At 40.2% G+C, this 448,110-nt stretch overlaps 13 protein-coding genes across 23 annotated transcripts; 3 read left to right on the top strand and 10 right to left on the bottom strand.

The window, feature by feature from the left end:
• Positions 1-854: 854 nt before the first annotated feature.
• Positions 855-48,770, bottom strand: MYRFL (myelin regulatory factor like). The gene is made up of 25 exons (XM_080393450.1): positions 48,702-48,770; positions 41,764-41,854; positions 36,512-36,579; positions 36,162-36,420; positions 34,596-34,687; positions 32,409-32,556; positions 29,005-29,200; positions 27,817-27,893; positions 26,473-26,583; positions 25,822-25,912; positions 22,806-23,006; positions 22,289-22,397; positions 21,670-21,779; positions 18,045-18,208; positions 17,392-17,455; positions 16,332-16,417; positions 15,500-15,565; positions 15,323-15,374; positions 15,028-15,199; positions 10,422-10,649; positions 8,065-8,152; positions 7,766-7,840; positions 5,570-5,678; positions 3,493-3,567; positions 855-3,399 (listed from the first exon to the last, which is right to left on the bottom strand). Exons 1-25 carry the CDS (start codon positions 48,745-48,747, stop codon positions 3,313-3,315), a joined length of 2,865 nt encoding a protein of 954 aa, XP_080249576.1. The 5' UTR covers positions 48,748-48,770; the 3' UTR covers positions 855-3,312.
• Positions 43,446-85,528, bottom strand: RAB3IP (RAB3A interacting protein). Of its 3 annotated transcripts, XM_080391131.1 has the most exons (12): positions 85,341-85,528; positions 76,875-77,150; positions 76,406-76,667; positions 69,229-69,324; positions 66,601-66,678; positions 66,032-66,235; positions 60,716-60,844; positions 58,314-58,426; positions 54,697-54,796; positions 54,524-54,593; positions 47,669-51,776; positions 43,446-47,564 (listed from the first exon to the last, which is right to left on the bottom strand). In XM_080391131.1, the coding sequence occupies exons 1-11, from the start codon at positions 85,427-85,429 to the stop codon at positions 51,694-51,696; spliced, it is 1,500 nt and encodes a 499-aa protein (XP_080247257.1). In that variant the 5' UTR covers positions 85,430-85,528; the 3' UTR covers positions 43,446-47,564; positions 47,669-51,693. The 3 variants fall into 3 exon arrangements, with proteins under 3 accessions (XP_080247257.1, XP_080247259.1, XP_080247258.1); XM_080391133.1 differs by lacking the exons at positions 43,446-47,564; positions 85,341-85,528 and adding an exon at positions 84,496-85,315 and having other exon boundaries at positions 51,419-51,776; XM_080391132.1 differs by lacking the exons at positions 43,446-47,564; positions 69,229-69,324 and having other exon boundaries at positions 51,419-51,776.
• Positions 85,529-99,665: 14,137 nt separating this feature from the next.
• On the top strand, positions 99,666-121,864 carry BEST3 (bestrophin 3; the record flags this gene model as incomplete). Of its 3 annotated transcripts, XM_080391122.1 has the most annotated exons (11): positions 99,672-99,795; positions 103,141-103,255; positions 103,488-103,657; positions 105,375-105,469; positions 106,054-106,287; positions 111,551-111,705; positions 112,417-112,494; positions 112,856-113,008; positions 116,402-116,482; positions 117,845-117,996; positions 120,329-121,864. In XM_080391122.1, the coding sequence occupies 10 exons, from the start codon at positions 103,184-103,186 to the stop codon at positions 121,230-121,232; spliced, it is 2,094 nt and encodes a 697-aa protein (XP_080247248.1). In that variant the 3' UTR covers positions 121,233-121,864. The 3 variants fall into 3 exon arrangements, with proteins under 3 accessions (XP_080247249.1, XP_080247248.1, XP_080247247.1); XM_080391123.1 differs by lacking the exon at positions 103,141-103,255 and having other exon boundaries at positions 99,666-99,795; XM_080391121.1 differs by lacking the exon at positions 99,672-99,795 and having other exon boundaries at positions 103,112-103,255.
• A 131-nt stretch (positions 121,865-121,995) lies between these two features.
• Positions 121,996-135,454, bottom strand: LOC308065317 (cathepsin E-like). The gene is made up of 9 exons (XM_080391137.1): positions 135,397-135,454; positions 135,047-135,224; positions 132,878-132,995; positions 132,269-132,387; positions 131,620-131,819; positions 130,871-130,993; positions 130,021-130,165; positions 127,304-127,402; positions 121,996-127,211 (listed from the first exon to the last, which is right to left on the bottom strand). Exons 1-9 carry the CDS (start codon positions 135,450-135,452, stop codon positions 127,032-127,034), a joined length of 1,218 nt encoding a protein of 405 aa, XP_080247263.1. The 5' UTR covers positions 135,453-135,454; the 3' UTR covers positions 121,996-127,031.
• A 5,179-nt stretch (positions 135,455-140,633) lies between these two features.
• Positions 140,634-143,938, top strand: LRRC10 (leucine rich repeat containing 10). Its single transcript, XM_080391135.1, has one exon. The coding sequence runs from the start codon at positions 140,642-140,644 to the stop codon at positions 141,476-141,478; it is 837 nt and encodes a 278-aa protein (XP_080247261.1). The 5' UTR covers positions 140,634-140,641; the 3' UTR covers positions 141,479-143,938.
• A 121-nt stretch (positions 143,939-144,059) lies between these two features.
• Positions 144,060-156,956, bottom strand: CCT2 (chaperonin containing TCP1 subunit 2). The gene is made up of 16 exons (XM_080391128.1): positions 156,801-156,956; positions 155,566-155,640; positions 155,179-155,244; positions 154,969-155,080; positions 153,966-154,042; positions 152,837-152,949; positions 152,096-152,298; positions 151,818-151,918; positions 151,604-151,731; positions 149,760-149,863; positions 147,851-147,970; positions 147,140-147,268; positions 146,942-147,045; positions 145,852-145,951; positions 145,007-145,148; positions 144,060-144,360 (listed from the first exon to the last, which is right to left on the bottom strand). Exons 1-16 carry the CDS (start codon positions 156,801-156,803, stop codon positions 144,330-144,332), a joined length of 1,608 nt encoding a protein of 535 aa, XP_080247254.1. The 5' UTR covers positions 156,804-156,956; the 3' UTR covers positions 144,060-144,329.
• A 3,169-nt stretch (positions 156,957-160,125) lies between these two features.
• Positions 160,126-238,897, bottom strand: FRS2 (fibroblast growth factor receptor substrate 2). 2 transcript variants are annotated; one of them, XM_080391129.1, is made up of 8 exons: positions 218,301-238,897; positions 205,969-206,039; positions 179,074-179,179; positions 176,395-176,486; positions 174,379-174,565; positions 171,103-171,261; positions 170,015-170,178; positions 160,126-167,657 (listed from the first exon to the last, which is right to left on the bottom strand). In XM_080391129.1, the coding sequence occupies exons 4-8, from the start codon at positions 176,458-176,460 to the stop codon at positions 166,707-166,709; spliced, it is 1,527 nt and encodes a 508-aa protein (XP_080247255.1). In that variant the 5' UTR covers positions 176,461-176,486; positions 179,074-179,179; positions 205,969-206,039; positions 218,301-238,897; the 3' UTR covers positions 160,126-166,706. The 2 variants fall into 2 exon arrangements, with proteins under 2 accessions (XP_080247255.1, XP_080247256.1); XM_080391130.1 differs by lacking the exon at positions 205,969-206,039.
• A 246-nt stretch (positions 238,898-239,143) lies between these two features.
• YEATS4 (YEATS domain containing 4) lies at positions 239,144-244,485 on the bottom strand. The gene is made up of 7 exons (XM_080391136.1): positions 244,322-244,485; positions 244,044-244,163; positions 243,673-243,739; positions 243,477-243,571; positions 241,930-242,022; positions 241,765-241,852; positions 239,144-239,716 (listed from the first exon to the last, which is right to left on the bottom strand). The coding sequence occupies exons 1-7, from the start codon at positions 244,370-244,372 to the stop codon at positions 239,547-239,549; spliced, it is 684 nt and encodes a 227-aa protein (XP_080247262.1). The 5' UTR covers positions 244,373-244,485; the 3' UTR covers positions 239,144-239,546.
• Positions 244,486-263,988: 19,503 nt separating this feature from the next.
• CPSF6 (cleavage and polyadenylation specific factor 6) lies at positions 263,989-290,155 on the bottom strand. 4 transcript variants are annotated; one of them, XM_080391124.1, is made up of 11 exons: positions 289,974-290,155; positions 281,502-281,711; positions 279,529-279,632; positions 278,622-278,767; positions 277,728-277,901; positions 276,109-276,613; positions 274,803-274,895; positions 273,697-273,812; positions 273,205-273,358; positions 271,968-272,162; positions 263,989-264,405 (listed from the first exon to the last, which is right to left on the bottom strand). In XM_080391124.1, exons 1-10 carry the CDS (start codon positions 290,031-290,033, stop codon positions 271,973-271,975), a joined length of 1,752 nt encoding a protein of 583 aa, XP_080247250.1. In that variant the 5' UTR covers positions 290,034-290,155; the 3' UTR covers positions 263,989-264,405; positions 271,968-271,972. The 4 variants fall into 4 exon arrangements, with proteins under 4 accessions (XP_080247250.1, XP_080247251.1, XP_080247252.1 ...); XM_080391125.1 differs by having other exon boundaries at positions 271,968-272,159; positions 289,974-290,154; XM_080391126.1 differs by lacking the exon at positions 274,803-274,895 and having other exon boundaries at positions 289,974-290,154.
• Positions 290,156-331,995: 41,840 nt separating this feature from the next.
• On the top strand, positions 331,996-364,696 carry CPM (carboxypeptidase M). The gene is made up of 9 exons (XM_080392214.1): positions 331,996-332,161; positions 332,322-332,472; positions 350,868-350,965; positions 358,856-359,028; positions 360,523-360,707; positions 360,954-361,124; positions 361,947-362,099; positions 363,113-363,261; positions 364,022-364,696. Exons 1-9 carry the CDS (start codon positions 332,045-332,047, stop codon positions 364,253-364,255), a joined length of 1,431 nt encoding a protein of 476 aa, XP_080248340.1. The 5' UTR covers positions 331,996-332,044; the 3' UTR covers positions 364,256-364,696.
• A 680-nt stretch (positions 364,697-365,376) lies between these two features.
• MDM2 (MDM2 proto-oncogene) lies at positions 365,377-384,132 on the bottom strand. Of its 3 annotated transcripts, none has more exons than XM_080392212.1 (11): positions 383,975-384,132; positions 383,343-383,415; positions 381,097-381,171; positions 380,605-380,738; positions 380,395-380,444; positions 379,155-379,219; positions 378,907-379,000; positions 376,236-376,393; positions 375,110-375,265; positions 373,380-373,457; positions 365,377-371,880 (listed from the first exon to the last, which is right to left on the bottom strand). In XM_080392212.1, exons 2-11 carry the CDS (start codon positions 383,409-383,411, stop codon positions 371,311-371,313), a joined length of 1,449 nt encoding a protein of 482 aa, XP_080248338.1. In that variant the 5' UTR covers positions 383,412-383,415; positions 383,975-384,132; the 3' UTR covers positions 365,377-371,310. The 3 variants fall into 3 exon arrangements, with proteins under 3 accessions (XP_080248338.1, XP_080248339.1, XP_080248337.1); XM_080392213.1 differs by having other exon boundaries at positions 376,236-376,396; positions 383,975-384,129; XM_080392211.1 differs by lacking the exon at positions 383,975-384,132 and adding an exon at positions 383,533-383,794 and having other exon boundaries at positions 376,236-376,396.
• A 17,838-nt stretch (positions 384,133-401,970) lies between these two features.
• On the bottom strand, positions 401,971-408,587 carry SLC35E3 (solute carrier family 35 member E3). The gene is made up of 5 exons (XM_080392215.1): positions 407,962-408,587; positions 407,731-407,841; positions 405,955-406,113; positions 404,934-405,016; positions 401,971-404,462 (listed from the first exon to the last, which is right to left on the bottom strand). The coding sequence occupies exons 1-5, from the start codon at positions 408,349-408,351 to the stop codon at positions 404,276-404,278; spliced, it is 930 nt and encodes a 309-aa protein (XP_080248341.1). The 5' UTR covers positions 408,352-408,587; the 3' UTR covers positions 401,971-404,275.
• A 559-nt stretch (positions 408,588-409,146) lies between these two features.
• NUP107 (nucleoporin 107) lies at positions 409,147-442,447 on the bottom strand. The gene is made up of 28 exons (XM_080392209.1): positions 442,317-442,447; positions 441,453-441,538; positions 439,623-439,712; positions 433,551-433,666; positions 431,294-431,429; positions 430,666-430,769; positions 428,734-428,861; positions 428,362-428,410; positions 427,000-427,071; positions 426,429-426,517; positions 425,471-425,549; positions 424,344-424,457; positions 421,989-422,079; positions 420,749-420,825; positions 420,152-420,211; positions 418,583-418,728; positions 418,429-418,477; positions 417,193-417,262; positions 416,626-416,744; positions 415,053-415,091; positions 414,555-414,705; positions 413,440-413,546; positions 412,329-412,431; positions 411,993-412,153; positions 411,682-411,807; positions 410,862-410,975; positions 410,416-410,583; positions 409,147-409,477 (listed from the first exon to the last, which is right to left on the bottom strand). The coding sequence occupies exons 1-28, from the start codon at positions 442,322-442,324 to the stop codon at positions 409,370-409,372; spliced, it is 2,760 nt and encodes a 919-aa protein (XP_080248335.1). The 5' UTR covers positions 442,325-442,447; the 3' UTR covers positions 409,147-409,369.
• Positions 442,448-448,110: the final 5,663 nt, after the last annotated feature.

Here is a 448,110-nt window from a genome sequence, read left to right as displayed (position 1 = left end):
CTTCCACCAGACCAGCTGCTCAAAGCCCCATCCAGCCTGGCCTTGAGCACTGCCAGGGATGGGGCAGTCACAGCTTCTCTGGGCAACCTGCTCCAGTGCCTCACCACTCTCAGAGTGGGCAATTTCTTCCTTGTATCTAATCTAAATCGACCCTCTTCCAGTTTGAAGCCATTACCCCGCGTCCTATCACTACATGCCCTTGTAAGAAGCCCCTCTCCAGCTTTCCTTTAAGCCCGCTTTAGGTACTGCAAGGCTGCTAGCAGTAAGGTCTCCCCAGAGCCTTCTCTTCTGCAGGCTGAACAACCCCAGCTCTCTCAGCCTGTCTTCAGAGGAGAGGTGCTCCAGCCCTATCATTGTCTTCGTGGCCCTCCTCTGGACTCGCTCCAACAGATCCATGTCCTTCTTATGCTGGGGTCTCAGAGCTGAACACAGTACTCCAGGTGGGGTCTCACGAGAGTGGAGGAGAGGGGGAGCATCACCTCCCTCAGCCTGCTGGTCATGCTTCTTCTGATGCAGCCCAGGATACGTCTGGCTGTGTAAGCACCTTTCAGCTGTTCACCCCCGATGCTGTGTAAGCACCCTTCAGCAGTAACTAACACATCCCTGTGTTTTCAACCCTGTTTTCAGCACAAGTCCAAAACACAGCCCCATACAAGCTACTCAGAAGAAAATTAACTCTGTCCCAGCCAAAACCAGTACAGGCTGAGACCCTTAGGCTTGCTGAACCTGCCATACATGCACAGTACAGCCAGTCAGCACATGCCTGATGGTTCAACATATTCTGAAAACATTATCCAGGGGGAAGGAGAATTAAAATATTTTATGGGATTTCCAGGTGACCAAGTACCTGGTCGACTCTCCCCAGACACAAAACCCATAATGCAGGTACAGGCCAAATCATTCCGTTGGGTATCATCTCTTGCACTTTTGGACCTGGTATATGTGAAATCTCTGGCAAATAGCAAAGTTTTGCTTTTCTAACTAGACTAACTTCCAGACAGAAAATCAGGGCATGTTCAGGGATGCTCAGGGTTCTGCTACACTGGCCCCCTGATCCACTAATTTATTCAGTGGTAACCCCAATGTAATTCATGTCGTGAAGGGACAGAAGTCACCTAATCCCTATTTAAAATTATTAAAACACCACTGTTAATACGTCATCCCATTCTACAACAAGTCTTTCAGCACATTGTCATCCACAGATTTTCTCAGGAGCCTGAAGACTCTTTACATAGTTTTTTCAATGCCACGTATTAAATTTCCGCCGCTTCCTCCCTAGCTTTCACCAAGGTGGATTTTCATTACCTTGGACATGTTAGAACACCGTCTTTGTACAGCAACTTGTCATCTTAAATCTGAATAACACCTTCGAGAGTACCTTACTAAGAAAGGATGACAGGACTAAAGAACTAGTTGAAAATTCTTGAATGGGCAAAGTAATGTGTGATAAAAATCACCACAATCTTTTCCACAAGGAAAACAGTTGCTATCCCACATGCACCTCACTTCAAACTCTAATCACAGGCAGTTTTTTGATGACAGGGAACACTGGGACCTTATATTCTCCTACCGCAGTGCTCTGTGCCACTGCAGTAACACACGGAAGAGTACTTCAACTCAGAACAGTGGGATGAAGCCAGCTGGGTCTAGAAAGGTACAATTTCTGTTCATAATGCACATGCATTATAATCTGTGACCAGATAACACTTCTTAGGAATCACTCTCAAGTACGGACCATAAAAAAACTAAAGGCACAAACTTCTGATGCTTTTGGATCCAGAGTTCCAAGTCCAATTCATTTTTGCAATATTACCAAACATATGGTCTACACCATAAATAATTCCCAGGGGAAAAAAAAAACAAAACAAAACAAAACAAAACAAAACAAAACAAAGCCCTTACATGATTAAGGTTAAAGCAGTGAGTCATTTAAGGCAAAAAAGCCCCTATGGACATTGCAGTTAACCCCAAATGAAGCACATACATCTAAAAGCAATCAGTGAGAAGGTCATCCTTAAAGAAAACCCTGAAATAGTGACAAAAGAAATGCCAAATGCCAAATGAAGGCACAGAAACAGATTAAACTCTACCATCACATTGTCAGGCAATAAATATATAATTAAGACACATTGGTGTTTACAAAGACTGTGGTCAGCTCTTTTTGAGAAATTAGTTTTTCTCCCTAATGTTTCCCTTTCACTGCTAATAACAAATTTAATTCAGAGTAACATTGCTCCAATGTAACTTTTATATTATAAATCTTTAAAAGCCTGCAGTCTCTCCATTATATTTCCTTTCTCTTCTCTACACAAAATAAATGATTCTTCTAACCACACCCCACAACATTGTTTATACTGTACTTGGTTGCTACATCTGTTTTCCTTCTGTCTGAGCAACCAATGTGAAATTTCATTCAAATAGCTTTAACTAAAAAATTATTTCCTAAATACAAACAAAAAGATTTGTCCCAGGCAAGTGTGTATCCATATGCATCTTAGAAAGCCATGCCAGCAAGACATTATTGTTCTCAAATATTTCCATTCTTCCACCACACTAGCACAAATCACAACCACCAAGAAAAAAATAACCTGAATTTAGGAGTAAACAGTTCACTCTTGCTGTACAGTTTAAAAAAAAAAAAAGCTAGCTGAAACATCTCTCATTCAAACAGCAGCAGCATCGTTAGATCACACAATTGTAATGGTAATGATGATACTGCTTTCTGAAATGGAAATACTTACACAGACCCCTAAATTGACCTGTTGTTCCCCAACTTAGAGCACTTAGAGGGCATATACACAGTGCTAAGTTTCTCAAAGTTGTGTTTGGTTTTGGTTTTGTTAGTGAAAAAAAAATAGATTTATATATAAATAAAGGGCAGCAGATACTAGAAGAAGGTATATGCCTGTAGGACAGAAGCAGGTCTCTCGACTGCAAATAACATTGTATTATCTTACCATCTTCTGAGGACTGGAACGTATCTCAGCTCAGCAGAGCTCCTGCCCTTTTGTTCTTGTCTGCTATATGTACAATATCATATAACTTCACTATGATCAATGGGATTATTTTATTTACACACCATATACTCCATTGTCTCATGTCCTTTTAGAAACAGTTCCTGGAAATGAAGGGCTAGAGTTGTTGTCAAACACTTTATTTGTCCCTTTTTTTTAATTTAAAAGTGAAACAAACAAGAAATCGCCATACAACTCAGCAAGAGGTTTAAAAAAATATCCAGGGCCATTCACAAGTCTCTTTTATATCAAGAGCTTCCTTGTCTTCTCCCCAAAGAACAGAATGATCAGCAACATTTTAGATACACTGCCGATAAAAATAGAAGTAGTAATCAGTAAAAAACATTCCAGCAAAATAAGGATCTGTCGAGCAGCCTGCAAAACCCTGCAGAAGAAAAATAAAGGAGATTCATACAGGATCTTCTCTCAGTTCAAATGCTATTTGTCTTTTGCTGTGTTGCCATTTGAAAAGGCTTACCGGTGCAGCTACACGGAAGTAGTACGCACTGTCATACAATTTAGCTACAGGGAGACTCCAAATATGCTGACGTCCCTAGATGATAAATGAGAGAGAGAGATTAGATAACCTCATTTCACATTAAATCGGAAAGAAGGTTAGGCTCTGGGAACATTTCATTGACAAATGCAGTGCAAATTAATTATGGTAACAAGACTTGATCGCTATAGTCAGAGTATTAAAAGACAAAAGTGCTGACTTTAAACCCTGCAAATGTGGGTTTGCTCTGATCAGCCCTGCACAGGAACCGACAGACATCTGGCTCCCATGACACTCAGCTGGGCTCTGAATAACTGAACTCCCTCTCCAGTTTTTCCAAGCAAATCCCACAATAAACAGGGGTTGTTCCTGATGTGCCAGGTGGCCCGAGAGGTTTAAGGTGGAATAGTAGCAAATGGCAATTTTGCTGATTTTGAAACAGCAGCTTTAGTAGTCCTCAGAAGGCACTGAAAGTTCCTCTGCATACTCTAAAGATATGGGTAATGTCTTCACTCAGTATTTCAAAAATAGATGCAGACAAGACTTAATGCTATTTTTGATTGCAGTGACCTGCCATGTACAAATGAAATAATATATTTTTTATCTGAAAAGTTTATGCTACATTGAATAAAATAAAATTCAGTCCTCACCTCTTTTTAATCTAATGATCCATGGTAACTCTTATTTCATCAGTTTCTAGTGTCTCAGCTCCTTCATCTTTCCCTCCTCCCTTCACTTTCTGACACATTCTCTCTGTTGGAGATGATATGTTCATGTGATACAACTTATGTGAGACTGCTAAGTCCAAATGATTGTTGTCCTGCTCTTTGGAAGGGAATAAGTCTTCCAGTGCCTAGCAAAATCCTCTTGAAAAAAAACCTTAAACTCGGCAGCATTTCTATTCTGAGTCACATCAAACCTGAACGCTCACTGCTGCTGGAGGCTAGTTACCTTTAGTTTTTTCATGTCTTTCAGGTTGACCCAGGAAATCTCTTTGACCAGTTTTAGCAGTCAAGGGACATTTCTGCATCGCAAAACTCTCTGGGTCTGACTTAATTTTAGTTCTGTTGGAATTATGGCAGACAGGTCAAAACTCGGACAGTTCTGGCTTTTTGATGGCTTTGCAGCAGTTGCAGAGAAGCCTGCAACTTTTTGCAAAGACATTTGAAAAGTTGATCAGAAAGTCAGCTTAAAGGCAGGGGTATCCCAACTGCTCTAACTGACAAAGCACCAAAAAAAGTCACTTAAAATCAATTAAGAACATACAATGTATAGCACCATAGATCAGAAATCTGAAGAAGAGTCTGAAATTACTTCCAACTTCCAAGGAGGGTCTTTCCTGCAATGTGTTCAGAAATGCTACTATTCTTGCTTCTACCTTTCCTACCGTTTTAGCCAGAATAAACATTTCCAAGCAATATGGACAAATCGAGGCCTTGAAATAGTCTTATATTTCCAGAGAATGTGAAGGGAGTTTAAGGCCTTCATCAATTTACTGGAGATGATCAAAAGTTTGCAAGATCCAGTCTCTTAATATTTTTTTACTGGAAAAAGCTTACATGTTTTTACAGCTTTTTTTCCCATTAAGGAAATCCATTTATTGGTAAACTCCTGTTTACACAGGAATAAAGGGGAATATGACCATTGTTTCCAGTGAATTCAAGACTTAAAAAGTGAAATTCATTACCCATAAGACAATAATGGAAGCATAGAGTAAGTAAAAGTTTGAAGGACTCTGTCTCCTAAGGCCCTGGGTGATAAGTACTTCCATTTCTCAAGTATCTCTGGAGTTATGATGAGTTATAGTGCTGAGTTAGGCTGAAGCAGATTCAAAACTGTCCTTGTGGAGAGTCACTAGATAGATCTTTATAACACTCAGCGGAAAACTGACCCCCACAAAAACACTGCACTTCATTATGGTCATGCCAAAGCCAGCTATGACTGGCAGACTCAAAGTACCATTTAGATTTCTACTATCTTAATCAAAATCAGAATTTTGTAGCCATTAATTTTATAAAAATTACGCCAACAAGCCAAAGTAATGCTGCAAAAATCTTACCTGTGTGGTGTCTAGGAAATCCTTCCTACTGTTTTGGATTGAAGAAAAATGGGAGCAATAATTTCCAAATGTGACTTTGCAGAGAAATATAATTAATGGTTCTGTGGTGCTTCAAGAAACAGAGAAAAACAAGGATCTATCCAATTCCTCTTAAACAGAAGAACAATATACATTAATACTATATATATATATATATATATATATATATATATATATATATATATATAGGGAGGGAAATCCGAAGAACTGAATTGCAGGGAAATAAAGCAGAGGAGCTCACTTCACTGGCTGATATGGAGAGAAACCTAAGTCACCAACCTCTAACCTGGTCCCATTTCCTTCCATGAATGGAGGATGTTTTACATTTGGAAATCCGCATCATCTTTACAGTTGTTAAGATAAATGTAGAAATGTACACTAAACTTCCTCAAGCCTTAAGCACATTCAAACCAGAAGCTATATACAACTTTTTATAAAAATTAATGGTCATGACATTCTTGAGTTGCATGGCTTCCACCATGCATAGGCGTAATATACCTATGTCAGAGGGCACCTGGGCATCTAAACACATTTATCAATTTTATGGAAGACAAACTCATAACAAGCCTTAAAACTGGGACCCTATCTAAGTAACTCCCATTTGCCGCTGTACACATGCAAATAGATCATTAAAAAGAAGTAAAAATATCCTAGACTTTGTCTGGGAAAGCAATGGTAAAAACAGAATTTCATTCAGAATTCTTCAACAGCAAGGACCTTGTGGTCATACCTTCTCCAAATTATCCCTAGAGAGAGTTTCCAGCACTTCCTAGCTTACCAGATGGCTTTTCTGAGAAGAGTATAAACAAACAAAAATGGCTTGGAGATCCAAAGTAAGTCACATATGGCAATGCAATGGCTAGCAGAAAAAATGAAAGCAGAAGGTGGAGAAAAGGTGACGTGAATATTTACAGTTTATGCTGTGGGGAACAATGAAGTACCCCCCACCAACAAGGTATTATAAGAAACATAATTTTAAACATGTAATTCATAAATGGCACGTTCTCTGTCCTAGATGTGCTGTTAGTAGTGTGTGTTGGTTTTAACTTGATTTTATTCAGCAGGCATAGAGGTTTTCCAAATTTTTGAAGTATTTACAGTATCTTACAGTATTTGGACACACCGGTAACCCAGGTATGTTTGGACTTCCGAAGTGTTTTGAGTTTTTTTTAATTTTGTGTCTTTGTTTAGTGAAAGTATATAGAAAAGGTACATAGTGAAAATCCCCCTCCCCGCAAAACACAAACCAATATCCAAAACAAATTCAGTAACTGCTTCAGTGAAACTGAGTGTCATGTTTAATCCCTACATGGGAGGGCTGTCAGATTATAATGGTATACACTAAAAAACAAATTTTTAGTGGCTGTAGAAAATGAGCAGGCTTCAGGAGTACTGTTACACCTCCTCTTATCTGAAAAAGACAGATGTTTACAAGGATAACATTCAAGATCAAAAGACTGGACCTAAAGACTACCCATAACTTCACAGAGCCCTTTCTTGGAGAGACTGGAGTCATTAAGTGTCACCAGGCAGTGTTTGGCAGCTGTTCTGGGTATCACTGGCCTTTCTCAGAGAAGAGCCCTAAAAGAAAGGGCTTGTTACTTCTGGGAGAACACAATGGAGCTAGGCTTTTACTTGAGGAGAAAACATCTGCTGAGAGGAGTAAGTCTGCTGCTTATTCCTGCTGTAAGTCACAATTTTATGCATTACCAGAGGTTCCCGCACAAGTATTCCCTTTGACAGGGTTTGGCACAACTGGCCAAAAAAGGTGTTCTCTGGAGTTAGTTATGTATGTTCCTTAATAACATTTCTCTACATCAAAAAAAAAAAAAATTCAACTCTCTAGGCCAAAGGCCACAATCCTGCTAATATATGAGCACATGTCTACTGAAATGATTATTAAACTGAACCTTAAGGTTACTGGATTTTAATATCTGCATCAATGGGTGAAATTGTCATTGGGCTGAAAGTGGTAGTGGGTCTATGCTGCAGGAAAGGATCCACTCAGAAGTCTACATCAAGAACTGTTGTGCATAGATTTGTCCTACTCCTCTGAATAGGGACAAATTCATGTCACAATAGAAATCAGGCAAGAATTATTATCCAAAAAGTGACCCACTGTCTTCTTATGTATGTATTACCATTAGTTGTACTTACTTTATTTCCAGTGAGATTTCTACATCCATGGGTGTGTATTTGTTAACAGGAATAACATAGCTGTAATTTCCAGACCTGAAAAACATGGCATTAATACACATGGGATTTCGAGATGGACAGTATCTTTGCAAAAACATGGAAACTGCATTTAAATTTAAGAAGAAAAAAATAATAAAAGCTAGAAAAAAACTCCTGCGTGCTAGAGGAAACTACGTTGAGAAGGAGCCAGCCAGGTAGCTATGACATGTTAATGGTATTTTATTCCACCACAATAAAGCTTAATAAAACAATTTACCTACCTGCACTGTAGATTTTTACCACAATAACGACTGTCAATGCTTTGCTGAGTTTCCAAAATCTGTATGGAACTGATTGTTGTATCAATCCCTAAAAATATTAAGAATAATGTTTTATTCTTGATTATTTCAGAAATCTTAGATAGGAGCATAATAAAATTGCAGTTAATAGAGCTGCATCCACTCCCTTGCTTCCAGTACAGGAGTTGCTGCAGGTCTAGATTAGCACTCAGTAAAAAGCCTCTGGATGATTACTTTCACTCTGCCATTACAGGGGAGATAAGATTCTTGTTTGATTCACAGGGACAAATATCCTAGCCACCTAATATTGTGATATTTTCTTTGGGGCAGATGCTGAAGGCTATTTTGATGGCAGTCCAAGTAGAATACGAAGTGTTTATCTTACTGTACTAGAAGCCATGCTCATGCAAGTAACTATTAATCTGAAAAACATTATCTTTGCTGAGAGAAATAATTTTGAATGCAACAAAACTTGTTGCTAATCCTATGTGCAGGAAAACTACCGAACTCTAATGAATGTTATAATGTCTTCAAAAAATGTTGTCTCAAACTTGAAAAATTTAAGTTTTGTAATATTCTACATACATGATGAAGAGTATAGCCACGATGGCATGGCTCTTCCCCAAGGCAGATTAGTCCTGTGGGGAGTTAGGCAGCAAGAACCAGTGTGCTAACACAGCAGCACAGCTTCTGCTTTCACAGCTGGCCTAGGAATCACTGCACTGAGCTGCATCCTGAAGAGCGTATTTCTTCTGGATGCACCTACAGCACCTAGTCAGTGCAGGTCCATCATTAGGACCTGCAGCATCTCAGATCCCTAAACCAGTCCACTCCAGTCTGAACTGTGGAGGGCCCTCAAACAGGGGCTGAACAGGTTTAATCCCCCTTGAGTGGACCTAGGCACACCCTGCCAACGGCCTGGGGAAGGCCGAGGTGTGGAGGGAGTGTGTAAGCCATCAGCAGATAGCCAGACTCCAGCTGTTGCCTACAGCATCAAGCTGCTGACAAATTTTGAGTCTTGCAGTGTGGTGCAGAAAGCCCGTGGAGGACCTGGTTCAACAGGCCCAAGCCTGCTCTTCACACTGCATGGAGGACACGGGTTTTGTGTTTCTGTTCCTCTGTTCTACAGCAACAGCTCCTTACTTTGCAGAGAAACTTGATGATTATAGGCTGACCTGTGCTGTGATTGTAAAACATCTGTGTGGTATATATACTTAACTGTCAGCATGCAAACATCCACAGGTATGCTTAAGGCACAGAGGGAAATTGAGCATGTTCATCTCAAAGAACTAGTACAGAAGAACATTTCCCTATTACACAACATCTCATTACAACATGTATCATAGTAATGCCACAGAGGACCTTTCCTGAGGTGTGTAGCCATGTAAAAAAAAAAAAAAAAAAAGAAAAAAAAAATCAGAAGTGGAATGATTTTTCTCTGATCATCCCTGGGGCATACCCAAGCAGAACCTGTGTTCTATTCCTCACATGGCCTCAGGTAGCAACATGCTTTAAGTGTATGCCAGTGTATAGATGTTTTATCATCCAAATATTGCCTAATGTTTAATGAAATATTTATAAAAAACCCCAAACCTTAAACCAGAGCATCCACATAAACAGAAAAGGTAAGGCATAATCCTGCTCATACTGAACGAATGCCAGAGCATGCCATCACCACATATGTAATCAGCAGATACTCATCTTTATGAAGAAGAATCAGTATTTTCAGCCCAGACTGGCTCTGACAGCAGTGTGCAATCACTAAAAGGGGGGCCCTGAAATCAAGCCAAAAGTCTTGTGTCGAAGAACTTGATTTCATTTCCACTGATGCAGGCAGTGTCAGCATCCCAAGGCAGAGATGCCCCCTTCCAGCAGCTGACGTTTTAATGCATTAGGCCAACTGAACCAAAACCCAAACGCTTCCTTTACACTGTATCATGCATTTCCTGCACACAAATACTACACTCATATCCTTAAGCATTTTGCTGTATTGTTAGCAGTGTTGAGCACCCTACAAGATTTTAGCCCCTGTCAAGGAAAATGTCACTTGTCATTTTATTGCATCTGAAACCAAGTTTAAGAACCCTCTAAAGAGGGCAGCCAGAATGTCTATAAAAAAAAAATAAAAATTAATGAAGATGTAAGAATAAATTGGAATGACAAGAAAATTACAGTGAATCATAGGTATTTAACAGATTCCTGAGTGCTAATTCTCTATAATGATCAGTTATAAATGAAACTTGTCTAAATTCCAGCAGCAGAATTCCAAACCTAAATGTAGCTCTTCAAAGTTATACAAGTAAAATTTCAACAGCTTTGTAAAAAAATATGGGACTTACAGTCATTTCCAAGATCAGGTCTTCCATTAGATTTTTTGACTGGCTCTCGTTCAGGTAACATGTCACTTTTGTTTCCTATGAAAGGATGTAAGTACAAATGTCCCCAAGTTAGGCTTGCATAGTTGTAACAGCAAAATATGAATACAACACCAGAAGATCTTTTGTTAATTATCTCTTGGATAAAGGCATGCATAACCAAAAAGGAAACCTTTAAAATACAAATCACGTCTATTCAGAAGAAGATATATACAGTCAAAAGAAGTCTGTAGATAACAAGAAACAAGTTTTTGAAATTCTACAGGATTTCTAAAACATTTAAAAAAATAGCCTCATACAAAGAATTTCATCCCACACACAGAATATCACCAATTGTTATAACAGAGGGCCAAAGTGAAAATCAACACCCAGTCAGGCTCTTCAGCACAAATCAGATCATAAAGCCACATCTTTCTTACTAGTGAGAAAATGGCATTAGTAAGAATAGACATCTGCCATGCAAACATAGGCCAGGGGAATAACTTAGCTTTTTGCACGAGATGTGAGACAGTGAGGACTGACCCACATGAGACACAGTACTTCAGAGAGAGAAGGACAAGTAACCAAATTAAAGATATTAATATACAGCTCTAACAACACAATCACCATGTTCACTGATGTCACCTCTGTAATTTCAAACAAAGAACTAGACTGGGAAATATAAGGTGATTATTTTTTTATTATTATTCTACTAATCTTCTCAGCACTCTTCTAGAAAAGATCTTTTGAATAATCATCATATATTACAACCTGGGGAAGGCAAATGGCCCTTCAAGCCCATGGAAAACTGTTTAAAGATATTCCTTTGCTTTTACACTAATTGTCAGCCAATAATCTGTCCAGAGACATGTTACCAATAAACTGGCACTGAGAAATGTCGATCGTGCCTAAACTAACATGCTTCATCAAATACCGTTTCATCTGTGAAAAAATGGAACCATGTATTTCTAGAATACCAAAATGTTCCATTCCCATGTTTTCCAAAGGAAACATTCTGATGTCAAAATGACTGTTCAGAATAGAAGTCACCATTTCATTTTATAAAAAAATATTTACTAAAGGAAGGATCAAAAAGCATTATTTCATTGAGATTGAAACAAGATGGCTGGATTGACCTTACTGTTCTCTTATTCATTCCTGATTTTGGTTTTCGTTGTAATATCGGAAAATAAGAAAATCCAGACTTTTCTCATGCTAGTAGACTAGGAGCACGGAACAACATTAACAACTGAAATTCAAGGGCCCAGAAGCAATGTAATACAAAATCATCTTTGGGATTTCCATCATTTTTGTGTTTTGTTATGAATTTGTAATACTGCTGCCAGTTACTCCTTGAATCCATTTTCTATTTATTTCTTCATCTTACAGATGTACCAGTTCTGTCAACTGAAGTGGTAACTGTTGCATTTAGTAGTCATCTGCTGTCCAATTTCTTTACACTGTTCCACACACCTAGAAAAATGGCTGCTGAACACATGTCATCAGTTATACATGTACAGTAGGTCTTGAGGCAGATCTAAAAATAGCCTATTTGTTCTCTCATTCTCCCTTTTAATTTACAAAGTAGTTGTCACATCTTCCTTTCACTTTTTTCTGTTTTCTCTGAATAGTCTAGGTATGTTAGCAATGCATTAAATGTTCCCTGCCATTTCACATTTTCATTAAAAGAGAACTATTCTGTAGGAAAACTTGTATTGCCTGTTACAGGTAAAAGATTGCTCACTGAAAGAAGGATGTTCTCCCTGTAGATAAAACACTTCACCCATGCAAGTGTTGGCAGGAATATTTATTAAATATTTTGAATTACAAAACATTTAATACTGTGATTTTTTCGCAATGATGGAAGAAAGCATTAAGTGAATATCAGAATTTTGCATAAAAAATAGGATAGAGACAGATTTACTTCACTAAGATTTCAACTATTTAAACTGAGTTAGTATCCAGTCTAGAAATGTACTTTTACTTGGTTTTTTACTCATCATAAAATTACCATTTCATTGTCCTTCAAGCTGATGTAATCCAAATGATATGTAGAAAACTGGACCCTGATGTTATTTTTAGTTGGAGCTCAAGTTGCCAGTTAAGAACACCAGGAAACACCAAAAAACACCATAGCAGCCTTCAACAAATTATGATAAACTTCCACTCTGTCACACACAGTAACTGAGGGCTTTCTCAAAGGCCCATGTGGGGTGTGAAGATCCAATTCAGTAACAAACATAAAAGTATGAGCATTTTACCAGAATGTAATGGGGACAACCATTATCTGCAGATAAGCTTCAGATAAACTTATTCAATAAATGCAGTATCCTTTTTGCTTCCCTCAAGCACTTTCTGGGTTGTTATTCACAAGTTGTAATATTCTATAAGTAGCATGGAAAAAAACTGCTGAAGAATTCTTGTGGTGGTGGTACCTTGCTATGAATCCGTTAACTACCATCTGAAGACAAAAAACGCAAATGCATGAAGTTGACCAAAATCCAGCAGAAGCCCTCGCCAAGTTTATATTGTGAGGGGAGAGACACCAGGGAGAAACAACACTCTAAGAGAAAATAAGGACAGCCCCTGGTTATCAGCGACACTATATGAAGGGGTGAGCAATGAGCACTAATGGCATGGAAGCACAGAGCTGAAAAGGTCCAGATGCTGAAGGGTATTCATTCTCCTCAGCTCCACTGAAATCAATAGAAGTTCAAAAGTCTAAATCCCTCAGGGAAACCAGATCTTAAGACAAATAAAGTATGAGGAAAAAAGGCCACCTTAAGCTAGACTATATAAAGATGTGCTGAAATTTTGTTTAATAAGTTTTGTCTTGCTTATGAATGCTTTTGTTTCTACTTGAACGCTCTTAACAGTGTCCCCAACAAATCCAAACTGTAAGGGATTAGGAGCTACAACAGATGCATTCAGTAGTAGCCTGCACTCACAGAATTCAGGTATCGCATGGTGGAACAGTAAAAGATCTATTAAATATCCTAAATTAGCATTTAATTCAACTGTAATTTCAAATAGATTTATCTTTCCATGGATCAGACTAATCGGCTGATTCTAAAATATCCACTGTTTATCTTGATTATTCCCCACATTTAACTTTTATCTTTTCGTTCTGATAACATTTTCCTTTTCATTTATCTTGGCTACAGCTAGATCAAGCAGCTTGTTGGTTTTCCTTCTGTTTGGATTTCATATTGACATTGTTACCTTCCATCTGGGGATAAATTCAGCTTCATTAAACTTGTGCAGATCTGAAATCTTTCAGTAGCTTGTGTACTGTGCTGATTTTTCACTCTTGGATCCACACTTAATGCTATTTGGAGCATAAGACCTTGAGAAGGTAATGCTTTGTGTTTATTCTTATCTTCCCTTTCCACCTAAATATCAAAAGCAGCCAGCTGGGAATAGAAGCTTTTCATGTTTCATTTTCATCCATCTATGGTTCCCTCATTTGTAAATGAGATTGTCTTTTTAATTAATCAACACTCTTTCAGGCTTCAGAGCAATACAATTCACTTAGGTATGACCTCTTGAAAGCACTGTATTGAGCTGTATCTGCCACAGGGCTTACTGCAGCACTAATCACAAGAACCACAAGCACCACTTACATGCAGTTTGTCTGCAGACAACAGCACTTTGCAGTATAAAGAAAGGCCAGCGGGTGAATCCCACTGAAACAGTTTATGTGTAAGAGTGTCACAGCAATTGGCAATCCCTGCCCTGGCAGACATTTGTACTTCAGAGGCTCAACTGCATCCGTCCCCAGTTTTGCCTCAACTTGTCAACTGTGGTTGGTGCAAGAATTGTTCCCAAGGCCAAGAAAGGAAGAGTGCGAACGCTGGGTTTAGTAACATTAATGATTGCTTCCAGACACTGACAATGTTAAGGTCTGAGCAAGAGGGATACAGATTCCAACGACGTGTGCATACCTTTACGTAGAAACTCTTTCTTATAAATATTATGAAAGTTGTAAATAATACACCTGCTCATATATTACACACACAACATCTGGCAGACAATATCTGAAAAATAATTCAGTCCAGTAGAAGCAATTTATTTCATAGAGTTCTGCCTTCAAATAACATTTCTCTACTCAGAAACCCTCCCCGAATGAGCAGAGATTTAATTGTAAGTTTTATGTTTTCTGGCAGTTGAATTTCTGTCTCTGCCCACAGAAAAGATGCAATGTCACCACACTGTGATACCACACCATTAAGTGTTTTTGGATTTTTTACATGTTAATTCACCTTCCACTACCCCCAGTCAACTCCTGTCTAACTGTAGCAAAAGGTTAATTAAAGGGATTAGTGACCTTCTGGTTCACATGAAACCATTTACCATGAATGGCTAGGAAGAACAGTGACACCTGACAAAATATCTTAGGACCCAAAATTCTTAAATATAACCAGGCCAGATTTGTCAAAAACATATTGACTGCAGTAATGATTAGTTATACCAGGATTTTTTTAAATTGTCTGGACTAGGTTCTTTTGTAGGAAGCTACCTACCTTTAAAAGATTCTTGCCACTTCCCCCACACTCTTCATATAGTCTTTAAATGGTAAATAAGATAAATTAATGCTTCAACTTACGTTTCTCCTTTGCATTGGTTTTCGTATAACTTAGAGATTTGACTTTTGGTTGATGAATTGGACAACAATAGACCTTGTCACAAGGCAGAATGTCACAGAAATTCACTTCAGGGATCCTGCTGATGGGTTGTGTGCTCTGAGAAATTGTACTTTCCTCCTGCAATGCTAAAGGAAAAAAAAAAAAAAGACACAATTCTCACTAGTGTTGTGTGTCTACTTGCATTTTATAATAGCACAGAAATTGAAAGCCTGTTATTTGTATGCAGATGAGCAGAGACACAGTACCTGCTGTAGTGGTAGAGGGAGAGTGTAGAACAGAACTTGAGGTACTGCTGGTGAAGAAAAAGAAAAACAATTAATTAAGAAATGCACATCACAGTTGTGGACCAAAACAGACTGGTCCACTATCTATTACTAATTCTAATTCACCAACACTATTTTAACTACTTGCCTGTACATCGGATGTTTTTCAAAACGTCTGTCATGAATGCTAAGTAAATATAGGGTCGATATTGTCAAAGCACTGTAGAAAGAGAATTATTCTGTAGATTTACATCCATCTCTTATGTAACATAATAAGAATAATACACTGACAGGTGCCTTGTCCAAATGTAATAATGTAAGATTAACTATCTAACCACTTCCCCATTGGTGGGAAAATTTTCAACTTAATTTAATGGGGGTTAGATCAGATACTTTTATACAGTACTGCATTCATATACTTGCATATATGTATATATACATATACTCATATTCAACACAATTTGTGGTCAGTTTTCCATTGTAAATAGCATCACTAAACCAGTTCAAAGCACTCAGTTCACAGAGAGATTGTAAGACACAGGTTTTTTGACTGGTAACCGAAAATGGCAATCTCAGAAGTGCAGAGCATATTTTCCTTCCCACAAGTCCAATGTCACAAGTTAAACTTTCAGAGTCATAGGATTGCCTATCACATTGGAACAAGTCCAGTTTTATGTCATACAACAGAATCACTCTGTACCTCAGAAACTGTGCTTCAGCACAGAATGATTGCATAAAACATGTAGAGGCTCGCAAGTCCAGCTTAGCATCTGTAGCACAAGCCAAGATACATTCAAGGCGCACCATACATTGTGACATGGACAGAGATTAGTTGTGGGTGCACCACATGAATATCTCACTTTTCTAAAAAAATTTCAACTTTACAATATTGCCAGGCATATTTGCTGTTAATTTTAATATATTGTGTTATTTGAGTGAAAAGGGGAAGGGAGAAACAAGTTAACTTGTTGATAATTAATTGTTACCATAGTGCCATAATAGCAATCAAAGCTATTATAGTCACCCGGAAAATCTTCATGGAGCAAGACTCTTTCATCTTGGACAAACAAACCTAGGAAAAATAGAGAAGTTTGGTTAATGTAAGTAAAGTAGCATAAGAAATACTACACTAGTCTGACTTTAAGTTAACCTTGTTTCTTTCAGAGCAACCATACAAGTCATCTTTATATAATCAACATATACAGAGAAAAATTTAAGTAATGAAAGGCTCCCTAAAACTGAGTGCGCTGTTGATAATCTAGGAACACAAACATTACACAGGAAGAAAGGACAGGTGAAAATAAAAGCTGCTTCTTTTTTTTCCTGCCACTTTTCATACTGTTGAAGTATTTCAAAATCAAATTAAGAACTCAGTAAGCAGTGGCCAGAACTAGAAGATGAGCAGCTTTCAGGATATGCTCAGACCATGTTAAACCACGGCTGCTGTAAATACAGAAGAAAGGCACTTTCCAAACAAGTAGGATGATGACAACATATATTCCCCAGCTCATTCCATCCCTGTGAAAAGGGGTTTCCTCTTTCTATACCAGGATATGGGCAAGCAGAAGTCATTCACCAATAGCAACGACAACCTAGCCAGGTCTTAACCACCTGAAAGAGCATTATCCAGTACAAGACAGGAGATGCTAACTGCAATCACAGTTGCAGACTCATCCGAGGAAGAAAGTTGAGGAAGAATTATCACTGGGCAGACTTACCAAAACAAAGCCAAAAAAAAAGCCAAACCAAGCATTTCTGTGTAAGGCTGCACTGCACCATGTGAGCAGACTTGCAGGCTCAACAATTCTGTCCTCCTTCACACCATTACACAGTATGTATTTACTCTCACTCACATAATGTATAGGCAAGAAGTAGAAGTGTATCATACGTATTTTCCATCTTGGTATGATTAGTTTTTAAGTTTCTAGCATGACATTAAATAATTCTGGCTAAAGAATTTGATATTTAACATAAAAGCTTTCACCAATATTTCAGCACTTAGAAAAACTCTCACAGGCATATTTCATATAAATTAATTTCACTCACCTTGCTGGATTTTAGTGGGACTGATTTTTTTGATGGCAAAAGACTAGTAGCTCGACTATACCTGCTGTAAGAAACAAGATCTCTTTAACATTCAAATGCTTCAACAACTAATAAATGAAAAAGAAACATTTTCGATAGGGTGTTAATGTCACTTGCTTTTGCAGTCTTAACATTTAAAAAGAGAAAGGTAGAAGTGTCATCAGATTCATTTTCAAGAACAAAGACCTCCAGTTAACTCATTCAGGTGAATGCTATTAAACACTGCATTTGATTTCAAAGAAAACTTGGTGAAATGGTTTAGAAATAGGAAATGCTCATCACTGAAGCACTAATGAAGATTCTCTCTTGCGGAAGAAGCTCTGCAGATTCCTCTCAGCAGCAGTTTCCAGGCTCCAGGACTGTAACTGGACATAGTCTACCCTCGCTTTATGCAACTGAAGCAATTACAAAAATGACTGCAATTTAACAGCCATTGCAAACACGAGTTTTTTCAGAGAGCTAAAAAATATGAGACATTTGTATTTTTTGCACAACTTAAATGCTGGAAATTAACTGAACACTACTGTCAAGCAAAATCAGTTTTCACTTCTACCACAAAGACCACTTTACCAACTTCTGTGACAACAGTCAGAGAACATCACAGACAGAGGTACCTGACTTTGCTCTCTTCACTGGCTGTTGACTTTAAACTGCTCATCCGTTTCAGCCTGGCCAGTTTTCTATTCCACTGTTCCAATTCTTCTATTCTGACTTCAAGATTGTTGGTTAGTTTACAGAGCTGCTTTACAGCACCAACATTCTCCATAAAGATCTGATCCTGAGAAGCAAAACAATGGCAAAAATAGATACAGTGTATTCAGCAATCAGATATAACAAGCAGTAATAAGTACAGAATTCACCTATGTAAGGATACTTTGAATATTTAAAATGAAAATATGTGTTACCTCACTGTAAATGCAACGCACTTATGGCTATAGAATCCTTTTACTAGACTGTAAAAATTGCTTAATATTCAATTTGCAGTAAATTGAAAATGAGGACTTGCAGAAAAATAAAAAGAAGCTAAATGGCTTTGTAGACCAAGAATTTAAACTATTTTTTACCTTCATACTGTGTTGAATTTTAAACCTTAACACTGCCACAACATGCATCTACTATTTGATTTATAGAACTGCAGCTAAATATAGATTTCAGAACCCCTTTGAAAAATGTACATCCAACCATCTACTGACAGGATTGACTAATCTGGCTCAAACAAGCCAGAGATTCTATTCATGTTGTACGCTTAACGTGAATCACACAGGAATCAGGAAGACAGGGAAAGATCCAAACCAGAGGTCAAGCTGTGACAGCGTAATATTTTGTTCTTCTCTTCAACCTCTCCAGCCTATTACAGGAGTTTAATAGGTTCTAATACCATGATCAGCTCCGCAGCTAACACAGTTCAGACACCCTCCATTTACTCCTTCTGAATATTTTAGCCAAGAAAAGCCTTCTATTCTTCTACCTCCTGTTTATTGTCTAGATATCAACCTGCTTCTGGAGAAGCCCTCAGTACAATCATCCAGGTAGTAAGTATTTTTCCATTTCTGAGCCAAAAATGGTTACTGATCCACTGTAGGAGCACAGTGACTGCATATTTTCTCTGCTGTGTTTGAAAGAACAGCTTTCTCGTATTAACGTACAACCAGACTGATGCCATTAAACCTTGCATGAAGCTATTACTGCAGTTAATGTTGCTAAGTGCTCCAGTCTAGTTGTCATAGAGAGGGTAAGGCAAAAGCAGAGTTTTGCCTTTTGTGTTGTAACTATCACACACACCTTTCTTTGAAAGGTGACCGCATTCCACAAAAATAGACTGTATTTCGTATAAACAGAACCAGAGCACAAGTATTAGTGGTAAGTTACAAACCTCTCTACTACCAGAAGACCAACAGTGTTTAACTAAAAAGTGACTTCAAAATAACCTCCTGTGCCTAGAACTGTGAAATCATTTCTACATTCACTTATCCTCATATCAATGGTATGTAGCAGCTGCCCTTTCTATTCTCTTCATATCATGCATGAATCTCTTCTAGGTGACTTCAACTAGTCTGAGATGGCTCATCTCGCAAAATGAAGGAACACTTTATTGGGGAAAAAAGGACTGACTAGAGTCTTACTGCCTCACTGATGACAAAGTACTGAGCACAGTGCAGTCAAGAAAAGAAGAAAGATTCTTGTCCCAGAACAGCAAATTTCCACGCAGTTGAGATATTTCTCTAGAAAGTAGCAGAGTCTGATTCAAGTGTGTAATGCAATCAATTAATTTGAAAGAGTTTGACAGGCATGAGACACAACCAAACCAGCCAATATCCTGCTTATCTGGAACTAAACTTGGAATGTGAGATAACAAAGCTCAAGGCCACATCACCTGCCTAACTGAAAGCAAAGATATAAAGTACTATCCATTTACTACTCAACATGATGAGCTATTCTGGAGTTGGGAGCTCCAGACATTTAAAGATGTTCCACCTGGACATCATATGTTCCAAATTTCTGAATTCTTAAACTGTTAGACACAGATCTCTTCTGCCTGTCACCCCAAAGGTCATAGAACTGACATTCACATGCTCTGCCACAGGTGTAAAGAGGAGAAAGCACAGATTTACCTAACTGCATTAAAACAATGTCAAAGTGTTTGTGAAGTGGTACCAGACTTAGCCAAGTAGTCAAGAAATTGCTAAGCAGCAAATAAGCCCTTGCTGTAACAACTCATTCCTGCTTGGGCCACATTCACAGCAGAATCACCAAGTGTAGGAGGCTTTCTCCATTTGCTGTGTCACATCCCTGGAAGACATCCTGGCCTGCATTGTCCAGATTGTCAAGCTACAGAGGAGCAAGGGAACACAACGGGCCCAAACAGCAGTGCTGTGAGGCACTGTTATAGATGGTATTTTATGTGATATTTCAGCAAAAAGAAATATAAATCAGAAGCTCTATTGTCCAACCTAAAACTTTTGTCTGAAAAAAACTGACTACTCCAAAGCAGTTTTGTGGGGGCTCAAAAATGCAAATGATGCTGCAGCTGTCACACAATACAACAGGAAGGGCTAGAGGGCAAAATAAACCTAGTGTCACTATCTACCACTGCTCTTCTATGAGCATCTAGAAATCAGCTACAGGCTGGAACCCTGACCAAATACAGCAAATTTGCTAAAACTCTCCTTTTCAATAGTGTCTCTAGAAAGTGCTCTTTCCACAGCTTTATTCAAGGTGTCTAATTCATGCTTCCTTTATATGGAATACAGTCTAGCAGATTTAACCGATGAATTTAATGTACTTGTAGCCTTTCAAAAGAAGACAAGTGAACTGCAATATTTCTTATAGATATTTTCACCAAGTTTGCTAGTGTAAACATGTTTTCTATAGAATAATGAAAGAGCGTGATTATAATGAATACAGGATCGTGTTCATGACATCACCCAGACAAGTTAAAGTTACTAATCTGTAAAACCTCCCCCTTCCCATTATCAGCTGTAAGCTGGGAAGTGGTTCTTGGCCTGCAGTGAACCAGCGCACAACAGAGGGGCGGCTCTGAGCAACGTCCTGGACAAGTGCCTCCTGCAGTCACGTGTGACTGGACTTCGTGACTGACAGTCACTTGCAGTCCTATTTCTGCAGGAAATGGAGAGGAGAAGAGAGCACAGGACAATAGACTAAGGTATTGTTTCCAACCTGTGAGCATGGTGATACTTTGTGTGACATAAACATTTTATAGTATATGATTTTGAAGCTATAATAAGGATTTCGGATGGCCAAAAAAACCTCCACAAAGAGCATACAGAGTTAGCATTTGTATTCGGTGTGAAGTGATTACACCAGGATTTGAGTAAGGAATTTTTTATTTAACAAATAGAATGCCATCATTCTTAATTCGCTTCTGGAACGCTAATTAACTTAAACACAAAAGAATGTTTTGGAGTCCCACTTGTTGGACCAATGCTGTGAATATGGTCCAATCCATCCTTATTCAGCAAAGTTAGAACTTTTCCTTTTCTCTTTTATTGTATGTTTATTTATTACTGTAATTAGATTTTAATGTAAATACTTTCTGTCCTTAAAAGATTCAGCTACTTACTAACACCTGGTGGTTCAGTTTTTCTCAATGATTTGCCAAACATTGGTTTTGTACATACATGTGGAGGCCTACAGCTTTCTATAAAGCATAGTGTGTGTTTATTGCTCCATATACAAGAGTCTAAATACACACCTCCACTTTCTATCTCACAACCATACCTTGTCAACCATGAGGAAGTTTTCTATTTTTTCTCCATCGTTACAAGCAACATCTCCAACTTCTCTAACAGCTTCTGGTAAAAGCTCCTTCACTTCCTGGGCTATTATTCCTGTTCACAAGATAACATAAACTAAAGTCAGGAAACACAGTGGCATACCATTGACCATGGGTTTGTGCTCTGAGTTGACCATCCTAAAAGCTACACGTAGGGTCAAACATGACCTAGAAATTTTATGTGGTAGGAAAACCCAGGATTTCACTTCTGTTTTTTTCCATTTCACAGAAAACAATCAGAAACCCTTAGAATTCCCATTTCTCATTTCTCTGTAATAAGAATGAAATTGTTTGTGATCACATAGTTAAATTATTTGTGGTCACATACTTCACTCTCATTAACCCTCTGGAAAAATAACCTATCTTCAAAAACTGAAACAGAAGTTGCAAAATTACCAGAAATACTTAATTTTGGCATTTTTATGTCACAAGAGATACACAGAAAAGTGTAGGATTGTAGTGTCATAAGAAATGAGGATGAAATAGCAGGGTGTTAAAAGGCACTACAGCACAATGGACAACAGTGGAAGTTAATGAAAAATGGCAACAGAGCTGACCGAATACCTGTTTCGTGGGTATTTTTTATTCCCATAACAGATGCAAATTCAGGCTTGTAGTCATACTCCACCAACCTCATTTGTGTTATTCTTTTCAACTGCTCATTCGTATCAACCTAGTTGGATAAATACCAAGATTAACATGTTGAAACACGAAGAATGTCATGGCATCTAGGACGCCACTGGGACAGCAACAAGCTTAACACAGCCACTTGGCCAATCTTCACATTGAAAAATAGGGACAATCTTCCCATTCCCCATTAGCAGAGTGCTATTTGTATTTGCATTGCCAGTTACCCTTCAGTCTGACAACTCCCATTTACACAGATATCCCCAGCTTATATGGGCAGCTTCTCCCAAAGTCCACAGGCGACAGCTCCACAGAGCACGCTGGTACATCTGGTTTCTTTAGGCCAGCATCTCAGCACACCCAGGATAAAAAAGCTGCTTCACATGTCACAACAATGATCCACACGTGTGCTGTCGTGCAAACATAAATGCCCTAAATACTCCACATCCCTCACCTCCCGGATATTCTGTTTTGCTCGGCTGTCAGATGGATGCATGACTCTGCCCATAACTTTTGCATTTCCGCAGACAACCAGTGCCTCATCTGGTGCATCTGTGTTAATTCCTACTCGACCATGATAGACTATCGTCTCTGGAACATGTCCTCGCTGCCACAGTACATCACTGTCACTCTCAAATTGCCCTGGGTTAGATGCCTGGAAGAAAAAATTATGTTTATAGTACAGCATAGATGTACTATTGCTTATTCCATTAGAAATTCAGGCAAAATGAAATGCCAGATCTTTAACGTTTAAATTGTATTCAAGAGCTCTTCTAATACACCAGCAAAAAAAAACCCAGAGTGGAGTCACTTAAGTGTTTCTCCTCACACAGCACTGGCATCATTGTTTTTCTCCTGAATTCTACTTTACTATCACCTTAAGCTAAACTGTCAACGTCCAAAGCTTTCCAAATTTTAACTTTGACATTATAGCACATAACCATTCTTTATTTACCAGCAAATTTTAGCTGAGGCTGGAAATAAGAAAAGAGCAAACAAGGCACAGATTAAACACATGTGGTTCATAAAATCCCCTGTGATGTTTTAAATTAACTCATGTTAGAAATGTCATGTCAAGGAAAGAGGGTCTTTCAAAAAACACCAATAAAATAACAGTGTGTATAATTAGAAAAGGTATTTGACTTCAATAATTATTTTTTTAACTCTGAATTCAGGCTTTAAAATTTTAGTCTGAATAAAAGTATGATCATGATATAAAGTTCACAATCATTTAAAGAAGCCAGGCTTTCACACAAGTTTGCCATCTACAAGGCTTGGTGCTGTGCACTTACCACTGTGTGTCACAATTAGAGCATGATCTGATAAGTCTGATAACCATTCCCCAGCTGGTAATTTTGTCATAATATATTTGAGTGTAAAAAGGGCCATCACATGAGTTGCTTTCTCTCACACTGCATTTGCACAGCTTTGCCACTTTAAGGTAGCCAGTGGCTGGCTCATTGTACCCTGCCACTGAAGCCCTCTCCAGATCCCAGGCATCTGGAAAATGACTTTTTCTTTCTTTCCAGCTTTCCTGTTGATATTTTCACCACTTCAAATCATGGCCCCTTGATCCTTCTTTTTACTTTGCCTGGAATAGTGGCCAGGTTTGCAAAATCTCACTCCCTGGATTCCTATTAAAAAACTCCCCCATACACATGAAGGAGCTCTCTTCACTGAAATTTCAAAAGAATCTGTCATTAAAAATGGTAGAAACAAGTAAATTTCTAAATCTTACATAAAAATGTATATCTTACAAGGTAACACTAATTCCAAGGATGAGTCAAATGTGAAAATTCAACAGCTTTCCCAAATTAGTAAAGAGATGGTATTTCTAAGACTGCTAGATGCAGAAAGAGAAATTCAGACAAAATCAGTATTGTGGAGATTAATGGACAAAAAACAAAAATCATTAAATACACAAGAACGATACAAACACAATGCTTCAGTGTCCTGAAGTAAAAGAACCCACAGCAACAGCCAGGATGAAAAAACTTCTCAGCAGGGCAGAAGACTACTGAACTCCAAACATCGCTTTCAAAGCCCTTTCACAGCTCCACCCAGAAAGGAGCTCTAGGCCATACTACCCCCAAAAAAAACTAACTAACTGCAGGAAGAGGGTTTATGGCACTAGAGAATACAAAGTTATGGCCTCAGACAAAAAAGGAGCCAGGACTGAAGCCCTCTGAAAGCCCTCATCTTCCTTTGGAAACCTCTGGGCAACACCACACATACTGGGGATTTACACTTCTGCTCTCTCTGAACCCGAATGCTAAACTGGGCTGTAATCATAAGCCCAAGCAGGCAACATGCCACAAAAAAGGACTCAAGCAATGGTCTACAAAAAATGATGCCAGGACTAAAAGCTTTTGACAACCCTGACCTTTCTTTAGGAGCCTCTTCCCAGCCCCACTTAATACACTAGAGTTCTTGGTCTTATTTGAGTCTAAAACGAAATGCTAAGCCTATTCCTCACCAGAAGGCAAGGACTAGAAAAACCCTATGCAAACAAGAAGCAGCTCCTCGATTGGCCCACATGAAAAAGTTCATTGGCCTGCAATCTTCTGGAGGCCCTCACCATCCTTTGCAGCCCCACCACACGGCACCTACGCATTGCCTGTCTTTCTAAGCTCTAAACATAATCTTTGCCTTAGAAATAACCGTAACTCCACTATGCCCAGTTCAAATGTTAGCCACCAGCTCTTGGTCACATGAAAAGGGGCCAGGACTGAAAGCTTTTGGCAGCCCTCATCTTCCCTTGCAGACCCCTTGCAACCCCACTCACGCTGGGGCTCTATACTTTCTCTCTCTCATAACCCTAGCCCTCCATAGCTCCTGTTACAATGAGCTCTGGGGTTTTCCTCTCTTCCAAGTCTAACTCTAACTGTAGGCTAAAGCTGAGCACTAAAAGGAAAATTTTATGTGGATCAGGGGACTGAAAAGTAATGGTCACGAGGAAGAGAGACCAATTCTTCCTTTTTCTATTTTAAAACCTTTATTACAACCACCAAATTATGAGCTGGGACACTCTGGAAACACACTGGAAAGGGGCAGCTATGGGTCTTAATCCTCCTAGAGCTGCTCAACCTTCTTCCCTTCATTTTTTTACCTTCTCATCCTCCTTTGAAAATGAAGCATCAAGCCAATGAAAGCATTTACCAAATTCCTGGCAAGTGCAGGAAATCGTTTCACCTCAAAGAAAAAACAATCTGGGAAAAATCAACATATTTTGTGTTGGAGTTCAGAGCAAGCTTTCTTTTTAAATTCTTCCATAGCTCTACTTTTAACATTTTAAAACCCCGATAATTAAAAGATAACAACATAGTCATATAATACGTAACTATATTTTTTTCTCAATCTTTTTGAGTCAATGGAAATTTTTATGTGCAAGAATCCCGCCTGCATTGTCTCCTGTGAATATCAAAACAGTAAATACTTTTCACATGACAGCAATATAAATTTCTACCTACCCTCACAATGATCTTTTCAGAGACGTTCGCAGACAGTAGGTAGAATTGGTCCTGAGAGGCAGCATACAGTCCAACTACCAGCATGAAGTATCTAATTTGAAATTGATTTAATCAAGACAATAATTGAAGTAATGTCTTCTCACAGAAAAAATAGTTTTAAATACAACTGCTGTTATTTATACATAAAAAGACAGCCAGAACTTTTTTCAATGTATTTCTTACAATATGAAAAAGTATTTCCATCAGTCTCAAGTAATATGCCCTTTCAATCTTTACAATCACTGAAAATGAACAAAGATCACAGTAATTTTGACAAATTTAAGTAATGAAGACTCAAAGATGAAAAGCCTTCCCTCTTCAGTAGAAAATTATCATTATTTGGGTTTTTGGCCTCCTGATTTCACCAGTCATCATTCTGGCTATGATTTCCTGAAACGATCTCTAACCAGGAGGATAAGGTATTTTCTTTAATTCTCATATCATTCTGTGACTCTAGAAGGGAGGCCTTTAAGGAGATACCAAGTATCACAGAATTTTAAATAAAATCACAGATCTGGCAACACTGACATTTTTTAAAAACATCAGCTCCATTCTAAAGTAGACCTTCTCTTTTCCACTTTACACACATAGGCCAACTAGCTATAGCAATACCTCTGGTCAGGATTAGGTTTCCCCTTTTTTCTCATATTATTTGCTGTTGTTTCACTGAAATGCAACCTTCCCAGTGTTACTTTAGTTATTTGGTCCCCTGGCAGATCAACTCTAAAATGGAAAAGGAAACAAGATCAGGGAAACAAGCATTTGGAGATCTACCTGGCTTAAGCCAGATTTCCTCAAACTCATTAAAACAGTTCTGAGAAAAACTGACAAATGAAACCAACAGAGGAACCCAAGTAAAACCAGCAGTAACCCTGGTTTATAAAAATGTATTAAAAACACAGTGACTGTGTCAAGCAGATAAACAGGATAAAGCACCAGCAGTGGGAAATTGTTCTTAGTAATAGAAGTCTTGTGTTTCTTGGTCTATTTGTACACAGTCTTGAACATAATAAAACCGTATATGTTCCATACGATGGGTGTTTGTTGCTTGCTAAGGTTAACGTCGCTTATTATTGAATCTGAATTTCCACATTAAAATAAATAAATTCTACTGCTTGTCCTTTTTTTCACCTGCATCTAATTTGCATGTCTGGAAGTATAAAATATACACCTATGTCTCAAATACATTGCAGCACTGCTCCTGTAAGTGACAAATAATATGAATAAAGAGTTTCCATGGAGAAAATCACAGTCCACCAAACAGTCAACATGAAATAGTTTACACGCACTCAGAATCTATTCTTCAGCACACAAAAGGAAGAAAAATGCCATGATAGAGGTAATGTAGTGAAAATTGAGCTCTTCTCCCAAGCTCAAAGTTCATTTTTGCAAATTACATTTTGCAGATATTGAAGCCTTCATCCCAGCACTGTCCTGTCAAACTTGACACTTTCTGGTTTAAGGCTTATTTAATTATTTATAGAGAACAGAACAGCTACAACAGAAGAGACTTATGCCAGAAGGACAAACATTGATTCTGACAGTAAGTTAAAATGCAGAAGAATGGCAGAGAGTTCCAAGCTGCAAGTTTGTTTCTAGCAGAGGCACTCCCCTTAAAAACACTGCAAATACATCTCACGCCTGTGTAGAACAGGAACATTACTGACAATTTTTAAAATAGGCAATGCATCTGCCATACAACTCTAAACACTGTACACAGTGTTGCTATCTGAATATAAATATTTTGGATAAGCATACTTAACACATTCATAAAGCTGCCGAAAAAGACCAAGTACATGTTACTACTGCTATTCTATGTGTGCACCCAAAGTGGAATTTGGGTAAAGATCAGAAAACTGGCTTAGAGCTACTATAAGTTTCCAAGAAACAACTACTTCACATTTCACGCTAATCACGTATTGAAATAAAATGGAATACTTTTCTCAAAATTCTTACTTAACAGGATGGAAAGTTTTTTTGCTTCGATCTGACTGAGACTGTTCAATAGCAACTGTTTGATCTGGAGCTTCCACCTATGAAGAAAAAAGAATTTTCAAAAAATGACAAGAATATCAAATTTTCAAACATATAACATTTGCAATAGAAATTAATAGGCAAACTGTGTCTGAAACCATGAAAGCTCTCTCATTTCTCATGGCACTACATAGAAATTAATGCAGGAACTGGCTCCTGATCAATTGATATCTGACAGCTAGTCTGAAGACCCAAATCTTTCTTTTGAAAGAAATAAAAAAATAAGAAGTAAAAAAAAAAAAAGGAAAAGTCATGCATTAATTTGCAAAAGAAAAAATGCTTTCTGAATTTATACTGTTATTGGCTCATTCTACCCCAAAGCATAAATGTACATATTTAACATGAGAACTGAACCTATGCAGGGTAGTTCCGTAAGTTATTTTAATGTAAATTTCTGTATCTTTCTGGAATGGTACCACACAGCACTTTGCTTCAGATGGGAATGGTGGGGGGGGTTCTGCATTTTTCATTAAGCAAAGCTGGTAGTAACTGCCTTTTAAAAGCTACATGGATTTTTTAAAACCCTGAATTTTGGTAGTAAGTAAAAAAACTAGTAAAATCTTTCAGAAAGATTAAAATTTTCTACTACTTCTGTATATGCAAGCTTGAGAACCCATATTGGCTGGGAAGAATTTGGTTCTTAAAATGAAAATGGAAAGCCGGGCAAGAAGAAATGGGGAAATTTTGTTGGTTTTCTGCACATGAACTGTTCAGGAGAAACAGATTTGATTCTTTTTCTTTGCTCTGTGAATTGCTTTTTTCAACACATCTTTTTGACCATTGGGTAGACTGGCCACCTACACACCAGCTGACACCCCTGCACTACCCACAGAGGGAACAAAATTTCAGCCAAAGAGAGGGAAGCCACTGAAACCATGGCAAACAGGCAAACATGACATCTTTCAGCATATATCAGCAAAAGCATCCATCAGACATCACTCTTTTTGCAAAACAGTTCCAAACAGAAGTCACTAGTAACTTAAAAGCGTTCTCTTCTGTCAGTTCTTGGTCAAAAATTACTAAGAAAAGAGTTCTTTTCAATTATTTACTTTATTCTATGGATAATCATATACTAACTTATTAAAATTAATAAAGAGAATAAATACTTGCCTTTATTCCAAAAGCTTTCAAGTAAAACTTTTCTATTGGTTTCCCCCCCAGCTGAGTTTTGACATATTTTGGATGTCCAGTGATTCTGATATGGACTGTGATTTGGAAATGATTCTTCTTCTGGCACACAAAGGCATCATCTGTTGTCGAAAAATTAAATCCTTTATCTGTGACGATGCGATATCCTACAGTGGGTCTACAAAAACAAGAAGAAAAAATAGCAACTTTAAGTACAGGCATATTTGAGTGACATCTTGAGTTCTTTTTTTTTATGTGGTCTGAAAATCCATCTGATTTTTGGGAGCCAAAATACATGTTTATAATCACCAGTTCTGCTAGTATTTTCTTCTTAGCATCTTAGAGGTGTAAAACTGAAAATGCATATAAGGTATACTCTAATTCTAGTCTGACACACAAAATATTTGTAAACCAGAGACAGGGAAGCTTACATAATCCTCACTTACAAATCTGGTATAAAAGAACTCTGTGCACCTAAAAGTGCAAAGAAACTTTTTAGTGTATTCAAGCATTCATTACAACATTGCTATAACCAACAGAGCTGAACTAGTGCTGCAGACAACAACATGCTGATGAGTGAGCAAGACTCCCTGTTTTGTTCCTGAATTCCCATACCAAGTGCTTCTGCAGAAGCTGCCGGGATTCAATAAGGCTTTACTCAAGCTAAAAAAAAAAAGCTATCGATACTGACCTCTGGTCAGATGACTACTAAACTCTCATTAATAGTGTTGTCCCTCCTACCAAATCTTAAGGAAACCCACTTCTTTTCACTCGAAGGGCTAATTTGTCACTCACAGAGAAAGAGCATTCTGTCCTTATGATTCATAGCAAACAAGGAAAGGCATCAAAAGATCTTTTTAAAAGAGCCAGTGAACTCACCATCCCAACAATGTTTCCAGTCCTCTGATTTAAGTGACAAATAATTCTGAAATAATAGGACTACATGGCAAGGTTCTCTTACATGAGCATTGGCTTTTCTCACTAATGAAAGTTTGATAATGATGATCTTGTCTGATGCTACTGAGAACCTCTCATTAACACAATTACTGATGATGGCTTTTTAGAGCTCACCCATTCATTTGCACATTATTAGTTGGAAAAATCAGAATGTACAGACTTCCCAAGAAATGTACAGATTTTATTATCTTTTCATAAATTATGAACAAAAAATCCCCTTTCAAACAATCACTCATTATCTGGAACATGGAATAAAAAGAAAGCTACTTAATTTGTAACTATTTCAAAACTGCTAAGTCGTATGTTAATTCATATTTAAAATTATAGTGAAGTGCCTACCATCTCCTCAAACCACCAAAGAAGCAAAATTTCTTCAGTTTCTTCCTACAACTGGCAATTATTTTTATTTACATAGGAAATGTGTGCATTTCATAGTAGGGAAAGGCATTGTTTTTCAGATTTAGATGTGAAGAAAGTTCATTACCTGGTACTTTTAAAGCAATTTTAGAGTATTTGCTTACACTCAGGCAAGCAGACTGAGAAGCAAAAGTACAAATTTCCGTTTCTCCAAGGTGAATTGTTTGGAACAATGACTCCCAAAGAGGAATTTCACATTTACCAGTTTCTGAGTATGTCACAGTAATTAAGAGCAAATACATACTTTGATCTGATCACACAAAGAATGATCAGTCTTACCAAGCAGTACAGTAAAACTTGGAAGAATTTTCAGGTAGCAAGGGATATCCCTGTCACACAAACTTCTCTATGAGAAATACACTTCAAATTCCTCTTTCTAATCAGAATTTGAGTCTTTAGACATCTTCAGAACAGATTCCTACCAACCACAATAGTAATGGGGCAAGCAGCTAAGAAAGTGCCAAGCAAACATAATGCAGGGCATAAATAATGGTACAGTAACCTTTTCTAATGAATCAACCTCAGCTAACAGCAGTTTGTTGTGAAAAGGAAACAATCAGAAGGTTAAAATACTGGATTAATAAAATGGAAAATAATTAACCTGAGAACTGCCCTTAAAATGGGCACAGCAATTTTAAGGTAGAGGACCAATGCCTCCACACTGAGGAGTGATAACCACATGGCTCTATGAGGCTAACAAAATACAGGATCACTACTCACAAAATCTGTGCCATAATTACAGTGCATCTTGGAACAAAGGCACTGCCATTGACCTCACTTAAAAGTAACACTAATTTTCTCTGCAAATAATATCTCAATCCCCTTCCACATTAATGGCAACAATACATGTACTTGGATGCTTTAATGCTCAGCATCACATTGCCTTTGTTGACACAAGCCACTGAGAAATGTGACTCTGGAGCCTCAATTTTAAGTATATGGGAACCAACAAGTAATTGGCTCAGCTCACAGCTGTCAGGCAGTTGTTGACTGAAAGCGTAACAGGAGTCGGAAGCCACATCCATTTAGTTTTTTATTGTATTGTATTTATAAACATTAATATTGTAATGACAATTATAACACAGAGCTGGAGGTTTCTTGGCCCATCCAGCTCCAAAGGAGTAGAAAGGTGTGGACAGTGAGCTGTCTGCTCTCTTGTCATGTCAATACCTTAGAAGGAGGGCTGTGTGTGACACGCTAAGATGTGTACTGCCCCTCTATGACCGTGGCACAAACAGGGAACGTCATTGTCCAGCAACAACACTGATACACTCCAAATTCCCACGAGAGCTTTTAGCAGGTTGGGCTAGAGGAACATTAAAATTTACTATGCTATTTAAGTTCTGTGGAGGCAGTGACAAATCGTTTACATCAATCCTGGAGAACTGACCAGGCTGCTGTAGAAGGGGTTTTGCTAAAAGGGATCATTAAGTACTAGAATGGAGTAAACCAGAGATGTAAAGTGAACTTGGAATGACCTTTCCCAGATCATGTGGCCAAAAAAAACATTTACAGTTCTGATTTATATGCGAAAACTCTAAATCTTTGACTAAACAGTTGCACATTCTACATATATGTCTATAGTTATTAAAGTCTAGGTTATATGGGCCCAGAAGTAATACAGGTATCTTCCATTTCCATTTTTCTTTAATGTTTTAGGCCATTAGAGGGAAAGGTGCCATATGCTCAGTAATTACTTGCCTGAATGTGCTTGACAAAATAAACAAAAAATTACAGATATTTTAAATAACTTATTTTTCTTTTGCCCTTAAATCCCAAAAGGAAAATCAGAAAACCTGGCATGAATTTCAACCAGTATTTAAAGTTCTGCTTATCTGATATATCTGCAAGTTCATATTCCATCATGCCCACTTATCTCCTTCTCCAGTCTTATTTTCAATAAGAACAAGGGATGACATACATGTCATTTATTCCTACAAAACTACAATACCAGCAAGAAAAAAAAACCCAACAAGAAGCCACGTTTTCCAAGTGCAAACATCAGTGCTTACAGTTTTTCATAATTAGAGTTAAATAAGCTGTTCCACTGAGAAGTTTGATACGGTTGCCACGTTAGAGCTTGACAGCATTTCTCCGAAGCTGCGTTCTGTCCATCACTGTCATATTCTTGCATTTCAGCAGCACAGTCCTTAACAGTTGCTGTAGAGAGATAGTGACAATTCAGATACCACTTTTGTGACTAGCCAAAAATCCTGCATAAGTATTTCAATAAATATATTTATATATACATATAAAGCACAAATACATTGCATGTATATTTAAACCTGATTGTCCTTTGCAGTTATTCCAAAAGTTTGTGTTCTATTCTCTTACCCTAGAAAATAAGTTTTTCAGCGTTCCTGATTTGCAAAATATTACACAAGTAGCACTTCCTATTTTTATTCTTTCCAAAAGGATGGATAGTTTCATTTGGGAAGAAAAAAAAAAAAGGAAATCTAAGCATTTTACTGTAAATCTGCAACAATGTGTGAAGCAAGAAGCAATTAAGCAAAATAATTACATAAGTCTGCCATTCTCTCTATGACAGGTTTAAACTGAATATACCCCAACTCACTGCGACAGGTACTTCATCCCACAGCAGAAGGCAGTTTTCCAATACCAAGCACATTCACCACTATATCTGGTTGACTCATTAATGTTTTCTGACCCAACGTTATAGCATTCTGAGATAGACAGGGTCAACCATAATTCTCTGAAATATTATACATTTTATGAAGTCACAGGAGAATGTGATAGAGAGACAGATAAATGGAGTACAGTGAGGACAGGAGAAACTATGGCATGGAGCATATAAGCTGAGAACTATCAACAGCCAGTGGCAGCACAGTAAGACAGAACCTACAGAATCATTTCAGGCCCAAGCTCATCCACTAGATTAATTCCCTGTTAAGCTGACCCAAGATGGTTTCCTTGCCTGACGCTGTATAAATACTTTTTAAAAACACACGCTGCATTACTCATTTATAATAAGTTTAAATAGATATTACAGAATGGTACTTCATACAGAATGATACAGAAACATACTTCATTCTAACTGTAGTGTTATTCAAATTCTGATTCGCCCGAAGAATGAAATTACTGTTGGCTTTTTAAAAAGCAGAGGGAAAATATCAAAAAAGCTTCCCCCACCCACCCCCACCCCATAAGGAAATTCACACATTTCTAAATTATCCCCATGCTGTTTGTAACAATGGCTGTGTTCTTTTTCCAACAGCATGTGTGTCAATGAAATTTTATTAACAGTGACTCCCAAGGAAAGTGCATTTCAAAGCTGTGCCTTTAAGTATTAAAAAAAAAAATCCATTTTAGATAGAGAAGCATCTGCTTGTCTTCTATTTCTAGCCATGGTAGACTTGGAGGACTAGTCACAATCAAGCAACACTGATCAAATAAAAGATACCAAAGGAAAAGTAACCTACTAAATCCAGTTGCTACTCATTAAAAAGTGTTCTAAAAGATTGATTTAATGCTGAAAAATAACTTACTCTGAAGAAATAACAAATAACTCTCAGATTTTCCACTAACAGACAAGGGTGAAATTCCTCAGATAAACTGTTCATTACAAACTGTTCACTTGCAGAGAGCCTCACAGTTCACAGAAGCTGATCCATTTCTGTACACACCTGATAAGCGTTTTTAATATCAATTGGTATAAGCTTAGCATTTTTAGCTTGATGAAACAGTATACCAAATTAATTTCAGGAGGGGGTGGGGAAGAACACACAGCTTTTACCAAGCTCGTGCATGGATACAGTCTGCAGAAAAAATACGGAGTTGAGATGATAAAGGGAAACTGCAGTCTGTTTGCTCGTCCACTACATTAATTCCCTGTTAAGCTGACCCAAGATGGTTTCCTTGCCTGGTCAATTTAGCACCAAGCAAAGTCAGCAGAGCATGGTATCATCTGTGTACTGCAGGCTCACACATGGAGAAGGGCAGAATAATTCATTCAGAGAGTCCTCAGGAAACATGAACCTGTATCACTGCTTCTCCCTTCACCAAATATAAATAGATCCTGGTTTTCAAAAACACTGAAAAGGTAAATCACTCCAAACCTGGTAGTGGAGTACATATTGTTAATACTGCTACCTTTTCAGAGCCAACAGGAGCTCTGTTCTTAAAATATTTACTTGTCTATGGCATGAAAAGTTAAATTTCATCTTCACGCAGTTGCTTACCTTGCCTGAAGTCCTGTGACCGGAATGGAGAATCAGTGGTATCTCCCAGTAATTGCGAGAGCTTCCTTTTTTTGCCTGACGCTGCAGAAATACTTTTTTAAAAACACACACTGCATTACTCATTTATAATAAGTTTAAATAGATATTACAGAATGATAACATACTTCATTCTAACTGTAGTGTTATTCAAATTCTGATTCGCCCAAAGAATGAAATTACTGTTGGCTTTTTAAAACTGAATTATGCAATTTTTCCTTCCAAAACATAAATGAGATTATTTCTTTCATATGAATAGAGAAGTTGATCTCTTCTTAAAAATTTACACAGTACAGAAGTGGTAGGGTTTTACTATTTCCTGACATTTGCATTAAAATCACAGCTTTATCTTGAATGGTGCATTTGGTGTACTGCACAAAGCTTGAACTCTCCCTTTTTTACACAGAAAACACTAGTAGCAGTTAAACAAATGTGTTAACAAAGAGATCTCAAGGGGCAACTGCTAGGTAACAGTTTCCCCCTTTCCCAGGAAATGAGATTTCAAAAAATTCTCCTTTGTGCAAAGGGAAAAAAATCTTATTCCAAAGTCTTGATACTATAAAATGTAAACTAGAATATCCCAACAGATGGTCACTCCTTCTGCATGGGGAAAAAACCAAGCCAAACTCCAGGTCTCAGTGAGGCCCAGTAGGAAGTCAAACTAAGTGGTTTCTCCGCAAGTAGAAGAAAAGCCTGCCCACCACGTTAACTGCTACTCTTTTACTGGATTTGTTCCAAAGTTCCATGTTTAGTCAAAAAGTATTTTGTATCTTAAATTCCAATAACCAAAGTATCCCCTCAAAAAGTAATATGATTTTGACTAACTGGCACCTTCTACTGGAAAACAAAGAACACAAATAGCTCCATTGAGAAACCCAGGCCCAGCTTCCTTCCCCCACATCACATGTAACATGTAGTTGAGCTCTGTACAGGAGAGAGAGCACCTGCAAGCCCAGGACTAACACTGATGAATTCACATTTCTCTTCCCATAACCAGGGAGGTCCCCCTCTGTTGTGCACCAGTCAATCCATTCTTACTAGGTATCATGGTTGGATGCTCGCACTAGCCAATGTATTTTAAAAAAATTAAGCGTCCACAATATGCTGGTAGGTGAATATGGCAGATAGCATATGAATACCATTTCACTTCCTGCATAGATATGACAATTTATTTTTTTTTCTCTCATGCCACTTGTCAGAATACTTACAAGGTCCTCATGGACAAATGCCTAAAACAGGTACTGCAAAACACCTGAACACTTTAATAATCCAGTTATGAAGCACCTGTTGATCCCTCCTTAGGCCTCTAACATTTTAAAAACTGAAATCCATTCCTATTTCAAATCTTAACTTCAATCAAGGTGTTTAAAGAAACCTCAACCACAAGTGTCTCAAAAACGTCTAAACACTGCCATCCTGTGGAAAACCCTACATCCACAGGGATTTTACACCAGTCTTAAACCACGTCTTCCACAAGCTCTACTTTTTTGGTACCTGTCTCATCCTTTGCACAAAAGCTTTATCATTTACCCAGAAATTTGAGATGCATTTGGCTGAAAGTATGAATAATTAAAACCCAAACAGCTGGAGGATGCAGAATGATTCCAAGGAGTCACAGCATTTTCTGTCTTCAGGCAGCAGCCTTGGGGGATGGTGCAAGGATGCCCACTGGCATTGGGGTCAGTGTAAGTCTCTGTGAACCTGCAGGGAAGTTTGCTGGGTGCCACAGCAGATGGGCATGGGAGTGGAGGCTGCAGCCCACTGGGCCACATAGCTTCATACCACGGGGCTGCAAGTAAACAGACAAGAAAGTAAGGACAAAGAAAGGGAGCTGGAGACCTTCCTATGAGCTTGGGAGAGGCCAAATTCATGTGACCTACTCTGGAGCTGTGGCGGAGAACATGGTTCCGATCCAGAGTCCGGTGGGGAGTCTGGCAACTGGCTTTGCCTAGGGACAAAAAAGAGATTTTAATTTCAACTGGGAGGAGATATGGAGGATGACCACGAGGCAACGCTGAAAGCAGCTGGAGGGGGACCACCAGGCTACTGACAAGGGTCTTTAGTAAGCATTGCTCACCATGGCTGCTGCCCCTTCTCACAGGAGCAACATCACGTACGCATCAGACCACCTTCCATGGCCTGCCACCTCTCCCCCATGCAGGAAGGCCCGCCCCTGCCAGTATCTTGCCTAAACCCCCCTCCAAAACCCACCGACTTCAGTCCTCCCTTCCTAAGAGCAGTTCCTCAGTTACCTCAGGCCAACAGGCGACTCAGAACACACAGAGCTCACAAGGGCTTTAAATTCACTCTCTCTAGACTACAGGTTAGATTCACCCACCAGCCGGGCCGGCAGGGCCCTGGTTTGGCTCTCTGTCCCTGCCAGGTGCCCACAGCTCTCCCCTGGTGCCTGACCCAGCAGGACAGGCCGCCCAGGGGGGCAGGGGCTGCCACGCCTGTTGGAGGCAGATGCCCGGTTTGAAACAAAGGCTTTTACAAACTCACAAACACACTCCCCCCCCCCCCCAAAAAAAAAAAAAAATCCAGAAGCTTCACTTGGGGTTTCCACAGGTGACAAGCTACCTTCCCTCCATTCAGCACTACACGTAACAGTTTCACTTGGAAGAACATAGTGAGGAACCAGTTAATCAGTATCTTCCGCACCTACATCACAAAAGAATTGAAAATCAAGAGTACTAACAGGCTCCTGGAGGAAAAGTTTCAAAAACAAAATAAACCAAAAAAAACCCACACCCCTCGTTCCTCACAGAAGACGTGCCATTCAGCCAACACCACGGCTGAGGGATTACTTATAGGGCCCGAGTTTGTCACTTGGCAGAATCCCGCCGCATTGCTGAAACCGGCATGAAGCCCCAGCCGTGCGCGCTCGCCCGGCGGGGGGGAGGGGGCGGGCTGCCAGCCAGCGGCCCTGGGCTCCCGCCACCGCCCCCAGCCGGCCCCGCCCCGCCACCGCCTCAGCCCGCCAATCAGCGGCGGCCGGCTCCCGCCTCAGCCCGCCAATCAGCGGCGGTGTCCCAGCGCCGCGGGGCCGGTTGCGGCGGCGGCTGCGGCCCGGGGCTGCGCTGAGGCGGAGGCGCCCCGAGGGGCCTGCGGGCCGTGAGCGACCGGCGCCGGGGCCCAGGAGAACGAGTGAGAAGCGGGCAGGAGGAGCCGTTGCGCACCGCCGCAGCCCCACTCACCGTCGGCAGCGGGAGGGGCCGGGTGCGAGCAGCGGCGGCCGCAGGGGGAGTAGGAAGGAGGGAGAAGTACGCGGTTCGGACGGGGCCTCGAAAAAGCCGGGGGAAGAAGGATGTTCCACTGAGCGTTTCATTGGTTACATTCACTTTTTCTCAATACATGAGTCAGTGGTCAAAAGTTTGCGTTAATTGGTAACAAATTAAAGTAAAAATTTCTTGAGTCTAAGCTGTCTTGCCCGGGACAAAGGGTGCTCACAAAGTGCAGCTCCGTCGACCGCCAGCTCCCGTGTCACCTGCCACCCAACCCCCGCCGAGTAACCTGCACCATGCGAAATGCAGGCAGAAGCTGGGCTGCTTCCCGCTCTGTAGAGCTATACGCACAAGAGACTGGTCTCCCAGTTGACATTCTATGGACTGGAAAGCCTGGCCACCTCTGTAGCAGCTCGGTGCTGCTGGCAATCAGCACTGTACAGGAGGAAAACCCAGGCACCCTGTGTGGCACAGCATCGTCAAACCCCCAGCAGGACCATTACAGAGAACGGGTGCAGTGGGGTAGGAAAAGCAGTGACGCTGTCGCGGTCATTACAAGAGCTGGGGACTGGAGGCATGACAAAAGAATCCTGGCTAGGAACCAAGAAATTTCCTGTGATCCACAGCCACCTCCTTGCCAAACCCCATAGCCAGGCAGGAGAAATTTATGTTTTAAAACACCCTTGGCTTGGAGGAGGCATGGTGGAATGCCAGACAGCTTGAGTGTGTTCTGTGATTTTTTAATGTTCACTGCTTTTTGTTACTCTGGTGAAAGGTAAATAACAGGTAAATCTCTGAAAACACAACCTCTCCTGATTCTTTTCTAAAGAACTTCACAGTGCTCCGTACAAGAATGTGCCAGCCCATATTTTACTGTGCCGCTTTCTCCCAGTTTTCAGATGGGAAGTGAGTGCTCCTTTGTGTGCAGCTGACACCAAGGGCTTTATTTTCAACAGCTCAGCCCATTCACATGCTTGAGGTTTGAAAGGAGGTTCTTGGTTATTTACTCTGCGGTACATGTGCTTTAGTTATATCCCCCTGTGCTACTCTCTTTGGCTTTCACACTTACAGCACTGCTTCTGTTAGACATTGTGTAAAGGATTACTCTTAAAGTCAGACCTAGAACTACACCGTAGTTTAAGCTACACCAAGTCTTTCACAAGTAGCTCACAGCAACAAGCTGATGTTCCCACGCTATGTAGCAAAACCACTTCATTCCTTCTGGATTAAAAATAGGAGCATCCTAAATCAACAAGACTGCTACAGAGAACTGATGCTTCTGCCTCCAGTCAGCTGAGGGTACAGATCTGTCACATCTTTTATTTCAAGTTTTTCAGTTCATGATGGTGCTTTCAAAACAGATTAAAGGAGAAAAAATCCTTTGCCATCTTGCTGCCATTTAAAGGAACTACAGAGGATTCCTCTATTACACTAGGAATAGATGGAGGTTCAAGAAACGGACTCTTAACCCTTTCAGGTATTCCTATGAATTATAGGCTCAAACACTGCCCTGAAACACTACCTGAAAGACAAGTGCTTAAGATGAATGTTAGGCTAAAAATGTTAGAGCAGAGAAAGAATGACAGGAACATAGTGAGGCACTTTACTAAGGCCCAGTGTTCTGGCAGAAGTTGAATAAAAATAAAATTGCTTAAAGGGGCTCTCCTATTCAGAAAAGACATGTTCCCAAATATACAGCAAATATTTTCGAGCGTCAATGGAAAACTTCCATCACCTGATTTTCATTCTAATGTTTCCAGTTCAGGTTTTGCATTTCCAATTTTAAGTGGTCTGAAGGAGAACAGTTTCAGTTTTGGTCGGTCTATTACTTTTGACATGCTCTTGTGTTTTTCATAATGCTATTACTGTTGGTTTTCTGACATGCTACAGCCACAACCCTGCAGTTTGTGTTAGCTTCAACTACATGATTAGTCTTAAAAAATAAATTGGTTTAGAATGATATTATTCTAATAATAATAAGATAATTCTAATCTTTTATTTTCTTCAAAACAGATTTTCTGATGCTTTTAAATATAGTGTCTACTGCTTTAAACATTGTTTTCAACTTTGAATAAAGAGAGTTAGTAAACATTTGAAAGTATTTTTTCTTCCTGTGGGATACTTGATCCATAGCTACTGAATTCAAGATGTGCCTTGTATAATTTAAAAAGATACATCCATAAAACTCTAAAACTTCCCCTCCGCACATTCAGTTCATGTTCCTGGTTTCAAATGCTGCCTTGGGTACTCAATTTCTGCTTTAAGTTAGAGTACTTCAGTAAAACACAGACACTTTCTAGGAGGAGGAAGGCATTCATAAAGTACAGAGGTATTAGGGATATGTCTCCCAAGTTAGAACTTTACTGAAACTGTTATTGTGCTTTTTGAGAAAAAAATATTCTGTATTATATTTTGTATTATAGACATAGCATATCAATTAAATGCCTGCTTAGGAAAGGACTTGGCAACCCTTTTTCTTTCACTGCTCAAGAGCAAGCTATTGCTGTAGGAAAAGATGGGGGATCACATGGCACTTCACATGTGGTATAAGAGAATAAATGTAATGCCAGTGGTCTGTCTGATGCAAGACAAACTGTAATGGACACTTCCAGATGCACCCAAGATGTTGGTGGTCATGCCACCCTTTTCACTGCATTATGCATTCCATATTGCATGTGCCATGATGTTGATCTGCATTTTTAATATATGTATATGGAGTCTTGCAATATTTTTCTCCTTGGGCATGCTTTGGCAAGTTCCTTTGTAAGATTTAATTCTGCTTATGCATAAATAGTCTGTAACAGAGACAAATACTTCATAATTTTAGAGATTTAATGATTCAGTAAAAGTTCCCATAATTAATGAAATATGACTGATGTATCGGTGTAAAATCCTGTTGAGCCTTCAAACCCATAGTAGCTTTTCTTGTATGTAAATACTGCATAGCTTTGCAACTATAATATCTAACATACCTAAGCTACATTATAGCATATATATACACATTTATATTTCTGCTGTGTTTTGTGTATAAAAGCAAAAGAATAACATTTTAAAATTCTCATATAATCTGTTTAACCTGAAACATGTTTAGCCACTCTGAAAACAAAGGTTATGTATGTTTATATACAACCACTTCATTCTTTACTTTTACAGCATGGGCAGAGAGAATCAATTCATCAGTCATGATTTAGAGCAGGTAGAAGCCTATTCAGCCACTGTAAACAAACATGTACTGCTGAGTGTGTCCGGAATGAAAAAATCCCATTTCATTATTTTAAAAACATCCCCTCTTGCTCTGCTTCTTGGCAAGTGCAAGTGTCAGCCCGTTAATAATATATTGCATTGAACGACAGTCATCTAGATGAAAGACTTGCGTTTGAAGTCTCTGATAGACGCATGCTGCACAACTTTCCACGCTTGACCACCCTTTGTAGCTCAAACTTAGTCTCAGAAGAGATTAATGGCCAGTTCCTCTGTTCTGCATGAAGCATTAGGATAAAAACAGTAGCCTAGCTTCCCTCAGATTGGGAGGTTTACATTACTCTCTCAATTTATTATACATTAGTCTCACATATCACTTATTCTGTACATAAACACTAAACTAGCACTTACAGGAATGTTAAAATAACAGCTTTGCATTTAATGTCACCATTAGCATAACAGTTGTGAATTATCCCAGACTTCATCATCTTTCATTCTGTTGAACAAGACAAACTTATTTCCATTATGGTCTGTCATTTGTTTTTCCAAGCCATCTTACGCAGCTTCAAGTAACAATATCAAGAGAGCCACAATCCTCTTGAAATTCAGATTTCAGGTCTGACTGGTGCATTCAGGTTTTATCGTGGCACTAATGAAAAGTCTCAGAGATGTTGCTAAGGAGAAGTACATGTCACTGTAATACTTACAAAGTTCCAAACTCTACATCACTACTGATGAATTCTTCCAACATAGTTGTATCCACCATGGGATTCTCCAAGGCTCCATGGACATCTTGCCCTAAAATTAAAGATAGCAAAAAGACAAGTTATGAGAGTAGAACTTGGAGGGAATCATCAGTACTTCAGACTAAGTAATGCTGAGTAATGCTCTTCTACGCAAAGGAAAACCAGATCTGTCCTGTCTCATGTGTAACAGCTGGGTTATGCTTCTGGTTTAGTCACTGGGAGAAAGGATGATGGGAAATGCAGAACAAACAAGGAAGCGCAGGGGAAGATGAAGAAGATTGAGCAGCATCAGGTGAACACCAGCTCATGCATAGCATTAAGGCTTTGGTGAATTACCACAGCAAGAGGATGAAGGGCCCCAGCCTGCAGCTGGGAAACGTCACACTATGTTACACTGGGATCAAAACAGGTGATTTGGTCAAAGCTCAGACACTGGCTCACACAGATCCACTTTCTGCATTAGTACCGCAAGTGACTTTCTGAAACAGTTTAGAAAACCACCATCCAGAGTGCAAAGAAAGCACAAAAGCAGCTTTTGAAATGTTTGATCGGTGGTTTTTTATTCTCCCCCAAAACCCAGGCCACTAGCATGTCAAATGTATTAATGAATAGAAAGGTTCGGTACTTTGTCCTGAGTTGCTGAGTAACTGAGGCTGTAAACAGATTTTTATGATGATAAAGCGTCTGGAATTCATAACAACTTTTGTAGAAAGTCAGGCGGAACTCCTAAACCCAAACCAAACAGCAGTACTCCGTAGGCTCCCCACCTCTCCAGCACACCTTACGTAAATATAGGTGTGACCAGTCAGAAGGCAAACAAGATCAGGACACTGAAGGACATTGCTCACTCCAGCGAGGCACAGGAGCCACGCGGCGTGAAGTGGGCTAACCTGCACATCTCGGCGGCGGGCACCAACCAATGCCCCCAGCCCTGCAGCAGAGTCTGAGGGCACAAACGGTTAATCACTGCTGTTGAGCACAAGAGCAGCAAGTGCCTTTGGTGCTTTTACTGTCTTCTCACTGTACTAGCATCAGACATGTGCATGGTAAGAAGTCATACCATAAAATTTCTTCTTTTCCTGATGTCTCTGACAGTTCCTTCTTGATCCAGTGTTTAGACATTACTTAACCACAAGCACCATCTAAAAATCCACTTCCACCACCTCGCACAGGAATTCCCTCATGTGTCTGCCTTAACACATAAATTCGCATTGCTAATAAACATCTGAATTGCTTTGCGATCTCAGATTAATCTAGGCATCATTTGCTGATCACTGCTGCAGGCTTGATTTTGGCTGCCTCTCACTGTGAGAGAGCAGCTTGCAGGTGTGCTATTGGTAGAGCCTTGCAGCCCAACACATCGGCAACGTATACGAACCTGTCCTCTGCACGTCAGAGATGAACAGTCAGTAGGTGCAGCATACTTACCTGCCTCAGCAAAACTGTAACATGGAAAGTCTTGAAGTAGCAACAAAGCACTTCGCAAAACCAGCTTGAGAATACAAAAGAGCCTGGCTTTCCTTAGAGCCTTCCACAAACTTTAAGAATGAAAAGATGAGAATCCGACCTGTCTGAATTTAGGATATCCCCCTTCAATCTCAAACACTTCTCCTGAAGCCAAAGGTCAGATACAAAGATGATGATTATTTTTTTTTCCTGTACCACAAAACCAGGAATTCTTTATTTTGACCGAGGTCAGAGACAAGCTCTTTTGAAGTACAGCTATGAATCAGACAAGGTCAGGGCATTTAACATGGGCATCCCACAGTCCAGAGATTAACTGCTGCTAAGTGATGACAACTGCGATACGTATCATTCTCTCTTAACCTCTCCACTTTGCAGAAACAGCTAAACGGATAGGAAGGGAAGGAAGGAGTAAGTAATTTTGTGCTGGAAGAGGGAGGTGGCACACCAGGAAGAAGACAGGCCACCATTAACAAAAGTTTGCAGTACAGGTGCACAGAAGAGCTGGGACCTTTGGCTGCCCTGTAGAACTTTATCCTTTCTTTCTGAACGTACTTTCCAGGTCAGTGGCATCACCTGCTTGCATTGGCATCTGTTTTAGCAGAGGAACCACCGTTAGGTCATATGCAAAGTTATTTAAAATGGTGGTATGCGTTTTACATGGTCACAGCGAGTACTGTGACAGACATGGGTGGGTAGCATGCAAGCCAGTCTGATCACCTGGGTGTTAGGTGGCTGCAGGAGCAAAGCACTGTGTGTACATTGTGGGACAAGCCCTGCTGAGAGGCACCGGGAACACACCGCTTCCCGTGCAGGACCGCGGGCCCAGCCAAGAGCTGCTGGGGGATGTGTGGAGTCAGGAGCCTTGATTATCAGCTTGTGCTCTGGGATCTCTGCTCCTGGGCCACACTCCACACCAAAATGTGCACAGACATCCCTGGGAAGACTCTGCACTGAGTGACACGTTCAGCTTTAGTGTCACTGTGCAGAGGATTGCCAGGTATCCAAGAGACTGATGAAGACAAAAGGCCAAGACACAGGACTGCAGTTGGGGCTTCATACACAGCTGTTTGCAGAACAGAGACTGCGGTCATGGGCAGCATATGACTTTTTCCCCATTTCTTCATAAACCTGATATTCTGTTGTTCTGTCCCCTTCAGCCTGAAGCTTAAAACCTGCCAGTTCTACCACTGGCTTTCTGTTTCCCTGTCCCTTCCCCCCTAGCCTGTCCTTGTTCCTAGCCCCCAAGGAGCAGTCTGAACTCAAGCCTCCTAATCTGGCAGTGGCTTGCTTCATGTATCTCTCTTTGGCAGACATCCTCTCCTTTCCTGCAGCCACCAGGCTCTCGTCACCTGGCTCCCAAGCTTCACTCTATAGTCCCGTAGCCAACAGTCTCAATCCCTGAATAACCTGCCTTGATTAATTCTCCCAACACTTCCATGCAGGCCTTACATGTGTCTGCACTGAAATCAGTTGCCTGCTTTTCAGTAGTACCTAAATGCAAAGTGAAGGGTGCGGGACAGAAAACCAGAAATTCCTTGCAATAAGTTTTATGTCTAACAGAGCAGCTGTTTCAAAGGAAGACACACACAGTCATGAATTTGGCTTGAACCACAACCATCGCTCTTCAAAGGAGTACCCGGAGAACCAGGCTACTGGAGTGCTCTTTCCGCAAACATAAATTCAGTCCACAACCAATAAAATATTCTGTCAAACTTCTAGTGTTGACTAAAAAATCAATACTAAACTGATCATTTCCTGACATTAAAAGAGGATGCCAGGAAGCACCTAGCTAAGTCCAGCTATTTGTAGGAACATCTGTGTTAAAACACCAGCTACTCTATACGGAGAGCATTCCTTAAATACAACTTGAGATGTAAAAATGGCACTGCTCAGTAATTCCTGCTTGCTGAAAGGACAAATTCATGATGTTTGCTACAAACCCTTGCAACTGCTTGAGAATTAGTAACTGATTTTCATCTGAAGATACTTTACCACTAAAACAGGCCCCAGCACTTTACGAGCTCCACCGTACAGGCTCAGTGGAAAGTCCAGCTAAACTTCATTGACTCACACTAAGGTAAGTACTACTTACAGGGCTTATAGAGTTCCTTAACTTCTTTTGTGCTAAAGGACCCCAAGTACTGGTCACTATTTAAATTGTTCAAGATAGTCCAGTTCATTTTGACTGGAACAGACCTGGAGTCACTGACGAAAGCTGCTCGGCCAGCAGAGCTACAGACATGGACCTTGGGCACATGGCAGCAATAAACAGGAAAGGATTAAGGACGAAACAGCTGTAGCTGCAGCCAGCCGGGATGTATCACAGTCTAGGTTATTCAACACCAGGAACACCTATAACTCCAAGTGGTAAGGAACGAGCTTGTGTCAAGATAGTTGGGATTTTCCCCAAAAGTAGTATTTGCCAGAGAAACAAATCTTACCTTAAATATTTTAAATTTATCATTTAATCTTTTACTCCTGTTTCAGTCTCTCATCCTTAAGATAGTACAGAACACCTTTGGGTTTTAAGTGTTTTGTACTTAACAGCATGTTTGTTCTGCGGCTTTATTTATTTACCGAGAGCTCTAAACTGTATTCCATGTTATCCATACAGGAGCATCAGTATACAGAGAGGTGGCGATTCCACAAAGACTTCTTTAGATCACAGAGAGAACTGAGACCAAACACACAGATTCAGACACCTCAATGTACCTTCCAACAATGTCAAAAAAAGAGAAAACTGAGTTTAACAGCGTAAGTAGGTTGGCCTTCATTTGAGTTTCTCAATCCATAATTTGATTACATCAGCAAAAATGGACTGCTCTGCTACACAGACAGGCAGAAGAGCTCATCAGGAGCTGATGAGGTGACCGATTCTGAAATACAAATGGCTAATTAAATATACTAATTTCAATAGAAATCATAGAAAAAAATTTGCATTGAAGATTAAATCTTTCGTGTGGGAGTGAAATGAGACAACAACAACAACAACAAAAAAAGACAAGAACTTGCCAGAACATCTACACAATAAGAGAAAAGCCATTTACTTGAATGAGAAAAAGCCAAGGTCAAATCCCAGGCAGAGCCATATCTAATCTAAGAGGTCTATTACCTATTGAAAGAAGTGATCAGCAGTTAAACATTACTCATTTTCTTCGAAAAAACTTTCAGACTGCCCCCTCTCAATATTGCAAATGTGACTATCTTACTAATCAGTGTCAAAACAAATTGTGCTGGAAGGAACTAAAGCAACAGGGAAAGTGGGATCCTTTTTGTTTATGAGTTTCAAATAATCTTACAAAACAGATCTATAAATGTGCTTAGCTGCCAGCTGATACATTTGGAAGCCAAATCTGAGTGACTGACAGAGCAGAGACTTCCTCAGTGGCAGCATCCTCCACTTGATATTACAGGACTGAGCTGTTTTATAGCCTTGAAAGACAAATGTTCTAACACTGCCATAACTAATCTCAGAGGCCACCAAGTTAGCACTAGCAATTTATTGCTCTTACCTCATGAGGTGGCATTATAAAGCCAACCCTCAAGCTGCAGTGCTAAGCTGTAGAGATGCCACCAGTTAAAGCTGGCCTTCACATTCAGCGAAGCCAGCTCCTGCTTGGAAAGGGTGCAAACCCTGCTTTATATCAGCACGCACCCCGTTCAGATTCACCTACCATTTAACAGCAAAAGGAGCCCAGCTACTCCATGCTGAATGAATGATTAGCTCTTGTAGCCTTGACACGTATCTAATCTCAGTGTGCAGATAATGAAATGGAGCCATCTGACAGCATCCCTGCCAACAGACCTTTGTCATTTTCTAGGGCTATACAGCAGAGGCCACATGATAGTACTGAAGGAACATAACCCCTAAGATGTTTCATTTTTCCTGCAATTAAATGGAATCAATAGGGCTTCTCCCCCTCATGCTGGCCCAGACAGATGTTCTGCCAAACTACCTTCTAAAAAGAGTTCAATTAATAATTCTGCAATTACAATTAGTAATTCTAGTTAAAGAGCTCAGATAGGCAAAATCTCTGGGATACCTTCTACCATCAGTGTCATTGTTGAAAAAGCAACCGAACCTAACCCATACACCCTACAAAGTCCTGCTTTCCAAGTTACTTCCTAAAAAAATTTGAAAATTTTTTTTTTTATGTTATTTCCAACACTATTTTGGCTTTTCTTTCAGCAACGTAATGTTTGTTTTTATCAAGATATTCGTTCAAGTACTGCATTGCTTGGCTGTTAAATAGTCAATAGTTTGTTAGCTTTTGATCTCCATGACTTAAGGTGAACTTAAGAAACATGGTATGCATTTCCTAACGTCTAGAAACAACATATTTGCTGCCTAGTAGTCCTAGGTTGTGACACCCTGATTTAAATTTCTTAGCTTAAATACATTTTCTTGATCAATGCTGGAGAATCTTTAATTTCCTAGTTTGAAATTAAAATACAAAAGTGAGAGTTGCCACCTCTCAGAGAGGCCAACAGTGCCAGGGGGGGCGGGAAATATCAGGGTTTTTAGCACAATAAAAATTAAATGCAGGGAAACAAAAGTTGTCCACATTATCCAAAACAAAAATAGTAGTTTTCCGTTACTTGAGATCAGTATCCCATTAATACTGGCACAGGTAATAAAAGGGGGAAAAACACAGAAATAGAAGCTTAGTATAGAAAGATTATATTTAAAAAATAATGAAACGTGTAAACTGGAAGGGAAAGAAAAGATTTAGTAAAAAAGTTAATACATAAGCCTTCGAACAACCATTTTGAATCATGTTATGGCAGGGCCTGAGAAATGCAGTTTTATCACAGAATCTATTAGAACGTAAATTGTGTGCAAAAGAAAGACAAGAGACTAATAGGACCTTCTTGAATGTAAAATGTCTTGGGGAAAAAAGGCAGGACAGATCCCAGGCAAAAGACAAAAAAATCCAAGTTTAACTTCTCAGAAGGATCCCCATGGTACTGCCGCAACTGCCATTTTACCAGCTGTAATCAGGCCATTTCAGAATTATACTAGTGAAAAGAAAACCCTCTTTAACCTGACGTGGGATGATGAAGGAGGGAAGGAGCACTCTAACCTGATGAAACTTGCTAAGGTGTCAGAAGTGATAAATTGCAAGCAGACCTCAGCCACTTCCCTATTTTTCTTCCTGGCAATTACGTCAGCAATACTGCAGGCTCTGCTGGGTCCACCTTCCCTTTGGTCTTCTGGCCACAGTACAAACAAAAGGGCACTGCAGCGCATCTGTACCATTTGTACCATTTCACTCTGGCACTGCCTTACACAGGAGCTTTGTGTAAATAGACCTTGCAGTTTCAGGGCTCTTTTTCTGCCTCCTTTCTACTTCAGTTAGCCCCAAACAAGTCCTATATTTTTGTTGCCATCAAAAATTGCTAAGACACCCTCTTAAAATTAAGACTCTTACCTTCAAAGAACTGCTGCAAGGCTTCATTTTCTCCCACCACATCCATGAAAAGCCAGCAGAAGTGTTGTGTTTTGCTTTCCTACTGCTTGAAGAGTTCCACTGAGAAAAAACGCACCGTTCTCTCTTCCAGATGATTATGAATATGCCAAGGAACACATGGTTTTGTCACAGGTTCCAATGACTGTCCAAGCTGATTTCATTCCTCCATAACTACAGCCAGGGCTATACTTCAGCTCCACTACATGTAAAGCAAAATCTGACAAGGCTTTTGAGGCAAGACCAAGGGTGATGTGATCTCTTCCGTTCAGGATGTCTGGTGTTCTTGTTTTAAGGACCTTTGGTCCCAATACTAGCCACAATTACACATGCGCAAAAAATGCAGCAATAAAAATTATTTGTCTCTGTACTTTCATACAGGTGATGTAATTAATACTACTGATGAAAGCAATAAGTAATCAAATGAAAGCGCAAAAAGCCATCACCACTTTCACCATATATACTACCCAATTTAAGCAGCTGAGCATCAGACTATCCAACTGCTCTTAAAAAAAAATCACCTCAGCAGTTTGATTATAGATAAACAGAACTTCTACATCATTATTATTAACAAAATTAAATTACAAACTGTCTACAGTAACACTAAAAAACATACAGGAAAGCTGAACAACGAACAAAGGTCCTCTAAGGCTAGCAGCAAACCTTATTTCACTTTTCTTAAATTGATCTTTGTACACTGAAAATTGCCTGTTCTGTCAGCCCTAAGCAAACAGGAGGAAAACATTCAGACATTTTGAATGGGCATCTGTAAGAGGCATTTGGTTATGAACAACAGCTTCAATGACGAAATCTGGAATAAGGCCATTTCCTGAAGTAGTTATATTCACCAAACAAGTAGCTGTTGCACAGGTTTTACAAGCCCCAAGCACTCAGAGGAACACAGTTTTCCCATGATAGGCAGCTTGTATTGAAAATATAGAAAAGAGTTTTGGGGAAGGGACTTGAAGACAGAAGCAAGCCAATCAGTATTTAACAGATGTTGATGTAATTGAGCCAGTCATCACTACTGAGATTACACTGGATGCACGTATAGTCCCTAGTAGAAGAAAATCACTTCAGCATTATAAACTTTAGATACAATTTGTGTCTCAACATTATCATGTATAGAAAGGACCCTTCTCTCTGCTTGAATGAGCAACACTTGTAAATGATTAAGTCAGAATAGCAGCAACTACCAGCTATGATTTACCTACTGTTAGCTAATCCTGAAAACTGCTCCATCTCATTATGTAAACACAATTAACAATCATTTAGGAAGCGTTTACGAGCCTAACGTAAAACATAACACCAACAAATACAGTTTGTTTTCCAAGAGTGAATAAAATCAGACTTCCGTAGCATTATTGAAAGAATAAACAACCCTTTAACAGTTTAAGGTAGGATTCTTCCAGCTTTTTACAATAGGAGGTAGTACACAGTATTAGGAGATTGATAAAAGTATTTTGTCTGTATGAAATAGCACAGGCTAGATAGATTCCATTACTAGAGTAAAATATTTTGGTTCAGTTGTTTGTTTTAATCTTAACACTGAAATGCCTGGTCAAAGCCAAGGCTTACAAAGTGGTTTCAGGCATACAAGCAACCCAAGTATGGTATTAAATTTCACTGCTTAGTCTATTTACTGTTATAAAAATGGAGAACACTCCAATAAGACAGTGATGAATCACATTGGGTTGTTCAGCAGCAAAGGAAAGAAACCTGTACCCACTAAGATGCTTCTTGTTAAAAGAACTATATAAACTTGGGTTTACTTCCGATGTTTTTCAATTTATCTGCCAATGCTTTAATCTTACCTGTAATTGATAAATGGCTGTCACAACCAAGACCTAGTGTTTTCTTCCAAAAAAGGCTTGTACATGGCATATCTGGTACGTACGCACAACTGTGGTCCTTGTAACCTCATCAACTGTCTGCCTTCAGCTTGGACTGTGCCAAGGGAAGAAGGACCACTTGTACGTGAAATGCCAAAGCAGCAATCCAACAGAAAAAGCATCTTCCTTAGGAAGCCATGATCCTATTTTTGGGTCCCTTTGTATCAAATTGCACGTGTGAAGAAACTGATAACATTATATGGAAATTATCAGCAGCATGTTCAAGTTGTCACATAATGGATATTTTCCAGTTTCAAGGACAGCTGTGAGAAATTGATGTACAAAATATCAGAAACTGGAAATCCTACAAAAAGCAGGAAGGAAAAAATCATTTAAAGGAATGAAAAGATTCTATTTTTTTATTTCTTTCTATTTATTTAAAAAGACAATTAAGAAGGGAAAAGAAAGGTTTTAGCAGTCAGATAGGGGTCAGGACAGATTTCTAATGAGAGTGACCAAGGTAATTTAATGTTCCTTGATGTTTGAAAAGCAACCTCCTTTAGACAAGATACCCAGATTTACTATGCATGTTTCTCTTCTTACATAGTTTTAAAAATGAAAAATACAGGAAAGCAGCACTTCAAAGTCATCCAAGTTCTCCCAGTTGTCTGTTAACTGTATTGGCATACATGCATAGAGATACACATATACCTATCCAAGCTCTACAGTGAAGAAAACATCAGGCGTTTATTCCCTCTTCATAAAATCACTTCAGTTTTACATTTTGGAATGACTTATCAGGGAGGTTCACATCATTCTGCATCACAAAGAACAAAAGACAAACAATGCTTTGGACTAACACTTTAATCAGAAGTTTTGTTTTTAAATGTAAATTACAATCACTAATACATCTGCAAGTGCTTACCACATTTGTTCAACTAAGTATTATATGTATGCATATACAGCATAGCTCAGTTCAAAACAATCACAGTACTTCTTAGTGCCATCTGCAAAAGGAGAAAGATCTTGGACCCACTTTGTGGAAATAAATACCAAGTGACAGATTCAGCAATTTTAGTTATGTATATTCAATGAAGTTCATGCACACGCAGAAGTAAAAAGATTTAGAGCTCTTCCTTGTAATAGCCAAGTTTTGCTAGTGACATCTCTCTTCTCAGCTGCATAACTTCCCAGAACATCTGATCCACTAAAAACAAGACAGAAATATCATGAAACATACTGAATTCATATTTTGGTTCAACTGATGTATACAGGCCACTTCACTGTACATCAGTTTAGGGCAACTTCAAAAGCAACAAACAGCTAGTAAAACCAGAATTAATGAGTAAGAGCTATTTGTGCTTGGTTGTGACAAAATTTGTGGAAGTATTATTCGAAAAATGCTAAATGATGGCCCCATAAGAAAATCTCCAAATTTTAGATTTATTTTTTTAAAATTGGGGAACAAAAATACATTACTATTTCTTTTTAACTTCAATTAACTGCAGTTTCTCATTTTAACTGCCCTGCCCCTTGACTCGTTTTCTGTAAAATTAAAAGACTATGGAAGACAAAAGCAGAACTTGTTGGATGAATTGTTTTATCACAGAATCTGTAATCGTTATAATTTTTCCATCTGTAATCTTTCTTCCTACCTCTTTTTTCTACCAGCAATCTGCCAGCAATAAACTGGGGAGGAAAAATACCTTTTTTAAAATTTCCTGTGTATTTAGCTAAATTTGATAAGTCTAGTGCATACCTTAAGCTTCTAGATGCCACAGCAATACAAATCAAAACTGAGTATATAATTATTCAAGATAAAAATAAATTCCATGCAGTCAAGATCATGATGTAGAATGACTATAAAGATTATTAACCTCAGCAACAGGCACAAGGTCTTCCCTACCATATATGGAAAAACAGTTTCATAAAAGTGACTTTGTCTCAAAAAAATCATATGATGCATAAGTAGAAATACATGTAACACATTATGCAGACAATGATCATGACTGCCTACATTCTTGTAAAGGTATTGTTGAAATACATAAAGCTACAAATGCAAATTCTATGTTTTTAATGGTAAAGCTGGACAATTGAGCTGAAACACCAAGCTTCAGCATTTTTCAAAACTTCCTGTGAATAACTATTTCTGATAATGCTGAAAATATTTCATTATTTGATAGAAAAATATTAGCTTAATTTCTTTACCTCAACAGCAAACTAGAATTTTAGTTGAAACTATATATAGGTCCTTTTGGTCAAAGTAAAAGTCTTTTAAGTTTTTATTTGGTTTACAGTTAAATAACACATTTTCAAGATCATCTGTAATGCCAGTAAATCAGTAACAATTACCACCACCTGAAGGTTTTATTAAACAATTTAGTGTATGAAATAGTTGAATTTCTGGTGAATTCCATGAAAATAATACCCTTTGACAAGGAAAGTTAACAGCATTATTTTTTTATAAGGAACAGTCTACCACCTCGGGAGTACTTCAGGTTAGAAACAGAAACAAAAGATTTGCGTGTGGCTGAAATACAGAGCTCTTGAAACTGGGAAACATCACAAGAGATTACTATAGGTGACACAGATCAAAGTGGGGCTAGTTCTAGCCAAATTCTAGGTGAAGCAAATCCACACAGACACAAAGACTGGATGAATGAAAAGCACAGACTCTTCTTATCCATAAACATTATAATGCTGATTTTACTCTACTATAACAAAAATGCAAATGAACTAAAAAAAATAAATTAAAAGTGAAAGCAATTTTTTTAATTAACTATTAACACAGGGCTAATGACACTTTTTCTGCTAACTGTGCTTAGCAAATCCAAGAGCCTAAGCAATACGGTCCATTTCAAAAAAAAAAAAAAAAAAAAAAAACACAAAACCTTGGACTGAAGGCTGTTAGGCAATATTCTTTGACCTGGACAGGAAATACAATTAAATCGTGTACAGTTCAAACAATCAAATCACCATAACTTTCTTTTATAGTGGTAAACAGGTAAAATAGTCTTCCAAGTGAAGACCAGTAACTACAACTCCAACCCACTATATTTTTAAATTCCAGTATTGAGTAACTAGTTGTACAGTGCATACATTTTCATAACCATCTTCTTTTATATGGTCATATTGAAACTGAATAGCACAGTTAAGCAAATTTCTGAATTACTGCACAAACAGTTTAAATAGGCAGTTGTTGGATATGCTATTTGACAGGAACAAATCAACCAGGTAACAAGGCGGGGCGGGGGGAGGGGGAAAAACCCCACAGCCTGAAGCAATGACAGTAAGAAACCACATTTCCCTTTTGGGGTAGGGTGAAGGTAATCAAGCTTTACATTTATAACCAGAGCCCTAATCAAGAGACTTTGCCATGCCACAGCAATGACTGAGACCTCATTTCTCAGCTGCACTCAGATGAATGATTATAGTATGGTTTCCTGTTTATTGTTTACAATTTAAGCAAAAATATTGTCATCCTTGCCAGTTCTCCCTGAAAGAGAGTCTGACAAGAACAGCTGTCTGAATTCTGAATACATGAAATAAGAAGACACATCAAAACACCGAGAAGAAAAAACAGCCCAGATCAAACCAAACTGAAGGGTTTTTTAACACATCTCCACATTCTATGAGAAAGACTTGATTTTTGAATACTATATGGAAAAACTGAGACTAACTCACTTCTCTTGTTACAGAATTTTTTATAACATTTCTTACTGAATAACATACAGGGCTTTTAGATGGACTAAAGATCACTGCTTTTTAATTTGTCGTTGTTGTTAAAAAAATAACTTCATTAGAGGGTGGAATATCACCAAATTCACATAATTACAACAATGCCTAACAACATACAGACCTTTGTTAGGTCACTGTTATTGTGCACAGACAGCAAGTTTTAGGCATATGCACTATGTAAATTTTTATGTATGGCAAATACAGTTCCCTACTCACCATCTTGCTGCTTCAACAGTCCTTGCTGGATGTATCGAATATATGTAAAGAAGTTACACACAGAAGTGATCTGAACCCATATAAAAACAATGATGGTTAATATCAGTTTGTATAATGGTATGGGAAAAAATAACTAAATAACTGCAACTTGAAATCACAGTAAGTGTACTTACCCTGTAACGACAGAAAGGAGAAATGTAGTAGTAACTGCTTGTATCTCCTAATTTTATTCTATGTTTGCATGACTTACTTTGTCCACTGAGAGCGCATTTCCTAGAAAACATAAATTTTGCATGACATAATAAAGGAGTCTGACATTAACATCTAAACACCTGTATGGGTTTAATGTGTTAATGTAAAATTGCTTCATATAGGCACAGATACCCAAATGTCTGCCTTCATTTTACAAGTTGCAACTATTACATTATGTTGCCAATTATTTTAGTACCTTTTGTTTGAATACTGGAGCACCATGATGCATTTCTGATTTTTAAAACTTTCTTCAGCTCTGGTCATGCCCTCTCATATTCACTAATTCAAGTCGGCTTGACAACTCTGGAACAGTGGGAGTTCTTTACCTCTTCATATGTGAAATAAACATTGTTTAAATTATCAGTTGATGCCAACACTTAAGAAGATTTTTTTTTAAAACTTCTGCTTGACCATGCATTTCATCATCATAAAAAAAACCAAACATCAGCCCTACAGAATAGCAGTTAATTCTCTGAAGCCTCCCTCAGATGCACATTAAGATGAGCTTTGCATTTATGCCTAAATGGAAATAGTATTTTATATTCTGAGTATAATAATTTGGGACAAAGGAAAACAGGCTGTCTGGCAATAATGATTTCCATTGCCACTACAAAAAATGATGGTAAAATAATCAAATTTACTTCTTCTAGTGTACTGCAGGTATGTCATTCAGGAACAAGGAGAGGTCAGTCACCACGAATTCTTCCCAAAAACACTATTCAGGAAAAGGCAAAGAATTTTTTAACATTTCTTCCAATGTTCTTTAGAAAAAGATGGTTTGAATCTCTGGACTTAACTATCAATAAAATCAATAAATGTAAATAAAATGGGAATTTTATTTACTTGGAATTTCTATATTGGAGCATCTCAGATGAACTGGGTTCTCATGGCATCCACAGTTTCATTGATTTTAAAAGCTGCTGGCTCTTCTCTCTTCCATTTCTACCTAACAAAATTAGGGAGACTAAGAACAAGCAGCCTTTCAAAAGCGAAACAAAAATTACTAAGCTTCTGTGGTTCTAAACAGTGGCTCAGAGATCCTTTTAAATAGCCTGCAGCTGGTCCACAGAACCATGCAAGACAGGAGAAAATTGAAGAGTATATATAATTTTCCATAGCAATTTATGAGGACTGACAGCAGACCATTGATCCAAGAAATCCTAGAGTAGCTAAAGCGAGCTAATGGCAATTTCAGTCAGGCTTCTGTGAGAAAACAGACAGACTTTCAATGCTAGGAAAATAAAGCCTTTTTTTTCCTTCTGGCTATAGAATTACGTTCTGTATGTTATCTTTCATCACACCAGGTTAAATGCTGGCATGGCTGTTACTACTACTGACTCATTTCTGCACTGTATGGCACACACGCAGCTTAGCTCTTTGTTCCCCATGGGGACAATTATTCGAATCCCGTGGGGAAACCCAGCTGTCTTTCATTAAGGCAGCACTTACTACACACCATCACAGGCACCATTCAGTAACTTCTGTATATCAAGACCTTCCTTCACTATTATCACAGCTCTCTGCCCTCCACTCCTTTTTTTTCTGTTGGGCTATTACCCACCATTTTGTGCCATCTGTTCCCCCATCCCCCAGGCAACTGTACAATAAAATAATTCCTTTAAAAACATTACTCAAGTTTTTGTTATTATTTACTTACAGTTCGTCTGTATTACTACCTATTTAAGAACATGGTTTCAATAAAAGTAGTGCTTTGCACCATATAAGAATAAAAAATGTGAAAATGTTACTCTGATTCGGTGAAAACTGGAACACCTGTTTCCCATTCACTGCAAGTAATCATACATAAGGCAAAGCACATTTGCTGCCAAGTTAACTGAAATACTGCATATTCCTTACTTATTACTTATCTACAAGCAACACCACAAGTTTTTGTCTTTACAAGTCAGTAGAAAAAGGGAAAAAGGAGTACACTTGGCCTTTTGATACACCTACAATAACTAATTACAATTTGTGCACTGTAATCTCAAAACATTAATCTGTATCTAGCCAACTATTTAAGGATTACATAAATTCTAATATAAAAATTATCTTACGCTACAGAAAATATGTTAAAAATTTCATGAAACTTCTGAATGATGCAACTGAGTATCCTGGTTTTGAGTAAATATTTCATCATGTCAAGACATAGGGAAGTTGCTTGAACCACAATGATTTTAAATCAATTTGCCAATTGCTCTTTAATGACATATTACTTGTTTCAGTAGCTTCTGGCTCTCCAGATTCTTTACTGGACTCACAGAACGCAGCTCACAGTGGTTTATCTTGAACTCGAAATCACCAGCCCCTTAAGCAGCTCCTTTATTAGTGGTGGGCCCTTCAGATGAGGGCATGTTTTCTAGTGACAGGAGTAAGCTGAAGAGTATATGAATGCCTGAATTTTGTAGGCTAGAAAGGATCAAAGACTAAGTCATAAAACAATTTTCAGTTTGCACAGCTTTCAAGAGAAAATAAAGAATTTGAAATATGATAAATGTATTTTCTCTTCCACTCAAAAACTGGAGGAAAAGCAAGAACTACAACCAATAGCAATGAAAAATGATAATTAAAAAAAAAATCTTAAGAGCCAGATGAAAGCTTTTTGATGCAAGTCTTCTATGAGAAAACTCAGCTCCGTCAGAACAAATATTAGACAACTGTCAACTTGTCCAAATGATTTCCAACCGAAAAATCAAGGCCTTCTGAAAATTTGGAAGGCTTCAGATGAACACTGACCTTGCTTGCTTAACCCTGATATACGCTAAAGCACACTAAATCCCTTCTCCACACCCAACAAAACCCCAGCGCCTCAAGGCAAGTCCCTCCCACCTGACTTTAATGTCTGTATCAGCACCTGACAACACAAGCCTTGCTTCAGATTCTTCTAGGACCACCAGTACCTAAACAAGCCTTGGCTTCAGATTCCTCTAGGACCATTCCAAAATTTCTAAAATAACCTCCCTGTCCTTCAAGCATACTTCCTGCTTTAGATTCAAACTCACATTCATTCCCGCTTCATTATGTTACTCCCACTCAAATTCAAAGGATTTATTCTGGGTATTTCCTCTCAAATCCTTCATCTACCTTTGTCAGTGTGCTATGCATGTCCTAAGTTTCCTAGGCCACAGATTCTCCAGATGTCAAATATTCAGCCTGTACTGCTTCAACACCTATTTCTTTCATGATGCTTTCCAGGTGATAGTGCCTAGTTTAAAAGCATCTGTTTCAAGTATCAGGACAGTCTTCTCCAAAGAAGTCAATGTTACTTTTGTGGTCAATGCATCATAAGTGAAGCAAAGAGCTCTCCCAAAAAGGGACTTTGTCTTAAAGGTTTGTTCTAGATCAATTTTTTTTAAAGTTTAATTTACTAGTTGCTTACTTTCCCCATAAAATTTTTTAACAGCAATCTTGAAAACTTAGATTTTAGGAAATGAAGGTTAAAATACACGAATCTGACTGAGGTGATCAGTTGATAGCAGTTTTCTCAATCTGTTATCTCAAATGAATCAAGATTCCCACTCTGTCTGTTAGCTTAACATACTTTGGTCCCCCACATTCAACTGCAGAAGCTTTCACAAATCGAACAGGTTGCAAGCCAACAGGTTCAATGCTCAAAGTGTTGTTTTCAACAGCTTCCAGAACAGCTGAGGCCAACTGCAAGAGAAATTTAGAAAGCAGTTAAAAACAGCTCTGTTATCCGTTGCTTCAAAGCAGTGACATTTCTTTCTCTGTTAAGTTAGGAACACTGAAAAAAAAAAAAAAAAATCAACTCACCAAACAAATTAAATTACAAATGAGATTTTGCTTTCATAGTGAGCAAGAGGTCCCATTTCCAGGCTCCTGTTTAAATTCTACCCTCCAAATAACCCTGCCCTCCCCGAGGCAAGATAACTGCCTTTACAGCTGGGAATGTAGTCAAGCATGTTTCAAATGCTAACTGTATTTTCAGTCATTCCTCATAAGCCCAAATAGCACATATGATTTGTATGTGCTGTGTTCTTGTCAGAAACAGGATATGGCACAAACTTTTTTTATTTAAAAAAACTTGCTCTAATTTTATTGTGTGCTATGGAAACACAAAATTATGTAGCATGCTTCCTTATCTTGCAAAAACCAAGTAGATATTATGTCACTTTTTCAGCCAAAGGTATCTTTAGAAAGGTGTTCAAACAAGTAAGACTGAGTAACATATATAGAATAAGCCAACATAATATATAGAAAAACCCATTGCAACTTTGAAACACTAGTCCAAACATCATCTTCATGAAACAAAGTGCAACTCTGCTCAAGCTTTTTATGTTAATTCTTTATAAACCCACAATCATAAGACACTAGAAATATGCTCATTTTGCTTCACTGGCCTAAACTGCCCAAGACTACTGTTTAAGTATGGACAAGTAATAGCCATTACCTGATCTAAAAGAAGGTGCAATTTATGTCATTAGTGAAATAGTTCTGTGCTAAGGTTCCTTCCTACTGAGTAACAAAGATATTTTTCTATTGTACTTTGAATATTTTAAAAGCAGAATGTTAATATTAAAGCAGTTCATATAAAACACACTTTCTCTCCCACCTCCCAAAAGCAAAACATTACGCACATACACAATAGGCTACTGAGAGTTAATACAATACCTCAACGATTCAGATAAACTACAAGTTAATGTTTTTGAATAATTGGAAATGCAGTTATTGTTTGGCTAAACTGCATATTAGTTTATTGATATTCAAGTGAAAACAGAAGTTGGTCACTATGTACAGCATCTAGAAACCATAACTGTGTAACTGACAAGTGCTAGAAGCCTCATTCTTTCCTTAGGAGGAAATACAAATCTACAGTAGTTATATCAGCACCAAAGCAGAAAAAAACAATATGAAGTTGCTGGGAAAGACAACAGGATGGCCTACTGCAGAACCAATTTAACTCCCATAGTAACCAAGTAAACTTTTTAGTGGGAGAGGTTCATATGATGCTGTACACCAACCACAATGAACTGGTATGCAATTAACTGAAAGATCATGCATGCTTACAGCCAGCAAGTAACAGCAGATGTAAAGCATGGCAAAAGAACATAACAAACCATATGAAAATACCAGATAAACATTATGAAGAAACTACAGCATTTTTCATGTGAGGGAGGTGTTCAATTTTATTGAGGAAAAAAAACAAGTCTGAGGGCCTTAAAATGTGTTATTCTTATATCAATAAAGATCTAAGAATATGGTCCCTTCCCCTTAGAGACTGATACCACAACTACAAGCCTGAAAATGCTGTTTAAGAACAACTAAGTAAAGTAGTCTGAGCTGGAATCTGTTCCACATTATTCCCAGGAATGGGTAAAACTCCAGTCCTTCCTCTGTATGGGAATGTGTGACAATAACACAAGGAAAGAAAAAAAAAAAAGTCTTGTAATTTGTTTCATCTAAAACTCTATTCCCAAACTGCCCCTGTTGAATCATATAAAATCCTGAAGTCTGATTTTTGTAACTCAGTCCTCTCCAAGAAAACACCCAGACTGTGCTTGCAGCCTGCGCTGACTGATGAAAGAAAACTGGTCCACAAAATTAAATATATTGGTCTCTACTGCCCCCTATACAAACAAGAAACAAGCGTCAGGACACTATTTCTACAACAGAATCCAGAGGATCTTTGAAATATCAGAAAAAAAAACCCCAACATCCATTCCTACAAGCATCAGATTCTGCCAGACAGGAGTAATATCTGAAGGAGAAGACCTAAAAAGGCCAATATCTGGTATAGCATAAATAGTGAAGAAAAAATTTCAATACACTAGACTAAACTTCAGCACTTACTGTAAACTGTCACACTCTAATGAAACAAAAATGGTTAAACTTCATATGAAAACGTTTTTAATAGTCTACTGGTTTCATGTAACATATTTAAGGGAAAAGCATCAGTGACCACATTTAGACTATTTCCATTACCTCACTTTTTGAGAAGGTTAAACACGGAAAAATATCTTCCCGATAAATTTTGTCCAAGAAAGGACATGTTCTGTCCATAGTTGGCTCATCCTTCCAAGATCTGAATTCATTGTACAAAGACAGGTCAGCCTAGAACACAAAGATTCACATATTTTAGTACTGCAATTATCACTCTACTGTCATTTGCAAATATTCACGGGTAAATAATACGCATTAAAACGACATGCTTTCCATCACACTGTGAAAGAATGCTATCATGCCCCAGCTATGAACATCTTCTTAAATCCACTTTCCTAAGACTGTAAATATAATCAAATCAAAACATACCATTGTCAAGGCACCAGGGTTAATGCTCTCACTGGTCACCGCTACACCAGGGAGAAGCTAATTACCTCTCCCCCATTTCCTAGGCTTCCAGGATCAATGTGAAAAACTTAACTGATTGTTTAATAGTAAAAAAAAAAAATAAAAAAATCTCCTTGACACACCTTCATTACAGTATTTTAGTCCATCTCCTTTTCTGAGTTACAGAAAAGCAGAGAAATCTAAAGAAAACTGCAGTCTTAATATAACATGCTGCTATCCAAACACTAAAAGAAACCAGACATTTAACACACTAAATATACTAACACAGGAAAACAGGAAGTCAATAATACAAATCAATTAAAACGATACTCTTATTCTTCAGTTTTCATCTTTATGCCCAAACTCTTTCCTACACCATGCTACAACAGGAAGGCAAGGATATTCACAGAGCATGATTTATGAGCCCGCTCCCCCACCACTCCTCTTGTCAATGGAGAAATACTAAAATAACCCATTAAATCATGCTAAGAGTAAGCATGATCTGTGTTAGAGATAGTTTTATCTGCTTTGAAAACACCTTGTTCTGTTATCTCCATGTTGAGAGCAGCTTAGCTGTGGGAAGGCACCTATCCAGTCTGGTGTTCAGGAGACTGGTACTAGGTTGCTATTAAAATACACACCTATCCCACGGGCCGGCTACCCACGGACAGATGGAGCACACTAAGGTATTCCCAGAGCCCATCCTCTCATTTAGGATTACTTGAGAAGGATCTTGTTCACAGGCACCAACACTGCTCCAAGACGTGAACCAAGCCGAGTGGGGATGACTGCTTCCAATGCATACTCCTAACCCAATGTAAAAGACTAATGCCAGTCCCCAATGGGATATACAACACCACCCCTCAGACTGGTTTTGACATTCTGCTGACAAAGACTTGAGCAACTTTCCCCTTCAACTGGTTGTCGAATCCCGTTCTTGTACTACTGCAGACCTAATACTGTGTGATCCTAAACCTGAATACTGTGTTCAGTTTTGGGCCACTTACTTCAAGAAGGACATACCGGTGCTGGAGCACATCCAGAGAAAGGCAACAAGGCTGGTGAAGGGTCTGGAGCACAAGTCTTATGAACTGGGGTTGTTTAGTCTGGAGAAGACTCAGGGGAGATCTTACTGCTTTCTACAACTACCTGAAAGGAGGTTGTAGGCAGGTGGGGGTCGGTCCCTTCTTCCAGATAACTAGCAACAGGAGACAGGACAAGAGGAAACAGCCTCAAGTTGTGCCAGGGGAGTTTTGACTGGATCTTAGGAAAAATGTTTTCACTGACAGGGTGGTCAAGCATTGGAACAGGCTGCCCAGGGAGGTGGTGGAATCACCATCCCTGGAGACGTTTAAAAATGTGTAGATGAGATGCCTAGAGACATGGTTTAGTGATGGACTTGGCAGTCCTGGGTTAATGGTTGGACTTAATGGTCTCAAAGGTCTTTTCCAACCGAAATGATTCTATACTCCTAAAACCCAAACCTAAAGCTATAGGAAGGGACAGGTGTTGCAGGCCAAAGATAAGCCAGGATGTGATTCTAAGTTTTTGTCATATTAAAAGCAAATAATACAGATGAGATAATGAAAGAGGGAAAATAACATACGCTAAAAACTCTTTTTAATCCTATTAATAGATCGGTACACCACTCTGAACCAACCTCTTTCAGTCTTTTGTTCTTTCCCCTTCTCCGAGCTCCCAGCACTTAGCCATTCTTTTACATATATATTTTGGGGAGTTCTTTTGTCATTTTGTTGGGGTTTTTTTCCTTGAAAAAGAACCTACAAAAATTAGACTGGCAAATTTTTTTCCATTAGAGCTACTTGCCTTACACTCAGGTACAATCAGGAAGAACCATCTTAATTAAGCTAGTCCATAAATGTTCTGGTTGCTAAGCCACCAACCTCATTGTACAAATGAAATTCAATAGGTGTAATTCACTCCCTAAAGGAACATTACCTACACCTTAAACCCCATTTCAGGTCTGGCTTTAAAATGAACACAATCAAGAGATATCAGCAGAAAAAAAAAAAAGTCATTTTTGATTTGTGCTATAGGATTTCTAAAAATTAAGATGCATTTCTTATTCACTCAATTTCACCCAAACCTGCAATTTATAAAGAAGCTGCTTTGACAAATCTGCTCACCCTTTCCAATCCACACAGTGCTACATGTATATCTCCTCCCTGCCTTTACTTGTGTTTTCACTAGATCAAAATTTTGATTACCTGCAATTAAATATACAGCCAATTGTAATAGTAATTCTAGTTAAACTTTTAATACTTCCATTTTATAGTAAAATACAACATCAGAGAAACATTTAAGCTCTTTGAACACCACGGACGCGTTTATCAGTATTTATGCTGAGTGGATGCTACCTGCCTGCCTAAGATACCGGCAGTTATTCAGCTTACCTAAATCCTGTTAATACCTAACTTAATTACAAACGTCTACTTATCCTAGAGATTACTCCCACATGTTAGGAGATATTTCTCTGGGATGCTGTCACCTTTCTGGCTCCACTGCAATTTAGTGTGGACAGCCAGCCACTCTGTCTATATTCCACAAAGAAACCTGAGAGTTGACATGTGTTTACACCCAGCTCCATCCAGCATCTTGAAATGCAAAGCTCTGGATGGTACTCTCCATAAGGATCCAAAGCTACATTCTCCACACCACAAGGACACTATATAACCCTGAGCAAGGGTACTCTCAGCCCTCCTTTTGAAGCCAAATCAGTTAAAATCAGGAGAATGCCACGCAAAGGGTAACCTAACTCAGTGGCAAGAACATCTAGCAAGAAGGGGGCAGAACTAGGGTTTCAGACCCAGCTCCGAGAAATGCAAAAATATTTACCTTAGACCGACGATAAACACAACCACAAAGAACTGGACAATGAAAGCAGTAGGGAAGGCATGGTTGTCCTGCTTAAAACAATGTCCTAGCCACTACACCAGAGGCAGTCTGTCTTTCTTCTCTCCATGTTGCACTCTGTTAAACACTCCAGCTCAGAAGACAGACAGAAAGACTCAGATCCCAGTGGGTGGAAAATCCGTGTTTCTTACTGATTCTCTGGGCTGTCAGTGGAAGAAAGTCACCTGTTTTGAGCAGCCTCCATCAGCCTCAAAGTGTGCCCTTATGCAGCCAACAAAAAGGGGACTGAACTAGAAGTGGCAGACAGACTGGACCTTCTGCATCATGTCCTTCACATTCACCACCTCTCTACAAGAAATTGAGACAAAACACATTTCTCCCCTCTCTCACTCTTGCCCAACACTTCAAAATTTCATTGAGTCATGACATCAGTGTGGTGCTTATGAAGTAATTGGATTGCATCCCAGCTCTCCCCTTTTCTGAAGGGCAACAAGGATTCAATTTTAATAAGGAAAACATTCTGGATGCCACTGAAAGTGGGCATGCAGGATGTAAAGCTTTTTTTTTTTTTTTCTCTGAAAGCCTGAGTATAAAACAAACTGGGAAATGGCTTTATTTTCTAGATTCATAGTAAAAAAGTGTATAGTACAAATGCACTCAATAATGACTGGCAAAACGAAGTATTAAAATGGCCACTGTGAATCACATTAAAGATCTAGTTAGCCTGTTACCCCTCTGACAACGGCTAGCAGTCACAGAGCCGGCTGCAGAGCAGTACGAGAAAAAAAAAACAGTGAGGTATCTTCATTTTACTGCCTCCTAACTTCTAGCAATCTGTGAAGAAGCTTCCTAAGCCAAATGTCAAGGTATATAGAAGACAGATAGAACAGGCTTTTCTTTTGTCACTTTGTATAACTACATTTTGAACACATTTGTGGTTTTTAATCTTGCTACCTCATGACAATGAGTGGTAAAGTCTGATTATGTACCAACTGAAAATGATTTTCCCTTTAGCTTCTAGAGTCTCCTTATTACAAGAAATCATTAGTATTTGTTCACCATTCGTCTTCCACATGTCACCTGTGACTGTATAGATTTTTATTCTACCTCAAGTGCATCTTTCTACACAGAAATACTTCCCATAGGTTTGCATCTATGTCATACTCCTCGTACTTTCATTACGTCCTTTCTGAGATGAAGATACAGCTGCATGCATAGACACACACATTTACTAGATGTTTATACAGCAGTATAAAGCTGCTCCTTTTGCTATTTACTTCTTTCCTAACAACTCCTAAGGCTCTGTGTCTTTGACCATCACTGAGCACTGAGGTGGTGTCCACAAGTACTTTTTCTTCCCAGCACAATGTCCTTGTTTTTAAGTCCACAACTGCATGCTTGCTAGAGTTACATTTTTTCCTTAGATGCCTCATTTCTCGTTTATTGATTTTGCATTTCACCTGCTGTTCTACTAACCACTCAGTATCATAAGACCCTTCTCAACTCTTCAGTCACTTTTTTCTACTACCATTCAAAGCACTCCAGCACCAACTTACCACCTCATTATTTCCCCATTTTCAGTTATAGGAGTAGATTTAAAATAAAATAAAAAATTATCACAGGCCCCTCTGGCACTCCAGTGGTAACTCTCCTTCTGTTCTCTAATATATCATTGATTCCACCTCTTCCCTGGCCTCTTTCACCCATTACGGATCTATAAAATTACTCTTCCTCTTTTCTATGACAGCTTATGAAACATTTAATAAAGTTTATAAACTTTCAGTGATGAACTTTGTAAAAAGCCATCAGGACTTATCATTCAGTTGTATTGTATTTTTGTTGGTGGGTTGTTATTTTTAATTTCAATCTTTAAATTATTAATTCCAATATTTCAAATCTTATCTCATATTGCCTTAATGATTTAAAGGTAAACAATCATCACCTATTGGTATGTAAGAAAAATTTTCTTCCACTAATGGAAAACATCTCCAAAATAGTCAGTATGACACAAAGATTTAACATACAACAGATTTACTGGGAGTAAAACAAAACAACAAAGCCAGCTTATCAACAAGAGGGCAATCCTTGTCCTGTTACCTCTTTACAGTCTTTTACAATTGGCTGCATCATGGTAAGGTCCTGATGACTGCCACCCATAGCACTACTTGTACTCTTGTTTCTTGCATGGCCTTTCTTAAAAGGAGTTTTTCCACTAGACTGAAACTCCTTAGTTGGAGATGTTGGTGAAGTAGACAGTACTAGTGTTTTCAATGCTGCTACTTCAGCCTGGAGGACATCAATCTTGAGGGAGGAAGAAAAAAAAAGTAACAAAAATATCATATTAGGCTACAAATATGTTAAATCATTTAACAAAGTTTCCAGTTATCTTGGTTCAAATCAAGACTTCATCTTCCAACAGTACTAACATACACATGCCTATGCAATTGCATACTGCAGTAACACTGGCTTCCTATGCACCTATGTATGATGCTGAAACACCAGCTGTGTCCATAGGTGTTAGCTAAGAACGTGAAAGTGACACAGAACAGCTTAGTATGTATTTTCATAATGTATCCAGGTAGTGCTCTATTTACACCTTTATAAGTCACACTTTAGATTTATAGCCACGTGAAAAGACAAAGCAAGCAAATGGGAAAAAAACTCACCTTTCCTTGTGCTTCTTTTAACTGTTTTTCTGCTGCAGCTTGTTTGACATTAGCTTCTTTAACCATTTTGTGTGCTTCCTATAAAAAAATGTTTAGCTAGCATAAATGCTTCACACAAATTTACAAAAGCCAGTAAAAAAAACAACCAACAACAAAAAGCTAAGGACATACTTTTGCTTCACAGAGACTATTTGTTACTAGTAAGTTGTGCAACAGTCTGAAATTAAGTAGTTACATACCAAAAATTACCTACAAATCTATCACTTGGGTTTCATCATTGGCCCACCAAGTTTCTTCTCCTTGTTCCTCAGCCCAGACTCAGAAATTCAGCGACTCCACCCACCTCCCTCCAGTAGGAACAATACCTGTCATGAACGCCAGGCTCCTGTCAGGCTTCGGTGGCTGACAAGTCAAGTTCCTCGACCCCCAAGAGAAAGGCTTAACCAATAGCAACAAAGCAACATGGGCACAGTAGCACATTCATAAGAACTTCTCCCTTCTAGCCAGAATAACCAGTTTTAGTCAACTAAATTTCTGCATGAAGGAACCAGTCAAACAACTATGAAGTCTGAATCCTTACCATCAATAAAACAGACAAAGCAACAGCTTAAAAATAGTTTGTGGATTAGTAAGTGTTTCTTAAGCAGAACAGAAAAAGCACTAAAAACAATCCAAGTAAAGAAACAAGGCTGAGCCAATAAAGAAGAAAGTATAAAAGGACTGGGGATTTTTTAAACATCCTTTTACCTCATACCTCTAAGCCTTTTGTCTGCATAATGTATTTGTTTAGGTTCTGATCCAGCAATTTGCGCCTGTGATCATATTACTGTTCTTACTTGATACTTACTGAAGGCAACAAAGATTGAAAGATCAGGGCCACCGACTATATTACTTGGGATAGGTTCCTTATCATATCTGTAAAGCGCCTAGCACATATCTGGACGCTATATAAATAAAACAAAAAAGTTCATACATCATCATACCAAAAGATTTGGCTCCCACTGGCATACAACACAGCTGTATAATATGAGTTCGTAAAATTCTCTTAAGTAACAACAGACACATGCAGGAATGGGAACATACACATTTATACAATGTGTACAAATACATTTAACATTGACCATGCAGTTTCTGCTTAAGTGATGCACCTTTGAAAGCAAAGCATGTTACAGTGCTGTTACAGTATAATAATGTAACACCCAGCTGTGCAAAAGAAGCCTTGATCCTCCACTGGGATGCATTAATATAAGCTCTAGCATATCCACTTACAAGGTCACTGAAATTAGTGGGATTCAGAATAGAAGGTGAATTCAAGTGCTGCAGATCCCAGCACAAAAATCAAGAAACCTCAACACTATGTTTTGTTAGGCTTCTTAGTGAAATCAAATCACAAAAGAAAATTCAAGTGACATGCCCACAACAGCTCTGAATAATTAAAACTCAAACATTATTACTAATACACTATATTGCAAACATAGAACAATGTATCATATGGTAAAGCTAAGTTATGAAGAAGTGGAATTAATATAAAATCTCACTGATAATTTTATTTTTATTCCTCTACAATTAAAATACCTGCCCAACATTTTCTTCCTCCACCCAACATACACAAGTATTTATGCTGAAAAGTACCTCTCCAGCCTCCCATTTATTCTCTACGCACATGAACTGCTTTGTATTTGAAGTAACTTTGCCCTACCGGGATGATGAAATAAAATGTGTTGCCAACCCACAGAGTAGTTTGTAATTTGATTTTTGAATGTCAGCACTTTCAAGGTTTTAATAGCACTTCTATACCAATACATCATAGGTTTAAATACTGCCTCTAAAACATACGTAATGTTGTATCTTTATGCATATGCTGAAAACCAATACTTATGATTCTGTAAACACATAAATAATCTCTGGATTATGAAATTTATTCTGATGGTTATAGGTATCACAGTTTAGCCCCTAGGCATTCCTATATATACTGATACTGCTTCAAGTATGGATTTAAGATATTTTTTTTTTCCTGTGTAACACAAGTTCACAATCTTTTCTGGCACTACTGACTTTTTCTCAAATGAAAAGATCCCACTTAAAGTTCAGGCTCCTCACTTGGCAACCAGGTGCCACCCTGGTGAATCACTCAGTATTAACGTTTCTTTTCAAGTTTGCAGGAGTAGCATGCTGCCAGACGCAAAATTCAAAAGCTGAAGGCATGGTTAAGTTATACACTTGCTACCTCCATTGATCTGGAGCTACGTTATTTTTTTATTTAGTCACCATGGCAACCCCAAATTTAGCTCTTATCTAGATAGCCTTGTTGTCAGACAGAGAAGCTGTCTCAGAATAGTTATGCCAAAAAAAAAGCCCAAATAGTTTTAAGATTTCTGATATATTTCCCTTATTTTCTTCGATTTATGTCTAGGCAGATTGACAGGCTCAACAACGTCTCTTTAATCTCAGTAAAAATCTACTGCTTGCTCTTAAGCCTCTACTTCAACACACCCAGGTCTTCAGGACACAAATCCCTTTATAAGCTTATTGAAAAAAAAAAAAAAAATCAGCATACAATACACTGATTCTACATAAACATCTGGCTCAGCTTCCTTTAAGTATATCACATCGAAGACTCCAACAAACCTCAAACAGACTAGCTGTAAGTTCTTCCAATTCCTGTCCAAGTTGATCTCGCACTTTAGAAAGCCTTTCACATTCTTCATCTTTTAACTTCAGCTCCTATGGAAAATTGAAAGTTATTCATTCTGACTTAAGAGTAGTAATTTGGCCTTTTAAAGCTAATACCACAGAGAGGGAGGAGAAAAAGAAAAAAAGAAACCAAAGGAACATAAAACCTTTGCTAAACAAAGCCTTTCAAAATATTAATCTTAACACTAAAAGCAATTAAATTATTTCTGTACATACATAGCTATTTTTTCCTGCTATGCAGAAATATGCCAGGCCAATCTGAAGTATCTCTAAACTAGACATCAGCATTTCCAAAATACTCCAAAGTAAAAAAAAGCTTTTTTTCCTGAAAGTATAGAAGACTAAAGTCACTTCAAATATAGATCAAATTAATTATTGGGACAGACAGAATACCAGTTCTGCTTACCCATTCCTTAAGACACTTAAAGAAAGCAATCCTTTAAAAAAAAAAAAGTATCAAAAAGCTTTGTCTCTAGACAATCCCCAATTCTAAAAGAATCTTGAAACATTTTACTATAAATATTGTCTCCTGCATATTTCCTTGTAACTAATACAATTCCAAAATCATATTCTAACTATATCCTTGCTCTTGTTTATGCAGATACATAAATCAAAGCAACTTAATGAAATTCAAAATGCTATTCACCTACACCGCTAGAATTTAAGCAAAGTCGTCTTGACCATACCACTTTTACAGTAAGATTTTAACACAGATTTGGCCATATAAGGGTTACACATGCCCAATTTCATCTGTCCCAAGTCTGAGGGAAAAGTGGGGTAATTTGCAGAGAGGTACCAAAAGTTCAACCAAGAATTTGAAAGAGGAGTTCTTCTCCCCTTCCCCAACCGTTACACCCTAGAATCTCTTGCAAGACAGAAGGATAAAGCGAAAAAGTAAGGGAAAGAAAAGCAGCAGACAACCCATTCTGACGTTTCAAGCATTTTTTTGGACATAACTCCACTCCATCCCCATCTAGTTCTTCCTCCTCTTTTCCCCCTTGCCAAGCTAGCTCTTGAAATACAGGACCTAGGCCTGTCACTGACACATTAAAGGCTCCAAATAGAATCTAGCAACACTTTGCTTTGAAAAGCTCCAGAAAACAGTAAAGAAAACAGCTGCGTTCAGAAAACTCTGGGAGGCCAGTCACTAGAGTCATCAAAAGACCCAAATGGCCACTTCCCATGTGTTTCTGGGAGGTGGTTAGTATTTCTCCCAAAATCTTCATGATTAAGTAAAGTTGTTCATAACGATGTGGAAAACTACATCTTGCCTTGTAGCATGCCAACACTAAGTCTTGCTCTCAATTTCTGCAGTGAAACCATCAATAGATTTTCCTCTAAGATGAAGGGTCCTATTTGTCTCCAACTCCTGAATTTAGCAAGCATTTAAGGACTGTTCTAGACTCATTTAGTATCAAAGGCATTATTTCTCCCTTCTTTTAACTATAGATATTTTGATTGATTTTTAGTCTGTCTGCTTGCTATTTTGATTTTTTGCTTTCCATATGCAACCTTTTAACTATTTTGAAAGGTACCACTTTAATGAGGGGTTTTTTCCAAACATGGTATTTCTCAGTTCTTACATACTAGCTACTATTCTGCAGTGACCTCTCACTTTCAATTAAAAAAAAAAAAAAAAAGGCAAGAAAATAGCTATAGATGGAGTAAAGAAAAGGAAAAAGGAATACAAAAAGCCAAAGGGGGAAAAATACTAGGAAAAAAAATTAAAAAAAAAGGGAAACAAAACTTAATTAATTTTGTGTTTGTTTAAAGTATCTCCCATATAAATTATGGTTCTTAATATGGAAATTAAAGATTCTGATGCAAAATGCTTAAAGCTCAAGCTTCCTATGTTCCTATAAATGCAGAAAATACATCAATAGATTTCTTGGGTTTACTTCACTGATTTATAAGGAAAGTGCTACATACACATTAATCCATCTTAAAAGGAGGCTATATTAACATTCAGGTCAAGAGTTATCAAACCCACAATGAAGGTAGAACTACCCCAGGTTGCGTTTGTGCCACTACTATCAATACACTATTAAGCAGAATGGTTACAGTTTTGCCTGCAAGTGGAAAGACTGGGGGGGGGGGCAATTAAAATTTAGGCAGACAGTAAAGCTACTTAACGTAAACAAAGAGGAGACAACACCAGGCAGTCTACTATGCATGGCTGCTTAAGTAGATTTGTCAAACACTGGCCAAGTTTCCATGACATGATTCAGGAAGAGCACAATATAACACATTATTTTGCCAAGCAAGTTTAATAGCTCAGTTTTTTTAAGCAAGCCAGAGGTAAAGTGACCAAAGCAAAAGGCTTAGCAGTCATTAGAAATGTTACTACTGCCTGTGTCTTAAAGGCGTTACTGGAGACCTCCCAGCCACACGCAACACAGAGGCAGAAAAACAACTGTGTGTGCTAGACTAACCACCCATGCTGCAGTCCTTCCCATATTAACATTCTGAAAAAGTAACTACATGGAGAAGATGAGCTATTATAAAGCACTACACACAGTTACTGAAGTAGGTGATAAAAAAACATAACTTGCATGGAAAAACCCTGAAAGTTTTTAAAAATATAATCTTACATCAAAGACTTGTATTATTGCTTTTTTCACTTAGATCTTAACAAACAGACTACATAAGTGGGCCTTTAGAAAGAATCAGTGAGATAAAGAATGCAAATTACTGCTTCAGAATCATTCATACTTTAAATCATAGAAAAAAAGTCATCCTGCATCTAGTTCAACAATTTAACCAAGTCAGAACAAGATGTGGAAGACCAAAGAAAGAACGAAGATTTTTCTATGGATAGCACCTAAATTCAGAACCATGGGATACTGCTGACTTCTGGAGTTGTCAAAAAAGCTTGAACTTCTATCAGAATACATTTCTATTTGACTGGTCTTTACTGAGCATCAAAGTTAAACAAGCTACATAAAAATTAGTCCATTGCAACCACATTTACAAGGGTGTTTAACATGCAAGAAGGTTCAGAATATCTTTTCAGGGAAAAGAGCATTTCACAAGCTATTGAATTACCATCTTGTGGTGTGGGTGAAGATGCTTCTGTTTTGCTTGCATGTAGTCTTCTACTTGCCTAAGAAAATTTTTATGCCTATGATATACTACAACAGCATCAGTCAGAGGTGTGGAAACTGAAAACTTCCATCACTCAAAGACAGCAAGGAACTGCTAAAACACCTTCAGAGAATCAACCCATCTTTAACAATAACAAGCCAACGGCCTTAAAATTCAATGTAATTTTATTTTTCAAAAACTTGAAAGCATACTCTTCAGCAGAGAGTTCTGGGATGGCATGTTATTCTGGAGCATCCCCATTTTTATTGTTTGTTACCTTATAAGCAAAAAACAACAGAAATTTTAAAATTATGAATGTACTGTATGGTACTACCAGAATTCCTAGGTAGCTACTATGAATCTATTTACTCATTAATCCATGCAGAGTTTTAAAATGTCATGGTTTACTGTGGAAACAGAGACTTAACTGCCAGCATTAGTCTGCTGCGCAGAAACACAATAACAATGGCAGTAGGCTCTGTTACGTTGGATTCTTTGATGACACAGGCAGAACAATGGAACAAAGAAAAAAAAAATCTACTTAAAAACCTTTATCAACACACAAGATCTGAAGAGATCAAACTGTAACACTCTGCTTCCCAGATTAAGAATGCATACAGAAACTGAAGGCTTTAGAAGAAAAATATAGATCTGAGAATCAGGTTCTTAAAACTGCATTGAAATTTACAATACCACATTCTGTACTGTCACCTCTTCCACAAGAATCACTGGATTGTTGTGGAAAAACCTCTCAATTTCACTCTACTAGGGAAGTATCAATAATTCAGATCTCTACCACAAAAAGTCAAACATGGTTTTACTTGTTACCAACAAGCCTACAGTTCTTACCCTCAAGACTGAAGGAAGCACAGAATTTGTTCTCAAATGAAACTGCTATTTGCAACCAGCACCTGTGGTAGGCTGTTCTTTCTTTATCAGAGAAAGGGGCTAACCATCAGTGACAGCTGAAAATTTCAACACTCCAAGAAAAAACATATCAATACAGAAACACATTTCCCTCTACAGTCATGGATGACATTATATTGACTGTCTGACTGATGAGGAAATAACTTCAGAGCCAAATGACACAAAAATTCAAGGAAAACACAACTACGAACTGCCACAGCTCAGAAACTACGAGCAAGCTATGCAAAATGTATGCATCATGCTGGTTAATTAACATGAAAAGCAAACAAAAGGTATTCCTTTGCAAGTACTCCACTAAGCTTGCACATCAAGAAATACCATATAACAAAATAACATCACTATTCTCTCAGATGTTATCTACATGTGGTTGATCTACCTTCAGTAACCATGGTGACACAGCTCAATCCAAACATGGCAGAAAAAATGCAAATGTATAGACATGAGGAGATACAGTCCCAGGCATTGAATCATGAAGCTTTTTAACAGCTCCTCAATGTTCCTGATGCTACTTTAAAAGGGTAGCAGAACAAGGAGTAAAGTTGAGATCATCTAAGGCAAGGGCTCTTCAGCTCTGCTTTACAGAATTCAGCCAGAAATTCCGTAAAAAAATAAGCAAAAATTACCTGAATGTTCTCAATAAAGAATTAAAAATCTATGCCATTTTAATTAAGGATGCATTTTAGGGCAAAAGTATGTCCAATCTTATATGCGCCATTAGTACAGAATGCTGCCCTGCTGTTACCCAACCTTTCTCCCCATCTCATGACATGATTTGATGCTGCAACCGATTTAGACTGAAGTAGAGTGAATTTCCTCTATCAAGAAACAAATTTTTGAAAGATTTTTTTAAACAATTTTGCCAGCAGTGCTGTTCATTAAGAAGTGAAGTCTGTAGACTTAAGAAATACAAGACAATTACACACTATACATGTATTGTCTAATATAAAAACTTGAGAGCATTTTAAGAAAAAACTTGCACTCCAAGCAGAGACATGGAAAAAACTAGACAGTGGATCCCTAAAGCTTCGAAATTCCCACCTCCTTTCTAGGTCCCTTTCCAATCACAACAGCAACAAATTCAAACCAATCTTTAATGCATATTACAACAGAAAGCATACAGTTTGGGTAAGAAATTTGAAACAAATGAAAAAAAGCAAGATCCAAATGTGTGTTTACTTGGTTCACTCCAGGACAGTCTGTAAGGCTTCTAGGCTCAATGTACTCACAAAATTCAAGTGCAAATTGTAATTCTCATTTTTCTCACTGTTCCTAATAAAAAGCAAATACTTAGAGAGTTTTAAAACATTATGCAAAAACCAACCAGCTATACACAGGCACTACCTATTAATTATATCCCTACAGATTTTTAAACAGAATATTCACCAAAAAAAAAGGGAATACTTGGAAATAAAAGTTTAAAGACTGCATGACATACTGAACATCACAGAGTGGGCACAACCCTATGTGAACAGGCATGACTTTTGGAAAATAGCAATCAGAGATGAATTAGGGATAGAAAAAAAACAGTCCTCATACAGGAAGTGGCAGAAAGTAGATATTACAGAAGGAATAGGGTTTTTTGTTGTACAGTCTGTAAAGATTCCTGCCAGGACTCCTGTGTTACTGAGCAATTACAGTGCAAGTTCAGGAAGACAAGCAGACAGAGTTAGTTACCTATCCAGTATAACACTGGTAAGAATCAACCTGATGGACTGAGAATTAGCAAGAACTTTGATATCAACAGTCTCGAGTTAGTGCTGAATTGCTTTTGTTAAGGCTACCCAAAGGGTTTGAAAATACAAACCATGCAGTTAGTACGTCCTAGCAGTCTTAATGTAATTTCCTTAAAAATGACCTTAAATTTCAGAGTGAAACAGGAAAGACTTCAATCTTTAGGAGACAAAGCGGTATACACCGGAATAAGATTTTTCAGATCATTCCAAGGTAGCAGTAGCAGATCTGAGCTGTGGTCTTCAAGTATGTTAGCTGTACTTTAATATACTGTCAGGAGCTGGAAGAGCTTTTCTAAAGTTTAAACTTCAATTTGTTCTTACTTTCTGAGGTACCAAGTTTAACTGCTAGGATTATATATTCACATGCAAGGTCCTCAAACTTAGCTCAGGTTAATGTTTCCTTTCAGTGATCAAATGCTAATTAAACACACATTAGCAAAGGAAGCAACTACTCAGCAATAAAACAATCAACAGAAGTGATGTCACAATCCGTACTTAAGATTCACATTAGCAGAGGCAAATGCAACTGCGACAGAAAAGATGACTACATTCAACAAGATGAGGTAACAAAAGGTAACAAACAGGAAAACAAGTTCAAACACAAGATAAATGAGCTTAAATCTAAACAAGAATGAAATCATGTAGAGGAGAGGAAAGAGCACAGTTACAAATCACACAAAATCTACTTGGAAGTTTAAGCACAGAGGGATGTTAGAATGGTAAATAACGGCTTTGCATTTATATAGCACCATCCATCCAAACAAGACAAAGCGCTTTACAAATATTAATGAATTGAGCCACAGTGTCTTCAAAGGTATCCATATTCAATTTCAAGTGTGGTGTAACAGTACACTAAAGAACACCAGTAACATCTTTACTGCTTCTTTCCTATGAAGACATTTCCCTATGAAATAGCACAAGTACCCCCATTCTAAAGCATTTCTATGTTCCATGGTGCACACTACTATTTTATACTCTAGGAGAAAGAAGACTCAAAAGGTATATAATAGTGTCTATAAATAGTTATACGGTAACAATGGAATGACAGAAAATTACTCCTGTTCTCAAATGTCAGAATGAAGGAATGGTATACATTTAAGAGATAAAGCATGTTTAACCAGATATTGCAGCAAAAGCTTCCCATGTTTAAGTAGCAGCAGCACTAGAAAAAAACATTATCAAGGAATAATTCTAAGACATTTGCACTGCACACATTCAGAAGACTTTACATAAAATAATTACATTTTAATAATTCTATAAGAAATTAGTAGACTCAGACTGCACCTTCTGGCTCATCTATCATTCTGAAACATTAAAGCCACTCTGAAGAGAGAAAAAGCAGGAGAAGACAAGACAACAAGCCTTACCCTCTGAGCTTTTGCAAGTTCTTCTTTCAATCGTTCATAGCCCTTTTCTCTTACTTCCAGTACAGATGGGCTCCGTAAGTGAGATAAACTGTCTGTACTCAACCCAAAAATATCTTCATTTCCTTCAGCAACATCTGCTACTGTAGCACCCTGCAAAAACTCTCTCTCTACGTTATTGCTCTCCTTTCTGGAATTATTGTGATTGAATGACCCACCCTGGGGTCCAGAGGTAGAACAAAGTACTGCGTCGGTAACATTGATGCTGTAAAGAGAGTGATATATTTTTTATTTATATAATACATTAAGAAGAAATATTTTAGAAATGGCAGTAGTGGTGTTGAATGTACCATTATAGACACAATTTAGTATTACAACATTGTAAGTAATATTAAAATTATATCTTTAGTAAAGCAACAGTTTATATGCAACAAACATCAACTGCTTAAGTAAAAAGACACTGAGATATTACCTGACACCTGATACTTCTCCACAATTCAGCTGTCTGGGAGATGAATAAACAGGTTGCGTGGGAAGGTCAGAAACATTTAATGCATTGGGTTGGATTGGTGTAGAGGACACAACAGAAGGATGTGGTCGGTAGATAACACTGGGTGAGGTAGTTTGCTCCTGAGTCCCTGGCTCGTTTACTCCGAGAAGATCTGGTGTAGTAGGCGAAGCAAGGTTCACTTCATGAAAGCCTTCCAAGGGGTCACTGGCCATAATAAAAGCCTCATCATATGAAAACCTGAATTAAATAATCACATTATCAGAATGCAAACAGGAAATATTTAATTATAACAGACAACTATTTCAGTTACTTCAAATACATTCAGAATACTTTATGATATAATGGAAACTGTGGACTAATCTTGCAAAAGCATATACTTCAAGCACCAAAACAGTTTTTTCCACAGATCAGACTGTTGAATCCAGAAGATCTAATAGCTGACTCCCCATCTAAACAAGATGATGAAATCAAGAGCATGCTCGGTATCAAAAAACAAAGTAATCTTTAATATAGCCTAGAGCTGTTCTGTATCAAAACACAAATATATTACATTCATGGAAGAGAGGGGGACCTGGGAACCAGTAAGGAAAAAAAAATTAAAAGCCTAAAGCTTCCACTTCCAATCTCAATGAAGCACATAATGCGGACACAGAAACCAGTGAATCTTTAAATAAATTACATTCCATAGTGGTTTTGGTTAAATCATACATCTGATTTTGTAACAGTGCACTGAAATGACGGAATTAGCCAATAAGACATCTCAAAGTATGATGTGTTAATACACCACATGATTAAGTGATGATGACAATTGTGAATAAGTATCATACCAAAAATATATTACAGGTAAAAAGTGTACTATGAATTGGCAATTTAACTGACAGTATTTTTTTTTAAATTCCATTTTCGTATCAACAGAAAACAAGTACAACCCATGAATGTTACAAGCCCCAATAGAAAGCTGTTTTTCAGCAGTTTATCAGAGATCACAAAAATCTTTGCATGATTCAAAACTATAAATTAGGAGTAGTATAGAGAAATTTGTGAGGGAATTAGCAGTGATTATTCACTGAAAAAAAAAATCCAACATTTTCCGTGTTATATAAAGGACAGCAAAAATTAAGGCTTCACAGAGGTACTTAACAGGCAAAAAAGAAGTGTAGCATCTAAATAAAATAATTGCATGTTGCAGAGAAATCTGCTTGGATCTTACAAGTGAAATAACAGACAGAAGATCTAGAAAGACAATGGTCATAACCACGAAGAGATGATGCCATCAACTTACATGCACATTCAGTTCACTGGCTACTTCAGAAAACACCAAGAATGGAATCCCCAAATTAGCATATGCAGTTAATGTTTCAGTTACATCATACTTTTTGATTATCTTAAACTCAAAGAACATTGTTCAAAACTGTTTTGAGTCTTGAGTATTGTACTATGTATACATCTATATTAAACAAGTTGCTTTACTGCATTATGAGGTACACATGGAAGAAATTAATTGGTTCGGACAGCAAGAATGTTACTAATTTCCCCCTGTTAACTGCTCCCACACAAAAAAAAAAAAAAGTCAACCACCTTTAAGAAACTGCCCAGACTTCAGGAACAATGAAGACCTTAGATGAATGAAAAGGGATGGGTTTGGGTTGTTTTTTTTTCCCAGAAAATTTTATGCAGAAGTTTGTTTTATTTTGAACTATCAACAGCAGTCACACAGACATGATTTACACAGGAAAAACACTGTCACAGTTTTGTGCTTCGGAGCTTTTCTACCACACCGCACAGATTAACAGCTTATTTTGGGGTTTAAGCAAGTCTGAAAAATATTCTTGTTTTCCCTATAGTTCTCCTTAACTATTATAAGCATTATAATTACATGCTCTACATGATGATAAAGCCTGTTGAGTCAACAAATTAAAATGGAGGGACTACCAGAGATACAGACATTTCTTCAACATTAAATTTCAAAAGTGTTTTCAGCTCTACAGCTCAACTTCCACATGCCATTGTTTTACATTTAACAAGCTAAAATACTGCCATCTTGAAAAAATAAAATTGCAGGAACAATTCTTTAAAGCTCATCAACCCAGCCAAAAAATACCCATCTCACCAGTCTCAAAGTCAGGCTCCCATCTACACAAAGAAATTTGCTTTCGTTGTTCCCACCACCAAGTAAACCATTCCAAATACTGCTACTACATTGGCAACACTGCCAAGGTGTTTCCTCACATTCCCAGTTCTTTGGATCCCAGTCTTCACAATTGACAGAAGATGCAGGCTTCTGAATAGGGATGTAGAAAGGCTGCCTAGATGCCTTGCTTTTTCTATGCCTACAGCACCTAGGAAAGTGCATCAAAACCCACCCAACAGAAGCAAAGGTTGAGAACACAGCTGACAGTAAAACAGGAACAACTCTGCTGCCACATCTTCCCCTCTGTTGACTAGTTTCCATTTCAAGTTTGAAAGACATGATCCTAGTTCCACTGAAAACCCACAATCTCACTTATGTTCCATGGTGGTACCATAGTACCAAAACCACCAGTAGCAGTCATCGTTTTCAGCTGCGTACCCTACTGGGCTGAAATTTTCTATGAAAGGTTGATGTGGGGGGGTTTTTTCCAAAAACTGATTTTTAAAAAATACTGTTTAGCCATTTCCAAGAAAAAAAGGTTCGGTAAAATTTATTTGTCAGTTTTTAAATGTATTTTACTATTTCTATACAAACAGAAGGGCTATTGGAGCAAATACTTTAAGTATGTAAGTAAGCAGCAGGCTCAGAGATGCATCATTCCATACCTTTATGATAATTTATACAAATTCAACTACGTTGTGCAGAAAGTCATGCAGGCTCACACAGGAAAAAAAAAATTAAAAGCCTGATTACTATCTTCCAAATGTTCAAATGCATTTCTAGCACCACCTACGGACCATCACATCAATCTATAATAAGCAAAGTAGTATGTTAATAAAAAAATTTAAAATCTATCCTACCTACATGCTCCTACTCCTATGAGAAATTATTACACTTAATTCTTTTCCAACAGCTTTTCCACCTAACCTGCCTATATCCTGCAGTTTTTAATTGTCCACAAAAGAAAACACCCCAAAAAGATTACAGAATTTCATTTGCAAGACTATCACTCTACTTATACATTAAATACCAATCTCAGCCTAAACAGACACGGGACACTTATAAATAAAAAATCCATGCATAACTTCTCAATTATCAAAAAACAAGCTCTTTCTATACAGTAAGTAAAAAAGTTATACAAGTTATTCCTGGAAGAGCTGAAAATAAAGTCCCTCAGCTAAACTTTCCCCACAGCCTGTCAAATGGGCACTCGTAAGCATACCATCTGTGTAAAACACCTTCCATTCACAACTTTTTTTCTTTCCTAGCATCACTTCTCACTTAGCAAGCAGGCAGAAGCTGGGTACACCACCCATACAAGACAAAGAAGCCGGTATTAAATATCTCTGTTCCAAGACTCGCCAACACCATTAGGTTCTTACCAAGACATCAGCTGAACACATTATGCATTAATGAAACCATAGGTACATGCAAAAAGCTGGGCAGTCCTAAACATAAAAGCTCTCTTTTGGGAAAGAACTCTTCAAAGTAATGGTAAACAAAGGAGGAGGAAAAAGCACATGGAATTTCAGTGCCACTAAAGATTACAGACTTGCTTAAGGCTTTGGTGGGGGTTCATATATTGACTAAGGCAGCAATGAACAGCCTTGCTGTGAAGGAACATGAAGCACATGGTAAGCAGAGAGCTTTACTAGGAGCTAAGCTGACAGCATGTAAAAAAACCACAGTGTCGACACAGCACTCTTTAGTAGTAATTCTGTTACTGTGAACAAAAGCTGATATTCTGACACTTCAGGGCAGTACACTTATTACACAAAATCATGAATTTTCTTAATTCTTTTTCCTACCACATTAACGCACGGTGAAAGGTTGGAATAGCATTAGTGCCTACCAAATAAGTGATTATTTTTGTCTTAGCTGATAGTATGCAATTTGGATGATGTACAAAATTCAAGTACTGTATTAAATCAGGATGAAACAACAAAATAAATTAATTTCCTTGTACTTTCATCTGGAAATAATGCAAATTTGGTGGAAGTTGTCAAAATTTTGCAGCTTCTGATTACCTCTCCACTGCCACACTTGCACTGCTGACTACCCACATAACTACATGAGGAAACTATGCTCAAATCTGTTATTTTATCTAATATTAAACAAAAAAATACAAAGAAATCAGTTTAACAACATTTTAACACATTTCTATAGCTTCTAATACGAATCAAGAACTGTAAATATTTTCAACATCAATCAAGTTAAAATGCTTAATCTTGTTTTCCTGTTATTACTCAAAGAGGAGTTCAGCTACTTGTCTGAATCAAAGCAGTCAGTGACTAAATACTAAAAAGCTCACTGAAAAGCAGTAATTTATAGTGGTTTGTTTACTTTGGGGGAAAAAAAAAAGTATTGTTGAAAACCGCCTACTACAAAGTCTGGAGTTTGTCTTTCACAGATTGCTTTTGAATACAAGACAGGTTGAAGATGACAGCTTTGAATAATCTCTTAATTGTTATAGCCCATTTAAAAGCAACACCAGTACCAAACACTTCATATATCAAAAACCTCATTTTTAGGTTTACTATTAAAGAGCACCATCACAACAGAATGGTTACCTCTCCAGTGGAAAAAAAAAAAAAAAAATCACATAAGGAAAGTTAGTGTTTCTAAACATTCTGATGAAAATAAATTCTAGTTAGCGTCTACCAAAAAAAAGTGCCCATTAGCTTTAGTGTTTTAATCTTCACGCAGCAGGCCTTTCAAAATGCAATAAAGTCTCAAGGGCTTCATTCATTAGACTCCAATGTCTGCTACAGTTAATTTGGGAGGGGGTAGGAAAGTGGAATTTCTTGTAGCAGTTCCTCAAAAGGACTGACATTAGCCCACCACCAGGCCTGCATTCTTCTAAGTAGGTTTAAAAAACTTTTTGTAAAATATTTGGCATTATATAGTCTGAAATATAATACATTTTTAGCTCTAATGAACTCAGCAGGGAATTAGAGTAGTGGACTAATAAATACTTGTTAAAGAAGCAGTTCAGTTAAGTAGTTATTCCATACCTATCAAATATGCAAGCAGGCAGTTTGCAAAGTAAAACTGTTGTAAGGAGTATCCAGACCTTAACTTAAAAGTTCAAAACCAAGTAAATTTCTATACAAGTTATTCATCAGATATTGGCACAAGACAAAGAAGTTTGGTGGATTTTTTTTCCCCCTAAACTGTTTTATATTTAAATTTAGCCACAGAATTCAAGCAAGTTTAAACACTTATCGATGCCAGTTCATTGCACTAATACAATTCAAGATTTGGCATAGGAATTCCCATAGGGTTTGCAAAAAACAACTCCCACCTTCACAATTTTGCAATTGTGACAGAAATTTTTACTGCAGGATTCCACATACACAACAATATATTTTTAAAAACCAGTAAGATACAAGGAAAAAGAAAACACTGAACTACTCTGGTCCTTATATATTCTACTTTTACTTGTGAGTGACCTTACGCTACATATTTACCAACAGGTGGTAACTTCGACAAGACGGTAAATAGAAGGTAAATTGTAAGTTAGGCGAGCCTACAAAATGTAAGAGCTAGCAAAACCACACTTGGTTCAACATAAGGATGTTTTTCTATTGCATTCCCACTAGTGTTGTCATATAACACTATGATGTAGGTCTTTTTCTGTTCTTTACTCTCATGTTAGTCATTCAACACACTATTTCACACTGTTTTAAAAGAAACATGTAGTCTATTTGACAGCAAGATTTTATAAAGTTAAAAGATTTGTTTGCTGAACTGATGATTAAAAAAAACTCTTTTGAAAACTTTACCACAGGGATATCTTCAACTATAAAAATACATGTACAGACAGTAAGCATCTCTTACAGAAACAAGCAGCACAAAAGATGCAATGACCTATATTTATGAAGTGCTTGTGAAACCTGGAAATAAAAATAAAGTCTGGTAGATAGTACACCTCTTACTAGAGAGAAAATGGTGCTTTGCAACATAGAATACTGCAAACTTCTATTGTAAACAAACACTCAAAGAATGCTGTTCGGTTCACAAAGACTCTCTAAACCAAGTTAATTTAATTGCAAATATGATTCTTTTTGCAGTGTCCTTTCTAAGACAGAGCACTGTTCTGCCTTATCTTGGAAACAACTTCATAATCCCATCTCAGGTTTAAACCTGATTACAGGTGACTGTGCCCGCAGTGTCATTCTTGCCAAGACCTGGACCTAAAGACCCCTCTATTGTTTTCAGTTAACACTAAAAATAATTCAATTAGTAAATTTAAGAATAATCACAATTTTCATGATATGTAGTTTTCTAAATGTATCTGCAAATCCATTTAAAGAAACATTTTCTGAATTTCTGAAAAAAAATTGTTAGCATATTATTAAGCGTAATTAAAGTGTCTAATACAAGTTTTAGTCAAGTTACAGTACAACAAGATTTTAAAGGCCATATTAAAAAGGACCTTAAAAAAATCAAAAGCCAAAGTACACATTTCTTTTCTGGGAAAATCCATAAACATAAATGGAACATTGAGAGACCAGCTCATTTGGCATTTCACATGAATTTTAAATCAAGTCAATAAAAGCTATGAAGATAGCTGCAGTCTATAATCAGAAAGCTTATTGTGACCCTCTTCCTACAGAAAAAAAATCCCCCTTTTAAATACAGTGTTACAAAACAGATATTTCAGTCACAGCTGCGAGGTGCACTCCCATTTGTTATTTATTAAAAGCATAATGAGAATGGTAAATTATTTATCCTTCTTTGCTCACTAGGTAATGTTAACCAAGCACAGCAGATGAATGACTGCCAAGATACGGAAGGCCTGGCTTTAACCCTTCCCAGAACACATTAAACAGATCAATAATAAAAACAACAATAAAAATACTAAAGCAACAAGACCTCAGGTTTTGCCCTGTATTTTACTGAGGTATACAAATATTTGAACAGATGGTAGCTGCCAATACATGCTTCTAGACTGAATAACCTTCCATCTGCCTCAAAAGAGAAGCTGATAATTTCACAGTCATAGCAAGCCTGTGGAAAATTAATTATTTTAGCAATCTAGGATCACTGTTTTTGAAACTTCCTAAGAACATGCTTACACATGAACGCGGCAAAAAAATCAAGCAATACTAAAGCTTAGTACTATCTGCAAACAAATCAGACAACATTCTCAAACTGATGAAAACACTGTTGCTTTCTGTCAGCGAGACTTGCGTTGAGGGTATCGTTAAGGTTTTGGCCGCTCGGTGTTTGGCTTCCAAAACCCTGCGACTCTCAGGGAACTAGTGGAGCATCAGCACTTCGGCAGCACAAATTTCTGCACAGCTCATCACTTGCAGTCAACTTGTAACTAAAATTTCCCTTCCGAGCCTTACTCTCTAACGCAACCGCATTACGAAATTAAGGTTAACTGAAATCCCTGCTACTTAACTACTGGAGCTTACTACTTATCAGCGACTAGGTACTAACCTCAATACTGCTCGAAGACCTTAAAGCAACCAGAAACGCTACAGGCGAGCGCTGGCTCCGCAGTCCGACCACGACGCAAAACGCCCCTCCGCCGTCCAGCTCCGGGCACCCCGGCATCGCTCGGCACCGCCGCCCCGGGCCCAGGCGGAGGGGGACGAAGCCTGTGACACACCAAGGGGCCCTGCCCTCCCCCGCACCTCCCGCCCCACCGGCCGAGAGGGTCATGAGAGGGCAGAGAACTTCAGCCCCGGCTCGGCTCCCTCGCAGCCCTCTCCTCCCGCTTCTGTCACTCCCGCCCGGACGCCCTTGCCGCCCCGCGCCGGCAGCCCTGAGGGGAGAACGGCTGCTCCCAGCCTGCGACGGCTCTTTGTCCTCCGCCGGCTCTCCCGGGGCAGGTGCGCCCGACACTTTCCGGGGTGATCCCCGAGAAATACTTTTGCCCAGTTCTGCCTTCGACCGCGGCCGGATCTGGGGCCAAACGCATCCCGGCCGCCCCCTCCACACCCACGCAAACTCCGACGGAGCCGGGGGCGCCGGGGCCAGCGGCGCCTTCCCACCGCAGACGGCCACAGCGGCACGGCCCGGGCCGCCACCTGCCCCCGCGCTCTTCCGGGGCGGCCACAGCGGGCGGCGGATCCGCGGCGGGGAAGCCCGCCCGCGCTTGGCCACCGCACCCCGGCGAGGGGCAGCCCTCCCAGGCGGCGCCGGCTCCGCCCGCCCGGGCGCAAGCTCCCGGGAGCGCGGCGCCGGGCAGGTGCGGCGACGCCTGTCGGGCAGCCGCGCCCCGGCCGGCCGCCCCCGTCCCGCCAGCGCGGCGGGGGCCGCGCAGCCCCGCCGCCACGTACCTGCCGAGCCCCGTGAGAGCGGCCGCCGCCGCCGCACCGCGTCCCCTCAGCCAACCTGGGGGGGCGGGGCGCCGGGGCGCCGCGCGCATGCGTCCCGCGGACGCACCGCCCGCAGGGGGCTGGGGGCAGGTGCGCGCGACCCCCGCCGCCCCCTAGCGGGGATGGCGGCGACCGGCCGCGGGCGGCGGGCCCGGTGCCGGTGAGGGGCGCCGAGCGGAGGCGGGCGAGGCCCCCCAGCGCAGGGCAGCCTCTCCGGGGCCGGGGGCCGCGTCCCACCCCAGGAGCCGAGGCACAAGGCCGGCCAGAGCGGCCTCCCGTCGGCGGCAGAGCCTGCGCCCCGCTGCCTGCCCTCGCCCGGCCGGGACCCTGAGTGCTTCCGAGGGACAGGCTCGGGGCCGCTTTTCCTTCGCGCCCCCCGCAGCCAGCCACGCCGCCAACGGGCGGTCGGGGTTTCAGGGGCCAGCGGGTCCGGCAAGAGGCGGCCTGAGGCCGAGGGGAAGCGGCCACGTTGCGCTGCCGGGACGGGCGGGTCAGGGGCAGCCGCCATCCCTCCGCTACGAGCGGCACAAGGGCAGCCCGCGGCAAACAGGTCTGACCACAAAATGCTGTCAGTTCGTTTCCTTAAGGCCTGGCTGGAAAGGTGCTGGAGACTCGGCTGGCAGCGCGGGGCGCGGGTGCCGTCGTGCTCTCGGGCACCGGGTTCACGAGGAGCGAGGCTGCGGCGCTCGTGCCTTCAGGGGCTGACGGCTCCGCGCCTCCGCTCATCACCCAGAAGAGAGGGTTAAAGCACTGCTTCTGTTCAAGGGCAGGTGAGGACATGGCTATTACAGTCTGAATGTTTTCTTGCCGTGAAAAACACAAGGAAGTTAATAATTCTGTACTTAATGGTGTACTGTAACAAAGGCACGAGATCACACAATTCAAAACAAGGAAATGTAACATATGTTGGATCGTTACCTGATTTTCATTCACAGGGCATCACTGCTCCAAATCAGGTTCTGAGCCTGCCTAATCTGTGTAATAATTAAAGACTGAACTGTAATTTATACGCACAAGACTTGTGAAATAAGGCCACACATACAGCTAAAATAAGGCTCACCTGCCTTATTTTACAGTGTGTTTTTCCAGCTCTGCTGGTTTGTCCGACAAAGAGATATTACTGCTACCTCTCATCTTCGCTTGATAGCCTATGTCCTTAAGCCATCATTACTGCCACCCTGAAAAACACAGTAGTCAGGGCAATTTTCCAGCCTTTCAGGGGTTAATATGCGGCCTTCATTTTTTTCCTTTTGAAGTCCTGGTCTGTACTGTTTTGTGTTTCCTATATCTTTAAAAGCGGTAGGCAAAATGTTGGAAAGCAGCTATAAACAAGACTCCGTTTTACCACTGGTCCAACTACAGTGCCAAAAAATAGGCTTCAGATGACAGCGGTATTGGCTGTCCTTTCCTTGCTGTTAGTGCAGCTGAACTGAACCACGTGCTGTAATGGTGAGGAACTTTACCAAAAACTAATGTAAACAAGATCTTGTCCCATTCATCAGTTAAGGAATGTAGGCCACATTCCAGTCAATAATTGAAACGTTAATTATCTTGACAGCTTTCCACTGAATGTGAAAGAATCCTGTTTGGCCAGTCCTGCAGGACATAGACACAGAAAAATAATGTTCTCTGTGGCACATTCACCTAGCAAGAAGGTCATTGAGGGCAAAATAATATGACAAAGAGGATGTCAAGAGACAAATGTATCAATGCCATTCATCATAATATAAATAACCTATAAATAGTACTATCTTCTAAACTCCTTTTCAGTATGTAAATCTACACCGACTACAAGGAGGCTCAGGCAGCGCAAATGGCTACAGAAAATCATCCTCTAAGGCCTTCCTGGAAACAATCTGAGAACCAAGAAACAAAGTAGCACAAAAAGTGGAATATTCTTTGTTGTGAAAAGCCTCCCAGAGCAGAGATGTTCAGTTTGAAGAGCCTTGACCTTTAACATGTCTTAATTTGCAATAGGACCCAGGCAGTGCTACCAGAATGCAGGTTTGCCAAATTACAAGATGCATCAGAAAGTTCATTAAAAACACGATTGCAAAAGAGACATGACAAGTGGAATCAGAAGTTGAAAACAACATATTAAGACATAGTAAACTGACAAGAGTCTATAATTAGGATCTGTAATCCTATAGTTCTTAATCCTGTACAATGACTGTACTTGGCATGACAATCTGCTGTTTTAACCAGATTAGACATCTTGCATTTCAAGAAATAAAAGCAATGCAGTTCCAAAGACATTTGACTGTGCTAAAATTAATCACCAACAGATTTATTTTGTCAAAGTACTCCTGTATTTTGCTGTAGGTAATACTTTAAAAAGTCAGGCAGCAGCAAACCGCAGAAAATGTAACTTACACAATTAAAAGTTGAAACAATTTGGATTAAGTCCAGAGACATAAATAGGAGAAGTAAGCTTTTTTTTTTTTTTTTCTTCTTGGGGGAAAAAAAATCATCTATTTTAAAAGGGAGCCCTTGTTTCCTTCCTGAGCTGCACATCAGTGTCAGAGCAGGGCTACTCCTCCAGGCATCATGAACTGGGATCTAGGGGTACCCCCCCCCAATGAGGGCACAGTCAAGAACAGGGCTAGGATGGTGATAGCAACAGGCTTTGTCATACACTTAGCAACCATCACACAAGTGAAATGCCAAATCAAGTCCAGGATCCATCCAAGAAATCTTGTCAGGGAGAGCAAGAAACAGAACTAGAGACCTACACCTATAACATAGGCCTGAGGTTCATCCAAGGAGGACACAAGCAAGACAGGCTCACCCAAAACAAAGCACAGGCAAATCCTGATGACCTGGGCCTGAGCTTAAATGGAACCCTGGAAACCCTGCCTACTATGGGAAGAAGGTGGCTGAGTAGGGGCCCCAGATGAGGCTGATCAGGGCAATTAAGGTATTTTAGTGCCCTTAGGTCCCTGGCAATCAGGAAAAGCAGAAGTCCTTTTAGAAACAAAACCATGCATTGCTATTGTTCTAAATAAGCAAAAATCACTGTTGCTAGTGGAAAGTGATAAACCATTTGCAGCTTCAGTGGAATAGCATATGCCATGGGTGTCATCTCTGATTAAATATTTGTAATCTGACAGGACCATTCAACAAAACTGCACAATGTACAAAATGTGGAGGATGGACTTTGCTGAAACTGTGTTGTTTCTAATGAACACTAGTATTTGCTGCTTCCATCAAATCTGTTCACTCAGCTTGTTAAAGCTCGTCTGTTCCTTTTAAACTCCTCAGCATGGTTAAATGCCTCAAATCAGAAATTCCTGTTCTCCAACCAGATAGAAAGCTGGATAAGTGTCTTGGTGCAGACTTGGCCACAGCAGTCAATGTACTAACAACTGACAGTCCCACTTGCATAGCTTCTTTCCAGTCATACTGGTGCAGAATGTGGTAAACACCATTGTAAACAGTTCCTGCACCGCACCCCTGAACTGCACCTCTGTCTGTCCAGGCCTTCTGTTGCATTTAACCATCTGTCTGAGAGACTGTGTCTTCAAATGCGGGTGTTTCCTTTGCTAATAGTTACAATCCACTGGACCTAAGAAATCTGTTTCAGAGAAGAAGAAACACAAGAGACTAAGATGTTTTGCAGAAGGTAGCCCTAGACCATGGCAGACTTCTCTGTTGAAGGCAAGAATGGCTGTAGGACTTTAAAGAAACCAAGTGCATCATTTTTCTTTGATCTGAAGAATTTAATTAAAGTTTCCCATCTATACGCACAAACACAAATGCCAGCTAATCAAATTTTTCCTCCTACGGGGTGGGAAGAACAAAAGAATGAGATGGTTGTTCTCTTTATAGGAGATGTTCAAGTGTGTGGTGGAGGAGGATGTCTCAACAATTTCACCGATAAATAAAGCAGATAAGTTTTTAAATCTTATTTTCTACTTGCCTGTGGTACTTAGTACTTGTTTCTTTTACTGTTTTTCTTTTTTTTTTAAGTATTGAATAAACTGTAATTATTACCTTACTTTGGATGAAGATGTTATAAAACTAAACTCAAGTGAACCAAAGGATGAACGTATTAATAGAAGTCACACATGCATTGCAACCCCATAGCACAGTGAAAAGAAACAAAGATTGATCCATTACGTACAAAAAGGGTACTATATAAATCTTACCTGGTTTAGAGATTTTTGCCCCCTTTTATACTAGATCAGCTGAACCAGCACTCGTAGTTTTGGGAACCGTAACGTAAGGCAAGAGCTACCCAGTCAAGAATATTTCTTCAACATTTAGACAAGCATTTGGAAAGCAAATCTAATTTGTACCTGGGCATAAATAAGCATCCAGTTTATGGGAGTCCTAAAACTACAGCTCTTATCTTTCTGCTGCATTCTTTGATTCAACTGATACAATATTAAAAACAGTGAGGTCTGTGTTTTTCTTCAAATCCACCCACTATAAAAAATCCCAAAACAATAACAAATAGGCAGGATTCATGTTAACTGCTCCTGAAGCTCAAAACTTCCAGTGGTGGAAGGCAGCACAGCCTCCCTAAGCAGTGCATTCCAGTGCTGAATTAACCTTGGAGTTAGAAATATTTTTCCAAAGTCTAACCTAATCTCCTTTGAAATAATGAGCTTATCTCAGTGGATGCAGGAAGCAACAATCTTCAGGGTATTTGATGGCATCATGTATCCACTCCATTTTGTCAAAGAATAAGCGCAGTTATTTTAATCTTGCCTCATAGGTGATGATTTTTAGACTTAGAATTGTTTTTATTATTCTCTCTGGGCTTCTTCCTGTGGGTCTTCATCTTTGTAGAAGAACAGTGCTTAACTCTGGGCGCAGCACTCCAGCTGAGGTCTGAACAGCACTTGCTTTAACATATTGCACACCTGTTTACACATCCCAGCAAAGATCCCTTGATTTTTTTTTCTTATGGCAGCAGAATGCTGCTTAACCAGTCTTCCTCCAACTTGTGAGTGACTTCACTTGTGAACTTTCTTCTATGTCCATTGATTCTCTCTGAATTCTAATCTTGTCCTGAAAAAAATGTTTATGGCCCTTCATATCTTGCAAATTTGTAAGCGCACTCCCTATTCCATCAGCCAAGTCATTAATCAAAGCATTGCATGTTTTCAGAACCAGAATGATCATCTGAGATTAGATGCTTTACATTAACAACTAGTCATCCAAAACCATGGCTTGAGCATGGTTTTCATATCAGTCTTCTATTGTCTTTGCAGCAGTTTATGCTGGACAGTGTGTCCCTCCATTTTTTGTAAGATGTCATTGAAGGGAATTTCAAAAGCTTTACAAAACTCTATATCATATATATTGATTCTTTCCTATGTGTCTTGGAATGATGCAAATGATGTGCTTAAATCACACAACAAATTTCTTGCAGCATCAGAAATCTCAAACCACTTCATAGTCCTCTCCTTTGTTAGACTTGTCAACACGCTAGATCAGTCAGAAATAAGACCCTAAAATGATGTCTAAAAAGTGAATGCTCATCAAAGCCTTTATTCCTTAATTAAAAGTCAAAGCTCAAGTACCAAAACATATAAATTCGGGGAATAAATTCCTTTCATACATAGTATATATCTATACACAGCCTGCAGAACTCATTCATGCAATATAACAAGAATGGCAAATTCTTTACCCTTAAAAAAAAAAACAAAACACCACCTTGATATGACTACGGAGAATGCCGCCTACTCAGGGAAGATATAAATGAATAAAGAATATAAATTTTCTATTAACTATTAAATGACAAGGATTAAAAAGAAAATTCCCCTTCAAGCACGTTAGTTTACAAGTGTCCACTTTGACTATAAGACTGATTCTGCAAACAACCTGCCCAACTAGGCAGATTCTGCTGCTGCATATAAAACAAATAATACTTCAGAGATTTTTGAAGGTGCTTATAAATGTTAACTTAAAGCTAAGTGGAAGAAACAAAAAAACTGAAATGGCCTTACCAACTTATGTAAGGACTGACATGTGGTTTCGTTTATCTTTAGAAGCAAGCTAGGGACAGATCTAAGTGTGATTAAAAATAGTACATGTTCATCCCTAGTTGGAATACAGCAGAGATGCCAAACCTGAACTCAGAAATCAGAAAATAAAAACACAAAACACATTTTCACCTGAAAATTAACCCCCAGAAAGCCAAACAAGCTTTGTAGCCCTGACAAATCTGTAGTTAAAACTCAAGAATTCTTTTACCTAATCATACTCCAAAAATAGCTCCACCAAATACTCCAAATAATAATAGTGAAAAGCATACGGTGAGCATTCAGGAATTTATGTTTTATTCACAGTTCTGCTTTGGACCTAGGTACCCTCCCTGTGCCTTAATTTATTCATCTTTAAATTGAAATTCATGAGACTTCTTCCTCCTTCCCCACAATATGGTCATGCAATAAAGTTTAAATAATGATTTTTTCAAAGGTCTTCATTCTTTCAGGCCAAAGTTGCTGTAAAAATGGGAGATGTGGCTTTAATGGGCTGATTTTACTTTATTTTTTCTCAATAACATGGAGATTCAAAACCAGCCTTCAATCAAGTCTGGCAGTTATTGCTATGTTCTGCTCTGTGAGGTGAAGCTGGTCTTACAGAGAAGTTTTTGCAGGTACCAACCATTTCCCTGTGTGATAGAAACACCGTTTTATTCATGTTCTGTTCAGCATTACCTAGCTGGTGTGAGCATCGCTCCACGGGGCATAGGAATGCTTCCCAGTTTAGAATGGCCTTTTCTTCTCCTTGTCTTCTGTCTTCTCCAGCTTGGCACACTCATGGTGGCAATGCTCTGTAAGTTCAGCCCAGCAGAGAGGCATTTCTGAAAAGTAATCTGAATCCTTTACTCAGTTGCATAGATGGTAAAAAATGCTGAAGCGGTATTGAAACCAGAGCAGTTCCAGTTCCACAGAAGAGAGGGATTACTCCGTTACACCTCCCACAGTGACCTTTAAAGTGCCAGGGCCCCCAGGAGTCTTGTCTCCAGTAGCATTTACATCTGCATTACCTTGACTGGAACTGTGCCCACTCTCACCATGGCAGGAAAAGTTTTCCGTCACCTCACTGAAACAGTCAAAGTGTGGATTTACCCAGAGGAGTGTGAAGGATAAATTCCCAGTTAGCACCATTCAATGCCCGTGTGTGCTCTGGGCCATGTACTGGCTCAGCAGCAATGCGACGAGTGTAGTTTGCTTCATCTGCTCTTGGCTCACAGGCTAAACCTCGTGTCTGGAGGAGTGGTGAGACTTTTGGTTTTGAACCAATGTAAACAAACACAGTGTAGTGCGTATTTTGCAAAAGCTACCCAGTCTGTTTAGGCTTTTTTCCTATGAAAAGTTACAGGAAGCAGAGAATGAGCATGTTTGTAGCAGTTCAAGAGGAAATGATTGGGCTTGTTGTCCATAGAAAAAGGAAAGGCTAGTTGTTCAGCTCTGTTGGTTCACTAAACTTGCATTTTTTTTTCCTGAATGCTGCTTTCTCTTTTTATACTCTTCTTTCCGCCACCCACCCCCCACCCCCACCCCAAATCTAAATCTGCAAAGTAAACAAATGAAGTTCTGAGGGAAATATTTAGCACTGAAGTAGCCAGAGCTAGCTTTAATACAGGACTGGCAGGACCACCTGGGTCACAGAGTAAAGTCCTCAGTTTTATCCTTTTCACATGTGTATGAAGTACCATTTTTAATAACAGTGTTATTAAGGGTTTTTTTAATTAAAACTAGCTAAATAAGCAAAAAAACTCTTATGAGTCGTTCGCTTCACAAAGAGAAATTGGTGGTGGTCAGCCATCCTGACGTAATCCTTTTTTATGCACAAATATCAATAATCCTATTTTCACAATCACAGCAACAACTGTTCCAAGTCCTTTCCAGACAATACCTAACTCAAAAGAACTTACCTTTTCTAAACACTTTTCCCTGCAAATGTTTTTCTGTGTGTTCTTAGCCTCTGTCTTGTCGTTTGAATCTCTGGCATCTCATCTTTCCCTTTCTCTCTTGTGCAAGCAGATACTCCCACAAATCTCTGCCCAAGACACAGCTCAAGGATATCCTACATCCCAGTTGCATTTGGTGTTAACATGGCTCTACATTTTGGTCTGAGGTCCCCTTTAATTTGAACACAGATAATTAAGGGTATAGTTTCTCCCATCCGTAGCGGCATGGTTTAATCAAGCCTCTAACAGTGTTGTATATGGTAAATTGCACCATAGATTTGCATCAGTCACTACTGCACAGTGTTATTCTCTTAAAATCATGCAGTAATCTGGATTACTATTCTTACAGGTGGTTTTTCATGTACAAAAATCAAAATACATTTGTACAGAGCATTTCTTCAAAGAATAAGCAAAGCTATCCTCGTGAATTTTTAAGTGGGAGAAACAGAATGGTTCAGTTGTGCTGTTATGTATATTGTCTGTTGTTACATACTATTGTTATTATTGTTGTTGTTATTGTTATTATTATTACTACTATTATTATATTTCCATGCAGAGAACAAGAGTTATCATTTGCTACCCTCAGAGAACACCACTCACTGTAAACCTAGCCCCTTGAGCCATAAAGAACATGAGTTTATGATGCTTCTGTTGATACCTCAAAAATCTTCGCTGAGAGCACAAACATGCCTGTTGTACAAACAAAGTTGCATTATTAATTTTAATACAAATAAACACTTTCAGTATTCTTAGAAAAGAAACATTCTAATGTGAGAGAAGTCCCCCTTTCTCAGATCTAACTCCTTAAGAAGTGCAGGAGACATTAATATACATTATAAAGTACAGACTGTTTATCAACAATCATTATTCTTCAATGTCCACAGCAATACAAAATTCTGTTAACGTAACTTCTTCATTAAAAAAGAAAAGAAATTGCAGTTCTGCAGCATTTTGCACGTACAAACGGTTGATTATGCAAATGGCTGTGCAATCAGCTGCAGTTTTAGGCAAGCAAGGAAATTATCTAATATCAAATGCTTGACATTGTGCAAGAAGTTTTGAAACCCTGGTCATTTTGCAAAGCAGAGTGTAGCTAACTTCAGAAGAGCTGGTCCATGGAGCAAAATCAAGCACCTCTCCTTCTGTGATTGCCCTTTTGACCATGAAGCTTTCACATAAGCTGAAGCTACATTAGCATATATTAAGTAACCCACCCAGTCCATTTCAGATGAACAAGATAAGTAGCACTGTGGAGAGGTAGGTCTTAAGTCAAGAGAAACCTCTCCCAGTCAGTCCAGACATTGGCTTTTGAGCCCAGTTTCTGGACAGCTTATTTCTGGTTGCTTTTTTGTTCCCTGACAAGTCCTGGGCCATGACATCAGTTTGCTTTTGTGTGTCTGTGCCTTCCAGCAATAAAAGGATTGTTGAAACTGATAACAGTCATAGTAATAATAATATTTCTAATATCAAACTCGGCACTACACATAACAAATGATGTTTATTTCATTACAAGGAACTTGGAAAGCAAAGTGTTTCTGAATATGGTTTTACAGTACTCAGAGAATTAATCTGTCAGGGCAGCAGGCTTTATCCTGCAGACAAATTCATTTGTAATCCTCTGAAGTATTTTACCATGTGACTTCCAGAGATAAAAGAGCCTCCTTTAAAATATATTTCCATAACCCACACTGAATGATGCTAAGTATGGTGGTATCTCTCCCACTAGATTAACTTTTAATTATTGCAGTTTCTCTCATGAAAGAGACTGTAAGATATCACAGCAGCTCTCTACACATTCATTCTACACGCAGAGGACATTTTATGTTAATTTACTGATTTGCTTAAGACAGGAATTCCAGCAGCAAGTGACAGTAAGTAGAAAAATAAAGCAAAACTCAATATAGTCTCATCTGAGAAAATCTGACAGTACTGACAGTAGATTTAAACTTTCATACTGTCTTCTTCCCAACACTTTAATTACTCACTTCTTTTCAATAAGAAAATTCTTTCATGTTGTTCAGACCACATTTTAGCCTAATTATTATGGCATTTCTTTGGATATTGATGTTATGCATTGTTGTAACAGATAATGAAGTGCTTGCTTGAAGCCTCACTAGCACACAGTATGAATTAATGTCTCTTCCAGAAATCTTCCAGTATAAATGGGCACAAAAATCAAGAGGAAAGAGGAGCAGGGAGCATGAATAAATGAAATTACTTGTATTTGATGGATTTCTACCATCTGTTGCACTGTGCTGTCTTGTTAAACACACAGGAATGGTAGTAGCAGAAACCTGCGTAGTTACACAGTGCTAAAAGGTTTTTGTCTCTGTGTGATTTGTATGTGTCCAAAGCACATCAAGAAAACATGAATGCAAAATACACCATTAGCAGTGATCATTAGTAGAGCTGTATATACAGAGGAACTTCTGATAACTACTGTTGTAGATGAAACCTCTCAAATTCTTGCCTACTATATATGCTGGTGAAACAAAAGAACCTCTTTTGCTTCTGTTTCGTGCTGCTGCAAGACCATTTGCTAAGGATGTCCATCAGGAAAGGTCAGAAAAGGGCAGGAAGTGATAAAAATAAACTATTAATTTCAAATGTAAAATACTATTTTGCACACTTTGCAAATCCATCCTTTTTCAGTAACCTTTTAGGAACATAATGTATACAAACAGAATTTTTGCATGCTATCTGCAATATGACACCTGTTAAAGATAATTGCATGTGATAGCAAGGGTGTAAATATCTTAAGAAAGTACTACTTATCATGGCTTGAACAGATCTTCTTTTGAATTAATAGTCCATAATAAGACTCTGTATAGATTTTAAATAGTCTCAAAGATCTGCAAAATCATTTCTTAAATACCATGGTGAAAAAACTGATGTAAAGAGCACCAGTTTGCAGGTCTTTGCACATTACTATGAGTTTTTATGAATTTGCCATAAACTTCATCTGCTGCAGTGGACTCAGTTATGTTTAAAAATCTAGTAAATGGTCATAATTACCCATACATCTATCTCATGGTAGAAACAGTCACACAGCAGAGGGGAAGGTAAGACAAAGACAAATCCTTACAGAAATTTTTCTTTTCTTTTTCCCCTTCAAAAATACATATTTATTTATTTATTTCCTCTGTTATGTTGTACACATCAACTGCCTATTAGCCAGCAAATCGGTTGGCACCTTTATTGAATGTGCTTCTTCACTAAATAATGTATTGAAGTGCTAGGCGATAGCTCTGATTGCCCAAGTGGCTCTTTGTAGCACAGATTTGCTCGTTCAGGGAAAAAAAAAAAAAAAAACAAAGAGAAGGTTATGAGAAAGTACAAGAGGGGAGCTCCAGTTCTTAATAACAGGTCACAGACTGCAGGTCTCCATTCTTCAGAGTCTGTTCCCAAACTCAGTGGTTAACGGAGTAGTCTTTACCTTACTGACTTGGAAGAAATCATCAAAATTATTTTTAACAATTCTTTCTCTCTAATCTCTGGGAACTAGTCCAGGCTCATTCCTTGATAACTCCAGGCAGACAGTGCTCCAGAAAACAACATCCCTTTTCCTGATAAATCGCCCAAGGCTGCCTTGCCCAGCTAATGCCTACCGGCTCAACAGTGTATCTATCCCAGATTTGTTGAAACCTCATCGGTGATGCAGTGTGGGGAATTTATTGCTGGGCAGGTTGGAGAGAGGCTGCATGGAAGAGCCCTACTCAGGAGGGGGATTTGCCATAATGGAGCAACCCCACCCAACCTCAACTGGTCACAGCTGCTAGAAGGGAGGAGGCCAGGAGATCAGCAGTGTCTATGAACCTGCTGTCTTTGTCCCTCTGTCCGCCAGCTCCATTTCTTCTGCCCAAAGTGGCTGTTGGGCACCCTGCTTCCACTGCCACCGCAGCTGTGCCGTCTCTGGCACTGGCATGTGGTGGACAATTATGGGGTGGAGGAGGAGGACAGATGCCACAGGCCCCCTGTGACCCAGTGCTTCCCTGCAGCTCTGCTCAGCTGCGTGCCTGCTGCAGCAGTGTCCTGCCCACAGCTCCCTTGCCAGCAGCCCCCTCGCAGCTTCAGCAAGCATTTCTGAAACAGCAGGACTGTCATGGCCTTGTCAACATCACCCTGAAGCAAAGGAGTGTGACCATCATTAACCAGTATTTTATCAGTCCTTAGCCTTAGCAAACAAGTTTGTCAGACTGGGGAAAGCATTCACTGCTGTTTCCTTCCTTCCAAGTCCCTGTCTTTATCCTCTGCCTCTAAAGCAGAAGAAAGCTCCTAATGTCTTGGAAAAAAAAGCTCTATAGCTTTATTTTTGCAGAGCTCTATAGCTAGTCCTTGACGAACCAAAGAAATTACTGTGATGGCTTTCACAGCCCTTCTGTGAGCTTTTGGAGCCCACCACCAATGTGTCATTAACATTGTGGATTCATAATATCAATATAAAGTCGAACTGAAGAGTTGAATCAAAATGTTAAGGCTGCCTTAAAAGTTACAGTAAAGGTCTCCGCTCACTAATGCTAACACAGATATTAGCACCAGCTAGAAAAGGTAGTAAGTTCGTTAACAGAGAACTTAGCGGTAGCAGTCACAAGCTGTCACTGCCTCCCCGCTCCCTCCTGCATTCAAGTGGAGCCAGGCAGCCTATGGGGACTGGAGTCCCGAATGTCCCCTAAAATGGGAGCACCAACAGCTGGGAAAGGATGTGCCCAGCCAAGTCCGAGGGTGCAGTAAAGCCACACAGCAGCCTCTGTTAGCAAAGGCGCTACACCAATTTAGTATGCTTCTCTTGGAGAGGGGGCAAACGGAGAAGGAGAGATAAAAACATCATGTGTCTTTGGGAAATACCCAGCAAGGACTCAGGGGCACCTTAGTGATTAAGAGTATTTCCTACAGAACTGGTCACAGTGGAGCTACACAGCTGGAAACTTGTATTTATTTCTGCCTCTGAACACACAGGAGCTCTAAATCTCATTTCTTCTGCAAAACAGCTTAGAGCCAGTGGAGCAATCTCAGCTACTCAAACCTGCAGGGGAACCGAAGAGCAGCCAGGAAAACCACCTGATACCCACTGACAGAGAGAGGTGCTATTATCTACTGCTCAGCAAGACCCGCAAACGATTACACTCAGCAAAGAAAAATGTTTTAGGTCTAAGTAATTATTTCACCAGTGACCTTAAAATATCCCTGTTGTTAGGAGTTTTCCTTGCAGAGGGCAGTAACTGTAATAGGATCAGGCAGTACGTGTCTTCATGCCAAGTCACTGAATGCTAAAATGATTTGTCATCTTTCACCAGAGGCCACTGCCTGACACACGCCGCAGTCTAATGTCTCACCTGCTTTGACATCAAAGTGTCTTCCTTCTGCCATTGCCAAAGAGAAGAAAAGCAAACAATGGCAGCAACTTATTTTCTTTCCAAGAGAGTTTTAATTAAATAAGTGGTCTCAAATAGTTTAATGGGACTAAGGCGGGGGGGGGAACCCTTTCATCATAAAATGTATTAAATCTATAAATCTTGCTTATTCTCTCCCCCTGCAATTTTTTATTTCCTTCACAGTCACATTATTTCATTCTCCGTAGAGATTTATGGCAACATTATATGACATCTCCTGGGCTTTCACAGTCTATCACCTTTTACAGCTCCCTCTTAATGCCATGGGTCATAAAAGACACTAGTTCATCTCATTTTACAAAGAGGAAGGGGGGAAGAAGTCCTGTGCAGATTCTGCAGTTGCAGAAAGGCTTTCACATGCTGAAATGTACCATCGTGAACAGGTTCACTGAGCCTTTTAGTAACAGCAGCTCTGCCTGTTTTGAGGGATGGCTGATTTCTGCAGCATACCCCAGAGACCTGATTTCCCAGTTCGAATCAGCAATGCAACAATGCGGCAAAGGTGTGCTCCAGGGTGGGATCGAGGTGCAGCTGGGGCACATTCCCAAGTCTGATGGGGTTGTCTCCAGTCTTCCCATTTAAAAGTAGTCCGTGCTATACACTGATGTGTCTTTGTAGGGCTGGCTCAGAGAGATCACACTTTTCAAGAGAAGTCTCAGAGAAAAAATGTTCTTTTTTTTTCTATCCCATTTTGGGGATGGGAAACAAAATGTAGAGAACTGGAGGTGCCAGCCAAACCATCACAAGAGTCTTCATTCAAATGAAAGGGGTCCTTCCGATGGCAAGTGGCGTTATAATTATAGACTAGAAAAGAGCAAGATCAGCAGCTGCTGCTGCTGCTGCTGCTTGCGTTTGTTCCCTCTGTAACTGACAGGACAGAGTACTTGGCAAAAACAGACTTCCAGAAGTGGAAAGACATTTTAACCCCTGTTCTTGTCAGTCCACTCCTCCTGGGGCTCAGCAGCAGCAACCCCTCGCTTCAGGTTAAGGGAAGAGCAGGGTGACTATTGCAGACCTGAAGGGGACTTTGGGACGTCTGAGAAAGGAAGGGTCTGGGATTTGCCTCCGGGCTTGGACTGCCGAATCGCAATAGCAGGTCAGTGGATATAGCATGAGCTTAATACGCTTTTATAGCTGGCTTAATTTGAATCTTTCTCACTCACTTTCTCTACTATGCCATAAACCAAGAAATAAGGTGATACAATGACAAGGGGTAGGTCTGCACAGAGGCACTATTTATTTATACATTCTGTAATGTGCCTTTCATGGTCTGTTAGGAAAAACTGATGGCTGTTATTTTTTACTGTGGTTTCTCTCTGAATCCTAATGCATTCTGAAATTCTCAGCCAGGCAAAAATCCCATTTACAGTTGGGCTCAATATTGGTAGGAGGGCAAAAAAGTTTTTTTATTTTTAGGTGTTTATACCTAAAGGCTTCTGATGATCTTAGCATAAGTAGAGTAATATATAACTCACATTTCAGCATGTGCTTGGGAAAGTTTCAGAGTGGGAACAAACCCTAAGCAAAAGGAAAAGCAGCACCATAGGTATGAGCCAAAGTCTCTGCAGGCATAAAATGAACATAACTTTTGTGTTATGTCCTCAAAACTTGCAAATCCATACCAACTGAAAGCCTAGCCCTATATCTGCTAATGAAGTTAAGGGCAACACAACTAATAGGAAAGTCTTTCCTGACACCAGTGCCTGTTGTATCTAATCTGACCGTCCCAGTCCTTCTGCTGCCCTGGCCAAAACAGCACTCAGGCAGGAATGTGCTGGGGGGCATCATTATGCTTTGCTCTTCCTGTCTGTCTCAGTTTTAGCTTTTTAATTTCCTGTGACCGTGAGTAGTGTTGGAAGGCCTCACAACTAATATGTTGCCTGTGAACCAAGGGCTTGGGACCACTATGCAAGAATCAGTCCCAGGGCAAAGCTTTATCCCAAAACTTCCCATTGTGGGGGAGACTGTACCCAAGTGGTTTTATTCAACTGGTTGTAGCTGTTCCCAGAGAAAAAAACATGAGCACAGATTTAAATCTGTGTTTGCTCTGTTGTGAAATCTAATCAAACAAATATGGGGCTGTCTTTCATAGCTTCATGTAGTCTAAAGGGTTCTTAAATCACCTAATCTGACCTAATGTATATTTTAGGACATTAAATAGTACTACTCTGAAGTCCCTATATGAACCCAATAATTAATGTTCAATAAAACATTTGCTTAGCAGGAAGCTAAAACACGGGCAAGGCAGGGCAAGGAGACAAAGGCACCAAAACCTGAAGCTGCTGTCACAGTCCCCCTTTCCTTTGCCCCATTTCAGAGGCAGAAAGGAAAAGCTGCAGGTGTCCAGTGCCTCCCAAGCTAATGTAAAGACTTTCTATTCAGAGCCAAGGGCATTGAGTAAAGTGCTAAGAGAGATAGCTGAAACCTGTTTAAGTGAAATAGTTGCTGGAATTAAGCGCGCAAATTGCACTTCATGGAGAAACTCTCCTCTCCCAGTCTAATGTGGGGAGGAACATTCTTAATCCTGAATCCTATTATCATTCCAGCTCTGCAATTGTGGACAAACCCCATTGACTGGGCCTTGCAAGACAGGATTTGCTGCAGCTCTGTAGAGGAGGTAGACCCATTTTGTCCAGCTCAGCTACTGGCCAATTTCTGGCACCATCCAGTCACTGATGCCCGGGAGAACAACTCCTTCCTGAGCCCCATATGCAGAAACTGAGAGCCATGGATTTGACACTAATCACTGCCTCCCTGCAGAGCTGCAGGTGCTGTGAGGGTGCTGCAAGCAGTCTTGTTCCCTCCATGGCCCATGACAGGAGGGGCTGGACAGAAAGTTTCACAGAAGCCCAGATACCAGGGGAGACCAGCAGAGCCACTCAGCCCCAACTCTGTATGTCCCAGCTATATGGATTCTTCCTGAAGATCATCTTTTGTCCAACTATCTGCTCTCATCTCAAAGATCCGAAACCACAGGGTGTCTATCCAGTCCCCTGTCCTGACGGTGGGTTGCCCCCACAGTTAGACTGCATTTATCTAACTACTTCTCTTTGTTGCACTGTGTTATGCGGGGAGTCTGGGCTCCCACTAGGCTATATGCCCTCACATTATCACATATCTTTTCTAGATCTAAGTCCCTACACGAAGGCAGTCCTACTGGAGGTTTCCATTACAAATGGAATATTAGCAGGGAGACAGAGACACGCTTCTTGACGATATGGCTTGAACACACATACTCCCCAGCATCAATGGGTGAGGACTAAAGGCTCCTACAGGAATCCCAGGAAACACTGAGTTTTTCACCCCCATTCCTCCCCTATAGCACAGCCAAAGACTTCTCCCATTGCTTGTAAAACCCTATTTCTGCTGGAGAATGTAAATCTCTGGTTCCATTTTCTTACATGTTGCATCTTGACCACAGGCTTTTTAGCAGACAGGGCTGCATTTATGCATGCCAGTCAGCCAGTCTGGCTCCTGAACTGAACTTTTGGGAGTTCAACAATGACAACAAAAAATTTAAAGGCCTGTGCCAGGTCTCAGAAAAAGGAAAACTATCATTTAGATGCTAAAGAATAAAACCCGTGCATCTTAAAAGAAAAAATAACACACAAAAAAATCTCCAAGCCCACAGTGGCAAACCTTGCACAGCCATTCTGCAGAGAAGAGGAGAGTCTGTCAGCAATAGACGGCTTATGGTGTCTTTTCCCTGCTGATTCCCTTGGTGACTAAAAGAGAAAGTGGTACTTTTACAGCTGAATTTTAATGGCTTACTTTATGCTCTGCATCAGAGACACAGCCAAGTTGCATAAAATACAAGCCATCTATTAGCGTTCAGATTTTTTTCTGAGAGTAAATGATCTACAGTGGTATCAAGAAAATATAGACAAGAAACATATTTATGACACAGAATAACTACCTTCAGGTTTTGTGCCCATCTTAGTTACTCCCATTCTTCCATGCTGTACAAAACTGCTTCAATCCACACTTGGAGTCAGGGTTTTTTTAGTAAGCACATAAAAGTTCCTGGAGCATCTCCCTACCCTGGGTAAGCAAATAACAAACTCAGTGTAAAATACTTACCTGTATACTTTTGGTACTGCTTTAATGGCATCGTGTTGCACACTGCCTACCTGAACAACCCTATGGCTTTTTTGCATGGCCATGCAATGCATGGGTATTGACGAGTGTGTCTAGCTGCCAAGACAAGAAATAACAGGGTTCCCCAGCTGATCTCAGCTGCTGTTGTAACTGTTAATAAAAGAGGCAGTCTCCAAATTTCATTTGGTTTTAAATAAGTATAATTACTAAAGCCAGCTAAAAATACTGTCAGGGGAGGAAGGTGCATTTGTGGACTTTAGCTTTGCTTCTCTTGCTGAAAAGCTGAAAAATTTTGAAAAAAAATATTCAAGGAAATGTACTTCCTTTTCTTTGCTCACACTAGACTGGAGCAAACTGAGAGTAAGCAGAGGCTTCAGAGATGTAACATGTCCCTGCTGCTGCCACCAAGGCAGGTGGCCACATTTGCTGCAAGCTGTTGCTTTTGTGTGGTCTTTGAGGTAAAGCTCCAATACAGCTTCTCATCATCAACGGGGCTTGTAATGGCAAGATTTTTGTTCTTCTCTCTCTTTCCATATATATAAATACAAACAGGATGTATTTATCTATACATATACTATTATATGTGTATATGTGCATGTATAGTTATGTATCTGTCTATGCAAGGGTGCATTCAGGTTAGGATACACTGTCTAAAATGTTGGTTTCCTGCTTCTCTTTTACTGTTTCTAGGCACAGCCTGCCAAGACGATGACAGTCACTTATTCCAGCAAAGTAGCAAATGCCACTTTCTTTGGATTTCACAGATTACTCCTAAAGTGGAAAGGCAGTATCTACAAATTGCTGTACAGAGAATTTATTGTTTTTGCTACTCTTTACACAGCGATAAGTGTATTATACAGGTACACTCTTTCCAATTCACCTCTCATTAAATCTTATACTGAAGTTTCCCACTTCATAGTGTTAGGCTGATGAACAACGGGGGGAGGTTACTACATAGTTATTGTCTTTTCCTTGGACCTTTTCTAATGTGCTTTCCTTTCCATGTTTACTTCAATGTTCCAGAGAAAGCATGTAAGATATAAATAAAATACTGTCTATCATATTCAAGTGATTCTACTTTCAGCCCAGCATTGAGCAACCATCCTACTGAAGTTGGGCTGAGTAAACACCCATAGCTAGCCTATGTTGCACAGCTTTTATCGTTCTGATGTTGAGTTGGCAGCAGCGAGCATGCCTCTGCTTTAAATAATAAGTATAGACCTTTCATCCTACTTGCAGAACTGTGTCTTCAGTTGCTCAGTGGTAATTTCTTTAATAACCCTGAAGAGTAATAATGTGAGAGCCAGGTTACATAGTCAGGAAAAGCAAAGTTTTGCTTAGAGCTAGAACAGCATGCAAACTTTATTTTTAAGCCTACAAGGGCCAAGCAAAACTGCACGGAAACCAGACGTGGTTATTAGCTGTGTCTCACCCAGCACCTGGGAGGGTCACGTTAGGAGAGTTGCTTCTTCCACCAAGGTGTGAACTAAACACCTGTATGACAGATGCAATATATCAATTAGTACAGTGACACTTCTAATTGATGAAGTACACTACACAGAAGTATCAAAATAATGATTCAGCTCTTGATCTGTAATTAGAACTCAGTGCTTGCTTTTTATGTAAAGCAAGGAGAAAATGAGCTTCAGTTTGTCTGTGATTAATTACTAATTTTCAAAAATGTTCAGTAACCTATACCTGTAAACTTGGAAAACAAATTACAGCATTAATATGTAAAGTAACACCAGAGTCTTACATTTTTTTAAATTAATCTAGCTTTACTGAAATGTTAGGCAATTAAAGACCAAGGTAAATACACTACGGAAAGCTTTCTATATGCACTCCAGGTTTTATTGCACAGTTGTAAGCAAAACCCACCAAATATATGTCATGTGTTCCTATTATATTAAATCAAAGAATAACTGTAATAATCATCTATACAAATAAAAAAATGTTTATATTTGATATTGTTGTATTTCATTAGATATCTTTTTCCATGGACAGAAGCTGCCATGCTCCACTCATTTTCTATCATCTGATGAATATTTTCCTCACTGCGAAATAAATACAGTTGTTCTGCTTTTGGAAAAGAAAAATTTTGTAGGAGTAAGAGCAAAAAAACTGCTGCAACAATGTAACATTTTCAGATAAGTGCAATTTGAGATTGGTAACCTTTTGCAATTCCAGCAGACCTGAGCATTTCTATTAACTAGCCCCCTGAAAAAGGAGAGCAAGCTCTACTTGCAGACTTACAGCTTACTATTATCATTGGTCTGTATGAGATAGCAAACTAATTCTCCAGGTGTATTGATCCTAATTAGTAGTGGTAGTCAAATCATAAGAAAATTGCAAATTATCATGAGAAAACTGCAAAGACCAGGCGATAATATTGTCTTCTCCTCCAGCTTCTTTAATTACATGCCAAATGTGTTCAGCATTTCACCTTTAAGAATTCACTTGAAGACATTAGCCAAGGTTGCTCCCAATTGCACATACCTGATTATTTATACATATTTGCACTTTGTATCTAGTGCCAGAATATTGTGAAAGGACAGATACATTTTATTTTTGCTGCAGATTTTTTCTTACAGGTAGCCAAAAACGATTCTTTGAAAAATTATCAATTTACTGTGACAAATATGCTGAACAAATCCCGGTAACTTTTGTGCTTGGTAAGTACCGGTTACATGTGAAATTACTCTCCAACGCTGTCTCTGTTCAGACATTTTGTGAATGTCCGTGCATGAAAGCATTTCAGAGCTGAGGGGCATATGGGAAGCTAGAGGATGATGATAAAATCATTGGCTTCCAGCAGGTCTCCTTAAATTCAAGTTGATTTTGTCACATCAACATTTATGCTCATGTTCTTAATATACCAAGAAAATAGTAAAATGTGTGTGTATGTGTATATATATATATATATATGTATATATATATATAATGCCCACTAACACTGATAAATTGTGCCTCATCCTTCAAAGCAGTAATTCAAAGCAGTAAATCCACTCAAGGTTTACTACAGAAGAGGAAATCTGGAAGTTCATGAGTACAAGATACTCAGCTGGAATGGGCCATTAGGTTGCAGTGTCTATTAAATCATTAGCATTGATTGGATCCTGGGTTTTGACGTGACTTACTGCATTTATTCTGGGAAATGTAGCAGCTTAGTGATATGAATAACACTCCACAAAGTAAATTACAGTAACCTAAACAAAAATCCTGATAGGCACTGGACTTTTTTCCTTCTGATCCCTAGGTTTCTACGTTACTTTGGTGGTGAATCGCTGGTGGAACCAGTTTGTGAACTTGCCGTGGCCAGATCGTCTGATGTTCCTCATCTCCAGCTGTGTGCAGGGCAGAGATGAATATGGGCGCTTGTTAAGGAGGACTCTCATGCGTTACGTGAATTTAACATCCCTGCTGATCTTTCGCTCTGTGAGCACAGCCGTGTACAAAAGATTCCCCACCATGGACCATGTGGTAGGAGCAGGTACAGGAATCATCCTTCTCTTTCCTTTCCTTCAGAGGTGGGGCACAGGGACAGAAGGACCCAGACTCATTTTTTCTTACCTTTTTGGCCTCATGTGCCTCATACTAACCCGTGTAAAAGCTGTCACGTTTTTGTCAGTGGCTTATATGATGTGCCCTTAAATGTGCATCTTTAATACTCTTAAAGTCTTCATCTAGCAACACTATAGAAACCAAATGAGTTTGAGACTCTTAAGTCAATCTACTTTCAGACATCATGGAGGATGCAGGCCTGCCCCAAACACACGGGCATATGGAGCAGGTACAATGTTCTCCAAAGTGTGAAAAATAATGTAGTTGCAATGCAGTAGGAACGGTGGCTTCTTATATGGCATTTCCTTGATGTCTAGGATATGACATTGCATGTATCACAGACTGATCTCTGCAGGCACTTCACAAGTTCAGCTTTATGTCATTTTATTTTAAGAAGATTGCACATTTTAAGTGTTGTGATGTACTTAAAAAAACCCAGCCCCAAAGGGGTTTTTTTGAAATTTACAACCTCACAGTTTTTCAGGGATAAATATACTATGTATTAAGCATGTCTTCATTTCCTGTTTGTTTTGATAACAGTGAGGTGTGGTGATGGGGAAGAGAGTTCAATCATGTAAGACTTTGCTTGTCTATGAAGGACTGGCTGCTGGCTGAGGATTTAAAGGCAAGGTCTGATGCGGTGCCTTCTGACTGGCGTGGTCAGCGTCAGGGGTAGCACACTAGTGCAGAGACACGGGGATCTGTTCCAAATAGGAGAAATCATACATTTTTTACTGAATGTCTTGCATTTCGTAAAATTATTCCTTTGGCAGAGATTAGTAAGCAAAGTTGTAGCAAGTTAAAATATACACATACACATTTCAAATACGTGTGAGAAGCTTTGGATATTTAAAAAAAAATCCCGGCAGAATGCTCTCATCTCACTGAAAAAAATCATTTATGTTGGATTCAGTTAGATTTTGAAGTTCTCTTCCTTGTGCTGTTCAACAAAACTGTTTACCTGAGTCTGTGAGAGGTCAAGGAAGCTTCTGTCATTCTCCCCAGCAATCTGCTTCTAGTACACACTGGAAAATTACAACATTTCCAGCAGGCTAATCCAGCTCTGCCTCCCTATTGCTAAAGACAATCTGTTCTAAAAGAAACAAAATGTCACCGCATTCTACAAAAATTGTAGACTGGAAAACAACTTTTGGTTGTTTTGGTTTTTTAAACAGTGGAAAATATTCTACTATAAACTAAGCATTGACAGTGTAGGCAGCTCTGTGGTTTCAGTACATATTCTGTAGGTTTTAATGCATATTGAGCCACAGAATTTTTGTTGATGCAGTACTGAGCACTTGAGGATATATTTTGCTCCTATTAACATCCAGTGATTTAGACAGTACTCTGCAATTAAACCCTCCCTGTCTCCCTATGGCATTACATATCAGACTGCATGGGGGAGCAGCATTTAATATGAACATGAGCAGCAGAATCTGATACTTACAGCATAGTCATCATAGAAACAACTTGTGCTGATTTTGCATTTCACTGTCAAACGGAGAACTGCCACACCATAACTATTGCTACACACTTTACTTTTCAGCAAATGAACTGCTTAAATTTACAGATCTAAAATCTGAGAACAGTATCATAACAATCTAGTCTGACTCATCCATAACACAAGGCATAAAAGCTAACTAACAACATCCTTTATCCTGTTGCAATTTCTGACTGAGCTATAATACCTTCTAGGAATATAACCAGCCCTGATTTAAAATTCAGCTGGGTCTACTGGAGACCACACTTCATCCTAGATGAACTGTCATTCACTGTGAGGACCTCACTGCTGAAAAGTGAAAATTTATTCTCAGTCTGAACTTGCATAGAGTCATCTTCTAGCCACTGGATTTTGTAATAGATTTGGGTTGTTCTTTTTCTAATTAGATGAGAACACCTTTTTTTCTCTCAATAGTTGCCTGTTAGCAGAGTGCATAAAGGCTTGAACAAACTTAGGAACTTCACCATCTGTAGTGTCTCCTTCCAAGACACAGTCTTCAGTGCTGGATCTTCCTCTTAACTCTTTCATTTTTTTAGCATTTTTTATGAAGCTCTAGGCAGTAGATGCATGTAGATTCATGACGTTATGATGTTGAGTGCTGCAGCACGTATGCCCTAAGTGTCAAATGCCTAGCGGCAGTCCTGAGCATACCAATCCGGTTGGCTGCAAGGTGCAATAGGGAAGTTGGATGCTCAAGAACATGAGTCTTAAACATGAGTAATGAGTCAGCAGCTGGGCAGAGAACCGCCCAAAACAGCTGATAGGAAATGCTGAAGAGAAACATGAGGTGTGAGCTCAGCACAACGTGAATACCTACATGGCTGAAGTCTGCAGTCCCAAACCCTCTGCTGGAAGGAAGTACCTAAATTAACTCTTTCCCACATAACACAGAAGCAGAAAGTGAAACTTTTATCTACTTGATCATTGTTAGTGTACCTGGAGATGTGGAAGATGACGGCTGTTCAGTTCCTTCCTCTCTAACTACTGGTCTCCAGAGTACTTACTGAGGGTACCCTGAGCCAGTCTTGTGTCAAAACATTCAGTTTTGACAGGAGAACTGAAAACTCTTCAAATCACGGGAGGGACAAAACCAGTGATTTCTTCTAGCCAGGCCTGTGTTCTCATCAATAATTTTCCCATAAGGTCACTCTGGCTGGCACTCTTCACTTTGAATCCTTTGGTTCTTTATTGATTGCACCCCATGTCAAGCTTCTCATGCTTCTGCAAGGATTCAGTGCCCTGTCCTTCCTTAGATCATCCTTTTCAAGATCTTGGCAGAGTGTTTGCCAAATATTTCCCATTTTCTGGAGCTGCTCCCGTCTTCCAGTGCTTGTCAAAACCAGCTATTTTGTTCATAGAGTTCTCCAGTCAATTCTTTGAATACTCTTGAATAAAGATAGTATGGCTATATTTAGAAACAATTTAATTTTAATAACTAAGGTTTGATATCTTCCCCTGTATTTGATGGAATATAATGTGTTTCTTTACTGCAGCAGTAACAGCAGGCTGTTCTGGACTGCATGTTGTTTGCCTTGCCATAACCTTCCCAGCAGTAAGAGCAATCCAGAATTAATATTTAATGTGATAAGGATACTACGCATTATTAATAATCATCAAAGAGAATATTTAGTTAATATAAACACAAATAACTTTAAAAATAATGTCAAATCAAATGTTATTGTTAAACGAACAAGGCTTTGTTGAGCTTTTCTGCACAAAAAGGTAACCAGTTTCAGTGGAGAGCTGAACTGATCCTTGGAGCTTTGCTGTTCTTTGTGACCCCCTCAGGGCTGTGCCCTTCCAGGTAATGACTTCCCAGAGCCTCCCAAGTGACTTGCACCCAGCGTTTACTCCAGACTGTCAATTTTCTGATATTCTGTCCGTCAGCCTGACAGAAACATTTTTTCCTGTCCTGTAATGAGCAGGCTGGCCAGCCAAAAATAAAAGGCAGCCTGAAAGACTAACTTTTAGAAGTCATGCGTCATGACTAGCAGGTCAGTTTGTCTGGTTGCCTGAGTATTTCTGTGCAGTTGATTATGAGAGCTGGCTCTAAACTGCCCAGGGACATTTTAAAAGCTCTGATTGTCTGTTCTCAAATTCCAGAATGCTGCAGGAGTACTGTGTCTTCCTGCTGAACTTCTTCTCTTCCACATAATTTTCTGTCCTCTCCTTGTGTTCCTTCTCAGTAGTTGCAGCATTTCATGCATTCATTCATTCAACCTCCCACGTTGATTTGTTGCAACTGTACGGCAGTGGCATTTTCCTCAACAACAGAATATTTGAGAGGGTTACCACGTGTAACAAATCTCCTTTTACCTTATTCACATTTTTTATACAAAACACAACTGAGTTTACATGTTTGGTGGGTTTTTTTTGCTGGCCTACTTACCTTTAGCAATGTTAGCAACAATGGGCCAATTCTTAGTTACTAGCTGGAGACTAGAAAAAAATCCTGTCTAGTCTCAATTCCCTTATTGAATTTTCAGTTCTCAAACTTGTAATTATTTTGGGGCTGCCGTGGAGCTAATGTCAACACAACAAAAGAATGCTTGTACCCACCCTGGCAGGTGACACACTCCTGAGCAAAACCTAAGATCCTCCAAACCTGAGGATTGCTTTAATCCCAGAAAATCCAGAATTTGAACAAAGGAAAATATGAAGTTCCTCTAATGAATTTTCGAGGTTGTTTTTCTCAAAGGCTGGGTGGAAGGAGGACAGCAGAGCAGGGCTTTCTTACCCAAGAGGGTAAGGGTGTTGCTGCAAAAACCAGCTGCTCCCGTGCCAGGCACAGGCAGCAGACTGCTCTGCTGCAGGTTTTGTCACACACAGCCCTGGCTCCCCTGCTATCTGACCTTGGACTGGCGTGCGGCAGCGGGAAGCAGGGCTTTGCAAGGCCAGGGGAACTCTGCGGGAAATGTAATACCTTCCCAGCACCCCGGCAAGGCAAACTGCCAGGCAGAGAGCAGCTTCAGCCTGCAGCCCCACAGTGTGTCACCTGGCCCCGTGGCTCGCTAGCAGCAGGACTTCTGTGCATGATTCCCTTTCCATCTCTTTGCACGCCTTCATAACCCCAAAGAAAACATGAAACGCAATCTGGCAGGGAAGTGTTTTGCTGGCAGAAGGCACGCTCTCTGTTGAGCTCAGTTTCATGCATGCACTTCTATCCTCTGTTGCTTGCTCACTGCTTTGCAGATTTACCAAAAAATTATCAGAATCTGGAGGTCAAATAACTGCCTTTACAACATATGTCGACATGTTGCCAAAAGTCATCATTGCTGAAAAGTCATAGTTTCTTGACTGATATATCCAGTTCATTATTTTCTGAAAGTAGAATATGGAACTAGAGAGTAATCTGTACAATTCTTAACATTATGTGTACCTACAATATGTCAGTGGTCAGATATGAGAACACAGTAATAGCAATTTATTGCATATATTGACCAAGAAAGATTTTGCGTAGCTGGTTAGTGCAAAAATAAATTGTTTCAAGCAAGATCTATCCTAGCAAAAAAGCATAAAAAGGAGGAAGCTACTAGTTAAAATTGTAATTAGTGTTTAGCATAGTTCTGTGCAAATATTACATAAACAGATTCAAACATATTCAAAATTTGTAATATCAAAACAGTGGAAGCACAGAATAAATGAAGTCTTTTTTTTTTTTTTTTTGGGGGGGGGGGTGCATGGTAAACAGGTTTTATGACAAGATATGAAAGAAAAATTTTTGATGACCTTAAGTCTCCACACCTGAAATACTGGGTCCCATTTGTCTGGTTTGGGAATTTGGCATCAAAGGCACGAAAAGAGGGAAGAATCCGAGACAGCGTAGATCTGCAGACACTGATGAACGTAAGTAGAAAAAGTAAAAAGCTAACCTGAAATTGCTATGTGGTAGCTTTTCACTTACATAATTTGATTTAGCGTGCACAGCTCTCCAGTGTCATCTAAATGATCATACTCAGGATTTATCCCCCTTTCCTTTGTGTAGTGATGTATGCTCAAGCACACAGCAGCAGTTTGCTGGGATTGTATTTATATGACTAAAAAGGTATTAACTGAAGCAACAAATTGATGAGAAAAAATCATTGTAACACCACTTTAAATTCATACTTGTTCTGTTGCTGCAGGTAAAAATAATATGAAATAATCTGACATTTTGAAGATTTAAAATCAGTTTCAATGCAGATAGTCTCCCTGAATATTTCATTAAGTGGTCAGACATCCTTTTTATGATATAGCACATTCTCTTTCATGTACCACTAGGCTGCGGATAAGATAGAAACAAAGGATAATTTGTGAAGAAGTATGTAATATACTAAATACACTAAGCATTCCAACTCCATAAACGAAGTGAATATTCAAATGTGACAGTGGGGTGCTGGATATCGTTCTGGTATCAATCTATATAGTACACTTTCATACCTTCCTGTCTTTTTATATGTGCAAAAATGAACTGTAACAAAGTATTTATAATTTAGAATTGAACCCCATGCAATTCTAGTATGTTGTGGTTTGGTTTTCCTTCTTTTTTTTTCTTTTTCTTTTTTTTTTCCCTTTTAGGAGATGAATAAGTACCGGTCTTGGTGCAGTCTTTTGTTTGGTTATGACTGGGTTGGAATTCCACTGGTCTATACCCAGGTACTGAGCTATTATCCTTCACAAAGTTCAAAACACAGTTTCCATAAAAAGGGAGTTTGATGCAAAGCATCCATAGACTTGACCGGAGTGTCCGAGCTGTTGAGCACTTGTTGACTCCCACAGGATCCTAGAGGCTTGGTTAACCATTTAAGTCATACTTAATGTGTAGATTTTTAGAAGGCTCATAACCTGGGAGAGGGGAGAGTAGCACTGAAATGTTTTTATGTTTCCTGGGTGTTGTTCCTGGCCATAATTACTCCTGTGGCCTCTCTACAGATTTGTAAATTATATGGCAAATACATATTTATTACGCATAAGATTGTATTATTGCACAAATTAAATGAAGTTTTGTCCTTTGCAGGTTGTTACTCTTGCAGTCTATACTTTTTTCTTTGCCTGCCTGATAGGGCGCCAATTTTTGGATACTGATCAAGGGTATCAGGGACATGACTTGGATCTTTATGTTCCAATCTTCACACTGTTACAGTTCTTCTTCTACGCAGGATGGCTCAAGGTAAACTAGCTTTCTGCACAGGTCATGGGGGAACCCTCCCTGGGCAGGATGGTAAAGATGTCAGAGCTGAAACCAAGGTGTCAGTTTTGTGGCATAATGTAAAATCACTGAAGATTAATGGAATTACACCAAAGTTGAACTCAGCCCAAAGTGTCCTGTGATCATAAAGAAACATCATACAATACATTTTTAATTCCACCTGACAGATTTTACAGTAAGAAATGGTCAGGAAGCTGAAAAAGTCCATTTTGGTAGAACCAGAACAACTCCCCAAGGGAGAATTACTCCAGCAAAATTTGGTCCCAGGACTTGAACTATAAAATGACAAATAAAAGATTAAAAAAATAACCTTTCTCCCACTCTGCTGTATGATGGGAAAATATTGCTGCAGACCTGGCGTGGGCTGAAAGGGATTGATCATACTTTCTTCTTATGATCAAAGACAGCCTTTAGTATCTGCTGTTAACTTAATCAGATGCAGCCAATTAAGGGTGTCCAGTTCCAGAGGGCTATCAAACAGTGACAGCTAATATTGGCCACAACCCCACCGCATAAAAATGTTCATTAAAAAGAAGAGTTATAGAAGGAATTGGATGCTACCCACCAGCCCATTGATGCCTGTTCAGTTAACACATCACCATCGATCTAGTAGTTGAGTAATTAAACCACATACCTCATGGCAGTTCTCTCCTCTGCAGTAAGTATTAAGGTAGACTAACTGGAAAAAAGTTTCAAATAAAAAGCAGATTGGTAAATTAGGGTCTATGTGCATTAAGATTTCCTTTTGGGATTATTAATCATGACTGGACACTTAGAGCTGACTTTTCTGTTGGAATATAAATTGCACAAAATTGGACAGTTTTAGAGCCCCTTTCCCACAGCCAGCTTCAAAGGGCAGATTAGAGAAGGCAGCACACCAAGCTGGCGGATTGCTGAGGCAAAGTAAAGTGCCTGATCAGGGCAAGCTCCTCTAGTCCTGCGTCCTAGGAAATCGCAGGGGACGGGGAGATTTGCAACATGGGGACCAGCCTGGACAGAAGCGGGAGAGAAAGGAAAAGAGGCTGATGTGGCAAGGGGAACACGTTGTTCCTGCAGAAATGTGAGACTTCATCTCTAGGCAATATCTTCCAGGGTTTTACTAGTGGGTTACAAAACTGTAAACTGTTCCTCTTGACTGCCCTGCTGGTGCTCCTTGAGGAGGGAATGGCTTCCCCTTCATCGGCACCCAAGGCTGTCAGTAGCATCTTTTCCAGTTAGGCTCAGGGCTTCCAGCCACTCCTGGCTACAGCAGGTACGAGATGCCATTGTAACTGAAAAATCTTCTGCATAAAGAAATGAAAGGGAGTAGAAGCAGGTTTAAAAAACAAATTTAATGTTGGCAGTGCTCCCTCAGACCGGAGGTTTGCCCAAACCTGCAGTGTCCCCAAGTCAGGATATTTCTGTCTTGAAGGTTGCAGCCAGCTTCCTGCTGAGTATGTTGGGCTTTGGCTGCCAGGCTGTAGAAAGGGCCCTGAGCTATTGACTTCCAGTAACTTGGCGATTTCTCAGAAATGATGGCTAAATTGAGCTCATTCCTTGGCCTCAGGCCTGGCTTGTTATACCTGCAATACAGGGGCAAAGTTTCCCATCACGTGAGACACTTCTAAATGTCCATTTTCATTACAGGGGTAGATAGACCGTCCAAAGACAGGGCTTAGTTGTACAGCACTACATTCCTTTCCAGAGACTAAAGTCACATCTCACATGCCAGGACCCAGTCAGCCAAGCAAAAGGCCACCACTGCTGTTCCCTCTGTCCCAGCCCTCCTCACTTTTTTTAGTTCATGTGGCAGGTTTTGCAGTGGATTTTTGGGTGGTGATCCCCTGGTTTACACTAAGCTGATCCAGGGTCTTCCCTGGAAAGCCACAGTCTGCATTCTGGCTCATTCCTATTGCAGCACTTCCATAGCTATACCCAAAATTTAATGCCACGAGCCAGGCCAATGAGTGTGAGTAGAGGTGTCCCCTTGTTTCCTTTCCATTTCTCCTGCCTTACAGGTGGTTTTGTTGTGTTAGTCTGCTCAGCAGTTCATTTGCTCTCTTCCGCCACTGGCCTGGGAAGTGGTGGCCTAGGAAAGTCAGCCTACCCACTGGTACAGCCTAGAGGTGCAGAAGAATAAATAGCTGTGGAGTGACAGCCTTACTATTATAAGCTATTTAGATCATAGCTGTCCATAGCAAAGTTCATGACCAGGGCTGTTTAATCATACTGTTGCTTTACCCATATCCACGTTAAACCAAGGACCTGGCCACTGCTCCTGCTCATGGCCCTGGTGACCACCAGGAAGGCTTGGAAGGGCCAGTAAGAATGTTATCAGCTTCAAAACTGGGGCTTAAAAGACAAAAAGAAGGAGAGAAGCATGAAGGGGAGAGGATATTTAACCTCAACATACCAAGGAACTGAGAAATAGAGAAGCAGTCTGAATTTCCTAAAAATCTAGGGGGGTTAAGTTTTCCTATTTCATCTTTTTTTTTTTTTTTTCTCCCTCAGCAGCTATGAGTTTTCTCCCCACAATGTACTTCGGTGATCATGGGGATAGGGGGACAGTCTCTGGTTGGTTTTCCATTTATTTACTCCTCTGGGGGGCTGCAGGACTGGATAAGACCATGGGCAGCTAGAGAGCTTTCCTTTCCCAGACTAAGACGCCTCACCACAAAACAGCCTGAGCTCACTGGTTGTCTCGTCCACAGGATGGGCTTTTCCCCTGCAGCTTTAATCACTTCATGTACAGAAACCCAAATGGCAGGCTGAATTAGACAAACTCAGGTCCTGTCTCCTGGCTTTGGCTAGCATGATGCACAGCATCCACTCAAGTCAAGTCTTTTGGTGGGCTGCTTTTCCTGAAAAGTTTCAGAGGAATGCCATCAGCATCACCCCTGATAAAGCAGCAAAGGCTGAGGGCTGAGCTGGAGTGATGAGCTGTACTCTCTCTGGCAGACTCCAGCTGCAGGGCTTGGGAATACTGACCCCATTGGGCTGGTGGAGTATCGTAGACTGTAATGCAATAACAGAGCCTCTAGCTGCTAAATCATTCATTTAAATCAGCCAAAGAGAACAGTAAGGAAAGGTAATGACTATCTTACGTGATAACTACTGTGGCCCAGACATGTCTCAATTCCCAGCAGGCCAGCAACAACAATCATGATTGACAGCACCAACGAGGCATGCAGGAATGACTCTGTGGGGAAAGCAAGCTGTTCCTTCGCTAGGCTGGCAAAACCATCATACGGGAGCTCAAGTGATGATTGCAAGTGACAGGCAGGGAGACAGAGAAAAATCCGATCCTATTTTCTCTGTGGCAGCAGTCCTGACATGGCCTGCCAACCTCTGTTCACTGTCTCATTTTCCTTTCAGGTCGCTGAACAACTTATTAATCCATTCGGAGAAGATGATGATGATTTTGAAACTAACTGGTGTATTGATAGAAATTTACAGGTTGCTGTTGTTATTCCTACTTCCAGCTTTACTGTACCATAGGTTATCATTACATTTAATCCTATTTCTTATATTGAGGTGCAAATTAAGGGCAACAAGTGTCAGCAAAACAAATTTTTTCCCCAAAGGAGCACCTATGTCTGTGATCCCCAAATTTTCCTTTTACAATCTAATGCATCTTGATTTTGGTATTTGGCATTTACAATGCCTGACTAACCATGCAAACAGCTGACCTCAAACTATAAGCTCACGTTATGCCTGGAAAAACATGTAATGTAGGTCAATCCTGCAAAATCCACAAAGCCATCTATTCCCACGTAAATAAGAACATGTTTTGCTAATCTGATTGTCTAGACATTACCATATTGTATAAGAATCTGACATTTTAAAAAAATGAAGACAGTGAAGATACCAAAAAGATCAGGCAGGGCCCTAAACTATAAGCAGGGCTGTATGATTCATGTTGTGATGCTGCTGCCCATGGCAGCATCTGTGGTTGGCACAGAAGCCAATGTCCTCAGCAGCAGGAGCTGTGAGATGGGCAGGGTACAGATTTATTGCAGTTACCCCCATTCCCAAACAACCCCTGTCTGTCGTGCCCTGAAGGGGCCCAAAGACATGAAGAGGTTCGATGGCACCCACTGCTCCCCTTGCAGGTAGAGCCAAGCACTGGGTTGAGCTGCTGTCAGACCCCACATCTGCCGGGGACAATTGAGACTGCAAAGCAGAGCCCAGGTATTACAGGGAGCAAAGGCAGAGCAAGCAAACCAGCATATTAAGCAGAGCAAGCAATGCAGGTATGCTGAGGAGTGCCGAGGGCCTTCATGCTGCCGAAGATGCTCTCTGGCTTAACACCACTTCAGGCTACTCATGCTATGGTGCCTCAGAGCCCTTCGTATAAAATGTATTGGAAGGCCTAGAGCAGGATGATCACATACTTGGTTCTGAATGTCTTAAAATGTGGATGAAGCCTATCATAAAGCTTCTGGACCTCTGGACATGTTAAGGAGCACAACTAATACTCTACACGGGTTTCCCATAGCGTGTGGAGGATCACATGTCTATTTAACTACATCATGCATGAGGAAAGGACTTCAATCTGACACAATATCTTTGCAGCACAGAAGGCTCAAGTTACAATAAAATTTATGCTTTCATGAGTGTAGGAGGGTATAGAGGGTATATTTTAGAATACTGAGTGATGCCCAGGCCAGCATACACAGCTTACTTTAAAGGGTTTCTGAAAGAAATGTTGACCCAGGGAGTACAAAGCAGATTAGTAGGAGTAGGAGTAGGAGTAGGAGTAATAGTTCATAAACTGTACTATGCTGAAAGTGACACGATGTATACCAAAATTTTAAGGTCTCACTTCTAGCAGTGGACGAGATGCACATGAATCTACCAAGGATGGAGAAAGATATTTACTGGAATGATTCCTCTGCCCGGCCACCGTACACAAAAGCAGCTGCTGATTACTGCATCCCTTCATTTCTTGGGTCGACTATTGAAATGGGGTGAGTGGCACTAAAAGGGTCTTTCAAGCTATCAGAAAGATCATCACCCCTACAGCCCATGTTGACGGACAGTCAGCACAGGGCTGAGGGCTGTGATGGTACTGTGAGCGGGGAATATGGAATTGGGAAATGATCTTAGGAGGGAGTGGACAGGCTGATGTTGGAGTGATGTCTCTGGTGATCCATGTGCTCACACACATTGTGCCCCCGTGGCTTAAACTGTGTAATTAATAAATAGAGTATGTTTGCAGGGAGGGTTTGTTGATAGTGTCTGAGCACAGGATAGTGCCTGTAGACAGTGACTTGACTTTCTTAATAATTCTTTGTTTACTGCAGCTTCTTCATACATCCTCCAGTCAGCAAAACAGCTATTCATTTGCTTGTTCATGTTGATAGCTAAAATCAGTCCAGATTTTTGTCAAGTTAAACAAGAAATTATCTTAAACATTGTATGACTTTTCATTCACTAATTCATTCACTAGCCATGGAAGCTGGAACGGTCAGATTTAGTGAAGGGATGAAGAGGAGTTATTTGCAGAGATCAACACCAGAACCATTGTTACAAAGAAACACATAGAGTCTGTAGGATTGACCCATGTTGTCAGGTTCTATACAAGAAATCAGTGATAGGCCAGTTAGCTTAGAAGCTGTTGAATTTAAACACTCGTGACATGCTGTAATACAGAACAGGTTAGTAAGTGTAAATACCACCATGCCTGAGCAAATACCAAGGCACGTAGACATTTTTATCTGAAAATCATTTAAAAAACTTTATAGCACCCATTTTTTTAACTTTAAAACTTACCTCAAGAAGTTCTCAATTTTTCCAAAATTTTCCAGCCTTTATCAAAATAAAATGTGCTTAATTTTTTACTTAATTTGGCCTGGAAATTGGTGTTTTCTCATTTTTATTCCTCTTATTTTTCCATTTTTGCATGTATTCTACTACAAAGAACAATGGTTTATATGAGTTCCTTTTATCACACACAGCCTTTTCAGAAATTATTTCCTTCTGGAAAAACTATAAAATGGCCAAAAGAAAAGTAAAGAAAAAAAGTAAAAAATTAAAGAAGAAAACCTCACAGAATATAATCTATCTCACTGCAATTGCTAGGGGGAAAAGGTGGTGAAGAAGAAACATTATGAAGTCTGCAAACCATTTTTAGTAAGAAGGACTTCACACAAAAAATGAAGGGGGAGTGAATGAAAAATAGTTCCATGTTAGCCCCTGTGAAATGCAAACAACTTTGATGTTTTGACTTTTTTATTAACTATTTTCTCCTCTGAACTGTTTCTCTGTTCACCTCACTAAAAAAACTGGGTAGTTCTTAGGCAGACTTCAAAAGTAGGTATAAAAATTCATCCAAGTCCAAAGCAAATACATAAAACTTGAGCCCAAATCCAAAGTCTTCTCCAGCCCCCGCAAGCTGACATCTGGAACATGTGGCTCAGAGAGGCAGTAGTTGCCCCATCCCTGGAAATGTTCAGGGTCAGGTTGGATGGGGCTCTGAGCAACCTTATGTAGTTGAAGATGTCCCTGCTCATTGCAGGAGAGGGTGAGACTAGGTGACCTTTAAAGGTCCCTTCCAACCAAACTATTCTATGATTCTCACAAATGCTGAAGTTCCTCTGTCCCTCCAGCTTAGGGTTGCCTCCCCGTGCTCCTTGCCTTTGCCATACCTGCCCTTAGAACAGGTAACTGGGCCAGTTTAGCTTGTCTTCTGGGGTGCAGCAAGTCAGCAATGTATGCTGCATTGCCTGGCAGATGCAGCAATAGTTGTTCTCATGAACCACCAGGGCAAGCAGAAGAGTACCAGGTGCAGCTGGGACTTTCAGACACACTGTCATGCCCAAAAGTAAGTGAGATGTGGTCATCTGAGTAATTCCAACATTTTTTGAAACCAGCGCACTCTGCTTCCAGCAGTAGCTTTATCAGTGTTATTTTTGCCCAAAGCATTCTCCTGAAAAAGCACCTGGAGCACCAACCAGGGTTTCTCTCTTCTCTCTCCCTCACCCTAAGCACAAACCTAACCATGTGGCGATGCCACAGAGGCTGCAGCCCAGGTACAAAATGGTGCCAGACGGCTGGCTGGATGCCCTCCCAGCCTAGTCCTCAGGAGAAGAGACACCTGGATGTGGAGAGCTGTCTGTGTCATCTGGCTGGTCCAAAGGCAGCATTTCCTGGCACCCTCACCCCTTTCATGCCCTTCCTTGGGGACACACTAGGGCCTTGGTTCCTATGTCTTCCTGCTGAGACAGCAGGATATATGTGCAGGCAGGCCACACAGTTCCTATATGTAAGTGACACCTACTACCTGGCTTTATTTGGCAGGCTGGCTGATACTGAATTTCTCTATGGGGAAGAGTGGCCCTGGGAAGAGGAGAAACACCGAAGGCAACATTCAGTGCTGAGAAGAGTCAAGAGATTTCTCAGTGTCCATGAGGGTCCTTCTTCCCCGGCTCACCAGCGCTACAGTCGGCAGACAAGTGAGAACTCGGTGTTCTTCCCAGCAGATGAGAAAGGGCACATCAGACGGCTGCAGGAAATGCACACGAGAGGGAGGCACTCTACCTCAAGCTTCAAGAAGAAACATGATGGAATTGACAGAAGCAGCAGAGTTCATAGTAGCCGAGATCTAGGACCCATAACTGAAACCTCAAGGAGCGAGGCACCGTTCGGCGACAGTGACACCTCCTCCGAGGCAAACAAGCCAGTTCCTGAGGTCGTCATCTCTGAAGCTGAGGAGAAAGCAACTGATGTACTGGGCAAACCAGATCTGCCAACAGAGCGCACCGCAAGCTTGCCAGAAGAGACGCTCCAAAGGAGCCTAGCTGAGGCAAATAAGACTCTTCTGGACTATCTGTTTTTCCCCCCAGAAATTACAACGTACCTCCCAGGCTCTGAGGTGCATCAGTCACTTCCTACTGTGATAGGGGAGCCCAAGCATGAACCCCATAGCAGCAACATAGCTGGTTTCATGACAGATGATGAGAGAAACCTTCAGCGATGGAGTTTACCGAGCTTCCATAGTCACAGTACAGTGTCAAATGCTGACACTACACCACCTTTAACAGATTCTGAGACAGCTTTACAACAAAGGACCTTCAGTGATGGAAAAAATGTTACTGCTGCTGCTCCAGAGACATTTGAGATGCAGCACTTGTGGGAAAACCTGGAGAGTAAAGAAACAGCCATTGTAGAATTTTCTAATGAAAAAAATGAAAGAAAACTTTGACCATGCTTCCCCTGGGTTTGACTGAACTTCTTGTCTTCTCCTGAAAGTGGTCTCACACAGATTTGCTGAAAGTGCAGAAGGGCAGACACAATGCTCAGACAAGTCCTGAGCAAGATCCAACAGAGGATGTGGGCACCTAAACAGGAGGCATTGCAGTGACATGCTTTAAGCCACTTGGTCACTGGCTTGAGATCTGTGACCCTGTGGGGAAAACATTTATGAGGAGAACTGGGATCCTCAGGAGTGGATGCAAACCAGTTACTGCACATGGCAGTGAGCTGTGCAGGCTCACCTAGAGGAAACACCAATGTTATCAGAAGAGCAGAGGTGGGTCTGTCCACTTCAGATCTGCCCTGAACGCTGCTACCTTTGGCTGCTCCTTCAGATTATGGTCCATGACATCCTTGTGAGACTCACCAGCAGTTTTGGTTTCTACTCAAGTGGCTAGAAGGGGGGCTGTGGGCTCAGTTCCCTCCTCAGCCTGAGGAGATTCAGCCCACCAACTCCCACTGCCTGGAAGAACGCTTGAAAACTCAGGCTCCTCACTTGTGTGGGGCAAAAGCCTGCCCTGCTCCTGATGAAGTTATGCCACTGCAGAGCGGAAAAATAAAAGGACTGTATTTTTAACTTCATCAAGAAAAATGAAAGAGGCAAAACTGCTGATGAGCTGGGCGTGGGAGGCCTGGGCCTTGGTCTCTGTTCCTTGGAACATGTATGTGGTGTACCTAGTGGCTGTTTGTTGTAAACCGCCATTCCCAGGTGACTTCCCTAGTGATGACAGGGTTGTTGCACTCTCTCAAGAGCTAATGGAACTGCAGGGGCACCTGAGCTTAGGGCTCCACTCTTGTGGAGATCTTCAGCTGGAAGCACACAGGCTGCAGCCATCCCAGGGAGACAACTAAGTGGCCCAGGACTGCTAGCAGAAATTGCTCTGCACTTCCTTCCTCCCTCTTCCCATTCCCATGCTGCCCAGATGTACCACACACATTCTCCATTAACCCAATCCCAAGCCAACATTAGGTGGCTCCTGCTCCTCCAGGGGTGACCAAGTCACCTCCCTAAACCTCCCGTGAGCAATCTGACCTTTCAGCTTCTGCAAGAAGTCTCAAAGGAGGCCCTGAAAGCAGCAGCAGCTCTTTGGTTTTAGCTCTCTCCCACATCTACACAAATGCAATCCAGAGCATGACGCCAGCATTCCCCCACAAGTGAGTATCTGAGGAGATTGTGTCCCTAGACAAGAGAGAGACTGGGTAGCTGGGAATAACAGAGATAGGGGGACACACAGAAAATCATGAGGCTGCAATAGCTAGCAAGTGGTATGGACTGTAGGGACACCAAGTTCACCCAGTTCACTTGCTCAGAAGGTTGCACTTCACACAACCAAACAGCATCTTTACCAGGGTAACTGGCAGCACCAGTGGCTCCTAGGAGTCTTCAGGATGCCCTGAAGCTGAGAAGGGAATGAATAGACCTGCCTGCTCCTGCTCCTCTGGCCAACAGCTTAGGTGAGAAGCCCTTCCAGCAGGGTATCACATACAGCAGGACTCTGCTATCTCACCTGGGTAGGCTTTCAAAAAAAATCAACCACCCTCCCCACTTCTACTTCTTCCAACTTTGTTTCAGTCTTGGAATCAGCTCCTGTTGGTGTGCACCAGATATGGTCTGAGCAGTGCCACGCTTTCAAATCCTTCAAAAACACTAGACAAAAGCGTGGGTATCCCCATCAGTTTGGGAAGCAGAGGACACTTAGCCCAAGAAAGAGCTACTTGAACTCGTATTATGGGAATTCTAGTTATGCAGAAAAGCCAAGCACAGATTTCCTAGGCACCTACAGAGACGCTTCTTCACACCATGAGATAAGGCAATGCTGGTGTCTGACAGCAGCTGAGTGGTGAGGTTTGATCGCAGCTTTGGAGTAAGGCGTTCTGGTGCAACGTCACCCTGGCCACTCTGCAGCAAGTCCTCAGGCAAATCAAGCTGCTATGTTCAGGTTTGACCAACAAAACAAGAGCCTCAACAAAGTCAAATTATATTGAAATAAAGAGCACCTTAGCCTAGCAGTCTGATTTTCTGGATGGCCCTTCCTAGGCCAATACCCAGCTTCTGGCTACAATCTCTAGCTCCTCAGTCCTCCAAGCCCCAGACTGCTGACTCGCCCTGGGGAAGAGGGCTCTATCGACCTGTGACAATGGTGGAAATACCTAGTTTTCTCTTTCTTACATCAGCAGAGAAGAAAAGATTTTCCTACAGCATTCCTGCTCCCTTCCTTAGTCCCTGTTTCTTCTTTTAGCTGAAGCCACATTTTTCAATTCAATATTTTTGCAATTTAATTGCATCTACAACTGTCAAGGAACTCCATTTACCAATGAGCTTAACTTTAACAAACGGTAAGTTTTTAGTATAAGCAATACATTATAAGGATACCCAGACAGCTCCAGTCACACAGCTAGACACATGTTAAAGTACCTGCTGCTCTCCTTGGGAGCCTGAAACACTCCTCTGCAGCACTTCGTTAAAGTCAGGAGAGCGATACAGGTTTCAGCAGAATACGGCCATACCCTTCCCAGATGCACATGTATAGGAAGGGGGTTCAACAGCTGTGGAGAAATATCTAGCTCTCTCCTCACAGTACATGAGCCTGAGGAACTGTGCTCCGGTCTGTAAGGGAATGTAAGCCAGGAATCAGAGACGACTGTAAAGTGCCCACTACAAATCTGCGCTGAGGGTCCAGTCCCACCACACCTCCTCACTCTCCTCCTTCACACAGCTTCCACCAGGGTTCAAGGTGTTGGAGCAAAGTGCTCATCCTCCCCAACCCAGATAAGCCTGAAGGAGCCTTCCCAGCTTCTCATCATCCAGCTCGGCCTACCTTCCATCACCACCTTCTCAGCCTGGCTGCTACCTAGGGCGCACACTGCTGCTTTCCACCAGGACATTATGTGTCTCATGAGCAATGATTTTGTTACCTCCTCCCGCTCACTCTGCCAGCACTCCCTGGCCCAGCAACTGTGTTCATTCTCCGATGGAGGCCAAGGGTGGCCACTAGGTAGATAAACACTTCAGTTAAGTCCCACAGAGGTGTCTATTAGATATGTAGATGCATGTTAAATTAGGAATGACAGCTCTGAAGTCCCACAGTGTAATCTGCAATGCACAAATAGCATTTCACACATAGCAGGCCAGCTCCAGATCAGCTATAATGTTCTGTTTGTTGCTTGTAAAGAAGCTAGTGCTGAGATGAGTTACCAGGAGAATTTCCTCTCCTCATTTATTCTGTTATCTCACTTCAGCAAACATCTGCAGGCTCTGACTTGTATTTGTATTAAATTATCTTTTGGGATTATGTGCTTTTAGATGCTTGTCTCACTAAACTATTTGCCTTAGCATGGTAAATTTTAGCAAACCCAGCCATTTACATTTCATGTTCACTGGTATAAACAATATAGAATTATTGCACGAATAAAGGCACTTGGAGAAACACAGTCATCTTGACTGTATTGAACTGTCAAGAAGCACTTCTGGCAAAGGTGTGACCCACCACAAAGTGAACTTGATGTCTACCAGAAACAGCGAGGCAGACCTGTAGAAGTTGCCAAAGCTGGACAAGACTGAGGAGACAACAGGGCTAGGAGAGACAAATCGGTCAGAGCAGTGGCTTGCTCCTATGAAATGGTGTTAATCTTGAGCAGGATGAGATATATCAGAACAAAGAGACAGCCGGTCCCTGCACACGCTGCCTGACTTTCCACCCCTTTCTAGGACATGTTCACACTGTGCTGGATTCACAGAGCTGAAATATCAGTGCAGGGACCAACTGGCTGCAGGGACATGTCCCGCCGCCCTTAGAAATCCCCCATCATAAATAACAGGTCTCTAACTCTGACTGCAGGCTCATGTTTGAGGAATATATATGTATTTTAGAAATAATGGAAATGTACCAGAGTGTTAAGTCTGCTGCACAGTAAAGAAAACAATACCCCACTGATGTTAAATGAGTGATAAGGCTTTATAGATGTTTGTCTTCGTTTACGACCAAACAAATGACATTTTATAGACAAATAAGTTAGCTCATGGCCATTCTGCTCTTTAGGAGTGGTATGGACAAAGGGGAAACAAGGCAAGATTGGCCTGAAATACATGGTAACTTCGTACAGCTCAATTTTGTCCGCAAAAAGAGACAACTGGCAGCAGAGTCCCCATTGCTAGAGGTTGATAGTCTGGATGCCAAATGTCTGACACAATGTGGCTGTAAATACAGTCATGACAATGTGCACCAGAGAGAGGGCATATTTCATACTGGAAGGCAAGATCAGTATTTCAGAGATACCTGCAGGCAAACTGTGTCACTTTAGCAATACTTACTGAGTCTTGCAACTGAAGCCTTAAAACCTAAGGGGCTGTGATCGTAACGCTGCCAAGGCCAGTAAGGGATGTCATGTTTGGTCTGTGCTAAGCACACCCAGACAGGCTGCAGCAGCACGTCCCCCAGGGCTGCCAGCCCCTGCCCCAGAGATATTGGTCTCCAGCTCCCCACAGCCCTGCCCTGCCTGGGAGGTGCCTGGCTGAAGACACTTTTTGGCTTTAGGAAGACACAAGCAGCCCCAGCACCCCAACAAATCCCATCTCTCTCCTCCCAGAGCAGCCCGGATTTTCAATTGCTGTTGCATCCTCTCCTCCCTATCCTCTCTGGCACTGGAACCACTGTAAGAAAACATAAACCAAAACTGAAACAGCACTAAGACCAAAGCAGGTTTTACTTGGTTAAGTTTTATTTATGTGTACGGGGACAGTATCAGCTTTAACTATCCAAACAAATACGCCAGTGGTTATAATTTAGGTGAATCTTCCTTAGCCAGATCAGCACAGCTACCTGTGGCTGTTTCACTCCTCTGCCAGCACTGAAGCTGCAGCTGCTGCTGACAAGAAGCGGCTGAGCAGGGGGCAGTAGATGTCTAATGCTGGTGCATTGGTCCCATAACTTATCTGAGGTGGAGGAATGCTGCGGTATCCCTTTACATCTCCCTTTGCAAGGGCTGCAGTTCATATTTTGTAATTCAAGTAGATGCTGCTTCCAGCTGCCTGCACCGCTGAGGTAAAGCAGCATCTGACCTAAGTCATAGACGTTAAACACTGAGACCCAAAAGAGGAATAGAAAAGTGTCAAGAGAGAATGAACCCAAGGGAAAAAGCAGGATTGAGATATGATGTAAGCAGCAGAAAATGGTGTGCAAGGAACAGTAGTGGAAATTAGTGGTCACACAGGCATCAGTCAATTTTCTCTTTATACAAACTGATTGGAACAAGCCAATATAAAGAGAATTTCCATGGCACTAAGGAAACAAAGCTGGACAAAACCCCAACCATGGAAAATAATGAGCAAAAGGGAAACAGTAGGACATGAGCTAGAAACTAGCACACAAGAAGAAAAAAGGATATCCAGACCAGATTAGACTCGGATTACTTTCCCCAACTCGTAACTGCTATCTTGTCAGCCTGGCACTGTTCAGCAGTCTCTCCTGCTCTTTCACAAATCTGAGTACTGAGCTGTTTTCACTTCATCCTGGCAGCTGTGGTGCCCATCAGTTATTCAGGAAAAACTGTTTCTGAATTGTAAACATATAGAGATTGAACCACAAACTATGTAACTTGGGACAAGGACCACTCCAAAGCCCTTAAAACCTGGAGGGGAGCAACACGACTGCATTTAGGTCTAGAGTTTCAGTTAAAGCTCTTCTTCACTTATGTGTTGAAGATCATTACATTAACATTCAGGTTAAGGCAGAAAAAACGCTATTATGACTCAGTAGTAATCCTTCCTATGAACAGCTTTTGCAAATCCCACTCTGTCATTCCCACGGTCAAAAATGCAGTAAAATGCAGACATAAAGACATCTCCTAAAATCCAGAGTGGGCCAGTGCGAGTGGTGATGTCAAGAGACTGAAAGCCACTCATGCAGAAGGTTTGGTCTTCAATAGACTCCTGGAAGGGAAAGCACGTGTCCTTGTGGCAGCCTGCTCCAGCCCCAGCTCAGGGAGCAGGGAACAGGGAGCGGGGAGGCTGCGGATACATACCTTTATGATGTATTGCTCTGCTGTCAGCTTGTACTCGTGATGTCCAATCGTGAAGCTTATGTGGGGCGAGCTTGACAGTCTTCTGCAGTCTACAAGAAACTGTATGCGATGCACTGATTGAGAAGGGATCGATTTGCCTTTTTTAAGTATTGTCCTTTGAATTCAAGACTTCGGGGGCAGTTAATAGTGAATTTACTGCAGAGAAACAGCATCAGGCTGACTTATGGCCCGGCTTTCCAGCTCCTGCACTGGGTCAAACCAGCTTAGTAGCCCAAACCACTGCACCAAAGTCCCTAGTGACCCAGGGCTGATTAAAACCCTTGCGAGCCCCAAAAGGAACAATGTAAAGGGGGACTCTCACATCCCACTGTACAATTCATAAGCAAAACTGAGCACGTGAGCCCCAGCAAACCCGTATTACCAATGTCTGTTGAGCAAAAGTCCTCCGATGCTCTGGCTTTGGCTGGGTGGAGGGAGCTGCCTCAGCCCACACAGGGAGCACCCTATGGCTGCAGCTCACCCCACTCCCTCCCAAAACAACATCGTTTTAGGGGGAAAAAAAGCCAGTGAGCAATACAGCACTTTATACTTATACTCTACCCTGGAGCGGGATTTAAAAAGCAGAAGAAGGACTAAACTCTGCCATGGTCATTAATTTCCATAAATAATACAGTCACTTACAGTAACACAGAAGATAATTTCCTGCCCTTTCTAGTTATTTCGTGAAACAACTGGCATGTTAAATGGCACTGCAGAATCCTCCCAGCCCTGGAGGGATCTTAGCTGTAAACTGTAGTGTTTAAAGCCATTGTTTTAGAGGCTTCCTAGGAGGAAGAATCTACTTTTCCTTGGTTTAAAATCTGCTTTATGAAAATATAACCCTAAATCTTGTGTATTTTTATCAGGTGTCATACCATTAGAATAAAATAAGCCATGGGATAAAGAGGACAAGGGTAAAAATGCCAGAAGAATGGTTTGTAGGATATGAGAAGAAGGACATAACTCATTTACATAACTAGTATGGCCAGAATGATTTTAATCCTTGCTGGAAAGAGATAAAAGTTCTGGTAAAATCACTGAGGGATGCACCCATTTATACTGGGATAGATTTGAGCCAATATACTCAGACTGTCTGTGGTTGCTACAAACAGTCATAGAGAGTGTTATTTTCAGGATGCTTTTTTGCAGAATCTGAGATGTTGGCTGAGGGTTCTTACATCAGCACCAGAGTATATTAACTTATATTGCAATGACCTGTTCCTTGTTCGTATTACACTAATGGAAGTACATTGGAAATACATATTTTATCTATATCCATTAGCATGTACCTTGGTATCAAAGCTTACTGTTTGACATGTATCTGAAAATGTGAATAAAAACAAAATTTAAAGTTTAATTGAGAAAGAATCAGAAGTCTCAGGGGTTACACAGATGCCACTCCAGCTCCTCCTTTTACAAAAGGAGGCAGATTCAGAGGCCAATTTTGTCTCTGATCTTTGCCAAGTGCACTGGGCAACCATAACACTCTTAACTTTCTTCCAAGTGCAGTTTTGGGTCCAGATCAATCAAGACAACTGCAAGGCTAACAGAAGCCGTATGTGGCAGCTTTACTAGGGGCACTGGAGCTGTGGCGACGTGGTAATTACCCGTAGGAGTCAGCCAAGGGCCAGCAATAAAGCACGGTAAAAATAAGCTGCTTTTTCCCTGGAGGCGAGTGGGTTTAGCCATCTCAGGTTTGTTATCTCAATACTTTAGACGTTACAGGGATTTCTGTCATGCCAGCTGAAAACTGCCAGCAGGGAGATGCAAAGGGCAGCAGAGAGACATCCCAGCCTGGCCTGTGGGCAAGGTGGTGGGAAAGCCTGTCATACCTCGAGCAACTTCGGTTCACACAAGCCCCCCAGACACGTGCAAGGAGCCAGGGATTGCAGGCGTGGAGCCAGAGAGGCCATGGAGTGGTACATCAAAGCCATTTTGGCCGCTGGAGGAGGTGGAAGGTGCTGGTCAGAGAGCGGGCAGGGGCAGGAAGAAGTGGTGGGGAGCATCAGCAAGAGGGATACGAGAGAGTAGCAGGGAAGAGAGGAAAACCAGGGAGGAGACAGAGCAATAAGGTTTGGGAGGAAGAGTAAGAGACAGCGAGGTCTGTCCCAAACCTTACAGCTCATCTGCCAGGAGCCAGCATTGTGAGGGACACCACTGTGCATCCCTCCCAGCAGCCCCGGCATGACACCATCTGCTCTGCCGCATGCTGGCAGTGAGAGGTCCTGTCAGAGGAGCCGTGGTGGGGGCTGTAATTGAAGTACCTTTCCCTTTCCATTTGATGCTGTCAGAACTTGCCATCAGGATTGAACCCCTCCTGGCTCAGGGGAGCTAATGGCTATAGCTGGGGACATTGAATAACCTCTGATTTTCCAAAAGAAAATTATCTCTGATGTAGACTAGAGATCGATTCCTCAAACAGATGCCCCCATTATTTCCTTACACACCAGTATGGACAAGTATGGGAGTGAAAGTGGACATTTGGGAGGAGGTCTGGGGCAGGAAAGTAGATGGGTTAAAACTAGCTTGGCTCCCAGTTCAATGCTGTCCTGGAAACAAAGGTTTAGCCAAAATGTTTCTGAGCAATTATTTTGGTTATTATCCCACCCTACAAGCTCTTTGCACCAAATACCAGTTTCTCTTCCCCTTAGGCTGTATTCTGGCTGAATAGTTTTTACCTCTCCAGTATGCGATGGACTTGCCCCAATATACTCCTGTAATCGCCTGATTTGTGAAGAGGGGCCAGTGATAAGAGAAGTGCCTGAGTCAACGATGGCTTCACAGCCGTGGGAGCAAAACGCCACCCGGCCCTGGATCTTTATACTGCAAGTGTTAAAACAAAGCATCTTTAAGCAAATGACATACACTGTGAGTGAAGCAGCATATTATTGCTAGCTAAAATAACAGAGTATGGACTGACGTTAAAACTAGCTGCCAAGCTTTGCCAGTCTTAAAAGACAAGAATGTCTGTGAAGAAAAGAAGGTAATAAAAGGGAACTGCAGGGGAAGGCGTCTTGTCTGTGGACCCGCTTTTCTCTCTTAGAACTCCTACAGCCCTGATCGTTCCTGCCTGCTGATGAATTTGCCCTCACCCCCAGGTATGTGTCCTCGTCAATTCACACAGCCTGCTAGAGGAGCAACAAAGGGACACCGACTACGTTGACTAAGGTTAACAGGAAAGGTGAGAGCAGGACCCAGAGTTGGATTCAGTTCCTGGGTGCCTTCATCTCTTAGCTGAATAGTCAACCGAGAGTCAGCTTGACCACTGGTGTATCATATTAAAACGTATTAACGTGCTCTCCCAGAAACCAGCTACTCATGCCACAGCTGATCTGGAGAGCTAATAAACCCTGGCCTCATCCTGGTGAACCCCCTCTTTGAGACACACAAGGGTAAAACACTGCAGCTGAGTCCTCCTGCATCTGTATCTCTAGGTGCTTCCGCCTCTGTGGGTTTTACCCGAGGAGACAAAACCCACCAAGTGTTTCATACATACATACATAGATACATACATGCATGCATACATACTTGTTCAGGTGTATTTGCCAGTAGCTTTTCTCAGTGACTGGGACCCAGTGGATTGAACCTTTGTAGAGAGAATGGTCTATCCCCCCTAGAATCAACTCACCACCGTTCTCGGTGTCATCTCCTCTGAAAGCGAAGACAGGTTAACACAGACATGGGAGTGTGCCAGCATGCATTGATAAGATTACACTTTAAAAGCAAAAGACAAACCACAGCCCTTCCTAAATTCAGATATAGATGGCTGAAAAGGGTTATTTCTAAATTATAACTGCATATGTCCCAACTCAGAGCCTCCAAATAACCTTTGAGAAGACTTACTGTAGGCTGCCAAGGGCTAAGGAATGCATCAGGGGCAGGTTGAGCCAGTAGTTACTCTCACCTCAGAATAAACACTGGATAAACAGGTCCAGATTAGGAAAAAACATTTCTTTTCTGAAATGTGGCTACTTGGGTGTAGCATGGCATTTCTGATCATTTCCACGGGTCACAAGGAAAACTCTAGCAACACAGACATGGTAAGTCTGGGCTGGGAGCCTTTCCTTTGTTTATGACTTGCTCCAACAAGAATAACTCCCTGTTCAAAAATTCATGGTTCTCCCCATAACATTTTTCCTTTTCACTCGATATTTTTCAGTGTCAAATTGAGAGAAAAAAAAAACACCAAAAAAGAAGAAATGGGGGAAATTACTTCCTAGAGATTAAGATTTATACAGATGTATGGTTGTTTTGGCAGTGTCATTTTGAAGACTAACCTTTTCAGATAGAAAGAGAAGACCGGCTCTTCTACCAGCTGCTGGTTCATGATGCTGTCAAACACGGGCAGAGCATTGCCCACTGCTAAGGAGGGGTAGCCCAAGCCCAGTACTCCATCAAATTGGGCAAAGGCAAAGGTTGTTCCTGGCTCATACACCGACTCGCCGAAGTCCTGTCCCTTGATGGAGATGTTACTTATCTGTTTGGTACCAAAAAAAAATCCACAACCATTTGAAAGCAAAGACACCACCAATTACAAGAAATCAGCTGTATTCCAGAGCCATATCAATGGATTCAACCAGTTTATAAAGCCTGGGTATCCTTGTATGACTTGCATCCATATAGCAGGTGCCCATTTGGCAGGTAGGCTGCACCAATTCCTTTTAATACCTTAATTCTGTGACTGCTTGTTCATAAACCCAAGACAGGCCCCAAGGAGAAAAGCAGAAATGAAAAGAAAAAATCTTAGGGATTTGTCTCGGTAGCCCAAAGCTGGAGCAGCACCCGCATCTCTCAGCACCCGGCTTGGTGGGACCTCACCCTGCCCTTGTTTAAACGAGGCAAGGATTTCCAGGACAAGGCCAGTGTCTGAAGTGCCCTGAAAACAGCTGACCCGGAGGCTGACACCTGTTTAAGGTGGATGCTCACCTGCAGTGTGTCTTTGCCAGCAACGCCCAGAAGCTGTCCCGTGCCGTATTGCAAGGAGAAGGCTTCCCCTCCGTGCTCATACGAATCTGACAGAAAGGACTTAAATCTCTGGTGCACCCCTACACAAAAAATGACATCCGTGCACTGAGGGGAGGCCCCAGAAATGCACCCACTCCCTGATGCAGAACCAGATGAGATGTAGGAGAGACAGATTTTTTGCTTGTCCTACAAGGAAGGGTCGATAGAAATCCCTCTTCCCCTGCAGGCACTCTAGGTTTTGGGTTTTAAAGACATAATATTAAAAAAAAGGGCATTTCCACTGCTATTGGTAGCAGCAGATAACGGGTTTATTTTCATGCCTTTTACACCAGGCACCTCGTGGTGTGGAGGGACGCTTGGCAGCAGCAGCAGGCACCTGCCCCAGCTGCAGGGTGGCACAGAGGGGCAGAGGTGGAGGAGCAAGCCAGGCAGGGGAGAGTGGCCCTTGGGGGTGCTCCAAGTCCTCTCCTCCAAAATCCCTGCTGCAGGGATTCCAGAGCTCCTTGGGGAAGGAGAAGTGGCCAAGGTACCCAAGCCACAAGGAGCATAAGGGAGGGTAATGTTTCTTACTGCATGCGTCGCTGATGCAATAAGCAGAAGGGACCCAAAAATTGGAGGAGCCGGTGTCAAACACGACGGTGAACCTCTGGGGTGGTGTGCCGACACTCACAACTCCGTAGTACTGTGCCTGGGGGAGGAACAACACGGTCAGCACCAGGCTGCCTCCCGGTGAGATATTCCTGAGGAAAAGGCAGACTTGGGAGCATCACGCAATGCTCCTCAGGGAGTTTGGTGCGATTTCATTTAATTGTAAAAGCACACTGCAGGGAAGCGCGTCTGGCTCCACGAGTGGCTGTGCGCAGATTTCACTCCAGCTGCATGCAATAACGGGGCGGCGCTTTTAAAGCCTTTTGAGCCAACATTCAGTTGGGTTCCCCATGAAGCAAATAAGCCCGACCTGAGTGGTGGCAAGGTCAGCCCCAACACAAAGCTCTCACACAACCACACAGGCTTTCAGTCAGCTCCTTACTGATGTCAGTAAGAAATCAGTGAAGCAAAACCAGCACGACCCGCATCCACCGGTGTCAGAGGGCTCCAACCAGGGGCACAAATGCTGTCACGTGTGGCTGGGCTTTTTCCTTTGTAATTAGCAGCTATTAGCAGGTCAAAAAATTAATTCTGTTGCACAGACTGTTTCTGATGTATGGAACAAAGTTCATCCAGTGGATAAAGAAACTGCTGACCATCCCTGGATACCAATTGAGGCTAGAGATAATCTGTGAACACGTGAATGCTGGAGTGAAGAGCTTATCCACATCCCCTATGAAGTGCCCTGGAAGAGCACTTCAGCATTAAGAGACCTATTTTTAGGAAGAGGCATTTCTGGAATTCACACACAGATAGAAAAGCAATAGCCTTTTGTAAGTGCCAAGCCTTTTGTAGCAATACAAATATTTGAATATGTATCTTCAAGTGCATACTTGTTAATTAATACACTGAATATAGTTTCTGACCCCAGAGTTTACAGCCTGAGCGAGATAATCATGAAAAGGCAAGCAAGGGTGCCGTTCAAGAGAATATCCAGCTATACAGCAGGATTTTATTCCTTCCTGTATTAAAGACACCTTTATCAGTTAATCTGTAAAGTGAAGCAGCTCTAAGACATGTTCATCAGAAAAAACCCAAACAAACAGAAAAGTCACAAACACACTGCTCTCCCTGAAACCTCCAAAAACCATTCCTGGTGCTAGCTGGGTGTGCTGGGGAGCTGGGTCCTGTTTTGTCGTTTGAAGAGGTACGCCTCTTTGATAAGATTTAAAGCAGGCTGAAGTATTTCAGTCTCCCTTGCTATTTTACACACGTCTAGCTCATCTTGACATATATTTTTATGGCCCTCAAGTGTCAGGAAGTTCTTGCTGAATTTATTTGGCCTTCCCTTCCATTCCCTCCCCTGGTCAGATGCAGCCTCCACAACATTTCTGCAACCTAGCTTTCCTTTAGATAAGCATAACAGAAGAACCAAATAAAACAGAAAACAAAGACCATCCAAACGAACAAAATTCTAAAACCTGGAAAGACAGTTTACAAAATGGTTGACCTTCTGACCTGCCTGTCTGAGATCCAAGGAAAGGCTTTTTCTCCTTTTTCAGTTTAAATGGTAAATTCAGCCAGGTTAGTGTGAAACCCAGGTCAGTCTCCAATGTTTAGTACACATTAAGCTCAGGAGATAAAAGCAGAAAAATAAAAACTCCACTTGGGTCTTTGTTATCACTGATTTATGACTGATTTGTGATCAAATAAATGAGATTTGGGGTATTTTTTATAACATGCAAACATCCAAGTTTCTGATAAATAGAATACAGCTAAATGAAGTAATCAGGTTCTGCTACTAAAAACCCATTCCTGAACCAAGATTGATACAGCGAACCTTCCACATTGGTTTGGAGACCCAGCAAGTCCAATACAGATCTATGCAAAAATCAAATTTGTCACAGGACTACCAATGCTAGACTACATCAGTTTCCTACCCAGGTCTCATGCTAACTTAGATCTATACATGCTTTATTTTGCAGACTGGTAAACTAGTTTTTTATGATCTAACATTTATAGCATAGAGCAATGACCCATCTCGAGCTCTATAATTTCATGGAGAGACTAGATTTGAAATGTGCTGGGGAAAAAAGTCTGCCTTCAAGAGAACAGTGAGTCCTTATGACTGCATTACAAAACTGTACTTACATTCATGTAATCATACAGCCGTTCTGAAGCCGTTCCTACCGATAACGCAATATCTGCAGGGAAGCAATGCAGGTATCTCTGGGCGAAAATGCTGGGGTGGTGATTCTTCCAAAATTCCTCTAATTCTCCCTTTTCCTTCAGCTGTTTCTTGATAGATTTGAAACGAACAAGGGGGACTCTATGCAAGTAAAATAAACACACAAAAATTAACTGGTTGTCCTTTCTAGAGCTCTCAAATACTCTTTAAAAAAAAAAAAATGTTTCTTTTTTGAGACCCTGAGTAGCAACCAGCATGGGTCAACCCAGAAAGCCAGAGACACGTGCCAGAGATGCTAGACATGGTTTCTTACCGTTCCACAGCCACGGTGAATGGGATGTAAACCACAGCCAACAGTATCACCCTCATGGCTCCAAACAGTTCAGAGTCTAACAGCACTCATTTACTCAAAAGTCCCTTTTTTATACCCTGTTGTCAGCAGAGGGCTGTTTGCCAGGTCAATCAATCACAGGAGGTCAGTGCTTTGGCAGAAAACCAGTTAATTTGCTCTCAGAGTAACCGCTGGATTGTGCAAACAGTGGTGTCCAGTGGAGCTACTAAGGCACAGATAGCCAGGGCACAGTCTAGATGAAATAGACATTTTACTAACAGTTCTTGATGGCTTTTACATAAATATAATACATAGAATCATAGAATCGCAGAATCGTTTAGGTTGGAAAAGACCTTTAAGATCATCAGGTCCAACCGTTAACGTAGTGCTGCCATATCCACCACTAAACCATGTCCCTAAGTGCTACATCTACACATCTTATAAACACCTCCAGGGATGGTGACTCCACCACGTCCCTGGGCAGCCTGTGCCAATGCCTGACAGCCCTTTTGGTGAAGAAATTTTCCCTAATACCCAATCTAAACCTCCCCTGGTGCATCTTGAGGCCATTTCCTCTTGTCCAATCCCTTGTTACCTGGGAGAAGGGACCGACCCCCACCTGCCTACAGCCTCCTGTCAGGCAGCTGTAGAGAGCGATAAGGTCTCCCCTGAGCCGCCTTTTCTCCAGGTTGAACCACCCCAGCTCCCTCAGCTGCTCCTCATCAGACTTGTGCTCCAGACCCCTCACCGGCCTCGTTGTCCGTCTCTGGACACGCTCCAGCACCTCAGTGTCTGTTCTGTGGTGAGGGGCCCAAACCTGAACCCAGTATTCGAGATGTAGCCTCCCATGGGGTAAGCTTGGCTCCCATTAGCGTGGGGAAGAGGTGATGGCCCCAGGACTGGCCTGGTTCCCTCTGAGTAAGCTGCTTTTCAAGCTCACTTTAGTGACAGGTGGCCCAGAAGTGCCCCACACCGAGAAAGAGGACATAAAATACAACCATTTCCCTTTTACAGGGAAACACTTCAGCAGGGCTGAGCAGACAGACATTTGACAGGGTTGTGATAAGTCATCTCCTAACAACTGGAGTTTAATTCCCTACTTATGGGAGAACTCCGGTCTAAACGTAAATGTGACTGGCACCCCCAAAAATGGGTCTTAAAAGTAAAGACATACTTTTACATACAGTAATAAAGAGCCAGTGGGTTTGTGCACATTTCAGCAAGACATTTGGAAGTGCTTGCTTGGATTTATTTTCTTGCAAGTTTCCTGAGGTTAGCAGTTCCCACCCCTGCCTGGCATTCAGGTTCAAATCAAGCTGGAAGAAAAATAATGGTGTCAAAAAGAGACTCTGATCTAACAGAGAGCAGCCCCAAACCCATTAGCTGCCTGGGAGGCAGCACGGAGTCTGCAATTTATTTATGTGACTTTTTGAATCTTTCCTCTGCACGAGGTGTGGTGAGCAATTACATACTGCAGCCTAGCATACATGAGAGAGAAATTTGAATAATCAGTCATTTTTGTTCAAAAGACTATGCTAGGACACTGGGGAAAGGGCAATGACAATTTTTCCCCTGCAAAACACCACTTATTAAATATAAACTGCTCACCACGTGAATGTGAACTGAAACTAAGTAAACCCCCCAAAACAAAGCAGATGTGTGACCGTGCCTAGTGAAGAGGGAATGTCAAGAACATAGAGGAGGCAGCAGTCATCATCTGCTCTAGCAACAATGCTCTGGTCAAGAAAAAACAGCAGCAAAACCCAAACACACAGCATCTGTGAGTGAAGAGGGGGTAAATGCCTGTCACAGACTTTAAGCAAATCGTTATCAGCATATAATAAAGAAATTCTTTAAAATTGTTAAGTCTCTTCCCTTCCTAAGTCAGGCTGACTGAAGAGGGGCACAAAAGCATTAAAATCAATGAATTTAGACCTCCATTCATTAGTCCCCTGGATTTTGAAATATGCTTTGCTTCTTCAAACTTAACGTGCAAAATTGTGAGGTCTACACAAACTCAGCAAAGGCTGAGCCTGGTGTCATCTCACAGCTCTGTGCAGAGCTTTGGATCTGAAAAGGCACCCACATCTCTATTCTAATAGTTTGTTTCAAAAAACAATAAAATCTCAAAAATGCAGCTTTTATATTGATTTCCATTTATTGTGATTTTTTTTAAAAATTATCTAGCTCTGAGCAGTCTTCCTCTTTTCTTCTGGACTCAGAGCTTTCACACAAGTTCTCAGCAAGCCACGACATTTTCTGTCCCACAGCCATCCCAGCCACCAAGCTGCAGGAGCTGGGTGCTGGAAGTGAGAACGGTGAGTAGTCAGTGTGGTTATTTGTGAACTTTCAGAAAGCAGAGGCATTTCTCAAGGAGCCTACACGCGCCACCTGACGTGCAGCAGAACAGATGTCATGCCCTCTGGTAAGGGCAGTGTTGCTTTGACAAGAACAAGACAATGTCTGTGCTGAGCACCTTTATCGCTTGAACTTTTCCTCAGATGCCACAAATGCTTCTGGGAAGTCATTAATGTTCACATTGGAGGGCATCAGGATAACTTTGAAGACATTAAGTGGCTTTCAAAACACCACCCTGGACCTACTGAGGGAACTGCCTTTGCCTAAGAGCTTTCACTGAGTTGCCGACTCCCAGAAGGATCAAGATCATTCATTTTATTGCAAATGTAGCCCTTTATTATCCCACCAAACTACGGTTATTTTTTCCCAAATACTCTGATATCACAATGTGTTCCAAGCAGACATTCATTTAGCCAACAGAAGTACAAAATGCAGCAACAAAAGGTCATCGTGACTTTTTTTGATAAGCTGGAATAATGATTAAACTACAGTGCAGAAGTTCCCTAAGAAAGAGTTGTCTAATGTCATAAAGTAGAAATAATTCAAGTAGAAAAAATATATACATATCTGTGTCTATAAAGGAATATTGCAAAGTTATTTCTCTCCATACGGATTATCAAGAAACACCTAAACTGTATTATTAATATACTCTTACCTAGGCATTTATGCTGTTCTGATCAGCAGGATATCTGAAGAGGTTTGTCTAAAGGGCATGTCTTTGCCATGGATGTAAATTCATTATTTTTTATGTTTTCCCCCACCTGTAGCCTACAGTGCCTTGACAGGGCAGGGAGCCTTGCCTTTAGAAGGTGCTACAGCTGCTTAGAAGTACCAACAGGTACAAAAACCTGCTGAGGGCCACAGAAAAATGTCCTTAAAAGAGTGATCACATTCCGGGGCAACTGCTTGGAAGAGGATGCCCTGCAAAATCCAGGAACGGCACGTTGCCCACAGTGGTCTTCTTGACAGGGTGCGTAGAGTTAGAGCAGTGAAGAAGCGGCTGCTCTGAGGTGCTCACTCAGCAGGCGCTGGCCCTTGCTGCTGGGATGCTATGTCCTGCACGTCCTGCCTTCTGTCATGGGGGAGAGTATTTTCAGCACCTCTTCCACAGCACGGGCACAGATGACTGCGTCGTATCTTTGTTCTCCAGGCTTGATACTCTGCCCAGCTTCTCCAGCCAGAGCCTGCTTTATGGCACTCGGGTCACAGCACTCGCTGTTCTCTGTCCTGTTTTAATACTGGTTCCCAGATGCGCTCTCTGCGGTTGTCCTCTCCCAGGAAACTCCCCATACATTTCATGGCATCTAGGCTGCATGGCACAGCCACTCACCCTGCAGGGAAAAGACTAGTAAACATCCTATAGCCTATACTCAACTGACAACTAAGAGCTGCTTTACATTTGAAAGCAAGCGATAGCAAAGAGCTCTCTGTTGCCAGATTTGACCAGAGATCCAGAGGCCACCTTAACTGATCCACGTTGTCTTTTTCTCAATCTTCCTTTGCTCTGCCTTTTGTTTTTTGAAAAGTACGTGGCTCTCAGCAATCACCTCTTTTGGTTGTGTAGCATCTAATGCCCAGAAAGCAGCTGCAGACTGTTTGAAGTCTAAAATCATGGAAAGTGTGGAACTTAGCAGCAATGAGCTGTAGACACCAAAGAAGTCAACCAGCTGCTGGAAAGGTTATTTCACTTTAAAACACTCTGCCAGCTTTCACATCCAAAAGCTCACGGTAGAGCCACAGCCAACACACAGTTAGGACAATCCCCAGGAAAGATTAAAGCAGCAGCAGCTCAAGAAGTCAAAGTATGCAGAGATGCCTACAGATGGGGAGGCTCCTCCTAGAAAGCAGGGATGCTCCTGACCTGGACAGCAATGGGTCTTGCTGAGAGGAGGAGGGGAGCAGTTTACACTGCCATATCTAAATAGTCATAATCTTTAATATCCTATTTATATCACCCATAACAAGTGAGAAACTTGATGGAATTAAATCTATGGCAGTTTCTTGACAGGTTTTGGTATGGACACAGGAACTGCAGTAGCACAGTCGGAAGGCGGACGGAGAACAGCCCTGGCAGGTTGTGATAGCGAGCGTATTAAATGGGGATTCAGACAAGAAGTAAAACATAATGTAATGAAAAAGGCCCTACACAGTCAAGAGTGCCAGAGGCTATAGTAAACACTGTTAGATTAGGAACATAAATAGTAGAACAGCTCAAGATAGCAGTTTGCCAAGTATTTGTGCTAAAGCTTTACGATAAGTACTGGGTGGCAGGTTACACTCTGAAATTATGTATTTGGCACCTTGCAAAGTAAATCCCTAAAAGTGCCACTCGTCTGGAAAGTCAGTCAAGTCTTGACAGGTATTTTAAACAACAATTAGATTACATCCGACATTTCCGCTGAAAGTTTCATGACAGCTAAACATCTGCATTTAAAAATTTGGTCTTCTGTGGTGTTTACTTTCTCGAGCCAATCGCCACAGCCAGCACTGGCTGCACAGGCAATGCAGCCGGAGAGAGGTGAGGGGCTGGGGCATGGCGGGGATTGGTTTGGGGCAAAATCGGGGAACACTTAAACATTTACAGTGTGCAGGAAGAGGCAAGAAGGAATGTTTTTGGGGAGGGGTGAAGGGGAGCGTGGGCGAGAGAGGGAAACCTGCGCTCTGAGTCGTCCTCTGCGTAATCCCCGTCACCAAACACTCATTCGGTTATCAGAAACATTTCAGAGCCCTCGAGATTAATGGCTGGTGCATGTAAACAGAGCCTTATATTGAGAAGGCAGAGTTACCGCAGGCCAGTGCACAGCAGAAGACCAAGGTGGGCCCCTGTCCCTTGCAGTCCCGGCCATCCCCAAAGAAAGTCGGTCCCAGGATGGGGAACAGCCTGAAAGCCATAATAGCTTTTGTGCCCTCCAATGAGTGCCAGAAGTACCTCCTGGAAGACCTAGAAGAGATGCCAGTGGACAAAATGGTGGATCTGAGCAGCAGGCAGCTGAGGCGGCTGCCTCTGCACATTTGCTCTTTTAGGGAACTGGTCAAGCTGTACCTGAGCGACAACAACCTGAACCACCTGCCCCCCGAGCTGGAGCAGCTGCAAAACCTGCAGATCCTGGCGCTGGATTTCAACAACTTCAAAGCACTGCCCCTGGTCGTGTGCACGCTGAGGCAGCTGTGCATCCTCTACCTGGGCAACAACAAGCTCTGCAGCCTGCCCCTCGAGCTCCGGCTCCTGCAGAACCTCAAGACCCTCTGGATCGAGTCTAACTGCCTGCAGTGCCTGCCCGAAGTGGTGTGCGAGCTCAGCCTGCTCAAGACGCTGCACGCTGGCTCCAACGCGCTGCGCACGCTCCCCGCCCAGCTGCAGTGCCTGCAGGAGCTGCGCACCATCTGGCTGTCGGGCAACCTGCTCTCAGAGTTCCCCCCTGTGCTCCTGGACATGCCTTTTCTGGAGGTGATTGACGTGGATCGCAACTCCATCCGGTTCTTCCCCAGCCTGGCTCATCTCCACGGGCTGAAGCTGGTCATCTACGACCACAACCCCTGCAGGAACGCACCCAAAGTGGCCAAAGGCGTGCGCAGGGTGGGGAGATGGTCAGAGGAGACCCCCGAACCCCGCAAGCGGTCTGGAGCAGTGATAGAGATCACACTCGATGAGAAACTGTTGCCACCTTCTGCTGCCAAGCCTGAGCCAGAGGCCGAACCCTGCTAATGCTCAGCTGCCTGCCCTGGCAAAGGCGGCAGCGCACTCACACCACCACCCAGCCTCTACTCCTCCCTTGCTCGCAGGTGTCCAGGAAGCACCATGCCACCCACCTAGTCTTCAGGAGTAGGTGCACGGCTTGGAGCTAGGTGACAGCAGAACGCCCTTGTACAGACACCCCCTTTCGCATTGCACCCAGCACTCTCTCTAGAGCAGACTTCCACCCTTTCCCCCTCTTGCCATGTGGGGACCAGAGTTCACAGTAGATCTAAGACACAGTGTAGATGCTTTCCATGGGTGGATCGTACAGAGCACGCGTGGACTTGCTGCTCTTCACCCACGGGAAGCCCATGGGCTCACTCTTTCCCCTTCCACCTTGCTGAGGTGTCCAAGCTCAGCTGGAAGCCACCGTTCAAGGTGATCGCTGCCGAGTCACCGCTTCCAAGTAACCCACAGCATTTGTCTCAAATGACTTGTCTGAAACACAGCAGCAGCAACAGCTTGAAGGCCTCCCTGCCCTGCTGCGTGGGAAGCGGTAGCGGAGGTGTGGCTGTGTCCTAAGGAAACAGCACGTAGGTACCAGCGAGCTCTCCTCTTACCATTGCTGCCGCCTTCCTGGAAAATTCACAACCACTCTTGTTTTGTTATTTCCAAGCAGCATTTTAAATGACTGTGAGAAGAGCTAGAGGCTTTGCTGCCAGTTTTTACGTTATCAGCAATGCTGCCCATAAGGGTAGCTGTTCATGCCGCGTTTTCATGCAGTAGCAAAGAAGAAAAATCAAAGCCTGGCTACAACAGAAAACCCACAGAAGCTGCAAAGGTAAACTTGCATGAATAAAACCCAGGGCTGGGAGCCTGCCCCTAACAGGCATGCCCAGAATTTGAAGCTGAAGGCAAACGTTACTCAGCTGACTTAGCTAGGTATTTCTCCAGCTTGCAACTCAGACCAGTTCAGATCCCCTTCAAAATGCACGGAACTTTTTAAGTTTTGCTGTTACTGTGTAACACAGAAATCTGGCTCAAAATGACATTTTCAGCTTTTGATTCCATAGCACGGATCATTTGAGTTTGCTAAAAGAGAGCTTTTTTAAACAGGGTGGGGAGCCCTTGGTGGCACAGAACAGTCTCGTCAAGCAGAACTGTCTCGCCACCGCAGCCTGCAGAAGCAGCAGTTGACTTCCCAGAAAAGGTTTGATTCAATGCCATTCGTGACTGCTTGATGTCATTCACATGATTGAAAAATTATCTGGAAAATAGACTCTGCTAGCACTTGCCGCCTTGTTAAATGAATTTGGATCTGGCTGGCACCCATGTAGTGTCCTTACTAGTCAAATTTAATAAAGTATACGAGCATCTTACTGAGCTGAGCCATCCTTCTTTGGAATTAACTGAATTACCTCTTTCCAAATTCTTTATCTAACCTTGTTCCAACAAACTATTCCTTCCTACAAAAGAAAATTATTCAGCAAGACAAAAGGTCTGGCCTCTCTTAACATCCAAGTTCAATGTTTTATTATTTCCTGTGGAACTGACCTAGTAATTCATCTAAGGGGGGGTGGGGGGAAGAAGGTGCTTTTACCTGCTTGTCAAGGGTCTGTATTTAACATGGTGCTCTCTTCAGATCTCCAAATGTGACAATACGGGGTAGTCTGCTGTGAGAGTTCGGAAGCGCATTCTGTAAGCAGATTTTCTTCATTTCAGGAAACCGAAGGGAGAAAAATGTTTGCATGGCTACTTTTCTTGATTTCAAATCAAACACCCTGTGCTTTGGCAGGCTCACCCTCACGTTTGCCAGGGTGCTGTGTTATACTTGCAAGAGCCAGAAGGGTCACAACACCCGGTGGCACCTCTCCTGGGCCTCCCACGCAGTCAGTGCCTCAGATTGTCTCTGCTTACAGGCATCAAGAATTCGCATGAAGACTGCTGCAGGCACCACAGCCTTCCTTATGACCCAAACAAAGAAACTAGTCCAATTAAGAAAGAGACTATGAAGATAGGCTGTAATAGGCATGAAGGGGGGCAGATGCAAAAAAAGGGAATGTGACACAGCCTGGCACATTTTCCACTAACGGCCCACTATTATTGAAGCGTGCGAAGTCGGCCCAAGTCCACACCTTTATAGTTAAACACACAGACTGCTTAGTCCAGGATGTTGATCTCTCCCCTGAGCAGCATTTTCCTCTCGACTCTTCTTAGCAGAACTATCTACATAAAATCTGTGGTGTTAAAAGCTGTAAAATCCCTTGTTGTAGCTCTGGGCATTGACTAAGGTTCCTCTTCAGCTTTTTCTTTTCCTTTAGTCATCAAGACACAAGTAATACTTCAGCATCACTAGAAAAGGGCGAATTTAACTTCGGAGCCTATTTCTAGGAACCCAACTTAAAACCTATTACAGCCAGGACTGGCATAAACTGCTTATGCTAAACGCAGCAGGTCAACCTGAACCAGCAAGGCACAAAGGTGTGAGACATTATTATTCACGCCGACTGCCTGGGCACCCAGGACTGAGGATGTGCACTGCAGCTTTTCTAATGAACCAGCCCTTCTTGGTTCTACCCAAAGACAAATACAACTTCGATGAATTTGAATATTTTTATTATTATTTTTGTGTATTTTAAGTGGAACCTGGATAGGAACAGAAGGGATAGGGTTGTATAAACCCCCATTTTACTTGAAAGTGAATTCTTCCCCACAACACATACTGAAATAAGTTAAAACCAACCGAAGATGGTAATTTTCATGCCATAGATGGAGATCTGCTTGTCTCAAGCTTCTGTTCCATAACCTCACAAAAACTAGATCATTACAAAAAATTACTAGGCGAGATCTGGTCCACACATCCTCAGGTACGGAAGAAAAACTAACACGGGCGATGGTCTGGTACGCGTTTTCTGGGGAGAGAAAGAAAAATCAGAAAATTCCCCCTTCAGGTTGATGTCCACAAGGCTCCCCCACCCACCCTTATTTGTAATTTTTAGTTGATATTTTGTGTTCAGTGCTAGCTCTATCTCACAGCACAAAAGGCAGCATCATCTCAAAACTAACAAACCACCTCTGACCATTGTAAAAAAACCACTTTTGATTCACAAAACAGTGCAAAATAGCTGGCAGTGGGCGCACATGGCAGAACCTGCCTAGAAGCGGTGCTTCTTTCCAAACTTTTAAACAAATGTATTTTTCTTTTAGCTGCAGATTCTACTTCACAAGCAGCTGGGCATTTCACTATAGTTCTTGCCAAAAGAAAAAAATGCAGCATGATCCCTTACATTTTCATCAGCTGCTTTGTTTTAGTACTATATATAGCACATGAGTAGCTGGTGACCCAGGATTACCTAGACATTGTTCAGGCATGCTAATTTCTCTGAAGGCCTGTTCATACTGCTAATGCAAAAAAATCACGTAACATCAGTGTTAGATGTCAGTCTTCATTTCAGGTAAGTATTTTTACAACAAGACTTTTTTTGCACAATTACTCTTCCACAGAAGAAGGTTACTCTATACCACTGTAACTGACCAAGTAAGATACTCAGATCATACCTCGGTGCTGCTTTAATAATGTCATCGACACGAAGAATCATTTCTGCTGCTTCAGCTGCGCTCAGCAAAACTTGTCTCTTGACTTGAAAACTTTCCGTTACTCCCAAGACTGCCATGTCTCCAATGATACCCTCTTTCATATCTGGAAAAGGAGACACATGAAGAGGTTTTTTTAACTTGGGGGTTTTTTTAACGAAATTACAAGAAGCTGACAGCACAGTAACTTACCTGCTCAAATACACCATAATGATAGTAAGGGAAGTATTAACGTCTTTCACTTCAAGCTCCTGATTTAAGCCTAACACGTTGCAATTACATACAAAAAATTAATGATGAAAACATTACACACCAGGAAGAGGAGCAGAGGTCCCAATAGGACTCTCAGCATTATTTCCTTAGGTACTATCAACTTCAGAATTCTTCTCCACAACTTTTTTTTTTTGTTGGGGGGTGGTGGGTGTCAGGGGGCAGACACAGGAAGGCAATGGACAGGACATGACACGGAAGCTTGGCTGTGTTGATTTAAAAACAAAACAGACAAAAACACAATACCTTTCTTTTTAAGTTTCATATAACTAGACTCAATGGAAGTAAGGAAAATGATTTTCAAGGTGGAAACCATCCCCTTCAAACCCAGAGCTTTTCACTCTATTGTGAAAAGCCTGGTAGAATGATAAAGGAACATAACATTGTACGCCTACATTCTGTGCAAAGCAAACAGGAATCAACATACTCAGCACTTCCAGCTGAATGTATCAGTGACAAACAGATATGACCAAGCTTAGTAAGCCTTACTGCACTCCCAAACAGCAATCCAATAGCAGAAGCAATATCAAGCCCCTTACCAAGTCCATAAGTAGTCTTCCCTTCGCTGTGAGCAGCTCTGAGCTGAGCAACCAAATCTGCACTGTCATAGCCAGCATTATCAGCTATTATTGTTGGGATCTAAGGGGATAAACAGAGATTGTTTTTTATTAACGCGCAAACTGATCCCTAAATAAACATGAAATGTGCTTCAGTATTTCTAGTTTACTAAGTTGCAAGAAAAGGGAGTTTCAAGAAAATGGCGTATGCTCTGTTACAGTGATCAGAAGATGGGAAAAAAGAAAAAAAATATCAGACTACCTTTCTATGGATTTTAAGATCCTGTTATAAGAGAGTAGCTGAAAGGACAGAAGTGTGTTAGCAGATTTGTCAGTTCATTTTACATAGGCAGAAAGAAATGTCTCTTTCTTAATTTCAGACTACAATTGGAGAATTTTTTTCATTTTAAGAACCTAAGCTTGCTGGTAAGCATTAATCACCAGATCATTCTGTTCACTGTTTAAATGACAGCAGTGCAAACTGCACATTCTGACTGAAGAGGTAATGCCAAGTCTTACCATGCTCTTTAATTTAATTCTCTTGGGAGAAATGTTTTCCCATAGTCTTTCATTTTCTAAGAAAGTTTTTCCCGCATTTAAATTACAGGAGGGCAGTTTTTCTCAAACTGACAGTTTGTTAACACAGTAATATTCTATAAATGTAAAAAAATAGTACTACAGCATGAGTACAATTAAATAACACCAGAGTATCAATAGAACAGAAGGGCTGCTCATTTCTAAATCACTTTCCACTGAATAAGTTGAGATTTTTATGTGCTATTTCTGCTGCACTTTTAACCCTGCAGCTAAAAGGAACAAGAACCACACGCTTGCCCTCTTCTAATTGAAAATTCAGAATTCTGTAACATGCAGAATTAAGAGGAAAAAAAAGCACTGTTGTTTTGAAAGAGGAAACAGTATCTTTTCCCCCTTTGTTCACCTAAGCCGTGCTGCTAAATTTCACTTTTTAGACAACCAAAACTTTCAAAAAAACAGCTATCTGATGCAGGAGCTAATAAACTTAGTGAAACTTTATGTCTATTAATCCAGCAATCTGATTAAACAAACTTACCATTCGTAAAGCCTTAGCAAAGGACTCCATTGCAACAGACTCTTTGCCAGGTGTTCTGATGGCAAGTTCTGCAACAGCATTAGCCATCAGCATCTCTGAACAACCTATTCATGGGAGACACACAGATGTTTTGTATTACTGTTCAAGTTTGATACAAAACGTGTATCACGTACAAAGTACAAAGAAACCAATATTCACCTCCACCATACACAGTTCTAGTGTCCTTCACGGTCTGGGCAAGAACACAGAGAGCATCATGCAAAGACCTCTCCGCCTCATCTAAAATCTGCTGTGTTGCTCCACGCAAAACTATGGTGCAAGCTTCACCTAAAAAGCACAAATGCAAAAGGGTAAAAACCCACAAACCAAACACACAAAATGAGGCTACTGCAAAGCATTTGTAATGGTTTTGCTATCACTGCAGTTAAGTTTTACACAGATCAGTTTTGAGGGAAAAAGAAAGCACGATGACATTTCACAGGTAGAGCGAAGTGATGTACACTATGCTATTGCTTTTATCAATGAACTGTTCCACAACACCTTATTTAATTTAATAGAAAATTAATGCTATCTCAAAACAACCCCTTGGAAACTTAAAAAGAGTACTGGCATTTACTAGACCAAGCTCTCAAGTTCTTAAAGCATGACAGGTTGTTATTTTTCTTGTCAATTTAATCTCCCAAAGCAGAAATTCTGGTCCCTATCCTTAAAAATGTCTATGTTCATTTAACATATACAAAATTTCAACCATGAGCACACCTCTTTGCAGGATTTTTACTGAAGAGCAAGGCTTTAATAAAAATGGTTACATGATTCATTACAAAATTCCCGTGCCATCCTGGTAACTGAACAGCATTAGCAGCGGGTTAACACAAATGTTACACGTGCTGTTAGTGGCAAAACACTTACCCATTGCCACTCCAGAGAAATGAATAAGTTTATCTTCTCCAATCATGACTTCTTCAATAAGCTTGCAGCTTCCAAGTTTTACTAGCTCAGGGTGATCAAAGGTTGATACAATTTCACCACCTACAAATGTAAGGTCGTGTGAAAGTCAAATTGCTCACAATGAAAGCATCCATTCAGGCAAGGTCTAACCAAGGGGAGGGGAGGGGAAAAGATGGGAAAAAAAATAATCATCGTAATTGCCAAAAAATAGATTTACATTAACAATAACGATAAACTGAATTTTTCCAACATCAGCATATGGCACCAGAACCAGAAACCTTCCACTGATGTTGACAAGTCCTTAAAACACCAATATTGTTTCACACCACAAGAACTACAAAGCTGTAATGCTTTTGAGTTCTGTCTGGATAAGAGATTAATGTTGATCTCTGCCTATATTAAAATGTCAATCGTTTAAAAATTTAGTAGTATTTACTACTCAAGTAGTTATAAAATACTAAATGAAGTTTGTCATGTTTTTAAACTTCAGCTTATGCCAGGATTAACTTTGCCTGCCTGATGATGGCTGAGAACCACTGGCCACCATTCTCCTGAATCAAGAGTCTTGTGCTATTTCATAGCAGCAATACTGTGGGCTACTTCTAAACCTCCATAGCAAACAAAAAAATAGCTGTTACACAGATCAAAATGTCTCTGAACAGAATATTGTTCTAGTACCCTGCTCTTCCCATTAGAAAACCATTTACATGCATTCACTCCCAGCATATGCTTAACTATTCCACGTTAGCATGCAGCAGTGCTATAGTTGTAGCAGTACAAGGAAAGACAAGATTTGTTGTAGAGTTTGTGTTTGCTAAAAGCTTGTCTGTTTTTTTTCAACTGCACTATTTGATCCAGTGTGGTCTAATATGGTCCACTTGCTCTGCCTACAAAATTTGCTTTTATTTTGTTCCAGAACATAAGCAGTGTTCGTCTCAATCAAGCATTTGCTTGTGTCAGTGTGCCTACAGTTATACACAATTGCTGTTTCAGTTTGGCTAAGCTAAACAAGCAGCATCTTTTCCTTTCTCTCTGCAAAGGAAATTCTCCATTCTCCTGATCGCTTTCACAATCAAATTTTTATGATGTTCCAGTTAAATACCTCTAACTTCAGCAATGAGAATCATCTGTGGTCTTCCAAATGTTTCATTTTCATTAATTACTAGAGTCACATCTACACTGGCCACTACTAAAAATACCCAGGTTCTTCACGTTGTTTGAGGTCCACCTCAAGTCGATGACTCAGGCCCACATTTTTAAAAAAGAATGACTGTTTAGTCTAATCTATTACTACAAACAACTGCCATTTATAACAAGGTGGTATTAATTTACTTGCAGATTCATTCATCTTCATTCTTTCAACCGCTAAGTTTAACTTTTTTCTCTAGAAAACAAACATTTCAAAAGTTTATCAAGCAGGGACTTAACTGAAAATATTTTTTAAATATAAGAGAAAATTACTAGCTGGCACTAACTGGTTAAATTATATTCCACACTTAGCATTTTCAGTCGCTAGAGGAAAAAAATAAATGTGTTAATCATTATGCAGGGAGGATTCAGAGAGTTTAAATGTGGAGTATAACATACTAAAGATAGAAACTGAGCTACCCACTTCTGAAAAAATACTGACAGTTTTCATAGCAGCTGATAAATCAACAAAGTTAATTTCAAAGTTATTTATGGACAACTTTGTAGGGTTCTCCACATACAATTGTATTTAAGTTCTATAAAAGTTTATTCGGAGTACTTTTCACATTCACAGATCTGCTTAATAGTAGAAAGTACAAACTAGGTGATCAAGCATTAACATTTACTAAAGATCAAACAAATAATGTGACCCTCCAAGTTTCATACAAGGTACTGTACTTACCTGTAACAAGAGCCAGACGCTCTACACCAGCAAAGTCTGCATGTTCAATAGCCATGACACCAGCAGCTCCAAAAAGCTGTTCAGGATAGTTGTAGATCAACTGTCTACAGTTAAAACACAGACACACCTTCCCATTACACATGGAACAAACCTTTCAAAATACCAGAGTAACGAAGGACAGCCAATTCTCAGCAGCGTGGACACACGACAGATCTCTGAAAACTACAAAAGCCGTCAGTATGCGAGGCACCTGCCACACACAGGATGTTGCACCACACAGAAACAAACACGGAGACAGGAAAACATACAAAGCTTAAAAAAAATGTAATGTATACAAATAGTAGATCACAGCGTAATATGTATCCCACGCTCTCTAGAACGAAGTAGTCTTCCAAAGCTGAATGGTCAATGACCATTCAGAAGTACTATGTCAAAATATTTTTCCCTTCCAAATTAAGGGATTGAGTGTTGCAGAGACTCAGCAGGAGCTGGGAGATGCCATTTCCATCAAAAAAGATGCTTCTAACCTATCTTCAGAGAGACAATTGGCACAGAGAAGATTCTTCCCATTCTGGATACATATGGCCTTGACCTTTGTCAAGCAGCTCATCAGCGGCATTTAACTGGCTAATGTTCAGAGTATCAGATGTGAAGCGGATCTACGGTATGCCTCTAAGCAAGTCAATTTTATCAGGAAAGAAATCTGAAAGTCAAGAGTCAGTCTAACTGGAATATCACGAGCCTGGCTACACTGACTAACTGCTACCTGAGCTTAGCAGCAATGGAGTTAAGGATTTTTTTTGCATACTTCAAAGAATTCTTCTATCGAATTGCCAACAGGGCTCCTAACTCTAGGACTCTATATCTGTCCCATGTCCACAGGAAGAAGTATTCATTTTGCCTACACTAGAATGCAATGTATGTGAAACATAACATAGATGGAGGGATTATGCAATTCATCAGTCTGTCAGTGGTTCATACAGATACTTAACACAAATTTTGAAGGCAAGTTATAACACACACTATGTCCTGAAAGAGTACATCTTTGCTACTGTGGCAAACAGTACTACTCTTACAACTCCTATAACTAGCTAGTCAATTTTCTAGTAGACTACATGATGCACCACACCAACAGGTGTCAAGTTGCTCATATATTTGGCAGTTTCACTCAAATGAGAATTACTGAAAGGCAGAAGCGTTTTTCATCATTAAAAAAATCTGGGTTTTTTTCACTGCAACAGTTTAAGAGAAGCACACTGCTAACAGAACTAAGTAACTTAGATTGTTGACAACTCTTAAATGAAAATGGTTGTATATCATAATTTCAAAGATGCATATAAAAGAAAAGGCTCATGACAGGGAGCACAGAGGTCTCTCAAACACTCCTGAATTTGGAGAAGTACTCCAGCACCAGCATTTTAATGCAGGAAAAAGCATAGCGGGTTCAGTCTGAACTAAACGCATTCAGCAACACAGATTCTTTCAGCATCAATTTCCCACAAAAGGGGGCATATGGATATGGACAACGCTGCTGGTACTCATAACTAAGTAAATCTGATAGTATAAAAGCACAGTGACATTGTTTCAACTGGACTTAAACATGGGTCCCTGTTTAAGTAACATCAGTTTTTCCTCTTTAAAACAAAGCAAAGGGGCCCACGGTGCACAAGGAAAAGCACAGAAAGTAACATCAGCTTCATGGAGGTGAATCAATTAAGCATCAGGTAAGTTCACCTAATTTTACAGGTACAGGCATAAATAATGCTCTTCATACTCATACTACTCAGACAACATTAGCATCTTGCTACTTTGTAACTCCCTCCTTTTTCCAAGAAAATACATACCTGTTAATAAAGCAGTTTATTCCATGCTTAAGAATACGCTCTACCTTCTCCTTCATTTTTTCTTTTTCTGCCTGTTCTATTTCTGCTACTTTTGCTGTAGAGTCCACCCTAACACGAGAGCCAAAAATCTAAATCAAAGAAAACAAAGCATTCAGTCTAAAAATTAACGCCATTTACAAAAGCATAATTTCACAACAGCAGTTCTGTCACATACCTTAATCTTGTCTGTATCCATACCAGTATTTGCAATAAGAATCTTTGCATTTTCAATTCTTTTTGGCTGATTTACACCAATCTTCTTGTCAAGTAAAAAGCCTGTAGTAACAGAAAAGTCTTGTAAGGCTTCAAATTAAAAGAACAATTCATTTAAATTATTACAAGCCCCCCTTATAATTCAATTTAATAACATAGCAATGTTTCCTAGAACAAATTTGTACACACGTAACAGCTTCATTTCTCAAGTGCACTTACAGCCAACACACAAAGACTTACCTTCATCTAAGTAGGAATCAGCCAAACTTCCACCAAGTTTCTTAATAACATGGATAGCTTCCATATTACCAGAACCTTTTAACCGAAGAACAGCTTCTACAGCTAGCTTGACAAAGTGATCTTTATGATGAGTAAGTAATTTTGATGAAAGAGTTGTTCCCGCAATGTTCATCAAGTCTTCACGGAACTTCACTTCATCATCACTAAAATAAAGTCAACACAGTTAAAGTGGGAAGTCTGAAAGCCTTCACTTATCATTAACCTGCCACTGTGAGCTCCTCCCTGCTTCTTCTAGCCTGTATCTACGTGTAACGTGTTCTACTTCACAAATGCTGCACAGAATCCCTCAGTGTCCCAGAATACAACCTTCTATTTGAAATCCAGTTTCAATTAGGACCTTTGCATTCAGCTTTAGAAAGTCTGTGCTTTCAAAGTGTCAGGTAAAGAAAATAGTCACATCTAAAATCAAGAGTATTAAGTCTGCAATATCAGCTCAGATGTTTGTTCTAGGGAGCAAATGATTGCTCGCATTTTTTTTCTCCACATCATAAGTAATTTAATAAAGCTTCTGTAGTTCACCTAAAAAACAAAGTAGACTTTTTTCTTAACCGTTTAAATTCTTAAGTTCAGCTTTTACACTATGTAACAGAGAGCAAAGAATTTCCCAGTGGTATATAATTCCCACTGATGTTTTAATCTTGACTGGTTTATAACGAGTTACAGCAAATATACAATACTAACCCATGATCAACGGCTGCTTTCAGAAGTGCCTCTCTTGAAGCTTTTGTGGCTGCCCTCCAGCCTGCAATGATAGTCTGAGGATGAATCTTCTTTGCAATCAGTAATTCTGCCTCCTATTTAAATGAAATTAATAATTAGGTTTCTTCCCCCCTCAAGATACATTTACACTAACTAAGAAACACACTCCCAAGTAATCAGAAAATTCTGAATAGCAATAAAAGCCAGAGAGCTGTAACAGTGAAATTAAAGTCACCCTACTGGCACGTTTTTTTTCCAATCTAAGCATGTATGATCTGCTCTTGGAATATCATCAAGAAATTCTGATTAATGAGAAAAAAAATATCTTAATTCCAATATGAATAGCAACCAGACATATACTTGAAAACAGCAATCTTTCACTTCATGTTTGAGATCAGTTTCTTGTGCACTTATAGCTACAACATGAAGTGTAGTTGGAAAAAATAAACATCTTCAAACACCCTTTCTGCAAGGACCTTAGTGAACTGATGAATCATTTCTCAGATGCTCTTGATCACAGTTCCTAGATCCGAGATGATTAGCAGAGCTGCGCCAGCAAATCTAAGAAGAATTCCTCGCTTTCTGAAGTCTTTCATAGTAATTTCAGATTTAGAGCTTGGCAGCGTAAACTCTTACATAAACATAAAAACCATGCCAAGTTTAAAGGAACAGGATGAAATCAGGTCTTGTGCACTCAAGAACAGAATTTAATGTGCCTTTTTTTTTTTTCTCATAAAGGTTACGGAAAACTATTTCAAAGAACTGAACATCACAACTAAGCACTGCTGCATGCTGCCCAGTGCAACATCCAGAGAGTGATCTGTGAGTGATACTTCTTTCACTTGCACAATGAAATATTTTTCTAAAATGTACTAAATTAAAATATTTCTGAACTTATAAATAGTAATATAAGGAAGACAGTCTAAAAAAAATATATGTATATATCTCTATATTGATGACGCAACACACAAGGGGTTTCCCCTATCAATTTCAACAGCAACGGAGCAAGGTACCCTATACTTTGGGAGTCCTACTCATAAACATCAAATCACACACCTTCTACTGATATCACCTGAGTACACTGCCAAAAAGAAAAACTGTAATACATCACCCTCAGTAATTCCGCTGCCAACACTGTGACAGATGTAGTTCCATCACCAACTTCATCATCTTGAACCTTTGACATATCTAAAGGAGAAACACATTAATGTTTTAATTCAAACGTATTAATGTTTTGATTCAAAATACCATGCTCACTGGTACCAGTTTCACATACAATTATTTTTATCTCACATTAGTTTGGAGAAGAAGAAAGAATCTTAGTCTTCAGTAATTTAAAGAGGTCATTCTCTAAGTCACAGAAAAACCCCAAGATTCAGATCAAATTCAGCATCCTTCAAATCCCTGCTCTTTATTTACAATGTAGACACCAGTTCCAGCCTGGCAATAGTCAATGGCTACTCTCCTCTGTCCCCATTCCTAAAGATGGTCATCAAAAGGAAGCAGTGCCTGATAGAATCTCTAAGGTATACATACAGGATCAGTGAATACAATAACCAAGTATGCCTCATGAACTGTTGATAAACAAGGACCAAGCAAACACAAACTCATTAAGAAACTTGACACCAAATTGTTCAGGGTACTGCTCACCACCATAACGGGACCACTGGTGCACTTAAGACAGTTGACCACAAAGGTAAATTCTGTCCAGAGCCCAATGTTGACAAAGTAATAAAAAGAGATGTAAATCATGGAAAACCTGAGATAATCTCTGTACCCCAGTAGGTTTCTGTTCTGAATTTTCCCACTGAAAACAAGAGGGGTGTACAGCTCTCTTTTGTCCTTTCTGACTGCTGGGACAAGCCAGGGTTGAGGGAAAACAAGGAGACACCAGAACAGTTTTGCAAGAGCAGCATATACCACAATTTTGCTTTTGCAGAGATCCACAACTCTTGCAACACCTTCGCCTCCTTACTTCAGGATTTCTACTCCCCCTCCCTTCAATTTTTCACATTACTTGAAGAATACTTTTCTAACAACAAATAAAAACTACGTAATAAAGCTACAAATGAAGAAATGCCAAGTACTGCAATGACAAGCTGTTAAAAACTCACCAACCAAGACCTTGGCAGCTGGGTTGTCAACACCAATAGCTTTCAGGATGGTTGCACCATCATTGGTAACTGTTACTGTGCTATCTCTCCCAGTACTTAAGAGAATCTTGTCCTACAAGATGCAAGATGTAGAATACTGCTTGAAAATGTACTGTAACTATGAAAACTAAATCAACAGGTGTAACTACTGAGAACTTGCAACCGGCTTACCATGCCTTTAGGCCCCAGAGTGCTCTTGACCAGGTCACCAATAGCAATGGCACCAACAAAGGATGACTGAAATAAAAGCAAACATACTTTAGAGAATTATTTCTTTCTACTTTAGTACAAGCCTGTCTCACAGCGAAAAGGAGTGTCTTCCAATGAACCAATCTTCTGAGCCAAGGTACAGTTACTTAGGTTTTGAACAATTATGAGGAGTTTCTCTAAATGTTAATATAAACAACACTCCTCCTTCCTTTTGTTCACAGACACGTAACAGAAGAACAAGGGACAGATTAAGTTCCACATCACCACAAACTGACAGCACATTTAACATCAGAAAAAACAAAGTGTAATTACCACAAGTATTGCCAGTTTCTTAAGAGTCAAACTTACCAACCGAGCTGTTTCCGCCTTTTCTTCATCTGCACCTGCCTTGAAAATGTTCACAGGAGCAAGGGAAATGGATGCCTAAAATAAGAGTTAATGTAAGAAGATCCCTTTAGCTTTAATAAAACTCTGCCTTTTTAAAACAAATCCCTGTCACTAACAACCTAAACAATGTTTTTAGTATTAAAATGACTTATTTCTATAACCCATTTGGTTTTGATACAAAGTATATTCAAGATAAATTCACCTTGACTCTTCTCTTAAAATCCTCTCTCTCAATCTCATAACTATGTGATGTGATTACAAGGCTGACTGCAATCTACTCCTAGAGACTGCGCATCGCGTTCTCTGATACGATGTTCGAACCTTACCTCGTGGCCACGTCTGCAGGGCTGTTCTGCAGGCTAACCATCAGATCCGAAGGATGCAAGGATAGGTACAACCAGCAGAAGCCCAAACCCCCTTGTTAACGGGGCTTTTGTATTTTGATATTTGCGCAAAACACTAATATTTGCTGCACACCCATGCAAACTAATTTTAGCAGTAATGAATACATGATTTTGATGACTAACACCTCCAAGGAACTCAAGGCCTTAAACGAATCAGGATGAAATCCCAAAAGAACAGAGGTATCAACCCTCTCCAGGAGTGCCGTGACTACTCCGCTGCCTGCTCGGCACACGTTTTTGGCAGGAGTTTCGCGCCTCCGCCCGGACGAGAGCAATCCCACAGGCTGCGGCGGAGAGCGCGGGCGGCGCCAGGGCAGCTCGCGGCAGAGCGCCCGGAGCGGCCTCCCCGCCCGGCCCGGGAGCGGCCCCCGCCCGGACAGGCAAGGAGAGGAGCGGGGGGGGGGGAGCAGAAACCGCCCCCCCCGCGGCCCGCGCGGCCCGGCCCGAGCCCAGCCCCCCTGCGGGCGGGTGGCCGTGCCCCCGGGAGCGGCGCGGGGCCCGCAGGCTGAGCGGCTGCCACACGGCCCGGCCTGGCCGCGCCCTGACGGGCCCTCCGCGCGCGCCATCTAGAACCTTCCAGGCCCAACTCGCCGCCGCCGCCTCCCCCCTCCTTCCCTCCCGCGCGTGGGGCAGGGCGCGAGGCCGCCCCCACGCGACCACCGCCGGACAAAGCGTGGGGGAGGGGCGCGGCCGCCAGGCCCTCGCACGCGTGTCTGCGGGGAGCGCGGCCCCGCCCCGGCGCGCCGCGCCCTCCCCCGGGTAAAAGCGCCGCCGGCGCTGCCGCCCGCTCACCATGGTGCCGGTGCCGGGACCCCGCCAACGGCCGCCAGAGAACCAGCGCGCGGCTCCGCAGCCCACCACGAGCTCCGGCCGGAACTGGCGTCAGAGGAGCCGCCGCTTCCGGCGGCGCGCGGCACCGCGGGAGCCGTACCCGTCCCCCCGCGCGGCCCCCGCGCGGCCCGCCCTGCGCAATGGCGGGGCCCGGGCGGCGGCGGCGGCGGGCGGGTGTGAGCGCACGGCAGCGCGCCAGCCTTCCGCTGAGGAGCTGCCATCTGGGCACTTGCTTTCCACTGCGCTCCGATAGGGGGTTATTTCTGCCTCGGCAAAGGAGCTTAGAGTTGGCCCAGGTTAATTGTATCATATTCCTGGAGGTCAGTTCTCAAACCAGTCAAAAGCGTTACAAATGAGGGGGATCTTCCGGCCCTCTACAACTCCCCGACAGGAGGCTGTAGGCAGGCAGTGTCGGTCTCTTCTCCCAGATAACTAGCGACAGGACAAGAGGAAACTGCGTCAAGTTGCACCAGGGGAGGTTTAGACTGGACACGAGGAAAAATGTTTTCGCTGAAAGGGCTGTCAGGCATTGGAACAGGCTGCCCAGGGAGGCGGTGGAATCGCCATCCCTGGAGGTGTTTAAAAATCACGTAGATGCAGTGCTTAATTACATGGTTTAGTGATGGACTTGGCAGTCCAGGATTAATGGTTGGACTCAATGATCTTAAAGGTCTTTTCCAACCGAAATGATTCCTTGAAATTACTGTTCTGGCCTCCAGCACGCTTGCCAGACCGTCGCAGCTATTAGCTATTACATCATCCGCATCACCAATTAAAAGCAGTGAACAGGAGATACCCCAGCACAATCCTACTCAATACACTCTTCATTTCAATATTAAAAAATTGGTAGCTATTATCTTGGCAGCTTTGCAGACGTGAGAACCCATCCAAGCCTTGTTCTGTCACTGCTTTTCCTCCGCACAAAAAGCCCATTTAGTTACCTGGTCATATAAAAAAAGTTAATTGGTTTGTATGGCTTGTTCCTCAAGAATTAATTCCAGCTGGTATTCCTCTCCTTGCTGCCAGATACAACCCTCGTGGGATATACACAAAGCTGTTTGTTCTAGATTCAAACTGGCCAAAGATTGGTATCTATCCCAATGGAGACAGCAAAAAAGAGCTAAAGCCATGACTAAAACTCTGAAGACTTTCACATCTACCTCTGGTTTTCAGTACATCAGTACCTGGTTAGTATTTTTTCTTGAGTTCTTTGGGCATTTTACTTTGTTTTCTTCAGAGAGATATCTTCTCCCCCTTAACATTGTCTTGAAAACTAGAGTACTAACTAAATTTTAACATCTTCAGTTTTCCTCATAGTTGTGTAGAAAATGTAGGGGTAAAAACCCAACTAAAACAATGTCAGCTCTTTTTATTTCAGAGCATTCATAAAGATTTGCACTGAACTAAATTCATTTTAATTCACGTTTGCTGCTACTGTGGTGTGAGCTGGGGAAAAAAGAGATTTTAAAGTGCCTTGGACAATTAACTGCGTTCTGGCCTTCAGGAGACCAAATGCTCATAGAAAAACTTACTACAGCAAATTTATAAATTTGGTTTAAGGGGCTTTTGACTATCCCTAAGCTATGAGTTACAATGTGTACAAGTAGCAACACCAGAACAGGAAGAACCCAGCAGCAGATTGAAAACGACCTTGAAAGAGATGAGGTGATTTACAAAGTATATGTGTTTACAAAAACATTAAAAATTAGGCACTTTTTCTTTTCTCCTCTTACAGTGTGACCTTAAAAATTGCCATCGGCACAACAGAGGTGAGGGCACTGCACAGGCTTGGTTGCTTAGGGATGAATTCTCGGACCTCCACACATCTCAGTATCTACTGATAGCGCTTTAATTCAGATTGAGACCTTCTGTTTACAGCCGAGGTGTTAATGATGTAGTAATAATAAAGCAGCAACTGTTCCCTGGTTTCTTTGGGACCAATAATACAGGCATCGATCACAGTATCTATTTTAAGCCTTAACTTCAGTGAAACCATTCACTCAAACCTCTGAGCAAGAGTTTGAGGAAGGAAGGGAAAGAACCCAGACTCTTCACAAAATTCAACCCTTCAGGTGCTCCCAACTGAAAATTAACAGATGTATTATTGTGTTTTGTGTACAGGATTTTAACAAGGCCAGTTTATATCATTATTGGAAATCCTAGTACTAGGCACATAGGGCTGGAAGGTCAGCTCTTTAATGCTTGGCTGTTCAAATGCCACCTATTTTCAGCTGGCTTCAAAATTTTATTTTGTAACAAAGCATTAGGTCAAGAATGCAAGGCACATGCATATTTTAATTGGAATCACTTATATCAGTTGCATGATGTTATAACATTGCTAGCGATTAATTCTCTTAACTGCATGTATTTCATCTGCTGTCACATCAGAACAGGTGCACTGAAGTATTTCAACCAAACGTTACTGGGAAGCTTTCCGTCCATTTGAAATGAAGGCACACAGAACCAAAGTTTCTGCTGAACTCCATATCATGCTAGTATGGAAACATTAAGTGTAATGGACTGCTAAGCTGCCATGCCTGTTAGGAAAGCTGCAAAACCGTTGGCCGGGGATATGGAAACCTTCTTGAGAACTGAGTTTTCAGATTTCATAAGTTACCTAACCAACATTGTGCAAGGACCACATAATGGTGTTTCTTAAGAGGTTCTGAAAACAAAACATCTCCCGATGTTTCTGGAGTTTTGTTCATTTTGCCATTTATTATGGCATATTAGGCATAAATTATGCCATAAAACAGTGACTTGGGAGGGACGAAAGAGAAAATACTGAATTATGATAAATCACCACCATATTTTACAGTCTCCAGAGGAAAGGCCACCTGGACAGGACTTCAACCATGTATTTTCTTATTACTTCCTTTCTGAATTTATCAGTACTATGCTAACAACGTCCATTTGGGTTTTGTGAAATCTTACTCATTTAGTAACTGAGAACAGAGCACATTCAAATTGCTGCCATGTGATTCACCAGCCAGTAGTTGATAGCAACAGTAGTACCACCAAAAAAAGAAAAAAGTCTACATACATAAGAAAGATGTGACAGAACACTAGTAGAAATAAAACAAAGGCTTGGAGAAAAATTTACAGACTACAGGTCATCATGTTCTGGGTTTGTTTTGTTGGTTCTTTTTCTTACCACTAAGTAATGAGTCAAATACAAGGAGGGTGAGGACGGGCAGGGAGACAGGTACCTGAAGCAACAATTTAAAGGAAGAAATACAATCCAGTGACACCAACACTGGGAAATACTGAAAAAACTCACAGACAATTTTCAATGTAAAATCAATAGTTTATTGCCATGCTACAATTATTTTTTTTTTCAAATGAAGTTGGCACTGGTAAAGGGGGAAAATGTTATCATAATACATAATAGATTTTTAAAAAAATGCACATTTGGTAAGCTTTCTCAAAGATGACAGCTTAAAACAAGTGGCATGATTTTTTTTTTTAAGATTAATGTGGAATGGCATAAAAATACACTCTTTCTGCATAGTATAATATCACTTTTTTCATAAAAGAAACATGGAATGTTTGTAAAAAGAAATTCATTGAACAGGGCAAAGTAACTGAAATTTTATAAACAATTTGGCAATGGTACTCCCACTGTTTAGACATTTTTATATAAAAGAAATAAAAATCTAGAAAGCTACCTTTATACAAAGTTGCTATATTTATGCCTTTACGTAGGAAAAAACATTTTATAATGCAAATTAGGACATACAATAATCTTACAATATCATACAATGTAATGACAAGAAAGGAACATACAACATAAGATTTTGGCCTTTGTAGAAACGTCTATTTCTGCATTTAATAAATGCATTTGTGGCACACTGGTGACTATTGTATTTTTACTACTACCAGTCAGCTTTCATGCTAGCGTGTGGTATTCAGCAGTACTGCGATGGCAGGTCTGCAGTTTAAACAGACTTTTTCAGGAGATGAAAGGTGATGCTGCAATGAAGCGAGATGTGAAAAAGGCAACGTGCCTGCTGGTTGAGACCTCTGTGTTGTGGGACATCATACAACACACTTTCATACCAGAGCATTTCTTATACATTCAGTTAAGTACCAAAGTCTTACAAGTGAGAACATCTGTGTTCGAGATTTGGCAAAATTTCAGGGAAAATACAAAGTTAGTACCAAATATATATAACGTATTATATATAAAATGTGGGTGTATGATATACACACATATTCTAATGCAAAAAAACTGCATTAATATGGAGTTAAATTTGCTGACATCCATTGCTAAATAACATAACCATTAAAAAGCAGGTGTAATCCTGATCTTTCACACTTTAGAATCACTTCCTCTTTCATACATAATAGTTAAAGCAATATATATGCAAGTATCACTAAGAAATCAAAATTCACATAGTCATCTGAACTCTGACCACAACAAATAGGAAATTTTTTTAGTACATGTAATTAAATATATTTTTACAGTATTTTTAAACCATTCCTGAAGAACTTGACCAACCAGGTCCTCAGGTGTAACAGAGCTGTTATGTCAGCAGAACTCGGATCTTGTAGGAGCACATCCAGTGGCCCCCGAAGTCAACACGCATCATTCATTTGGTTTCAAAGGACACTGCATGAGGCCCGAACAAGCTCCGGAAGGATCACCCTGCTAACAAGGAAGATTCCCTGATGACATCAAAGCTCCTACCTCAGACTTCCTTTCCTACTGCCCAGGGGAAGGACTGGCATAAACGACACACGGACTCCGGGCTCTCTGGGTTGTTGGCAGGTGGCGCTGGAAAAGAGCATGTACAGCACAGCCCCAGCACCAGGGAGTGGCAAGGTGAGCTTCACGGCATCTTTTGTACTAAGGCTTCTCGTGGAAAGCAGAGGAGCTGCTCTTCCACGCTCATCGCTTGGCAATTCAGTCACCACAGGTCTTAGACAGGAGTTGTGGCTGGGACCCCAAGGCATTAAGTACTTTGCAGACACAGAGGAAGACAGTCCCTATTCTCAAGGGCTCAAGCCTATTTCTTAATCATATTTTTTACATAATCTCTTCTGTATATACACGTATTTGCTACATAAAATAGAATTACACCAAAGTAATGGATATAGCAGAAAACATTGTCACAATATATGTATATTACCGCACTAAATCAATAAAACTGCAAGAAAAATTTCAAAATGCCCTTTGTAATATATAAAAATATAGAAATGTCCAACACTTGTTTCACCAACTTTAAAGGTAACTTGTCTCTCATATTTTATCTGTAGACCTACATTATTTCCAAACAAAATACTGCGTTAATCTGGAGTAAACACCGTGTTAGGGTAATAGCCTCATAAGACATCTGACAGACTTAGTCACACACTTAAAGTACAGTATCAGAAGAAATAATGTGTACATGGTCAGAGTTGCAGCTGCTAAGTTTGTCTTTTCGTATTCACTTATCTTGTCCAAAAGAGGAAGTAATTCCTAACGATTGTGAAAGAACCTCAACTCATGACTTCCTGTCTTTTTCGTATATGCTCTGTAAGAAGGACATCAGCAACCTTGACTCCATCTTAACGCAGTTTTTTGTGATGGAATTTCTTCTGGATTTTTTTTTTTGGAGTGTATATGAATTTAAAATAAAGATATCATAAATGAACTTATGTTTATATTAAGTAAATACTGTCAAATATAAATGCCTGAATTGCTACCTCAAGGAAAAGATGGGAAAGATCTTATCATTAAATTCAAAAAATACCTAATTCTATCTATCACACTGAAGGACCAAACTTCTTTAGGGGAAATAGGAGAATTTAAGTCCACTATTAGTTCCTACTAAATTAGTTTCATCTTATTTGCAGCCATTAAATAAATTACTACAGTGCAGAAATGGAATTTCACCATTGATCCCACCTTACACGAAGAGAATACTGCTTAGAGTATTTTAGAGGTCCAAATCAGATACATCATTATATGCTCGAAGTAGTAACTAACATTAATCAGAACTTGCATTTTCCTTCACTGACAGTGAATAATGACTATCTCTCTCCAGACCGTCTCATTGAGAAGTGGTTAAATATAAAATAAAAACAAGGATAGCTAGATTTTGAGCCAATACACACTGTTGTAAAACCAGCAAAATCAACTGCTGGTCTGTCATGGGCAAAAAAACCAGCCCTGTTTTGACACTGGTTTGGACTTTGTACAGCTTACTCCTTTCTGTGGCACTTTTTACACCCCAAGCCCTAGTCAGAGATGTAAACACATGTACAAATATCCAAACATCTGAGGGAAGGGGTGTGTGTGTGTGGTGTTTAACCATTTTACGATATGAAATGTCTATTTGAACACTGGATATTTCTATAAAAGTCCTGCAGACTTCAATAGGAACAGGAATAGTGCTCCAATACACACCATTACATTCAACCCCGGTCATGCCAAATGTACTTATTGGGGGAAACAAAAAATGTTCTAACGAGAGTTAAGGTTTTCAGTATGGTCTTTTTTATAGTGTTTCATGGAGCCACCAAGAAACACTACAAAACCAAAAAACCTGGTTCTTCTCTTGACATCAATTTGAGAAAAAAATTATTTTCCTGATATAACCAATGGATTAAATTCTCACTAACTCTATTTCTGGTACAATCTTTATTATGTACTTTTGGTCACTGTTTCATCTTTTTTATCAACTCTGTTTCCTTGATGGAAAGATACACTGATGTACGCCTTTCCCAAATCACTGCATGAAAGGAATACCTACAGTTAAAGGCTTTCCCTTGTCAGACGTGCTTGAACGGTAGCAGCCAACTGCATGTTATGGATGAGAAGTAGAGCAGACAGAGATGCTGCCATTTTTGCAGGTCCTAGTTTATGTAAACTTAACATGTCTCAGTTAACGTTACTAAGGAAAATGATTGCATACTTGTAGTTTCTCAGTCTATACACCTGTGGGCCCAAAATAAATATGATCTAAATACTGCGGAGGGATCTCAGCTGAAAACTGAATCCTAGATTACAGATACTAAACCTAACATCACAGCCTTTAGAAGAGACTGAACTGAAAAAAATATTTACCAAGTCTTGAAGGGTAAAGTGCATTGCAACTACATCTAATTCAAGGGGCAGAAAATAAGGAATGCTAAAGATGAGTAGCGTAGGTAACAGGGACTACCGGGTATGTTTGCAGCATAGACAAAATGAGAAAGCATATTCCCGCCTGTAAAATATAAGAGGGTAAAAATATGGAAAATATGTTGTCACACTTGTCAATATAATTAAGGCTACAGAAAGTTGAAATTTCAGTATGTTCTCAATTTTGGGGACCAGAGCTAAGAAAACACCGCCTAAGTAGTACTGTAAATCTTGCAACAACATAAAATTACTTATGCCTTGTACGATCTGAGACTATTCAGGATAAATGCACAGGAAAGCGCAACAAACTAAGGAGGGATATGGTTGGTTGGTATAATTTCAGCAGGTCACTTGGGATCTACTTGAAGCCTCTGTTTCCCTAGTTGTCAACTTCCCTGCCTCATAGGTCTCTTTTAAGGATCCAATTAATTAGTATTTCTGAAACACCCATACTATACAGTGGAGACCAAATATTTCTAGGCAGCTAGCTAGATCAAACACAATTGCCTCGAAACACATGCTGAAACATTAGTTCTGCTCACGAATTTAAGTGAGCTGTAAGCTAAGAACAAGAACCACACATTAACCCAGTATTTTGCAACACCTGGTAACTTATCTTCAGTACAGGCCAAGACTGGTCCATAGCCTAAGGTGAGGCAACAGCAAAGATGTGAAGGAGCACTAACACTGCAGACCTGGAAAACATCTAGCTCTAGGTAGTCATTACTTTCTTGAGCACCAAGGTCTCCCCACAAGTCAACGAGTCTATCACAAGAGTATGCATAGGTTGACCGTGAAATTATTAATGAGGTGGGTTTTTTTCATCTCATTTAAGTTCCTCACAATGGTTTCAATGACTCCTATTTTTTACTTCTGAAAATTATGTTCTTTGTGCATCTGGTATTTCAGTACTGTACAGTCTGTAAAGAATAATGAAAGTCAGAGTGAAAAGGTTGCCTGATATCCCTTAACAGTGTGGCAAGACACACGTATTTCAGGTGCTGCTACTGCTGCCACTACTGAACTCAGAGAAGACCACAGAAAAAGCTAACAAAGCAACAGGAATACACTCCAATATAAAGACTGAAAATAATTGTAGTTTGTTGTGGTTTTTTTAATAAAACTTCAAATATTGCATGAAGACCTTTATTTTTTTTCAGATCTCCAAATGGCTTTTCTTGCATGTTTTTCCTCACAGTTCAAGGGTTATTTTACATCACACCAGTTCACATAAGTGTCAATTCCTTTGCAATCACAGTCTGGAGAGCAATCACTGCTGCTGCTAGTATCAAGGTGCACCTGCAATACTGCCAGAATTCTACAATTCTTGCGCATTAGAAAAAAACCAAACCAAAGCCAACCCCAAAAACTCCTGCTAAGAGTGCATCTAGCATATTCAACAAACATTCTACCTGGATATACCTTTAACACTGAGCAGCCATTGTTGTAATCAAATTCACCAACTGCAAAAGAAAAGTATGCTCATAGATAATACTACCTTCAGATAATTTATTACATATCTTTCTAAATTAAAAGTATACTATCAACTATGGATGCACATTGCTAGAATGTGCAATTTTCTATAAAGAACTATCAAGTCCAGTACCCTGCCTCCCGTGTAACCTGTGTCTAATGCTTTAGAGGAAGACGATAGCTGCATAATAAACCAGTTGTGCAATAATGCATGCTGCTAGAGAGCTGGGATATTTCTGTCAGGCATGTAAAAGTAGAACACTGGACAAAGACAACCATTTGACCTTCAAGAGTCTTTCTTTGTCAAATGCAGAGAGTAAGACAAACACATAAATGACCCTGAACGATAATTAAAGTTATGTACAAAATTTTGACTTTTAAACCAAGACATTATAGAACAGATAAAAAAGAAACGCACAAATGCAAAGAAAGGAAGGCACACTGAACTACGAAATTACAAAAGAGCCTTAATTCACACAGCCAACCTGTGAATTCTTTCACCGAAAAAACCCAAAACACTAATGAGATTAAAATTCTGTCAGATTTCACAAGGAACTTGATATGCCACTCGGAATTCTCTTCTAGCGGAAGGAGCTTAAGGCTGGGTTTACATGTGTTTATAGCTGTGATCAACGAACTTTGTGCCCTCTCAAATATCTCACAAGTTAAGAAAACTATCAGGAATTAGAGGCCTTCTTGCCCATGTGGTCTTAAAATAAAACCCAAACCCCCAACAAACAAAAAACAAAAGCAACACAGACAAAAAAGGTGTGGTGTTTATATCCCTTGAGATGAACCAATATATCTTGTGTACATCAAACTGAATGAATTAATGCATTACATACATTTCATTCTGGAAGAGCCACTTCAATGAGGAATGAACGCAAAATATGTATCTTGAAAGATTAGGTTGACCTGCTAATAATGCACATATCAACAGGCTTTAAAAAGTGTTATAAATGCCATTAATGAGTATAGGCATCAGACCAGAATATTTATAAATTCAAAACTGGCACATCACTCAGACTCTAATCAGTTTAAAGAGGCACTGTGAAAGGTGGTGACGCTGCTGCTATGCACTAGTTACTACTACTGTAGAATGAAATAGTGTTACCTAAATGAATACTTGCTCTACATTAATTCCCTTTAGTTAGACAAGTACATGAAGTATGCAGAAAAAATTCTATTAGTCTATAAAAGGCGTTAGTGTTAAGAAATGCAAAGTACTTGCATCTTCAATTTTATAAACTTCACAAAAGGTGCAAATGATTTAATGCTTCCCAGGCTCACATAGGCAGGTCAGTACTGTTATGTCTAGTTTTCCTAGAAGTACCATCATCTCGGGGCAGTGCTTTTTGCAAGCTTGACATAGCAGCAGTTCTTTCAATGTCTATCACAGCATACAGCTCTGTGCGCCTGGTTGGAGTTTGCGGAAGTGGAGTGGTGGGGGTTTTTGGAGTCTGAGGGTTGTCGGAGTCACTACCACCTTCCAAGTCAACCTGTATATAGTTGAGCTGCCTGTGTTCTAAACTTGGACGCCTAATGTCGAAGTTAAAGACTGTTGGGGTACAGTCCCGACGTCGTGTAAATTCTACTTTATGAGCACTTGCTGGTACTGTTACATTCTCTGTATTGACATAATTATGCATTGGATCTAGGTTATTGTGGTAGCCATTCAGAGATGGGGTCTTTGGTCCTAAACTGTCATCTTCATCTCTACTCATCTTGCGGGCTTCCCAAACAGGAGGCAAGGATGGCAAGTTCTCATAGTTCAATAGCGCAGTTCTCCTCTGAGCAGAGTTGTTAATGTTCTGGGAGTCTGAGGTACTGGTTGATGTCAAACGACCTCTCCTGACCCCTGAGGCACTAGGGATTGATAACCTATTTATATTTTCATACACCAATTTATTACCAGATGGTGTTTCCCTACGTTCATCACTGTCGTACCCAGTGTCCCATTCAGTGTTGTTTGTGCTGCTGCCGCTAACTTGATCTCTCCCAAGTTGCTCCAGTTTTTCTCTTTCCATTAACTGCCTTTGAACAGGTGTTGGTCCTAAAACAAACTTGACTCCTTCAGGCTCCAGGAGAACCTGAGCATCTCTGTCATCAGTACACATCTGATCTTCTTTCACTTTAGTTGTTTCAGTGTTTGAAAGCTTCGATTCCAGTGGCGCATGCACACTTGATCGGTTTTTTCTTTCCTCTTGTACCCCAGTAGTGTTGACATAAGTGTGCACCTAAAAGGGGAAGAAAAAAACCCAAAGGAAATTCAAATGCTGTTCTGTGCTTTCCCCCCCCCCCCAAATTTCTTTCCTTAACTCCCCACTTTTCTAATCAAAATACCTAAAAAGCAAATCTCATGATAGCAGCTGTTCAAGAGCAAAGGTCATCATTTTGTTGAACTGTGCTCTGTTTTGGTTGTTTTTTTTTCACCTGAAATTTTACTGTTGGTTTTGTTACTGCTACTCTAACAAAAGAACAGAATTTACATCCTACATTAAAACATCAAATTAAAATAATTATCTCAGTCGTGCTCTAGTTACAGCTTTTCAAGTTCTATTCCAGCTCTGCTGTGGTCACGGCAACACTGGGCTGCTCCAACTTAGCTCATTAGTTCACCTGGATAAATCAGTGAGACATCTACTTTGTTGTCCCTTACCATGACAGTGACCAACAGTTCAACAGTTGCTTTGGCTAAATTTATCTTTGTAATTTCCATGCTGCAAAGGAAATCTATTGTTCATTAAAAAAATCCAAACAAACAAACCACCACTAAAAAAACCCCACGATTTTGTCTCGTGTACTACTCAAGCAATGAGAAGTTAGTTCTACTGAAAGAACAGTCCATTCTTTTTATTCAAGACCCAACAGCCTCCTAATACTAGAAATGAGTAGAAAAACACAGAATTCTATATGAACTATGGCACTCAGAACTAAAAAGGAGCAGGAGTTGGCTGCCAGATGTCACTAAGAAAGGCAAGAATACATCACTAGGTTATCCCTCCAAGTTCCCACAGTGGATCAACACAAGGCTGAATGGGAAAGCCTGGAGTAGTGGATTCCTCCTCTAAATTTTAATTCTGTGTCTGGATACCCAAGCAGCAAAAGTAGTATTTTAGAGCAGCAGCCATCCAGCCTTCCCAGCTTCTCTGTCAAGCTCTACAAGCTGAAGTGTTCTTTACAGCTCACTTGACTCCTACGCTGATTTTTTAAAACTCATTTACTCTTCAATAACTCCAACAATAACACTTGGGACTCTTTTGTGGGGGCTCCTAACCAATCCCTTCCCACAAGACAGTTCACCGCACTTTTCTCTGATTACCTTCTCCAGTTACCAACACTGTTTCTTATCACACACAAGAGTTCTTCCTAAACCGCCACACATTTTATTAACCTTGACTAACATTTTTATCAGCATCCTGAATGATGAGATAGAACACACCCTCTGAAATTTTCAGTCTATCCCAGACCAGTAGGGTTTCCACTAAGAGGGATCTCAGCAGCCCGGAGAACTGAACTCTCAGAAAACTCATGAAGTTCAGCAACAGAAATTGCAAAGTCCAGTGCCTGGTATGGAACACCACTGACAGTACAGGCTAGGCACCAACTGACTTGAAAACAGCCTTGCAGAAAAGTAGAGGGGGTCCAGGTGGATGATAAGCTGAATGTGAATCTGCAGTGTGCCCCTGCAGCAACGCAAACCAAACATGCACTGGTTTGTGTCAGCAAAAGCACAGCCAGTACGTTAAGGAAAGTGATTGTTACTGTCAACTCAGCACTTGTGAGAATGCATCTGCGCTCCCCAGTGCAAGACAGACATCACCACACCAGAGCAAGTCCAGTGGAGAGCCATGATAGAGCGTGTGACATGCAAGAAGCTGAGAGCACCATCCTTATTAAATCTTAACAGAAGGCCACGAAACCACCTAATAGCTGTTTTCAACTACCTAATAGATAAAAAGACAGAGCCAGACCCTTTCTGAACATGTTCAGCAAAAGGCTAAGGGGCAATGGATACCAGCTTTAACAGGAAAGAAGTCCGATTACCCGTTAGGGAGAAATGCCTTCTCCTAACAAAGGTGGTGAAACATGGGAACACATGGCTCAGACACTGGAATCCCCTTGTTTGGAGTATTTAAAGCATGAAAGGACAAGGTTCTGTGCAGCAGCCTCTAATTCTAAAATTTGACCTGCAGGACTCTAGAGGTCCCTTTCTAACCTAAATCATTCCATGATCTCTATTCACCAAATAGAAGACTTCGCATGTAAAGAAGGTTTTTGACCAGAATCTCTCATAAAGTACAATTTATGCGTTTAAAAATAATTACCGAAATTTTTGAAAAGAGTATACACAAATACATACTTGTATATAAATATGAAAAGCAACTTAAAACAGTTACTTCTCCTCAGCAAGCTATCCTACAAAGTATCATTTTAAAGATGTAAAGCAAACGCTTTTCAGAGGTAGTTAACATACAGTAGAAATACATTACACCTGATACTGAAAAACATAAACAAAAGCCTACAGAACAAGCATCTGAAAAATGTGAACTAATGTAGAACCTAAGTTATATGAGGGGAAAAAAATACTCACTTGCTCCTCTGCTACAAGTAAAGGATGCGTTGATTCTTCACCAACAGAGGGGAGACGTGCACTTCCAACAGAAGGATGTCTGCTGGAAGGATGTGATGAAGCATCTCCAAAAGATGGATATCTGGGGTAGCCATTAGGTAAACTTTGTGCATTGAATCCAGGAGCTGATTCAATTAGAAAACAAGCAAGATCATATTAAAATAGAACATTTTACTGTATATGAGTAAGGTGCTTTGTATCTTAATTTTAACTTTTCAAAAGAGAAATTAAAATATGTTTAAACTTAATACATATTCACAAGACTCAGTTTTACTGGGGGGAAGGAAAGGGAAAGCAAATTGCAGAGTATAGCATCCCAGCGTTTACTGGGAAACATGTCTGAAGCAACCATTGAAATCTAGGTGTATTACACACTGCAGTTCTGCCAGTAAACTCCCTCTCCAACTTCTCTTTCCACCATTAATAACATGTCTCCCTAACAAACAGGGACTTATGTACTGAAGCTTCCATTTCTCTGAAATCATCAATAACCTGCAATTCCTAGTTTCAAATATCAAGCCATCTGCTTGAGATTACCTAAAATCCTCTGGTATTTCTGAAAGGACTTCACTCTACCCATCCGTCTACTCACGGCAAAAGAAAGATTACAAACCCACCGTAGATGTGGTATTACCGTTACTTTTTTCCCTTAACAAAAAGGTCAGAACATTGCCCAACACTCACGTTTCTCAGAAATGCATCAGTAAAATATAGTGATATATTGTAATGCAATTCAATAGGTGTAATCATAAGTGTTCGCAGGAACACTGCTTCACTGAAGCCATGTTCTTATGCAACAACAAAGCTCCCAAAGCTTATTTCTTAAACCTGGAGAACCTGATTACGGCAGTTTTGCTCCCAAGACTTAAGATTCTCAAAGGAGAATCTTCAGCAAGTACCTCAAGAGAACGCATTACTGGTAATTAGCCCTTTAGGTTTAAATTCGTTTTCTTTTTAATTATTAAAGATTTAATGCAAATTAAATGCTATTTTTAGCTAAGTACCATATTACATTCAGCTATGTCATCTGACAGTATAACCATACTTACTGGTTGGTGTTCGAGGGGTTCTTGGAGCTTCCAACTCAGTTTGATGATTATTCCTTTCTACTACTGGTTCTTCTACCACATTTATGCTATTATTCTGCATTATCTCTTGCAACATATTGAACAGCTCTTCTGCACGGGCACATTTAAAGGCAAAGATTCCTACAAATACACAAGAAAAAAATCAAAATCCTTTAACGTAAGAAACATGCCTTACAATGTACATAACTTTCAAAAAACAGAACTGGAATCCACGTAATGAATACCTGTTAAAGAAGCAAAAATGTTAAGAAATTTTCATTGCACCAAACCACACAAAATTACTGTGAGAACCTTTACAGTGTTTATCTAATAGAAGAATAAGATTCCCATGCACCAAAAGTTTAATTAGAACAGAAAACTGATTCAGTTAAGAGCAAAACTAAAGTTTTGAGTGCTAAATGAGGGGTAAAAAAACCCAACCAAACAAAAAACCCAACAAACCACAAAACAGGGCAAGTTGTTTTTTTTTTTTTTTTCTTTTAAGCTGATAAAAAGGATACCTATTAAATAAATAAATTTTTAAAAAGCCCACTACATTAAAGTGCTGTGGTGCTACAAGGTCATATTTTTTTAAACCAGATTTCTATTAAATTACCATAAAAATAAGATACCTGCACAACAGGAAAGAAGGATTTAAACACTGGGAAAAAGCTTAGCTTCTTGAAGATGATTAAAATGATAAGCTACTAAGACAAACTGTGTGAAACAGACAGTAACAAACCAATTGTTTTAGGCTAAAGGATAGACACAGAACACAAAGTTAGCAGCAATACCATGTATTTTGTGTGTGTATTGTGCCACTTTGCCTTTAAACAGCAGGGAGCGCCCCAACTTACCCTCACCAGCAAAGTCGCAGCTTTGGGTTATTCTTCCATTGAAAGCATGAAGTTAAAGTTGACATGCTTGTTAAATGTGGGTGCAGGTGCTCATTTTTTAAAGTGAGTATTACAGTCTTAAAACACTCTTTATGAAAAACTACCAGGCTATATAGCTAGTTCTGTAAGTGTTAATAAGTTCACATACTGACAATTACTATCATCATATATTTATTTAAGGACACAGAACTGTGACAGATCAGAACTACCAGAAATGCTCCACATGGCAGGATTTCCCCAACCCATGATCCAGCTCAAGTACAATAGTCCATGTTTAATTTTCTGTGTATTTCTGAAGATTCACACTAGATAACTTCAATCTTAATGGACAAAAAAAAAAAAAAAAGAAAAAAAAAGGTTCACAAGCTTTAAAAAGCTCCCAGTGTGTTTCTGAGAAATTCAGATGCCTTTAACCCTTTATTTTAAAAAAGTGCTTCCAAATTGCTGATTCCTTAAAATATGTGGTGAAGAAATTGGCACTGAAACTGCAAGCAGAAACAGCTTGATGAAATCTTGACTTTTATTAAATACATTCACATTAAATACTATGTGATGTGTGTCACAATATATAATGACCACCAGCTCCTCAAAGTTTTCTATGCTGAATTATCTATTAGTGTGCTCCTAGAAAATGTTTTCAAGGTTTTTAATACCTAGCACAAGCTCAGTGTTTCACTATCAGTGCCTTCAGACAACTTCTCAATAGATATAATTTGAGATTAAATGGAAAGCGCAAACAATATTGACTAATGCAATCAGTAAAAGTTGCTGGGCAGTATTGAGGGTATTCTCAAATGAAAAACTTCTCTGTCATCTCACCAAGTGAAGACAAAGTTTTGCAACTTGTGCCCACAAAACCCAGCGTAGGTCTAAGGAACAATGCTCCATTGCAAAAAAGCAACAGAGAGAACATTTTCTGCCGGATTTCTTTTTTCTCAATATTCACAGTATTTTAATATTACGTAAGGAAGGCAAGAAACAAAAGAGGGAGGGAAAGGGTTGCTGCTTACACAGCCTGCTGAATCTTCTCTATAAAAAAAAAAATAAGAGGGAAGCAGAGTAGTCAATTAGACTTGGTGGAAAATTTTGCAGACTTGTTAATAGGAAAAGAACCTTCAAAACAGTATTTTCAACTGATTTTTATTAGTATCTATTTTATATGTTTAGAACAAGAAAATTAAACCTGCAAAATCTATTAAAGTGATTTTTTTCAAAAGTAAGTTTACTATTTTCTTCTTTAGAAGTCTGAAAATTTAGTTTAGTACTGAGTACACGGTAACATTTGAAAACATATCAATCTCTCACTAGGAGATGAACTGAGAACACCTTCTAAACTCTGATTAAAAACCCAAACCAAAACTGCCTGCCCTTACCTCTGCTTGGACAATGAAGATTGATCAGCTTTGTTTATGATCAAGTTCTTTCATCTGCCTGATCTTTTACAGTGAGATTGAAAAAAACCATTCAATCGCTAAATACAATTATTGATCAAAATACTAGTAAATGCTAAAAATCTATAAGAAAATAAAAATGGAATTTAATTTCATAATGTATAAATACATAGGAATTCCAAGTACACACAACTACATCACCATAGAAAGATGCAAAATGAGACCTCAACCAAAACAGCCATTCCCTTGAGGACGGACTGCTGCAGTGGAGAGAGAGAGAGAGAGAGAGAAAGAGAGAGAAAAGCCTGCATCTTCTCACTGGGAGCCAACCTTGGCCAAAGCACGAAAGATCTGGGAACTGGAAAGGTAACCATCTTTTTCCAATTAAACCCATACAGAAAATAACTAAGCATAGCTGAAGTTTACACACTTCATACAAAAATGCGTCAAAATTTGAGAAAGATGTCACTGATATAAATGAAATTGACATTTGTTTTAGAAAGAGAATGAAACACGATTGTGTTACTGAAGACAATAATAGGATAGGAATACCCATTTCATATCAGTGCTCCAATCTTTTAAAATCTACAAATAGAGAATTCTTTGAATTCCTAAGAGATTCCTCCACAGTTCCAGGTTTCACTGCCCCTTCCTGAAAGGCAAGTCAGCCTCTGAGGCAGGAGCATTTCCCTGTCAAAACCACCTCCCAAGATGACCAGAAGTATCCACACATACAAGCATGAAGTGCTCCAGACCTACAATGCCAAAAACTATGTGCAACTCAAATCCTCATTTTACCATAAGACCGCTCCTTATAAGGTAACTTTATTTCCAGAAACCACATTCACATATAAAACCACAGCCTTTATAACCTTTGCCAAGGGACAGGTGAATATAGGCTTTTTAAACAAAATTGTCTTCCAACAGCAAATAAATTTCCAAAAAGTTTTATATACAAAAATTCCACGTACCTTGTCCAGTTTGACACCTTCGGCCACTTTCAAAAGAGAAAAGATTTGAGTCATAGCCATAGCGACGGAGACAGAGGTAGTGCCATTTTACAGAGTCCCTTTTACGGGTGTACAAAATTAGTTCTGTATCTGTAAGTTCCATTATGCCAGAACCCAGTTCATTACCATCATCATCCACGTTAATAACCTACAAAAAGGAAGTTAAATAGCATTAGGTAAGTACTCTCTGAGCACCAATACCACTACTAATAATCTTCATGTTTCACTGATGCACTCCATCTGCTCTGTCATATTAGTTACAATCCTTGAGGTAAAAATAAACAAAAAAACAAACTCAAAAAAACACCAAACCACTCAAACCAGTTCCTTTGCTCCTCAAACCCGGAATTAAAGTAATACATATTTAGAAGCAATATGAATGAGACTGCACAACAATATTGTAAGATCTGAGGAGAAAGTTAAAATAGAAGAGATGTGTAATTTATTTTTTTTTAACTGGCTTTATGTACTTACTCTAGTATTTCCACACAGATAAGGCATACCTCAGATAATGGAATCTTTGAGTCCCATTTCTAAAAAAAATAATATTTGCTTTGTCATATAACCCCACTTACAGCTGGAAAAAGGAATGAAAAAGGATAAGGGGCTCCAAGATAAAGCTTCCTTCACATACACGTATAGCCTTGCACTGTGACCAGAGTGTTTTAGATATTTTTTTTTCTGCCTTTTCAAAGTCAACAAATAATTCAAATAACCTATGGTTATCCTGCATGAAAGCACGTGTAAAGCTTCAACCCTAATTCTTTCTGCTTTTAAACCAGTTTGAGGCCATCTGCATCCTTTATGGATTTGGACACTCTGTATTTTCCTCTGCATGTACGTTATCTCCCATTGCTGCTTTTAGTGGGATTCCTTCTTACTCAATAAAAAGGCTACCAAAAAATCTTCCCTATGGTGTCAATTAACGTTAATCCTTAAAGAGACATTTTCAACTTGAAATCCAGTCAACTGAAAAGAATAGGAATAGTTTCATCTGTCACTGAGGCTTATGCCAACTTTCTTCATTTTGCAAATTACATTCTTTCATCTTCTACCCCCCACTGCTAAATCAGCGACCCACACAAACAATAGAGAAATTCTAAAAGGAGAAAAATAGGAACTAGTTACATGAAATGATGTCAAATTTATAAAACCCAAGAAAACAGAAAAATATTTTATCCTTCAGCTTTTTGTACTGATAATATTAAACATTTCCAGAAATTCCCATGGCTTTGAAGCTCATTTCAGTGTTGCCCTAAGGCAACACATGAATCATTTTTCACTATGGAAGCATTACATTCTTTTGCCAACACACAGAGACAGTTTGGAGCACAGAAGCAAATCTGACTTGTGTGACTATGCAAAGGCATGTTTACTTAGTCACTGACTTCAGCAGCTTCATGTTAAGCATATTAAGCACATGAACAAGTGTTCACAAGCTTACAAATTCCAGGGATATAAGGGACAGAAGCACATTTATAAATAAAATTCCTTCAAGCAAAGAACAAAATATCTCAAAGTGCTATGATCAGTAGTGATCTTCAAGTAATATCAGCACCCCTAAAACCCTCTATTGCTGACCCTGCATGCAGGTTCATAATCAAATTTCTCCAGTAGCTCTCCCCTTATGCTTACAACACTCTCCCTAACTTCCATAACTTCCCAGAGGCAACAACACTTACCTGGGCCCCACCAACTGAAACGGAGATGGATCAAAAGCATGGGGCTTCTTCTCCTTCCTGAACATCAAAACTGTCAGAAAAGAGCCCACCCTGTCTAGGGAATTCCTTTCACTGCTGGTAACAGAGGATTTCTCAAAGGGGCAAGAGAAACCTGTAGCCACAGACACCTGCAACTCTGCAATGTTTTAACAATTCAATAATGCTCACCCTATTTTCACTTAGTTTTTTTCTATCACAGACCTACTCTGCAAGAAAGCAACAAAAGAATTCACCGTATACCACATCAGTTGCTTACCTTAAACTTATTTCGATGGTTATCTGGGACAGTTTCTTTATCTGGACAGCTACAGCAGCTACCCATGACTTCTTTAGAAGACCATGTGATCTCTAAAGGAGGAGGGTGAAAAAAATAAAAGTTAGTTGAAGTGAAAACAGAGTATCATTGACAAAACAACCCAACACAAGTTGCTCTCTGAAATTACAATTATTAATCATGAATTTTGCAGTCATAAGTAATAAAAAAAATCAACATAAATATTACAAATATTTTTAAGTAGTTAACTTGAATTTGGCATTAAAGAGCGGCAACACCAAGTTGTTAAAGCCCTACCAATAATTCAACTTGAGGTTACTACCAAACAGACCTATTTGATTTGTCACCTTAATTCCCATGGTAGCAGCTTGAGGGAAAACAAAAACCAACAACTTACTGGGTGCGATTCTCATCTCCTAAACCAGGGCCTCTACACAAGGCAACTATCTGGATCCCAGTTCTGCCTAAAGGAGCACTTCCCGGCTTAGACTGCTGAGCACAGCCCTAGTGACGCCCATACAAGCCCTGGGCTGTCGGAGGTTACCAAGCAGGGGCAACACAAAGAGCCCCCATGGCAATCCTGAAAGGCTGCCCTGGCTTCAGCAGCTCCAGGGCTGGCTCGCAACAGAGGGTGGAGGCGATCCAGGCCTGGAGGCAGCCCTGTGCTGGCAGCTGTGCAGCGAGGCTCTGTGCTTCCACTTTTAAATACTTCCCATACAGCACCGTACATAAAACTATGTAATCGAAGTCAAGGGAAGAAAAAAAAAAAACCAACAAAAAAACCCCACCCACATTCAACACAAACATTTTAAAACTTGGGTTTTTTTATTAAGTTCCGTTTGGATTAAATTGTGTTACACAGTCTACTTCATTTACTATAAAACAATAAAATACTCAACTAACACAGAACAGCAGGAAATTAAGGAAACCAAAAAGAAATATTTGGTATTTTTGATATTTTCATTTAAAGATTTTTGTATATATAGTAAAACCTTCATAAAACAGTATGATAAATGGTCGTAGAACCAAGTCTCGCAACTTGCTTTTCCTCCTTCTACCACCTTGCCGAGGGTGGTAAGTCTTGTATTTCTTAGATACAAGAAAAGCCAGACAAAAGAAAACTTAACCCATTTATATCATCTTTACATTGAAAAAACCCAGAATTTCCACTACACCAATTAGAAGTGGGGCAAAACCCTGCAAGAGAGCTAGTAAGTCAATAACAGAGATGACACTAGAAATCATGAAGAAGGAAGACAGAACTGGCTGATAACTTTTCCTGAATAGAGGGGACAAAAATCTGATGTCACCTTAAGAAAACTGGGACTTGCTTTCTAGACAGGCATTTGTATTAGCATGCAGCAGTAGTATCCAAGTAGCACTTTAGTCTGCTGAGAAATAAGGTGCAAATAATACAATGAAGAACAGCTAACTCTTCCCCTCTTCTTGGCCAGAAAAGCCACCCAAAAGAGATACTGCTACCCTAAAGACTGTGCAGATCTGCCACCAAACCCGTACAGAGCTGAAATGGAGAACTTAACAGAAAGGGTAACAACATGGCTTGGATTAATCCAGTAAGAGAGAGGCAGAGCACCAGATACAGCCAAAAATCACAGATTCTCCAGTGTAATTTCTAGGCATAACATGAAAACATGCGTTAACATGACAGAGCTTTTTCTCCCCAACTCAACATGGAACTGGAAGGTTGGCTGTTTGGTTCTGCTGTTGCAGAGTGAAGCTATGCTACACACAACTGGGTTTTTGCATAGTGAAGATCAGTCATGAATTTTATTAATCAGTCAGTCTAATCACTCTCTCAATTACAGACTACTTTTAATAGTCTTCACATATAGATCCCATTGTTATTTTAACCACTCTGGGGGTTTTTCCTACAAATTCTGCCTGTTTTGTTTAGAAAGGAAGATACAGATAACAACACCGATTACTAATTTTCTACCCTGGCACCCCAAAATGCCTCACTACAGTAATGTTCAGCTGTTGGTCTTGTTCACCTACCGATACTACCCTAATTATTCTGAGAATTCACTGCTAAAAAGAGAGCAACAGGTGACAATAGATGCAATACAGATTAACAATGAATATATAAATTTGCAGCAAAGGTTTTCAACCTCTCATCCATACAGCAGTCATGGTTGAAGACTCTTCCAGCAGCCTTTAGGCACAGATGCTTACACTTCACAAAGCCCAGTCTTAAGACAGCCCCAAACATTTTGACACAGTTGAAACAGAAGTAGATAGTGGCATGCTGTTATAGTACATGACTTTCTTTGCATTCAGTGTAAAATAACTGATCAAATCTGGTGCAGACAGGTGTTCACAAACTTAAAAAAAACCAAAAAGCCAATAAAAAAAAACCTTCAGTGAAAAGTAGTTTGGGAAAAAATCACTAGAGTTGCAAGTAGAAAGCTGTAGTATATGAAGATGTATAAGGTACAGGCATTGTATCTCAAAAAAAAAAAAACGAAGAAAGGTTATATAATCAATAATCATACGAGCTTGTTATTTTGTCTCTAATATATTTTAATCTTAATACTTCAGAAAACAAAGAAGTGCAGTGCTGCTTCAAAGAAGAGATGTGAACCAAGGCTATGAGGAAGAAATGAAACAGCTATGGAACTGGCAGAATTAAAAAGCACTCACCTAGATTTGGCCATTAATATTCCCAGCCTCTGCTGCAGCATCAGGGCTTCTGTCATACTCGAAGTGTCATGCTGTCTTGTCACAGAACTAATCATTTGACCTAGAACTAGAAGAGTATATAGAAATGTAATTTTTCTTGGGTTTAAGATGCCAGTTAGTAAACTAACAAAAACAGATACATTTTTTATTTATTTTATTTTTTAAATTTTGGCAGTATCGTGTCAAGCGAGGTCTTCATGGCTAGGATGCATCTTAAGTGGAGTTTTAGACAAGAGACTGATCTCTTAGACCTTCCTCAGCATTTCGGTGTTTAACTGGGTCTTGGAAAAAAATAATCTTGTGTCTCTTTCTGCAGTGTGGCCTGTCACACTGAGGACTCCACTCATTCTCCCCTCACTCTTTACCCAGTGAAAGTAATCTGTCACTGGGGAAGTGACAGATGTGAATTTCTGCTATCCTTAGCATATACTGAACCAAATCACAGCAGACAAACAGAAGAACACATACAGCTTAACTCTGCATAACTCCACTAACTCCCTCTTGCTTACCCTACTGAACATGCACAAATGCTGACTTATATGGCTAACACATCACACTTTCTCTACTCCCCCCATGATTCTTGCTCCATGCCATTCACCATAAATTGCTTGCTTTCACTTCCCCGCCCCTCGGATGACTCTCAAACTAGCTACCCACTCACGTTTAACACTGAAAACTCAACTGCTGCTTCCATCAGGCTAACAATTGGCAGCCTTCCATTCTCCGTTTCTAAAATTGCCAAATGAGCACTTGGTATTTCCTTTGACGCGCCTTCTTAAAAACTCAAGAGAAGGGCTAAACTCTCAGAAATATACTTTATTATTAGTCTTTCTTATCAAGTCTTGCAGGTTGCCTACGCAAACTGGAGACCACTGCAGCTCTGCTTATCGATACTGCCTCAATTCTTTGTATTCATCTGCTGTCCTCTGCCTTGCACCTGGATTAAAAGCATCTTGGGAAGGCAAAGCACTCTTCTTTTTTGCATAATATCAAGTGTAACGTAGTCCCAAACTCATCTCAGGTCCTAGGCATGATGATAAAAGTGGCAGAACACTCTTACTGTGGAGGGATTGTGCAAGAGAACAGCAGAAATTCAGTACTGGTAAATGCAAAATAATGCACCTAGCAAAGGAGCTCTGTCTGTTAAGAAACATCAGTCATGTAGTCACGCAGTTCAACAAAAACACTAGCTCAATAGCTATCATAAAGCAATGAACAGAATTATTTGGAAAGAATTAGAAGAGCTCAAACAGAAATACAATTCTATTGTATGAATCCACAGTGTGCAAAAAGATGTAGTAATGTATGCAATCATGCCTCCCCCTGTAAAAAAAAAAAGACAGAGTAAACCCAGAAATATGCTACTTGGACTGCTCAGCCTGAAGAAAGGGACTCCACAGGACAGAGAAGATGAGTACAGAATTATAGGTGGCATGGAGAAGATAAATAAAGCACAACTATTTTCCCAATACAAGCATTAGGGAACAGTGGTTGACATTAAGGGGCAGGTCAGAAAAAACTACACAAAAATACCTTTTGCACATGGTATGTAGTTAAACCTTGTGATCCACAATGTCTTGTGGGAATGAGTTCCAAAAGTTTAAAGATTCGGAAGGTAACTGAACAAACACAAGCTCCACAAAGAGCTTTTAAACTCAAGGATGTCATATCTGGCTCAAAAAGTCTCTAAGCTGCAGATACTTAGAAAGGTTTTAGGGAATGATCATAAAGTGTTCCTTCTTACTATTCCCTTCCCTATATATTTCCTATTTGCTGTCAGAATTTACTATTCTACTGTCAGAAACTGGGTACTGGACAAATCGACACTTCAACTCTGACCCATCAAAGCCATTCTAGTTAATATAAAAGGACAACATGAACTCCACATAAATGAGTGCACTGTCGTAAGACATTAAAAAAAAATAATTAACAACTTGTATTTAACTTGAAACTAAAACTTAGATTTCACAAAGGTACAGGAGGATAAACTTATTGAACTACTTGATAGACATATATTTTTGCACATACATACTAAACAAAGATTGCCACTGTGCATAAGTGGCATTTAGAATAGGAACCTGAAGCAAGTCACATACCCTTCCTATGATTTATTTGCCCTTTAGCCATAAGCTGTCTTGATCTGGACAGTTGTATTCAAGGTCTATCCCTCTGCAACGCACACAGTCTCTGGTTCTGCGATGGCCCTACCTGGTCTGGCCGGTATTATTTAACTATGTTTTTTAGTCAGTTTAGATTTTTGTTGGCTTAACACACGAAAACAGCTCAGCAGAGAGTCTAGCAAGTGCCAGAGCCAGCTGGGGACAGAATCACAGCCTTAGTCACCTATGCCCCGTTTTCAGAAAACTTAACCCCTTCACTAATTACTGGGATTTACTTAGTTTATTGCCAAATTCCCTGCTAAAATCTTCAGGGTAGGAGAAAGACGGAACAGAAATCTTGACCCACCCCCTCTGATGGAATCTTACAGGCAGTCATTAGAAAAATAATAAAAATAACAATTTTCACAGGCAAGCTACACTAATGCAGGTGTGTTTGCACTGGTATTTACCCTGATATTTTTCCAGCAAAGTTTTAAAACCTTCACATGGCTTGGCTACATAAAGCAGACTAGCCTGTTTCAGTTACCTAAGAATGATTCTTAAATGATCTAACCAGAATTTTTAATGGATAAAAGAAAGCCCACAAATTTATAGCACCTAACTCCTTTTAAATGCAAAGCAGTAACGAAATTCTCCAACCAGTTGTTTCCAATTACAAGTTGGCTATTTACTCTGTTTGGGATTTTCTTAAATCTTCCCAGATTGCAAAATATTTACCCAAACTTAAACATACACGGAGAAGTAGACATTTTCACAGTCACAACCCTATAAAAGTTAATCTTTTCAGTTATGTCTACAATGTCAAATTTAGGAGCTGTAATTTCCCATTCATGAAGCATCAATGGTGGTTAGGTGCAGTTGTGCAAGGAGGGGGAAGGGGATGGAGAGTATTTTCTGCTTCTCCGTAACACATTCATTACTGTAGTGCATGGTAAAAAACCCAGGCAAGACAAACCGGGACCAGCACTTATCTAAACCCTGTTAACAGGAGTGCCAGTTAGGAACTGCCATAACTTCAGTAAAATTTATTACTTGGTGTTGTGAAGTAAAATACAACTCTTTCTCTCACAGACTAGGCAGTGACAAAAAGTTATGCTGATCTCTCCAAAGTCATGGAAGACAAGGCATAAGTGTAAACAGGGTAGATTTTTTTTTTTTTTAAACAAAAAAATGTCACAGTCAAAGCTTGCAGAAATTCTAACATTAGCAATTCTGCTGCCCCCCCAGGCTGGGAATGGTCTGAACAATGTGTGCACTCTCCTTGTGTAAGAAAGACCACATGGGACAACCTGCAATCATACTCCTCCTTTTGCTCGTAACCTGTTGCTCCATTAAAGTCAGCACACAGTTGCAAAGCTGATATAAAAACTGCCATTAAACTCAGTTCTGTATGCTCTGGTTGCAGAATCAAACATTAACTTTGGGGGATATTTTCTGTATGCGTTAATTCCCAGCACAAACCTTTTAAAAAACAGGAGAGGAAAAACCCCAAACCACAGTACACCTCAGAAGAGGCAGGGAGAAGCAAAGATGCCTTCTCTGTAAATGTATCTTTTGCACATACTCTTTTCAAGTGAAAAAGTGTCCTTTCAAACCACTAGCTGCCACAGTGCTAGATCCTCTGCATGTATGTCTTGCACTCAGATCTACAAGTAGAGAGTAGAACACATTAAGTGCATTAACATAGTTTCAAAGCCATTTTATGGCTATAAATGACTATAAATATATGACTATAAACAAATTTGAAGTTAAGGGGGAAAAAAAATGACTAGGGCTTTTTCTTCCTTCAGAAATTTAAGTATCTAGAAAGCTCAATGAGTACAATAAAGTAACTGGAGAAAGGTGCCTGTGTACAGGTTGTTAGAACTCAGGCTGACAAGCACTTGAACCTATTCATTCACTTACTGTCAAGCACTTGATAATATTTTGATCGCAGCTAAGGGATATAAACAAACTTATACTGTCATTTTTACCTATAACATTCTAAATCACCCACTTTAGAAGGCTACATCTACTTAAAAGTGTCAGTATCGACCATTTTCAAAAACTGTTTCTTGTCTGGCTTATACTACTTAAAAAAAAAATAAAATAAAAGGACATAATCCCAACCACTAGAACACCGAACTCTGCGCTTTTGTTTCCTACTCTTCTTCAAAATTTTTGCTTAAAAAAGTAGAGTAAAAAGAATTATTAACAAATCGTCCACATTTAACATCAGTTCCTGTGGAAATTTTATTGCCTACGGGACAGTCAGAATGATAAACATTAATTTATTTTAAAAAAACATTTATTGGATATTTTCAAATTCACTTTTTCAAATTGTTCTTTTAGCTGCAGAATTTTGCTTGCTAGCTCTTTTCAATTTATCATTACCTGATCACAATAATGACAAAGCAGGAAACTACCCTTTTCCTCCCTCTTTTGGGTCCTCTTTAAAGGTTAAAGTTATCTGAGAACATGAGATATGTGTATGAAAATATGACTGACTGAAAATAAAAATAAGCATTCTGCTGAAATCTGTATCTGTGGGAGCAATAAAATTTTAAAAAGTGACTAGCACGTTTTCTTCCTAAATTCTTAAAACTTTGAAAGAAAGGCCTCTACAAGCTATTTCAAACTCAAATTGTGCAGTGTTTCAGTTTACACATACCATGTAAAAGCCACTTTAATACAAAGAAAAAAAAATTAACCTGCACATGATGCGCCATCCGAAGGTCAATGTTGGGCACTTTTCATCATGAAGCATCCCCATCTCAAGAACAACTGGCAATAGCCCACACAGCAGAAATACAGAAGTTTACCTGAATACCTAACAAAAATGGCATCTTTCACAGAAATCATGACCTTGCAGGTACAGTAACAATAAAGTGGAGCAGGTCTGGCTGAGAGCCAAATTTCATCCTTCAGCAGTAGGGACAAGACCTCCTAGGAAAGTCAGGAGGCTCCTAGGAGGTCTTCCTCAAGCCTTTACAATTACCTTGTTGTGGACTTAAGCTAAATGCCAGATTGAAGCCATGCTTTGCTGTGACCATCAAATTTCTTTCCACATACACTGTAGCGCTGGCAAGCTACAAGCTGGCTTTTCTTCCTTGATGCCTGTTGTGTGAGCCTGTTTGAAATGGGAGAGATTGAGGATGCCCCTCCTTAACCTCCTCTCAGGTAAGAGGACATAGCCTTGAACTACAGAAGCAAGTAGGGGACAACAGATTCTTAATTTATTTTTTTTTTTCTGAAAACCTATAAAGTCTCCACTGAGACACATGAAGTCTGTTGTATTTGCAGCTTAAAGGTAGAATTAGCTCTCCACAAAATCATCCCACGCCCTGAAAGGGCTCTTTCTCCTCATGCCTTGGAGTTCAACAATTATCAGAAGTGATGGCAAAGGCAAATTATTTGTATATAAAAATATGCACAAATTTCTTAATCCTAAGTAGAAATCCCCCTTCTCGCTTCCTCCAAGCATGTTAATGTTGTCACTCTTATAAAGCTCCTTTAAAATAAATATTATTCCCTTCAAAATTATTACTTAAGATAGCTAACTACTTGAAGTACTTTGTGCAGGAATAGACCCATCACATTCCTAGATTTTTCCCCTTATAAACCCTTTTTTTTTCCTACCTCACCTTGGGTAAAAAATGAAAAAAACCCAAAACCAACCAAATTCTTTATTTCAAGTGGAAAGGTGCAAAGGAAAACCAAGGGAACACAGAGGGAAGATTTTTATTATATATGCAGACACCAGATTCATCTGTATTTTAAGTCACAAACCTAAACACTGTCAATCAACGGCTTTGCTCCACAAAGACTGACCTCTTTCCGTTTGGTTTCTAAGAAACAGATTCCAAATGTTGGTTGTCTAAATTGCATCTAAACTAGATACCAGGAGTGGTTATCACCAATAATTTGCTAGGCAACTGAACACATTGAAATAGGGAAAACTAACTTTGGTAGTTGCCTCTCGAAGTTCAAAATTCGTGGCCCGCAAGTGTTTGGATGTTTCCATTTATACAGGGATTCAGACAAGAAGGCTCCCCAGTTCAGGGTGGGTATTACAGCAACCACCACCAGTAAGCACACCTGCCCAGCCCATGCTGCAAGACTAATCTCACATGCAAAATGTTTGGTGACAGAGGTGACCTATTCAAAACAAGAAATCTAATTTCATTATAGTTGGACGAGTGGCTTCTTACAGGAATGTTACAGATGCCTTAACACTGATTTCTTCTGAAACAGAAGTTATTTTAAATCTTTTTTATGGCTTTCAGTATACAGAAACAAAACCACTGTCGAACATTTACCAATACAAACCACCCTGCAGCTTACTTTTTATCTCTCTCCCTGTCCCTCATTTTTCCCTTAGGGACCTGTCTTTCCTTATAAACTTTTTACAGAATGATACTAAATATAAACTGATTTATTTCAGATTTGACATCCTTTGCGTTTCATCATTTCCACTCTTGCATACCATATTAAGTATTGCTTGATATTTGCTTACAACTGGTGTATTTAGATTTGTTTAGCAGTGAATATTCACCCTGCAAAAAACATAAGCAGCAAGGATGGGATGCAATTTATAGCAGCCCAATTTTCTAGATCCTTCATGAAGAATACTGAGGACATAATACATCAAAAGGAAAACATGCTTTAAGAGATACTACATGAATTGTGGATTAAATCCTGTTTAAAAATTTACCCCAAACAACGGCAAAATTTGTATTACCTTTACCAGCCTGAAATCTTATGACAGAACTTAAAGCTTACATACTTGATTCCTTCAAATGCTAGCAACTCCACTCGTCTTCTGTTTTCTGTTTGCCCTATGGTGAGCCACACAGCATAGAACCTGCCCCTCCCTGAAGCTCATTCCAGTACATCTTTCTCTTTTAAACTCTCACAATTGGAAATACTTGAAGAAAGCACAGCCAAATCCCTACGGATACATTATGCTAAGTAATTTTCTCAGCTCAGAGTTTTTGAGCACTCTGATGCCAATGATTATTCTACAGCATGGAATAATTTCACCTGGCTACTGTCATCTCGGAGATTCAGTTCAAACTGAAAGTATAAATCTGAGTATTTCAGATTTTACATAGACAGTTTAAGTAACTCATTACAATCTCTGCTCTTCAACCAGAGTTGTCACTATGGCAAAACAGCTTTAATTTTTCCACACAAAACCATTTTTGGGTGAAACTGGAAGCCCTACAGGCATTTGAGATGGCAAACAGAGTAATAAACAGAGGAACTAACTTACCACCTAAGACAAATGTTACTGAGTAAAATTATTATTATTTTATTGCCATGTTATGCCTTCCATAAGATAGATGAAAAAGGCTGAAATGGTACTGCAATCAGTCCTTTGAGTTTTGCTGGTAGCTGAATACCGCCCATTTCGTAACTGGCTAATACAATGGATTAAATGGATAACCTATTTATTTGATGTGGTAAATCCTGCATCTTCAGAGTTGTGATGTAATCCATGGTGGCAAATTCTGTATGATTTAAGAATCCTGGTATCCTGCTTAGGACTTAAAATAGCCCATACTTTGACCTTCTATTTATTTTGGCTAGCATATCTTCACTACCACGAAGCCAAATTCTTTCAATTGGAAAACAAAACTTAGGTCTCTGGAACACGGGACTCCCACATACCAGACCTCACATGCACATAAGAGATGCAGCACCAAAATAAAGCATTTGCCCTCAACTAGTAATTACTGAATGTGGTCAGCTCCAAGAGCCTCATTCCCCTAATGGTCACAGAAAGGACCTCTTCACTTTATAATTACTTGGGAAGGAAAAAAAAAAAAGATTTCTGTACATCAGCAAAGACTGACTAATTCACTTTAATGTTTGGAGACAGAACAGACGTTAAGAGGTGCCAGAGCTGGAATGTTCTCCCGTAGAAACACAGGGGTTTAAAGGGATACGAACATTCAGCAGAACAGGAAGAAACCCCTGAGAAATACAGCACAAGGGGCATGAAACATTCTCCTTGCCTGCCCACGCACGCTGCTGTCCTGCACATCAACTCCTCTTCTTTCAGGTGTCCTGGAAAGCCTTTGCCTTGCACAGTCTGACAAACGAAGATGCAACAACAATTCACTCCCAAAAAGCAAATTCATTTTGGGGAGATGGCATTTTAATAGTAAAGCAAACTGAACTAAGGTCAGACATAATCCTTGCCCTTCATCCACTTGGCAACGATTAGTAAAAAAATTAATATTGAAGGTGCCTAAGTACTACAAGGATGAAAAAGCAGCAGTGCTAACAAACCAAAACAGAGTGAAAAACAACAATAAAGGAGATCCAAGAAGAAATTAAACATGCTGAGAAAGAGTTTGGTGCCGCTGGCTGCAATTATGGAAAACAAACTATGAATGGTAGAGGTGAAGTTGCAGAATCTAGTTTATAACTTTGCTTATGCTAACAGGTGGAGTTTTACCTCAAGATTTTTATTAAATGAGCATGTTGTCAGACATATGATTAAGATACAGTAATAAATGTTTGCTCCTTTTCCCTCTTTAGCCCTTTCCAAGGAAAAAAAGAAAGCAAAAAACCAAAAAACAAAACTGGCAAAACCCAAGCTAAACTGTAAAGCTTTCTGGCTCCTATGAAAACAAAATTATTGCAACCACACACAAGCTTCAGCACACAAGCTGGCCGTTTCGGCGTGCCGCCCTCAGAACCCTCTTTGAACACGCGGCGAGGAGGCTGATGCAGGATCACGCCGGGAACTCGCCCTCTCAGCAGCATTCCTCCTGCCGTTGCCAGCTGCCTGCTCCTTAAACTCACAGAGGGCTTTCTTTTCTTTCCTTACTCCTCCTTTTTAACACCCAGACCCTCAAAACTTGATCTGGTTTGCTGTGTGTGTTTCAGTCTATTTGGATTCAAAGTGATCAGCAACTTTTTACTTCTTCCTTCTCATGCCACCCCGCCTTAATGCTATATAAAAATACCCAATACCATTTAAAAAATATTTTAAAAAAACAAAGAAAAGCAAATTAGGAGCCTTGTTGGTTTGTTTAAATTCAGGACTACCAACTGATCTTGAAGAATCATTATGTAAATTTTTGAAATTGCATGTTGGTATTTAATTATCTGTAGTTCTCCTTAAAAGTGATCATTTTAGCAAAATGCTCAAGTTTAGGTATGTTAGTTAAACGTTTGTTGGAACACTGTTCATCAGTAAATCCTTAAAAAACGTGCTCATTCTGACAGAAGAGCTCTTATATTCACCACAATTACAGCAGAACTGAAGATGAAAGACAGCTCAAACAGCTGAGTTGGATGAGCAGAGAGAACTGCAGCAGGCAGCAACATTGAGCCAATGCTTAAATACTTCATGATTTATGTGATACTGATCCTACACCTCTCCACTTCGCTCTAGCACAACATCCTAAGACTCACATTCCCTTATCTTGAGGTGTGGCGCTCCATATTTTGGCCTATCCTAATGCATTTTAAAGGTAATCAAGCATTTCATCCAGGTACTACGTTGATACAACTGTTTTATTCAATAGATGCATACATAAACAGTATTAAAGTTTCACATCTTCACCTCAGCACATTTTGAAAACCCCAGGTCTTTAATGAACATGCATCTTGAACAGCAGCACACAAGCTGTTTACTCCACCATCCCCATTAATCCTTCTGAGGATGTGGGACAACGTCCTTGTTCTATTCTTTAATCGCTCTCCAAAAAATGATCCTCTTACTCTAAACTTCCAGAGAAACAAGACTTTTATTTTACTTGGTATCATTTTTAAAACAACTTACACATACGCAAATATTTTTCAATTTCTTACTAAAACAATTCCTCTAGATCCACACCACCATATTGTTTTCTGTGATTGTCTGCCAGATTAACTACATCCTTTTAAAAGAAACAGCCAGAACACCAAACTCCAAACCATGACATTAGGTTAAACAAGCAAGCACTACTAACTTATTTTATACTTGGAAATTCTGAATCTGTTTAAAAATGTCCTCTGAGGAACAGCATATAGAAAAAGCATTGGTTTTACACAACAATAAAACAGCAGAAACAGCAGACTGAATTTTTAAGCATCTGTGCTATGGAAAAGTTTTTTGGATATAGGATCAAGGAGAAAGGCAAGGAGATGGGAAAATAAAGTACAAGGCTACAACAATTAAGTCAAGTAATGAGGCCTAAGAGGAAGAGAGAATCCAGCTTAATTCTTGAAAAGGATGCCTGGCTTGAAACTGTTTAAATAGTGAGTCAGCTCTCCAATATTTAACCACAAATGCCTCCTAAAACCTGAGGCCCACAGCTCTTGCCAAGTCTTCACAACCAGCAAAGTGCCAAATTTTGTAATTAAGTAAATGGCATTGAGTTTATATTTTGTAATATTGTAATCTCTGAAATATTGTTCATTCAAACATCTCAGGAAAGGTTAAGTTTTGCTTTTATGTTTTTGACATGTTTTGCACACAGTCTTCTAACACATTAATAGAAAAAACACTGAAAAGCCTGCAAGGTCTTTCTTACCAAAATGTTAAGCAGATTCAGTAAGATGTTATCAAAACTAAGACCAAGCCACTGCGTTTTATAAACAGATAATTACAATTTCAGTACGTATCCTCAGTATGTGCTCTTCATCCACCCACTGGTTCCTCTTTCACTATCAGCAAGTTCTTTGCACTTTGATACAAGGAATCTGACCGTACCTGAACATCTAGCTTTTATACATGGCCTTTGTTTCTTCAAAAACTAACAATCCCATCCTCCCATGACATCATTAAATCTGGGTTCTTCTAAAAATAGTTTGTCTCCTGTATTTACCACTTCTCCCTTTTCTGCACACAACTCTTTCCATCACATTTGAAAAACTCCTGATTTTCTTAGTTCTGTTTACATGCCTCCTCACATGCTTCTCATACATTTTTTCTTTCCACTTTAAGGAGAAATTCCAGTAATCGTTTAACTTTACCACCTCTGTGACCCCAATTCATTGCATAAAAGGGAAAGATTAACAATAGCTTAGTTACTCCTCTAAATCAAAACTATGTAGACTTTTCACTGGTAGCCAATGAGAAGATCCACAGTCTTGAGTACCTTTTGTCACCACTGAACTGCATCTGCCAAAAAGCAGGTTTAGATTAATTTTGTTGTCTTTGCATTTGCAATGAAAAAGAGAATAAACACATGTAGTTAATGTGGCTGGTTTGTTAAAACTGTGGTAATCAGACTGTGTAGATGCCTGTCCGTGCTTTGGGCTATACCAACTGATTAAAATTCTGATTATTAGGAACTGCCCGCCAGATTTAAGTACAACCCTAGTATAATCCTATTTGTGCATCCAAGCAACCATTTTCTTCTTTTCACTGCTGGATCTCTTACAGTCCGCTTCCATGCAATTAAATAACTACATCATCTTTCGTTTTGATTACTCTTTTTGTTAGTGATTTAACACACTCCCACTAGTCTAGCTGAACCATGCCCTAAAAAGTAGTTTTCTATTTTTGAGATGGAAGTTACCAAAACCTGTAGTTTGATCTCCCTGTACAGTGGAGAGCAAAGTTCCATTAAATGAAAAATCTTTATTCTTGGTGCTTTACAACTAACTTAACGAAAAGGTCTATTTCCTTGTATCTTATTTCCATTTTTTTAAAAGGCTCATTTTTGAGTCTTATAAAATGTTTCCCTCTTGAACACTGCTGAAACACTACAGAAATTTCTGTACCGACCTAGATCTCCCAATATAGAGCCCTACAAAGCTTTATTCTGTTGGATGGCTCTTATACCACATTAGACAACTGCTGTCCAATGTTAACATTATGCAGCATTTTCTTTCAGCAAAAAATAAACACACCTTTCTAGAGGATCCGTAATGAATATTGTCTGCTTTGTATAATACTCTTCCTAATATTGTAAAGGATCTGTAAAAGTAGTACTAGAAGGATATTCAACATGAACAGAAACGTGGGTGTTTGCATGTGCATGCGTGTGTCAGTGTCTACACACCAGAAGAAACAGCAGAACAAAGATTAAAGCTTGGCTTGCCCTGGTGAGGAAGAGCACCATTCACACAGGGCTCCCAGCAGTAAGGCCTGTTCTCTGATCAGAACACAGCACAGACCACTCGCCAGTGGAAGAGCCTACAGCCTAACACAAGAAGGACAGCACTGAGGTTGCATCACACTGCATATACGTTCCTTTTCCTGTTAGCAACACATATTTAAAACATTTTTTAAAAACCCAAAACAATAAACAAAAAACAGACAACGAACAGCTGCCCCTCTTAAGATTTATGGAAGCCGAAGATTGAGAAAACCACACCACAACACGTGATGATGGCTAAAAGATACAAAAGATCATCCAAAAATTACTTTGGCACCACCAGTCAGTAAGGACCCCAGAGATGTCATGAAGATTTGACAGCTTTTTTCTTGTCTTGCATCACTCACAAGGACTCCTGGCTAAACCACTTGGTTTTCTGTTTGTTGACCAAGTGGACAAAAGAGTGCAAGCAAATTAAACGTATCAGAAAATTGAGCGTCAAGAAACTTAGAGATCAAAGAAACCAATACCACCTTGCCCTACCGTAGGATCTTGCACTGGGTTTTGTTATACCATTCTTCCCGAAAAGATAAACTAATTTTATCTTTAATTAGTACCGTAAAATAATCGTCACAGAACCACTAGTTTCATAACAAGGTTAGCTTAAGTGACCATTTACTCTGTTTTACTTTTCAAAATAATGGGACTGTAACCTAAGAATGCACACATGGCTTGCAAACCCAGTCACATTTTAAAATTCCTCAGTCCCATCAGTTGTGGACCTCATGATTTGCTACTATTTCCGCCCCCCCCCCCCCCCCCTCCCCCCGACACCTTTCTAAGTCTACTCCAAACTATATCTTTATTACCTGCAAGAGTATGGCTGGGGTGAGATGATAGGAAATTAAAAAAAAAAAAAATCTCTTTTCTTCTTTTTTGTAAGACTTAACTCTTCCCAAGACACTACTGAAGCTGCCTCTTCGCACATTTCATAGTCCTAAATTTGTAGTTTGGAAGACTTTATACAGTGAAGGTGCCCATTCTGAAGAACAGAAGTTTACAATAAAATGAAGCTTCCCTCAACAAACAAAAGTCATACATACTTTTATTTAAATAAGTCCTCCAATGATTCCTTCCATTAACGAATCTGACTAGGTGTCATTTAGAAAACAACTTCTGTGGAAGGTTTCTAGAATCAAATTGTCAACTTTGTGTGTTGCATGACATTTATAAGCATTGGTACCTTCAACGACACAGAAAAGTCATATTCACCTTATTGTACTGAAATTATCACCTGTTATCTTAAGTGGCAGAAAATCTTTAAGGATAAAAAATAACCTATCTGAATTCTCATCTTAGTAACACACGCGTTTCTAATCAACGCCTATGATACTCGAATATTTGCAGTACATGCTCTCACACATTTTACAGTCATATCCAAGATTGGAATTCATAAATACATATGAAGACTTACTGAGTTTAGGGAAAAAAAAAAAAAAAAAAAAAAAGTGTTCTAAATGAAAGGCCTAAGAAATGCACTGAACTTCCTCAGTGCTGGGACAGTACCCTTAAGTTTCAGCCTCAGACAAACCTCACACACCTCCACCTCTCCTTGGCTATGGGGAATTCTGAGAACTGTACAGTGTCAAATATTACCTGAAATACTGTAGCTCTCAAAGCTTTCATGTAGATCTTTTGTTTCTCTACCAACTGCATTCAGTGGTAACCTCTACATAAGAGTTCACACTGGCTTTATGTTTCTGTGTTTTTTTGTGAGCAAATCTTTTGTGCTGCAAAGTTCTGCAACTGCTAGATATTAAGAATGAGGTTGATGTAGTTTAAAATACCACACTAAAACTTCAAACACTTATATATGGAAAACAAGCTGATTTGGGTTTATAGCTAGCATGGACAGACTTGTCCTTGCCCATCCATTTTGCTGGCATCTGATAGCTATACTGAATGCCCGTTTTCTCTCATAAAGGATTAATTCCAGAGACTGCCAAAGATGCCAATATTATATTACCATTACTAGCCATGACTACGTCAAAGCAGCACCCACAGCACCCTTTGAAAATGGTATCAATTCCACAACAGGGTCTTGTCTTTACATGGGACTAAAGCCTCCAAGATTTACCCTCCACAGCTACACAATTTAGTTTTTTTTCTAATGAACTTCCACAGTGAAAAACATACATTGAAGGCAGACATACACAGAAATCAACCAACATGTGTGCTCCTAGGGTACACTACATTAATTCTTCATATTTCCATTATACTCTCTTTCATCAATAACACTACTGAAACAGATCACACACTCATTATTCTGTGCCAGCTGTGCTATTTGATGGATATTGAAGCAGTACCACTTGGTAGAGTACATTACTTAAAAAGTACAAACAGTAGCTGTTCTGTTACGTTTTTTAATAATAAAATTCAAAAAGGGCTTGCAAACAAGAAACCAAAATAAATGTACTAGTGATGCTCTGAAAGTCATGCAGATCTCCACAGCAGTTGCTGATTCTGAAGTATTCTTGACATTAACTGCTTTATTGGCTAAAGCAGACTCCTTTATGAAGAGTCCCTAATCATACATCAGTCACCACATCTCCTAAACCAGCATTCTTCAAATTGAAGTCCACAAGCTCAAGGCTCATTTTACCTTCCCATCCCTCCTCCTCTTCCCTCCAGTTCAAGGAGCCCTTTGCAGAAGGTGATGGAGAATTGCAAGGGTGTCAGGGGAGCAGAGGGGAGAGATGATTGCCAAAACCAGGCAGGGATAATGCAGCAGTAGCGTGGAGGGACAGGCGGGCAGTGTGGAGGGCAAGAGCAGGACATCAGGGCTGCATAGAAATGTATGCAGCCACCTTTCAGGAGGTTACGCTCCAGGTATCTGGAGGCTACCCAGTAACACAAATCAGAGGTACAGCAATGGGCTTACCTGCTGCTGCTGGCCACAGGTGTGCTCTGGCTCACATCAGTCTCCATCATGAGCAGCTTTGTGGAGCAAGGCCAGCAGAAAATATATTTTTGGAAGGGTACATTTCAGCCAGCTTAGCTTCCTGAGCTGCCTCCCTGCTGGCCTAGTGACAGAGCTGGCACAACGAAGAGAAGGCAGGAACGTGCAGTGGCAAGCAGGACTACAGCTAGCTGCGTGCTTAGCTCAGCTGGGATTTCAAGCCATACCCAGATCACAGCTGTGTTAGCACAACTTGACCACAGATAAACTGACTTAGGTTCCTCCCCCAGCTAATACATACATCTCTGCCTAAATGTATGCAAAATATCATGTATTGCTGCTGAGAAATAGAACGCAAACAAAAAAACTAATAAGAAAACCCTATACCCATGTGGGGTTTTACCCACCACTCAGGTTTTACTTTGTAGAAACATTTCTTCAGTTACCCATCACTTCCAAACATCAGTACGTCACTCACAACTGATCTGGATTAAAAAAACGTCATTACTTTCCTTGCTCAGCTATTTTTTCATCTGGACCAGCTTCCTGATCAGGTCCACCACATGAACTCCCGAACACAAATAAGGGGGTGGCACTGTTTATACCAACAGAACCACAAAGAGAAATGCTTTGAACCTGTGGCCACAGATGCAGCTTAGTAGTTACTCTATCATGTGCTGCAGTTCAATAACCAGTAACACCTTGTTGTCAATGAAAAGTCACAGAGTATCTGAAAGAAAGGACAGTACACACAAGAATTCAGATTGAGGCAGGGTTTTTTTAACAGAAACATTATTAGTTATGATTCTGACCCATCCATGGGACTTGCAGCTTAGTTTTAAAGCAGGTGCAACAAGCAAAATGGATACCATCCCAATCCAACAATTTTCTAGAAGACGACAGGTAACTTTAGTTACATAGTTTAAACAGCCCATTTGCTGCCTTGGGGTATTAGAAGTCTGCCCAAAGATGACAGAAAAACAACTGTTCACAGATTCTACAACTACACCGATTTTGTGGGTGAAAACTCAGTGGTCTGTAGCAAAATGGCACAATTTGTTTAAAAACATGTTTTGGCATAAAACCCATTTAAATAACAAGACCATATAGCTTGCTGGCACTTAGACAAGAATTGAAAAAAACCAAGAATCTATTCTAATTTGCACAATTCTAAGAACTAGACTTATATTTTATACTAGTATTAATTTGTATGATTCGACATCTCAAACTACACTTCAAGTACAGATGAAAGCAAGTTACAAACCAAGTCCAGCAGATATTTAAGTTGACTTACTAACTCCCTTCTAGGTTTACTCTCTAGGTGAAAACACAAAACAATAAAGTATCTATCTATAGAAAGTAGTGACTTCCCTTGTTATGTTTCTCTACTCCAGCTCATTAGTATTTCTGCAGTAAACGATACATTTTCACAATTTATTTTTTTTTAATTAATGTAAGGGGTTTATATTAAGTAGTTAATGGAATTCTCACTCCTTACAACACATTTCAGCTACTCAGGAAAGGCCAGGGAATGATCTACAAAAAGTCTATACCAGCTAAACTGTCCACAGAGAGGATTTGTTTTTACTAGTTATCATAATGATATACAGCAATTTAAAAGTAATTTCTAAGTAGCTATCTCATATATATTTTATTAGCTGAAAACCCTGCCACCCAAGATGCCTGATTGTTGTTTTATTTTATGAAGAAACTCAGTAATGATTTTTGAGGTGCTCTCTTGCATTCGAGAGATGTGGGATATTGCCAGGTAAACGAGCTGTTCCATCCTAAGCAAGTAAGTTCACTGCAAAAGGATTAAGATGGGACTTCTACATTTAGAAGTTACAGTTCAGTAAATATTTACACTCAAAAATCATTGCTCAAATGGAAAACCCCCACCATTTACACTTCAAGATGAGATAACTCAATAGAATCTTTGAGAATTAAAAAAAGAGTTTTAAAAAAACAGTAAGTACAAAAAACACCAAATAATTTTTAAACATATAAGTACATGCTAACAAGCTGACAAGAAAACTGGTGGAGCTTTGATGTCTTGAATACCTCTGAAATCAGGTCAGAAAACTTTCTGGAATACGTTATTTAGGCAAATTAACTGCTTTCAATTTAAGAGTAAATGCGTGAGATTTATCTTACCAGAATACAATGAGGTCAGACTAGGGTTCCTTCATTCTAGCCTTAAGCAACTTATGACTAAATAAATGTTGGCATCCAAAAAAAAAAAAAAAAAAAAGAAAAAGCCAACAACCAAAACCCCACAACTAAACCAAAACCAATCCCTTTCTCCAATATTTTAAAAAATAATATCAGTGAACACATATGGTTTTCAAGTTTGTGCATCTTTGGATAGAAAAATCAAAATCTTTGCTATGTAACAAAGCTACGAAGTCTGAAGTGTAAACTTTAAGGTTTCATTAACATAACTGTACTTTTGATCTAGTATCTTTGATAATGAGCTTCACGTATTCAATAAAGTAAAAAGCCTCGCTGTACTATATAAGAGGAGGTTTTCCAGAAGCATGCAGCTCACTTAACAATTTTGTATGAAAATTGATTTGGAAAGCATGATTATTGAACATACTGTTCCTTTTCCATCTCTCTCTTTTTCTCGTCTTTCCTATAGCATTCCATCTACTGCCAAAGAGACTTCCTTTGGGAAATACCCTGAAAATAACACTTGGCCCTTTTACACCAGCGTTAGGGCTTAGTGAATCAGTAGGGTGATGAGTATCAATCACCACACTGTCAATTACTCTGTCCAGTGGCCATGGCCAGTCAGATGAAGCCAGACAAGTACCCCAGGTGAGAGGATCAGAGGCAACGAAAACCAGGACCCTTGGTTTCCAGGATATTTGGAAGATTCTCTGTACATCTCACTGACTGTCTTTCCTACATTGGCTTCATCTTTTCTTTCCGTTAGTCTTCATCTCACTTCCTTGCTCCTTCTCCCCTCATCACACCTCATCTCAGCTCTCTGTCTGTCATTCCACTTTCTTTGTTCAGCTCATCCCTAGTCCATATCCAGGACCTTGCTACCACCATTGTCAATCTACACTCACTTCTGTACTACATGTAATGCATTTTTCTTATTTTGCATGCCTGTCTTACCCATTTAAATGCTAAAAAACAGTTGGCAATTCCTGCCCTAATATTTATACTACAACTACCACAAGAGAGATGTAATTTCAGCTGACCATTACACACACTGTAACAGACATGAAAATTGTAAGTCCAGCCACAATTCCTTGGCAGGAACACCCCTGCCAGTCTCAACTGGCTTCCTTGTTTTATGGCACAGCTATCTTGTTGCTTTTGTCTATTCCCATGTGTGGGAAAATTACTTTTGGGGAGGTAGAGGTGGGGTGGAATTAGAGAAAACTGGGACCTAATGGAAGCACAGTATCACAGAAAGCTTTTTAGAGTAAAACACAGCTGTAGCTTTCAGGATGGCTGGCGTGCACGGAAGCTACACCACCACAGCTCCCTAAGCAACATCAGCACGTGCTGATGGGAGTAACGGAGGGATGGAGCAGAGTGGAGACATCACAGCTGGGCCCTGTTGTGCTCCCTGCAGGAATGGGAACTTGACGGCACCACACAGCTGATAAGCTGCATACCAGTTGTCACTTGAAGAATCCATGAGATGTCTATGTCTGAGCCAACCACTGTGGTGAAATTACTTTCCTCAGATGAAATAATCTTCTTATAATACTAACACACACCACCATCTGAAAGTTACCTGCCTCCCAGGTACTACTACACCTCACTGGGTACATCACACCAGTCAGCAGCAACAATATGTATGACTAGAGTCACTCAAGCTCTACCTAAGTGTGAAGGAAATGGACTAGTCCTGGACTGAAATAAATCCAAGGGGGTTAGGAATTGTCTCAACTCTCATATTACCCAACTGATTTAGTGATGACAAAGCTAGGTCAAGCTGACCCACACTCTCTAAAGTTGTTATGAATGAAGGGATTTCTAATCAAGGGAGTTAGCCTTGGGAAGGGTGAAAAACAAAGAACAGAGAGAGAAAAGAACACCATTATCTAAGTTATGCAGAAAAAAGCCTTCAAATAAGGGAAGTTCTGGCTATAAGAGGAGACAGGCTGATAAGGTGTTGCAATCCACTGTCATCAACAGAAAATTAGTTGATAATAGGACAAAGATAACTGTGGTAGTGGGAGATGGGGACCTCCACCTCAAATAGCCCCCCTGAAAGGGGGCAAAACCCTGCTTGAAGAGCATGCATAGTTACTAGAGAACTTCAGTAGTGCTATCTGAGGATGAGTGTAAGTTTGCATTAGAAGCGAGAAACTTGTAACCAATCCTGTGTATGATGAATGAATATGCCATGTATTATGAAGTATAAAAAGTGAACAAATGAGGGGAGAAGTTAGGGAAGACTCCAACGTAACTTCTGGGACCAATGGATGGGCTGAACCTGTCTTCTTGCCCATATGGACACCTATTGGGTAAGAACCTTTTTCTATGACTAATTTAACTAGCTGCTATTAGATGGGTTGTTTTAAGCTTGCTTGCAGTCAGTGTTATTTACCACCACCAATCTTCAAACCTTATTCTGTCACAATTATATATTAATAAATATTAATAAAATATATAATATTAATAGCATGTGATTATTAATATAAATAGTAAAATAATATCAAAATATTAATGAAAAGTGTTATTCCCTAACCTGTTAGTGTTAGCCCTTCGTGGGTGCTAGTAGCCACCGGCAGCAGGTAACATTGGAATAAAGCAGGAAGACCTGCTGACAGGTCCACCTTATGGCTGTTGGCACATTTCCCTGAAGCTGCCAGTTGAATCACCCTCCAATCCAGCAGGACTTTCAGGGAAGGGTCTCTCCAACAAGACGCTGACAGACTGGTTGGGCACAAGGGTCTCTGCTTTCCTGGGGCACTGATAGATCAAACACTAGCGGTCAAGAAAATCTCCCCCACCCCAGCCCCTTCACATAACACCATGCAATGAAAACGTTCTCCGTCCAAGAACTGGTAATGAGCACTCATTTCAACTATGGTAAAGCAGGGTTATGCTTATCATACAATTTAAGTGCCTTGCACTTCACCCTTGATTTGAGTACAAGTTATGAGGTTTTATGTGCCGTTCTATACTTACGGGTATTGATCGATATCGTACTGCTTATAACCCTTCAAACCCACAACTGTAAAGACAACAAACACACAGCTGATGGGGACAGGCTTGGAAAGGGGAAAGCGTACAACTTGTCAGCAAACGAACTGGACAAAGCTTCCCACGGAACTCCAGCTGTATCTTCACTTACAGTCAGCACACAGTGCTGACAAGTCCACTTCTTAATTTGTATGTTTAAACCTTTGTCTGCAATAGTACAAGAGACAAGGGAAGAAAAAGTAATGGCAGAAGACCTTGAAATAAAGATGTTCTCAAGCTATGCTGCGCCAAAAGTAGCTTACCTTTGCTACAGGAACTGTATTCTTTAAGCTAATACAACTAGTGAGTCTGAAGGTCCAGATACAGGAGGCTCAATCACATGAAATTAAAATCTTTTCCATAACCATTTTGCTTATATATACTAAGGCAAAAAGGGCACCTTGTTAAAAAGTCTCCCACCTTTCCCTTACAATCTGAAGGCTATACAAGGGAAAGTCTATGTGGTAAGGACAGCAGATGGGTCAGCAGAACACGTACCCAAACATTTCAAAAAACTGTTGCTGCACGGTAAATGAAGTTGAGCATGAGCATGTATCAGTATGGATTGCACCATAAACAACCGGCAAGAACTTCAACGAATGAATAGCTATTAGGATGGTGCAACTTATTTCTACCAAATGCACAAAAATTATCTCATCAATCCACCCAAGTGGCCCAACAAGCTTGTAATTTTGGACATTTGCACATTTTGCAAACACACTGGCAAGTATGCCTGACTGGTTCAAAGAACTTTGGTCATTAGTTGGATTGAAACATCCATTAATTACCTAGTCCAAAAATACACAGAATTATCCAAGTTAACAGTTTGTAATGAAAAAAAATTTCAATCTTTACCAAAGCTACACAGTAAACAGGCAGAAGGACACAATCATTTATACCCACTGACATAGTAATACAGACAGAACTAGTTGCATGCTGTTTCTCCTTTCCAAAGTTTCATTACACACAAGAACCACCCAGTTACCCAGTGTGACTGGTTTTAAGCAGGACAGATTTTACACGTGGTCACACAGCACACAAATATAGTACTTGCTCCACTAATCCTGAAATAGGTTGCCAGTCTTCATTTTATAAAAAGGAACAGTCTCTTTGAGCTTTCTAGAAACTTTAAGGCATCAACTGCCTGCCTGTGCCCCCATCTCAATCATGCTGCTTGTAAAAATAAACACAGATTCTCAAATAGTTCTAGCAGATCTGTGAGGACTAACACAAAGATTATCCTTTCACACTGAATTAACAAACACCTCCCTCAAGCCACCACTAAAACAGGTCAAATTTACCTATATACACAGTATAATAATATTTCAAACAATATCAAGACAAATATAAACTATTAAAGTATGCTATTAAGACTTTTATATATTTTCCAACACACTCCTTAAAAGTCACATCTTCAATTATCAAAAACTGATGCTTTCAAATTGAAAATATTAAAGTGTTCCTGCTTCTTTAATCTATCCAGAAAAAAACAGCAGTATGAATAGCAAAAGAAGATGTTATTAATAATATCTAATTAACATCTCAAGCCTCCTACTGATTCAGTGCAACCCCAGAAACCCGGGATTTCTGTTGTCTTCAGGCAACAGGGACAGATAGGACATTTCTGGGGAGAACAGAAAAAAAATGCAGTGAACAGCTGTGTCTGAGACAACCCCTCACAGTCAGAAAAGCTACAAGTTAACATTAAAAATTTAATTTCATGCAATAATCCTTCCATCATTTAAACTTAACAGTGAGGAGAAATCCCAAGCAATTTTGCATCTTAATTTATTCTGCACATCAAAGGAACAACACTAATCTAGGCAGAATGTAACCAAAAGCACAGTTATTGTATAGGTAGCAACAAGTATTTATACTGAAAAGGAAACACTGAGGTTAAGGTTAAAAAAAAATGGGTGCTGCTTCTACTCTTATAAGCAGATGCTCATGTTAATAAGGGTCATGCTAATGTCAAAATTTTAATATTACAGGCAAACAGCTTTCAAAACAGTTGGAATTATGAAAACCCTTGTTAACCATATACTCAAGAATAAAGCTGAGTTTTTTGAAGTTTTGAGTACCACTTCAATATTTTCTTTCACAATTTAAAAAAACCACACTACATTAATTGTGTCCCAGTGGCCATATGTGACGTACAGGAAGGACTGGGAGGGGGGGAAAAGGATGTGAAAAAAATCCCATCTACAGAAGAAATTCAGTTGTATTCTATTCATATATCACTCCCATTATGAGTAGTACCTAGGTACTTTAACCAGAGCATTTGATACTAGTTACATAAAGGGAATAACTAAGATGACTATACATCTTTACCAAAAAAAGTGTCAAAACAGTGAATATTGATAATGAAAATAGTGTGTCTAAATATTACAGATTAAGTACTGGGCTACTCCATAAACTTTTATACTGCCAACCCCTGTTTGCTTCCCTGACAAAAAATTAAAATAACTTCTTATTGCCGTTGTGAATTCACAGAGAAGTCCAAGTGACTCAACCCTAATATTTACATATCTATGCCCAACTCAACTTGTTCTTCTTTATATGTTGACACTGAAACCCAGGGAAAGGCCAAAAATAAATAATTACTTCAAAAAGTTGTAATTCTGTACCAGAACTATGTCTGCTAGAACTGATAGGAGGTAAGAGATAATAAAAACACCTATTTCAAAACCAAGCCTATGTTTCTGAGATAATACAAATTCAATTTATAACAAGGGCATATTTTCCCTCCCATGTATAGAAAATAGGTGCACAGCTATCAAGCAGTACGAACTTTTCCTTTTGTGAGTTAAACAGTCATTGTGAGATGAGATATTTTAAATTAGCTGCTGTGCTCTTCTTCCTCAGAATGTTATTTTGTGTTACCATCAGCTGATCGAAAGAAAGGTGACTGCAGCTAAAAGAGTTTTTCCTGCTCTGGCTAGCTTTTATTTAGCCAGACAAGCTTCAATCCAAACCACTGCCCTGATCTTCCTGATCATAAGGCCACACTATTACTAGTGCAAACAAAAGGGGGGCTGGACCATGAAGCCTAACGAGAAATCATACTCTTCTCTTTTGGCAACAGGTCATACTTTGACCATTTTAAAGTGGACATGGCAATACAGCTTCTTTATAATGCAAGGAGATACTACAAGGATCTGCTAAAATATGTCAACTTGTATATCACTTTTACAGAAACCTACAGAACACCTAAGGGAAAAAGAAACAGGCTGTAGCCTCTAAACTGCTTTCTTTCAACGTACTTTATGCAAAGGTAAATTCATATAAAGCTAAAACTATGTGTGCAAAGTATAATTTCAAGCAAATACTGAAATCTTTTTAAAAGTTGGGAGAAGTAAGATTTTTATAAAAAGCATAGTATTTCTGTTGCAACATCAAGAATGATATTGATAAGGCTTATTAAATCTAGACTTACATGAGCAGCATGTTGACATTCTGCAACTTTAACAGTGCTATTTCTAACTTTCATTTACACTGCAGTAAAAGTGTCAAAAATTCTGCACAAATACAGCTTCAAAAATTCCCAAACATTTAGGAACAGGATTAGTAACCATTTAGCCAGTACAGGTTTTTGTTTATTAAAAAAAAAAGTCCACTTACTTTTACATTTTCTTTAAAATCAGAACATAAAACTTCACTTAAGTGTACAAGTTATGATTAAGCTCCTGACATTTAAGCTGTTTCACTTGACTGATGGAAGTCATTCCCATCATTTTTCAAAAAAGTTGACTACAGATGTCAAGCATCCTTACAAACTCCAGCCCAAGCATTATCCAACTCAGTATTAAATTGTACTTTACAAAATACACAGCATGAAACCTCTCGAAGTTCACAATTTGCTAAACCCGATTATTAAAGTATTCAGCAATAATAGGTACACCAAGATTTTTGCTCACACACACACCCAGCAAAAGATCAACAGCATAAATATCATTTTAGAGCAAGAACATAAACTTTAAGCCTTCATATGAAGTAGCACATTTCACATCTGATTTCTAATGGCACTGCAAGATAAACAGCTTGCTTTCACCTTAAAAACAATATTCAGTAAATTAGAAGGACAGTAGTATGTTTTAAAAACTTAATAAGTATTTCAAGTTAAAAGGATATATTTGAAATGATAACTACATATTGTTTGAAAATATTTTGGCACTGGCACAGAATCTGCAAAGAACAGCCCAAGTTTTAACTTAATTATCCTTTTACAAGAATTGTGGTTTGAGAAAATACAACAACTTCATAAACATAATAATCACTAAGTATAATAGCCTTTGGCAATAATGTTCCAAAGCAAGTTTGGATAATCCAAGATAAACCATGACTCCTATTCTTTCTCTCTGTACTTTTGCAGTTAATATAAAAAATTCAAAAGCAAATGCAAACGGTGTGTCTCAAGACTGTACAAGCACACAAAACACAAGCTTCTGTCAAAGCAACACGTTACATCCAGCAATAATTGAATTGGTCAACAAGAGTATGTTACAGAAACTGCAATCCAACAGCAAAATCTGCAAAAGCTACATTATTTTCCAGAACAGAAACAAAGGAACTGAAGAAGATACAGACACAGTTACAGAAGCAGTATGAAATAATCATTATGCTACTTACCGTGCACTTTAATCCTTGGTACTCTATTTATTTATTGCAACCCCTTTGTCTACACTGGAAGACACCCCAAAACAAAAACACAGGAGCCACTTATCCTTGCCTAACAATACTGCAGGTACATTGAAAGCAATTTACAACTAAGCAGCATGGTAATTAGCTACTGCTAAGACAGTAAAACACTGTAATTCAAGTTCTATATGTAATAGGTGATATTAGGATAAATTAAGTCAAGTTACCCAAAACTCAAAATACCCCAAAAATCAAGCTTCTTCCTAACTGATTCCTAGTCCCCTTTCTTTATCAGTTCCCATTCAATTCCCTATGCTCATCCACTACCTCACCTCACCCAACTCCTACAACTTCTGTTTAACCCCACCAACCTTTAGGCTGCTCACCTATATGAAACACTGCAAGTATCCACAAATCCAGTTCTACATCCTAATTAGATGTATCCTCTGTAATAGCTGATCATTACGACACACTAATAATTTGCTTATTTTAAACATGATTGTGCTATGATACTGTTGTATAACTTCAAGTAAATTATTTAACCCTGAATATTTCAAAGATTATTAACCTAACATCCCTATGTTCCTTCATAAATTCCAACCCATTTGTTAACTACCTGAATATGGGGTTCAATTTCTGTACATTAACACCTAAATTGCAGTAGGAGAAAACAGTCGGTTTTCATTTAGAAGTCAATGCCGCTTAACGAGTGCTCTGGAAAATAACTAGAGAAGCAAGAACATTATGCAAAGTATGTGTACGATGTTACTTTACTTGGGAAGGAGAGAGGATTTTTATTCACATTATTTCAGTCACCCTATATACATCTATAACATGGCAAGTGAGAGGGCAGCAAACTGTAGTGCAGAAGAGAAAACAAACAGTTGGAAAACTTTTAAATAATACATGATGGAAATACAGGGAGATTATACTCATCGCTTGCTTCTGCTGTGCCAGCAACTGAAAGCCTGTGGTGTGCTGCAAGGAGGGCTGCTGTCAAAGTCTGCAACCTGCCCAGTGACGCAGGCTGACAAAAATTCTATTGCAGCAGAGACAGTGACTTTTGCTGGCAGATCTATCACACTAGCCTACAACAAACAGGATCATGAGCACATTAATCTTCCCCATTCTAACAACCAGCAGCAACATGGATCAGTTAGCCCAGTGATATATTTTTTACATTATTCAATCTAAAATGCATTATTTTTTGGCTGCTGTAGTGATAAATTTTGTTTCTTATAATCACTGAACTAGGGTTAAACTGGATAGAACAAATTTGCATGGGTATGTTAATTTTAGACATCTTCATAACTCACTAGTACTGAAGCAATATCTGAATTCTTTAATCTCTAGCACATCTAAACTTCTTTGCTGGCCATCAGATAGCATAGAGGACAAGAAGTAATCATAAGATCCTCAAGAACTCAGTCTACTACTTGTGTGGTACTGTACATGAGTTATCCAAGAGCTTCCCTGGAGAATCATCTATAGCTGACACTTTTGAGAAGTTTGGTTATATTTGCAAGTGTTTAAAATCTCTGCTAAGTCACTACTACAGACTTACAGCATCAATAGTGAAATTTAACCTTAGATGAAGCACATCTACATAAGTAGCTTAGTTAGTAATAAAAAAAAGAGAGAGTGTACTAAAACAGATGTAAAAATAATGCATAAAATCTATATGAAAGAATGCAGGGCATCACTTAACCCATTGGTACAATTCATTACATTAGGCACAGGCCTACTGTGTGCCTACAAATGCATACACTTCATAAGGAAGGATATACAGTTCTCTTGGAAATAAAATGAAGTTCTGGGAAGTAGCAACCACCATCACCAAGGAGCCAGTGGATAAATTCATTATCCTCAGAAGGTACCAACCCCCCAACAAAATCCCTACCTCATTCAGGAGACAAACACTGAACCACTCAGGAATCAGCTGCTAAATTGCTGTAGTTCACATCATGGCCTCTTAAAGCAAACAAACAAAAAAATATTGTAAGGCATACTGTAAACTGACTTACAAATAGTTTAATCACGCGTGTACAAAATGATTGTGCAAAACAAACTGTAGAAACAAGTGAACTGCCTGCCCCAAGCTATGCTGTCACTATTCTTGACTTAAAATAAAAAACCAAAATCTACTGACATCCAATTTAACTGTTAAAACCTCTCCCAAGTGTAAAGCATCTAGGCAAAATGTTGCCATCTAACAACTTAAAAACACATTTAGAGGAAGTGGGAATGATCTACTCACTGCGCATCTGCACTAGCACAAAAACTTCAAGTCTTAGTAATAACACGTTTCTATAAAAATATTTTTAAAAAAAAAGAAGTCCCTAGTCCCAAATTACACAGTATTTAACAAAAATTGGAATTTTCTTCTTCTCCATACCTCTATGTGGAAAAAAAGTGTGATAGGATTTCAGCACAGAGCAAAAGAAACTCAGCTTCTAGGTTTCTGGGATTTTTACCAGATTTCAGTTCAACGGTTTTACTGTCACAAGTAGCATAAAAGCAATATATTCAAATACACATTTGAAACCCAAGGGAAGTTCAAATTAAGTTTGTTATTAGGGTTAGCCTATGAGTAACTCAGCAAGTAGCTTTAAACATACAAAATTTAACACCACACATTTTGGTGACAGTTTTAACTACATTTTATTCATAACTCTAGACTTGCATTTCAAAGACAACACCCCCTTACTCTTTCTAGTTTTATGTTCTTTTTACACTCCCCTGTGTAATTACAAAATTTCCTGTAACTACCAACCTCAAAGTAGTCTATTCATAATGAAAGGTAATCAATGATGTGACTTCACTGTGAAGTTGTGTTTGGTATTGGATTTAATTCATAGAAAGCCTTTCCAATGAGTGTAAAGCAAGAACCTTCTAAAAATCACTAACAGTCAGCACACAATATTTACTATTTGAAGTCATATGTAAAATACTTTTACTGTTCACCATACACTGCTAGGCTTTAATATTCCATCGTCCCAAGCATTCTTCTGTGATATTTCCTTGTTTATTTGGAAGTCAAGAATACAGAAGGCTTTCTGAAGCTACAATTCCTTGGTATAGCACACTTGAGAAATAACATTTCATACAGAACAAACCTAAAATCTAACTAAACATCATCACTACTGTATTTCACTTATTCCTCCTTAGCAGACAAGGAAGTTTTATGTAATTCATTATACAAGAGTTTACATTCTTTTCAGTTCCTGGGTTATGTCCAATTTTTGACAATCTGAATGCTAGTATTTCTATAGACTAATGATGGAGCAGAACACAAAGCTGAAAGCACCCAAGGGATGGAAAGAGAGCTGAAGATTTTCTTTCTATAAAAAAGTGAACACTAGCTGTTCCCTTCCACATCCTACACCAACCCACCCACCCCACAATTTTAGCTATTAATCAACAATAAAAGCTATGTTAATTTGCATAACTCCATTAGAAGAAAAAACAAACCCCAAACACATCTAGGTCACACACTTTTATGTGGGACATCGGAAAGCAACATAAAGAAATACAACCTGCCTATTCTAGACATTTTGACATCTAACAGCAGGATTAGAAAACAAGTCTTATTTCCATTATGTTTATTTTCTTGAAAAAAACCTAGAACTGTATGTAATCAAGCACTACAGCAGTTCATAAAAAACTGTCAGACAGTTCCAAAATAATTATCTACTAAACGCGTAGCACGTTGAAACAAACACTTAACTGTTTTGGTGCAAAAGCCTAAACCTACACATTTCATGTACAATATGAAAACTTATGATAGAACACTTCGTAAGAACCCAGTGTGCCAGCCTCAATGCACTGCTCACAAGTAGGTCAGCACTAGAGCAAATCAATCTAACAGTACCATTGCAACTAGTCATCACATAATCAATGCAAAGCAGTTTAACATATCACATAACAGCTAATTAATATCATCCTACTTACTAGTATAAAGTATCTCACAGTAGTCAATGTTTAATTGTTTTAAGAGCTTTCCCTAGAATACAGTACTCATCACTAAGTACTTCAGTCTGTCCTCAGCACCTCAGCTGAACAAGTTTCCTCCTCTTCAGACGTCTTTCTACTCTGAACTACAAAGAAATCATCCTTCCTAAGGAGAGCTTATGACCAGTAAATTCCAAACTGACCAGCATATGCTTAAACCCAACCTTATTCTCCCAACTATCTCACTGTTTTGTCACCTATAGTTCAATGAGAAGTCAAAAAACTAAGCAAACTCTTACATGAATCAGGATCTAAATAAAGAGCCGCTCAAAATTGTGTTCCAATTTACTTAATAGATAAAGAGTATAGCAAGTTATCAGAGGTGAGATGTGAACATATAAATTAATTTAACTGCTTGCCAATTAATTTTTTACATGCTTGTACCTGTGAACCTTGACACTTTACAAATATTTAAACCTGGACACAAACATTCACAGCTTGCCTTAGGCTGAGACCTAGGGTAAATCGGAGATGCTTATATCCTTGGAGAGGGAAGACAGGATGGGGGACAGGCTTTAATATAAATAAGTGTTATTGACTTAATTTAACATCAGCTGTGAAGAATTCACAGAAAAATGCTAAACTGGTATGGTATTGACACAATCAAACCTTCCGAAAGGTAGTTTTCTTCTTAATTTCACACTACTGATAATATTAAACTACTTTTTGCTTTGATACGAAACTATTTAAAAACCATACCACTTAAAATTAGCAATTTACATCCATTTAACAAATATAAGCCTACGTTGCAGCTGACATCATAAATACAAATTCTTCAAGAGAAGTAAATCTAAATTTAGCAGACATGTATGAAGCTGTGCTCTATGAAACCAGTTTATAGGGACTTAACAGAACACGGAACCCTGAAGTAGGAAGAAATAAATATTTATTAAGCAAACATACTGACACTTACGGACTAAAGTCATAGTAAAGAAAACACATTTATGAAGGTCAGATGATCCACATTCACTGTAGGCATTGAAAATCTAAGACAAATAACTTGAACTTTAGATTTTGAAGGGCGCTTTGTTGCCCTTACTAGTAGAAATATTTCGAGACCTTAAGTGGCCATAAGCACCTTAAAGTAACAGTCATAATATACACTTAAACCCAAAGAGTCTTACAGAAACTAGAAGCTTATCTAAGTTTCTGGTGTATGTTGTACCTCTGAGACAAAACACACATTGCTCTAGAACTACAGACCCAGAAGACAAGCTGGAAATGCTCTCCTGTTAATCAGAAAAAGTTCTGGAAATTGGGGAGGGAGGATGTAAGCCCTAGATAAGAAAGGTTCACCCATGTACCTGTCCACCAAAAAAAGGAGGAGGGAAGGAAAAAAAGTTTGTCCAAATCCTATATAGCACATTCCCTTTTTCCCTTCCTGTATACATTCTTTTCTAGTCCAGCAATTTTTAGGAATGGAGCACACTCTGAAGTTGCAAGGCTGACCAGTTGGCATATATTACTCAGAATTTCTGGAAATACAGGCAGAACAATGTTATTACAATAATACTCTATAAATACCACAAAATTCAAGTTCAGAGAACAATTTTTTGTATGATATTGTATTTAGTATTAGCTTGTTCATTACTTTTTAAGATCTAAGATGTCTTAACCAAACACCTTTTAATAACAAAGACTAACATAATAGTATTCTTCCTAACAAACTACGAGGGCAAAGGAAGCTCTTTCAGAAACTGAGTACTATCACCTAAAACATACACAATAAATGAAGAAAGAGACAGCTATCATCAGAAGGATAATAAAGTTGGCAATCATATTCACACAGAGCATCCAAACATTTGCCAATTAAATGCTTTTAAGAATCTCTAAAGTAGGGGCCAATTATTTGAGAATGTAAGACTACCTCTGGTCTAGCTGCACAAATACTATATAGACAAATACGAAATATCCCGCTTACTTTAGCATTTACATTTGTACACCTGAGAATTAACACTAAAACTACCACTGCCCTAAGTCCTTTTACATTTATAGCAATACAAATTGATGAGTTAACACATACACCGCACTCTCAATTTTAAGGTATGAAATTCCACTCAGATTTTAAGAGAATGAAATACAAAGCAGCTACCATGACCCAGAAGAGATCCATGATGATTTAACTCTACTATCCTAAAACATTTCTAAGTCAGGTACAATGAGCTATATGTTAAATTTTATTTTAACTATTATAATTGTTTTACTTTTCCATTGTATTACCAGCCAAAAACATTCAAATAATGAGGAGCCCCAAGAGTTTAACTTTACTAAAAAAAATCCACCACAAATAAAACACAAGTCACAAAACATTGTGACCTAAAGTTTCATTGGACAAGAAAAAAATATAAATATTTGAGTCCCTTGGATTTCCTTATTAAAAAAAAAATCATTACTTCTGTTAATATTAGCTTTAGGTCTGCAATGAGACATTCAAAACATTTATGGTAATAAGAAACACTGCAAGGAAATGCAGCACTGAATGAAGGCATGTTGAAACTCTACAAAGACATGAAGTAACCTCAATAAAGGAGATAGCATGCAAAATTTCTATGAACACTGCACACCTCGACATTAGTGGGAAGAAGGTACAAAAGAGGGGAAGATGCTTGCAGCAAGCAGTACTGGAGATGCTAAAGAGGGACAAGGCTGTGACAGCCAGGCAAGTTTCCCTACATGCTGTCTCCTGTGATTCCCACAAAGCTAAAGCAGCTCAGCTATATGCTTTATAAAAAGCACAACTACACTTTGAAAATGTAAATAAATGTTTTGATTGTATTATTGTACCACCTGACAAATGCATATTAACAACTTTCAATTATAATATTGCAGTGATTTAAAAGATCATACTTTATTTAAACTAAAATTTGTAATCTAATTATATGCTTCAGTCAGTGTTTGAGTAACTGAAAAATACAGACAGCTACAAAGAAAGGAGTGTTACACCCTCTACTTCTAATGGTTGGCTGAAGAGGCTAAACTTGTTGAGTGACACACCAAGGGGGAAAAAAAAACCATCCCCTTGTGTTCCAGTATGATTTCTTAAAAAGAAAAGTAACAACAACTGTGCTTTAAAGGAGTAATTAAAAGTGTTATATAATTTTAAATGCATAAATACAACAACTTCTAAGATGTCAGAAGAATCTTAATATACTTCCCTGAAGAAGTAGCCCTCCCTCTGTTTGCTTGGTATCTTAATTTGCCTTTGGTTTCAAAACTCTAGGCTTGCCAAGAGCTATTCCTTTCAAAACCTCAGGAATTCCATTACTAGTTTTAAGCTAAATTAAAGGAAAATAGAAGCATTCAACGCATGGCAAAAGTATGCACAAAGTGTTTGTTGATACTCATAAATAGACTGAAAAATTTAGACATGTCTGAGGGATAGCTGCTGCACAGTCAGCTCTGTTTTGCTCTGCTGCGCAGCTAAGGAAAGAGCTACTGCTGTCATTTCAGAAAAGCTCAGCATAAGATACATTGCTGCCAAGATTGAACACAGCACTAGATCATTCATTTTTCACTTTAAGTTTATATATAAACCAAAGTTTGCACTCGGGGCGGGGGGGGGTGGGGGGGTGTCAGGGATGTCGGGGAGTAGTGGGAGCTTCCCCTTTAAAGCTCCTGCTTCAACACCTCCATTTGGAAAAAACATGTCACACTGTCCTAAGGCATGGCAAAACCAGTCAACTCTCCACCCTCAAAACATCTTGCAAGTCATGAAATAAGACATTCCATGTCAGAAATACATCTAATATTGTGCTGATACATATCTTTCCAATGTTCACGTAATGGGTCCCTTCCAACTTGCAATATTCTATGATTCTAAACAAGCAGTATTACTATTATCATTTTTACTGACTAAACTATGGTAAGAATGAGATGTCCCCACCTGCATATAGTGCCAGGTGTCATACTAACACACAGGATGATAATATCCCTGTACAAAGCATTTAAGAAAATGTGTTTGAAAGACAAATGCTTCATTTGTGTCAAGGTGAGTAATCCCAGCAGATAAACTACTACACGGTTTAACTTCTTTGGCAGCAGCCACAGGACGACAGTGGAAATATCAACACACTAGTTTAAACTGCAGCTCCAGAAAGAGATCAAAATTCTGTATCTTCCGTTACAAACACAGGAATACAGGTACCAGCACACAGGAGAGAGAGTCTATTTACCCTTGAAAAGGCAGGAAATTAAAGCAACTTTTCACGATTGAGTCAGCACACAGTAACGGACCAGTGGTTTACAGTAACCATCACCACTCTAGGAATGACAGCAGCAGCATCTCAACCCTGCCAGGACCAAAAGCACTATGGAGAAAAGCCAAGGGAAAGAAGTCAGTTCTTCAAACTAAAAACATGGTGCCCCCATCTCTCTGGAGTCTGGGGTACTGTCCAGGAAAACTATCACTATCTCAGATATGCCAACTGCCCTGTAGTTCTGAGCTTTTATTACAAGCATAGGCAATTCATACAGTATTTCTGAATCACATTTTCCTCAACAGAAAAGTAACCCACACAGGTACAAGAAAAAGCTGAAGAGCAAGATATACTTGAGCACCTTTGCCATAAGATACACATTTATCATAAATAAAGGAAAAGAAAAAGGATAAGCTAAAACCTAAAGTAGGGATCTTTTTTAAAAATTTTGGTCCAAAAACAGAGGTGCTTCTACCAATAGCCAATACTGAACCTGAAACTTTACAGCAAAGAAAAAAAAAAGTTCCATCAGAAGAAGTGGCAGGTCTAGTATCTGTGGCTGATTCTGGAAGCTGAAGTAAATAAAGGTGGCCGCCCAGCACGGGCAGCTGTGAAAGCAACAGCACACAACACGATTTTACACTTGCAGTCATTCAGAGGAACATGTTGCTTAACACAGACATCAGTATTACTTTGTCGACTGAGATTCAGGCAATAAGTTTAGGGATTATCCCGGACCACCTGAGAAGTCAGTGACAGATTAAACACAGCCCCTGACAAGAAGCTTCTCATCTCACCACCCCACATATGAATGTGAAAGCATTTTAGAAGAAAAAATAAGACATGAAATTAAAGTACTCTAAGACAAGAGAAGAAAACAGTCAGTAATCACAACGCCATTTCCACTAATTAGAAAAGAATGCATATAGTCAGTCCCAAACATGCAATAATCATGAAATTTTACTGTATAAACATCAGAAGTTATTAGTTCTTTTTATTAAAGCCAAGAAGTAATTACTCATGTTGTCATTTCAAGCTTGAGAGAAAGACTGAAATTCTGGAGAATCACATGGCTTCAGGAAAATAGGCCTCAGTAAAGACTGAACTAAATTGGTTGTCATGATTGTTGCCACCCTGCCAGAAGCAGTGAAGAGGAAAAAGAGTACACTATATTTGGAGAATACATGACATACACACACACATTTATATGCATACATACTTCTATGAGAAGACACCACACACCAGTTTATCACCAGTTGAAGTTCAAAAAGAACGTTCACATCTAACATGGGTTGCACAGAAGGGCCAACAAGAACAGATGATGCTTAAAGAGTGCAAAATTCCAAGTCTGCTATTATTAGGAGTGGTGTTTTACAACGTACACACAATTAAAATGCTATCTGCATATGCTGTGTGAAATTACTCCTCTGGACAGCAGTTTTCAGCCAACAGCTCTTCAAATAGCTTTGATAAAAACCAACACTATTCAGCAGCAGACGAAAAAAAAAACCACCCCACTATATTTGTTTCAAAAAATTTCACTGGAAAGCTGCAGATAGGTCATCTCTTCCAGCAGTAGCTACTGCCCAGAGTTACTCATCACCACCCATCAAAGAGAGGTTACCACCCATACAGACTTGCAACAGAGTAAATCGTGTAAGAGCACACTAACCCGCTTCAGGAAAAATTAATCAAGGTAATTAAGTAACTGACCAGTGAAGGTAGATCTAATACTGTCCATTTAACTGCTGATTATGCCTAAAGCACCCAGCACTGCACACACCTTCCCCTATGGAAAGGATCATTAAGTATGGTAATCTATAGCACAGCAGTCAAGACAAATGGCTGGGGGACACAGTATCTACGATTTTCACAGATGTTTGCAAAAAACCCAAAACAAACCCACACCAAAAAAAAACCCAATGCTATACATATTCTTAAACATCAAGTACGACTTCTGAGATAGCCTGAAAGCCTTAAGACACTTTGAAAACCACAAACCATTAGTTACTCAAGAAGAAAAGTCACACACTGCCTCCTAGGAAACTGTCTGAAGCTATAATATATGACTTTGGTCAGCCTCGTAATTTTCATAGGTTTGTTGAATTATTATTTTTTTAAATCTACCTATTACTGCAAAATACCTTGCAGTTTTCTTAGTGGACACCGATCACTATCGTTTCTGATTTTAGTCTTTTAGATTTTAAAACTCAATATACATGCTGAACAAATTCATTGTTTCAAGAATTTGAGGGATGAACAGCAATTATAAACCGGAGCATATTTTTCCCATTAAGTACTGCTAAATGAAACAATAGGTACCAAATAAAAATACTAAAAAAAAAAAATAGTTACCATACAATACTATACAAAAGGCCAGATTCTTCCCTCAAAATCCCTTCAAGGTACATAATGAAATCAGAGACACGCTGCCATGGATTAAGGGGTCTTAGATGTAAAATATGCCCATGAACCATAACTGAACAATGTCTTCGAACCCTTAGTGCTGCACAAGCTTAACTTCACTGAATTAGGTCACTATGGAATACACTTTAAACTGGCATAATGTGTCACTGTCACCAAAAGAAACAGACACACCCTGCTCCCCTTTCTGCTTGCTTCCACCCCCATCTTTGCGCCAGCACAAATGTTTGTGCAAGCAAACTGATCCAGCTTAAACCTAACCCTCCCCTCCCTGCCCCTCCCCCAAGTTCGTTCAAACCTCAACCCAACTCACCACATAACCATACAAGTATTTGCCTGCACAAAGGAGGAAGCAGCAGAGCGGGGTGGAAACAAACAGGACCATGTTTTTCAATGGCGGAGCTGGTCTATGCCAGCTGTACAGCCATGCAAAGCAGTAGGTTGCAGGCTGGAGTCCCGTAACATCAGTCTCAGTGTTCAGGCACACACAGTGCCACTCTGCCCCTCCCTCGCTCGGACCCCACCTCTGCGCTCACCCTGCCACTGACAGGTGTGCAACTGCAAGGTCAGTCGGTTCAGGGTGCTAGGTCAATTAAAAACAATTAAAAAAAAAAAAAAAAAAGGAAAGAAAAAGAAAGAAAATGTTGTTAGTTTTCAGCCAGTTCAGCTACCTGAACCAGCTCCCCATTCAGTCCTTACCAGCACAAGGAAGAGAGAGAAGGAAGGAGGCTGGGACGGTGGAAAGTCCAGTTTTGATCAGCTCGTGATGCTGTGGAAGCACACTCATACACCACTACATTTTACATTCAAACTTGCCAGAGCAGCTGAACATGATTATTATAATTCATTTGTTCCTAAGACTAAACCTTGTCCCAATGTTTTTCAGAAACCTAAGCTGCCACAGTCCACTCGGGCACAAGTGCGGCCAGTTCACTACATCAACCAATTTCACTCTCTGTGTTTAATAAAATGAAGATAGAGCACTAGTTACTCTGACTTAATAATACTTCCACCAGATATTCTTTTTAATATCACTGATTAAATCACCTCAGATATTTGTTTAGGAAGAACATACACATAATAAAACCAACACAGTCATGGTAAGTATTATCTTAATGATAGTTTAGTATTTACAAGGAATTTAAACAATGATTCAGCTGATTAAAGTGGTCTTACAAACCTCTCTGCTCAGTAGTGAATTTTATGTGCTATTCAGAAAGTTTAAACTACAAGACCAAATGGTCACAGAAGTGAACAGAATTCATTTTGATGAGTTCAGAATCAGGCCCCTGATATAGATGCATATAGCTACTTTCAAAGTAATTTTTGAACAGTGAAGTAACATAGGAAAGAGTACAGACAGTTAGATTGCTAACTTTCAAAGAACAGAATTTATTACTAGATCATTAGATTTAGCAGGGAATTATTTCCATGGCAAGTAAATATATTTGTTTATGTTCATCTAGTAACAAAGAAAAGTTAATCATATCAACTCAAAAGACAAAACATTACAGTTCAAGAACTGTGTAACTGAAGTGCAGAATCAAGATTCACATATCTGCAAACTAGGTTTTCCAAGTGCCATAGATGTTTTTCCAGGTTATAAAAGTCTTCCCCTTTTGTACAAAAATATTCTTCCACAAACTACCACCTGCCCACTGCAACAATTTAAGGCAACAATTTAAGACAACCTTTCTTGTCTGTAACAGAAATTACTTGTACAATGAAAAAGCACTCTGCCCATAAGAACTACACAGAAATGAGAACAGTTTATTTTGACTATAACTCATCACCAGCATTTAAGGCAAGACACTGAACTGGAAAGTGAGCAAAACCCTTGAAAGCCATTTAACCAGATACATATAAAACTGCTGGTACACTGTTCCAACAAGCATTTCCAAAGCATTCTTGACACAGAGGCAAATAAACTCAGGGAATCTCAGTCACTGAATAACATTCTTAATCACTTTCCATTTGGAGGTGCAGTTAACACTTTTTGGATTTGAACTGGTGATTTATACTGATACAGGTTTCTTTTTAAGCAGGCAGACACAGGTGTGCTTTTCAAATGCACTTACTAACTGAGGAAAACAATTAACTTCCCTAGCAGCTCTGCTGACTTTAACAAGCAAACAGGATGTTTACTGGATCTGAACACATATGTCTTAGTATGAAATCACTTTTAATACAGCAATAGATCTTACAAAAATTAGGTTTTCACTCCCCTAAATGCAAATATGTTATAGGCCTAGCAGAGCAGACTTAATGACATATTCATAATGTAGAACTACTGCCAACACTAACACCATTATGCAAAGATAAAAAATAGTTATTCAGAAAATTTTGTTGCTCATTACACTAAACGTCACCTTGTCACAAGCACTTTAAGTAAAAAAAACAGGCTAAAAAAATCAAACTATTAAAAAATGTCACAAAAAAATCTGTTAAAAATACTAATATCAATTGCAGTTGCAGTTGGCAACTTTTTCAACACTTACTAAAATCAACCCTGATTTCTAAGGTATGTATTCATAGCAAGAACAGTATTCTTTTCAGCTCACAGCCCAACAACATTGCTAGTGATTTCTAATCACCATTATCACTTCTTACACATAAACGCTGAGAAAGACACAGTGACCAGGAAGATGAGAAAACGTACTTTCACTTTCCAGAAAATCAAGTTTAGACACAGAACCGAGTCGAACGAGTACTAAGACACCTTTTGACCTTTCCGACTCTTCAGATCGTCCTTGCTACATCTGCATCTAGGGATACGTCAGAGGAAGGGGAGTTTAAAATGATCAGCCAGGTATCACTTTCATTCCTACAGGCAGCACCACTTTGAGAAGCCCGGCGTCTCCCCCTGCCCTCCGCAGGCGCTGCCGGCTGCCCCAAACCCACCGGCCCCCCAGAGCGCTCGATGAGACTCGGAGGTCGCGCCCCGAAAGCCCCCGGACCTGCTCGGCGACGTGGAACAGAAGCCGCGCTCGCCCCCAGCCGCATGCGGCCCAAGCGGCTGACCCAGGGGAAGGTGCGAGCGCCTGACAGGTCACGCACCGCGCAGCGCTCACCGGGCGGCCGGGCCCCGCACCAGCCCTGCCCCGGCACACCGCCCGCCCGGGCACCTCCGGCGCCGCCTCTTTTGTTTTTAAACCGACGCTCCGCTCAGCCACCCCCGCTCCCTCCCGCCCGCCCCAGCCCCACGGCGAGGCGGCGATCCCCCACACACACACACACACCCGCCTTCCCCGCCACAAACACCCCCCGCCCGCACACCCCTCCCAGTGCCCCGGGCTGCCCCCGCCCCGGGGGGCGCCGGCCGCCACCCAGCTCCCGCCGCCCGCACAGCCAGCCCCCGCACCCCCGCATCTCGGACGGGGAAGGAGGGCAGGTCCCACGGCAGCGCACGTCCCAGCCCGGCTCCCACGGGAAGGGGCGAGACACGGGGCTGCTCCCGCCCACGGGCGAGCCCGGCCCGGCCGCGGGAGCCTGCGCTGCCACCCCCTCCCAGCGGAACCGGCTGGGCACCCCCACCAGAGGAAGCCGGGCGGGGGGGGACGAGGGACGAGGCGGGGGAGGAGGGAGACGGACCGGCACCTACCTCCGCCATGCGCCCCGCCCTGGCCGCCGAGCCGGCCGGGCCGCCTGTGACGGGCGAGACGGCGGCCCCGCGTCGCGCCGCGGGTAACGGCTGCGCCTCCCGATAGCGGCAGCAACAGGGCCTCGCTCTGGGCCGGACTCTGCCCGCGACAACTTCCGGGGCACGACGCGAACGCTTTCCGGGGGCAGCGGCCAAGGGGGCGGGAGCAGCGGGCGGTGCGCCGGGGGAGCTCGCGCGCCGCGGGGAGCCGTTGGGAGCGCGCGCGGGCGGCGGCATCCCCCTCACCCGACCCCGACCGCGACCCCGCAGCCGGCAGGGCTTCTCCCGGCCCCGGCCCCCCAGCCGCAGGGCTTCTCCCGGGAAGCGGCCCCGCAGCGAAGTGCGCGCCTCAGAGCGGTGCAGGGGCCGGCTGTGAGGGAGGCGACCACGAAGCGGGTCTTACTGATTTCTGAGGTAAAAAAAAAAAAAAAAAAGCAAGCAAGCTGTAACTGCGCGCACAGCTTTGGAAAGAAACGGCTCAGTCAGTTTGGTTTGGTTTGGTTTAAAATTCTTTCGAGGCAGTTGCGTTGTGCCCGATGTCGCAGTGTTGGCTTAGAGACTGTCACGGTAACTGCTCCGCAGCCGCTGAAGCTGCCGTTTCGGTAAGGCGCGCTACCCGCACCCGAAAGCGAAGGTGGGCAGTGTGTGTGGTAAAGGTACAGCAAAAAGCGGTGTGGGAAGCAAAAAGAATGAGAGAAGTTGCTACAACTGCGTGTTTTGCAGGATTGTGGAAACACTTAACAGTCCCGTTAGCCAGTGCAAAAAACCCACCACGTTTGTGTCGCTACCCATATGATGTCTTGTCTGTTGCCTGTTTACAGACCAATACATGTAACGGGTCTTGGGCCAGAAAACCTTGTAGTGTATAATTAGTTATGAATGTGTAATTATTGCCCCAACACGCACACAAATGCGTTACTTGCAGTTAGAGCAGCTAGCAGCCTGCGCAAAACTTACAGCTTAGTCTCAGATCATGCTACATACGTTTCCCTCTTGTTTAACTTCTTTGGCCTTGCCGTAGCTTTTGACCTCTCTGCCAGACAGTGCCTGGCAGTGAGTTATTTCACAGAATTGGCCTGCCTGTGCAGCTTGCTTTCTCGGGGGTCGTGCAACTCATGTCTTTCTCACTTCGTAGATGTTTTGGATCCATGACGTACTGGTTGCTGGTCGTATCTACGATCGTTTTGTCGTATCTAGCTCTGTCTAGATGCTGTATCAATTACTAGTCTTTTGAAGATCGCATAGTTGCTCACAAACTTCTGCAGATATGAACTTCCATTGCTTTAAGTCCTTTGGTGGCATCTTCAGTTCTGTTAGATCTGCCTAAACTTTCTTTAGATCAACTTTGAAGTCAGAGACCTCCTCTGTTGTTTCATTATAGCTCATATTCTCTCTTTTTAGAAATTAGACAGTGCTACCACCTTCAAAGCTTTTCTAAAAGTGGTTAGCCCATAGCTAAAATTTGTGAAATTATTATTTTAGTAGTTAAACATCTCAATTTGTTGGCTTGGGAATTTCTTATATGGTCTTACACAGTGGCTACCAGGTGTCCTAAATGCATGGGTTTTCTGAAGCAACAAAAGCAGTCATACATTTTGTTGTTCTTTGATTTATAACTGGCTCATCCAATTAAATGTTCATTTTAAAGGCATTACATTTTAGTACTATTTAGAATTAAGTCCTCTATTAATAATGAAACTTTCACCCAAAATAAAAATTTTCATGTTAACACTCCTTTTTATTTAAAAATTAGAAGGTCATATAAATATTTTGGAAAGAGTCTTAGTCTTTGAAGAGGAAATAAAATTGAACTGTGTCAGATATATGGCAGCTTGTACTTCCAGAAATTCTCATTTCAGTGTCCTAGTGTACTTCAGTGTAAGTTTATAGACCCCTCTTCTTTGAATTCCTGGATTCTTAGAGGATGGTACCAACATCTTGTGGTGGGTTTTATCATGAAAGTTGAACTCTGAATGTAAGTGCTTTTCCCTGTCACCTGCATTGATTTAGGCAGTATTCAATTTTGTAAGCAAGAGACCGGCCCAGTCACATGCAACAATTTAACAGCAGATATATCTAATTAAGAAAGTGCTCCCTTATTTATCTTGTATTCTTTCTTAACACCTGGGCATGACAAAGAGGGGACTCTTGGGGAATAGAATCACAAAATGGTCAGGGTTGGAAGGGATCTCTGGAGATCATCTAGTCCAACCCCCTGTGAAAGCAGGCTCCCCTAGGGCAGGTTGCACAGGATCATGTCCAGGTGGGTTTTGAATGTCTCCAGAGAAGGAGACTCCACAGCCTCTCTGGGCAGCCTGTTCCAGTGCTCTGTCACCCTCAAAGTAACGAAGTTTTTCCTCATATTCAGATGGAACTTCCTGCATTGCGGTTTGTGCCTGTTGCTCCTTGTTCTGTCACTGGGCTCCACTGAAAAGAGCCTGGCCCTGTCCTCTTGACACCTGCCCTTGAGATATCTGTATGTATTGATAAGATCCCCTCTCAGTCTTCTCCAGACTAAACAGGCCCAGCTCTCTCAGCCTTCCCTCATAAGGGAGATGCTGCAGTCCCCTCATCATCTTTGCAGCCTCCACTGGGCCTTCTCCAGTAGTTCCCTGTCTCTCTTGAACTGGACCCAGCACTCCAGACGCAGCCTCACCAGGGCAGAGCAGAGGGGCAGGATCACCTCCCTCCACCTGCCGGCCACGCTCCCCCTAATGCCCCCCAGGATCCCACTGGCCTTCGTGGCCACACGGGCACACTGCTGGCTCATGGGCAACGTGCTGTCCACCAGGGCTCCCAGGGCCTTCTCTGCAGAGCTGCCTCCCAGCAGGTCAGCCCCCAGCCTGTGCTGGTGCCTGGGGCTGTCCCTCCCCAGGTGCAGGACCCTACACTTGCCTTTGTTGAACTTTATCAGGTTCCCCTCTGCCCAGCTCTCCAGCCTGCCCAGGTCTCGCTGAATGGCAGCGCAGCCTTCGGGTGTATCAGCCGCTTCTCCCAGTTCTGTGTCATCAGCTGGGGGTACACTCCATCCCTTCATCCAGGTCACTGATGAGTAAGTTGAACAGGACTGGACCCAGTACTGACCCCAGGGGAACGCCGCTGGCTACAGGCCTCCAGGTAGACTCTGTGCCGCTGATCCCAACCCCCTGAGCTCTGCCATTCGGGCAGTTCTCAATCCACCTTGCTGTCCACTTATCTAACTCACGCTTCCTGAGCCTGCCTACGAGGGTGTTATGGGAGACAGTGTCAGAAGCCTTGCTGGGGTCAAGGTACACAGCATCCACTGCTCTCTCCTTGTCCACCCAGCCACTCATTCCATCACAGAAGGCTATCAGGTTGGTCAGGCATGATTTCCCCTTGGTGAAGCCAAGCTGACTATGTCTGGTAACCTTCTTTTCCTCCACATGCTTGGAGATGAGCTCTAGGATGAGCTGTTCCATCACCTTTGCAGGAAGGGAGGTGAGGCTGACTGGCCTGTCATTTCCCCGCTCCCCCTTCTTGCCCTTTTTGAAGACTGGAGTGCCTTTGGCTTTCCTCCAGTCCTCGGGCACCTCTCCTCCATGACCTTTCAAAGGCAATGGAGAGTGGCTTAGCAATAACATCTGCCAGCTCTTTCAGTGTTTGGGGCTGCATCCCATCAGGGCCCATGGATTTGTGGGTGTTAAGTTTGCTGAAGTGACCTCTAACTTGATCCTCCTCCACCAGGGGAAAGTCTTCCTTTCTCCAGCCTTCCTCTATTGCCTCCAGGGTCTGGGCTTCCTAAGAACTGACCTTGGCTTTAAAAACTGAAACAAAGAGTGCCAGATTCTGCATTGTATTTCTGCAGTTTCCCTTCATATGTTATTCAGAGATTTTTGGCAACAAACTTCTCAAGGGTATGAAGTGAAGGAGTTACATTTCTGCTTCCCAAGAACTTTGGAACCTATCTCATTTCATGTATAGTTTGTCTTCTCACCAGGGAAGTTTTTTCTCATCAGTATGAGATGTGTATACCCCAGCATGAAGCCTGGATATATTTTTGGAGGTGGATACTGATTCAAATGCTTAATGTTGAAACTATAAATTCTGGTCTTGAAGTAAACATAGGAGAGTAAACAGTTTCTTTTAAAAATAAAACTGTAGAAACAGCCTTATGACAAATCATAGAACTTTGCAGTCACTTTGTTTTGTAACCTAACCAGCTATAGGTGAGGGCTCTATTATAAACACTGTCTTTCAGGGTTTATGACTCAGCAATGAAAGCATGTTTCTGGTTGAAATGTGGTACAGAAGCTCACTCTTCTTCTTTGCTGTAAGAAGCTACCTAGAGTGTAATTTTATTCTGACTCCTCCTTTCCAAAATCCATTTGACACTGTAACAAAAACCTCTTTTTTAAAAAAAAACCCCGCACATTCAGCCCATAACAACATTTCAGGAGTTGGAAAACAGATTTACAAAGATAGTTGGACTTAGTGTGCTAGCTAAACAGAGTAACACCAGTCTTGCACATTCTGCCTGCCTTTGTGCATGGCATCCTAGGTAGAATGACTCTTTGTATATCAAAATCAAGAAGTTTTTGTTTTCACAATCGAGCAAAGCCCTTGCTTACAGTAAGGGCTGTATAGCAGCCACTTACGGCCTGATCCCACACTGAGAAAGAACACCTCCCCAGTAAAGCTAATAGTCTTCTTTTTTTCAGAAAGTACAAGATTGAGCCAATAATTCAAACCAGTAGTTCACTACTTCATTGAGTATTGTTATTGTTGGTTAAGTTGTCATCATTTCAGTTAAAAGTGTGTGTGTGTGTGTAAGTTCAAATCCTATAGTAAATGAAAGTGTCTTGCAGCTGGATGTTTTAATTCACATAGTGAACCTTTTCCTGAAACGACTGCTGGAATTTAACAGACTTTCTGCTCTTATTCCTGTGGTATCCAGTGAAAAGTGGAGCAGACCTGGGCATTCAGGAATTCCTCGGGTGGCTGCTGGTATTGTAATTTGTTTTTCCTTAGTTGTATAAATTGTCTTGTTCTTGTACAAATATACCACTGACATGGTTAAAGGATCCATGAACTCTAATGTACTGTGAAGGACAGGATACATGTCGCTGTGACAGTTGGTCGGTAGACTTTTAAAGATAATACAATGAGCTACAAAAACTTAATTTTAAACTTAGGTATTTTCTCTGACCTAATTTTAGGTTGAGCTTGCTGTCTGAGATATTACGTATTTTACTTCTTGAGATACTAGATATTTGGTCCCTTACCATTTGAATACTGAAAGCCTGAAAAACATCATTGTAAGTGAAGCTGCCTTTTGGGCCTCCAAAGTATGTATACTAGTTCAATTCTCCTCACAAATGAATGTTCTGCTTAACCAAATTGAACTGTTTTCATTCCCTTAACAAAGGCAGCCACATGCAGTTCCTGTAACTTCTTGCTGGCATTTTCCCAGGAGGAGCATCAATGTATTGACTGTAGAATGCACACATGTCTGTTTCCAACTACCCTGTGATAACCAAGTGGGATGTAAATCTAATTAAATGCAAAAAAGCTATAGTGTGTTGCAATAACATCCAAGATCTGATTTCAGCTGACAAAAGCAAGAAAATTCCAAGTCAAGGTTGCTGCTATGTCCTAACATCACCCCTTTGTATTTCAGAGCTTCAGGGCCTCAGAACTGTGCACACTTCACCATGTACTATGTACAAAATGGTGTTCAAACAGCATTGGCACAGTGTCAGACTTTTAAAAATTAGGAAACTTGTGCAACTGTAATTTTGACTCCCTTGTGGGCACAAAGTATAGTAAAGTGGCTTATCATACACCATTTTTCTGTTTTGCCTGTTCCTCATTCAAGACACAGAATAGATGCCTCTCATGGGAGAAAACAGCTGGTTATTTTAAATCTCTGTATGCAGCAAGTGCCCTTTGCCTTATATATTTATTCATTCAGTGAATAACTACTTAGGTATTCTTAGGGCATTTGTCATTGTGTTAGTCGATAGTTCATTAGCATTAGTGGAATTATTTCCATGTTTCCTTTACAAGAGAAGAAATACAGTTTCATTTTACTTACAAGGTAGTGTGGATTAGGTCTACAGAGGGTCTTGGTACTGCACTGCTTGGATTTGTGGCAGTTAATATGGAGGAACCTTGCTGGTGGGTGAAATCAATCACAACTAGCTCTCTATCCAGGTTTCCTATATGGTACATAGCATAAGCAAGTGGATAAACGGGTTCATGTGGGATCCAATCTGAACAAGATGCTGGCTAAACTTTTCGCTGTGAAAGGCCAATGACATTTATGTGACTGAAGTCACAGCGACCGGGGCTTAGTGCTAAAGATCTTGCTAGATGCTGGGTTTGTCTGTTGTGTCCCACAAGCAGGTATTACAACTGCTATTGGAAAACTGGTAGATGGGCTATGCGCCTTTGCCTCAACCATTGCAGTGCTGAGTGTTCAATTCAGGAATGTTAAGTTAGATCCACACTACCAGTCCATAACAAGGACACAAATAGTCCACTGTTTTGCCAACACAGCTACATGGGAGGTGTTTCAATGCAGGGGCAGATCAGGCAGGCCAGTACAGCTGCAAAACTTAGAAGTCTATGTCTCAACATCCTCAAAACTAAGTGAGTTGGAAGGAGCTGCTTGCTCTACTTGGAGTTCAGTAAACTTTCACGTTAGTTTCTTAAGGGGCCTCCTTTATACAGATTGTGAATGTTGAAGGGATAGGAGAAATCATCCTGTCTTTTTCCTAGAGTTCAGTGATTAGAAACCCTGAAAGTCAGCTTGTGGGGGACATGGTTTTGGTTTCATCCTCTGTTTATGAACATAGATTAGTATTTTCTTTACTCAGGGTGTGTTATAACCATCATATGGTTACTACAGCTGCCTTAATTCTAGCCACTGAAATTGTTCAGGTGTGAATTTATGGAATGTAAGCACCTCCACAGCTGGAAAGAAACTGGATGAGAATTTTGAAGACAGTCCTTTTGGATTTAAGGATCGTAAGTGTTCATTTTCAGCATCCAAGTCCTCTTACTGGTGTAGTTGCTGAGGCTTGTCTCAGGTCACAGAAGCAAATCAGTGACAGAGAGCTGGGGTGAGGCTTCAGTATACAAGTATGTCAGACTATGGAAAAATCAACATGGGTTTTTGTGGGTAGAGAAGCTTTGTCAAAATTATGAAGTTCTTTGATGAAATCAACAAACTAATAAACCAGGGTGATACATTCATTATAGTGATTTCAAAAGAGCTTTTGACACAGTCCCTCACCAGTGTTGCTGAAGTACATTAGCTGTCATAGGTTAGGAAGGAAGCCTATCTTGTGAATTAGTAACTAGCTGAAAGAGAAGGGTTAATGAGGTAGCAATAAATAGTCATTTTTTACACTGCGGGAGAGTTACAATTGGACTCCCACAGGGATTCATGCTGGGACCTGCACTAGTTAGCATACTCAGAAATGGTCTTGGAAAGAGACTGAGTAACGAAGCAGCACAGTTTACTGCTGATGCAAAATTCTTTGCAGCAGTGGAGAATGAAGCTGACAGCAAGGAGTTTCAAAAGGATCTCATTCTGCTGAGCAGCAAGCTAGAAGTTGAAATTCAGTCTCAATATAACTGGAAGCTAATGCATACAGGCAAAACCAATCTTAATTATATGTGTCCAGTGATAAATTCAACATATGCTGTTATTGCTGAAGAAGGAGTTTTAGAGTCTCTATAGGTAATTAGTTTCCAGTTCCAAGTCAAAAATACCAGAAATTACTAAAAAAGGAAGACAGAATGGAGCAGAAAATCTTGTAACATCTTTGTGTGTATTAGTGGTATGACCACATCTAGAGAACAGTAAGTATGAAGCTCTGGTTTCCCAGGTCAGAAACAAAGTAAAGATAGAAAGGAACAATGAAACATAGAGAACGGTTTCTGTTTAAAATGTGACTACCAATACTTAGACTTCTCAGTTTGAAAAAGACAAAGTGACAATGGCTGGGTGACTGAGGGAAAATGATTGAATTATATAAAATGGTGGCTTGTGGAGAGAAGGTAGGGAGCTCTCATTCACTTTTTCTGGTAAGTGGGCACACAGGGGAAATAATGGACTGCAGGTTTTAAACAACCAAAAGGTAGCCTTTTTTTTGGATGCTGCAGAACTAAGTATGGAGCTCACTCCGTGGAAGCTAGAGCTATCATTACTTTTAAAAAGGGACTTAACTCAAAAGGGAAGCAGTGCACTGAGAGCTAGTAAATGGGATGGAATACAGTGGCCTTTGGTTCAGGTTTTCCCTAACCAATGATCTACTGAAAACTCTGAATGTATATCAAGAAGGGTTGTGCTACACCTGACCTGTTCTTCTGACTCTTCCTGACTGTTTAGTACCAGTCATTAAGTTCAGAAGCAAGTTAGGCATACCTTGTAGCCTTGATACATATGGCCATTTGGCAGCTACTACAGGAGAGAGACACCAAGGTGGTCACAGGACTGGGAAAATGGTGTGTTGTAGAAGCCTGAGAGAACTGATACTGTTCAGCCTTAAGGAAGCGGCTAAGGGAAGATCTTACTGCAGTTGTCTACATGGAAGACCAAGCCAGATTCTTCTCAGAGTTGCACAGCTGAGAGGGAATGGACACATGTTGAAACATGGGAAATTCTGCTTAGATACAGGAATAGATTGTCTTTTTTATTTGTATCATAAAGGTGGTCAAATATTTGGACAAGCTGCCCAGTATGAGAGGTTGTTTGACCTCCTTCATGGGAGATAACTCAGAACTTGACTAGACACAGTCCTGAGCTGTCTGCTCTAGCTGGCCCCGCTTTGAGCAGTAGGTGGTCCTAGGTGGCCTCCTGAGGCCCACTGCAACCTACATTGTTCTGTATTCTTAAGATGTGTTCTTCCCATGTGTTTGTGCCCTAAATATACATAATTTCATATGGTATATTCATTGACAAAAGTGGAACATATGTGGTCTGGGTTAACTAATTTGTATTAAAACTCTGTGCAAGAACATAGTGGTGTCAAGACGCTTTGGATTTGCTATAAAGAAAGCAAGAACCAGCTATGGTACTTTCTGTCTAGTGCCTTGACAGTAGTCATTAAAATACTTTGTAAAAATACATCAAGAGGAGTCATTTGTCAGGGTGCAGCTATAGCAGGAGTCAGTAAATGGTAGTTGTCCATGCTTACAATTTTTGGTTTTTACTTCCAATGTCGTCTTTAAACAAATTATGTGTAACTAGTTTGTCAGACACTGAATCATGGGGCAGAGCATATACCTAGCACAGCATGTGCTGCCATGTCACACAATGTGATTGTGTAAGTGCTAGTTCTTTGCATCTGGATCAAACCTGCCTCCAGCAAGAAAGCCAGTGAAAATATGTTCTTCACCCGCATTTCTCTAACTAGGGTCAGTGCTTTGTTTTTGGGTTAAGATCTTTGAAAGATAAGGTAGTGTTGTTTGCAACCGACTGCATCTGTTCAACAGCTGGCGTATGTGGCACAAAAAAACAATTCTGACTACAAAAATACCCAAAACCACCCATCACTGTTTTCTCCTGTAGTAAGAACTCTTTTTTTTGTAAGCTGCAGACCCTGCTACAGCTCAGCAACTTAAGGATAGTGTATTCACCAACAGGACTTGTGGAATAAGCTGAGTCCTATAGTTTTAAAGAACAAATGCACTTCAACTTAATTACAGTCAGGCCTGAATAAAAATTAAAGGGTTTGCATGTCTGCTAGTCTATATGTGGGTAGAAAGGCAGTGAGGTTAAGATAATAGGCTCAAAATGTATTCTCAGAAAACATGTAAAACCACAGTAGGGTGTGATTGTATGCAAATAAGTATTTTTGCAATAGCAGATTAAACACCTTATGGAATTTGTATGGAAAACTGCATGCTTGTACATGATGCAAAGTATGATTAAGCACTAGTTTGTGGAGTTTCTGCCTTTGGTGAAAAATTAAGACAGATTTAAATCAATCAATGGTTTTCTCAGTCTTTTCACAATATATGTTGTAAGTTATGAATGGTGACTGCTAGAGAGAAAATGTTAAAAATAACACTACTTTTTCCTTGGGCCTGCATCCTTACAAGAATATGTCCTGCTGTGGTTTCCAGTCAGGAAAAGCATGGCAGTAGCAGAAAGTCTGGCCATAGTGTGGCAACATATAGGATCTAAGACAGGGAGAAAAGAGAACTGGCAAATTGATATAAACTTTTACTGGAACAGCTGTTATTACTGGTATGTGTTTTGCCATCAGCTTACAGATTTTTTTAATAAAACCTTCAAAGTATCTTTTTGATGTATTCCATGCATGGATAGATTAATCATTCCGGGTTTCAGGACTACATTTAAATAAACTTCTTTTTCATGCTCAGAAATTCTTAAAATTACTCTGAGGGGACCCAGCACTTATAGGGGCAGCAGGTACCTTCACAAATATGCATGGTTAGCAGTGGTCGAAAGACCTGCATTGGCATAGGCAGATAATCACTGCTCTACTTGGTCATTTGCATAAAAGGGACATTGTGGTTGGCAGAATGACTGAATTGTCTTTGGGAAATGGTCTTTAATGTCAAATTCTGATCTACATTACATACCAGAGTTATGCATCTGCCTTTCTGAAACTCCTTTCTCTAACACAAGTTACTGTGTCCTGTGCAGTGAGAGATGCCCAGCCTTTTTCAAGAAAATTGCCTTTTGCTGTGCCCAGGAAGGATGTTTAAAGGAATGTGCAAAGTTGCAGCCTGGCTTTTCACCTAGCAATGATAGATCTGAGTTGGCAAAATCGGGTATAATGGTGTTTGTGTTTATCCAGTGCTTCTCCTACCATCTGGGGTAGAAAAGATAAAATTCATTACTTCAAATTAACGTTGATGTAAATATTGAAGCAAATTTGACCCACCGTGACCTTGTGCAGTTTCTCTGGGGTGAATATATTACTTTATGCAAGAAATAAAATTTCTCTGAAGAAATCAAATTGTCACGTTGAAAAACAGTGAAACACACTCTCTTTCTGCCTTCCAAAACAACTCTGCCGGCTCAGCAGTAAATTTGCAGAGGAACCCAAGCTCTCACTGGCAGGATTACTCTTTCCTGCCTCTTAATCATAATTTGTTAGTGAAAGCAGTGGTCAAAGAAAATGCAAGATCAACAGTTTTGAACACTAGTACAGCAGGCTTTGCTCTCCCTTATTCATGTGTCTTTATCCCACATACTCCAAAATCACATCTAGATGTGAATGGGTAGCTGAGCATTGTGATTTATACAGACAGATGAATATTTGAGGCCTGTGAAAGATATCACCTACCCTTCTCTTGAAGGATCTCACCCCTGCTTGGGGGAAGGGTCAGTTTATGCAGCTGCTGCTGAACTACTGATCATAGCCTGACATTTTAAGAAAAGAAAAATATAAATTCCAGGGGGGGTTATTTCTCAGTATTTAAGTTTTTTTTTTTTTCATTATTATTATTTTTTTTTTATATATATATATAAGGAGTATATAAGGACTGGGCTTCTTCAGGAAAGCAAGAACCTTCTTCCCGTATGGGCAGAAACCACTGAGGGTAACAGGCCTTCCAAGGTGAGGAATCACTCCAGCACTTGAAAAAATAAAATTAAGGCTGAGACAGCCAGCATAAAAGCCTTTGAGATAACTTTGGTGGGCATGTTCCCTCAGAAGAGGCATGCAAGAAGGAAAAGTGAAGTATGGCAAGGCAGAATTACTGGTAATGGAATACAAAGCTGCTTTTACAGTGCTTCATTTTGCAGCCAGAATATTATTTCTCCCTTTTAGGACTGCCTAAATTCACACATAAAGCTGGTAGAAGCAAACTACATAATTGCTTGAAACAAGGGAAATAAAAGCAGACTTGTTAATTTAATGGTATTTTAAGCAATAATTATTTTAAGCAGAAATAATTAGATTTCCCTTCAATTACATATAATAGCATATATTTTAAGCCAAATCAAGGATGGGATCAAAATATATACCAACATCGTTCTCTCACCCAGAAACAAATATGGGGAAGAGTCTGAAGGATGGAGACTGAGGAAGTCCTGCTTATGGAATTTTTCCCAAAGCAGTTTGATTCAGGTGGGACTAGCTAACTCTACTGTAGAGAGGTATTTGTCCCAGTTGTGTTTGTTATTCCATGATGCCTCTTAGCAGGAGGAGAGAAAGATGACAGCGCAGTTTTTGCTTTAGTGGAGCATTTAAAAAAATGGCTTGTATTTACATTAAATAACCACAAAGAAATAGGTCTTCAGGATGAAGTGAGAAAAGTTAAAGTTTATGAGTCTTTGATTCTTGGGGAAGTTCATTCCACTGCTAAGAAAGCTTCAGCCCTCTTGCAGAAGAAACCTTCCTTACGACAGAAGAACCAAACTGGTAACTGTGGACCATAGATGATCTTTGATGTTTTTTTCCTTCTTTCTCTGTCATACCCTTGGCCTTTCCTGAGATGTTCAAATAATTGCTCTTTGTGTTAGATCTCAGGGCAGGCTGCTTATCCTGGTCTTACTTAAGACTCACTTGTCAGTGCAAACCTCTGTAAAGCAGCCTGAAGTATCTGGGGGTTTTGTTCTGTATTCACAATTGGCGAGTACAGGCTTATTTTGTCAAAGTAATGAAGCAAGATGCTTAGAGGTTTTGTTAAGTTTTCTTCACAAGACTACTTAGTTCTGTACCAAACAACTGCATGCCTACTCCAACCCTCAAGTCAAAGCCTTTTTGATATAAATGGGAGATTTTCAGAGAATTTTGGCTCAAGTCTTATTTCTATCTCTTCTTTTTTAAAACCATGAGAACATTTTCATGCAAGTGACTTCCAGGAATATCAATTTTTTAAAAGAAGCCTATTTTATTAATGATGGTGAAACCCACAGACAGCAGTCACTTCACTTACCCACTACAGTCAGACTGAGTTGTGTTGCCACAGGATGAGAACTATACTGAATGCTGCTTCAGTCCAAAGTGGATAAAGGGTATAATTTTAGAGCTGAAAGACATTGCTTAATTTTAGAGCCGAAAGACATTGCTTACAGTTCAAGTAAAGAACTGCAGTTTATTATACTGCCCATCCTATACTGTGCATTTAGATTGAAGCCCTTCAGGCCTGGAACTCTGCCTGTGCATTTTACATGTACAGTATTCTTAGGATACAATATAAATAATAATGTATCAGCAGTGGAGGGAATGGCCCAGTGAAGCAATCCACAACTGAGTGAACCTCTCAGATATTATGGAATAAGGCCAGCATTACTTCAAAAGCAATTTTTTTTAGGCAAAGTCAGTCAAACGTCTAAATTAAAATCCCACTCAATTGCTTTGGTTTTATCAGATGCAGTATCTGTATGTTTATTTAATAAGCCTCTTATGCATTTTATCTTTATGCTTAATTTAAATATGAGAAGCAAACACATTTTATATAGTTGTTATTCTCCAATTACTACAAAAGCTTCTTAGAATCTTTGATCATGAGAATGTTATTTCAAATCCAGTTCTGCTTCACAATTACCAAATGCCTTTACTGGAGTTAGTTTGGATGCAGTTCTAGTCCAAGTCAAGCAACCACAGTTAGTCCTTAAAAAACAGGTATGACTACAGAGCTGTGAAGAGATCAGAAAGCACCCAAGTAACTCGGTTGATTTATTTGGGGGGTGGGGTGGGTGGGTTTAGGCAGAAAATCCAACCAAAGCTGTAATGATAAGTGTCTGATGCAGTGCATCAATGATTTAGCATTAGATGCCATTTACAAAATGTTACTATTATTAAAATAGTGTAGATCAGGAAATTTTGTTGGCACTACAGTAGAGGTTCAGCCACAGGTTTCGTTTTTTTGGGGTATTTTTACACAAGGCCATGGAGAGGTGACACAGATCTCATAGCTGCTAAACAAGCTTGTATGTGGACAGCTATTAGATGATTACAAAATTTATTCGGTTGTCAAACGAACTATCTCTAGATTTAGGTAAGACTCTGAAGCTAGCACTCCACAGCATCAGTGTTAGATAAAGCTCTGGAAGTAACAGCAGCAGCAAAAACAAGTTATACTTTGCTTTTTGTCTTACAGATCACTTCTCCTCAGTACTCCTTGTTGAGTCGTGAAGGAGCCGTAGCTTAGAACTGAGGAGAGAGATGGAACTTATAAAGGGCAAATCTTTGGGTGTATGTACAAAATACGCTACAAGAAAATAATCTTACTGCAAAGTCAACAAGAGAGCATACAGTAGCAATAGCTAGGTGACAAACTGAAAAAAAATGGTTTGTCTAAATTTAAGCATAGGTATCTATCAGACTTCCAAAAGCCTTAGCTTATTCCCTGTAAAGTAATGCTGTAAAGTAATGAAAAATAAAACATTACTAAAGTGGCCCTTCTCTCACGTGGCCCTTCTACCATGAAAATGTGGCTTCTTCATTTAGTGATTACCTTCCTTCACCAGAGGTCTGATTGAAACCCACTGACTTCACAAGGATTGAAGGTCAGGTTTCTTTACCAAAGTACTAACCATTTCCAGCTCCAAATGCAGAGGCAGGGCACTTGAAAGCATTTAAGTACCATATGGGATCAGATTAGACTATGAAAAAATAATTAAATTTCACTTTTCAGACAATGAAACCATGAAAAATTTTACTGCTTTTCTGTTTTAAAATACACAAACTGTGTCAGTTCCAAGAAAGTAACACTGAAACTTATGCAAATTAATTTAATCATCTTTACAGGAATGACTTTGTTTCTGCCTTTTATCCTTGAGGGAAAAAAATACTAGAAAGAATTCACAGCCTTAGAAATGTCTCTTCTCTATTCTCAGCAAATGCGTGGGGACTAGGACTCATTGCTTGTTTATTAATAAAAAATAAGAAAAACTCAAAAGACAGTTTATTTTAAATTCAGCTAAACTGCATTAGCTATTTGAAATCGAAAGAATCTAGCAGGAAACAGGGCTAGCAGACTGACCAGTGGTGAGATGCTCAAAGAGTACAAACTACTGCCGAGAGGTGCAGCCACATGCTGTCTTGCAGGCCTGGCACTTGAGTGCATATCAAATCAGTTTTGCCCTCTGACATTGCCCACAACATTCTGTCATGATCCAGAGCAATGCCTGTGTTCATCTAACACTGCAGTTCCTGGCTGTTGCTGATAAGGACTGAACAAAAAGAAGATTCAGAGCAACCACAGAGCTTTGCAAAGCATGGATGCTTTGATCATTTCCAAACACTATGTAGGAGGGTGGTGGAGTCCAGTCTGTTCAGTTTACGTGCCTATCCTGTGTCTTGCCTCACCATGCAAATGTGCCTAGCAAGGAGGAAAAACACCAGTTCCAGTTTGTTCAATATATAAATTTCTTCTACAGTCACTAAAAAGGAGTGGGACACAGTTACTGCTATAATCAGGACAGTGATTAAAGCAAGAATTATCTTGGTTAATACTTGCTTTAATAAACATAGACGGGAAAAGCAGCCACATGCTGGCCCTGCTACATTCAACAGACTCAGCACATGAAACATCAGAGTGCTGTAGCACTATTCATTCTCCAAATTTTAAGTCCAAAAGCTGTCACCTTTGTTACATGCATAGAGGCACAAACCTTGTTGGTTTTGCCAACTTTTAATACCTGTATTTACCCAGCATGCTAGTGCTTACAGATGCAAGCTTAGAAACTATAGTTTAACTGTGAAATTATTTCAGATCCTTTGTTTGGAGTCATTAAAATGAGGTGCAGTTTCGTCTGATCAATTCAGCTGGTGAAGACGACCTTTCTTAGCCATATGTCATTTTTCTTGATCCTATGAATGAAGATAGCAGAATGTTTCACTGAGAAACTAGAAGTGGGTTTAAATAAAAAACCCATACATTTTAATAGCCTTCTAGATCAGAAGTTAAATAAAAGATGCTATTTGAAATGAAGATAAATTGTAGAGTGTGAAAAAATGTGAGATTTGCTAGACAATGTAGAATTAGACATTGAAGAAAAAAGCTGTTGATCACTTCAGGTGAAAGTATTCACAAAGCAGAAGCCAGTAGATGAAACAGAATTTGTTTCTGTCCTAAAGTACAGAATTCTCCACAACTGCGGGAATAAGAAGTGCCAGCCATGCGTTTAACACATGAACGCCTTAAAAGTATAGTAGTTGTCAGGGAGGGAATAGGACAAATACAGCATATTCCAATGGTAATGAGTTCTTTTTATAGCCCAATCACTAGGCATTCAAGAGGTTTTTCCTATGAAAATTAAATGTACATTTCAATTTTGGATGTGTATTAGCTCTGCATAGGCATGACTGTTTCATTAAAAACTTCCATGATTTCATGTTCTAGCTTAAAACATTTTAAAACAGAAATAGTATACATATTATATAAATTAATGTTAAATAAATTCCAACGAATTATATCATGATGCATATATAACAAGAATTTCTTATTGTTGCTATTCTTTTTTACCATCGTAATTCTCTCTTCTTCCCCTTACTTAAGCTGTTCTTCCCTACTGTATTGAGGAAAAGTAGCAGTTAACATACTTGGAAGCCAAAGGTTCATTCGTAGTATTTATTAAGCAGTAATTAGTCAAAAGTGCTAATAAATTCTATCAACATTAAGTTCAAAAAGTTTACCAGTGGAAAATCCTGCCATTTTGCACCTGCAATTGAGTGCAAGCAAAGTAGGCAGTCCAGTAGAGTACCTAAGTTAGGGTTTTTTCATTCCTATTGTCACACAACCTCGGCCTGAAAAAGCAAAATAACCTTAAAAACAACCCAGAGATTTGTGTTTTGAAAGCTGCTTCCCTTGACAAATGAAGAAAAATTGCAAACATTCACGCTGGGGTTTTTTGCTTCCTCGCACAGCACATTTGATTTACTTACAGGGCTGCAGAACAGTCTTGCAACATGCAAGAGGTCATCTCTACAGAAACAAATGTAAATTGTCTGATCGGATGATCGAGTCTCAAAGCAAATGACATCAACCAAAGATATCACAGATCTGCCAAAATCCTGGTGATTAAAATGCTGTTGAGACTGAGGAATATTTTGGACATACCTGCCACCTGGTGTTTGGAAAACAACCTTGTATCTGAAAACAACCTGAAATGCTCTTAAATCTCTACTCCCATTAAGAGCAAACAAACACTGATGTATTTGATATGGATTACATGCATAAGCAGCGAAAGTGTCTTTAGGCTGGTATTATTATCAGCATCTGTCTAGAAAGAAAAAGAACGGGGTGACTTAATGTTCCTTCTAGTCCCATCACTACCAACCACAGAAATTCTCAAGTAAATCTTTGCATTAACTGTATTTACACATGTCCTGTCAGATAATGGCACTTTTGATGAGGAACCTCCCCAGCACAGCCTTATATAACTTCATAGTCTTAACTGTAAACTACAGCGTGCCAAACACAAAAGAAAAGGAAGTAAGTAAGTTATATGAGATGGAGCTTGGTTAGAAAAGGACTAGCAATAAATAGTACTGGGTAGTAAGTGAATAAGCAGTCAGTGTCTGGAATTACTGTGATGACTATTGATGTGTCTTAGCTAAAATACTTAACCCCAAGTCTTTATAGTGGAAGCAGCAATGACAGTAACTACCAGTTTTGCATGTTTGATGTCTAAAGTAAACATTCCTCATTGGTAAAATTGGTAACAATAAGCATATAAACTAAGAAAAATCGTGTTTTATCTTCACCTCCCAAGGCATTACTTCACGTGGAGCCTAAAGGTTCAGTGTAGACAATTGCACAAATTACTGTGCAATTCAGTGATACCAAACTATACCTATAGCCTAATGAAGGATTTTCCCCCCCTCCTTTGCAAGGCAAATTTAAATACATCTGTGTTTCACAATTATAACTCAGGATGAAACCACAGTCTAAAGTCAGTCTCAGCAGTATAAACAGCCAACATTGAAGTTAGCACCCCTGGAAAGCACAAACTGTAACCATTTGTCTGGAATCGCATCTTCATAGGGCTGCCAAAAGTAAAATGAAGTGTAGCATTTGGGTTTTTCTTTTTCTTCAAGACAATGGAGGTCAAATGCAACTGTGTCCTTAGGTGTCCCGCTCTTTCAGTGCTAGTAACTTTGAAAATTATACACAGTAGAAGGTCAACACTATATTGTACATTTACCGTGCACATATGGTATCTCAGGTGCCTGCAACAACAACTGTTTTTAACGGCAGAGCGCACAGGTCCAAACATAACCTATCTGTTAATTGAGAACCATGCAGTTGTGTGTAGAGAAGGTAGCTATAGGTTTACTTGTCAGATGCAGGGAGGTGTTTTTTTTCCCCCATCTATTCTCAAGCCAAAATCCTAAACTGCTTAATTCTCATGAACTTTTTCCAAAATTTAATTACTGCCTAATACAGGGCTCAATTGCTTTCTCAGCATCCCAAGAAAGTATTTGCTAATGAAAACACAGAACATAATAAGGAACTTTGTAAAGCAGATGTTCTTCCTGTTCTCTACCAACAGTACCTGCTCAGAACAGACAGATGTTAGGACTGTTTTCTTGCCTTAGTATTGATGGGGGGAACCTAATGACTCTTGTATGATCTTTACAGAGAGCACAAAGGAGGGAAAAAAATACAAAAAGTTGAAAGAAAACCCGGGAGGGGGAAAAAACCTGCTAACCACAAACAAAAATTACATCACTGGTCTAGCATGTTGATGGCTACTAACAGTGGAGCCAGGAACATTGCTTCTGTAAAATTGAATACTAGGCTGTTTATTGAATGCTATTCAAAATATAAAGAAAAAGAATACTTTAGGCTCCTATGAAAACACTGGATTCAGAAGGTACCACTCCATTCTTTTTTTGGTCTGTTCAAACTTGTTACAGCAGACCTGCTCTTGTTAGTCACAGCTCTTGCAGAACCTATGTAATATTCCATCTGAGTTACTCTACATTAATATTAACTGACAAATATGGAGATAAAAATGTTGCATACAACCTAGTATCACCAAAACTGTGCTCTCCATTCCCATTTTTGCTTCAGCATGCACAAATGGGCCTTAAAAACCTCCTCAGTAAATGGAATAAATCTGCAAGAAGCTGAGAGAATATACTTGGAAGGACTCACTTTGTGCTAACCTGATTGTATTTTTCCTCTAAAATCTGCTTCCGATGATTATCAAAGACAAGGAAGAGCCATATAAACACTTTGAATGATAAGGTATCCTAAAAGAAAATTACGTGAATGTTTTTCTAACTTTTCACTGAAAAGTGTTCTTTCAACCTTAAAATGTGTAATATACTGTGGCCCATACAAGTCTTCTTTTCAATGCACAGCTCTGAAAATGGCATGTTCTAGTGTACTGAAATTGCCTAGCACATTCTTCTTCAGACACTGCTTAAAAGGAAATAGGCTAGCAAATCAATAAACCAAACAGTTAGGTTGCCAGAAAAATTTGGATAGACTGCAGCGCCAGGAAGGATCTGTGTGGGCACAAGGATACAAGCTGTTCCTCAGCCTATGGGTATATAATACCATAAACTAAACATGCCAAGTTGTAACAGTTATTCCTCTTCACGAAAAACTTAACGTCTACATATTATTGACTGTTGAAACTGTTTCAGTTATAAGTCTTTACCAAGCCATGGTAAAAGCTAATCATCAATTGTTTCAAATAAGAAGAGATTAGTGCTTTGTTCTCAAAGCACCCACTGTTTTCTGTGCAAGAGGCGATGTGGGGTGTTTGATTCTCTATAGTAGGGTTTACTGCAACACAGTATCTTGAAATAGCAAAGATGCCCAAGCCTTTTCAAATCTTGAGGTAGCATCATCTCAATCAGGCTTTTACCTCTACAGAAAGGAAAAAAAAAAACCCAACAAAAAACGATGTTACAGGCAAAAGATCAGGTGCTGATTTTTCAGGGGGAAACTTGCTAGTTGGTTACGAATATGTATCGGGTTTGCATGGCCAGGTTTCGGTAGAGGGGGGAGCTACAGGGCTGACTGCTGTGAAAAGCTGCCAGCTTTCCCCTGTCTGATAGAGCCAGTGCTAGATGGATCTGCGACTGGCCACTCTCGAGCCTATCAGTAACAGTGGCAGCACTTCTGGGATAATGTATTTAAGAGGGGGGAAAGGCTGCTGTGCAACAGCAGCCAAAGGAGAGCAATGAGACTATGTGAGAGCAACATCCCTGCAGACACCCAGGTCAGGGCAGAAGGGGCAGGAGAGGCTCCAGGTGCCGGAGCAGAGATTCCCGCAGCCCACGGTGAAGCCCGTGGTGGGGCAGGCTGTAACCTGCAGCCCATGGGGCTCCACAGTGGAGCAGGCGAATGCCCGAAGGAGGCTGTGATCTGTGGGAAGCCCAGGCTGGAGCACATTTGCTGGCAGGACTTGTGACCCTATGAGGGACCCACTGGAGCAGTTCATGAAGAACTGCAGCCCGTGGGAAGGACTCATGTTCGAGGAAGACTGTCTCCCATGGGAGTGACCCAATGCTGTAGCAAGGGAAAAGGAGGAAGGAGCAGCAAAGATGTGTGATGAACTGACTGCAGTACACTATAAATATTAAACAAGCTTCTACAAAACAGGACCAGAATAATTTCCTGCTTCTGAGTATAACCTGTATAACTGATGCATTTATGTGTTAAAACAGATGTGAGGCTACAAACTCTTACCTGTAGATATACAAGTTATTTAAAACCCTGTTTTGAGTAAGTTTTTTCACTCTGCTGGTAACAGACAGACATACAGAAATCACTGTAACCAGACTTAAGCAACTTGCATACCATTGTATTTCAGCCTCTGCCTTAAATCAGGGTATGCCATTTACAGTTGCTCTTGAAACCCACAACTGGACAGACAAAAAATATTAAAATAAAACCCCACATATTTTATTTTTAGCTTTAAAGATGCATCTCTAAACAATCAGTAGAAAAAACAAGTAAAAAAAGTAAACACCAGCATTTTGGAAAACCACACTGAACTAATACAAGATTTAATACAAAATTTTCATACACTGCTCAAATGCAGTTAAAAAAAAAAACAAGGTAGCCTGTCTCCAAGACCCTTCCATTTGAAATTCGTTGTTAAGTACCCACAGATTTTAACTATAAATCAAGGATACATTCTTTCTTTTTTCTTCCATTTATGAAGTCGATTGCAACATACTTCAATCGTTTGCAAGTGAAATTCACACAATCTCAGGTACAGAATCGAAGAGAACAATACAATTCCATGACTGAAGTCCTTCCTCTTTATCACGTCAACACTCATCACATATCTTTAGACTGGTCATCCTCCTCAAGTTTTCTGATCTCATTCTTTAAACAGTTGATGGTTTCGCGACTTGCTTTTAATCTTTCTTTAAGCTCAGCAATTTCAAAACTAGTTTTCTTTTTGGCAGCTTCCAGCTTTTCCCTGGTTTTCACTTCAAGATCTGCAACTATAGTGGTGATAAAGAAAAATAAATCTTTTAAGAACCATGAAAAGTTGCAAATATTATTGGTTTTAATTGTAGCAGTAATTTGGATGGTGTTTGTCCTGAAAAAGAATCTATCATTGTTAGCCTTAGAGATTCAATGATTGTAGTCAAAATGGTATCCAAATAAAAACCTGGAACTAAGAAAAATAAAAAGAAATAATTTTGTGGCCTCATTCAGCTCATCAGTTTTGTCGATGGAGTTACACAATTCATTACATCATTTTCCAGTTTTTTAAAGATTATGTGGGGGAAAAAAACCACTTGACATAGTGACAGCAAATAATGGGAGATTGCAGAGAATTACAAGTAGTTTTTAAGTGGGGCCCAGTGACAGCACGTGAGGCCATGGGCACAAACTGAAACACAGGAGGTTGCCTCAACATCAGGAACCTTATTTTACTGGGAAGTTGACCAAGCGCTGAGGACAGGTTGCCCAGGAAGCTTCAGGAGCCTCCATCCTTGGAGACATTCAAAAGCCATCTGGACACAGTCCTGAGCAACCAGCTGTAGGTGCCCTGATTGGACAGGGGGTTGGGCCAGATGACCTCAAGAGGCCTTTGCACCTCAGCCATTCTGTGGTTCCTTTCCCACGTGCTGTAAAGCACTTCTGCTCTCCCTCTCATTGGAGTTTAATTCCATGCATCTAAAAGATCTAGTAGTGCCGTCTTTGCTTGTAAGAATATCTGACATTAGGACACCTCAATCCGGTTTATTGAGATGTCCCAGTTTATTATTTTTTTTTTTAATTTATTCATGCATAGGTTTATGGACAAAGCTGGTAAAGCTAACAAACCTATGGAGGCCATGGATATCCCTTCACATCCCATATATTATATACTCATGGGCAGTGGCAGAAAAAAAAAAATCTTAATTTTTATCTGCTTCAGTAGCACATTTTAAGGAAATATATACAAAAAACCCACTAAAAGTTTCTATCTACTCTCAGGAGAAACATCCAGAAAATTTACATGAGAAAAGTTTAAATCTGAAAAGACTCTTTTACTTTTCAAATTGTTAAGCATTTTCTACATGTTAACCATAACAACACGCAATATAACAAAAATCCACCTCAAGACTGGCTAAACTGTGGTAGACCATACAAGCAGCTCACACGTCCACACACCCAAACAGACATAGAGCAAATTGGAACCCTAACTTTGTAGGGCTTCAGACTCATAACTGCTCTTAGCTCTAGGTATTCACCGTGTAAAAATACCTGACATTTGTTGTCAGGGGAACACGCAGACAAGCCAAGGGCCAGGTGAGCCAGACTATGATGGCACTGTAGTTTGTAACTGACAAGGTCGGATCTGGGCTCAGTAAGTACTCTATCTGCTTTCTGAGAGTAGAAGATAGGAGATGAAATCCACAGGACCAGAAGAGAAATCATCACCAAAGGCATTATATTTTATGAATCAATGTATTTTAATTCCATTTCTTTAATTCCCTCAATATACTGGTTTGTATTTAAAGACAGACTAGATTAAAAGGATGCAAAGAACTGAAGTAGTATGTTATGAAATGACGTACAGTTAAAAAACTAGACAGAAGGGAAAAAAAGACATAAAGAGCTTTTAGACACTACTCTTTATCCCCAAAGGGTTGCTGCTTTGACTTAAAACAGTACTAACTGTTCAGTATTTCAGTGCTTAAAGTGTAATCTTTGCTTGCAGTTAACATCCTGATGAGCTAAACAGAACTGTACCACAAACACTGTGGCCTTAATTTATTCTGTTTTAACTCATTTCAAGTATGTTAGACTATGTATAGATCATGCCGTCACTCTTCATAATGAGAAATTAATTCCCATTTTTTCAGCAAGCATACAGATCAGAAAATCTTAAAAGTTTTCAAATAATATCTTTACAAAAGTTGAAGCCAGTTTAATGCAAAAATAATTTTTAGGAGCATCCAAATCCATTGTACTGTTATAGCCCAGAAAAAAAGACTAAAAGCAAAGCTAACTATCGCTTATTTCTAAAATTAAAATATTTTAATTTTCAACTTACACTCAGTCTCATGCTTATAAGCACCTAGTGTTAGTTGACGAGATGTCGTTAACAGCTGCTGCATCATCGCAGTAGGATCTTGAAATATCTGACGAAGGAAAAAAATACACGGTATCACTAACGCTCGTCAAAATAAAGTGAGGATTACATTAAAAATTTCCATACCATTTCGTCATAGAATTCAGAAACCACCGTTTTCTTTCCCAGGATGGCATTGGTATCAGACTGAAAAAGCTTCAGCAAGTGATACAAAGTTACCTATACAGAGACAGAATTTTATTAGCTTGACAACTGCAAGAAAATAAAAATAATCTTCTAGATACCAACAAATAGTATTTGTTCTTACTAAACAATTGTATGGATTTAAAAATCTTTTAGGAATGCAAAAATAAATGTCATGCCTTTAGTAGAATAACTTAATATTAATCGTTAAAACATGCCAACTACCCAAAGACCTCTTGATACTTTAAAAACGTCTGAACAAGTGGTTTAGGACTGGTATATAAAACCTGCTAAGAACACCTTCCCTTACGCATTTCCAAACAGCTGACAGTTCAAACCAGTTTTCCCACTTGATCAATTGGAAAGTGCTTTCTGTGGCCTCACCATCCCTTCTTGTGAAAGAAAAACACCGGGGCGGGGGGGGGGGGGCTGTGAATAGCTTTTCACTGAAATTTTTCTTGACGGAGTTACTCTTCCATTACTGCACTGGAAATGGCAGGAGCTGGAGAGGAGCGGAAGCCCTCTGTCCAGCCCTGAGGAACCACTGACCACTTGGACCATGACCTGGGAAGAGGACACACAGCCCACGGTTCTTCCCTTCCATGAACAGGCCTGAGAATGGTCACGGAATAGAGAGATACCATATTGTGGTTGGTACTTCCTGGAAAGGAAGAACACGACAGGCACTGAAACAGCCTTCCAAAAACAGGAGCAAAGAAAAAACACCAACCAACTTTAGGACAGCTTGGTCAAGCCGTGAACAGAATTAACAGGACAAGTCAGGATGCTACTGAGCACAACAGCGCAGGAAGCCCTTTCTAGTCTGGTATCGATTTTCACGTATTCAAGACAAGCGTAAATTCAGTTTTCCCTTAATTTGGAAAAACTGGCTAAAGCAAAAAGATTGCTGTAGTTCGTGTGACAGAAGGAACTCAGTCCTTCCAGAAACAAACATCCCCTTCACCTAAAATACAGTAATCAAGTTTCCTACCTGAATCTGGATAAACAAACCTGCAAAATACGTCTAAAACACAGGATGCAAAGAAAGAAATTAATTCCAATGTTCTATACAACTAGGGAAGTGTCTTAACCTGGTTTTCCTAGGAAAGAGACTAATGTTAGCATAGTGCCTTTGCTGCGTTTTGACTGATTTTGACCAAATGTGATGAAAAAAAAATAATTCAAATACCCTAGAACTGGAGCGCTATGTGGAAGAGAAATCCTCAGTATGTGCTCGACCCAGGTAAGATGCAACATGCGGTCACATATTAGCAAATGTCAGAGAATCCCAGTGCAGAGAAAGGAGCCATGAATGCTAACAGTAAAGCACAGAAGCAGGAAAATGTGGCCAGTCATTTAATACATTTTCTACAAGAGCAGGGTTTGTTACTTCCGTGGCTGATGGGCCTTATTCTGACCAGCAATATCCTACAGCACAGCTTTAGGCTACCATAACTAATTAAGTGGTGTTAAGAGCTCAATGTACTTACAGGTCTTTCATTCGGATCAATGAAAAATATCTTAATGATTATTTCAAATTCACCCCAGCCTGTCTCGGTGATTTCATACGGTGGTTTGGTAACAACTGCAGTGGGGAACACAGGAGCATTAGTAAGGGTGGTAAAGCCTCAGTGCGACTCACCAAGGTCCCAGTTCCAGCAACAAATGCCCCGATGCAAAACCCACCTCTTAAAGGATTACCGTAGCTTTCGTGCAACTTGAATTGAATTTTTTTCACGTAAGCAGACATATCCTGGAACAGAAACGTTATTGCTGATCATTTGCGCAGCGCAGCCCTGCGCACCCCGCCGAGGTGCCCGCGGTTCCGGCGGGGCTGGCTGGGGCGCCACGGGGAAGGGGGACGGGGGACGGCGAACGCCGCGGTCCCACGGGCCCGCCGGGACCCGGTCCCACAAGCGGCTCCAGCTTTCCCCGGCCTGGAAAACTCCCTCCGAAGCCGTGAGAGGAACCAGCTCTTCCCGCTCTTTTTACCTCCTGGGCCGCCGCCAGCCCCCGCTCGCCCCGCGGCGCCCCCCACCCCCGGCGGCGGCGCCCACCTCGTTGCGGTACGGCTTGACGTACACCGTCCACTGGTGCGTGTGCCCGTCCTCCTCCCTCTTCTTCCCGAAGTACCGCGCCACGTTCCCGTACACGATCGGCTTCACAATGGTAACACCCTTAAAAACAAGGACACAGACGAAGCAACCCCAGTAAACAAACCGGCCCGCGAACAAGGAAGACCCCGAGCGACACGTCCGAAGGGCGGCGGCCCTGCACCGGCCCCGCGGAGCGACCGGCGGCCTCCGCACGCCCGGGGCCGGCCCCGGGCCCGTACCTTCACCCTGCCCCCGGAGTCAGGCCCGAACTCTGCCATTCTCTTGAACATATTGCCCCGGAGGAGGCGCCGCCCGCAGCCCCGCCGCCCGCGCTCAGCTCCTGCGCCGCGGCCGCCGGGCCCGAGCCCGGCCCCGCCCCGGGGGCGGCTCCCGCCACCGCCACGCCCCGCGGCTTCCGGCGGCGCGCGGCGCGCTGGCGTCACGGCGGCGGCCCGGCCCGCACCGCCCCGGGCGCTGAGCGGGGCGGACCCCCGCCGCCCTGCACCGCTGCACCTCCCCCGGCACCGCCGCTGCCCGAGCCACGGCAGGCGCCGAAGGACGGCGCCCGGCCAGCTGCGAGCCGTTGTCCCGCTGCCGGCTGCCGCCCGCACGCGCCCCGGTCCCCCCGAGCGCAGCTGCGCTTGAAAAAGGGCGCAGGGAACGACATCGCTTCCCCCTGCTCCTTCTCACGCCGCTCCCTGGGTAGCGCTCAGACACCCCCTGGGCTGGCGTGTGCCCCCCGCGGCGCCCCTTGCACCAGCCGCCCCCGCCCGGGCACGGCCCCGCGGGCCAGACACTGCGAGGGGAGTACAGCCTGCACCGGGCACGGGACGGGGGACAAGGCGGGGGGTACAGCCTGCCCAGGGCACAAAGCGGGGGACAAGGCGGGGTAGAGCCTGCTGACGCTGGAGCCAGCCTGGGCTCCACAATACTCAGTCTGGGGGGTGACTGCTCCAGAAACCCTTGTACATCTCCGGAGCGTGCAGGATATCACCGTCTCTGGCAAGACATCATCCTGTTGTCCGCTAGACAAGAACCAAAAGCCACAGATGTATGGCAATTTCTGGCTGCTTCTCTTTCTAATTTCTGAGGTAAGGCTTCCTGATGATCATAGCTCAGTTAGGCTGTGGAAGAGCAGCAGGGAAAGAGATGGTGAAGAGATGAGTTGTAGGAAATACCTGCTGTCTGTGCCAGCAGCGGCAGACTAACCCGATGGGATCCTAAACGCTAGCATGCACATGGACCTGCTCACTTTAACAAAGTTTGTTAAATGGAAATTCCCACCCCACGTGCCCCCTGGACTTGCAGAGTCCCAGGCTGCGTCCCTGAAAGTTATTTGGTCCAAGATGCTTCACAGCTGCTGCCAGCTCACACCTCTCACGGACCTTCCCCAGAGCAGCCACAGATAGGATGCAAAATGCAAGGACTAGCCCAGACTCCATGTCCCCAGGGTGGTGCACACAGCCTCTTAACACCAGACTGCAGCCTCTCCTGCGCTTGTCTCTTAACTTTTCTCCCACCCCCTTTTGGCTCCTCAGCTCTGTAGCAACCAGAAACATAGTCTCCTCAGTACACGGGCATTTCCCAGTACCTAAAACATCACTCCAGAATTGTCAAATTTCTTATACAATGTGGAAAGCCATACGACAGGGTAACACTACCTCAGAAGAATTTTGTTAAAACTCTGTCACGTTACCTACCAAAGAGGGAGTTGGCTATCTAAACTCTGCTACTCAGATTTATTAGGAATTTATCATTAAGTCCTGGCCTTACTGCACAAGTTACTGCTCATCCCTGGCAAGGGGAGCCAGTCACTAGGTGAGATGGAGCATCATGCAGGAGTGATGGGGGAGGAAGAAGCACATGCAGCCTCCTTAACACCCACGATGAATCAACCCTCATCTAAGATCTCCTCGAATGGTGAAGCATGAAAACACGTCTGTGCTAGCCACCAGCACCTACGTACTATTCAGGTTTTGATAGCAGAATATAAGAAGCGGGGTTTACAGCTCATCTGGGGCCCTGAGGTTCACTTTGAACAGTTTTTTTTTCCAGTGGGCATAAGGAAGCTGAACCACCACAAGCAGATCTACTTTTTTTATGACATTCAAAGCTGGCTACTTTTGACTAGACTCTGAAATTCACATCTGCTAAATTAATTTCAGAAGGTAAGTGCTGGCAAGAAACAGAATGCCTGCACACAGTCTTACTTGATTTGTTTTTTTAGGGCACCTCTGCCAGGGGAATTGCTGGCACTCTGATAGGTGAGCTGGAGAATTGTCTTTATTATGTTCAGCAGCCTCTAAGAGATCAGATTTTCACAGCATCCCAGTTCAAACTGCAACTGTTAGCGGACAGCAGCTTCTACCACCACCCCTAGACTCCCATCTTCCACACTAAGCCCCTTGATGATACTAACTGCATGATGATATCAGCTAGCTTGCTTTAATAACTGTAAATTGTACTTTTCCTCTTTCTTGAGGATTAATGTTGCCTCATAGTCAATCAAGTAGCGCGGAAGACCTGGGTTCTTAACTTACCTCCGGCTGAGGGCAATAGGTAACTAGGCAAAGGGACACCTAAACACCACAGCTATTCAGTAAAGGTCCCAATTTCTTCATGATAAATGCAGATAAAACCCTCTTAGACTTCAAACTCAGATTTGTCACTGGCATTATTTTTATCTTTAATAATTATTTTGACTCTAATAACCAGGACTGTGCTGTCACCAACAGGGGAGAAACAAAAATCTTAAGATACCCCTGTCTTGCAATGCACAATTAGTATTTCTAAATAGCAGTGCAGAAATATTGCTACTGCCACATTCCCCTGCCAGCGGTGGTCTGCCAGCAGCAGAGGGACCAACCCTGGCTAATCTGCTTGTTTTACTGCTGAGTGACAAATGGGATACTTGAAGCAATGCTTTGAACTCCAGGGCATCATAGAATGGTTGAGGTGGGAAGGGACATCTGGAGGTCATCTGCTCCAACCCCTTTGTGCAAGCAGGGCCACCTACAGCCAGTTGTCCAGGACCACGTCCAGGTGGCTTTTGAACATCTCCAAGGATGGAGACTCCATAACCTTTCTAGGCAACCTGTTGCCAGTGTTTGGTCACCCTCCCAGTGAAAAAGTGTTTCCTGATGTTCAGAGGGAACCTCCTGTGTTTCAGTTTGTGCCCATGGCCTCACATCCTGCAAACCTGTGCAATCACAGATTGCCTCACTTCTCACGTGCTATGGCCACATCAAGGAACAAATGCCTTGAAACCACAGCCTGCAGCATGACAAGGGGAAACGCTGCCCATTACAAAGGTGAACAAGCACAGCACCAGCAGGAATTTGGCTCCTGTTTGAGCATTCCTATGAAGCCTGTTGAAACAGCAACATGCGGCAGGCATTTCTGCAAGGTGTCCGTGAAACAATGTCTTTTTAAGCTTCTTAAGGGTGACACCCTCCAGTCAGTCTGCCCACACCTCTTTAAATGAAAAGGAGACAAAATCCCAAACCTCCTTTACCTCCCTCTCCTTCTGTGCCAGCCCGTTACCACCATCAGCACCTTCTCCATGGCCCATGGCACCATGTCCTTTTACCTTCACCTTGCAAACTGCACGCTCTTACCCTGCTGTTGCCCACAGCGCTGCAGTGGGAGTAGTCTTGCAGGTGTTGTCCTTTAATCTGTCCGCTGATCCTTCTTTGGTGGCATTTCCTGGGGAACGGCGTTCCCCTTGCTTCTTCACAGGGCTGGACACCCCCCAACGCAGGGGTCCTCAGACTTTTTAACCAGGGGGCCGGCGCGCGGATGCAGTGGCAGGCAGCCATCTGCGGATGCTTGGTTCCCCCCCCAACCCTTGGCTGGGGGGCCTGTAAATACCGGGGGCCGGACTGAGGACCCTGGGGGGCCGTATCGAGCCCATGGGCCGTAGTTTGAGGACCCCTGCCCCAGCCCATGCCTGCAGCCAGGAGAGGAAGGGGGGGGGTCTCCGGCAGGACAAGGCACCTAGAGGTGGGTCAGTGAGCGCGGGCGGTGGGAAGCAGGGCTCCATGCTCCCTTCTCCAGGGTCCTTCCTCCCTGCTCTGAACTGGGCCGGGAAGTGGCTTTCAGGACACCCACCCAAGGCACCAGCAGGAATGCTCCAGCTGCTGGTGAGGAAAGGGGCTAGGAGGGCTCGTGGTGGCACAGCTGTACTCACACGCTCCCTCAGGAGCAACCCCTGGGGACAGTTGTGATTGCAGCGGCAAACTGCAGGAGTGGCCATCAGCCACCTCACGCCAATGACAGGCCGCGGTATTTCTGAGGAGAGGAACGGCACTGAAGGATTACACTTGCAGAGTTTTAAAAATGGCACATACAGATAAATCTGGAGCTCCTGTGCTCTTACTGTAGAACAGAATCCAGGTATTTATTTATTTCTACTTTTGTAACCACTTTAAAATTCAATTAGCTTTGCTACCGGAGAAAAATGAAAGACATCTCTAGTTTCTCTATTTTTTCCTCTATTTAATGAAAGGTAAAATTGTCCTTCACGAAAGGTTACCTCTAGGAAAGGTCAACTCCTGCTCATCAGAACTGCCCTAAGAGTTCTCAAGGGAAGAACCGAAGGCTTGGGTAGCTATAGGCATTTTCAATAAAAATGCAGAGTGTGAGAATGCAGGGTAAGCACACCGGCTGCAAATTTCACTGAACTAATAAGCATTTAAAGTAACTGGGCATACTAACATTTTAAATATCATGTTACAACTTCGGCATTCAACACCCCAGTTGTGTCCCTTGGATCTGTTGTTTCAGGCTGTGGGGAAGTTCTGGAAAACGATACTGCTTTGATTATTTTAGGATACACTTATCCCTTCAAAAACTGTAGCTTCCTGAGGGATACAAAGGGAGGTTTTGTTTGCCTTTCAGTGAAAGCTCAGAAAGCTGAAGCAAAGTTATTCACCAGTGCTTTGACTGAAAATGATAATATTTATGGGCAAATCTCCCCAAAAATATCTCTAACTACAGTCACCTGGGAACTAACCAGTTTTTCTAAGTCTTCCAGTTTAGCCTTTGAGCTGGAAAACAACCCCAACACATGCCAAAGGAAGTAAAACTTGACAGTGTTAGTTTTACTTCCAGTTGTGGTTGGTTCTACAAACCTGAAACATGTTATTCAGAATATGCTTTTGCCACAGCTAAGTGACAGTACTTGCGACCCACAGATGCTTCAAGGCACTCCTACAGCTGAAGCCGAACAGTACTTTCCAGACTGTCTCTGTCCTCACAAAGGATGGAAGACACCGGTTTCTCCATTTCTTTGGGGCGCAGGAAGGAAAGCAGAAGAGGAGAAACTGCCTTCGTTTATTGTTAGACTGACTGGGTGAGTGACAATCTCCTACCATGAGAATACCAACTAGTAGTATCTTCATCAGGAACACCTTTCTTTTTCAGAAGTTCCATTTTAAGAAGCCTAATTAAGCAGTTTCGGACCATCTTTTAGACCCTGAAACTATGAGCCTTTAGGACTTCATCCTTTATTGTGTAGGTGTGACAAGCCCCCCTCTGCCAGGAAGAGTGCTTCTCTTTTTCTCTGGTATTGAAAGTGCATGAAGGAGAGAAAACAGCAAAAGCAATTCTACATTCACACACAGAGAAAAGCTCACAAGAAGCAGCATCATTAAAGGAAGATCCGGGCTTGGAGCCAACAGATCAATTCCCACCTACATTCCATTCTAATCTGGCAGTTCTACCTCCAAATCATAGAGGAATAAAGATGTAATAAACTACATGTAGTGTCTGGGAGGCATCAGTCAGGCTTGAGGATGTACAGAAAATAAGCCCAAACTGAAGCAAAGCTGCATGTTCTTTGGACAGGCTGATGCACACCTTGATGTTAATGAACAGGCAGGACAGTAACCGAACATCACCGCCCGTGCTACTGCTCAGTGGTATGAGAGCATCCCTCACTTTGAGTATGCAGACACAAGCACAATCACTGCTTGGATGGCAGAGCATTCAAAGCAACAAGTGTTACTCTGCTGTCTCCTATGTTATTGTTTTGCTGTAGTAAAGCAGCAGGAAATGCCATGGCAACGCTGGACGCAATTCCTAGGGGAAGTTAATTGCAACTTATTTTACAAGTGAAGTGCTGTGGAGTAGCTTTGGCAAACTGCTTAGAGCGTGCCTATATAAAACCTGCAACACTCTCTGCTGTACCTTTATTATTTTTTAGTTCTGCTGAGCTCGATAACCACTTCAGCTGTCTCTCACTTGATGTCAGCCTGCCCCAAACATTTGTTTGGTTTGTGATGGACAGCTGAACAGTTTGCCAAGATTATAAAAAAGTATAATACTTTAAACAAGCTTAGCGAAGGCCAAAGGCATGCTGGAAACCCCATCAGAATTTATTAGAGCATCTATGGGTTATTTCAAAGTAACTACATAGCAGAAGCAATAAAATCCACAAACTCAGTGACAAATATGTTCCTCTGTAGTATTTTAGGAATGACTCCAAACAGTAAGATGAACTGGCAAGAACAGCAAGCGGAATGAGGATTTTAGCCAGACAACTTTTGTTGCATGATTGCAGCAACTCCAGTTCCAGTGGTATCAACAGAATGGAAAGAAAAGAGATTGAAGAATTAAATGGCCAAAAAAGACAACATAAAAATAGGCTAGTAGAGGACAAGGACTTCATACAGGAACAACTAAACAATCTAGAAAATGGCACAGCAGGAACAGAACAGGATTTAAGAGCATCAGAAACTTCTCTATTGGAAATATCTGACAAGACTACAGCTGATGACAGGATCTATAGGAGGCTGCAGCAAGGAAGGTAATTTCAGTAAGTGAACTAAATGCTGACAGCCACCATACAAACCCTGGTAAGACCCCATCTCGAAAAGCATGCATGTTTCTGTTCAAAGAATATATATTCTCTCCTGCTATAGGAGAAATGAACTGATTTGATGCAACAACAGGCAGGGCAAGAGGCTGTAACACAGTCTGTCCTAAAGAAGGCAAGAGCCTCCTTAAACAAATTTACCAGAATAAAGGCAGAGGAAATATTAAGTAGTTAATGTGAATGCCTTAAGGGGTTAAGTACAATGGGAAGGGAAATAAATAGAAAACAGTATCAGCACAAGACCAGATTAATATAATCCAGCAAAGGAGAAATTCAGGCAGCAACTTAGAAGGTTTGTAACCCTTGAAGCATGGGAGGAGTGGGACAGCCTTACTGTAAGGACGGCAGGAGCCAACAACCAAGACAGACCCTATTAGGTTGCAAGACAAATCTTGGAAGGGGTTAGAAGACCCACCTAGCTGCCCCAGGACAGGACTGAATTTCATACCCCAGGTGACATTTTCAGTCTGTACTGTTACTTCACTTTCTCCTGCGGTCTTGCAATGAAGCGTGCATGGCTAAGAGACACCCACCACATCCACAATCCCTTTTACCTTTCATTTGCCGTGTTGGGTATGACTTGTCATAGAGAAGACTGATATAGGAGAATGAAAAAGGAGTCGCTCCTGTTTTTTTTTTTAAGAGAATACCTAATGGGATTCATTGTCTGAATGTTCACAGGCCTGAATGTTGTTAGCAGCATGGAAGCACATTCAAAAGAAAGAAAAGGAAAAAAAAAAGTGGCAGAACTAGAAAAGCTGGCCCTGGATGTGTGTACCGACTGAAATAAAGGACATCACCTTGAATGGAGCAGTCTTCAAAGCAGTCACTTTCAGTCAACAAGCAACAACATAGGGCCAGCTACAGGGGAAAACCTTTGTAGGAACAGGTGGAGTGAAAAAATAAATCTACAGAACAAGATGACATGGGAAGGACTGGAAATGGGGCAGGATTGTTTGAACTAGACTGTGTTACCCAGGTTCCTGCCTACAGCAAAGGGCTAGGAGCACCCTGAAGAACCTGCTTCTACCAATGTATTTCTGGGGGGCTGCTGCACACGATCTGCCACTGTGACATAACTGTTGACCCCAGCCTGCACGCAGGTGTGCGGTTTAGGTGAAGCTTTACCATATGCCGCTGCTGTCAACGAAATGAGCTGTGTGCAGGCAGCTGGCTGCTCCTCGCAGAGCCCAGCCCTTCACCTCCAAGACACCTTTACGTTTCACAGCTTCCTCAGATGACACATGGATACTGGCACATTCGATAAATAAGGAACAACTTCCAACTCCAGACTCTCAGCAAAACCACCAGCTGCCTCAGCATCCTTAGCCAGGTTAGGTCAATCCAAGACTTAATTCCAGAATTGTGGTTTTAAATTTGCCGATCTTTTCAAGTTAAAAAGAGGTGGGAACATTTTTATTCTTCGTAAGGGGATTACGTACAACCTCTGAAGAGCTGACCTTGCAAATGTGTCACGTAATACTTTCCTCAAACTTCTTCCAGTTGTGGAAAGGACAAACCTTGCGGGGGGTGGGGGGGGGGGGGTGGGGGGGGTGGAGAGAGGCCACCTACTCCAAGGATCAGATGCAGCTGAAGGCAGCACAAACCTGGCTCCAGCAGTGAATGCTGCACCGCCATCTCTCTTGCTAGCCCTGATGGTTTTAACATCATATTAAGTTAATTTGGTGGTAATTTTTGTTTGTTTGTTTTTGCAACTTGCCAGTTTTCTAAATACTTAAATTTTTAGAAACTGTCCCTTCTTTTTCAGTAACGTGCCCGAGCACCTCAGTTAAAAATCTGAGCTAGTTATTGCTGTAATATAACCAGTAAATGCTGAAGGAGGTGGTAATGTAGAGGGGTTGAGAGTTTTATTTCTGAATTAATTTTCAGTTAAAGCATAAAATTATTTTTTTAATACTATAAATAGCTTAACTCAACAGTCAGGACTAACAAAATTAGAAAGGCACAGTAGGGATCCCACACCACAGAAAAAAAAAAAGTTACTTTTCTAAAGTATCATACTGTTACCAGCGTGAAAGAAACACCAAGAAAATTTTCCTGGACCACAGCTGAGATGGAAGCCAGCCAGCAGATAGCTTTAATCATTATGGAGAATTTATACTTACACAGAGAAGCTCCAAACACAGCTTTTTATAGTTGCTAATAAAACACTGGCCTTCTCTGACTTTTCATTCAAAGTACTTTACGTATTAAAGAAAAGGACCCACCACACAATTCAGGTATTATTTCCAGGTTTCTTCTGCAGGGCTCTGCTGGCCATTCTATACCACTCCCCATTTTCGTTACCCTTACACTACAGGGCTTTCAGAAAGTGGGGGCTGTGGGCCTACACCTTGCAAAGATTCCAGGTTAAGTGATTTAGGAAAGTGAGAACTGCGGTTCTAATTGTGTATAGGATCCAATTAACTTTTTGGAGTGGGAGCCCAAATCCCTTACCGCTTGACCCATGAATAAGGATTCTGTTTGGGATGAATGGTCTCTGTTTTCATCCCCTCCCACCAATGTGTAGCTGTAACGCATCCAGGCAGAGCCAAGTATTTTTTAAGTGAAGCACAGTCTGCAGATGGTAAAAGGTGGTGAGGGTAACTGCCTGTCAAAAAGTAGATGGCTAAACAGGGAAAGCAGACATGAGCAAGCTTTAGAAACCAGTCTTAAGCATCAGTTCAACCATTCTGAAATACAGTAACTCTGTAGAGCTCTCTGCTATTTCAGGGGTGAACAAACACTGCCTGTTCCACATGGAAACGTACCCGTCTTCTGCCAGATCTTGGAGATGTGTTCAACTATGGCCAGCATTTTCTCTGCCTACGTGGACAGTATCTTCCAGAGTTTCCAGCATGAAAGAAAGGCTTCCGAGCATTAAAGTATTTCTTTCACTCCAAGGGTATTATATAGGAAAACATGCACAAGACTTTGAGCAGCACACTCAAAAGGCATTCAAAATCATATGCAGAAAATAAAGCAAGAAACAAGAACTTTTTCATGAGGTGTCAAGACAAGGACAAAAATAAAAACACAGCTTACTTTGTGGAAAACGGGGAAGAAGCGACTGCTACCTTATCTTCTTAAATTTAGGGCAACTGAGGATTATCACATCTGGTTCCGCTGACAAAGCTCAGAACTCATAAGGAGGTGGGTATGTGGGATAAATGACCAATATGCGGCTATCACAGTTAATTACACAAGGAAGGGTTGCAGACATAGCAATTCACAAGGTTATGAGTTAAGCAAAGAGGAGTGGAGAGGTTTTTTCGTGCCACTAGAAGGGAGGAAGGGACCCTTTTATACCACTTGTGCACATCTGCACCATTTTGAATGTATCCTTCCTTGTGGGACAGAACACTTAGGGGCCTAACTTCACCATTAATACCCAGGCTAAAAAGGAAATCTACTTAATGAGTGCCAGTGCTAAGTAGATTCATGTGTTTTGGAAAAAATGTTCAGCAATATATATATTTTAAAAAACTGACAACTGTTTACACTGGCTCATTTCTGTAAAATTAGCAAACCTTGTTTGAGAAGAAATTAATTCTATTTCCCACTTATACAAAGGGCACAAGGTTTACAAGACTTACAGCTACTGCAGTCTGATGGGAAGCAGAGTGCTGAATTTTCTGCAAATTGTTCAGAAGAGATGGATAAACAGATGCAGATAATTAAAAAGAATAGCAATCTTCTCCCTGCAGCAAAAAGACCTGTATTTCTACAAATAAACATGGTCTGAAATTGTTTTTCACATTATCTCTCCAGGAGCAAAGAGAGCAGAGTAAGAAAGGCAGAAAACTTGTGATCAGTTCCTTGAACACCGTATACTTTGTGTCTCTGCATTAACAGCATGAGCTGACCAACATCTCACCAATTTTCTGTATTATACATTATGTTACATGAATAAAGAGTTTCTTCTCCGACTCACTTCCAGCTCAAACTTAACCAGCAAAAATCTGTTCAGCAAAATAACTTGACCTGTTTCAGTTAGCACCAGCCCTTCCTCGCTCGGCCCAGGGACAGCACTGCACCTCTCAGCTTGCAACGTCCTTGAAAATAAATGTGCTGCCCTCCCCTAGCTGCCACACCATCAAACTGCTTCTGCACCCTTCACAAGTGCCTCCTTTTATCTCCAGTCTACATAGCAAACATGTTTCCACCTCACTTGCGCTTTGGCCTTTCTGTTGCCTCTCTAAAGGCTCCCCTTTATCTCTGAACAAGTTGTTTTTCTTGGATGTGGAGCAGATGTGGAGGTCCCCATTTCTATCCATTTCCTCACATATTTCAGAAGCAATCACTTGCTTTCTTATCTTCTGAGATAAAATAGATAAAAACTCTGTATGACTGATCAAATTTCTTCCTCTTGCAGTCCCAGTTAATCTGTCCATCTTACAGGACAAATTCTCCTGAGCAGCAGCAGCCTTAACTGCTCTCATAGACCATGAATGAGCATCAACTCTTTAAAATTAAATTATTTGCTGTGTTTGGAGTAATCTCTGTTGTTAGCCAAGATGCATTCATAAAGTCAAGTAGTGTCATGCTTTAACTACTTTAGGATGTGCCAAACCCACTGTCAGAGGTGTTGAGCGTGCAGACTACATTCCTTTAACAAATACAGGATGCTATCAGGTGGTTATCTTTGGAAAAATTGCAGAGGTTAACTTGGCAAACATCCATTCTCAGTTGACTACTTCATTTCTGAGAGTGATGCTACAGGCCTTCAAGAGGACTCTGCTAATTCCCAATGCAAAACAGAGGTTCTGGCCACAAAATTAGTAAACCATTGTTTCCTGGTGTGCCATGATTTGTTATAGTCTAGCACTTCAGGATAAGGACACTCAGGTGCCTGCATCTGATTTTCATGTAATTATGTCTGTAAAAAAAGATTTTTGTGATCATAAGCTAAACATATACCTCTGTCTTTTACTCAGTGCATACTGGACAAACTTACCTTTTGCAGTTTCATACAGAATTTGCTTCGAAGACTTTGGCATTTATGTGCTTTCTGCTGCTCCTCTCTTCTGCAGCTTACCATGTCCCCTGGATCTGCTGCAATATTATGAAACAGTTTGAAGGACAAACCAGAGGAGAATAAAAAGGTAGAGAAGAGCACAAATACTCTGAATTTAAGCATCTCTTCCCACCCCCTATGTAACAGGGGTCAACAAAGACATTTCTACCTGCTTACTCAGTGCCTGCTTCCCAGCAGGCGCCTAGATGTCTTTCATTTCCATAGAGACAAACTGCACAAACTAAAGCCTCTCCCCAGCCAGTAATACTCCTCTACTGACAGGAAAGGAAGCACGATGCTGGCTTTGCAAGAGGAGAAAGTTCAATAGTGCCTTCAGTGAAGCTGGGTCAGAACAGGTGCGGCAGCAAAAGGGAAGACTTCCTTCTTCACATGAAAGACACCCTGGGGGTTTCGCAGTCCCACTGCCTGGACTGCAACACTCGCAGCAGAACACCTGCACAAGAGCTCCAGAGCTACCTCACAGAAACTTCCTACCGTCCAGAAATCCCCCTTCAGTTGCAGCTGGCGTAAGAACACATGGCTCACAGAAGTGACTATTTTAGGTTCCCCTGCAAAACCTCACAAGTGCCTTCCACCTCTCTCTCCTCCCAAGAAACTGGCAGTCAATATTAAGGGCCACACAGTGATGCTACTCCTGAGGGACAGGTTGTCCTGGTTTTGGCTGGGATAAAGTTGATTTTCATCTCAGTAGCTGGCAGGATGCTGTTTTGGGTTTAGCATGAGAATAATGTTGATAAACACACTGATGTTTTTAATTGGTATAAACATTACTTAGCAACAAGTCAAGGACTTTCTAGTTGTTTAGGCCCTACCAGCAAGAAAGCTGGAGAGGCACAAGAAATTGGGAGGGGTACACAGCCAGGACCGCTGACCCAAACTGGCCAAAGGGATATTCCGTAACACAAAATGTCACACTGAGTATATAAACTGCAAGGGGGGTTGGCTGGGCAGCAATCACTGCTTGCAGCCCCCAGACAGGCTAGATGGGAAGGGTTAGCTCCCTTTTCTGAGGCTTGCGAGCCTGCAGCAAGAGGTGGCAGAGAGGAGGCTTCTGCACCAGCTTCCACACTGCTAGGAACTGCAGGGAGGAACAAAGACAATAAACTTCCACTGAAGCCTGCATTCCAGCAGGACCTCACCTCAGGCTCCAAGCCTTTCAATATGCAGCAGCTACGGAGACATGTAAAAAAGGTTGGAGGCAAGGTTCTTGCCAACAGAACCAAGCAAGAAACAGTTTTCCTAATAAGCATTATCAAACTATTTCCTTGTGTCCAGCTCAAGGGAAACTTCCCCCAGAAAGCTTATGTGGAAGAAAAAAACCCAAACAATCCCAACATTCTGAAGAGTGCTTACCTTCCCCATTCTTCTGCTGCCGTTTCAAATCGTACCTTGATGGTCTGGCAGACTGGTTAGTTGACCTATGCTTGAACACTTCCACAACAAACTCATCCATATACTAATAAATCCTTACTATGTTTATCTCAGAGTATACATCTTACATTTTTTGGGACAGGATGGTTTACAATTCCCTCCCACTCAGCAATGGAAACTGCTGAACACCCTAACCTGGAAGAAAATGGCAACAAGACACTTCAAAAAAAACCAAACCAAAAGTTAGCAATGATTTTCCCCTGTGGTATCCACCCAGAAGGGAGCCTGGAGTTCCCTGAACCCCAGCGTCAGCCACAGCCTGACACTCCTTCCATCTCTCGCTGAACCTTCAACTGGTCAACGAAGCCAGGCTACAACAAACATGTCATTAAAAACTCAGGTTAACCGTGAAATTTGGACACAGTGCAGTAAAAGCAAAACCAGCTTGGCCACTGATTGTTGTCCTGTTGCTTGCTATTTTGTCCGAGCCCTTTAGAGTAAGTGAATGTTACTTTTGTTATTACAGGTTTAGAGCACTAACCAAAGAAATTCAGATTCATTTTCTAATGAGTGGTTTTTGTTTCCTCTTTACAGGTCTGTACAATCGCCCACCTTCAGTCATTCAAAAAAAAAATCAGGTTTAAATAAAATCATGAATGTGATGACTTTCCAAGCCAATCAGACTGCATTTCAGACTTCTTTTTGAAGTTATTAAGGAGAAGTGTTTTTCCCAAATGAAAACCAGCGCTCTCACATTATTTTACCACTGCCAAATGCTGGAGGTTCATCACAGACTCAAGCTGGAGCCGACAGCACTGCAAAACAGTACCAGTAATCTAAGACGGTACAACAGATAGAGCTCATTTTGTGCTACAGTAAATAAACTTCAACAAATACTAGGAATTATGAGAAGTTCACCACTAGTATGGCACAGCATGGCAATACTAATGACTTTTTGTATGTAACATACAGATGTGTGTTTTATGTAATACAGTGTTCTGATATGGCAGCAGAGGAAAAACATTTGCCCGTGAAACCCCAGTATCAGAAGTAGTTCTAAATCATTACAGAATGGATACTGCCACTGGTACCAAACTAGCTGTCTGCACAAGGTAAGCTGACGAGTTCAACCTGCTTAGAGCTGTTTCGCCACTGCTGTGTTTAACACACATGCTTCGTAATGATTAACATTTGCCAGATATAGTCAACTCAAGAAGCCACATTAAAATTAAGTTTTATCATCACTCGCTTAATGCCTTATATAGATAAGCAAGCCCACAGCTCCAAACAGATTCTGAGACAGGAATTTTAAGAGACTGAAACTGCTTTACACAGCATGCTTTATGGTTTTTCCCTTCAGTTGACACATTACATGTGTCACTGCATTTTACAGAAAAATTACTGGTAAAAAAAAAAAAGGTTGGCTTCAAAAAGTCTGCATTTCTTACCGATTTAAAATTCTGCAGAAAGTCTTTAAAGACTAGATGAGTAGGACAAGAGCTAGTATGCACAAAACTATTTCCAGATTCAGAAATAGTTACAGCACAGAATCTAGGTATAACTACATTAGAATGTCCATGCTCTAAGTTTTAATGTCGGAAAATTTGAAAAGACTGACAATAATGAGCACTGCAAAGATACTAGACAAGCTGAAATGAAGACAGACAAAAGTATTTTTTAATATAAAAACGGTCTTTATTTCTTCAATACAAGGTAAACTACTATTGCAGTTTAAGACCAACACAAAAGTTGGACAGCAAATTGCTTAACAGTCTCCTAAAGGCTGGAAAAAAAAGAAACCCATGAAAGCTAAAAGTTGTGCAATATTTCAAGTATAACATCTAAAAAAGATGAAACGATCCCTAAACTTATAGATTAACTAAGTACCTCCGCTGAAAATGTATTAAAATCCATATTTGCTAGGATACCATCTTACCTTGTTGAGAAATATAGGTCTCCAGAAACTCAAGTATTCAACAGACTCTTTGGCCTGCCAGTATCAGGAAACTGTTTACTATATATATAAAATCCTTTGGAGTCAGGCATTCTGACAGGCATCCATTTCCTTACATTTTGCATTGCAATTCTGCATTCCAACTTAGACAAGCCCCCCTCCCGTATTTCAAAACCATTTCTTGAATAGTTTACTTGTGCATCCTTGTGCAAAATGGGAGTCAGGAAATGGAATGGTACAGGAAGACAACACAGCCTTCTGTTTTGAAAGTCAGCAGTGCTGGTAATCGTCATAAAAATGTTAAGGTTTGCCAAATAGGAATGTATTTCACCTTTAAAACGCTTAACTTTTTTTTTCCTTGCTTTTTTAAAAAATTATTTTAAAAAAAAGGACACCTGCAGTAGTAAGGAAACTGAATTTGCTATCACCTGTATTTATAAAAGCACACACATTCCTCATTTTCTTACATTTGAAGATCAAGGGAATGTCTGTTTCATAATGTAATAATATGCACAGTTTAAAATATTTTCTATTACAAAATACAGTATACAAGAGGGTGAGGCCAAAGTCTATTAGTTGAGTATACTCCAAAGTGTTAGCACTGAATCATGTAAAAACCACATTACATTGTATGAATAGGTGGGGGTGTTTACAACTTAAATGCTCCATTCACTGGGATCAATTGTATACTGTTTACTATTTTCAAGAGACTTCAGTAAAACTAGTGTATTTCCAAAGAAGATTTAAAAGGTTTAAGCACAGGCATACATCATACCAGAATCTAGAAATCACTGCAATAACTGGGGCTATAGAAAGGAGTCATGAACTAACAACTGCATAATACACAAACAGAATGAGATGCTTTATCATATATTGTCCAACATGGGGGGGGCGGGGAAATCCCACGGGAACATCAAATTAAAGAACTTCTATGCTCCAAACTGCTCCTTAGTAATTGATCCTCTAAAGCTAAAATTAATCTAAAAGTACACAGCATGTCAGATCTTAATTTCAGGGGAGGGAGGGACAACAAGAACAACAAAGCACTTCAACACCCCCACCCGCTCCAAGCCTCTCTGCCATATTAATTGCAAGGCATCGTAGTTGTGAGACAGTATTTCTGCATGAACATCATGACTAATTAGCATGCTGCAACCATTATGTTTAAGACCTGTGCAGTCAATTACCAAAATAATTTAAATCCTAAACAAATCCACGTTGCTTCTTTCCTATGTCAAAATGTTTAATTTTGGAAAGCATTCACTTTTCTTTAAGTATATGCACACTTATACCTGCACTTGCCTTCTGTAATGACCTTGAAGGGTTTATATTTCAATGCAGAAGCAATTTTGTGTCTTGGATCTCTGAAGAGTACCAGTCTTAAAAACATGCATGTTTTATACTTGAATCTACATGACTAACAGTATCTTAATAAGCATTACGTTAGGAAATTTAAGGCTGTATCTTGGTTTACACAAGGACCAATGATAACTTTAAGAGGCTACATATAAAATTCTATAAATAAAAATAGGAGTAAAGTCTGTTTAACCTGTACACAGAGAGCAAGTGGGTAAGGAAAGGAAATCAGGAATTAAGTATTTCTATAAAGAATGCCATGTATTTTTACTAGAAACACAGATGACAAGTATATACAACATTTAAATCTCCAATTATCCACATACAACTAGGAAAACATTTACAAGGGTTTGAGTATGCAACTAAACAATCAGGTAAAAAAAATACAGTTAGAAAAAAACCCCTAAGCCTCACCAATTTTGAAGGAACAAACCCAGAAAACACTCACTCCTTAAAAAAAGAATCAAGCCAATACCTAAATTTAATAAGGTATCTTGTTTAACACAAAAACAACAGCTATCCAAGCTTATAAGCCACACTGTAAATAAAAATTTGAAGTTCTGACAAATGTTTTTCAAAATGCACTCAGAACCAAAATTATTGGCACAAAAAGCAAAAACAGAATGAGGGGAAAAAAAGACTGTACAGTTTCCAAAATGCTATGTTGTTCTTCTGAAGAAGTATTTTTGACCTGTCAAAACATAGTCCAATAGGAATTTTGCTTTTAAAAAAACACAAACCCTCTACTTCTAAAAAAAAACCCCAAAACTCCAGTAAAACAACTTCTGTTGCTAAAACATTGCCACTCCTAAGTCACTACTTGTTGGTTTTGTCTTTCAAGATGAAGGACATAAGATAATATTTTCAATGTTACTTATGAAAATCAATATTCCAAAGAAATAAAGTATTTTCTCACAGACCGTTTCATCCTTTCATCAGCAAAAGGAGATGAAATACAATTGGATGAATAACAAAGAGCACAGCAGTAGCCATCACAGCATCATCACCAGTCATTAAGTTACCAAACTGCTATTTCCTGAGCATGCACAGGAAATTGCCAGTAACGTTTAATAAACCAAAACCTGGTAAAAATTCTACTACAGATCCAGTTATACATGATGTGCACTAGTCATATTCCTTTTTGGCGTCTATCAGGGTCTTTGGATTTTTCTGTACATTTTTTTGTTTCATTAAAAAAATCTAACAAATTAAACTCACAATAACAAGAGAGTATTATCTAAATTGCAACACAGTACATTTATCAGTTAAACCTAAGTATTCAGAGAACAGGCAGAAATAAGGGGCTTCATACAAGGATCTCCTCTCATCACAATGACCACTCAGTTCAACTTACTTTCCCCCTGCTACTCCCTCCCTGCTACTTCCATTGCCAGCAATGGAAATCTATATGCGAGTGAGAAATTACACTCTGTGTAAAAAGAGCAACGGTCTCCTTAAATCTATTTTAATGTTGAGTAAAATATCAGTTCCTGCATAAAATGCTTGTGAATTTACTTTTTTATTTAAAGACTTAATATAACTATGCAACGGAACATTACTTACCTGCTGCCTCTCAAGTATTAGCTATTCCCCATGTAACAGCTACAGGCAGGTTATTTCTTCCTTAAACTTATTACACACAGCAGTAAACAATGTTTTTAAGTAAAGAAAAAAAGTTACAACAGTACTGTTTGTAACCAACTCCTATTCACAAAAAGCAGGAAATTATTCATGACTGGTTTGATACAACTTTTCAGTTTTACAAAAGTTTAAAAGGCAGTTTTCATTTTCAAACAGGATTAAACAAAACATGTCAAATATCTTCTCAGTAGCAAATAGTTCAATAAACACCAGTGATCCCATGCATGAGGAACTGAGGTACACAATTTAAGGAAAAAAAAAAAAAAAAAGGTGTGGAGGGATAGTCTGAAGCTGTAGCCAAGTCCAACAGCACCAACCTGGCTGAGTGGTAAGGTGACAAAAATATTAAAGCATTTCAGACTTATGCAAAACTTGCGCAGTTGCACAGGCTACTGGTCCCAACTCAGTAAAGCATGAAAATCACTCATGTATGCAAATAAGGTACTTAAAGCATATGTTTACATTTCTTGAAATCTACGGAACATAAGCACATGCTTTAAAATGCTCTGGAAAACCAAGTGGATTTAAGTGCTTTCCTGAACAGGGTTAACACTTTAGGTTGGCTTTAAAATCTTCAAAATTGGCAAAAAAAGAAATCAAGAGTTGTCTAAGAGTTGCCTCTTAAAGCCATCTGAGGTCTTGAAACTTAACTTAAAACATTAAGCGCAGCTATTTAAGTGAAAACTCCCAAGAATAAGTCCGTTACATAACTATTTACAGTAGACTAAAAGTGAGCCTTTGTGCAAGGCTGCCAGAAACTAAAGTTTTTGCAACTTATATGAACTTTCTATTCACTTGCATTTCACACTTAAATGAAATGTAAAACAAATTCTTACAATTTGAAGTCAACTTCCACTGTGTGCTCCAACAACTTGTTTTTAGGTAAATTTACAAAACCTCATCTGACAGATTTAATTAGCGCCCCTTTTTGCTAAGACATTTAAACAATGCCCATCGCTGAACAAGGACATACAAGTGTACCTTCTCTTTTATATGCATGTGTGAATAAACCCCAAAGTATTAAGAAAATACCAAACCCATAAAGTCTGAAAAATGGAAACATCTGGTTTCTTCTGGCACATTTCTAATATACAACTATGTACAGACTGCTACGGCCTTGGAGGTGGAGAGGGAACACACACAAGCACTATTACTATAAAACTGTAAACAACTGCAGGGTTTTGTTTTGTTTTTTAAATCTAAACTTTCCACCCCTTGTTACGGACAGTTTAAGTTCAGATGAACAGTTTAAGGTTCTATTAGCTGTAGTGTCAATCAGGATCAAGGCTGTATGAGACAAATTTTCAGTGTGCCAATATCACAAAGCTGGGACCACCTCTTCTCAAAACAGACCATAAAGAGCTGCAGTTTTTACAGTTTTATGTGTCAATTAGCAAATTCACAAGCCACCTAGGTAAACACTGCTAGAAAGCAAAATAGCATTAAAGGTTTTATGTAACCACCTATTTTCATATCAAAATTGAATGTGTGAGAGCAACATTAGTTTAACTCACTGAATGCAAGATTAGGTTGAGGCATATGCAAGAACTATTGCGATGTTTTTAAAGACAGCATCAATGTTTTCATTGTAACATCTTTAAATATTGCTGAACACAAGACTCTCCCTGAGGTGTAAACATCAAATAACTTGAACAGCTTTACACATCAGCCCCATTAAACAGTTTATTACAACACTACATCTACTGTAATCAGTGGTGCTGTGTACAGACATTATCATATGAACAGTTTAACATGAACAAACTACTAAAAAAACAAGCATTTACTTGACTTTTTCCAATTGCTTGCACATTATAATTGCCAAATGTATATAACCAGTAATGAAGTTGCAAAAGCTATAAGGTTTAAATCACACAGGTTTCCCTCAAATAAAACAGTTAAGCAACATAAAAAAAGTAAAAGAGCTACTGGTTACCATGTATGCAGATTTGCTTTATTCAGATCTATTCCTGTTCATTTTATCCATGAATCCTTACAGGCTCAGTTCAATCACATGAAGCAGACTGCTGGACAAGCATCTTTCCTTGAAGAATGTATCTTGTCTTGCACGCTGTTCCTCTTCCTTCAGCTGTAATGTGTCAAAATTTGTGATGTAGATTTTGCTAGTCCCCATAATACACAGAAAATTGTTGGCTTATCTATACATACACAAGTCGTGCATCTACTTCACCATAATGTAAACTAACACAAAATACTCAGAAGCAGTAGCTACTCAGTTGTGCATGAAACTTTTCTAATACAATAGTTAAAAATAAAATTAATGTTGTTGTACAACAAAGTTGAAAGAATATATATTTCACAGTTGAATGATAAAGGAAGAAATAGCTACTGTTCTATGACTGATGAAAACATTTATATAGAACGTTTCCTAAAGTATGCATTCTGCAAGAGTAAACGAACAAGCACGTAAGGTAATTTTGCCACAACTAGATTTTTACATTTTTACCTGCCCACTTACAGAAATTTTAAGCTGGTTTGACATTTAAGTAATGCACTGATTGAATAATGAAGTGGATGGCTCACAGGTCAGTAACATTTAGAAGTACAAAGAATCCAACACCAGTACTTCAAAATTTTCAGACTAGGGGCAAGCAGGATGGGCTTCACATCTAAAAATACACGCTTGCAGCTTAATCACAAGAACCCACTTTTCAAACAATACAATATAGATTTACAGGTTTCCTCATCTATTTGCCCTACAAAAAACCCCAAGCCCTACTTCCTACTCTCATCTAATTTGACAAATAAAGGAACCACACCATTCAGAGTTAATTACTGTAAAAGTTCACAAAATACTTGGGATGGTATAATTCCATACACTGGATTTCAGTTGAATTCCATTACAAAACAATTAGCTATCTTAATTTCATTAGTAATTCACAATTTCAACATTCAATAATTTCAAAATAGTTTAAATGAAATAGTTCAGAAAACCAACACATTAAATTGTTCATTTGAAAACCAAGACATTTAGAGGAGCAATTTCATGAACGTGCACCAGTACACAGCTGTCAAATGTTCTTCTACCAGTAATTTCAAAGCAGTTAGAAAAATACTCAATTTTTTGCATGAACAATTGATACATTTCTTCTTCCTTTCCTCAAAGTGACTGTTAATAACAACCTTAAAAAAACATACAACCAAGTAGGCACTATACACTACAGTATGCACATAAACTGATCCAAATCCAAAGCAGTGACTGTTATTTCTTTTCTTATTCACAGACTTTGTTCCCAAGTCATGAATGTATCAACCAGTAAGTACTTTTGGGGAAGTTTCTTCCCCAGAGACCAGAATTTCCATAGGTGTTATGTACTTTAAAAATTAATCAGTAGCAAAATGACAAAGTACCGCCTCCATGAAGAGATGTGTTTAAAGTTGCGAGCTAAGTTAGCACAGACAGGGGAGAATCTGTTTTTTAGTGGAGAAAGTAAGCACATGACAGCTGTGAGACTGCATGTCAGAATTTGCTGCTCTCATCATACAATTGCTGTGGCAAGAATTATGGATCTTTATCACTTCTATGGCAACAGTTAACAGATCCAAGGCACCATATATATGAGTTATAATACTAGTATAAGAAAGCTTCAGTTCCTGGGAAAAATTTGCTAGATTTCTAAGTGTACTTATAGAACTACAGGAACTTTAAAGAATGCATTATAAACTGGATTTAGGATTAATACTTTTCATTATAGGGCTCTTGAGATAGTCAGCACCACAATGAACCTTCATTTTAAAGAGCATAACCAACTAAAATCTGAAGTGGTGTACAAGTTGGTTCCAAGTACTCTACCACTACACTTTGGCAAAACTGGAAACCTTTGTGGTTCCAAAAGGGAGAAATAAAACTGTATGGATTATACCGCCATGCTCAGCCCCTTTCAGTATTCTACAAGCAAGTAGAATATTGAAAAAATAACTTTAAAAAAAATTAACTCTCTCTCATCAGTACTCCTTGGCAATGCTGTTTTCCATCTGCCTCAAGCTCGTATAAGCTATCTGTCCCAAGCATGTGTTAGGTTTGTACAATTTAACACCGCACAGCAATCAGTTTCTCAGCATTTCTACTAATAAAACCCAGGTTTCAGACTTATTTGTTAAATAGTTATTTTGTGGTTTAGAAGTTAGGGGCTTATGTCAGAACATTTCACAAATTAAATTTCAGAACTTCAGTGATCAAACATTTTTGTATTTGTGCAAGATGCAACTTGAGCATTTTTTTTTCCACAACAAAATTACAACAAAAACCCAATAGATTTCTTAGATATGTAAAGCATCTTGCAGTAGCAACTCTTAATTTTTTCCCTTTAATTCCAATTATCCAAATATGCATATAAAAGCTTTAAACAGCTTTTAGAAGTGTGAAAATTCTACAGTAGTTTAGAGTTATATGTGCATACACACGTCAAGTTTTGTAATAGCAGTGATTTCTGATATTTTTCAGAGATTGAATGTCAATCTCCCAACATGTTCACATTTCAGAAAAATGCATGATACACATTTGTCATTATATCCTAATAGCTCCTCAGAATGACTTCATGTAATCCTCCTTTATTTTACTCTATACATGAAGAAAAAAAAAATACACAAAGCAAAAATCCCACAGAAACTATCAGCTTGAAAGCCAAAATTTGTTTTAACTTAACCTACATTCCAGAACATCACAAACCTTCAAATACCGTGGTGCTTTAGCTTAACACAGTGAGAAAGAAGGAATTTCAAGCTTCACTGTGTATTTGTCTTTCTGTGAGTAAGCTGAGATACAAACGTGATTCTGTTCATCACAGATGTACAGACAGACTATTTTACCATCACTAGTACCTTCTTTCATTTGTTGCATTTTTCCCCCCTATTATTAGTGTACTTACCTGGTATCTTTGTTCAATCTTGGTGTATTATTTAAGATCAACACCAGAACAATTTCCTGATTGTATAATTTTACATGGGAAGAAAAAGAATGCTCCCAAACTACTTTCCTTCATCGAAAGTCTTTCTCCTACTGTCCCAGCCTGTCTATTCACCAAAAATAACTGATGAACAGAGAGGTGCATTCAGAAAATTCAACCTTTGGTTTACAAATTTAAAAGATGTGAATTATTGGCAATTATCTTTCACATCAAGACATGAGGAAGACATAAAAAGGTAGATCAGGCTGCCACAGGAAAACATAAAAATGAAAATCTCTTATGGCTCTCTCTCGATCTCTTTTTGTGTAAGAAAAAAATCATCTTAGTTCTCAAACCACAATGAGCAAAAGAAAAAGCTGATTGTTCATTCTTTGGAGAACACCGTATCAAACCAACATTTTCACTTGCAAGTATTTTATGTTTCAAATGCTATAAAGCCTTAAAGTTTCTTAGGGAACTATCACACAGCTCAAATTTGTCAAAACTACTGATTTCACAAACAAAAGAAAAAAGCACAGGATGTGGGGAACACAAAAATATAAATGTGTCTAAAGACACTCAGAAGACAACAAAATTACAGAAACACATTCATGGAAAAAATTAATAAAGTTATGGAGTTATGCATTTGAAAATAAACAATAGCGTAAGATTTTCAGTTTGTTTTTAGAATTGTCTTATCACCCTCAAGAAAATGAGAGATATCACTGAACATTAAGAAACAAACTATATGTTTCTGTTAAACACCAAAGTAGCCATAAAATAGACTTTAAGAAGCACATAAAACAGTGGCACTGCTTGCCTCTTTCACTCTGTGGTGGACTTCAAATACTGAATCAGACACACAAAGCATTGTTTCTCTGGTGAATGCTAGATGCAGTAGAATAGTGCCAGCCCCACATATGTGCTTCCTCAAAAATACACATTTAAAAAAAGAAAAAAAGATATCAGGTCAATAACGTTCATAATAGCTTAATACTAAGATGATGTGAAATAATCCCAGATAGGTACACATACCCACATCATGAACAGCGCTACCACATAATTCACTTTAAATTCTGTTCTTAACTAGAAGCTTGTTAAAATAACTCACAAAAACAGACATTTTCCTATTGATTTACAAGGTTTCTTAAAAGGCTAATTTCATTCTTCACTTAAGTGGTTGCTAATGTACTGTGACAAGACATATTCTACTTATACAAGCAATAATATAATGAATATTACTTAAACTATCAGCACCATTTCCCCTCCTACTGACACCAAAAATATTACAACCATGTTAGTTCTTAGATCACTCCAAAGCTAAAACTATTTCAGAGCGAGCTGAGCGCAGTTTTTGAAGAAGCATATGAGCCTCGGACTAAGTTATTTTTGCTTACAGTGGTTTGAGAGCAGAAAAACCAGAGAAAAAACATGAAATATGAAGTACAAAGTCTACATACATATCAACTGTTACAACGTTGTGGTTTTGCCTTTCAATTCAGTCCAAATCCAGTTTAAATAGGAAATAGTCAATCAATCCAATAACAAAAACATAAAATGAAAAATTTAACATTCAGCAGTTATAGAAATTCAGACAGATTAAGATTGGGACAACGCATCAGCTGGAAATACATCACTGAGCATCAGTTAAACTAAAAAAAATCTGTCTAAAAAAATGTCAGGACTCATGCTTATGAAGTTGCATTACTATTCTGTTTGTACACATTAATTTTGCTGTTAATGCTTCTAAATACCATTCTATTGGATTCTTAGTTTTCTTGAAGAATACAGGTTAGACATTTGTCTTAAATCCACTGTTCTCTTTTATATCTTTATATAGGCTTTCTTCAAGCAAAGGCAAGCTATTTCAAGGAAACGTTCAGTTTATAGTAATTCTATAGAATGCATTATCAATGTACATGAAGCCTTACTCAAGGCACAAGAATCTTCCAAGAATTTAGTTTTAAATCATGAAGTGTACAAACAGAAGTGTAAATACCTGCTATGGTACATCTAAACTTAACAGAATTTTAGTACTATAAACACATTTAGTAAGTTATTCCAATTTAACCCATGTCTATAAGTGTAATACAGTACAAATTGAATTTCACTCTATACAAAAATGTTCACAATGGACCTTTAAAATCCTAAACTAGATGTGTAACACTTAAAATGTCAGTACAGTATGACAGTTATGACTATAGGTACACAATAAGGAGAAGTATAGGTGCCATTCATAGGGTGCAGGCACAGAGGCAACTTCATGTTATCTGGCAAAACACAGTAATATGGGGAATAACTCTTTTCAGCACTGCTGATATTTATTAAATGACTGAGACTGTTAAATCCGTTCATGAATATTAATCAATGTAAGGAACGAAACAAAAAGAATGTATGGCAACATACATCTTAGTGAAAATGAAACATACAAACCAGGAGATAACTGTATTTCTTTTGTGTGTGTGTATATATAAAACCAAAACTACAATAAAGCCCTTCTTCATTAAGATAGTAGCAAGACAAAATGTTTACAACTTCAAAAAAAATACCAAATGCTTTCATTTACATGCAGAATAATAATTCTGCCCTTTAAATCAAGTTCTTAGGACCTATTTTCTTCTTTACACACAGGAATCTCACCTACGCAACCCCTCTGAAAGAAAAGAGATGTCCCAGCACACAATAAAGTTGAATGGTGTTGCATATATAAATCCCACCTGAACTGAGACTGAAACCACAGCCTCATTTTAAAATTGTGCTTTGGAAATTATAAAATGCAACCTGACCCTATTTGAAATATTTTCTCGGAGTGACATGGTAGGGAATCTGTACTTGGCACAGAAAAACCTACACGCACAGTACTAAATACACAAAAATTAAAATAAAGCTAGATTAGTAAGAGTATGCCAAGGGTAAAAAAAATATCTTAAATTCCAGGTTACTAACAATTTTTAGTATGGCTTGGTCATCTCCACCAGATGAAACACACTCTGGAAATGCATCCATCACCCAGCTCAATGGTTACCTCCTATTTATAACAACTATTTGCAAATATCACAAATACTCATTTATCACAAATGGTAAAAATCCAGTTCAACAAAAGAAACTACACTTATCTGCATTTTTATGTTCTGATATTTTATAATTAAGAACCACAGTTGGGTTTTTTTATGCAATTCCAGAAATATTTCTACCAATCCATTATTTATTTTTTAAACAAAAAGTGGCATTAACAGATATATACTGCCAACTTTATTTCAGCTGCCATGTCTCACCTTCCTATTTAAGCCTTTGGATTCCCTTCTCTAGGTCGCTTACTGTGTGTGTGTCCCTTGCTAGCATATGAACCCAAGACAATATCCCACTTAATACTCAGCAGACTAGAGCATTTAATATCAGAATTTGTTCTCCCCCAAAGGAGTCAGTGACACAAAAGCCAGACTGGAAACTGACATTTAACCAATACAAAATTATGTTTTCACTTCAGAGTATACTACATTTTATATGATTTCTAAAAAGTTTTGCTCTTTTTAACTTCTGTAAATGAACTTCCATGAATAAACAACACATGCAGATCTGGAAACTAAATCTGAGGGTAAATGTAAGAAATGGAAGCTGGGTATACAGATGAGCCTGCAAGCTTCAATTTTAATGTAGATGTAGTGGGAAGTTCTTTTAAAAAGGGAAAAGACCACTGCAGAGAAACTAATAGATAGGTTTTTTTCCAATTGTCAAATGTAAGCAATCACGGGTAGCTTGAACTCTCAACCCTCAAAATGGTACATTATATAATGCGATGAACATTTCTATGTATTTTAAAGCTCTTAGCAGTACACTAGGAAAGGCATTATTTAGCATGCTACTCTGTAGCTATCTAGACATTTGATGCATGCAAGACTGCAGATACATGAAACAAAAGAACACGTTAGTTTCATAAGCAACCAGAAAAAAAACCAATCCTTGTGTCATGTATTTGTTTACTAGTCTTCAGAAAATGACTTTACTATCAGAGGTTGGGGAGGGACCGAAAGGTGAGGGTGGTGGGGAACAACTGATCATAAATCTTACTGAAGATGTAACACTGAATCAAGCTAGAAGGCAGAAGATACTGACAGGTCACATTTCATAAAAGAAAGAGCAAAGTCTGGCTGTATTTCCTAAATTTGAGTAGAACTTGCTGAGAAAAAAGAACAAAACCCAACACCCACCCACCCAAATACCATCATACTTATAGTTGTGCAAGGACAGCAACTGTATGTACATGTGTTCCCTAAACTGAAATAATGCATGACATGACATATGAAGGGCTAAATGCTGCTGCCCTTATACAAACAGATTTTAAAATACAAAATTAGGCTTTAAAATACAAATAAGAAATACAACCATAAATTTAATATAATATTCTTCTAAGATTACAAAACCAGCAGACTTACCAGTCTGTCTTCCTGCTTTTTTAAGAATTGGTTTAACCACATTTCATAAAAACTGCAAATATTAATACCACCTAACATGAAAAAGGTGGCATGCAAACTGCAGAAAATAGTGACACACTTCCTCCCAAGACCAGTTACCTGTCGTTACTTACCTACGTTCATGTCAGATGCTGTAAGAAGAAAGTAATTCAGTACATATTGCAGGCCCATTTAAGTGCAGGCATTAATGGTGTAAATAATCCAAACCTAGAGTAGTTACTTTTAGTAAGCCAGTAACAGTAAAAGCTCAAAAACATGAAAAAAATGCTCACCTTCTTTAACGATGACGATATTCTCTCTCTCTGTCTCGTTCTCTGTCGCGATCTCTGTCGCGATCACGATGCCTCTCTCTTTCACGGCTTCTTTCCCGGTAATAGTCATCATGACGATCTCTACTACGTGATTTGTGGCGCCTACTTTTTTCTCGTGACCTACTGTGGTCCCTCTCTCTGGATCGCTCACGTCTTCTAAAAGAAATTACTTCATTAAATTTTTCTTCAAAATGCAAACCACCTGCACACCAATTTTGTACTGTTTACGAGTATGAATTTACTCAAAAAAGAATATGAGGAAAATACACCAGGTATCTTTCACGTTATATACAAAACCATACCTGTGTCACAGTGAACAGATAAAAGGCAGTGGCTAAGAACTCAGTTAAGAGATAGTAAGGTGCATCCACTTTCTAATCTATCAAGGAAAAGTCAGAAAGTATGTGCTCAGAATGGAGGATGACATGGCTGAAATCAGCTGTGGCAATGCACCATACCTCAAACAATCATTGCAACATGGCTGCTAATCTGTGTACTGAAAGTATGTACCAAAACCAGCTGTCTTTGTGTTTTTAATATTCAAGGCCAGCTACACTACTGCTACAGTATCCAAATGAACTAGATGTTCAGTGTTTGTCCTAACACTGAAAGGGGCGTTATTTAAGTTCTGAAAGAAATACCAATCTCATTTGTACTAGGTAGAAAAGTCCATGAATTTCAACATCTACCTACTCACAATTTTTAGACTGTGTAACAAGGAACAACAGGCAAAAATCATTCTGCCTAATTTCACCACCCCTACCCCCTGGCAACTCAAGTGTATTTCTACTGTGACAAGTGTGGAGAAAATTACTTTTAAACAAAGTGAAAACTGGCATCAAATATCCTAGATCTTCATTTTCAATAGCAAATTCTAACAAAAATTATGCACTGGATATCTAAAGTGATGAAGGGTAGTTCTATTTTGGAGTTTACACGCTGCAGGAGTACCATGTAGGAAGCGATACTAAACAAAATTAAGAGTTAAATTTAAGGGAGTCAGACCAATTGTGAAAAGGTGGTTAACTAAAAGGTAGCTAAGTCTGGGAAACCCTTGTTTGGTTTCTTTCACACATTTCTTGTAAAACCCAGCAAATAACTAAACTACTTGCATGACTTAGTTTCTTCTCTGTGAACTAGTCTTGTGCTTACACCTTCCCTTTCACAGGTAAGGGCAGATGGAAGAGGAAAGTTTTACCTGGATCCAGAACCGTAAGACTTGGACTCAATTCCATGAAGGCAGTCCTGAAGAGAGCTAATAAGTACTTTACAGCGATCATCCGCAGATACTTTGGACTGTTTAATTAAGGAAATTGCAGTTACCAAGGTCTCTATAGCACTTCCATAGTCCCCTGAAAATCACATAAGATCATGATCAGAAAATTATGCAATAAAGATTTTAATCTGTCATAGTATAACCATTTTGAGTATTTCTCTTCAACAGCCATCCAGATCATTTACTGTAGAACCAAATATTAAAATACTGTCCAGATCAATACTCAGAAGGCATTCTCAAAAACTAACTGCAGCATAGTACAAAATCAGTCATGAATTCAGAAAAATCAGTACCTAAATTCAGCCTCCTTTTAGGAAAATGTGGCTTCACGGCTGCCAGTTTCCCAATAGGAAAAACCTATAAACTCTTATCAGTTGGGTAAAATAGCAAACACATTAATTGAGTTTTACTAACCAGCACTGGCATCTGATACAGCTCTTGAAATGGCACTGCTTGAGATCGCCCTATTTCTATTCATAATTTCTTCAAATTCTGCTTCACTTAGAGGTGTCCTTGCAGCATCCATTTCTCTGCAAGCAATAAAACTAGTATTTAAAAGGTTAAGAAATACTTCAGAAGATATCATTGCAGTTTTAATAATCCAAGTTTGCAACTTTAAGCAGTGACAAACAGAAAAGAAAGCAGGATCTGGGTTTGGTTTTGGTTTTTGTTAAGGACCATGTTACAGTATAAAATCCTGAAAGCTAAAAATAACAAAAAAAGAAAAAAAAAGAAAAAAGGTAAAAACCAATTAAGACATTGCTGTATAAACTTATTCTTGTTCATCCCATCTATTTTGAAGATTCAGCAGCACTTAATACTGTGCTTTACAAATATTTATAGTTTTCATAAAATCCTTGAAGGCATGTAAGTAGATATTATCCCAATTGAACGGATGTGGAAATACATGTACATAGGCAATGCAACTTTGAGCAAAATTAGAGATAATTTTTATAACAATACTGGAATTAGAACTATATGATCCTGTTTCCCAGATTTAACTAAGACCAGAATGCTGTAAGTTATGAAAAACAAATATAGTCTATCATCTTTAAAACACTCAATTTTCTGAATGATGACAGCTTTTTTTTGCTTTTTTTTTTTTTTTTTTTAATTTCTGGTCAAGTTCAAGGTGCTCCAATTTGATCTCCAAACTGGTCACAGTAAGGAGGAAGCAATAAAGCAGAATCCTTGTGCTCAAGACACTTTTTTACTGTATTAGCTACCTATATAGGGCTTCCAAAGTAACAGATGTTAACCTACACAAAAATTTTCCCAAAAGTTTTGCAGTGTCCTATTAGCCAGTCTCTGTATCATATAGAAAATTTGGAGAATTGTGTTAAGAGTCAAATGCTGAGACTGTTAAACTGGCCCACTGCTTGGTATTTCTAGAACAGTGTTAGTTCTTCTGGTAGAAAGAAAATGCAGAATAATAAGCAATGCTATCCTCTTAATTGCAAGAAGTGGAACAAGATCCTATAGCCAGTTTAGCATAAGAGGAAATGTCTAAAAATTCATACCTCCCTGAGTTTTGAGTATTATTTTTCGTGTGCCTCCCATAGAATGGAATATGTAATTTTTCTCTTATGGACATGTTATTTCCAGTGAAACGCCTATGATATATAATTAATGACAATTTAAATAGTTATGGATGATAGTTTTAACATTATTAACGAAAATAATGGACAGTAAGTTATACTGTCCTATTCCCACTCCTTCCCTCCCCAGACATTCTATAAACTGCAGACAACCTTGATTTTGTCTATCAAAAAACAACCAACACCTTATTGTTTTATTATATTTCAGGCAATTAAGCCAAATGCTCTAACTTTTACGGTTTCTGTATGAAAGCAGTATGTACAGATGCGTGGGGGTTTTTTTAAACTTTGTGATAAAAGAAGAATCAAAGCAAAGTGTCTTTGTAGAAAACATTCTAATCAAGAGAAATGTCTCATGCTAGCAGCAAAATCACAACTGAAAAATCCAAATGTAACTATGTAAAAAGTGTTTTTTCTTACAATTTATCCCAAAATTTCTGTGACAAATACAAATATGGTAAAAAAAACAATCAAGAAACAGCAGCAAGACAGAGATGCTTGAAAGCAAAGATGAAAAAGATGTTTCAAACAAGATGTGAAAAACTTGACAGTTATAGAGACTCAAGAACTCTGTCCCAGATAGGATTAACCACAGGAAAAGCCACTGCTACAAACACTGCAAGACTGCACCAAATGAGCAGAAGCATTTTGACAGAAAAGGAAAATAAAAAGTCTTGCAGTAAATTCACACCTGGCTTTTGAGACAAAGACTAACTTTGAGTTGAGTCATGAAGAAAAAAGGGACAAGCAGAGCTGCTAAAAGATGAAAATGGTTATGAGCTTGGTATGGCACTGTACCCAACACATGCACATATTCAAAAAGGAGAGCTCCAGAGCATTCTAAGACGACAGCCTGCAAAGCACGATGATAAAGGTGCAAGTCACAATTTCAAGTTAAGACAGAAACACAACCAGAAGCTGCTGCATAGAAGTGATATGTAAGTTTACATGTAGAACACATGGAATGATGACACTGCCAAATACAAACACTTCAAAGCTGAAAAGGGAAAGCGAGATTACTGATACTGCATTTCAGGATTTTCTTACTGCTGCAAATATGTTTTTGAGATATTTCACTAAATGAAAAAGGGCAAATGAGAAGACTGTTGGGATCCCTTTCAGCCCTATTTTTTATTATTTCTAATATTTGCATTAAAAGGGAAAATCAAATGCTTCCTACAACAGGAGTAAAATCTGCTACCAAGCACATTATACTAAAAGCACTCACCTTCCAGGTGGCCCATAGTCACCTCTGTCATATGGTGGAGGTCGGCCATATGGATCTGTTGGAGGTGGGCCACGGCTGTCTGAAGTAGGTATGCCACTATTGGCAGGTGGGGGGAAGAAAGCTGGATTCACATGCGGTGCAGGTGGTGGAGCACCTGGAGGTGGCCCAGGGAGATGTGGAGGAGGAGCAAGAGTCAGGGGTGGCCCAAGAGGGCCAGGTGGACGAGGGGGAAATGGACCCGGAGGTGGAGGTGGACCCTGCTGAGGTGGTGGTGGACCTGGTGGTGGCCCGTAGCCTGGAACTGGTGGTGGAGGGCCTGGAGGAAGAGGCCCAAGTGGAGGCTGACCAAAAGGTTGTCCTGGAAATAGAACTGGTGGTGGTGGACGGTCACCACGATTAGGAGGTCCAGCTAAAGGAGGTGGGAGGACCTGACCAGGAGGTGGAGGGCCTGGTGGGCCTGGTGGGCCAGGAGGACCTAAAGGTGGACGCGGGGGAGTTTGTCCAGCTAAAAAAAGAAAAAAAAAGTTAATAAATATAAAGAAATAAAAGACTCCGCAATTGTGATTCTTGCCTTTGTTGTTTTTTTGTTTTTTTTTTAAAAAAAGAAACAAAGAAAACCAACCAACCACCAACCAAAATAACCCTCACTGAACAACCTGCAACTTATGCAAGGCACACATGGTCCCACTTTGGGTTCAGTACTTCAGAAAATTTAACAGTTACTTGACTATCAATATCCAAAGAGAACGACATTTACTTGAAAAATGACAACTTGTCCTCGCAATCACTTAATCAGCTACTATTCTTACCGTAACTCCCAAAAGCTTCCAAAAACTAGAAAACACCGCATCCTACTTACACCTGCAGCTAGTTTTCACATGGGGCACAAGATACAATATATATCAAAAATATGGAGAAAACTATATTGGAGAAGGTAAGATAAACGCAGTATGCAAACCTACTTTTAGGTCCTCATTAGTGTTTTTTCAATTCATCCATGGCCCTTTGACTGTTAGTAAACAATCTACTACTGGATGATATTTACTAAAAATACTTAAGCTGAAATAAGAACTTTACTGCAATGCAAGCCTGTTTGTTAAACAGATATTTCTCCCATATCAATACCTGACTAAACATGAACACCTCCTCTTCGTATCTGTGGTACTCTAAGTGCCAACTAATTGACCTGTCAGTGGGCATGAATTTCTGATGATATGCAAAGTTGTAATGCAATAAGGAAAAGAGTTACTTTACGCTCTGCAACACAGGTATTCTCATCCCCCACAGCAAATCAAAAAAGCTGAACTACACTGCACTGAAGACAAATCTACTTGCTAACATGATCTACCTTAATTTTTTCATATTCTAAAAATATGTACATTTACACATTATAAAGAAAGTATCAAAAATGTTATTATGTTGCTATCAAATTTAGGAAGTACAACTCCCTGTTTGAATATCAACAAAGAAATATTGTTGAATCCTACAATCCAGCTGTGAACACTGTGCTACAGTACATTACTGAAATGGCTTGATTTTTATAATTTCCCAAATAAGTACGCCGCATTAATATAAGAAAACACAAATGAAACTGAAACTCCATAAATGAATTATTTCACCTGGGAAAGGTGGTGGCGGCCCTCCTGGCCCTGCTGGTCCAGGGAATCTGTCTCCACCTGGAATGGCACCTGGAAAACGGCCTCGCCCTCTGTTACTAGGTGGAAATGCTGCTCGTGAGCTTCCTCCGGGGGGACCAGCTTTACCTTCCCCGGACATCTGGCCAGATTGCGTGGCTGCAATGAAAAAGCAAAAGTGTAACTACATAAGTCAAAATAGGTTAAAGCTTTTCAACACGTGCTCTAAGATTTTATGCAGTGCTAAAGCATGACCTTACGAGCACCTGTTTCTAGGTACCCAAACCAAAAGCATTTGGAGAAGAAAAAGTGCTTTGCTAAAATATGGCAGTGTTCCAGTATGCCCCATACTAATGGAATAGCATCTGGGGAGACTATCAGTCCTTCCCTTAATGCAGCCCAAAGCCACAAACTATTGGGACTGGGAATAAGACAAGGTGCTGGAGGAAAGCACAACACAGAAATCTCTCTTCCCCATTCTGTCATAAGCGCAGCCTTTCCAGACATCAGAATTTGGTCCAGTTTGTCTACAAGTGTTAAATTTCTAAATGCTCCTGTGCTTTTTTTTAAATTGCATCCATAAGAGATTGAGAAAGCTTCTCCAACTGTATGACAAGAATTTCACAAAGCTGCAACCTTCTTTCAGCGAGTGCTATTTCTTGCCAAAACAGCAGCTCTTCAGCATATTAAGTGGTCTTCTTAATTTTTATTTAAGGGAATCATCTTTAAACAAAGATGCAATTTCATTCACCTGGACTGTTAAGTGTTCTGTAGGTATTTTAAACTGTGTAGAAATTATCAGATGCTAAGAAAAAAACTGCCACGCTACTTCTGGAATAGACTTATGTTTTTTCAAGATAGCACATAGGAAAGGCTTACTTTTTCTTGACTGCATTTCAAACTGACTCAGAAATTGTTTATTACATGGAGTTACAACAGGATTTTGTCCATGCAATTCTCTTTTAGGCAACAAATCCATCAACTTTTTAGAGGATGCTTCCGATCCCACACCCACAAGGGCAAACCTGAAAGGAAGAAAAAAAAAAAAAACCCAGTTACACCACGGTGTTTCCATTTCCTGGATACCCTGATGCCTCATGAAAAAGGCTACATGCAGTAACCAAGAGAATACTTGAAAACTAGATACAGAAACCATCTCACAGGTCTTAGCCCAGTTCTCAGAACAGATAAAATAACTCCTTCTAGGACACACAAGAACCACCAAACGTGCAAGTACAAGATGCATCAAAATATATCACAAAGGCAGCCTTTTGGTAGAGTATCAATATGCATGTATGAATTCATACAACCAAGTTATTATAAGCGTTCACTGTATTCTGATTACTACTAAGGAGACAGGCACGTTCATGCAAGGAAGATTAGGTTGCCAGTGAAAAAAGGGCTCAAGTGCTCACTTTCAACAGTCAATGGAAAATAAAGATGTAAAGAAAGACTTAAATCATGGAGATTGGGGAAACAGCATTTACACTATGAGGAACAACAGGTATCACTACCACTACCTGAATGAAACCTAGGAACAGACTTACTGAAGATGGCCAACAAAATTTAACTCACAAAATAATGAGACACACGATACTGTCGTAAAAATTTATGCCTGAAATTTAAGTCATTAGTATGAAATGATATACCAAACCATTGTTAGATACCAATAAAGAAAGATTAACAGTTCACATACTGACAGTTATGAAAATTAAGAACTCTTTCCCCACTTCCACCCTTCTAAAATTCAGTCCATTTACAGAAAAAACAAATTACAAGTTCTTACCCTTTAGACTGGCCATTAGCACGATTTTCAAAAAATTTTATCTCCAAAATATCATTTACCCCCAGTGAATGAACTGCTTCGGTTAAGTCTTCATCTGTTGTCCACTGAAAAATATTTTTAATATTCAACTATGAAAGTTTATCTAAAACACCAGGAAAAGGGGAACTACATCTTCCCTGGATTTTCTGTGTGTGAGAAACTGGTCAAGGGGAATACTATACACATGCTGTCAGTAATTTCTGACTTTTGGAAAGCTGTCATTTATATTTCACAATTCTCAGAAAATTCATTTTAAGAATATACATACTTCCTCATATGCTACGTTGCATCAACCTCTCCACACAGTATACCAATTACTGTACGCAAAAAAAATTTCTATTTGAGTAACTTTTGTCCTTTCAGAGTACAAGGCTTAAACTGGACCACTTCAATAACTGTTATTTTCCACACCCAATCCATTTTTTCTCCTGCTGATTCTGTTATTTCCACACAAAAGTTAATTTTAAACACCATATTAACCAGGTGCTCTTCATGAGAGCTTTGACCAGTGAGTTTAGTGAACTACATTATTTGCACAAAACCAGCAGGATTTACAGCCAAAAGAAGGGAAACTAGTACAGAAACTATGGTTAGAAACTACTGCTTCCACTTAACAACCTACTTGCTGTAACTTCCTATTAATTACTATGTAATGTTCAACAATTTCACTCATACCCAAAGATATACAAATACACTAATACTTATGGTTTTCTTCGTACATCTGTAACTCCATCACTTCTTTACATTTCATATGGGAAGTGCAAAGCAGGCTTTCAAGATTCTGAACTACTCATCTGATCTCCCTCAAATCAAGGCTTCTTTCAAAAATTCAACAAATTACTTTCCTGAGAGCTAAATGCAAAGAAACAAACACAACAGCAATGCTAAAGTAGATAAATGCACTTTTTGTGGATAACTTCATTTGTGAAGCCAAATAATGAGTAATTGCCAAACACTGGCCTACCTGCTTTAGAAGTTGTGGCATTTGACTTGGATGAGTTCAGCTGATCATGTGCATTTTACTAATTCCATTCATATATTTTAGAATGGTACAACTGTTATGTCAACAGCTCCTTTACTTACCTATCAGCTCCTGAAATTATGATACCATAATAATTAAAAAAAAAACACCTAAGCACCCATAAAGCATTCTTTTTCAAGTTTTGCACTGGTAAAAAATTAATCAGAAGGGAAAAAACCTTCAATGAGAATGCTGCATGTGTGGACCTGGAAGAGCTGGATTTCAGGTAAACAGATAAAAATTCCAGTTAATTCAGCTACTGACTAGCTCTTGCACTTTGTTTGCTTAACTGCAACTGATTTTTAAATGCTTTAATGCTAACAAATTTACTTGTCTTAAGGGCAACTGCAGTTCAGTGAGTTATCCCAAACCTGTTACTCCTAGGACTACAGAAATAAGCCTCAAGGCAAATACCTGACAACAGTCACTGCCCTGCAAGAAGGGAATTGGAAAAAAGCCCTGGAGAAACACGCAAATTAATTTAAAGAAAATACCAGAGAAGCTTCCAGTTCCTTTTTAAACTAAAAACTTCAGCAACAGTTTACTAAAAGATGGGTTAATTCAGTAGCCTTAAAGTATGTGCAGGCATAAGGCGTTTCATAGTTTAAGCTGGTTCTCTTTCTTTCAGTTCTCTGAAAACCTTAAGACAACAGTAGCACAAATATGCCTTCCCAACACTTAAAGGAAACTTTGAAGTTTGTATTTACTGAAGATTTCCTCCATTTTTTCTGACATCAAGACAACTCCAGACAAGCTCAGTAAATTTCAGATTTGAAAAAAAAAAAAAGCCACCACACCTGCTTTGCTATACTCAGTATTTCATATAAAAAAATTTAAAGTAAAAAATATTTACAAATAATTATGTTTATAATTTTAAAATTCCTGGCCACCTGAATAGTAAAATGATACTCACCCAAGTAAGATTTCCAATGTACAAGGCAATTCTCTTTCCAGTATATGTATAGACAACATTTGGTGCAGCTCCTTTACCTACATCATCCCCAACAGATGGTGGGAGAGAATCCATGTAATCACGATCTTCTGGGGCATCTCCATTATTTGCAGATGGAGAAATTACATCATCATATAAATCAATCTGATCATGCCCACCATATTCAGCTTCCTAAAACAAAAGAGACACCTTGATAATATCTAACATTAAACATTCTTAAAACTTACTTGAAACAAAATGCTGAGGTAACTGCCACATTCCACAGAGATAGAAAGTTTGATCCAACACCTACACAACGTCCCTGCTGAAAAACTAAGCCCCGGTTTCATCCACAGTAAAGTATACAAAATCCTTATGACTTCCATTATATTCTAAACTGATGGGGAGCAGGGGAAAATCAACAAAAAATACTTCTGGCCACTATTTTCCACTACATTACTTCTGCCCTTGTAATATAAACAGAAATTCAAAAACCCACAAGCCCTACTCCCAGAATTACAGACATTAGCAAGCATGTGCAACATGCAAAATGAAAGACTTAACATCCACTCTCAAGCAAATCTTCTTTCCATCAAAACATTTGGTAGAGTGAAGAGACCACGCTTCTAGAGGAGCCTTACTGACAAGGCACAACATTCTACCTTTCAGATTTCTACCACATTCCTAACTTGATCTTTATCTCCTCATTCACAGAAGGGCAGACAGGGACAGAATTCTGTTTCATTAAATTTAATAAACCCAAAGGTTTCTGTTTACTAAACATTTATTTACTCATGGGCTAGAGAGGGACTATTCTGTATCATCACAGCCGCTTCTGGAACATGTTGGTTCAGAAATGCATCGTGGGGTTTTGGAGTGAATCACTCCCTTCTCCTCTGGGATGGTACAGGTTTCAGCACAGTGCTGGCCAAGTGAACTAGATTCCTTTCAGATGGCACGGAAATGAGAGTTCCTTTCCAGAAGCTCTGCTTCATGTGCTCAACAACTGCATCCTACCTGCTAAACAGGAACAGACAGGTCAAGATCAAGCAGCGGTCCTTCAGACAGATCTGAATCATAAGTGTTGTAGGAATACTTGGTCCAAAAGGCCAGACTAAATTTAGTCTGAAGCAGACCATGCAAACAGGGTGTTAGGTAGACAGAGGGGCCTGAGCACTGACTGCCTCAATCTGCTGGTGTGCTTCTACCAAGCCATATTACTTTTTATTCTAGACTGCTGTACTGTCATCACTGAAGACAGACAACTAAGAGAAGGGTAAAACACATGGACTGTAAATGACAATCTCTTTCACTAAAACATGCAATAACGCGTTTTACAACATGTTTACAACATGTCAGCAGCATCACTTAAATCCAAGTATGAATGAAACTAGGCATTGCATATTTGCATTAAGGAACTACTTTAAAAACAAAGACTTCTTTTGATACTTGCCATTTTTCACCTTATATACTGTCACATCATATTCAATGGCGATCAATTCCACATTGGGATGCTGCTATCCTTTTCTACTACCCTAACAATCACTTATGATAGAACAGCCCAATCTGCATGAGAGAGAGGAACCATTTAAATGTCTACTGACGGGAAGGCTGTAACTTCTCAGTGAACAACAGTGATCTGACAAAGATTAGGAGAGCCTAGCCACATTTAATGTTAACCTTCAGCTTTCATGTTTACTTTAACACGTTGCTTTGCAACATGCAAAAGCTAGACTCCAAAAGCCTGCAGAGGGTTCCTGGATTCTTTGACCATGGTCCAGAACAAAAAACACCTCACCAGGTTTAGTTATCAGAGATATTTCAACATCTGCTGTCTTACAAATTTCTATCCAGAAACCCACACAAGCATCCTAGATAGAATAGTTCAAGGTACCAGATACAGCCACTACAGAATCAAGCTGGATTCCACAAAAAAAACAGGCTGCAAAGCTAGCAATCTTGGTTGAAATTTCAGTATATCCACCACAACCATCAACAGATGATCAGCTGTCTTGAAAATACGAAAACACTATCAACTGCTACTCATACAGAAAGAGTATCACCAAAATAAAAAAAAAAAATGCCCTAAATACAACAAAAAAAACAGAGAAGCTAAGTTTTGGCATTGTCAATCAAGTAAATGTGATCTACTACTGAATCAAGTAGTGTGTAAAGTGCATTGTCTCAATACACTCTAAACTTCAACAGAAAAATTCTCTCTTTTAAGGTAAGTCTATCATCATTAAATTAAGTAAGGGTTTCATATTTTCACCTAGTCTGGCCAGCTCTCTGTCTCTGTTTGATTCCTCCTATCATCGTAGCTAATGAAAGTAGGTTCAAACAACTGCCTGGAACAGGCCTAAACGTGACATCTTACAGCAAGATTAAGGCTGATGTCACAAGACAATTAAGGAAAACATGCAGCAATTCTAGTCATCTGTGTGTATGGATGATGACTTCAGGGAAATCATCCAAACAGGCAGCCACCAGTGTTACAGCAGATGTACACTAACCTATCTCTCTGAGAAGGCTGAGGTCAGCATTGTCAAAATACCAGAGTAGGCAGCCATCCACAGCTCTGCTGCATTTCCTTAGTGGCCAGAAACTCCTCTGAAACAGATCAAATTTTTATCATATAGGCTTTCAGGTCACCATCAAAGGAAGGAGAGAATTATTAGGGCAGCACAGTCTGCACGTAATTGGGTGGCGGGCCCCAAAGTGCCTGATAGCATCAATGCCTTAATTTCAATCAATAGACACAACAGAAAAACTTGATCACCACAGTCACTTCCTGCATTGTGCTGGTTTTGCAGCCAGCATGAGTTTTATTCAGTCACCACTCTGTCAACAAGGTGTGTGGTTAGATAATTAAGAACTGAGTCAGCAAATGCAAGCATAGATGGAAAAGAGGTGTCTCGATGGCTATTGCACAAGATCCAACAACCCTTTCTCCTACATACATTTACCATGGAAATTTACCTAAACACCTCCTCCTTTCCTAGATGCAGGAGAGTAAGAAAAAGAATACAGAAGTGTTATTTCTTTAGTCATAGCTACTTCAAAAAACGCTCTGCCTGTAACAGGAACTGGTTTTGACGCCTTCTGACTTCCTTACTTAAGGGGCCCCTTTCAGCAGGCCAACAGACCATCAAGCGTGAAGAGAAAGTATTTCTGCTCAATTATAGTAATTCACAGTCTTACAGATAAACATGGTAAGAAACAAAGTTAGCATCTGGCCCCCTCTACAACCAAATCAGGGTAGCAATGCATTTCCATATCCCATGTTCTAACTAAACCAGTCTGAAATACTAGATCATTTGGAAAATCAGGACTGAAATTCCACATTCTGTGTTAAGTGGGACTGGGTAAATAAAAAGGGTACTGAAAAGATACGCTCTCCAAGATTCATACCAGACTAGTTGTAACACTTCCAGTTACTCAGTCCTTCCTCAATATTCTGTGTTTTAACTACTGTTTGCAGCGTTTTGCAACTCCAAATATGAAAGCCATAAACACATGGGACATCACAGTCATGTCCAGAAGGGACAAATTAGAAGTGTTATTTCTTTTTCTGAACTTAGCAGCCGTACTCCCCTGAGTTGCAGAGAACTGGTTGCTCCCTTTACAAATGCTGCTTTGGAAATAACTCCTTTTTGTTGTTTAAATAATTTTTTTAAAACTTACATACATCACAGACTTGCTTTTTCCACAAAACTCTGTTCAATTTAAGAGTTAAACACTAAATTACACCTCCGAAAAGACATTAAAAAAAATCAGTGACGTAAAAATTTTTTTAAGAAAATTCGTAATTGTTTCTGAAAAAAAAGTTAAATTAAGAAAAAGCAAATTATCCAGCTTCTCCCTTATCACTTTTTGCATTCCAGTTACAATATTTGTGGTCAAAAACTCTAAATACACATTAGCATCCTCATTTTAAAAAGTTTGTAGGTCCTGAATAATAACAAGTTAGAAATATACAAAAAATCCTTCTGATCTCAATTAGCCATCTGAACACACAAACTGGAACCTTAACAAAACAGGAGGCCTTTGATGTTTCAAAAATAGCACACTGCCTGTGGCAGAAACATCCACCATGGTAGACAAGTTTGTTAAGACCTAGAGGCCCAAACGCTCTGGGCTCTACAACTGGCACACTGCTCAAATTTAAGCAATTTGATCCCTTGTCAAATAGATTCCCAAAAAAATCACAAGTAGGCAAAAGTATAAGTTTAATGTAAGTAGTAGCACTGTTTGCATTAGAACACAGCTAAGAGGCACCAGATGAGATAGTTTTCTTTGTAGTTTGGTATTTGCAAACATATAAAGGTTATCTCTTCTGCAGACCCCTTTCAGCAGACCAACAGAACTGATGAAATACATCTACAATAAGGTATTGCACGTACATTTTATAATACATGCAGGTCTACCAGCTTATGTTTCTCATGACCAGTACAGTTCTGCCCTTCTGAGTAGTTTTTTTATACCACAATGTGTCCATCCCCTCCCATAAAGAGACAACTGTCTCCCTGATATAAAGGCTGTTTTCATGTAGCAATTAAATGCCAGCTTTTGTTATTTATTACACACAAAAAAAATATTTTCCTGTTACAGACAAGAAGAGAGTAACTAACACATTCCTAAGAATCTGTAGCCACAGAGGTTTCCAGATAATTAGTCTCTTAGCTGCTTACTCCATCTAAATCACTTTTATTACCCAGTTACAAAATACAAAGTCAAAACTCTTTCATTTCTAATTTGTTAGCATTTAAATATTAAACTAGAACACTACAGGCATGTTTAGACATATCTACAATGCAACTATGAAAGTATACTCATCACAGTATAAACAAAGCAAGCACTTTCTCCACAGCATTAAAATAAAGAGAACCTCAAATTGTTTTGTATCCTCTGCTTGGTCAGAAAAATTTTTATATGTATACATAAGTATAACAGCTTTTTACTTTTTAATTACGTACATGTGTGTAAGTGAAAAGAAAACTTGGGAAATGCAAAGCTGATCAGAGCATCAGAGAACCCAGTTCACTGGCCAACGTTGCAGGCAACCTTGAGTGAGATCCAAGCTGGCCTCATGTACAGGCTCATTATCTCAGTTTCATGCACTGATACTGTAAGTTTTTGTGTACACACACCCTAATATTTGCTAAAGTGCCCCTCATCTCACTGCAGTCTTCTGCCCTCAAGAGAATGCCACCAGCATCAGCCATTTGCACACAGATAATGCAGTTTTCATGTGCAGCACATATCTCTCTTGAAGAGCAAGACATGTAACGTGTACGGAGATTGTAAAAATAAAATATGCCATGCAATACCCATTTGTTACACATCACAAATAACATATGCAGAAAATTTATGACAGACTTGTCTCAAAATGAGACATTAAATACAAATGACTGCTGGATGACAAAGTTAAGTTAGAAGAACAAACCAGAAAATGACTCAACCAAGTTCTCAAAAAGAAAAAAAGAATGGCTGGGGGGGTGCACAAAAAAAAAAAAAAAAAAAGGAAAGCCTAATTTAAAAAAAAAAAACCAAACACAACTGGTGGAAGCCAAATTGAGTAAAGCTGTACGCCCAAGGACAAAGAACACAGTTAGGATGAACAATAAGTTAATGGAAGAGTAAGAGGCCACACTGACATACTTTTATGAGCTCCAGATGGGATGCGAAAGATACATTTTCACTACAACAATCTGACTTCAAGTCAAGTTAGTCAGCTCATGGCAACCAACACTAAATACAACCCAAGACAGTTCTCAGTTGTCATCAATCTTGGCTTGTAAACCCATGGCACTGTAGTTTTTATTTCACCCTTATAACCTGTGGTTCATTTAGTGCTAATCAAGCAGTACATCCCTCCCTGCCTCCTCCTGGAAAAAGGCATTAAAATAAATTCCAGAAGCATATCAAGATAAGTACATCGAGGCCCAGAACAAGACAAAACAACCAAGGGAAGAGTTCATCCAGCCACAAGTCCTAAATGACCCATTTACTACAAATGCAGACAAAAGGTTTGTCCCAGCTTGGGTATAAATACAGTTAATACTGTACCCAGAAGGACAAAGTTACACAGTGTACTTTTCAGACCCTGCTACTGGCAAAACTAGTAGACAGGGTTCCTACAGTGAAATATTGGTAAGTCAAATTAACATAGCACAACACAATCAAAAAACAATAGCTTATTGTTTTACACATACAGCAACTTTCCTTACAAATATGGTGTTCCATAAAATGTCCACTACATACACAAATTAACACAAATCACTTTCTCCCTACAGCATTTTCTAAACTGTCATCTTCAACCATACACAGATATGCAGAAACATGTCCCATCTTATCAATTTAAGCTGTCAGCTTCAAATCAGAAACAGTAATTCATGAATGGGAGCCTCTAGAGGACCCATCACAATGATGTCAGAATTACAGGTAATAATACTGTAGACAGTAACAACCATAATTGACAGAAGGAAATGGGAAAGTGCAGAGGTGTCAACTGTCCCAGTAAAACTTTCTATTTTACAATAATACAGTTCAACTGAGCAGGTCCGAGACAACATGGAAGTCATTAAAATAAGCTTTGAAAACAACAAAACCGCAAAAATGAGGGGTGTAGGGCAGGCAAACTAACCAACCAATACCAAACTGAGGGAAAAGGGCCACTAGCCTCTTTCACTTTTCTGCTCTGTATCTTGCAAGGTTCGCAAACTGAAGAAGCAGAAACATAGCCCCAGCAGAACTGAGGTGAACACAGTAAAAAGAGCAAAAAGGTCTCCCAATTGCTGTAATAAGCTAAATGAAATTATTACAAGACTCTCTTCACCTATACCATCACCCTTCCTTGCACCGTGGCTGTAGGAAATACCAGCATTAACCACAACTTGCATAAACCAGGACCTCGTGAGTGAAGCTGATAATCCCTGTTACTTTTGTTCTGGCAGTATCTGTCTGCACTATTATGTAAAGCACAGAGCTATTCTACTCTGAGGTCTTCTGCACACAGAAATGTACACAAACACTAGTTGAATCAAATTAGTTTTTTTCTGAAAAAAACTGATCTGCTACCAGTGTTTTACCTGCAACCAATTAAAACAAAACCAAGTTACTAAAGAAAATTTACGAGATGTACTGTTACACTAAAACGGTATCTGTCCTAGGGCTCACCCCCATTTAAATTCAAATAATGGGTCTTCAACTGGAAAGGAGAAACCTTCACATGTAGATAAACTAAGAGCAAGTCAGTCCTCTCCATCATCTGCTCTCTGGTACAGCATTCTTTTAGAGCATACTTTTATGAGATTACTAGCCTTCTGAATTATTTCATTAAGTATCTAAAGAATGAGAAGTTTCCTGAGATAGTAAATTGCTATCCAAATTAAATGTGACTTCCACAACCCACTACCCATTTCCCAGTTCTCTGTAAGGCAGGCTGGCACACAATGGGGTATCACTTAGTCAGCCCTGTAAATGTGTGAGAGTGCAGTTGTTCTCGGTTATTTATGTTCTAGGGCAGGAACAATGCAATCTGGAGTAACACAACCTGCAGAAGCTCAGGAGTAACAAACAGGCCAGACGGCACACAAAACTGATATGAACGTCAGGCTTCGGTTGGAAAGTAGGCACATGGCTTTTGGGGAAAGATTGAAGAGTTAAAAAAAGAACTAGAAAAGGGGACTACTTGTAATCCTGGGAAATTTTATTTCATCCACACTTCCTCACCAAAATACAAGCTCGTCCTCTAAAGCAGACTTGCGCCACCTTTTTAAGCACTGGAAGAGAACAACTTATAAGAAAAAAAAAAAAAAAAAACAAACATAAAAAAGGAAGATAGCTTCTCCAGTGCGGGCGAATAAAGCTGCACTAGCTCTCCCTCCCCCGCAACGAGCGGCCGAGAAACTACTACCGCTCGGCGGCTTTTTTATTCCTCTGCGAACAATGGCAGTACTTCCCCGCCGCCGGCGCCGGGAAGGAACCGCTCTCCCCGCCGCATGCGGGAGGGTCCCGTCCTCTGCGGCCTCCGCCGGGCCGGGAGCAGGATGCCGCGCCGCTCCTGCGCGAGCACTCGAGCGGGGCGGGAGAGCGGCAGGCAGGGAGCCAGGCGCTCGCCGCCGGCGCACCACGGCCTCTCCCGCGCCCTGCCCGCCAGCAGCCTCCCCTCACAGGCGGAGGCCGGGCGGCGCGGCGCTCCTCGCCAGGCCGGGTCCCGACAGCTCCCGCGGGCCGGGCCGGGCCTGAAGCTCGGCCTGCCCCGGCTCCGTCCCCCCGCAGATCCGCACACTCGGCGGTGGCGGGAAAGCCAGGCGGCAGAGCCGGCCGAACAATGGCGGCGGCGCGGCCCAGCCGCCGCGCTGAGGGCCCTGCAGGCGGCGCGGCGGCGAAGGCGGGCGAGGGAAGGGGAAGGAGGGGAGGGGCCGCGCCGTGCCCGCCGGCCGCGCGTACCTGGTTGAATTCCTCGCCCACATCGGCGTAAATGTCGATGTGGTCCACGCCGTCCGCCATGATCCCGCCCGGCCGCGCCTCGGGCCGCCGCCAGCCGCGCCCGGCTCCCGAGCCGCCGCCGGGAGGGAGGGGGGGAAAGGAGGGAGCGAGGGAGGCGGGCGGGGGGCGGGGCACGATGCGTCACTTCCGCGCGGGGAGGAGGGGCTTCCGGCAGCTGCAGAAGCGGCGGCTGCCCGCGAGGGGGCCCCTCCCCGAGGCGCCGCGCGCCCCGCTGGGGCCGCTTCCCGCCCCCGGGCCTGGCCGCGCGCCTGCGTTAGGGCGCCTCCGCCCGGCCGGGGCCGTGCAGCGCGGGCTGGCGGCGGCGCTGGGTCCGCGGCCTCGGCCCCGAGGCGGGAGCGCCGGCGGGGGGAGCGCGTGGGTGGCTCGGTGGCCAGGGACTTCAGTGAAACGTGTGTAAGATGGAGCGTCACCGCTTCGAACCGGCGCTCGGCCCGCCGGGCACCGGCGGCAGCGCGGTCTGAGGGGAGGAGGACATGGGCGAGCACGCGCTGCTCGGCTTTTAGACAGACTCCAAAATACTCTGCTGTTCCAGAGCTCAGTTTTAATCATCACAAAGTGAAGATAATTATCATCAAATCAAGAAGTTTGGGTTTGTTTTTGTAATGTATTTGAAACTTAAGAGTTGTGAAGACAGCTTCAAATTATTTTTGGATGAATGTGCCCATTGCCCAGATCGGTATTTAAGCTCCAGGTTTAAAAGACAGCATCTCCTGGAACATAACACACAATGTTCGTGCTCCATTTCATAGAGTATGTTCTGCGTTGTACATGACGTTGCACATCCAAAAATAAAGCTGCTTTTTTTTACCTTCTTGTGAGCTGACAACACAGCTTGTGTTTCTCAGACTGAATTAAAATAATATGAAAACATCACTGCAAGGAATAAAAATCTTGTTAATACTTGACTCAAAATCTCTTTTTCCATGACTGGGAGTACTTACCCAGTGCCTGGATCAGTATCCATGTTCCAAACTGGCCTGACTTCACGTTGGGTCCAGGACTTGGGTACAGACCATATCTGTCTGTCTTGCTGCCCCTGCTTTGTAGTCTCCATTGGAAGGAAAGATTAACAGACCAGGAAAAACTGGAAAGTTTGAGAACCACAGCAAGGGACATGCTGAGGAGCGCACCTGCCGACAGTCCAGATATACCTCAGGCATGGAGATGCTTAGGTGTTACTCCTGGAGTTCTTATCCAGCTTGTGGCATGTCAAATTTATCAGCTGCAGGTCTCTTCTGTCATTCCTGGTGTTAATTCTGGAAGACAGAAACCCTGTATTTGAGTTTTTTTCGACTCTGTTGGAGTCCTCTGTTAGAGGAACTAGCAGATCCCTTACCCTTTGTAAAAGCTTGGAGTGTCACCTGAAAAAAAACCCAAACATTTTAGAGATGATAGTTAGGAACAAAGTTTTAGTTGACCTTTTAGTGTTGGTTAGAATTATGATTGATAATACTATCTTTGAACACAGGTTAAAAGCACAAGTTCACATCTATGAATGCCAAGTCATATGTGAAGTAAATGATTCCTTGGTTTTGCAAGGAAGATTCACTTTCCCTCTGGACTTCCCATGTTCTACACAGGTACTGTTAAAGTACTGAGATCTAACTGGGTTCACATACTTGCTTAATGCTGAACTGATTTAGCATGTAGAAATGAAGCCCTGTGGCAGTTAACGCTTCTGGCCGTGCTGAACAAAGTTATCGAAGTCAAGAGAACTTAACCCTTGCTATCCTATTGATCAGACAGAAATTCACAGGAGATAGTAGGTTGTGTGCAGTTGAACGTTTTATATGTATCTGAATACCTTAAGGAAGTTATGTATACATTGTAATTATGTTTAAAAGGGCAAGGAAATTAAATATGAATGAGAAAATAATTATTATCATCACCTCAGAAACCAGCTCAGGGATTGCCATTAGCATTTGAAGGACCCTTCTGAGGGTCTTTGAAGAGACAGGAAAAGACATCGGCCTCTTATTTGCTCTTTAAGATAATGAAGGGTGATCAATGAAGTCCTGGACTCCCCCCATGCTGTTTCATGCTCAGGGGGCTTTTCCACTTTGGAGCCTTTCCAAATAGTTTGACTTGCAAGATTTGTTGCCCACAGGCATTTACAGAATAGGTTGTGATAATTTTTATTCTGGTATACACATCATTAAGCAAATTCTGTAAAAAGTGTAGGAGACTAAATGTTATGCAAGCTGTTCTATTTATTTTCTGCTGTGTTTTCATTCTTCTCATGAGTAGAATTACTAAATATGTCTTCATATGTCTTGTGGTCAGCAATAGCTTCTTTGTGAATTATTATCTCTTCATGGAGCAACTTCAGAGTTGATCCACTCTAGTGAAAATGTAAACGCCTGATGTTTTGTGCACATCAAAATTATTTAGACTGTATGTTGCCTTGACCTGGTAAAATTCAGAAGGCTGAGGTGGAGCATGGGCTGAAAATGTGCTCACAAGAGAAAGAGTTATTGGTGTTTCAGCCTGGCCTGGGAGAAGAGTCCTGGTAAGGTGTGGTGGGAACAGCAAAAGCCATGGGTCGTGAAGTAATTGCACACCTTCCAAACCCATAGCTCACCATGGGAACAAGTAGTGGCAGATGAAGTGGTGTCTTCCATCAGTTCCTCTTCCACACCATGGGATATTCTTTCATCTGACAGCAACAGCTGGAGCTCCCTTGGTATCAAAAGCAGGGGGAAAGAGGGACACTTGGCAGCTCACATAAGAACATGGCCTCTACATTAAGTCCCTGTTTCTCATGGATCTGCAAGAGACTATTTATTTGTATGTTTTTCCTTTGGTCTCTTGTGCTGTTAACTATGCAAATTCAAGTATAATCCTCATTTTGAACATAAAAGCAGCAGCTGGTGCTCTGAGAACCTTGTGATGCATGTCTTGTTAGCCTAGAGACCTCTCCATACCTTCCTCTCCAAAGCCTTTCGGAACCTTTTCTATTAGGGTGTTCCTGCTGAAAGACAAAGGGGAGAAGAACACTTTTGTATTGTATGTGATTACTTAAAAATGCATGTAAATGTATTACTTTAGGCATGAGTGGTAGAACCAGTTTCAATATAATCATGTTTTTAAACAGTAATCTATTTTTGCTAACATCAACACAGCAAAAATATGTCTTTATATTAAAAAAATAAATTTGTTAGACATTTCCCTGAGGAATCGAGACTAAGAATGGTACAGGAATTTTCAAACAGACTTTTTATTTTAATATCAGAGTAAACTATTCATGCAGTAATGTTAATGACAACAAAGTGAAAAAAACAATATAACGTAAGAAAAAATGCTGTGTCAATCAGCATAGTACTCAAAATTAGAAGAGGCCTCAGCTCAGTTGAGATCTGCCATACATATTTTGCTGTATAAACTTACATCCTAGCTATGTTAGTCCAACTGCATTGAATATGTTTTGTTTCTTCAGTTGTAGTCCTGAAGCTTTTGATCTTTCTGAAGCTGCCTGGAGCCACTGTGCACATTCTTTTATTGCTTTTCTCCCAGTAAAATAATCCAAATGGTAGAAGTCTGAACACCCTGAACTGTAAGAAATTGTATTTTCCACTGAAATGCCTCAGTTTATAAAACTGCACAGAAAACAACAGAGAAAAAATGTTGTGTTCCAAGTGAGGTGGCAAATAGGCACAAATCCCTGACTGTGTTTTTGCTTTCCAAGGCCAAAATTTCAAGTTTTATTAACTCCAATGTAACTACCGGCTGACAGGGAAGGAGACAGTCATGTTCCCATTCCCAAACAAAGGTAGCAACTGCCTGTGCTGGGAAAGGGGGAATATTACCTTATCTTTTGGTTGTGGCTTACTGTTAGATTGGATTGTGTAACATGAAACTGCTTCCAGAGGGCATCTACAAGAACTCCAGCTGTAGGAAAATAGCTGGTATTATTAATCTCTTGCCCAGCGTTGTCTTTTGATAGGTATTCAATTGTTCTGGGCTCATATATGTGAACATAGTGTTCCATCTTTTTTTTTTTTTCCCCCCTCTATAACTGCCCATCAGTCTGCTCATTCTCTTGGTTCGCTGCTCACTCTGTGGTTCAGAGCCACCTTGAAAAGTATGGGTAATCGGGAGATGATTTGCAAATAGCATGGATATCCCAACCCTCAAGGCAGGAAGATGTTTTAGAGAAGGTAAGTATAGTGCAAGAGGTGATAATAAATTCAGTTGGTCCATTTGAATCCACTTCCTTCCATAAGAGCTGAATCAGAAGGCTCAGTTACCTCCAGAAACAGTCCAAAATTGAATTTTCAGCTTTAAAACACATACTGTTTTTTGGATAGCTTCACCTTCCCTTTGTTTAAAAACCTCTCTCCAAAATTTCATTTTTATCCTCAAGATTGGCACTAATCTGTATTTTGCAATACCTTCCTGCAGTTAATCTCTTCTAAATTGAGTGAAACCTCCTAAACATGATAAGTGCATTAAACATATCTTTCCTTCTCTGAATGGGCTATATGCATATACAGACAAAGGAACAGCACTATCAAGATCACTTTCAGACGGTTTTGATTTTACAAAGAATTTAAACGCTGGGGTAACCTAGTTGCATAGGTTTCTTTTCATTTTCTTTCTCCTTTTTTAATTTCTGTTTACTTCTGATATCAGGAGTCATTCTGAATTTGAAAAAGAATCTTCACTGCTAACTCATGCCTTGCACATGCCTTAGGACTTTGAGCACAGGCTGGTACAACACTGTTCTCCAAGTGTCTTCTCTTTCAAGCTCAGCTATTCTGGAGATACAGTTTCAGACAAGAGAAGCCTTCTCTGTAATGTTCAGGTTTGTTTTTTTAAAACTTGCATGCTTCCTGATTTCAGGAGTGGCATTATCTATTGTTATTGTGTTATCAATAAGCAGGATTAGTCTGGAACTAGAAAGCAATGTATCTTACTCAGATAGCGTGACAACCTGTCTCACACGGGTCTTTGTCCACTACGCAGCTCTGCTGAGCGATGGCCATGTGAGCAGTTAGTGATAGTCAGAGGGGACATGCCCATGCCTGTGCCCTCAGGAGCTCATGGCTCCTGCTGCCGGGACAGCATTTTCTGTGGCACGGCAAGTCCCATGGCTGGGATTGCAGCAGAAGGGCTGGGTGTCCCATTTGTACCGTTGAGATTTTGAGGGTGGCTGCGCTGGGTGAAGGCAGGCAGGTGCAGCGGGACGGGCTGCACCAGGCAGAAGTGCGACAAGGAACAGGGATCACTGTCATCTGCAGTTCTCCTAGGGGTTGTCCTACCTGCAGAGGCAGTGGAAAGGAGCAGTGGCTCAGAGTTTTTCCTTCCAGCATCCCCCGAGAGCGTCCGGGGGATAAGGCTGCACAGATAGCCAGGGGGTTTGGTCGTGGGGATATTGCAGAATAAATCACCTCTGTAAGTCCCATGGCAGCTCCTTGCTGCCCCGCAGTTCAGGGTGGAGGGGTCTTGCCCGAGGAGGAGCCATCAACCACAGCCCATACCATAAATCACAATCATGTGTGCACTGATTACAGTTGTTACAGGACAAAGGTTTAGATTTAAAGACAGCAAAGGAAAACAAATAAGCAGAGTATGAACTGATGAAAGCTGTGTGCATTGGTGAGCTGACACCACCAGGCTTACTGTCACAGTATTTGCAATATAGCCAAGTTGTGGTTTTCAAGGCCATTCTCAAGGAATGCTTCAGTGGGGGGGTTTTGTGTCTAAATAGAACGTGCTTGTGCTTTTGCTGTTAACAGCTTAGTGGCAGGAAAGTATTCCTTATTTTCAACAAGGTTATTTCTTTAGGAATTTTAAGGGCATTTTAGGAATAAATAATTTTCACATGTAATAATTAACTTCTGGTGTGTAAGGTCTCATTCCAAATTAGTTTTAGCCCAACTTCATTTTGTGTTACAGAAAATACACAAAGTAGTCATAATTATTTTGCATTTTCCCAACACTTTAAATCTGAGTTTATTACATAGCTTACAGATGTTATGACGTATTTATTAACACTCTGTCTGTAAGTTAGGTAAGTATACCATGATATTTATTTTAATCAAAAGGAGATGTTTCGCTCAAATTTCCAAAAGCACCTACTGAATTTGTGACAGAATCTGACATCTAGAGTGCCAGCCACTGCAGTATTAGCAGAAGTCAGTAAAAACTGATGGAATTCAGCACCTTTAAGGATTTGAGCTACTCAGAATGGGTGGACATTTTTAAAAACACTGATTTTCTTTTCCTGCAGGTGTGAAGTCATAAGATACCACCACTAAAGCAGAAAAAAATAGAGTAGGAAATTTCAGAAATATTGGAACACTTCAATCAATGAAAACTGTCACTAAAACCATAATTTGACTAATTTAAAATGCAAGTAAGTAAATACAAACTCCTGCTTTGTGTTTGTAACCCATGTGGGATGACTGAAGATGAGCAAACTAGGAGAACAGATGGGAATCTATATTAGATTCATTAGAAGGGGGATATCATCCTAATATTAATCTGATACTCACTTTATTGCAACAGAAAAGGAAAAGTATAACTGTAATTTTGGTTTATGTGTGTGTCTTTATTCCTTTTGTTTGGGTTTTTTTAAACTAGAAATATAGATTTTTATTATGAACTGAGCACAAATATATGAGGAGCAATGGAAAATTTCATGGACAAAAATAAAATATTCATGTCCATGTTTCAGGTAGAAGTTGTTTCTATACGATATTTTGCACTGAAATAAAAAACAGACATGGAAGAGAAAAAAGGAAAGAAAAGTAAGAGATCAGAAAATGTGGGGGTTGTCAGACATATTAAATGGCTCTAATGGTTGTTTCTATGGCAACTAAAAATGAATGCCTGTGAAGATAAACTCGATATTCTTTTTCAGCATGTTGTTGTCTGCTGGCACACACTCCAAATTATATTCAGTGCTCCAAACTTGAGCATGTATAGATTCAATATCACCATCATATAATTTCACACAGATGACCTGCAACAACTTTAAATGACAGGGAGTGGTCCCTGGTAGAGTCTCAGCTGCCCTGCACAGAGCAGTAAACCAGAGCCCTGATCCATTTCTTTTCTGAACCTAAGCCCACCAGTGCTCACCCATCTTTTATACATGCCAAATCCAACTCAGCAGTTTTAAACTCCTTGGAATTACATTCCTTTCCATTAAGATCAGTTTATTAGGTGTCATTGCGATGAGATTCACAACTTCCTTCCAAGACCAGTTGAAGTCCTCCAAGCACTTCTCATGGACACTGCCACCGGAGAAAGAGGAGCTGCCCTTCTGCCTCCTCCTGCCTGCACCTCCCCGCTGTGCCTGGGCAGGTTCACAATACAGTTCACTCCAGGATCCTCCTGACTGGGCAGCACAGATGAGACTTTGCTAATTCTGGGTTCCTCTGTCCTACACAGTCCCCCAAATTCACTCCCTGCTTGTCAACCCCCTCCTTGCCCGCATTATCACAGAGCATGCAACACATACCCACTGCTTCATGCAATAAAAAAACTTCTGGTAAGCTGCAAAACAGCCGTCCCATTCTTTCAGACTCTGAACTGAAAAAAGCAGACAAAAGAGTAATTATGTCTTGGGCCCACAACAGCACGACATGTGATCTGTAGAAGCCCAAGGGCCAGGTGTTTTGTGGAGAGGAAGAACCCATTCTCCAGAGGTGACCAGCCATAAAAAGAGTAGCTGCAAGTCTCCCTGCGCTGCTTGGCACTCTTAATTAGCAATAAAGTAGTGGCTCCTGTAGATCGTGGTGAACTGGGTTAGGGCAGTGGCCTAGCTCAAAATTACCGTGGTAAAAAGAATGAAACTGCCATGGGGCCATACAAGCCTTTGTGTGAGCAGATCAGAGTGGCAGAGGCTGGTCATGGAAGGGCTGGGGAAGGGCAGCGTGACCGCTTTCAGTGGCGGTTTTGGTTGATGCCGGTTCCCCACAACTGTGAAACCATGGCCCTGCTTAGCACCTTAGCCTGCCTTTTAGTTCATTAATTGTTGATTTTTCCAGAAATTCTGGTGCAATACTCAGTGAAAAATAGCGCTTTTTTTCAGCTATGTGTGCTATAAATGTGTTGAACAAAGGATTGTCAGAGAAGAGTGTCTTCAAGCAGTAAGGGGTTTCACATCGGCTTACTAAAATGACCAGTGTCAAACTCAACCGGCTGACACGGAATTAATTCCTTAGGAAGCCCCATCTGGGACACAGCTGACTCACACCAGTCTTTATATGAGATGACCTCTCAGTGAACTGCAATATTATGTGTTTCTTTAAGGTATGGTTTCCACTGCTCAATAAAAATTCCAACAGGGGAATCATTCACAATACAAGCAAAAAGGAGAAGGGCATACAATGCAGTTTGCTGGAAAGAGGGGATTAACCAGCTATAAATCTCCACTGTCTTTGCAGTGCAAACATCAGCTGCAGAATGATCTGAGGAATCAGCGGAAAGGGCAGGCTGGTTTGAAGAAGTAGGTAGCAAAAAGAACAGAGCCCTGTCAGTCTAGGAGACAAAGCAATATAGTCTTGTATAGAGTTTGATGTGTGGTGACAAAACCACGTGCATTTTAGATGTGAATCCTCCTGACTTTACTTGGAAGCTGCTGCAAAGGTTTTGAGGAAAATACAAAATGTTATTTGGCTGCAGGTTCAGTAAATTAGTGAATGTTATCTGGAGTATGAACAGAAATCGTAGACTACAAATGCTCACTCATTCTTCAGGGTTAAAATTTTTTCTTTGCATTTAGAAAACTAAAGCCTGATACAGATAATGGTGCTAGCATCTTTTTCTTCACAGTGGTATGTGATGTAGTTAGACATGTGCCTCAGTGTAGTGGGTCTCTGGAATATAATTGCTTCTGGTATAATGAACATGTAGAAAAATGAGATGATTGTATATCATCAACGACTCTGCAGGGCTGTCCAGACTACAGCAGCACAATGAACACATGGACTTCAAAACTGTGGGCTTTTTGTCGACTGTCCCTGCCCTGAGAGCTGGTTATGTCCCAGTCATGATACTAACATGCAAGAGGCTCTCTGAAGGCTACTCTATATCTGTCTCCATATTGAATCGGAGGAACCATCTCTAACTAGCACCTGTCCCTTCGGTGTGTTGCAGTTGTCTACAAAAAGACAAGGTTTTCATCCCCAGTTCTGTCTTTGAGACGTCAATGTCAATGTCCTGTGGTATCTTATATATGCTCATTGTATTGGAGCATTGGGGTAGGATTTGTATGGAAATTGACAACTTTGCATCCCTGCTCTAGCAGGTGGGCACAAAATTCACCTCTGTGGCATCTTTCCTGGGAGGGAGGTGGTTAAGTTTAGCAGGGGGTGCATTTAATAGAGCAGAGTACATAAAAAATCCCTCCTGCAGCAGAATGCTTGGGATATCTCTCAGGGTATCTTCTTCAGCAGCTGCATTCTCTAAGTTTCAGCAGAAGCTGTGGAAACTCCAAACCTGGCAGGTGTGGGAAAACCCAACAGCAGGAAAATATGTTTCTGATTTCAGCATCTAAAGACTGGCTTTTTTTGCCATCCTGAACTCTGAAACAAGAGTTATGCACCCTCTAAAAGTCTTAATTGTAGTTCATAGGTCAGTCTGGTTTCCTAAAAGTGCACTCTAAATATGTTGTTTTAGCTCTGGATGTGCCTTCTGTTTATATTCATACCTGATATGATTCTGAGTGCTTCTAAACTCATAGCTTGATTTGCTTACAGCTACAGTGGAAAATAAATGAAAAATAAGCTCAGAAGAGGGAAGTGTTGTTATGTATCTGGACTCTGTGGCTGTTGCCACAGTAGATGGCACTGTAACTTAAGTCAAATGAGCAAGTCAGCTGAACCGGGGATCTTACAAACCTCTAAATAATAGGATTATTTGTGCAATTTTAAAGAACGTTCCAACAAAGTAAGGATCAGGCCTTTGTCATGTGTCCATGTTGTGGCCAAGTTCCAGTTTTATATCTTTCAGATGAAATTATTTCCTTAAAAAAACTATGACTCATGCATTTGCATAATAGTTTTTTCATCTCCTTGCATTTGTCTACCCAGAGACTTATTTTTGTTCCTATTAATATTTCACCTGGAAACACATATATCTTGTTTTCTTTATTAAATTCTGTTGAAAATCTTTGGATTTCTATCAGCAACACACAACATAGTGATCTAATCTTGCTATCTTGTAATTACTAACTGAAACAATCACGTCCTGCTATTAAATGGGAGGAGCACATCCTGGAATGATACTGCACATACTCGGTATTTACACATTAATTTGATCTATCTAGGCTAGAATGTGTATCTGACCCTATATCCATAATACTGGGGCACCTCAAAATTATTTACTGCTTGGGCTTTCATAATATCCCAGGAGGTAGGGTAGCAATGTTATTCCTATTTCCAAATAGAAAATCCAAAAACAGATAGACCAAATAGCTTCACCTCATTCACACAGGGTTAGAATGGAAACTTGCATTATATGTGGAAAATATCTATACCTCAGATATACATAGAGCACATTTTTGTTCTGCGTATCCCATTTGAAGAAAATAGTTCACATTCCTCTGCACTGGTATTTAGGTTTTTCTGGTGTTTTGCAGCATGAAGGCTTGGTCTGAATCATATCTTGCTGTTAAGCCCTATATACTTTGGAAAAGGCCCTAAATGCTGGGTATCTGAAATAAAGATGGTTGGTTTAGACAAACCTAAGGCATTTGTAGCTGTTACTAAACTTCTTCCCAGTGTATTGAAGAAATTGCAGACCTGTAAATAAATCAGTTCTCTGGCTTGATAATGTATTTAAAAGACAAGCTGAATCTCTCCAAGAAGCAGAGAGAGAAGTAATTCCACAAGAAAGCATAAGAGATGTAAACCTCCCCATGATGTATAGTTTTATTGTCCAGTCCATATTGAAATACAGCTGTGGCAGCTACTGCATTCCATCAGGGTCACTGCTTTCTTCAAGATAATTTTGGATATGTATAGACCTTTGTTTCTTCAGTAAAACACAGCCAAAATAAAACCAGATCTTGAGGTGTCAGGGGTTTTGTTAGTGTTCAAGAAAAAGTGCAGAAAGAACTCTGGTATTTTTTATTATATTTCATTGATGTCTATATTACTGTGTTCATCAGACCAATTATACTGGTGGTAGTACTTCCTATAATGCAAGGACATGTTTTTCTAGTCTAAAGAAAAAAAAAGAATGTAAGGACAACAAGAGCTGAATCTAGAATTCAGGGAGAACAAGATATTGCTGCCTTAGGAATGTTATTTGTTTGGAAAAGAGGTCACAAAGCCTTTCCAAAAGCTGAATCTTCTGTGTTTCAAGTTTGCACTATGGTACACTAGATTGCCAAAATAAAAGCAGAGAACACACTTCTATGTGAGCAAGGAAAATCCCGTTATTCATAATGTACATTTTTTATAAGATTGGGTTTTTTCTTACATTGACACATAAACAATCATGTAGGAAACCTCAAATGAGCAACTATTCAAGACATAATTTGAAGCAGTAGACAGCTGGGTCTGGGTAAGACAAATAATTGAAACAGTAAAAGACTGGACATAAATAAGTGAGTACAAACTGCATGTTTTTTATTCCAAAAAGACTAGTTACCAAGGACTATTTTAAAAACAAAATTTACAATGCAAATTTTGAAGGAAATTATGTCCACCATGAAATATAGTAGAGGAAACTCATCTTTAGTTTCACAGGAGTCTGCTTTCTATGGAACCTATTTTAAAGATGAACCTATTGAGGGTTTTTGTATACTTCATGTTTAAGGTCTTTGTATAATTACTGGAAATAAGCTTATAATCGAGATTCCCTGAGCTAACCTGCAGAGGAGCCTCACTCACTCCATTAACAAGGGGCTCCTGAACTAGATGCCTTAATTCAAACAGTGTGAGTGTCCTTGTTGGGCTGCTATAATTTTTTAATGTATTTCACTGAAATATTACATATGTAATATGTAGCTTGCTTATTGGCTGTTACAATTACATCATTAAACTACAAATATGAAATAAAAGGATCAGAATCCTTAGATCTAGAGTACTGCTTTAAGGAATGTGTCTCTGGAAAGTTTATGGTTTAATATAAACCATGTATATCTATAAGTGAAAGAATAATCCGGAAAATGTGTTCTTGTAATAGTGGTTATATTAATTTTATAGGCAAAATTATTCTTTTCATCTGCCCATAACAGACTTACAAACTAAAACAAACTCACCATGGATGTACTCCACCTACTGTTTGATTGCTTTGCCAGAATTTTCTAAAGTCCTTTATTTCTTCCACAGGTATTGTGAGGTTATGAAAATACTTGAAAAAAATTATTCACTGCCAACTCCATATCAGTAGGCAGTGTTAACTGCCCTGCTTTTGACCACTTGAGCAATCTGGAATGACTCAGACTAACAACTTCACTTATGGGAAGGTTAATTTTAAAATGCTTATATCATTTTCTAAACACATTATTTGCATATATCCTTTCTAACCCCTCAAAACTTGCATTGCAGTTTGTTTCCTAAAAAAGAAACCCATGTAGACAGTGCCTACCTCTGATCTTCACTTGCTGCTTTTCCAATTCTTCAGCTTTCTAATCATCTGGGACTGGAAAAATTTAGTCCTATATATTTCTTTTGCAGGAATGTAACACCTACGCAAAACTGGTATGAAATTGAGGCCTTATGATTTAAAATGTTGACTAAAAAGCTGAATAGGTGTACTAAGTTTTTAATATATTCTGACTCAGTTTTAATCTGATAATAGGTGAAACTTTTTACCTGTATGATCAGGGAAATGCAGCCCATAGATCAAAATGAAAATTATTGTACTTCCTGTTATGGAGAGCAAGCACATTTCCTTGTACAAAGATGTTTCTTTATCTAGAATTACTGATTTTTAAAGTAAAATAAATTCTAAATGTTTTATATTGCTTTTAGCGCACTTACCAGAAACTAAGTTTATAACAGTTCTTTGATTTTACATATTACCTGATATGTGACCATATTGACCATGACTAACATGGGAGTTACTGGCATTTTTTGTTCATTTTTCTTTAATTTTCAAGTGAAATTCGACATTTAAGTCCTCAGTAAATTACTGTTTTCTTGTAGGAGTGTTGATATTGTAACTGTCATGACGAATTTAACCAAAGCCAACATTAAGCCAAGTGAAGCACGTTCACTTAACAGAAAAGCTTAAAGAAATGAATAGGAACAAAGGGAAGACTTCAGTGTGACACTTAGATTTGGAGACGACAGTAGCGGGCAATCACATGGTTTATTGCATTTGTAATCCTTTGTGCTGTGCCAAAGTGATCAGAGTTGTTAAATGATTTTTTCCCAACTTCAAAAGAATCTCCCAAATCCCCAGCAAACTCTTTAGCCTTAATTGAAAACACCTCATTGCCTGTGTTTTCTGAAAGGAGGAAACATGTCAAAATATTTATCATAGAAACAAATTACTGGACAAATGGTGCCCTGTAGATAATTTCTTGGGACAACAGGATACTTGGTTGGAAAAAGGGGGTGATCATGTAAAAAAGATTTACGACTTACACAGTTCTCTGCACTGCGGTAAAATCTCCTTGTAAATTAACTTTTCTTTGCGTTCTGTCTTACGCCATGTCAATTTAATGCCTACAGTGATGGAGGTGGGAAGAACATCAGGGAGCAATATTCTGAAGAAACAGCAGACACTTCTGTTTACTTTTAGACATTTTAGTTAATGCTTTTCCACCCTAGAAGAATAGGTAGGAAATCTAAAGAAAAACTAGAAACTAATATATTTGTTCTGGTGATTTAGCAGCAGTGTTTGTAACTCATGCAAACTTCAGGAAGCAAAAGGGCTTCGTGCTGAGATGTCAGACACAAATAGTTGATTAAATCTGAGAGGAATAAAAGGACCACTTTCGCAGGAGGTAGGCAATACCTCTCCCAGTTACAGCAGAGTGCTTGAGTTTCTTAAATGAGCTTTTGTTATGTTACTGCTCACAAGGGGAATGCTTAATGTGGATAATCTCTCTAATCACTGTGCAATCTGAAAGTTTATTTTTTCTGGAAAGGTCACTGTGAGAGGTTTTGAGAGAGAGGATGAAAAGGGTGTGAACTCTGAAGCTGTAAACTGATGGGGGAGAAAAATCATGTCCTTGTAGGGCCATGAAAAGGAACAAAAAAAGGACGAAAGAAGAACCCAAGAACAGGGGGGAATGCAGCAAAAATGTTATAAGAGACATGAAATGTCTTCTGTAAGGGAATCAGTGGGAGTTGTATGCTATCGGTGTCTAAAGCTGGCAACAAAGACTCTCAGGACAGCAATGAACACTATTCAACTGAGGAAAGACATTACCAGATGTTGTTTCTTCTCTCTTGCATTTATCATTATTTTGTCTGTTCTGATTTATCTCTAGTTTATATCCTCTACTTTTAACCTTCTGTGTGTGAACGGGTACATCTCTACTCTAAAAGCATCCTTAGTCATATATAGTGTGAACTTACAGTTATGGTAACTGGAAAGGGGGGAAGATAACCTTAATGCGTATTTTAAAAAATGTTTTGTAAAACTATTTACACTCTATGCATTCTCAGTTTGAATAGTTAAAATTATCACAAACACTGTAACTTCAAGGAAAATCGGGATATTGTATTGATTTCATTGGTTACATAACCAGCATTTGAAATGTAGCAGCGTGAAGATTATCTAATATTTGATAGCAGAAGTCCACAAACCCACTAAAAAAAAATAATCTTCTATCTGTCTATTTGTCTGTCTGTCTGTCTATCCACTACATAGTGCTAGACAGAATTACATGATAACTGAAACTGGAAGGGATGTCCGGAAGTCTGCAGCCCAGCCTTCTGCTCCAAGTAGTGTCAGCCATGAGATCAGACCAGGTTTCTGAGGGCTTTTTCCAGCTGGGTCTTGAAAACCTCCAAAGGTGGAGACTGCACAGCATCTCTGGAAAACCTTTTCCAGTGTTTGACTCTCCTCAATGTGAAAAATAAATGTGTATATACTGGCGTATGCCAGTGAGCCAAGATTATTCTTCAGGAAGATGTACAGATCAGCAGCATACAAGGGTTTCATGTCAGTACTTCAAAATATTCATACCAGGATTCCTGAATTATGTTGTTTAACCATGCTCTGTGTGTGTAAATGTATATAATTGTGGAAGGCTAAAGAGAACGCAGAAGACTGCTGATTAAACAGAGAGCCTCAAAAATGCCCAGCTGGCTAACACCCAAACCAGATTAACGTCTAAAAAAGGCTAGAATTTGTACATTCAGGTGAGTATTTTATGATATGTAATACAAGAATCATCTGGTGCTCCAGCCAGCTTCTCATGAAAGGAAGTTCTGATTACAAAACTGTCATAGCAGTATACACTGATCTATATACTTAATGGAAATGTCAAGGAGAGGAGAACACTGAACAGTTCTCACCCCTGGAGCTGCGAAGTGATGTGAATCAAAACCCCAGAGACAGAACCTAATCATTCATGAGATTATTTTAAAAATAGGGGGGGTAAAAATAGTGAATGTTCTTTTTGTTGGTACGCTGGTTTTAAATCCATGTAGTTCACATTTTCTGGCTGCACAGGCCTGAAATTTATTGAAAAATGGAACTACTTAAAAAGCAAATAAATAACAACTGAGACCATTGCACAATCCAATGAAACTATGAGCTTGGCTTTATACCGATGAACAGGGCCTTTATACTGCAAAAGGGCCTTGGTAAGAGTCAGGTCCAGGAGTTTTAGTCCAACCAGGTTAATACCTTCTACAGCAGGATGATCATTAAACCCACAAAACCTAAGGCATGAGTTTCTGCTTTTTTTTTTTTACAGACATCCCAGCTCAAGAGAGCAGAAAACTGATGCTGCCTTCTGAAACTCTGAACTCCTCATCCTGCCCTATAGATCATCCCTCTTTCCCAAGTAACGTAATGGGGCCAGCATGAGAAGACGGATGGGTCTGACATGGACTATCTTCTGCATGGTACCCTGCTTGGGCTAGGAGCTTGCCTGGTATCAGTGCTGTGTGCTACAACTGTATTTCTGATATACTGTCCTCTATTCTGTCCTTGCAATGCTGTTTGCACTGTGACTCGGTGGGGTTACTGGAAGACAGTCCTACAGCTGTTTTCCTTAGTGCCTGCTGGTGCTGCAGAACCCATCTCAGTTACAGAGTGTTTAGGACTCTTCCACAATAATTCTCTTTATTTTCAGGGCCTAAAGGTTTTAGGGTGCTGGTGAAAATCTTGTGACAAACCAAGTCCTAACATCCTTCTTCAGATGCCATTTAAATTTTCCTCAGTCAAAACTCCCACTGGCTTCACTAAGTCTTTTGAGATTTGGCCCTGTCACATCAGCACATTGCAATCAGCTATAAAAGCAGCAGCAGAACTGAATCCCATAGAGTAACACCAGAGTAACATACATTATTTCCATCTGAGTAGAAAGATCTTCCGGAGTTTTCTTTTCTGGCCAAATCTAAAGCTAAACACATTACTCATCTGTGCACAAGTCTTGACTGCTTTCCAGGCCAAAACTCACTAGAAAAACAGGAAATAATAAGATTGTGATATATAAAACTAGGTTGCTCTGCTCTGTTAATTTGTCAAAGCCATAAAATTTATGTTCCACTAGCTTTCAAGTATGGGGTGAAACATTTAGTGCATCTGTCTACCCATCAATCCATTTATCCATCCATCCATGCACTCAAGTATGCATCTTATTTTTTCTGAGCAAAGCAAAAGTTAAGCACAATTTTCAGCTATATTTCTGGGAGTCTTTTGTTTAGAGAAAGCAACTGACATAAAAATGTAGATTGAGTTACTGATAAGACTATCCCTGTGAAAGGCGGGTAAAAGAGAGTCAAGAACCTTGTGCTTAAAACTGTGGTTCTGCTGGTGCCAGTCTCAGTGGTGCAGGAGGCACAGTCCTTCCTAAACTCCTTCCTAAGTGCAGCTAAGAGCAAAGGAAAGTTGTTGGGAAAATCCCATTGATTTCCAAGTGCACTGCATTACTCCCAAAAGAGCAGTGTTCACCCTTCATTTCCACACTCCTTAACTTGCATTCTCTCACCAAACCTTGACCCAATAACAAACCCCTGTAGCGCTTTATTTTCTGACCATGTTTTCAGAAGTCAATGAAGCAATCTGGTGACTGGTGATTTTTGAAGGACTCTTAGAGATGCCTTAAGAGTATGTATACTCCATTTAAGCCTTAGAAACTGGCAAATTTGGCAGCCTGTGCTGGGAATGGAATTCCAAAAATTTAACATAGCTCTTTATTTTTGTAAACTCCAAAAGGTATAGATATGGGAAATAATCATCACAAGTCTCAATACACCCAAACACTCTAGTTGTTAACAATTAACTTTGACTAGAAATACATGAGATATTTCACTTACACATCTTTATTCATTGTGCTTGTAATGACTACGTATGAGAAATCAGAAAGTCCCGTTTACTTCTAAATACACTAATCCTAAATGTAGAGCCCAGGCAACTCTAGTTCAAGTTTTCCTCTTTAATTTACTAAACATCTGGACAATAGTAAATCTTGTGAAAGTGCAAAAATGTTACTGATCATGCTGTTATAATAGCGCCTGAATAGACAACACATATTTAAACTAGCTTCAGTATGACTCAAACACATACACAGTAATTTTTAAAGACAAAATTTTAAAGACGTGCTACATTTGTTCAAGTGCATACCTTGTCCTGTACTGAACTTGCTTGGGTAGGTAAGCCTTCACGGGTGCTATAGGTCTCTATGTCTGTTACCTGATCCAGTAATCTTTGGACATCACAATTTTCAGGGACTAGATCATAAGAGTCTTCTGTGAAATTAAGAGTGGGTCAGGCAATTAAATGGCCAACACTAAACTAGTGGTCAAATGGTTTATCAGTTTCATGAAATTATTCAAATCAGTCCTTGTTTTCTTCTTGTGTTCCCTCCAAAGTTCATATTTTATGACAGAAAGGTGGAATTGCAAACACCAATCTATATGAATCATGGGGTAAAACATAAATCTTTGCATACTTCATTGGCTTCCCAAATCCACAAAAGTACAAAATCAGTCTTGTGGATTAGTATTTACAATAGACAAGAGAGAGGAATTATGGCTAACGTGCAAATCAGGTGATTGCTGCTGGTGGTCCTTATAAAACTAAGTGAATTCTGGGAATGCTGAATGTGTCTTTAAACAAATTTCTTGAACATTCAATACAGAATGCAGATACGAAGTAATTGAAATAATGTATTAGCAATTTTCCACATACGAAAGGTGATTTTTTAAAAGGCAGAACCTATAACAAATTTCAGGACTTTGATGAGGGTCACATAGTGACAGTACAGCTATGATTTTACAATTAGGTGAAGACAGAAAATGTCATGGCAGTGGAGAGTGCATGGACTTTTTGTCAGGGCTAACCTCATCTTTGTCCAGGTGAGCTACGAATGTGAAACTGAAGCTAGATATAGGCTTGGCCTTGTGTGAGGAACAAACTACATGTTAATATATTCAGTAAGTAGGTATTTAAATCATTGTGCCAAATTTCTTACTGGCATGTAAAACCCTAGGTGCCAATAAGCATAAGCTATGTATACCCTACCCATGTAATCGCTATTATTACTTTTGATTATTTTTTAATAACAGTTTAAAAAGCAAACCCAAAGTCTGCAGCTGATGTATGTTGCTAAATGCCATACACTCCAAAGAGTGTCCAAATGTCTTGAGCAAGCCCAGAATTCTTCACAGAAGCAGAGCTGCAAGACAGGACGCAGCAGCAAAGCCAAAATGTGTCCAAAACTGTACCTAATTTCTGTGGCAGGAACATATTCTTTCACTGGTGAATGACATGGGTTCAAATGTGCTGTTGTACTTTGGCCTGGATTTTTCACATCTGAAACACCATATATTGATGATCACAACTGTTCCTAAGGCTGAAAAACCAGATCACGTAAAGGACTTTGATGCCCACAGTGGATTGTGAACACCAGCACCCAAAATTGTTACCCTTCAGACCAGTGCTTATATATGACCTCAGCTGAGAGGCATCTAAAATCCTTGGCTTTTTAAAGGTTCTGAAGGTTAAACCTCTGGACGTGTGCAGAAACATTTCTGTTTGGACAGGGCTCAGCATGTGGCATGTACTGCATGTACCTCAGAATTCAGAAAGAAGGGTTTCTCTGCCAAATTGTCTTCAGTGGTCTGCTCCAGGAGGTCTCAAAATCTGTCTCTCTCCTGCACCAGCAGGGACAGTCTCGAAGGCTACTATTCCACTTGAATCATGGTGTGGTTGGTGTGGCACCGCCACTCCTTTTTCACAGAACTGCCCCAGAGTTGCAGTCTCTACTTTGCCTGGGAACACTAACAACTCCTATTTCACATCTCCCATCTCTTTCAGAGACTGGCCTAACCCCTCATCTGTGAGTTATTCCACCTTCATGTTGAATCTGTGCCCCTGTGAAGAAAAGAATTAACAATTTCTGAGGCCTGATGGAATCCCCAGATGGAGCCTGGCTTTGTGGGCAGCATGATACTGGTCTTTTCGCTGCACATGAGCAATACAGGAGCCATAATAAGGCCAGTATGGGAAGAGGACCTGCCCTGGAGGCGGCTCCTGTGATACTGGAGAGAGACCAGTTCCCACCAGCTGCTGCTGTTTCTCCAGACAGTGGCTGAGACTTGCCACTGACAGCAGTGGGACAGCGGGAGGAAGCTGGGAAGGACACTGGAGAGGGGGCCACCAGCAGCAACTGGAAGCAACTGGAAGTGACTATAAGGAGACAGAAGGTATAGCTGGGGGAAGAGTGTGCCCATCTTCCTCCCCATCCCCCTGGTCCTTGCAGTCTCCATGAACAGACAACAGTGTGGCTGGAGGTGGTGACTAGGAAGGACGTCAGAGACTTGCATTTCAAGGAAGGCAGCATCAGTGAAAGCCACTTACTGTAGCACTGATTAAACCAAAAATGTCTGTTCTGGGAGCAGATGCCAGAGTTGAGGTGACTGCCCCACCACCTGGGCAGCACTCAGCCTTTCGCTGGCATTTTTGCTGCCCTTGGATGTTGCCTGCACTGCTGGGAGCCAAGCCCTTCAGCAGTGAGCACGCTGTGCAAGCAGATTCACACTCGCCCAGCGTGCCCCTCAGCTGAGGATGTGTCTGTCTTGTTACGCTGGCTCTCTCATTTATCATTTGCCAGACTGAATGCCCTCATCAACAGCCTTGTGTTCTCAGTGAGATGTTATGTGCTGGGGGAGTGGGAGGGTTCGTCAGAGTCCTCCTTCCCCATTCTTCATAAGCAGGCAGTCTCTTTCCTTCCCCCATTCAAAGCAAACATTCAACTATCAGGGGAAAAAATCTAGCTGCTGGGACAAATTGTAAACTGCAGCAAAAAGCACAGACAATTAACTCCAGTGACTGGTTCTTTATTACCGGCTTTTCACTCCAGGTCCATGCATGGGAGGTCTGGATTCATGTGGTGTGTGAAGCTGAGCAAAGGGGCATAGAGAATGAGGCATTAAATCAAAGGGAGGGTGGGGTGATGGAAACCGTGGGAGGGAAGAACGGGTGGGAAGAAAGAAGGGAGGAAGGGAGGGGAGATAGGAAATGTACAGGCAGATGAAGAATGGGAACGGGTTAGTGAGTTGTTATACAGATGATGTGAATCATCCTGTGCTGAACTCTTCTTACACTCTGTTGACTGCTAGAGCTATCACGACGTTTTTTCATGATGCCTTACTGAGAATAGAAGTAACTCGTTTCCAGCGAACAGAAGGTGAGCTGTTAAAAGTTGAAGACTAGAGTAGCTTTTGGGAGAGGTGCATCTCCTCACTGATCTGGAAATAGAGCTGAACTGGAAACTTCATTAAGAAGTTTAAGTCCTTGCCACTTGGCAGATTTCCTACTTTTAAAAGGGGTGATTACAGTCCAATAATGTATTTTGCTAAATTGTGGAAAATGATTAATTTTTAATGTGGCATCCCCAAAAGGATTCTTTTCACTGAGTTTTATTTTTCCTCTCTCATAATCGATTTGAGATGTATAAATATCAGTACACGATATTTGCAATTGGAGTTGCAGAGCTTTTCCTGAATTAAACTCACCATCTACCAGACATCTGGAAAGACATCTACCAGGAACAAGAAGACAAGCTTTAAGGGTTTGTCTTTTCTTGTGGGCTGCAGGATTTGGCCAGTTCAGTTGTACAGCAGATATATCTGTCTCAAAGACTTTTCTGGATCTGAGCAGGGATCCCTTGTACCTCATCTTCCACCACAAATATCTCCCTTGAGGTTCATTTGCCTGTCCCAGTGTTGCCAAGAAGAACTAATTGAAGTAGCATCTAACAGTATTGCTGGACACTGTGATTTTAATCTCCAAAGTGACTACAGTAATTTTTCTCAGCTGGGCCTCGGTGCTCTTGTTGGCAGCCACCTTGTTTGAGAGAATGATTCTCCATTCTTCTCATCTTTCAGCAGAGTCTTCTGTTGCCAGATACTTCTGCAATGGTAGCTTTAAAAGTTTTGAGGCAGCCACTGTTTTATTCCGGAGGATTTGGATGGAAGCCGTGGAGGTAAGTGGGTATCCAGAGACATCTGGCCCTGGTAGAGTATGTCCCTCGGGCCACATGGCCCACCTGGGTCCCTCCAGCTGTGCTCCCCAGGGTGGATAACAGATTAGACAGAAGGTGGCTTTATTTTGCTTCTGCTGCCAAGTGTAGCAGCAGCCTAAGGGCAGCTTTTACTACCTGAGTGTATGATTTCCTATTTATTGTCAGTTAGAGGAGGTTCTCTTGGCCAGAGTTTTGCTGATGAATCACTAGTGTCACGTCAGGCATTACAGAAGAATAACCCCATCAGCTAGGTCACCATATCTATACCCAAAACACTGCTGTATGTTAGAAGGAGCTATGTATGTACACTATAGGGAGGTCATCTAGCAGTCAAGATCTGAAAAAGGAATAAAAGATCTGTAAGTAAACACAAGGACTGCTGCGTTTTGAGCACACCCAGAATGTGCATGGCAAAGCTCCAGTACAAACAAAACCAAGACAAGCCTGCCCAGGTACTGCTGGTAGGACACAGCAGAAACAGCCTTCACAGTCTTTGTGGGTTAGATTTACCTCCATGATTTTGGAATGGTGATATCTGGTAACCAAAAAGATATGTGATCACAGAAGCACAGTTCATGGCATATTTTCAAACAAAAGCAGAAAAACCATCACTTTGGAGGATTTAAATTATTTATGTCTTCATCAAGTTTGTTCGTCTGAGATTGCGTTTTATATGTATTTCATTAAAAAGAGTAAATAAGCTGCAGTCATGACTGGATAATGTTGCATGGGCAGGTCTTCTCGTAACTCCAACATCAACATGTGGAACTGCTGTAATCCAGACCTGGAACTGTTCACTAAACAAAAATAGGCCCTCACTTTGGTTTTGGTTTTTAAACCTAATTGCAAATCCCGTATCATATTTTTTTTCTGAAATGCTGCTTAGCATTCCAGTAAGAATGGAAATCTTAATTAATTTATCAATTATAATTTATTTCCAATGTGACACAGGGAACAGTTTCATCTATACCTGCTGTCAGAACTTTTCAAACTGGAGATGTAGCAACAAAAATGGTACCATATGTTCCTCATTGTTGTGAATTGAGTGCTTTATGACAACAAAATAGAAGAGGAAGATTTATCGGGAGAAGATTGCCAGATGTTGTCCAGAGAGTAGAGGAGGTCTTTAGTTCTGAACTAAGTTGAGTGCTTGTTCCTTACCAAGCCAATAAAGTCCTGGCACTGGAACAAATTCTGCATGTGTATTTGAAGTTTTGAGAGAGAGAGAATGAATAATAAAATATCCTAATTGAATGGAGATAGAGTTAGCTTTGAAATCCAAAACAGTCTTTTTACAGATGTCCAAATTAAAGCACATCTCTACATATAAAAAAAAAAAACCTTGAGCATTCCAATTATCTATTAAAAATGTATTTTGTAATTTATGAAGACTATGAGTTTTAGAAAGCTGTTTCTTGTTTGTCTTCCCTATCGCTACTGATGGAATAAACTACAAACTCTGACTTACAAGATAACAGCTAAGCAGCAATCACCTAGTGACTGGTAAAAGTAGTTCATACGAACCAGGTTTGTTCCTGTGCTGACCAGCTTGCTGTCTTCCACTAAACACATGGACCTTCCAAAAGAAGAAAATTAATTTTCTATTCCCTATTCCTAGAGTAAAGGGCATAAGAGAGAAACCATGGCAGAAACTATCAACAGGAATAAGAAAATCTGTACCCACTTGGACAAAGATGACCAAGTGAAAGAAAGATGACCAGCAAAAGGGATGATATAGAGTTTATACAAAGGGTCTTCCTGGGGCTTCATCGTAAAATTACAATTTGACCACTGTGAAAGGCTCACCATTCTGGTGGGATTATGGGGTGAAAGGGGAACAAGAAGTTCTTGGAGGCTGCTGGATATTGAGATATTGCTTGATATTAGCTGCCAAATGTTGGCATATCCAGCAGCATAATGAAGAAGCCTGGATAGAAGGTATCTACACTGGTGAAAAGAAAAAAAAAAAAAAAGAGTTAGAAAAAACCCCAAACATTTGCTTTTCTTGGTTTGTGGGTTTTTTAGTTTTTCATTTGTTTTTTTTTCATCTTTTCATTTGCAGATTTATTTTCACATTCGTGGAATCTCTAACATGGCTTCCAGAAAGTTTTGGAAATAAAAGACAGCTATACAAAAAAGAGTTCTCAATTGTTAGCAAATTTAAGGCAATTAAAATGAGGGATTCAAGAGAAACAAATCTAAGAGGTATCAAGATAAAAAACAACTCAGGCTTAATGACAGTAATATTATGAAAATTAGTAATGCGTTTTCAAGTAAATATGTGAGTACGTGCATGAACAAGATCTTGGAGAAGTGTGTATAGGGGCTGTGTAGTAAGCAGTGGATATAAAAGAAAAAGGAGAAATTTAAAATGAGAACCTGAGCAAGCACTGTTGGTACTGAAGTGTTTAAAATTCGAGAGAATTCTGGGTTTAGCATTTGTATTTGAAGATTTGAGATGGAGAGAATGAATTATATTCTTCTTGAAGAGGGAGACGGTTGGCTTTGAAAGCTGGGAGTCACCTCTGTAAGTGTGCATTTCTAACTGATGTCTTAAAGCCAATTTTTCTGATTATGTAAAGAGGAACTGTTGATTTAAGTTAAGACATCGAGTTAATCTTCTGTTACAGAGAATAGATGAAAGCCATGTATAACATACACAAAAGTAAAGATTGATAAACAATCACCAGAAACTCACCAGTGGAGAGAGAGGTGGCTTAGCTTTATTTTAACTGGCTTTTTTTCTGATTTTGTTATCATACATATGCAAATGAAAGAGAAGAGATATAATACTATTATCAGATCGATTGCTATAGCTGAACTTAAAACCAAGACAAAAATATTAACAAATTGAGGTAACGTGGAGGAATAGATCCCACTTTAACCACGCCTCCATCTCCAAACACATTAAGCTGTTTCTCTCAGTGAAGATAAATGTACATCTGTTACTAATAGGAGTCATGACTAAGATCAATAGTACATAATGAACAACGTCAGTGTATGCAACAAAGTACATATAGGTAGATGTGAGTTCATGTCTGTACAATGTTGAGCAGGCAAAATTTGAGCAACAAAGGAAAAAGAAAGGTGACTCGGTTAAGTATAGATATGCTATTGTGGTAAAAAGTTCTTTGAAAGATTGTGTAGGATCATGTGCACTTCTCAGCATTGAGGTTAGAAAAAGAAGTCACTGTGTGCAGGGCTGGATTTGGGATATTTTTAAATGCTTATGGCAGGAAACTGATGGAAAGGAAATATATGGTCAGAACCAGAGTTTTGTCATTTGTGGGGACTGATAATCAAAACTTGCTGTATGTATACAATATGCAAACATTCCAATTTAATGAAAAAGAGGTTTTGTTGCTAAAAGAGCCCACTAGGTAATGTTAGAAATGTACAACAATGTTAAAAGAAAAATATGTTGCCACGGGTGTGTATAATTGCAAATCCACCTGCTCACTCAGGGAGTGGTAATCCAAAATATGTTCTGTTTTAACCTTGCTATGTATCAGTCAAGATAGATTAGAGCAAGAGAATACTCTCTGGATGGTTTTACTGTCCAGATATTGCTAGCTTAAATTGCAGATCAGCCTGTGCAAAACATGTGGGAAGACCTGCACCTATAGCCATCAGATGATTGCTTATATTTTAATTTAATCATATATGGCCTTATAGATGTTTAGAAATGGGTCGGTTGTGCATGTAAATCTTTTCAGTGCATAAAGTGACAAAAGTATGTGTAGTGTAATCTCCATGAAAGGTCATTATTATAATTACGTGATATGCATAGTAATGACCATCAAACTCCATCATGTAAAGGCAGTTATTTCAGAGCTTTAAACTAGTGCCTTTAGGTACCTGCTAAACTACTGAGGTACATGCTAAAACACCCTACCTTCACTGGATTTGTCAGCTAGGTGGCTTTCCTAGTCTGTTAGAATAACAAGGAGATTACTCATATTGCAGCCACCGTGGGAATTCCTCCTGACGGTGGCTTCCCACAGCTACAGGCATTTTCACATGGGGGTTTCCCTTTTGCAGTAGCGATTTTAATTGTTCTAATGATTTTATTAACTGTGCAAATTGTTTGGGCTATAAAAATGAAACGTTTAGCAAAATGAGTAACGGCAATACAACAAAGCTGTGAATTACAGGCCATCCACAGGCCTCTAACTGTCATTACGAGGCGGGACTGCATAGGAAACAGTAGATGACTCCTAGAAGTACATTTGTTCAATCTTGATCAGGAGGCTTTAGCTCAAAGGGTGATTGCAATATCTTTTCTGTTCTTGTGAATGATACAGCTTGCAGTTTGCAGACTATCGGAAGGGGAGATTTTGGTTGCCTGTTATATTGTGCGTGTAACATTAGAAATAATACCTGCTATAGGACGGGCCACAGCGAACCAGGTTTCATGGGCTGACCCTGAAGTAGTTTCTCCTGGAGCCACAGAACACTTCGCTGAGCTTCCTTGCTTTCCAGAGTAGTAAGTTTGTGATGCAACAGGACAGATTTTGTAGAAATTTCCCTTCAACTGAAGAAAGAGATTCTGGGGCCAAATTCCTGTGTACAGAAAGGGCATGCTGGTAGGAAACAGCATCACAAAGCATATAGTCAGAGAAACAGAAACAAAACTGCAGTGTCCCAGACCTCAGAACAGTCCAGATACCATCAGTGAAAGGACAAAATTGGCTCAGAGTGATGTGCATCCCAGAAAGGCAGGACAACAGCCCTACTGTAGCTTATTTCCATGAATACAGAAGACGAACACAGTAACAGCCCGTACCAGATGGCAACAGTGCAGTGTTAGTGGCTTACGCACAATATTAAATCTTTCAGAATGTAGAAAAATACCCCTGCAAAGCAGGGTGATTTTGAAAAGAGTGCTAGTGAGGGGTAAGGGAGCCTGACGTGTGAGTCTTCTCAGGAAACTTGTTCAAAAACCTATCTAGAGAGTCCTTGTCACTACAAAGATATGCAATACCTAATATCAGTTTGTGGCAGCCACACAAGCCATCACAGAGAGAGATGATCATTTCCTGACACAGGGTGACTGTTGTGTGACTCTTCACTCACGAATTTATTACACAGAATTATTCACACCATAGTTTGCAAGAGCCTGGTGCTTCCAAATTAGCCTCAGCAGTCTTAGAATCATGTAACAGTGGATCTAACTATTTCCCAGTAAAACTGAAGGGTTGCCTTAGACTCCTGTGTCAAGGCCTGATCCTGTACTACAGTGCAAATAGCCTTCTCAATTGTAACAACACTTTCTGGCGACTGTAACATTTTAAATGGTTAGATCCTCCTGAGTAATATGTTCATACATTTTAAATCTCCTGTCTGCATTTTCGTTTCTTTACCTTGACTTACCGTTTGCAGAGCTATACTAACATCAGTGGAGCTACAGCATTTATTATAGCATAAAGTGCAGAGCACCTGTGAGATAAGACCAAATTGAATGTATGGCAGTTTAAGCAAAATAGCAGCATTTTCAGCAGTCCATACAGATCTATCATAAACCTACCCTCTTTTTCTGTGTTTATTTGCAGGGTGTAACTGCAGATTCACTATATGTTTCTTGTGGTTTTGAATTTAGTGCCTAATTTTCCCAAAGCGTTGGGCATATAATTTTGAAATGTCCATAAAATGTTCATTTTAAGCAAACAGCAGGAAGCTGGATTTCAGCCTTTGCTTACATGTACAAGCTGAAAGAGCCAAAGGTACAACAGGGCAGCTGCAAACTCTGTTCTGTGCCCTGGAGCAATTTTACACTATCAGGATAAGCAGTTTATGTGATGATTCAATTTAAAGCCTTTTCTGATTATAATGAAGTGACAGTATCCTTCTGTAATATGAGAATCTGTTATAGAAAATTTTAGTGAAAGGCTCTTTTGTTCTGCCTTTACTATTTTTAAATTGACTTTGTATTAAATGCATTTATGAGCCTTCTGTCAATTTACTTCATGCACAGCCCGAGTGTTTCAACTAGAGATGAAACTGATTTTTTGATTTTTGAGTCTTTTTCCAGGTATGAAGTGTTGGGTTTGTCCTTTTTACAGAGAAAAGTATGAGTCAAGGTAGTCAGTTTGGAGTCTAGATTTAGTCTTAAGGTCTGGATTCTATGACTTTACAAAAAAAATTAGTGGTTTTGCCTTGGGTTTCAGTACCCTAATATTTCAGTTTCACTAATATTTGAGTATTTTTATTTTAATGTCCTGGTAATGTAATTTATTTGTGTATGTCTTGTCATTCTTTATATTCTAATACTTAATATTAAGACTTTCTATTTCCAATATCTTTTTCTTAATGAAACTTACATTTAATCTTTAACTATATATATATTTAGACTTAAATCAGCCTTACATAAGTGGATATATCTCCCAGGAACTTGAAGGTACTTGCATCTATTTATGCAAACCTGAATTTGACCCACTGTTTGCTTTGTGAATAAGGAATGAGGAACAAGGAGCTTACATTAGCCGTGAATCATGTCATTAGTTACACAAAATCCATTGGACTTATTTCTTCACTGAAGTTACATAAATAGATCAAAGACTTCATATCCATGAATTGCTTAGCAATTCATGTATTTTGTGTTTTCTTGATAAGACTCTCAAGTGCTCAGATTTTTTTTGCTGGATGAATGGCATTGAATCAGAACCTGAGATCCTTGGATTAACAGCCTGATTGCCATCTTCAATTATATGGGTCTCCCATTAATCAGAACTCTGTGTTTGAACTCCAGGTATAGGTGGGAGGATAAAAAAGGTGAAAATAGTTGGATTTTGAAGGGTGGGGAGAGATATATTCACACTATGCTCAGAAAACACTCTGTATTATCAGTGAGCACTTCCAACTCAAATTTTCTTCTTTCCTCTTTTTTGCTGATAATTCATCCTTTTAAATGAACGTGTCTGCTCTCCCCAGGTTCATTTAGGTGGTTTTTGTGCTTTCAAAGCTTGTTAGCACACTCTTTTCAAACAGCTTCTCCTGACTCCCCCACTTTTATCTCTTTCACAGAAGTAATCAGAATTGACTGAAGCTTCCAGTACACATTGGCCATTCCCACCAAGTTAAGGAAATAGATAAATTAAGATATCAATGAGGTTTAATGTTACTCTTCTTTAAAATCCAAACCATCCAACTTAAGCATTTGACTGATACTTCTTGTATTAGTCGAAGTAACACAAAAGAATGTTAAAAATTACTGAAAGAAAGATTTCTAACCAATTTTAAAGATGCAGGGAGAAAGGCATCTAGTGAATTCTGAAAAAAAAGATCCCTGAGTATTTTTGGCTAGAATAAAAGCCCACAAATTTTAAATCCCAAAAGCACTATAGCTAATAAACTTTGGAAAAATACGTATTCTGTGTAATGCTCAGCCTCACATAACAAAGGCCATTTTTCTATTTAAACATCCTACTTGGGGATGTTAAAGTATCATGTTGTGATTATTACTGAATGTACAGTTTAAACAGGTTTTATAAGTATTTTTGCAAATCTTAGGAATATTTATTCTTATAGGTAATGCTCACTTATCCACTTAATTATCTGTATAGTTGTGTAATTGTTTATATTTTATGAACAAACTTTTTTCTGTATGGTAGCAAGAAAAAGGTTCAACAAAAGAGGAAAATCATGTGAACAAAAAGAAGACAACATTAGATTTATAAGAACTCATATACTGTGGTATATGAAAACACACAACTCCTTTCAAACCAGATGTTAAAGTTGAAATTAGTAGCTGGCATGACATGGAAAATCAGTGACATCTGTTAGATCAGAAAGCCAGGGTTCTTAGAAGTCCCAGTATAACTCTTGTTTTACCCTGAAAACCTGACATAAAGTAGAAATTTTATTCTGATGTTTTCCTAATTTCCTAAGTATTTTCCAAAGTAATAAAACCCACAAAGCATTTAATGACTTATTGCCTTATTGTCACAGTCCTATTAGGGGGGCAAGCAGTTAAAATAGAAATGACAGAACTGAAAGTCACTAAAGACTTGAGACATTGTGGCCACTGGTGACATGAAGGCACACTGATATCTAAAAGAAGAGAAGCTGCTGATCGATGAATGGTTAGAATGGCTTGGCGTGCTGTGACCTCGACTGCTTCCTAAATATTACTGAGAAGGCCATCAGTTTTTCCCTGGTGTTAGTGGAGAGAAAGAAAAAAATGTTTGTAGCCTTTAAGAACAATCCAAAGAGTGCCCTTATGACCTGTTGGGTACCTCGTGATGCTTGGTAATCACACTGAAGGGGAAGAACAGTCTATTGGAGATTCCACAGCAAATGGTTCAGTACATTTTTCAGTCTTCACAGTGCTGTCTTTGCAGATCATTAGGCTTTTAGCAAATATGGTAAAATGATAGTCCATCTTACAAAGAGAACAGCAGTTGCCAAATACTTGTGCAATTCACTTGAGCTAATATAAATAAGGCAGACAGAGGTGGTAGGAAACAAGCAAATTGACTGGCTGGTGTTAGGGACCCTGACTGTGGAAAATGACAGCATGTAAGCATTTCAGTGTTGTCCAGATTTGCCTGACATGACAGGCAAGAGTTATATTCATTCCAGGGGTACAGGAGTTCAGTTTATATGCATTCCTCAAGTACTCAATTGAATACAATGCTGGGGATAGAAATATATCTTGTTAGGCCTGATGAAGTTGAAAGTGAGAGGATGTTTTTTGGTGCTGTTGTCTGTACAGAAAGGAAGTCACAGGGATAGCCTTGAGGCAGACGAGCACTTTTAGTGTTTGAGTTTCTCAGCGTCAGCTTCAGCTGTAGGCATGCAGCTTCTCCTCTATATCCAGCAAACAGCTAACAGCCAGTCAGTAAGTACAAAGGGTGAAACAATATAGAAGTAATAGCATGTTTTAGGTAAATGGAGGCAAACTGTGCTTAGGAATGTCTTTGGTACATCTCATGAGTAAAGAAAATGGAACCGGGAAAAAGAAGCCAAGCACCAGGATGAATCATGCTGGAAAAGGTCAGTGTGCAGAGGGTACAAGTCAAGCTGGGTACAAGCAGTTTCTGTGCCCTCCTTTAAGCCAATAACAGATCTCTGCGGTTCCCAAACCTCAGATGGCACCATATATCTTTGAAAGGTGCTGGCACGGTCCCAGATGTACTTGTTGACACAAAAAATAATAAACCATTGCTGGTCTTATTAGCTCAACTGCCAGAAAGCAAATACAACCTTGTTCATGAACCGTATAGAGGATAACATCTCACAGGACTGAATACCTGTTCTACTTGCTTTGAATTTTTCATGTGGAAGATTAGATACAGAGTCTCTTCACTGAAAGGGTATAATTGTGAAGTAGAACATCCATGTGTCCTTTTGCTGACTCCTTCATGTGTAGGCCCTGTAACAGACCTACTAACTGACACTTGAATTTAGGCTGTAAATAAGGGTCATAGCTGAGTCGAGCCTCATCTCCCACTGATGCTGGAAGGGATTATCTGAGATCATGGCGTGCACAAAGAAAATAGCTCTGCGTTTAAGGTTGCAAATACTGTCCACTTGAACAGTATTATGTCTCTGCCTCTACTATGTGATGACACTTCATAAAATTACTGACCAGGTGTGCTATGTACCTTATTTTGGGGGACCTAGACTGATATAGAAGGGTCAAATTTGTAAGAGCCTCTAGTATTTACAGCTGCAGAGGAAGTCAGTGAGTTTTCTTTTAAGTATAAAGAAAGTAATACGATGCCAGCTGTCCCCAAAAATCAGTTTACTGGTGTTTCAGATTGGCTTCTAAGACAGAGGAAAACTTTTGATCCTATTTTTAATCTGCTCCAGTGCCTCATCTGTAAAATGAGGATAACACCAATCTTCAGAGAGACTTATGAATATATGTTAATGCTCATGAATTATTCATATTCCGTTTTTTTGAACATGGCAAAAAAATCTGAGGAAATTAACAATTTGTCCTCCTAACAGGGTTTTTGATGGGTTTTTTGTGGTTAAAATAGTGGTTTATTGAAATGTCCCAGTATCATGCAAATAAAATTGTTTTTAAAGATCACCCTGAATAAAAAATAGGAGGATTACACTTCTTTTGAAAGTAAGTCAGCTGTAAATACAGATTATATACAAAGTTGGTCAGAAGCTGAGCTTCCTGTCTAGATGAACATTAATTGGAGGGACTAGTTACTGTTTGATGGAGATGCCAGTGGAAGCAGGAAAGAGACTAACAACAGCAGAATTGATGCTAGTTTTGCTTGAAAACATAAGAAAAGAAAATGCTTCTTGTCTGACTCCTACTGAGTTCAGCAAAATATCACTTCATGACTGTCCATTCTTTCTAAATTAAAGGGACTGAATTAACAAAATGCTTGATTCCATCACTATTCTCCCCTGTTAAAGGAAACACTCACAAGATCTTGAATGTTGACTGATCTCTTAGATGAAAACAGACCACCCTCTGAAAAATGAATATTAAAAAAAAATTAAATAGTTCCTCATCAAGTGGCCCTATTCTGTACTCTAACAAGAACAGAGGTCCTGGGTACAGAAAAAAAGATCATATCATAAATATCATAATGCAGGCACAAAATATCAGAGTAACTGTTGTGCCAGAAATCTTTATTCTGTGCTAAATTTATTTTTTAAATCTTTATTCCATGCTAGATTTTATAACTCTATGATTTTTTTTTTTAATTCTGTGTATACATCAGGTAGAGGATCACTACATAAACTGAGATCAACAACACACTATCAATTCTCCCCAAATAACTTAATCCTATTTATAGTAAGACATTTTACATAAGCTTTTATGAACTCATAAATAAAAGCTATTTCAAAGGAAGAAACTAAAATGTTGTATTAAAAACTACTCCTTTGTACTTCTAACCATACTGAAATCAGAATTATGGCTGAGATTTACAGAACAGGGTGGATAATATAAACTAAAATCTTCCATTAAAATTAGTTAAATTCAGAGCTTATTAGTGTATTCTGCCTCATTAAAGAAAAAATAGTTAGTGGAAATGTAACTATTTCAGCTGTCTACTTCAGCTCCATCATCTCTGAGGCCTGCCCTTCCCACTGACCAAGGACTCCAGTCCCTCTGGTCTCAAGTTCATTCAGATACTGCAACAGTCCCTCAGCATTGTGGCAAGTAGTAAAACCAGTAATAAAACCGATTGTCACAGAATACATAGACAATAATGTGGTGGTGTTTGGCTTTACAGCAGCCGGAAGCAAAGATCATTTACCATAGCCTCCATATTCTGTGGAAGGTCATGCAGGTGCTAGTTCAACATCAGTGACTTCATAAACATGAACCAGTGTTCTTACCATGTTTATGATACGTGCATCGTTGCCTTGGTTTTAGAGCATTTTTTACTTTCAATAAACCTTTTGAATGAGCTATTGCTACCTCAAGTTCAGCTAAAGTCAACAGAAGTACAAGCACCACAACTTTCTAATTAACCCTATTGACATAATTCACCAATTAAACGAATACAAAGCTTCTGCAAGCAGCTCTGTTTTCATTATACTTGCCCATGGTCTTTGAAGAATATCAAATGGTAGTAGACCTATTCTGCATGGCCCAATCAATATATCAATGCCAAATGTATCGAAAATGCTAATTTATCACTTTTGCACTTTTCAATTACTCTACACATAAATGACAACACAGGGCAATGCAAAACTGAGTTTAGAATCTTGAATGAAGCATGAAAAGGAATAATTTCCACTTCTTTAATTCTTCAAGGAGGCCAGAGTAAGATTTTTTCCACATCAATCTGTTCTGAATAGAACATAAACACACAGAAGAAAAGATCTTCAAACAAGAGTAAACAAAAATATCATATTTTAACCAGATAAAACACCCATATGGGACAGGGACAGTTCATGAATCACTATTGGCCTAGCAACTCATTAAAAATTTGTTTCAAAATTGGATTAGAGGAATTAATGATGGCCAAAATTCTGAGCCCAAGTCATTAAGACACAATAAAAATTACAGATGTGTATGTCCATGGATCAGCTTTGGGTTTATATAAAGTAATGTAAACTCTAGAGTGACTAATGAAGACAGACATTTCCAGAACAGTAGAAGCCTCAACTATGAAAGATCCCAAGCCTATCCCATCTCTTACAAGATACCACACACGTCATCTTAATAATATGCTTAACTGTAATTGATGTCAAGAGACTTTGGCATAAGTTTAAAGTTGTTGAACATATGGTTATGTGATTTACTGGCTCAGTCTCTATTTGCAGTTGGGTAAGGCTGTACAACAGATAGAGATAAAGATCTTTTTTGTAATTCTAGATCTAGAGAAAAGTACCAAAAATACTGAGAGTAACTAGGACAACACTGACTGGAGAGGAAGAAATAAATTTTGGTCCTTTTATAAGGAATAATGTTCTAGATATAAACTTATGCAAAGAATAATACCTTTTGTGACTTTTTCTCACATGCAGGGAAAAAAAAATCTTTTGTTTAAAGACAAAGAAAGAAATCTGATAAAATGACCTAGTATAGTGACCACCCTTTTTGGTTACATTTAGACTAACGGGCCAAATTTAGAGGTCCAATCTCATAAAATGTGAATGTAAAGGAACCGAATCAAGTAAAAAATATGAGTTTACATAAATATAGCTTACATTATAGGATCAGGAGAAGATGCACGGTCTGCCAACTCAGGTTCTCCTTACGTTTAGTCCATTATTTAAAATTATTATAGGTAAAGTTAAGAACTTTCTTCAGTTCACATAAGAACTGGCTAACGTTCCAGTCTTGTAAAACATATATCTGCTACCATGAAGCTGAGATCTGCACCATGAGTCTGCAAGCTAGCAATCACATTAGGCTTATATTGTAATATATTTATGATTGTGACAGACACTTTGAAATAATACAAAGTGTCAGAGCACAATAAATTTATGAGTATTAGGACAAGATGAAATAATTTATGTTCAGAGAAGGCAGATATGGGAAGCAGAAATTTTTGAATGATGAGATATCTACCCATGGCAATCTATGGAAATTTTTGTAATATGTAGTGCAATTTGAGATATTAGCCCGCAACAAGATAGTTTTAAGAGTCAAATGATTCTCTAAAACACCCAATCTTTGATCGAAGACAGGATCCTTCTTTAGTTAGGCTTGCACAGGAGCAGTCATGGTAAAATAAAGTCTCAGAAAAGGTACTCAGAGTGTAATGGAAAGGGCAGATTGAAGCTCCATAATCGTCCATTAAAAATCCTGTAGGATGAACTATAACTAAAATTACATGAAAAACAATTGACTACAGAAAAGCTTTTGGTATGCAGTGCATGCAACGTTCAGCCTTGCTATCTGTTAAGGAGATTTGAATAGATGTCCTGAAATCAGGGCATCCTTCAAGTTATCTTAATTTAGTGATCTCCTTACCACAGGCTCTCTGGGGAATTCATGTCTTCCTTCTTGTGTATTTTCAGGCTTCCTGTGTGGGAGACTGCCAAGGAGGAGTGGATTTCTATCTCATGCAAATGAGATGAGACTACTCTTTCTCTAAACACTTGAAATCCTCATTCCCAATGGAGAATTTTATATTTTATTTCCACAGTCATATATAAACAGAATAAAAATTAAGACCTTTGACCCCCAAGATCTGTCTCCTTCTGAAGCTGGTACAGGAAATTGTTGAAATATGGGGCTTGCTCAAATGTCAGTTTGGTGCCTGACAATCATGCTTCAGACTGCTGTACTGTATGTTGTTTTGAAACATCCATTCCAATGATGTGGCAAGAATGCAAGAGCGTCCCTTATCCTACACACCTTCTCTAAGCATGGATTTGACGGGAAAATTTGCTGAGTGGTTACTCTTAGGGAAGCATTGTGGTAGCAAAATGATTCTTCTTACATGATTTCGTTTAGGTACGAAGCATTCTGAAGCAAGAAATCACTTAAAAGTCTTTGTAAATAAGTATTAGAAGAGCTTAATCATATAAAAATTCAAGGAGCCAAGACAAAATTAAAACTTACCTGGTCTTTCTTGCTCCATATCAAAGCTTGACTACTTTTCTAGTCTTCTAAACATTCCATAAAACATGAACTAGGAAAAAAAAAACAACCCAAATGTCCTCTGGTGTTAGCAACAACTTTTTTCATCCTGGTTTTTAATTTTCTGATGAGGTTATGCATGACCTTCACTAAACTACCTTCAAAGCCTGAGGATTGGAAGACTCTTTCTTTCCAGGCTGAGTCTTGTTAAGGGCTGCTCTATAGCCAGCCTCTGTAACCACCATGGAAGTAGCTTTTCTCCATGGATTTACAAACATTTATGAAAAAAAGTAATTATTTCCAGTGTTCTTTTGCGCAGGCTGTTGTGATTGTAAATACTGATTGTATCAAGATAACTTTAATAAGCTTTCTGTCATGAAGGGTTGACTTGGAAGCCTCATTTGGCTGGAGGAACTGTCCGTAATCACTTTCTATACAGAACAAGCAACATTATTAAACTAAGCCTAACAGAGGTTCCCATATTTGACAGAGCATTCTCTTTCTTTGATTTTTATTTAAGTGGCCTTACAAAGCTGCTTGACAATCACTAATTAACCTACAGTTAAAATCAGCACTACTATTCCCATATCATTAGTGGGGTAGGAGAGTAACAGGATTTCATGTCCAACCTCTCTCTAAGGAACAAGCCATTGCCAGAACTGAGGCAGAGCACAAGAGTGTCTTCAAGTGCAGCTTGTTCTTCTAAGGAAACTATCTTCTGACCTGTGGTATCACATACCTACCTGGCTCTAGCCAGCAGTTCACTCTCAGTTCATCCTCACTTTCTACGGGCCCTTTAGCCCTTCTGCTCCCTCAGCCAAGGCACTGGCTTATATGGGCAGGATCAGGGAACTAAGCCAGGTGAAAATGAAGAGGTTTTTTTTGGATTGCATGTGTGTGTTCAAGCTAGCTTCCAGATACACCAGTTGACCACATGGCTGCTTGAGTGCGCACATTGGCAAAAGGGAGGCAGCAGGGTTGGGTGCAGGAATTCCTCTCTCAGGCACAGCTCAGTTTTAGGTGGGTTTAGCTGGCCACAGAACCATACTCATATCTTCAGAGAAATGGAGCCTTCATAGAGCCATGTGGCTTAATAAATAACTTTTAACCAGCACACAGCCAGTACAGATTGGTTCAGGAAAAGACTTGCCAGCTGCTTTCAGTGAGGTCAAGCAAGTGACATGTTTGTTTATTGTACCATTAAACATTTAGTTTTAAACTGCTGACTAGCAAATTCATAGATATTGTATATCTAGAAAGCTCCCTTTTCATTTCTCTCCCAAAAGAAAAAGGCTAGTTCAAAACATCACAATGTGTCGTTTTCCCTGATAGGAGATTTCAGCACATACTGTTTACTTGGTTGTCTGTGTAGAGGCCCATTATGCATAAATCAGTGCAGAGAAATAGAAGACTGTTTTATTACAGAATGAAGTTTTCCAAAAATGTCTTAATTTCTTGTTCAGGAAACGGCACCATTGTTTACTTGAAACAGATATGTTAAGTGTCCTGGAAGAATTTGGTTTAAGGAGACAGACTAGCTGTCATTTTAAGAGTGTTGCATTGTTCTTGACAATGGCAATTAGAAAGATATTTTGATCTGAGGGTAATTAGCAAAAATGGCAAAATGCTGTTTCAAAGCTTGATGAATTTTCCTAGTATTGAAAGCTGAAATGAGTCCAGTTCTTGAGACAAATTTCAGATTACTCAAAAGTATTGCTTAATATCAACAAGAAATCAGCTATGAAGAATCTCTGTAATTTCCATGCTATTAACTGCAATGCATTTCATATACAAATTAGCAGACCTGACAAGATGTTGTGCCAACATCTTAAATCTCTCAAATTTTGTTATCCTGGGGTCAGATTAGCAAGATGTTATTGAGCAGAAAGACTGGTCCCAGCCCTTTTCCATATGAACCACCCGTGCCAAATCCTCTCAACTGCTTTTTCCCAACAGTATCTTATAACCCTTCCACCTTCGAGACCCTTCTCCCCAAGTCCTCCACTTCTCCCACTTTCTCAAGACCTCCATAGACATTCCTCAACTTCCTTCTCTCCATTTAGTTCCCTGAAATCCATTGGTCCCCAGCCCACTGAACTTCCCATCAAACCTTCCTGGCTTTCCCCATTCTTAGTCCTATGTTCTTACCTACCCAGGGACCCATTATGCCACAGGTGCAAAATTCAGTTCTGCCATTCTAGGGATACCTAGTTGTCAAATTACATCTAATTCTGTGTGAACTGCTGAAAGGGCAAGTATAAGCTGTTTTAAGAGGAGAAAGGTAAAACAGAAACATTTTACAATTGTATTAGAATACCCAACACACAACACTCGAGACATTTGTCTTGAACAAGATCATGTTCCCATGCTTCCAGCCCCTGTGAATCAGCACCAACCTGTTTCACCGTAGCACATGACAACGTGTTGTCATAATGGTAGCTCAAAATCTCTGCTGTATGGAGATTTTGCTGTTTGCAAGATGGGATGAGTGAGAGGCTTGTCAGGCAGCTAGTTGTGGTTCCAGATTCTCCAGCTAATTCAGTGCTTGTCTGGACAGCTCTAAACTGTACCAGCTGCTAGCAGTCCCCCTCGGGATCATTTTCTAATTGCAGATTACCAGACACAGCAGGGCATCCCTTTCTTCTCCAAGGGTAATCCTTGTGCTGGGATGGAGGGGATGAGATTTATGAACCAAATACGCAAGCCTGAGCTGAGAACTGCCTGTCGCGGTAGGGACAACTAATAAGTTGGTGAATGCTTGAGCCATTTCTGGTGCTTTTGTGTTTTCATGCAGAGAATCTATCTTTCACCATGCTACTATCATCCTGTTAATCCATCAGTGTGGGTTTTATACACCAGAATGGCTTCATTGCTCTTTATTCAGGTGATTGGTATCTGGGTTTAGGATAATCCAGACTGTGCTGTCATATCAAATTCATGTGTGTCATCACTTGTACTGAACTCACTTGTCTGGTCTCACTTGAGAAAGCCTTTATCTCATGTTTTTCCCACACCAGAAATCTGATTGTCAGGTCATTGGTGTTACATTGGTGCAAGGAATGTGAAGCTGTAGTCTGTATGCCTAAAGCATGAGTTCAAATGAGGAAGGTTTAATAGCAGCAGTGATCCTTAAAAAACTTAACCCTTGTTAGTGACCTTTTTGTGTTTCTTGCCAAATGAGTGAGGCACTCATTTTTTCTTACTGATCTTTGGAAAGTGCAGAAAACCTGCGCAAAAGATGACACAACACTGAGTAAGATTTCATATTCCAAGATCACCTCTGTGAACGGTCCAGAAAATCACAAAAGCTTCCAGAAGATCTTTATACTGCTGATACCTATCTTAGCTGTGTGTCTGTGAAGTGTCAGTCTTAGGGTGCCACTTAACGATTGCGTGAAGCATTTTTCGTACCTGTTGCTGGTGACAGCATTTTCTTTACCTGTCACTAGAGGGCAGCACAGCGACCCACGTCATTACACCAGCCCGCTATACTTCCAATCAACAATCCGCTGAGCTCCACGGGTGCGAATTTCACGTCAAAGTTTGCTTTTTTTTCCCTACAACCCCCATGCTCAGGTGCTAGCTTTAATACTTACTTGTTGAATACTTTTGGACGATCCGGAACGACACTGAGAGGAGGAGAACAATTGATGCTGTTTACAGCAATAGGACTTCTCTGTTTATCTCACTTCTTCATAAGGGTCGTTGCCCACTGCAGTGCTGAGAACGATAGCTGCATCAGGTTCAGACCTGTAGTCCCTGATTTTGAACTTCTGATGCTAATGGAAGATTTATTGCCGACTAGGAAGAAATTCTTCACCGTGAGGGTGGTGAGGCACTGGAGCAGGTTGCCCAGAGAAGCTGTGACTGCCCCATCCCTGGAAGTGTTCAAGGCCAGGCTGGATGGGGCTGTGAGCAGCCTGGTCTGGTGGAAGGTGTCCCTGCCCATGGCAGGGGGTTGGAACTAGGTGATCTTCAGGGTCTCTTCCAACCCAAACCCTTCTATGATTCTGTGATTAATTTCATACAGGATTTGGTCTTTGGTGCTGACTTTTACCCACAACTGCATATACCAGAATATTATTTGCCCAGGCTAATTAAACTCGTGTTCTCAAAAGTGATTCAAGAGCAACAGGTATCTTTGACTGGGGAAGAAGGGCTGGGGGAAGAAAGAAAAAAAAAAAGTTTTATTCTGTCACATGTAACTCAAATATTGCCAAACAGGCTGACTTGTCTTAACTTGTGAGTACCTGGCATGGAAACAATCTATCATTTTGAACATTCCTAAATACAGTAATGCTCTCATTTAACCATGACTGTGTTGACTACATTAGAGGGTGGTGTAATTTCCAAAGAGATAATGCTGTGTGATTACCTAGTATCAAAGGTGATTTTAGTCATTTCACTGAGATAAGTTTCTACAGCCCCCTGTGATTTTTACTATGTTGCCAACACCCTACTCTGTCTTGGAGTCAGCGTTCTCTGATTTCATGGGATTATCTTGGGACAGTTTCCAAGGATGTATATGTTGGATTACCACCTGAGGGTATTTTCTTTCCTGCTTACTCAAGTGGTGTCTCCGGATCATCTTTCAAGGAGCCTAAATATATATATTCAAGCCTCACAAATTCAGATGTAGAGCTCACATACTTGACTCCTTCCTCCGGCTCCCGTTCCATGTAGCAAATGCAAGCAAATCTAACCAATTATTAATTTGGAGTTTATGTTGTTATAAAGAAGGTAAAAGACATCCCTATTTAGCTCTTCAAGAATTTTGTGATGGGTGAGAGGAGGTCTTGTCAAGTTATGAGAGTTAAAATATGGTGGAGTCAGAGCATGGGAGAAAGGCTCTGGGGCTGTCCCCTCCCCCAAAATGCCATGCTAGAAGGAACACTGTTCAACAGTGTAATATTCTTCAACAGAAGTGTAATATTACATATCTCTTTTAACCAAGTAGCCTTGTACATTGCATACATCCCTTGTCATATGTCATATGGAAGTCCCTCCCATGAACTAAGAATACCTGAGGGTACTGAAAATAAATATCTTACCACCATTTTTAGACGTATATGCTTCTGGTACATTGGGATATACAGATACTTGCATTAAAAACATAAAATCTGGGTTTTTTCTTAAAGCTTCTTTAAAAAGCTTTCTTACAAAAATGGTAGTTTTAATTTAACAGTAACTTTTTATTTAACAAGAACATTTTATTAAATACAGCATCTTCTATTTGGAATGCAGGACTTGTTATTTGGGATTGGCTCATACAAACATTTCCTTCAATACCCTTTTTTTTGACAATGAGCAATGTAGCAAACTTCAGAAGGCAGCAGATGAAATCCTGCTGCTGGTTATAATGAAAACTGCCATTTTCCTTCTCAGAAAAATTATACAGAATTTATAAGCAGTTGTATTCTAACAGCTATATCCACATTCATATTTTTGAATAAATGTAGATGCTATCCTAGTTTTTGTTGCTGGAGGCTAGCTTCATTTTTTTTCCCTCTTAGTCCTTTTCAATCTTAAAGACAATAAAAGGTGATGAAAAAGTCTTTGTGGTGAATCCCAAGACTAGGATATCCCCAAGGCAATGTGGTTAGCGCAAAACCAAGAAAAGCATTTAATTCTGTAGATAGAATCCAGTCCTTTCAGTAAGTGAATATAAGCCTATTCAAAACTCATCTTAAAAAAAGTGCTAGTCAGAGATTTTGTTAGTTTGGGCAGATAAATTCTCCCAGGAGTTCCTCTGCACGCAGCAGGTTTTGTCTCTGGGCCCCAGGTGCTGTCAGTCTGATCACACCCCAGGACCACACAGAGCTGAGGAAGAGCAGCGGTACGAACAGTGCATGTCAGCCGGAGCCGGGCAGCTGTCACATCTCCTATTTAAAAATTAAAACAAAAAATCCCCATTTTTTTTTAAAAAAAACCCTTCTTGTGAATCAAAACAAACCACCAAAAGTCAAAACGTGAACTTTTGCGCCGCTCACCCCTCCCAACCCCCTCCTTTTTTCCCTCCTGACACCCTTCACCGTCTCCGGGACGAAAACTGAGGTGAAACCAGCAGCGACCCGCCACAGCCGGCCGCGCCGTTTCCTCAGGCCGCCGCCCCGCGCGCGGGCAGCCGCCCGCCCGCCGCCGTGGCCGAGCGCCGGAGCCGCTTCCCTCCCCTCACCCTGCACGGAGGGGCAGGCGGAGGACGAGGAGGCGGGTGGGTTTCACCCCGAGGGGCTGCCGAGGGCTGCGCCGCCGCCGCCGCGCTGACAGGAGCCGGGCCGCGCACAGGTGAGCGCCCTCGGCGAGGCGGGCAGCAGGGAGGGGAGACGGGAGGGGGGTGTGCCCCGCCGACCCCTGGGCGGGCCGGGGGGACCTGAGTGGATGGCGCCCGCGTCAGTCAGGGGCAGGGCGAGGCCGGCGACGGGGGATGGCGGTCCCCGCCCGGCGTTGGGGCTCCAGTTGTGGAAGAGCGACGGCACCATGCGGGCGGCCGCCGGGGTAGGAGCGGCGGGTGCGGGCGGCGGGGGAGGCACCTGCTCCCTGCGAGGGGAGACGGGCAGAGGCGGGAGGGCCCCCCCGCGTTCGGCAGCGCAGAGCCGGGGCAGGGCGGCGAGCCCGCCGGTCCCCGCGGCGGTTTGGCTCATCTGTTTCTTTCCAGGACGTGGTGGGCATCCTCTGCCTGGTTTCTGTGGCAGCCGCGTTGGATTTCAAGTACCACCATGCCGGGGACCTGGAGGCGTACCTGAAGGGGGTCCATGGCGCGTACCCCTCCCTCACCCACTTGCACAGCATCGGGCGCTCGGTGGAAGGTAGGGGCGGAGGGGGGCGGGGGAGGGTGGGAAGCGAAGGGTTTCTGTCACATTTAACTTGGGACAAGCGTGGGTGAAGGTGGCTGCGGTGTCCGCGCTGGCTGGCGGCGGGGCTGCTCTGATGGCGAGTGCCGGGTGCCTGTCTGCTTCGCTGCTCTGGGAAGTTTCCTCCGCCTCTTGCTTAAGCGTGAATAACAAGCTCTGGTGACGCCCTTCAGCTAGGGTAGAAGTTCTCCCAACACCTATTCTCTTGAGAATTGGAAACCTCCTGAGTGGCAGTTTCAGAAACGGGACTGTCTCTAAAGAGCTTAAAATGGTACCCTGTTTGCCAAGTGCCCCTTCTAGGTGGGGCTGTTAATAGCAGTGTGTGTTTTCTCACATATGGCTATGTCAAAAATATCTTCTCTTTTGGCTTTACCAATTATTCCGGTAGATCTGGGCAGACTACAAAAAGTATTTCAAATTCCATACTGATTCAAGGTCTTGTGATTTTAATGAAGAATGGGATTTCAGTTTTAAACCCCACAGGAAAATGTACTGAAATCAATAATCACCTTTCTGGCCTTATGCAGATATTTGAATTTTTCTCTCTATGACGGTACTTCCCTAAAATAAACTTATAGGGGAAAAGGAGTTTTTTCAGTTGTTTAGAGAGATTAGAAGGTTTAGTGTTTATTAGCATATAAATAATGTACATCTGTCTAGTTTTAGCAAAAAAAGCTTCAGTAATTTCAAGTCAGAAAATTACATTACTTTAGTAAGAGGTATAAAAATAGATGGAGAAGTTCATTCTTTAGAAACAACGTGTGTTCCTCTAATACCACTGGAAGGAGACAGTTGTAGCATCTATTATCAAATCTGTGCTTGTGTTTAAAAAAATAAAAGCTGCATCCTTCTGGGTAATCATGAATAATGCTAGTAGTTTCTTTTCATACCTCCTTCCTTGTCTTACCATGTATGTTTTCACTTTTTTTGTCTGGAACATAACTTTTAGTTGAAAAGAGGGCTCTGTTTCAGTGAGGTATCAAACTGCTGCCATGTTGCTATGGATACATGATCTTGTCACTGTGCATGTCTGCACTCATTTCTTTAGAAAGTGGCATTGTGGAAATACCCAAAGTAGCCAAGGAATCTTAAAGTTATTTAAGCTGTGTTCTTCTTGGTTTCATCACAGCCAGAATCATATTGGATTATGTTAGTCATCTGCATAAGAGAAGGCTAGTCCCCTTAAGTACAGTCCCCTCCGGTACAAACTCGTGATTATTCACATCTTCGTTTTCCTGCCTTGATGGGACTTAGATAATGTTTTAATGATAGGACTAAATTCTGGCTTTTCTGGCAGGAACTCTGCTGGCTTATCTTCCTGCAGGTGGGACAAAACATTTCATCCAGCTTGAGAGACTGAAAATTTGGCTTTTTACATATCCAGACATCTGAAAGTTGATAACATCAAGTGTTCAACTTCTCTGAGTTGCATCAGCATAGAAATGGGAAATGCATCATCTCTTGATTATGGTTGAGGAATGCACTGAAACTTTATTCAGAACTTGGTGTATTGCCTTCTGCTTTGCCAAACTGCGTGAGAAAAGAGAATTGCCTGAGCTCTCCCTTGTGCTGCTGGCTACGTGTCATGATACACAGAAAAGTGATCTCTTATGCTTTCTGCATGTTCAGTGTGCCTGCAGTATTCCTCTGGATGGAGTAGGTGGGCAGTCAAAACTTCCTCAGTGCCATATAAAGCAGAATGGCAGTGAAAAATGCTTAGTGCTTCTCTATTATTTTTTCTAAATGTTAAGCTACCGCCATAAAGAAATGTGCTTTTAGAGTCCCCTGAAATATGGTAGGGGATGGTACTGAATTAGGGTTTGGTTTTTTGTTTGTTTTTTTTTTTTTTTTTTTTGCTCATAGTAGAAGAAAGTTTTGTGATAACAGGGGTTAAATAATTTTGGTTAAAGTGAAGTTTCAGTTTTGGTTAACAGGCTGAAGTTGTCTTCCTGTTTTCTCAGTTATCTGATACAAACAATAATGTTTGTATGCACCTGTGCTTACTTGTATCAATGTGCTAGTTTATCTCACTACCAATTAACATGGTGGTTGTTGAGTCTCTGTCCTTGGAGATATTCAAAAGCCATCTGGACACAGTCCTGTAAGTGGCCCTGCTTGAGCATGGAGGGTTGGACCAAGTGATCTCCAGAGGTCCCTTCCAACTGATTCTGTGATTCTGGAAGCCTTGCTAAGGTCAAGACTAACGAAATAGAGTGCTTTCCTCTCTCCCACTAAGCCTGTTTTCTGCATAAAAGGTAAGCAGTCAAGTATGATTTGTCATGGATAAATCTGAGGTGAGATTTACAAAGTGTGTTTACTTGATGTATGTAGACTTTAACAGCAACAGAACAAGCATCAAGAACCCCAGTGGAAAACAAACTAAAAGATGTCAAATCTGTTTGTGGTGGTTTACATTACCATAGAGAAATTCACCACCCCTTTGCCAGATTACTGGGAAGAATGTGTTCTAGACTGGGAATGGCTTTTTTAGTCTTCAGGTCAGTACACTTAGAAGCTATGATATTTAATTATGCATCTCATCCTTAAATGAGGGGAGAAGGGAGCTTAAAATGATGTAGCCCATTGGCTGACAAAACTGAGTGTTATCTGTTTGGCCTAGTTTAGTAGGTAACCTCAAATCCCTCAAGATTTGTGGGTGAATTGTATGTTTGTGAGAGACATGGTATGTTCTTATAAACAGGTAGGCAGAGACATGTGATGGCCCAGAAAATACCTTGATTCTTTTATATTGCTTCAGATGTGGTGTTGAATAAGCTCATAAAAGATGTTTGGCAGGAGTTCTGTTTTCTAATACACACAATATCCAACCTCAGTACAGTATGAGCACTCTATAATAACAGAGGAGGCTGCAGAGCTGCGTCAGTCTGGAGGATGGGACCTGGTGTAATCATATTAACCTGTCCTGCCTAAACCTACCCCAATGAAAAACAGACTGATTCTTTAACCAGAAGATCTTAGTGTGTATTATCAAAAAGATATTTTATGTAAGTGTATGATCTGTGGTGTGTCATTGTTCAAGGTACTGTGCTGTTCTTCTTTGGGAAGAAAATGAGAGTGGTGGGAAGCAGATTTAAAGATTCTATTAGATAGACCTGATGACCTTATTAGGAGAGCAAGGGCAAGCAATGTTGAAAGAGCTGAGTGAGTTTTGTAGTAGTAGACTCTTTGAAAAGTCTTCTCAGATATGCTCTGGATTCTGATAGTGATAGCATGCCAATTACAGCTTGGTTTAGATCTAGCTTCTCTGGAGGCCAGTCTGCATTTTTAGAATTTCAGTCAAATCAGAACAGTTATAAATATCCTTAAGCCAGCTCCTGCTCATTGAGCAAAAAAGTTATGTATGGTTAAAGTACCTCTGTCTACCTAATGAAGAGCTTTAAAGCTGACTTCATAGATTAACATCTCTTTGGCAGATTCTGTCATTGGAAAGACCAAAAACTGACCAGAATTCACTGTGGTTTCATTAGAAAATTTCAGAAAAGCTTCTTGCAGAACAGCTGTTCTGAAAACTTTTTTTAGGTGAGAACCATGTGGTTTAATAATCCTATTCTGCTGCTTACTATTCAGTTGTTCTCTCTGTTGCCCTTGAACTGGCACATTCCATCCATTATTTTTAAGCACTTTGCTAACTTTCACTAGTCAACCAAAAAACAACACAACTCACTTACTAGCATTCTGCTATCCCAGCTTTATAAAGAGAGAGGCTGAAGCATGCAGGGCGAGTGGTTCGTTGGTTGGTTTGGTTTCTAAAGTCATGCAGGGCTTTCACACGGCTGTATGCATAGGGGATACCATGTACTACAGGGAAGGTGTAGTCAGCAGGGCTCCCAGCAAGCTGGATTCCTCAGTGGCTCAGGCTTGGTGCCTGTTGGAGCTCGTTATGTCTCCTTCCTGCCTTGCATTCATGGGCTTCCCTCCTCAGAAAACAGAAGGGTGTGGCATATGCCCAGGTTTCCATCTGATAAGCAGCTGTGACTTCAGCAAAAGGGAGCACTAGGGATTAGGTATTGCAGTAGGAAGCGTGCACCTGCCTGGTTAGTAGGGTTAATAGGCAATTAACCTGTCCCTGACATCATTCTGCACAAACATCGGTGGAACACATGCCCAAGATATGCCAGAGATCAGTTTAAATCTCCTGACTTTTCTGATACAGTGCAATTGATACTTTTAGGCATTTATGGGCAGCTGTTGAACAGGAGAGTGCTAACTTCAGGTTCATTGCACTCCAGTGGAAATATTTAATAGTAGAAGGCCAGGTATTGTACTTATCTAGTCTATGTATTGATAGTCTGTGTATGTAGCTGGAAGATGATGTCTGCCTGGGGAAAAATAAGATCTTATTTTAAGACAGTTCTTGTGATACAGTATGAAAGGAGCCTGGCTTACTACCATCAATAGTAAAACACACTGTAAATTTTATTGAATTTACATTAGAAACACTTATTCTGGATGGTTTTACTTTGTTTTAAAGTACTAGAAAACAAGTTTTACTGCTGGAGAAAACAAAACTGAAATATCCATAAAATGTTTGTAGTTTACTGGAATTGTTCTTACCAGGTTAGTTTCAGGGGTCCTGGCACTGTACAAAAATAGAATGAAAAGGTTATACATAGCCCAGTGTACTTGAAGGTAAGTTTCTCAGTGTTATTCATTATTAAATGTTTGTACAAACTAAAAGTAAGTACTAGTGTATTTAAAAAGAAGGAAGGAAGAAAAAGGTGATAAAACCTTTTTTTTTTTTTTGTCTTGAAAATAAACTGTGTAGAGGAAAACCCACAGGGAATGTGATTTCTTTAAAGAGAGTATTGCAATTATTTTTTTTCTGTGGTTACATGATGTGAGGTATGTTTGTGTAGGAGACTGTTACCTTCTGTTTGTTCCATTTGAGTGACTGCTGCAAATGGCTTTCCTCTTGTCTCCAGTCCTTGATAATGTCTTCCCTCCTCCCCATCTCCAACCCCAAAAATTTCCTCAGTACTGTGAATTACAGGCTCATCACGCAAGCATGGCATATGTAGATAATATAAGCACTGAGATTTTCAAGTGTTCATTTTTAGAAACAAAAATGAATGAGACACTTCCCACTCAGTGGGCCTCGTGTAAAGCATACTAAAGTCACTTGGCTCATGTCCAGAGTTTCATTTAAAAATGGGCATTCCAAAACTTACCGTGATCGTTAAACTTTTACCCATTCTTGCCTGCTTCTCTTCTGAAACTTTTTTCCACTTGTGTGGCACTTGGTTATGAAGAGACCAAAAAGAACAACTTTGTTGTAGTCTTTGTCAGTACTTGTGGCATGTAAAGATACGTTAACGAGCTTCTAGGTAGGTTTATATGTTCATTTCATTATTGCAAGGGTGTTTTGGTTCATGGATGGGCTTGATCTTAACAGCCTTGTAAACTCTGTTTGCAGTGTATTATCTGAGTCGCTGTGATAGGAAGGGGAAAAAAAACAGGAGGAGGAAGACTGGCTCCTTCAGTTATCTAGTCAAAGCTAAACTATGACATATAAACAAGAAGTATTAGCCTGTATTTTTTAAAAATCTTTGGCTTCCAACTGAGCTTTGCTGTAAACCATGTACTTAAATGGAACTCGCTGATCCTGCATTAGCTTCAACTTCTAAAGTCCTTTTGTCCTAACTGAAGCTAAAAACTCTGTAAATGTTGAAATGTAGTTTCATATTTCATCTGACTGCATCCTCTAGCAATTTAGTTACAGAATTAGTTTAAATGTGAATACTGTGCGTGTTTACTTATAGGAGAAAAGCCATAGAACTCCTATGATAATAGCTTGACTGCTGTGATGTGACACAGGTAGCTTGTGTGCAGTCTTCTAATAGCCAAGTACTAAGATTTTGTCCAATGATAACATGGCTTAACATTGCTTTCCTGTCAGTATGGCTAAACTTATAAAGTACATAGCTTGGCCGATGTCAGATGTTTAAAAGATTGACAAGTTAAGATGTTACTCTTAAAGATGCAGTCGCTGACTCTGAGCATGTTCCTATTCTCTTGCAGTGAAAGTAAAATAATTCGCTTAAACCTTCATGCTTGCTGTGAATTGTTCAATCATCTTTGTCTTGACTTCCATGCTGTCTCCTACAATTAGAAATAATAATGAAAGTGTGTGTATGTATTTGTATGTGTTGTTGCAGTTTTCTTTTACATACATGCACATGTGCACAGACACACAAATGAAACTTAAATACAGTTCTTACAGAAAATCTTGTGGGAAGAATTTTCCTGTGAAACCTGCCATAACAGAGATTTCTGTCTCAGCCTAAAAACAAAATTTCAAACAACTGTTTGAAGGGAACCTATCCTAGCAACATAGATCAAACACTTCTCATAAAAACTGTTATCTAGGAATGGAATCTTTATGTTGTTAACTTTGAAATTGAAAGTTCTGATCTATTTAGAAATAGTCCTCTGCTCCTGTGAGTAGCATTTATTTAAAACTGGTGGTGTGGCAAAAATCTCTACCCCTTGCTTTGTGGTTACCTAGTTGCAGCATATATTTGTCAAGCTTTTCTTCAGAGCAGTAAAGGTCTTAAGCCTGCAGCCGTTCTGTTTCCCTCAACAAGACTTCACAGCTTTCCATCTTTGTTTACAAGTAGGCAGAATTGACAACTGGATATTGTAATTCATGTCAGTGAAGTTAGCAAAGCTGGGGAGCTCATGTAACACAGAATTGGCAGTTGCAGCTGGTGGGTACAGTTTGATTTTTGTCTGTCTCCGTATCCTTTAGCTGGTGTTGAGAAGGTAAATATGTAGTCGGGTTTTTTTGTTTGTTTGTTTTTTTAAATAAACTACAACCAACCAAATGTAAAAACATAGAGCTCAGGATACTAAGAGTGGTGTACAATGGACAGATAAACTACTGGGTTTTTTTCAAGAACCTGCTTTTTGGAGCATTGTACATAAAGATACAATAAGAGGTGTGATCTTGAAACATGGCTTGTGATCCTTTATATAGCTCATAACTATACCGACAATTTAACTGCAATTTATGGTCTGCTGACTGCAAGGGGCAGATTAAACCTGTATGCTCACTTCAGGTTACTTTTTATATGTAACTCTGTTTTGACTTACACTGGTCTTCAAGTATTCACTTCCTCAAACTGCTGGTTTTTTGCATGACTTAGAGTAGCACAGTAGAAGATTCTCCAGTAAAGAAAAAAAAGAGAAAACATAACCATTAATCAAGAGATGGCCTTTGATTAAGGGTCTTCTACCACCAGATTAGGTCTCTTTATTAACCTGTCACAGCCTACATTTGCTGGTCTTTGGGTCATGCTAGAAGGCCTGTATTTCCCTAGAAATACGGAAAATTAGGTGAATTTCAGTACAATGTTGTTAATATTTAGATTTATTGTAATGGCAAACTTAATTAAAAAGAAATAAACCTCTTACCCTGTGCCTGTGTTTCACCCAGATGGTCAATCTGTCTACATTCTCCTTTTACTCAAGAGCACAGTAATACATCCTTCCTACCCAGCTCCAGGGGATGAAGCTTTTTAGTAGAAAAGTGTTTCTAGTAGCTTTCTGTTGACAAAAGAAGGGCAGTGTGCCTTTCATCCCTTCTGGATGGCCTTTCTTGCCCAGGACCTCTGGCTGTGGATCCTTGGAGCTACCAGCGTTGCTGGTTCTCAGGGCTGCCTAATTAAAGCTTTACTGTATGTTGCTATGGTATGGCATATGGTGTTCAGCTAGCTCACGTAAGTACAAGTGGAGACCTACTCATAACGTGTTAATTAGTTGATAGACAAGATGTGACTTCTTACCCTGAAGCATCTTTTCCTTAGGCAGTTGTTCTACACATGGTTTTGCATACAAGGGAGAGCTAGATTTTTATATTTTTTTAAGGCTGGGTGTTTTCTTTGAAAGCCAGATGTGCACATGACTGCTAGTTCTGCTTTCTGAACTTTTTATGAATCAGGTAGATACTGGAGATGGAAATAAATAATTCATAGGGCAGCTGTAGCTCTCCTCTCACAGCTGAGAGATCATCCTCCCTGTAAACTGTTCCACTTCTGGCAGAGTAACTCCTGTAATCTATGCAGTGGATCAGATGTGAGGAGGTTAGAAGATGATCCTGCAGTTTGATGTGTAGAGCTTAAATGGGAAAGGTCAGACCATGGCAGCTGGAGTTATTTAATTAAATTGCTGTAGCTGCTGTGTAACATGCTGAGTTCACAGTGGATTTAGGACAGTTGAGATACGTTTCCTCTTTGTTCCTAGCCAATGTGTTCTCCATCTATGGGTCTTGCAGTTACCTGGGGCATTTAAGCAGAGCTTTCGCAAATGAAAAGTAACACATCCTAAAAAAGCAAACTGTGTACTCAATAAGTATAGTCCTACTGTGTCAGTTCAAAACTACGGTCTGATCCAGGTGTTCCCCCCCCCCCCCCCCCCCCAATAACAGCTAGAAAAAATTCTAGGAATAGGGTAGGCACAGCATGATAGATACCTCCTCGGTATGCATTTCCAGCAATGTGCAACCTGGCTGTTTCTGACAAAGCATATTTCCTAACCATGGTGGGCCTAAAGTAGGTTAGAGTACAAAACTTGCTTTGATATGCAATTGCATTAGGCTGATCTCAATTCAAGAGGAAACAAAGGCCACCAGAACATGTTTCTTGAAGAGACAAAGGACAAAGTTACTCTGTTTGTAGGTAGTAACACTATCTGAATTTTAGTTCCTTGTAGTGTTTGTTGCCTTAGCTAAAAGGCAGTCACTAAAGTTTCTAAGGAGATGTTTTGTTATCCATTTTGAGAGAGGATCTGGAAGCAACGGGTCAAACTAATGTAGCTTGTTAACTAAACCAGAAACAGATGATGTTGATGATAAGGATTGGATTATTTTTTGAAAGATAATCTATCTTGCAATTCTTTCCCCTTCCAGCCAATTTAAGAAAAGGGGGGTGGGAGGAAACTGCTTACTGTCTGATTTTGTAGAACTCTGCTTCCCAGTGTTGATATGTGTATTGTTTTGAGCTTCCTATTCTTTGAGCAAACATAATGTCTGGGATCTGCCAAGGATCTTTCCAGAATATGCATATTAAGTCTCTTGATGAGGCACTTCAATGCATGGAAACCCTCAAAGGGTAACTGCTCAGCCATGCAACAGCAACAACCTATAGTCTCCTGGTTTTCTACTCCCTCTTGTGTCTTCAAGTGGCAGAAAGAGTTTTGGCATCCTCTGCCTCCGGTGGTAAAAGGGTAGGCCAAATAAGTGTTGAATCTGGATAAATTGCACTTAAAAACAAACCTTGTGCCTGGCTTGCATTGTAAGCAATCACTTTGCTCATGATGATCCAATGGTACTACTACTGTGAATGTGTAATTTTTCTTTCTTTTACGTATACAGTAGTGTTTCTGAAAATTATTAGATGCATACCAGTTTCACACCTTTCTGAGAAAATAAAGCACATATTTCTAGAACTAGATTTATAACCCCTGTGGTAATAGAAACAAGAGCTAGTGAAAAGGGAAAAATAGTCTGTTTGGTTTCTGGGAGTGAATATGAAACCACTTGGTGGAAATGGTGGGGGAAGCCAGTTCAGGATAATTCTAGGTGCCTGTTCTCAGTAAACAATACTGAATAAGGTTAGTGTATGTTAATTTTAAAACAGCCTTCCCTTCTGGGTTGTTTTCATTTGGATTCTTGTAATTTATTTTTATTTCTTGATTTGTGTTCAAATAAACTATAAGATGCTGTTGTAGAGACTGTGCTCTGGATTGGCAATTTTTTATCTTTTTGTGTATAAAGTCTGCTCAGATCGATCATGAGAACTGGAAATGGTACGGTGTGGTGAGTCACATATATTTAGGAAAGAAAGGGTTGTCATTCTCATAAGATGCAACTCTTAAAAAAATATCTAAAGCAACTATAGACTTCGCAATCAACCAGACCTTTAGGAAGATAAGCAAGCATGTGAACCATGAACTGTTTTGATTCCCTTCCCTTCTCAAGTGCTTTGGTTACAAATAAACAGTATCTAGGGTTTTTTTTTAGAGAGTTATTGGTTGTTCCTACAGTTCTGCTTATAAGGTACCAACTTTAAATGGGATTGGCTGGCATCATCTCTGGAAGTAGATAAGTATTTATTAAATAGTGGGAAACTTTGTGTTGTGGGTTTTGGCTTTTTTCCTGAGAGAGAGAGGTAGGCTTACACCTGTAATAAGGGATACATGGGAAGAGAGCAGAAATATTAAGTTAAGCAGTGGCTCCAGCATCGTAACTGTGTCAGCGGTAGTGTGTCTGTTGCTGACAGGAAATACCACAAATTGGCTGAGATGGAATTGTCTGTACTAGCACTCAGAAAGTTGATGAGTAGAAATACAGAGCACAGGATAGTCCTAACACTTTGAAATGAAAATAAAAAATGCTACGCAGGTACTGTACTGATTGGCCTCACTTCCTGTTGTCCTCAAACAAGCATTTGCATCTTTATCAATGATTTTTACTCCTTCCAATAGCTTATTAAGAACAGTGTGGTTAGAGTAGTTCTTGCTAAGTATGACCTCCTTTACAGTCTCTCCATTAAGCAGGATACTTGGGGAAACAAAACAAATAATAAAACCTTTGCTCCCCTCACTAAGTAAGAAGTGCTGTCAGTTTGGGGTAGGGGGTGGGGAGGGGAGGGGGTAACTGTGTTAGACCTGCAGTCTAACATTACTGTGAGCTCTTTTAGGTCTGCTCTGCTTACCTGTGCACCATGCTGAATATTGCCAGATACGCCTGGTTAGCATGTACGATTGATCTGTATCTTTTTAACCCTCCAAAATACCTTGAAAATTTTTCTTACGTTTAAAGTGTCCTAGCTCTTCTTGGGATGTCAGCTTTGTCCATTACTAATGCTAATACAGGCCTTGCAAGTATTTAGATAATCTTTTCTGTCTCGGTGGACCATGATAACATGGTGTACTGAAAGTGAGGATGAACTCTCACAGAGGAACCTGAGGTACTACAGTTCATACAGACATCTATCCAATCCCAGCTTCAGGTGTGTAAGTTATTCTGCGTGTAAACTAGACATTTAGAGTATCTGTGTTCCGAATGGAGACAGCTGCCTTTTTTGGCTGATAATTTACAAAATTAGTATCCCCAAAGGATACATATATATTACTTACTGTAATCTGGAGGGTGCTTTACTCAACAGTCTTGCTAGATTAAACTCACGTATTTGTTCATGCTTGTAAGGCTGCTCCTGCAATGCTACTATATCGGTCAATCTGATTAGACATTTCTGATTATATAAATAACGTGTTGGTAACTCAAATTCTGTTAGAATCTGAATCAAGCCATGTGTGCTGTTGGGCAGTCCACTTTTGGAAGACAAGTTCCAAAATGGCTTCAGATTTTCCAGCTTGAATTGGTGGTGACAAATCTGAGTACCACAGGCCAAGGATGCTCGTGGTGCTTGCTTAGCGAAAGTGAGTTGCTCCTAAATCCTTCATTAGCTGTGGTAATACCTTGCTGGAAGACAGTGTTGCCCTACTGTTGTTGTGGGGAAACTAACACTTTGTCTTCATATCAAAGCTTGGAAGTATGATACTAAGTTATGGAAGTATTTAATATCTTTGTCTTTCTACCTTCTTGCCTATGTACGTGCATGTGGGTGGCATTGTACTCCTATGTTACATGCTCACAGTACAGAGCTTTGCAGGGAATACTAGTACAGATCATAAAAACTAAAAGCCAAAGAATGGTTTGTTTTAGCATGGAAACAGACTTACCATGAATGTAATTTAAAAGTTAGTGATAAAGCTGGGATTGATTTCTTGATATATCCCTCCTTGCAATATAAGGAACTTTATGTAGTAATAAGCATAGTTTGACTTAGTCTCAGAAAATGTGTCAGATGCAGCTGAGAGGATACCCTGACATAGTTCTACAATAAAAAGAAGACTGTAAAGATGCCTTAGTATCTTGCATGGTAGCAGCTAATGCAGATTTACACTAGTATTACAGGTAGCCAGTGAGGATGGAGTATCCCAAGAAATAGCACAATATGTTGCCAAATGCAGTTAGGGAAATGTTTTCAGTAATAGTATGCATAGTTAAAGTAGATTAAAGAGCATATGAGAGATTATGTGGGAATTGTGGTATATCTACAGAGGAATTTATCAAGGAGTGACTCTCATGCCACCCTGTCTCCCCACAATATTTTGTATAAGTAATGCAGATGCTAGTTATTTGCATCATTTTTTTTCTTCTGTCAAACCATAATTATGTAGTGGTTGCTCTTGCAGTGGAAGCTGTTATAAAAATCAGCTGGTATGTTTATTTCACTACTGTTACTTGGTGTTCTCATCATAGAATCTAGGCTGAAGCTCTTCTGCTTATACTAGATTTGAACATGATTGACACAAGCTATGCCTAAAGGATAGCCACCACCCTGTTTCATTCTCTTGAATAAAACCTTGTCTTTCTGGTCCCCCTTCTTATTTTTCAGTGCTTTGATTGTGTGCTTTGGGGGTCAGAAACATACATTTTAAAAGCTTGTATGGAGCATGATAGAAGAAAACCCTAATAGGGTAAGTTCTCAGGACTGCTGAAATAATGTAGATTTACACTAGTATTACAAGTAGCCAGTGAGGATGGAGTATCCCAAGACACAGCAGAATATGTTGCCAAATGCAGTTAGGGAAATGCAATAACAATCTGAAAAATAATGACAAAGCTTTTAAGTAGTTTACACTTTCTATTCAACTTCTCTATCTTTTCTTACTACTAAGTGGCCTTCCTTACAGCTTAGGGCCACATCTTTCTGGTTAATATGCACACTACCCTGATAATATGCTACTTGACCTGTAGAGTTTGTTGCCAAACATGGGATAAGTAAGAGTAAAAATTAGTAAGTTTTAAGGAAGAGGATATGAAATACAAAGAGAAGTAAATTGTTGTGGCTTGCATCAAATCTCAAAAGTGAATTTTTTGAGGTCATTATGTTGATTTGGTACAATGTCTTTTTTCACAATCTAGTTTTATGCATTTTATAGGTAGCAGATGGATCCAAGTAGATTCATATCTGAGGCTTGGATTTAGACATCTAAATAAATAAATTTTCTAGCCAGTGTCAGAACAAGCTATGTTCAGTGCTCTAAACTGTGTTTGACGCTGTTTCCCACAGCCTTCTCCTGGACAAACTGTCAAGGTACAGACTGGATAGGTGGCCTGGAGATAGGTGGGAAACTGGCTAACAGACCACACTCAGAGGATAGTAATGATTTTTACTCAAGCTGGCAGCCTGTCACAAGTGGGGTCCCCAGAGATCAACACTGTTCCACAACTTCATAAATGATCTGGACAATAGGATTGAAAACATTGTCACCATGTTTGATGATGATACCAGACTGAGTGGTAAGGTGGACAAGTCAGAAGGGTAAGCCATCTTAGAGAGACCTGGACAAGCTGGAAGAGTGGACTAGCAAGAACAGTATGAAGTTTGACAAAGACTAGGAAAGAATAACCAAAGAGCCCAGTACAGGCTAGGAGCTGTGTGGTTGGGGAGCAGCCTTGCTGGAAGAGACCTGGGGGGTCCCAGTGGACAACAAGCTCAACATGAGTCAGCAGTGTGCTGCTGCTGCAACAAAGGTAAATCAGATCCTGGGCTGCACTGGCAGAGGTGTTAGTAGCAGAGATAAAGATGTGATCATACCACTCTACATGGTGCTTGTCGGGCTGCACCTGGAGTGCTGTGTCCAGTTCAGGTCCCCACAGTTCAAGGAAGGTGTGAACAAATTGGAGAGGGCCCAAAGCAGGGGCATGAAGATGATCAAAGGGCTGGAGAACCTGCCCTGTGAGGAAAGACTGGAGTTCAGGCTCTCCTTCCTGGAGGAAAGAATCCCCAGGGATGTAACAGAATCCCCATCACTGGAGGTTTTCAAGATGCAATGGGACAGAGTGCTCAATAATCTCCTCTAGGCTCATCCTCCCATGAAAGCGTTTGGACCAGATAATCTTTTGAGGTCCCTTCCAGCCTGGGCTGTTCTATGATTCTGTGATTGTTTATGATTAAATTGTTCTGGGACCTTGCATTAGTGTAAGAGTCAGTCTGTCTTCCTCTTCTCTCTGTCCTGCACCTTTCTAGGTAGAGGCTGTCTCAACATGGATGAGCATCACTGCAGTTCCTATCCATGAGTCAGTGTGCAACACACAGCCAGTCCAGGAGGACTATAGTCAGCCTGTTTCTTTTTCTGGGTCAAAGTGGACCTCCATGAACTTTTGTATCAGTAGCCTAGCCTGAGCAGTACTGAGAGTGTGTCTGGTGCGTTGCCCAGTCACTTCATTTTGTAGCCATAACTTTCTTGGAAATGACAGCCATTATTTTTCGTAAATGAAGCTGTAAAGAACAAAGTGAAGAAAAGTAGAAATACATTTCAGAACAAAACAAACCAGGGAGGGCAATCCAGACTGCAACTTCTACAAATTGATTTGGTTTCTTTCCCACTAGATCTGGAAATCAGTTTCAGTTCTCCATCTTAATTCCCAGTTTTTGTAGATCTGTTCAGAAAACCATTACTATGGCATGAACTGTGGCAATGCTAGAAGAACTTTAAAAAAGACTGCTCGTTCTACTAAAAGTTGTGTGGTCTGGCTCTGTTCCAATACGAGTCTTGTTACTTGTCCTGAGAGACACAGTTAGAAACACACGTTTGTCTTGATTGCTTCAACTGATTAGTGAACTGTATTTCAAGTCAGTTCTAGTCTGACAATGAGAAATGGCTTTTTGATATACATCGAGTTGATTCGAAGCATGGGATGTAGCTTAGCTGTTTACTTCAGGTACAAAAGCAGAGTTATCTAAGCCTTGCTGATTAAAGGAAACTCTTTTTATATGCTGAATCTTTTTATATGCAGTAAATTACTGCTGCATGGAAAGAAATCTTACATCATCCTTCATAGGTACACTATCCAGTACTGCAGGCTGAGCAGACCCAAGAATTTATTTTAATTGTTAATGGTAGGTTTAATACTTCTCACAAGCTGGAAATGCCAGGAAATAATTGGTGTCTCAGTTCATGGGAGTGTTTATCATTTAGATGGCCCGCACGCAAACTATAAACAGTCTAAACACTAATGCTGGAAAGACCAATTTAAATCAGTACTTAATGCTAGGTCTATACTTAGCTCTTCCTTGTGTTTCCCATGAGTGCAATTTTGCAGTGATAGCAGCAGGAATGAGCACTGCTGATGGCAAGGCACTAGAAATGGGAGTACAGTATCATCTGTAGAAAGTCTTAAATGACAGAAATAACTAGCATTTTAGCTGTACTTAGAATCTTGTTGCTTTAGTGTATGTATAGTACTGAATCAGTGCTAGTGCTGCTATGGGGAAGTGGCTAAAGAGTACGGCACTGTTCTACATTGGCTCATAAGATGTTCAAAAAAAAATCAATGTAATAGATGTGAATGTCATCATTGCTAGTACTTGGATTTGAAATAGCCCTTGCGATCTGCTTCCTTTCAAATAAAACCAGGGGCTAATCTTAATGCCTGGTTATTGATGAGATAAGATGCTTCGTGTTCTAGGGGCTACAATATTGTTTGGTTGCTGTGATTGGTTATTTTATATATTAGATAATAATTGTGTACAGAAAGATAATATAAATTTAGGAATTACATTGGTTAGCTTAGTGCAGGGTCAGGATATTAAACCATCTTGCCTTCTAGGTCACTACTTTGTGCTTGTGTAGGAAATAACAATTTGAGGAAGCTATTTCCTTTAAATAGCACTTATTTCACGTGTAGTGAAAGGGCTTTTTACACATAATTCACTGAACCTGTTGGCTCAGACATTTTGAAGCCCTGTGTGCTTGGTACTCGCACTGTTAACAGGCAGTCCCAGGGCTGAATGAATTTATAACCTCATAGAAGGCATATGCCTCCTGTGTAGAAAACTGTGTTGTACAATTTAGCTGTATCCACTTCCATCTAGGAGAGGGCTGGGACACCATCAGGTCTCGAACACAGGTCCTTTGTTATGTTAGTCTTATAATTTCACCACTGTCTTTTAGATGTTAGATGTGCTCTTTGGCACTGCGTCTTGGTCTGATGAGTCCCTCGTTAGGGGAGCCGCACGTTGTAGGTTTGTAGTAGTCATCTTAAGTTTGTGCTATGGGAGAAAGGCTGCAATTGCAGTTGTAAAGCAGGTATGTTCCTCTTGGTGCAGCAGTTGGGAACCAAGGAGGGATGTCTCAAATTCCCTTCCAGTAGAGGGAGGGGGAGTGGGGCAGAATGGCTGAAGAGGGCACAAGGACAAAGAATTATAGGAGCATTCTGGAAGGACTTCCTTGGTACTTCATTGCAGGTTGTTCCTGAATACAATCATGGAGAGGATGACACATTGCAGAGATGAAAATTAAGTTGAGATTGTTGTCCATGCTTAATTATGAAAAAACATGCTACTTCTATTCATGGCTAGGATTTTTTCGCTTCAAAACTTAACACTACTGCAGCAAGACTTGTCATCTGTTTTCACAGAATTGCAGGGTAGTTGAGATTGGAAGGGATACCTGGAAGTTTTGGAGGGGAGAAGGCTAGGGTGGTGGGGTTTTATGGTTTTCCTCCTTCCTTTTTGAAGTAGGATGTACTTAAAAGCTAGCATATCTGGTTTTTTCACTCTGTAACTTGTCTAGACTTACAGAAGTCAAACCATTTTCTTTTTCTAATGAAAGAGTGGCTCTGCATACAACAAAGCTAAATAACTAGCTTCCTCTACAAAGTACTTACCATGAACTTATTTTTAAGTGTGGATTGTTTGTTCACACTGTCTTCTAACGAAAGAGTCGGTAGTAGCATCTCACAGCTGTGTGCATAGCACAATGATGAACGCCAATGTCTTCTAGAGGAACTGTATAGAATGAGGGGATCCTGAGACCATTCCTTGCTGAATCTGTCTGCTCTCAGTGCTGTCTTGTTGCTTCTTGATCCTAAGCCTGAGGTTCTGATTGAACCTGTTTAAGTAAGAATTTAGTTAGGCAACTACTATCTTCAGTTTTACGTGTCTTGCAGCTGTTTCAGCACATCTTGTAGTGTTCCTTCTGACCTCTTCAACTTTTTTTTTTCTCCCATTCCTGAAGATACTACAGTTGCCACAGCATTTTTGTTTTTCTTTTCTAGCTATGTGACTAGCTCACTGCAGCTGTATCACGAGGGTCATGGCTTCTACCACTGGGAAATTGTTCTGCTCCAGAGTTTATTTACTGCAGATCTGGTGATCCACAAAGATTTTAGGAAATAATGCTTTTTATAGTACTGTCTATAGCAGCACCTACATTCTTCTTTCCTGTGACAGCTGGACTCCTCCAAGACAGCTCATGGGTCCCAATAAGCCCTGTGTGAGAGGTGGGGACAGGCAGCATGCACACAGGGTCTGGGCATTAGGAATCTATAGGCTGTGACTGCTGTTAACTAGAGCACTGGTCCAGTTTCATTGCTGCCATCTACCGAAACTAGAGCTCTCCATCTCATTGAGCAGGCTAGTGGGAAGCATAGCTTTGCAGATGAGATCTGAAATGCCACACTAAAAATATCACTAAAAACAATAATAAAAAATGTGTTGTTCCCTTGCCCGCCCCCCTCCCTTCCCCCAAAATGAGGACTTCCAAAATATTTGTTTGTTTATTTTGTTACTTAAAGTTCAGCTTCCGGTGCGGCTTTAGTGGTCCTAACTAATACTCTTTCTGCAGCTATTAATTCTTTGCCTGCTGGGTTTTGGGGTTTTTTTTTGGAATAAGTCTCTGATACTGAGCAGAGCTGTATCTGTTTTCTGAGCAGTAACTCATGAATGTGTTTAGCTTTCCTGTGTTGTCTTTAATACGAAAAAGATGCTCTTTATTTGTGATAATGAAAACTTTTTTGTGTACTTCAGGAAATCCTTATGATCTAATGTGTTTAGGGGAAGAGTGTCTTTTATTTTAAATACTCTTTAGTTGCTTGTTGACTTTGCTTGACAAGATCTTGCTTGCTAAACTTGACTTGAAAAATGGTTGTTACAAAAAAACTCCAAACTGTTTGCTAGCACTAGTTAAAAGCTTTTGAAATTGCAGGGTTCACTATAAACTTTTGGTCAAAAGGCAAAACACACTTATTCTTGTAACTAATATAGCAAGTACTTAGAGGATTAAAAAAAAAAACCAGTCTACTTTGATATGCTATATATATAGGACTGACTGGATAGCAATGGAATACAAGAATTTGTGCAGTGGTCTTAATGACCAACTCTTTTTATCTATCTTTTTTTTTTTTTTTTTCTCTAAGGTTTCTATGATTTTTATGCTTGTTTAAAAAATTGTCTTTTCCCCTTCCCCTCTTAAAGGTAGAGACCTGTGGGTTCTTGTTCTGGGAAGGTTTCCAACCCATCATAAGATTGGCATTCCAGAGTTCAAGTATGTTGCTAATATGCATGGGGATGAGGTACGTTTCAACTTTTGCAATGTCATTTATACCAAATATGCTTACCGGAGGTTTAGAGTGAACTTCTCTCAGGTGTGTGCTACTTATTCTTGAGGTGTGACATACTTCAGAGAGGACCTAATATGTGTGTATTTCTTGAGGAATGTCAAGAATAAAGTTCTGGGAGGCCTTACATCACAGTGAAGAATCCTAAGGTCCTACACTTAAGACCTCTCTTAAGTAGAGAGCTTTGGCTTCTCCATGTGAATAAACCCAGAGTCTTTAAGTTTCCTGGCAATGAGTCAGAAGCAGTAGTTTGCTTGTATGTTATTATTGCCTAGGCATGAAGTATGACTGATAGAACTTTTCAAATACATCCTAAGATTGAATAATTGCTGTGAAGCATCAAGTTGTTATATTAAAGAAGAACATTTCTCTTGGGAACCTTAAGGAACACAGTGAGTACAAAACAAAAAGCCATTTCGGAATTAACTTGTGTTGGTAAAAATACCCACTTACAATAAAGGAGAAAATGATGCTTATGAGCCTTCCTGGTATAGTACGCTAATCTGGAACAGAAAGAGTCAAATCTTCACTCTTCCCTATCATATTTTCTTGCTTTCGATTTCCCTTATTCTTAAGCTTTAGCTTTACCTGCTTATATGAGTCATGTTCAGGATAAGTTTAAACTACACAATATGTTTCTATGTAGCCTTTAATGTGAAGTATAAATAATTCAGCAGAAATGGCAAAATTTATATATGTAAATGCTGGACTGAATTCCCAAAACTAAGAAAAATAGATGTAGCAGGAAGTATATCCTGCATAAAGCTTAACATATCACAAACTATTACTATTAACAATACCATGTGTGAGCACACCTACAGGCACTTGTAGCAGTATGTGCCAAGTATTTTCCCCAAGTTAGACTAGTTTCACCTTGCTTGGCAGTGGCCACCATGCTCAAAGTGCTGCTGGGAGTCTGACTGCTTTGGAATTTAAGTCTGTGTGGGAGGAAGCTGGTTCATGGTTTCAAATGGGTGCACGTGTTACTGGATGCCCAGGATGGGGTTTGCGACTCCTAAAACCTGGTGTGTGTCAGCAGGGCAGCCCAGGGTGCCTAGGAAATGAGAGTCCATACGAGCCCCTGCGGACTGCTGAAGGGAACTGCAAACCTGTGGCTACAGATGACCCAGCTTTGGTGGGAAAGAGGTGGAGAGCAGGATATGATCTCCTCCAGAATCACCTGGCTCTCAAATCCAGTATTTGAGAGTACAAAAAAGTATCGCCAGACTGCAGCTGGCGACTCTTCCTACTGAAACCTCCACAGTAAAGCACTCCTGCTATTATCACTGCCCAGCCGGATATGCACAAGGAACTTTGACCATGAAGAGACACACTGGTTATGTGTCTGTAACGTCAGGAATTGCTGGAGGTCAGGCAACCTGGACCATTGCCTAGGACCTAAATTTGTATATTGTCTTTGTGAGGGAATAAGGCAAGAATTTTTTTCTAAGTATCTGGCACTGTGTCTGAGTTTGAGCAGGGTTGATCCTTGAGCTGCCTAGGTACCATATAGTGCTGAACACCATACTGCGTTCTAGCTTGTTCATTAGACCAAGCATGCACCTAGGGAAGATTCTGGAAATAGAACTATTCATACTTTTCAGGCCCTCATGATGATCTTTGCCTTATGTTTGGGGTTTTTTTGTGTATGGATATAATGCACAGTTGGCGTTTGTTTTTCCTATCTGACCATAAATGTATTTCAGATGGCAGGAAATGAATTCCTCGTATAGAGAAGCATTTTGAGTATTTTTTCCTGTAATCTAAGATTCTGCTGGACTAGTCACTGGGGAAAGATTAGACTACCCCTATAATACATTAAAGTAGATAAGTTTTGCACTAACTGTATAAAAATCTTCAATCTGTGTTCCACAGTGTTCCATAACATTGAAATTGTGGCATTATGTCTTCATTGATCTACTCTAGGTCTTTCATGCTTCAGTGATGCTTTCCATAAACGGTACAAAGTGAGAAGTTCTATTCTCAGGTGTTGTTTGGTGATGCTGCCCTTCTAACCTGTCACAATCACACAAATGACACTTCTGTTTTGTCTCAGCTGGCTGACTGCTCCTGAAAGCTAGAAGTTGGGGGGGGGGGCGGGGTGTGGTAGAGCCTGAATTACATGTGTGCAGTCTGTTTACTCATGCTGCTGGATGAAAACGCAGGTTATTTGGAGAGCTGGCCAACAGGGAAGTTATATTATTATAATATGAGTACACAATATTACAAGGAGAGTATTTTTTTCAGAACCGGGAAGATTTACTTAAGTAGGTTTATTTTTCATAATACTGGAAGACAGGACCAGCCAAGGTTTAAAGTATTTTATTTTTTAATCACTATTGCCAAATAGAGTGAACTTTTGCCCCAGATCCCCAGAGATGCAACAAAAGGCCTTTTCCATTCTTTGTGTGCCTGTATGAAGTTGGACACCATTTTAGCAGTACTTCTTGTGTAACCCAAACCAAATTAAAACTCATAATTAGTCACTTGAAGCTATGTGAGACTTAATCAAAATGGCACTACTAGACGGTACAAAATGCATAAGCCTGTGTAACATTAATAAAGTCTGCACTGAGGAAGGCGGGGGGGAGGTTGCCTGCTGTTTTGGGGCAGCTGTCATTCTGAATTAGGCAGCAGCCTCTCTTGTCCCAGGCTCGTACTCTTACTTTTCCTCAGCGTGTACACTCACACATTCCATCTCTGGGGGAGAGCTCATACCGCTTAACATCAACCACAATCAAACCCCCAGACACTCCTAAGTCACAAATGGAGCAGAAGTATCATCTTTTGACCAGCTGTGCCAGTGACTTAAGTCCAAACTACACAACTGAACCATAGGTTCTAATGAGAAGGCTGTTCCTAAACAGAAACCCTTTAAGGGAAAAGCATGTCGAACAAAGCGTGAACTACCTGTACATTTCTGCTTGTTCACTTTAATGTATTAAAGTATATGGCTCCATTACCTTTCTGCAGCTGTAGTGTAAGTGGGCCATCACAAGATAAACTCTTTCTCAGGATGCTAATGCTGCTAGCAACCCTTTTCTCCTAAATCAACCACTTCTGATCACTTTCTTTTCTTAGTGTAATAGTATTTTGCACTTTTATTATGTGAAGCTGAGCCTGGACTGATAGTCTGGAGCTAGCCTGCATGAAAGGATGCATTTATCTTGCTGGCTTATTTTGTGATTTAAGTTAAAGCAACTAGACCCTATTTTCCCTGTCATCATAGATGTAGTCCTGTCCACAGAAGGGTCTCCTGAGATATGGTGATTTATTAGTGCCTGGGTGACTGAGGACCGGGGTAGGCTTGTTTGTGTTCAATATAACTGGAGTTCAAAAAGAAACCAAACACCAAACTAATGAGTCTTGTGTAGAATTTCTCCCTGTCATTAAAAAAAAAAAAAAAAAACCAACAAATGGAAGCTGCATTTACACTATCAAAATGCCACCAAAAAAAGGCACTTTTTTTAATCACTGGGTTGGGCAGAAAGAGTTGTGTCCACATACCACGCAATCTGCTGTAAGGAATTTTCGGCACATATTTCGATATCCTTTGTACTGTGCAACACAGTATGGAAGTGGCGTGGCAGGGAAACAATTACGTGCTCTAGAAAAAGAATAAAAAAAGTGTTTCTTGTATAGTGAACTATTTTCCATCTGGCTTCAGTACCAGGTGATGTGATGTAAAGGTCAGAAGCATCAGAGACTTCAAAATGCAAAACAACCAAATCTATTTGCTAAGAACAGGCTTAAAAAAAAAAAACAACCAACAAAAAAAAAACCTCCACAACTGGATGCTGCCGAGATCGCTATCAACACTGGTACGGCTGCTGCCTCACCCCAGTTACCTTTATCTTTCTTTTCCCACTCAGAAGAGTGGGGGTGAAAAGTGATCCATTTCTCTGCCAGGTAGAGCCTGTGCTGAGAAGCCTGTGGAATTTGTCCAGGTGGGAATATCTTATGCCAGTTACTAGTCCAAAAGCAGGCTTTATGTTGCAATTCCCTTCAGTGATAAACCAAAGAACTGCAATTCTTGGTCATACATGAGATGGTTCTCATATTTCCATAGTGATTGCCGCTACAGAAATAAATGGTTATGTGCACAAAGAGTTTGCTTTAACGCTGGTTTATTTTAGTAAAGGACAAACACAGTGGGGTGTGTCACAGCAGCATGTAATAACTAACACTGTGCAAGTGTTAAAAAAGAACACCTTGTAAGTGTGGTATTTAAGTGGTACACCAGGCTGGACTATCAGTTTCCCTGCTGTAACTCCACTTCCTTAGGTGGGGTTGTGCCTAGTATGCTGTGCTAGGTCTGTAGAGCAGCCGGGGCTGGAGCAAGGAGACTGGCAAGACCATGTTGCTCTGAAACAGGTCCTACCTGATGGTTTGGATCTTACTTTCAACATAGTTCAACCTAAAAACCAGGCCACGTTTAAGGAAATAATTTTCATCATAAAAATGGGCAGAGTCTATCCACCCATAGTCCTGTGGTATTAGGTCTCTATCATACGGTAACAAAAATGTTTTTAAAAAAAGGGGTGCTGTGGTAAAATGTTACGGTGCAGGTGAAACTGGAGCTAACCTTAATCTTTTAACTGGCTGCTGCTAGGGCTTCTTGAGTAAGCCCTTCATAGCTGAGCAGGGTGCTGACCCGGCCATGCCAGAAGCGATAGCTGAGAAGTGTGAGGTGTATGTCTGTAGAAACAGCAGTCGCACCCATTTCTGCTGTGTTGGTCCGTGCCCTGACACATGTATGCATCTTCATTTGGGATTTCCCCTGAGGATCACTGAAGGCCTGCTGACTTTCTCCCTTTGGGGCACACAACGAAACTGTCAGCTGAAAGTGCACAGAGAAACTTAATGTCTAACTGTATTCTAGAGGGGGGAGAAAGGGTTTCCTTCTGCTTTTGTGTCACCCCTCATCTGAGCTACAGCAAAACAAGGTACCTGGGCATTGCCCTTGGGATACTGCAATAAAACCAAATATTCTTCATGTCTTCTCAAAGCCCTAGAGCACATAAAGGCTCTACATCTTCATACTACACTAGAGGCAAGTTCAGGTGTCTGCCCTTGACTTTGCTGCCAGCAACCTACCTCCGCTGTGTCTGGATCCTTTATTTGAAGCTCTAAAGTGAGAATAAATGTCTCATAACTTTTGTCCACAGGTACTGCTGACCCCTCTAGTAACATGGTAAAGCTTGGCCGGGCAGCAGATGCCTTCCAAGGACTTGATCAAAACTTGAGCTATACTTTTCTAGAAACAAAAAACTTTCCCTTACCTTCCCCTCAAAGACCTCCAGTTGTGCTTTCTCAAGAAATGCAAGGCACTCTGGACCAAAGTGAAACCACCCCTCTGTCATCCCACCAAAATGGAGTGGTAATAAATACACTTCCCCCGCTGGGCAGTGATCAAAGCACCAAGTGTAAGTCCGGGTTTAACTTTTAAGTACAAAGAATGTCATCTTTGGAAAACTGGCTGTCTCCCATTCTTTATAAACGTTGTCCTTTTGCACGACTTTCTCTTGTTGCTCTGCTTTATCTGTTTTCCCCTTCTTATTCTTGCTTCTATGCCCTTTCTTTTCTGGATTTCTTTTTGTTAGGCACTGAAAAGAAGTACGGTATGAGCAGAGGTACTTCCCCAGTTTCTCCAGGGAACAGTCCAGTCTTGTCTGTAGTTTAGCTGTCTCTGTGGTAGGCCCGCTCTTGATGCTTCTGAGTCTGCTAGCTTTATCTCTTACGCCCAGGGCCATGATTTGGCTGACTTCTCTCCCTTCCTTTTACCCCCCTTCCCTGCTCCACGTGCTTCCCAAGATGCCTTATCACCCAGAGCTGGAACTGAGCTGCCTGTACAAAACAGGTTCTGTTGCATCCCTTCTTAAATTTCACAGAGAAAATTTATCAAACCTGCAGAGCAGTATGCTTTCATGTACTCAGGTGCTGCTCTGAAAGCTACTGGCAATGGAGGAAATTAGGTACCTTTTCCCCTCTTTTCAAAGCCCGTTTGCTGTAGTATCTAGAAAAAGAACTGCTTAATTCTGGGCACAGTATATGTATTTGTGTAAAGCAGCTTCCTGTAGGAGATTCCTGGATGGTGGCTGCAGGTGACCGGAAGGAGCTGACAGGCAAAGGTTAGAAAACTTAGGAACAAATCTGCTGGGGGGCAGGGTGGGAAGAGATCCTTCTTTTTCCCTGTATGAACAGCATTTTGTTTGTACTTGGTTGCCTTCAAATGTGATACTTAAAACGGTGTGGTCCGTAGCTTAGCGGAATCATATTTGGCACTATGTCATTTGCTCATTTGCTTCTCCTGCAATAAACAGCAATTGCCAGCTAACTGGCAAGACATAGTTTGCTACCGACCTGAACAGCAGCTACACCCAGCCCTCCTTGCCTCATCAGGTACCAACCCAGCTCCTGCAGGCAGAGCTCCTGCTGGATGGTGTCTGTGTTCCTGTTTATATTAACACCCAGAGCACAATTTGCCACTTAAAATGCACCAGTGTAAAAATTCAACAAATTACTAGTGCAGCAAATGCCTGTGGAGAAATATTTCTCTTCCCCTGCCTGGTTTCACCTACCTCTTACCTTAGCATGTACCAGTCTGAAAGCAAGATGTTTATCTATGACATCAGGTTCATCCAGTAATGCCACCCCATGTTCCTCTCTATAGAAAAAAAAAAAATTCTTTGCAGTATTTCCACTTCAGTGGTGCAAGACTCATTCTATAAGATCCTGAAACACTGTAGCTCTGAATTAGAGCCTGCAGTGATTTACCAGGCTTTGATCTCAGAGATAAGCTATCTCCAGAGAACATCTAGTTGCAAGTCTTGATTTGTTCCCACACCAGCCATGGCTTAGGAACCCCACAGCGCCCTTGAGGTGTGGGTCACAGTGGTGTAGAAAATGCTCCTGGAAACTAGCGAACACTACTAGTGGTTTCTGGGGTAGGACAGGGTTGTTCTTAACTCACTGGAGCTGGAACTTGCCACTATTTTGCCTGAAATCTCATGGAGTAGACTAAAGGGAGATGTCCTGCCAGCTTTCACGACCTGACCAAACTCTACATAAACAAAAATGTGTATTTAGCTTTTTCTCTGCCACTGCCTTTCCTTGATCTAAAGTCTGCATCCAAATGTCCTTACCTCTTTTTTTCTAAGGATTTATATGTACCGGTTTGGTTTGGTTTCCTCAGCGCCTGTGGTCACAGCATTAAAATAAAGCAATGTAACAGAAGCGTTTATGGGGCCTCTCCTGATCCTGTCTTAAAGTTAACTTCCTATAAAAGGGGATCAACAAGAAAACATCCTGCTCTGCAGCACCCTGGAAAACATGGAAGGTGTCTCCTTCCTTCCTTCTGAACCATCACTGCCAAGTGGTGATGCACGGCACTGACGCTTATGTGCAGGGCCCAGGGTCCCTTGGGCATCAGCACAGAGCTGTCACTCTGCAGCGCAACTGAGGTAGCGCAGTGATGCGTTTCCAGGCGCACGTGATCTTTAACAGGCAGCCTGTGCAGTTTTAGTTTTTAATAAGGCTATGCCTTAGCTATGCAGAGTTAAGCAGTGCAGCTGACACAGTCAGTTTCCCATTACGAAAAAAGCTCTGGTTGATCTGGGTTTAAAATCGTTCAGTGACTACTCCTTTCATCTATTAAATTACTTTACATATATTTGGGGGAAGAGCATAAAACAAAACAGCGTTGACCAAAATACTCTTGTATGCCTTATATGTCTGTGTAATCTGGTATGAAAAACGTGTGAGTGCAAGGAGGTGGGTCTTGTTTTTTTCCCCCCTTCTTCCTCTATAGCAGACTTAAAACAAAATCTTTGCTTCTTTCTACAGACTGTTGGGAGAGAAATGCTGCTGCATTTGATAGACTTCCTGGTGACCAGCTATAGACGTGACCCAGTTATTACCCGGTTACTCAATAATACCCGGATTCATATCATGCCAACAATGAATCCTGATGGATTTGAAGCTACAAAAGTGCCTGATTGTTATTACACACAAGGAAGGTAAGGGTGGCTTAGGAGGGTGGGAGCAGGTAAAGGAAATGAGTGGGGAGTAATAATTTGAGATACCCAAGAGACTGAATCATACTTGGTGGAGAGGATAGCCTAGAGGATGTGTTAGGGCTAATTTTGGCTGGTGCTGTGGCTGAAGACACAGTGTGACAGCACGGAGTTTATGGAAGACTGAGTCAGACTGGTGTTTATATGTGGTGGGGCTAGAGAAAATTGATCAGAATGGTGTAATGACCTAACCTTTTAGGCAGGAGACTCAGACTGTGAATAGAAGCACGATTACCTATTTAGACCTTTAGGGTGCTACAAAAAAAAGAAGGAAAACTCCACCCACAGGGACCTATTTCAATTGGAGAACTCTGTAACCATTTTTAATGAGAAAAAGGTGTGTATAAGCTTGTTGAATGGACTTCTAGAAATGTGTTTAAAGACCATGTTGAACGCAGGTCTAGTAAGAGGAAGGAGTTATGCAAGCAGAGCTTGCGTACGTGCTCTGCTAATAGCAGTGCTAGGAAAAAATAGTGCTAATAGGTGTTGTGCTAATTAATAGTAGTGCCAGGAAAAAAAACTTATGCAGAAGAAAATGTAATCTAGCGTTGCATCATGTGCTACTTTTGCATTCTTTAACGTAACTATTGCAGAGGCAAGGGGAGGAAAAGTTTTAACAAGCTAGAAGAGGGAAGAAGAGGAGGGAGTGAGAGAATGGGAAGAAATGCCAAAGGGATAAAGCTGGAATGTGCAGAAAAAGCAAACTCATGAGCTAGAAGCTCTCTTGAATCACTGGCCATGGCAAGAGCAGAAGCAAGTGAAAAGGTAGTTTAGTTCTCTAAGAGGTGGCCAGTGTAGGTCCTCCTTTTTATTAGGAAAGAAATTTATTCCTCAGCAAACAGATAGGACTTTTACGGAGGGTGGTATTTTTTATCCTCTCACTGTCAAATGAACACAGTTTAAATAAGAGAATTTAAAAACTATCACAGCTGACACTAAACACCCTGTCTGCTCTTGTACTGACCTGAGTGAAAAAGAAAGAAAGTGTTTGCACAGGCTAGACCTTCAGGTACAGGGAGAAGAGGATGCATCCTGTGTTGAGTCAGTTTTTTTGCTGTGTGACAGCAGTACAAGGGATACAGCCACCTGGCAGTTACCTTGGTCTTCTATACAAGTGGGAAAAGCACATACGTTCTTATCTGGCCTAGGTTTTTCTAGTTCACATGTAGGTGTGTGCGTACTATACGCATGTTAAATATTCTTCACTGTTCCCACCTGAAATACAATAGAAGAATTTTTTTATTGTGTCCTGTGAAAATCCCAGTGCTGCCAGAAAGCAAACTGAAGTCCATCTTCTTGATGCTTGAGATCTGCAACGGTCATCTTGCCTGTGTCCTGAAGACATTAGCATGCCACAGACCTTAAGTACTGGGAGGCTGGCAACGTGGAAGTGTCTGTAGGCAAAACAGTAACGGGAATCTCTTCTCTCTTTCTAAGGTACAATAAGAACGGACAAGATCTGAACAGAAATTTTCCTGATGCCTTTGAAAGTAACAATGCTAGCATCCAGCCTGAGACTCAAGCAGTAATGAACTGGATAAAAAATGAAACGTTTGTTCTTTCAGCAAACTTGCATGGGGGTGCCCTGGTTGCCAGTTACACCTTTGATAATGGTAACTCAGGTAAGCTAGCAGCAAACTCTCTTCTCCACAGCTCATTTGGTTTAGGAACACCAGTTGTACCAAAGCAAAATGTTCTGCAGTGCTTTTCCAGCTTTTGAGCTGGGCTGGGCAGACTTTGATAAACCACATCAAAATTCACTGCCTGATATGGCTATCTGAGAGACGTTTATCTTGTATGTAAGCCAGCATTACGTGTGTGTTTTACCAGTAGTGAGAGTGACATGATGGCTTACCTTTATTCTGCAGTTACTGGCTCCCTGAAAGGCTACAGCAGGTCTCCAGATGATGATGTCTTTATTCATCTGGCAAAAACCTACTCTTTCAACCATGCCAGCATGTACAAAGGGAACGGGTGTGACAACAGACAGACCTTTCCAGAAGGCATTACCAATGGGTATTCTTGGTACCAGCTGGAAGGTAAGAATGTCAGTGATTCTTCTTTCAGCTGTTTCGGATATGATGTTCTCAGTTTCTCCTGCCATCTTTGATGATGAAAGGGCTGTGATGTTGCCCAGAGTAGAGGGCTGATGAGGGGAGTAAGTCCACAGATTCACGTGGGTTCCCTGAGCAGGACCTGGGTGTTTGCAGACTCTCCCAGTCAGCAGTTACACAAGCTGCTGAGGCAGACTCTGCTGTCCAGCTGCTTCTGTGCCCTTTCCTAAGGCCTGCATAGCAGCGTAGATTGATTACACACACGTGCATGCACTGGTGTAGCACCAAGGTCTTGTCCTTTCAGAAGGAAAACCAATTTTCTGTTCACCTACCATGCTTTTTTTTAACATTTGATGACTGAAATAGAACGTTTTCATGTGTAGCCAAATCAAATGTGGGTTCTGTGTACTGTGGCACTGCATCTTGCTTTCACAGTCTGAATTCAAAGCCTTAAAAGGCTCTTACAGTGGCTTTGGCGGTGGCAAACGATGCCAGCCTGTGAATTTATCTGTCCGTATTTATTTGGGAGTGCTTGAATGAAGTCAAAGACCCACCGTTCTCAGCTATTAGTAATTCCCAAAATGCCACTGTGCTTCAGAACACAACACTGTACATGTCAATGGAGCAATTAAGTGGGTTTCCCACAGGAGACTTTAAATAAGAGTGTGGCTTTGAGGCATAGTTTATCTGGTTTACTTTTCTTGTAGGTGTGATGCAAGTACAAACATTTTAACTCTCCTGGTTTTATTCTAGCTTGAACTCGGTGCCGCTTTGCAGCTGAACACTCTGTTTTATTTCACTTTCAAGGTGGCATGCAAGATTACAACTATGTCTGGGGACAGTGTTTTGAAATTACATTGGAGCTGTCATGCTGTAAATATCCTCCAGCAGACCAACTGGAAGGCTTCTGGAAAGACAACAAAGCTGCTCTGATAGAATATATAAAACAAGTACATCTAGGTGGGTATGCAAATGGAGAAGGAGCTTAAAGCAGGCCAGCAGGCAAAGTGGGAGCTCTGCAGCAGCCTGGGTCACTGTCAGAGCTCACAGGTGAGGAGCTCTGGCATGAACTTGGGAGCTATCGCTTCTAAATAGCAAGTGCTACAAGGCCAGGGATGGGTAAGGGAGGAGAAGTTACAGGTGTGTGGGGTGATGGGCACTACTACAGTGGTGTGAGGGGCTTAAAATGCACTGGGCAGGATAAAGGGACAGGCCCCTGGGGCTGCATTAACATAACCCCCACCCCCGGAGTCCTTGGGGCAGTCATTTATTTCAGAGGTCTCTAAATGTATGTGTGTGTGCACATGTGCCCAATGTTTCATGGGTCTTTGCTCCTCAGATTTTGTATTTTTGTAAGGCTTCTCTAGGTGGGACCTTGACTTCAGTTGGAGGAGAGCTGCTGCTCAGTGGCGCAGCGGTACTTCACAGTGAGGTGAAGGGTTTGCACAGATATGCTGCTTAGCTTGCATTTTGTTGCTCAGAATGTCTGACTGCTGGTTTTTTGCTTAAAATGCCAGTGTTGCCTTGAAGGTGGTGTGTGAGAATTTAGGGAAACTACTTTGTAAGCAGACATTGTTGGTATTCTGCCATTGGGAAGCACTAGGTAAGAGGCTGGCTTATTTGAAATTAAAGAAAGGGAAGGGGGCGCAAACCCCCGCTAAACCACTACAGAAGAGTGAAGCCCTTCAGTAAGAGACACATACAACGTACACATGATGCTTTCAGCAAATGAGATTTAGAAGCAGAGATTACAATGCTGCTTTTTAACTTAATGTGAGGGTAAACGTAACAACAACAAAGGATTTTCTATTTAAATTCCCTTCAGTAAGATAAAGTAGGGATATTACTAGATGTGCTCAAAATCAGTGAAGTAGCCTTTGGGTGCATCTAGCAACAAAACAGTCTGACTCCTCAGAGAAGGAGGCTCACACAGTTACAGATTGTGATCTTTCTCTCCTCTCCCTCTTTCACAGGTGTCAAGGGTCAAGTTACTGACAAGGATGGGAATCCTATTCCCAATGCCATCGTGGAAGCCAAGGGAAGGCCTCATGTCTGCCCTTACAGAACAAATGAACAAGGGGAGTACTATCTTCTCCTTTTGCCTGGGACGTACGTGATCAATGTAAGTGTGGGGACTTGCTAAATTACTGTTTCTAATTGCATTGAGTTCCTGAGCACAGTGAGGCTGCATCCTTATGGAGAATGAGCTGAACTTGCCCAAGTCATACACGGGAGCTGTAAAAACTCTTCAGCAGATTTAAAAGAAAATGGTATCTTAAAACATGAGTCAGCAGAAGGGAAATTGATACAAGATCTCGAGTCCCCACAGTGTCTAAAGACAAGCACTCATCTGACCTGGGTGGTGGAGCCAGCTGGGATGAGCACCTGGTCCACAGTGACACTAGCTGGAGGCATCTGAAACAAGCCACAGAGGTGTTGAGGAGCTGGAGGCTGGGATCCACATAGCCCCGGGCAGCAACAGGCCAACGCCACCACCAGCGACAGTTATTTCCTTGGGCTGAAATGGCTTCTGTGTGGAGGCTGGCAGTAGCTGGTAGCAGAGAACATCTGTGCAGCACAGGCTCTGCCTGCCGCGGGCTTAGGCTAGAGCGTAATTGCAGGATTCCCCCTCTTGCACAGCATGTGGTGCCCCCTGTTACAAATAAATGTTCTGTTACAGTTTCCTTCCCAGTTTTGGGCGTTTAGTCTTACTGCTGTAACGTGGACACTTTACTATTTTCTTATTCCACGTTCTCAAAATTTTGTTCAGAACACTTCCTCCTACATGTTAAAAGTCTAAATAAACACATTAGACACTGATAGTATTGCAGCTGAACTCAACGTTTCAAACCAAATAAGAAAGCTTTCGTGTTTGCTCCTAGGCTACTGTCCCGGGATTTAAATCGATGCTGAAGACAGTGGAAATACCTGACAATACTGGTAACTTCAGTGCTTTGAAACAAGACTTCTCTTTCTCAGAAGTCGCTATCAAGTCAACAGCTGTTTCGTGTCCCAAAACTCCCCTCTACCAAGAGCTCGAACGGACTTCAGCTGCAGCAAAGCCAACTCTGCATATCTTGGTTTTAATGACCGCTATGCTTGTAGTTTTCAAATAAAGTCAAGAATGGCATGACACAGCAAGGCAAAATCCTCCTGCACAAGTGTGGCTTTTCAGACAAGGAACTCTATAAGCAAAAGAACATATGTTTTTATAAACCAAATTCTCAGATTTACAATCGTGTTTACTGTATTTTGTAAAATACTGGCTTGACAATCAAATGTTTTACTTTAATTATAAGAGACTATCATATTTTTCTATGTAAGTATTTTACTCTAAAGAAATTTTGTACAGCCTATGGAGGCAACTGTAGAATTTTGATGCAGAAAGTATAAATACATTCTGAAGAATCTGCCTCAGCTCAAAGAAGTCTAGGATTGCACTGCAAATGTTTCATGAAAGCTCAGGTTCCTTGTTGAACCAACGGCTACTGTGCCACACAGCTGTAAGCGCTTAGCTCAGTGCCCAGTTCTTTTAATAAAGCCACTGCTAAAAACAAGGAATGGTATTTTTACATACTGTCTTTCATACCTGGACAGAGGAACCTGCTCGGGGCTGAAATAAGGTAAAAGCCAGTAACACAGACATGTTGTAAGACAGGAAGATGGAGATGAAGCGTACCTACATGCTGAAGGGCCACATTGCTGGAAGCTTAATGATAATCTGTGCCATCAGGCAAAAGAGAGTAACTCAGGTCTTTGGTGTTCTCCTAAGACAGAGCTGTTGAAAACAACGTGGAAACAATCACCGACAACTTTATACTGTTGCTGTTACCCATTTTTAACTGAATTTGGTTTGGAACAAACCGCATACATCTCAGAACTGTGTAAGCTGAATAGTTTCAGCAATGGCTTAAGTATGTTCCACAACCCTGTTACTACACTGTTTGGGTTATGCCTAACAAACACCCACCAGAAGCTGGCAGGCATGCTCAGCAAGGCGCAAACCTCATCCCGTTAGAGAGGCTAGTTTCAGTGACAGCTGAAGATCTAGAGATCCCTTGAGTTTAACATCCCCCAAAAGCAAGAGACCTGTGAGAAGCCAGCGGCCCAGCAGCTGAGCAAGAGCAGAGCGAGCCTGTGCGCTGGCTCCCAGAATTAAAAATCTACATGAAAACCAAGTACCAAAAAAACCTTCTAATGATCAAGTCGCTGATGTGAAAAAAAGAGCACCAAGGAGTGTATCCACAAATCTTTATTTAAAGCTTTTAAATGGAACATATTGTTTAGTTTCCTCAGAAAAGGAAAACCTGAAAACCAAAAGACAAACTCAATACACATGACAATGCTCCCCATAAATGGATCTGTGCAATATGAGCGGATATTTGTATCCTCGTGGTTACCGACTGCGGTAGTACTTGCACCGGGTTATCTAGAAGGTATGCACCATAACAAGCTCTTAAAAGCGTGTTCATCACCTAGAAGTAGTGGCAAAATTGCATAGTTATTTAAATTCACTATAAACCAGTCTCTTGAACAGTCATTGCAGCTAGTAGCTGGACAACAAAGACTTGGCTTCTGGAAAAGCTATTTGGTATTTTCGTATTGTGTAATCGTCATGTCAACAGCCACTAACTGAGCTTAAAACCAAGAACTGTCCTTTAAAATCAGGATGTTAAGTTAAAGCAACATCTACTCAAAAGTGGAGGCAACACCTTTTTTTAAGTACCACCAACAAATTTTACATGTAGGATATATCTATATACACACACGCACATATATATACACATACTACCAAGAGGGATCCACTTGAAGCTTTCAGTGCATCTGTGCTAAATACAAAAAAAAGCATACATTAGTTAAAAGCAATTTTCGTGTTCACTAAGTGCAGCCCATTATTAAAAGATACCTTAAACCCAGGTTTCAGGGTTGGGGAGTTTCTTTTTTGCTTTGTATTGTTTGGCAACCTTTAAACAAGTAACTCGAGGTAAGACTTTGGCTTGGGTTGGTTGGTGGGGCAGGTAAGCCCCCTGGAGCTGGCAGGCACCCGCCAGCCTGGAGAGCCGATGCTCTGGCCAAGCGCCGGCCTGCGGGAGCTGGACGTACAGCGCAGGGGGCGTGCGTTGGAGTACAAACATGCTACACCACGCGCCTTATGAAGTACAGGTGACCCTACGTACACCCAAAGCCTGAATCTACTTGCTGGCACCATGAAGGACAGAGCGGCCAGCAGAGCTCAGGAAAGGTACCACCACGGCCCTCCCACAAGTCCCATGCACACGGTCAATGCCCTTTTCTGCAGGGAAGTGCTGCAACAGCAAACGTCCCTTTTTAAGCCAAGTGTTGCCCAGCAAAATGTCCTTATCGTCCTGGGGTAACTGCTGCCCCACCATACCTGTGGCAAGTTACCAAACTGAATAAATTAACTGCTTTAAAATTATAAACTCTACTTCTAAAGTTGTGCCCTAACACAACAGCAGCTTTAGATTAAGATGGGGTAGAAAAGTTCTTCACCTCTATATGAATTATATTTATTCACTTTAACTTATTCATTTCCATTATGCTTCTAGTAATTTTCTAATCTCTCTTTTGTAAGATCACAATTTTCTGAAACAATTATTCTTATTGATGCTTCCTGTAAGAATGAGGAATTGTTTTTCCTTCATAGTAGTCTCTAAGGGGGAAAATCTGCCTGAGGTCTTACATGTAGCTTCATACCCACACAGACAGACATTGCAGAGACAGTGACATTTAAACAAATTTACAGCCAACAGAACTCCGTCATAAAAACTGTACCACGCTGTTAGAATAAACCTAGCACTCTTCATACAAAATTCTGTAGCACTTTTACCCTTTCTAAATTGAACTGCCAAGCAACGTGGCAGCCACAGCCTCCTGCGCAGTACAGCAGAGCGCACGTTTCTTCCAGCGTGCTCCTTAGGAACACCACAACATTCAAGGGGCGCTGCTCTATAAAAAGCAGCATCTCTGCAGTGTGTGTCCAGTATCCTCAGCAATCCAGCTCCTTGTTTCAGCAATGCAAGCTTTTTAAAGGAGAAAAGCAGCAGACTTCATAACTAATAAATCTTAATTGATAACTCAGTATTAAAGGTTATGAAATATTTTAATATCAATGCTTCTGGCCTTCCTGAGAAATGTCACACACAGAAATAAAGCAATTTTGCCACCTGCCTCGAGTACATCACCTTGCACCTCACTTCCTTAGGTCAAAAGTTGAATTTCAATGCTAATAAACAGCTACATAGTGAAACAAGTTGTATTTAATCAAAAGGTGGGTTGATTGTACTTTATAAAAAATAATAAATGCAAGTTCTTGTAGCATCTGTACATAAACACCATCGACCTGAAGTGCACAAAGGAACAGACCAAGAGAATTATTGAAAACTGCGGTCACATTTTGTCAGCATCTTGCCATCCCTTCAACTTTCTTGGTCACGTGTTCAAAAGGAAAAAGCAATTAACACCAGCTGCAAATGAACCCTGAAATCCTTCATCGCATCACTGCATCTTCCAGACCATCACCTCTGACATTAGCAGCACAACGAAAGTCAGTTTCTTGGCTGTACTTGGAGATGGCATTCCAAATGGAAACAAACACTATCACAATATTCTCACTACGCTGATGTTGCACCACTCTCCGTCGCTATTTAATAAACGTTGCTTGGGTTCAATGCAGAAGTTGTTTTAAGGGAAGGATAAAAGAAAACAAAGCCATAGATCTTGCATGCCCCTCAATCTGAACATGATCTGAGTATTTATTGTAATGCTACAATTTCTTAAATATTTTGCTTGTGACTGATTTACTAAGTATGCATGTTTATGTATCTACACACGTACCGAGACACTAGTTCAATAAATTAAAGCTCAAGACACTAACTGTGAGCACAAGAATATTTACAAACTGCAATAAATTAAAGATCAAAATGTGTGCGATATTAAATAAGGATCTCATTAAGTAACAATTGTCAACTTCTGTACTAAAAACGTGGCTAACTTCTGTGCTGCTACCCAAGGCCAGAAGCACATTTACAGGCCAGGAAGAAGAGGGCGAGGAGCAGCAGGCTGGTCACCACTCACGCCACGCACACGGAGCGCAGGCCGGGGCGATGGCGCGGAGGCAGACCCAAAGGTTCAGCCACCAGGACTGAAGACCCAGCTGGGGCTGGGGTGACAGCACCGGGCTCACGGCGCCACACGCACACAACCCCCAGACCAGAGGCGCACGCACATGCCTGCCAGAGTCTCCTACCTGAACTGGACTGAGACACCCAAGCTCATCACTCCCTTATTTGTAAGGCATGCTTTGGGAAAAAAGCAAAGGAAACCCTCAGGTCTTACTACAAGTTTTCAAGAATACCGAGCCAGAAAATGTAACTCAAAACAAAAGATTCACTCCCACATGGTAGTTTAGCCATAGATGCAGAAATAAAAATGACCCATTTCCTCTGGATTGTACGGAGCGAAAGGTACTTCCAGGCTATTCTCCACAGCAGAAGACATGCAGGGAGGTACAGGTTTAGATTCCAAAAGGGACAGCTGATTACGCTGTGTGCTCTCAGTTTATCTTCTGACAAAAGAGAATGTTACTGGGAAAGTACACTGGTTTCAAGAAAATTCCAAAGCCGAGTGACTGAACAGCAAGGATCATTGCTCTGACAATACATGCCTTTTTGTGAGCCGAATTGTTGGTTGTGGTGGTCGGGGCTTTTTTGGATCAGGGGACTGATTGAAAAGAGAATGCCAAGAGTGGGATGGTACAATTTGTCCCAGCAGGAACTAGGTAACAGCACCTGCTCCCCACCCCCACCCCCCCCCCCACCTGCAGCTACACAAACACCAGTGACTAGAGATGGTATCATGCTGACAAAGTGTTAAGGCATAAGTGACAGTACAACTGACAAAGCCTTTTAAGTACAGTCCCTAAGTGATTGATCAATGCTTCTCCTGAATATACACACCTACAATTCTCTCCCAGCTGCAGATTCCAGACTGCAATACAACCAGTTTGGTTCTGACCTGCAGGTGCCATGGAAGAGCCTCGCTTTGCTGTACTTGTTTATCAAATCCAAAACTAAGAAAAATATATAGTAAGCAGTGTGACTTAAGGCAGACAGCCATCTGGTAGAAGCATCCCTACTTCAAAAAAAAATTAAGTACCTGCCTAAAGGACTTCTCTATCTGGAGCTGAAGGATTATTGATCCCATGAAAGGTCTCTGCTGACCAAAGAACTTCAAGAACTTCCAGACACCTGCTGTCAATTTTTCAAACTGCAAGGGGCAAGAAATTTGCAAGTAAGAATGTGAAGAAACTTGCAACTGGGTTTTACATTTTGTTTACTTACAATGAATTATAATAAAACTTCAGATACACCAGTGACTTTAATAGTATTTTTCAAAAATTGGCTCAAATGTATGAACAAGACACAAGCGACCCCAGTAATTCAGTCTACCTATGAAGGTATTTCTTTGCCGGCCGAGTCTCTCCCATACAGCTTCGTGTCCCTTTCCTAGGTACTTTCTGAAACCGAGAGACTTCCCTTCCAGGCATTTGCAGCCCTGGGTTACAGACACTTCATGCTAACTACTTTAGCTCTGACATGAAGGCAGCTACAGCAGTAAGAGTCTCTGTGCAGACGCATCAACTGTTTTGTACCGGTGGTGGTGAGGAAGCCGTTTCACTTCGGCCTGCAGGATGCACAGCACAACTTCTGTGTTCTTGGCACTCCCCTCTCTACTTACTGATTTGCCATTCTCTAATGGGCAGATACATCAGCACCTACCTGTAAAATTAAAAGGTGCTAAAATAAAACAACTCCTTTTGTAACCTAGTTTTCCAAAGGAATAAATACAACTCACTGGCACAGAAACTCTCCACCTGAAGAACAGCTCACAGGAGTAATCAAACTAGACCCTGACAATACCTGAGCTTACAAAAACAGGCTCATGCTACCTACTCTGAATGCACTACAGAACCGAGTCGGTTAGTAGGCTCCTTAATAAAGGATCTGGTATGTTTCACAAAGTTTTTGTCAAAGTGCAGGGAGGAGACAAGAGCTAAAAGCACTAAAGGACAGGTCCAGTGAGACCTGTTTTCAGTTGGCCAAACACCTTGCAACAGATTTTCAGAGTGTTTGTGATACAGATAAAACCAGCTAAGTTGGGAAAAGTACTGAATTTAAAGAATGTCTATGTGAACTAGAATTACACGGCTTACTTCTGCGGATGGAGGTGAACTTTTTTTTCCTTACTGTTTTTATTAAAGCAAATGTAGTGATCAAGCTGCACGCTATACTGCTGAAGTCAAAAACTAGTGCAGAAAAAGAATACGATTGTCCCACTAGTATTGCCTGACGACTACATAGCGTCTCCTTCATTTATCTTACCTGTTCGTGTCTTTTCTCGCACTGCTAAAATAATCATCGGAATAGTACAGACCTCCAAACCCACCAAGCATTTTAAGAGCCAGTTTCTCAGGACGTTTAAAAGATAACTGTAAGACAGAACTCTGATCAATGACTTCTCAGGACACACACAGTCCTGAAGTTTACAACGCACACTATAAAAATGAAAGACACACAATACCCTTTTCTCTTTCTAAAACCTTAACATTATTTTCTATTGCATCTTCCCCCACTTTCTGATAAGATCTCCCCCATAATTTACTTGGAGAAATTTAAGTTTTGGGAATGAGGAGAACAACATTCTATTTATTTATTTTACTAACTTTGCGAGGGTTCTGACTGAGCCTGGTGAAGACACCAGGCAACAGATAGGGGAATTTGGAGAATCTTCTATCTTCTTAAGAGGAGGAACTCAAAAGAACTCTTCAACATGTCCCTCCTCTCATAATTACTGAATTTGGGTTTTTAATGAGCGTATTTAATCCACTAAAACAAGTGCACTAACTTGAACATAAAACACTTTGAGAGGCAGGTAGTTTACAGGAATTGGTTACTTCTATTGAGACGGATTTAAAAATCTTCCAAGTTGACTCATGAACATTAGGCTAACCTCCAGTGCATTTTTTTCAGCAATTGCTTTTCATACCAAAGAGACTCAAAATATTAATTTTCCAGTAAGCATACAAAAATAGTTTCTTACTCTCTTAACCAGTCTACCAAGTTCCTTTTGCTGCTTTCCAGTCAACATCCATCTAACTAAAATAAGTTAGTACAATCATTTGTATGGGCTGTCTGCATACTGGGCAGGGTTTGTTCCTCTTCTTAAGTTTTCTTGCGCACGTGAAACAAGACATGAGGTGTCCTGTTTTGCCATGAACTATGCAGCCATTTTTAGGTCTGCTCTGACATATGACGCAGGGCTCTATGCTGGTAATGGGCAGAGTGCATTCCATGTTTTCCTCTTTGTCTTGCGTATCTCTCTTCTCAGGTTCCTTATAGTCCTCCTGACTGCCACAAAACATGCTGCTCGATGTTGATGGCTGGGAAAAATCTTCACTTTCCTGGGACTCTGAAATTTGTACTGCTTTATCCTCGCTCTCCTCCACAGCTCGTCCTTTATCTTCAGTCATTTTCACTTTCTTGCAGTCAGGAACATCAAAACCTTCTTCAGACTCTAGAGGGAAGGAACTTTCCAATTTGCTCTTTTCCAGTTTATTACTTTTTTCATCTGGAAGCCAATCCTCACGAAGGGCCCAGCATCTGTGGCAATGTCGTGGAAGTGGAGGATTCATTTCGCTACATTCGGGACACTTCCAATAATCCTTTAGTGAATTAAAGGTTGGAACAGCTTAAGCTACTTGGAATGCTTACAACTGAAGTATTCAGAGATTATAAACAATTTATTACTCCAAAAATAATAACTATCTTGAGCTACTGACTTCTTTACAATTTTAAAATTCCATTCAGTGTTTGGCCCCATTTCATGGTTCTAGATTAAAACAGCCTTGATTTTAAAAAAAAGACTGATTTTCTTTCTTTTTGCAGATTTGTGAAATAGAGGTAGAACAATGATGGTTTATTATTTCCTATGCAAAACTGAAGAAACAAGACTACAAAGTCTTCAGAGAACCTCATGAAAAAACTTCCTTCTGATAAAATGGCCACCATTCCCATTATTTTCAACAACAGACTTCCGAAACTGAAACTATTAAAGATTGGAGGGACGTTTAACCTGTGGTATGCTAAGCTGCTGGTGTGCAAACCAGTCGGGTGAGGGCACTCTGACACAGTAGTATTAACGAATAGAAAAAAAGTCAGCCATTTAAAAAAAAAAAAAAAAAGAAAAAAGAAAAAAACAGCTGAATCCCTCTCAAGAGATTACACCGTACACTATGCTGAAAATAAGCCACTATCTTATTGAAAATGTTAATTTTTAAGGAGAACCTTCTTCGAAATAATGCGTGCCATAGCAGGAGTAAAAACAAACAAAAAAAAACCCCAAAACCTATTTAGAAGACTCAAAGCACTGAGTCCTGAATAATATCAGTGATATCAAAAGCTTGAAAGACCAATTTCAATTCCTAAAAAGCAACATATTTTTCCATACATAAGCAGTGCTATGCTTTTAGGTGGTGGCTAGCTCTGCCTTCTACACCCTCAGTCCTACAGACCATCAGGGGACTGAACACTTCAGACAGTTTTGGACAACAGCTTTATTCAAGCTTCAACTGTGAAAAGCAAATATATACAAAAAGATACACTGCACATTAATTCTAGTGTGTGGTTTTTTTCCCCCACAGATGTCTACATACTTTGCCTCAAACCCCTGAATTTCTTCCCACACCAAAAATGGTCTCACAGAATTTAGAAAAAAACTCACTTAACTGTTCTGAAAACAGGTTTGCCTTCATATCGGTATGCTACACATTAATTCAGGTTTGACAATAAAACTAGGTATTATGATTTGTAAGATTTTTTTAAATATATGCATATGCAACTAAGATTTTTTTTTTTGCATTTTGTGCAAAAGGTCAGATTTAGACTCCAAGTAATTTCCTTCATTTAAGTCAGTGAAACTAAGTTTTTAATGGATTAAGTAGTTTACCAATTTTAAATAAAAAATAAATATCAAGGTTTATTAATAATCACATGTTCAACAATTAAAATACTGTCTTGGAATCTTTTCTTTAAGCACAGAAGAAAAAGTCAATTTAATTCTTAAAAAAAAGTCACTGGTAGCAACAGAAATCACCTATACTCCTTGATCTACTCTGTCAGTTCACCCAACTTATGATGCTTTGCCAGTAAAGTTTTTACTCACAGCTAGAGAAATCTCTGGATCTTCATCAAACGAATCAGCATCACTATCATCATCCTGGTAAATAGTCAACTGATATACCTGGTTTGAATAAAAAAAAGTATTGATGTAACTGTTTTTTTGGCATTCAATTAAAAATATGACAGATTTTTAATTCAACAGATTTTCTGACAGATCTCTAATACGTTAATTTACATTAGCAAGTAACTCCACAAAATCTGATGACTGGTTTTGGGGCATTCTGTTCACACTTGTAACACACAGTTTGAAGAGACTAGACAGACAGAAGGTACCACTTCCTAGAAGAGGTGCTCCTTCCCCTCTGCTCAGCACCCGTGAGGCCACACTTGGAGCACTGTGCCCAGCTCTGGCCTCCTCAGTGCCTGACAGATACGGAGCTACTGCAGAGTCCAGTGAAAGGCCACCAAGATTACTAAGGGATTAGAGATGCTCTCACATGAGGAAAGGCTGAGAGATCTGGGACAATTCAGCCTGGAGAAGAGAAGGCCCAAGGGGGTTTTATCAATGTGTGTAAATACCTAAAAGGAGCATGTAAAGAAAATAGAGCCAGGCTCTTTTCAGTGCTGTCCAGCAACAGGACAAGAGGCAACTGGCAGAAATTTAAACACATGAGGCTCTGTCTGAACATCAGGAGAAACTTTTTTTTTTCTCTTTTCTTTTCAGTGAGGGTGACTAAGTACTAGCTCAGGTTGCCCTGAGCAGCTGCAGAGCCTCCATCCTTGGAGATACTCAAGTCTCTGGACATGGCCCATGGCCATCAGCTCTGCTTGAGCCAGGAGGGGTGGGTAAGATGACCTCCAGAGGCCACTTCCAACCTCTGCCATTCTCCAATTCTCAACAATGCTGTTGGGTGCAGGGGCACACCTCAATCCTTTCTTTCTCCAAATCACCATCTTATTTCAGGGTGCAGCTCTGCAGCACTATAACGCAGTGTACATCAGTACAGTCAGTCCCATTCAGCCTGTCAAGTATCACAATCATGTAAGTCCCTGGTGAATTCTGGCTCTGGTATTTACCCAATCTTGCCATAGGCTGATTCACTCACCTCTTTGGAGTAACACAAAAATCACTCGAGGGGGTGGTGGGGGGTTGTGTGGGGGGGTGGGGGGTGAGTTTCCCATTTCATTCCTAATATTCCAGGTATCTAGATCTCTGGAAAATGATGTTAATTGCAATTTTACTATCTTGCCTCCTAATAGAAGTTTCTAAAATTGTACCTCAGCGTCTCTATAAAACATTTATATTCATGAAGGCAAATGAATCACAAATACCCCTTTTTGCAAAGGGTTACTAGGCAAGTTTTCATTCAGTATAAAAAGTGTTGTCAAAGCTCAACATGTACTTCCGTAATTAAAAATGGAGAAATACACTCAAGCAGACATGCTACCATCAATTCCAACAGCTACTGTGTGAAGCTGAAGAGACTTTTCCAGACTGTCAAGAGTCTTTTTCACAACCTGCAGAAAGTCTTAGCACCATTCTGGTTACTGCCTAGTGGGGTATATAATGGTGACCCAGCTGCACAGTCTTGTAATTTGATTTACTGAACAACTGGGTGCATCTGTGACATGGCACATGTAGTCCTGAAATAAACCTGAAGTGTTACTTCTTGCTGGAACCTCAAGATGAAGTATTCCTGTAGAGTATTCTTCCCCCTCTCACTACCCTGCCCCCCCCAGTCACAAAAAACCCAAACAGAATAAATCGTATACCTCATCGTCTTCATCTGTGAGCTCCTGTCCTTCTTCATTATGGCTATAATCTTCTGAATAAATAGACTCAACTTCAAACTCTACACTGAACTGGTCTGAAACAGAACTGTGGTCAAACCAATCGGAGTTTTCGCTTAATGAACTGGCATCAAGATCCTGAGGGGGGAGGGAAAAAGTACACGCTCAACCTCACTAGTCCATATCCATACCATTCCTGTTAAGATAGCTTGTATGGTAAAACTGAACTATCAAGTTTAATTAGCTATGGAAGAAATGAGACCAGCTGCTGTTAGACAAAATAACTTTTATGAGACAAACCTATACCAAGTAGGTAAAAATAAAGCTAGATCTGAAAGCCTTTTGTCAGTTCTGTAATAAGAGTCTGCAGTCAACCTACAGCCAGCTTGGAAGACTAGAGGTACCGTTTCACAAAGGCTCTCCTAAAAAGTGGAGGAACTGCAAGCAGATGCAGTCTTTTGGCTACATGTCATTAAATTCTCTATTCTCATCGACTTTATTAACCTTGAGACAGCAGCTAATCAATTATAAAATAGCAAGAGTTAAGATATATTACTAGTTCTGTCAACTCAGAGTGCAGCATATGACTATGAACACTGTTAGTTTAGATCTTCGTAACTTAATATAACCACAGATATCTGTCTCAGTGATTCCTGAAGACAATAAAAAAAAAAGCGAAGTGTTGGAAAAAAAATAGTATATCATCAGGTCACTACTTCGTTCAGTTACGGAATCTGTACTGGAGCTACCAACTATTCCAAATTGTGTAATGTCTGTGACTGCTCTTCTTCTCTTAGCATTCTACAGAATACTTATTTTAAAACACAACATACATCAGGCATTTTTTCAATACATGCCAAGCAGAAAGAATCTGTTTTTAAAAGAATAGCTGTAGTTAATATATTAAAAAAAAAATACTTCAGCTTTGTCAACAGATCTACAAAAGACCCCACTCCACCCACACAACTATTCTTTCAGCCTCTTTTCTTCCCTCAGATACCATTGAAGGCATTGCTGCTTTTACTTAAGAACATTATGTTTTAAGATGCAATTTGCACTTGTGGCATCTGCAAAATTTGTACCACAAAAATACATTTTTTTGACTTACAGGAATGGAAAGAGAATCTGTTGAATCACTGCTATTGCTTCTTTCACGGCACAGACCACTGACTACACACCATGAGAGACTTTCATCAAACGTCAATGAAATGCTGTCTGACTTGTGTCGTTTTCTTCTGTCACTATGCAGATCATCTGAAGAATTTTCTTCTGGGCATATTCAAGAATTTTTATTACGAAAAAAACATCTATGCAATGTGCAGTTTTAAGTTTAACAGAAGCTTAAAATATAATTTACTTATGTAACAATTTAAGAAAAATAAAGTAATTCAGTATTATTTTATGGGGGGAAAAAAAGTACACCAAAAACTTGTTTAAAAAAGACACAGAAGCACTGAGAAACATGAAAAAAAGAGAAACATTCCTGAAACCAGGATTTCAGGGGCTGGCTTTCCCCACTTCTCCCATCAGTACGGCTTGTAAATGGCAGTCTCCACACGCAGGAAATAATTGCAAATTTGGAAGCATTTTTACTCCACTTCACACATGACATGTTAAACCCCTGGTAATTTTAAGAAATGCAGTCAGGATCTTAATTGTCCTAGATCCCTCTACAGTCAGTAGACAGAAAGGCACTTTCAGAGGGGTCCGAGCTCATCCTAGAATTTGCAGGGAGACAGCAACTAGCTCCCAGGTAACACACATAGAAAGAACCTCATGCTATGCATGGTAAGTAAGTTCAGGTTCAAGTTTCGGACACCTCAATGAATTTATCAGTTAATAGTTGCATTATATGTAATTACTCAACAGGATTTTGGTAACAAACCGTTAGGACTTTCACCACACTAGCAAGAAAATCTTCAAGGCATACTGTATGAAAACTGAACTCGAAAGCATTGCTTTAAGCTGTGCTTACTAGATACGTTTCGTTGGAAGGCAAAAAGACAATGCTTTTTAAATACATCATGTTTTGAAACAACCACCTATGGCAGTGTAAGGAGCAGGGGGACAGCATTTTAGGGGTAGGCAAGTCAAAATTCAGCTCCGCTTTTAGGCGCTGTAAAGCCAGTATGTAAGTGCAGCGGAGTGAAAACCTCCCCCAAAGAGGCCTGACACCTTGGTTCATCCAACAGACCTCGGTAAGAGCCTGCTGCCCTCCTACAGGTGCCTTCTGCACCCACCCTCTATTGCCCAGCTTCTCCCTTGCCTTGAAAACACACCCTGACAATCCACAAGTCTTCAAGTCTTGAATCTTTCATTGTATAAGAAAAGAGAACAAAACACTTGTACATACTTTGAGACTTCTCTTACTTTCCCTTGGTGCTTCTTGGCTCAGCCCCTCTCTTTTCTTTTTCCGCCCTGAGAGCCCCACCAAATTTGGTGCCCCCAGGCCCAAGGGTTGCTCCTGTCCATCGTTGTCCTCATTTAGTTGTCATGGCTCCATGCTGTACTGATACTGTATCACCACAAGGTTTCTATACACTACATAAGCGGCTCCAAAGGAGCCGCTACCATCCCAATTTAACAAGAATAGTGGTTTAAAAGGAAGATTTCCTATAAATTAGAAAAAAAGTGTATATAAAAACACTATATTAAAAGAACTTTTAAGGTTGTAACAAACTAATAAATGGATGCAAAGACAAGAGTTAATAATCAAGCCTACAATAAGTAAGCACAACACAGAACCGTATTTGCTCTGGGTCATGCCTAAATATTACAGGTCATGATGTTTAACTGAGACTTTCCATCCCTTCACTAGTTTTTGTTACAACATTAAAATGTTCTTTTAATTTAGTGCAAACCGCTCAGCAATGCAGCACAGTTTCTGGACTGACCAACATAAGTGGCCTACGATGAACACAAAAAAATACTACACACAAGCTGAGGAACTGAAAAATGTTCCCAAGCAACTGAAGAAAAGGGAATTCTATGCAGTGACAGAAGGTAATCACTGCCTGAGTAATTACAACCACCAAGTCATGAGGTAACAGAGGTAAGTGATGGAACAAACTAACGTTAAGAAATTCCACAGAATAGCATTTAAGTAGAACTGTAGAGAACACTTCCACTGAGAAACTTCAGTGTTATTTATGCTGACCAGTTGTTATTTGCTGATTATTGGAAGAAATATTACGGATTCTGAAAATGTGTTTGTCAGTGATTACTGAATAACCACAGTAAAGAGAAAGAGGATACAAATATGATGCTTAAGTAACCAGATGTTTTAAAAAGCACTTAATGAATGGTCAGGTATCTAAACATATCTGAACTCATGCCATATTACTACCTGACCTTTGATACCTGCCACCGATCGAAATCCAATGAAAACTGGTTTTAGAGAGCAAACAAAATGTAGAAGTTTGTGGCTATCTACAGACGGAACTAAAATGAATTTGACTACACCAGTCTTATAAACAAAAAGTGTTCTCATTGTGAAGACAACACAACTGATTAAGTCCTGCTGATGTGAGCAAGTTTAACAGATCTGTGGAACAAGTTACTCCATCATGCTACTAAAAAGTCTGAGAGATCCAAACTGTAATATGACACTGGAGCAACACAAGGAATTGTGCATTTCTTCCAGACTGAACATTTTGTTTTAGATAAGCAGAGAAACATGAATAGTATGTCAGCATCTTTTAAAGTCAGTAAGGCAACAGAATGTACTTTTCCTAAGCGGCCATGCTACTGAAAGCTCTGCATCATAAATCTGCACATACCAGATTCACTGTGCGTTCTCCTTCTAGTAGATGTAGTTGGTCTGGAAGTCACATTTGATGAAGTCTGCTTCTCTTCTAACTCTTGCATGGATTCCTGGTTAACAAAATACTGAGTAAGTCTGAGCACAAGTATGTGGTAAAAGGCTAGAACCAACTACCTGCATCTAAACCACAGACACTGTCATGCAAAACTAAGTAGAATTTATACTTTCAGAACATTTATTTTATTAAAAAAAAAAAAAAGTCACCGTTACATTCTCTTCTTCAAGCCGAAATCTGTCATCATCTTCAGGTGTGTCAGCAAGCCCAGAGTCTGAAATCAAACCAAACACCATAATACAGTACAGCAGAAAAAGTCAATTTCAGGCTCAAAAACATTACAATAAAAGCAAGGGAGAGAAGTTAACTGCACACAGCATTTACAAAGTAAATTCTATTTAGAACTTAAAATTCAGACATTTTGCAAAAAATGGAAAAATCAACCCCGTTCCTTTGCTTTTCAGGTGTGTGCAGCACTCTCCCTGTGACATTACTAAAGTGGGAAAGTGGGGAGGAAGAAGAAACCTCAACTGCAAAAAATTTTATTATAAATGTCTACAAGTGAAGGCTGTGCATCAGCTGGGATTCTGCAGATACGAAAGAACACAGGCAGGAAATATTTTTCACTTCTTCCTCTCCAAAGTATATTTTACTAGCTATCATCTTATGGGAAAGCTGAATTAAAAAGACATAAACTAGAATAAAAAAATATTTGTTATTAATTATATAGGCTTACAACCAGATGGACCCTGAATTAATAAATTATCTTTCAAGAAAAGAATGTGTGAGGCAATTTAAATTTGCAAGTATAGCAATAAGGGATAATAAAGAGAGCCTGTTTCCCACCTTTAGCACCTAACACTTGCCTTTAGGATTAATCAGAAACAAAGGGTGTCTTAATACGGATTTAGAAGCCAATTTACAAAATAGCTCCCCTTGTCTAACTTCTGGTTCACTCCTTACATTAGTCAAAAATTACCACTATATTGAGCATTTTTATACTTCAGGAAAAGATAACTGTAAGAAAAAATTCTCCATTTATGGAGTAGCTATCCACAAAGTTATCGCAAAGCTACTTTTTTAAATGTACAGACCTTTTAAAATACGACTCAGTGTAGCTGAGAGTGACCAGTTCTAAATGTACTCCACATGCAGTTTTAAAATCGAAACACAACACTACTAACAGAAAAACCAAAAAGCATTTGCCCTGACTTCATTAGTGGCATAAGTTCAAGAAGCTATTTTTGTCATATTAGAAACTAATTTTTCAATGTAGTCCTCTGTGTTCAGCTCTACACTTGCTCTGGTTCTAGTCAGACAAAATTACAGAATAGCTAATTATGGAGAGATCAAGGTTATCTGATCACTACATGCAAGATACATTGATTGAAGTTACATTTTCTCCACTAGTGTTTCCCAAAACAAAAGGTCCTCCCCAAACTAGCTTACCTTGTTGATTGATTGCTATCAGATTTCTGGAAATCATTGAATATAGTCTCCTTAGGCAGGGATAAAGAAAGAGATGTTGCAAATTAGCTACATGTAATTGCAAAAGACAGCTTACCATCTCTGAAGATTCAAAGAGTTAAAAAAAAGGCCATACGCGTTACGTTCTCCATTATTTCACAACCAGACTCTCAGAAAAGAATCCCATTTTACCTGTGTTCTTTTACTGAAAAGCTTGTTACTCCAAATAAATCCCCCAGGAGATCATTTGCACAGTGTACAATATGTTGCTGTTTTTCATCATATAATTGTTTAGACATAATATATTGTCCAAGATAGAATATTACCTGTAAAATAAATAGCATATACAGACATTAAATACCCAGGTTGATTCAAGTGTGAAAGAAAACACATTAAATTCATTGAAATTTGCTCTTCTCATAGATTGCCTAAAACTCCATTTGAGGTACAATTTTCATCTATCATTCACCCAGTACTCCGGCTCTTCTATAGATCACCAGATACTTCTGTTCACATTTTGAGAAACTAGTTTCTAAACAAACACCACCTAACATGTCAGCAGGAGAATAAAAACAATACCTAGTCTTAATATCTTCTAGATAAGCCACGAACTCATTCACCCAAAACAAAAGAACAATATACAGTATTCACTGTAATCTACCTGTACTGATTAAAAGTTCTCACCTCCTTCATAGTAAAAGTGTCCTTTTCTGCACCAGCTAACTTTAACAACTTCAACAATAGTGGCTTTGGTTTAACCTGTATGGGGAAGAAGAAAAACAGAATGCATCAACTATTCACCAAACAAAACACTATTTAGAGGCTGGCTTCCTCCTTCTGCGTTATGTCGATATACAAACACACAACTACATTAAAACCTATCCACACACAAGTTTTTTTGACTTGGCAGTTAAACTTTAAAGAAAATAACAGGAACCAAATCATATTGAAGTCCTCATACACTGTCAGCACAAACCCTAATCTTTCATCACTGCATAAAGACTCCTCTACTTGAACTACAGGACTCATTTGGTAGTTCAAAGTACACGGCTGGGTCCTAAGGAATTCAGCTTCACTCCTTCAGTCACTACAGTGAGTGACTCCCAAAGGGGAGGGAGGAAGGCAAATGGACCTTTGTGACTGTCAGGTCCAGAGTGCAAGTCACAAAGCAGAAGACTGGTCCACCTCCTTCCTCGTTTCTTCCTGTGACAGTTGCTGGGTTTGCATTTGCCTGCCAGCTGGGCTGCAAATCTCTGAAGACTTTTCTTAACTAGGATAAGCACACCCCGTCCTTTCCATTGTATCCTTTCCATTGTACTACGTAGCAATGGCCCATCGTGTGCTAGCACAGTTACATGTGCGGCCAGTCAATGACAATTTCTGAGGTTGAAAAGGGAAAAGTTTAAAGTTTGTTTTTTTTAAAAAAAAAATCACTTTCCCACCCCTCTTTTTTTATTTTTCTTCTGGCCCAAGCTGCGTCCAGATCCCATTCATTACACTGTTCCATAACCAGCTGTGCCAGTACAAGGGCAGGAGATGAGAACAGGCTGCAGCTGCTGCCACAACTGCAAACAAAATGCCTGTGAAGCCACTGATGGTTCCCACTGCAGTATATTCTAATATTGCCACTTTTAACAGTACATTAACCATTCTAAAACCAGGCTAATATTATAGCTATCCTAATGTATTCCCTAAAATTTTTAAAAAATGTATAAAATGTTTCTTTTCTAGGAAAGTGAATCAGTGTGAATCAAGTCTCATAAGACAAGGAATAAATGCCTAACGGAAGGGGGGGGGGGGGGGGAGGGAATTTCCCTACATTCCATTTCAAGTATCTGCTAAAACCAACGTTTAAGTTGTAGTTCATTAACAAGAGATTAGTTCCAAGAATTACACATAATGAAAACAATAAAGCTTGTGGACAACCTTACATGTCTATTCACCCGTTCTTAAGTACTGAATTATTTAGAGTGTCTGGCATATATTACAGTTTCATAAAGGAAGCAAACAATAACTTATTAAACTACTAATGACAGCTGAGCATAGGAAAGCAAAGAACAGTTTCAGATCTCTGAAACCACAACGAGAACCATGGGTTCAAGATGCTTTTACTGCCCAGCCCTCTCTCCCTGACTCCTGCATGTATGAAGTTCTTGACAATAGCATCACATTATGACAGCTTAAAAAAAAAACATAAACGACAAAAAAACATCAACTTTAAACTGTCTGCTGTTCTGCTATTCACTTTTTCGAAGTTGTTATTGGTCTACATTTTTAAATTTTAACCTTCTACAAAAAGTAATCCGCTTCAAGCATCGCTATTCACATGCCTTTTTAAAATCACATCTCAGGTCTAACACACAGGCTTCCACCCTCAAGAAAACTTAGTCAGAAAGCCAGGACAGCAGAACTGTCACTGTATGATGGAAAGCCTAGATACGCAAAGTCATAAACACAGACCAAACGAAGCCTCTTATTACAACTTCCTTATGAATTCCAATAGAGGATAAAATGAAAATGCCGAAGTCGAAAACCTTCAGTTGTAATGACAAGATTATTTCACAACGTACGTTTTCCACAACGGTGATCTTCCACAACCCTTCAGTTATGAACTATTAACAATTCCCACCACCAAAAACTTATCATGATCAAACCGGACCATAAAGTTCCTTTTTATTACAAGAAAGCAACCTGGCCATCAAGAGTCTCCAGGAAACAGAGCCCAGGCCTAAACCATCACCCTCGGGTCTCAACCACGAGCGAGAAAGATTTGCTTCACAAGTACGGGATCAAACCCAGCCCATCTTCAGCGGATCTCCTGGCTCTTCGCTACCCGGCGCTGGCTGAGCGAGGCTGCTGCCCTTCTGAACGAGCAGCCAGAAACTCTGCAAAAAGCATGAAAAACTCGCGCGTCCAACAGAGCTACTGACCAGCGCCTCTTGTTCCGAAGCGGTGACAGAGGAGGCATCCGTGAGGGAGGACATCTTGGTATTGCACATTTGCCTGCAACGAAGGGGGGGAACAACCTCACAACGCGGAACACAGCTGCACAACCGGCGTCGTGCCGTCCCCGCCCCGAGACGCGGGGGTGCAGCCGCCACCCCGCCTGTGCCTACTCACCCTTCGCCGGCCGCGGGTATCTGGGCCGAGTCGGGCCGGGCCGGGCCTTATATAGCGCTGCCAAGAGGCGGCATGTCGGGGCTTAGCTCCGGCGCCGGCCGCGGCCCGACATGCCCGAGCATGACCCGGCACGGCGCTGCCGAGTCACTGCGGGAGGCGGGCGGGGGCTGACGCTGACTCACCGCGGCCGCCAGGACCGGGCGGGGCGGGGGGGGGGGGGCAGCGGCGGCGGGGAGCGGCGGCCCCGTCCCCGCGCCCGCCCGCCCCGGCCTCTCCCCCAGCGCCGGCGGAAGCCAGAGCGCTCACCTCCGCGCCGCCAGCGAGCGCCCCCCGCCGCGCCGCAGCCGCCCCTCCCCCAGCACCGAGGCCGCCCCGCGCGCAAAGCGACCCCCGAGCGGCCCCCCAGCCCCTGCCCTCCCAGCGAGCCGGGATCCCCACGCACCACCAGCCGCGCCCGCTCCACTGCCCGGCCCGCGGCGGGCGGAGGGCCGGGGCCGCTACCACGCCGCAGCGCGCTCCGTGACCCACGCCGCCATTTTGGCCGCCGCGCCGCGCGGCCCGGCGCTCTCCCCAGCGCCCCCTAATGGGCTCGGGGCAACGCGCGGGCCTGAGGCGACGCCGGTGTCACACTGGCGGCTGCGGGCCCCGCACCGGCCTGCGCGCCGTCCCCGGGCCCTTGCGGGCCTGAGAGCCACAGCCCGGGCCCGCGGCGTGGGGCCGAACGGAGAAGCGGTTCTCCGTTCCGCCCCACGCCGCGGGCCGGGGCCGTGAGACAGCCGGGGCCGTGGGACAGCCGTGACCGTGGCCAGGCAGCAGCAGGTGCTGCCCAGACCCACGCCGAGGGCTGCGGGAAGTAGGATGCTCGGGTAGCGCTTTGCCAGCGGCTTTTTATGTTCTCGTCTAAGTCCTTCCTCTTCTTGTCCACCGTCCCTGTTACCCCTCCCGACCGAGGAAACCCTCGGGTTGTGGTAAACAAAACGTCGTGGCTTGTGGACGTGAAGCATTGGGGAGACAGAGCTGAAGCCAACAGTCTAAAAGTGTATGAATTCCCTACGGACCCTCATTTCTGCCAAAATTAAAACGTCTTTGGTTGCAGGCAGATCTGACTTCCCCTCAGACTCATGTGGTAGTTCTGAGGCACAGCCATGCCCGTGTGGGGCAAGGCCATGCCGTCCCCGCCGGTGGCAGCCCTCTGGACCCCCACTTTGTGAGCTCCAGTTCTGAAACATCAGACCTTTTGGGGGGATAGATAAACAGCTTTTAAGACTTCTGATGGCAACCCTGTACTTGCACAAATCCAGCTGCAGCATATGTTAGTGATAGAAAACTTACGTCAATTTCTTTCAACGTTAATAAAGGCAGAGGCTCTTGCTTATAGTCCACAGAAATTCAGGGACACAAGAATAAAAAAGTGTTCATTGCCTGCCTAATGACACCTTTGAATACTAGTTTGATTTGCAATGGTCATTTGTGCCTTTTAAGTTGCTTTTTTCACTGATATTTAGGAGAGGAAACTAGGAGAAAACTTTATATCCAAAGAGACCCAGATGCTGTCATATTCTCCTATATTCTTGTAATCTTCCATTCTATAATTCTGAGTATCTTTTAAGTGTAGGGTATTTGGAAGTATGTTATTTTGATAGGTACTTATTAATTGCTAAACTTCAAGTAGAACTGGTTAGGGTTTTTTTGACTCCCTGTTCTAATTCTCAGGTTTTTCTTTCCTCAAGATGACATTGTAAAATTGTATTTGAATAGTGAAAAGATTTGCTAGAGAACATGAGTGCTGCAGATAGTGTTAAAGATACGGTAGAGCAGAGTGAATATAATGGCAATTTTCCATGACAACTAACTTGTCCAAACAAGCAGTGGATAACTGCCTGGACTTGTTTGTTGGCCAAATACAGATTTTCAGCAACCACGGCACCTTGTAAAAATTCCAGCAATGGTTTAAATCTAGATATTTGTGTGATGACAGCTTTTCAAGATGAGCTTGTTAGCCCTGTAGAGCATAAAGTTCAGGGTCTAGTGAGGGACAGCTGAGAAGCTGCCATAATTTTGCAAAGTGCGCTCACCTTCTGTTAGTACCGGGGTCTGAAGGCAAACAGAAATCTGGTTTAAGTGGAATGTCCTGCCACAGGCAAAGTCAGATATCTGCTCATTCCCACTCAGCACTCCAATTCCAAAGATCCTTAGCTAGCTAGCTAGCTTCATCATGAGGAGAAAATTGTGTCTACACAAAAACACAGGAGGATGGAACTGAATGGCTACATTCAGTCGATGTAACACTGAACAGCAGTATTATTGATGCGCAATCTTGTCATGATGTGGCATTAAAACTATCTAATTCCTATACAAAATGCATTTTACTGAACTGAAGCAAAACAAGACCAGAATGTTTATGGAGTTCTCCCAAACCTGTATGACATTATTGAGCCTTGTTTTAAGCCACAGTGTCATTTTGCTAATGCTGTGTGGAAATTAAGGTGCTTTTTAAATTAGCAATAAATTTTCTACAGTAAAGACTTACCAAACTGGTAACTGTGAGTTTCTTTTCCCACTTCTCAACCAATAAATGTCTTGTGACCAATGACTTTGAGATTACAGTGGGATCCTTTAAATAATAACTTCCCTTACCAATTTGTTAACTGCCAAGGATAAAAGAAAAACCAAACCAAAACCCCCAACAGTTTCTGTCTAGAATTTTTATCAGTTTTCAAGGACAATCTTATCTCTTTTCTCAGACAGACTAATCTCAAGTAAGAGGAGGCTTAAGTAGGTAAAATGTGCTGTCTGTACTTGTTTAGGGAGATAGAGGAATATTTTCTGACCTGCAGTGCTGCACTTACTTCTGTCCTGTTTGTCACTAGTTTGTCACTAATACAGCACATGGTATGTCATCAACATGCATAATTATTTTCTTATGCTTGATAATTTAGGACCAGTATAATTAAGAAGTTTTACTTGAAGGGTGAGTAATAAGCTTATACAGTTATGAGACCTGACTTCCCCCCTGTTTCAAGGTCATAAAAAGAAGACATCGCTACAGCAAGACCCTACCTGTGTATTTTATTTATAATGCTACAGAAAATAATTAGGGCAGATGTAGCCCAGCTGCCTTAACTGGAGATACTCACTTTACATTGTGGTTAATTAACATGGCATGAGACCCTTTTCAATATAAATTCAGGTTCTGACTGTAGACATCTCATTGTTTAATGCTTGCAAGCTAAATTATTTTCTGAGATGGATCTGGTCTACCTGTAGGCACATATACCAGAGGGAAGATGGGTCACTGTGCTGCACGGGTGCCCAACTCAAGTGAACGTATGGACTGTTGAAGACTTCAGTTTCAGATTTTTGTTCCTCACTGTAATCTGTAATTCTTTTTTTTCTTTTTCCCCCAACATGTCCTGCTTACACTTTCCTGGCTGCTACCTAGTCAGTATCCAGCACACACACAAAATGGTCTGAAGTTCCCAGATGCTGATCAGAGGCATAGGCGGCCAAGGTTTGTCAGCTCTCATCTCCAGCCCATTTGCTGCTTCTTGCTATCAGACAGGTTAAGCTCACATGCTGTCTATCAACTGCTCCCAGACAAAAAGAAAACAACTAAAAAAAAGCCTCTGGGGCCTTACTTTGTGATGATGTATCCTCTCTGAAGCCTTAGACTGCATCTCTATTAGTACCACAAAAAGCTGTGATCAGTGATGTGCTGCAGATTGCCAGGCACCACAAGATAAAAGGACAGTGGAAAAAGGATGCTGAAATGTAGCTGGGACGTGTGGCTTAATGGGACTTTCTGCCAGGCCTTTGTGCTGGAGCTGTGCCACCACATGCCAGACAGTGGGTCTGGACACTTCCGTACAAATACAGGAGAAATAATTTGCTGTTTTCTTAAAATTCCTGGGTTTTTGTGTAAGAAAACATAGATTGATAAGAAATCCTCATGCCAGTAATAGCATATTCAGTTCAGGGAAACTCATAAGACCTATCCCAATGAAGAGGTCTGTCAGTACCACACCGGAAACTTCTTCCTATAAATGACACCTAAATTTTACTAAATAAAAGGGGACACAGCCTTCCTGAGGGCAATTTTGAACAGACAGTAATGACAAGCACAAATCAACAGCAAGGCTCGCAGCAGCAGTGGGAATGCAAAGATGCTATTGCAGCTGTTTTACAGGGAACACTAAGCTGTACTTTGCTGTTAAACTTGCGTTTTTCTAGTGCGCAGGAGCTGTGCCTTTGAGCTGCCCAGGGCTGCACTGACCTTCCCAACAACCCCAGTTGCTCTGCGGACTGGGTGGCACAGCAGATGTTCTGCAGCTTCTGTGTGCACACCCTGGGCTCAGCTACCTGCAGTATTTTATGGGTGCTTTGGATATGAGATTGGCTGTCCCCTACATTTCCATAACTCCAGATTCAACCTTGTTTATTTTGGAAAATGTAACATTACTTCAGGTGGACTAGCAAAGATGGTCTCAAACAAAATGTTTTTCTAGCAGCTGCTTGGGAGCTCTTACCTCCCTCCTGCTGGCACTCAATTCAGGTGCGCCCTGATCTTGAAAGCCTTAACTACAAGCTGCTTCAAAACCACCTGGAGCTGGAACAAGCCCACATCAGAAGACAGCAGTTCTTCTGCTTTTGTTTAGTTGGCACACTCATTTCTTTGTGCATCTGGGAGACTACCCGTCTGTCTGCTCAAATCTGATTCCTGTTTGGTAGCAACTCTATAAGCCACAAGCAAAATTAAACAAAACAATAGTGTATGTCTTCTGAAGGGAGGACAACTGGCAAAAATATAAACGAATTATCTTGACCTTCTGCTTACAAGTGCTCAACATCTAATGTGGAATGAAAGGTTTAGGTGATTTTTCCCCCCTCTAGTTTTGTGTTAAAGTCTTCACTTTTGAAAGAAGTTCATGGAGCAATTCTGAAGAACTGAAAGAGAAAAATCTCACGAAAAAGGCTCTTCTTACTCTGAGTAGTTTTGGTTAGGAACATCATTGAGTGAAGAAACATGCTTTTCTCCTGCTCAACTTGTTAAGTAGGGGCAAAGTATGCGGATAGATTGTGACCATTTCCTGCTTTACTTATCTGTAGCTGTGAAAATTAAACAATCCAGTTATCTCTCTGTAGAAGTACTTGATTTCGTGTAATTAGATCAGAGCAATCGTTGGTTTAACTATGGTCATCTGCCTTGTTTAAGCAGACTGTGATTACCCCAGTTCAGTTTAGAATTGTTATTTTAATTCAGTGTTCATTTGTCATTCAAATGTGCTGTTCAGTCCAGTGCAAAATGTATTTGTCTTCAAGGGAGTGGCTCAGAAGGTTGTGTGGGGTGTGCACAGGCTAACAGGACTCACATGAAAGACTGAGAGACTGTCTTTCAGAAGCTCCTGACGAAACTGAAATGCATTCAGGGACCTGACCTAGATCTGGGAAAGGCTGAGAGCAAATGCAGGATTTGGTGCAAATGCAGTCGGTTTGGGATACCTTGTATGGACAGAACTACAGCCGATGATAAGGTCGGGCCTGGAATATTATTAAAGTGAGGCTGCAGTTTGGGTTAGAGGAGGGGAAGACAAAAATAATTTTAACTGTCTGGCTGTTACTTAAACTGTTTGTTACTAACAACAAAACCGAGCAGGGTGTTTAATTACACAAGCAGCTTCTTTACTCAGACCCACTTAATGCATCTGATTGTGTATCTGCTTCCCCACATGCTTCCATGCTTGCTTTCTAGCTGCCTGTTATACAAGGAATATATCCTTTCTTTTGGACCACAAAGTCTCTGTAACATCCTCCCTTGCAGGCCGCCTTGTAGTCTGCTCCCCAACGTGGTGTTTGCTCAATGCAACTTTACTGACCGGTGTATGATTTTACTTGATGCAGAATGAGAGATTAATTCCTGAGAAAAGCCTCAGCACTCTCCTTTTGCTAATATCATTGATTTTGCTGATGAATTACAAAGTCACTTTTCTGCTGGTATTAAATGGCTCTCTACTTCTGAGAGCGTAGCTTTGTCAGTATAGCTTTTAACATACAGCTTGCAGCATGTGCAGATAAACAACGTTAGTAGCTAGACAAATTGTTCGGAGCATTTACTAGTATCTGTAAATAAAAACTAGCCTTGACTTGAAACCTTGAAGGTTGATCTGAGTAGTTTCCCTCCAAAAGTTCCTTGCCATCACAAACAGGGCTACGTTACCAGTCTTGGATATATATTCCAAAACCCACTTTGCCGAGGGGAGGAGTTTCCTTCAGATTAAGTCTCCCCCAAATCAGGCATGGATCCATACACGTCCTGAAATAAACAGATGTACCTTACTAACTCATCCTTCTGAAGATCCATGTTGCTTTCCTGGCTACTCAAGCTGTGTTTTTCTTTACATGCCCTCTCTTGATTCAGGTGGATCCTGATCATTTGTTGCCTCACCACCTAATAGTTGGCATGCAACTACTTGTTGCCACGCAAGAAAAAATTTTTAGTGTCCACTTGCCTGCCTGTGAATTAGTACTTGTTTAAACACAAACATCAAACAACAGCATCTAAGGAACACATTCATGCACCAAAACAGTAAAGGTTCTCTCTCTGGAACAAGGGAATAGTAACATCAGCACGATGTATGGGAGGGATCTGGTGCAGTTCTACTAGGAGGGGAGCTACATCTGTGCTAGTCCTGTCCTTTCTCAGTGACTATATTGATATGGACTTTTCTGAGCATCATACAAAACTGACATTTTGTCCACCTGGTGAAACCCATAAAGTGATGTTCACAGAAGCCTGGAGCATTCTGAATCACAGGCAGTAAATCAACCCAAACTCCACTTGAGACCCAAACCAAATAGAGGACTGAATCCATGGGCTCCTAATAGTAGGTTTGTATCCACTGCATTGCTTTCTTTGTAAACGGCAAGCCCAAATTGCTCCGTAACTTGTTCAGACAGTGGTTATTCAGTCCTCTTGCTCCTTCCACTTCAAAATGGTGGCTGTATTTGGTTGGACTGAAAGACTCTCTTATGGGAAAGAAACAGAAGAAAAGGGCAGGTTTTCTAGATCAAGAGCCAGTGTCTGTATGTAGAAGAATGACAAGCTGGCAGAGTAGAAAATAAATTCACCAATGAATCCCAGACAGCTACACACTCATACCAAGTTTTCCTTTTACCTAGCTGGCAAAGCAGCCCATAAGACATCTCAAGCACATTGAGCAGAAAACAGGCTATACTGGAGAGGCAGTCATCTTGAAGCATATGGTCTTGTGATCTTTTAAGTTTGCATAGCATAATGAATATGCAAGTAAAGTTGTTTTTTTAATTATTTATTATGTTTCCAGTGGTATATTAGTACTCTGGTTTAAAAAAGATCTCAAGGGAGGAGATTTACACATGACATATACAGAGGTTCTTTTTTAATTGCCGTAATGTCCAGAAAACCTAGTTATGATATAGTTGTAGTGGGCCACACATTATACTTTCATCTTGAGTTATCTTTTCCCAGATTTCTTCTTCTAGCAGAAGTTGGAATTGGAGGGTTTAGATTTCTGAAATATCTCAGAACTTGCATCCTTCATTTTTATTTATGGCTGATCTTGTGATGTATTTCCTCCAGTCCACATGTATAGCTCTTCTGTACTTGCATCTCCACAGAGAACATAACTAGTCACCTTGCTTTCCATTGGCAATAACCTGACAGGATTGTCAAAGTACCTTACCAATATGGCATAATCATGTTAATGAATGTTAAGGATGTGATAAAAGCTGTTTGTTCACTGATGTTCTTAATGGTCCTGTTCAACCTATTCCTTTTATTGATCGGCAAAGTTCCTCCCTTGCTCTCAGAGAGGCTGCCTAAAACATGGAAAGCAGCTATTAAGGCTCAGCATTAAGGCTCCATCTGTGCATCAATTGTATCAATTTCCCGTTCTGCAGCTACTCACAGTTCATCTTACAGCTCTTTTTTTCCTATTCAAACGTCTAGCAAGAAAGGGATGAGAAAATAGGCAGTAAACCTCGTCTCCCAGAGTTAATGGACTACTCCTGTCACAGAAGATCAAAGCAGGATATATTTCTGTGCTGTAACAGAACAGGAACTGTCCCTAAAGCTCTGTGCAAAAAGTATTTGTCCTTCAATGGCAATCTACCATAGATAACACCCTTCTGTGGGAGACCTGTAAGACCAGGAGCAAGGTGTTAAGCACAGGCACCTAGGCCCTTCCAAAGGTCCAGACAACTTTAGGGAACTGAGCTGGCTAAGGAGATAGCTGGGTGTTCCTTCGGGAGGAGTCCTGTGACCTACAGAGATGCAGCAGGCAGTTCTGCTGCAACAGCCTTGATGGCTGTTTGTGCCAAGCTAAGTGCCAAAGCCCTGGAACATGACAGTGATAGAAATCAAGGGGAAGGCTCTCACATGTTTCCTCCTGAGTCAAGGGAAAAGCTCTGATACATGTTTTGCACCCTCACAGTTGCAGTTAGAGACACTAAGAAAGCGCAATTCTGGCTTTCTGGAGTTCAGGTGCCAGATGCTGGTTGGGATCACCATCACTGTCTTGAGCTTCTTTTTTACATTCACCTCAGAATTTCTCCATTTGCCCCTTGTGGTGTTTTTCTTGCTGTACTTGCATATTCTTTGTCTCCTTTCCCCCTCCATGTCATTGCTGCTTTTCAGATTTTGTTAATATATCCATAGTATATTTAATATATATACTCTCTAGACATATAAAGAAATAGTTTCATACAAAGAGGTTGCACACTAGTCTGCAAATACTAGTATGTGTCCCAATTTTTGGTAATTACGTGTGAAAATGTAGAATTGGATCAATAAGGAAGCATATAGCAAGAGGGTTTACTCCTTTTTAAAAGTGTTGTAATAGCCATATATTTCATACCCTGCCTTTCTTCTTCTATTGTAGAGTTTTAGTTCTTCATTGCTTCCACCTGAAAGCCATCTGGTACTGGTTTCCAGTACGTGGCATGTTTTAGGCCAAGGAGGACTCTGATGGGTCCAGCTGCACTAGAGAAACTTAAGACAGGTAGTTCTCGGTTTTGTTACCAGAATATTTTTTTTAAAACTTTTTTTTTTTTTTTTACTAAATATGAAACAGGAAAAGCAAGGGGAATCCCTTACCCCAACTGCCCTAACAAACTGAAACCTAAGTACCGGTGGGCAATACAGATCAGGGTGACATTTACAGTTTTAATCAGGAAGGAAAGGTTTGGGGGGAGAGAGGGAGAGAGAGAGAGCGCGCAAGTATTAACCCAAACGGTATAGGAAGGTTGAAGGATGTGTGTGCCATTAAGCTTGTTTTTCTGGCACCTCCCCCGGCTCCATGAGCTGGTCTGACAGACATTACCTCTGTTAACCAGCTGCCCCGGTGTCGGCTGGGTTAAAACTCTCCACAAGCCCTCTGGTTTGTCAGGAGGTTTGTCAGCGAAGTTTTGTGGGGATTGTGCCATCCCGTGGAGAAACGGGGTTTTTGCCATCTACAGACCACAAAGAAAGGCTCTTGGAAATAAATGGAGAAAACTTGCACAAACCCATTGATGCCACTGGAAAAGCAGAACACAAATTAAATTCTGACGGCAGATGAAGCAGCCATGCAAAATACCATTCTGTGCTTTGGTTCCACTGAAGTATTAATATCTCGGTTATCTTTTGCCTCCAGAGAAAGCAAGTGCGTGGACTTCTGGCGTTCCTTCCTTCAGCTGGTTTCACAGGGTCCATTTTAGCATCTTAGTGTAGATCACCCCTGTTGAAAAGTAATTTTTTTATCTGTGGTAGCTTTGAGTCTGTGCCTTTTTCTTGGCAGTGTCTTCTGCTTCTTTTTTTTTTTTTTTTTTTTTTTTTTTTTTTTTTTTTTTTTTTTTTTTACCTGGAGAGATATGCAGGCACTGGGCTTTGACTTCTGATCCACCTTACTTACCTTAATGCCATGTTGTTCAGATGCAAGCCAAAGCCAGAGCAGGGACAGCATGGTAGAACACCTTGAGAGAAATACACCACTGTAGTGTTACTCGAAAGGGGAAAATCTCAAATCCGTCACTGTGGCTCTCCAAGATACTGCTGCATCGTGACTTGGCTGTCAGGAGACAGGCTGCAGTTTCCTCACATAAGCAAAACAAGCCTCACACAAACATCCAGAAATGCACTGCAGCGAGATATTTGAGAGTACAGGTCTGTTGGATTTCTGCACCAAAATACTGAGTTTCAAGAAGATTCATGAGCACATTTGTTTTCCCGAATATCTACTGAAGGTCTGGTAGAATACAGACCATCCCTTTTGGTGGATAATTGCCTATCCTGATCTTTACCTCCTTCAATGTAGGAGATGCCACAATATCTATTTTTCTCTTTGTTACCAGATGGGATATAGGTAAAGCTGCAGGGAATCACTGACCTGGGCCTGTCTTACACTCTTCCTGACCCCTAATCAGCCACATTATCTACTATACCTGCTCTGCTCAAAGAAACCTACCAGTTGTGGGGCTTACTTAGCTGCACACCCACACCAAAATGGTTGTGTTTATTGGTGAGATATTGAAGATTCAGCACACATTTCATCAGCATGCTACTTCCTGAAGATCTGTTCCCATCCACCTCTCCTATCCTCAATGCCCCTTCTGTTACACTGGCGCAGATATTTGTCCATCTATGACATAAAGTGGATAAAGTGATTTGGGACACCTGAGAAATAATGTATTTTGTCGGTTCCCTGAGGTAGCCCTGAGTAGTTACACCGCGGCTGGGCCAGGACATCACTGGAATGGTAACAACCAGGTAGGCAGGAGAAGGGGTGAGATCTGTTTCAGCTAGCTTAGGCAGCAGCACTACCGAAAGCAAAGCCTACAGAAAGCATGGCTGATTTCAGAGCACACCACCGTAAAAGAGGTGTCTTGTCTCCTCACAGCTGGCTGCGAGCTGTGATGGCGAGACCTTTTTTTCGAAGCAGTGTGGTGTTGGATTGACTCTGCCACTTTACACCGTTAGGTGATGCAGCTGAGCCCATCAATATCCCACTGAAAGAATGTCCTGAGCCCATCTAATGCCCTAGTGAAACAATGGTCTTGCCAGTATCTGTGCATTCCCAGCCACGTATTTTTGAGCTGGCTTTGGCTCATTTGACCAGATTTAGCCGATTCAACAGCAGGATATTTACTTCTATTTGCTGCTAGTATGGCTGCTTGCTTTATCATTCAGTCACATGAGACATCACAAGGAAAGCAGCGGTAACACACAGCTGAATCAGAGAAGGAAACCAGGAAATAACTCCTTCGGTGGTCTTTCCCTTATCATCTAGCCACACCTTGAATGTTCTACTGTGACCTGAGGTATCTGTCACCTGGGTTGATAAGACCCTGCAGTATCTCCAGTGATAGAACTGGCTCCCAATTCCCAGAATTTTCCCTCAGGTGTTACTTAGGGAGAAGAGTGCACTTTACCACCGATAATGACTTTAGCTAGCCCTAGCCAGCTCTTCCTGTGTTGCAAAGGAGCTGCAAGCTTTCTTTGCAAGATGAGTTGGGTTGACTGTAAGGATGAAAACAGGTCTGATGGTAATTTTCAGGCTGTTCTGGTTTATAGCTCATTTGCTCTGTACTTCAAGCTGAACCTGTTCTCTTCCGTGAAAGCTGCTTTGAAAATGTACATCTTAACATCTGTAGAGAGCATGTTTCAACTTTGTGTTTTGCATTCCACTTGTGCAGATACTAAAGGAATTTCCTTTGTGATAGCAAATACATTTTACTGTGGCAACTTTTTGATAAAAGACTGAGAGGTGAGACACTTTTCATTTTGTGGCTAATATTTCCATCACTTTCAAAGCTTTTTCTTCACACAGTTCCAAAATTATGATTTTGATATTTGTCTACTAGCATACATGATCTGCTGTTGTTATTACAGCTTTGATCAAGCAGCTCTACCAAATAAAGTTGCTCCAGCTCAAGACATCACTTCCCTCTGCTTTTGATGATACTTTCTTAGCAGGAGTTAGTGCCCTTGCAACACAATTAGATGGAGGGATTACTACTCACATCTCAGTGGGTTCAGTTCACAGTCTAGCATGTTAAACTGTTACTTACATGATTGCATCCAATGGACACCACAGCATGGGCACACATTCCTCTTTGCTGACACAGGCAGGAAAGGACAATCTTCTCTGGAAGAGGAGAAGCTAGAAGTAGCTGTCTTACATGAGCATCAGCACGTGCACATGGAGTAAGAGTTAAAGTTCTTTCGGTCCATGCAGCAATACAATTATTTTATGCAAGACCAAAAAGATGACTGCAGTAGCTAAGGAAACATTATGGTTTTATCTATGCTTTATATTACCTATCAGCTCTCAATTTCTACTAGGTTTTGATTCCAGTTTTCACTGCAAGCAGTGCCTCTTTAGATGTCAATGTCTCTGACTTCTGCTACAACCCAATCCTGTCAAGCCACTTTTGCAGAAAAGTCTTTCCAGAAGTTTGTTTCATTTCAGTCATTCCTACCCCCAAAATGTTAAATCCCATTAGTCAATAAGGATGTCACATCCTAAAGTAATTTTTTTTGGTGTCTTTGTATGCATTGATTTACATCCATTTTTAAAAGGGAACTCTGGAGATCAGGGGACTGCTTATCTTACTCTTACACTCAATGAAAACACTGAGAATACATGCCTAAAAGATATTTAAATCCTGTCTTGCTTAGGGACAAGTAACTGATTAGAAAATTAACCAGCCTTTAAAAATAATATCCCAATGATTTCTGATTTTTTGTGACACCCTGTGAATTATTATAGACTCTCAATTGAGTAAATCTGTTTTCATGTAAGCAGAAACAGCTGACAAAATGTAGCACAGACTGGTCCAGCTAAATAAAGCATACTGAAAAATATGACCAAAATACAAACCTTCCAAAGATCCTCCCTTTATACAGAGGACAAGGAAAATAGTTGCCAGTTCACAAGATGCTACAGAGGTGGGCAACAAGCCACTGCAGCTCGGAGCCAGCCAGTCTCCCAAAGACCTCAAGACCATCTCTAGGCAGGTAAATAACTGTGTTGTGGAGTGCTTGAGAAACTTGTTGAAGGCTTCTGGCTGAGAAGCTGGTATCTGTACACGGAAAGAGGGCTTTCTCACTATTTCATTTATGTGCAAAACCTTCTCCTTCAAAACCTGCCTTCTGAGGCTGGGCATGTGGACACTGCATCTAGACTACTGAAAGAGATGCCTCCCACCCTGCCCTGCACCCCTCAGTCCTGTTTCCAGGCATGCGGTGTCTCCCTGCTCTCCTGTCCCAGCACTGGAACCTGCCTGCCTGCACAGTAAGGCATCGGCTTGCTGCCTGAGCCAGCCAGGGCTATGCTGCCTGTCACGGGGCCAGAGGAATCGCTCAGGTCAGACGGAACCAGGGGCAGAAGCAAGTGCCCAAGCTGTGTTCATGGGGAGGAGCAGGACATGCCCTTAAGCAGTAACATACCTTCCACAGACTCTGCCATCTCATACAGTGTGTACTAAGAGCATGTCTTTCACTAAATCTGCTAGTTTTCCGAAGTTTCTGATTTTCAAATGACCTGTATTTTAATTTCTCTCTTTGGCATCCAAGATGAGGTTTGAACGACATCCAAGTACAGCTGGTTCTGTAATCTTGCATCTAGTTCTGTAAAAACAACTTCCTTTGGGTGCTGAGCAACCCCAGCTCAGTGCCAGCCTCTCATGTGTCTGCCTACACTGCTGTCAGCTGGACCTCATTTTGACCCTAGGGTTAAGGGTGTAGAAACAAGGTTTACATGTCCATCCAGATAAAGGCAAAACTATCCATGAATCAAAATAGCCTTTATGGAAGAGTTTTGCTTGGGCTTTCTTTGGGAAACATATATCTATTACATGTCTCCTTTTTTTTCTACCTGTAGACCAAAGTCTTAATGCAAACTGCACCTCAAAAAAAGCTGAAGTGGCTCTCTGGGGAATAATACTAGCTAAAAACATTGGTACATTGTTAATCCTGATCAGAATAATCATCTCACCACTCAGAAGAGTGAGATCATGTGTTTTCAAAATGTGTCATAACTGCCTGAAGGACATATGACCACCACAGTCTGTTTCTCCTCTCGACTGGATTAACAAATAGAAAATCAGTTTTGACTAACCAACACAAGAAATGTATTTAACAAGTATACCACTTTGGATCCCAAAAGACCCTAACATTGCCTTTCCACTCCCTGGAGAAGCGCTTTATTTCACAACAGTTGATGCTGTGTAATATGAGTGGCTTTTTCTATTTGGCTCTAAGACAGAAACCTGAGTGGAATCAACATGTGTACATGTAGAAAAATTCCAAGATCTTAGAAGTTTTTTATATGCAACTCTAGTGTATTATAAAACAAAACCGATTCAGTCACTCTAGTTATGCAACAGAAAATAAGTGTGCAAATGATTTATTTTTCTGCAGAGTAAGGAGGATTAAAAACACCACAGAGTAAGGAAGCAGAACAAGGGCTCAGTTTCTTTGTTAAACAGCATATGACATTTGGTTGGAGACCAAACAAAATGTCAAACTTGTCAACTATGCAGTTTCATTTCTGGAAATGTTGAGCACATGCCATTCTCCATTAAATATAATTGAAATGGAAGAAGTTCACACTGACAAATCTGGCCCAGCTATTCAGATGCCTAATCATGGAGATAAGCATCTAAACTTATACCTTATATTTTAAAACCTGCCTAGATGTATATGGTGCTGTACACTCCTCTCATTTTCTCTTAATCCAGTCTCACTTTTTTTTTAAAATCACAGCCACCTCTGTTCTTTGGTCCCAGAAGCCATGCTAACTCTACATGCTCTGCCAGATCAGAACGCAGCTCCTTTAAACAACTTTGCTTTTCAGACTCTGTTTTGTAAGAAAGTAAAAAAAAATACAACAGTTTTCTGTGCCAAGGTCATTTAAAACTACTTTCTTATGCTGTGCTTCAACCAGAGATCTCCTCCCTGCACTTCCTGGATGCAACACAGCCATCTATGGTTCTAAAAATAATCCTTTTCTGACAACACTGCTAGCCTGCACATGCTAGTTACCCACACGACCATGCTGGACTTCTTGGAGCTCCTTAAATATAACCATGTACTTTCAAATGAAGGGCTTGTATTCATATTCCAGTGAGGCCACTAACAAATCAGAATATATCTTTGCAATGCTAATCCTCAGGCAACCCTTGGATCATCCCCACTACTTGCTTTTAAATATGTAATTTACTTTTATTACATTTAATCTGTCCATGTCTGTTCCTGCCTTCCCATTATAAAGGCAGCATATTGTGCCTGTCAGTTACTAAGCTAGTGTAGCTGGGAAGGCACATGCAATTCCTGAGCTCACAAATTACCTTTTAATTCAAGTTAACCTGACGACTCCTGTATTTTGAGCAATTAGGTTTTTTTCTGGACTGCAATGGCAATCAAGGGTCCCTAAGTGAAAAAAAAGCAACACCGAGTGAGGTCAATACATTTATGCGAGCAGTGAATACAATTTCTGTCTCGATTGCAGAATTCCCTAAAATATGGCATAATTATACTTTATACAGAAAGGGCAGCCTACAACAGGAAAAGGAGCTTTCTTATGCACCTACTAAAGGGAAATGACAAAAGACTAAAATTTGAAAGCATTAGTAACTGCCTTGCAACCAAAACAATGAAAAGGGGATCTCATTTCCCCTTTCTTTAGTTCTTGTTATACTGCAGACTGTAACTGTAACCCTTTGGTCTGGGTGGGATCCTCTACAGCAGGACTGACTGGACACTGCAGTTACACGCGGCAACAGAGTATGTTCTACTCCCCGGGGTCTCTTAGACCCTTCAGCTACTGGAGGAAGACAGGAGCACGATCCAAGTCAGTTAGGTGAAAGCAGAACAGCAACTTCAGCGAGACAAGCTCTGTAGGGAGAGGTGATATGTTTTCCTTGGACCAACTGATACAGTTGAAAAAAAGCAGACCAGCTTTCAGGAACACAAATGCTCCTTCACGAAGCCCAGAATCAGTGGGTGAAGGGGAGGCGGAACAATAGCTGCCTTCTCTCAGGAAGGTTAACCATCGCTGTGGGACGAGTCTGGCAAAGATTTTATACTGTCTGAATACAGCTATTTATTTTTTTTGCATGGCATTTAGATTTTCAATTTTTATATTAGTGAAATCTAGTTTAAACTAAGTTTGTCAGCTACTGCAGCATAGTGGGAATTCATACAATTCAGCTCTTGAGTTCTTTGCAGTACCCTCCTGGAGATAAACCCACACATCTCCCTGCTGCTCAGCACAGGTCTTTTTGGTTAGATATCTCTGTGTCTTAGAATAGGATTTCTCATTATCCAAAATTATATCAGCTCCTGCTGATAGTTTTTCACTTCATGTTCTTAACCTTCTGCAACTGACATCCCAATCATCTTTGCAGCAACTGAGCTGTCAAATGGAAGGCTGAGACTGCAATCAGAAAGAGCACACCAGCAGGAAGAGAGTGAATTGGTATGAAGCAGAAAGCCAGTGCTTTTGTGCAGCTACACGATTGTAACACTAGAGAAACATAGAGCTGCATCTTTACAGTTGGAAGAGTGAAACTGTTGTGCAAAACTAAACGTATCTTCACTATATACCCAGTCCACCTTTCATTTAGTCAACATTCCTTTCTTTTTTGTTTTCTCATTAAACGGGGAAGCTGGGTTGTGTGTACCCAACATAAAATTTTAAGAGGGGAAAAAAAACCCAAAACACCAGCAAACACCTGTAAGTCTGCAATCCAGACTCCACTGCTTTTAAAATCCACCCAAGACATCAGCTATGTCACCTGGAGTAAAACAGAGACCTTGGGAGAAAAAAAAATCTTATTTTGAAAGGTGATTTGAGGGACACACTAAGGCCTGCTCTCCAAATTCCCTTGAAATTCTGCCTCACACTTGTTACAAGCAAGAAGATAAAAAGCTCGCTCACTTATCAGTAAGCCTTCTTTTTCCTTTCCTAAGCACGCTGGCAAATTTAAGGCTAGATATTTCTAGATCATTGCTAAATACATTAACAGTATGCCAAGTGCTCAGTAGCACAGTGTTGCTCAAGAGCAAGCCCCTTATCAGCAGCTCAACTGTATAAATACATACAGCCAGTTATGAAATCCATCATTTTTTGATAGATTTTGCAGATGTGACAAACTAGACATGGGCTAGACATTAGCTGTACTCCAACATGTTATAAAACACCTTTCTGAAGCTCCTATTATATAAGACATTACAAAAATGAGATTTTGACCTTAATGCTTAACCACCACTGACTGCCACTAGTATTTTAAAATAAGTTTAACAAAGACTACTGGTAGCCCAAACAAGGCTTTAATGTTGCTTCAGCCCTGGGCCATCACAGGGCATTCATTTCGTAAAATGAGACCAAGAGAGGACACGTTCCTGCTGAACTGCAGCTCTGTCCTGAAGCTAGGGCTTCCTGCAAGACAAACCTCCTTTTCATACATGTCACAGCAGCAAACCACCCTCCTTTAGCCTCAGGCCTGAGAAAGTAGCTCTTCACCCATCAACAGGAAAACTCTTCTGGCACAGTGCCCCCAGAGCCTGCAAGAACTTAGCAAATTGTACAAAACCAGATGCAAAATCTGTCAAATGAGTGCTGAGTTACCAGAGTTAACGGTAACAGAAAGCTTTGAACTGATTATCTCATAAGTGAAGGTATACTCCCTTTGGGAAAAATGAGAAAACCTTGTGTATGTTGTTCTAGTGCTTTGAGATACAAGGCTAGCAGAGAGAACTTTCCACCAGTCGCTCATTTTAACCAGAGTAATATGGACCTGGTCTAATTTTCAAATGGCACCCTGGTATCTACGCTAGCTTTTCCACCAGAACTACATGAATGGTAGCTTTTAAAAGTAAAGAATGCAAACATAAGCAGCAAAACACTTGATGGCAGAAAGGGACCAAGGTCCATCTTGTTACCATGGTTTAGTCATATGTAGAATATGAAGTAAAATGAAAAGCAAAAAGTAAACACCTGGGTTTGTACAGTAAATGTCCAATTGCAACGACAACACAGAGGGTGATGACTACATATTATTAAAGATGTCCACTGTCTCATTTCTCTTTCAGGAAAGCCAAAACTGAATGAAATACACATAATTAGCAGGAAAAAAATATTAAAGGGATGTAGTAAAAACTAGAATAAGCAAGTTTCCCACCAGGTAAGTACCACTAATTTTTATAAGACTCCAATTTTACCTTAGGATTTTAAGTTCCCTCATTTGTGTCATGAGTTCAGCCCCAAAACATGTGAACTCCTTGAAATATTTATATAGACAGAAATCCAAGTAGCACCATTTTGTCTTATACACACCTAGACCCCTAAAGTCTAAGCAATCCAAGCAGAAGACGAAAAAAGTCACGAACAACTGTTCTCCCCTGCAATAAGCAGGTATCAGTCAGGTGATTAAAAATTTATTCTCACCTATACATGTTATTCAAAGAAACAATACATACAAATATCTATTTATCTCATGATTACACAAGCCTCTTGAATTTAATATTTTGAACCATATGACAAGTTCAAGATACTTTGTCAGATACAACAGGCAAATCTCAAAGGAGAGTTCTTGAACATATGAAAAAAAATCACGTCACCTAAGTGACCTCCACGACTTACACACTCCAGCAACAGACTGTATTTATAATGTATTGTTTTAATGACACTGTTAACTTTCTCTTGCAGATCTGCCTCTCTCCTGAAGGAGTCTTGTATTTTCAGACATGGTTGTTTTGTTCATTCCAGGACTTTATAAACATTTACATCCGTCTCATCCCAAATACTGTTGTTACACAGGCTTCTAATTCAATTCTTCTTTTCTAACTAAGTCTTTGCAGTCTATCTACATTTTAGTAGAACTTGTGCACAGCACAAATTAATGCAAATGGCTTTCTCAGTGTCGTACTGAAAGATATGCATTCAGAGATAGACTGTCTCAACATATCTTTCAGTAGTCCAGGCTGTATTTTAAAACTAATTATATAGACTTATAAAAACGTATACAAAAAATTATCCTTGGATCAGTATAATGTCCAAGAAACAGCTGGTAAAGATGTAAAATTATTCAGGTATTTCTAACTCTGAAATTATATAGAGCGTTATGTTGTAAACTTAGGTTACACAAAGAAATAACTTTTTCTTAAATCAAGAACTCTGTAACAGAATAAATAATTTACAAGCTTGAGAAGATTTGCATTGTTTCCTACACAAAGACTTGTTAGCTATATTGTAAAATGCTTAGAGGAACTAATATAATTTCTGCCGGTGGCTGTAAAACTTAAATACTTGGTTTTGTTCACATAATTCCCCTCTTCAAATCTGCTAGAGGTAGATGAAGATAAAACGAACCCCAAAATGTAAGGATTAAGATATTGCAAATAAATTCTAACCCTGCAAATCTAGTGAACATATGTTCTCACCAGATTTACTGAAAGCAGTTATTTTTTCTTTCTTTTTTTAAATAGAACAGCACTCAATTTCTTCCTTCCGTGTTGTCAAAAACGGTGCTTGATACTGTCATAAAATAATTTTCAAAGCATTCCTGAAAGAGCAGAAGCAGGTCCCACCTCGTGCTCTTCAGTCACTCTGACACATTTCCAGGGACTGTCTGTTGAAGAAATGCTGCCTACCCAGCACTGCTCAGACAGCCCCTGGGCCTTGCTCTGGAACGATGAGAACAGACAAATCTGTAGATCCCACCAAAGGTAACTCGGGGAAAGGTGCTGGAGTGAGGGAGGTGGAGCTGAAGGCAGGAGAGAGAACTGGGCAACCTTCACATCCATTACAGATGGTGACCTTTCCAAAGGTTTCTCAAAAACTGTTTTTAACATGGGTGTCTGCGTGCAAGGGCTGCAAAATATTTGGTTATTACCACAAAAAACAGAGATTTTATTAGGCTCAGGAGTATTTACAAGATCTCATGTAAAGCCTTTGTTTTGGCATTAGAGAAAATTATAAAGCAATAACAGAATTCTCTAAAACATGAATGATTTCATTAATGCCCTGATGGACCAAAATAAAAGTTTAAGGTGAATTGTTTAGATCTGAATTGCTACTTTTCTATAGCTTGGCCTGTGGCTTCAAGTTTTCCAGTGTCTCCTTCTCATCTCTCTCCATCTTCATCTACTTTCTTCAGCCCAAATCTATCTGTGTGTTGAAGCCAAACACAAGAAGGCATACAAGAAATAGAAATGAACTTGGTGGCCCTTTTTAAAACTACTGAATGATGTATGTTTCCTCTTCATCATTCATCAGACAAAAAGGAGGAAGCATCACTACATACCCGAACATCTGCATAAAAGTGCCTCCAAGTTTCCTCACAACAGCAATGCTGGCACAATCACAGAGACAGGATTCTTTATCTTTTTCTCTCTCTGCATGGTAACTGTAGCCATCATGATCTCATTTGGTATCCAAAAAATGTAATTATTTCAGTATACCTTCCACAGCAATTTGAAGTGTGTCTTCCTCTCTTTTAAGTTACCAGTTTAACTCAATGAAAATGATCGGACGGACTGAGATGGCAAACCCCCACCATTTTACATAATTCAGTCTGTTTGGTTTAGTTACAGAATAAATATCCTGGTGGTTAAACTAAACCCACAGATCTAAATGAACAAGGCGATTTTGTGCATTCCAGAATCAATGCATATTTAAGTACTTGCTTTCCTTCACAATATTATTAATCTCCAGAAACTCTTGCTTTATGGACGCTGAACCAATTTACTTTTACTGCTTTCCTGCTCACTAAGCTTGAAGTGGGTGTAAGCTAAAATGCCCAACAATGTGCACAGAATCCCAAGGCCTTGATTAACTGACAGTGGATCCTTAAATAAGAGGCACCCTCCCAGGAGAGTGATGCAGAACTTGAAATGTCCAAACATGTTATACCTAGACCTCTGTTAAGGATAACAGCAATTTTCAGTATTATTTTTTGTAAAAACAAACACTTGGGAACTTCATTAATTACATCCAAAGCATGCAATGGTACGTCACGTTGACTTCAACTAATTCAACTTTTCTGCATCTCTGCGGCTATGAGAATTAACCTCCACCTAAAGTCTTTCACCCATCATACACTACAAACTGACTGACACGCCAACACTTCCTCAAGGTGGCCGAAGTGTGGGTAAATATTCTTTGTAGGTAAGAAGGTCAGGTCAGTAAGTTAGCCACCATTATCTACACAATGCCCAAACAAAAAACCAAAATAAACTACAATAGGAACATGCTTTTCCAACTTCATCATTTAAGATAAAGCAGGCAGGTTACCAAACAATTTTCCCACAATAAATCAGCCCAAATGAATGCTGACATAATTCATCTGGAAACAGGAGAAACAGCTAATGTTACAAAGGATACGTGACAGGTGATGTATTTCCAATGATCCAGTAAATGGACAAGTTTACCATAAAGGCTATTATTCCAGACAGCAGTACCATTATCTGTGGATTAATGGACACAGTCAGTAATCTGACATGCTTTTGGCCATTTGTAGATATATTCCAGGTTATTTAGTTTCCTTTCAAATGCAAAATATCAGGCACAAAAAACATATGGAGAACAAAAATAGAAACAGCTTCAAATCAGTACAGACACTGGTGATATGTATAAGTAGCTCAGGGTACGACGTCCATAAATACATACTGATACAACCATAAGCCTCTTCTCCTTTACCATCAGTAAACATTCAAGAGTGATATGGAAAATCTGGCTACTCATACACAGAAGTTGTAATCTTTACCTTTGAGACAATGTCTTATTTATGTTCATAACACAAACTATTTTGTAAAAATATCCAGTTTTATTATTGAGAATAGTTGCTATCCCGTTCATGAACTGCAGCACTACAAGAAATGACCCATCACTGAGCGGCAAAATCAGCAGTGGTAAGAATATGCCTCTGGCTCTTTTTTGGACAGAAGGATAAAGAGAGAAATTACAGCCTTCTTAGTGATAATAAACTAGCAATTCTAGAGGGCAACCAACGTTGGCATCCTTCCGCAGAAGAGGAGCTGAGAGTGTCAAAAGTGAGCATGCTTATCCCTTTTCTGAGTTGAACAGTAAGAGCTGGAAGTAGGGCACTTACATATTTTTAATTTAATACGCTAGGGGAAGCTTCTCGATTTTTGTCAGATTTTCCTGTTGTTCAGATGCCCTCTAAACAGAAACTAGAATAAGGAGGTAAATCAATTGACAACAGACACCTCTAAGAGGAAGTGGGGCAGACGCAACAAGGGTTCTTTCTTACACATGCCCCTCTCACCTCATTACAGTCGATGACTGCACAAAAACCCGTTTCACCAAGAAACAGATCTTAATACAAATTTAACTAAATCAATGATCATTATTTAAATTAAAATAAAGTCAATAAAAGCCTTACCACAGCAGAAAGTGTCCAGGGCCCAAATATTCCCCCTTCTCCAAAGACTGGCTCAAAGAAGGGTATGATGAACAACAACATAGCTGAGGACATTGGCGCCTGATAGTACAGCAACTGCATAGAGTTTACCTGCAACTCATGCTGCTTAGCTCCTACCCACTAAAAGCAAAAGAGAAAGCTGTTAAACTTGCGAGGAAAAAAACCCCATAAATTGAAAACTTGAGAAAAGCGAACTGGTTCCTAACAAAGAGGGAATCTCATGGGGACAACACTACACAAACAGACTGTTGAGCATCATCGTATACCTTTGCCTAACTGGAGGCCCATGCATTTGTCTCTTGCAAGCACACAAGCCACGTAAGGAGAAAATCACATGCAGGGTCAATGAAAAAACCCTGAGTGCCTAAACCTTCCTTTTCCCATAGCCTGGGGGTCAAGTATTATACTTGAGGAAGAACAAAAAAAGTAGCAGAGCTGGGAAGAAAATGCTAGGTCCCTTCTATTCTCAAGACAAATTCCAGATCCTGTCTATGATGAAGCAGAGTGCCTTCGCCTAAGCAGAGATCTCCTTTTGCTCCTTTCTCCTCATTTTCTTCCACACACAAGCTAACAAAACCAGTAAACATTTGTCTGTCTTTTGCTGGTTTATTCCAAATTTACTGGATTTCACTTCAGGATTGAGTATAATTGACTGTAACTTGGATTTTCAATGTAGCATGCTTTAAGAAACATTAGTTATCTATGGTTATGAAGACAGATGTTAATAGCTAAAAAGATGCATCTTTGTATTATACTGAAGAATGAAGCTTACATACTTCATAAAATCATGTTAATTAGTAACAAGGATTCCAGCATATAAACTTGCTAAGTATTTTTTTAGAAATACAGAATAATTTCACTCAGCTACTAAAATTTCTCCAAAACAAACCCTGTCATTTAAAGTTATGCGGCACCTCTCTCCTCCTCCTCCTGTGTCAAAACAGGACAGAAGACCATTATTTATCATCTTGCACACTACAGGTCAAAGAGCCTCACTTCTTTTGGAGGCACAATACACCTGTTACAGAGCAATTTACATTTAAATTGATGATGATGACTATCACATCAACATGAGGGAACTCTATATCAGGAGGCTTTTACAGGCGGTAGTGAGCTGTTAGTAGAACATTGCAGCAGAAGGGGCTAAGGCAGTCCCTGGACATAGCTATTTTTTCAACCATAAGCAGCCATAAAAGTTATATTGTGCATATATATTAACACACCCTCTACAGAAACACCTTAGACTGTGTAGAGTGGAAATAGAAGAAAGGGTAAATAGCTCAAAGACACCTGCTCGCGCAGGGAGGTTGGCCCAGATGATCTCCAGAGGCCCCTGCCAACCTCAGCTACTGGAAAACGGCCTTTCCAGGGAAAGGCTCAGAGGCAAGGCCCTCACTTCAGCAAGGAGATCATCTGGGCTTTCCAGAAAAGCGGAGTATTAGCGATAAAGCAATCTTCAACCCTTGAAAATACGCTCACGGCACATTAAAGATGACACCCCAATTCCTAGCAGCAAGGACGATCAATTCCTTAAACAATTTAGCAGGGGTTGTGGTGAATTATCACAGTTTGCTGATTTTTTTTAATTTTATTTTTTTCTTTTACAAATAATTAAGGAGGGCTTCCTGGCAGGCAGGATGCTGTTTAAAGGTGACCTAACCAAGGGACAGCGGCCTGAAGACCAACCAACACGAGGCTCCCGCCCTCTCCTCCCCCTCTCCCCCCGCCATTACCCACCACTTGGTAGAGGGAGGTCACCAGGACACCCAGGGTGGCGAACGCCATCCCGAGGACGCTGAACTTCACGTCGTAGTAGGAGTTGAGGAAGACGCCCAGCGTGATGGGGACCTAACGAGGGGGACAGGGGGGGTTAGGCCGGACCGCCACCGTCGCCTCCCGCCCGCCCGGCCTGAGGCGACGGCCGAGCCCCGCCCCTCCCCGCTCCCCTCAGCCCCGCCGCCCGCTCACCAGCGTGAGCTTGATCCGGAGAGGGAAGGTCTTGCCGTAAGCCAGGCTCTGGATGACCACGATGACCGGCGTGGTCATGGCCTTTGCCAGCTGGTAGGTACCGATGGTGTTGCTCTGCAGGGAGAGGTTGGTGAAGACGACGAAGCCGCAGAAGCTGAGGGCTAGCGGCAGCACCTGGGCGGGCTGTAGGCTCTTGGGGGAGAAGGCGCCGAGCGCCTGGCACAGGTAGAGACCGAGCCAGGTGATGGCGAAGTGCACCAGCGTGAGGCTGAGGTTGGGGAAGCCCAGCCGCACGTACAGCCACTTGTTCAGGAAGACGATGCAGATGGAGGCGGCCAGGTTCACCAGCAGCCCCGCCGCCAGCCGGCCCTGCGTCGGCAGCCAGCCCATGGCGTCCCGCGGGGCCGGGCAGCAGCGGCCCAGGCACCCCCGCCCCAGGCAGCCCCGCCGGCCGCCAGCGCACCGGCCGGGCCGCCGCCGCCTGCCCCCGCCCCGCCGGGACACGTGGGCTCGCGCTTTCCGGTGGCCCCGCCCGCTCCGGCACAGCCCCGCGGGCGGAGCCGCCGCTCCCAGCGCCTCTGCCCGCCCTCAGCCGCCGCGCCCCTCACGGCAGCCGGGCAGCGGTCGCCGAGCGCACCCACGCCGGTGGGCAGGATCCCCCCCGAGCACCCCCCGGCTGCCCCGCCGCGGGCAGAAGCGGCTCCTGCCCGAAGCGCTCCGAAGGGGCCCCGGGTCGGGCCGCTCACCGCGCGTTTGCACGTGTAACCGGGCCAGAACAAGGTTTGCGAATAAACGATAACAATCCTGACTTGGGAGTTCCCAGGTATAACCACCTTTGCACCGCCTCAGGATTACAGCAGCGTTTTGCCAACTACATAACGTAGGTGACAACAGCACAAGCCCTGACGCAAGCCAGCCCTTCTCTCCCAGCTGGCAGTAGCCCTTTGCTTTCCCTCTTCCTCTGATGTTCCTTTCCTCCAGCCCCCTTCGTCTGCTTTCTTCTCCCCTGCTTTCCTCGTACAGCTTCCTGCACTCTCACTTTCCACTGCACCCTTGCACCTTCTGCTCCTGCCAAGCGATGTTTCTAGTCTACAGCCAGCACTCTTGCATGTAGCAGTCATTAAGGAAGTTCATACAAACACCACAGTTGTGCAATGACATTTTAGATTAGAATGAAGAAGCACGTTCTGTTTGTGAAGCACTTTTATTAAAAAAAAATTATTAAAAGGTTGTATTACAAATATTGTCTCTGAAGTTGGTCTGAATTTTTCAAATTGCAATCGAAATCTGAGGGGTTGAGTTTTTCGCCCCCCAAAGATCAGAACAGTTTGTCCAAGTCACGGTTTTCTTCTTTTTTACAACCAGAATGTCCATGTTTGTAAGATTCTGCAAGTATCCACATGAAATCCTATGACTGAATTTCATATCCCAAAGGATCAAGATCCTGGTCCAGAAGCATCAGAGAAGATTCCCTCAGCTTCTGCAGAAGCTTTCGGAGTTCTTCTTTTGAAAATACCTAAGAACAAAAAAATCCACCCTCACACAATGAAGTTGTATTTATTTCCAAGGAACATCACTGATATCAAAGTAAATGGTAGTTAAATTACTAATGTTTCTTTCTTTCTAAGACAATGTGAACATCAGACATTTCAGAATGATGTTTAATAAAGGACTGGAAGCTAGCAGCAGTATCCAAAATGTGAAGGCAGTCTCAAGATAGCTCCGTGGCTCATAACTACTACAGAGATTAGTGGTAAACAGCCAAGTTTAATTTTCCTGTTATTCCTTGCAAAGATCTCAAGCCAATCCAGGCAAATGCATCACAGTATTTTTCTTAGCCTTGATGTCTCTTTTCAGATTTCTAATCCTTGGTTGTTTTTTTTTTTTTTCAGGGGGAGCAGTGTTGTGGGTTAGGTTTGGGGTTTTTTTGTTGGGTTTGAAGTTTATTTTTTTGAAGTTACAATGTTTTTTGGGGCTATTTTTCAGGCTTTTGGAGTGAAAGGAGGTTAGGGGTAAACCAAATGGTCCAAAACAAAACCTGCTTATATGATGTTCTGAAAGGTAATGGAATTTAAAAAAAATCAATTGCAGTTCTGCAGCCCAACTTGGAATCACAGAATTGTTCATGTTGGAAAAGACCTTTAAGATCATCAACTCCAACTGTTAAACTGATTTCAATTCAATAGTTCCCATCCAAAAATTAGTAACCGGACTGCTCAGAAGAACTGCTTGTCAAAACACTGGCATCTTCTTCAGTGTTTCAGAGTTAACTCTGATTCCTTATATCAGCATACAAGGAAACCCTTTACCATTGCAATGAATTGGAAGAGATAAAGAAACTTATGATGTTAAGGAACATATGGCATCCTCCTCTCTATATAGAAGCTTTTTCCACAGTCAACCCACAGAGCTTTTAAATGGAAGTTAAACTGCCTGCAGCTCTCACTAACTCACCGTATAAAGCTTGTGTCGCTCAGAAGCAACCATGTCAGCCAGGCGGAGGCACTCCTGATATTGTCCAGTACTATGTAACACTGTGTGTAGCAAAAAGCACATCATTGGCAGACACAGCTTTCGCAGCAGAATCATCTGGTGTGTTCGTTCAGGGTCATCCTCAGCATCCTTACCGTAGCAAAATAACATATTAGTATTATGAACATCTACCTTTAAAAGGCAACTTACTGTAACCACATAATTAGTAGCATCAGAGGCAAAAAACTGGACTAACCAGCCTAGACTGGACTGTCAGACCTGATTTATATGGTAACGGAAGGGGAAGCAATCTGTAACTGGTCACAACAAGGCCAGAGTGAATTAAAAAGGCGTATCAAACTAAAAAGGTACAGCTGGGTACAATCTGTGCTTTGTGGTCTGCCCCATGATATAAAATTTCATTTTACCTCTCTGACATCAACCATCCATCCTCCATCAACAAACAGCAACACATTGTACATTTTCTCTTTCACATCAGCTGTAAGAGCATCCAAGAGACCTTTCCAAATACCATAATCCATCTGGCAAAGAAAGAAAAAAATAAACTACTGCAGAACAGGATAATTTCCAAGGCTATTTTAACACAGACTCTTCACCTATCATGCAATAGCCAGTGCAGCTCCAATTCAAATGAGAATCTTCTGCCAAAGGCTAGAACTTAAAAGCCTGCTGCTAACAGCTATTTTCATCCTTGCTTAATTCTCTGTCCAGAGCCAGACAGGTTATTCAGAAGCAAACCCACTAGAGGAAGATAATTTTAGACAACTTATTCTGCCATGCTTATAAAACAAATACTTGTATTAATTGAATACAGTACATTGTACATTATACTGGCCAGACATGCAAAAAGAACTTTTGGCAAAATGAACAAAATGGCAGCATCTTTTAGAAAAAATGTGACAAATACAAGAATAAAGAGTTAATAGCAAAATCAAATACTCAGATTTATTAACAATATTAACAATCAACACATTATAATGAGTATTTACTATTATGTTGCAATGTTAATATGTAAAGCTGAGCCATATAAAAAAAAAACAGTATAATTTATTTTGCAGTGGCATTAACTATTCTACTGTCTCATACTCCCTCAGCATAAAAATAGAATAATTTAGAAGAGTTCTTAAGCAATACGAATTAGCAGTCTTCTACACTTCCATTAAGCTAAGACTGCCTCCTAAGCAAGAATGTGAAAGTCTATAGTATATAACTTGAACTTTTACCTACCTCATACTTCTTTTCTTTATGTTCATGGGCCACTTTTTCAGTGAAAGTTGCTTGTGGTAACAAAGAAGGCTTCTGCGGAGCTGAGTTCATGTGTTTGAACCATTCGTTAAAGGTTTCGTGGGCTTCCTGGATTGCAGTGGAAATAGTGTTTGGACATTTTTGACTCACATAGATGTCCTTAAACGCACAGCTATAGTGCATCCAGGAATCAGAATTTACACCAAATGGACAAAGCTTAAAGTTTCATCACCAAAGCAAAGCCACCATTATTTCTAAGTAATAACTTGGAATACAGCATATTTGAAACTCACCAAATATGCCCGAATACATAAATGTTCCCGTATAGCATTGTCATCTTCAGCTGGAAGTGGAGCATCCATTCCCTGTTCTTCCCATTGGTTATATATTTCTGCTATAGAGTCTTGGGGAATCTTCACAAACACATCTTTTGCAGCTTCATGTTTCTTGGATGCTATGAGAATGCAAACTGAGTATCAACAGCTTTGCAATCTCCATACTTGATTTTTAAAAACTGGCATACCCATGCTTTTTAATAACTAGATTCAAAGTTATATTAAATGTAGTGCCAAGAGCCAATGAGAAAACCAACATTTGTAAAAGTCTACAGTATTTGTGAAGTTTAGTACCCAAGAACTTCCTCATGATTGCATTGCTTTGTTTAAGTGCTTCTGCCCTCTGTGCAGGATCAAATACGAGCCAGTCAATTACATCTATTTTCAGTCGATCCACCTGTAAAAAACAACATATAGATTTACTAAAGCTTCCAGCACACAACTGATACTAGACACATTAAATCTGGTCAATGAAATACACAAGTCTCTAGGGATCTTTGGATAGCATTATGACATACTAACAAGGATTGCTTTGCTTTATTCACAACTTCAATATCAAACGCTTAGACAACAGTCTGCAATCTAGAATAATTAAAAAATCCGTTTCTAAGTATTCCCAAGATATTCAGACCAATGGATGAACATCAGCTCTCAAAAATGTTTCTGGATTACCATGCATCTTCCTCAAACTTTAATAGGAATGCAGTGTACAAACATGGTTTATGAAGCCTTTGCTATAATCTTCATGGGTGCCATCAGCCTGCAACCACGGTTTTCCAATTCTTGTGTTAGATAAACTACCTGTTTGGCTTAGAAAGCTTAAACTTTGTACTGAACAGGAAAAAAAAAAAACAACCCACCCACAAATTTGCCAGATATCAGGTGCTTTCTAAACAGTACTTTGAATGCAAGCTATTAACACTACCTCACTGTCACTTAAGTACTGAGTTGGATCCAACTGATCAACTCTCAGTAGTGATGACAAGGAAACTGTCAGTAAAGGCAGCATCTGTTGTAGCTAGAATATGTCACTTGAGCATGTGATAAGGTATATCTGAGATCCAAAGTATTAATCCCCATAATTCTTAGAAGCTACAGTATCCTAATCTCAGCTGCCACACATCTTGTTCTAGTCATTTCATGGACTTTATCTTCACTTATTGTTTGCATACAGACATGCTGCTGAGCAACATATACCACAGCCCAGAAGATCAAGGAGATCAGTTCGTAACTTCTGTTTCTACACGTGATTCAACTCCTCACTTGGTCGCATAGAAAGTGTATTTCCCTCAAGCTTTTTCAAGGCAATTTCCACTATTGTTGAAAGATAAATATGGATCATAGATGGTAAAAGACTCTGTAGTTGATTGCAAACTGGAGTATCTGCCCTATGAAATACACTCACCTCCGTTGTGCCTGTATCTAACATATGGTCATGGTGACTGAATTCACCAGCATCCTTCTTGCGGATGTTTTCAACAACAGTTTTTGTTATGGTTGCAACATCCAAACCTGGGTTAAGAGAGAACTACGTAAGAGTGATCATAAATTCAAACTTGCCACAAAACGAATTTCAGACTCCAGCTGTTGATCTTATTCCTTACTACTAGTAGTTCTTATCAGTCTGTTTACACTCATTGTCAGAGTAAATTAAAAGCTTTTGAGAGACCTAATTTCTTGCAGGTATTTCAGAATAATGATCTCTGAGTGACAGGGAACTTAAACATTGGAAAAAGAGTAAGACAACTAACAAGTTCTCCTGTCTGTGCTGGGAACACAGATGTATTTGCTGATAGCACTGATTCCTACAACTGTGATGGCAAGACTAAGATTTGAAAGGAACGTACCAGGAAAAGCTCAGAATAGTTCTTTTACAGATGCTTAAGCAGGATGTTTTATTTTTGAAACCTCAGCCTTAGTTTTTAAAAGAAAATTACTAAAAATGATTGAGAAAAGTTAGACACTGAAGCCTGCAGTAAATCTATTGCTTTGTGAATTTTGAGTGGCACAAAGACATTGTCAAACAATGGATAGTGTGCTGCTTGACTATACTCCCTTTTAGTTTGATGTACAGGCCTGGAAGGAAACTTACAATTCATGCAAACAACCCACCATGGCTAAGAAAAAGCACTATAAACAGGACAAAAGAATTAAGATACTCATAACCTTCCTAAAACCATGAACAGGTATGTATTTTTAGAATTACTTTTCAGTAATAATACAATCATGTCAAGCTTCAGAGCATGTATTTGAGACAGGCAGGTGGCATTTACTTCTTGCTGTGTTTGGACATAATCCAGAAGCAAAAGTGATGCTTAGTTTATCAGAAAAAGAACTGCAATCCCAGGTCAGTTAAAACCCACAATATACCTGCTTGAAGAAGTGATCAGCAAATTAGTTTTATTTAATCAAAAAGTAAAGAGACACAGGAAGGAAACAATATAACCTTCATAGCTAGGTCTTGCATTAAGATCTACTGAAAGGCAAAATAACCCAGGATATAAAATCAACATATCTCACCTGCATCTTTTGCTAATTCAAGGCAGTGGTGACGTTGATCACTTTCAGTAACATCTTCGAGAAATAAAGCATACTGAGCAACAGCTAGCTCTGGGGGCAAATGGCTAACATAAAACGCTATTAAATCTGTGTGCTTCTCAGATATCATCCGCTGCAGAATAAGAAGCAAATGTTTAAAGAAACATACTCTATTCTTATGTATATTCCATAAAACACGTAAGAACAAGTTGTATGTTAAAACAAATGCGTAACAAATTTCAGATTATTTTGTTCTGATGTAGGAAGATTCCACTTCTCAGCTTCTAAACAAGGATCAATAAAACTGTCTCTTACTAAGCACTGCTGACAGAAATTCTGCACATTAGGCAAGCTTCCATGTATCTCTTGAGAGCATTAACTGCGTTGTAGCTCTTTCCATCCTGTAACCTTAACTGTCCTTTTCTTCATCCTTTATGTCTAAATTATTAGAGAAAGCAAACTATATTTTTGAAAGCTTACCTGAATGTAGGTCTTTAGGACTTCAACTGAAACTTCCTCCTTATTGCAAACAAATATAAATTCAATTTTAAATCAGATAATGTGGCAAAAAAGAAAAAAGAAAGATACTTTACAGGCTACCACTATTAGAGACACAAGGTTATTTGCTTATCCCTGCTTCAGTAATCTACATATTCAAACAGGCTCAGCTGGAAGAACTTTCTCTCAGAAAATTATTTTTTTTTAAAAAAAAGGTCTTCTGATTCAAAGATTTAGTGTTCCAAGGATTTTCTATGTCAGCAACTGGGTAATAATAGTTTTCAGAGTAACTGTAAAGTTACTTTTAAAATGTTTTTTCAAATATTTTCCTTATTTTTTTAATTAATAAAAGTGGAACATATGACGACTGCAGTGTGCTACATGTACTACTTATTGATTTATAGAAAATTATCTAAAGCTCCTGTGTACAGAGTAGAAACATCACCTGGCTCATCTGTAATAGCCTATACTAAACAATCAACATATAGTCAGCACCTGAGACTGCTTTAGCTAAGATTCAAGTATTACTGTGAAGAACTATCATTTTAGTTTTATATGTGTAAACAAAATTAGAGATCTTTACCTAAGCACGTACCTATATGAATTGTACTCAAACATCAAATAAGGAACATCATAAAAGACATCATAACTGCCTCTTCCCTCTGAGGTCTGCTGAGGGTTTACCAAGTAATCTTCAAGTAAATTCATATACTCCAAAATTGTAGAGGCAGTAATCACCAGGTATTTATAATCCTACTTTGGAATTTATGTACGAAACTGCACCTTTTTTGTCCCCTCTCTATAAACATATCCTAATGACTAGTTCTACCATACGTTAGCTTCAAGACCTGCCCCATTAAGTTTTGAGTCTGGCTAAAAAAATGCATATGTATACACACACACAAGTTCCTCTTAATTAGCTAAATGTTAACTGACTTCAAAATAAATTTCAACATGGAGTAATGATTAGAGGCATGAAAAAACATAACTCAGCCGTATTTAAATCATCTAATGAAAACAATACATTTGTCTTCTGCCAAAATAGGTTACACTCAGAAATGTATTTGATACATAAGCACTTCTGAATTTTAAAACAGTAGAAAAGGAGAGCTAATTACTTGTGATTGCCTCAGAAAAGAGTAATTACAGCTATGTGACTGTGACCCATCTGCAAAAACATTTATGAGCTTACAGCAGTAGGTACAGTTCCAAACACTCTGTGTAAGATCGGGTTATATCCAAAGCACCTTGGCTGCTATGAATCAGCCTTACATTGAAGTTTGAGTCAGGTCCTTCTCAGTAAAGAGCTTGTGAGTAGAATGAGTCACCCTCAAAAGATAATTTTCAAGCTGAACTGGAGGGGAAGAGGATGATGCTCTTTTCTAATTTTGACTGTTGTTATTTAGGCTCCAAGAGCAACAAATACACTGTTTAAGCATGCAGCTCCTCATCAGCCTGGTACCACCACTGCATTTAGCTTATATATGCACACACAAGCATTTCTAAATTAGACTATATATTGCTGTGACAAGAAATCAAATACAAGTGAACTTACCTTAGTCTGCAGGCCCAAAGTGCGGAAAAACAGAATAAGATGTGTCATGAAACGAAGGAGGTGTCCTGGGAGCACACTTCTGTCTTTGGAAAGCCATCTGCTAAATTCTTCCATTAAACCTATAGCCACCAAGGAAATGTCAGTATTAGCCGTATCACGGGGGAAAAAAGCACCTAAGAAATATTTTGAAATTATGCATTCATTCAACAAATCAAATTTAACCTCAAAACCCCAATAAAACAGAACAGCAACAGTTTTAGAAAGATTTAGCTGTTTGGCTTAAGCAATTGCTATATGTATTTTGTCATTTCTCAGAAAAAAGTTATGGCAATAGTCTCTCATACATTCTGACACATTACCATGATTTCATGATTTCTTTGAAAACTACTGTGTGTGTCAAACTGCAGAAAGTCCCTACAGTTCTTGATGAAAGCAGCAGCTTAGCTTTTAGGTGGGGTTTGCCTACTGTGTGTTTCTAAAATCCACTCACATATAAGTTTCTGGAAAGGTCACTAGAAATAATGTAGTCAGTTGACATTTAAAAAAATCACTTCAAGAAAAGCTCACCATCCACATCACCCAGTATAATGAATTTCTGAATCACATGATAGTGTTCTTGATTCTCCTCTATAACCCTCTGGGGAGAGAAAAAAAGTTCAAATTTTGAATAAAATCTTATAGCCTAATGTGTAAAGAAAGCAAACTTATAAATAAAGCAAAGGTTCCTTAGGGAAAAAAAGCTATCCTATTTCAAAGAGTATTCTGCATGAACAGCAGAAGAAAAGGTACTTGCTATCTCAATGTCAAATTACAAGAATATTGACAAACTGAAAGAAAGAACTACACTATAGATCTGTGCAGTTAATACTTTCATGGAATAGATCCAAGACTAAGGGCATTTTGCTCTTAAGAGGAAAATAACTAACAAAGTTACAGAGAATAGATCTACAAAGTCACAGAAGCAGCAACCATGTGTCATGTGTATAAATCCTTAAAGAAAAGAAAAGAAAAGGCCTGTGAAACTTAGTGGAGGAGGAAGAATTTTTTTTTTCCCCAGTAGAGGAATTAATGCATGAAATATAATTCAAATGCCACCTGTAAAGTTGCTATATGGTGACGATTGCACTAGGCAGGCGAAGGCGGCTGGGCTGACCACATCAATCTGCAAGCTGTCTTTCAACATGCCTTTGTCTTAGCAATGTGATAAATGCTAGATGTCTTCCATCGAATAAAAGTAAGCATAGTTTCAATTTAATCTTTACAAAATTAAGATACGTTATAGATGCCATCTTAAATGAAGTAAGTATCCTGGGTGTTAAAAGTAACAAAGAAACACACTCTGTTTAAGCGAACATGCTTTATAATTTTGAAATATGTCTTCAAATTTTTCAAACGTTTTGAAATATGCACACAAACCTCCCATAAGGAAAACTGAAACCTCCTATAAAGAAAATGGTATGTCATCAATCTTTACACATTTTATCAAACTGTAAATAGTTGATTTACTCTGACTGCTTTGTAAGTCTGACAACACTTTACAGTCAGTTGTTTCTTTAGCACTCTCAGCTAGTTTGGCAGATATGGGGAAAGACAAAACCTGTATCTTTCTCATCATTAAAAGGTGGCAGCATATAGAAACATCTATTTGAATGGAGAAATTACACATTACAGACATAGAAAACCTAAAATAAATTGGTCACTGTGCATATTTGAGCATTTCATTAAATAGTGTAGTAAAAGTAGAACCTAGTGAATAGTTAAAAATGGTAAACAGTGAGGAGAAACACTGTAATTATTTTGTACCGTTTTGTCTGTTGCCTGAAGCTCTTCAAAAACTTTTTCAGAGGTCCAGCTTCAAATAGGAAAGAAAAGGCAAAATACGTTACCTTGAATATTCCAAACAGACTATACAGGATACTTTGTTGAGTGCAGAAACATAATTTCACTTAAAACTTACTTTGTTTCTAAATAATCTCTAGGCAGCTCTTCCATCTCCTCTGCAGTTATTACTGAAGTTCGAATTTCCTGCTCAACAAGAGTGTCCACCATGACTCTGAAATATGCCCAAACAGTATCTTCCCACGTATCACAAACTGGAAGAAGCTACATATTAAAAAAAAACAAAACCACAAAACACCACAAAATTTGTAAGTGATGGAGAACTATCAGAATCTGAACAGAGCAACAGCAATTTAAGATCATATTTCTGGGCACCAAAGCAGACTAACAACTATCTTGAACAGCAGCCTTTCCTTTATCAAAGCAAGATACGAAAAAAGTCCTTTCACTGAATAATGCTCTAGTTCCTTGATTACTTTGTATCAAAGGTAGTCAATACAAATTGTCCTATCCTCCTTCCAGAGGCAGCATCACTCCCCCCTCTTGTGTACAACCTCAGGAAACGAGTCCAGATGAAGACTATCCACTTTTCTGCCCAATCACTTTTCAGCGGGTTCACTTGGCTTTACTAGTTTATGTCATGGTTGCACAAGTCTTGGTGCAGTAGCGAGTGATGAAGGGTAGGAGAAAAAGTACCGCCGCTGTGGTGATATGAAGTATTTTATATCCAGTTCTTCTCTGAATCTTGCTAGGCTCTTTCAGCAGTGACACCCTGAGACAAGTTCCAGACAAAACACTGCATTTCATGACACTTCTCTCTTACAGTAATTTTGAATTTACAGAATTTTACTGAAATTACTGAAGCTTCATTTCATTAAATGTCTCTGTGCTGTCACAAGAAGGTAAGCATCTTCTGTTCTAGAAGTCTGTATAATTTTACAATGCTTTTTTTCTTGTAAAATAAGTGATTTTAAATTTCAATGAATAAAACCTGAAAACATTCCCTATTCCCCTTCTTTTTATTTTCTGCATTATCTTTATTTCTACTACATCATACCAAGATGGGGGTGGGAGAGAGGAATCAAGCTCCTGAAGTAGGAGCTTACCACTGATTACTGTAACAGCAAGAAAATTTTTATGATAGTTTGCAGTGTTGCTCACTGTTCTTAAAAATAAATAAATAAATACATTTAAATCAATTAGGAGTGGGAGAGCGCAAAAACATCTGGAGGATTAAAACTAATAAAAAGAGAGAACTACTTAAAGATAAAAGTATATTTTTGTGAAGTTTACAGTAGAAAACCTATCGATAATGAAATTTGTGTACAGAACAATCTTTGGATAGAGCAACTCATCCATAAGACTATGTTGCATAAGCAGGAATACGAGAGCTATATAAGCTCTTAAATAATAATAAACTAGAAAAGAAGTAAACCAACAACATTAGAACTGTTTGTACTGAAAGTCAGCAGGAATAACATTAAGAAAAGTCTACTGTGTATTTAATTAAGGCACGTAAATCCTACAAGGAACATGTCTACTAAAACAGCAATGTTTGCTATTGCCCTGCTTACTAGATCTTTAAAAGTACAATGTCCAGTAATTGCAGTATTTCTGATTATATCACTGTCACATATGAGAAAATGCACAGCTACCAAACACCACTTAACTAGGAGGCTTGGCATACCTGTTTGAGGTTTCCACTCAGTGCTGCATAGATTGCTCTCTCATATCTATTAAACTGCTCCTAAAATAATCAGTAAAAAATTATAACTTTTAATTACAGAGCATGTAAGTTTTCTAGTCACTTTATATTTTATTAGAGATTAATCTATTACAAAATGTTGCATCTAACAGTTTCCAAGAAAAGCTGGAAAAATCACAGGACATTATCAGGAGCCAACATAGGAATAGCAAGTGATTTTCCCTTCACTGGCATCCCCTTGTAACTTACCAGAAAAAATTATATTGACCTGGAAAGAAAGCAACATTTTTCTTTTCCCATTCAATTAAGTCAAGATGAAAGTCAAAGTTAGTGTCAGCAGTTTCACTTTCAACCAAATAAAAAAAAGCCAGACACTTCCGAGGCCTAAGAATTAGTGCTGATTATGTAGATTTCTCACTGCAAGACATAAATACGTTATTTCAGAAGTCCTCTCAGAAACATTAATTGCAAATCCTATAAGCAGCAAACAGAGCCAGTAGGTTAACTTAATATCACATTACAGAGTTTGGAAAAGTTCAAATTTCTATATCAATATCAAGCAAATCAGCATTATCTCACCTCTTCAGCCATACGCCAACAACTTATTTTCCAAATGCACCTGTATGGATTTCCTTGAACAGGCTCCAGCTCTTTTCCTATATGCAAGGGGAAAAAAAAAAAAAAAAAAAAAGAGGTGGGTGGGGAGACCACCAAAAAGAAGTGCTATTGAAAAATGAGAGAAACCAGTAAGAAGAGAAAGCCTATTTGCTATTATTAAACCCAATTTCAATCTCTTCGGAATTCTTCCCAAAGCATTTTGATGCTTTTGACTGGACCACAAGGTGGCTTTTCTGGGAAGTTCAGTAAATGAACATCTTAAAGCTACAATATTTTGAAAGCTTAGCTGCTATCTAGCTTTGAAGAAAATAATGTTTTTGACCATAACACATCTACAATGTTTACATTTGGAAAACACAAGGAGAAAAGGAATTTTGTATCTTAAGGAATACAAACTTTTAAAAAACGTCACTACTTCAGTGCTGCTGTTCTGTACACACCTGCCTGAGGGCATGCAGCATGGAATTAAAACCCACCTAAGAGCAGGCTAGGTAGGTACACTCAAAACAAGGCAAGGACACTGGTGAAGCATGCAGATAAAAGTAACAGGCTACCAGGATTTGAAAAGTAGGAAAGCATTAAACCCTCCAGACCTGGCTACGTACAACACTTCGACATGTTCTTAAATTCTTTGCTAAAACCTGCAATGCCCTGAGCATAAAGAAAAGCAAAGTACTGTGTTATAAATAGGACCATGCGCAAGGAACCCCAGAACTAAGAAGAAATATTTTCAAATATTTTAAAAGCACGTAGTTTTCCTGCATTTACATTTGTTGAACTCCAGTCCTATTCTACCTTTCTGAAGCTGGATATAGAGTCCAACTTTGAGTCTGTAAGCAACAAAGTGTTTGCTAGGTGGTGAAAGTCAGATGTTGAGAATATACGGACTGAAATATTATATGGAGGTGGAGAAGATCTGACTGGCACACAGAGACATTTATTTCCTAGTGATTATGCTTGATTTTCAAAAAGAAAGTGACTTTATAATGTTAAGTGGATTCAGTGAACTCATACCTTCAACTAAAATAATTTCATATTAGTTTTTACACATTCAACAGACATGGTAAAATATTTTAGATACAAAACAGGCCCTTAAGGTGAAAAGAGTGAGCTATTTCTCTTTGCCACAGACAGAAATCTTCAAGAGAAAGCCCTCTGCCCTATTTTTACATGGATCTCAAATGCACTTTGAAGTAGATACCTCCATTTATGTTGGGATCATGATACAATTTCCATCCTTCCAAAGTTGCAGCTCTCCAGGCCTGACCACATCGCTTGCATAAGCGCTGTGCCTAAAAAAGAATTTATTTTCTCAGCAACAGACTTCAAGGCAGGAAAACCATCAGTTTCTCCTTTAAAAATGTGAATGCTATTGTAATAGTTTATTTGTGTGGAGATGCTACTATGCAAAAAATAAGCACAAAGAATATTAAATTCAAAATTACTGGAAGATCTCAAAGTAAATAAAACAAAACAATCATTGGTGGGTTTTTTTCACTAAACATTTTGCTGTAAATACTGACTGAAAAAGTAATGTGAGAAATATGCTCTCATCTTTGCTAGTTTAAAAAGCTTTAGGCATCCTTCTGATCTAAACGTTTAAGGTGTCATCTTGTTGCTTAGATATATAATCCATCTCTTCACACAGACATCTACTTTTCCAATTGACTTTGCCTTCCAAATCCCTCATGCACTTTTAATTAAAAATAGCAATCCCACCTTTCCCATAATGATATTCAATAGTCTGTGTGCTAGTACAAACAGGTTTAATTCAAAGCTATTTTCAATAGCATGGAAAGTAGCACAGAAACTACAAAAAAAGCTTGCCTACAATTCTTCCAATCCTATACCCTAAAAAAAAAAAAAAAAAAAGTCAGCTAAAGATTATGTAGTGTTCCAGGACTGATAAAACAGTATGAGAGAAACTGCAACATGCAGTCTTGGTTTTGTTTAGCTAAATCTTTTTCTTTTTAAACTAGAAGGCTGCACACCTTCAGCTATTTTGGGAATGGTGACAAACACTAAAATTAAAGAACAGACAAGTTGTTCTAGCTTACCTGCTGTGTATTAAATGAGTAGAGGTTCATTCTTAATTCAAAGTTAACTCAAAGTATTTTATCTTACTCTTTCAGTAGTGAATAACCCACTTCATACTTATCACAGTAGGCACATCATCACAGCAAACGCAGAACAACTGATGCTGCAAATTTATATTCATATCACCCTGTAGCAATGTGCTCATGTGCCCGTACTATCAGAAAATGAATAGATGTAGACCATATGGGAACAGAATACTAGCAAGTAACCATATTCCTAAGTCTAAGGTCTTGGGCACAAGAATCTGAAGTCCCTTTCCCGCCCCCCTCATTAATGTCTTTATATATACATACAGCCAATTATAAGGAATCAGTTTCCAGCTGAGGCCTTTAGACAACACAAGTATTTACATGATTAAATCATGAAAGCCACTTCACAACTGGGAATTGTTATTCAGAACAGCTTTAAGACCAAAACTGCCTAGATGTTACTCAGCTAAGGATTAATGCAAAGTACATGCCTCATATATTCTCTAAGGTGGGGGAACAAGCAGACTAACAGTGAAAGAGATAAGGGAGAATAATAATGTGCTTTCTAGAATACTCAGATAAATTCTATCAGAGTTCTCACTGCTGAAGACCCTGCCAAACAATAAAGGTAAGAAAACAAAGGGTAGAAAGCAAGAAAGAAAAGTTATTTTAACTAGTTAAGAGTAACTGCTGTAAATAACTGTTTCTTCTGATGGCAGTATTAGCCTATGGAGCTGGTGCACTGGTCCCCAGCTCTCAGTCCCGGGACACACCTCCAAATGTGCCACTGCAAACGTTCATACAAGGTGATAAAAACAGGCCCTACTCTCTCCCTCAACTCCGCTCACAGCATATATCCAAGGGAACATTAGAGGAGCTGAACAATGAAGTTTGCTTAATTTAATGCTATTTCTAAGAAAAGCCCTCTCTCTCTCATTAAAATTGCAAGCACGTTCCGGTCTAATATCAGAATTATTTGGGGTGGAAAGCACCTTAAAGACCCTGAACACTTCCAAGGATGGGGCATCCACAGCTTCTCTGGGCAACCTGTTCCAGTGCCTCACCACTCTCTCAGTAAAGAATTTCCTCCTAGTATCTGATCTAAATCTAGAAGGAAGCCTGTATGATAATCCACTGATCATTATAAATGCAGTTAGAAAGTTCTTTGAAACATTCTGTGTGTTTGTCTGACATTATTTAATATCAAGCCTCTATAGTAAAAAAAGTCAAGCAACAAAAAACCCCAAAGATATATCATTTTTTCCGTAACATCTATTCTACACTCCAGATTATTTACTAAATGCAAGATTTTATTCAAATACTAATTTAGCAGTCCATCACTGTCAGAACTGATAATATATTGAAAATTGAATCATTACAAACCAAACTTAAACTGACATTTTAGTACACAACTTTTCATTAACTTTAATAGTAAGATCTAAAATGGGTTAAGCTAGTTAACGCAGATACTACAACTTTCTGCAGCTTACCTCATCTGTCATTCCTGCTCTGATGAGAGTGAAGAGATACTTCAATAACCTTGCATCATCTTCTCGGTCCAAATCATCAAGTGGCAGTTTCTGTCTTATAGGAGCATCTGGATCCTGCAAGGAAATAATTCACCATCCACCCACATAATGCTTATATGCATCTTCCAATGATTTCCTGCCCCGTTTTATAATTTGGCATAATTTTTTCACATTGGCCCAATAATCTGTACAACCCATGTAATACCTAGCATGATAGCTCCCTGTTTTTCCTCTTTCATTTATTTTATTCCTGTTCTGTCACTGCTTCTATCAGAAGGAGCCATTGCAATTTCTCTATATTTACTCCACCACCTTGTTTTTTGCCCCGAACTTCTCATCTTCCAGTTCTCACCTTCAAACATCCTTTCCCCTTCTGCCTCTCTACCTATCAGACTGTTTCTCCTCCTCCACCTTCTAAGAAGGCTTTTCACAACAGCTGTACTTGCTTCTGTGTAATCCAAACATTTTCTCAAGCCAATCAATACCTCAGATCACTCCCCAATTTAATTAATCTTCTATGACTGCTTTGGTGTCACTGAGACAGTTCATTACCTTGTTCTACTGGACAGTCCTTTTCCTTCACTCCCCTCCTATTAGCTTTTACTAATATAGTAAAATTATTAATAAATCAGTAATAAAGTAAAGTAAAATTATAGAGCTCTCAAGGAATCCCATCAGGACTTGGTTTCATTGTACTAGTTACTGTGTAAAGACAGCATGCCCCTATATGCAAGGGCTTCCAAACAGTTTTATAAGCTTTTCTGGTTAGGAACATGAGTTTGTTTCAGACATAAAAAAGTACCAATCAAGACATTTAGTTCACCAAATAGACCACAGGTACTTGTGATGGGGGGTGGGGTGGGGTATGGAAGTGACTGCTGAAAGAAAACAGAAGTTCTCTGGAGTTCCTTTTGGGATAGGTGGTGTCCTGCCTCATAATTTCTGTACTAATATTCAGATAATTCAACTACTTTTGGATAGTACAACTACTTAAAAATTGGTGGAAGGCTATGAAAACATCATATATGCTCTCTAACCAATTCTGAAACCCAGCCTTAAACCAAACCTTATTTTAAAATAATACTTACCAACTCTGTTACCAAAGCTCGAGAGCTTCCAATGTATGTATTTAACTGTCGCTGCTTCAGGGTATGTAGTGTGTTCTCCCTGAAAGCAGTGAAATGTTTTTCCGAAAAATGTTTTTTTTGGCAAGCATCTTTCAATAAAACACAAATATTGAAATGTATTTTTTGTTACATGGAATACGGTTACAGAACAGACACACTTGGTTTGGTTGGATTATCAATGGACTGTGTTACTGTTGTGAAAATGCAACATTTCACAAGTACAGTATTAGAATCAATTCACATATCTTCAATTTCTTTCAAAAGCACCCATTATTTCAGCCATTCATGTATTTAACTATGAACTGGTTTCTGCATGAGCAAAACTGCTCATTAGCATTCACTATAAAGTCAGTCTGGGACAAAAATTCAGCTTAGGATGAACACGTGGTCTGAAAAGCGTGCATCCACTGGCCATTAAAAGCAGGTTTATTCTAGGTATCTACCATGAAAGGTAGGTAGTCTTTGGTCTTTTCTGCCATAAACCCCATCACTGATAATAAAGATGACAATAATGGCTTCTGGTGAAGGGCCAATGACACAAAGTGATGACAAGAACTTTAACAGGCAAAAATTAAAGCCCGACAAAGAAGTGACCACCTGATAAACACGTAATAGAAATTGTTTTATCCAGCATAAATAACAGACAGCTCAGCAGGTGACCATCTCTTACTGTGTCTTATTATGAAAAAAAAAAGTTAAAGATTAAATTAAGCTGCTTTGATGGTTTTTGTCCCATTCTTGCCTCCTCAAATGCAGTAACTGACTTTTGAGAAGATATACTTCAGCAGATGGGTAGGAAATATTAATTTTTACATCTATTTTTTCTTTTTTAAAAATCCACTTTTTCAGAGCAATTCTTTGTCTGCGCACCTTACACTTTATGGGAGCATGTATACAATCAAAGAAAGTCTAAACTCACCAATATACTGATTTTGCATAAAACTCAATATTATCGGAGAAGTCCCCAATTTCATCCTTGGCAATACTCTCTAGCCAATCTACCACCAGCTGGAATAAAATGAAATTGCATTTTTAAAACAAACAGGTAACAAATAATATTGTAATTGCCTTCCTCTCATCTCTGGACCTACTTGTTATCTACATGGTAACCAAAGGTGTACCATGAAAACTATTCCACTTTAACTATCCAATATGAAGGTTGTTTAGGCACTTGATCTCTTATTTCTCACTAGATACTGCAGTTACTACAGTGCTACTTAATAATTTATTAATCATCATGAACAGTAACAGATGCTCCAAATGGGAATAGCTCTCAGCCTTCCTAAGCCTCTCCAAGCTAGCCTGAAAAACATTTCTAATCTTTAGAGACTAAAAAGCTTTATTTTTACACATACAAAGAATAATACATTTCAGTGAATATAAAAAAATAAGTATTAGAAACATCTTTAAAAAGTGTGTAGAGCATTAGTGTTATAAATATTTGTCTACTGACCTATTTCCATTCTCATCTTACAAACTTCCCATCATACCTGGCTTTGTCGAACAAGTGAATCTTTCTGAAACAAGTTGTCTACATTTGTTTTTTCACTAGCAGTTAAAACCTGTTTAAGAAAAAAATTATTACTACTTCATGGAAAAGAAAACTTGCCACAAAACCACAAATACCAAACTGCATGCACACTAACTCATGAACTTTCTACAAGTTCAGGATGCTACATCTCCCCTACCCCTTCTTTAAAAATGGATGACACTATGCATTTGTTTTATTTGGGTGATCTTTTACATCCAGTGACACTAAAAACTGTAAAAATAAGACTCCAAATATAATTCACAAATGTATGAACACAGACAGATTCTACACAGTAGATCCACTGATTACACTAACTGCACTCATATTACCCTAAATCCCATTTATTACTGCATATATAAAAAAATTCACATTTTTCAAGATCATATGCACACTTAAACAAGTGAAGAAAAAAACCCACCCAAACCCCCCAAAATACCCCACCCAGAACCCTGATCCTTCTATCTGCTGTCCTCCATTAAGTTGGCCTTAAATAGACTTGCAATAAAAAAAGAATAGAAGATGAATTTTCCTAAAAAACACAGGTAGAAGGATACTGGGTTTTGGCACAGCAGTGTTTAATTTAATAGCAACAACTTAGCAGTGGGAATCCTAGAGGAAGGTATTATATGACTGAGAAAAAAGCAACTGCAATCATAAATTTTATAAAGGCGGAGTCAATTTACTTATCATTGTTTTCCTAAGCATATTCTGGCAGCAAAGCTGGAAGCGCTGTATTGACACAGACAAGACGACTACAGCTGAAACAAGAATGCTAAAAAATTTGGATTTCTTTTCAGATAAATCAGAATCATGATTGCAAAGCCTAGACAGCTTGAGACTGCATGTTCTCCTTTTTGGCAAAGCAGAATTATCTCTGACCTATGGGAACATTACAGCTATGGATGTAACTTTTAAAAAGAAATAAATAGGTATTTCTAGTTGGTTTTCCAAGTGTATGTGGAATACTTAATAAAACATGAAGTACAGTGTATAATACTTTTTTACACTAGCATTTTCTCTTTAGAGCTGAATATTTAAATTCACTTTTCACAATATATGAAATAATTTTATTATTTGTCTTGATAAAAATCAAATCAGTCTCTTTTTATTCTTTCACTTCTGAATTTTGAGTGGCTGCAATACTGAGATTGTAAAAACAAAATACAAGCATTTAGCTTGTATTTAGAACCATGGAATGGTTTAGGTTGGAAGGGACCTTAAAGATCATCTAGTTTCACACTCTCACCCCCCTACAACATTTAGCTTATTTAGCTTCTTACATCGCTTAAAAAAAACAAACAACCAAAAAGTCCAAGCTTACTGTGATATCAAATGCAGTTTCATCTTCCAGTGCAGACTGTATTCTGTCTCTAGAAATAAAAGTACAAAACGTTAATGATTAAAATAAGCTAAGAAAATTCAGCAGAATGCATAAGTGAAAGTACTTAAAAATACCTTTGCAAAAATGTTCTTTTAAAAAATAATAGAAGTTGCGAAAGTAGTAAGAATAGGCCTGTTTACAACTTTCATTTCTGTAAACAGATAATAATTAGACATATCAGTACCTAGTTCCATAAACAGATTATTAATAGGCACTTAATTGTTTCACTCCGTATCTATAAATTCATAAAAAAAATATTTCCAAGAAAGTCAGCTCAGTGCAAAAACATAACATGTTTTTCAAAAGAATTACCTATAAAGTGAGGACAACAGTCTCCAAGTTACCATCTCCTGCTTGAGAAGCCACAAGACACTGGCAGTTTTTGAAAACTTTTGCTGTCCAGGAGTTGCCCGATAAACTATTTTCCCTAGTATATTCACCTGAGGTAAATAAATTTATACATAGTTAATATTGCCCATCATTATATTTTTTTCTAAGCCATTACAGCAATCTCTTCACTATCCTAAATGCTTTCAACAACCAAGTTTGATTACCATCTCTTCAAAATAGGTAGATGATACTCCACATCATCAATTCCCTTAATTATTAATAAAAATAATATTAACACAGCTAGAGGCCATAAACCAAGAGAGTAGCTTTGTTTTGCAATGTACCGTAAAAACCCAGGATAAAACCAGCTTATGTTGATCAATTTAAAAGCACCAGAAGATCGGGAAGGAGAGAAAGCAACCACTGGGGAAAAAAAAACCCAACTCAAACCAAACAACCAAAATCCCCAACTTTTCTCCCATATACATCATTATCAAACAAAGTCAGTCCTACTGGTACTTGCGACAGCATCTATCAGTGCCTGAAAGATACTCTTTCCTTTCTAGCTCTGTTAAACAAGGAAACTCAAACTGTGGGTTACCACAGAATTCACAGTATCAACAAAAAGAAACTAATCTTTTCCTTTACTTATTATGAAGAAAACTTAAGACAATAAAGTCTTCTCGAGTACCCAATTTGTCAGGCATCAATATATTAATCAGTTTTCAAGTGAGAGGTGAACAACAGGTTTGGAGAAAAGAATGAGGTGTACCATCATGATGCAAGAGAGGAGCATGATCTCTGCTCCCTTCTATTACTTCCCAGCAAACATGAAGAGTTCGTGGCTGCTAGGAGCCATGAGGCTGATCTCAGAGTACAGCTGAGAGACAGCATGAGAGCTCAGGGCTGTCCCTCCACCCCCATCCCAAGCCCTGTCAGCAACATCCAAGCCAATCCTTGGAGCAGCATCTTTCACTCTACTTTTGTAGGTCCTTGGCAACAGTCAACTCCCCCCAGTTCCACATGGCTTAAAACCACCACCCAGTATTCCATGATCTTGTAGACAGTATCCATATTCTCAAACAGGAGGAATGGAACAGACTTTCTTTTCCATTTCAGCTTGGAAATTCCACCATCTCACAAAACAATAAATTTCACATTTATTTTCCTTCTCTTGTCTGCTTCCCACTTGGGAACACAATTGTGGTATGTGTTTCATTAAAGATCTCACTGTTCTCCAACTCAGCCCCAACAACAAATTTGCACAACATAGGGTGAGCAAGCTCCTACCAAGAATGCATTTTAACAGACACAGGTATGAAGTCTCTTAAGAAAAATACCTGCCCACCTCTCTTGTGATCAACACTTATTGATAGAAGATTCATAATTTCTTCCTTTCAAACTGTCAATCCCTGCTGATCCTGAACTGTCAGTCAATAGCCAATCAAATAAAAAAACACGTCTAAAAGCAGAGACACATTAAAGCTAACGTTGAGCCCCCTACTGCCAGCTTGTTAGCAATGTAGCAGAGAACTCTTAAAGCATCATAATACAATGATTTTATTTATACACAAGAGAAATAAGCGCATTTTAACACATGTTATTATTAACAAAAAAAATCTATACATCTGCTAATGTTTACTGTCACTTGACACTTGCAGTGGAATGGCAGCCAGATGACATTTTTAGTATTAAGCAAGCTACACAATGGGTATTCCTGTGCCAAAGTGGTGTACGAGGAAACAGAGATGCTATTCAGTGCTAGCGCTGAGTGACTCATAAGACTGCAACCAGCCAGAAGATTTAAAGTATCTATGTTAAGCACTGAGGCTTCTCAGCTTAAAGAAAAAAAGCAATACTACTTTGGGTAGGGACTGTAATATAAAGTAATGAAAACCCAAGCAAACTACTTACCTGACTGTTACAAATACTTTCGTACTCATCCACAAGTTCAAAAATGGTCATTGATGTATGTTTCAGGAAGGAATGCAGAAAGTCTGAGTACATACTCATAGTAGCTAGAACAGATTTAAGAAGAAACACCCGTATTAGTCAACACAACAAAATCCCAACAGACTACAAAAAAATACATCTGATGACAAGGCATCTCATCTTTTGCAGATCTAAATGAAGACAATGATGATATGAACCTATTTATAACCCATGAAGTCAGACGAACTTATCAGCTAAAATAGTATGACACACAGAAGCTACGAGTCAAGTCAAATAATTATAAATTTTTTGTTGTAAACCTGTCATCTGTAAAAGTTTTAACAACAAACTCATTTGCTTATCTCCACAAAACTAATCCAGTTTGCATCTTAGATCACCAGAGCATCCCATTTGTGCCATCAGCTTCCACAGAAGACACAAACTCTCAGAACACCAACAGCTTCAAGAGATTAACTTTCTGAACTCTTTAAACTAGACTGGTTTTGACAAAGAAGCGTCAGCAAATAATACAGAAAAAAAACCACCTTATATATTTATATCCCACAAATAAAAATAGATCAATTATTATGAAAACTTCAGAATGTCTCACCAGCTTCCCCAGGATCATCCTCACGCAACAGTACAGCGCTCATAGTGACATCTTCTGTCATATTGGATGTGTCTAGATTTACAAATATGCCTGTCTGCTGAGGTGAGAGTGCCATTGTCCAGCTACTTTCATCCAACTAAATGCATAAGAACAACATAAGGAAAATAAATAGCAATCTCAAACTATTACAAGCCTACCTCCAAGCTTTTTCCTTCTATATGAACCGTCTAAACAGAGCAATCCTAAACAACTAATAGTTAATAACTGCCTTTAGATAAGGTGCAACTATGCCTTTAATAAACAGCTCTGAAAAGGTAAATCTTAATCTGGAAAAAGGAAATCATCTTTTTTTTTTTTTTTCAGAAAGAACTGAAGTAGAAGCTAATCTAATAAGACTGGTTACTTTACAACACCATGTATCACTTTTTCTCTTAAAACAAGTAAATCACTCTAAACTTTCATATTCAATTACGCTAAATGTTTACTTAGTATTTTGTCTTTCAAAGTAAAAGAAGAGTAACATTGACTAGGCTGTAAAGCAGCTGTGAAAAATTAAGCAAAGTAATTTGAATCAGAACCATTTACCTGTCTTTCAGCCTTTTTGGTGAATTGCTGAAAACCATTTGATTGAATGAAGCAATACATGTTTAAAATAAAGTATCACAGTATTAAAGGGGGAAATAAAGACATATCTATACTTTGTGGGGGGTATTTCAGGGGAGGTATTTGGTAACACATCTGACATTAAAACAGCAAAATGGCCAAAACAGAAGATAGACTGTATATCTACTGCACTGACAGGACAGCTTCCTATAGCTGTTTCCATGACAGCAACTGCTTTCTCAACAACAATTAATGCTACACAAAGACCTAAGATGTGCCACTGGTTGATTCTTTTTCCAGAGTCTTAAAAAGGTCCCACCCAAACAAGTATAAACAGGGAACCAGATGACATTGCTGCATCAGTCTCTTCAGCATATCCAAAAAATGTGGACATATAGCCGTTACTCTTCCTTCTGTGCCCCTGCTTCTACCCATAGTACTCCTTTTGCCTGATGTCTCTTGGCCATTACTGCCCTATAGTCAACCAGAACAGAATGCTATTGCACTCCCACTGCAGAGTAAAAATAACTAGAAACTCGGTTCCAGTAAAATCTTATCAGGTCTCTGTGGGAAATACAAAAAGGGCTGATGAGTGCTTATCTACCAGCAAGTACATTTCCACAAGACAATGTTAAGCCCTTTTTTCATCACCCACCTGTGAAAGCCTTTGTCTAGTCCCAAGTTTCCCCCTGCTAATCTAAATTGGATTCAAGCCAGAGCACTAAATGCTAACTTAAAATGTACTCCACTCACAAAACACTAGTTACAGAATGACAAGAGACTCTGAATCAGAGGAAAAGTGCCACTGCTGAGTTGTATACATTCTGATCAACTAGGCCCTAGAACCTGATAATTTAAAGAAACGAATGGGCTATATAAATTTATAAATTATGTATTTATATATAAATACATAATTTATAAATTATAGTATAATTTATAAATTATACTATAATTAAGTATAATAAAAGTATAATTATAGAAACTAAAAGGGAGAATGAATTAAAATGCATGTACAAAAAGACTTCTCCACTTGTTTTATTTTAAAAATAAATGAAGATAATATACTTCATAGGACCCTACTGATAACTTCTCTAATGAGTGTTTTTCCAAAGACATTACAGTAGAAGACAACTAACATCATCTGAAAAATCATCAGAAGACCTTGTTCTTTGAAGTCCAAACTTTAACATCCAAGCAAAGCCTCATATTGGAGAGTGCTAAAGTAAGAAAAATTCTGAAGGTTTAACTTGCTGACATAGAACAATTGTCTTTGAAGAATTTGTAAACAAGCAAAGTCAGGATTTTTGCAGTCACGAGCTGATGTTACAAGGACTAGCTTAACACACATGGTGTATTCCCTACCCATGGCAGAGGGGCTGGAACTAGATGATCTTTATGTTCCTTCCAACCCAAACCATTCTGTGATTCTATGGTTCTATTTAGCAAGCCCTTTAAACCCTCTTATTCCTCACTGCATCATCTCAAAGAACACCACAGTAATAAATAATACTAGTTGCAAGCAGCAACAGTAGTACTAGCAAGCTTGTACCACCTAGTTTGTCCTTGGTGCAAACAACACTGAAACACAGTAAACTTGTAGTTTCTTCTAAGTTTCACAGGAACAAAAGAGAAAAAGGTCCTCTAACCATCTTACCATTGACAGATTGCCAAAAAGTCCAGAAGTTGGTAGAATCAGAGGAGATTTCCCTCCTGTTCCCAGAAGGGCAGACACATCTGATTGCTTCATCGAACTTCGAGTCAGTGCAGTAACTGAAAGAGAAAGCGCCTTTTCTGAGAAAAGTATTTAAGACCACTATGCTCTATCATAGAACAGAAATCATAGAATCATTTAGATTGGAAAAGACCTTTAAGATCATCAAGTTCAACTGTTAACCCAGGACTGCCAAGTCTACCACTAAACTAGGTTCTTAAGCACCACATCTATGCATTTTTTAAACACCTCCAGGGATGTGGATTCCACCACCTACCTGGGCAGCCTGTTCCAATGCTTGACCACCCTTTCAGTGAAGAAATTTTTCCTAACATCCAATCTAAACCCCCTCTGGCATAACTTGAGACCATCTCCTCTTGTCCTGTTGCTTGTTATCTGGGAGAAGACACCTACTCCAGCTGCCTACAAACTTCCTTGTAGACAGCAATAAGGTCCCCGCTGAGCCTCCTCCTCTCCAGGCTAAATAACCCCAGTTCCCTCAGCCGTTCCTCGTAAAACTTGTGCTCCAGACCCTTCACCAACTTCACTGCCCGTCTCTGGACATGCTCCAGCACCTCAATGTCTTTCTTGTAGTGAGGGGCCCAAAGCTGAACACAGTATTTGAGGTGCAGCCTCATCAGTGCCAAGTACAGGGGGACGATCATTGCCCTTGCCCCTTCTTTCCTCTAAGGAGGCCAAAGGAAATCTTACAACAGAGACTGAAGTATTTAGGAAACCCTGCTCTGTCACACAAGAAACAGGCAAACCAGCCTGATAGAGAAGTAACCTGCTTCTGTCCATTTTCATTCTTCTTCCGTCAGAAGGCTTTTACCAAACCCACAAATGCCAATTATAAAAGAAAAACAAGTCTTAGGCCCAATGACACTTAGAAGGAAGGAGGTTAATTATCAATAATGGATCTTAATAATCTACACATCTAGTTATAATAGTTATACAAACACCCTGTTAACCGAGCCTGAGTCATATTCAAGGCCTAGTTTTTCAAGTAGGGCATGTCCAAACTTAAAGACAAAGCCTACCTATTGTCATTTCAGTTCCTCATCAAATCCAGCAGCATTCCAGATAGAAGTCTGAAGCCAGGTTGAATGCGAGTGTGTATATGCAACAAATGTGTGACACACCTTCGGTTTAACTACAGCGGCAAATACACACCATGAGCATAAACAGCAATAAATCTCCAGTCACTCTTTCTTGGAAACTAGTCTCTGAACCCTTAAAGCAAAAGGCAATCACAAGTCTGCTCTACGAAGCACTACATCTGCTCCAGATACTCCCACACATCACTGCAGTGGCTAATGTTCCAGGAATATCTGACCGATGTTAAAAACAGGGACACTGCTTTGCAAGATGATAAATGCCACATCCTGTAACAACAGGGAGCTACAGCACAACAGACCTTCATACAGCCCAAAGACCACAGAATTTGCATCGAGACAACAGCTGCTTTGGTCCCCTTATCAATCACAAACAGCCTGCGAAGCATCTAAAAACATTGGTTGCATCAGGACAGTGATAGCCAAATGAGGAGCTGTGTCAACAGTGGTAAAGATGGAAGGACACAGTCCCAACATTTTGTTAGCAAATTTGGAGACAGAAGTGCTTGTACGACCCTCAACAGCAGTTCTTGATAACAAGGCAACTTCAATCAGCATTGAGATCATTAATGTTTCCTTTGGACTTGAGGACTGCTGGAATCAGAGGCATCAAAAATGTCCACAACAGCATATACAACCACAAAATAAAGAGCATGCCCTGGGTCTCCATCAGACTCCATGCAGTTTGGAAGCAGAAGATCAAATCCCTATGGCACTTCCCTGCCCAGTGCCTGAGGTAAACAGAACTTTCTTGCAGTGCTCCCAGTCCTGAAGATTGCCACGAGTATATCTTGTCAGATTGCTGACACCCCCAAATTATAAGGGGACAACATAATTCCACACAGGTACAGGGACCCTAGAAGTCTTCGTATCAACAGGTAGATTTAGTTTTCCATCCATCAGTTTCACACAGATTGGGAAAACTGAAGAATGAAAGGTTTCTGTCCCAAGCTTTATGTCCTTGTATTAGTACATATCTTAAATCATCACTAATAAATTTCCCTTAAACTCTTGAGACATGAAAGTCAGGCATACTGAAGATCAAAGAGACAAATCAATTTTCAATCTGTAGAACTAGAATTACAGCTACTAACATTAACAGTTTGACTCTGAAGTTGCAGATCAAAGCACTTAAATTGTTGATGGGTCATCCTCCTCTACGGTACCAGAAACTAACTGCTATAACCCCCTCTACCCATATGATACAACACACTACAGGGTGGCAGAAAGGAACTATGTTGAATAGTTATCAAATACCCCCAAATCAACAATTAGGAACAACCGACATCAAAGGAAGCAAAAACCTTTTCCTCCGGAGAGGAGATAATGGATGCACTTCATAAGAACACTTTAAATGTTCCACTGTAGGAATAGGGCTGTACAACAGGAACAGAAACAGGAGTGGAAATGCTGATCTCTGTTTGTTGCAGAACCTTCAGACAGTTTGAAAGAGAAGTAGCTCTAGCCTATGTACCAGATGACACTTGTGACTCTCAAAATTTGATGATGCTGTGGCAGAGGTAAAATAGAAGAAAGCCATAATGCCAAGGAAAGATGCAGAGCTGTAATGAAGAAGTCTTTGGATTAAATAGTGCAGGAACATCAAATAGCAAACCTTTTTAAGGACTGCCTGTCCACTCATAATGCTGTTGCAGGGAAGTTTATTGCGAATCATAGCCGCACATGTGGATGGCTGTCAGCTGTGTTTAGGGAAGTTTACAGAGAGAATCATTATTCAGAAACTAGCAAGTCTCCTTCTGAGGTCTGTTAAAAAACAGATGGTAGGTTTATAGAGTATATGCTGGCTAGTAACATCTCCTGATGTGGCATCTCTATGCTGACTGGCCATACAAATGAACTGCTGCTCAACACTAAACTTTCTTGATCAGAGTATTTTGCATCTGTAATCTCTAGTTTCACCTGACATCAACTCTCTATATGGTTTGGAGGCAGCTGCTCCAAAAGCGAACTGCATGCTACCTCTTACTGAAATTCTATACTGTTGAGCTTTCTGAAAAATAGACAAAACAGAAACTTCATAGTGACAAAATCATGGCAAGCTAACTTGCCATCACACACACTAACTGAAATCAACATGCTAATTGAAATAAAGATCTTCACTGAAGGCAGATAGGGGTCAACATGGTATACACATGTTACAATCTGAAGATAAAAGTGGCCAAGAGCTACTTGATTTTGAAGAGCTATCTGATCATCACGGTATGACACACAATGCTCCTCTCTTAAAACAACTAACAGTTCACCCATCTCCAAGCAGTCCTTAAAAGAGGATGTGGAGCAGCAGAAGGTGCAACCATCCACCTGGAGCTTGACGGAAAACACACTGGCTAGATGATGACAAAAAAAGAGGAATCCCTATATGAATGCCAGAATGATAACAAAATAGAGACTACAGGAAGAGACTGAGTCAAGGAAAAGGGAGGTAAGTCTTGGTGATGACACGGAGACATAAGGAAAGGGCATGTTTCATTATTTCAGCCACAACCAGTGATGGAGGCTCTAAAAGCATTACAGACCTTTTCACAGTATGTTTAGTGTCAAGTCAACACTAAGAACAACCTGCAGTTTGACTGTGACAGCTGTCAATGCTGACACACAAGCAATTTGTGCTTGAGAAGGTGGCTGACACTAACATCATTTATCTTGCTGCTGGCCACCCAAACAGAAGGCACTAGGTATTACACTAAATGAGAACAAGCAGGGACTACACAGAAATTGCTAGGAACCCTGAGAAACCATGAAGAAACAGTCTCTCTGGAACTTCGTATCTTTGCAGCAGTGCCAGTATGGGAAGAACCCCCAACACACTCCTAATATGGGTCCACTGGTGCAGAACACAGGGGCTGAGACTGGAAGGTTTCAGGGCAACCTGACCCCAGCCACCGTGTGCAGTACCACAGCCTTTCTGTGAGGTGTGCCATCTAATTTCTCTCCTGCTAGTGAAGAGGAAAATCATTTACCAATGCAACCAATAAATAAACCTGGTAGAAAGGTCAGCAACAGAATTAATCTTGACACAAAAACAACAGAAAAAATATCTGAGGAGACATTACATGACAGATCTTGAAGAACTAAAAGCTACTGCAAAAACCAAAAGAACTGCAAAAAAAGGCAACACAGCAAACTAGACTGCTGACTAGTAAGGCAAGAATCAGTTTCAACATGGTACTTGAGAGAAACTGAAATGATACTGGACATACTCTTGTGCCAAAAAAAGAAAATTAAGTTCAAATACTGTTTAAAAATTAAAGGCAAAAATCCATTGGTATTAATTAACAGCATAAATATATAACATATGAACATCTATGCTGACTGCTACTAGGTAGATTTTTTCCATATTTATAAATGCATTTAACTTCAGAATCACAGAATCACCAACTAGCTGACTGTATCACGCTTGCATGGCCAGGTTTTGGGGTGTGTGTGGGCAGGGCTACTGTAAGAAGCTGCCAGAAGCTTCCCCTATGTCTGGGTAGAGCCAATGCCAGCCAGCTCCAAGATGGAACCACCCCTGGCCAAGACTGAGCCCATCAGTGAGTGGTAACACCTCTGTAATGATGTATTTAAGAAGGGGCAAAAATAAAACACCTCTGCAAGGGCAACTGCAGCTGAAGAGAGGAGTAAGAACAGGTGAAAGCAACAACTCTGCAGACACCCAGGTCAGTGCAGGAGGGGGATGAGGTGCTGGATTCAGGTGCTGGAGCAGAGATTCCCCTGCAGGCTGTGGTGAAGCCCTTGGTGAGGCAGGCTGTGACCCTGCAGCCCATGGGGGTCCATGATGGTGGAAGATATCCACCTGCAGCCCATGGAGGACCCCATGCCAGAGCAGGTGGATGCCCAAAGGAGGTTGTGGCCTGCAGGAAGCCTGCGCCGGAGCAGGATCCTGGCAGGACCTGTGGCCCTGTGGAAAGAAGAGCTCACACTGGAGCAGGTTTGCTGGCAGGACTTGTGACCCCGTTGGGGACCCACGCTGGGGCAGTCTGTTCCTGAAGGGTTGCACCCCACAGAAGGAACCCATGCTGGAGCAGTTTGTGAAAAACTGTAGCCCGTGGGAAGGACTCCTGTTGGAGAATCTTGTGGAGACCTGTCTCCCATGGGAGGGATCCCAATGCTGGAGCAAGGGAAGAGTGTCAGGAGGAAGGAGCAGCAGAGACAACGTGTGATGAACTGACCACAACCCCCATTTCCCGTCCCTATGTGCTGCTTAGGGGAGGAGGTAGGGAAATCTGGAGTGAAGTTGAGCCCAGGAAGAACGGAAGGGTGGCGGGAAGGTGTTACCTTGTCCTGCTGAGAAGTGATGGAGCAGCTTAGCAGGCAGCTGGCATCCAGTCAGGACCAACCCACCATGCTGAGGTTGGAAGGAACCTCTGGAGATCATCTGGTCCACCCCCTCTTCCCAAGGGAGTGTCAACTAGAAAAGGTTGCTCAGGACCTTGTCCAGGCAGCTTTGCTTATCTCCAAGGACGGAGACTCCACAGACCATCTGGGCAACCAGTTCTAGCATTCAATCACCCTTACAGTAAAAGCTTATTCTTACATTTAAGCAGAATTCCCACTATATCCTGTTGTGCCTACTGCCTCTTGTCTTTCCACTGGGCACCACCAAGAAGAGCTTGGCTGTCTTTTTACTCCCTCCCATCAGGTGTTTACATACATTAACAAGATCCCCCTGAGCCTTCTCTGTCCCAGGCTAAACAATCCAAGCTCTTTGCAGCCTCTCCCCATATGTCAGATACTCCAATTCCCTAACCAACTTTGCAGTCCTTCACCAGACCCAGTACAGCGCATCTGCGTCTTTCTCCTTATGCATTGTTATCAATTATGAAGTCCAAGCATATCATTCTTTTAACTAAACACTAGAGAAAAAAAGTAGTCTTACCTGGCTGGCGAAGCAATGAAAAAGGAGTTCGGGAAAGTAACTGTCCTCTGGGCGTCATGTTTCCAACAGTGTCATCCAGGGATGTAAGAACTGATTAATAAGCAAGTTAAGAAACACTCTCCTAAGCATGCTTTTGGCTCTATTCAAAACAATTGTCAATACTTGGAAAGGAAAAATATTTTGCGGTAGCTCAAATATTATGAAGACTACACATCTTTCAGACTAAAGCAGAAAGTCTCATTCATAAGACTGAATTAGATCACAAAACATTTCAGCAGAAACTTAAAAGCTGAAGGGCTAAAAGGGACACTGCAATGTATGAGCACAACAAATCTGGGACTCCTCATAACCAGTCAGATCAAAAAAGAGTATTTTGCCCCATAAGGAGCTGCTTTATGCTACATAAACAGTAAAAGAATACTATGCTACATAAAAATAAAAGAAAACCCAAGACTGAACACATTTAAAAAAAAAAGTTCTTTCTCTATTCCAGGGTGCTGATGACTAACAAAAAAAAGTCTCTGTTGCTCTGCTTTGCTTTTTCTTGTCAGCAACTAGGTTCAGTGCTCTAGGTATGGTTTACTAAGAAGTAGTTGCATAAAAGTTTCAGCATCCTATGTTATATCAGTGTCCAAGAACACCACGATTCTTAAGGACAACATAACTAGGGCCAGTATCTCACTAGTTTTATCTTGCTTGCAAAAAACTGAAGGACAAGCATATATACTGGATTCCTTTGCTATCATAACCAGAAAAATACAATTACATTAGCTGTCAAATTACATGGTATTTTCTTCTTATTGTAAATACGTGTGCGTGTGTGGAAATTCAGCGAGTATTTAAATCTACATCTGTGCGCTCCTCTTACTGTTACTGTGGATAGAAAGTTATACACACAATACTCTGATAATATAATACATGCAGAGCATAAACCCATAAAATTAAAGTACAATGGAGTGAAGAAAACTTCAATTTTTTTTTCAAAAACTCTGAGATCAAGTCAGCTATGGCTCACACAGTTCTCTGGGCTGACGTCAACCTGAGTTCATAAGCCCAGGAAAAACTGTAAAACACTACACTATGCAAATGTGACTGCACAAGCTCAGAGAATAGGCAATGCAACACCCTTGCAACCATATTTAACCCACAATCAAAGTAATCTATCTAAATATAGTCATGAATTGCTGTACGAGCATTTCAACAATTTCTTGCCTTCCCTGAGTTCTACTGACTAATCTGTTCTGAACCACCACTACAACAGCTTTGACATGGTTTGATACTACAATGTGGGGAAAAGGAAGGGAAAGAGAAAATTCCATCCAGAGGAAATACTATTCTACAAAAAGGCAAAGAATTGCATCTTTTGGCTTATTCTGAAATTCTTCTGTAAAGGCTAAGAAGTGTCCCATGTTCTTGAAAACAGAGTGTTTTTCTAATGAAACTCATCTGGATTTCCTAGTCACTCTTTCAGTCAGTCATTAATCTCTCTCCCTACTAGTTTTTTAGATACTGCAATCATAGTTTTGAAGTTTTTTCCTTCTTAAGGCATGAAAATACCATATAGAAAACAGACTACAGAAGGGGAAAATATGAGATCGTGCAATAGCAAAATTTTGACTGCAAACACCTCACAAATCAGATAACAATTCCACCTTACATTCATACCTTCTTCACTTTAAATGAGTATAAAGCAAAGAGCAACTTGCTGTGTATTAGAAAACTATTCTCAACATGCTCAAAATCAAAGCAGCAGTAAAACTATACACAGCTTGTGACCACTGCAAGCAACACTTAAAGAGAAGACAAACAGCCTTTACAGAAAAAGGATACTGGAAACTTTTTTCTGAGAGCTTTGCTTCCACCCAGGTCTGGCCACCTCTGCATCACAGGGGGATAACGGGTCTCCAAAACCATTTCTAGAGGAACAGCAACATAGACACAAAGTAAGCAAGTGAATCCAAGCAGAACATACAACAACATTGTTTTGCTGCTTCAAGTAACTCCACAACTGGGAAACTCAAAGCGTAAGTCATCTCCAATTCTAGTACTGATGTCCAGTCTTCTCCACAGAACATCGAGTATCACTCATCAACTTAGAAAAATCAGTTTGTCTGAAAACTCATGCTTTGTTCCTCCTATACAAGAGATATTTTCTTATTAAAACAAAAAAAGCAAGCTAGTAAGAGGTGCAACAGTATGAAATTTTGGACTGAATAATTCAATTGAAAGCATAATGTGATTTCACTATTTGATTTTTTTTCTTCAGAAACACAAAACCACCTCTGACCGAGAAAGTTCGCATGTCTTCCAGACGAGGAAAAAATAGTTAACAATTACTAAAAAGCAAAGGAGAAGCTACAGGTGGGCCGTGAAGGCCGCGGCTGAGCCTGCCCCGCAGGCCGGCCCGCACAGCACCCTGCCAAGGCCCGGCTCAGCGACTCCGGCCTAATAAACAACTCAAGTTTAATCTACAAACACGTCCCCAAAGGAATCACGCAGATTTAAAGCTCCCGGGTGACAGAAAAGCCTTCGACACCCCCTCAAAAACTGCCCCTGCCTCGCCGCGTTCCGTAGCCCGCACCGCGTACACGCCGCTCCAGGGGGGCGCGTCACCCCACCTCACCCCGCGGGGGGGGCCACACCCCCCGGGAGGCCCCACCGGCACGGGCCGGCCCCCCACCCCGCGGCTCCCACCTCTCCATGGCGGCCGCGGGCCCGGCGCAGCCCGGGATCGAGCGTTCCCGCCTCCGCCAGTGCCGGCCCGCGGCCCGGAAGGAGAGGGGACAGCTTCCGCTCGCGCGCCGCGCATGCGCCGCAGGGGGCGGGGGAGCCGGGGGAGCCCGGGGCGGGGGCGGGCCCCGGTGTTGAGGGGGGCGCCGGCTCCCCGCCCAGCCCGCGGCGCCTCTGCTCGCCGGTCCCCGGGCAGCAGGATCCAGCCTCCAGCGACAAAGCTTAAAAACACCCCGTTTTTAAAACCGCTGCGTGCGTTACCGCATCGCGCAGAGACGGACGAGCGATGCGTTTTCAGTGTTTCCTCAGGCGCTCCGCTCGGGCAACCCGCCTCCCGGCCTGCGCGACGAGGAGTTTGTTTTCACCAGTGACAAACTTGTGCCCGTTCCCGTTCCCCCCGCTGTAACCCGGACTGCTGGCCCCAGCGTTACGGGGCACACCGGCGCCCAGCCCGGGGAGCGCTCCGCCCGGGCTGAGCGATACCGAGTGCCGCCCGCTCCGCCGCGCGGCCTGTGCGCGCTTTTTAACTGCAGGGAAACACTACTTTTAGCAGCAGTAGTTCATCCACTTGCGCTCTAGTACAAGGAAAACTGCCCAAACTGCGTTTTTCGCGTAGAAAAGTTCCGAAACACGCTTGCAAGTCTCGGGTGTATTTGGGGCTACAGCTACAAGGGGGTGCTTCGAGGAAATAAAGCATTTAAATTCCGCATGCAAAGGCATACGTCTGAGAACAGCTACAAAACGCCTCAGAACTGTGAGACGTTGCCTCAAGTCCCACAGCTTGCTTAAGATGACAAAATGCTGTGGCAGCCGAGCCTGGCGCCTCTGGGAGGCTGCTGGAGAGCCCAGCCTGGGGCAGCTGTGCCAGGGACAGCGGAGGGGCCTGCTGAAGGTCGGGTACGCAAGAACACAAGCAAGCAGAAGACCCTTAGACAGTAGATTAGTCACTCAGGAAATTTAGTTTGGGATGTAAAAAAAATGAAGTTGTCCTTCTATCATGGAGGCTACTCATGAAAGCACAAGCGAAGGTAACAGCCTTCATTATGGCAGAAAACTAAAAGAATATTAAAGGAACTATTGTATCCTAAGTCACTATGACATATTTAATAGAATTTACCTCTTGACCTAGCCTCACAAAAAAGCGTAGCACTATTGTCTCTGTAGTGCAGTGGGAAATTCAAGGAGACTAACGCACAAAATAATATCTGGTTCAATTCTTCACCGGCAGCTCACACTCTTGGGCTAGCCCTTTCTCAGGGCAGAAGTGTAGACAAATGAGAGATGCAATGACGCCAGAGAAAACGTTTCCTTTGCATGCTGCCTAAAGTTTATTCAGAGTAACAACAGATGAGAACAAAGCAAAAGAAATAAGGCTGAAGAGAAATTAAGAAGGCAGCATGCATGCTTTAAAACTACCCAGCCAACCAAACCTGTAATAGAATACACAAGATCTGTGGCCCTTGAGAGAACTTGTCTCAGTGTAGATACAGCCTTTTTAAGTGCATGGTGGGGAAGCATTTTAGAGGCTTCAAGTTAGCTCCACTAAGGAGACAAGGGAGGTGGGTAGAACAGGACAGGGCAAAAACCTGGAGGTGTTTTCAGACTAGTGTTTTTTGTCTAGCATCCTACTTCGTATTTATCTAAAACAAAGGAAAGAAAAGGAAAAAAAGAAAAAACTGAAAATCTTATGCAAGCATCTTGCATTTCCAAGTAGAAGGGGATGTAAATTTTTCAGTGATATGAAGGACTCCGAATTTAATTTTTAATCAAAGACTATAAATCCATCTTAAGTTTCGCGTATTTGCATCAACAGTAATCCTAACTGCAGCCATGTTGTCAGAATATCACAAGGGGTAGTAATACTCCATACTTAGAGGCAGGACGAGCAAAGCCAACTCAGCAGCTACCACAACTAACACAGAAACACGGCATATTTATCGCCAATGCCCAAGATTCCTCTGCTCCCTACCAGCTTTCTATGAAGTTAGTGGGGTTTACAGAGTATACTAGGTTAAAGTTCAGGATATACTAGATTAAAATAAAACAAGTAAACTAACTCAAAACTCCAATAACCCTTTACAAAATGTTTTAATATAGACAACTCACAAATCAAATGACTTGCCCTGATGCACTGCTAAGCTGTATAATGACATCTGCACATACAAAACTGTAGCCTTAATTCAGAACTATCAAAAGCAAGAGCACAACAAAGTTCTTGCGCAATCTGCAATAGCATCACAACTGCATTCAGAACAAAGAAAACCTTGACACTGACACTATACCTTGCCTTTTTGAAAGAGAAGGAAGAAAGCTCATAGTTTATCCCACATTTTTGTAGCTGAAACACATTCCTGGAAGTGTGCAATTTCTCACTTCTAAAAATGAAAATGTAAGGAAAGTTTGTTGTTTTTTCTTTTTAAATTAAATACTCAAAAAATTACCTACATTTATGTGCTTGCTTAGTATTAAAATACCTGTGTTGACACTCAAATTAACGTTTGCTGGGGGTTTTATCCTAAACAAATTTATTCCTATGCCTACTCCTATTGAGAAAGCTAAGCTAAACCCCTCTTTTTATTAGAAATGAGAGACACATTTGTAACTGTCATTTTATTTGTGTCTGAAAATCATGACAGTAGTGCCAAGGGCTTTTGTTGTGTTGGGCATGTTACAAGCAGTAAACCCAGTTTATGAGAGCTGTGATTTCACATGCAGATTTTTGTACTTACTAGGGGAGTGAAGATACTGCCTCTTCACTGCTAGATTTAGAAGTGTAAGGTAAAAATGCAACATGGTATCAAAAGGTAAAGTATACTGATGAAAGAAGGGATAATTTCTACTCTAATTTCACTCATTATCCCCAGATTACAGAAATGTCGCCTCCCTTCAAGTTTACACTTGCCAAAAGATATTACATGAATTAATTAGAAATTACAATAGCTTTCAAATGAAGTAGTTCACTCCAGTCACAACCTCAAAGAAAAAACAAACATAAAATCCCGGTGGCAGTGAACTTTTTCTTAAAAAATGAAACTGTAGAGTTTGTTATTCAGCAGAACTAATACTTTTTGAGGCTGAAGTAAGTACAGTGGAATTACGAAGACATTCCTTTCTCCATTCACAAATCTCTCCCTAAAGAACATCTCATTGAAGACAGGAAGCCACTCTCTACTCGATCATTCAAAATTCCAAAAAATGAATGGTTTTGGAGGTTATTTTTAAAAAACCATAACACCCACCCCACCCCCCAGACAGAAAAAAAGAAGGAAAATTCACATTTATATGTTGTTTGAAGCCCAGGTATTGCAAGACTGAGGACAAAATCAAGACTACAAAACAACATTAGTTCCAGACTAAGAATGTAAAGTTTGCAACAAATATATCATTCCAAAGTTTACTTTACAGAAAGGAGAAGTTAAATTAGGTTCTATGAATCTCCAAGTTGTTCATAAACTTTTCAAAGAACGGTGTAAGGTGCTTGAGACAGAAATAAGAACCTAATTTGGTTAAGAGCCCTGCTTCTCTTATGCTACATGCAACTGCACTTCGTTACATATTTGAGCAACTTTTTTTTTGCTTTTATTCTCCTGTCCATACACACACAAAATAAAAGCTATAAATTGAAGTATAGCTTAATGCTCTTGGGACAGCAGTTTGCAACTGGACAAAGAGTTTTCTGTCTATGCTGATGCTTAGCTGCATCTCCATTTTACAATTCAAGGAGTGCTACCGACAGCTGTATATAAACTACTATTTTTGATCATTCAAATTTAGAAATAACTTTTCTATTGCTGGTATATCTAAACTGAAGTCTACCTAGAACTATTACAGTATTGTGGCAGAATTTCACCCCAAGTTATTTACAATACCGGCAAAGATCAGAAGGGGAAAAATAACAATTAAGTTCGATTAATCCATAGCTTGTTTAGAGAATTTTATAAGAAAATCCTCATGTTAGTGTTCACCCATGAGGAAACTGCAACTCTGTTTACACCAGAAAAAAAATGCAGCTTAATTCAAATTCCAAAATCCTCCTACCTCCAATTTCTAGCATTGCAATATTAGTACACGTTATGAAACGAACTTGATACCTAACTCTACAATACTGTTTCCAGAAGTTCTGTTGAGAACTGGACTGTTCTCTTATGCAGAAGAGCAGTAGTAGTTTGAGTTTACAGTTAGTTCATTTGGACATCTGAAAACATCTTGCAATGTCTTAAAATATTCTTGTAAATTAAGTAAGTAGACATTCATTTCACAGAATTCAAGAATGAAAAAGGGCATTAGGAATAAGGTATGGTATTCTTACTTACACTGCAAGGAAGAGTTCTATGAGGAGTGCAATTCCATTAAATAATACTTCTATATTTCAGGACATAAACATTACTTCTTCCACAGAAAGCTCAGACATTTAAATACTGATATATATACCAGTGTCAGATTAGGGTGGAAATACAGCAGTCACAACCTCTGTGTGCACTGTAAGCACAGATAACTTTACAAGCAGTAATACATGTGTATTAACACTAAATTTTGAAAATTACTGCATTAATTCTCAAAATATGAATTATGCATGTTTTCATCCAAAGCTTTATAAGAAGTGTTCTGTTTCTGTACAAGTAGTTCAAGCGTGAACTTCTTAAGCGTTGGTACACAAAGCAGTTATCCTGAAGATACTAAGTTTGTTCAAAAGTTTCAGCAGACAGGATTCTTTTCTAGAATTAGTAACCGCTTACATAGTTCCAGTTCCTGGGGGGAACTGGTTGTTCACTTCCTCAGCAGGAACAGCTTCTTATGCCGCAATTAGTTAGATAGGAAGAAATTTTTCATGTGTTTTTCCTTACGCTTCATGTCCATTACTTCCTCAGCATCATTTTGTCATGCATCTTCTTTCCCTTTAACAACCAGGACACTGCTCCCTTGAAGCTTGCCTAAGTTTTCAAGGAGAAAAACGCTGGAGTGTCAGCATTACCTAGGTTATTATGCATTTGCTTTACAAATCTGACCTAAATTCTAAATATAGGGGGGTAGGGTATTTAACTTTTTTTAGCACAATCTTTCAGATGGTAAAGCCTAGAGTTCCTGAAAATTTTGCTTCCCTGGGGTTTGATTGAACTGACTAACGCTGAGGAACTGTACATTTACTATTCCACAGAGCAACCAAGAATGCTTTAGTACAGGGCTTTCAAGACAAAGCCTGATGTTCCCTGTAATTGGTACTCTTTGGCTGGACATGAAGACCCAGACCAGGGTCCCCTCTCTGATATTATCAAAGCATTTTCTCTCCCTCCCACCATATAGCTGCCTGGAAAAGACATTAAAAAAACCACTGATAAAAGGACAATTGGGACATAAAAGTGTTATAAGACCTGAATAAGCAGGTTGAAAATGAAGGGAGGAAAAATACTGATTAGCTCATCAAGGAGGAAGGTACCTAGTGAAAAAAAGAACTAGACCATCTAGTGCTCCAGTCTCATCTACTCTGGGGACCAATCAGGATGCATAGTACCAAAAGAGATATTTATGTGGATCATCAACCACATGTTCTAGTTTCCGATGATAAATAAAAAGGAATTTCAGTCTTAACCCTGACTCTGCACAGTTGAAGAGTGTATTACCTCCATTAAACAGTGGTGATGACTGATGAAATTACCAGCAGGAAGGATCAGCTGGGCTCCTTAATTCACTTTGGGCAATGTAAACTATCTCAAAGCTTACCGGTATTAGCTAACCTAATCTGATTGAATTTGCAGGAATG

The sequence above is a fragment of the Falco punctatus genome (assembly GCF_963210335.1).
Source record: "Falco punctatus genome assembly, chromosome: 6".
Classification (NCBI taxonomy): Eukaryota; Metazoa; Chordata; class Aves; order Falconiformes; family Falconidae; genus Falco; species Falco punctatus.
The sequence above is the reverse complement of the archived record's forward strand: the minus strand, read 5'-3'. Positions and strand labels throughout refer to the sequence as shown.

Excerpts from the sequence above, each read along its gene's own strand:
- MYRFL (XM_080393450.1), bottom strand. The coding sequence starts at position 48,747 with ATGGATGTGGTGGGAGAAAATGAAGCCTTGCAGCAGTTCTTTGAAG. Across the intron at positions 25,913-26,472 it reads AAACCTAATCCTGACCAGAG|ATACTTCATGCTGGTAGTTG; the intron begins GTATTGCTATAG and ends ATTTCAAATTAG. Across the intron at positions 18,209-21,669 it reads ACTTCCTCATGGTTGACAAG|GATCAGATCTTTATGGAGAA; the intron begins GTATGGTTGTGA and ends TTTGCTTCTCAG.
- SLC35E3 (XM_080392215.1), bottom strand. The coding sequence starts at position 408,351 with ATGGGCTGGCTGCCGACGCAGGGCCGGCTGGCGGCGGGGCTGCTGGTG. Across the intron at positions 405,017-405,954 it reads CCTGGACACTTTCTGCTGTG|ATAATGGTACTGCTGTCTGG; the intron begins GTAAGGCTTTTA and ends ATTAATCCACAG. Across the intron at positions 404,463-404,933 it reads GGAAATACATCACCTGTCAC|GTATAACATGTTTGGACATT; the intron begins GTATCCTTTGTA and ends ACAGAGGTCTAG.
- LRRC10 (XM_080391135.1), top strand. The coding sequence starts at position 140,642 with ATGGGGAACAGCCTGAAAGCCATAATAGCTTTTGTGCCCTCCAATGAG.
- YEATS4 (XM_080391136.1), bottom strand. The coding sequence starts at position 244,372 with ATGTTCAAGAGAATGGCAGAGTTCGGGCCTGACTCCGGGGGCAGGGTG. Across the intron at positions 242,023-243,476 it reads TTGATCCGAATGAAAGACCT|GTAACTTTGTATCACTTGCT; the intron begins GTAAGTACATTG and ends GTCTCTGTATAG. Across the intron at positions 241,853-241,929 it reads CTGAATTCTATGACGAAATG|ATATTTCAAGATCCTACTGC; the intron begins GTATGGAAATTT and ends TTCCTTCGTCAG.
- CPSF6 (XM_080391124.1), bottom strand. The coding sequence starts at position 290,033 with ATGGCGGACGGCGTGGACCACATCGACATTTACGCCGATGTGGGCGAG. Across the intron at positions 277,902-278,621 it reads TGAAATGCAGTCAAGAAAAA|CCACGCAATCTGGCCAGATG; the intron begins GTAAGCCTTTCC and ends TTTTCATTGCAG. Across the intron at positions 273,359-273,696 it reads TGTATCAGATGCCAGTGCTG|GGGACTATGGAAGTGCTATA; the intron begins GTTAGTAAAACT and ends TGTGATTTTCAG.
- RAB3IP (XM_080391131.1), bottom strand. The coding sequence starts at position 85,429 with ATGCGCGCGGCGCCCCGGCGCCCCGCCCCCCCAGGTTGGCTGAGGGGA. Across the intron at positions 77,151-85,340 it reads GCTCTCACGGGGCTCGGCAG|GTTTTCATATGATGAGGCTT; the intron begins GTACGTGGCGGC and ends TATTTAATTCAG. Across the intron at positions 60,845-66,031 it reads TTGTAAAAGACTGTAAAGAG|GCTGACCTGTCTTTGTACAA; the intron begins GTAACAGGACAA and ends TTTGTGTTCTAG.
- NUP107 (XM_080392209.1), bottom strand. Across the intron at positions 418,729-420,151 it reads TGAGTGGAAACCTCAAACAG|CTTCTTCCAGTTTGTGATAC; the intron begins GTATGCCAAGCC and ends TTTAATATGTAG. Across the intron at positions 411,808-411,992 it reads TATGTATTCGGGCATATTTG|GAAGCCCACGAAACCTTTAA; the intron begins GTGAGTTTCAAA and ends ACTGCAATCCAG.
- FRS2 (XM_080391129.1), bottom strand. The coding sequence starts at position 176,460 with ATGGGTAGCTGCTGTAGCTGTCCAGATAAAGAAACTGTCCCAGATAAC. Across the intron at positions 174,566-176,394 it reads ACCATCGAAATAAGTTTAAG|GTTATTAACGTGGATGATGA; the intron begins GTAAGCAACTGA and ends TCCTTTTTGTAG. Across the intron at positions 167,658-170,014 it reads TACTTGTAGCAGAGGAGCAA|GTGCACACTTATGTCAACAC; the intron begins GTGAGTATTTTT and ends TTCCCCTTTTAG.
- LOC308065317 (XM_080391137.1), bottom strand. The coding sequence starts at position 135,452 with ATGAGGGTGATACTGTTGGCTGTGGTTTACATCCCATTCACCGTGGCT. Across the intron at positions 135,225-135,396 it reads TTCACCGTGGCTGTGGAACG|AGTCCCCCTTGTTCGTTTCA; the intron begins GTAAGAAACCAT and ends TTACTTGCATAG. Across the intron at positions 131,820-132,268 it reads CTGGCAAAGACACACTGCAG|ATAAGTAACATCTCCATCAA; the intron begins GTGAGCATCCAC and ends GGTACCAAACAG.
- MDM2 (XM_080392213.1), bottom strand. The coding sequence starts at position 383,411 with ATGTGCAATACCAAGATGTCCTCCCTCACGGATGCCTCCTCTGTCACC. Across the intron at positions 379,220-380,394 it reads GATAGCAATCAATCAACAAG|ACTCTGGGCTTGCTGACACA; the intron begins GTAAGCTAGTTT and ends GTTTGATTTCAG. Across the intron at positions 371,881-373,379 it reads ATCCAGAGATTTCTCTAGCT|GATTATTGGAAGTGTCCCGA; the intron begins GTGAGTAAAAAC and ends AATTCACTAAAG.
- CCT2 (XM_080391128.1), bottom strand. Across the intron at positions 151,919-152,095 it reads TGATTCCTACTTAGATGAAG|GCTTTTTACTTGACAAGAAG; the intron begins GTAAGTCTTTGT and ends CTGTTACTACAG. Across the intron at positions 145,952-146,941 it reads TTGCTAAGGCTTTACGAATG|ATCCCAACAATAATAGCTGA; the intron begins GTAAGTTTGTTT and ends TTATCCCCTTAG.
- CPM (XM_080392214.1), top strand. The coding sequence starts at position 332,045 with ATGGCGCCCGCGTCAGTCAGGGGCAGGGCGAGGCCGGCGACGGGGGAT. Across the intron at positions 332,473-350,867 it reads CATCGGGCGCTCGGTGGAAG|GTAGAGACCTGTGGGTTCTT; the intron begins GTAGGGGCGGAG and ends CCCCTCTTAAAG. Across the intron at positions 359,029-360,522 it reads TGTTATTACACACAAGGAAG|GTACAATAAGAACGGACAAG; the intron begins GTAAGGGTGGCT and ends TCTCTTTCTAAG.